The sequence below is a fragment of the Stegostoma tigrinum genome, chromosome 7 (genome assembly GCF_030684315.1).
Source record: "Stegostoma tigrinum isolate sSteTig4 chromosome 7, sSteTig4.hap1, whole genome shotgun sequence".
NCBI lineage: Eukaryota > Metazoa > Chordata > Chondrichthyes > Orectolobiformes > Stegostomatidae > Stegostoma > Stegostoma tigrinum.
In genome coordinates this window covers 83,435,178-83,942,238 of record NC_081360.1, presented here as the reverse complement: position 1 = coordinate 83,942,238, position 507,061 = coordinate 83,435,178, and the positions used below count along the sequence as shown (strand labels likewise).

The window sequence follows — 507,061 nt, the reverse complement described above, 5'->3', positions numbered from 1 at the left end:
CTGCAGGGTTCCCAAGCGGAATATGAGTTGCTGTTCCTGCAACCCACAGGCAGCATTATTATGGCGCTGCAGGAGGCCCAAGATGGACATATTGTCTGAAGAATGGGAGGGGGAGTTGAAATGGTTCGCGACTGGGAGGTGCAGTTGTTTACAGCGAACTGAGCGTAGGTGTTCTACAAAGCGGTCCCCAAGCCTCTTCTTGGTTTCCCCAATGTAGAGGAAGCCACACCGTGTACAGCGGATGCGGTATACCACATTGGCGGATGTGCAGGTAAACATCTGCTTGATGTGGAAAGTCATCTTGGGGCCTGGGATGGGGGTGTGGAGGTGGGTGTAACGACTCCCGCACATCCCAGATGTCCTTGTTCTTCAAGGGCTGCAACTACCATCCCCCCCCGTCCCACCCCGCATGGTCGAGAACGCCCTCGACCATGTCTCCCGCACTTCCCGCAACTCATCCCTCACACCCCGCCCTCGCAATAACCGCCCCAAGAGAATCCCCCAGTCCTCACATACCACCCTACAACCTCCGCATACAACGTATCATCCTCCGACACTTCCGCCATCTACAATCCAATCCCACCACCCAAGACATTTTTCCATCCCCACCCTTGTCTGCCTTCCGGAGAGACCACTCACTCTGCGACTCCCTTGTCTGCTCCACACTCCCCTCCAACCCCACCACACCCGGCACTTTCCCCTGCAACCGCAGGAAGTGCTACACCTGCCCCCACACTTCCTTCCTCACCCCCATCCCAGGCCCCAAGATGACCTTCCACATCAAGCAGATGTTCACCTGCACATCCGCCAATGTTGTATACTGCATCCGCTATACACAGTGTGGCTTCCTCTACATTGGGGAAACCAAGCGGAGGCTTGGGGACCACTTTGCAGAACACCTACGCTTGGTTCGCAGTAAACAACTGCACCAGTCGCGAACCATTTCAACGCCCCCTCCCGTTCCTCAGACGGCATGTCCATCCTGGGCCTCCTGCAGTGCCATAATGATGCCACCCGTAGGTTGCAGGAACAACAACTTATATTCCGCTTGGGAACCCTGCAGCCCAATGGCATCAATGTGGACTTCACCACCTTCAAAATCTCCCCTTCCCCCACTGCATCCCAAAACCAGGCCAACTCGTCCCAGCCTGCCTAACCTGTTCTTTCTCTCACCTATCCACTCCTCCATTTCCTACCTACTAACCTCATCCCGCCCCCTTGACCTGTCCGTCCTCCCCGGACTGACCTATCCCCTCCCTACCTCCCCAGCCATACTCTCCTCTCCACCTATCTTCGCCTCTATTCATCTTCAGTCCACCTCCCCCTCTCTCCTCATTTATTTCAGAATCCTCTCCCCATGCCCCTTTTCTGATAAAGGGTCTAGGCCCGAACCATCAGCTTTTGTGTGCCTAAGATGCTGCTTGGCCTGCTGTGTTCATCCAGCTCCATACTTTGTTATGTTGGATTCTCCAGCATCTGCAGATCCTATTATCTCTGGTCATAAATATAATGAGGTCACTAATAAAACCCGAATAAGTCAAATATTGGGAAAACCTATTTAATAAAAGTTTTAAAAATGAACTCCCTCTCCCACATTGTTAAATGAGGTAAAAAAATATTGGTGGAATGAAGGGAATGGTAATGGGGTTAGCTGAAGAGAAGGAGGTATTTTAACCTCAGCATCAACACCATCTTAGGCTAATTGTGCCAATTTGCCTGTTTTTGTAAATTTTATGTAGTCTTTGAACAGTGCAGTATTGAATTTATTGGATGTGTTCAGTTTCTAAGGCTTTTTCGTAGCCACACCAAATTCTCAGTCCAAGCACTTTCCCCTTTGCAGTAATTACAATGTCGTCATTCAAACATTGTAGACAAGGACATGAATGAAACATCAGTATAGATATAAGAGGAAGGTTTTCCTTAGTTCTTCAAAAAAACAAAATACTATGCTCACCGGAAATCTTAAAGAAAATCAGAGACTGTTAGAAGCACTCAGCAGGTCATGCAGCATCTGTGGAGAGGCAAAGAGATTTAGAACATAGAACATCGTACTATAACAGTACAGCACCATACAGGCCCTTCGGCCTGCGATGTTACACCGAACTTTTACACTAAACCTAAGGTCGATCTAACCTCCACCCCTACCTTATACCATCATCCATATGCCTATCTAATAGCTGCTTAAATATCCCTAATGAGGCTGACTCCACTATCCTCTCCAGTAATGCATTCCATGCCCCTACCACACTCCGAGTAAAGTACGTGCCTCTGACATCTCCCCGAATTCTACCTCCACTCACTTTAAAACTATGCCCCCTCATAATAGCTATCCCCACCCTAGGAAAAAGTCTCTGGCTGTCCACAGTATCTATACCTCTGGTCATTTTGTACTCCTCTATCGAGTCACCTCTTATCCTTCATCGTTCTAAAGATAAAAGCCCCAGCTCTCTCAACCTTTCCTCGTAACACCTTCCCTACATTCCAGGCAACATCCTGGTAAATCTCCTTTGCACCTTTTCCAACACTTCCACATCTTTCCTGTAATGAGGCAACCAGAAATGGACACAATAATTCAGATGTGGCCAAACCAGACTTTTGTATAGCTGGACCATAACTTCATGGCTCTTGAACTCAATCCTTCTATTAATGACTGCTGACACACCATACGCCCTATTAACAACTCTATCCTCCTGGGTGGCAGCTTTCAGGGAACTGTGAACATGAGCCCCAAGATCCCTGGCTCCTCCACACTGCCAAGAATCTTTCCGTTAACCCTGTATTCTGCTTTCAAGTTTGTCTTTCCAAAATGAATCACCTCACACTTTTCAGGGTTAAACTCCATCAGCCACTTCTCAGCTCAGCTCTGCACCCCATCAATGTCCCTTTGTAACATAGAACAGCCCTCCGCACTGTCCACAACATGACCCACCTTCGTACTGTTCACAAACTTGCTAATCCACCCTTCCATTCCTTCATCCAAATCATTTACAAAAATCACAATTAGAAGAGGACCCAGAACAGATCCTTGTGGTACACCACTTGTAACTGAGCACCATGTTGAATATTTTCTGTCTTCTAAGGGTCAGCCAATTGGTGGATTTAATGTTTAAATCAATAGAACAAGTCAGAAACAATTGACCAGAAATTGCTAGAGTGGGACATTTGGAGCATTCCCACTTACAGGGGGTTCTGCTATAATATGTGTTCCAGCAACGCAAATTGGTTATAATGCAATTGATGAATAGGGAAACACCTATTTCTAAAACACTACCTTTTGTTAGCTACAATGTGATTCCATCGAGTAGGTACCTAGTTGTCAGAAGCCTTTTGCTAATGATACGTAAAGTGTACTTGTACACTGCTGAGATTCTGAGAGTCCCAGAGAAATTCTCCCTGTCAGCCTTCATTAAAATCAAAAAGTAAGAAGCCAGCAGATCAGTTATCAGGAAAAGTAAGGTGTAGGGGAGTGAAAAAACAAAATATGTAATGTACCTTGAAAGGAAACGCTGAAAGGCACAGGACCTGGGTACAACAGGAGGCTCCAGCAGCCTATTTAACTAATTATTCAGATCATGGTTGACTTATATTTCAACTTGATTTTCCCACCTTTGCTCCATATCCCTTGATACCCTTGTGGTGTGGTGATAAGATCCCTGAAAGAGTCTGAGTTGCTATGGCAACATACACGCTATGTTGCAGGCTGGAACTTTGGATAGTGGTAGTAGAGTCTCCAATGTTCTTTCAGTCACATGGCTGACCAGGAATCTTTCCCAATCTCTCAGTCTGCCACAGGCTGTGTTGGATGAATTTGCCAATTGATATTTAATCTTTTTAGTCATGTTGAGAATGCACCTTCCCTGGCTATTGAGTTCTGAGGCAGAACATTAACCTAGACCTTCTTGCTTTCAAGGCAACCTTTCACAACCTCAGGATGTTACAAAGAGCTTGGCAGCCACTGATCTATTTTTGGAGTGCAGTCATTGCAGAAAATACAGCTAATTTTCACACAATGTTCTCCCAAAGGCAACAATGTGATAATGGCCAGACAATCTGCTCTTGTGTTGCTGACTAAGGGGTAAGTATTTACCAGGACACCTGGACCACTGTCCTGCATTTTTTAGAAATAGTGAGGACAATTGTGTCAATCTGAGAAGGAGCTGTGAAGCTGCTATCACAGTCCAAACAATCTGTCTGAACAGCTGCTGACGGTAGTGCTGTCCTTTGTGTTATGCTTTTTTGGTGGTATGTCCCAACCCCGCTTTTCTTATAGCCCCAGTTATTTATAAAGCACAATTTTCTATAACAGGATGTTGCACTGGAACACAATTATCGTTTTATAGCAGAGCTCCCTGTAGTTAGATCTTTGCCAGCACCCTTAGCTCAAAAAAAAGATTTCTCGAGTCATTTGCTAAAAGTTCAACTGGTAACTGCACTGCCAAGACAATGGGGCCTTGGTGAATGGTGAACCAAAATCATAAGTTGTTAACAAATCACATTCAAGAATTAAGAAATAAACAAAGAAACGTATTTGAAACATGGTGAATTCATTGTCAAATCGGGTACACAAAAGATAAATAGAGGGAAAGATTAGATCACAGAAAAGAAACAAGGGGAAGGAAAAGTAAGAAACATCAACAACTCACCATATGACTGAAATAGAGTTCATTCTTTATTGTTCATTTTCTGGGCAGAAGTTGGACTTCCAGATGAGGAAACATGAAAGGTCATGAAAACAGGAACTCATTTGTGATCCTAACGTGTTCTTGGAGTTTTGGATGGGTTTCAGGCCAGATTGAAGCACGTTAAATAAAATGTATTGGGTCATAGAATTTGGGATGAATGGAAGCAGGACTACAAGGCAGCAGCACGTTCCAGGACTTTGGAGGAATAGAGAAGATCAGACGCAAGGTGGTGCTTAGAGTTAATGGCAAATTTACGAGTTAACTTCTGGAGGAAATGCTGGATATTGACCATCTGGAATGAGCTGGCAGACATTAACAATTGTATTGCTAAATGTACGCTCATGAATTATTATGAGTGGATTATCTGTGGGATTTAATGAACAATTAACATGTAAATGCAACACCTTGATGAAACTCTCAGCAAGTTAAGGGTGAAATACAGAATACTAACAAAAGAATGACAAATCATCCAGCATTTCATAAGGAACTCTTCCTCACAATAAATTGTTTCGTATTAACCATAGTACATATCTTCACATTCTACAGTTACAGCAAATTACAGCATGTTCACACTGTTTTTCTACAAGTGCAGCGTGTCTTAGTGTTTAGAGCATTTTTTAAATTTACTTCATTCTTATTTGACCATATTCTGTCTACACTTAAGTAATATACAAGCTATTTTCTGGGTATAATGTGATTATGTAACTAACTACCATTTGACAAATGGTACAAAGTGACCACATATTGCAAACACCAAGACATATATTTTGATTTTGGTGTTGAATGTTTTATAAAGTTCACTTTTCTCAATTAAACAACAATTCAATTAATTATTATGGGCAAATGAAATCACTATCAGTGTTCCACTTTTTGACTGAATTATTTGATTGGTTGATTGATTGGTTTTATTGTCACATGTACCAAAATACAGTGAAAAGCTTTGTTTACCAGTAGTACAGGCAGATCACAGCAAGCAAAGGATGTACAGATCAAAAAGACTTAGAATATTATTAGTAATTTTTAGAGACTTATAATTTAATTTTAAAAGTATAAAACAATTATAAGAAATGTTAGGGTTAAATCTGCTGTAAGAGCCTCATCCAGTGATACTCACCTACACTATTAATCATGCGTAAGCTGGATTTAATATTGGTGACTCAGTGCAAAACATTCTGCAATGTTCTGCTCCTGTTTCCGTCCCATACACTGACTATTAATTACACTTCCTTCCAGAGCTCATTCCAGATCATAAATGTCAGCACCTCCTCAAAATATTAACTCAAACTCACCATTGTCCCCGATCACCACCGTGATTAACTTTAACCAACTGTCCAAATCCTTGGAATATGTTGCTGTCTTAGAGTCATTCTTCATCCCAATACATCTTACTTAAGACAGCTAAATTGAATAGGATCATTTACATCCTGGTAAATCTCCTCTGCACCCTCTTTAGCACACTTACATGACTCTTTTTATTTAGATTCCAGAACTGCACAGAATACTCTAGTTATGGCCTAACCAACTTTTTAAACAGGTCCAACACAATCTCCCTGCTCCTAAACTCTATGCCTTAGCTAATGCAGGCAAGTATCCCATTTGCCTTCTTAACTACTTTATCTATCCATCATGCTATCTTAAGGTACCAGTGGACATGCACACAAAGATCCCTACATTCCTGGTGTTTCCCAGGATCCTACTGCTCACCTCATATTCCCTTGTCTTGTTTGTTGAGCCAAAGTGCACTTATGCAGATTGAATTCCATTTGCCACTGATTAGCCCATCTCACCAGCCTTTCAATATTCTCCTGTAATGTAAGGCTATCATCCTCACTATTTACTATCTCACCAATTTTCCTATCATGAGTGAATTTACTGATCAAGCTTTCTAAATTATGTCTAAATCATTTATATACAACATAAGCAAGAATCACAACATTGATCCCTACAGAACCCCCAGCAAACAAAGGCTCTGGTCTCAAAAAACCCCTCAGCAACATTCTCTGCCTCCTGCCACTCAGCCAATTCTGGATGTAATTAGTCAAATTTCCTTGGTCCCATGGATTCTTAACTTTGCTATCAGTCTTCTGTGTGGGACTTTATCAAAAGCCTTGAAGTTCAAATAGACTGTTAAAAAATTCATTCATGAGGTATGGGCATCGCTAGCTAGATGTGCATTTATTGCCCATCCCTAATTGCCCAGGATGCAGTTCAGAATTAATTATATTGCTGTGGATCTAGAGGTACATATTGGTCAGATCAGATAAAAATGGCAAATTTCCTTCCCTAGGGACTTTAGTGAACCTAGTGATTTCTTTTTCCCGACAATTGGAAATGGTTTAATAATCGTCATTACACCCTTAATTCCAGATTTTTATTGAATTCAAATTCAACGATTGGCCATGGCAGGATTCAAACCTAGTTCCTCAGAACATTACCTGGGTCTCTGGATTAATAGTCTCACAGTAATAAACCAGAACATCCCTAGACTATGTTGAAGGCATTGCCCCATATACACACACCCTGATCACCTGTTCAAAAAGTTCAATCAAGTTAGTCATATACGATCTTCCCTTAACAAAACCACTGCAATTGTTCTTGATTGATCCTTGCTTCTTCAAAGGCAAAATAGTTCTGTTCCTCAGTTGCTTTCAATAGTTTTCCTACCATTGAGGTTTGACTGACTGACCTGTGAGTTCCTGAATTATCTTTTGTCCCCTTCTTGAATACCACATTGTTTGTCCTCCCTAATCAACTTCCCCTCATAAGAAATTCTCTCCATGACCTGTATCAACTGAGTCAGCAGTTTTCTAAACTGCTGCCAACACTAGTCTCGCTTTCCTCAGATAAAGGGATCAAAATTGTTCACAGTATTTTAGATGTAGCATAACGAGTGCCTTGTAATAGTTTTAGCTAGACTTGCCTATTTTTGTACTCAATTCCCCATAAAGATATTGCCCAGAAAATTTCAGAGACCAGGAGCTTGCTCAGCTCTATGCAGAAGAAAACATTGCAGTGTCAACATTCATCTACATGCACAGGGATTGACAGGAGCGGCAGACAGATGCAATGGTCCTCATTTCCCAAAAGCTGCAGCAGTGCGGCAATATATATACCTAGTGGCAGTTAAGTGGCTGTCATGGAAAACCATGTCCAGCACCTGAGGGTCTGCTGGACAAGCACAGACACTCAATTGTACCAGCGACAGTCCTCAGCCCCAAAATTAATGACAAGTGGACAGGAAACCTGGCTCCCACTCCAGATGCTCCTTCCTCACAAGGAAACAGGTAGTGCGAGCAGGCACTCGGCCAGAGGAGAATCCAAACACAGTCCCCTCATGGCATTCCAGAGTGGCTGGACCTTACTCTCAAATCCTATTCACCACTCAACTGCTTTCTCGCACTTTTGTCAAGCTGTGGCTTGTGTTATCACTCAATGCCAGTATCACTGCAGATAAGCTTCTCACGTTAGGCATTTTACCCTCTCACACTCACCTTTTGCTCTAGAGATTTTGCAGTAAACCTTACCTAAAGCACCTCTAATCCTCGCTGAACTGAATTCCCAGTACACTTATTCAGCTTCTCCCCCTCAGGCAAAATCTCCCTTAGACTGGCTGTGTTCGTTACTCATGTTTGATCACCTTTCATTCTTCCAAATTTCAGACTGCATAGACCAATTTATTGAGCTTTTGATCATAGGATCTTTTTCACTCCAGTCTTGTGGACGTGCACTGTTCTGCTTCCAAGGTGACAATGCCCTTCATTAGATACGGTACACCAGGTGTGGCCTCACCAAAGGCCAATGCAATTTTGGCAAGATTTCCTTTCAGTTTGTCCTCATAATTAGAGCTAACATGGTGTCAATTTCCCTGATTGCTTGCTGAACCTTCATGCAAACCTTCCATGTCCTTTCAGAAATACACCCAAAATCTCTTCAAACATCCCCTGAGAAAGTAAAACTATTGTCCTGAACTTATTTGGCCAATATGGCAATACAGACTTACAACAATATTGTTGACTCTTAACTGCCCAAAAGAAATGGCCTCAAAAGTCACTCAGTCGTATTCAAGGTCACCAGCTTCATCGTCAACTTCTCAAGGCAATTAAGCCTGGGTAATAAATACTTGCCCTTACAATGACACACATCCTCTGAATGAATGAAATAAAAACACAGCTGGGAAGACCAAGGTCACATGTTAGATTCCAGAGATAAATGGAAGAAATTTCCATTAATTATGATGCATTGAGGGATTATGATGGTACGTATGACTTGCATTAACAGTGACTGAAAAGCATGACTAGAAAGCTTACTATGCAAGTAGTCCTTAAACCCCAATTTAATGGAAAAATTGATGCAGAAAATGCTAGCTGCCAGCATGAAACTAGTTCAACATACACTGAGATGATTTGATACAATTTTGTGGAATAATTAGCATTAAAAAACACACAGCTTTGACCTCATGCCAGCAGTTAATATTCTGCATATGCAGGAAATCCACCTCAGCTTTTGTATTTACAGGAACTTAGAGTGACTTAGAAGTATATATGAGAATATTGTTTCAGCATTTGCATTAAAAAAATCTATTTTAAATATTTGTCAGTCCCTGTAATGGAGTTGGTGGTGATAGATGGGTAGAGAGAGGAGGGGGAGTCGCTGGGGTGGCATATCATTTGAAACAGGGGAGGAATGTGAGAAGAACAAGCATGAAATCTGTCTGCAAACAATGGTGTATATCACATCTAGCCTCTTGATGTGATGGCTGGCAGGATATTGAGCATGCTGCGCCATGAGGTTAGTATGAGGGGTATTACTATTGTTGATGCTTCAGAGTACTTTTCTCATAGTTCACAGACCAACTTACCTGCAAACATCTGTACTCTCAAAATTTTTGAAGCTATAGACAAATTAACTGAGGTGCCTTGACAGCATCTTTGGAGAAGGGGAGTGAAAGCTTTGGGTCCATAATGACACCTGTTCAGGACTTTATTTCAGACTTCCAGGATGTACAGTACTTTGCTTTTATTTGACTATCTATATGATTGATCAATGATTTGGTTAGCTTTTGTCTGACCCTCATCCAATAAATCTGATTATTTGATAAAGAACCTCCAATCCTGTGAAAGAAAGAAGTTGTTTCTTCTTGTTTCTGGTAAAACATTGACAAGTTAGCACATGGACTAAAATTATAATTGACAGTTTAAAAAGCTTTCCATGAGGATGGGTATTGTTTAGCATTACAAATGACCTGACTATAAGCAGCAAAATGAATTTTACGCATCGGCTGCTCCTGGCTCACTAGTGAAGGTCACCTTTCCAACTCACTCCATTTTATATGAGGCACCGTTGCCCTTCACCACTTTCTACCCCCCAACCAAAATCCCAATATGTAAGGGCACACTGTATTTTTGCAGTTCTGTTTAAAGCCAATCCCACAACATCTCATGTCCTGGCCTTGCTGCTTAACTCTTGGACTGAACTCAATTCTGCAGCCAGCAATTCCTGATTTATTCCAAGCTACGCAATGCATTTTCTGGGGACAATCCAGTCCCTGGCATAAAGCAGTACTTGGACTGCACAGATTATGCGTCAGCCCTGTCAGGAAGGTGAATATCAGGCCAAGAGGTGTGGAAAATTCCTGGATGGTTTTCCTGGGTCAGCTAACCAGCTAATGGGGAACAAACCTGAAACACTTCAACAGTTTTCCAGGTCTAAGAAATGCATTCAATATTAATGAATTGCATATGGGTAATGGTTCCTTGTACAGCATTGAAAGAGTCACATGATAAGATGTTATTAGTATTGGCTGTGGTCACTTGTTAGAATATAGTGAATCCGACAAACAGTATCAGTTTACATAAATTATAGGAGATTTGAGGACCTCAACAATAAATTTAATTGGGCGAAAGAGCGAATTTAGCACTTTATACTCCCAGTGGACAGTCTGAGCCCAGGAATGCAGTGGAGAAATTTAAGTTTTTCTGTATTGTATGGATGTGCATTGGGAGAACAATCTTTCTACTCTTTAGACTGACATTTTTATGTTCTGCTGAGAGAGCGGTTGAAGGCCTCACATCAACACCTCATCCCAAAAAGATGACAATTCCAACAGTGCAGTACTCCCTCAGGATTGCACTGTCAGCCTATATTATGCTCGTGTCTCTGAAACCACAACTCTGTCGCTCACGGGCAATAATGCTACCACCAAACCAAGGCCAGTGACCATATTTGCATAAATTGTGCATACATGGCCAAGATGCTAGCTTGCTCTCTGAGGAATACCAAATAGTAAAATTCTAATAGCTGTTTCAAACTACTGCTCTGAACTCTGCAGCTAAATTGGAGTCTTTCAAATGGTAAGTTTGCCTTTATCTAATTAATTTGCATGAGCAATTGAAATTAATTTTAAAAGTTTCATTTTAGTTCAACGTTCTGAATGCATACAATCTGAAAATACTCCTCTAAAGATGTGTTCGAAATTAATTGCACTTGTGGCCAGTTTGCAATAATAATTTTCTCTAAATGAATCCTTTGATGACGTTTACTTCATATGGTTTCATTCCAAAACACATACTGATTAACCATAACTTGCACTATCTACTTCTCACTCAACAGGATATATTTTCAAGTAGTTAAACACTAACACAAACTAATTTTAAATTATTTTTAATCAAATTGTTTGGGTGCATTAAAACACACCTCCACGGCAGGTGGGAGTTAAATCTGGACCCTCTGCACAATAAAACTCCTACAAACGAACTTCAGTAATTATCAGAACAGAACTTTGTGAACTACAGAGAACATAGAACAGTACAGCACAGTACAGGCCCTTTGGCCCGCGATGTTACACCGAACTTTTACCCTAAACCTAAGGTCGATCTAACCTCCACCTCTACCTTATACCATCATCCATACGCCTATCTAATAGCCACTTAAATGCCCCTAATGAGGACGACTCCACTACCCTCTCTGGCAATGCATTCCACACCCCTACCACTCTCTGAGTAAAGAACCTACCTCTGACGTCTCCCCGCTTTTCATCTACTTTCACTTTAAAATAATGCCCCCTCGTAAAAGCTACCGCCACCCTCAGAAAACATCTCTGGCTGTCTATTCTATCTACACCTCTGATCATTTTGTACACCTCTGTCAAGTCACCTCTTATCTTTCATCGTTCTAAAGATAAAAGCCCCAGCTCTCTCAACCTTTCCTCGTAAGACCTTCCCTCCATTCCAGGCAACATCCTGGTAAATCTCCTCTGCACCTTTTCCAACACTTCCACATCTTTCCTGTAATGAGGTGACCAGAACTGGACACAATATTCCAGATGTGGCCGAGCCAGACTTTTGTATAGCTGGACCATAACTTCATGGCTCTTGAACTCAATCCTTCTATTAATGACTGCTGACACACCATACGCCTTATTAACAACTCTATCCACTTGGGTGGCAGCTTTCAGAGAACTGTGGACATGAACCCCAAGATCCCTCTGCTCCTCCACACTGCCAAGAATCTTTCTGTTAACCCTGTATTCTGCTTTCAAGTTTGTCCTTCCAAAATGAATCACCTCACTCTTTTCAGGGTTAAACTCCATCTGCCACTTCTCAGCCCAGATCTGCATTCTATCAATGTCCCTTTGTAACATAGAACAGCCCTCTGCACTGTCCACAACGTGACCCACCTTCGTACTGTTCACAGGCTTGCTAATCCACCTTTCCACTCCTTCATCCAAATCATTTACAAAAATCACAATTAGAAGAGGACCAGAACAGATCCTTGTGGTACAACACTCGTAACTGAGCACCATGTTGAATATTTTCCATATAAGACAACTAAGACAGCTAGATTCAATATCTGTTGATAAATAACCATAAACTAATACAGTTGATGCAGATTATTAATCTTGCTAAAGTGCCAATCTCAATAAGGGAAGTCTAACAGGGTCTATGAACATAGATTATATTAATGATTCAGGTGTAGGAACTTAAGGAACACCTTGCAACCAATTGTGCAAGTTTCCAGCCTACAGGTGAGTAAACTAGAATTTGGTCATACCGAGATAATAGGAACTGCAGATGCTGGAGAATCCAAAATAATAAAATGTGAGGCTGGATGAACACAGCAGGCCAAGCAGCATCTCAGGAACACAGAAGCTGACGTTTCGGGCCTAGACCCTTCATCAGAGAGGGGGATGGGGTGAGGGTTCTGGAATAAATAGGGAGAGAGGGGGAGGCGGACCGAAGATGGAGAGAAAAGAAGATAGGTGGAGAGGAGAGTATAGGTGGGGAGGTAGGGAGGGGATAGGTCAGTCCAGGGAAGACGGACAGGTCAAGGAGGTGGGATGAGGTTAGTAGGTAGCCTGCAGCCTAATGGTATCAATGTGGACTTCACCAGTTTCAAAATCTCCCCTTCCCCAACTGCATCCCTAAACCAGCCCAGTTCGTCCCCTCCCCCCACTGCACCACACAACCAGCTCAGCTCTTCCCCTCCACCCACTGCATCCCAAAACCAGTCCAACCTGTCTCTGCCTCCCTAACCTGTTCTTCCTCTCACCCATCCCTTCCTCCCACCCCAAGCCGCACCCCCATCTACCTAACCTCATCCCACCTCCTTGACCTGTCCGTCTTCCCTGGACTGACCTATCCCCTCCCTACCTCCCCACCTATACTCTCCTCTCCACCTATCTTCTTTACTCTCCATCTTCGGTCTGCCTCCCCCTCTCTCCCTATTTATTCCAGAACCCTCACCCCATCCCCCTCTCTGATGAAGGGTCTCGACCCGAAACGTCAGCTTTTGTGCTCCTGAGATGCTGCTTGGCCTGCTGTGTTCATCCAGCCTCACATTTTATTATCTTTGGTCATACCGATGTGTGTTCTGAGCTGGGGGATAGTCATCATCCAGACATTTACATGGCCCACATTACAGCCTTCAGGAATGAAAAATTGCTTTCATGGCATTAAACGCGAGAAGGGTTCTCGTGAAAATCATAACTGGAACAAATCTCACTCAAAGCATTTAGTCTGCTTAAAAATTCAAAATTCTAATTAAGCTAGATGACCAATATACAGAATGGTGTAATTTCAAAACAAAAAAACTGCTAGAAAGGAGAGGCCAGGATGGGGAGGAGATGCTCTATATGCACAAACCTTTGGAGATATCAGGCCAAGTTGAGAAGACCTATAAGAGAACGCTGGATTCTTGGCTTTACTGTAGAGCCCCTCATTATAGTGACACAAATGCAATTCAACTCTTAGAAAACACTAGTTAGGCCCAGTCTGACTATTATTCAATTCTGGGCACTAAATGTTATGAAGGATTGCAAGACCTTGGAGATGAGGAAGAGCACCAGGACTGAGGAACTTTAGTTACGTAGAGAAACTGGGGAAGCTGAAGTGTTCTCCTCAAAGCAGATGTAGATACTGGAGGACCTTTAACAGTTGAGTTGAAAATTAGGAATGCTTTTGATAGTGTAATTAAGGAGAGAACATATCCACCACCAGAAGGGTTGGTTGCTAACTAGAGGACACTTATTTAATGTGGTTGGTAAGCTAACCAAAGGCAACAAGAACCAACTTATTTTTTAATACATCAAGTTGTGGTGATTTAAAATAAGTGCCTGAAATGATAGTGGAAATAAATTCAATACTAACTATCAAAGGGCAAACTGGATAAATACTTAAAGACAAATACAGGTGGCCTATGGGGAATGAACATCTGCACAGAATGACCTTATACTGTGTTGCACTGTTTTATGATTCTGATGGACACGAAATGTACCAGAAGGCTGCTCTATTTGGACAGCTGATTGTATTGATACAAATAATTTGAAGCACACTGCACAATACACTTGTAATCACTTGAACCTTAGCAATACTGGTGAGTAAGGAATATCATATGTGCCTGATGCATTGGGTTGCTTAGAGCTTCATGGTTTAGTTTTATATTTTAAAGAGCAGCCTAATTTGGTCCAAAAAGTCATGGAGCAAGGTAGTAGAATCAAAATTAAAGAACTAAGAAGAATTAAGAGTTTGGGGTATAATATGACTCCAAGCCTGCCCAAGTTATTCAAAGTAGTTTGACCTCATAAAATTGGCTAAGATCAGAGCTCAGACACAATGCATAGATTTCTCATCCTATCCAAAATCTGACACTTTTGCATCAATATAGCAAATAAGCCTGTGAGTTCATCCTCTTTCCCAGTAAGAGTCACGTTTATGTCAGATGCTAAAGCACAACCACATTCCATCATGTAAAGCAACACAGTGGCACAGTGGCTCAGTGGTTAGCACTGCAGCCTCACAGCGCCAGGGACCCGGGTTTGATTCCAGCCTCGGGCAACTGTCTGTGCGGAGTTTGCATGTTCTCCCCTTGTCAGCGTGGATTTCCTCTGGGTGCTCTGGTCTCCTCCCACAGTTCAAAGATGTGCAGGCTAGGTGGATTGGCCATGCTAAATTGCCCGTAGTGTTCAGGGGAGTGTAGGTTATAGGGGGATGGGTCTGGGTGGGATGCTGTAAGGGGTGGTGTGCACTTGTTGGGCCAAAGGGCCTGTTTCCACACTGTAGGGAATCTAATCTTTAAAAAAAAACTTACGCAATGAACCGAGCAGTTATGTCTTTTTCTGCAATCTAACCTGATGATTTCCCACATTTTTTTCTATCCAAATCGTACATTTTCTTCATCTGGAATTCATTAATTTCCTTTTTGAGCAAGTTAGTACTCATTGCACTAGGTGGCAGTCTCTCCATAAATTAATGGAGGCAATTCTTTTTGCTAAACTTTGTTTGGTTGGTTTTATTCATGATATTAGGGGATCATAATATGAAGGGCTTGACAAATGTTCAGGTCATAGTTTTTGCAGCTACTAATTGTTATTCATGGCATTCTTAGTGTCTCTTAGTCTTCATGTAATGAGAAGACTCTTCTCTCTTGGCAGTTTCACATTTATTCCACATGGCAATTGAATGTCTTATGGACAACCATAAAAAATAGCAACAGCAGTAGGTCATTCAGCCCAAATCTCCTGTGCTATTCAAATGGGATCATGGCTAATCCAACATTCCTCACGTAAACTTTCCTACCCCTTTCCTGTGACCCTTGATTCCCCTACGAATCAAGTATCTATCTCAGACTTAAATATATACAAGCACTTTACCTGCAGAGCTGTCTGTGGCAAGGAGTTTCAAAGATTCTGAACCCTCAGAAGAAATTCCTTCTCATTTCAGTCTTATGGTCCTAGAGTCTCCCATGAGTGGAAATGTCCTCTCAGCATTTACCCTGTCAAACCCCTTAAGAATCCTATATGTTTCAATGAGATCACCTCTCATTCTTCCAAATTCTAGTGAGTAGAGTTGCAGTCTGTTTAGCCTTACTTCACAAGATAATGTCTTCATAGCGGAGATCATCCTTGTGAACCTTCTCTGAACTGCCTCTAATTAAATGATATCTTCCTTAAATAAGAGGACCAAAGCTGTTTACAGTACTCCAGATGTTTCACCAACACCTGGTACAGTTGCATTGAGACTTCCAGATTCTTAGACTCCATGTTACTGTATAATTATGTGAAATCTATGAGGAACCAGCATCATTGCTTCAAGATTCCTATGGTTCCTTTCATAGAAACAGATCCTCAGTGAGTCTTGGCCCAGCAAGCAGATGTGGTGATTACAAAATGCAGCCACAAGGTAATGTTTAGACTTGATCTTCATGGGCCCAACCTTGAAGCTGTTCTACATCAGCAAAAATAGATCTTTTCAAAAATGAGCAAATGAATTTCAGGGAGCTCTTGTGCTCCAGTGGTAGCATCCCTACCCCAGGACCAAGATACTTGGGTTCAAGTCCCACCTGCTCCAGAGGTATATAACCACATCTTTCAACAGGCTGATTAGGGGAAATAGAATAACAAAGAAATGCAACCACCTCTATAACAAGTTCCTAAATGGCTCCCCTTGAAGAAACAATTCTGCTTAAAAACAAAGAAACTAATCAACATCTACTTCTAGATTTTTGGCTGTTTTCCCTTGCAATATTCTTAAGGGTCAACTGCAGGCTGATATCAATGCTTTCACACTGGAAGTCTGCTTTATCAGATTCAAAATCCATCAATTAAATAGAAATTAAGTCAGGTCCTAGCTTTTTCCCAATGGTGCAGTTAGTGTTGATTTTGAGGGGGGAAAAAAAACTGATCTTCTCCAACAGAAACTTAGATTTTTCTGCGAGTTAACACTTCAGAATCTTAGCACGAGTCACAAAAAAACTAAGTAATCTTCATATTCTACACAAAATCTTTGCTGCACAGAAAACTGAATGTAAAAATAGTCAGTGGGAATATTAACACCAGTATCTGGAATGTGAAAATTCAATTTATTCACTTGTATTAGCTTTACCAGCTTTAAAACAAAATCAGTGAAAATACAATGTAGGCAAGTATAAAGCTATTGGAACTTCCTTGAGGATAATAAAATTACTGAGACACGAGTGTTAAAGAAATACTATCACTGCCCATTAGAAGGAAATTCAGACAGAGTGAATGAGTTGCATGTCTAGTTTTCAAACAGTAATTTCTACGCACTTCTGGTGTAATGGATAAAGTATAACATTTAAGAGATATCAGAAGCATAAGAATAGAAAGATTTGCCAAGAACAGAATAAATGGCTACAACCCTGGTTTTGAAGTCAAGATTAATAACAGCTTGCAGTTGACTGCAGCCTAAAGCTTTGTCTTCTCACCCACAATGTCAAGCTCCCAAGGCTACATTAGAATTTTAACAGGTCACAACAGGACCCAGAAAATTGCAACCGTCAAGACAAACGGTCAACAAATTGAGGTAGCAATGTTCAAACCTTTGCAAACGTTCCAAGAACTTAAAGGATCATAGTTAAACATATTGGAAATTAATGAATTAAAGATTCTTAATAGAATGCATCCAACGATCACAGGATGACAGAATCTGTGAAACACATTATCACAGCAGGCTGTGGAGGCCAAGTCATTGAGTGTCTTTAAGACAGAGATAGATAGGTTCTTGACTGGTAAGGTTATGGGGAGAAGGAGGAAGAAGAATGGGGTTAAAAAAAAATCAGCCACGATTGAATGGAGGAGCAGACTCAGTGGGCCAAATGGCCTAATCTTGCTCCTATGTCTTATAATCTTCAAGAAGGATTATGTCAGTTGTAACTCTTTTCAGTTTAGTTCACAAAGCCATGCATTCAAACTCCACTCTCAAGTACTCACAGCATAATTTCAGTGGGCACTCCAATGCGGGACTGAGGGAGGGAGCCATTATTTGATAAGATGTTACACTGGAGTTACCATCTGCCCTCTCAAACGGAAATGTCAAGTTCCATGGCATTATTCTGAAGAACAGCAGGGGACTTCTCCCAGTGTTCTGGCTAAGGCTTATCCTTCAATCAGCATTAACAAAACAGATTACCTGGTCATTTACTTCATTGTCATTTTTGAAATCTGATTGAAAAAGGGCCACCAAAATTTCCCACATTGCTACAATAACTGCAGTTCAAAAGTACTTCATCATTTGCAAAACACTTTCAAACAACCTAGCCATGAAAGGTACTATAAATCTTTGAGAATTAATACACATTTACCTTAGTTCCTTGGAAATGGATTAACAGCATCAAAATATTGGAACATTGGAATTCAGATAATAAATGTTATTACTATCCTCAAACAGGGAGACCCTGATATTTGTGATCATGTTATAAATGAGGTGCGGCTGATTACTCAGGGGGATTGAGAGAAATCAGTTGCTAAAGAGAAACAAGCCCTTGCCAAAGGCATTAGATTTTGGTGGTAATGTCCCTACCTTTGGGCCTGAAAGTCCAGGTTCAAGGCTAACCTCAGGATGCGACAGCCACAGAGGTATATCATAACACATCTAAATAGTTTGATTAAATAGGCGAAAAAAAGAAGCCAAACCAAAATAACAAGCGTGAAGCTGGATGAACACAGCAGGCCAAGCAGCATCTCAGATGCTGCTTGGCCTGCTGTGTTCATCCAGCTTCACACTTTGTTATCTTGGATTCTCCAGCATCTGCAGTTCCCATTATCTCTGAGCCAAACCAAAATGTAGCTTTTGTTTTCATACTGCAAGCAAGTAGATGGATAAAGGCAATTCAGTTGAAATTGTATACTGCAAGTGTCAGAAAACTGTTCAGAAAGTTTCTCAGAAAAACAATTATAGAATCAATAGCAAAGTGTCAATTTGGCAGAAAATGGTTTGCTAATGGAAAGCAGAAAGTAATAATGTCTGCAAGCAGCTCCAGCTGGATAACAGTGACTAGAGGCATCCTTCGGGAATTAACTCTGCGTCTTCTGCTCATCATATTTATTCACACCAATGAAGGAGGAGTGTCTGAATTTATTGATGATACCTACTTTGATGGGAATAAAATAAGCCATAGGAAAGGATAAGAATAATATTTTGGGACTGTTCATTCTAAGACAGTGAAGGAAGGACTGCCAATTTAAAAAAAACAAACAAAATTGGCATGCTGTGGGTGGTATGGAATGCAAAATAACTATGGATCGTACTTGAAACTGAGGTTTCAGAAAAATATAAGGAGATTTGTACTTTCACAGCGGCACCACTGACTATGTTTCCTGAAACCCAGAAGAATCTAAACAAAAAATATTCATTGAAAATCAAGATAGGAGCATTATTAATGACTAAATACAGAAATGAGTCATTTTGGCATGGACCTGCTTCAGAACAGAACGCGCATTTTGAGATTGCGCAAACCAGATATATACTACAAAAGCAGAGAAATGTCAAAAACACATAATTACTATATACAGTAAACATTAAAAAAGACAGTAAAAATAAGCATAAAGAAAAAGCAAAAATGTTTTAAAACACAGCAAATATGGAAGAATGATTAATAATGCAAAAAAGAGGAACTTGAAAAGCCAGACAGGTTTAACAAAATAGTACATAGGAGTGTTCATAGTAAGCATCATACTTAATAAGGGGCCCTTTGTGAAGGAGATAAGGCTGCTATTACAGGTGAACTAACAAAAGCCTCTGACAAAAGCTTTCAACACAATTGTTTTTATACTTATTGTATTAAAAGCTTTCTGAGATAAATAATTGCAGCAGTATTGACTGTGTCTAAATTCACAGAGAAAAGCATGCGAAGCAAGTAACAAGGAACTGAAGTATTTTTAAAATTTTTAAAAAAAGTTAAACACAAATTTCATCTGTCAGTTTGTTGCCAAATTTTCTGATTGCTCAGGGGGTAATCCTGAAGATAATTCACCCAGGCACTCTACTACTTAACCATTAATATATTATCAGTCACGTGACTACCAGAGACCAAATTCTAGGTTCTACTTACTTTGCAGACAAACTGTTTCCTTCCTCCGGGCATAGTTCCAAAGTGCACATTCCCTTCTTACGCAGGCCCATGCCAAAATAACTCATTTCCGTATTTAGTAATTTATAATGTTCCTATCTTGATTTTCATTTAATTTTTTTTGTTTAGATTCTTCTAGGTTTCAGGAAACATACTCGGTGATTCCACTGCAAAACACAAATCTCCTTATTTTTTCTGAAACCTTGATTTCAAGTATGATCCACGGTAATTTCAGTTCCAATAATATCATGGTGTCGAGTTTGTGCGGATAAATATGGAGAAAAATATTTAAATCAGATAGATGGATTTGATATCCTCCTCCAGTTACCCCGCACTCCCAACCCCCACCCGACTCAAAAGAACTAAGAGAACATCCATGTGTAAGGAGGCTTGAAAAAAAATTACTTTGTGCTGATAGCATTTTAATCCGCAGATAGAAAGCCCTGTTAATAAAACTTCACTGGGCTGTTAACTTTAAAGGAAAGAATGGACTCTATTTTGCTGCCGCATTAATGCTAAGGCACCAGATGCATAGAACATCCAAATCAAAGTCCTACAAGTTATTTTAAGATAGATAGGCTAATACTTTCTGATAACACAGATTTACTTTAGAGGTATTCTTGAGGCTATGGAATACAGGTTCTTTTTGATGTTATATATACCTTGTGCTCCAGACCACAATTGCTCTAGCTACAAGGGGAATCTGAGCATTCTTGCAAAATGCACCAGAATCAGAGAGTAGAGACTCTTAGGGTAGTTTTTTGGCTTATCACAGTACATAAATGATATACCTCCAGAGTATGAAATAATCACAAATGAACAAGATAGAGTTACCTGTCATGAAAAACGTGTAAGACAAGAGGTGATGACCTACAGGTATTATCGCTGAACTGTTAATCCAGAGACCCAGATAATGTTCTGGGTTCAAATCCCGCCATGGCAGATGGTGGAATGTGAATTCAATAAATACCTGGAATTAAAAATCTAATGATGACCATGAATCCATGGTCGATTGTTGGAAAAAGCCCATCTGGTTCACTAATGCCCTTTAAGGAAGGAAACTGCCATCCTTACAAGGACTGGCCTACATGTGACTCTAGACCCACAGCAATGTGGTTGACTCTTAGCTGCCTTCTGGGCAATTAGGGATGGACAATAAATGCTGCCTAGTCAGTGACGTCCTCATCCCATGAATGATGATTTAAAAAAGAGAGAAAGAAAGAACTGCAGATGCTGGAGTCAGAGATAACACAGTGTGGATCCAGAGGATCACAGCAGGCTAGGCAGTATCAGAGGAGCAGGGAAATCTGATGCTTCGGGTCAGTATCCTTCTTCAGAAGACCTCATAACCAAAGAAGAATGCCAGTTGCAGGACTAAGAGAATGCTGCATTAATGGGAATGCTGTCCTTTACAAATTCTATCATTCAAATTGATGTCAAAAAGGATCTTTGACGACAAACACCAAAAACTTAGTCTTTTAGTTCGTGCTTTTACATGGGATCTTGGGAATCTGTATACCAGCTGATACATTTGTCCACAGAACAAATGTTTGCTGAATTTCAAGAAACTCCATACAAAGCTCTTCTGAATGCTAGAGAAACATAAGCAGGGGTGCATATTATAGAGATTCATGATTTCACACCATATGAAAGCTTAGTGGCTTTACTGTTTACTTTATTTTCATACAAATGGAAAGAAGCGAGTTAGTTTCTGAAGGCTGATCTGTGGCCTAACTCCAATGGACCCCTTTCACTTAATACATTTCTACTGAACAACAAAATCTTGCAAATTCAGATTTATTAATCTAATGTCAATTGCAGTTTTTTTTGAGAGTTCCAAAACAATGAGCAGATGTGATTCTTAACTTCACTCTAGAATGGTCTGTTCTGATTGTTGACCAAACCTGCTGGTTCTCATCTCAAGATCTCACTTGGATTCTCTCCCAACAAGTCTTATTTCATGTTTCATCTCTTCTGTTATACTGCAACCACCCTCTTTGAATTTCATACATCATCTATACTACTTACTGTTAAGTTTTGAAACCTAAGCTTTTATCTCTCCAATGGGTACATAACAATTGTCTTCATTTAAAGAGCTACCCAACGTTGTCTCAGCCAGAATAGGAACTGCAGGTGCTGGAGAATCTGAGATAACAAGGTGTAGAGCTGGATGAACTCAGCAGGCCAAGCAGCATCATACAAGCAGGAAAGCTGACGTTTCGGGCCTCGACCCTTCATCTGACATAGAACTATAAGCCATATAGGGAACAAGTCAGGGCACTCTGTGGCTTCACTTTGGACTCCTGACACTCAAGCTCAAGAGTTTGAAAATATAACACATCATATTTGCCTTATTACCATCTCAGATTGGTGAATGCCAACCAAATTACTACCCTAATTTGTTTCAAATTCCCCCTTATCCAGTTCTATCCTACCAAAGACACCTATTCTTACTTCAAACAGTTAAATGGTTAGAATTTGACTGCATTTTTAACTGACAGCTGAGATACAGACTCAGACATTAGTCTCATACCACTTACTTTCCCCCACCATATTTCAATTGAGAATTCAGCTAGTGTGCATTTCAGCAATGTATTAAGAACAGAAAATGTTCCATCACGTACTCCGCACTCACTGTCAAGTGCAACAGCAATCACTGGATAATCTTCTATTGAGTAGGTTCATCATAGAATCACTAGAGTCTGTAAACAGGCCACTCAGCCCAACAAGTCCACACTGACTCTGTAAAGAATCACACCCTGACTCACTCTTGTACCCTATCCCTGTAATCCTGCATTTCCCCATAGCTAATCCACCTAATTTACACATCCCTGGACAAAACGGACAATTTAGCATGGCCAATCCACCTAACCTGCACATCTTTGAACTGTGGGAGGAAACTGGAGCAGACATGGGGAGAATGTGCAAACTCCACAAAAACAGTCGCCTGAGGCTGGAATCAAGCCTGAGTCCATGGTGTTGAGGCAGCAGTGCTAACCACTGAGCCACTGTGTTGTATTCTTGTTTGGTCAGACAAATTGAGTGAAAAATCAGGGATGAATCTAGTGTCAAAGAACTTTTGAAAGCATTTTTAAACCACTAATAAAAGGCTACTGCTCTGAAAGGTGAAGCCTAGTTATCACACTCTAGATTGAAGGAACAAAGTAAATGGTTTGCAGTCATGCAGCTCCTTCTGCCTACCTCAGAATACTGTTGGGGGGGGATATTATTAAAGTTGAAGAGATTGTAACAGAAGAGAGGGCACGTAAGAACAATAAAATCTAGTGAACGTTGTTGTTAAACAGAGGTTACCAAATATATTCCAAGATAATACAAAATCTGAGATGGCAGGAAGGAACCGTACATTGATGATTGGTTAACATGGGTGGTTTATGGCAACAATAACATTTTTAAAAAAGTATATGGTTATAGAGGAGCTTGAATTAAACGTGGCATTTCAATTAAGGGCAGGACTTATACAATTAATATAGGGCTGTGGGTCGTGTTGAAGAACAGAGGGACCTAAAGGTGCAGGTATGTAGTTCTTTGAAGTTTGCATCAGGTGTAGACAGGGTGTTAAAAATGAGTTTAGCACACTTGAGTTCGTTGCTCAGTTCTTTGAATAGAGGAGTTGGGATATCAAGTTCAGCTTGTCCTAGACATTAGTGAGACCTCTTTTGGAGTACTGTGTCCAGGTTTGGTCGCCCTGTTACATAAAGGATAATATTAAGCTATAAAGAGGATTCAGAAGAGATTTACCAGGATGTTGCTGGATATGGAAGGTTTGTTACAAAGAAAAGCTGGATAGACTGGGACTCTTTCCGCTGGAATGCAGGAGGTAGAGATGATCTTAGAGGTTTATAAGATCACGAGGGGTATAGTGTTAGGTATCTTTTCCTGAGGGTGAGCGATTTCAAGACTGGAGGGCATACTTCTAAGGTGAGAGCAGAGAGATTTATAAAATACATGAGGAGTAATTCTTTTTTTGGGACACAGATGGTGGTTCACATATGGAATGAACTTCCTGAGGAAGTGGTAGATGAACGCATAGTTACGATGTTTAAAATACATTTGAACAAGCACATGAATAAGAAATGTTTGGAAGGATATGGGCCAAGCACAAGCAGGTGGGACTATTTAGTTGGGATTATCTTCGACATCGACTGGTCGGACCAAATGGTCTATTTCTGATTTCTGTGCTGTATGATTCTATAATAGTTGATAGAACAAGAACAAAGAAAATTATGCACAGGAACAGGCCCTTCGGCCTTCCAAGCCTGCAACGACATGCTGCCCATCACAAATAAAACCCCCTACCTTTACGGTGACTGTATCCTTCTATTCAAAACGCCCTATAAAAGTCACTATCTTATCTGCTTCCACTACCTCCCCTGGCAGCGAGTTCGAGGCACTCACCACCCTCTGTGTAAAAAAAAACTTGCCTTGCACTTCACTTTTAAACCTTGCCCCTTGCACCTTCCACCTTAAACCTACGCCCCATAGTAAGTGACTCTTCTACTCTGAGAGAAAGCTTTCGACTGTCCATGCCCTTCATAATCTTGTAGACCTCTATCAGGTCGCCGCTCAACCTCCATCGTTCCAGCGAGAACAACACAAGTTTCTCCAACCTTTCCTCATGGTTAATGCCCTGCATACCAGGCAACATCATTCAGGAATTCAGCAGCTTAGTCATTTCCCAGGCACTTATACCTAATATGCCTATTTGATTAACTTCAGCGAAGCATTTAAGCTCGAATAGCTGAATGTTTGACTGTTTTCTCAGTCTCAATTCTTGTGGTTTGCAGTGCCTATAAAACTCCAGTCTTATAAGGCTGAATTCCCAATGGCCATAAATACTAAACTGGAATTCCCAATGGCCATAAGTATTAAAATGTAGTGCAAAAATGTTGCCATGCTGTCCTAAAATTAGCCACTGTATTAAACAGGTGAGTTATTATTTCAAATGTCTGTGAACCTGGTTGTACCATAAAATTTAATTTACATTACATTTTGACATCAAGTTATGCATTCTCTAGTCAATAAAATAAACATTAACTAAAATCAAATTTGCCAATGATTCAAACAAACTGTTCTGTTGAAGCATCATTCAGTCCAAGTCACTGTATTGCTATAATCTGTACTTCAGTTTCATGACAGCTTCACAGAAGCTTTGATGAATCAGTCAATGCTCTTTGCATGAAGGAAAACAATCGTGTTAAAAATCCAACATTGTTTGCATATTGCTTTTCATTGTTCTTTGCTATAAGATTCAAAGAACAAATTAATGTACATGTCTACTGCTCTTCAACATTTGTCCTCTCCTTTTTACATACAGGAGAAAATGTGATGACCACCTCCAATTACAAAATATAACGCTAAACAGAAGTAGCAAATACCACATTGAATTAAATATTTCTAATCTCTGAAGAGATTTAAAAATAGGTCTGGACTATTGCATTAGGGCTTCCTATTTTACCATGAAATATTTGTAAAGAATGGCTCCACAAGCAGAAAATCAAGTATGAGTGACCAGTTTTTAATTGTAAAGTAGGTGCAACATTATTAAAAATGTTACAACACTGCACGACCTGTAATGCTCACAATATTTACAATTAGTGTTCTTTACATGAAACCATAAAACCCTAAAGAGAATTTGCTTGGACTGGAACAAACTACTCCTATCACCCACATAAATGCCATCAACCAATTAAAATCAAGTGCACAAAATACTTTACATATTCTACTAATGTAAAGTATACATGTGAGAAAATACAAAACAATTAGATAAATGTCAAAACAAAGAGCAAAGTTGGTCATTACAAGACAGTTTAGGAGTAAAGCAAAGAAAGGCAAAATTAAATATAAAAGCACACACCTTTGATGAATAAAACATTTTTTGACATAAAATAGCAGAAAAGCTGACTGATAAGAAAACACAGACACCAATACCATCAAAACAGAACACATCAATTTAGAATGGGGGGAAAAAAGTGAAGGGAAAAAGAAAAATCATCATTTTACATGGAGTTTGCATGTGGGACCGTACAGACCTCCATGCCATTGCACAAAAGACAGAGTTCAAACAGAAAGAAGTGAACATTGATGGTGTGAAGTGTCTGCCATAATTAAGTTATCACATAACCATGCCTCATCTGCTGTTAAATACAAAAACAGCATCTTGCATATAAAAGCTTTAAGCGGCATTTTTATTTATCCTCTTTACACTGGTAGTCTCTTGTATGTGTAAATAGAAACCAAAGAATTTTGTACACTATTTTGTACAAGATAAACTGTGCATTAAGTATGCTTGTACATGACAACTTTATACAGTATTTACAATTTGATATTACCATGAAATTTTGCATATCTATATACAATGAAAATTCAGAAACATTTGGACTGTTCAGTTTTTGATATTCTTGATCTTATAGTACTGTAGAAAATGTCACTTCATAGATAAGCAGTAGATAAACTGTAACCATGATCTCACAAGGTTTCTGATGAGCTATCCAGCATATAATTTTTGCTCATTATTGAAGAAACACTGTACCACAGTTCCATAGCACCTTGTAGCATAAGACTCTATATACACACAGTTCAACCCTATAACTATATCAGTGATGAAGACATTGAACGTTATCTAGAGATTTTTCGTCTCTTGGCTTTTGGTGACTTGGCTTGTCTGTCCTTCTGAGTTGTCTGGTGAATCTGCAAAATGTAAATTGTAGTACAAATTAGACCATTGAGATGCTTCCAATTTCTTGAATAAAATTTAACAAGCTAAGATATAAATGAAAACTGTATGACTGTTGAAAAAGAATTATTAGCATGCCTGAACTATTGATATCATCTTAGCATCACAATCAGTCTTTGTGCTTTCAAAGTTGTTCTTGGGAACAGAACACATTTAATCAACAGTTTACTTTCAATTAATCCAAACTCAGGTGTAGTGCAGGTCTAAGATGGTTGAACTGTCAAAAATTAATCTCAAATTCTATTCTTTTCCTACATTTCAAGCAGGTTAGAATAGATTTGACAACACATACCTGATTGAAGCATAGAATTCCAATATTCTGCAACAAATAATTCCCTAGTGAAGGTATTTCTTCATGATAGTATCGTACTTGAGTAAAATTCCCAATCCAAGCATAAAACAGGATTCTCATTATCATAATGTTTAAGATAAAATTGAAAGTAGATATATATTTTAATTGTATCTTTAATAGAGTGCAATCTATACTTCTTAAAGAATATATTTGAATAGGTTCCTTAACAAAAGATCTGTACATTGGCTTCTTTAATCCAATCGATAGAAATCTAGATTCAAGCATAACAAGTCTTGGATATCTGAACACTTGCCAGGATATATATATATCTTTAAACAAATTCATATAACCCAAAAATAAAAAGTCTCAACTGGCAGTAGAGCATAAACAGCAAATATAATCTTTTCACTTGTAGCTAGCTAATCTATTTGTACTACTGTTCTAATTTCAATAAGCAGCAAAGAAAGGTGTGTAGAGTATTTCTGATTTAAGTTCACATGACTCATTTCAGACAGTTAAAACAATTTATTCACTCAGTCCACATAGTGATCTTCAATTTCTGGAAGCAGCATCACTGTTAACAGTCTAAAGCAAACAGATCTATTGGCACAAAGGAAGCGGGTGCTTTGATGTTGTGAAAGATGCTATAAAAATGCGCGTTCTTTCTCAAAAAAAGATGCTGAGATGTATGTGAACAACGGATGGAGGTAAAGAATGAAAACTCAGATTTAGCTATTACCTCAGCAATGTCTCAAACACCTCAAAACACTGAATTACTTTTGAGGCACTGCTAGTTATGTTGACAAACGTAGCAGTCATGTTGTCATCAGAGATCTTGCAAACAACAGTAAGTGTATCATGCTAACTTGTTTTTGGTGGCATTGATTAAGGGTGGAATGGGGGCCATTCCACATGATATACTTCCATTGACCTTTAGTAAGCAAATAAACCACTGGAAGAGGCAGCAAAGTCTTTGCTTTAGCATCTCATCTGAAGAAATGCGCCATGAATAATGCAACATTCCCTTGCTAATAGATATATACAATCTAGATTGCCATTGTGATGTAAACTGGGTTAGGGATCAAGCTGGTACATTTCTGACTCCAGTTGAAAATTCTGCTAAATTAGCCAAACATACAGCCCATAATGACCAAGATGTTTGTAACTGCTAATAAGGATCAAGTCCAATGAACAAACAAGTTAGATGAAAACACTACAATCGCTACATGAATAGGGCCCAGAAGAAAAATAGCTTATTTTTGATTAAGGTAGGGTTCCTTTTTCTTTGAAGTTTCATTTGCAGGGCTTTATGTTGTTTTATCATGTTTTCTTGAGTTTCTTGGTTTTGCTCTGGAAGCAGCATGAACAAAATATCAGATACATACTCGAGTGAATTGGAAGAAGTTGAGATGACACAGCGTAAGAATAAGAGATGAGTGTTTTTGTCTGTCAGAGCTGTTATTACGTCAAATTCATTTCCTGTAGAAAGTAATGGAGGCTTGATCATCAAGTTTATTCAAGGCAGAATTAGATTTTCATTAGATACTGGAGTTAAGGATTGTGGGACAGACAGGAATGTGGAGTTGAAACTACAACCAGATCAGTCATGAACATATTGAATGGTGGAGCAAAGTCAAAGGACCAAATGGCCTACTTCAGCTTCTTAGTTCACCTCTACAATCTTCAAAACACTGAAATTTCAATTATGTCACAAACCAATTGTTTGAACACTGCTAGAATCACTTCAAATATCTTGATCATATTTCAACAGCTGAACAATACAGAAAGCAAGTACCAACCAAAAACAAGGAAAGCTGTTCCTTATATATAGGTTAAGGCCTAACTGTCAATATAGTGCAAAATGTATGCAATTGCTTTATTATTCTAAGAATAGTTTTTCATTTGGTACTGTGGATCTCACTTCTCAATCCTGAATATGATCATCGTTGAGTAAAAGCTCATGACATTGAGATGTTATGGGTCAAAATGAATGAAGAACATCAGCAACATACTATTAATAACACATGTTAGATTCCCAACTATGGAAGCTAAGTATGTGCTTTAAAATTTCACTCAAAACATTTCTCAAAATTTTTTACTGTATAAATAGCATATTCCACAGCTGCCTGGGCGATGCTATGCTTCCAGTTTATGGGCTAAATACAGCACTTTTTTGACTTTGTTTTTCTTAATCACACTCACTGTATAATGTTTCATGCCAGTAGCTGTGGTATTCTCCATTTATACTGAAACATTTCCAATGTTCCAATTCACTTACCATGTAACTGAATGGAATAACACTCCCATTATGACAATACTGCTTTCACATAGTGAAAATCCAAGTGCTAATCTTTCATCGTTTAGCCCAGAAGGAACAGCGGATTGTGCTTCACAAATCAATGGTAATCGTTGTCAGAGTCATAATGCACTTAATCTCTGTCTGCACACTGAATCTCTTAAATATACTTCTTAAAAGCGTTCATTTCAGTTCAGCTACAGGAAAGCGTCTCAGGAGCAGGGTCTTTTTTTCTCAAGGTAGGCAGCTCGATTCAGGTCAGGCTCACAACCTGAAGAAGCAGAGAATGCAGTAAGTTGAAATTCAACTACAATTCAGGAAACCCGTTTCAGGATCGCAAACTATTTGTGTGTACATTGTTAGTACACAGCCATTTCTAGGATCACAACTTGCTGCTTTCTCAGTTTCAACAATTTGTCAGTCAGTACATCTTAGCCAGCTCCTGATACCATGAAATGTTTCAAACCCTGCAATGTGGAAAGGTTGCTACTGATGGAAAAAGCTTCATAATACCTATGCATGACTTATAAACCTATCATCCCATAAATATAAAATACACAAGGCAAAAGAAAAGGTCGGTATAGGACCAGAGAACAACTGTTCAGAACATCATCTAAATTAACCGGAAAGTTGGTTGACTACTTCCAGATTTTAATGTAGAAACATCATTAACTGCATCTAAAATGAGCAAAATAATTTAATAAAATGACACTTACTTTCTGGCAATATAGTTGAAACATGGCTCACACTTTTTTAAAGTCAAAACCAGAAAGAAGATTGATGATTTAAGATGCAATAATCCATGGAAAGAGGATTAATGACAAAATTGAACTGAATAGTTATAAAAGCTCGGTTGATTTCATGTATTTCAAGTTCAATCCATTAAAGTTTTTTTTGTGTTGTCTGGCATATGAGTTTTTGATCTTTGTTAACACAGCAAATTTCCAGTGTTGCCTTTCCTGAATGTGGCAAAAATACATTAAACTCACCTGAACTATCTCAAGTAGATATTCAAAGGCAAAAATTAATGAGAATTTCACATTGGAGCATTGCCCAGTAACAAATAAATTGGGCAGTGTTCCCATTAATATTTCAGTGCTTTCTCAAGTCACAGTATACTAATAACATTCATTTACAGGCATTATATCCTACAAAGAAAGGGAAGAGAGTGGACAGAGTTACTTTTGCAGATAGCTGACACAGCACAACCAGCTGAATATGTGCAGTAACCACTGTGGTATACTCCATTCTACAACTGTTCCAAACATGCCACTTAAAGAGAGATAAAGTAGGAAAACAGACAATTTCTGCTCCTCTTATTTGTGTTTGTATTGCATTTTAAAGCTTTTACAAATCAGTTTATTCAACTACTTTTTTGTTAAAAATTACTCTCCATTAATCCAATTGGCCATTTTGAACCCTTTTTAAAGTCTATGCAAGACTCACACTGGATGGAAGTACATGTGACAAAGTCTTCAGGGAACAAAACTGGACTCCGAAAATATCAATTGTTTTGAGTCATTTGTTAATTAAAAGCAGCTTGCTATTATAATCTCAAGATTTATTAGAATTAAGCTTGTCATTTAATTCAGTAGAAATTTGCATTGAAAACTCAAAGAATTTAACTTCTGATACTTAAATATGATGTTGAGTTAGACATTTATCTCATTAAAAGGATACATGGATGGGAAATGCCAAAGGCCTGCCAAAATGTGTCTCAGTTGAATCTTGCTTTTTTAAAAAAATAATTTATAAACTAAAGGACATCATAGTGAACATAATATCTTAGCAGGTTTTAATTTTCACACAGTTAACTGTGAACTCCATCATAAAGTTCAAAGTAAAATATTGCACAGGGAAATCTGAGATGGATATAATGTACTGGAGAAAGTCAACAAATCTGGCAGCATACACGGAGAGAGAGTCAATGTTTCAAGTCTAATTACTCCTCTTCTGGACTGAACAGGACTGGACAATGATTGTTCTTACAAAGCGGGAAGAGGAGCAAGTGGTACAAATGGTGAACCTGTCTCACGCATAAAACAAAGGCAGTGACAATAGTAGTAAGGGAGTGATCTTAATGCAAATTAAGCGTTTCATGATAGGTGTGAATAGTCAAACTAGTTTGGCCTTGCTGACAGCAAACCGTCACACACAAGATTTGGGAAGTGGTGGAGTCATAAAAATGGAGGACAGTTTCATACTCTGAAGTTGTCAAACTCAATGATGAGTGTCAAAGCTTGTAAAGTACCACAGGATAAAATGATGAGCTGTCCTACCAGCTTTCATTGGCCTTCACTGGAACACCGCAGCAAACCCAGGACAGCCAATATTTGCACAAGGTCAAGATGGTACATGGAAATGGCAAGCAACAGGAAGGTCAGGATAATTCCTATAATCCCTACAATTCAGAGAGAGGCCATTCAGCCCATTAGTTTTACACTGACCCCCTGAACAGCATCTGAGTTACCCCACATTTACTGGGGTTAACTTACATAGCCTGCACATCTTTGGCCTTTGAAAGGAAACCCACACAAACACAGGAAAAATGTGCAAACGCCACACAGACAGTCACCCAAGGTTGGAATCAAATCTATGTTCCTGGTGCTGTGAAGCAGTAATGCTAACCACTGAGCCACCATGCTTGCCCCCATTTACAGCTGGAGCGGAGGTGTTCTGCAATGCAGTCATCGAGTCTGCATTTGATCTTACCTAGTAAAGGCATTGAGTGCTAGATCAATGTTTCACTTGGAGAGTATGTTTGGGATCTTGGAGAGTGAGAAGGGGTAAAAGGGAAAGTGTTACACTTTTTGTGAATGCTTGGGAAGATAAGGTGGGCCAAGCAAGTGTCAGAGGAAGTGACGGGTAGTACAGTAGCTAGCACTGCTGCCTCAGTGCCGGGGACCTGGGTTCCATTTCACCCTTGGGCGACTGTCCGTGTGGAGTCTGCACATTGTCCCTCTGTCTGCGTGGGTTTCCACCAGGTATTCCAGTTTCCTCCAACAGCACAGGCTAGGTGGATTGGCTATGCTATATTATCCACAGTATTCAGGAATTTATTGGTTAGGTGTGTTAGCCATGGGAAATGCAGGGCAACATGGAAAGGGTAGGGGGATGAGACTAGATGGGATGCTCTTTGGAGGGTTGGTGTGGGCTTGTTGGGATTCTATGAATGGACTAGGCTATCACAAATGGACCAGTGAGAAGTGATAGAAGGGGATGTGTTTGGTGGTGACATTCTGCCAGGGTGTAAGTAATGGCAGAGGATCATTTGTGCCACTTCCAGAACAACGTCATTAAAAAACACACATCCCCTCCATTGCCTGAATTCCACAGCATGATGTCCACGACAATGGTGGGATTGAAGGCACACAGGGTGACTTGTTTAGTGGAGTACCACCATAATGTCTGTAAGAATGCCTCCAACTTTTCCACATGATCTTTAAACATCATTTGAATGATCCACTAAATGAGATCATCCACAAATCAAATGGAGATTAATTTTGCCAACACTAAACTGTTATTTTATTGTTAGTTAATTCAAATTATGGGGTTAAGTAAGAATGCGATTGCATGAGAAAGGCTACGTAAGAGATCCTATTGCCTGGGTTGCAGCCAGTTAGTTGTGATGGGATAATAAAACACAGAACCGCAGATGCTGGAGATCTGGAACGAAAACAAATTGCTGGTGCAACTCAGTAGGTCTGGTAGTACCTATGGGGAGAAAGCAGAGTTAACATTCCAAGTCTGGTAACTCTTTAAAAACTCAATGTTAACTCCCTCTTTTCCCCATAGACACCGGAGTTGATCTGATTGAGGTGTACAAACTGCTGTGGGACCCAGATAAGGTAAATAGAAAAAAAATCCTGTTAGTAAAGGGGTCAATAAACAGGGGGCACAGTTTTAAGGCAAAGAGCAAGTGCTGTAGAGGAGATTTGATGAAAAATCTTTTCATTCAGAGGGATGTTAGCATCTCAAACTAACTAAAAGGGTGATATTGACAAGAAGGAATCCACAAGGCATAAGAACTATTTAGATTAACACTTGAAATACACAGTACACGATACAAGGGCTAACTGTTGAAAATGGGATTAGAACAGATGTGTTTGATGATTAGCATGGACAAGCTGGTTCAAAGGGCTTCTTTCCATACTGTAAAAACAGAAATGTCACTTAATTATCATTTACATACTTTGCTTATTCACAAAGTTATCAGGTAAAGGATAAACATTTCTGCTTATAACTTAGATTTAGTGGGTGTTTATTAGGACTCCTGGTATATGCAGAGCTACTTCAGCGTCTGGGTTAATATTAAAGTTATTCAGTCTCAAAATTACGCTTCAAGAGCATGTCATGCTTCACTGGCCTCAGTTAAATGGAGTCTGAGATCCTTATACTCTAGGGGTTGCATGCTATGATACAGTGACAATATCATGAGCATATCTCTTAAAGGTATACTGCACTTGACCACAAAATGTAAAATAAAAAAAAACCTTTGATTCTCAAATATTTAAACATTTCAAACAGGTATAACATGGTTGTACACACCAATTTGATAAACTATACAAACTGGTAAAAGAGTTAACATTTCAAACGTTGATGTAATGCTTTGTAGGTTTGACAACTCATCTTGATCATATACCCAGCAAAAAAGGTATGTGTTCCACTTGGTTACTCCTGCTTATTATCACTCAGCATCATCACACAGTTTTCTTCCTCATTCTGTTCATGCATGATTGGCAAGTTGAACATCGGTCTGAGTTGGCTTTTGTTCTTTCACAATGTAGTGCCATGAAATGTACTAACTGAATATATTTGATATTTGCATATTTGAGAAAACATTTACTGGCATTCAAGCGTTTGTATCCGACTTCCTGCCCAGTATGCAGTTGTGGTGGTTCTCCACTTGCTAAGTGTTCGTGTACTTCTTTTTTTCTCCTTTGTCTTTGAAGAAGAATCCCCAGGTCTCAGAATGATTAGATAATTGACTACTGGGCAAAACCATTCACACATATTCTGAGCTAAGCTGTGCCAGGGATGGTCTCCATCGGTGTTGCATGAGAATGCAAGACAATCTTACTTTGTTGCTTGACATTTGATAATTATTAATTTGATAGCCCATACCATACATTCTGCTAGACTAATCGAGGATCGTGGGGTGACAGTGAGATGTGGATCATTGCCACTTGGTATGTGAAATGGTTTGTCAGTAAACTGAAGTCTGTTGTCAGACATACTCCATTCCAAGACACCAAATGAACTGATGATTGTGGTCATCACATCAGGGATGGTTGAGCTCATGATGTTGTTATACTATAAAACAATGGCAAGTTTGGAGAAGTAATATGTCATTACATTAAGGACATGTACAGACTTCTTTTGCTTCTGGGGTTAGGATATTTTTGGCATGCTGACATGTATTTCAGTCATCAAATAACTTTCTTCATCCCTGGCTATACTGGTTTTCTTGTGTGCTCAATACACATCCCAATTTAAAATTTGACGATATGTTCAAGGAGTACTTTTGGTATTAGTACATGTCGTGGCTAGAATTAACAAATGTTCTCAAGTACTTCCTGAATGCTGTCAAGTTATTTGTGGATAATAGCCTTTTGCAACTCCTGTAATTGCCGATCTTCAGTAATTTCAGATTGTAACTGTTCAGATCAGCTCAGGTCAAAGTGTAACATATCAACATTGTCAATGTCTTCAACTTCCAGCTGGTTTTATTTTCATCACATGGGTTCTGTTCTACCACAGTAAGTGTGGATGAATCTTATGAATTATGATTACACTGAGATCTATGTCAATTTGAACTCAAGCCTCTGCTGGACTGATGGTATCTATCAGGTAGAGGCCATGATAAGCTTGTGTTAAGACTGCAGCATCCTGCCAATGCATGGAATCTGTAATGCATTGGATACTGATACACAGTCTCATAGGTTGCACCATAGAGGGCCACTTGCTGAGATATGTCTTTTATGATACTGATATTAGCTCCTGTGTTGATTTTAGTTTTTAACATTTGCCAACGTACCTTTCCAGGACACAAAATGTCAATGGTTGGTCAAAAATTTACAAGAAATAGCGCATGACATCAACAATATGAGAGTCCTGATCATCTTCAGAATTTGGTTTTTGCTGGGTTTACTATGTACTATATTAAATACAAAAACAAAAACATCATTCTTATGATGTGCATTGTTACCACTATTGTCATGTTGTCCTAGCTAACAGAACAAGCCTGTGTTTTGTTCTTGGGTCTGTCTTGGGCTTTGGAAACAGATTTCTTGCACGTGTGCCCAATGTCCCTTGGAATCATATGCTTAGTATGTGCAAAAAGCTGCAGAGTTACATATCTTGTTAGTTTAGTCTGGTGCATGTTTCTAGTTGCAGCAACTGTTGTTAGCCCACCACAACGGTTTCATGCTTGCATCCATCTTCAAGGAACATATCAATGATAAGACCCTTACTATTGCCCAGAAGATCTTTTCTGAAGGCTTTAATCAGTGTAGAGGCAATTAGAAGAGCTTTGCCAAGAACTTTTGTCCTGAGAAAAGGCACTCATGCCCTTTGCATGACAGGAGTCAGAATCCGTTAAACCTCGAATCTTTGAGTTCCCTCCAGATTTATTTTTGGATTGTTCAGATCACTCATGGAAAGGCCAATGCAGTAATTATGCTGAGCTCCTCCTTGCCAATGGCAAGCAAGACTTTGAAAGATTTCTTCATGGGATCACTGATCATGTAATCTATAAAATAAAGCTGTATTTGTTGCTTGAATATCTGTGATTCATATACTGCTGTATCCATAATTAAGTGCTCACCTTCTGTTTTCTAGTGAAGGCCTTTGATTTTGTTTTTAAGCAGTAGGTTTTATTCGCTTCTTTCTTTTACTTGCTTTGCTCTTCTTTCTTTATTTGTTTCTGTTGTTTCATTATTTTTCTTGTTGCTGTTCATACAGGGCCTTAGTTACTTTAGGGACTACGCCTTTAAGAATACAAGCCAGTAGTAGCAAGTTTCTGTCATTAGACTGTGGTCACATTAAGTAGGGATAACATCAGCACGGGGGGCTACCCTTCACATTGCCTCCCTATTTAAAGGAATGGAATGTTGTGTCTATTCACAGCTAAGCGCGGCTTCTTGTGTTTTAAAGCTGTACTTCATTTAAAACAGCTATATATTGATGCTGTATGTCGTCTTTGAGTGATCCTTGTCAGTTCACTTTTCAAAAAAAATTGTAGCTAGACAGGACATAGATTTTAAGCACTCTGTTGTTCAATTTACAGATCCTTACATGCAGAGATTGTTCTCCAAATGATTTAATATCCTAGCTGATCTCCAATGAGGTTTCCAAGAAAGCCAGTTGAAACTGGACACTTTCATAAATGGCCAGTGCTGCTAACCAAGACCTGCCATCATAGTATGGACATTGCCAGTGAGCAGGATAGTTGTAGCTGATGCAAAAATGCTTATCTTAACTCCTGTCAACTTAAAAACAAGACGTGGATAATGTGGCCCTGAAAGATTCTGCAGATTTTTATTACAGCTCCCGGTAAGACACATATTACCATCAAAGACTCTTCTGAGACTGGATTTATATTAAGTATCTGGTTATAAACAGTACAATGCCTACATCAGTGCATCACACTTCAATTATATTGATTAACACAGAGTCTGAGGCCTTTATCCCCTTGGTCACATGCAGTGATGATATCACTAGATTGTCTAAGGTATACAAAATACTGTGAGATATAACATGACTCAGACCAACATCAAATTTGATATTGACACTATACTAAGTTGTGGGGTGGGTCTAAGGAAACTTGAGAAGGCTTGGGGAGGATAAGCCCGGGTATTTGTAAAGTGGTCAGAATATTAAACACTATAGTAGGAAAAGCTTAAATTGACAAGATAACCAGAATCTCCAGGGTATAAGGACATGAAAATAAGTAAAGGTCACCAATCCCATCTATTGATTTTGACTGAAACTCACTCAGCTCAACATTGACCACACTTAGAACTTCGGCCAGGTTCCATGACTATAGTTTACAATAATTAATCAATTATTCTAAATATTTGAGGAAAGACAATATCTCCCAATTCTCTAATTTAAACTTGCATCCCCTCGTCCTACTGACCTGGCTCTCAAAGTAATATTATGCACTTGCCTTATTTATAGCATTTAGTACTACATAGATAATTAAGTCCATTTTAAAAAATCATCTTGGTGTTTAGATATGGTCAGATAGTTAACTATAAAAATGCAGGTATGTATTAGGTTTATCAACTGTGAAAATTAATAACTGGTTATGACCAGAAATAAAATTTAAAAAATTATACAATCATTCGCACATTTTGGTCACCAAGAAATTAACACTTTAAATTAACAGTTTCCTTTGGAAATCTTCAATAGGACACTGTCTCATGGATCCATTCCCCAATAAAAGTGAAAGATGGATATTTAGTAATCAGGCTAATTATCCGATTTAAATCCAGCATTGCGGATTTTTCAAGAAAAGAACGACAAGAGTTACAGACGTAAACTATTCGGAATTCATTTTAATTAGCTTCCTCCATCCTGTTTGTGTTTCATCCCTTCTTCTTTCAAAGCCTACCATCTATAAAGTGAGCCTGAACTGCAATCGACAAGAATTATTTGATGAGAAGTCCATAACAGGTGAGCTTAATTCCAGAACTGACAGTGAATTGTAGGGCTCTTGCAGTGCAGTGGTAGTATCCCTACTTCTGAACCAGGAGTTCTGACATCAGGTCCACCTCCCCAGAGATGCATGATAAAATCTCTTAACAGGTTGATTAGAAAATATCTTTAAAAAGTAGGAGCAAGATGCTGTCAATGTCAAGATCAGCCTTGTCAGACATTCTGTCTGATTCTATGGCAATTGTTGCCATAGCCCATGTCACGCAAACATATCCACTGAACTCCAGCAGGGGGCCAATGACCTGAGCAGATTCCTTTTCCACGAGGGGCCAGCTGTGAACTCCCACTCAGATTAAATCACAGCATAAGTCAAACTTGTCGCTATTGTCATCCATGGAGCCTGGCACAGCATCACAGTCATCTCACCCACTGAACCATCAGGTAACCTGCTTACAATGACAGATGATACATATGGGCTTTTGACCTAACTTGCACTTCCAAATGAGAAGTCTTGAGAGCTGATTCAAAAAAGATCATAATGTGATAGCCTTGACTTTCCAAAACATGTAACTGGTCAGAGACCACCTTATTTTACCAATTTTGTTACATTTTTTAAAAAAAAAGCTAGAAAATGCCTCTAACTTAATTTTAGAAAGTTTAGGGCTGTGTTATTACACTGCCTTAAGCACTGATGAGTTTAAAATCATGATTACCCGTAATTACATAAAATATTAAATAGAACTGTATCAATACTGACAGCATTCTTGAAGAATGCAAGGAGTTGATGAAACTGTGTGCAGAAGTGAAATTACAAAGTATACAGATCAAATGCAAATATCGTTAAGACAAAAAAAATTAGATAACATTTGTCCTCCAGGGACAGTGTTAAGCAAACAGCAATACATATTTAGGAACAGAGTATTAATGGATTTGACGCTAAGTATGTTTGATTGTCAAGTAGCAATCAAAGGAAGTGGAATATTGAGTTATGTTGAAGGAAGTCAAGGTTCAATTCTACCATCTATGGTGTTGCTGGAGCACAGATTGCTCAGTCTAACCATTAAAATACAATTAAACATGAGGATATACATAAAAAAGTCAATATTAATCTCTAGCATCATAGTACAAAATATTGCATGGTAAATAACTGGAAAAACATGAACTTTCATTTGAAGAAAGACAAGCACTGGGAATCCAAGATAACAAGGTGTAGAGCTGGATGAACACAGCAGGCCAAGCAGTATCTTAGGAGCAGAAAAGCTGACCTTTCAGGCCTAGACCCACCCAAAACATCAGCTTTTCTGCTCCTAAGATGCTGCTTGGCCTGCTACGTTCATCCAGCTCTACACCTTGTTATCAAGGATTCTCCAGCATCTGTAGTTCCCATTATCTCATTGGGAATCCAGGTGGTTTAGGATAAGTTACTTGACTTCTTCAAATTGGTATTAATAGGACAAATTAAGGAGCTGTGCATTTGGAAGAAACACATTAAAGCACTGTCAGGAATATTTCCTTCAAACAATTCACACAAAATGGATTTTTATGCAGAGTGGTGGATTCAAAACTCCTGGGATAATTCAATTTAGTTGCTGCAATAGATTACTTTTTGGATTGATATGCTAAAATATACCTCCGTCCTCAGCACCCTGCTGCTCATTGATTTGATTCTTCTTAATTCATTCAACAAATCCGTGCCCAAAATAATTAAACAGGTGCTCTTTCAGTGCTTGCAGTGAGTACTCTCTCAAGTCAGAGAAAACACTGATCATGTGCACAGTAAAACATCCTAAACTTGAGAATGGCGTAAATTCCAACATAATGACAACCAAAACTCAAATGCATTGCTCTCACATGATGAAAATAGTGGTAATTTTTTTTCTGCACGTCAATAAGTTTTAATTGCTTAATAACTTGTTAGTAGCCGAGGAAAGCAGATGCCAATGACACATCCGAATACAACGCATCATCCTCCGACACTTCCACCATCTACAATCCGACCCCACCACCCAAGCCATTTTTCCAACCCCACCCTTGTCTGCCTTCCACTCTCTCCGTGACTCCCTTGTCTGCTCCACACTCCCCTCGAACCCCACCATACCTGGCACCTTCCCCTGCAAGCGCAGGAAGTGCTACACTTGCCCCCACACCTCCTCCGTCACCCCCATCCCAGGCCCCAAGATGACTTACTATATTAAGCAGATGTTCACCTGCACATCCGCCAATGTGGTATACTGTATCCACTGTACCCGGTGTGGCTTCCTCTACACTGGGGAAACCAAATGGAGGCTTGGGGACCGCTTTGCAGAACACCTACACTTGGTTTGCAATAAACAACTGCACCTCCCAGTCGCGAACCATTTTAACTCCCCCTCCCATTCCTCAGTTGACATGTTCATCCTGGGCCTCCTGCAGTGCCACAATGATGTCACCCGAAGGTTGCAGGAACAGCAACTCATATTCCCCTTGGGAACCCTGCAGCCCAATGGTATCAATGCGGACTTCACAAGCTTCAAAATCTCCCCTCCCCCCACCACATCACAAAACCAGCCCAGCTCGTCCCCTCCCCCCACTGCATCCCAAAACCAGCCTGTCTCCGCTTCCCTAACCTGTTCTTCCTCTCACCCATCCCTTCCTCCCACCTCAAGCCGCACCTCCATTTCCTACCGACTACCTCATCCCGCCTCCTTGACCTGTCCGTCTTCCCTGGACTGACCTATCCCATCCCTACCTCCCCACCTATATCCTCCTCTCCACCTATCTTTTTTTCTCTCCATCTTCGGTCCGCCTCCCCCCCCTCCCTATTTATTCCAGAACCCTCTCCCCATCCCCCTCTCTGATGAAGGGTCTCGGCCCGAAACGTCAGCTTTTGTGCTCCTGAGATGCTGCTTTGCCTGCTGTGTCCATCCAGCTTCACACTTTGTTATCTTGGATTCTCCAGCATCTGCAGTTCCCATTATCGCCAATGACACATCAGGTGTCTTCTGCATTTTCCCAGGAACGAACATCCAAACATCATATGAGCACAATCTTACTGAGGCACAAATTCCATTTGTCCCCTTATCCTGCAAGCAACTTCATGGAAACTGCCAGTTAGTCCCACATTTGGAAGGTTTTGTAGATTCATCGTACTTTTGCTTTATAAATTGCTCATATTTAATTACAAATTTGACAGAATCAAGATGATTTTATTTCAACTACAATTATTTAACAGGCTAAACTCCAATGAAATTGATCCAACTCTTCGGAACTTATGCCACTTCAGAGATAGAATATAGAACAATACAGCACATGACAGGGCCGCCGGCCCATGATGTTGTGCCGAACGTTTACCCTAATGATGTATTCTTTGGTCTCAGGCTGCCTGATATTAAGCCAGGAAGAGTTAGATATAGCGTATATGCAGCAGTACTTCATAATGGTTTCAGGGCCAAAACAAACTAAAATAAGCAGTGTGACAGTATACAATAGTATGAGTTCAGAACTTGAAACCAGATGCAATCCAAGTGTGTCCTCTGGTCGTTAAACAAAAACTGACAGTTAAAGGAATCTCTTGAAAAAAAAACCATATATCACGACTGTTTTGTTTCTCCTTGGAAATTTGACTTAAAACTTATAGTGAAAACTATATTTGATTATGCATCTCCTACAGTATTGGAGTATCATTAATGATCAAATTTGGTAGTTTGCTTTTCAAGATGGATACAAGTTTCACTGGCCCCGCGTATAGTTTTGAAATAATTTAAGGAAAAATAATGGGGATGGGGAGAAATAACTCCCCATATACATGCTGTTTGATTTATACTGGGTTATACAGAATGTAAATAAACCGCAAATTATATGTTGAATTTATTTACTATTAAGGTTACATTCTAAATGAAAACCTTACGTATACAACATCTTGAACAAAATTACAAAAGACAAAGTACTTTCATCTTTATATTCAGTCTCAAAACAACTGATAATTACTACAGCTTCAGAGTTACCTGCAGAAGTAGAGTGGAGGTTGCATCTCACCGTCATTTGCTTTCAAATGATTTAGCATCTTTTAAAGATCAAACTTCTGGGAGTAAGTTATTTTTAATACTGCAGTGTTTTTCATGGATCACCAGAAGCCGACATCTTAACAATATTATCAATGCTGCCTTTACTACTAAAGCAGGGCTGACTAAGTGGCATAGTATCATTGCACATTTTAGAAAAAACTAGAAGGCACGCAATGTCAATTTCACACTTGGAATGGATTTGACTGTACGATCAATCCTCAATGCACAGCAAGAGATATGAATTTTTGTACTGAAATGAATCATTACTTATGGCATCATCTTTAAGCATCTGAGAAAGTCATTAGTTCACCAAAATTTTGGCTGTATTTTGAAAAATTTCCCCATGTTGAAACTTTTCAGATGCGTTCTTTATTGAGGAGCTACATAAATCTTAAGTGCTTGAAGGAGTCACTTTGGTTATATTTAAGACAAACTAATACAAAGAAGAAACCATTCAAGAAAGATTTTATTTAAGATAAGGCTACTTCTGGCACTTATGAGTTATCACCAATGCTGATTAATTAGATTAAACAGTACGTTATTGACATATATAAAATGGGCTATCTTCCATTAACTTTTCCATGTTCAGAATCATTCTGGGAATGGTAATTCAATAACACAAAAATGTGATGGGTGAAAACAGACCATTCAGCCTAGGGAGTCTGCTTCACAATTCATGGCTTACGTTCGGCTTCCCTTTCCCACTTGCTCCCTCTGATTGGCCAGAGATCTGATAATCTCATTCCTTAAACAGGATCAACAATGGAACATCCATTACCTGCTAGTGTACAGAACTAGAAAATTCACAAACTGTTGAGTGGAGACATTTCTCCCAATCTTACAATCTTAAATGACTGGCCACGTTTCATGAAAGTGTGCCCATTGATTGTTCTTTCTTTGTTATTTGTTGTTTTCCCAAAGAAAATTACAGCCCAGGAACAGGCCCTTCAGCCCTCCAAGCCTGCGCCGATCGAGATCCTCTGTCTAACTGGTCATCTATTTTCTAAGGGTCTGTGTCCATTTGCTCCCTGCCCATCCACGTATCTGTCCAAATATATCTTAAAAGACGCTAACGTGTCTGCGTCTACCACCTCCGCTGGCAACGTGTTCCAGGCACCCACCACCCTCTGTGTAAAGAACTTTCCACGCATATCTCCCTTCAACTTTCCTCCTCTCACTTTGAACTCATGACCCCTAGCAATTGAGTCTCCCACTCTGGGAAAAAGCTTCTTGCTGTCCACCCTGTCTATACCCCTCATGATTTTGTAGGCCTCAATCAGGTCCCCCGTTAACTTCCGTCTTTCTAATGAAAATAATCCTAATCTACTCAACCTCTCTTCATAGCTAGCACCCGCCATACTAGGCAACATCCTGGTGAACCTCCTCTGCACCCTCTCCAAAGCATCCACATCCTTTTGGTAATGTGGCGACCAAAACTGTACACAGTACTCCAAATGTGGCCGAACCAAAGTCCTATATAACTGCAACATGACCTGCCAAGTCTTGTACTCAATACCTCGTCCAATGAAGGAAAGCATGCCATATGCCTTCTTGATCACCCTACTGACCTGCGTTGTCACCTTCGGGGAACAGTGGACCTGAACACCCAGATCTCTCTGTTCATCAATTTTCCCTAGGACTTTTCCACTTACTGTATAGTTCACCCTTGAATTTGATCTTCCAAAATGCATCACTTTGCATTTGCTCAGATTTGAACTCCATCTGCCATTTATCTGCCCAACTCTCCAGTCTATCTATATTCTGCTGTAATCTTTGACAGTCCCCTTCACTATCTGCTACTCCACCAATCTTAGTGTCATCTGCAAACTTGCTGATCAGACCACCAACACCTTCCTCCAGATCATTTACATATATCACAAACAACAGTGGTCCCAGCACAGATCCCTGTGGAACACCACTGGTCACAGGTCTCCAATTTGAGAAACTCCTTTCTACTAGTACTCTCTGTCTCCTGTTGCCCAGCCAGTTTTTTGTACATCTAGCTAGCGCACCCTGGACCCCATGTGACTTCACTTTCTCCATCAGCCTGCCATGGGGAACCTTATCAGACACCTTACTGAAGTCCATGGATATGACATCTACAGCCTTTCCCTCATCAATCAACTTTGTCACGTCCTCAAAGAATTCTATTAAGTTGGTAAGACATGACCTTCCCTGCACAAAACCATGTTGCCTATCACTGATAAGCCCATTTTCTCCCAAATGGGAATAGATCCTATCCCTCACTATCTTCTCCAGTAGCTTCACTACCACTGACGTCAGGCTCACTGGTCGATAATTACCTGAATTATCCTTGCTACGCTTCTTAAACAAGGGGACAACATTAGCAAGTCTCCAGTCCTCTGGGACCTCACCCGTGTCTAAGGATGCTGCAAAGATATCTGTTAAGGCCCCTGCTATTTTCTCTCTCGCTTCCCACAGTCACCTGGGATAGATCCCATCCGGACCTGGGGACTTGTCCACCTTAATGTCTTTTAGGATACCGAACACTTCCTCCTTCCTTATGTCAACTTGACTTAGAGTAAGCAAGCATCTATCTCTAACCTCAACATCTGTCATGTCCCTCTCCTTGGTGAATACCAATGCAAAGTACTCGTTAAGAATGCCACCCACTTTCTCTGGCTCAACGCAGAACTTTCCTTCTTTGTCCTTAAATGGGCCAATCCTTTCTCTAGTTACCCTCTTGCTCTTTATATATGAATAAAAGGCTTTGGGATTTTCCTTAACCATGTTTGCCAGCAATATTTCATGTCCTCTCTTAGCCCTCTTAATGCCTCGTTTCAGATTCGCTCTACATTCCCGATATTCTTGCAAAGCTTCATCCATCTTCAGTCGCCTAGACCTCATGTATGCTTCAACCTTTTAGTGTGCCCCATGTAAGGTCCATTACGAGTCTTGGTTGTTTCAATAGGGTCATCTCGCACTTCTTATTAATTCCAGAGACGATAGGCAAATTTACTCAGCTCTCACACCAAGACAACCCTCTTATCGCATCTCAGGGATCAATCTAGTGAACCTCCTCTGGTTTGAATAACAGTCCCTTAAACAGGGAGACCAAAGCTTCACAAAATATTCCAGTTGTGCTCACATCAAAACTTTGTTCAATTGTCTCCTTATTCATGTATTCCAATCCTTTTGCAAGAAACACAGCATGCATTTGCCTTCCTAACTGCCTGCTCTGTTTACTTTGTGCGTCTTACACAATTCCAAAAAGTCCCTCTGCAGATCAACATTTACAGGTTTTGTAGATTTTCAAAGACATTGCTTTTGTGTTCTTACGACAAAAGTGAATAACCTCATACCACTGTCACTTTTCATTCCATCTGTCTTCTGGGTGCCCACTGACTTTTGATTTGATTTGATTTGATTTATTATTGTCATGCCTGCTCCAGTAGAGATGTACAGGAGTACAGTGAAAAGTTTTACAATGTCGCCTCTTATGGCGCCATTTTAGGTACGAGTACCTCGTTACAAATCTGAGATAAAAAACAGGAATAAAAAGTAGCTGAAACGTCAGCTTTTGTGCTCCTGAGATGCTGCTTGGCCTGCTGTGTTCATCCAGCCTCACATTTTATTATCTTGGAATCTCCAGCATCTGCAGTTCCCATTATCTCTGATAAAAAGTAGCTGCATTTGTTTACAGTGTTTAAAGAATATGTTAGAAATAAGACATAGTCAAAGGATTGGCATTACGCAGTCAGATAAAAAAATTCCAAATAAACATTACACTGCAGCAGCACAGTGCAGGGGCTTCTCTATATGGTTTGACTGCCCACGCTAGATCCCAGTTCAACAACTATCCCCACTCAGCTCCAAGCCTGCAGTCCACTCCATTCTGGCTATCTGCCGCTCCATGGTAAGTTCCAGGATGCTTCCTCCGCATCAGTCGCCACCAAGGACTGCTTCCCCAAGTCGGCCACTGCACCGGGACTGCTTCCCCCGTGCCAGTGTACCAACATACTGTGAGAAGTATAGCTGTGCATGCTAACCAGACAAATCATACCTTACATAAGTACATCAGGGTAGGATAACAGAGTGCAGAATACATTGTAATAGCTAGAGAGAAGGTGTAGAGAAAGATCAACTCTTAATATGTGAAAGATCCGTTCATAAGTCTGAAAACAGTAGGGAAAAAGCTGTTGTCAAATCTGTTGGTATGTTTTCAAACTTTTGCATACTCTGCCGGGTGGAAGAGTGCTTAACTTCTTTACCCAGAGAGTGGTGGATACATGGAATGCTCTGCCCCAGAAGGCAGTGGAGGCCAACTCTCTGGGTACTTTCAAGAAAGAGATGGATAGAGCTCTTAAAAATGGTGGAATCGAGGATTATGGGGATAAGGCAGGAACAGGATACTGATTGTGGATGATCAGCCATGATCATAATGAATGGTGTTGCTGGCTCGAAGGGCTGAATGGCCTACTCCAGCACCTATTGTCTAACTGAGGTGGGAGGGGTCTTGATTATGTTGGCGACTTTCCCAAGGCAGTAGGAAGTGCGGCGAGAGAAAATTGAGGGAAGGGTGGTTTTCGTGATGGACTGGGCTGCATTTACCACTCTACAATTTCTTGTGGTCTTGGGCAGGGCAGTTGCCACACCATGCTGTGATTCACCAGATAGGGCGGTTTCTGCGGCATAAGTATAAAAAATTCAGAAGAGTTATTGTGGATATGCCAAATTTCTGTAGCCTGCTTTCTTAGCTGTCACTTCAATGTGGATGGACTAGGATAGACTGGTGGTGACATTAACTCCTGGTATTGTGAAGGTCTCCACCACCTCCATCTCAGCACCATTGATACAGACAGAGGTGTGTCCTCTACGCCACTTCCTGAAGTTGATGACCAGCTCCTTTGTTTTGCTGACATTGAGGGACAGATTGTTGGCTTTATGCCATGCCATTATCTATCCCTGTTCTACACTGTCTTGTTGTATGAGATCCAACCCACTACGGTGGTGACATCAACAAATTTGTAAATGGAGTTAGAGCTGAACTTAGTCACAGTGTGTATATAAGGAGTAACTTAAGCGGTCTCTTTTTGCAGCCTAAATGCTCCTCACAGCAAACATTTCCAATTGACTTTGTATAGTCAATGAATATACATACTTTACATCAGTGACTTAGAAGAAGCAGAGTAGAGTGAATAAAGCTGTGGAAGCATTGATTGTGGAAGTCCTTCATTATTCATAGCCTGCCAATTTAAAAATGTCCCACTTATGGTGATTGTTTGCTATACATTAACAAATATTTTATCTAAAATTTGCCAATAATTGTACACAGTTGTTGTACATCAGCGTGGACAAACATTGAAGCCATTTTCAAATTATGGGAAAAGCACAATCTGGCTCCACCCCCAAATACCACCATTCACATCAGTTGTAACTCTGTTTCAAAAACTGTAACATTTTCTGAAAGTAGAAGTTCAGTACAAGAACATTTCTGCCATGAAACAGGGCAGTCAAGCCTGCAATAAAGACAGAACTGTGGGTTCTATTTGCACTACATACTTAGAGAAATCCAAGTACCTGCGCATATAGTTCAAAACTTAATTTCAAAGTTTACCTTATTTTTCAGTTCTTCAAAGAAAGTTAACTGCTTTTTTGCATGTAAATTTGAAAAAAAATCCAAGACATTGCGGCCTGTACAAAACTTCACATATTTTTCTTGTTGAAAGATACAATACACTGACCATGCTACTATTGCTTGCTAATCCCGAAGTAACGGCATTCATCAAACATCCTGTTCCTGATCTTTTCTGCCGCCCCTCATACTTGATACAAAAACTGATCATACTGGTTAGACTGTTCCACTTTTTTCAACTTAGGTTCAATATCAAATCCCTCTTGTAAACGAATGAAGAAACATTGCATTCAGTCGATCCTGTCATACGGAGCTTCTCAATGCCTTGCACAACGAAATTGTCTACTAACTTGCCTTCATAGCCTTTACTTCCATTAATAGCTATGGGGAAAATATAAAACCTTTGGTACCAGGTACTCAAGGATGCTGCCATGTCTGAGAATGGTATATCAGCTTTGACTAAGAATATAATTTGTTGTATTCGCTGCAGCATAGTCCATTTTGACATTTTACAAACATTCCAAGACAAAAATCCCTATTGCTAAATGATTTGCATTGTTGTGCAATTTGATCAGGAATTTCAGTTGGAAGATCAGTTGGAACTGAGGCAGGAAGAACATTAAATATTTTTTCCTACATTTACACATTTCCCTTCATGTTCACCTTTTCTTTGAAGTAATCATAGTCAATTTCAACAAAGCATTTCATAATGCCAAGTGCCATTCCATGACTTCAACAGATTTACGAGCTAAACAACACAAAAGCCATGATCCCAAAAAGAAATGCTCCAGAGAAAAAGTCATTTGCAACATTTATTTTCATTTGTATTGTAGTTGATTTGTTGCAAAACCAGTATTATCAATTACTGGTCACATTTTGCATGTCCTTCTGCAGCTTTTGATTTTAACACTGATTCTGGCCCACACAGGTCAGAAAGACCAAAACAAATACTAGGAAGTAATGGGAATTAGGCTTCGATATCTTCCCTAGAAAAACTGATTTGTTTATAAGAACAATATATAGAGAAAGATATTATATTCCAAGTGTGACTGGAACATGTTCAAAATTCTGTATACAGGTACTTGGTGTCTGGGTGCAGAATTTAGGTGGTATGAAACAAAGACTTACAGCATGCAAAGTGGCCATTTTGTCCCTCTTTGGACAGTGACAAACAAACAATATAGAACATAGAACAGTACAGCACAGAACAGGCCCTTCAGCCCACGATGTTGTGCCGACCATTGATCCTCATGTATGCACCCTCAAATTTCTGTGACCATATGCATGTCCAGCAATGTCCCCAATGACCTTGCTTCCACAACTGCTGCTGGCAACGCATTCCATGCTCTCACAACTCTCTGTGTAAAGAACCCGCCTCTGACATCCCCTCTATACTTTGCTCCAACCAGCTTAAAACTATGACCCCTCGTGTTAGCCATTTCTGCCCTGGGAAATAGTCTCTGGCTATCAACTCTATCTATGTCTCTCATTATCCTGTATACCTCAATTAGGTCCCCTCTCCTCCTCCTTTTCTCCAATGAAAAAAGTCCGAGCTCAGTCAACCTCTCTTCATAAGATAAGCCCTCCAGTCCAGGTAGCATCCTGGTAAACCTACTCTGAACCCTCTCCAAAGCATCCACATCTTTCCTATAATAGGGCGACCAGAACTGGACGCAGTATTCCAAGTGCGGTCTAACCAAAGTTTTATAGAGCTGCAACAAGATCTCACGACTCTTAAACTCAATCCCCCTGCTAATGAAAGCCAAAACACCACATGCTTTCTTAACAACCCTGTCCACTTGGGTGGCCATTTTAAGGGATCTATGTATCTGCACACCAAGATCCCTCTGTTCCTCCACACTGCCAAGAATCCTATCCTTAATCCTGTATTCAGGTTTCAAATTCGACCTTCCAAAATGCATCACCTCGCATTTATCCAGGTTGAACTCCATCTGCCACCTCTCAGCCCATCTCTGCATATTAAAAAAAAACTGTCATGCTCATTGCCAGAAAAATATACTAAAAATAGGAAATCACAAAGGTCATCGAGCACAAAATCTTAAAAACAAAGTTACCAGAAAGATAGATGAAAATATTCATTATGATTTTCTTTCAAGTCATCTTCAACATTATTAATTTCTCAAGCAGTAACTTGCCTCCAGGGAGATCACACAGTAGGACATGATTAACAGTTTGGTTTAGAAAAAGAAATCAGTAGCACGCTCCATTCCAAAACTGTTTTTACCTCAATGCCAGTTTCCTCAAGCACCTCCCTTAATCATGTGTCACTTTTTCTCATTTCTTAAAACAAAGTGACATTTGGTCTTGTATTTTTTTCCATTTAAAAAGAACTTGTTCAATTGTTTTGACAATGGTGCATCTCTGGCAGGCCTCTTACACCAACATGGATGTGTAGACAGGTTTCTAATTCCACAAATGGACACGACTGGCCTTAACAACTGGCAAACATAAATGCACAACGGTAGGTATTGATGGAAGTAATGGTGTTGAGAGAAGAATAACCCATTCCCATCTTTTCTTAATCAATTTGTCAACAGATACTGCAAGTATACTAGGGAGGGTTCTGGCTTGTTGCAAGTCTTGGAAGTTGGAATCAAGTTCAATATTAAAACTAAAAGACTCATTCTCTGAATTAGATTTTCCACTGAAATTCAAATTTTGCTTATAGGAAATGAACAAAATCAGAAGTGTTACAAATGAAAGCAAAAATAATGCTGAGAGAACATTTCTAAAAGCCACATGTAGATGAGTTGAAGAGATGCGTTTGAACAGCACGGTTTAGGAGGGGGGAAAAAGGGGTCATATGTGGTAAGATCCTAGCCTCTGGACCATTTGTCCCAGGGTCAAGTCCCATCTGCTCTATGGGTATGTCATAACATATCTGAACAAATTGATTAAAAGTAAGATATATTTTGAAGAGGCAGATTCCAAAAGTTATTGTTATGAAATCTGTGGTTCATGTAGAAGAATGAATAGTAACTTTCAATGAAAGGATTACCGGTAAAGAATCAAATTATTTACATGTCAATAAAAGAAGACTGAGTCTGAATATACTTCAGCAGCACCTCAAATTTATGAATCAAACTTATTGGCAGTTTCCTTATTTGTCTGCTTCTGCCTTGTGTTTGGCAGTGAATTTCAGAATTTTGAGCCAGCAATGAAGAAGATGCCACAATATACCTGCAAATCAGGATGATATCAGACTTAGAAATGCCTCACACGCTGACCTGCAAAAGGCTTTCCACCATCTACAAGGCAGAGACAGAAGTATGATGGCTCAATTGTCCTGGATTAACACAGCTTCAAAAGTACTCAACATAAACTTAGGCAGCTTTTTTCCTGGTGATCATAAACCTCTCAAAGTGTCTATTAATCTTGATCTTCTACCACGGTAGAAGATATGGAATTGGGATGTACCAGCAATGGAGCCATGGTGCATGCCTATTGTTCCAACTTTTATATTGCAGTTACGTTGCACAGAATGATTAAGGTGGCAAGCTGAATGTTGCCAAAGCAGGTTGCTTTAGGTTGGACGGTGCAGAATTCTAATTCTGAAATTGCACTCATCTAGGCAGGCCACATGCAATCGATCATATTTCTGAATTATGCTTTGTTGTTTGTGAAAAACATTCTGCAGTCAATTGGGTTATTTGCTGTAGAATACACAACCTCTACCTCATTCTTGTAGTCAGGGGAAGTGATGGCCCAGTGCTATTATTCCTGCACTGTTAATCCAGAGACCTAGGTAATGTTCTATGGATTTGGGTTTGAATCCTGCCACGGCAGATGGTGAAATTTGAATTAAATAAGAATCTGGAACTAAGAGTTTAATGATGACTATGAATCTATTGTCAATTGTTGTAAACACTCATCTGAATTACTAAAATACTTGAAGGAAACTGCCATCCTTACCTAGTCTGGCCTACAAGGGAATCAAGATCACAGTTGTATGGTTGACTCTTAACTGTCCTCTGGCCAAGTGGGAGATGTGTAATAAATTCTGGCCAAGACATTGGTGCCCTTAACCCATAAATGAATTAAAGACTTTTCATGTGGTGGTTCAATTAACTTTCTGGTCAATTATAACCTCCCCAGGATGTTGACAGTGAAGGATTCAATGATGACAACATTATTCAGTGTCAAAAGCAGGTGGGCTCAATGTTTGCTGTGGATATTCATTGCTGGCTACTTGTGTGGCATACAATGTTACTAGCCACATAATAGTTCAAGCCTAGGCCTTCCTGTGGTCATGGATTGCTTTCTTATCTGACAGTTTGGGAAAATAACTGAACACTGTGAACGAAGATCTTTATGAGGTGGCCAAGGAACTTCTACAGAAATGTCTCAAAGCTGAAAAAAATTGGCTCCCATCATGATAACCATGTTTCTTCGTGCTGGGTATGGTTTCAGTCAATGGAGAATCTGTCTGGACTTTCATCAACTGCAATTTTGCTAGGGCCTCAAAGGGACAAATCTAACCTTAACGTCATGAGCAATCGCTCTAATCTTAACTGTATTTGGCCCAATTGGACTAGTTCTACCTTATATGAACTGATCTGGACACATTGAGTATTTAGCAGATAATACTGTTGTAATTGTACTAGAACAATTTGACTAAAGGAATGTTTCAGTACCAGAGACTGGAGCCATTGGAGGATTTAAAATAGCAGCTGATGGAAAGGTGAATGTATATTTAGACTGTAACAATGCATTCATGTATTTGAAATATTAATAGGTTGGATACAAGGCCATAATAAAATTAGTGAAGTTTTCTTTTGACAAGAAAGTCATGGCAGTTCTTTTGAAGGAAATTTATACAAGATCAAAGATTAGACACTGGTGAAAGGTAGTAAACATGGGGCCAAGGAGAAGACGTTGGTGATCTGGAGATGAGACAGAAACGATCAAGGAGAATGGTGCTGGTTTTATAGAGATAAGCATGTAGAAAATTCAGAAGAAGCTTTAAGAGATAGAACACTGCAGGCTGTTTGGGTGGAAGGAAGATACCTGCCATAGGAATGGTCCAAAATTTCTTTACTTTTCATATCTGAACCAAAAGTGAATTATGCAGTGCAAGAGATCAGGGAATAAGGCCATGGGGACAGGTTTGCACTGGCTTAGTTTTAGGACATGACAACCTTTATGGAAATACTTCAACCAGACCCAAATACATAATGCAGATGGCATAACGTAACTGTGCAAATGTTGTTGAAAAGGGTATTTAAAATCTGTTTTGGCAAAGATCAATTTCTGAATTTAACGGAAAACTGTTCAATTTCAAGAACTGTTCAGACTGTGCTTAGTACCTTCCTTATCACATGGTAAAAAATGAAGTCACTGCAGCCCTGCCAGAGGGCTGCTCTCTCATTCAAGTGGTGGTTTAACTGGAAGGTCATCATGCCTCAGGTGAGGGAGAGGCTAAGAAGCCCAAAATCTCTGATGTGGCTAAGGTCCAAAATCAGTCAGGCAGCATGAAGATGGTTAAATGTCACAGAGGAAAGTTCATGCCTTGGTCCATCAGACTGTTAGTCAGCTTACAAATCCTTTCGCCACATCAATTATTTTCAAGGTCAGAATGTGAAGACACACAACAATTGCAAGCCACTTAACCAACCTGAGGGGTTTGGGAAGTCAGAACAGCATATCGACTTCAGTCCTTTAGCAGCAATAAATATACTGTCAATATTCACTGTAATTAGTACACATTTTAACTTTTTGTTTAACAGGCATGACTTAAGGAGAAAAATTCTCTGTTTATGGCCCAAGTTTTCTCTTCAAATGACACACAGTCATACAGTTAATGTCTGCATAACTGCATTTAACTTGTCAACAATCAGTTAATCATTGCTGACTATCATTTGAGGAGACAGAAGGTTTGTACAACAATATTTGAAGACCAAAATAGTTGAATGCTGATAAATGTATAAACCAATTTGGTAAGAGGTACTATACGAGGATCAAGACCTTTCAAAAATTCAAAGCAGAGTTTTGGAACTTTTATATTGAATCAGGTGAAATAAAAAGCAGATTCTTTTTTGTTTCGAAATATAAGTGCACCATTATCGAGTCAGTTATGATTAAGTTTGAAGGAATATTTCAGGATTCTTCTGCTAGGTTTGTTGTTGATCTTACAAGTTTGAAATTCGAACAAAGTGCATTTTTCTTTATACAGCCATAATTTTAACACTTGAGATTAACAATTGATTAAATGACATCAAAGCATGATGTATTACCGCTTCAAAAAAGAACAAAGCAAGTAAACGGTTTCTTGTGGAAGGAGGACAACTTTTCAAATGTATAGCCCTTCAAACAGTTTATGAGCCTGTTGCTATTCATTGCAGATGCTGGGTGATTTGTTGTTTCTTTCCAACATTTTCTACATTTCATTCCACATTTGTGCATTCTTATTTTTAATGCAGGCAAGTACAGTTTCCAATTCTTTAGCTAATTTAAAATCCTTGTTCTTGGTTAGTCCAATTCACAATCAAATATATTATCACTGTAGTTTCCATCGGTTGCACCTGTTTGTGGGTTTTTGAGGAGGCTTTTGATATCAAGTTTTTGATTGAGGAAGTGTAAGGATACAAAACGGCATGTTTTAAAAACAGCCAGTTATTGCATGAGAATGAAATTAAAACAAGTGTTTTTAAAGATAGCACAGCATGGAGCTGGAGGGACACAGCTGGCCAGGCAGCATCAGAGGAGCAGGAATATTGACGTTTCAGGTCGGGGCCCTTCTTCAGAAATGTCCCAAAACGTCAACTTTTCTGCTCCTCTGATGATGCCTCGTCTACTGTTTTCCTCCAGTTCCACACTGTCTTATCTGTGACTCCAGCACAGCTAGTTCTAACTATCTCAGAGTGTTTTTAAAATCATTTTCAGTTATTTATGTGTTACCAGTTGTGGAATAGATTAATTGCACCAGGTTTCCACTCAAGCATCAACAACTTACATGTAAAGCCCCTTCAAATTTATTAAATGCCCCAATACACTTTACAGAAAGTTATCACAGTGTGACACAAAGCCGGATAAGGAAGTACTCGGAAAGATAACACAAAACACTTGGTCAAAGTCGTCAGTTTAAGGAGGGAATTCCACAGCTTTTGGCCTTATCAACTGAAGCTACGGTTTCAAATGATGGAGCGATTAAAATCAGGGATTCTCAGAGGCTCAAAGTAGTGGAAAGCAGATACTTCTAAAGTATACGGAGCTGAGAAGATCCCCAAGATCAGGAGGGGGTAAAGTTATGGATTTGGAAAAAAAATGATGCCTGCTTTGAAATTAAAGTCATACTTAAGGGAGAACCAATTTAAAATCACTAAGCTCATGGTGAATCAGATTTGGTGAGAATTACGAGGAATCAGGTCAACTTAGGTATAGAATGGAATACCAGCCAGGTGTGAGTTTAAATTGTCAAGACTCTAGGTACTAAAGGCATGTGAAAAGATTTTAGCAGTACATCAGGAGTAAACCAGGCATGCAGAGAGGTTATATAGCAGAGGCTGAAAAGACAATTTGAAATATCAGCAAATATTTTTCAAATGCAAAGTTGTTTTTTTTTGAACAAAAGTATGTTCTATGATAATGCTCAAATCCATTGGTTCATAGATGATTTTCCATTTAGCAATATGCAAAATATATTGAGTAAAGGCCTGCATAAACAAAGTTATAAAATTAACATTATTTTACATTATTCTTGGCCATTGTGATCTTAATTACATTCCAAAACAGGTGAAGAACAAAACATAAATACTGTATACACTACCGATAAACAATGTTAGAAATCTCTCACGCTTGAACTGCTAACATTTTTGCTAAAAAGCTGTAAAATGAAATAAGTTTATATGTTTAATGCAGAATTAACTGTGCTAGAGTTGAAATGCAGTACATCAATTTCAACAATCTCAACTTCACATTTTGCAGCATAACAGTATATTAAAAAGCCTAAGTTAATAAAAAAAATTACATAAAATGTTCTTAAAGTTACTTGATAAGCCAAATTTAGTGATTGCATCTGTTCAAGTCCACAAAATTGCTACTGTAAGTTTTTGAGGAAATCAGAGGAAAATTTAAAATGTTAGCTATATATGATTATGACAGGTACTAGGGCCAACAAACACAGATTTACGATTCTGGGCAGGAAATGCAGGGGGACTGAGAGGAAGAATGATTTAATGTAATAAATGATAATGACCTGAACACACTACTTCCACTTCACCACCATCATGGGTAATCAAAGACCTCAAAAAGGAAATCGGAAGGACATTCGAAGAGTTATGGGGTCAAGAGTTAATAGAACACCACAGAAAAGAAAGTTGGTTTTAAAACTACAGAAAGTCTTTTCTGATCTAAAATACAATGAATAGCTCGATTATTTCCCCCGAGACTCAAAAAAAATTTGAATAGACTTAGGTCTTGCTACACCATATACTGCCAAGTGAAAGAAATTGCCCTATTGCCTTCATTCTACATGCGATTCTCCCACCAACATGCTTCCCTTGGCTGAACCGTCATAAGTCTAACCATCTTCAAGGTTCATAATGTTTAATTCACAAGGTTGTCTACAATCTCAACTCATTTAAGTCTCTATCTACATCTTCCATTCCAATTTCACCCAAAAATGATTTCTACAGTTCCGTCACCAAGTCATTTTTCTAAGGTTTTGGAGTAGACCTGTAGCTTGATTCGCCGAACTGGTTTGCTGTTCTGCGGACATTCTGTTATTGTGCTTGGTAACATCCTCAGTGCAACCTTGGATGAAGCATCGGTGTGTTTTCCCGCCTAGTTTTTAAAGCTCTGGGATCCGTTGTGATGCATTGCCTCACTTCCAGATTTACTCCTTAGTGGAATGTATATGGGATCGAGTTCAATGTGTTTATTAATAGTCTGCTTCGTGGAGTACCATGCTTCCAGGAATTCTTGTGCTTGTCTCTGCCTAGCCTGTCCCAGGATCCTGGTGTTGACCCAGTTGTGGTTCTTCTTGTCCACGTGGATTGAGATGAGTGCGTATTGGTTGTGTTTTTTTTTTGTAGCCAGCTGGTGTTCATGTACTCTTGTACATGAAACTAACAACAAGAGTACATGAACATCAACTGGCAACAAAAAAGACATAACCAATACTCACTCATCTCAATCCACATGGACAAGGAGAACCACGACTTCAACTGGGACAACACCAAGCTCCTGGGACAGGCTAGGCAGAGACAAGCACGAGAATTCCTGGAAACATGGCACTCCACGAAGCATGCTATTAATAAACACACTGAATTCGACCTAATACACATTCCACTACGGAGTAAACCTGGAAGCGAGGCAATCCATCACAATGGACCCCAGAGGCATTAAAAACCAGGCGGGAAAACACACCGACGCTTCACCTGAGGCTGCACCGAGAATGTTACCAAGCACAGCAATGAAACGTCTGCGGAACAACAAACCAGCTTGGCGAGCCAACCAACCTCATTTTTCTCCCATCTAGTCAGCCTCCAGTAACACCTTTGTTACCTTTATCAACATACTCTAAGTTTCTTTGCTCTGCCTTTTATGCTTTCCTCTTCACAAATCTAATCATGGTCTCTCACCGTTTCCCTGATATAATTCCAAATGCTGCTTCTTCAGATTTGGAGCTTTCAGAGATAAGATTTACTGGTAGTTGGAACTGCACAGATTACAATAAATGTATTCAACAAGTGCTTTGTATCAATGAATTAATTCTTTGAGCTTGCCCCCTATATATTGGCATCCAAATCTAGATATACAAATCACCTAGGTATACTGACACACACATATTGAGACTAAAAGTAGACTAAAAATCACTTAGAACTCTCACTCAATCTGAACAGCAGTGATTTAGCCTAAATCTTTAGGTAGTCACCTGCTGACATTTTCTACATTTCATTTTGTACCATGCAACTGAATTCTTCTGCCAAGCTTTGTATAAGCCACGTTATTGAATGCCTTTTGAGAATGCATATGCACAACATTAATTAAATTCAGACTATCAATGTAACAAATGCTACAGTGAAAAATTTTAAGTACGTACTTCCTATTTCTCCAAACTACGACATGATTGATTTGAGGCTGCTCACTTGTGCTCCTTCTCTGAATGTTTAATGCTTACTTAAATTGTTTATGGTCCCCTTTGGAAGTACTCTTTCTTTCTGAAGAACTGTTATTCTTAATTATTTTCAAATGTTAAGTTTGAGCTCTTGTCTTTTCAACTTATTGATGTATAACTGTTTTTAATTTCTCTTCCCAACTCTTAAACACAGATTTGTGTGTCCCATGATTACTTATTTGAATGCTTTTCATTAGCCTCAGCTACATTCATATCAATTAAACTATGCTGTTGGAATCACCCACAGTATAATTTTACTGACTTTCTGTTGCATTTGATATAGTTGATCACCTATCCTCTTCTGTGGCCTTTGTTTCATGGTGCTCCACAGAACATTTCTCACTATCGCTATATTGTAATCCTGAACTCCCTCCTAATTGCAACCATGGCTTGTCGTGATTTAAGAAGGAAGATCATCATCACTTTCTAGGATGAAATGAAGGTTGCCCAGTAACAGCAGTAACTCCCCAACCAGTCCTGCATGGTTACTTCTGGTGCACTACAAACTTTTATCCTGAGTCCTCTCTACTTCTCATTTACAAGTTGTTTCTCAATTAAAATATCCATGGGGAAGGGTCACGATTTATACAAAGGTTAGTTGCAACGGGCAAAATCTCCCAACTACCAGTAGTGACACATCTTGACTTTCAGATTATCCAATATTAAGCCATGAATCAGTTGGAGCTTCCACAAATTATGAAGCCCCATTCATCCACAATCTCCACACTTATTGCAACTTTATTCCTTTCCTTGCTGAAATTAAAACTGATAGTACATAATCTTTGGACAAACAAGACTTGCTTTCCCCACTTCTGCAGCATCACCCACCACTTTCATTACTTCCAGAACTCTTACTCTTGCTTCCATTACTTCCAGACTAAACGGTTCATATACACTCCCCTTTATAGCTTGACCAAAACTTCAATGTCACTGCCTGCCATGCTCTGTGTTTACGTTTGCTCATCTTTGACTTTCATCCTCAAACTATCCATTCCTGATGCACTGAATTCAAAATCCTCATTTATACATCCCTTCACCACCTAGGCCTAAATTGTAATCTGCAGCACTCAATGAAATGCCCCTGATCAATGTACTCTCCGCCACTGCCGCACTACTTGCAGAGCCTTCAACAATCTGATCTGCTGCGTTCCTCCAGCCCCATACTGTTATCTCCGACTCCAACAGTGGCAGTTTTTACTATCTCTTGAATAGTCTTGGTCCTTTGTTTTACATACTCTTCCTTTCAAAACATTTTTGCTATTAGCTTTTATTCATTTTTGAGTTTTTGCTGTGTGCGTTCCATTTCTTTTCTGTGAATTTCTTGAGATATTTTATTAAAAGGTTCATATGCAATTCAAAGTTATCAGCGTTATTATTCTTTCATTTTTGGTACATAAAAAGAGTAAATAAATATTTAATAATATTACATTTGATATATGTTAAATAACGAATGCTGGCATTAAATTTAACTTGGCCTAAATTGCAATCAGAGAGTGGTAATGTTTCCTGATATTGGTATGCGACAGGATCATTTAAGGCACTAAAGGCTTTTCAACTATCAATTTCTTTGTAAAGAAATTCAGCAAAAGAAACATTAGTTAGCTTGGTTTCAAATTAAAAAGAGAGTCATCAATTGAATTCGATACATTCTCCTTACAAATCAATTGTTTGTTTATTTTTTACAATTTTCCTCCAACTATCGGCTACTGCAGAAAATTCATTGTCAATTACGTACCACAGCGAAAATTGACAAGTACAAATCTTTTTCTTACTGTATCATTTACCTTTCCCTCTTCAGAGTTTTGCTGACAGGAATTGTGGACTTCATCTTCTCTCACCAACTTTCCTGGCCATGAAGGAAATCCTTTTATTTGACTCCAGACCAAGTCACCAACATTAAACGTCCTTGGTCTATAGTGTATTAATTCATTAGATGGAGAATCTGGAATCTTCAAATCATCATCGCTGCTGATACTTTTAGTGTCTGACGGACTTGGGGCACATCCATTAATGTTTTCTGAACTATAATCTCCATTGTATTGAATATATTCATGTGCCAAAGAACCTGGCATTCCTTCCAAACTAGTCGAGGAGCTTGGAGATTGCTCCTCTATGGCAAGCTCCTGTTTGGGGGTCGTCAGCAACTCACCAAAGTTCCTGTTCTGTTGAGACCGGTTTCCATTGATGTGTGTGCATCTTTCCAAAGTATTCTCTAGTCTTTCTTTAATGTTTACAATGTGTCTTTTTTGACTATTAAACTTAAAACCATCCTCAAGAAATCTTTTGTCCAACTGGCAGTTTTTCTGCTGTAATATTCCATCAGTCTGCTCTCCATGAAAAGAGGGTATCCTGTCCACAGAAGGACTATGATTTACCTGCCCCGAGTGTTCTAGAAATTTCTCACATTTCCACACTGTTGCATCGCCAGCTGCAAGTTGCTCAGTTTCCCATTGTTTTTTAGGTGTGTTGCGACCTGGTGATTTGAAGTACTCAAATCCTTCCCCTTCAGGAGTAATTTTTGCTTGTTCAGTACTTTTCCTCAACTTCACACCTCTGGCATGTCTACTTGCAAGGATGTTTTGACTATGGAGCCGGCTGTCAATCTCCATGCTGGAAAGTCTTTTCCCATGAATCACTGCATTGACTGCATTGGAAAGATTCACAGGATTTGCAATGGAGGCAGTAAAGGCACTCATGGCACTCAGAGCTGGGATTGGGCTCATTTGAGAAGTACTACTCATCGCTGTCGTGATCACAACCTGCATTCCTTTGCTTGCAGCATCTACCACAGCTTTATATATAGCATCAACAGAAGGGTCATGGGGACCCACAGTGGGGGCTTCTTCTCTGCCATGCTGACCTTGAACCTGTTCTACTTGATGCTGGTCACCAGACAGATCATGGAAAGGGGGAAGGGCAGTTTGGGATCCCTCAGACAGCAATATTGCTCCTGGATGGGAGTTTACTGGAGCATTTGAAAGAGACACATCTTGGACTGGAGTCACCTGCAGGAAGAAATTTGAATCAACAGCCACATTATTTTTCTCTTTCGTAATTTGTCAAAACAAACATTAGTTTTATATTTCACTAAACCAATTAAAACTATACTTCAAAGAGAAGAAAGCAAAAAATAACCTGAATAGTCATTTCAGCAAAATAGTTAAGGCAGCTAAAGATATATTTGGACTAAATACTCTCCAATCGTTGTGTATCTTTTCCTCAGTGATTTAGTATATTTGCATTGGTCTGAGAAGTTAATAAATTCTGAAGATTTTTTTTTTTTCAACAGAGAGAAGTAATTCAATTTCCTACACCATTGCAGAGTTAAAACATATCTTCATCAGTAAAGCTTTTGCAATTTGACATGTCCAGAATTTACCTACCCCACAGATGAAAATATTAATTTTCTTTATTTAAGCTCAAGTTTCCTCTGTAAACACCACTATCACAGGTTAAATACTCAAGAATTAGAAGACACTAATTCAAGATAATTGGCAATAAAACAAACCCTAACACAACAATGAACTCTGATGCAGTGCATGCTAAGATCCTGGAATGTACTAACTGCAAACAGATGGAAAACAAATTCAATCATAGCTTTTGATAGATACCCAAAATGAAACAAAGGACTGGGTTACAGAGAAATTGTGGGCAGTGGTACCAGCTGAGTTGGTCTTGCAGAGACATATGCTTGCAAATAGGCGTCTTGCTGTTCAAAACTTTGTTACAGAATCAGTTTTTTGTCCTCAACATTGAGAACTTCATTTCTCACTGTCATCATATTTTCCCAACTGGCTAGCCATCGACCATGTCTCTGCAAGACCAACTCAGCTGGTACCACTGCCCACATTTTCTTTGTAACCCAGTCCTTTGCTCTTCTGGGTCTCCAACCTGGATAGCACTCCCTGACGTCTCAGGGCACGCTCCATTGGTCGTGACTTCATGAAGTCAGCCACAGGCAAGTACCAGCCACACCACATCGTTATATTTCTCTGATTCAGTTATAATACTGTTCTCAACTTATAAGCTGTGATTTGTACAACATCATCTCCATTAATGTACGCAGCTGCAAGAATATTTTGCATACAGGGACAAACACTCACCTGAGGGATTGGACCAAGGTAAATGTCAGAACTCTGAGCTTGTTCTCAGTGCCTCCTTGGATTCTCAAATCCTGACTGCCTTGACTTTTTTGTGCTCTGCCACCTTTCTCAGAGCTTCAAGGCTCACAGATCTTGTGTGGTGCTTTTTTGTCTAGCACAAGCAGACAGCTTGTCATGATTGGCAGCAGTGATCAGTCAAAAAGGTGGACATGTTGCTGTATGGGATTATACCGAATCAACCTCACATCTGAAGCATCTGCTAGCAGCGTACATAGATAATGTACTTCAAATCAAATGGGCTGCATCTCAAGGGGAGTAAGTCTTTGGTCAGGTCAAGGGGGACTGCCACAGTCAGTCAAGGGCAGAGGATGATCTTAGACAAGGATGCAGTCAGTTGGCTCCTCAGGACGGCTTGGCTCAGGGGTTCTGTATCACAACAGTCTGAGGATTGGGCCACAGTCAGCTTGGTCCAGTTCAACCAGTTAGGGGAATCTGCAGTCAGCCAGTTGGGCGCTGTAGAAAGATCAGTTAAGAACCTGGTGACTAATAAGTTTATATGTCTGCTCAAAATGGATCCGTAGGGGTGTGCCCTGGTCAGTCCTACCATGTGCTCAAAGCAAATGGGCACACATAATTGTGAAGTGAGGGAAGTGACTATATAATGGTGGAAGACTATTGCGCATTGGAGGACATGGGTTACTGTGGGAGGGAGATCATCGACGATCAAAAATATTCTGATTTAGATGGAGCGAGGATGACAATGTAACATGACGATTGAAATGGCTTAGTTATAGGCCTGGGGCTCACAAGGTAATGTTGGCAAATGAAGATATCAATGAAAGCGTGCTGTGCTATGTACAAGAGGAGCAAGCAATGAGGATGTCTGATGGACTCTGAACAGCAAGAGAATGGCACCAGTTCTGAGCAGGAGAAACCGCAGCTTCTGTATGTTAGCATGTCATTGTGCTGCATGCAACTAACCACGGAGAATTAATTGACACTGAGTTCAATACATGTGAGCTAGATACAGTGAGCGTGCATGAATTGTAAATTTATTGTTTCTCAAAAGGCAAGTGGTTCCCATCTGCTGCCAGAAGCAAATACAGCTTTTGTCAGTTTTATTCTGTAAAAGCGAATAAAGGATAAATTGAAGGGTTTCAACTTATATCTTTCCCATACATGATAGTCCCACATTGAACAATGAGATGATGTTTATATTTATTATTAGCAACTGATTGATTCACTTTATTGTGAATATGCCAGGCATTAAGACACTAGGCCTTAAGGCTTGTCTTTTTAACATTTAGTCCCATTCGCATTATTTAATGCTCTGACCTGCTTGATTCTTGCACTTGAATTCTCCATCCATCACTTTCCTAGTTTCTTTCTCTTCTGTCTCCCTGTGCAGGTTCCCAACTCCCTTCTATTTTAATTTAAACACTCCTGAACTGCACCAGCAAATACTCCACCTTGGACATCAGTTCTGTTCCTGCACAGCCGTAACCTGTCCAATTTGCACTGGTCACACTTCCCTTGGAATTGGTCCCAATGTCCCAGAAATCTGAAACTTTCCCTCCTTGCGACATCTCTCCAACCATAAATTCATCTGATTGGCCTGCTATTTCTACTAATAACCAACATATGGCACAGGTGGAGTTATGACTTCCTTCGAAGGTCTGGGAGAAGATCCCAACCTGAAACTTCGGCTTTCCTGCTCCTCTGATGCTGCATTCCTCCAGCTCTACACTGTGTTATAACATGGCACTGGTATCTGCTTTAAAGGTCCTACTTCTTGACTTGCTTCCTACATCTCCAAGGTAAATGTCAGTAGGGAGATATAATGATATCAAACACAAATAAAATGCTTCCCATTCACTTCTCTTGAAGAACATCTTTCACGTGGTAGTTGAAAAATGTAGTATTTCAGACATTGACAGATGCAAAATTAAAACAGGATGTGTATATGCTTACCTGAAAGTTTTGGAAAACGCATGCCATAGGGTTTTGAGTGTTACTGGGTCCAGAAAATGAAGGAGGACCTTGAAACCCCTGAAGGCCCCGAGTCCCTTGCAGACCTTGTAAAAGTTGATGATTCTGAGGAAACATCTGATTGCTATTGATTAAGGTCTGGAGACGACTTAACTGTGGATTGTTCAAACTGTTGCTGAATGAAGGTACATCACCTGAACGAAATACAATAAGGAGTTGATCAGTGATGGAATCTAGGTATTTGTTATGCATTTGCAGCATACCTTTGTCACAAATACTTAGAATGACTTTTTTGAGGAATAAAAGGAAAAAGATGTCAATAGTAAATTTATATATTAAAATCACTAGCCCTGAACAGCATCTTGTAACACATTAGAGAGCAAACACACCAAATCACGACAAATCAATTAAGCATTTTTCGCACATTACGCTGATGAGAAAATAGCAGTCTGGTTATATGTTATTAGCAACGTAAAGAAACCTAACTATGGTAAGATATTCTGCATTTGCTGGCAGTAATCATACAAAATGCTATTATGCAGTAATCAAGGGACTAGATTTAACTTATTTTTTTCTTGGTTCATATTTGTCAGCATTGACACCCATAATTAAACAGAATAAAACTTTTGCTTTGCAAGTAATTTAACAAACCCTCTCAGTTTTCTCTGCCATTTGGCTTATTTGGTAGTGATATTGTTTTGGGGCCAAAGACAAGTACTTCAATATTGGGCACTAATTTACGTCACTGGGAGGATCCTCATAAAGACATTGAGCACTAATGCTTGAACTATGCCAGTCCTGTGGAGGACAAAGGCAGATCATAATATTCCTGATTTAAAAGATATTATAAAAAGGAAGATCACTTCACTATATTGGCTAAATATATTACAGAAATTGAGAATAACAGTTCATTTAATGCATTGACACTTTAAAAATAATGATCATAATCCATTTAAAAATCAGAGCAGGTGGCACAGAAGTGTAGCCAGATTCAAATACCAAACGCCAGTGAGCATAAGGATTAAGATTCTAGAGATCACAGCAGTGCCCTCCAGGGGTCAGTAGCAAGGCCACTGCCTTTTAGAGAAGGGGGGTGGGTCCAGGTAGGATGCTCTTCGGAAGGTCAGTGTGGACTTGATGGGCTGAATAGCCTGCTTCCACACTAAGGATTCTAGGATTCTACAAACATTTTAAGACATCTGGTGGGCAAAAAAGACGTTATATAAATGCATGTTTTTTTAAAACTGTTTCTTCCCAAGATCATGAATGTTTACTTGCAACACTGAAATAGACAGATAAGACACTGGCTTGGATAGTCCCGCTCTCCGGATCTGGTATCTCAGCATTCTACCAATTGACCCAAAGCACTCCATCACCCACCTGATTCATTTAGCACCCTGCCGGTTACCTGCCTGGCACCCAAGCTTCACGCTCGTTCACTGAACATTGTACTGCCTTTGTCAAAATGACAGAGAGATGTAAGAGCTGCAAATTTCAGAATATGACAACTGCCTCCGATGAAAAGAAGAGCATCGTTTCCCTATCATACTTGTTCTATGCTTTGATGGACCTATAAGAATGGAAGTATGAATCTGCATTTCTGAAGGAGTCCTGATTAATATCTTCAGCCAGAAATGCAAAGGTTTTTGTGCAACAAAAGGCAGGAGAGGAATTACCATTCCTCAGAACATCCAACCTATTATTTATCATCTTAAGCTAAAGGGCAATATCTGGAACAATGTAATATTGTAACACAGTTTGGATCAAGTTATTTTATTGAACTAAACAAGGTTCTTAGAGGACTTGGATGCAGGAATGTAGCTACAGAAAGTCTAGGACCAGAGACCCTTTGGTCCAACCAGTCAATGCTGGCCATAATCTCAAACTACAGTCATACCACCTGCCTACTCCGTGCAAAACTTTCCAATTCACGTACCTATCCAAGTGTCTTTTAAATGTTATAATTGTACCCACATCCACCAATTCCTTAGTAAGTTCAATCCATATGCGAACCACCTGTTGTTTACATAAAATAGACCCTCACGTCTGTTTTAAATTTCTCTCCTCCCAACTGAAAAATGGGTCCCCCAGTCTTGAAATCCTCCATCCTAGAGGGAACATTACTACTGTTAACTCTATCTACATCCCTCATGATTTTATGAACTTCTATAAAGTCACCTCTCAAACTCCTACACTCCAGTGAAAAAAACTCAGCCCTCTCCAGCATAATATCCTTCCTATAATTGGATGACCAGAACTGGACACTGTAATTATAGAACAGAGAACTGTACAGCACAGTACAGGCCTTTTGGTGCACGATAGAACATAGAACAGTACAGCACAGAACAGACCCTTCAGTCCACAACGTTGTGCTGACCATTGATCCTCATGTATGCACCCTCAAATTTCTGTGACCATATGCATGTCCAGCAGTCTCTTAAATGTCCCCAATGACCTTGCTTCCACAACTGCTGCTGGCAACGCATTCCATGCTCTCACAACTCTCTGTGTAAAGAACCCGCCTCTGACATCCCCTCTATACTTTGCTCCAACCAGCTTAAAACTATGACCCCTCGTGTTAGCCATTTCTGCCCTGGGAAATAGTCTCTGGCTATCAACTCTATCTATGCCTCTCATTATCTTGTATACCTCAATTAGGTCCCCTCTCCTCCTTCTTTTCTCCAATGAAAAGAGACCAAGCTCAGTCAACCTCTCTTCATAAGATAAGCCCTCCAGTCCAGGTAGCATCCTGGTAAACCTCCTCTGAACCCTCTCCAAAGCATCCACATCTTTCCTATAATACGGCGACCAGAACTGGACGCAGTATTCCAAGTGTGGTCTAACCAAAGTTTTATAGAGCTGCAACAAGATCTCACGACTCTTAAACTCAATCCCCCTGTTAATGAAAGCCAAAACACCATATGCTTTCTTAACAACCCTGTCCACTTGGGTGACCATTTTAAGGGATCTATGTATCTGCACACCAAGATCCCTCTGTTCCTCCATACTGCCAAGAATCCTATCCTTAATCCTGTACTCAGCTTTCAAATTCGACCTTCCAAAATGCATCACCTCGCATTTATCCAGGTTAAACTCCATCTGCCATCTCTCAGCCCATCTCTGCATCCTGTCAATGTCCCGCTGCAGCCTACAACAGCCCTCTATACTGTCAACGACACCTCCGACCTTTGTGTCGTCTGCAAACTTGCTGACCCATCCTTCAATCCCCTCATCCATGTCATTAATAAAAACTACAAACAGTAGAGGCCCAAGGACAGAGCCCTGTGGAACCCCACTCACCACTGACTTCCAGGCAGAATATTTTCCTTCTACTACCACTCACTGTCTTCTGTTGGCCAGCCAGTTCTGTATCCAAGCAGCTAAGTTCCCATGTATCCCATTCCTCCTGACCTTCTGAATGAGCCTACCATGGGGAACCTTATCAAATGCCTTACTGAAGTCCATATACACCACATCCACAGCTCGACCCTCATCAACTTTTCTAGTCACATCCTCAAAAAAACTCGATAATGTTTGTGAGGCATGACCTACCCCTCACAAAGCCGTGTTGACTGTATTTGATCAAGCCATGCTCTTCCAGATGGTCACAAATCCTATCCCTCAGAATCCTTTCTAACACCTTGCAGACGACAGACGTGAGACGTACTGCTCTGTAATTGCCGGGGTTTTCCCTATTTCCTTTCTTGAAGAGAGGAATTACATTTGCCTCTCTCCAGTCCTCAGGTACGACTCCAGTGGAGAGCGAGGATGCAAAGATCTTCGCAAGTGGCGAAGCAATTGCATTTCTCGCTTCCCAAAGCAGCCAAGGACAAATCTGGTCCGGGCCGGGCGATTTGTCAATCTTAATGTTTGACAAAATTTTCAGCACATCAGCCTCCTCTATCTCTATCCATTCCAGCATGCACACCTGCTCTTCAAAGGTTTCATTCACTACAAAGTTCGTTTCTTTCGTAAAGACAGAAGCAAAAAACGATGTTGTGCCAAACTTTTACCCTAATCCTAAGGTCTATCTAACCTCCACCCCGACCGTTTCCTATCATCCATATGCCTATCCAATAGCTGCATAAATGCTCCTAATGAGGCCGACTCCACTACTCTCTCGGGTAATGCATTCCACGCCCCTACCACTCTGAGTAAAGAACCTACCTCTGACGTCTCCCCTATACCTATCTCCACTCACTTTAAAATTATGCCCCATCGTAATAGCTACCTCCACCCTCGGAAAAAGTCTCTGGCTGTCTACTCTATCTATACCTCTGATCACTTTGTATACCTCTATCAAGTCACCTCTCACCCTTTGTCAATTTAAAGAGAAAAGCCCGAGCTCTCTCAACCTTTCTTTGTAAGACCTTCCATACATTCCAGGCAACAGCCTGGTAAAATCTCCTCTGCACCTTTTCCAACACCTCCACATCGTTCCTGTAAGGAGGTGACCGAAACTGGACACAATACTCCAGGTGTGGCCGAACCAGGGTTTTGTATAGCTGGAGCGTAACTTCATGGCTCTTGAATTCAATCTCTCTAATAATGACTGCTAACACACCGTACGCCTTCTAAACAACTCTATCCACCTGGGTGGCAGCTTTTTTCTAACTGTGAACATGAACCCCAAGGTTCCTCTGCTCCTCCATACTGCCAAGAATCTTTCCGTTATCCCTGTATTCTGCGTTCAAGTTTTTCCTCTCAAAATGAATCACCTTACACTTTTCAGGGTTAAACTCCATCTGCCACTTCTCAGCCCTGCTCTGTATCCTGTCAATGTCCTCAATGTCCCTTTGTAACCTAGAACAGCCCTCCGCACTGTCCACAATGTGACCCACCTTCGTATCGTCCGCGAACTTGCTAATCCACCCTTCCACTCCTACATCCAAACCATTTACAAAAACTACAAATAGAAGAGGACCCAGAACAGATCCTTGTGGTACACCACTTGTAACTGAGCACCATGTTGAATATTTTCCGTCCACTACCACCCTTTGTCTAAGGGTCAGCTAATTCTGAATCCAACCTGCCACATTTGCCCCTATCCCATGCCTCCTTACCTTCTGCCTGAGCCTACCATGGGGAACTTTACCAAACACCTTACTTAAATCCATGGCTACCAAATCCACTGCTCTATCTTCATCCATGTGCTGGTCACCTCCTCAAAGAATTCAAAAAGGTTTGTGAGGCATGATCTCCCCTTTACAAATCCTGGCTGACTATCACAAATCAATCTGTGTTTTTCCAGGTGATCATAAATCCAATCTCTCAAACCCTTTTCCAATAATTTGCCCACCAGTGACCTAAGACTAACTGGCCTGCAATTCCTGGGGTTATCCCTATTCCCTTTTTTGAGCAAGGGAATGACATTTGCCTCTCTGCACTCTTCTGGCACTATACCAGTGGACAGTGAGGAAAAAAGATCATTGCCAAAGGCCCTGTGATTTCTTCCCTCGCTTCCCATAGAATCCTTGGATAAATCCCATCAGACCAGGGGGACTTATCTAACTTCAGCTTCTTAGCACATCTTCCTTACTAATATCGACGCCCTCTAGCCTACCAGCCTGTTTCACACTGTCGTCCTCGACAACCAGGTCCCTCAGTTGTGAATATCGAAGAAAAGTATTCATTAAAGGACCTCTCTTATTTCTTTCGGCTCCGTGCACAAATTCCCTTTACAATCCTTGATTGGCCCTCTCTCTGGTCATTCTCTTATTCCTCACAAACATGTAAAAAGCCTTGGAGTTTTACATAATCCTATCTACAAAGGTTTTCTCATGCCCCTTTATAGCTCACCTTAGCTCTTTTTTCAGCTCCTTCCTGGATAACTTTTATCCGTCTAGAGACTTTTCCGTTCCTTATTTCCTAAACCTTATATAAGCATCCTGCTTCCTCTTAACCAGTTGTTCGACCTCTGTTGAGAACCAAGGCTCCCTCACGTGACCGCATCTTCCCTGCCTGCTGGGGCAAATGTATCGAGCACACGTACAATGCGTTCCTTAAACCATCTCCACATTTCAATAGAGATAATGGAAACTACAGATGCTGGAGAATCCAAGATAACAAAGTGTGAAGACAGCACAGCCTGCTGTGTTCATCCAGCTTCACAATTTGTTATCTCCACATTTCAATATTCCTCTTCCCTGACAGCATCTATTCCCAATTTATGTTACCCAGTTCTTGCCTAAGAGAATTATAATTACCCTTCCCCACTTATAAACCTTACCCTGCTGTATGTACCTATCCTTTTCCATGACTAATGCAGAAGTAACAGAGTTATGATCGCTACCGCCAAAATGCTCTCCTACCAACAGGTCTAACATTTGGCCTGGTTCATCGCCAAGCACCAAATCCAAACCGGCCTCTCTGAGTGTTGGTCTATTTACATACCATGTCAGGGATCCTTCCTGAATGCACTGGACAAAATCCACTCCATCTAAACTATTACAACTGAAATGTTTCCAATCAATACTTAGAAAGTTGAAGTCATGCATGACTACAACTCTGTGACCTCCAGTAGTCTTCAGATTCTGTAGACATATCATTCTCGAACTGCCTTTCAGGAGCTGCTATAGTAGCCCTGACTAGCAATGCCACTCCCCAACCTCTTTTTCCTCTCTCCCTATTTCTTTTAAAGCATCTAAATCCCGGAACTTCCAACAACTATTCCTCTCCCTGAGAGGACAGTTCTCACGAATGTTCTGTACAACCTCAATGTGGATACCTAGCTCTTATATTCAAAGGAATGAGCAATGAAAACAAGTGTGCCAAATGCTTTTTTAACCACCCTGTCTACATGCGATGCAAACTTCAAAAGAATTAGTCCCTGAACATCGAGGTCCCTCTGTTCTACCCAAGGCCCTACCATTAATTGCACAAGCTCTATAAGTTGTACCAAAATGCAATACATGGCATTTACCCAGATTGAATGCCATCTGCCATTTTTCAGCCCATTGACCCATTTCATCAAGATCCTTTTGTAATCTTAGAAAATCATCTTCACTTTCCACTGTGCCACCAATTTTGGTATGCTCTGCAAACTTACTAACCATGCCTTCTGTATTCTCATCCAAATCATTTATATAAATGACAAAGAAAAGATGATCCAGAATCAATCCCTGTGGAACACCCGAAGTGACAAGACTCCAGTCTGTAAAGCCACCTTCCACCACCACACACAGTGTCCTGCCATTGAGCCAATTATGTATCCAACTGCAAGCTCACCTAGAATCCCATGTGACCTAACTTTACTAATTAGTCCATCATGCAGAACCAACACCATCCCAGTATGTCCTAAAGAACTGTAGAACATTAAGACACACTTGCACTCAACTTTTTATGAGTATATTAACCCTCAGAAAATTACGAGTTCCATCTAACTCTTGATAATATGTGAAAGTCTTGCTCCTTCAACACTACTTCCGTAAACTGCAAAATTATAAAATAATACTTCCCCTCCAAGGTCTATGTTTAATCAGCATGAATAAAAGAAACTAATAATATTGTCAACAATCAAGACATCTAAATATCACCATTTTTGCATTCTTGCAAATTTGATATCCATCAGCAAGTCTGACATTCAACACTGGGCACAATACTCAGTGCGACTGTACACCAAAGCCTTATATAAAAGTTCTTAGCTTTCCATTTAACTGACCTTGCAATTATTACAAAAATCTCATTTGCCTTCTCTGCAGATAGTACTCATAGTAGTCTTTCCTCTTGCATTACATTCATACATAAATATCAATTGTTCAGAGCCTTCAGGTTCTCCATGTTCCATGATCAGCAGGTGTAACAGGGAATGTTTGGTTCAATTTTGTCCAAATTCACAGCCCTTATCTAGCTTCTTAAAAAGGAACAGTCCCTAAAACCCGTTGAATTACCTTCTGTATCCATTTCTGAACCTGGTCATATTGAATATCAGCAATTTATGAGCCAATCGCTTGTTATTTTAAGTCAGTTGGCATCTTTTCATTTCCTGCTTATTGTTAATTCCGGAAACATTTTATCATTTAAAACTTTATCACTTTATCTGCGCCCTCAGAATCTGATACATTTTAATAAGGCAATGTTATATTCTTCTAAACCACAGCGTCAGAAACTTTTTCCTGCTGTGATCCCATTTCAGTATGTGAGAACAGTCATGACACTTCATGACAGCAAAGGTCAGGGTTGGGGTGTTAGTTCAGTGCCCAGGGAGATAATCATTAAGTGAAGGTGCCTGCTAGAGAAGGGGAGCATATTGGTGCCTGGACAGAGCTCCATAGTAGCCACTGCTGCCTTGGAGTTTGAGACTCACTTGGAGTCCTCACTCCCACTTTGGGAAGTCATGTCTAAACTCCAATGAGAACAGTCCCCATCCGCTCAAACTATCCTCTTAAGACATCACCTTACTTAATCACCCCAGGATTCAAACTAGTGAACATTCCCCAAGCTGTCTTCAATATGGCTTATTATTTCCCTAATTTAACAGACTTTTTTGAATAAAAACCATTGAATTATTAATAAAACTACGTATTAGCTCCAAAACCCCAAGTGAATTATTTTTGACAACCTCTCTCTGATGATTCAATTTAAAGCAAAATCTTGCACTGATATAGTGTCATTACTGTAGAATGAATCTGTCAAGCACTCAAACAAGATGTCTTTTTATCACACCTTTAACATAATTGGAAGAGCATGGCTTGCTGTGCCCAGAGCGGAAATTCTACAATAGCTACAATTCTGGCCTTTATCCGACAATCTGGCAACTATCCCAGGTCCCTAGAACATTCGTTTGAGGTCTGCATTATTAGTCCATTGATATGACCATTATATGCTACCTTCTTCTATTGCAGGACTATAGGAGAAAAGGATGCACAAGAGAACAGAATCAGAAGACTGTGGGCTGGAATTCTAGGGTGGACAATCAACGTAAGCATACAAATTCAGACCGACTTCGATAAAATAAAAAAAAATTACCAACTGTGGCATTGGGGGCGTCTAGCAATAAGATTAAGTGAGCAAGATTTGGTGCAAATAAAATGCCAAAGAACTTGGGCACTGGAAATCAGAAATTGCTGTAATAACTCTGCAAGTGTGGCACTATCTGTGGACAGAAATCAGAGCTAATGCTTCCAATCCAATAATTCTTCTTCAGAGCTCAAAATATGGTGCAGTTAGGCTAAAGGCAGCCAACTTTATTTGATAAACTTAAATTCTAAGATAGTGAATAACATAGGAAGTGATGACACTGGCAGAGTCGACAGTCTCAGCTGCTGAAAGACTAAGGCATCCATCCAATATTAGGGATGAAAGTAAGGAGTCTACGAGTGGATATGAAATTTGCAGTTCAACTTGAGGTGGAATAGGAAACCAAGGTTACGAACAGTCTGAATCAACCTGAAAAAGTGGTTGGGTCCAACAATGACTGCAACTTGATCAACATTCTGTGATAGAAAACTGTGATTTATCTCAGAATGGATGCTAGCAATGGAGTTTGAAAACATTAGAGTAACAGCAAAACGCCAGGAATGGTGGTGGAGGAGAGATACAGCTGGGTGTCATCTGCATACCTGTAGTTACTGAGCCTATGATAGCATGGGACTTCATTATTTAAGAGGCAGTTTATGTACGGGGCAGATAAAGAATGGAATCAGTTAAAAGCAGCCTCAGAGGTGGATAATGGAAAGGAAGAGAATGGTATGACTCAAAATATTTTCAAGCTTCAACAATGTTAGGAAGGAAAAGAAGGGTACTGATTAAGACCTCAGTTACTGAGGGTGGCAATTTTCATTTTGGTGAAAAGGGTTTCATGCTGAATGTCAAACAGAAACATAACTGGGGAACATTTAATGAAGAGAGTTATGGGAAAAATGGTCAGATTAGAAAGTGTCATGGACTAAGGATATGAAAAAAAGGTTGAAAGTGAAGCAGTAGTTTGCAAGGACTAGGGGAGAGGAGAGCAGAACCCCTTTAAGATCAAAGACGCCGTCTATGCGTTGAACCCCAGGAGATAGGAGGGATATTTAATGGATATTTTCCATCAATTTTTATTGTGGACAAGGAAATAGAGGCTAAAGAACTCAGGGAAATAAATATTGATGTTTTGAAAAAACAGTTCACGTTACAGGAGAGGAAGTGCTGGGGGTCTTAGAAAATACAAAGATGGATAAATCTTCAGGGCCTGATCTAATGGATCTCAGGGCTTTGTGGCAAGTTAGGGAGAAAATTGCGGGGCCTCTTGCAGAAATATTTGTATCATCTATAAATATGGGTGACATGCCAAGTGACAGGGGAGTAGCTAAGGTGGCACCTTTGTTTAAGGAGGAATGCAAGGAGAAGCCTGGGAATTACAGACCTACAAGTCTGACTTCGATGCTGGGTAAGTTGTTGGAAGTGATTCTGAAAGATCTAATTTATATAAATTAGGAGAGGTCAGGAATGATTCGTGATAGTCAGAGATAATGGGAACTGCAGATGCTGGACAATCCGAGATAACAAAGTGTGGAGCTGGATGAACACAGCAGGCCAAGCAGCATCTTAGGAGCACAAAAGCTGACATTTCGGGCCTAGACCCTTCATCAGAGAAGGGGGTTAGGGAGAGAGGGGAAGGCGGACCAAAGGTGGATAGAGGAGAAGATGGGTGGGGAGGTAGGGAGGTGATAGGTCATTCCGGGGAGGACGGACAGGTCAAGGGGGCGGGATGAGGTTCGTAGGTAGGAAATGGAAGTGCGGCTTGAGGTGGAAGGAGGGGATAGGCGAGAGGAAGAACAGGTTAGGCAGGCGGGGACGAGCTGGGCTGGTTTTGGGATGCAGTGGGGGAGGGGAGACTTTGAAGTTGGTGAAATCAACATTGATACCATGGGGCTGTAGGGTTCCCAAGCGGAATATGATTTGCTGTTCCTGCAACCTCTGGGTGGCATCATCACGGCACCGCAGGAAGCCCAGGATAGACATGTCGTCTAAGGAATTGGAGGGGGAGTTGAAATGGTTCATGACTGGGAGTTGCAGTTGTTTATTGCAAACCGAGCGTAGGTGTTCTGCAAAGTGGTCCCCAAGACTCCTATTAGTGATAGTCAGCATGGTTCTGTGCAAGAGAAATTGTGTCTCTCAAACTTGAGTTCGTTCTGAGAAAGTAATCAAGATGATTGACAAGGGCAGAGTGACAGACATTGTTTACTTGGACTTTAGTAAAGCTTTTGATAAGATTCCACATGGCAGACTAATCAGTCACGTTAGATCACATGGGATTCAGGGTGAACCTGCCAATTTGATACAAAGTAGGCTTAAAGACAGGAGATGTGAATGATGATGGAGGGGTGATTTTTCGGACTGCAGTTCTGTCACCAACGGTGTTTCACAGGGATTGGTGCCTGTCCGCTTATGTTTGTCACTTATACAAACGATTTAGTTCAGAACAGAAAATACATGATTAGTAAGTTTGCAGATGACACCAAGATTGGTGGTACAGTGGGCACTGCAGGATATTATCTAAGATTACAAAGAAATCTTGATCAATCGGGTCAGTGGGCTGAAGAGTGGCAAATGATGTTTTACTTGGATGAATGCAGCGTATTACATTTTGGTAACACAAAGACAAGACTTATACAATGAAAAGTAGGGCCTTGGGCAGTGCTGTAGAACTGAGACACCTAGGGGTTCAGTTACGTAATTCTTTGAAGTTTGCATCACATATAGATAAGGTGGTTAAGGAAAGCATTTAGCAGGCTTGCCTTGATTGCTCAGACCTTTGAATATAGGAGTTGGGACTTTATTCTGAGGTGGTACACAATATTGTAGTGGCCTCTTTGGGAGTACTGTGCCTAGTTCTGATCACCCTGTTATAGGAAGGATATTATTTGGCTGGAGAGAGCTCAGAACAGATGCACCAGGCGGTTGCTGGGAATGGAGGGTTTGAGTTATGAGGAGAGTTTGGATAAGCTGGGACTTTTTCATTGGAGCATCAGATGATGAGAGGTGACCTTACAGAGTTTTACAGAATAATGAAGGGTAAAGACAACGTGAATGGCAGGTGCCTTTTCCGAGAATGGGGGATTTCAAGACTAGGGGAATATTTTTAAGGAAAGAGAAGATAGATTAAAACAAGACATGATGTGCATTTTTTTTTAAAAACAGAGTAGTTTGTGAGTGGAATGAACTTCCAGAGGAAGTGGTAGATGCAGCTACAGTTAAAACATTTAAAAGACATTTATAAGTGTACAGGAATTGAAAAGGATTAGAGGACTATGGGCCAAACACAGGCAGAAGGAACGAGTTTAGTTTGGGATTATGGTTGGCATGAACTGATTGGACCAAAGGGTGGGTTTCTATGCTCTATGACTCCATGACAGAAGACTAGAACTTTCCTTCTCCAGTTAATACTGTTTTTGCTTCAGATCTCCAGCATCACAGTTCTTGGTTTTATGTTACTGTTGTGTGAAGAGTGGATGATGGCAGGCATTACAAAAAGGAGGAGCATAGTAAAAGAATAGGGATCTTTTTCAATGCTTCCAGCAGAAAAGCTGAAATGAAAACAAAATTGAGTGGTCAAATAATTAGTGGGGGTGTGCTGGTGGGTTTAGGAAGTGGGAGATGCACTTACAGTGATAGAGATATATTAGCACAGAAATAGACCCTTCAGTCCAAATCAGCCATGCCAACCAGATATCCTAAATTAATTTAGTCTCATTTGTCAGAATTTGGTCCAGAAATCTCTAAACCTTTCCTATTCATATACACATCCAGATGGTGAATGTTATACATGTAACACCACTTCTTTTAGCAGCTCATTCCATACATCCACCACCCTCTGCATGAAAAAGTTGACCTTTTCGTCCCTTTTAAATCTTTCTCCTCTCACCATTAACCTAAGCTCTCGAGGTTGTGGACTCACCCACCCCAGGGAAAATACACTATTTACCCTATCCATGCTTATCATGATTTTATAAACCTCTGTGAAGTCACCTCTCAGCCTCCAATACTCCAGGGGAAATAGCCCAGTCTATTCAGCCTCTCCCAAAGCTCAAACCTGGCAACATCCTTGTAAATCTTTTCCGAACATTTTCAAGGTTCACAACATCCTTCCTACAGCAGTAACACCAGAGTGCATGCAGTATTCCAAAAGGGATGTAACCAACGTCTTGTACAGTTGCAGCATGACCTCCCAACTCCTATACTCAATGCACTGACTAATAAAGTCAAGCACACCAAATGCCTTCTTCAGTATCCTCTACCTCATGATTCCACTTCCAAGGAACCATGAACCTGCACTCTAAGTTTTCTTTGTTCAGCAACACTCCCCAGGACCTTACCATTAAGTGTCTAAGTCCTGCCTTTCCAAAATTCAGCACCTCACATTCATTAACTTAAACTCCATCTACCACTCATTGGCCCATCTGATTAAGATTCTATTGTACTGAGGTAACGTTCCTCGCTGTCCACTACACTTCCAATTTTGGTGTCATCTGCAAACTTACTGACCACACCTTCCATATTCACAAACAAATCATTTATATAAATGATGAAAAGCAGACGACCTAACACTCATCCTCACTGTACACTGCTGGTCACAGGGTTCCAGGCTGAAAAGCAATGCTCCACCACCACACACTTGCTTCTACCTTCGAGCTAGTTCTGTATCCAAATAGTTTGTTCTCCCTCTTAGACAGAACATGAGAGTACAATGGAATATGCAGATGTGGAAGAGGCAACTGAATGGATGGCTTTATCAATACCTTTCACAAATTAAATCGAATTATTTACATTTATTTGTTGTAGAAGAGCATGGAGGAAGGTCAGAGTACTCATGGTGTAAGTGTACTAGAACAGCTTGCTCAGGGTGTGGCTACATCAGGGACACAAGTCTTCACAGTACTATTGCGCGACTGTTGTCAGTGCCCATTGCTTTTGTAGTACCTACTGCCTTCAGCCACTTTCCTATACCTCACAGAGCTTATCAATTTGGTTGACGACCAGCAATTGAGACACTGGGGTGGTCAGGATGAGGCAGAAATGGATCAACTATTTGACACTTCTGGCTTAAAAGTAAGTGCAAATATTTCAACTTTGTCTTTTGCACTGTACTTCCCTATCACTGGAAATGGGATAAATATGGAGACTCTGTTGCTTGTCAGTCATTTAATGGTCCACCACCAGACTTGAAAGTTTAATAATACTTGTATAATTAGTAATTTTTGTTTTGTCGTAAGGTTCGTTAATTAAGATAAAATTTCACCATCTACTCTGGTGAGATTCAAACACACGTTGCCGAGCATTAGCTCGGGACACCAGATAACAAGTCCAAGCAACATTACTACGCCATCGCCATCCTTTATATTATCATTGCATTCTGAAGTCACAACTGATATACTCAGTGAGTTCAGCACTTTGGTTACAGTATTCCAAAATTCCCTGGACATGGGGAGGTTCCAGTAGATTGGAAAAATGCTAATGTAACACCCTAGCTCAAAAAGCAAGGGAGGCAATATGTGGAAAATTACATATCAGTTCATTTAACATCTGTTGTTGGCAAGGTGTTAGAATCAATTATCAAGGAAGCATAATCAGGATATTTGGAAAGTCAAAATGTTATCCGTCAGAGTCAGCATAGTTTTATGCAGGGTATATCATGTTTGACTAATTTGCTAGAGTTCTTCGAAGATGTAACAAGCAAAGTAGATAATGGGGAGCCTGCAGATGTAATATATCTGGCCCTCCCAAAGGGATTGATAAAATGTCACATGAAAGGTTAATTCACAAGGTTGGATCGTATGGGTTTAGGGTAATTTATTACCTTGTACTGGCTGATGGACAGAAGACAGAAAGTCAGGATAAATGGGATTTTTTTCTGAAAGGCAAGTAGTAACCAGTGTGGTGCCACAGGGTTCAGTCCATAGATGCCAGCTATTTACAATCTACATTAACAACTTGGATTCAGGGATAGAAGACTCCATAGCAAAATTAGGGGACGACACAAAAACAGGCAGGACAGTGAACTGCAATGAGGAAATAAGAACCTTAACATGCGGATATAGGTAAGTTAGGAGAATGGGCAAAAAGGTGGCAGATGGAAGTTAACGTGGATAAGTGAGAGGTCATGCATTTTGGTCGGAAAAATGGAAAAGGGACCTAAACGGGGAGACATTTCAGGGTGCTCTGGTGCAGAGGGATCTGGATAATCTTGTTCATGAGTCACAAACAAACTAGCATTCAGGTACAGCAGATAATAAAGAAAGCGAATGGAATGTTAGCTTTTATAGCTAAAGGAACAGAATAAAGAGAAAAGGAAGTAATGTTACAACTAAACAAGATATTGGTGAGACTGCACCTGAAGTATTGTGCACAGTTACAGTCCCCTTATTTCAGTAGAGATGTACTGGTATTGGAGGAAGTTCAGAGGAGGATCACAAGATTGAATACAGAGAGGAGGAGTTTGCCATAAGAGAGACTGAACTGTTTAGGCCTATACTCTATGGAATTTTCAAGAATGAGGGGAAATCAAATTGAAGTATTCAAGATGATAAAAGGTACAGATAAAATAGATGTAGAGCAGATGCTTCCTCTTGTGGGACATTCTAGAACAAGAGGTCATAATCCTAGGATAAAGGGTAGCAAATTTAAAGCAGAGTTGAGGAGAAACTGCTTCTCCCAAAGGGTTGTGAATCTGTGGAATCTGCAACCCCAAAGTGCAGTGGATGCTGGGACAGTGAGTAAATTTGTAGAGGAGTTAGACACATTTTTAATTGGTGATGGGTCAAAGCTAGAAGGCAGGAAAATGGGGGCGAAGCGCAGATCAGCCATGATTGAATGGCAGAGCAGACTTCGACAGGCAGAATGACCTAGTGCTGCCCCGATATCTTATGAACCATTGCTAGTGTCAATTTATAGACTTTTTTGGATTTGTTAAAGGGACATCGGTTTTACCTCCAAGGAGAGCATTCCTTGCTCTCCTCATCCCTCATTAGAGTTAGGATGGTGGTAGTGGACTATCTACTTGTAGTATTGCAGTCCACATGATGTACAATCACAGTTTTTCGGGATGACAAACCAAACAGCAGTGACATATTTCCAAGGTAGGATGGTGTGTTACATGGAGCAAAACGTGCAGGCAGTAAGTATCCCAATGTACCTAATGACCTTGTTCTACTGGGCAGTAAAGATCACAGGTTCAGAAGGCACTATCTTTTAAACTATCCTTTGATAGTTACTGGAGTGCATCTTGCTTACCATACACACCATAGCCACTAACTGCATGTAGTTGTGGGAAACCGTTTTAAGATGGTGGATGCAGCGTGAGAATTGTTTTATTTTGGAAGCTGTAGAGCTTCTTCAGTGTTTTTGGCCCAACAAATCCACACCAACTCTGACAAGCATCCCACCCAGACCCACCTCCTAGCCTACCACTGAGGCACAGGAGGGCTAACTACTAAGCCACCATGACGCCCTTCAGCATAACAGTTGGGATGTTGTTAATTCTCTTTGCTTTGTTGTGTCCAGCACACGCTATCTTCATGACAGTATGGGTGAACAGAATGATTGAACATTGGCATTTGTGACAATGGTGACCTCAGAAGAAAGCCAAGTTAGATTATCCACTTGGCACTTCTGGTTGAAGATGGCTGTAAACTCTTCAGCTTCGTTTGTTGCATAACAGGCTTAGCTTGAATTATTCAATTAATTTTTCAGTGAGCCTTTATTGTCCATTCCACATTTAAATGTCCACCACCACAGCTGATTGGATGTGACACAAAGACCAGATCTGATCAGTTGATTACGCAATCAGTTAGCTATCTACATAAGTTATGCAATATTCTCTCAGCAATTAAAATTAAATGCATTAGTGTGCAACTTTGAAGGTCAGATTTCTCCACTTTTTAAAATTACCCAGTGTGTCCGACTCTAAAGAAACATCATAAATCACAGTGTTTTTGAAAATCAGAGATGATTTACTCCTCCCCATTTGATTATGCATTCTCGGATAAACTGAAGCTGATCTTGCTCCCTGTGAATACACTAAATGTGACAGGAATAAATTTGGAGTGTCATAATCTATGAAACCAGCAAGAAATTAAGGTGGCAAAATTTCAACTTTCAATTGCCAAATTATGAAACTTTTGAAGAGCTATATTAACTTGCAAATCTGTCCAAAAATGGTAACAGAAGACAGCCATCTTAAAAGCTCAGTATTAAAATAAGGCTGTCTTGAAGTCAACATTTAAAAAAGGCAAATACAGCAGCTGCTACTGTAGCATTATGAAACAAAGTACAAAATGTTTGACAAATTCAAATCTTGACATTACTTTAGACTATTTTCGCTGTTTAATTTTATAGCTATGCTAGTTGCTCAAGAAAATAATCCAAACTTTTAAAGCCACAAATGAAGGCAAAATACTAAGCATGCTGGAGAACTGAAAAAAAAACAAAATTCTGCAGTAACTCAGACAACAACGTGTAGAGCTGGATGAACACAGCACGACAAGCTGCATCAGAGGAGCAGGAAAGCTGATGTTTCGGGTCTTCAGAAATGGGGGAGGGGAAGGGGATTCTGAAATAAATAGGGAGAAAGGGGAAGGCAGATAGAAGATGGATAAAAGGAGAAGATTCGTGGAGAGAAGACAGCCAGGTCAAGGAGGCAGTGTTGGAGCCAGTAAAGGTGAGTGTAGGTGGGGAGGTAGGGAGGAGATAGGTCAGTCCAGGGAGGATGGTGAGGTCAGGGAGGCAGCATGAGGTGAAGTAGGTAGGTGATGGGGGTGGGGCTTGAGATGGGAGGAGGGGGACAAGTGGGAGGACAGGTTAGGGACACAGGTACGAGCTGGGCTGGTTTTGGGATGTGGTCAAGGGAGTGGAGATTTTGAAGCTTGTGAAGCCCACATTGATAGCATTGGGCTACAGGGTTCCTAAGCAAAATATATGAGATGCTGTTCCTGCAACCTTCGGGTGGCATCATTGTGGCACTGCAGGAGGCCCAGGATGGACATGTCGTCCAAGGAGTGGGAGGGGGAATTGAAATAGTTCACGACTAGGAGGTGCAGTTGTCTGTTGCAAACTGAGCATAGGTGTTCCCCAAAGCGGTCCCCAAGCCTCCGCTTGGTTTCCATGATGTAAAGGAGGCCATAACAGGAACAGCGGAAACAGTATACCACATTAGCAGATGTGCAGGGGAACATCTGTTTGATGTGGAAGGTCTTCTTAGGGCCTGGGATGGAAGTGAGTAGGGAGGTGTAGGGGCAAGTGTAGCACTTCCTGCGGTTGAAGGAAAAGTGCCAGGGGTGGTGGGGCTGGTGGGGAATGTGGACTGGACAAGGGGGACATGGAGACAGTGGTCACTCCAAAAAGCGATAAGGGTGGGGAGGGAAAAATATCTTTGGTGGTGGGCCCGGATTGCAGATGGTAGAAGTGTTGGAGAATGATGCGTTGGATTTGAAGGTTGGCGGGGTGGTACGTGAGGACGAAGGGGATTCTGTTTTGGTTGTTATTCCGGGGAGGGGGTGAGAGGGACGAGTTGCAAGAAATGCGAGAGGCGATCGAGGGTGTTTTTGACAACTGTGGAGAGGAAGTGTGGTCCTTGAAAAATGAGGACATCTGGGATGTCAGGGAGTGGAATGCCTCTCTGAAACCTCTCTCTCCTTCCTGGACTTCTGTATTTCCATCTCTGGCAACCACCTGGAAACCAATATCCATTTCAAGCCGAGCGACTCCCACAGCTACCTAGAATACACCTCCTTTCACCCACCTTCCTGCAAAAAGGCCATCCACTATTCCCAATTCCTCAACCCCTGCCACATCTGCTCCCAAGATGAGACATTCCAATCCCAGATGTCCTCATTTTTAAAGGGCCTCAACTTCCCCTCCACAGTGGTCGAAAACACCCTTGACCATGTCTCTTGCATTTCCCGCAACTCATCCCTCACATCCTAAAATCAGCCCAACTTGCACCTGCCTCCCTAACCTGTCCTCCCACCTATCCATGCCTCTGGCCTCAAGCCCTACACCCATCTCCTACCAATTCACCTCATATTGCCTCCTTGACCTGTCCGGCCTCGTTGGACCAACCTATCCCCTCCCTAACTCCCCACCTACACTCACCTTTACTGGCTCCAACCCTGCCTTCTTGACCTGGCTGTCTTCTCTCCACCAATCTTCTCCTTTTATCCATCTTCTGTCTGCCTCCCCCTCTCTCCCTATTTATTTCAGAATCCCCTACCCCTCCCCCATTTGTGAAGAAGGGTCTAGACCCGAAACGTCAGCTTTCCTGCTCCTCTGATGCTGCTTGGCCTGCTGTCTTTGTCCAGTTCTACACCTTGTTATCTCAGATTCTCCAGCGCTGGCAGTTCCTACTATCTCTGCAGAAACTCAGCAGGTCTGGCAGCTCACTTTATACTCATATTTCTACCGTAGGTTTGTTGCAGTGTTTCAGTGAAGCTCAACACAAGATGAAGGGACAGCATGTGATTTTCTACTTAGGCACATTTGTCACAGCCTTCAGGACTCAGCAATTTCCAGCAAGATCATGAACTCTGCTTCCATTCTCATTGCGTTTTGTTTGCATGTGCTTGCTCTCAGCAGAGCTTATCTACTTTTTGCTGTGAACACCGAACATCAACAATGTGTCTATAAATTTCTTCTTCTACAATTCACACTTCCTTTGCCTTTTGTCCTTAGACTTAATCACAGAACTTTGAATATGTGACATTTAAAATAAAAACCTACGCCAGTCGCGCTTGTTGCTCAAACATAAACTGCAAATCTTGCAATTTTACGCTCTGGATACATGAGATTGACACAGCCAAAACTCAGTTTAGGTAGGCCACTACGTTCAGAGAGACACCAATGCCTGAAATAAGGATTCATTGGTAAAAGGTATATATGCTAATGCTTCCAATGAAACTACAACTGCTATATAAAGTATTATTGTTTCATCTGTTTAACTAAATGAATATGGAACTCAGAATTATACAAACAGCATGGAAACAGACTGTATCAGAGATAATGGGAACTGCAGATGCTGGAGAATCCAAGATAACACAGTGTGAAGCTGGATGAACACAGCAGGCCAAGCAGCATCTCAGGAGCACAAGAGCTGACGTTTTGGGCCGAGACCCTTCAGAGACGGGGATGGGGTGAGGGTTCTGGAATAAATAGGGAGAGAGGGGGAGGCGGACCGAAGATGGAGAGAGAGAGATTCCCTGAGGTTGGTCCGGAGGGAGGAGGATTCTCCAGCATCTGCAGTTCCCATTATCTCTGATACAATTTTAACCTCACTACGAAGCCTCTTCCAGGGATGCCTAACCTGAAGAAGTTACCCTCCGGACCAGCCTCAGGGAATCTCTCTCTCCATCTTCGGTCCGCCTCCCCCTCTCTCCTTATTTATTCCAGAACCCTCACCCCATCCCCCTCTCTGATGAAGGATCTAGGCCCGAAACATCAGCTTTTGTGCTCCTGAAATGCTGCTTGGCCTGCTGTGTTCATCCAGCTTCACACTTTATTATCACGGAAACAGACTCTTTGATTAAACACGTCCACACTTGCCAGATATCATTAATTAATCTAGTCCCATTTACCAGCATTTGGTCCATAGCTCTCCAAACCTTTCCTATTCATATAGGAATCTAGATACCTTTTAAATGTTGTAATTGTGTCAGCCGTCACCACTTCCTCTGGCAGTTTATTCCATACACACACCACCCTGTGTGAGAAAAAAAGTTGTCCCATCGGTCCCTTTTATGTCTTTCCCCTCTAAAATAACTGCACAGACAATGGGTCCCATCACTAAGCCACCCTTTATTTACCTGTGCACAGCTGGCTCAGAGTCAGTCCTCAACTGAGGAGATTGTAATTTCTTGTTATATTGTTCAGCCAAGGCTTTCCTGATCGAGATTGACCCAGGTTAACAATTAAGAGCCTCGTAATTAATGAGGTCAAACAGGTTCCAAACACTACACTCCTCCCACTAATTCTAGGGATGTAGGCTTAGTCTTCACTTGTAACTTTTCTTGCGACGCTATTGTCCCACGACCGGTTCCTCCGACATTGACTCAGAGGCAGGTGCCATTTACTGGATTGTGCCCCATCTCTTGCATTCACAATGTCTTGGATGAGGCTCCTTCTACTATTCCAGAGGCAACGGTATCTAGACTGCATCCATTTCAGGTTGAGGTTTCCTCAACATTCTACCAAGGGGGGAGCATCTACGGTTTCTGCCAGTGCTTTGGGCTGTTCTGAGGGGCCAGGTAGAATTTGCTCCTGTCCTGTTTGAAAGGTCACGGCTTTCAGGTGATCCCAGTGTTTGTTCTGGACTGTATAATCTACCCTAAGTAACAGGACGTGACCTCGTATCAACCTTGTTGCATACCCGTACAAGACCTTTCTTTGGCTTTGGCACCCAACTTTGTCTCCTGGATTTAATTGTTTCACATGCTCTGTGGCAGCATTTGGCCAGCATTGGCATTCCTGCTGCCATTGCACTCTCTCGGTCTCTCCCCATCCCCACCCCCTGCACCAACCCCAGCCCCACCCCCACTCCTAGGTCTCAAAATACCAAGTTTAACCTAGTGCGGAGTCTTCTGCCCATCAGCGACTCTGCTGGAGATATTCCTGTTGTAGCATGTGGGGTAGCCCTATAAACAAACAGGACCTGGGGCAGTTTGGTCTCAATTGATGCTGTAGGCTGTTTCTTAAGCCTATCTTCCACGTTTAGACTTGTCTTTCCACTAGACCTTTGAATGACGGATAGTATGGAGCTGTCTTTATGTGCCAAGTACTACTGAACTTTAGGAAATATTTGAATCCCTTGTTGGTAAATGACATTGCACTGTCTGTGCGCAATGCTTCTGGGAATCAGTGCATCACGAGCAATGCTCGTGGCTTCTCAATCATCATTCCTGAGTTTGCTGAACAAACGTTACACACGTTCAACTACTTTGTTTCAATGTCCAGGAACATTGAGGCCATGAAAGGACCAGCACAGTTGACATGCAACCAATTTCAGGCTTTACACAAATGTGGGGATGCTTCTGGTGGTAACGTTTGTCCTTACTGGCACTTGAAGCACTGCCTCACCAAAGCAGCTACGTCAGCATTCAGACCTGGCCACTAGGCATAGCTTCTTGCTAGCATCTTCATCTTGGAAACCCCTGTGTGACCCTGGTGGAATTTGGCAAATTGCTGCCGGAATCTTTACTTGGGACAATCACCCTTGCTCCCCACTGTAATATGCCATCCTCTAAGACAATCTGGTCTTACCAGATTTAAAAATGTTTCAGTCCTGGTCGCGATGGCCTTCTGTTTACCCCATCACCACCAGTGGTTTCAGTTTCACTAGCATAGGATCTTTTTGCATCTGCAGTCCAAAATTGATCCTGGTAGCTGTAAGAGTGGCCAGAAAGTTCAAAACAGACTCTTCCAGGGGAGGTATCACCGATGGAGTACCTGCCAGTGGGAGACGGTCAAGCATCCACATTAGCCACTTGGATTCCAGGACGGTGTTCTAACAGGTACTTGTATGCACGAGAATAAGGTCCCAATGCTCCATCGATAAAGGTACTAGTCAAACATCCTCACACCAAAGATGACTGCTAAACGTTCCTCCTCTACCTGGGCATACTTACGTTTGGCATCAGTCTAAGTCCAGGAAGCATATGCTATTGGGCATTTTTCTATGTTGAGCCATCCAGTAAGCCAACACTTCCCCAATACCCTATGGTGCGGCATCACATGTCAGCACTACTTCTCATTTTGGATCGTGGTGGGCCAAAACATTAGATGGTGATAGCTGCTTTTTCACCTTACGGAAGGCTGCTTCTTGGCTTCATGACCATTTCCACATTTTTTTTTAAAATAGCAAATGTAAGAGTAACATGGAGGAGGCCAGGTTACATATGAATTTTCTGTAATAATTCACTACTCAAGAAAGGATCCGAGCTTCGGTACAGATTTAATTGCCCTCACTTCCTCATCCAAAGAGTGTAACGTGGTATTATAGACTCTGTAGCCCAAGTAGGTCACTTGGGATGCCTAGAACACACATTTTCCCTGTCTAACGCGTATACCCGGCTGGCAGAAATGGTTAAGACTATGTTCAAGTTCTCAAAGTACTCTTAATTAGTTTCCTTGCTCTTTGTACATCATCCAGATAAATGGTAACTTGGGATAGCCATTGTAAAATGTTCTCCATAGTCTGCTGGAAGAGCGCGCCGGCTGATGACACCCCAACTGTCAGTCTTGTATACGGAAATGGATTATACCCTTATGGATATTAATTGTAGCATACTTCTGGGACTCCTCATTCATTTGCAATTGCAGGTAGTTGCAGCTAATGTCCAGCTTTGTAAAGGACAGCCCCCCCAGTCAACTTTGTGTAGGAGTTATCTACGCATGGGATCCTGCATTCAACCAGCTGCAAAAAGTGGCTTATTATTTGCTTGAAATCCCCACAAAGGAAAACCAAGCCATCAAGCTTCACAATCGCTCCCACCAGTGCTGTCCATTCAACAAACTGAGCTCATTTGATGACTCCTTCGCCCTCCAGCCTCCTGATATCCGTCTCTACTTTTGCCTGCAAGGCAAATAGCAGGCCATGCCTTGCAAAATCTTGGAATTGTGTCCTGGTCAATGTATAAAGTGGCTGTGACCCCTTTGATAGTCCCACGTCCTTCTGGAAAGTCTTTTGAGTATTTCACCAGGACTTCAATGAGACAGGCATTTTCCAATTGAAAAATGTTGAGCCAATTAAGGTGAATTTCTCAACTAATTCTGCCCCAATAAGTTTGGGACCAAGCATTTTGAAGCATCAGTGGTAATTGCTGCAACTGCTTTTTACAGCAGACCAGAACCAAAGTCGTACCCTTAATTTGCAATGATGCCCCAGTGTACGTTCTCAGTCTGATTGAGGTCTTGCATAAACTTACAGGTTGGAGTTCTGAGTGAATCTTGCTAAAGACAGACTTTGAAACCACGGATACAGCTGCACCTGTTCAACCTCCACAGGACCAATCAAACAAACATTAATTTTAATTAGCTCCAATTTGGGTGTCAATAAGCAATTTAATTGTTCTAACCGACATGCAGGCAAACTTTCCAGGGTGTGCACTCTCCTGGGTACTGGCTTCGAGTTTTCCTACTTGTCAGGCCTTGTTGGACTTCTTTGCTGACTCAAGTCAGCACACTGGCAGTAATTACAATGGCTTGCTGGCCCACACCCTGATGAAGCTTTTCACCACTTGGCCGAAGCGTGGTTTTGCTGTGGGTTAGCCCTGGGTCCCTCTGCTCAGGACATTCCCTGTGTGAGGGTCTGCGATTGCCTATACTCATGTGGTGCGCCCCCAACCTCAATGTCCAATTCTGTTGTGATTCCCTGAAGTTCTCATCCTCCACTTGCCCCATTTCCTGATGACAAGGCTAGCTGCAGTGTCTCACTGAAGCCAGTCGGGCTTCAGCTAGTAGGCGCTTCTGCTTGGTTACACCATTAAATTCACATACCAAATGTTTTCTCAACATCTCATTCAGGGTCAACCCAAGATCACATGACTCCGCCAGTCCTTGTAACCCATCAAAAATCCTGAAACAGATTCTCCCAGTTCTCGAACAATGTCTCAGGATTTGAGAAGATTTGGGGTCATCAATTTCTTAAATTCCATCAACTCTTGGAAGGTTTCAGTGTCTGGTCCTCTGGAAAAGTTAGCCCCCTTACAACCAAAAACGTGGCAGTTCACATGCAGTCAAAAGGACTAATCATTGCTTTTCATCTGCCCCAACATCATTTGCCTGGAAAAAATATCGTATTCTTTCAACATATTTGACCCAGTTTTCAACAGCAGGCTGCAAACATGGAAATCTTACTTACTTGGCTCCTGTCATGAAGTCACCATTGAAAGTCTTACCTTTTCTTTTTTGACCATTGCCACCCCATATATTTTTCTACTTTATTCTTCCTAATGTCAAAATTTCCCATTCTATGTGCATTTTGCCAAACATTGCTAACATTTAGGGCTATGCTTTTCGGAAGTTAAGTTGGGAAATGTTTCTACATGCAAAACGTGGTAGAAGTTTCCAACTCCTCTGCAAATGGCAGGTGATGTAACTTTGTGATTGATACATTTATACAAGCCAAGGCAGTTGAGGAATATGGAGCAAAAGCAGTTTGATCAACCATAGTGCTGAATGATGTGAACAGATTCCAGATTAAATGCGCTACTCTTATTCCTATGTCCTTTGCTTATTTCTCCTTGCAATCCACCTTTCACCCCAGGCTGCTCACACATGAGAACAGGTCTTTAAATGTGAGAATTAAGTAGACCAAAGCAGAAAGGCAAAACATTAGTTTGATCAGTTATACACAATGGTCTGACTTGAAAGTAACAGGGGTGGCTGAAGCAGTTTACACTTGCGGCAAAACGGATTCAATAATGTTGAACTGTAAATCTGTGGTGAACTACACAAGCTTTGCAAAGAATTCTGTGGAAAATTTGTAGAACATCAGCAGAAAAACAGTGCAACAATAACTTGCATTTATATTTTGCCTTTAACATTGAATCAATGCCCCATGGTGTTTTACAAGATGTAATAAATGACAAGCAAAAATTCCACTGGAAACAAAAACAGAAATTGTTGGAAAAGCTCAGCAGGTCAGGCAGTACCTGTGGAGAGAAATCTGTGTTTACTTTTCAGGTCAAATGACCCTTTCTCAAAACACTCGTGATTTGGTAAACTTCCGTCAGATCTCCCCTTTGCTTTCCTCCCAGGGAGAACAATTTCAATCTACATTCATAATTGAAGTCTCTCATCCCTAGAACCATTTTTCATAAATGTCTTCTGCATCTTCTTCAATCCGTTCACATGCTTAAAAGAAAATGTGGGGGCTTCTGTATCCATATGCTTACAGAATTACAGAACAAGAAAAACATTATTGTCTCTAATATGACTAGCAAAAATGAAAGTACTGAGCTAGTTTGTGAAAATTATAATGCATTAAGTTGCAGTTACTTTGATCCACAACCAAGTTACAAAGTTTTGTGTTAGTTAATTAAAGATCTGAAGATAGTGTGTGGGAGATGAAAAATATCTAAATGCTTTGTCACTTAAATTTTTAGCATTTTGTAAAAAAAATTAAGACCATAAGTCAGAAATATTTCTTTTATTTCAGTAAAGCATTTGATAAGGTTCCCCACGATAGGCTATGATATAAAACAGAGTCATGGGATTGAGGGGGAATTGGCGGTTAGGGTCAAAAATTGGCTAGTTGGATGACGACAGTGGGCGGTGGTTGATGGGAAATGTTCATCCTGGAGTTCAGTTACTAGTGGTGTACTGCAAGGATCTGTTTTGGGTCCACTGCTGTTTGTCATTTTTATAAATGACCTGGATGAGGGCGTAGAAGGATGGCTTAGTAAATTTGCAGACAACACAAAGGTCGGTGGAGTTGTGGATAGTGCAGAAGAATGTTGCAGGTTACAGAGGGACATTATTAAGCTGCAGAGCTGGGCTGAGCTGAGAGGTGGCAAATGGAGTTTAATGCAGATAAAGGAGAGGTGATTCACTTTGGAAGGAATAACAGGAATACAGAGTACTGGGCTAATGGTAAGATTCTTGGTAGTGTGGATGAGCAGAGAGATCTCAGTGTCCATGTACATAGATCCCTGAAAGTTGCCACCCAGATTGATAGGGTTGTTAAGAAAGCGTGCGGTATGTTAGGTTTTATTGGTAGAGGGATTGAGTTTCGGAGCCTTGAGGTCATGGTGCAGCTATACAAAACTCTGGTGCGGCTGCACTTGAAGAATCGCATACAGTTCTGGTCGCTGCATTATAGGAAGGATGTGGAAGGGTGCAGAGGAGATTTACCAGGATGTTGCCTGGTATGGAGGGAAGGTCTTACGAGGAAAAGCTGAGGGACTTAAGGCTGTTTTCGTTAGAGAGAAGGTGGTTAAGAGGTGACCTAATAGGAACAAACAAGATGATCAGAGGATTAGATAGGGTGGACAGTGGGAGCCTTTTTCCTCAGGTGGAGTTGGCTAGCACGAGGGGAGATAGCTTTAAATTGAGGGGTGATAGATATAGGACAGATGTCAGAGGTAGGTTCTTTACTCAGAGAGTAGTAAGTACCCGCAACACTAGTAGACTTGCCAAGTTTAAGGGCATTGAAATGGTCATTGGATAAACATATGGATGATAATGGAATAGTGTAGGTTAGATGGGCTTCAGATTGGTTCCACAGGTCAGTGCAACATAGAGGCCGAAGGGCGTGTACTGCGCTGTAGTGTTCTATGTTCTGTGTCACATGACACCATGTTATAGTCCACCAGATTTATTCGAAATCAAGTTAATTTGATTTCTAACTTTGTCCACCCCAGTCCAACAACAGAATCTCCACATCATTAAGGCCATAAGTTCTCGGAGCAGGATTAGGCCATTTGGCTCATCAAATCTATTCCACCATTCAATCATGGCCGATGCTTCTCAACTCCATTCTCCTGCCTAACCTTTGATCACCTTAGTAATTAAGAACTTATTTACTGGTCTTCAATTCACTGAATGACATGGCCTCCATGCTCTGTGGTAATGAGATCAACAGATTCACCACCCTCTGGTTGAAGAAATCCCTCATCTCAGTTCTAAAGGATCATCTCAACTTTAGGTACATTTAAGTCGTCATTGGACAAGCATATGGACGTACATGGAATAGTGTAGGTTAGATGGGCTTGAGATCGGTATGACAGGTCGGCACAACATCGAGGGCCGAAGGGCCTGTACTGTGCTGTAATGTTCTATGTTCTATCTCAAATTTAATCAACAGCAAGAGTTCAAAAAAATTACATTTCATAGATCACAGAATCTCTACATTGTGGAATCAGGTCCTTCGGCCCAATAAGTCCATACTGACCCTCACAGCATCCCACCCAGACATCCCTGAAAACTATGGGCAATTTAGCATGGCCAATCCACTTAGCCTGCACATCTTTGGATTGTGGAAGGAAACTGGAGCACCTGGAGAAAACCCTTGCAGACATGGAGAAAATGTGCAAACTCTAGACAGACGGTTGCCCAAGGGTCATCGGGTCCCTGGTGCTTGTGAGGCAGCAGTGTTAACCCCTGAGCCACAGTGTTGCATTGTTACAGAATTTACCACATTTACCTTAATCCTATCGTGACGAGCCAAGTCAGCCAGAATACCAAGAAAAACAATGTAAACAGAAAATTGATGAAAATGCATGTTTTTAACAGTCCACAGATAACTATACTTCAACTATTTACTGTGAAACAGAGGAGTCCATTTTCAGCATTTTGTGTTTTGCATTCAGTTGCCCTTCATTATTTTTGATTTTATTCTCATGCTTGAACCATAATTACATGTGTATTTCTCTTCCAAATTGAAAGAGCATATATTATTCGGAAAAAAATTGAAGTAACTGTCTACTTTTCCCCAAGTTAAGAATGGGGAAATGAGTTGACATGACATTTTTCAATCTATTCATTATTAAAATATAGATATTAGATATGCACATATTGCACATGCCCACTCGTAGGGTTAAGGGGGTTCATCTGGCTTGAAAACCGGAAGAACTGTGGATGCTGTAAATCAGGAACAAAAACGGAAGTTGCTGAAAAAGCTCAACAGGTCTGGCAGCATCTGTAAAGAAAATAATCAGAACTAACGGTTTAGGTGCAGTGACACTTCCTCAGAACTGACAGTAACTGGCAAAACGTCTGTTTATATGCAGAAATTAGGGAGGGGGATGGGGTAGGGAGTAAGTGACAGGATAAAGGATAGAGCCCAAAGAGAGAGAAGAGCAGTTGGGTAGACAAAGGAGTTGATAATGTTCTGGCTAGAAAGGTGAGTAGCTGTCAATGGGGACTGTTTGAGACAAACAGTAGGTAGTGTGTAATTGCAAGCTATGTGATAGCAAGGCCTGGTGTGTGGGGTAGGGGGCTAGGGCGTTAGAGTTTAGGCCCTAAAGTTATTGAACTCGATATTGAGCCTGGAAGGCTGCCGGTTCCCTAAGCATAAAATTAGGTGCTGTTCTTCCAACTTGTATTGAGCTTTGTTAGAACACTGCAGCAAGCCAGTGACAAAGATATAGGCCAGGGAACAGGATGGTGCACTTAAGTGGCAGGCAACGAGAAGCTCAGGGTCCTCTTTTGTGAGCAGAACATAGATGTTCTGCGAAGTGGTCACACAGTCTGTGCTTCCTTTCCCCAATGTAGAGGAGATCACATTGTGTCCTAGACCACTACCCCATACACCAGGCTTTGTTTTTGCATAACCTGTCATTACACACTACGTATTGTTAGTCACTAACAATCCCCATTAACAGCTATTCACTCTCCCAATCAGATTGTTATAAACTTTTTCTACCCAACTGCTCTTCTCTCTCTTTGGGCTCTACCCTTTGTCCTGTTGCTTACTCCTTAGCCCATCTCCCTCCCCATTTTCTGCATACGAACCGACATTTTCCCACATGCCATCAGTTCTGAGGAAGGGTCATGGGCCCAAAACATAAACGTTGATATGAACCCAGGTTCATATAACAACTGTTAGTGCTCTCAGGGGGCAAGGACATTAAGAATCAATCTTGTAGTGTAGATAAGAGTTAGCAAGTACTTGTTTACTGCTTTCATGATGGTTTACCTCAAGTTGTAGCACAGATATCACCAAATCAAAATGGGGTGACAGCTCAGGGACATGCGCATTACTCTCCTGGAAATTCAGAAGAAAAGTGCTGAGAGACTTGAAAAGACTGAAGTGTTCGGGTTCAAAACAATGTGTAAGGTTTAGCCACACATATTGCTGGCAATGAGGAGTTTTAATTCTAAGGAGAGGCCAGAAAGACAGAGACTTTGGATGTTGGAGTGTAGGAGGTTGAAAGGCGACCTTAAAGAGGTTTATAAAATCCCAAATCATGAGGGACACAGATAAGGTGAATGGCAGGTGTCTTTTTCTCAGGATGGAGGATTTAAAGACAAGGGGACATATTTTTAAGGTGAAAGGAGAAAGATTTTAGAAAGGCACGCAGGGGCAACTTTTTTTTTGTTTACACAGTGTGGTTCATACGTGGACTAAACTTCTAGGGGAAGTGGAGGATGTGGGTACAGTTACAAGGTTTAAAAGACAAATCGGATAAGTAAATGAATAAAAAAACGTGTGGAGGGATGTGGGCCAAGTATAGGCAGGTGGGACTTGTTTAGTTTGGGATTATGGTCGAATGGACTGGTTGGACCAAACAGTCATACAACACGAAAATAGACCCTATGATGGAATGGTAACAATGGGATAAAATAATACTGGATACAAATAAGGCAGGCATGATTTTCCATACTTAATTCAAACTGTGACAATTCCAGTCCAGAAGTGGTCATTAGCTCTTCACATGACCCGCTATCACAAAAGGTTATTTTGCCCTCGTTTTTTTCAAAGAGAGGTTGTAAAGACAAAGGTGACAAAGTCGCGGGAGTAACAATTTAATAATGGAAGGGGAGTGACCAGTTCTCCCAGGTTCAGGATTTTTCTAGTTTTTTTTTAAGCTGTAGCAGTCGCAAGATGTTTTGGGTACCAGAGGGTTGCAAGCTTCAGTAAATGATTCCTAACTGACTTTCTCTGAAATCTCTGGATGTCGTTCCCGCCTACCTGTAATGATGTGTGCTTAAATTTACCTTTTTGCCCAAGGGTGTGTTTATGGGATGTTACTACAATGCTACAGTTAATTAACTTGGTTACACTATCAAGCATTCAGTTAAGTTTTCCAATAGTTAAGTTATTCTAAATTCTACTTTCTTCTGCTCGTGTTTTAGCTGTAGTGTTTAAATAAGTTGTGCTTTGCTTAAAAGCCAAGTGGTTTGATCAGTTGCATCATGTCTGGAACACCCACTTTACATCGACCTTTAAAATAAGAAAATGTTTATGTCTAGGCTGCCCTAAAATATTTTGAGGGTATTTGCCCTGGTCCATGATATGATCTCAATGGATCAAAGTTAGGAGAAGCTTGGTGTGGAAGCTTTGTTGCTTAAATTAGATACAAATCATTTGGTGTGATACAGAATATTTTACACAGGTCAGGAATCGTTCAACTGAAAATCTTGAGACCAACCATCTGTCAGATAAATCACGTTTTGTGTTTTCAGACACACTTACTCTTTTAAGATCATGGGGAGGGGTGTTGGGGAGAGAAATTGTTTGACCTGTACACTTTTTGGACTGTTTGGGCCAGGTGAAGTTTCTTTTCGTTAAGGGTCCATAGTCATTATCTGTTTATCAGTCTGTTTGAGGCTACTTTTGAAAAGACCTTCAGTTATTAGGTCTTTTTGGTTTACAGGCATATGATTAAAGGATACCCTACCTGCAGTTGCAGGCTCCTGCAAGGCATATTTATGACAGAAGAAATCTTATTTGGTAGATTTAAAACTGATTAGTTTGGCTGTAGTCAACACAATTTTATGCAGACTTCAAACATTGCTCTCTCACAGGCAAAGGGACTGGGCTTTCACCAGGTTCACAAACTGAGGCATCTTATCTTGGGTGAAACATTACAAACAATTTCCTGAGCCTAGATTAGATTAGATTCCCTACAGTGTGGGAACAGGCCCTTCGGCCCAACAAGTTCACACCGCCCCTTGGAGCATCCCACCCAGACCCATCCCCCTATAAGCCACACACCCCCGAACACTAAGGGCCCTAGCCTGCACATCTTTGGACTGTGGAAGGAAACCGGAGCACCCAGAGGAAACCTATGCGGACACGGGGAGAATGTGCAAACTCCACACAGACAGTCGCCCGAGGCTGGAATGAAACCCGGGTCCCTGGCGCTGTGAGGCTGCAGTTCTAACCACTGATCCACCGTGCTGCCCCCTAATTCCAAATGTTGCAGGGATACACAAGGGAAAAAGGAAGTACTTCTAAATAACAAACAAAATTAACATCCATAATGCAAGTTAGACAGCAAATGAATATCCAACTGTACTACATCGATATATTTCAAGCATTAATGGTACTGGACATGTTTAATATAATCTTTAACAAAAGCCCCCTTTTCTCCTTCTGTGCTCTATTTGACATCAATTTCAACTATTCTACCTTGCTCCTCCTTTGCCAAACATTCTTCGACTTATTTCATAATCCTTCAATCTGAATGGTTAACGTGGTATACAGTTATTCATCCTGTTCATTTAGGTCCGAGATACCCTGTTTCCCCTGCAGAAATATTTTAGCTCACAATTTCAGCAATTTACAGCACAAAGTACCTTGACATTATATAGGCGAGTCAATGTATTATTATGACAGTTACCATTGGACTGATTCCTACTGAACACTAAAGACATTTGTACTTTTCCAATTTGAATTTTTTCTAAGATTCAAAACAAAGACAAAACAGCATACATGCCATCAATTATGCTGCACAAAACCTAATGTCAGCAAAGGCAGTCTGTAAAATGCAGACATGCTTTTCTTGGGGTGAAAAAAAACGTGATATTTACACAGTTCTGAGTTATCTTCCTTCAAATAGAATTAGTCAGATATCTGAATATAAATTTAGAGATGTTTGTGGAAATAGTCCAAACCTTCATAAATGGAGTCACTTAACATTTCTTCCCATATACCTGCACATTGATACATGTCTAAAATTAAACAACTTCTGAATTGGGTAAAATTTACAGTGCACAAATATTGATCGCTTTTTTTAAAAGAAGAAAAATAAAATACCATTTCAAGCACCAATCATTTGCAAAATTCAAAACTTACCAAGAAGGCTGGCTCCCAGCAAAGGGAGGTGTGGTAGCAAAGAGTTGTTCAGTTTTGTAGGTCCTGTTGAATGCCCAGCAGCTGAGATGGGCAGCAGCGATTCTGCCATTGACATAACTGCTGTCCCACCAAGAGTTGAGATGGCAAGTGCTGCAACTGATGATGATGTGGTGGTTGTGGTAGTTGCCTGGGATGAGGTTGCTATAGAAACCTCAGAGTGGTTAGCAGCATGGTCTGAAGGAGAGTGCAAAACACTTCTCAACAGATGGGGATTCAGGGCCATCAGTCCTGGAGCTGCTGTGACAGCTGGAAGGAGGAGAGGATTTGAAGTAGTGTCATTGTTTGTGGGGCTTGTTAGAGGGTTTGTCAAAAGGGTTTCTGTTCTGTTACTAACTAATTGATTGCTATGCAAATGATCTGGCAGTGGCTGGATCTGTGTCACTGAAGGTGAAGGGTGGTTTTGCTGCTGTAATAAATCTGGGAGAGTTAAATTAAAAGATGTCAGTGGGAGCATTGTAGCTTGTGCCTGGTTTTGAAACAAGGTGGCTAAAAGTTGAACAGGTTGCAGAGTCTGTCCAGCCATATCACCAGGGAGCAAAGTCAAAGCTGAATTTAAAGTTGGGTTCAGAATTCCCAAAGGGTTAACAGAGACTTCTCCTTTGCCATCTCCAGATGTAGGTAACATGTTCAGCATATTTTGGTTCAGGAGCTGTTGTTGGCTCATTGCTAAGGGGATGGACAGAGATCCAAGGAGATTTGGGTTCAAAGGGTGGGTTAGATTGCTACTTGTAGGGACAGTCTGTCCAAATTGAAAAGCTTGGTCCTGGCCAATGAAGGGAAGAGTGCTCCCCACGGGAATCTGACTATGTAATGCATTTCCAGCTGCTGTTGTAACTATAACTCCATCTTGCAGAACGGATGTTGTCTTGGTAATGGCAAGTTGGTTGGTGCCAGCAATGGCCATGGATGCTGGCTGGCCAGAACTACCTGAAACCCACACAGACAGGTTAAAGATGAGTAAAATATTCTCAACTTACGATGTTAGTATTCACAGTGAATGTAGGTCATATATCTATTTTTATATTAACAATTCAGCACAGGAACTTACAACACAAAAGAGACTAACTACTAGAAGGCTTCAAAAGCCAATTTAATTAACCAATTAAGACGTAATCCAGGTGTTCAAAATACTACAAGAGAGAGTAGTTTAATAATGGTCAGGTTTTTAATTCAATCATTATCAGTTGGATGTATGAATCAAAACCAAAATGTTTCAACTTAAAAGAAAATCCCGAAATCTAATTAAAATACCGGCTACTATATTGGAAAATAAGAATTTAAGTTTAAGGTTTTTCTAACAATTGCATGGGACAGAGGGCACCTTCTTTTACTTGCTTTTCCTTATAATAATGGATAGTTTATTCTGAGTGAAAAGCTGTTTCATCAAACGCTTAAACAAGTCACAGGAACAGACATCGCAACACAAATCAAAATGTTGAATTAAAAACTGAAAAGTGAACTTTCCACTTGTAATTATTAAGTTAAAAGCAAATTTCTCAACACATTAGAACCTCTTCTGTAAAAGCATTATACGTGTACTAGGATAATAGTAATCTGAAAATTTAATTTTGTTGGCTGTTTTACTGGCTGAAATTCGTAGTACTACTTCACATTGGTTTAATTTGGCCATTTCCTTTCTGTAATGCCACGCAAGCAGCTTAAATTTAAAAAAAAATTTAGTTATAGCTATGCTTTTCTTTCCTTTCACATTCTTATAATTACTGTTTTTTCATTGCAGCAATGAGAGGTAGGCCTTTTTAGGTAGAATATTTCTGTACATCAGTGTTGCCATTTATCATTTAACGTGAGGGTCTGATGAGAGATAAAATACGGCCTCCTGCTGCTCTTTTCCTGCCCCACTTGCAATTGAGCATGCAGCCATGAAGAAGCAGTTCTCAGTCCTGGGCAAGTAAAAGGATTATTCAGTAGAAAGCAATAACTAATTCATAATCTAGGACTGGTAACCACAGAGAGACTTAAAAAACGGAAAAATGCCAGGCATAAAATTTCGATAGACGTTTAAAGTGAAGAATTTGATGTAACTGGTCATAACTTCAGCTGGCATTTGAAATCTGGAATAAAGAGCATAATATTGATATTATTGCAAATATTGGTTGTTGCTTACTGAGGTGGCCTGTTCTTGTTCAGACGTTTCATCTCCGTGTTAGGTGACATCATCAGTGGAGTCTGATGAAGCGATGTTATTCTACTCCCCTTGGAAATTATACTGTCCGGTCCGTTGTAGTGAGTAGTGTCATTCCTGGTTTTGACTTGGACAGATTTGTAAATGGAGTCCAATTCGATATGTTTGTTGATTGCATTGTGGGTGGAGAACCATGCCTCTAGGAATTCCTGTACATGTCTATGTTTGGCTTGGGCTACTATGGTTACCTTGTCCCAGTTAAACTGATGGCTTTCATTGTCTGTGTACATATATTAGGGAGAGTTTATCATGCCGTTTAGCTGCTAGCTGAAGTTTGTGTATTCTGATGGCTATTTTCCTTCCTGTCTGTCCAATGTAATGCTTGTGGCAGGCGTTGCATGGTCTTTGGTAAACCATGTTGGTTCTTAACTGTTGTGGGAATGGGGTCTTTAATCCTTGTGAATGTTTGTTGTAGAACGGCTACGGGCTTGTGGGCCACCATGATTCCTGGTTACCTTAGGAGTCTTGTTATCAGCTCTGATATGTTCTTGATGTATGGCAGTGTGTTAAGGCGCACTGTGTCCTCCTGTTCTTGGTAGAAGGCTCCACTAATGATGTCACCTAGCACGGTGATGAAATGTCTGAATGAGAACAAGCCAGCTCACTGAGCAAGTTGACAACCTCACCTACAACCCAAGCTAAGATCGTTGCCAAAACTTTGAACAGCAAACTTTGTTTAATTGGCACAGTATTTTGAATTTCAAATAATTACAAATCTGCTTGCCTGAAAGCTCATCTTTAAATGTTTTGGATTAATTTTTACCAAAAATTTCTAATACATATGCATATGCTTCAGTTCATTTATGACACAATTAACCTTTTTTGAAAAAATAGTAGTTTGGCAGAACAAAACTTCAGTGTGGCTGAAAACAGCAACATGATGTCAAAGCTAACAAAGTGTGAAGCTGGATGAACACAGCAGGCCAAGCAGCATCTCAGGAGCACAAAAGCTGACGTTTCGGGCCTAGACCTTTCATCAGAGAGGGGGATGGGGAGAAAGAACTGGAATAAATAGGGAGAGAGGGGGAGGCGGACCGAAGATGGAGAGAAAACAAGATAGGTGGAGGGGAGAGTATAGGTGGGGAGATAGGGAGGGGATAGGTCAGTCCAGGGAAAACAGACGGATCAAGGAGGCGGGATGAGGTGGTAGGTAGGAAATGGAGGTGCGGCTTGAGGTGGCAGGAAGGGATGGGTGAGGGGAAGAACAGGTTAGGGAAGCGGAGACAGGCTGGGCTGGTTTTGGGATGCAGTGGGGGGAGGGGACGAGCTGGGCTAGTTTTGCATTGCAGTGGGGGGAGGGGAAGAACTGGGCTGGTTTTGTGATGCAGTGGGGGAAGGGGAGATTTTGAAGCTTGTGAAATCCACATTGATACCATTGGGCTGCAGGGTTCCCAAGCGGAATATGAGTTGCCGTTCCTGCAACCTACGGGTAGCATCATTGTGGCACTGCAGGAGGCCCATGATGGACATATCGTCTGAGGAATGGGAGGGGGAGTTAAAATGGTTCGCGACTGGAAGGTGCAGTTGTTTATTGTGAATCGAGCGGAGGTGTTCTGAAAAACGGTCCCCAAGCCTCCGCTTGGTTTCCCCAATGTAGAGGTAGCCACACTGGGTACAACGGATACAGTATACCATGTTGGCAGATGTGCAGGTGAACATCTGCTTAATATGGAAAGTCATCTTGGGGCTTGGGATGGGGGTGAGGGAGTTGGCGTGGGGGCAAATGTAGCACTTCCTGCGGTTGCAGGGGAAGGTGCCGGGTGTGGTGGGTTTGGAAGTGCTACACTTGCCCCCACAACAAACCCCACCACACCCGGCACCATCCCCTGCAACCGCAGGAAGTGCTACACTTGCCCCCACACCAACTCCCTCACCCCCATCCCAGGCCCCAAGATGACTTTCCATATCAAGCAGATGTTCACCTGCACATCTGCCAACGTGGTATACTGTATCCGTCGTACCCAGTGTGGCTTCCTCTACATTGGGTAAAACAAGCGGAGGCTTGGGGACCGTTTTGCAGAACACCTCCACTCGGTTCGCAAAAAACAACTGCACCTCCCAGTCGCGAACCATTTTAACTCCCCCTCCCATTCCTGAGACGACATGTCCATCATGGGCCCCCTGCAGTGCCACAATGATGCCACCCGAAGGTTGCAGGAACAGCAACTCATATTCCCCTTGGGAACCCTGCAGCCCAATGGTATCAATGTGGACTTCACAAGCTTCAAAATCTCCCCTTCCCCGACTGCATCCCAAAACCAGCCCAGTTCTTCCCCTCCCCCCGCTGCATCCCAAAACCAGCCAGGCCTGTCTCTGCTTCCCTAACCTGTTCTCCCTCTCACCCATCCCTTCCTCCCACCTCAAGCCGCACCTCCATTTCCTACCTACTACTTCATCCCACCTCCTTGATCTGTCAGTCTTCCCTGGACTGACCTATCCCCTCCCTACCTCCCCACCTATACTCTCTTCTCCACCTATCTTCTTTTCTCTCCATCTTCGGTCCGTCTCCCCCTCTCTCCCTATTTATTCCAGAACCCTCTCCCCATCCCCCTCTCTGAAAAAGGGTCTAGGCCCGAAACGTCAGCTTTTGTGCTCCTGAGATGCTGCTTGGCCTGCTGTGTTCATCCAGCTTCACACTTTGTTATCTTGGATTCTCTAGCATCTGCAGTTCCCATTATCCATGATGTCAAAGCTTTCAGTTTTGCATGAAACGTGAATGTACCAATGAGGAGGAGGAAGCCATTCAACCCTTATAACCTTTTCATCTTCCAAGGAGGTATCAACTATCACTGAGAACCTTTCACTCTCATTTTTCAAGAATCTATTTACTTGCCTTAATATTATTCAAGGACATTCTTCCTCAAAAGATGGAAGTAGAGTTCCAAAGATTCTTGATCATCAGAGCACTTCTTATCTCTGTCTTAAACGGGTGACACATTATTTAGAAACAATGACACCTAATCCTAGATGCTCCCAGAAGTGGGCACATCCATCCCATGTAAAGATGCCTCAGATCTTATACGTTCGAATCAGTGTCTTATACACTTTTGAATTCAACCACATCCTGAAGCAAACAAGGTAATATAGCCACATCACCTTTCCAGCCCCACCTCTTTGACCTGTCTCCTCTCCACCTATCTTCTCCTCTATCTATCTACTATCTGTCTCCCCCTCTCTCCCTATTTATTTCAGAACCCCCTTCCCCTCTCCCATTTCTGAAGAAGGGTCTAGACCCAAAACGTCAGCCTTCCTACTCCTCTGGTGCTGTTTGACCTGCTGTGCTCATCCAGCTCTACACCTTGTTATATCAGATTCTCCAGCATCGGCAGTTCCTACTATCTGATGTGAATTTGGGATTTCTCAAAAGAACAGTGAATTTTGTCAACATAATTGCATTAGCCTAGCAAAATTCCTCTAGCGCCTTTGCCAAGTACAAATATTAAACGCTTGGTTCAGCCTTGACACCTTGCAACTTCAGAGTCAGTATGATGCCAGATACAAAGATACAAGCCCCAGCAACTGGCTGATCAACGAAAACATGCTTCTCTGGTTGTCCATATCACAGAATGTTGACCATATTCAATCTGCCTGCAATTGCAAAACCCAAAACAAATAATGTGTGATTTGCTATCACTTGCTGAACACACCTGAGAGGTCTAACAGCTACTTTGACAATAAATTTAAGTTTACTAGTAAAGGTAGTCACATTGCTCATTTATACTTGAGTAAAACAACATACATTCATGTGCCTTTATTTTGCAAAGAATGGGCCCTGCATATATCCAAAAATATCAGTTCTGAGGAAGGGTCACCAGACCCAAAACACTAATTGATTTTTTTCTTCACAGATGCTGACAGACCTGCTGAGCTTTTCCAGCAACTTCTGTTTTGGTGCCTGCATATATCCAAGCCTTGTACCATTTTGAGCAGTTCAACATGGGAAGCCTAACATTTCCGAAACATTGTATCACAGCAATGATTCATTCAATTAAAAGTAAGTCACCAACTGATCACCAGCCCTCTCATGTTATAAACTGATGTCATTGTTTGAAATCTGCATCCTGTATTCATTCTGATCAGTGCAAGGCAAGCAGATTTGGCAACATGTCTCATTCACAGCAATATTGTTTGAGTGTGTTGTGCAACGCATCCGTTAAGAATTATTTATTAAGTGCTACTGTTTGTGATTACTTTATGAAAAATCACAGAGGCTTTTATTACTAAGAGAAAATGATTATGATAATTATTTGTAATGCTAGATATTTTGGCTGTGCTACTAGATCAGTGTGAAAAAACAGCACCAAACTGCTTAATCAATTCAACTGCAGCAATATTCCAAAGGCAACAAACATACACAGCTACAGCTTAAAACAATTTGATTCACTTATCAAATAATTTTTTAATATTATTTACTTAATTACAATGTTTTGTTTAATCAATTTAATTCTAACAGTTAAATGGTCGAGATAAGTTCCTTAGCAGTTGAATTTGACTTTTCAGCATTAATGTTTATACAATATCTTCAAATCGAAGAAATATTTCATTAATATTAACAATGGCCTTGACTGTTTAAAACAGAGTACTAAGTAAATAATAAATTAATGTAACTTAATTTCCTTAATGAAGGTTTTTCTCAATCAATCAAAAAACCTTTTCTCTGGCATATTGGCATGGTACAGACCTCCACTGCTTTGGGTAATCTGCAGCCACAACAGAGCTCATCAACTAAACAGTATGGCTGTGATAGCTTTTACATTAAAATTAAATGTGAAACTAAAGGGCTTTGAAAACACCCAATCAGCCTGATTAATTAACTGTTTGCCTTTAGTTTTCAGTTTCATGTTGATATCCATGCCATTACCACAGTGAAAGATAACGTAAACATAATATGTAATGATCACATCTGTATGGCATGGAGTCCAGAAACACATTCTGCACTGCATTTTCAGTTTTATTAAAGGATTGCCTTTTTAATTAATGATCAACTTTTAAGACATTCCAGGAAATGAAATACTCAATCCTCCCTGTGAAGCCAGTTAGTTTTATATCCATGAAAATTACCAGAATTCTCCTGAAAACAACCACCTACCAGCAATAGGATGACCCCATTTGTCTGCGAGCTTACAGGATTCATGTGTTGCTCTTCGTGATTGAAATATTCAAAATGATCAAGGCTTAGAGTTTGAGTTAATGGTTCTAATCTAAAGTACAGCTGTAGCCACTTTGACAAAAGCTGCACAAAATTTCAAGTGGATTATTGTTGCAAAAGTCACTGATAGCCAAATCAGAGCTCTTTGTTCTAAAACGCTGCAGTTTCAAGTGAAAATCCATGTGCTCATATTAGTGTCCAGCTTCTAATTTTCCTTGCTCTATCTGTAGAATCTACAGTTGGAACACTGCTTGCAATGAACAGAATTTCAGACAAAGTTTAAAACTACCTGTTGGAAAGCTGCCATTAAAATTAGGTAACTGAAGCACTTGTGCGTTATTAGAATGTTCTGGAGTCCAGAAAATATTTAGATTGTTTTGTAAGTAATGCAGAAGTCAAGATACATTGCACAAGTTTAATGTGTGCCTTGAGGTAGGAAATGGTGTGAATGCTGAAAATATGGACTTCTGAAAGCTATTTGATAGAATGTTGCGAAGAAAATTTCCTGATGAAACAAACCTAATATTAAACAAAGTTTGTTAGTATGGGTTGGTTAAAAGGCAAAAACATAGAATAGTTATTAAGTGTTTCAGTTATATTTGCAAAGAATTAGTATTGGGACTTTTGCTTTTCAAATTATGCCCAAATGTTTAAAAGAAAATCATCCATGGGATGAGTGTCACTGGCTAGGCCAGAATTTACGGCCCATCCTGAAGTGCCCAGGGGCAGTTGAGTCAAACACTTTGCTGTAGGTCTGGAGTGACAATTCCGACAGACCAGATATGAATGGCAATTTCCTTCTGTAAAGGACATTAGTGAGCCAGATGGGTTTTTCTGATAATGGACAATGGATTCATGGTCAGACTCTTAATTCCACATATTTGTATTCAATAAAACCTTCCACCATTTACCATAGCGAGATTTGAACTCAGATCCCCAGAACATTATCTGGCTCTCTGGAGTAACAGTCTTGGGGTAAACATCAAAACTACCAAAGAAAGAAAAATAGGAGTGTGGGTAATTGTGAAGCACCAGCAACTTCACAAAGACAGAAGCAGTCAGGTCAGTAGATTGTGAATGTTCATGTCAGATGAAATTTAATCCAAAGAAAGGTGAGGTATTAGATTCAGGACGAAGAACGAGGATGAACAGATTGTGGATAATAAAACTTGAACATAGAACATAGAACAGTACAGCACAGAACAGGCCCTTCAGCCCACAATGTTGTGCCGACCATTGATCCTCATGTATGCACCCTCAAATTTCTGTGACCATATACATGTCCAGCAGTCTCTTAAATGACCCCAATGACCTTGCTTCCACAACTGCTGCTGGCAACGCATTCCATGCTCCCACAACTCTCTGCGTAAAGAACCTGCCTCTGACATCCCCTCTATACTTTCCTCCAAACAGCTTAAAACTATGACCCCTCGTGCTAGCCATTTCTGCCCTGGGAACATGCGTGGAAAAGTGGGAGCATACATTGCTACAGCTAGAAAAGCAGTGACTGGGATCCTACATTTTATAATCATGAATTCTTAGCTTGGAGAAGCTGGAATTTGTTTCTTCAAAGCAAGCTGGCTGGAGATATAAGGTATCTGAGCAAAAACAGATAAATTGAAGTCTTTTGGCATATGGATCAAAAGTCAGAGTACAGATTAAAGGCAAATTACCAAAGAATCAGAAGTGGCATGATTTTTTTTTAAATGCAGTGGGGAGTTTAGATGTGGAATACACAGATGATGATAGTGACATTCAATTCTGGCTTTCAACAAGGGATTGGATTAGCACCTGTAAACCAAAAAATTGTAGGGCTGACACGACAGACTGTTTCTTTGTGCTTTAACTATTGTATTTTATAAACAAAAGTGTAAAATATAACATGTTACAAATCAATGAATTACTAGTTGGCTGTATTACATGCAGTTTTGGCACTGTCTTATTTTAGGCACAATATTGTGGCAAAAGTGGAGGCCCATGTGATTTACCATGCTAATGCACGGTTGAGAAGTTTTAGTTTTGAAGAACATTGAGAAATATTAAGCCTTCAAACAAAGAAATAAGATGGTCTGTCAAATATGTTTCAGCTCGTGAGCTTGACATGGTGAATCAGGGAAGATGCCCACTTGTCAATGAGTTAAGTTGATTATTTTGCAATACAGATTAGGGTTTTGTTTGGAATGCTCTGCCAGAAGCAGCAGCAGCAGAAGAATAATTCATAGAATGTTTTAAAAAGAATTACAACCTAATTAAAACTTTCAGACGGCTACAATAGAGGAATGGATTAGGTGTTTAGCTCTTCTAGACAGCAGTTATGGGTGCAATTGGCCAAATGGTAGCTAAATACATAACTAAAATTATACATTCTAATGATAAATACCAGGATTAATTTTGCAAAACATATAACCTTGTTAAGCTCTCTTTAGTTGTATGGCTATGTGGTCATGTAAGTGAAAGCAATTCAAGCGGAGGTTTTACAGATCAAATTCAGATCAGGTGAAACCCAAACTCTGATGTAGCTCATTGTTCCTTATGCTAGTCCTAAATGATTTTACACTATACCTAAAATTATACAAATACTGGAACACTACAAAAATAAATTGAATGCATTAGTTTAACCAAGTTTTAGAAATGAAGCATCATGGTAAAAACAATTATTGAAATGCTAGTTTTTGCACTTTTTCATAATTTACCATTAAATACTTAATTAACAGATTGAACACAACCTTCATAGTAAGACTAGACAAGTTATTTCTTCGTCTTATTTAAATCTCTCCAGCTTCCATTTACTGGTACAGTAAACATTAAAAGTGACATAGAGGAAAGGTTTTTCTTTGCACTGTTTTTCTTTACTTCCATAGTCTTAGAACATTGCAGCCTACTGGTACAACTTGGATTTCTCAACTTTCCTCAGGATACGATGATAAGGAGAAGGAGATGCCACTGAATGTGGGACAAAGGTATTGGTCAGAAATACAGAATTCTTACTCCTTCACATGTTCCCCATTGACTTTTGAGGGAGTCATCTACCAAGGTCAAAGGCTGATACTATCAGTCACAAATTCAGTATCCTACCTGATGCATGTTTTTATTATTTAGAAACTTCATAATCCAAGATCATTGGAAAACAATTTGAAAATGAGAAACAAGCAAAAAGTCCATGTTTGACCTGGTTTAATTTGCATATCAAAAACTCTTGTGTATTTATCTGTTTGATACTCATTTTTCTGCTTAGCTGTCTGTGAATCACCTTTGGGTAATGTTTAGACTAGGCATTTAGAAATACAAGTCTTCGGATATTAAAATAAAAAGTTGAAAAGTTGACTCACAAAACCAATAATGTCATTTAGCCTCACAATCAAATGCTTTTCCAAGCTTGCAAAAACGGTTATATTTCCTGTTCCAGAAACAACAGTCCTTTCAGTAAAGTACATTTCTCATATTATCAAGTGCAGTAGACTCAGAGCACAATGTATACCCAAATTACTGTATCTAATTAGCCAGACCTCAGTTTGTTGATAAAAACTTACTCAAGATTCCAAAAACACTATGAAGAGCAGATTAGCAATTTTAGATGTCACTAAAAACCATCCTCTCATGAAATGTTTAACCTCAAAGTTAATGATGTTTGCATAAAAGCACTCTTTCAGTCAAATCATTTTTATAAAAGTAGAAGAGGAGTATTGAAGGCAGTTTGAATGCTTATGAGGAGTCAGTTCAGGGTTACACTTATCTGAATGAAAAGTGGGAAAATTAGTCTCAGCACTCAAAACTTCACAAATTGTGACCAGTTCCAGCTGCAGGCACATCTTTTGGAGAGATATTTAAGGAATCTTAGTGAAAATGTCTACACCGTAAATACTCTTTTGAATGATCGTGTCATTTCAGAAACAAAATACCTAAACATTAAGAAAGATCAACATTTTCCTAGAAGTGCCATTTGCAACAATGTTTGCGATAACAAGGTGTAGAGCTGGATGAACACAACAGGCTTCTTCTAGGCCTGAAATGTCAGCTTTCCTGCTCCTATGCTGCTGCTTAGCCTGCTGTGTTCATCCAGCTCTACACCTTGTCGTCTCAGATTCTCCAGCATCTGCAGTTCCTACTATCTCTGCAAAAAACGTATCTTTGGCTTCTATCGTATGCCTTGCAAGTTACATTCTGCAGCATATTCTACTATCTCTAAATCAGGATATTTGATGTAAATTACCAAAACATCCTACACATACTTAAACTATTTCCAGTTGTACTTGCAATGATCCAGAAAAATCTGTTCACAGTCCTGTTTACCTAAGTGCTGAGTTGAGACACACATTGATGTGTTTCTCAAGAAATTGAGAAAGAAGCTATTTGCTTCTAATTTCATTATTCTGTACCAGTAGCATTAGGATTAAACAAAAATACCCAAGTTAGATTAATGAAGGATATTATGAAACAGGAGAGAGTTCAAGATTTACCAATACGTTGCCGGAAATGGAGGGTTTGAGATATTAAAAACAGACAGGAAAAGGTGCGAGCATAGGCAGTTGAGGGGTGACCTTATTGAGATTTATAAAAATCATCAGGTGTATAGATGAGGTGAATGATAAGGATTTTCTTCTGGACCAAAGGGGGCGAGGTCCCCAAAAATAGGGGTTACATTTTTAAGGTGAGATGAAAGGTATTTAAAAAAGGACATGATTGGCTCATGAGTGGAATAAACTGCCAGACAAAGTGGTGGCTGCAGGTAAAGTTACAATGTTTAAAAGACATTTGGATAAGTTAATGAATAGTAAAGGCGTGGAGCAAGGAGGCAGGTGGGACAGCGGTTTAATTTGGAAACATGTTTGACTATGGACTGGTTGGGCCAGATATGTTTCCATGCTGTATATCTCCATAACTACAAAAATATACAAACATGCACACACAGAATCAACACACAAGGATGCTATTTGGCCCAGTGTCCCCGCCAGCACCTTACAAACAAAACTAATCTAATCCCACACCTCTCCGACAACATTTTCACCCATTGGCCTGCAGGTCTTTACCTTTAATCATTCAATTCCTTTTGAAAGCCACAAATGAACATACAACATTTAAACTATCAAGCAGTGCATTCAAAGTATATTTGCTGCAATAATTTAAAAGTTTTACACTATGACTTTCCTTTGCTAATCCTAAATTGATGTCCTCTGATTCTTGACCTTGCTGCCATGTTCTACAATTTGCACAGCAAGTCCTTGAGGCAATGAGAATACCAGCTTGAGCTAATAGTGAGTGCAAACAAATCACCTGCACTAATTATTAAAATAATGAGTAAGACATTTAATTTATGTGGTTTTGATTGCAAACCAGCTCCACCAGAAAGTTCTGATGTCATTAATAACATCAACAAAAAAATTGCTTTTTCACAATCTTCATTTTATTAGGCTCATGTAATTGTCATTTATGTTAACCTCAAGTGAAAAACCCGCTATGGTAGACATATAAAATTTGCTAAATAAATTTGTTCTTCAGGTTTTAGAATTTATATTGCAATACAGTATCGACAGAAAGATATAGACAGCACCACAACATCTTAATTAATATCATGTCTTGCAATTTAATCCTAAATCTGATTAAGTAGATAGTGTTGTGTGTTTTAAATTTTCACATTTATAAAACAGAAATTGTGTTCTCTACGACAAAAACAGAATACACATTGGAGGAATGAACTGTTGACACAAATGAGCAACCTGTATTATTTTGACCCTGCTTAAACCCAGCATGTATCCATAGATAAATAATCCAGGATATTTCAGGAATTGTTGTTTCAGTCTAAAGCCATATACTTTAGGTTAAATAACTACTTCAGTTTTGATTCTTTAATGATATTTAGTTAGCATCTTGGAATTTATTCTTAAATGGGCATGCTACAGAGCACATTACTAGACAGAGAGACAAACTTCCCTTCAAGATCCCACAGATGAACAGAGAATTTAAAAATTGACATTTACAAGTCCACAATTTAAATTTAGGCCCTGGTTGAGAGGTGAAAGGATGATACACCACACTGTTTACAAAATATATATAAAAACAAACAAAAATAGAAAATGATGAAAAGAACGTAAACAAGGTTCTTGAGAGGAATTGGTGAATCATCTAACAATGATACAAGTTTGTTTCAGCAACATTTTCATGTTTAGCATGGTCTCCCTTTTTCTATTTTGTATAAAGACGATACAGAAGGTATTTTTTCTGATTCATGCTTTGGTTAAAATTATTTATTTGATTAGGATAACAGGAAAGGAAAATGGATCCTGTGCCCACACACTCAAGCATACCTCCTGACAGGTTGACCAAAGAACAACGTTGCCGTCTGTGGAGATGCCCATGGGATGGACCATCCTGCCCTCCTGACAGAGGATAGCGTTGACGAGGGCAAGAAAATGGAGGAAAAAGGTGTTACAAAACAAACTGTATTTAAATACAAAATAGTGATCAATTCCATAACAAAGGAAAAACATTTCCTTTTATTCAGTGGAATTATTACATCTCCTGTCATGCAGTTATAATTTAATTAAGCAATCACTGTTTGTAAATTAAGTGTTCATTCAGTTTTTCATTTTTGCCAGTTTCAGTGTAGCTTTGTTTCTACAGCTGCCATAAGCTAGAAACCTGGGACATGCATCTGTCTGTCATTTCACAACACTGCAATCTTCTTTCTTCAATGTAACCTAGCCAACTTGCAAACTATCCTAAACATATTCCAACAGTTTGAGCAAGAATGCTGCAAATAAAAAAATCATGCAGCTACCCAGCAAACTTGTCAGCAATGTAGTCATCACTCCTAGAATAGAGTAAGCTGAATCTACCAACAAAACAACACAGGATTCACAATGCTTGGCAGAATATTCAGTTTGTATACAAGTTGTTTGCATTTCAGTTTTTTTTTAAATAATGGAACAGTCATTTAAAATAATGAAATAGCCATTGAAAATTTACATTTTTTTCAATGCATAAATTATTATTTGAAGATCAAGGCCAGTATGAGAATAATTTTTGTACTATGTATTTGTGGAAGATACTTTGTCAAACAGGTTTCCAACTCCAAATGATTTCCGTGTCTAAAAAAATGTGAACTCAATTCTTCATTGCAACAAGAATATTTCTGTTCAATAAACTGGAGTTTGTCCATGTATCTGATTTTTCTCCTCAAAATCATACTAAGAGGAGAGGGAGGTAATTGTCACATACCATTATAGATAGGATTTTTAAAAAAAAACAAGCTTCTAACTTATATTTCAGTCAGGAGGCAGCTAAGATGTATGGTAACGAAACTGGGAGAAATACCACAATCACTAAAGCACCAAGAGGGCTGAAGCATCATGTTGTAACCTTGAAACAAAGATTTAAGCTATACATAAATTTTCTGCAACCTAAGTATTTGGCCACAAGTATTTTTTTTGTGAAAGAGAAATCTTTGCACTGACAGTACACAAAAATTATTTTACCCAATAATGAACATACCTGCTACATTTTGTAATTTACAGAACAGCACTCAATAAAACCTTATGATATAAGATACACCACATCTTGGTGATAAAATTGCAAAATACTTATGAAAAATTATACATGTACCTAAAATTAAAGTTTGAAACTGATTCTCAAGACAATGGATTAGTGAAAAGTTCATCACCGTAAAACCATACCTGCGTCAGCACTGGTTTGGCTACAAATGCCACTGCTGTTTGGTACCATTGTTGCTGAAGAGGCTGTAATTCTTGAATGATGGTTAGAATGCAAATTATTTCCCAAAGTCACTGCAGACTGATGAAGCAGCCCACAATTTCCACCACCATGGAGCTGTCCAACTAACCCAACAAATTGATTGCTTGGGGCCTGACAACTGTGGATTAAATTAGTACTTGTATTTTGGCAAGAAATACCATCCCCTCTTGTTAAATTCTGAGCTGATAGGTTATGAATGGAACCTGAGTTCAGACTGGTATTTGAGAAGCTATGTTGATTGGAGGAACCAGAAATACCTGTAGTGGAACTACCACAACTAGTGCTGCTATTGCCGCTTATTTGAGAACTTTGTGAGCTCATAGATTGAAGTAATTGAGACATGGTATTATTCATAGTTACAGATGAATTTTGTCCTTGTTTCCTCAGAGAGTCAATCACAGACTTTGGGACTCCTGAGCTGCCCATCTGAGACTGTTTTAGCATACTCAATACTGTAGGGGTTGCTTGTTTCCGCTTCCTTAAAGGATCCTTTTGCTGTGCCATGAGCTTGTCTCTCAAAGCCGCACGTCCACTCTGAACTTCATTAACGGAAAGAAGCATGTTGGCAGTTGGAGGAAACATGGTATTTAAAGTGCTATGTCCTTCACTATTGCCACCACTGCCAACTCCACCACTACTGTTACTACCAGACAGTTTGTTTTGATTAGCTAGCTGTGCTTTGGCTGCTGCTGAAAGTAAACTGCTTGCTGGAAATGAGGCAGCATTATGCTGATTCAAAATTTGATTTAAGGGCATTCCAAGCAAACCTGGCTGACCCTTTTGCTGTGGTACATTTCCAACAGACACAGATGGAAACAAAGCATTACTTTGAGGATTCAGAACATTGTTCATTCCAACCAACAACGGATTAGGAATATCTTTATATTGATGAAGAAGCCCTTCAGGCTTGGTGGATGGACTGGATGGCATGGATGGTCGTGGAGAACCCATAGATGACCTTGGAGACCTTGGAGGAACCTTCATTCCACTGCAGCTTGACTGAGGACCTGAAGGTGGCATCATTAAACTTCCATGATCAGAAGACGTTGAAGATGACCTTGACCTCTGTGGTGATACCTCAATTCTTCCCATTACAGGTCCCATCATGTGCACAGGTGAGGTGACAGGTGCAGGAGATACAGAAGTGGAAGTTGAATGTTGGACCCGTGGTACATGGGTTCCATGGTTTACAGGGCCAGGTTTGACTGTTGGCAATGGTAGGTTGCTTGGCAAAGGGACAACAGCAGGAGGCATGTTTACATTCATCATAGGTACCTGAGAGTGCATGGTTGTCGGGAAATTAGATGTGTTCATAAGTACTGGATTAGGTTTACTTGGTATGGGGTCAAGGATGCCTAATGGATCCTTTTCGGAGGGTAATGGCTTTTTCTGGAGAGCACATGATGTTGGGGCTCCTTGGGGAGGTTTATGAAACATAATTCTTGGCATATCAACATTTGATGAATAATTACAAGTGGGTTTTTTCATGACAGGACTTTTTGTAGTCATTGTTGGTGAAAGAGGTATAGAAGTCCTACCAGCCATAACACAGGATGAATGGGATGAAGAATTTTGCATCAGAACAGTTGGTGGGGAATGGGGCATTTTATTGATGTGAATAGGACTGGAGTTGGACCCAGCATGAAATCCTGGAGTATTTCGCGTAAACACATCAGGACTTCCCACTGTATCAGTTCGAGGAGATATAGAACCATCACCATAGATTTGTGATCCTGATGATGCTGGGCTGGAAAGACCACCATGGCTTCCACGGTATGGAGACTTCTGCCCTTGATCACTGCTACCCAGTCTCTGCCTGGAATAACCATGAAGCTCCTGCTGGGGACTTCCACATAATTCCTGTTGATACAGCCGTGTCACAGCATTTGAACCTCCCGCCATCAATTTAGGCAGAAACGTATTCTTGTAGTCTGGCACCGTAGAATTTACCATTGCTTCTTGTGATTTATTCCTCATTGCTCTCGGAGTTGTGGCCCGTGACTGCACCGTAGGCGTTCCACCTTAAAACAAAACAAAAGGTGGGTGAATTATATGGAACGACATAATTTTCAAAGGAAGAAAACTCAATCAAGAATCACAGTCCACCTTCACCACATTGTTATCCTTACTTTGAGGAATGTTATGCATTTAGTCCTGAAAAACAACTGTACCTCTCCAATTCTAATCAGCCAGTTTCCACCAATCAAATGTATTTGGTTCTTGAATAAATTACCTTCTCTGGGAATATACCGAAGCAAAGGGGATGCAAAGAGAGAGGTGATACAATTAACAGCAGCAAATGACATTTAAGTCAGGGGTATAGGGAAAACAAAAACCAGCTGGACTTTCACTCATATTGCTGGAAAACAATTCTGATTTGAATTTGGGTGCACAGTTACCAGTCCAGGACAGGATTGGGTCTGGCTGTGATGACATCTTTTATATTCATTCACAGGACACCAGCACTGCTGGTAAGGCCTGCATTTGTTGTCCATTCCCACTACTCTTGAGGAGGTGGCGGTGAATTGCTTCATTGAATTGCCACAGACTATTTAGAGAGAGAGGAAGGAAAGGATATTAGAAAGGGATTTTCATGTCAGACAGAGAAACATAGGACACTAGATTGGGAATAGCTGATTCCACTCGATGACTCTGCTCCACCATTCATTATGATCACCAATGATCATCCAACACAATAACCTTTTAGACAAGATGATCTTTGAAGGAGAACTGGCAGGTGGCAGTATTCCCTTGTCTTTGCTTTGTTGGGTTAGAGGTTTGGAAGGTGCTGTCAAAGTGACTTGGTTAGTTGCTGCTGTGCATTTTGTAGACCACATCAACTGTCATTACCTGCAGGTGGAGGGAATGGCAGTTCAAGGTGACAGTTGTAGCATCGGAGGCTGACGGGTGACCTTGCAGAAGTTTATGAAATCATGAGGGGCATGGATACGGTGATGAGCCAGTCTTTTCTCTGGAGTGAGAGTGTCCAAAACTAGAGGGCATAGGTTTAAGGTGAGAGAGGCAAGATTTGAAAGGAGTAATTTTATCTTGCAGAGGGTGGTGCATGAATGGGGCGAGCTGCCATTAGTTGTGGTGGAGGCTGGTACAACAACAACATTTAAAAGGCATCTCTGGATGCGTAAATGAATAGGAAGAGTTTACAAGGATATCGACCAAATGCTGGCAAATGGAACTAAATTAATTTAGGATATCTGGTTGGCGTAGATGAATTGATCCGAAGGGTCTGTTTTGAGCTGTACAATTCTATGACTAATTAATCCCAAACCTGTCACTTTATTTGGTGAGATCCAAACTGAACATTGCCCATAGTGTGAAGCAGGATGAACACAGCAGACCAAGCACCATCTCAGGAGCACAAAAGCCGACGTCTCGGGCCTAGACCCTTCATCAGAGAGGGGGATGGGGAGAGGGTTCTGAAATAAATAGGGAGAGAGGGGGAGGCGGATCGAAGATGGATAGAGGAGAAGATAGGTGGAGAGGAGAGTATCGGTGGGGAGGGGATTGGTCAGTCCGGGGAGGACGGATAGGTCAAGGGGGCGGGATGAGGTTTGTAGGTAGGAAATGGAGGTGCAGCTTGAGGTGGGAGGAGGGGATGGGTGACAGGAAGAAAAGTTAGGGAGGCGGGGACGAGCTAGGCTGGTTTTGGGATGCAGTGGGGGGAGGGGACAAGCTGGGCTGGTTTTGGGATGCAGTGGTGGGAGGGGAGATTTTGAAGCTTGTGAAGTCCACATTGATGCCATTGGGCTGCAGGGTTCCCAAGCAGAATGTGAGTTGCTGTTTCTGCAATCTTCGGGTGGCATCATTATGGCACTGCAGGAGGCCCAGGATGGACATGTTGTCAAAGGAATGGGAGGGGGAGTTAAAATGGTTCGCGACTGGGAGGTGCAGTTGTTTATTGCGAACCAAGCGGAGGTGTTCTGCAAAGTAGTCCCCAAGCCTCCACTTGGTTTCCCCAATGTAGAGGAAGCCACAACGGGTACAGTATACCACACTGGCAGATGTGGGGCCTGGGATGGGGGTGAGGGAGGTGGTGCGGGGGCCAGTGTAGCACTCCTTGAGTTTGTAGGGGAGGGTGCCGGGTGTGGTGGGGTTGGAGGGGAGTGTGAAGCGGACAAAGGGTCCCAGAGAGAGTGGTCTTTCCGGGAGGCAGACAAGGGTGGGGACGAAAAAATGTCTTGGGTGGTGGGGCTGGATTGTAGATGGCGAAAGTGTCAGAGGATGATGAGTTGTATGCAGAGGTTGGTAGGGTGGTAATGTGAGGACCAGAGGGAGTCTCTGTGGGCGGTTATTGCAGGGGCGGGATGTGAGGGACGTGTTGTGGGAAATGCGGGAGACACGGTCGAGGGTGTTCTTGACCACTGCGGGGGTGATTTTGCGGTCCTTGAAGAACGCGGACATCTGGGATGTGCAGGAGTGTATTACCTCATCCTGGGAGCAGATGCGGCGGAGGCGAAGGAATTGGGAATAGGGGATGGAATTTTTGCAGGAGGGTGGGTGGGATGAGGTGGGCTTGAAATGGACATCAGTTTCTAGCTGGTTGCCTGAGATGGAGACAGAGGGGTCCAGGAAGGTGAGGGATGTGTTGGAGATGACCCACGTGAACTTGAGGTTGGGGTCGAAGGTGTTGGTGAAGTGGATGAACTGTTCGAGCTCCTCTTGGGAACAAGAGGCGGTGCCGATACAGTCATCAATGTAGTGGAGGAAGAGGTGGGGTTTGGGGCCAGTGTGGGTGTGGAAGAGGGACTGTTCCACGTAACCTACGAAGAGGCAGGCATAGCTTGGGCCCATGCAGGTACCCATGGCCACCCCCTTTGTCTGTAGGAAGTGGGAGGAATCGGAAGAGAAGTTGTTGAGGGTGAAGGCGAGTTCAGCTAGGTGGATGAGGGTGTCGGTGGAGGGGGACTGGTCGGGCCTGCGGGACAGGAAGAAACGGAGGGCCTTGAGGCCATCTGCATGAAGAATGGAGGTGTATAGGCACTGGACATCCATGGTGAAAATGAGGTGCTGGGGACCGGGGAATTGGAGGTTCTGGAAGAAGTGGAGGGCGTGGGTGGTGTCACGGACATAGGTGGGGAGTTCCTGGGCCAAGGGGGAGAAAATGGAGTCAAGATAGGTGGAGATGAGTTCAGTGGGGCAGGAGCAGGCGGAGACAATGGGTCGACCAGGTCAGACAGGTTTGTGGATTTGGGAAGGAGATAGAAGCAGGCAGTGCAGGGTTGGGGAACAATAAGGTGGGAGGCTGTGGGTGGGAGGTCATCTGAGGCAATGAGGTTGTGAATGGTTTGGTGTTCAGGGGTGGGGTCGTGATCCAGGGGGCGGTAGGAGGTGGTATCAGAGAGTTGGTGTTTGGCCTTGGCGGCAGAGGTCAGTGCGCCATACTACAACTGTGCCTCCCATGTGTGCGGGTTAGATGGTGAGGTTAGGGTTGGTGCAGAGGGCTGCCCGTTCTGCGGGGGAAGAGGTTGGAGTGGGTGAGAGGGGTGGAGAGGTTGAGGTGGTTAATGTCTCGATGGCAGTTGGAGATGAAGGGGTCAAGGGAGGGTAGGAGGCATGGGGGTGGTGTCCAGGAGGAGGACTTGTGTTGGAGGCGGGTGAAGGGGTGAGTGGAAGGAGGGTTAGGGTCCCGGTTAAAGTAATAAGTGTGGAGACGAAGGTGACGGAAAAAAACCTGCCTGCCCTGGTCGACCAATTGTTTCTGCCTGCTCCTGCCCCACCAAACCCATCTCCACCTAGCAGTGGTCGAGAACGCCCTTGACCGTGTCTCCCGCATTTCCTGAAACGCATCCCTCACACCCCGCCCCCGCAATAACCGCCCACAGAGAATCCTCCTGGTCTTCTCATACCACCCCACCCACCTCCGGATATAACGCATCATCCTCCAACACCTCCGCCATCTAATCCGACCCCACCACCCAAGACATTGTTCCATCCCCACCCTTGTGTGCCTTCTGGAGAGACCACTCTCTCTGGAACTCCCTTGTCCGCTCCACACTCCCCTCCAACCCCACGACACCTGGCACCTTCCCCTGCAACCACAAGAAGTGCTACACCTGCCCCCAAACCTCCTCCCTCACCCTCATCCCAGGCCCCAAGATGACTTTCCATATCACACAGATGTTCATCTGCACATCTGCCAATGTGGTATACTGCATCACTGTACCCGTTGTGGCTTCGTCTACATTGGGGAAACCAAGCGGAGGCTTGGGGATCGCTTTGCAGAACACCTCCGCTCGGTTTGCAATAAACAACTGCACCTCCCAGTCGCGAACCATTTTAACTCCCCCTTCCATTCCTCAGACGACATGTCCATCATGGGCCTCCTGCAGTGCCATGATGATGCTACCCGTCGGTTGCAGGAACGGCAACTCATATTCTGCTTGGGAACCCTGCAGCCCAATGGTATCAATGTGGACTTCACAAGCTTCAAAATCTCCCCTCCCCCAAATGCATCCCAAAATCAGTCCAGCTCGTCCCCACCTCCCTAACCTGTTCTTCCTGTCACCCATCCTCTCCTCCCACCTCAAGCCGCACCTCCATTTCCTACCTACTAACCTCATCCCGCCCCCTCGACCTGTCCGTCCTCCCCGGACTGACCTATCCCCTCCCTACCTCCCCACCTATCTTCTCCTCTATACATCTTCAGTCCGTCTCCCCCCTCTCCCTATTTATTTCAGAACCCTCTCCCCATCCCCCTCTCTGAAGAAGGGTCTAGGCCCGAAACGTCAGCTTTTGTGCTCCTGAGACGCTGCTTGGCCTGCTGTGTCAATCCAGTTTCACACTTTGTTATCTTGGATTCTCCAGCATCTGCAGTTCCCATTATCTGTGAACATTGCCCATATTCCTGATTATCTTTCAAGTAGAAAAGAAAACCTAGCTATTTCAGTTTTAAAATCCACTAATCATCTATCGGCACTGTCTTCATGTATTCTATTCACAATCCTCACACTCTGATAAAAGCTAGACAATAATTCAGCTTTTGAAGGCTTACTTGTTCCACCCCCTGGACTGGTTAGAAGCAGGGAAGGATGTGGTGTCTCAATACTTTTATGTAGTGTAGCTACTGCAATTATCTTCCGTTTATGAATGCAAAGTTTTGTCAAATCTTCATCAGCTTTGACATCTTCCGCTGTTCTTTGCTTTACAGTCGCTCCAGGATCAAAAGTAAACACCTAAAAACAATACAGCACTTCTGCATTAGTGTTGGATTTGCAATTTACTGAAGGCAAAAGTAAATTCCAGGGCACTATCACTTTATGCAATATATAATCCTGTACAAGCATTCATGCAATATTCCTCTTCTCCAACGCAGATGCAATTTTGTGTAAAACAAAAAATATCTGAAAGCTCATACTGAGAGAGGATATATAGCATTCAGTAGCTGAGGAAACAGAAATATTAAAACATGAAAAACAATATTCGCTTAATTTGTTTGACTACTCTCTCTGCAAGATCAACTGCTATCAACAATAGGGAAGGTAGCCTGGAATTAACAAGACTTTTAACCAAACAATGAAATTTTTTTTTAGGGCTTAAGTCTATGATGCCTCTCTGATTTTTTTCTACATTAATTAGCTGACAATAATTCTTATTTGTATGTATTTGTTTATTGATTCATGGGGCGTGGATATCTCTCATTAACTCAGTTTATTTCCCATCCCTAAATGCCCTCGAGAAAACAGTGGTAAGCCGCCTCCTTGAACTGCTGCAATCCTTGAGCATTTTGGATAAATAGTTGTGAGCAACATGAGTATTTCATGTGTGAGCGCTGCATTTTCTGCAATAAATATAAACAGTTGATTTTAAAAAAAAAGATGCTTGCATTTCTTCCTGACTGCAAGAGTTGATTGTCTAACTAACCTTCATGGTCATAATCAAGATTGGACTGTGTTTGGCACCCAGATGCTGTGAAATGAGAGACAGGACCTCCTTTTCCAATTATTCCTTCTTGTCCAATCTTGGTTTTAAGCTGTGACTGAAGATTCTGCTAAGTATTCGTATGAATTATTACTTTAACAATATGAAGAATGCATTTGCAATAAAATGTTGCAAGAACCATGCAACTTTAATCAAAAAATAGCTGGTTCTTCCGCATCATGTAACTATTAAAATATGCTATCCAATCAACCTATTTTGGTAAAGCTTTGGTAATATAATATATACTATGCTTCCAATTTTAGAGGTTACTTAAATTTTCTTGCTTTTCTGGTATAGTTAATACATGATAATAATATCTAATTAGCTGCCAAAGATGTGAAATATTTCTCATTTTTTATTACCTTTGAAAGAATGAGAGGACACTCCAAGCCACACTTGCACGTTCCATCGGTGAGAAGATATGTTTTGACTTGCTCGATGCAGGCCAACACTGAGCCACTTGGGCTAAAGGGAAAAACAGAAGGAAAAAAAAAATTGGTAAAAGATGCCACAGGGCTATTTGATGAAAAATACTTAACTTGCAGATTTGCTTTCAAAAAGGCATCTGCTGACAGAGTGCTTTGTTTTGTGCATCAGGAAAATTCATAAACATACCACGTACTAATTTAAGGAGAAAACAACATTGAAAAAGTGGGTAATAAGCATGTTAATTGGTTGACAAATAGAATCTGATTTGCAGAGGCATTGCCATGGAGAATGCACCAGCTAATGATGATGGTCAGTTAACAGCCAGGGTTTACTTAAATATTTAGTCAGGCAGGTTATTTTGTTGGTCAAGATATTGCTCTGAAAAATGAACCAGGAAAAGGCTGTCAGTTATTTTATTGCACTAAGGGAGGGGTAGTGCATGGATACAAAATTTCCAATTTGAAGGGTTACTTAAATGTTCTTGCTTTTCCAGTATAGATATTTCATTGTCAATGTACCTAATTAGCTGTCAACAATGCAAAATATTTTTAACATTTTTATTACCTGTGAAAGAATGAGAGGATACTCCAAACCACACCTGCACGTTCCATCCGTCAGAAGATAAGGCCCTGCACAGCAGGCTAGTCAAGAAGGTTAGGTTGCATGGTATCCAGGGAGACCTAGCTAACTGATTTCAAAACTGGCTTGTTGGTAGGAAGCACTTTGTGATGGTTGAAGGTAGTTTCTCACACTGGAGATCTGTGACTACTGGTGTGCCACAGGGACTGGTGTTAGGACCTTTGTTATTTGTTATTTACATAAGTGATCTGGATGTGAATGTATGACACATGATTAGTAAGTTTACGATAATACAAAATTAGGAGATATCGTTGATACTGAAGGCGGTTATTAAAAATTACAGACAGATCTTGATCAGGTGGGGAAGTGGCTGATGATTGACAAATGCAATTCAATACAGATAAGGCTGAGGTGTTGTACTTTAGAAAGTTAATCAAGGTAGAACTTATACAGTAAATGGTAAGGTCCTGAGGAGTGCAGTGGTGCAGAAGGACATAGGAGTACAAGTACATAGTTTGTTGAAAGTGGCATCGTAGGTAGGTCGGACGGCGAAGGCGGCATTTGGTTTGGATTTCATCAGTCAAGGCATTGAGTATAGGAGTTTGTACATTATATTAGTCTTGATGAGGCTGCACTTTGAGTATTGTGTACGGTTTTGGTCACCCCGTTATAGGAAAGACATAGTTAAACTGGAAAGTATGCAAAGAAAATTTACAAGGATGGTGCCAGGGCCAGTAGGCTTGAGTTATAAGGAGTGATTGGCCAGGATAAGACTTTATTGCTTGGAATGTAGGAGATTGAGGGGTGACCTTCAGGTATATAAAATCACGAGGGCCAGAAACAGGATGAATGCACATTGTCTTTTTTTTTCCCAGGGATGGAGAATTGTAACTTTAAGGGCATGGGTTTAAGGTGAGAGGGGAAAGATTTAAGACCAGCAACTTCTTCATACGGATAGTGGTGCGTATGTGAAATGGGCTGCCAGAGAAAGTGATCGAGGCAGGTACAATAGCAACATTTAAGAAACATTTAGATCGATACATGGATGGGAAGGGTTTAGAAGAACATGGACCAAATGTAGGCAATTGGAACTAGCTGAGTGGGCAGCACGGTCAGCGTGGACCAGTTTGGGCTGAAGGGCCTGTTTTTATTCTGTATTACTCAATGGCAGTATGTACATAGTGTCATAGAGATGTACGGCACAGTAACGACCCTTCAGTCCAATCATCCATGCCAATCAGATATCCTAAATCAATCTAGTCCCATTTGTCAGCATTTGGCCCTTCCTAAACCCTTTCTATTCATTTTCCTAGCCACATACCTTTTAAATGCTGTAATTATATGTTCTTTCAGGCCACAAAGAACAGGGCCTTATTAATATGTAGCTTTTAACCCACACAAACGTACTTTACTACATTCACAACAAACAAGATGCTGCAAGATGCCTCTCACATAAATTAATAAGATGGTGCATAAATTTCAGTCTTGGTCTGATGCTAGAAATGTAGTGCATAACATCCTAAAGATTGGCGGGCCATATCAAACAGCACACACTTACAAACTTCAGTGTTCAACATTCAATCCACTTCTGCAACTTGACAGCATCTACTGGGTAATCTGGATTGCCTATAATTAACTGACAACCAATTCAGCCAAACTTAGTGTGGTGTGTACCAGAAGCTATGTACATGAATACGTAGGGCCTGTTCTTTGCAGACAGAAAAATATTTACATGCACTGTAAGATAACAAAGTGTGAAGCTGGATGAACACAGCAGGCCAAACAGCAACTCAGGAACAAACTTAACCAAATAGATGACAGCATTTTATTGGTTCACTTTTCATATTTCAGAGTCAACTTGCTTGGTTTAACATTTAAGCAAAGTCTGGCAGTTAACTATAATTCTTTATTAACTGCTGCATTCTCTATTGCAATGTATCCACAATCATAATCCATTCGGCAACTAATCAACACTTACCTTTCATACAGAGATGACAAAGTGTAGAGCTGGATGTATACAGCAAGCCAAGCAGCATCAGAGGAGCAGGAAGGCTGATGTTTTGGGCCGAGATCCTTCTTCAGAAATGCTCAGTTACTCAAAGGTCGAGGCTTGGAACATCAGCCTTCCTGCTCGGCCTGTGTTCATCCAGCTCTACGCGTTGTTATCTCAGATTCTCCAGCATCTGCAGTTCCTACTATCTCTGAAATAATTTTAATCCCCTTACCTTTCATACAGTTCCTTTTTTCCCTCAAATGGGTATTCTTGTACACGAATAAGTTCAAAAAAGTACTTTGACAAAATATACGTTCTTTCTAGCAATGTTCAAGTTTTGCTGTACCAAAAGTAGGAATATTCTCATTTCCTGCTTATCCCTCAAATAAAAAAAACTAACATTCATCTCCACAGTATGTGTTGACCTCTGCTGTTATTACATACAGAATAATAAATTCACTGAAGCATTTTGGATAATGGAATTTTAAAGTTATACTTAAGTCATTTCTTTCTAACAGTGGAAGAAGTTGGTATGAGCGGAGAATTTTTTTTAAGAAACCTTCAGCCAAATCAAACAACTTAGAGTTGAAAGGAATCATATTTCATCATGTTACTTTCTAATCTATTTGTTTCATCTCCAACTGCAGTTGCTTGGACATTTTGATAGGTATAAAATGTTAGTTGAATATATAAAATCAGTACTGATCCAATAAACTTTAATGGAAGACCACCTCAGTGTCTTGCATTCTGCTGAGTCATGTGTACAGGTTCAAAACTTCCATTAACGCCATCAACCTTTTAAAAAACATCTTAAGGTATCTACTGGATAACAATTCACAATCTTGCAAGAAATGAGACAGCATTAAGAAACATTATCATGTTGCTGATGAGATCGGGTTTCCAGTTACCAATTTTACAATAATAAGAATTAAAAATGCTGGTAAAACTCAGAAGGTCATGTAACATCTGTGAGGAGAAACAGTCAATGTTTCAACCTTGCAAGAGAAATGATATTGTGTTAGACTGCAGCTTGCTCAACCTTTTTCTCTTTCTGAAGTTAATGGCTCAGAGGTCAAATTGATGGTTCATTCAAACTTTTCACACTCCAACTCTTTCTAAAATTAATGCGCCACAGTCTCCTGTGAATAATCAGAAACTGTCCTTAGTCAAACAGTACATAAAGTATTACATTAGTCCCTACAAAAGTACGCAGTTAGGAACAAATTTAAATATTTCCAAAATGGATTTTATAAACCAGAACAAAATTATAAAATTCTCTCTCATGAGCAAAACAACTTGACATCATACAAATTCTCAGGTGCACTGTTTCTATTTTCTCAAAATTATTCCATATTTCGCTGTTGTCTGTTCTTGCACATATTTCATTGCTAAAAAGTTGCATTTTGTTTCTAAACTTATGTTCTGGCAGTTCATTTCCTGCAAGAACACACTTGCAAAGTGTGCCACCACACGACCAATCACATAGTCTGTGGATTCAAGATAAGAATTCAAATTTCTCCACCGCTTCAATTCAGACTACAGATACAGTTGCATGGCACAGCAAAAGAGCACCTAGAGCTCTCTACAGATAACAGTGCGGAGCTGGAGGAACATAGCAGGCCAGGCAGCATCAGAGGAGCAGCAGAGTTGATGAAATGTCAGCTTTCCTGCTCCTCTGATGCTACCTGACCTGCTGAGTTCCTCCAACTCCACACTGTTATCTCGGACTCCAGCATCGGCAGTTCATATTATTACCTAGAGCTCTCTAACTTTTTTAAAATTCATTGTGGGACGTGGGCGTCGTGGCTGGCCAGCATTAATTGACCATACCGAGCTGTCCTTGAGAACGGCCTTTGGAGAGCTGCATTCTTGAGCTGCTGCAGTGCTTCTAAATGCCAATAGGGAATTCCAGGATTTTGAAATTGTGAAAGGAAGTAGAAGTTAAAAATTATACAAAAAATGTTGACAACATGTCATCTGGAAACATAAGATTTTGAGAAGGTTCAACAATAAGAATGCTCAAACAGTAAGGACAAAAGCCAACTTTTCTGACACTGACTGGAACGAAGCTGAAAAAGGTGTGTTGAGAGCGGATGAAGGAAGGGATGAGCATTGTCAGGGGTTTGAGAAGGGGGTGATCACTGACAATTGTACAAGACAAAACAGTCTGCTTGATTGGCACCATATCCAAAAACAACTACTCCCTCTATCAACAATGCTCAGGAGCAGCAGTGTGTACTATCTACAAGACGCACTGTAGAAATTCACCAAAGATCCTCAGACAGCACCATCAAAACCCACAACCACTAGAAGGACAAAGGCAGTATTTACAGGGGAATACCATATTCTCTTCCGAGCCACTCACCATTTTGAGTTGGATATATCATGATTCCTTCACTATCACTGGATCACTGGAATTCCCCTCTGAACAGCATTGTGGGTCTACCTATTTTCAGTGATTCAAGAAAGCAACTCATCACCAGGTTCTCAAGGGCAACTACGGCAATAAACTAAGAGTGGCACGGTGGCTCAGTGGTTAGCACTGCAGCCTCACAGCACCAGGGACGCAGGTTCGATTCCAGCCTCGGGCGACTGTCTGTGTGGAGTTTGCACATTCTCCCCGTGTCTGCATGCGTTTCTTCCGGGTGCTCCGGTTTCCTCCCACAGTCCAAAGACTGTGCAGGTTAGGTGGATCGGCCATGCTAAATTGCCAATAGTGTTCAGGGGTGTGTGGGTTATAAGGGGATGGATCTGGGTAGGATGCTTCAGAGGGCGGTGTGGGCTTGTTGGGCCAAAGGGCCCGTTTCCACACTGTAGGGAATCTAATCTAATCTAATTAAACATGCTGGTCAGCCTGTGATGATGACAATTACAAAAAAAATCTGGAGGTGGGATCGAACGTTGACATGCAGAGATGTAACATAACAGAGGTTGAACATTTCTGTGGGTGCTGCAGTACCACTTAGAACCATTAAGAACATAGGCCATAAAAATACATTTAGAGCAGAAGAAAGCAATTCTGTTCTGCAAGCTTGCCCAGCTATTTCATGAAACTACTGCTGTTAAATTGGTGTTCTGAGTTGCACATTTCCACCTACCCCGGAAAAGTTTGATTTCTGTTCCTTACACGAACATATTTCTGCCATAAAAATATTCAATAATGCTGCGTCAATCACCTTTTAAGGCAGGGCATTCCAAACACAAACAACCTTCAAAAAGTAGTTAATCTTCTGTCTATCCTAAAAGGGTGACTCCTATTTTCATAACAGTGTCCTATATTTCTAGATCCTTTTACAAGAGTAAGCATCTTTTCTGCATCTACCTTGCTCAGACCATTCAGGATCTTTTAAACTTCAATCAAATCATTCTTCTAAACTCTGGTGAGTCCAGACTATCCAATCAAGCCCAGTCTTTCTTCTGAAGATGACAAATGCCCCTGCATAATTTAAGATTATAATTATTCTTACTTGTATGCTCAATTCCTCTTGCAGCAAGGAATCGCAGGGGTTTAAGCAAACACAAGAGCTTCTGGAACCTGGAACAGAAAACCTCGAACTAACTTCCAGCAAATGTAAGTGGGGGAAAAAAAGTCCACCCTGTTCAAGCTATCCTTATAAGACAATCCATTCATTACATGTTTAATTTAGTAAGCCATTGCTGAAATGCCCCCAATGTATTTGCATTTTTCCTTAAACAAGGAGCTCAAAACTGCACACAGTAATTGAGACATGGTCTCACCAACACCAACCAAAACAGAATTCCCATCATCCGCAGGTACTACCCCACTAACCTCGGGATCCAATGCATCATCCTCCCACACTTCCGCCATGTGCAATCCGACCCAACCACGCAAGACAGTTCTCCCTCCCACCCTTAAGCTGCTTTCCGGAAGGATCACTCTCTCTGCGACTCCCTTGTTGCTCCACACTCCCCTCCAGCCCACCACAGCTGGCACTTTTCCGTGCAGCTGCAGGGAGTGCTACATCTGCCCCCGCACCTCCCTCCTCAACCCTATCCCAGGCCCCAAGAAGACTTTCCACATCAAGCAGATGTTCACCTGCACATCTGGTCATGTGGTATACTGTATTTGCTGTTCCCATTGTGGCCTCCTCTACATTGGGGAAACCAAGTGGAGGCTTGGGGACCGCTTTGCAGAACACCCATGCTCGGTCCACACTAAACAACTGCACCTCCCAGTCGTGGCCATTTCAACTCCCCCTCCCATTCCTTAGACGACATGTCCATCTTGGGCCTCCTGCAGTGCCACAATGATGCCACCGAAAGGTTGCAGGAAAAGCAATTCATATTCTGCTTGGGAATCCTGCAACCCAATGGTATCAATGTGGACTTCACAAGCTTCAAATTCTCCACTCCCCTGACCGCATCCCAAAACCAGCCCAGCTTGTTCCTGCCTCCCCAACCTGTCCTTCCTTCCCACCTATCCCCTCCTCCCACCTCAAGCCCCACCCCCATTTCCTACCTACTACCCTCATCCCGCCGCTTTGACCTGTCCGTCCTCCTTGAATTGACCTATCCCCAACCTAACTCCCCACCTACACTCACCACCTTTGCCTCTTTGACCTGTCTGTCTTCTCTCCACCTATTTTCTCCTCTATCCATCTTTGATCCGCCTCCCCCCCTCCCTATTTATTTCAGAACCCCCTTCCCCTCCCCCATTTCTGGAGGAGGGTCTAGGCCCAAAACGTCAACTTTCTCGCTCCTCTGATGTTGCTTGGCCTGACGTGTTCATCTAGTTATACATCTCATTATCTCAGATTCTCCAGCATCTGCAGTTCCTACTATCTCCAAGCTCATGTTTCCACCAGAGGTGACTCTTTGGAGCTAGTTTAAACCTAGTTTACTTGCACTATGCTTTCCAGTTACTGTTAATCATTGACACATTCGATCAAAAGAGCACTGAAGGAAAAAATTAACACTAACTCCAGACACACTGTCTCTCAAGCCCGGACTCAGGTTCCTCAGCCACAATCTACGTAGTAGCAACAACGCACAAGGTCCTATTCTTTACAGACAAAGAACATGTACACACACTATGTGCTTGAATGCAACAAAAAGGTGTCAACAATTTTTGCTACTGAGGCTAGATGTTTAAGTATATTCAAGGCTGAGAGAGATTTTTAATTAAGGGAATCAAGGATTATACAGAAAAGGGAGTTGAAGGTTATCAGATCAACCATAACCTTACTGAATGATGGTGCAGACCAGATGGGCCTGAATAGTTGACTTCTGCAATGTCTTATGCTCCAGCTCATCTTTCAGGACAATGGCCTGAACAGAGTTAACATGCTTTGTTGAAATTTTAAACAAAATTTGGTAGTTTTTTTCATTTGCAGGATATGGGCGTTGCTGGCTAGGGAAGCATTTATTCCCATCCTGAATTGCCCAGAGGGCAGTTGACGATCAACCACATTGTTAGAGTTTGGAGTCACATAGACGTCTTGCAGATTCCTCGTGGCAGATTCCTTCCCTGACAACAATTAGTGGAACAGATGAGTTTTATCCAATAATTGACAACAATTTCATAGTCACCAATAGTCTCTTAATTCCACAGATTTAAAACAAATATATTCTAATTCTACCATCTGGTATTTGAAGCCAGGCCCTCGATGATTACCTGCATCTCTGAATTAACAGAACAGCAGTACCACTACACCATCATCTCCTCTAAAGTCTAAAGTCCTGTCATCAACAACTGGTATGTTCTCTGTGGCAAAGCCTCTTTTCAGTTTACTCTCATTCCAGTCAGCACTCTCCTCTCATTGTATAAAAGTTGCTTTTTCTTTACTCTGGAATTTTTTGTACATTGCCCTGATGAATGTAAAACAGAAAATATCAACAAAATTAGTCTTTCTTCAACAATATACAACTTCTGTACTACAAAACTACAATAGCCATTATCGTTGTATGCGAAATTTCATTGCTTCCATGCTCAAATAATGATCACTCTTCCCAAGAATATGCTCTACGAGGAGGACATGAATAAACCTTGAATCATTAGACATCATTAGGTTTGAAACTGCCTGTTCTCTGGATGGCATCTGAGAAACTCTGCTGAAATGTATCTTGCATGCATTAAAATAATGCAAACTTTATAAAACATTTGTTATCGACAAATATCGAAAGCTATTGATGTATGTTTTTGAAAAACTGCCTTTTGTAATAATCATTGAATCCCTACAGTGCAATAGAAGCTGTTTGGCTCATCAAGTCTGCGCTGTCACTGCGCAAAATGTCCCACCCTATCACGGTAACTTCGTAAAATATTAACAGTGGCTATTCTACGTAGCCTGCACGTCCCTGGGCACTACTGGGCAACGTAGCATGGCCAATCCACCTAACTTGCACATTTTTTGACTGTGGGAGGAAAGTGGAACACCCGACAGACACCTATGCAAACTCCACATACACCCAAGGGTGGAAGTGAACCCAGGTCCCTGGCACTGACAGGCAACAGTGCCAACCACTGTGCTACCACAAACCTGTCTCTCAATCTTGAAACCCTCCAAAGCAAATTTTGCATTTTGTGAATGGCAGCAGTTCACCATTCTGATTAAAATCTACTTCCTGTCTGCAAATTAACCTTCTTTGTCACATGTCGTGAACACTTCAAGCCGACAATGACAGGCGCCAAGATAGTATCGGCCAGCTGGTGGAATGAAGATGCAGAAACAGATGAGACTTGTGGGTACATGAAGATAAATTGCTGAAGATGGCAAAGGATTGTTCAAAATCAAAAACAGCCTCAACAGAGTATAATAGAGAAACCGTTTCCAATAGCAGACGGGTCCAAAGCCAGAGGACACAGTTAAAATGATTGGCTACAGAAACAAAATGACATACAGCAAAACATCTTACCTAGCTAATAGTTTGACATGGAATGCACAGCCTTAAATTGTGGCAGAGGGAAATGCAATTGTGGCATCAAAAAAGGAAAAAACCAATAAATTGAAGGAAAACATTCAAAGTGCTGGAGAAAGGGCAGGGAAATGGGAGGAGTTGGATTACTCATGCAAAATGCCAGTTGATCTGTAACCATTCTATTGTTCCATAAATGAGACTTAATACAAATATAAACTAACTACCATTCAACAAAAAATTCCTGCCTGCAGGGGATTTCAGAAATTTCTGGTGACATGGACATGACCAAATTGGTAATTTCAGCAAGCTTAGTTATTTTTTAAAAAAATTACAATCAGTCCAGAGTTTCATTGAAAAAAAAATGCTCCTATTGTTCATTATTACCTCCATGCCCGACTATAAGCCGAAGCAATAGTTTTTAGTCTGTTTGTAAAAAATCTCAATAAAGTAGCAGCTAAATTTCACTCAAACCTGGTAACAAAGTGGAGTATGGCCCAATGAAGAACTAATTAATCTTTTACAATGTTGGAAATCTTGAACTAAATCCTGCAGCATTTTGTTAAAAATTCTTTAATATTGTGAGATGGGGCAAATAGTCTTTTATCCCCCTAACGTATGTTATTCTATGCAGAATATTGCTGATTGTTTTAAAATATTCTAAATCACAGCTGCAATGGTGAAAGTTATTACGGCTGTTTAAACGCGAGCAATAGTTTTACAGCATTTTGTCGGCAGTGAATTGGTCTGAAACTGCCTCTGAGAGGTGGAAGCTCTTAATAAAAAGATTTTCTCTATGCTATAGCTACAAATCAAAAACCAAAACAAGGGAAAGCCTTCAGAGTTAGTTGCATTATTAGAATGACATCAGTACAATACTGTGGAGGCATGCAGTGTTTTTCCTGTTTATTAAAAGAATAAGAAACACAATTACCCTTGTCTCAGTATAAAAGCTAAAGCAGAATATTAAAATTCTGAGATGGCAGAATTTATGTTGGGTTAATCAGTCGCAGAAGGCATACTTTTGTTGAATTTTAAATAGAATTGTAAATGTTAATCAGGTTATTTTAATTTCATGCTTTGTCTCATGCAAAGGTTTCAGAAACAACTGAAATGTTCACAAATGAGTTCAAATTTTGTAATTAAGCTTACCCATTAATAACCTCTTAAAACAGGTTCTATACAATCCAGTTTGATAGCCATCAAGAAACACTATTTATTTGTGCATCAAATTGAACTTACGGGGAGTTAAGTTTTAATGCTGGCTCAATATAAAATTGTGACCAAGGTCCAAGTTCCACATCTAGGACACAGCATATAATCCAGTCTGACTATCGAGTGCAATGCTGATATAGTGCTTAATCTTGGCACACGGTCTCCAAGTTGAGAAATTAATTTGTGTCCTTAACTACCATCATGGGTTGCCTTAAAGGAAATTATTTGTTTCAAAAGCTGAGAAAGTGAAACCTTACATTACACTTTAGGAAACATTCTGAGCTGATATATTACTGAGCTAATCTTAATTCATTGTTTCTTTTGCTGCATTGGTTCAATTTTTTTAATTTAGCTGATCTTATGCTATTCTTCAAGAATTCTTCCCATACCCATTTCTATTTGATACACAAAAATTTTAGATAATGGTTTTCCTGTTGCTACCACGAAACAACATTGCTTTTGCGAACTGGAACCGGACATTCTATCTGATAGACGGTCTGTTTCCAAAATTATTGTGAAGAATTCTTCAAGAGATTAAAAGAGAAACAGAGACAGTCAGACATGGACTGGAATCCTCCTTTTATGATTTCAGGATATCTCAGAGTGCTTTGGAATCAACTAAGTATTTTTGAATAAGTACTCTCCACTGTGCATGATGTCACAACCACACTGTTATAATACAAAAGTTTTGTTTTCAAAGTGCTGGTTGAGGGATGAAATTTGGTCAGAAGATTCCAGCATTTGTTCGAATTGATAGAGTAGTTCTAGGGAATCTTTTACAACCAGCAGAAAGGGTATTTGAAAAACAGCAACACTGACAGAACAGCACTCTACCGCACTGAGCTGTTAGCTCGGATTTTGTGCTCAAGTTGAAATTGAAGCCATAATATTCTGATTCTGAGTTACATATGCAGGTAGTCAGATTTGTCAAACTTGGTATCTGTTCTGTAAATTTCATATAAACAGTGAAAGAAACAAAAATAATTCCCTTTACATTTCTAAAACAATAAAGCGCAGGTTCCAAATTGGATGTATTAGTTTTGCTCTCCCCAATTAAGTAATATATAAATGGGCACTGGCAAGGCCTTACGATAATGTTCAGGCTATTTTTGTACAAGGTGATGACAGGCACAGATAGAGTGATAGCGAGAGACTTTTCCCCTGGGTGGAAATGACTACTACGAGGGGGCATAACTTTAAGGTGATTGGAGGAAGGTATAAGGGAGATATCAGAGATAGGTTCTTTACATAGGGAGTGGTAGGTGTTTGGACTGCGCTGCCGGTAGTGGTAGTGGAGTCAGATACTTTAGAGACTTTTAAGTGACTCTCAGATAGACACATGGATGATAGTATAATGTAGGGTATGCAGGGTAGTTTGATCTTAGTAGGATAATTGGTCAGCACAACATCATGGGCCAAAAGGCTTGTTCTATGTTTTAAGTTCTGTTCTCTTATGCTCTATATGAAGCTACAAAGAGATTTGCCATATACTTCCATTGCTAAATGTTCATGAAGTCAATTTCACATCTGATGTGACTTCCAACCACAGTTCCAACAAAAAAAAGGGTTCTGTTGATAATAATCAAGCTAACAATCTTACATCTAGGCAAGGATTTTCATTTCCAAGGCCGACAGTGAATGCACATACACATGCACAGAAATAAAATCATCCGTAAACTAAGGATTACAGGCTTCAGTGCAGAAATGCATCAAGTAAGAAACAAAATTACAATGTGAAAATAACCACGTACTAAACAGATACACTGAGCAACCTAACACATTTAAAAACAATACATGTTTGGCAATTTTAGTAACAATTTGCAAAACCCCAGGTTCTAAAGAAATATGAAAAATTAAATTATTTCTGGAACAGTGAATTTGTTCTTTTTAGGATGCAGTATCTAACCCAGACAGTCAGTAAGAGCTCCAAAAATGGAAATCTAGCTCAGAATACTCCAAGGCAGAGTACTTGCTTAACTCGGGGAATTTGGTGAATGAGAGAATTTTAAGTATCGATTTCTCTGCAAAGTCTAGTCAAGTTTCCATCTAGCATTTAACTTTGCCTGAACATTAAATTACAGTTACTCTCAGTCGAGTCAAATGATAAAAGGAAAATTGGGTGACTAAGTCAGGACTGATTCCCCGGTCAGCAGGGCCTGACACAGCTTTCTGGAATTTCAGCTATTAAAGATACAGGGATCTTGGTAGTGCACAATGCAATTAACTAAATGGAGTTGTCAAACAAAATACTCATTTAGTTTGGAAACATGGTGATTGAGAGAACAGGTTAAAAAGAGGAAAGAGCTGATGCTCTGGTCTTTTACAGAACAGGAATTTGTCTACGGGAGGGACAAGATCAGAGAACTGAAGATCAGTTAATGAGTTTTGAGGTTTCAGTTTCACTCTCTCCAAAGAAACTAGTAAATTTTGTTAACAGCAGAAGAATTCTGAATCCAAGTGCTTTACAAAAATAATGAAACAAACCCCCATGGCCTTAAGAAATTTTACTATTAAAAAAACAAAAAAAAACTTTTAACACTTAGTTACTCACATATCCTCCAAAATCCAAATCAATATTAGTTAAGTATGCACTAACACGCAAGTTGAAGTTGATTATAAACCATACATTACTCGTTGAAAGGCAGCTAGAAATAAAGCAGATATTACTAAACTGGTTTAGTAGTATATTCAGCATATAGAGTAAACTCTGTTTGACTTGTAGTTCAATGGTAGTACCACTTTCTCTGAATATGGAGAGCCAGGTTCAAGTTTCACCTGCTCCAGAGGTGTGCAACAATATCTCTGAACACGTTATGAGAAAATACCTACACGGCAAACTCAGTAAAAAAAGTCCTTCAAAATTCTGCCTCCCTTGAAAAGCCAGACCTCTTCTAGAATTGAGTTAGATCCTGAGTCAACAGCAGTGCGCAACCAAGCCTGGTTTCACCATATGCCTGCAGAATCTACTCAGTGCAGTCTCAACTGCACAAGTCATCAAACACAAAAGCAGCAACTCTGTCCTTGCTTATCCTCAGCTGTTGGAGCTAGTCTCTGTAAACTATAGCTAGCACCTATAGCATTAAGTTCTACAGTTGGATCTGTGTTCCTTTATATAGCCTCAACCAATTTTACTCTTCCCAGAAGCTTTAGTTTCCTTAGGAACAGGCAGAGTAGGTTTTCTTAATCTTCCTTTTCAGTTAGACTGAGTGTTAAAACTATAGGCTTTTGGGCATAAAGTTGAGAGAAATCGTCATATTCTTTTTATTCTTCCTTCGGAGTCACTGTTGCTGGCTCGGCCAGCGTTTATTACCCAATCCTAAATGTCCATGAGATGGTGGTGAATGCTTTCATGAAACACTGCAGCTCATGCAATTGTACACTCATGACACAGGTTAGAATGAAGTTCCAGGATTTTGATCCTACAATAATAAAGGAATGGCGAGATAATTCCATATGGAATGGCTTGAAGGGGAACTTGCAGCTCAGTGTTTACAGACACTCCGAGGTGGTAGTGGCCATTCCTTTGAAAAAGTGACAGAGGTCAGCTGTTAAGGGTCCATATTGTGGATGGCATGCACGCCATCTCTTGTCAGTGGCGGATGTAGCAGATGGGGTACCAATAAAGCAGGATGCTCTCTCTTGGATGGTGTTAAACTTGAGTAATGGTGGAACTGTACTCAGCCAGGCACTTAGTGAGTATCCCATCACACTCCTGACATTTTCCTTGGTAGATGGTGGTCAGATATTGAAAGTCAGTGGAGGCGAGATGATGCCGGAGTAGGGACTCGTGGCTGGCTGCTGCAGGCCTACGGTTGAGCATTTTAACAAGAAGGACTGTAGACCTGAACTTAATCTTGTTTTTATTTTTCTGACTATATGTTGTACAATTTTGGTTTATTTTTCTGTGTTTTAAGGTGGCACCAGAGAGTGGCAACATGATACAACACTTTTCACTGTATTTTGTAACAAGGTACATTTAAAAACAAATCAAATCAACCTATTTACTTGCTGCACAAATCCCAGCTTCTGACCTGCTTTTGTTGCCACAGTATTTATATGGATTGTCCAATTCAGTTTTTGGTTAATGGCAACTTCCCTGGTTTGGAGTGGGGGTTTCAGTGAGAGTAATATCATTGAATGTTAAGGCTAAGATGTACTGTATGAAAGATCAAAAGGTATGCAGAACTGAGCAGAGGCCCTACCCTCAGCAGATCACTGTTGCCTGTTTAAAATGAACAGGAGACAAAGTAGTCTGCATGTCAACAATTTTTTTTTGTTTAACATAGAAGAGGTGAGTGGCACTTGGAAGAAAATATTGGCAGTTTGTTGAGAGCAGATGTGATGAAACAGCTACAAAATCAGCCGCATGAGGTCATTTCTATATCTAATATTATTCTGTAGAAATGTTGTCTGGAATGGTGCGTCTCTTTCTCAGAAGCCACCGTACTTCTTCCCAAATTTGATTTCATAAATCAACTCTCAATCACCTGAGAGGGGCCACAAAAATAATAAGGTATACTGACAGTGCATTATCTCGTTAGATTCAGGTTTAAAGGACTAGGTCATTTTTAAATTTATACACATTATATAATCATAGAGTGACAGAGTCCCAACAGTCTGGAAGCAGGCCATTTGTCCCACTGAGTCCACACTGACCCTCCGAAGACCATGCCACTTACGCTATCCCTGGAGCCCTGCATTTCCCAAAGCTAACCCACCTAGCCTGCAGAGATAATGGGAACTGCAGATGCTGGAGATTCCAAGATAATAAAATGTGAGGCTGGATGAACACAGCAGGCCAAGCAGCATCTCAGGAGCACAAAAGCTGACGTTTCGGGCCTGGACCCTTCATCAGAGAGGGGTTGGGGGGAGGGAACTGGAATAAATAGGGAGAGAGGGGGAGGCGGACCGAAGATGGAGAGTAAAGAAGATAGGTGGAGAGGGTGTAGGTGGGGAGGTAGGGAGGGGATAGGTCAGTCCAGGGAAGACGGACAGGTCAAGGAGGTGGGATGAGGTTAGTAGGTAGCTGGGGGTGCGGCTTGGGGTGGGAGGAAGAGATGGGTGAGAGGAAGAATCGGTTAGGGAGGTTGGACTGGTTTTGGGATGCAGTGGGTGGGGGGGAAGAGCTGGGCTGGTTGTGTGGTGCAGTGGGGGGAGGGGATGAACTGGGCTGGTTTAGGGATGCAGTGGGGGAAGGGGAGATTTTGAAACTGGTGAAGTCCACATTGATACCATATGGCTGCAGGGTTCCCAGGCGGAATATGAGTTGCATTCATCAGGGTCATGCAGGGTCAGTGTGGACTCAGTGGGACAAATGGCCTGCTTCCAGACTGTTGGGACTCTGTCACTCTATGATTATATAATGTGTATAAATTTAAAAATGACCTAGTCCTTTAAACCTGAATCTAACGAGATAATGCACTGTCAGTATACCTTATTATTTTTGTGGCCCCTCTCAGGTGATTGAGAGTTGATTTATGAAATCAAATTTGGGAAGAAGTACGGTGGCTTCTGAGAAAGAGACGCACCATTCCAGACAACATTTCTACAGAATAATATTAGATATAGAAATGACCTCATGCGGCTGATTTTGTAGCTGTTTCATCACCTGCATTCCGCATGGAGATGGCCTCAAGGCCCTCCGCTTCTTCCTGTCCCGCAGGCCCGACCAGGCCCCCTCCACCGACACTCTCATCCGCCTAGCGGAACTCGTCCTCACACTCAACAACTTCTCTTTTGACTCCTCCCACTTCCTACAGACTAAGGGGGTGGCCATGGGCACCCGCATGGGCCCCAGCTATGCCTGCCTCTTTGTAGGTCACGTGGAACAGTCCATCTTCCGCACCTACACAGGCCCCAAACCCCACCTCTTCCTCCGGTACATTGATGACTGTATCGGCGCCGCCTCTTGCTCCCCAGAGGAGCTCGAACAGTTCATCCACTTCACCAACACCTTCCACCCCAACCTTCAGTTCACCTGGGCCATCTCCAGCACATCCCTCACCTTCCTGGACCTCTCAGTCTCCATCTCAGGCAACCAGCTTGTAACTGATGTCCATTTCAAGCCCACCGACTCCCACAGCTACCTAGAATACACCTCCTCCCACCCACCCTCCTGCAAAAATTCCATCCCCTATTCCCAATTCCTCCGCCTCCGCCGCATCTGCTCCCACGATAAGACATTCCACTCCCGCACATCCCAGATGTCCAAGTTCTTTAAGGACCGCAACTTTCCCCCCACGGTGATTGAGAACGCCCTTGACCGCGTCTCCCGCATCTCCCGCGACACATCCCTCACACCCCGCCCCCGCCACAACCGCCCCAAGAGGATCCCCCTCGTTCTCACACACCACCCTACCAACCTCCGGATACAACGCATTATCCTCCGACACTTCCGCCATTTACAATCCGACCCCACCACCCAAGACATTTTTCCATCCCCTCCCCCGTCTGCTTTCCGGAGAGACCACTCTCTCCGTGACTCCCTTGTTCGCTCCACACTGCCCTCCAACCCCACCACACCCGGCACCTTCCCCTGCAACCGCAGGAAATGCTACACTTGTCCCCACACCTCCTCCCTCACCCCCATCCCAGGCCCCAAGATGACATTCCACATCAAGCAGAGGTTCACCTGCACATCTGCCAATGTGGTATACTGCATCCACTGTACCCGGTGCGGCTTCCTCTACATTGGGGAAACCAAGCGGAGGCTTGGGGACCGCTTTGCAGAACACCTCCGCTCAGTTCGCAACAAACAACTGCACCTCCCAGTCGCAAACCATTTCCACTCCCCCTCCCATTCTCTTGATGACATGTCCATCATGGGCCTCCTGCACTGCCACAATGATGCCACCCGAAGGTTGCAGGAACAGCAACTCATATTCCGCCTGGGAACCCTGCAGCCATATGGTATCAATGTGGACTTCACCAGTTTCAAAATCTCCCCTTCCCCTACTGCATCCCTAAACCAGCCCAGTTCATCCCCTCCCCCCACTGCACCACACAACCAGCCCAGCTCTTCCCCCCCACCCACTGCATCCTAAAACCAGTCCAACCTGTCTCTGCCTCCCTAACCGGTTCTTCCTCTCACCCATCCCTTCCTCCCACCCCAAGCCGCACCCCCAGCTACCTACTAACCTCATCCCACCTCCTTGACCTGTCCGTCTTCCCTGGACTGACCTATCCCCTCCCTACCTCCCCACCTACACCCTCTCCACCTATCTTCTTTACTCTCCATCTTCGGTCTGCCTCCCCCTCTCTCCCTATTTATTCCAGTTCCCTCCCCCCATCCCCCTCTCTGATGAAGGGTCTAGGCCCGAAACGTCAGCTTTTGTGCTCCTGAGATGCTGCTTGGCCTGCTGTGTTCATCCAGCCTCACATTTTACCACCTAGCCTGCACATCCCTGGACATTATCGACAATTTAGCATGGCCAATCCATCTAACCTGCACATCTTTGGACTGAGGAAACTGGAGCACCTGGAAGAAACCCATGCTGACGTGGGGACAATGTGCAAACAGGCAGCCGCCCAAGGCAGGAATTGAACCTGCATCCTTTATGCTGTGAAGCAGATTTCATGCCTAGCAATGGTCAAATTTAAAATCTTAATTCTCATTACTAAATTCCTCCCACTCCCTTCCCAACTTTCACTTTGCCACGTTTTCCAGCCTGGCATGCCTGCCAACGTCCACACCCATACGTCCCATTCTGTCCTTGCAAATCACGATGGGGAGTTTTCAGTATGAAAGGTGTTACATAAAAGCATGTACTAATATAAATTATAAAATTGTCCTGAAGGCCGCTAAATCAGGGCATGTAATCAGCTCCCGTTATTGATGAAAAAAGTCAAATTTAAATCTTCCAGAAGCCCCAATCGTTCTCCTTAATAAACTGGAAAAGGTTGGATTGATAACAGAATACATACATCAACAGGTTGTAGGATTTTTATGCAGATATTGCCAGGAAAACATCAAATGAGAAACACAAGTTAGTCAACTTAACTCTATAAAGAAAATAAAGCTGTAGAACAAAAAGCATTTGGAGCATTTTCACCATAACTCCTTTTCCCCAAATTATGCCATAACAGGGAAGTGAATATTTACACTGAATAGTGAAGGCCAGAGGACAAGGCTTCAGAAGTTTCTGGGCACTGTTGCAAAGAAATAAGTGTTTTTATCATTCTTATCTAATACTTGCAAACAGTAAAAATCAAACAGTTACATGTTAAACATTCCGCAACAGAGTGAAATTCACTCACTCTCATTTCAAAATTTATTCATCTTCAGAAATATTCCTGGTAAGTGCTGTGGCACAGTTCAGGAGGTAGCAAACTTTTATGCAAATCAGCCACTACCTCGCTTAAGAATCGGCACTATGTAAAGGCCATATGACCATGCAAAATAAGAGCAAATCCCCAGTCCAACTGGCATCCACATTCACGATTGAAATAGTTATTTAAGAGTAATTCAGAAGGACACACTGTTTTCCTCTTTCTAATTCAAGAACAAGGTCACTGTAATAGTCATCAGCCGTACCACCTTAATCCACTACACAAAAACTATCGATTAAAGCAAATAAGTTCTTAGAATATGAAACTATTACCTTCCAACACTTACCCGTCACTGAACTTTTAAATTATACATTTTAGAAAAAGACAGCAAGTTTTTCTTTACCAAAGTCAATCATTTGAAAAAGTCAGTCCTATTGAGAAAGTATAAATTAAATAACCCTAACTATGCTGGGTAAACAGGTTGCAATGAGTAATCTGCAAGACAAGTAATTATGTAACGGATTTGGAGACCATTTCAAACGATGCAAAAATCAAAAAAAATTCTAGTAAAATAAATTATCAGCACAAAGATATCAATAAGAAACTGTTCTTTGATCACAATTTCTATTTACCCTGCATTTGACTCCAGAGGCATTTTCTAAATTCGCTTTCTTTTCACTCAAACGTTCTTCCCATTTGCCGTGTTGACAACCTTAAAAGAAATGAAACACATACCTCATGTACAGCACTCCGTTCTGATCCACCTGTCGCTGCCATCCTATGGGAACTTGAACTGCAGGTCCCATGCCATCTTTTTCACCATCATTCTCATTTCCTCCATTCATTTTTACGTTTCTGCTTGTGACACCTCAAAGATATCAATAGTCAGATGATACCTCCAGATTTCATGTCATTATGGCCTCTGAAATGTGACCATATGGTACAGTGCTTGTCCACTGTACAAAGTGTTCAGGGAGATGCTCCAGCTCAATGAGGAATCATCTCTGCAAAAGCCATTTTATTTAAAGTCACTGCTTCATAATAATCCACATTCATTTAGTGTTTGTGTGATGATTCAGAGCGTTTTGAGCTGTAGAGTAATGCTACATGGGGAGAACTGGCTGCCTTCTAACCAGAATGCACATGATTCAGAAATGCCTTTATTCAGTTCTGAGGGTTAAGGAGGATAATATATGTTCTGACATTCAGCAGTTTAATTCAGCTTTACTGATTCCCGCAGACAAGTCTTGACTTCTTAGGGTCAGGGTAATCTTTCTACAATTGAAGCCATAGTTGACCACATCCTTCTCTTTAATGTATATTTCCCAGGCAAGTCAAAATACAGATGGTTCTCACATTTAACAAAGCAGCCTCTTGATATTGCTCCTCACTGCTTCCATAGTTTTGGATGAGCCAGCCTTTATAAAACGTCCTGTAAATAAACAAGAATTTAATTTAGTTAACTACTAAATTAACAATTAGTTCAACAAGAAAATGGTTAAAGGAGTGCTGGAAGGTAATTGCAAGTACTGCACTGATATCTGATCATGAATTCTAAGGAATAGCATACCAACTGAACGCATTCTCCAAAATACAAACTTCAACCATGTGTTTACTCCATACACAATAGCATTACAAGCCAGTACAGGCTTGGCATGGTGCCAAGTGTTCTGATTTTTTTAAAAAATTGAAACAACTTCAAGTCACTCAGAGCTGTGTTTGGTACTTCACCAATTATAACATTTCAATAACACATTATGTCTTCAGCTCATTTCACTGATTGTTCAAAACAATCTCATAATGCTTTATATCCAGACTTCAGAATTTTAAAAAATCTATAGCTTAGATACTGCGGTTTACAATTATTTTGAGTTTGCTCTCGGAAAATAATTACATATAAATAGATGTACTTATAAGGAGTAGTATCAGAAATGCCGGGGAACACAACTTTGAGTGATAGGGAGGAACTGAAGAAAATCAGCATCAGGATGGAAATGAATGCACTGAATGTGGATAAGTCCCCAGGGCCTGATAATCTACATGCCAGAGGACTTAAGGAAGTGACCCTAGAAATTGTGGATGCACTGGCAGTCAGCTTCCACTATTCTATAGATACCTTGGCATTTCCTACAGATTGTAGTGTAACTAATATTACCCCTCAATTTAGAAAGGGAGGCGGTGAGAAAACCAGGAATTATAAATCAATCAGCCTGATGTCGATAGTGTGAGAAATGCTAGCATCTATTATAAACATTTAATTAGCTGAGCACTTGGAAAACAGTGGAAGAATCAGTCACAGCATGAAAGCCAAGTCATGCTTGACAAAATCTTTGCGGTTATGACTCAATCGGCAAATGGGAGCCAGCGGGCGTGGTTTATTTGAGCTCTCAGATGACTTTCAATATATTAATGATTTGGATGACAGAACTGAAATGTAACATCTCCAAATTTGCACAAGGCGAGTCAGTGGGCAAATGCATGGGAGATGCAAGTTAACGTGTGTACATGTCAGATTATCTGATGTGGGAGCAGGAACAGAACTGCATATTATTTGAACGGTTACAAGTTGAGAGAGCACATCCTTGTACACCAGTCCCTCAAGGTAACTGCACATGTGCAGCATGTGAACAAAGCAGCAAATAGTATATTGGCCTTCATGGCAAGAGGATTTGAGTACAGTGACAGAGATGCTTTGGTGCAATTATGCAGGGCCTTGGTGAAACCATAGCTGGAATAATATGCACACTTTTGGTCTCCTTGTAACAGGAGCATCCTCCTTCCGATAGAGTGCAAAATTTTACCAGACTGATTCCTGGGATGGCAAGACAGCTGTATGAGGAGAAGCTGGATCAATTAGGAGCATATTCGCAGGAATTCAGAGCAATGAGTTGGGGGAGGGGGAGAGGGGAGAAAAGCTCACAGAGCACTATAAAAGTTTAACAGAATCAAAGTAATTCAACAAAAAATCCTAAACTATGGCCACAGATTAAGGATATTGGGCAGATATTGAGCCGAGATAGGAGAAATTTCTTTATCCAGAGATTGTGCTGAGTCTGTGAAAATGCTACCACTGAAAATCACCCGAAGCAAAAACATTGTAAGATTGCAAAAAGGAACTGAACATACGGTGCACAGCTAAAGTGATCGAAGGCTATGGGGAATAGCAGAAACAGGTTACTTAGAGCTGGATGATTAGGCATGATCATAATGAATGGCTGAGCAGGCTCAAAAGAATTATTAGCCTAATCCTGCTCTTATTTTCCATGTTTGTATGTTACTTACTGATCTGCTCAAACAAAATGTAGTACCACTGCATATTGACTTGTGAGCACAGTAGAATGACTTGATGCAGGAAGTTGCTGGCTCAAACCATAGTTCTGAACACAAGGACATAATCTGGACTGATATATCAATGTAGCAAAGAGGGATACAATCACAATATGAGATACTATTTTTGTATGTTAAATCTCACATGTACCCATCCAGGTGGATACAAACAACTGTTTAGCATTATTCACTGTCAGAGAGTGGCCAAAGCAACTTCCTCAATAAAAACTGCTCAAATCTTCCTGTGCACAAATTAGCTGCGACGTTGGCTCACGTAAATAACTAAGCTGCACATCAAAGAACATATTCATAAGAAACAGAGCAAATGCATGCAAGCAAAGGTACATGCAAGCCAAAAAGAAACATATTTCCAATAAATAAACGTAAGCAAACCATTCTAACAGGCACCTTTGTAAATTAGGTACAACTCGTTCAGTTAGAAACTAAACACTAATCTTTGTCAATGTACAAGTTCTGTTCCTCCCTGTTGACTTTAAAAGTTGGTGATACGAAAGAAGATGCTAAGTGAAGCAAAAGAAGTTTTTAAAAATGTTCTTAGGATCTTTTCCTTTCAAAAAAGTTCTTTCGGATAGCAATCCAATAGTTGCCAAATCTGAAACCCTCAAACTGTAAATATAAACATGTGCGGCACTTCACAAATATGCAGTATCACGATTTATCTTGTTATAGCATGACTGCTATGAGCTAGTATGTACATCTACTGCAAAAGTGAACTGAAATTGCTCCATACTCCATTCACTTAGTGTTGCTAGCAAGGGATATACCTGTTGCCAATCCCTAACTACCCAAAAAAGGTTACAGGGACCTGTCTTCTTCAACCATTGCAGTTCATCTTATGCAGATGAGTTATATCCATAATCATGTTTGAAAGGAAGTTACAGGATTCTGAATCAGTTACAGTGAAGGAACAGCAAAATAGTTCTATGTCAGGCTGGTAAGTAGCTTGGGAGGGAATTTGACAGTGGTTGTATTCCCATGCACCAGCTGATAATTTTGGATGGCGTTGAGCTTCGGGCACTACACTCCTCTACAGGAGTGGAATACATGCCATTACACTCCTGACTTATGCCCTGTGGACAGGCTTCGGGGAATCAGGGGTTGAGTTTCTTGCAGCCTTGAGCTACTCTTGTAATTTTTCATGTACGTGGCTCTTCCAGTTCAGTTCCTCATCAACGATAATCCAAGGTTATTGATATTGGGCGATGAAACAGATATGCTGTTGAGACTGGAAAACAATTAGATTCTCGGTTGGAGATGATCACTGCAGTACTTGTGGACTGAATGTGTTTGCCACTTACGCTATACATTGAAATGGACAGCTTTTTCCTAATTTGTGAATGTTACTCAACACTAACTGACTACGACTATTCCACTTCTGATGTTACAATGGATGGTATGTCGTGAACCAGAAGCTGGTGGTGGTTGGGCCAAGGAGCTTTGTCTCAGGAACTTCTGCAGCAATGTCCAATGATAAGAGACAATTGGAATGTTGTAGTCATTGGTAATCAAGTGCTGGGTATAATTATAGCCAGTGGAGAGCTCTTCCTGATTTCCCACTTATTTACAATTTTGCTCCTTAAGGCAACACTTGGTCAAATACTACGTTGCTGTCAAGGACTATCACTCTGACCTCACCTTGAATTCAAGTGTTTTATCTATGTTTGTACCAAGCGGGTCATGAGATCAGGAGCAAAGTACCCCTGGCAGAACACAAACTACGCACCATCAACAGGTTTCTGTTGACTAGGTGTTGTTTGATAGCATGATTGCTAACAACTGCAATAACTTTACTAAGAAAGTGCTGAAGCGCTCAAGTCTGGCAGCATCTATCAAGAAAGAAACAAAGGTAACATTTTGAATCGGTTCTGACGACGTCAGGATTTATCCAACACTGTTAAAATAAGTATTTCAAATTTCCATCACCTGCAGTATTTTGCTTTTCCCTTCAGTCACCTTGAACATCCGAAGTACCCTAATAGGTGGTAATTGTCTAGATTTCCACCTTTAAGTAAAGCGTTTGATAAGGTGTCCCATGCTAGACTCATGCAGAAGGCAAGGAGGCATGGGATAGGGGGAAGTGTGGATTGGATTCTGAAGCAGATTGGATTCAGAATTGGCTGACCCTTAGAAGACAAAGGGTGGTAGTGCACGGAAAATACTCAACATGGCGCTCAGTTACGAGGGGTCCTTTTCTAGATGTGGTTTTTGGAAATGATTTGGATGAAAGAGTGGAAGGGTGGATTTGCAAGTTCGCAGGCAATACGAAGGTGGGTCGCGTTGTGGACAGTGCAGAGGGCTGTTCTAGGTTACAAAGGGACATTGACAGGATGCAGAGCTGGGCTGAGAAGTGGCAGATGGAGTTGAACCTTGAAAAGTGTAAGGGGATTCATTTTGGGAGGACAAACTTGAAAGCAGAATACAGGGTTAACGGAAAGATTCTTGGTAGTGCAGAAGAGCAGAGGGAATTTGGGGTTCATGTCCACAGTTCCCTGAAAGCTGCCACCCAGGTGGATAGAGTTGTTAATAAGGCGTATGGTGTGATAGCAGTCATTAATAGAGGGATTAAATTCAGGAGCCGTGAAGTTATGCTCCTGCTATACAAAACCTGGTTTGGCCACATCTGGGAGAATTGTGTGCAGTTCTGGTCGTCTCATTACAGGAATGATGTGGAAGCATTGAAAAAGATGCAGAGGAGATTTACCAGGATGTTACCTGGAATGGAAGGAAGGTCTTACGAGGAAAGGTTGAGAGCACTAGGGCTTTTCTCTTTAGAATGGCGAAGAATGAGGTGACTTGATAGAGGTGTGTAAAATGATCAGAGGTAATAGATTGAATGGGCAGCGAGAGACTTCTTCCGAGGGCGGACGTAGCTATCATGAGGGGGCATAGTTTTAAAGTGAGTGGAGGTAGATACAAGGGAAATGCCAGAGGTAGGTATTTTACTCAGAGAATGGTAGGGGCGTGGAATGCATTGCTAGAGAGGGTAGTGGAGTCTGCCTCATTAGGGGCATTTAAATGGATATTAGATAGGCATATGGATGATGGTATAAGGTAGAGGGGGAGATTAGATAGGCCCGAGGATTAGGATAAAAGTTCAGCACAACATCGTGGGCCGAAAGGACCGGACTGTGCTGTACTGTTCTACATATATCTCATTTTGAGAGACTGCAACAAACTTGGGGCAATTTTCCACATGGCTGAGTAGATGTGGTGGAACAACCAATGCTCATAGCTTTTGCTATGTCTATTGCCTTCTGCTTTTGCTTAATCAAATGAATTTGTGAAGGGGGTGGCATCCTGGATGCTGGAGACCCCAAGAGGAGGCAGACACAGATCGTCCACTCAGCACTTCTAATTGAAGATGTTTGCAAATGCTTTAATCTCATCTTTTTTACTGACGGACACTAGACTGCTCTGATTTTACACTGGCTAGGTGTTTGATAAACAAGGGAGCCAAAAGGATTTCAGAACTAGGCAGGAAAATGGAGTTTAGATCACAGATCGGTTATGATTTTACAAAAGCAAAAACTCCATATGCTAGAAATCAGAAACAAAAATGGAAAATGCTGGAGAAACTCTGCAGGTCTGGTATTATCTGTGGAGCAAGCTAACCCTTCAATTTCAATGTGACTTCTTCTAAGGTGAAATCTGAGCCAGACCTGCTCAGTTTCTCCAGTATTTTCTGTTCAGTCATGATCTTAAATTTTCGAAGTAGGTGGAAAGAGGCCAAATGGTGTACTGTTGCTCCAAATTTGTATGTATTGCTTAGTTCCTGCATAAATGAGACTGAAGATATCTTTGGTAACTTGTCCATCAGCAATTTTATTCACGACTGAGTGTAGCAGTTCTGCACAGTTTTTATTTGACTTGATCCATTGCTGTGGAATCTCTGAGCATTCTCAACTGCATGACCATTGGTCTGCCAAACTGCACTGTATCTTCACGAGGTTGGCACCTTATTAGGTTTATCTGCATGGTGCTACTCCTGGCATGTTTTCCTGTATTGATCTCTGGATTGATGGTAATGCTGGGCTGTATGGTAATTGGTGCACTTTGTAAATTACCATTGATTGTTCAATATTTGTTACAAGTGGGTCCAAAATTAATGTTCGGTCTTTATCTGAAACTTAAGTGCAAATGCAGCATCTTGCCAAGCCTAACATATAAGCATTTTAGCAAGGCACATCACCACTTACGGTCTCGATAATAAGGTCGCTGGAGAGAAGCGTTAGCCTCATCCTTTTATTATTGCTGATTTCTATACATTTTTACAAAATAGTTTCCATGATGACAAACTGAAATTTTCATCTGGCAGTAAGTAGTGAATGAACGTCATTAGAGATGGTTATTAATCGAGCAATGCCACAAGCATTAATGGTTCCCATCCATTCAGCTCATTTATATTTTCTAAGCAAATGGCCATCCAAATTTAAATTACTTTCAAAACTGGATCCTATATGGGAATACTCTCATTTTGATATTCCTGTTTGATAAATTATTATTAAATTCAAGAAAATGTCCCCTCATATGTTGCGCTCTCAGCCTGCACATCAATAACTGCTAAAAACGGAGTACAAGTTTAATTGCAACACAGACTAATTTAAATTGATGAACCACTCAATATAAACTGCTGCATTTAGTTGTACAGTTAATATTTCCTTCTAACAAGTTTATTTCTGTTTCTAACAGTGACTGCTTTGAAACAAGACAGATCAAAACCATAGTTTTAACTTTGTTTATGGACTGTAATCATGGACCTCTTTCTATTATTCAGAACAAATGGAGCTTTATCAAGTGACAAATCAATTAATTCTGATGAGAGATTCAATTGCAGGATTTTAAATGAACCTTTCTGTTGTTCTGTGTGTTATGTTTGCCTTCATTCCAAGATAAAGAGTACAGAACTGCTAAAGCCAAAGTATGCTAAAGTGCAAGCCTTTTGCCCTGAAAGGATGCGCAAATACTTATTACAAAGAACAAAGGCAGCATAGGAACAGCGCCTTCGGCCCTCCAAGCCTGCGCCAATTCAGATCCTCTATCTAACCCTATCGTCTATTTTCCAAAGGTCTGCATCCCTCTGCTCCCTGCCCATTCATGTACCTGCCCAGATACATCTTAAAAAATGCTTTCGTGCCTGCCTCTACCACCTCTGCTGGCAACGCGTTTCAGGCACCCACCACCCTCTGCGTAAAGAACTTTCCATGCATATCTCCCTGAAACTTTTCCCCTCTCACCTTGAAATCATGACCCCTAGTAATTCAGTCCCCCACTCTGGGAAAAAGCTTCTTGCTATCCACCCTGTCTATACCTGTCATGATTTTGTAGACCTCAGTCAGGTCCCCCCTCAACCTCAGTCTTTCGAATGTAAATAATCCTAAACTACTCAACCTCTCATCATAGCTAGCGTCCTCCATACCAGGCAACATCATGGTGAACCTCCACTGTACCCTCTCCAAAGCATCCACATCCTTTTGGTAACGCGGCAGGCAGAACTGTACACAGTATTCCAAATGTGGTCAAACCAAAGTCCTATACAACTGTAACACGACCTGCCGACTCTTGTACCCAATACCCCATCCCTTGAATGAAAGCATGCTGTATGCCTTCTTGACCACTCTATCCACCTGCGTGGCCACCTTCAGAGTACAATGCACCTGAATACCCAGATCTCTGTGCATCAAATCTTCCTGAGGGCTTTTCAATTTACCACATAATTTGCTCTTGAATTGGATCTTCCAAAATGCATCACCTCGCATTTGCCTGGATTGAACTCCATCTGCCATTTCTCTGCCCATCTCTCCAGTCGATCTATATTCAGCTGCAATCTCCGACAGCGCCCTTCACTATCTGCTACTCCACCAATCATGAATCATGGATTTAGTGTCATCTGCAAACTTGCTAATCAGACCAACTATACTTTCCTCCAGATCATTTATGTATATCACAAACAAAAGTGGTCCCAACATGGATCCTGTGGAACACCACTGGTCACGGTTCTCCATTTTGAAAAAATCCCTTCCACTACAATTCTCTGTCTGCTGTTGTCCTCCCGGTCCTCATTGTTAAAAAATGCTTGTAGTAGTATGGCAAGTATTGTAAACTCACCAGGAACAAACCAGAAGAATGTGATGCATTCTGGCATATATAAAATAGCTAATATAAAACAGGGACACTAAAATCCAAAACTAACTAAAATCATGTAAAGTAACCTTTTATCGGGCTCATGAAAACAAACTGGAGGAGTTTCACTTTAGGCAAATGCAATGGGCTACATTTTTAAAAGCAAATCAGGGCAGGACTTATTACACTTAACAGTAAAATCCTGGGAAATGTTGTGGAACAAAGAGGCCTTGCTGTGCAGATTCATAGTCCTTGAAAATGGTGTCACAGGTAGACAGGGTAGTGAAGGTGGCATTTGGCATGGTTGCCTTTACTGCTCAGTGCATGGAGTACAGGAGTTGGCAGGTCATGCTGCAGTTGTACAGGACATTGATGAGGGCACTATAGGGATATCACATACAATTCTGGTCACCCTGGTATAGGAAGGATGCGGTGCAACTTGAAAGCATTCAGAAAAGATTTACAAAAATGTTGCCAGGGTTGGAGGGTTTGAGCTATAGGAAGAGGCTGAATAGACTGGGGCATTTTTACCTGGAGTGTTGGAGTCTGATGGGTGACCTTATAGAGGTTTATAAAATCATGAAGGGCATGGACAGGGTAAATAGACAAGGTCTTTTCCCAGAGATGGGGGCATCCAAAACTGGAGAGTACAGGTTTAAGGTGAGAGGTGAAAGATTTAAAAAGGACCCAGGAGGCAACTTTTTAAAATGCAGAGGGTGGTGCATGTATGGTGCTCGAGGAAGTGGTGCAGAATGGTACAATTATAACATCCAGAAGGCATCTGGATGAGTACATGACCAGAAATGGGTTTAGGAGGGATATTGGCCAAATGTTGGCAAATGGGATTAGATTTATTTAGAATATCTGATCAGCATGAAAGAGCTGGACCAAAAGGTCTGTTTCCGTGCTGTACGTCCTTATGGCTCTGTAACTACTCCATTTCCAGCCATGGCCTGCAGTCTCTGGATGAAGGATATGAAATCAACATACTCTAAATCATTAACTTAATGGTAAAAGGGTTAGGCATTTCACACTGAAGTCAGAAATCAGCTTGAAACAGAAAACTAAAAGCTCAGTAAAAACAGTTCAATTTTAAAAAGCTGCAGACGGGTGACATGAAACAATATTTCAGGAAAAGAGGAAAATAAAAACATGCTTTTCGAAGAACTGTGTCCTTTCAGGCAGGCTATGTTCATTGAAGCCAACTTCTAGACCAGTGGTGACCTTACAACTGCACAATTTAGCATTAAAGTTACATGGTATACCCAATATTCTCCCCTGTACGTTAAAAAAGACAGTTATACACATCGTATTTCAGAATCCTATTTAGTCTGAGAACCAAGTTCATATCAGCTGGTGAGTTGAAATTCAGTTAAAACAAACCAACCAGGAATAAACCGCAAGTATAAGTAACGGCAGCTGAATAACAAGCGATTGTCATCAAATCCCAATACTTTTCTCCTCTCGTCCATTCTCACCGATGTTCTTCTCATGACATTGACTGGAACTGGTATTATTTCTGACAAAAAAAAAATCATAAAGGGATCCACCTTTCAATATCTTACAAATGTTATTTAAAAAAAAGGTTTCTCCAATTTCTAAACACACAAATAGATTGTCACAAATATAAGTCAGTGTGTACGAACAAATGAAATTTGAGGTGCAAGCATACTACCCAGTGGATGGATCACAACATGCCTTCTTTGCATCAGCAGCATGGAAATTGAAGCAAAACAAAATGTTTCTTTGGTAAACCATGTAATAAACGAAAATGTGTGGCTGAATATTGAATTACTACTACAGGTCGCTCTGAGCCTGGCAACATTTCAGTTCACACTGGTTCCCTTTTCTGTGGCTTCATTATGCCATATTGTAACAGATCGGAATCCTACAGCAAGATTTTTTTGATAAAAATCAACTGTTTTTGAAATCTCTCCTCAGTTTCCTGGAAAATTTAATATCAAACATAATTTAAATAGTTGCCGAGAACCCTTCAAAAAAATTATCACCATTTAAGTGCTGTCGGGGGAAGGACAAATGAATAAATCCTGAGCAGTGCACCTTTGAAAATAACCAGAGAGACAGAAGAGCAATAGAAGGCAGATATTGCCTGTTGAAACAAAATTTTAAACTGTATACAATTGAGAATTTTTTTGCAGCTCCACAATTGAGAGCATAAGAACTACTTTAATATCACGTTTATCTCTATTTGGGGAAAAAAACAAACTGCGCTTAATGAAAACAATTATCTTGCCAAATGGGTTTTAAAGTTTATGAAAAACAAACCAACTTTTTCTTTCTTTTCACCATGCAGAAGTACATATTAAGCAAGGGTAATCATTAATATGCAGATCAAAAGAATTTCCCAATGCTGGAAGCATAAATGCTTTTGCCAAATAAATTTAAAAGCATCAACCATGGTATGACGACTAAAGCCCAACACATACTATAATAGAAATTAGTCTATGTATAAAAAAATCATTACGCTGAACATTGCTTCCAATGCAAAAGATGATGGTTCTTCTGCACCTTTGGCAATACATGCACTGAAAATTCCCATTATTTTCCTCCTGAAGATCATGGTCAGAAAAGCACGCATGTTGCGCCTGTGACATCTTGATGCTCCACAATGAGCCTGAACAATGACTGGAACTATATTATTAAACTTGAAATGCCATATACCAATTATCCACTTCAGGCCAAACTGAAAAATTTAGTGTTATCAATTATTTTTGCCTTATAACACTACAGGGCTGAGTTGTTAATGAAAGTAAATCTTTCAGGGCATCATCTGGCCACAAAAACAGCCATTATACTGTTTGAATGACTGGATGATGTACTGTGACAATGGAAAATTACATTGGCAATCCCAAAAGCAATGAAGTTGTAAAAATCATGGGCCTTCGAGCAGCATAATTAATTGATGGCTGTGTAATTCTTTGTTAAGCTTTTGCTCACTTTCTTGAAATTGTTAATTATTATCAGACTTCCTTGAATTTCATCAGGTAATTGGCCTTTTTCAATGTTTTCTTCCCCCCAAAGATTATTTACCTTAAAAACCGGAGAGGGTAATGAAAAGAGAGAAATAAAATTAAAAAAATGATAATAAACATTTCACAAATTTCATGATAGTAATCTGATTCTGTGGAATGCTCATTAGTATTTGATCATTTAAAACAGACATATTTCTTCAACTCAACATTAATAGATAAAGTCTGGCAAGGAAAAAGCACCATTGTGTAGATTTGCAGATACTGACCAGAATTACATATTGAAAGGGGCTTTCAGTTTTGGTCACAGATGAAGGTTATCACTACTACCCCACTCTATGATTGGCTAGCTTTTGTACAAATCTTGTTTTCTTCAAGCAAAATCAATTTCTCCCCTCAACTTTTACCCTTTGTAAAGTGCAAATTCATGTTCATACTGAGGACCAGTACAGAGGAATACTGATTGAGGTTTGTATTGAGATAGTTAAATTCTCAGATATTTCACAATGTTAAACAAGCAACATACTTAATCTGTTTAGAAGGAAGAATGCTGAAACGTATCTGCATGGATTTAAAAGAAAAGACTATTTTCACTAATTCAGTGCACGAATCTTAGAATTATCTCTCTCTCCCCCTCACAACATATCTGCCGATCTTTAGATATAGCTTCACTATTCATAGTGCTGCAAATGGTATTTCCTCACTGCATGGGATTTATTTAAGCAAACACATAGCAATGTTCATTATCAAATTGGGAGGGATAAGGCGGGAGTAGTGACAAATTATTTTCCAAGTGGTATGCACAACTCTGGCAATAGAACATAGATTTCCTGTCCGTCTTCCCTCGACTGACCAACCCCCATCCTAGCTCCCCACCTACGCTCACCTTAACTGGCTCCATCCCTGCCTCCTCTCCACCTATCTGGTCCTTTATCCACCTTCCATCCACCTCCCCCACTCTCTATTTATTTCAGAATCCCCTGCCCCTCCCTACTTCTGAAGAAAGGTCCAGACCTGAAATGTCAGTTTTCCTGCTCCTCTGATGCTGCTTGGCCTGCTGTGTTCATCCAGCACTACACCTTGTTATCTCTTTAATCTATAGCTGCACATGTTGCATCTGCTGAAGGATTATATGGAGGCACATGCCCACCTCCAATGCACAAATCTTGTATCACAAGAATAGTTAGGATGGAATGAGTGGTTTCTGTACAGAGGCAGAACACAAACAAATACAAAGACAAATTACAGGACATAAGCAAGACAGGAAGGAGATACCATCTGTGCATGCTGGGGTAACTAAACAGTACAACATTCATATCAAATAATCATTAGTCCAAAGCCTTTCTGATAATGGATACCACATCAAGCAGATTTAATTTCTCATGTAATCTTAGGATAACAAACAGAACCATTTTACATTGGTAAGATCTTAAAACTAGCAAGGAGTGAGCAAAGATATTCTCTTCACTTTATCCCAGCATCTCTGAACTGAAGAGATGGCAAAGAATAACAACATCTACCACATTATTGTCTTTATCACTTCTGGACATGAATTGTTCAATGGTATTCTCAGTAGCCTCCCCAGTTTCACATTATACGCACTCCTCCACTACCAGTTAAAAAAATGCAGGCTGGACCTAACATTGATTAGGCCGCTTTTGGAATATCGTGTGCAATTCCGGTCACCGGGCCCAAAATGTTAACTCTTTTTTTCCTTCACAGATGCTGCCAGACCCGCTGAGCTTTTCCAGCAACATTGTTTTTGCTTGTTGTTGACTCACATTGACTTCTTTGGTAACTGTCCTCCACGCATTTGCAAAAAAAGTCAGTGATGGTGGTGGCACTCTTGTCTAGGTTTTCCATTGAACACAGTTCAGTCACCGACTCCAAGCAGTCTTCCGCTGTCTCGGGCCAGCACTGTACTTGTTTTCGTGAAGCAGTCCCTTCATCTTAGCTTCTGCTTTTAAACTGGGAAGAGGAAAAACACAGCACTGTGGTCGGATTTTCCAAAGTCTTGGTGGAGGATTGAACGGTATGGGTCCTTGATGTTGTATAGCAGTCGTCCGGAATGTTCAGCCCTCTGGCAGGGCAGGAGGTGTGTTGATGGTATTTTGGCATCACCTGCCTGAGGTTGGCTTGGTTGAAGTCTCCGGCCACCTCCACTGCACCCTCTCCAAAGCATCCACATCCTTTTGGTAATGCGGCGACCAGAATTGCACACAGTACTCCAAATGTGGCTGAACCAACGTCCTATACAACTGCAACATGACCTGCCAACTCTTGTACTCGATACCCCGTCCAATGAAGGAAAGCATGCCATATGCCTTTTTGACCACCCTATTGACCTGCGTTGTCATCTTCAGGGAACAATGGACCTGAACACCCAGATCTCTCTGTTCATCAACTTTCCCTCGGACTTTTCCATTTACTGTATAGTTCACCCTTGAATTTGATCTTCCAAAATGCATCACCTCGCATTTGCCTGGATTTGAACTCCATCTGCCATTTATCTGCCCAACTCTCCAGTCTATCTATATTCTGCTGTAATCTCTGACAGTCCCCTTCGCTATCAGCTACTCCACCAATCTTACTGTCATCAGCAAACTTACTGATCAGACCACCTACACCTTCCTCCAGATTGTTTATATATATCACAAACAGTGGTCCCAGCACAGATCTGTGTGGAACACCACTGGTCACAGGTCTCCAATTTCAGAAACTCCCTTCTACTACTACCCTCTGTCTCCTGTTGCCTAGCCAGTTTTTTAATCCATCTAGCTAGCACACCCTGGACCCCTGCTGTAGTTTAGTATGGGTGTCCCAAGTCTTTGGGCCAGCAAGGAACAATGATACCATTCCAAGTCAGCATGTTGTGTGGCTTGGAAGGAGACCGATAGTTCCTATACATCTGCTGCCCTTTTTTGGTATCGTTTGAGGAGCTGTAGCGAGTTATTTCTGTGCATTTTGTAACACACTGTTGCCACTGTGGTGACGTGTTGATGGTGGAAGGAATAAATGCTTAGGGTGGTGGAAACAGTGCCAATCAGGCAGATGCCTTTGAGATTTCTCATGGTAGATTGGTTAGTAAGGTTTGATCACATGGAATACAGGGAGAATTAGCCATCTGGATTCAGAACCAGCTTGAAGGTAGAAGCAGAGAGTGGTGGTGCAGGGTTGTTTTTCAGATTGGAGACCTGTGACCAACTGTGTGCCACAAAGATCGGCGCTCAGTCACTTCTTTTTGTCATTTATATAAACCATCTGGATGTGAACAAAGGAGGTATGGTTAATAAGTTTGCAGATGACATCAAATTTAGTGGTGTAGTGGACAGCCAAGAAAATTACCTCAGAGTACAATGGGATCTTGATCAGAAGGGCCAATGGGCCAAACTGTGGCCGATGGAGTTTATTTTAGATAAATGTGAGTTGCTGCATTTTGGAATAGCAAATCAGGACACTTGTACACTCTATAGTAAAGTCCTGGGGAGTGTTGCTGAACAAAGAGAACTTGGAGGGCAGGTTCATCATTCACTGAAAGTGGAGTCGCAGGTGCATAGGGTAGTTTGGTATGCTTGCCTTTCCAGCTTAGTGCATTGAATATCGGAGTTAGGAGATCATGTTGTGGCTGAACATAACATTGGTTCCGCCACTTTTGGAATATCGTGTGCATTTCTAGTCTCTCCACTATAGAGAGGATGTTGTGAAACTTGAAAAGGTTCAGAAAAGATTGGCAAGAATGTTGTCATAGTTGGAGGATTTGAGCAATAGGTAGAAGCTGAGCAGACTAGAGCATCAGAGGCTGAAGAGTAACTTTACAGAGGTTTATTATATTATGAGTGGCGTTGATAGGGTGAATACCCTTGGTTCCCCTGCACCCCCAACCCACCCTGGGGGTCAGGGAGTCCAAAACTAGACAGCATAGATTTAGGGTGAGAGGGAAAGATTTAAAAGGGACCGAAGAAGCAATTTTTCAGTTTGTGCTGCATGCATGGAATGGGCTGCTAGAAGAAGTGGTGAATGCTGGAACAAGAACAAGAACAAGAACAACAACAACCTGGATGGGTATATGATTAGGAAGGGTTTCGAAGGAGATGGGCCAAATGTTGGCAAATGCAACTAGATTTATTTAGGATATCTGGTTGGCATGGCCAAGTTGGGTTGAAGGGTCTGTTTCTGTAATGTACAGCTCTATGGCTCTATGAATTGGTATTGTTGCACTTCTTGCTTGTTGCTTGAGCGGTCCTGATCTGGGCATGTGCACAGAATTCCAGAACACTCTTGACTTTTGCCGTGTAGATAGGGAAAACAGGAGGTGGGTTACTGACTGCAGAATTCCCATCCTCTGACCAGCTCTGGTAGCCACAGTATTTATATGGCTAGATCAGTTCAGTTCCTGGTTAACAGTAATCTGCAGGATGTTTATATTCGTGATTCAGCAATGTGAATGTCAAAGGGAGATACAGATTTGTTGGAAACAGTTATTGCCTGAGACCTGTATAGCACAAATGTTACTTGAGATTTATTGGCTCAAGCCTGAGTTGTGCAAGTAGACGCAGGGTGCTTCAGTATCAGACTTGTCAATGAATAGTGCTGAATGTGTTCAATTCTTGACCATCTACACTTCTGACTCCATGATGGACTGAAGGTCATTGATGAAAATATCTTGAGAAAACATTTTTTACCTGGCAGGTGATGGAATTTGAATTCAATGAACACCTGGAATTAACAGTTTACTATTGACCATGAAACTATAGTTGACTGTCATAAAGACCCATCTGGTTCACTAATGTCCTTTTGGGAAGGACCTGATCTGGCCTACATGTGACTCCAGACCCACAGTAACGTAGATGGCTGAAATGCCATCCGGCAATTTGAGATGGGCTATAAATATTGGCCAAGTCAGCGATGCCCTCAAAACCATGAACGAACCAATAAAAAGCACAAATTAGAATGCAGAATTTATATATGCATATAAATATCGCTTTAGTGGTACAGCAGAGTTTGGGCTAGACTTTCTAATCCACTATGTCTGGTCTGGCATTTAGGATCAGTCATACAGCAAGGAAACAGACCCTTTGGCCCAAGCAGACTCTGTCGACCCTGATCCCAAACTAAACTAGTTCCACTCCCCAGTGCTGAACCCATATTCCTCCAAGCATTTCACGTGCTTATCCAAATGTCTTTTAAATGTTGCAAGTGTACCCACATCCACCACTTCCTTTGGAAGTTCATTCCGCATACAAACCACTCTGTACAGAAACCGTCCCTCACATTTAAAAAAAAATCTTCATCCTCTTGCCTGAAAACATGTCCCCTAGTCTTGAAATCCCCACCCTAGGGGGGAAAGACACCCACCATTCAGCTTATCTACACCCCTTTTAATTTTACAAACCTGTATAAAGGTCACCCTTCAACTTCCTGTGCTCCAGTGAAAACAGTCCCAGCCCATCCAGCTTCTTCCCATAACTCAAACCCTCCATTCTCGGCAATATCCTGGTAAATCTCTTCTGAACACTCTACAGTTGCTATAACAAGGCACCAGAAGAGGCCTCACTAATGCCCTGTACAACCTCGACATAACATCCAGTTCCTGTACTCAAAAGGTCTAAACAATGAAGGCAACCATGCTAAACGTCTTCTTAACTACCCTATGGTGCAAATTTTTAAGAATCGCGTACCTGAACCCCGAGGATTCATGTTCAACAACACGGCCCAAGGCGCTATTTTTACTTGTATAAGTCTTGCCATTGTTTGTTTTACCAAAATACACCTAACTTTTATCCATATTAAATTCCATCACCATTCTTCAGCCGATTGACCCAATTGATCGAGATCTCTGTAATTTTAGATAACCTACTTTAGTGTCAACTATACCATTAAAATTACACTGATCTCTCCAAGGTAATGCAGCAATTTATTGCTTTAATTACAACAGGATATACAGATCCAATTCATGTACAAAGATTTCAAGGAGCACAACAGAATACTTACCTCAACTTCTGGCACTATTATTTTGTAATATTTTATTGTATTGGGAGAAAAAGTACCAACTCTGTACAAACAACTCAAATGTTAATTGTATCTTTGTGTTGCTGGTTATGATGGTGAAATCCTGAAACTAGTCCATATTTATGCCAAAAACTTCTGTAAATAAAGGGACCAACAGGGACAGGATACAAATCAGCTCCTAGCTTCAGCTTAAAAGATACAAGTTAAAAATGAAAGAAGTTGCAAAAGGGGAACTGTTCAAAGGATGAAACTGCAACTAAGAAAAGGAATCAGTCTCGACTAAAATATTTCATTTCATGTGGAATGGCAATCTGAATTAGCAGATGGCAAATTCTGGTTCTGTCAGATTATAGCCCCATCACACATGCACTAATGGCTATTTGGTGCAATGAATGCACACCTGGTCTTCGGGGTAGCAAGTAGAGGTATCAACAAAAAGACCCTAAAATGGAACAAAATAGCAAAACTGAAGTTACATGTGCATAGTTGACATAATACTGGCTCAGGGAAACTACCTTAGGCACAAAAGTCAGTTTAGTGAAATGCTAATACAACATCTGGTTATTGCTCAAGGATTTGAGCAGTCCATCAAGGCCTGAAACAAAAGCTATTTAGAGAGATACAGAAATAGAAATTTAGGTGTACTTTGGGCAGATTACACACAGGATGTGCAAAGAATTCAGACAAATTGCTGCTTCAAGGTCTCAAAGGCTGTTTTAAAACAGATGTTTAAAATTTACAGAATAAACTAGATTGATTTTTCTGAGAATCAAAACCTAAGGGGAGGAGACAAAATGCAGTTTTCGCGGATTTCTTCACCTCAGTTAAATTGCTGTGCTTTTAGTACATACTGGTGGTCTTAACTTGGGCATTTCGGACATACTTTGCTGGTGACAACGCTTGGCAAATTTAGTATTCAAACAAAAAAGAGACTGAGGTAACGGGCAGACAAATGGTGGGTGAAATTAAATGCAAAGTGTAAAGTGAAGCATTTTGGCAGGGAAAAAATGAGGAAAGATAAAATTAAGTCAAAACATAATTTTAAAATAAGCACTGGAATAGGAAGACTGGGATGTATAAATAAGCAGACTGAGGGACAAATTAAGAAGGCCATTTAAACAAAATTAGATGGTAATGGGTTAACATCCAATGAATTTTTATGCTTCTTATCTCATACAGGGGTATGTGAACACCGTCTCAACTTCCTGCCTGAATAGGATTGGGTGTGAAACATCTGTAAACACAAAAAACATTAAGCTCTGTAATCTTTATGGCTCTACCCACACTGCTGCCTACCCCTGTTTCTGCTGAAATGGCCAGGTCAGTGACTATTGATGAAGCCAGGCAGTTGTCACCACTTGAAATCGCATCCTGTTGTTATCAGTCACTTCGTGACAATCAAAGCTGTAGCCTGTTCTCCATATAGCGGCGTGACCACATACTCGTGATGTTGCTGATGTAGTAACTGTTTTATGTATCTGCCAATTCCAAGGGTATAAAAGTGGGGACTGTCCCGTTCGGGGAGAATCGCTCTCGATACTCAGCACTCTGTGCAGGGTTGCGTACAGCGATCCTTGAAAACTGTGGAGCTGGATGAACACAGCAGGTCAAGCAGCATTTTAGGAGCACAAAAACTGACATTTTGGGCCTGGACCCTTCTTCATGTGCACAAAAACCAGGACAAATCCAACACAGCCAACTATCACCCATCAGTCCACTCTCAATCATTAGTAAAGTGATGGAGGAAGGTGGGATGAAGGGTCAAGACCCGAAACGTCAGCTTTTGTGCTCCTAAGATGCTGCTTGGCCTGCTATGTTCATCCAGCTCCACACCTTGTTATCTTGGATTATCCAGCATCTGCAGTTCCCATTATCTCTGTACAGTGATCCTTTGCAGCTTGTACTTGCTTAATAGTATTTGCTTAATTGTAAAGGATTGTGCTTTTTAACCAGGTCAGTGTCTTGCTCTTGCATCAAGTCCTTGAGGGTCTCTGAAAAATGAAGCTAACAAAAGTACAGGGAATCCCTCAATTTATTAATACAGACAAATTATTGAAGTTAGGCTAAAACTGCACAAAACACTGATCAGAGAATATGGGAACTGCAGATGCTGGAGAATCCGAGATAACGAAGTGTAGAGCTGGATGAATACAGCAGGCCAAGCAACATCTTAGAAGCACAAAAGCTGACGTTTCGGGCCTAGACCCTTCATCAGATGAAATATTACATTTAATTTTGGGCACCAAACTTTCAAAAGAACTTCAATGATTTATTTCTTCCAGGGATGAGACAGTTGAGTGACACGGAGAGAGTGAAGAAGCTGATATTTGTCCTCTTTAGGGCAGAGATAATTCAAGGAATCTAATGTGTTCAAAATCATAAATTTTCTTTGGATAAAACAAACTCTTCTCAGTGGCAAAAGGGTCAGTAATGAGACGACAGTTATTTAAGATGACAGGCAAAGAGTCAAAGTGACTTGATGAAAAAAATACAAAAAAGTTGTGGTGCTCTGGAGTCCACTGCCTGAAACAATGGTGAAAGCAAATCCAATAACTTAAAAAAGGAAGAAGTGAAGAATAAGATGGGAAAAGAAAGGAGCTGAAGAGGGATTCCTGATAAAAAGAAGTGTGGAGCTGGATGAACACAGTAGGTCAAGCAGCATCTTAGGAGCACAAAAGCTGACCTTTTGGGCCTAGACCCTTCATCATGTGCACAAAAACCAGGACAAATCTGACGCAGCCAATTATCACCCATCAGTCCAAATTGGATTGACTGACTGAAGAACAGGTACAATAGATCAAGTGAACTATTTCGTGCAAAATTTGATTATTACATGAACATTAGTTTTGCTCTCAGGGATATTATTGGAAATCTTGAAACACCAAATCATGTTGTTTTCCTTTCCACTAAAAAAAATCCCTGAACAAATCAAGGAATAAGTCAAACAAGTATTGCAGGATTTGCATAGAAACTCATTCAGAATTGTTGTTAGCTGTCGTTCAGTAGTAGCACTCAAGCCTAAATCAGAAGGTTATGAATTCACAGTCCCATTCAACAGATTGAGCAAGAGTTTCTACCTTCTGGATGAAATGTGGAGTTGCCTGCTTGTACACCCTTTCATCTGTATGCACAAGATTTGACGTTTTGAAGAAACAGAGGAATTTTTCCTCATATTATGAGCAATTACTTGTCCCTTGACCAGAATCATTTTTGGAGCTTCTAAGTAGTCAACCTGCACCGCTTGGCAAGTTCCAACCTGCAAACAGCTCTATCTTACAGCTTTCCAAGCAACAATAGGTGTTGCAATTTAATTATAAACATAAAAAACAATCAACATTAATATGAACAGAATTCTTAACCATAATTGGGGACTACAGGATAACTGTGATCACTGTTCCCTCTATTGCAGGGTTCATCTGACGATTACACTCACTTTTGATTCCCTGTGTGCCATGGGTTTGATAATACGGACTACATTTCAGTGTTATGATAAACTGAGTTAAATTAAATTCAATTTTAAAGAGATTGGATTTTACAATCATGGCACAGAGGTTTGGTCTATTTGTGTGAAGGTGTTTAATAATTAACTAGGTAAGTTTTTTTTACAAGATTTTGAACCAGTGTATGTCAGAGAGCAAATGACGGAAGGCCTCCTGAAGTGATAATGAATTCTGTTTATCTTGTGGTGGTGCTAGTGTTAAAAAAGAATGACATTCACAGAAGCAAGGATGGTCAAGTTTCAAAATGTTCACATAAACGCTTTTTTAACCCAGTTTGAAAGTGACCCAATGAGAGTTACTTGCAAGCACAGTTTCTCTGAGAAAAAGGAATTTGTTTAGAGCAACTAACTGAACAACTAACTTCAGTAAAAGGGGTTCAATTTGATTAGAAGTGCTCAATCCGAATTTTTGTCCAGGTATCCAAAGATGACAAAATCAAAAACCTTAGGTCCACGAGTGAAAGAAAAAGGCTTCACAGCTCAAAAGCAACTGAGTCAATCTGCAGATTTAGTAGGGAAGGAATATTTATTTAGATTTTGACAAAAACTGATGTTGGAGCTCAGCAGAAAAAAATCTGTTTTGGCAGGTGTTTGAATCTCAAACTCTGCTTTATTGTACCTGTTCAGAGATAATGCGAACTGCAGATGCTGGAGAATCCGAGATAACAAAGTGTGGAGCTGGATGAACGCAGCAGGCCAAGCAGCATCTTGTGCTCCCAAGATGCTGCTTGGCCTGCTGTGTTCATCCGGCTTCACACACTCTTTTATTGTACCTGTTTCCTGGTGCACGTCATTGAAAGGCTGCCATGTTGGTTTTTCTTCAGTAATTTCTCAGGACAGATTTAATTCTGGGATGTAACTTGCTCAGTAGTAACATCAACTGGAACCACAACATTACATTAACATTTTGGGGATTACAGCAAGCTTCATATTTCAGAAAACTCTGCTTCAGTTTCAGCAGGTGGGATAATTTGATTACATCTAACAGAAGATCAGAATCAGCTTTGGCATTGTCATCAGTTCTATAGCAACAGGTCATCTACCTGCAACATCAACTCAGATTTTCCTTCCACAAGCCCTGCCTGACTGGCTCAGTATTTTCAACATTTCACTTCAGATTTAGGCACTGGTTATATCTCAAGACCCAAGAAAGCCAAACTAATGATGCCACAAAAGCAAAAGACTTCTTAAAATAGGAATTGTTTTGAAATTTGAAACACTTTATTGACAGATGTCTGTACATGTACAAACTTGACACTTGCAACTGTTTTTTTTAAAACCACAATCTCGTTGTCTTAGACCATAAAGCCAGAAGACAGAAGTAACAGTTGCCCTTTACCTTTACCATTAAGCCTGGAGATGAAGTGTGCAGGATTGCAGACTGGGATCAGCATTAGAACATTCAAAAAAAGGTGTTATGTTGGTGAACAGGATTACTTGAATGCGAAAGATCACAGGCACTCAATTATCTGCACCGGTCATGAATGTGTTGGGTAATTAAAGGACTGTCCGTAGACAACTGCTGTACAAATATTCCCATCCTCGATAGAGGAGCTCAACACACTTGTGAAAAAGCTATGGCTAAAGCATTGGCAGCAATCCTCAGCTGGAGGTTTTGAGTAGATCACCCATCTCAGTCTCCACCTGAGGTTCCCAGCATCATTGATTCCAGTCTTTGGACAATTCAATTCACTCCTTATGACATTTTGATTTAATGTGACTTGATCTATTATTATCACATGTATCAACATGCAATGAAAAGTGCGCTATTTTGCATGCCATCCAGGGAAATCATACCTTAAGTACATCAGGGTAACAGAACAGAATGTAGAAGAGTGCTACAGCTGCAAAGAGACATCAAATTTAATGTAAGACAGGCTCGTTCAAAGCTCTGCTAACAGCAGGAAAGAAGCTGTCTTTCAATCTGGGACAAAAACAAAGTTGCTGGAAAGGCTCAGCAGGTCTGGCAGCATCTGTGAAGGGAAAAACAGAGTTAATGTTTCAGATCTGGTGACCGTTCCTCAACCGGATCCGAAACGTTAACTGTTTTTTTCCTTCACAAATGCTGCCAGATCCGCTGAGCTTTTCTAGCAACTTTGTTTTTGTCCCTGATTTGCAGCATCTGCAGTTCTTTCAGTTTTTACTTTTGTCCTTGAATTTGTACATTTGCAAACATTCGTATCTCCTGCCCAACTGAAAAAAGGTCAAAGTGTGTGCAACTGGGGTGGGAAAATTCTTTGATTATGCTAGCTGTTTTTTTGAGGCAGCAGGAAAGTTTACTTAATGGATGGAAGCTGGTTTTCATGATGGATTGGGCTGTGTTCACAAATTTTTGTAATTTCTTGCAGACCTGCTAAGCTGTGAGGCATCTAAACAGAAACTATTCTGTGACATATCTGTAAAAATTCATGAGAGTCATTATGGGCATGCCAAATTTCCTTAGCCTTCCGAGAAAATACAGGCATTGGTGTGCTTTCTTGGCTTTAGTACCAATGTGGATGGACCAGGGCAGATTGGTGGTAATATTTACTCCTGGGAACTTGAAGCTCTCAACCATCTTCACTTCAGCACCATTGATACAGGCAGAGATGTATCCTCCATTCTGCATCCTGAAGTCAATGACCAGCTCTTTCATTTTACTGACTCTGAGGAAGAGATTGTTATCCTTATACCACCACTAAGCTAATCGTCTCCTTCCTGTACTGTCTCATTGCTGCTTAAGTGCTGAGTCACTAAATCATGTCATTAGTAAACCTGTAAGTGAAGTTACAGCGGAATTTGGTGATATTGTTGAGTGTGTATAACGAGTATAAGGGGCTGAGTCTGCAGGCTTGCAGACGATCGGTGTTGAGAATTATCTAGGTGATATTGTTGTCTACCCTTCCTGATTGTGGTCTGTGGATCAGGAAGTCAAGGATTCAGTTGCAGTGGAGGGCGCAGAGTCTGAGGTCTCAGAGTTTAGAGATGAGTTTGTTTGGAATTATGATGTTAAAGGAGGAGCTAAAGTCAATAAATAGTAGTCTGAAATATCAAGAAATGGTTCAAGATGTTGAATGTAGAAAATCAATTGGGTCCTGACAACATTCCAGCAATACTACTAAAGATGTGCCCTGCAGAATTTGTCATTTCAAGAGCCAAGGTGATTCAGTACAGCTATACAACAAAACAACTAGGTAGAAAATTGCCCAGGACTGCTGAGTACACAAAAAGCAGGACAAAACCAACCTGGGCAATTGCCACCTCAATTTACCCTTGACCCTTTTCACCAGTTTACTGATGATCATCAACAGCACAATTAAGTAGTATTTGCCGAGCAACCAGCTCACTCACACTTAGTTTGACTTTTGTTCAGGCCATTCAGCCTCAATACAGCATTAGTTCAAACATGGACATAAAAGCTTGAAACCCAGAGTGATTACCCTTCACATCAAAGCCAAATTTGACCAAGTGTACCATCAAGAAGCCTTCATAAAACTAGAGTCAATGAAAATCTGGGGAAAACTCCTTGCTAGGTGAAGTTAAACTAAATAAAGGTAAGCAGTTGTGCTTGTTGAAGTCCATCCCATAGTTCCAGATGTTTGGTACAAAATACCAATTTTCAGTTAAAGGAGGGGAGATTAGCAAGAAACATCCAAAAAGCTTGGTGGATTTTGCACTGGAGTTAAAACAAAGAGGGTTGTACAACAGGTTGGTGTCACAAAAACTATTAATTGAAGAGAGGATATATCACTGGCAGAGGATGTAGAGACTGGGGTTTAACAAGGAAGAGACAGATTTTAAATTAGTGGACTGGAAGCCAATACAGTACAGCAAAAACACCCATAAGTTGTGGGGGGGGGGGGGGGGGGGGGGAGGAGCTCTGAGTGGGAATTTTTGCAAGATTGAATATGGACAGCAAAATTCTAAAGGCACTTAAGTTTACACAGGCTGTTAAAGCAAGCACTAGATTACTTAAGTTGAGGAGAGACGAAGACATGCTGATGGTTTCAGGGACAGATGGCGGATAGCAACAAAAGTGAATATTTGTTACAAAAGTTCATAGAGGTGGTCTGAGCAGGGTTACCTTGTGCCCTGCCCCAAGGAGTGATACAATCTTAAGATACTCAACATCTATCTTTTGACTTAAACGGTGCTGGGAAAACTGAATGCTATCATGCTATTCTGTTAAAAAACAAGGTGAGAAGTGCAACAGAAACTAAACCAGACCCTGGGACATGAGACAATGTGAAAGCTAATGATAGCCGAGAACATGCAGCTCAGTTATGAGTGCTCAATTACGGATGGTGTACCACAAGGATCTGTTCTGGGTCCTCTTCTAATTGTGGTTTTTGGAAATTATTTGGATGAAGGAGTGGAAGGGTGGATTAGCAAGTTCGCGGATGATACAAAGGTGGGTCACATTGTGGACAGTGCGGAGAGCTGTTCGAGGTTACAAAGGGACATTGATAGGATGCAGAGCTGGGCTGAGAAGTGGCAGATGGAGTTTAACCCTGAAAAGTGAGAGGTGATTCATTTTGGAAGCACAAACTTGAAAGCAGAATACAGGGTTAACGGAAAGATTCTTGGCGGTGTGGAGGAACAGAGGGATCTTGGGGTTTATGTCCACAGTTCCCTGAAAGCTGCCACCCAGGTGGCTAGAGCTATTAAGGCAGTGTATGGTGTGTCAGCTTTCAGTAATAGAGGGATTGAGTTCAAGCGCCGTGAAGTCATGCTCCACTTATACAAAACCCTGGCTCGGCCACATCTGGAATATTGTGTCCAGTTCTGGTCACCTCATTACAGGAAAGATGTGGAGGCATTGGAAAAGGTGCAGAGGAGATTTACCAGGATGTTGCCTGGAATGGAGGGAAGGTCTTAAGAGGAAAGGCTGACAGAACTAGGGCTTTTCTCTTTAGATTGATGAAGGATGAGAGGTGACTTGATAGAGGTGTGTAAAATGATCAGAGGTAATAGATTGAATGGGCAGCGAGAGACTTTTTCCTAGGGTGGAGGTAGCTATTACGAAGGGCCATAGTTTTAAAGTGAGTGGAAGTAGATATAGGGGAGACGTCAGAGGTAGGTACTTTACTCAGAGAATGGTAGGGGTGTGGAATACATTGCTGGAGAGGGTAGTGGAGTCGGCCTCATTAGGGGCATTTAAGTGGCTATTAGATAGGCATATGGATGATAGTACAAGGTAGGGACGGAGGTTAGACAGACCTTAGGATTAGGGTAAATGTTTGGCACAACATCATGGGCCGAAGGGTTCGTACCATGCTGTACTGTTCTATGTTCTCTCATCGACATCAGCAAACAGTACACTGAATGACTTATGACTATTTATACCTATGGCTTCTCCACAACCATTAACACTCCTTTTTGCCTTCCTCTCACTTTCATTACAGGATAAAACCCATTATGTTTCCAGCTCCCTTTAGTTCCGAATAGTCAAAATTTTGATCATTAACCATCAACCACAGATGCTGTCAGATCTGCTCAGTTTCTCCAGTACTCTGTTTTTATTTCAGATTTCCAACATGTGCAATACTTGATTTCTATTCAGGCTGTACAGGGCTATTTATTTTTTGCTTTGATAATGAGTTTGGTTGAGACTCGTAACTTTGTTTGAAAACAGCTAAAATTCAAAATCTGAGTTAGTCACTGGAAAAATGAAGCTACAAGATTCCGTGATTGCAGAGTAAAATTTTTATTTTGTTTTCAAAGGTCAAATAAAGCAAATAAAGGACCACTTTTTCTAACTACAATCAGTTCCGAGGGAGGGTCATCAGACCCAAAACTTAACCTCTGCTTTCTGTCCACAAAGGCTGCCAGACCTGCTGGTTTTCTCCAGTAATTTCTGGTTCAGATTTCTATTTCAGATTTTCAGGATCCACTATTCTCTGATTTATTTTAGGAAGAGTTGTGATTGGGGTTAAAAATGGTGGAATCATCAGTGAACAGCACCACAATGTCTTATTGACTTTTACCGACACCATCTTACTTTGTATTCAGTGTGAGCCCAAATAGAAAGTTTTCCCCAATTACTCTAAAAGAAATGTTAGACTCGGTCAAATGCTGATGATGTCAAGGGTAGCCACTATCTTCACTAACTCTGAAGTTTATCTTTTTTGTTGATGTTTTGATCAAGGCTATAATGAAGTCAAGTGACAACAGCAGAACGCAAACTCGACATCAGTAAGCAGAACTTAAGGTTTTTAATCACTAAGCAGAATACTGCTACATAGCGGATAACAAAGTGTGGAGCCGGATGAACACAGCAGGCCAAGCAGCATCTCAGGAGCACAAAAGCTGACGTTTCGGACCCAGACCCTTCATCAGAGAGGGGGATGGGGAGAGGGAGCTGGAATAAATAGGGAAGGGGGGGGGGGAGGCGGACCAAAGATGGAGACAAAACAAGATACGTAGAGAGGAGAGTATAGGTGAGGGGGTAGGGAGGGGATAGGTCAGTCCAGGGAAGATGGACAGGTCAAGGAGGCAGGATGAGGTGGTAGGTAGGAAATGGAGGTGTGGCTTGAGGTGGGAGGAAGGGATGGGTGAGAGGAAGAACAGGTTAGGGAAGCAGAGACAGGCTGCATAGCGGTTGCCTGACAGCAGAGTGAAATGAATGAGTCAAAGACTGGCATCTGAGAATCAAGGTCTTCAAGAAGCCACTGCACACTTCTGGTTGAAAAAGGATGCAAATATTTCAGCTTAGTCTTCCAAACTGTTGTGCTGGGTTACCCTACCACAATGGATGGGAATACTTTTCTCACTCCCACCTTTTGTTAGATGTCTGATTCACACCTACCTGACTAAATGACAAACTGTAAAATATAGTACCTGCTTTGGAACAATTTGACCCGAGCTACCATCATTTAAAATTGATGTGAATGGACTGGGCTCCAGTATGGTTTGCTAGTTGTAGAATTGTTTGGCTCCATCTCTTGTGCGCTACTTGGTTTGCAAGTAAGCCTGAATTGTAGCTTTATGATGCAAACCTCTAACTTTTCAGTACTACTGATGCTTCTCCTGGCATTATGCCCTCCATCACTCCTCACTGAACCACGGTTGTTCTCCTAACTTCATGACAATGGTCGAGCTGGGAGTATGCCAGGCCATGAAGTTAGAGATTGTGGCTGAATCCGATTCTGCTGCTGTTGGTGGCCCACAATAACTCACAAATGCCCAGTTGTAAGTTTTGAGTTGGTAGACCTGCTCTCAGCCCATCCTATTTATCAGGAGACCGTGCCACACAACATGGAGGATATCCTTAGTGTGAAGGAGGGACGCCACCTCAACTGTGCAGTATCACACCTACTGACTCTGACATGGACACAGGCATGCCACAGATAGATAGGTCAGAACAAAGCGGATCCACTTTGTTTTTCTGGGACAAAAATAGAAATCACGAGAAAAACCTCATTGGGTCTGGCAGCATCTGTGGAGAGAAATCAGAGTTAACATTTCAGGTCAAGCGACTCTTCCACAGAACTGCTGAGCTTTCCCAGCAATTTCTAATTTTGTCTCTGATTTACAGCACCTGCAGTTCGTTTGGTTTTTAAACTTTTGTTTTTCTTTTTGGTTCTGTCACAACCTAGCAGTTATATCCCTTAGAATTCTGCTTGCTCACTCAGCTATTGAGCCACTTTTGGTGATCAACGCTGAAGTCCTCTCTCAAGTGCATTATGCCCTTTCCACCCTCAGTGCTTCCTTCAAGTGGCATTTAACATGAAGAAGAAGTGCTGATTGAGACATGCCACTGCTCTGAAGGAGATCATTTGACCCATCCTGGCTGTCTGTGCAAAAAACTTACTTCAAATTTCTTGCCTCGTCCCCGCCCCCCACCAACCCCTGTCGCCACTGCCCAGAACCTTACATATTATTTAAATAGAAATTATCATCCAATGCCTTTCTGAATGTCTCAAATGAGCCTGCCTCCACCACACTTCCAGGCAGCTTGTTCCATTTCATAATTATTCCATGTAATGGAAAGCATCTTCTCGTCTTGCATCTGATTATTTTGCAAAACACTTGAAAACTGTACCGTCTGATTCTCAATTCATTTCAGCATGAACTGTTACTCCCCTTGCATCTTGTCCACACTCTTCATGTTAAAAACTTCAAGTCAATCTCTTAGCCGCCTTCTCTCCAAGGAAAACTATTCTGACTTAAACAGAAACATCGAAGCTAGAAGCAGGTGGAGGCCATTCGGTCCTTCAAGCCTGCTCTGCCATTCTTCATCATCATGGCTGACTTTCTAACTCAATAACCTAATCCTGATTTCCCTCCAAAAACCTTTATCTGTTTTGCTCTGCATGCTATATCTAGTCACCTCTTGATTACCTTCAATGTTTTGGCATGAACTACTTCTTGTGGCAATGAATTCCACAGGCTCACCACTCTTTCGGTGAAGAAACATCTCCTCATTTCCATCTAAGTATTCTACCTCAAATCCTCATACTGTTACCCCTGGTTCTGGACACACCCACCATCAGGAACTTGTTCACTGCATCTGCCCTATCCAATCCTCTTTGGATTTTCTAAGTCTGTGGGTCCCAGCACCGATCCCTGTAACACTCCACAAGTTATTGTCTAGAAATGTGAAAAAGGACCCATTAATTCTTACTCTTTGCCTCCTCTCTGCCACACCCCTCACTCACTTGAACTCCAGCAAAAGCAATCCCAACAAATCCCTCCTCCTACGTCAGGCCCACCATCCCCGGAATCAGCCTGGTAAACCTTTTCTGCACTCCCTCAAGAGCAAGAACATCCTTCCTCAGGAAACCTTGAGGGGGCACAGTGGCTCACTGGTTAGCACTGCTGCCTCACGGCAGCAGGGACCCAGGTTGGATTCCAGCCTCGGGCGACTGTCTGTGTGGAGTTTGCATGTTCTCCCTGTGTCGGTGAGAGTTTCTGCTGGATGCTCCAGTTTCCTCCCACAGTTCAAAGATGTGCAGGTTATGTGAATTGTCCATGCTAAGTTGTCCATCGTGCCCAGGACTGCCTAAGTTTGGTGGATTGGCCATGGGAGAGGATAAGGTCTAGGTGGGATGCTCTTTGGAAGGTCGGTGTGGATTGTAGGGCTGAATGGTCTGTTTCCACACTGTAAAGATTTTGATTCAATGAAAAGGAGACCAAACCTGCACACAATATTCCAGGTGTAGTCTCACCAAGGCCCTGTACAAATGCAACAACACATCCCTGCTCCCGCACTCAAAACCTCTCACAAAGGCAGCCAACATGCTATTCGCCTTCTTTACTGTCTGCTGCACTCACATACTTACCTTCAGGATCTGGTGCACAAGGACACCCAGGTCCCACTGCACACTCCCCTCTCTCAATTTACAGCCATTCAGGTAGTAATGTGCCTTCTTGTTTTGACTTCCCAAGTGAATAACTTCACATTTATCCAAATTATACCACATCTGCCATTGATTTGCCCACTGTCAACCTCCAACCTGTCAAGATCATGCTGAAGGATCCCTGCATCCTTGTCAGTGTTCACCCTCCCACCCACCATGGTATCATCTGCAAATGTGGAGATGTTACCTTTCGTTCCCACATCCAAATCATTAAAATATATTACGAATAGCTGGGGTCCCAGCACCAATTCCTGTGACACTCCACTAGTTACTGCCTGCAAATTTGCAAAGAACCCATTAATTCTTACTCTTTGACTCCTCTCTGCCAATCAGTTTCCCTATCCATCTCAATACAAGTCCCTCAATCCCATGTGCTTTAATCTTGCACATTAATCTCTCATGTGGGACTTTGTCAAAAGCTTTCTGAAAGTCCAAATATATTACATTGACTGGCTCCCCCTTATCAACTCTACTGGTTACATCTTCATAGAAATCCAACAGATTTGTTAAGCATTATTTCCCCTTCATAAATCCATGTTGGGCCCTGCCACCGCTTTCTAAATGCTCTGCTATAAAAGTCTTGACAATGGATTCAAGAATTTTCCCCACTACCAATACTAGGCTCACCGAATTTTGTTTTCTCTTTACTTCCCTCTTTGAATATTGGTGTGACATTAGCTACCCTCCAATCTGCAGGGACTGGTCCAGAGTCAATAGAACCCTTGAAGATGATGACCAATGCATCCACTATTTCTAGAACTACTTCCTTAAATACTCTGGGAAGTAGATTATCATGCCCTAGGGATTTATCGCCCTTCAATTCCGACAATTTTCCCAGCACCAACTTCTCTAATCTTCTCACATAACTTAAGTGTCTTATCCTTGGAATCACTCGTCTTCCAAAAAAATTTTTTCATTTGCTCATGGGATGTGGACACTGCTTGCCGGCCAGCATTTAATACATGTACCTTGTCACCTTGAGAAGGTGGTGGTGAGCTGTCTTCTTGAACTGCTGCAGTCCATGTGCAGCAAGTAGAGCTACCATGCTGAGGGTGGGAATTCCACGGTTTTGAATGAGTAACAAAGAAGGAACAGCAATATATTTCCAAGTCAGGACGAGTAGTAGCTTGGAAGGGAACTTGCGGTGTGTTTTCATGTGTTCCTTGTCCTTGTCCTACTAGATGTAAGTGGACTTGGAAGGTGCTATTTAACAATCTCTGGTGAATTCCTACTGTGACTTTGTAGATAATACACACTGCTGTGAGTGAGCATCAGGTGTGAACGCTTGTAGATGGGGTCAAGCTTCCCGAGTGCTGTTGGAAATTTACTCATCCAGGTAATGTGGGATGATTCCATCATACTTTGGCTATGTGTTTTGTCGATTGTGGACAGGCTTTGGAGAGTCAGGAGGTAAATTACTTCTTGCTGTATTCCTAATATGTGACCTGCTCTTGTAGCCACTGTATTTATTAAAATGGCTAATCCAGTTGAGATTCTGGTCAATGATAACCACCTGGATATTCAAAGTGAGGGAATAAGTGATGATAATGCCACCGAATGTCAAGGTTAAATTACCTTTTATCAGAGGTGGGCACTGCTTGAAATTTATGTTTCGTGAATTCTACTTGTCCATGCTTGGATATTGTCCAAGTCTTGTTTCATTTAAACATAGACTGCCTCGATACTTGAGGAGTCATGAATGGTATTGAACATTGCGCAATCACTGGTAAACATCTTCACTTCTGACCTTATGATGGAGGGAAGGTCATTTGAAAATGAATAGGCTTAGGACACTATCCCGAGGAAGTTCTTCAGTGATGTCTTGAGGCTGAGATGATTGACCTGCAACAATGAAAGCCATCTTCCCATGTGCCAGATAGGACTCCACCCAGCAGCGAGTTTACCCACACTGCCCTTGACACCAGTTTTGGTCAGGCTCCTTGATGTCACACTTGGTCGAAAGCAGCCTTGATGTCAAGGGGTGCCATTCTCAACTCACCTCTTTTATCCATGTCTGAAGCCAGGCTGTAAAAAGGTCGAGGTGAATTGCCCTGGAGCAACCCAAACTGGGCATCACTGAGCAGGGGGTTGCTAAACAGGTGCTGCTGGATAGCACTGTTGCTGACACCTTCCATCAACTTACTGTTTGAGAGTAGACGAATAGTGTGGTAATTGGCTGGGTTGGATTTGTGGGGCTTTTGGTCTACCGGATATTCCAAATGATCAGGGAGATGCTATTGTTGTAGGTGTATTAGAACAGGTTTGGTTAAGCTATGTTAAGTCTTGGAGCACAAGTCTTCAGTACTTTTGCCAGAACTGTATCAGGGACCATAGCCTTTGCAGTATTCAGTACTTTCAACCATTTGTTGATACCTTGTGGAATAAATCCAATTGTTGGAAGACTGGCATCTGTGCTACTAAGGACAACTGGAGGACGCAGAGATGGATTAGCCACTCAGCACTTCTGGCAAACGTTGTTGGAAATGTTTAGCTTTACCTTTTGCAGTGATATGCTGAGCTCTTCCATCATTAACGATGGGGACTTTTACAAGTTATTTAATTGCTCAGCTCCATTCATGACAGGACATGGCAGGATTGCAGAGTTTTTAATCTGTTGGATGGAGGATTGCTCAGCACTGGCCATCACTTGCTGTTTATGCCGTTTGGAACACAAATAGCGCTCAGTTTCAGCATGCTGACCCCTCAGTTTTAAGTACGCCTCATTCTGCTCCTGGCATTCACTCCTGCACTCTCCATTGAACCAGGGTTGATTCCCTGACCAGATGGCAATCATTAATTGGAAGATATGCCAGGGCATGAAGTTTCAGGTTACGCTCAAGTACGATTCTGCTCTTGATGGCTCACAACACAACATGGATGCCCAGTCTTGTTGTTAGCTTTGTTCAAAGTTCTATCTGGTGCAGTGAGACAGCGACATAACACAACAGAAGACATTCTCAGTGTGAAGATGGGACGTGACTTCAACAAGAACTATGCCTTGGTCACTCTTACCAATACCGTCATGGACAGCTGCATCTCCATCAGGCACATTGGTGAGTATGAGGTCAAGTATGTTTTTCTTGCTTGCTGGATACTTGATTCACCACTGTCCTTTATTCTATACCATTATAGGGGGACCAGTGGTGGGGTGTACACCACTGTGCTGCCACCGGAGTGTGCTCTGCCAGTGGGGCAGGAGGTACCCAGTGACGCTGACGGTTATTTATGGAATATTGTCTGTACTGTATGCTTCATTGAGACCAACAATGTTGCCCAACATCTGTGGGACAGGTCTCCTAATTTTGGCAGGAGCTCCCAAATATTAACTCTGCACCAGCTCTATGCCCGGTGGTATGTCCTGGCTCATTCCCTCCTTTAGACATTGCAGTGGCTTGATCCAACAAAATAGCTTGCTGGACCATTTCAGAGTCAACATTACTGTGGGTCATGCAAGGACAGCAGAATTCCAACCCAAAAAGGACATTAGAAAATGGCAGATAGTGAAATCTGCTTTCACCAAAATCTGGAATTAAATGCTAGTCTAATAGTCCATGTGACCTGTGTTGATTAGCATAATTGCTTTGTTATGCTAAGCAATACAGATCACATGGACTATTAGACTGGCATTTAATTCCAGATTTTGGTGAAAGCAGATTTCACTATCTGCCATGATGGAAGTCCAACTTATTTTTCAGAACAGTAGCGTGGGATTACCTCAGTGATGTTACCAATGCACCGTGCATCACCACCACTTAAAGAGATAAAAGAGAATCTACAGGTGTGAAGTACTTGTTCTCCCAGAAGACTTCGGATCACATGCTATATTGAAGGTTATCGCAAAAAATAAAAGTTGTGGGGGATAACATATTGGCATGGATCAAGTATTATAAAATTAAACAAAATTCTCAGGTTGGCTAAGGATGTATTGAGTTGATTGATCAGTGTTGGGGTCTTAACTATTTACAATCTATATCAGTGGTGTGGATGAAGGGACTGAATGAGCTGCTAAAATTGCTGATTGCATGACGCTTGGCTAGAAAATCAGTTGTGGTTAAGGCATGAGGAGTCTGCAAAAGGGGCAGAGATAAGTTCAGTGGGCAAACATTTGATGCATGCATTCTGGTGTGGGAAAATTGTAAATACGTCCACTCTGATAGGAAGAATAGAAAAAACAGCACACTTTTTAAACTGGAAAGACATTGCAGAACTCTGCAGAAGCATATGGCACTCTTGCACAGGGATTCTAAAAGAAGTTAGCACATCGGTACAGCAACTAAGAAGCAAAGCAAACAGGCTATTTTCTTTTAAATTGCAAGGAAGTGGAAGAAGTAAAATAGGAGAATTTGCTGCAGTTGCACAGGGCATGAATGAGACCACATCTAGAACACTATCGTTTGGTCAAAACGTTTAATAAAGGATATACTTGTATTTGAAACTTTTCAGGGAAAAAAATTGCCTCACTATTCCTGAGTTGAGGTGTTTGCTTACAAGGAAATGCTAAACGTGTTGGGCCGGCATACATGGAAATACAAGAGGTCAGGTTATTCAAATATCTATAATCTGGAGGAGACTTAAGTGAGTAGGTGCCAAACTAATATTCTTCTGTGTGGAAGAAAACAGAATTGGTGATATTATGTTTAAAAAAAATCATCGATTTAAGGCAGATATGGAGAATTTGTTCTGGGTGTCTTTAGTCTATGGAATTCTCAACACCAGAGAGCAGGGTCATTCACTACTTTTAAGGTAGAGTTAATAGATCATTATCTAACAAGGAACTCAAGGGGTATGGGGTAGACAGGAAAATGCAGTTTAGATGATAGCACAGTTGTGATTAAGGTTCCTGTAAAGATTTGTGATCTTGTCAAATACGAGGGGAGGCTCAAGGAACCGGTTAGTCTATGCCTACTATGAATTGGCATGGTCTATGCACAAGTAATTTCTATATCTATAGCAGCCTGTGGTACTATCAAGTCAGATTGATACTGCCTGATTTTTTGCACACCACAACAAAATTTGGTGCAATCAAGCTAAGTGATCGAACATTTTAGCCACTTTAGAAAGATGCTTTTACTTACCTTTCAAACTTATCCCAATATCCTTGGAGCTACTGTTCAAAATTAAACTTCAACAAGGAAAACGACAAAAATATTTGGAAGGTAACCCAGAGCAGTGATAAATTTAACAAGCCAATGTAGCCAAATATGTATCAATTACATCACAATAAATAAATACATAAAATTGGTAACTCTTCCTATGGATGCTTACACATCGGAATTATTCGCTTTAGGGTGAAGAATACCAAAGACGTAGTATGCATTTTATTTCTTGAATCAGCATGGTGGCTCAGTGGTTAGCACTGCCACGTCAAAGCACCAGGGACCTAGGTTCAACTCCAGCTTCGGACGACTGTCTGTGCGGTGTTTGCATACTCCCCCCATGTCTGTGTGGATTTTCTCACACAGTCCAAAGACGTGCGGGTTAGGTGGACTGGTCACGCCAAATTGCCCACAGCGTTCGGGGATATGTGGGTAAAGTGGACTAGCCATCGGAGATACAGGATTACAGATATAGAGTAGAGGTGAGAATATGGTTAGGATGCTTTTCAGAGTGTTGGTGTGGACTTATTGGGACGAAGGGCTTGTTTCCACCCTGTAGGAGTTGTAAACAAACCAGAATAGCACATGATAAAGGTAAAGAAGGGATCCAATATCACATTAGAATTTTATGGTGAGATGCATATTTATTTACAGGTTTATGTGCTGTCCGTACATCTGTTTTATCATGCTTTAGGTACAAGGAACTACAGAATGTTTGACATTCAGTTCCAGTTCTGAGGATGGCTGGGGTGGGGGCGCGTTCTCAGAATTGAAAAACTGTTTTCTCTCCACAGATGCTGTCAGACTCGCTGAGCTTTTCCAGCAATTTTGGTTTTGCTCTTGTAGAATATTCGGTGCACTTGAATGGTAAATAAATCAAAGGTGAAACAAAATAGTACAAATTTACTCAAATCAAGACCTTGATATTAGTTTAGAATAATTTGGATTTTATGGATTTCATAAGATGGTTTACTTCTGTTGGTAAATTCAGTGGTCTATGAGAAGTTGTAACGTTACTTATTTTTGCAGTAATAAAAAGGGAAAACATGAAAGCTACAACAATTCATTCTGCCATCAACAACTCTATTGGACTCATCTCGTTATTCTTTACCATTGGCTCCACAGCAATATTTAACATGGAAAATAAAGTAGCTTATAACCTTTCTCAAACTGGTATTACAAATATTACTGAAGGAATCAGACTCCATGAAGTTATTTTTGTGTGCTTGAGGGGGTCATCTGGCATCAGTTAAAACTCATCATTCAAACATACCAGTGTATTCACTGGAATAGACAAGGTTCATAAGGATGATGCTCGGAATGGGAAGTAATGGAAAAAGCAAATTTCCCATTCTTGGGCTCTGGTCATAACACAATTCCTGAGAATCATTGAGGATTTTGTAGAGACAGAGCAAAATCACCAAGAAAAGTCACAAGTAACCAGATAGATGATTTTGTACGTATTGAGTACAAGAGTTGGCAGGTCATGTTGCAGTTGTATAGGACTTTGGTTCGGCCACATTTGGAGTACTGTGTACAGTTCAGGTCGCCACATTACCAAAAGGATGTGGATGCTTTGGAGAGGGTGCAGAGGAGGTTCACCAGGATGTTGCCTGGTATGGAGGGTGCTAGCTATGAAGAGAGGTTGAATAGATTAGAATTATTTTCATTAGAAATACGGAGATTGAGGGGGGACCTGATTTGAGGTCTACAAAATCATGAGGGGTATAGACAGGGTGGATAGCAAAAAACTTTTTCCCCCAGAGTGGGGGACTCAATTACTAGGGGTCATGAGTTCAAAGTGAGAGGAGGAAAGTTTAAGGGAGATATGCATGGAAAGTTATTTACACAGAGGGTGGTGGGCGCCTGGAAAGCGTTGCCAGCAGAGGTGGTAGATGCAGACACGTTAGCGCCTTTTAAGATACATTTGGACAGGCACATGGATGGGCAGGGAGCAAACTGACACAGACCGTTGGAAAATCTGTTACGTATAGTTGTACATTCATGAAATAGGTAAGTTGTTCGCTAAGGGAGCGCCGAACATTAAAAGGTGGGATTCAAAACAAATTTCAAAAATCAAGAGATGAGATTGCAGCAGTGGAGAGAAACTAATTCCTATATTTAGAGAATGAGTAACAAGAGTATCAATTTAAAACGGTCACCAGAAATAACTGAATAAGGCACTTAGTGCAATTACTTTCTTCAAAAAACTGCTGAAGCATTGACTTCTTGCCATAAGTATTGCTGGAGCGAGGTAGCATTGCATCTTTTAAAAGGAAGAAGTGGAAAAATACTTAAGAAAGTGAAAGAAACAAAGCTAATTGGAATATGTTAAGACAGGCAAATTAGTTCTGACATGCTCTTATCAAGAGGCAGTATTAAAAAGTAGATCGAATAATGTCATTCTGTGATGTGACCTAAGGTTCTAGAAGCTTTTATTTCACCAGATCCCGATAGGTAACATTAAACTACCAAGAATACTTTTATCCTTCAATAAAATAGTACTGAGGTCCAGAGGTATGTGGAAAGTTGAATATTAGGGAGACAAGAGGCAACTACCTTCCCTGAATACTCCTTCTGGTTTGTGAGTGCGATCCTTATCAATGTTACAGAAATGTTCCATATGTAGGAAAATAATCCACTTTTAATCTTAACGTGACAACCACTGTGACATGCAGATCAGTGGTTTCTGGATCCACCGCTTTTACATATTTTGAAACACAACTCTTTAGAAATTGCTTTAAAATTTAGACAAACTTTTTAAATTGCTTATGCTTTGTGAACAAAATATATAAAGAAGTGGGAGTTTGTCAAATAAATTCAGACTATGCTGTCTATCATTTTCACCTGCAGTTAGTGCACCAGTTGAGTCCTTCAAGTGACCTAAAATAACATTTCATATTACTCTAGCATTGCAGCTACTCACAGTTAGCAAGAAAATATATAACAATTTTAAACTTCTAAACTATTTCGAGTCAAAGTGGTTTTAGAACTTCTACAGTACTCAAGGTCTTTGAAGATAGAACCTTACAACTCACATTGATGAATTGTCCTTTGAAAAGGCAAACTAATTTTTGTTATTCTTACATATTATGGATCCTCTCCTCCATAAGATGCCATTATTCACATACTCATTTCCAACTTCTGTACCAAATTTTAAAGAAACAAGAGTATTAAAATATCCATAAAACCATTACGCTGAGATTGCTCCCATTATCAGGCTTTAAAAAATTACAAACAAGTCTCCTATGCACAGACATACTTGCACGTGACATTTATTGCTTGCTTCCTACAGTTCAGCAGGTGACTGTCACTTGGTAAAATTAGTTCAGAATTCTAATGGATATTCTTAGTGCGTAAGCTGATTGTCCATCCTACTTCTGAAAATACGTGCAACACAGATGATACTAGAACAATTCACCTCTGCAAATACATGCACACAAAGTGCTAGGAACACTCATCTGTATCTGTGTTAGATCAATTTGTTAAAGTTCAAACATGCAATTTGGAAAACCTCCGGTTAACTCAAGAATACTAATTCAACTACTATAAAGCACCAAGGTAAGATTTGAAAATAATGACAAATTAATAAAACAATGAATTTTTACCACATTAGCACATTTGTACATACAATTTTTATTTAGAACTATCCACAATGTTTCTGCATGCAAAGATGTAAGAAGAAGCAAGTTCCCTAAATGCACAAATTCCAAAGAGAAGACAGGGAGATTTAAAAAAAAACCAAGTCAAGGAGCTGACTAAAACTCAAACAAAAATATACATGTATGATAAGTGCTGGGTTAGCAACAACTGTTCAAAATAGAAGGGGATGATTCAGAAGGGGGAGTTATGTCGTCTTTGGTTGGATGCTCTCTTTTGCACGATATGTTAATTTTTTTTGGTAAGTACAAACAGATTAATCCAATACCAGAGGTATATGTATAGAGGTGGTCTAGTTTTCTTCATGGTGCTATTAAAAAGTATGCTTTGAAGTAAAGTTAGCCAGCAGGTAGTATCTAGAACTACTGAAAAGTCACGGTTAAGCTGCAAATAGTTCCTTACTGGATGCAGCTTTGGTGAATCCCGGAAAGCAACTTGATTGCAAATGATCAAAAACAGAACTGAATCTGCTTGAAGCATGGCTCCTTTACAGTTAAAGAAAAAAAGTTAACAACTTCTTGAAAGAAAATCACAATCTTCATAAGTCTTAGTTAAATCTTAAATTTTACATTCCACCAAAGTTCTTTGCTCTTCATTCTAAATGCATTGTCTAGTAATCGCAATGCCTCAAGCCACAGAATAACTGCAAAAATGCCACATGGCATCAGCAATTTTCAACCAAATGCAATAAAACTTACTTCTTTATGGGTATGCACTGCATTAATTTCAATACATCTCTTCTTAGTCCTAATACATTTCTGCTATAGCGCATGTTTCATTAATGTGAACTGGCTGTAACACGATTGATGAATAGTAAATAATGTGAATTGGCTGTAACACGATTGATGAATACTAAATATTATTTGGATAATGTAAACTTTCTACTTTACATTATAGTGATTTTATATAGATCTTCTAGTGATCTTCTATGACAGTTTGCTACAGCGTGAGGTTGCACAAGAACAGAACTAACGTATGGATAATATTCAAGGTTTCCACAGCACACTAAAAAGTGACTTCCAGAGGCAGCAGTGGGAGACAGAGACTGAATAACAGCAGATAATGCACAGGGCCTTTCACCATTTGAAGCAGGTTCAGAAGTGAGCCAAATTCATAGTGCCTCAAGAAATTTTCACACCACCAATCCGGCTTTCAAGAAGCAATGATCCATGGAACAAACAGTCCAATTTTAGAACCAACTGATATAAACTTGTAATGACAGGGAGCTGTATATGGAAAATGCAGAGCTTGAGTGGTTTGGAATTACTAAAAGACAACTTGGAATTGCTTATCTAGGCTGAACTACAACCAGGAGCATTGTGACAACGCCACAGATAAACTGGTAACTCTTGATAATGCCACTTGATGCTTAAGTGGGAAAGTGCTCAATTTCTGACTCAAATAAAATATTTCCTAAATTTATTGAACTCAATTTGCTGCTGCAACTTTGTTATTCCCTACTGACTTTATAAATTATATTCAGTTCTCAGTTTGCGGCTCACCAATAAAGGTAATGACATATTGTGGTATTAATTTGAACATACCAGAAAGCTCTGGATTTGAATGTGAACCCTGCTGTAGGAAAACAGACCTTGCCCACGTGAAGGAGGAAAGGCAATTTTTCACTATATGTAACAAATATTGATCATTTCAGAAGCCCAAGAGGGGAAAATCAAGCTTGGTTGCTCCAAAACCCATCAACAGCCTACCAAAGCTTATTGACGAGATTCCTACTTGCAGATTAGATATGGGAAAGGTACTTAATGACATTCGGCAAACCACATCTCAGCTCCAGTTACCAGCTTCAGAAAAGCAGATAGGTAATGATCAGGTACAGGAGAACTGTAATTTCATTTGTGTAAATGTTAACTATGTCTCAGAAATATTAAGATACTGAATATAAAACATGAACCATTTCTGAATCACTGGGGTGAACACAAGTTAGGGTCTGCTGCTCATGCTCTTCAAGTTCATGATGAAGATGCATTACTACCAAATTTTCTTATTTCTTAGGACTTTGAAGAAGAGTGTAATATAGCAATAGCCATTCCAATTCAACAGTCTGCACAGCAGAAACCTATAAGTATAATTTAAAACAAATTACTCAGGGAATGTTTAATAATTTACAGCTAGAAACATAAAGTCAATACACAGTTTGTACGACTGAACTCTGTTCTTTATCCTCTGTCCCTATCTACTTGTAGAATTTGCATTATCGCTTGCTCTGCAGTTGAATAGATGTCAAGAGAAAAGCTAAATTGACATTTGGATTATATGCTCCAAGTTAATACCTTGTTTCAGAAATTGATGTTGGAAACATTTATTCTTATTCACCATGTGTGACTGGTTCCATGGTTTTCTTTTATTTTCTATAAGGATGAAGCAAAGCTTCTAATTTTTATGTTGTTGTGAAATCCTGCAGCCAATGGTTGAAAAGCAAAGATTCTGCTTTTCACTGCACAGAAACAGTGGTTCCTCCAATATTTTTTCTTTCCAAAGGGAAATACTTGGTCTCTGAGATATTCCTACTACAGTGCAACCGAGATACATACTGAGGGAAAGAACTTAATATTTGTCAGCCTGGGAACTGGGTTTCTGTGTCTAAACACACATCATCCCATCTCTATTGCTTTGGGGATATACAACCTGCAATTTAACTGGTCAACTCAAAATAGTGCAATTTAATTAGGGGGAAGTTGTGTGTCATAAAAATCATTGGACTAATAATCCAGAACAGCAAGCTGACATGAGCTTGAATCCACCAAATGTGAATAGAGGAGCTTCAGTGAGTAAGAATGCAGATGACACCAAAACAGGTGGCATTGTGGGTGGTAAAAAAGATTAATTCAGATTATAACAGGATCTAGATCAGATGGACCAAAGAGTCACAGACGGAGTTTACTATGGATAAATGTGAGGTGCTGCATTTTTGTACAGCTAACAAAAGGGCAGAACTTCCATAGAGTGTGTTGCTGAAAACAAAAAAATAGATCTCAGGGTGCGGGTGCGTATTTCCTTGAAAGTGGAGTTGCAGGTACACAGGATTGTGAAGGCAACTTTTGGCACCCTCGCCCTCATTAGTCAGAACATTTGAGTATAGGATGTCATGACATGTCTGGACATTGGTGAGGCCACTTTTAGAATACTGCATACAATTCTGGTCACCCTGCTATCGGAAAGGCATTGTTAAACTTAAGGGGATGCAGAAAAAAATAACAAGGATGTTGTTTGACAAACAGGGTTTGAGTTATAGTGACAGGCTAAATACAGTGGGATTCCCCCCCTCCCCCGGAGTGTTGGAGACTTAGGGGCGACATAATAGGAGGTTTATAAAATCATGACAGGCATGGATAGTATGAATAGCCAATGTCTTTTCCCGAGGGCGAGGAAAGCATAGATAGCACAGGTTTAAGACGAGAGGGTAAAAATTTAAAAGGGATCTGAGTGGTAACTTTTTCATGCAGATAGTGGTGAGTGTATGGGACAAGATGCCAGAAGGAAGTGGTGGGGGCAGGCATAAAAACATTTAAAAGAAATCTGGATGGGTATATGAATAAGAGGGATTGAGAGGGATATGGGCCAAATGACTGCAAATGGGACTAGGTCAGGTTGGGATGCCTGGTTGGTACAGATGTTTTGAACTGAACAGTCTGTTTCCATGCTACAACTCTTACTTAAATTTTTATAAAACTCTACAACAGTCATCATTTCACAATCTTGCAATTCAAGTCCCAGTAAGATTTTCAACTAAGTGATCAATTTCCAGGTGACTTCACAGCTTTATGGCTGAAATTCCTCTACTTTATTTCTGAAAATATGTTGCATCTAGTTCACAGTGTTTTAGCATGACAAAATCTTGCAATTTGGAAAGCTGCTAGATCTCAAATGTCAGAGATAATGGGAACTGCAGATGCTGGAGAATTCCAAGATAATAAAATGTGAGGCTGGATGAACACAGCAGGCCAAGCAGCATCTCAAATGTCCATCAATTCCTGGGTTTCTTGGACAGAAACAAAACAAATGAGAATATTTTTCACCTCACCAATGTAGATAATGCTTGCCTCAAACTTCTTATATGGCCATGCATAATAAAGTCTTACGCATGAACCATAACACAAAGGAGTATGATTTGTTCACGTCACCTAGAATTGTTACTCCTGTTATGTTCATCCCAATTTGTGTACAGTTCTGATGAGAAAGAAGGAATTTGAAAGAAATTGTGCTTCAAGTTTAAGGTTTTGCCAAATTAACTGTTTAAACCAACTGTTAAACTTGAAATTCACATACATAAGTGCGCAAAAGGTTGTGACTGTTCCTGGTCACATTAAAAAGCACAGCTTAGCTTATACTTCAACTTTATCTTCTTTGGATGTAATGCTCAAGAAATGGTTAATAAAAAGGAAGAGATAAATTAAAGATAATTCCAACTTAGAATGTAGCTGTCAAGAATATTTCCTCGATAGCCAACATTCCAATCCATTCTCACAGGAATTGGACACCAACTATGAAACATTTTCATTAACATGAATGAGAGTAATAATTTCTACAACAGTAACTTCAGACTTTATTCGGAGAAAAACATTTGCACATTGCAGGTAAGCACAAATTCTCCCAATTAAGTGCTTAAAGTTCGCAACTCATAACCCTACAACTGATCCCACATGCAGAACCATCTTTTGAGGGCAGGTTAAGCAGCTTGGTCCTGTATGCTGAGTTAGAAAGAATGACAGGTACACTTACTGAAATATACAATGTTCTTAAGGGATTTGATATAGCAGATGGAGAAAGGTTATTTCCTCGTGTGTGTGCGCGCGTGTATGCGTGAGTGCGTGAGTGCCTCGGACCAGCGGGCATCATTTCAGAATTCAATGGTTTGTCGAGTTTTACTTGGGAATTGCTGAGCGACTTAAAGCTGGCTGTCCCTACTACCAATAACCTTTTCCATCCACCTGTGTTGATGACTGGCATCAAAACAGGGTATTTTGCCTAAATTAGTAGTTGGGCAGGTACCAACATCTTAAAATAACAAATGAAATTTCAAATATAAACAACATACTGGAGAAATGCAGGTCTTGCAGCATCCGCACAAGGAGAAAGAGAGATAAAATTTCACGTCCAATATGATTCTTTGGAACTGAAGGGAGAGATGAAAAGTGATTGGTTTTATACAGTGTAAATTAAGGTGGGAGCAGCTAGTGGAACAGAAAGGTAGGTTACAGGGTGAACAAGGTTAGAGATCATAGGTGTCACTGACCTGGTAACTCAAGAGGTTCTGGCTAATGTTCTGAGGTTTGAATGCCACCACTGGTGCCATGAAACAACCATTGATTGTTGCAATAAAAAGTTGGCTAATTAATGCCCTTCAGAGAAGGAAATTGGCCATCCTTACCTGGCCTGGCCTGGCCTGGCCGACACGCAACTCCAAAGTCAGTGCAATGTTGTCAACTTGGAGTTGACTTCAGATAACTTAGCAGGCTGCACAGTTCAAAAGCAATTCGGGACTGGCAACAAATGCTGACCTTGTCGGTAACAACTTTATCTTTTGAAAGAATATAAAAATGGTCTTTGGGAACATTTACACAGTATAAAGCCAATTACTGTTTCAGCACTTACCATATGTATTTCAAATTTCCAGAATGTGCAGTATTTTGAAACTGTTAACAGAAATTGGGAAAAGAAAATTATATTTAGTGGTTTTTTTTGCGAAGGAAATTAAACCTCAATCCAACCAATAGTCTAAGAATTGGAGAAAACCTAAGAAAGCTTTTCTGATAAAAAAAAGTAGTCTAGTTTATTTTGAATACTGCACTTCAGCCAAATGGTGTATTCATGCAATTATATTAAGAATGAACATAAGGACACATTGAAAAAAAAAACAAACAAGTAGTATAAGATAAGATATTGATGAAAGGCAGCAATATTATCTTAGTTTAAATATTACACATGACTTAAGACACCCTATGATTTCATATAGCCTTTTAGGGCTTCACGAAACACGTTACAAAACGTTTGCAAACAAAGACTGCTTTTTCTTTTAAAAAAAGGTGATGTTGTGGCAGTAACGAAAACTACAGTGTGGCTCAAAAATAAATACGATGAACTGATATTACTTTAGAACTTTAACACCTGCTAGGTGTTAAGCTATTTCATTTAGCAGTCAGGACTAGGTCAGATTGGGATGCCTGGTCGGCGCAGATGAGTTTATGGGGATGGGCTAAAACAGATGGATAAGTGAAGGGTCGGTGGTCCTCATTAGTATCAGTGCCAATGGCTTAAAAGGGAGCAAAGATGAAGAGCTGCAGATAGATTTTAGCAAGTTGGGAGGGTGATTCAAGCAGGACTCAAAAGTTAGTAAACTCAGGTTTACTGGTAGTAAGTATAGAACTAGGAGGAGCGAACAGATGGAGAGGGGTAGCTGGAGAAAGGGTAATAGATTCTTTGTACAATTAGGTACATTCATGGGTACGGTGGGACCTGTATAGGTCACATGGTTTGCATTTCTCCAGCGCCAGACATTTTGTAGGTAGCTTGCTTGTGACTGGGTTTAAGTTAATTTGGCGGGGAAACAGGAGCTAGGATGGAACAGAGAAGTAAAATAAGACACACCTATAGTTCCTTTTTTCCCCCCCGAAACACTCTTCCAGTAAGCCAATTTACGAAACACTTTGTTAATGTTAAAAATGTACCTGGCAAGTGAACCCATGTCTAATGCTCTGCCTTGCCTGCTTAAAAAGGCACGTGGAGTCAGCAGCATAACTCAGGATTTTCGAATTGGAGTATTCACAAGTGGTAATTTATGTTCCGACATTTTTATGGCTAACAGTATAATAAAGAGCAATTACTACAATGGGGCACACCTAAACTACATGATTGAGAAAATTGAACAGGTTCTAAACAGGTCTGGAATCAGTAAATTTAAGATAGAACACCACTGAAAACTCAAAAGAAAATTTCATGATCAAACCTACAAAAACACCATTGGCAGTATTGAAAACTAAGCACCAATTGCGCTTCATCATCTGTGCATATTTATATTAAAGAACAAGTATACTGTGCATAACAGATGGAGAAAAGACTGTTCCAGAGTTTGTAAACAATTCAGCATTTAAAAAACTTCCTGCTTTCCTGTATGAACAGAGAAGCATGGATCCAAATCCTCTAAACAACTATAAATATCAAACTATCAGTAGTTATACAAAATAAAATAATCACCAATTCATTACCAAAACGCTATCAGTTAAGAGGAAAAACACACACAATCATGAAAGTGGTGACAATGCAAATGTTGAAAATGGAGTCAACTGCATTGAACTTATCCTTGGAAGAAATGCAAGTTATGTGGTTTAATTGGAAATGGAAGGTCCAATACAATGTCTTCTAGTTTGTTATAACTGATGCTGCATTATGCAGTTCCCCTCAGATGATGGCACTCTCACCTCAACTCAGGAAGAGATGGGTTCAGAATAAATTCCAGAACAAATACACAGTCTAAATGCATTTCAAAAGTCAAGAAACCATATTATCTTGTTCAGGTGGCTCTTAAATACTGCATGATATTATTGAAATAGCAAGGAGTAATTCTGGTCACCCAAAAACCCAAACAAATGAACTGGCTGCTCATTTCATTTGGTCTGCCAGCATCGGTGAAGAAAAACATCAGAGTAAACCTGTCACCAGACCTGAAATGTTAACTCTGATTTTCTCTTAACAGATGCTGCCAGACCTGCTGAGCTTTTCCAAAAGCTTCTTTTTGTTCCTGATTTACAGCATCTGCAGTTCTTTCGGATTTTGCTCATCTCATTTGCTGTTTGAGATTTTGTTGTACATAAAATGAACAGCTACATAGTGGCAATTTTAAGAAAAAACAATTGCATTTGAAACTGAGTTATCTGGACAGGAAAATAAGCTGCTGTACAAATTCAAGTACGTTTTAATATCATGTGTCACAAGAGAACATTCCGAGAGAAAACAAAACATTTGAGAAAACAAATCACCTGTTTATAAAACTAAAAATTGTTGTTCAGATGCCTCAGACAAAAATAAATCAAGGTTCAAGCACTGACTCAAATAATAGAACATAGGAATTCTGTCAGACAAGGAGTTCATCAATTTGGCTTAAGCTTCAGAACAAGAGGAGCTCATTACATTGCTCAGTGTAGTCAACAGAATACCAGCCAGAAGAAGAACAAATCTGCAACAAAATTACAAACCGATGCAGGTATACATCGTTATAATAGGAGACTTCAACGACCTTAATGTTGATTGGCACACTGGTAACTTAAAAGCAGCAAGGAGCAAGCATTTCTATACTGTGCTCAGGAGAATTTACAACAGCAGTAAATATCCAGTTCAAGGAGAAAGGATGAACTGCTGGGCCTGGCGCTTTGAAATGAGAAGAGGCAAGTCATCCAACAGTCACTGGAGAACATTTAGGAGATAGCAATCACTGTAGCTGGGATGATGATGGAGAAAGAGTGTGGTCAATACAGGCTATGAAAGAATATATGGCAGGGAGCTGATTTCAGTGGGACAAGAACTGAGCTGCCTGGGTTACACTGGAACAAAAGCTGGGCAAGGAAAATAAAAGGTGCAGAAGACTAAGATGTACGAACAGAAATAGGCCATTTAGCCTGCAGCATTAGTCAATGAGATCATGACTGATCTGATAATACTCAACTCCACTTCCCTGTCTTTACACAATAATCCTTGTTTCCCAACTGATTCAAAACTAGTCTATCCCAGCTTTGAAAATACTTAATGCTGCCTCCGTTAGCCTCTGCAATAAAGAGTTCCACAGATTCATTACCAGAGAAGACATCCCTGCACCTACAGTCACTGATGCCTAAAAAACAAACAGGAGGACACAGTATGACCTAGCACACTGACCACACTGCCTACATCAGGAATATAATCAAAAATGACAAGATTCCTAAGACCATGAGGAATAATGATGGCCCACAGCCACTCTACAACAAACGCTTACAAGGATTAAACACCCCATTCCCACAACATGCAGAACGAACGTGGTTGACAGAATACCATGCAACAACTGCCACAAGCATTACATGACAGACATGAAGGAAACTCGCCATCAGAACACACGAGCTAGCACCAAAACAGCACGATGAACCCCCCCCTTAATATCTGTCCATTCAAACAATGAAGGATATTAGTTTAATTAACTGGGACAAAGTAACCATAGTAGGCCAAGCCAAACATAGACATGCATGGGAATTCCAAGAGCATGGTTCTCCACCCATACATATAAAATTGGACCCCATACATGAACCCATACAGATCAAAATCGGAGATGGCAGTACTCACCACAACAGATCGGACAGTATGAATTCCAAGCGGAGGAGAACATTATCACTTCATCGGAGGCTCCACTGATGATCTCACCTAGCACTGATGAAATATCGGAACAAAAACAAGCCAGCTCGACGAGCAAGTCAACAACCTCATCCACCACCCAAGCTACAGGTCTGTGCCAAAACTTGAAGAAAAGATGATTATCTAAGAATACAGTGAAATCTTGAATGGTGTGAGGAATAGTTGATTTTTAAAATTCAGATAAATGTGAGATGTTGCATTTTGGCAAAAACAACCAGGGTAGAACCTATAAGGTTAATAGTAGGGTCTTGGGGTGTGTAGTCCATCAGAGAGACCCAAGGTACAGAGACACAGTTTCTTCAAAGTGGTGTCACAGATCAACAGGATGGCTGAAGGCTACATTTGGCAAGCTTGCCTTTAAATCGGTCAGAATATCGAGTACAGGAGTTGGGACATCATGTTACGGCTGCACAAGACATTGTTAAGGCAACATTTGGGGTACTGCGTACAATCCTGTTACAGGAAGGATGTATTAAATTGACAAGGGTGCAAAACAGATTTGCAAGCAAGTTACTGAGACTAGACAGTTTGGCTTTTCAGGAGAGGCGAGATGGTGCAAGGAAAGAAGTCCCAGCCTATCAGCTGAGGGGTGACCTTATAGATGCTTATAAAATCATGACGGGCATAACTGACGTGAATAGCCAAGCTCTTTTCCACAGCTAGCAAAGTCCAAAACTAGATGGCCTAAGTTCAAGGTGACAGGGGAAAGATTTAAAAGGGATTGGAGCGACAACTCTTCACACAGGTTTGTGCGTGCAAGCATGCAATGAGCTACCAGAGGAAGTGGTAGAGCCAGGTACAATTACAACATTTGAAAGACATTTGGATAGGTACACAGGTAGGAAAGGTTCAGAGATATGGGTCAAATGCAGGCAAAGGGGACTAATTCAATTTAGTAAACCTGCTCTGTATGGAAGGTTTGGGCGAAAGGGCTTGTTTCCATGCTATGACCCTATTACAGCAAATTAGAGGGTGGCCACAGTCATCACGACTGTACATGAAACGTCCACAGGAAGATTCTATGACAACCTCCATGAGATGGCAAAGAAGGGCAGTGAATCAGAGGGTGGCTGAGAGTCATCGCCACAGCCATTGTGACTGTACAACGGATCAGAGAGAACTGGGGTCAAGGTGTGGTTAAATCCAAAATCCTGGTGATTACCAACCTCCCTCCTCCTCTGACTAAAAAACAGGGTCTCCGTGAGGCAAATGACTGGCAAGGTAAAGGTGTACAAGGGAGAAGCCATTGAGAGAGTGGACCAGTGTTAGATTGGAAGTGCTGAGGCCTTGGCTTGAGGGGTTCAGCGTGAGGATGCTGAGCACAGTAACAGGTAAAGGTTCTTTAACTCGACTTCTTTTCTGTCGAGACTGAAGGCGGGGGGGATGGCAGTTAGGGCAGTTGCATGCTCTTCTTGCAGGATGTGGGAGATCAGGGAGACTTCCAGTGTCCTTGGTGGCCACACCCATGGCAAGTGTACCAGGCTGCAGCTCCTGACAGACCATGTGAGGGAACTGGAGCTGCAAGCACTCAGGATCATCCCGGACGCAAAGAACATCATTGACAAGAGCTACAGTGAAGTGGTCACTCCTAAGCTGTAGGCTGTAGGTGGCTGGTTGACCACCAGAAGAGGTAAAGGAGGAAGGCACATAACTGCAGGGTTCCCATCCCGCCATTCCCCTCAATAACAAGTATATTGCTTTGGATACAGTTGGGGAGTGGGGCAGGGGGGGTTGGGGGAAGAATAACTTTTCAGAGGCTAGTAGCAGCAGCAGCCGCCAGGACAGTGGCGTGATAACTGACTCTGGGGCTCAGAGAGAAAGAAATAAATATCCAGAATTAAGAACCTAACGATGACCATGAATCCATTGTTGATTGTCGAAAAAATCCATCTGGTTCACTAATCTCCTTTAGGGAAGGAAACTGCTATCTTTATCTGGTCTGGCCTACATGTGACTCCAGATCCACAGCAATGTATTGCAATAAATGCTGCTGAGCCAGTAACACCCCTTATCCCATGAATAATTAAAAAAAATAGTCAGAGGAATACTGACAGGAGACACAATTGTGAGGGAGACAGAGAGAAGATTCTGTGGCTACAGAAGAGACACCAGATGGCATGTTGCCTCTCAGGTACCAGGGTCAAGGATGTTCTGAGTGGTTGCAGAACATTCTGAAGGGGGCCCATGAACAGCCAAAGGTTATTGTGCACAAATGAAATACGTAGACAAAGGGATGGGGTCCTGCAAAATGAGTATCGGGAGTTAGGTAATTTAAAAAGCAGGGCTTCAACGGTAGTGATCTCCAGATTACTCCCAGTGCCACGTGCCAGTGAGAATAGGAATAAAAGATAGGCCAGATGAATGTGGGGCTGAGGAGCTGGCATAGCAGGCAGGGTTTTCAGTTCGTGGATCACTGGGGTCTCTTCTGGGGGTAGAGGTGATCTGTACAAGAGGGACGGGTTGCACTTGAACCAAAGGGGGTCCAATGCCTTCACAGGGAGATTTGCTATTGTTACTCAGTACGGTTTAAATTAGTTTGATAGGGAGGCGGGACTGTGAATAAGAGGGACCATTGAGAAGTCAGGGAAAATACATTTGTCATCAAGAGCAAGTTTACTATTCAGGATAGCCAGGGGCATAATGAAGGGAGGGAAGAGACTTCTGGTTTAAAGTGCATTTATTTCAACACAAAGCCTGACTGGTAAAGCAGATGAGCTGAACGCATGGATTAGCTCTGGGGATTGGGATATTATAGCCAAAATAGAAATAATGGCTGAGAGGGCAGGAATGGCAGCTCAATGTTCCAGCCAATGCTATGGGCAGGACAAAAGTACAAGTAAGTGAGGAGAGGGAGTTGCCCTTTTGATAAGGGACGACATAACAGTGCTTAGAGAGGATATTCTTAAGGGTCAAACGAGGCCATATAGTTAGAACTTAGAAGCAAGGGGGTGATCAATCTGTTGGGACTGAATAAAGGACCCCACCCCACCCAATATACAGGCTGGTTGATCTTCTTTGGGTCATCTTCTATTTGTGATTCTTGTAAATGATTAGGATGTAGGAGTGGAAGGGTGGATTAGTATGTTCGCAGATAATACAAAGGTGGGTCACATTGTGGACAATGCGCAGGGCTGTTTTAGGTTACAAAAGGGACATTGACAGGATGCTGAGCTGGGCTGAGAAGTGGCAGATGCAGTTTAAACGTGAAAAGTGTGAGGTGATTCATTTTGGAAGCACTAACTTGAAAGCAGAACACAGGGTTAACGGAAAGATTCTTGGTAGTGCGGAAGAGCAGAGGGATCTTGGGGTTCGTGTTCATAGTTCCCTGAAAGTTGCCAAACAGGTGGATATAGTTGTTAAGGCAGCATATGGTGGGTTAGCTTTCATTATCAGGGGGATTGAGTTCAAGAGCCGTGAAGTTATGCTTCAGCTATACAAAACCCTGGTTCGGCCACATCTAGAGTATTGTGTCCAGTTCTGGTCACCTCATTACAGGAAAGATGTGGAGGTGTTGGAAAAGGTGCAGAGGAGATTTATCAGGATGTTGCCTGGATTGGAGGGAAGGTCTTATGAGGATAGGTTGAGTGTGCTAGGGCTTTTCTCTTTAGATTGACGAAGGATGAGAGATGACTCTATAGAGATGTACAAAATGATCAGAAGTATAGATAGGGTTCACAGCCAGAGACTTATTCCTAGGGTGGAGGTAGCTATTATGAGGGGGCATAGTTTTAAAGTGAGTGGAGGTAGGTTTTTTACTCAGTGGTCGGGACATGGAATGCATTGCCGGAGAGGGTAGTAGAATCAGCCTCATTTGGGGCATTTAAGTGGTTATTAGATAGGCACACGAATGGTAGTATAAGGTAGGGGTGGAGGTTAGATCGACCTTAGGATTAGGGTAAAAGTTCGGCACAACATTGTGGGCCGAAGGGCCTGTACTATGCTGTAACGTTCTATGTTCTCTACTCAAGAAAAAAGAAGAAGGAGGCATACATTGGGATTAAGCCATTGGGCCCAACTGAATCCCCACATGACTATAAAAAAGTGTAGGAACACACAACAGGGAAACAGAAGAGCAAAAAGATGATATGAAGTGGATCTGGCAGATAAGGTTAAAAGATAATAGAGATTTTATTGCTATATTAAGAGAAAAGGGTGGCTGGGGAGAGAAGGGGTCTCCTTAAAGATCAGCATGGCCGTCTGTATGTGGAGCCACAGGAGATGGGGGAGATTTTTAATGAATATTTCTCCTCAGTGTTTACCAAGGACAGAATCATGGATGCTAAGGAAGGAAGAAAAACATATGGGGATGTTTTGGACCGTATCATATTACCAGAGAGGAGGTATTTGCAGCCTTAAAGCGCACTAAGGTGGATAAATCCCCTGAGCTTTTCCATCCTTGGACATTGTGGGAGGCCAGGGAAGAAGTTGCAGAGATTTTTGATTCATCTTAAGCCACTGGTGAAGTTCCAGAAGACTGAAAGGTGGCTAATGTTGTTCCATTGTTGAAGTAAGGTAGCAAAGACAAGCCAGGGTACTACAGGCCAATCAGCCTGACATCAGTGGTAGGCAAGTTATTGGAGAGGATACGGAGGGACAGTATCCAAACATTTGGATAGTCAAGGTCTGCAAGGATTTTTGCACGGTACATCATGTGTGACAAATCTTTTAGTGTTTTTTGAAGAGGTAACCAAGAGGATGGAGGAGGGTAGGGGATTATTGTAGGTTAGTCATTGGAAACGGTGGAGTGGAGAGATGAGTCAGAAGATGGACGGGTTGAGGGTGGAGAGATTTTGAAGCTGGCGGAGTCAATATCCAGGCATTAGGCCATAAGCCACCAAGGAGAAATATCAGGCCGTTGTTCCTCCATTTTATATTTGGCCCTATTTTGACAGTGCAGGAGGCCAAGGATGAACGTGTCACCACGTGAGTGGGAGGGGGTGCTACAGTGGATCGCAACCAATGTTGATCACAAAAACTGTTGGGTTCATAGGTGCTTGCAGCGTGAAGGTGCTCCACAAACTAGTCCCCGTGTCTGTGTTTGGTCTCCCCGATAGACAGGAGACCACATGGGAAGCAAGATACAGTAGATTAGGTTAGATGAAGTGCAGGCAAATTGCTACTGAATTTGGAAGGATTGTTTGTGGCCTCGGACCAAAGCCAGAGGGGAGGCATAGAGGCAGGTGTAGCACCTCCTACAGTTGCAAGGAAAGGAACTGGTGTAGTGACGAGTGTGGACCTGACAAGGGAGTCGTGCAGTGAAGTGGTCCCTGTGGAAAACGGACAGGGATGGACACGCGCACACGTACCATTTTGTTAAAAAAAAAAAGAACTCGCCTGAGTCCAGGTTAAAACATAGACAGATTCTAAACAAGACTTCACACCTAAAATACATCGTCTGGCCTGAGATGTCACCTCTTGTATACACTGATAAAACTTTTAATTATCTCAGGACAATGACCTGAATGAAGTTCTGGGATTTGCATTTTGAATCAATCGTAGCCTGCGTCTCCTTTCTAACTGATTAAAGATTCAACAGGAGGCAGTGAGCCATTTTTAGGTTGTTACCTTTCTGCTTATAAAATTGTGTTGGTATACCTCCTCTTCCACACTATTCATGAGGAAGATGCAGAGCAGTGCAATGGTGGAACTAGAGGGACACAGTGTACTATTCCTATTTCAGTCTTAATGAATGGGATTAACTTTAGAAAAATCTCAGGGAAAACACAGATTGATCTGCTCCAGGATAAAAAGGAAAATAAAGATTGTATTTAAAACATTAAGACTGCTAACTTTCATGATTGGTCAAAGTTCATGCTATGCAAAAATTCTGATTGCATAACAGATTTAAACACAAAATGATAAACATTGGCAAATTTAGAAATTAAGAAAATATTGACGTTCACATTTTGAATCATACTGAATGTGAGATTACTTTGTTAATTCTGTCAGGAGCTTATTTTTAACTCTGAACTCCAACTGATGAATAATCTTTCAAAATTCAAGGCAATACTACATGAAAATATGAAAACTAGTCTACTGATTAATGAGAACTCAAAAAATATAAAAAAAGACAGTAAATTCATTTGTGTTTTACTCTCCAGCAAGATTTGTTTTTAATTAATTTCTTCTGTCGATCTTGATATTTCCTGTTAAAATGGGAGGAATGAAAGATAAATACAACTTTTGTTCCCACACTTCACACAGTTCAAACCACAATTTAACCCAGGATAGAAGGAAACCATTGGCCTCATGGGTCCATGCCAGCCCTCAGTCACATACTCCACTCTTTCCCCATCACCCCTACTTTCTCTTGATAATTATCCAATTCCAATTTGGAAACAACTGAATCTACCATTAAACTTTCAGCCAATGCATTCCAGCCCTGAAATATGCCCCGCATTGTAAAATTTATTTCTCTGACAACATGAGGACAAAGAGGCAATAACCTGAAAAAATGTTGAGACTATACTAGCGTCTTCTAGTTCCTAACCTGTCTACAAATGAGCACAGTTTTTCCAATCTGCTTGTCTAGATTTCTGAAGATTTTGAACATCTTTACCAACTTTCTTCTCTAAAGCTCCAGTGTTTCCAATCTGTCCAACCAATCATTTCTTTTCATCCCTATAATGATTGTTCTATACCCATCCTTTTATCCAAATCATTTAAATGTGCAGTTTCCAGAATAAAACACATTTAAGTACTTATGCTAGAATGGCCTTAAGGAGGTGTTACAAAACCAGAATTAAGGAGGAAAACTTTCTACTGGTTGGAGGCATAACTGGAAGAAATGAACATGGTTGCAGTTCTTGGAGGTCAGGATAGTTCCAGAATATCTATGCGGGAGCTCGTCAGAGGAGCATCCTAGGCTCAACCATCTGCAATTGCTTTAATCATCAACTTTCCTCTATCAAAAGATCAGAAGTTGAGATGCTTGCTTATGATTGCACCACGTTCAGCACCAATCATGTGCTGCCTCGGTCTCCTGTCCAAATTTGGCAAGACATGGGCAATATTCACATTTGTGCTGAAAGGTAGCAAGTAACACATACGTCATAAGTGCCAGGCAATGTACTCGCTAAAAAAGTAGAGAATCTAATCATCATCCCTTAACTTTCAATGATATTATATTAGAATTCATCAACATCCTTATGGGGTAACCATTAATTATAAACAAACATGAACTAGCCACATCAACATGATGACTACAAAAGCAAGTTAGATACGGTAATTCAACACAAGATAACTCACTTCCTCTGTTTCAAAATGTGTCCAAAATCTGCATGTTAAGTCAAATGGCAATGGCATATTCCTCTATATCTGCATGAATACAACTCCAACAACATGCAAGCTTAACAGTATCCAGAACAAAGCACGCTGCTTGACTGACATCCTATCTAAAAACATGCAGTCCTTTTGTGTACAGTAACAGCAACAATGCATATCATCTACAAGATGCACTGTACCAGTTTGCCAAAGCTCCTTTGATAGCACTTTTCAAACCCACAACCATCTAGGAGGTCAAAGGCACCAAATACATTGGAAAATCATCAATTGCCAGTTTCCCTCCAAACCAATCACCACTCTGATTTGGAAATATAAAGTCATTCCTTCAGAATTGCTGGGTCAGCATTCTAGAGGCCACTCCTTAATGGCTTAGTGGGTATACCTACACCAAATGGACTACAACAGTTCAAGAACACAGCTCACCTCTACCTTCTCAAGGAAAAGTGGGAAAAGGCAATAAATGCTGGTCTAACCAGCAAGGGCTACATCCTGCAAATGAATAAATGGAAATGTTGAGACCATACTAGCGTTCATAAAGGAGAAGCATAACTCCCTCACTTGTATGTTTACGATTCTTATTTACCAAGACCCAGTTGCTGTATATATTAATCACTTTTTTAACCCACTCTACCAACTTATACAATTTGCAAACAAACACTGAGGTCCCATTGCTTCCAAAACCTTATTGCCAAGACAACAAATCATTTTATATTTCCTTTCCTTGTCTTTCCTACCAAATTGTAACACTGCACATTTTTCTGAAATAAATTTCACTTGTCATGTCCTCCCATTCCACTAGCCGATGTCCTATTCAAATCTACCACTAACCTTCTCATGGTACAAAAGTTTGGCATAATTACAAAATCTACGCTTTTAATATTGATCAAGGACCACACTATGTCCTCTCCAGTTTTTAAAACACATGTGTTCATCACTATTCTGTTCCCTGCTGCTCAGCCAACTTCACAATCCTGTTGTTACTGTCCCTTTGTTCGACAGACATCAAGCCCCCGATAAGCCTGTTATGTGCAACTACATCAATTGTCTTTTGGACCATCAATGTACGCACCACATCAACCACATTATCCTCATTAACCTTTTCTGTCATCGCACTGATGAAATTATTTGTCCTCAACAAATCCAGCTGGCTTTTCTCAATTGATTCCCATTTGTGAAAATGGCTGTATATTTTTTCCTAATTATAGAAAATACAAGTCCATTCAGCCTTTTCAACCTACTTCACCATTTAACATGAAAGAGCAGTGTTCATGTTGTTCATCACATTTCTGAAGTGTCCGACCCGCAATGTCAAGCTTTCCTGCTCCTCTGATGCTGCTTGGCCTGCTGTGTTCATCCAGCCTCTCAGTGTTATCTTAGATTCTCCAGCAACAGCAGTTCCTACTATCTCTCTCCACCATTTAACATGGTTATGTTTGTTCATCCAACTCAGTATCCTGAGCTTGCTTTCTCCTCTCATCCTTTGATCACATAAGCGTTATGACCTGTATCTAACTCCTCCATGGAAACATTCAATTTTTTCACTTCAAGCACTCTGACAGCAAATTCCACAGGCTCATCATTCTCTGGGTAAAGATGCTATTCCTTATTTCAGTCGTAAACGATCTACCATGATTTGTTAAAGTGATCCTGATTCTGGACTTCTGGTCATGGAGAAAATCTTTTCTGCATGTAACCTGTCTAGTCCTGTTAGAATTTTACAATCAGAGATTTCACTCATCTGTATAAACTCCAGTTGATATTGTCTTAACAAATTCAGTCTTGCTTCACATATCAGTCCTGCCATCTCAGGAAAAGGTCTGGTAGAGAATTGTGACACTCCTTTTGTAGCCAGAGAATCTTTGCTCATATAAAGGAGGCCAAAAGTGCACGTAACATTCCAAGTACGGTGTCAATTCAGGGTCTGTACAACTGCAGCACAACATCCCTGTGCCCAAATTCACTCACTATGAAAACCGATGTATCTTTTGCTGTGTTTGCCTGCTGCACTTGCATGCTGACTTCTAGTGACTCATGTGCAAGAACAATCATGTCTTGTATTGGGAAACAGGGAGATCAACATCACCAGATAATAATGTCTTCCTGTTTTTGAAACCAAATTGGATAACCCCATACTTACCCTCATTTTAGTACATCTGCCATGCATTTGACCACTCACTCTGCTTGTCCAACTCAAACTGAAGCATCACTGAATCCTCGTTTCAGCTCACTCTCCCATTCAGTTTTAATGTTGACTGCAAACGTGAGGATATTACATTTAGTTCCCTCATCTACACCATTAATATATCATGTGAGATCATGAGTCCAAGCTATATCCCTGCTATATCTAACTGATCACTGACTCCACTCAGAAAAAGACACAATTATTCCTGCTCATTTCCTGTCTGTCAACTGGTTCTTTATCCATGTTAGTGCACTATTCCCAATCCCATGTGTGTTTTACATGCTAATCCCTTATCAAAAGCCTTCTGAAAATCCAAGTCAACCATATCAACTCTACTAGTTATTTTGAACAAAAATGTCAAAAATAATTGACAAGCATGATTTCCCTTTCATAAATCCTTGCGGATTCTGTCCTATCCTGTCACTGTTGTCTAAATGGTCTGCTATTAAATCTTTTATCACAGCGTGGATCTAGCGATTTCCGCACTACTGATATCAAGTGAATGGGTCTATAATTAGCTGTATTTTTTCTGCCTCCTCTTTTAAATAGAAGGGTGAGACTAGCTATCATCCAATCCATAGGAACTGTTCCACAGTTTAGAGTGTCTTGGAAGATGATAAATGTATCCATTACTTAAAGGGCCACATGCTTACATAATCTATGATGCAGATTATCAGGCAATGGGGAATTATCTGCCTTCCTAACACCATTTTCCTACTATTTCTAATTTCCTTCAATTCTTCCCTCTAAGACCCTGTGTTCCCCTAACAGTTTAGAAATGTTATTGACATCCTCCTTTGCAAAGACAGACCAAAGTATCTATTTCATTGGTCAGCCATCTCTTTGATTGCTACAATATCGTTCCTGGTGTCTGGCCATCTCAAATTATTGTTTCTGAAACTTTTCTCCAAGACAGAGGTACTGGACAAATATGCAATTGGTAGGTGTATCCTTTCAGCATTTTGTTTCGAAGAGTGTCACATTTTCCATTCTCCAGTCCTTTGACACTATCCCTGTAACAAAGAAAAACTAGAAAATAATGGCCATTGCCTCTGCAGTTTCTAACCTTACTTCCCTTTGCATTTTCAGATATACCTGATCAGGTCCTGGTGATGGATTAACTTTCACTACAGCCAGCCACCATAACACCACCACTTTATTAACGGCTTGATAAACTACTCTTTTTTCACGAGCACCCTCCTCCTTTGAGCTTTTACTAAGTACTCATTTAATATCTCTGCAAAACCTTCTGCCTCCATGAGCAAATCCCATTTTTGGTTACTAAATGCTCTTTACCTCCTTTTACGATTTATTTGCATTTTTTTTGCACGGGCGTAAGGTTTGTAAGGAAGTTCCCCAGGGGTCAGTATGGGGTCCTTGGTTTTCCCAACACATTTATGACTCACACCTTAGTGTATGTGTGCAGATAATATGAAACTTGGAGTCATTGCAAACTGCAATGGAGGATTATGTAGGACTCCAAAAGGATAAAAACTTTGATAGAATAGGCAGTGAGGTGGTAGATAAATTCAATGCTCACAAATATGAGATGGTTCGTTTTGGTTGGAATAATAACGAAAAACAATATAAAGGATACAATTCTGAAGATGATGCAGGTACAGGTACAGGGGACCTGGACTTTATGTGAATGCAGATCTTCGGTGATAAGATGGGTCGAGAGAGTGGTTAATAAAACTCACTGTTTTCAGTGCTTTATTAACTGGAACAGAGTACAAGAGTAATAAGGTTATTTATAATGTTAGAATGGTTTCAACTGATGCATTGTATCCAGTTCCAGCACCACACTTCTGAAAGTATATGAAAGTATGGGCAGCATGCAAAAAGTTGGCAAAAACAAAAACAGTTCCATGGATGACGCACTTCAGTTACAGGTAGAAGTTAGTACTGCTTTCCTCGGAGAAGGCTGAAAGGAGATCAGAGAGGTATTCAAACTGTGCAGAAACTACTCTCATTTGTTGATGATCAACAGCAAGAGAGCACAGATTTAAATTATGAGCGAAGCCAAAAAAAAAAGAGATAAACCTTTCCATACAGGAAATGGTTCAGTTCTGGAATGCATTTCCTGACTGTTGTAGAAGCAAGTTCAATCAAGGTATTCAAAAGGGAACAATATAACAATGCAGAGCTACTGGATGAAAATAGGAAAACAACAGAATGCAAAATGGTCTTTCAGGTGGCTGGTTCAGAATCAAAGAATCCAATAGTGCAGAAAGAAGCCAGTCAACCCTACAAGCTTGCACCAATCCTCTGAAGAGGATCCCATCCGGAATTATGACCCCACCCATCCCCACAAACCCGCGTGGGGTTTTTACCACGGTTGACCCACATAACTGGCATATCCCTGAATGCTATGGGGCATTTTTTCGCATGGCTAATCCATCTAACCTGCACAGCTTTAGTGGAAAAGTGGCTTTGGGGCCAGCTAGCCATAATAAGTCACATTTCCTTCTGTGTTGTAACCATTCTGGGATCCTGTGATCTCTTGGAATGTGACAGATCTTTAATTAGCAATGAAATGAAGAGTGGTGGACAGTAGGCAGGAAAGTGGAGGTCAGGCAGCGATGAGATCAACCACGATTGTATCAATGGCGGTGCAGGCCTGATGGGCTGAATTGCTGATACCTATTCATTGTTCTTGAGATCTTTGAATTCCCTTTTATGTTGGCTGCCAGAGTCTCAGATTCATACAGTGCGGAAGCAGGCAATTCAGCCCATTGAATCCACACTGCCCCTCCAAACAGCATCCCACTCAGATTCATCCCAATAACCTACTCCTATAACCCTGCATTTCTCATCGACACCCCTGGACACTATGGACAGTTTTTCAAGGACAATCCACTTCGCCTGCAAACCTTTGGACTATGGGAGGAAACTGGAGCACCCAGAAGAAACCCACACAGACACGGGGATAACTCCACACAGACATGCGAGGCTGGAATTGAACCTGGGTTCAAGGTGTTGTGAGGCAGCAGTCCTAACCACTGAGCCAAAATGCTGTCCTAGCTGCCATTCTCAAATTTTCTTACTGCCTCTAATTCTTTTCACTCTTCGAATTTAAAACATTAAATCTGGATTCTCATGTGTATTATTAACATGACCACGTATCACAGACTGAGGGCCCATTAAAAGTAAAGGGGGAGGGACACAGAGTAACCATGTGGTGAAACAGCAATAAACCACAGCTGAAGAGATTGGTATATTCTCAACCAGCAAGTAAAAATAAAAAAAAAATCACCAGCTGCACAATTCAAATGGACTGAATTAAACTGGAAATTCGAAATAGCTACCTATTTGAAACAAAAAGCAAAGGAACCCTTTGACTTCCACCTTGCACAATTTTATTATCTTACAATTCAACATAACCTACCAGATGTCTACATTCCCCAACTTGTTACCCCCAGTTTCTTCACACCGCAATTCACTGTCATGCCTTTTGTTACCTCAACCTCAAGCTTTGACTGTGATAACTCCTTGCAGTCCATCAGAGTGTAGTTCAATGTAGAACATATCCTCAATTGTGAATTTTCCAGTGGCTGAAGAGCTTCTATCAGACTCACAATGTGAATAGCCTATTGACAGACAGTGGACACGGCTATGACAACGAAGCATGTCCAAGCAAAATACAGAGAGCTGCAGCAAGCTTCATCGTTTTGAGGGAGTACAGATTTTAGATACTTGAAGTCAAAGGCCGTTAGCTTGTCAACTCGATGGATTATGTACTGTACTCAAATTTGGGTACCCACAGAAATTTGATTCTAGTTTTTGCCTGCTGCACAACATTCAAGATATGATCTTCATCAACGTAACCACAACAACCTTGAATCACGTGCTAAACAACAGTCAAGAAAAGCTATGGTCACTCTTCTCTATCACACGACACCACAGATCCACTGAACTTCCCACTGGAATTGAGCTTCTCTACACAATGAGCAGGAAACTTTTCAACCGGGAGATCAAATCCCAGATCGCCCCAAACCACTTACTGATTGTGCTGGTGATACTCATGCACCAAACTCAAGAGGCCAAGTATTAAGTGCTCAATGGATTCAACAGAGAGTAGATCTTAAGCTAAGCATCTAGAAGGCACAAATTCCCCACAAATCAGCTCCCACCACAAAATACTGCTCCACCTCCCACCGCCCCCAATTCAACTATTAAGATTCACAGCGAGGCAATGCATATTCTATCCTTATACAGTGAGACTCACATTTCACAAGGCCAGACATCCAGTGAAAGTTAACACTGTGTGGGTCTGCACTGTACTTGACTGTCTGAGGAATAGAGTTGTTTCATGAAGCAGATCTCAAAGTTGGCACCAAGCTTACTCTCTGCCCTTCAGTATTGCATTAGATCTACAGACAAGGCTTCGCAGGCACCTCAAATCCCAAGCACAGTGTCATGAGAATCGACTGTACACATTCACGATGGCAGCAGAGTAGCCAGGGGCCATCTGTTTCTGTTTTCTTTATTCTTTTTGTTTTAACTTCTGGTCTTTTTCTTTCGATTTGCTTTTCTCCCCACGAAGTCTTTTGCAGCAGGTTGATCAGCAGCATTAGTAAGGCATGAGCAGGCCATGCACGGAATGACAGCAGTGTCCTGGCGTTTAGATATGGTAACGGCAGATGCGGCTGCACGTGGCGATTGGAGGCTGCAGCAAGGAGGCTCCTCCTGGCCTTGGTGGCTGCTGGTGGTGGCAAAGCTCTTCCAGCAATCGGATGTAGCACCAGCAAGGCGACAGCTGGAGTTTGACTCTTGGTGCAGCAGTGAAACTAGGGACTCCTGGTTGCAGTACGGCCAGAGTGGGGACGTAGGTGAGGTGGTAGCGGCAGCATGGTAGGTGGGGTGCAGACAGATTCTTGGTGTTGAGGCAGCGGTGGGCAGAAACTTCTAAATTCATTCACAGGATGAGGGCACCACTGACCAGACACCATTTATTGCCAATCCCTCGTTGTCCACAGTGCAGTTCAGATTCAAACACATTGCTATGGGTCTGGAGTCACACACAGTTTTCTTCCCTAAAAGGGCATTCGTGATCCACATGGGTTTTTTTACCCTCAATTGACAATGGGTTCATGGTCATCATTAGAATCTTAGTTCCACATACTTTATTTAATTCGAATTCCACCAATCTGCCATGGTAGGATTTGAACCCAAATCACCAGAATATTACCTAGATCTCTGGATTAACAGTCCAGTGATAACACCACAAGGCCATTGCCTCTTGGCTGCTGCTGTGGTGGGCCTGCAGCAGGGTCTCCTGGTTAACAATGAGGTGGCGGCAGCAGCAGCTCCTGGTTGCTTTAGGCCTGGAGCCGGGAACTCCTAGTTTTTGGTGAGTCACTGCAGACGGAGCCTGGGACTGCTGGTTGCAGGGTGACAGTGGATTCAGCACGGGACCCAGCATTGATGAGGTGGGTCCAGTAGGGAAAAGATAGCACCTGAAGAGTGGTGACTCCTATGATGGCGGTGGTGAGTCAGTGGAAGAGGATTGAAGGCACAGGTCATTGCTGAGTCTACGCAGGAGTCAGGAATCAAATTTTCTGAAGAAGGGTCCCAACCTTAAATGTCAGCTTTCCTGTTCCTCTGATGCTGCCTGGCCTGCTGTGCTCTTCCAACTCCACACCTTGTTATCTCTCTGCCAGTTATATCTTTTTATTATTAAATTATTCAGAATGGCACCAGATTGTGGCAATTGGAGATTTTCGTTGTACTCTAGTGTATTATTACTGTAAAGTGCAAGTGACAATAAATAATTTAGTTCAAAATCCTGCAAATATGTTACCAGGATAGGTGCTCCAATGTCAGTGACTTCTCTCAAGCCTACATTCCCAGAATTGAGGCACTGGTTACTGTCAGCTGTGTTTGGTGGACCATAAGGTTATATGCCGAAAACACAATTTCCAAAGCAACTTCTCTATTGTGAGATAATGGGAACTGCAGATGCTGGAGAATCCAAGATAATAAAGTGTGGAGCTGGATGAACACAGCAGGCTAAGCAGCATCTGAGGAGCACAAAAGCTGACGTTTCAGGCCTAGCCCCTTCATCATCTCTATTGTGAGGTTCATCACAGCAAGCAAGTTACAGAGACAGAAAGTGCTTCAAGGATGTCCTCAAAATCTCCTTGGAAAGAAAAGGTAAAATCCTCATGACCGGAGTAACTCTTGATGTGGACGACCCAAAACAAGACACATGACCAACTATTTCAAGTATTCCACCTGTACTAGGTGTGCGCACCCAGCACACAGAGGTTGGAGAAAGGGATGAGTTGTCTTTTTTCCTTAACAGTTTTTCTGTAAAATTTGCCTCTGACCAGTAATGTGTCTTTGCTCTTGACTCAGGTTTAACTATCAGGTTAGATATCCTGTGAACTAGAGATAATCTTCAATTCAAATAGTGGCAGAATGGGCTCTCAATTTGTGCTGATGCCGACCCATAACATTCTGATGCTTTGTAGTAGGTTCAAATTCTGTGCAATTTAATAGCAACTGAAGAAGAAATCATTCAAGCTGGTGATTTGTCTGCTTAGATCTGGGCAGAATATTAAAACCCTAACAGCTGTTTGGTCATACAGAACTGGAGTACGACAAAAGAAATACCCATATAAGAGAGAAAACAACATGTATAACTATGAGAAGAGATTGCTGCTGGGTTGGCAAGTGGATAGATTGGTATGGGCATCATCATGGTGAATATACCCAGGCACAAAGTAGAGGATCATTCTCTTATCATCCACCTCCACAGTTACCATGACATATTTTGCTGGTGCAGACCCCAAAGGCATCCCTAATTTCAATTTAGTTCCCAGCCTTGTCAACATATCTGATTAGGACGTTTAGCACATTGTAGACAAGAATGTGCAGGTCACAGTTTTTAGTGTCATCACAAAGTTACACTAGGTCTGCAGGACAAGTAAGGAGTTTGCTGTGGGCTTTCAGCTGTGGCAGATGGTTCTTCTCATGAATGCCTTGAAGAGCTTCACAAAAGCTGGATGTTCTTGAAAGTGAAGTATCCAGCACTGGAGAAGTAGTACTGCAAACAGTAGCTGTCCAGAGCTTTGAATCGACATGTTTCCAACAGGAATTCGTTGTTAGGGCAAGTCCTGTCCACTGGTCTCCATCCTTCATCACCATCCTAATTATATTACTTACTCCTGTTATGATATCGGTTTTGGAAATACTTTCCTCATCAAAATCTCTGGCCTGCCAGCTAAGTACAGCAGTAATTTGATTTTTACATACAAATGCAAGTAAAGAATTTGCACATTATGCACCCAGCATTGCTTTCACACTTGACCAAAAGAGAGATCAGGAAGCCTTAGCAAATCTTGAATCAATGATTATCAGGTGGACGACTCTCTGCTGGTTTGAGTTATTTCTCATACATAGGAAGACGGTTGCAGTTGTTGGAGGTCAGTCATCTCAACTCTAGGACATCTCTGCAGGAGTTTCTCAGGTTAGTGTTTTCAGCTTAACCATCTTCAGTTGCTTCAAAAATAAACTTCCCTCCATCATAAATGTCAGAAGTGGGATGTTCCACTGATGATGACTGCACAATGTTCAGTACCTTTCACATCTCCTCAAACACTGAAGTACTGATATTCGGATGCACTAAGATCTGGATAATATCCAAACTTGGGCTGACAGGCAATCAGCAACGTTTGTGTCACAAAAATACAAAGCAATGACCGTCTCCAATTGGAGACAATCTAACACCATCCCTTGACATTTAAGGCTGTTACCATCATGGAATTCCCCACTTTCAGTACATTTTGGGATATAATTGACCAGAAACTCACTGGACATGCCATATAAGCAGTGGCTAGAAGAGCAAGTCAAAAGCTAGAGATACTGTAGTGGGTAACTCATGTCATGATGCCCCAAAGTGTGTCCAACATCTATAGAGCACAAGTCAGGAGTGTGACAGAATACTCTCTATTTGCTTGGATAGGTGCAGTTTCAACAACACTTAAGAAGCTGGGCACCATCCAGGTCAAAGCAGCCCACTTGAACTGGCACCATATCCATAAGCATTCACTTCCTCAACCACTGAATCTCAGGAGCAGTAGTGCATACACTCTGCAAAATGCACTGTTGAAATTCGCCAAAGATCCCTGGACAGGGCCTTCCAAACCCAAAACCACCACCACCTAGAAGGACGAGGGCAGCAGATACATAGGAAACTATCTGCCAGTTTCCTTCCAAGCCACACACCATCTTGACTTGGAAATATATCACCATTCCTTGAATGTCACTGGGTCAAAATCTCTTAAAGGCATGTGGGTCAACCTACAACATGTGGTCTGCGGCGGTTCATGGCGACCACTCACTACCACTTTCTCAAGGGCAACTGAGGACAGGCAATGAATGCTGGGCAGCCAGCAATGCCCACATACCACAAATAAACAAAAGCACATTACAATTGCAATTTAGAATACACACAACACAAACCAAGTCTTTGTATAAAATAGGAAAAAAAATCTGAAACAAGAAGGGTAGAGTGCTGTGTAGAACTTCAGCAGTGCTTGCCGTGAAACAAATACAACTTCAATCTACGCATAAATAAGATGAACAAATGGAAAAAGAAACCTGGAAAAAAAAATCAGAGTAGGACATGGCTTGAGATTTATTTTTACAATTTAGCTCCAATGCACGTTGAAAAAACAGCTAACTATACAACTATTTCCCTGTTTTGCCAAAAAAAGTAAGGTTGCAGCAGTGACATTTGTGAAAAGACATTAAACTAGAAAAAGGTGAAATAGTTAAGATATGGAATTTCTGAAAGTCAAACCAAATTTGTCTCAATGGTGAATGCATAATCCTTTTTTTGTGCCTTCTGTAATAGCTTTGTGGAAAACAACACAAATGTTTAACTTGTGCCTCTTAGTTCATTAGGCAAAAACTAAAGTTGACAAATGCTCCATATTCTGAAGCTGTTTAAGGAGATTCCCATACCTTGCTACTTGAAGACATGTTATCTAAAATGTCAGCTTTCAAAGCTAAAATTCTGTTTACTGAGGTCTCACTTACCAGCATCAACACGTAGAACAAGTAAAATATAGTTCTAGGCTGCAAAAGCATAAATATTGCCTCAGATAAGTAGTATCATAAACACATGGACAAAGTCTGCAAACATTAGAAATACTTATCCGCACAAACTATGTTTATTCAGCTGCAACAAACATTTAATTTTCCTATTTCCATTGTCACTTGTATGAACACTTGAAACACTATTGTATACAAGGCTATGAAGCACATACTGGAAAATGAGATTAGCATAGATGGATGTTTTATGACTGGAGTGGATATAATAGACCAAAGGGCCTCTTTCCATGCCTAAAAAAACTCTACAACAGTAATAAAATGGCAATTCCTCCATTTTTTCCTTTTTCTGCAGTCCTCTCCAGCATCAAGCCTCTGGGATATAATAAATATGTCCCAACTGTAAATTAATTGAGCATGTCAACAAATGGAATTTCTTTAAGACTAAAAATTCATGCATAAACTTGATGAATTTCACTAGTATTCAAAACTTGAGATTAATTTAAAATCTTGAGAGTAAACTCATCAATTTCTAATGCCCTGCAACTTTTGATCTGTCCAGCAAAGTTCCAAATCTTATTTGCATGCCACGGTGACTGTAGCTCATCCTCAAAAAATCAGCCTCCACATGCAAGAGCAATGACACTACCAACAAATATTAAAAAAAATAAAGTTAGAGTGTACACGACACAGGGCTGAGGAGGGAATGACAAGAGTTGGAGAGAGACAGCCTCGCGTCACAGTTGACTGCAATGAGAGGGGACTGCAAAGATTCAAAATCAGGCAGTTGGCCAAAAACAGCCTTTTAGAGCAGACAGATATTCGATAAGGGGCAAGTAATAAAACAACAGTCAGATAATTCACTAAATACTTGCTTGTGTATGATTGTTTTGATTAATTCTTTTATGGAATATGCCAGCAGAGGCATAATTTGTTGCCCATATTTCATTGCTGCCTGAACTCAGTTACTTCCTCCGAGATTCACCCACATTGCTGTTGATTTGGGGTTAGACGTATGCAAGACCAGGAAAGGATGAAAAATTTTCTTCCCTAAAAGGTTATTAGTGAATCAAATGATTTTTTAAAAGAAACTACAATTGATGAGAGTAACTGATGATATCAACTCAATTAATAATCATGGAATTGAGATTCCACAAGTTGCTGCGATGGGATTTAAACCAGGACACCAAGAGATGGACCTCTGGACTGCATGTTCACTCACAATACAATTAGGCATAGAACTCCTGCATCTTTCATATCAAAACTTGAAAATTTCCTACTTCTGCTTTGCGTTACATACAACATTTCTAAAGCTACCAAAGTAAAATTTGTAATGACGAGGCAACTAATCGGCGATACAATTGATTCAACTCTTTAGATCTGACTTTTTAAACAATATGTCAGGTTACGTGAACCATTTGATAAAATTTTGTTTCTCCAAAAAAAACAAAACATTACAGTAATAGTTAGCAAAAATAAAATCACTGACTAAATATAATACCGATGGTCAAAGGTTAGACCAGAAGACCATAGGAAAAAAGGGATAGGAGTTGGCTATGCGGCCCTTCAAACCTGCTCTGCCATTCAGTAAGATCATGGCTAATCCAACATTCTTCTGACGCACTTCACTGCATTTTCCCTAATACCCTTAATTTCCCTACTGATCGAGAATTTATCTCAGCCTTAGACATACACAAATGATGTGCTCCCACAGCTTTGAGGCAAAGACACAACACCCAGAAAAAATTCCTCCTCATCTCAATCTAAACTCGGCATCCCTTTATTCTAAGGCTACGTCCTCTGGTCATAGACTCTCCCGTAAGGGGAAAAATGTCCTCTTAGCATTCAATTCGTATTTAAAGCAAATGATGGCCGAGTGGTATTATAGCTGGACTGCTAATCCCGAGACATAGGTTATGTTCCAGGGATTCGGGTTTGAATCCCACGATGGCAGATGGTGGAATCTGAATTCAATTTAAAAAAATACTACATATAAGAGTTAAATGGTGACGATAAATCCATTGCCAATTGCCAGTAAAACCCAAGATAACAAAGTGTGAAGCTGGATGAACAGAGCAGGCCAAACAGCATCTCAGGAGCACAAAAGCTGATGTTTTGGGCCTAGACCCTTCATCAGAGAGGGGGATGGGGAGAAAGAACTGGAATAAATAGGGAGAGGGGGGGGGGAGGCAGACCGAAGATGGATAGAAAAGAAGATAGGTGGAGAGGAAAGTGTAAGTGGGGAGGTAGGGAGGGGATAGGTCAGTCCAGGGAAGATGGACAGGTCAAGGAGGTGGGATGAGGTAGCAGGTAGGAAATGGAGGTGTGGCTTGAGGTGGGAGGAAGGGATGGGTGAGAGGAAGAACAGGTTTGGGAAGCAGAGACAGGCCTAGCTGGTTTTGGGATGCAGTGGCGGGAGGGGACGAGCTGGGCTGGTTTTGTGATGCAGTCGGGGGGAGGGGAAGATCTGGGCTGGTTTTGGGAAGTGGGGGGAAGGGGAGATTTTGAAACTGGTGAAGTCCACATTGATACCATTGGGCTGCAGGGTTCCCACGCGGAATATGAGTTGCTGTTCCTGCAACCGTCGGGTGGCATCATTGTGGCACTGCTGGAGGCCCAGGATGGACATGTCCTCTAAGGAATGGGAGGGTGGAGTGGAAATGGTTTGCGACTGGGAGGTGCAGTTGTTTATTGCGAACCGAGCAGAGGTGTTCTGCAAAGCGGTCCCCAAGCCTCTGCTTGGTTTCCCCAATGTAGAGGGAGCCACACCGGGTACAATGGATGCAGTATACCACATTGGCAGATGTGCAGGTGAACCTCTGCTTAATATGAAAAGTCATCTTGGGGCCTGGGATAGGGGTGAGGGAGGTGGTGTGGGGGCAACTGTAGCATTTCCTGCGGTTGCAGGGCAAGGTGTCGGGTGTGGTGGGGTTGGAAATGTTACACTTGCTCCCACACCTCCGCCCTCACCCCCATCCCAGGCCCCAAGATGACCTTCCATATTAAGCCGAATTTCACCTGCACATCTGCCAATGTGGTATATTGTATCCATTGTACCCGATGTGGCTTCCTCTACATTGGGAAAACCAAGCGGAGGCTTGGGGACCGCTTTGCAGAACACCTCCGCTCGGTTCGCAATAAACAACAGCACCTCCCAGTCGAGAACCATTTCAACTCCCCCTCCCATTCCTCAGACAACACGTCCATCATGGGCCTCCTGCAGTGCCACAATGATGCCACCCGAAGGCTGCAAGACTAGCATCTCAAATTCCACTTGGGAACACTGCAGCCCAATGGTATCAATGTGGACTTCACAAGCTTCAAAATTTCCCCTTCCCCCACTGCATTCCAAAACCAGCCCAGTTCTTCCCCTTCCCCCACTGCATCACAAAACCAGCCAGGCCTGTCTCCGCTTCCCTAACCTGTGCTTCCTCTCACCCATCCCTTCCTCCCACCTCAAGCCGCACCTCCATTTCCAATCTACTACCTCATCCCGCCTCCTTGACACGTCTGTCTTCCCTGGACTGACTTATCCCCTCCCTACGTCCCCACTTACACTCTCCTCTCCATCTTCGGTCCGCCTCCCCCTCTCTCCCTATTTATTCCAGTTCCGTCTCCCCATCCCCCTCTCTGAAGGAGGGTCTAGGCCCGAAACATCAGCTTTTGTGCTCCTGAGATGCTGCTTGTCCTGCTGTGTTCATCCAGCCTCACACTTTGTTATCTTGGATTCTCCAGCACCTGCATTTCCCATTATCACCACCAGAAAAAAAAAACCCATCTCGTTTACCTATTCTTCTTTACGGAAGAAAACTGCCATAATTACTTGGTCTGGCCCGTGCGACTCCAGAACATCTCAATACGGTTGACTCTTAACTGCCCTCTGGTCAATTAGGAATAAGCAATAAATGCTGACCTGTTCAACAACGCCTTCATCCCATGAATTACTTAAAGTCAAACCCTTCAAAATCCTATGAGTTTCAATGAAATCACTTCTTTTTTTTTGAAACTCCAGCGAGTAGATTCCCTATCTGTTTAGTCTTGGGTGACAACACAATCTCTTCCATCTCAGGGGTCATGCAACTGAACTTTCCCTGAACTGCTTCCAAGAAAATGACATTCTTCCTTAAATAAAAGGCGACCAAACCTGCCCACAGTACTGCAGATGTAGTCTCAACAGCACATTGTACAGTTGCACTAAGGCTTCCTGGCTCATACTACACACCCCTTGAAATAAGGACCAATACTCTATTAGCCTGCTGGATTACCTGAGTGCAAACTTCAATGTTTTCTGCGCAAGTGCTGCCAAATCTTTACCTGTTGCAACTTTTTTCCTTTTAACGCTGTTCTTCAGTTTACTCTTCCAAAATGAACAACCCTGTATTTTCCCACATTAGAATCAGTTTGCTAACTTTTTGCCCACTTTCATAAGCGAGATATTGAAGGGCTAAACTATTTGAATCCCTCATAACTTGCCTTGCCATCTATTTTCTATTGTCTAGAAATTTGCAATGGTGCATTTGCTTTCTTCAAGTCATTGGTGTCTACTGTAAACAATTACAATCCCATCACTGATATCCATGGAACCCCACTGATCACAGGTTGCCAACCTGTAAGAAGAACCCCTTCGATTAATCCTTAAAATGTTGTTCTCTGTCCATGGGCCAATTCTCTATTCATGCCAATATACTACCTACAAAACTTATCTTAGGACTTAACCTTTTAAGGTATCTTGTTGAATACCTTCTGGAAGTCCAAATACATCTACTGGTTCCCCTCTATCCACTCTGGTTGAAACTTCCTTGAGAATTCAAATAAATTGATCAAAGGCTATTTGCCTTTCATGAAGCCATACTGGCTCTACTTTATTAGATTATGATTTTCCAAATGATCTGCTATTAGTTTCCTAACAATTTATTCCAATCCTTTCCAAAATGAGACATCAAGTTAACAGGCCGATTCCTACCACATTTTCCTTCCTTCTCTCAAACGAATAGGAGTATGGCATTGGTAGTTTTTCAATCCTCTAGTATTTTTCTCGAATCCAAGGAGCTTTGGAAATCTACAAATCAATACATCCACCATCACTGCAGCTACATAGTTTAGCATCTTGGAATGTAAGCCATTGGAGTCAAGGGGCATACCAGTCTTCAGCCTCATTAGATTCTCTAACACTACTTCTCTAAAGATTTACTCTCATCCACATTTTAGCTTTAGAAAGACAATATAAAACATTCACAAGTTTCCCTGCAGAACTAAACTTGCATATTGGTAGATAATGTGAAAATGTGATGGGAACTTTTCCCTAAAGTGCCTTTTCAAATCGTAGGGGCTACGCATTAATTTTTAAGATATGCAACCATTTTATTATAAACAAATTTTGCTTGCAATTAAAGTCAGGATTTCAGGTTGATTCTGGAAGGTTTCTTATCCATATCTTAAAAGCTGACTACCTTTATATTTCAAATCTTCAGCATCTTCAAAGTGCTGGAGAAATTCAGGAGGTCCAGCATTATCCATGGAGAGAGAAAAAGAGCTAACATTTTGCATCCTGCGATTCTTGTTCAGAAGTGTTCCAAGAGTTCTGAAGAAAGGTAACTAGAATTGAAAAATTAATTGTTTCACTTTCCACAGATGCTGCTAGACCTGCTGAGTTTCTCCAGCACTTTGCTTTTATTAACCACAAAGATTAAGGGCATGACTTACACAGGAGCTGCGCTATACACTGATTTATACCAAACCTTAAGTTCCCTAGGAAAATTAATTTGACTTTCTGCTCCCAACCGAGACTGATTTTTTTTGTTCTGCTTTAGAGAAAGTGAAGCCTACTCAGCATCATAAATAATCATTCCTTTGAACAGATGGTTAATCAAGGCAGGCAAGTTACTTATTTTGTTGTAGAAATGAAAATGGAGGGATGCAAACTTTTGCGCTGAAGTTGAGTTGAAGTCAAACCCCCAATGAACTGATTTTTTACCGTTGTTTCCAGATCTGCAAATTAGTTGCTCATCAAATTGCCACAAAAAGAAAATTCAACTAAGAATGAGAGTCCATAGGAGCACCCAATGGCATCTCAACTCTTTCTAAATTCCACACTTGCAACTGAAAACAGTGAAAGCACCTGCTTCACAGGAGTATTGATGAAATTTGATATCAGGTCACCCAAGATAGGAATTAGGCAGATGACCAAAATTATGCAAATGCTGGAGCACATCACATACAGCTTGACCAACATGCAGCAAACTGATGAGTCATGTGAGAATGTACCATAAATAATGCTGTGTTATTTCGTGTGTTCTTTAATGCCTCTCTGGGCCACTAAGAAAGGAACTGGCTTGTTAAGCACTAGCGAGTTTTGAGAAGATTTGTAGCTCAGGTTGAGGTTCTGGATGTGAGTTTGCTCGCTGAGCTATAAGGTTAGTTTTCTGACGTTTCGTCACCATTCTAGGTAATATCATCAGTGAGCCTCCGACGAAGCGCTGGTGTTATGTCCCGCTTTCTATTTATCTGGTTAGGTTTCCTTGGGTTGGTGATGTCATTTCCTGCGTGGTGATGTCATTTCCTGTTCTTTTTCTCAGGGGATGGTAGATTGGCTCCAAATCAATGTGTTTGTTGATGGAGTTCCAGTTGGAATGCCATGCTTCTAGGAATTCTCGTGCACGTCTCTGTTTGGCTTGTCCTAGGATGTTAAGCACTTCCACAGCAGAGAACAAATTAACATTTGGTCAAGAACTAGCAGCAATATCTCAATGCCAGATATCAAATAGTATTGCACGCTGTAACTTTTGGGTCAGACCACGTTTATACGAATGTCACACACAATGCCAACTGTATTCCTTTCAACTGTAACAACTGTCTTTGAATATTGACCGATAATCCAGCCTGACAAAATTCAAGGTTGCTCCTTCTTTGCTGTTCTAAGTTTAGCATCATTCCTATCTTTAGTAATATGCTCCCAAATCTTTGGTTTCAAAATCTTCATGACCTTACACGATCCATACGACACTCTAGCTGTATGCCCATTCCTGCACACTTCAAGTCTAGGATGTGATTTTTCTTCATCTGTCATTCAAAAAAACTTTTAAAAGTGAGTTATTTCGTCGAAGTCAGTTTCACTGTTCACTGAGCTTAGTTCAAAACTCCATGATTGACCAATGGCTCCAAAATTACATGCTGACAAGCTATTTATATCAACTGTGCTTAAGGTTCTCCTTTTCCCATCATATTGTAGCCAATTCAAAAGTGTCAGACTGACATAATACCAACAACAATAATCCCAATGAATGAACAAAATGACCTTACTTTGTTTTAAAGGACAGATAAGCAAACAAAAGTTCAAGGAGGGTTAGAAGTACACAAATATTTAAATCACATTGTAACATGAACAGAAACTAAATAAACCACTTTCATCATTATAGTTCATGGTTCTGAGAAAGAAAATCAGTGATGTCTGACCACATTCCTTGAGAAAAAAGCAGTTAACTTTTCACCCCAATCATTCTTAACTGAAGTTCTTGCACTTTGAGATGCTAAGAAAACTAACAAAGGAAGTATTTAGTGCAGGGTTACAAAGTTTTGAATTGTAATGCAAGCAAAATTTTGCCTCATACAGCATTTCTATCCATCTGCGGTTTTAGACGTGGGAGAGCCATGAATAAAAGTATGCGCAACTAGGGTGCACGGAGGAGTTGTGGAACAATTAGATGTCTGGCAATGTATTTATGGGTTGACTTCAATGAGTAATCTTCTGAAAATGAAGAGTGTGACAATTAAGTTATAACATTAAACATACAAGATGGTTCATTTACCCACTCTTAAAGCACTAGACTTTATAGTTTTGAAGTACAGATCTAAATTTTTCTTAATGCTACACTTTTGATTTGAACAAACAAACAAGCAAACGTCATGCTGATGCAAATTATTTGAGAGAAAATGCTAACAAAATTTATATCATCTTAATGTTAAATAATACAGGTTTAAACATAGACATCATTAATGGTCTGTACACCACTGAAATCAAATTATTAATTTTTCTGCAAAACAGTACATTATTTTTACACATAAGCCTACTTAATTACTTGTAACAGCATCTCCAAACTTGGCAATAAAATTGTCATGCTTAATATTTCGTAACACAAGTACTTTTATTACTAATAATGCTTCGTTGAATAGTAAAGCCAGCTCTGAAAACAGCACCCTATTGACCATGATAGTTGAAACCAACATCTTTCTGAAAGAGAATTACTGCAGCACAGAATTCAAAGTTACTTTAAATATTACATACGAGCCAAAGCATTTTATTAGAGAGGAAAACAAAATATCCTGATGCTGCAAGTGTAATGCTTTTCTCCAGTGTTTAATTTCTGAGCTAAGAGTAAAATGTTGTGGTTGACATGAACCAATGAAACACAGCTAAGGTCAGCATCCTATATACACAAGTCAAAAGATGACAATGCACAGTGCAAATCAATTGATCATTAAAGGTTTGGTGCTCGGGGGGGTGAGGGGGGAAATAGCTTGAAAAACAGCTGCATTTGGATTACAAACCCTCTCCACAGTGAACTGTGTTATGCATCTCTGCTGTTTCAAGATCAGTGATTACGTATGAACCAAGATTTTAAAAACATTTCACTGGATACAGCAGACAGTATATGTCTTTTCCCCTATGCAAGCTACTAAGAAAATAGGCAAATTCTCAATAGGCAGAAATAATTTTTGAATGTACGCTTTCATTTCAGGCAAAGTATAAAAATAACAATTTGACCCTCAAAACAACTTTAAAATGGCAGTCAAACTCAGAACAGAAATAAACAGAATTGTATCATTTTCAAACGCAGATCAATATAGGGAATTGTACAGATTTTGCACTGATGTTCAAAGTCTGTCAAAGGTCAGTAGATTTTGAATCATGTTCTCAAGTACATAGCAACGTTCCTTTTGAAGTCTGCAAAACACTTGCAGTTAACCATTTCTTTTACATGATACAGACAAACATGATAGCATTGCCACTTTTAAGCTTATGCAAAATGGCAACAAGTATTAGCATGGATCCACATGGCGTCATATCAGGATGTAATTTTCCTTACAGTAATAGTAAAAAATATACAATTCCACAATAAAAACCGTTTTCTGCCATTTTTTAGTGATTGATCCTACAAGTTTGTAAAGATTTTAATTACCTTGGTGATTTGAAAGGATCTTCAAACATCAGCATCTGACCAGAAGTAATGGGCACTAGATGTTACTGAACATACCCCTAAGTATTTAGAATATAGTTATAAAGAATGAAAGCAATAGCAAATCTGAACTCCAGCCTTTTGCAATAACCAACGCAGACAAGCATTTTCATTACTCAACCAGGCTATTCTGCTGTAATATTTTAGTTATCCATGGTGCATGTTCGTCAGAGATGCATTCATGAATATATCGTTTAATACATTGTGGGCTATGGCTTCCAATTATCAGAGAATCTCAGAACCTTGATAGCAAGAACTGCCAATGCTAGAGTCACAGATAACCGTGTGGAGCTGGAGAAACACAGCAGGCCAAGCAGCATCAGAGGAGCAGGAAAGTTGATGGCTCGGGTCAGGACCCTTCTTCAGAAATGGAAGGTCCTGACCCAAAACGTCACCTTTCCTGCTCCGCTGTGTTCCTCTACCTCCACACTGTGTTATCTGAGAACCTTGACACTGTTTTCAAGATATCTACCCGTCACTCATTTAAGTAGTCTTCCCCATAATTCATCTCAGAGATCATCAACTGTCGACCAACATTCAAATGTAAAACCAATGCCACCAAGTGAGTCAGGCTTATTTTTGATGTTGAAAGTTTTATACTTCTCCTACAATTTTCATCAGCTTCTGCAATTTGGGTTTGGGCAATATTTTCTTGAGCAATTACCTCATTCAAGTACATGTCAACAACGTGTGCTCGATCATCTGATAACAATTGAAGGCCAAATTAAAGTTCATAAAAAGCAGTACTGCTCTCAACGCTTGTATGTTTGGGAGGTACAGATATGCAACAGATGTAGTAAGAGGGAGGTAATGGTCTAGTCTGATTATCGCTAGACTATCAAACTAGAGACCAGGTTCAAATACTGTCAGGGTAGTCGCTAGAAATTGAATTCATCAAAAGCACTGAAATTCAGAGTCTAACATTTACCACGTAATCATAGTTGTTTGTCAACATCTGGTTCACTAATGTTTCCGAGGGAAGTAAATCTATCACCCCTATCGGGTCTGGTCTACATGTGACTCTAGACTGACAGCAATGTAACTGACTTTGAGTAATTAGAGATGGACAACGAATATTGGCCTAGCCAGTTATCCACATTCCATTAAAAAATGGAAGGAATTCCCAGAGACACCATCAATATGACGCACTCTCATGTTAACTTGGATCCTAAAAAGGGATCTGGTCACATGAAACTAACATACTGGAGAAACTCAGTCTGACAGCATTAAACTCTTTCTCTCACTGCAGATTCCATAAACCTGCTGCGTTTCTCCAGCGTTGTGTGCGCATTTCAGATTTCCAGTACCTGTACTGACATGATTTCTGACATTATTCTGGCCAGAGGAAATGTTGATCCTTAGAGCTTGAATGACACGACTGCCACCAGCTACCCACCCTTATGGTGGCTCATTTACCAGTTTTTTGAAATGGCAAAAAATGTTGTAAAGAAAGTACAAAAAGATGTAAACTTGACAACTGACCAAAAATCCCTGTATGTACCACATGGAATAGGCGCAAAGTTTAACTGCGACAAACATTTACCATCAAAATATCAAGGAGATAAAGGCATAAAATTCAAATCACTGGGCTAACAAAATTGTTGTCCATAACAAGATTACAATATTTAGAACATGTATTTTTGTTTTTTTTATTTCACCTCTTCTCTGCAGGATGCCACAGAATGGCTTGTATTGGGAGGTATCCAAGTGAAGAACTGCAACATCCAATTACTGACCTAATAAACTCAGTGCAGTCCAGAAATCAAATGGACAGGATCTCTTAGTGCGGTGCATAATCCTTACACACAGATTCTGGATTAGGGTAAAAATGGTTCAAAAATTAATTATCTGGGGCAGCTCCCATATAACAAAGAGTACTACAACTAACTTAAAATCTACAAAGTACTGATAATAAAACTGCACTGGAAATAAGCCAAGATTTTCAAGAGCTGAATCGATAAATAGTTCAAGTTCATCATGTTCACAGCAGTGTGATTTAGTAAAATTAGAGAAAATGTTACATAACATTGGCATATGGTAAGAACCATGACAGATCAAATTCAGCCTCATTAAGACTTGCACATTGGAACAATAGAGAGAGAACATCCTTCATAAAATGAAGTAGCTTAGAAAAACCGTGAACACGATTTTGGATAATGCAAAACCAGTTGGATATGAATTTGGCAAATTCATGTTGAAATGGTGTTGTCATCCAGTCTGGATGCGCCTTGAACTTTACACTGAGCTCTGAATGAGCACAGGGAAACATGGGAACAAATGATGCAGCAAAAAATCAAAAACTATAGAAGGAAGGTTACCAACTTCTGGACTTCACATCCTTGAAAGGTGTTTTGAAAGTTGATTTAACTGAATTACAAGATACATTAGGTTCCTGCAAAAGAATGAGCTGGATAGTGATAACAATGGGTTGTACCGACTTGAATATTTCCGGAGAAGTAATCAAAACAGGAGAAAAACAATATGCTGGATCCTGACTTGCATGAGACAAGATGATAATCGAGCAGCATGGTGGCCCAGTAGCCTCACTGCTGCCTCTGTGCCAGGAAGAGCCAGGTTTGATTTCACCTTTGGTCTGTGCAGAGTTTGCACGTTCTGTGTCTGTGTAGGTTCCCTCCGGTGCTCCAGTTTTCTCCCAAGGTCCAAACGTGCACATGTTAGGTGGATTGGCCATGCTACATTGCCCACAATGTCCATGGATGTGCAGGCTAGGTGGAATAGTCATGGGAAATGTAGGGTTACAGGGGTAGCGAGGGGGGGTGGTTGGTGGGGAATCTGGGCGAGATGGTCTCCAGTCGGGTTGTGTGGATTCCATGGGCCGAGTGGCCTGCTTCAGCAGTGTGGGGATTCTATGATGGTATTCTATGATAAATTCTAAAACATATTTAATATACTTCCAAACATGAAACTAGCTTCAGATTATTGAAAACTTGCTGAACTGCCTTCAACACCAGCTGAATCTACGGTGAAATACAACTCAAATGTCTCCCACTTCTTAATTTAGAAATCATTTGGCGAAAGTCATGTATAAATTTGGAGGTTCAAACGTCTTAAATACGTGTGCAATTAATATGATTCGATATATGTGGCAGGTTGCCCTGGCATGAAGATATATATAACTTGGATTGTAAGAACAATACATTTATTAATTTAGTTCTATATGCAAAATATAAGAAGCATGACTGAAAATTAGAAATGTAGCAATATTAAAGAGTGTGTTAATAATAGCAGTTACCTAATTGTAAGTACAGATTTAAAAGTGTCAATGCAAACTAAAAAGGCCTCTTAAAGAATATTCTCAACTATATAATTCTACAGTCTTGTACTGGATGTGGACACCACTGGAAAGGGCAGCTGGTGTAGTCCATTTCTAATTAATTTGAATGGATTGGTTCTCTAAATCACTTCAGGGGGCAGTTGAGGCACTGTGCGTCTAGAGCTGCAGGTAGGCAAAAACAGGTAAGCACAACAGATTTCTTTCACAAAAGAACATTAATAAACCAGATGGGTTTAACAACAATCAACAACCTGGTTACCTGGTCACCAGACTAGTTATTAATTCCAGATTTTGTTCAATTCACATTTCATCAACTGTCTTCATGGGATTTGAACCCTTGTTTCCAGAATGAGTCTGGACCTTTGAAGTACTAGTTTAATTACATAACTGCCCTGTCACAGTCTCCAAAGAGAAATCAGAACCCTAATTAATCAAGGCCTAAAACTGCAAATTATTCCTTCTTACAAAAACAGATTTGCCTGAACATCAAATCACATGTCTGGAACTCAACTTTTCGGATGGTACCAACTTTTGTAGATTTCAATCATCTTTGATTCCAACAAGATTTATTCTGCTAAGTATGCCTTGTGACTACGCAAGGTGCTGTACAGGACCATAGTAAAACAAACTTTGGTACTGAGCCACATATGGTGAGATCAGACCTGCTGCCTTGGTCAAGTGGTAGATTTCTGTCTTTGTAATATTATCCAGCAGTGTCCCTGTTTTGGCACAAATGGTGCTGAAAATCCCAACCATACCTTTGTTACTCTTAGGCTTAGCTCATTCAAAACTGTCCAGCTCCCTCACTTCATAAACATGATATCATCCAAAACTCCACTAACCCTGCCTTGTCACTGAGTCACATTAACACATGAACCCATTATCTATTCTGACTTTTAAATCTCCCCATGGCCACATCCCATCCTATCTCTGTAAACTCTAGTTTTGTATCTCAATTTTCAGATTTCTAATTCGGACCACTTCAGCATTCTCAATGTTATTTGGGCCATCACTGATGCTATATCTATACAGTTGTTACACAAGAAAATGGAGATAAATGCTGTGCTGGAGAATGGTCAAGGTGAGAGTTGTGATTTTAAATGGAGACTATGCAGAGGTGATTTTGAGGAGATTGATCGAACAAGTCTTTATCCAGAAATGTTACTCTGAGTGGATGATCAAAGGCTAGACTGAAGATAACAATATCCATGCATATCATAGATATATTACTTTTGTTGGAGATAATGTGCAAGTGACTATCTTGTAGATAGTTCAGTTCTCAGGAACATCCATGAATAGGCGATGAACAGACTGCTTAATTCAAAACTAACTAATCCAATAAAACATCATGGCCATAATATACTTAAACATATCAACATTCAATTCTTCCAGTTTCAGCATGTTGTGTTTTAATACAATTGAATTAATTATAAATTTCTTCAGCCTACCTCATTACTTTAATTCATTACAACATTGTCAACTTCATAGGTTAAAAAAATTTGCTTTGAGAAATAATTTCAAGACAATTTAAACTGCAGAGAACAAAGGTTTTTCCATTTGTTAATGGCCAGAAAACATCTTCACAGAACACTGGGCAAACACTACTTTTGTTTCAGAAATACAATACCCAGTCAGTGTTGTTCTCAGACTTAATTCCAAAATGCATTTTAAGTGTTCATTTATCATATATTACAATCTGGGCTTTTTTCCAAAATACATAATAGATAATCACTACAGAAAGGCACTTTTAAAAACAGAAACTCCCATGAATTCAAACTTGCAAACTTAGAGATGCTGTGACTGAGGCTGCATGCCACAGTTTAATGCAACATTGAAAGGAACACAAATGCCCACCATCTCCTTAACAAAAGGTTGTCATTTTATAGGTAATGTTCAGGATAGTGGGAAAATTTAACTGCAACCAAAAAGAGTTATACAGATGCATACAAAGGAAATAAAAAAGGACCTGACTTAAAACGTACGTAAACAGCCTTAAAAGACAAATAGTCCAAAACCCTATTAGGTTTTTGAATTGCTGTTCAGTCCCTGATTATGTGCCATTGAGTGACCCTACCATGGAGATAGAACATAGAACAATACAGCGCAGAACAGGCCCTTCAGCCCTCGACGTTGTGCCGACCTGTGAACTAATCTAAACCCCTCCCCCTACACTACCCCATCATTATCCATATGCTTATCCAAGGACTGTTTAAATGCCCCTAATGTGGCATGGAGATCCACTGGCTGCTTCCAGACTCAGGTTGTGAAGTGCCTAATAAGTCACTGTTAGTCATAGGAATTTTGGTAATCACTTAACTAACATATCTACTTGATTGAAGTACTTATATAGAATCATAGGGATATACCACATGGAAATAGACCCTTTGCTCCAACTCGTTCATGCCGAGCAGACGTCAAAATCAAAAAGGAGAAGGGTTGAGAACAAAAAGGGAGATGGTACTGGGCTTCTTGAAGAACATTAATATAGACAAGTTCCGAGGGCCTGATGGGATATGAAGAGGCAAGGGAGGAAATTGCTGGGGCCTTGAGGGAAATTCTTGTATCCTCACTAGTTACAGGGGAGGTCCCAGCGGATTGGAGAATCGCCAATCAGAAGGGTGGCAAGGATAACCCAGCTAATTACAGCCTTACATCAGTGGTAGGAAAATTACTGGACAAGATTTACACTCACTTGGAAATAAGCGGGTGCATTAACAAGAGGCAATATGGTTTCAGGGGTGGGGGGGGGTGGGGAGGTCATGTCTCACTAAACTTGGCTGCATTTTTTGAGGAAGTGATGAAGATGATCAATGAGAGTAGGGCAGTGGATACTGTCTACATGGCTTTCAGTAAGGCCTTGACAAGGTCCCTCATGGCAGGCTGATACAGAAGGAAAAATCACATGGGGTCAGAGATGAGTTTGCAAGATGGATAAAAAACTGGTTCGATCATAGAAGACAAAGGGTAGTAGAGGAAGGGTGCATTTCTGAATAGACGGCTGTGACTCGTGACGTTTCCCAGGGAGCAGTGTTGGGACCCTTGCTGTTTGTAATACATGCAAGTGATTTGGAGGAGAACGTAACTGGAATGGTTAGTAAGTTTGCTTATGACTCAAAGATTGGTGGAATTGCAGACAGCGATGAGGACCATCAGGGGATACAGCTGGATAGGGATCAGTTGGTGATTCTGGCAGTGAGATGGCAAATGTTGTTTAATCCAGAAAAATGTGATGTAATGCATTTTACAAGGTCTAATCCATATGAAAAATATACAGAAAATGGCAGAAGCCTCAAGAGTACTGGTAGGCAGAGGGATCTGTGTGTACAAGTACACAGGTCACTGAAGGTAGCGGTGCAGGGGGAAGAAGGTAGTCAACAATCAGTAAGACCTACAGCATTCTTGCCTTCATTGACCAGGGCACCGAATTTAAAAATTGGCAGGTAAGGTTGCAGCTTTATAGAACCTTAGTTAGGCTGCATTTGGAATATTGTGTTCAATTCTGGTCACCACACTACCTGAAGGATGTGGCGGCTTTGGAGAGGGTACAGAAATGATTTACCAGGATGTTGCTTGGTATGGAGCTATGTAGGAGAGGTTGGAAAAATTTGATTTGCTCTCATTGGAATGACAGTTGAGGTCCACAAGATTGAGAAGGGCATGGACAGAGTAGAGAGTCAGAAGCTTTCTCCCAGAAGAGTCAATTACAAGGGGCCATAGGTTTAGGGTGCACAGGGCAAGGTTCAAAGGTGTTGTACAAGGCAAGTTTTTTTTACACAGAGGGTGGTGGCTGCATGGAACTCATTGCCAGGGGAGGTAGTGGAAGCAGATACTTTAGTTACTTTTAAAGGGTGTCTTGACAAACACATGAATAGGATGGGAATACAGGGATACTGTCCCCAGAAAGGTAGGGGGTTTTAGTTGTGATGGGCAACACAACAGTGCAGGCTTGGTGGGCCAAAGGGCCTGTTCCTGTGCTGTGATTTTCTTTGTTCTATGTCCTAAATTAATTTAGTCCCATTTACCAGTATTTGGCCCATTTGGCACTCAAACCTTCCTATTTACGTACGCATCCAGATGCCTTCTAAATGTTGTAATTTCACCAACCTCCACCACTTCCTCTGACAGGATTCCATATATGCACCACCATCCACGTCAAAAAGTTGCCTCTTAGGTGCCTTTTAAATCGTTTTTTTTTGGTGGACAGGGGCACAGGGGTGAGCCTTAGATTCTGTGGAAACATATCCACGTGCAACTCTTGGCTTTTCGCAGTGTAGAACGGCAAAGGTAGACTTCATGGAAGAAATTAGTGCATGTTGATTGGAATATGCCCCATTTGCCTGGATGAATCATGCTTTACTCCCTCTATCACTGGCACAGAATGACAGGAATGTGTGCCATCAACAAGATGCACAGCTGCAAGTTGCCAAGGCCCCTTACCAGCTTATTTCAAAGCCATCAGTTCCAGACAAGGGCACCCAAATAATGCATGGGAACTCCACATCCTATGAGTGCCCACTTAAGTCACAGAACATTCTGAGTTGGAAAAAAGCCTTTGAATTTTACCGCCTCTGGCGGTAAAAATCACAAAATTCCTTCTCCCAAGAGAAGAAACCTGTGCATGAATCTCCACGACAAGGACTATTGCATATTCAACGGGTAGCACTGAGGAATTCCTCATGGGAGATGAGGAAATGGTGGAGGTATCCAACAAAGTAGAAGACAAAACAGCATCCCAAACACTACCCAAAATCAATGACAAAGACAAAAAAATCAAAAGGAAGAACTTAAAGCAATCATTATCACAAAAGTAAAAGCGACTATGAATGAGTTCTGAGGCTGACGGGCCTTTCAGAACCTGAAGATCTGCATCCTATGTTATAAGTGACAGCAGACAATGGACACATTGGTCAAAATCTTCCACAATTTCCTGGGTCCTGAAAAAATGGCTGTCCAACTTTCTATGATTTGGGTCCTACATAAATAATTTATATTCTAATGAAGATAACAGTCAATACTTTATTTCTGCTAAGACTCAAAGCAGTTATTCATTATATAGTACTTTTACACATCTCGCTCTTACCTTACAAAAGACACAAATTACCTTAATTTGCCAACTTCTCTAACCATGTTCTTTCATTAACCCAGTTTTGAAACTTCAAATGTGACCTAAAAACTTTATTCCTAAAGCATAGGAATCATGATCTTACAGGGTCCCATGACACTAGCCACAGAGATTAAGGCTGTGCCCTGACCATTTACGATCTATGTTAACAACTTCAGTTATGGGATGGACTGGTGTCAGAATTGTTGAGGGTATGTAGATAGCTAGGAAAGCAAGTTGTTATAAGGATATGACGGAATACAGGTATGATACAGATACAGAAGGTAGGAATTGGCCATTCATCCCTTCAAGTCTGATCCACCATTCGCGTTCATCATGACTTATCATTTGACTCGGAATAGCCTTCTCTTGCTTCTGCCCCTGTACCTTTCAGCCCCAAGTTTTTTGAGTTTTTTGGCCTTGACTGCTTTCTGCAGGAATCAATTCCACAGGCTCACCACTCTCTGGGTGAAAAAAAATGTTAAACGAGACCTTAGTCTCGTGGTCTAGTGACCCTGGTTCTCAACTCCCCTGTCATCACAAGCATCCTTCCAGCACCTATCCTGTTAGCATTTTATACGCTTCTGAACTTCAGCAAATACAATTCTAACCAATCCAACATCTCTGCATATCAGTTCTGCCATCCCAGGGATCAGTCATTCACCACACTCCCTTTATAGCAAGAGTATCTTTCCTCAGATAATAATACCAAGACTGCATGGAATATTCCATTTGTGGTCTCACCAAGGCCCAGTAGCAAGACATCCCTGCTCCTGTATTTGGACCTTCTCATGATGAAGGCTTACATACCATTTGCCATCTTGGCCACTTGTTACACAAGACACCGAAGGGAAGCATGCAGGTACACAAGGACATTCAGGTCTCATTGCACATTTCCCTCTCTCAATTTATAGTCATTTAAATAATTACCTATCTTCATGTTTTTTTTCCACCCAAAATGGATAATCTCAGATTTATCCATATTATATTGCATCTGCCATGCGTTTTCCCCACTGACTCAGCTTGTCCAAAACAAACTGAAACATGTCCGCATCTTGCATACAGCTCACCGTCCCACCCAACTTCGTGTCATCTGCTCATGTGGAGACATTACATTTTGATCCTTGACCTAAAATCAGTAATACATTTTGCAATGAGCTGGTGTTGAGCAAGGATCTTTGCAGTGCCCCACTAGTCACTAGCTGCCACTTGCAAAAAGATCCATTTATTCCAACACTTTTTTGTCTGCCGACTAGTTTTCTATCCATTTATGTCCACTACCCCTAATTTTACACTCTGAAGAAGGGTCTCGGCCCGAAACGTCAGCTTTTGTGCTCCTGAGATGCTGCTTGGCCTGCTGTGTTCATCCAGCCTCACACTTTGTTATCTTAGTTTTCTCTTTGCCTCCCTTTTAAAATAGGTGGATGATATTTGCTACCTTCCAATCTATAAGAGCTATCCCAGATTGTAAAGAATCTTGGAAAATGACCAATTCATTCACTGTTTCTCGGGTACAGATTACCAGGCCGAGAATCTGCTTGCAATCTCATCAATTTCCGCCTCACTATTTCTTTACTCAGACTGATTTCCTTCAGTTCTGCCCTCTCACTCAACAACCATTCCCCACATTTCTGATGTGTTATTTACGTTCTCCTTTGTGAACTAAACTAATGTATATACTTAGTTGGTCAGCCATTTCTTTATTTCCCATGATAAGTTGCCCAGATTCTGAACACAAGCAACGTACATTTGTCTTCACCAATCTTTTTTCTTCTCACATACCTATAGAAACTTTTACAGATAGTTTTGATGTTCCCTACAAACTTATTCTTGTACACTATTTCCCTTTCTTAATCAATCCCTAAATTCTGCTTTGTTGAATTCTTAAAAGAATAAACTGAGGAGTTGAGCAGTTCATTTTGTTTGATTTGAATGTTTTTCCTTGACTATAACACTCCTCCCTAGCAGGAGAGGGAATGGTCTAGTGGTATTATTGCTGGACTATTAGTCCAGAAACCAAGATAACATTCTGGGTTCAAATCCCGCCACGGCAGATAATGGAATGTGAACACAATATTAAAAAGTCTGGACTTAAGAATTTAGTTATGACCACGAATCCACTGCCAAATGTTGGGAAAACCCATCTGGTTCACTTATGTCCCTAAGGAAGGAAGTTGTCATCCTTACTTGTCTGGTCTACGTGTGACTCAAGACCCACAGCAATGTAGTTGACTCTGAACTGCCCTCTGGGTGACTGGGATGGGCAACAAAGGCTACCTAAAAGCAACGCCCTCATCCCATGAATGAATGAAAAACATATAATATTGTCCCTAATTTCCCTTCTAAGTCACGGTTGGACCACCCTTCCTGTTTCACTTTTATTCCTTGTATGCCACTGCCTTTTCACCATCATGCCTTTCAGCAAAGTCCCCCAATCTGTCATAGCCAACTCACACCTCATCCTTTATTTGGATTTTGGACCCCAAGTCTCAGAATTAACTATGCCACTTTCCGTCCTGAAGAGGGATTCTATCATGTTATTGTTACTCATCCCCAAAGAGGTTTCACTCTTATGAGACTGCCAATTATGTCTCTCTCATTAATACCCATTCTAGGATGACTTGTTTGCTAGTGGGGTCTTCCATGTATTGTCCTAGGAAACTATCCTGTATACATTCCAGGAATTTCTCCATTATGGCTATATTGATTTTCCCAATCTATATGCAGGTTGAAGTAATCTGTGATTACAATTGTTCCTTTATTGAATGCCCCTCTCATTTCCAGTTTTGAAGCCATTCTCACATCACCCCAGTGTGTGCATCTATATGCAACTCCCAATGCTTTTTGCTCCCGGTGTTTCTCAGCTTTATCCATATAGATTCCATACCATTGGAGCCAATATCCTTCAATATTTCATTCCTCTTTAACCAGGAGTGCAACTTCACCTTTTCCTTTCTCCTGCCTTTCCTAAATATTGAAGGCATCTGGATATTTAGATCCAATCCCTGGTCACCCTGTAGCCATGTCTCCATAACCGTGGCTATATCACTACTGTTTTCATCTATTTGCAAGACTAATGCAAATGCTCCATACAATAAGGCAAAAGGTCTTAAGGCTAGATAACAAAGTGTGAAGCTGGATGAACACAGCAGGCCAAGCAGCATCTCAGGAGCGCAAAAGCTGACATTTCGGGCCTAAACCCTTCATCAGAGAGGGGAATGAGGAGAGGGGTCTTAAGGCTTATTTTTTTAAGATTATTTGTTCCAAGGTTAACTGAATGGTAAAAATTTGGCAGACAGAGTATACTGCAGGATATAATGTGAAGTCGTCCACTTCACCAGCAAGTATAAAAAAGGAAATTATTTAAATGTTGGAAGAACACAGAATGCTGCAGGAGAGGCACTTGGGTGTCCTTGTGTACGAATTGCAAGTCATCAGTCACATATGTTAAGTAATTAGGAAGGAAAATGCAATGCTAGCGTTCATGCGAAGGAAGACAAAAAAAAAATCAAGTCGGGAAGTCTTGCTACAAATACACAGGGAACTTGATAAAATAACACCAAGTAATGCATGCAACTTGCTCACTTTATTTAACAGCAAGCACATGTGAATAGGAAGAAGTTCAGATAAGGTTCACTCAACTGATTACTGAGATGAAGGGGTGGTTCGGAGGTAAAACACAGTGCGGTGGGCTCATACAAGAGTTTAGAAGGATGACCTTATTAAAACCAATGAGATTCTGAGGATATTTAACAGGGTTGATGCTGAGAGGATGTTTCCTCTCACTGGAAATCTAGAACATGGGGTACATTCAAAATAAGGCATCTTCCACTGAAGATGGACGAGGAGGAATTTCTTCTGAATTGCTTGTATTTGAAATTTGCTTCTCTACTGCTTACTGAGGAAGAGAAGTCAATTATTATATTCAAGAGCAGGTTACACGGATTTTTAAAATTGTCAAAGCACTAAGAGAACAGGCAGAAAATGGAGTTAAGATCACAATGAGATCAGCCATCATTTTTAGTGAATGACAGAGCATGCTTAAGGGGCTTAATCCTGCTCCTATTTCTCACATAACCGTTATGATGCATGTATTTAATTCTACTTAAGTGTTGCTGTTCTTAAACTATCTTCCATGCTGGTCTAAGAGGCAATTATCGAAGACCAATAAAAACGCTGTTGTTGTCAAATGTGGGCTGTAATTTGGCAAACTGCATTTTTCTATAATATATTAAGTATTTTTCACAATGCGTCCTGCTAATAGAAATATTCTATTACCCAGGTGATGTTTTGGATGGGTGGTAATTTAATATTTGTTCAGGGGGAAAGAAGAGGAGACAAACAATGTCATCTCTCGTCTTTTCCTGGCCCCCTCCAGAAAGAAATGTATTCAGTCCCACCAGGCTAAGTTTCACAAGCACTATCAGCCCTCAACTGTTTGAGAAGACGACTCTTAAACAGAGTCACTACAAACATCAGCTAGCGAAATCATAATATACAGCTTTGATTGGAATTGGGGGTACTGAGGAACAACAGGGATAGTGGAGGATATTTCTCTAGCATCCATCAGCCTAATTAGACAACCAAATCATACATACTCCACTATTAGCAGCATGCCAAAATAACCTTTCAACATAGACAGTGAAAATAGTGAACTTACATTTTTACGGTTCAACACAAAGCGAGGACATGTTGAAGACACTAAGGATAACCATATTTTTAAGAAAAGGACCAATTTTATTCTGGTGAATGGACAGAAGTTGTCTTATAAAATGTCTAACTTCATTATTAGGAAGAAAACTCAATTTTGTGAATTGAATTCTTACAAGTCAGGGAGGAGGAAACACTTGGTTTAGTAAAAATGGTAAACTGAATTTTAATCATTTGAAGTCTAAGGGTGTGGCCTGTATTCAGTATCAGTAAGACCAGAGTTAGAAATTTAAAGAAAATAAGCGTTTGTACAATGGGTAATGATTTCTGAGGCTTGGTGGCCATGAGTTGGTGCCAATTGTCTTCATAAGGAGACATGTAGTTTGACAGATTAAATAAAGTTTTGAAAGCCAACTGTACACGAGAAGATCTTAACATATCCATACACTTTTCAGATAAAAGGACAGGTCAGGGAATGGGCGATTACTTATTTGGATATCACACGACATCCAAAGTGTGTTACATTGCCAGGGAGATATACTTCAAAAGACTGTCTCTCCACAATTAGAGCTCTAACCTCCCTACAGAAATTACAACATTTAAAAGACATTTCAACAAGCACATGGATCAAAAAGGTTTAGTGGCATATTTGCCAAATGCAAGCAAATGGATTAGTTTAGTTTAGGAAGCCTGGTTGGCATGGAAGAGTTGGGCCGAAGGGCCTATTTCTGTGCTGTACCACTCTCGTAAATGGTTAATTTGGAATACTGCAAAAAAACATTTTTTCTCTGTTGGCACCTGGAGTAGAGTATAAAAGGCATTAGGAACCAGTGTGCAAGTAACTGAACAGGAATTGCAAACGGGGCCCAGATTCAGAATGGAAATCCTCAGTACATGAGGTCTGAAAATTGGCAGAATTGCCTGGCAAAATTAGTGGAAGAGGTCAGCAATTAAACTGTTGCAGAGAAAGAACTCCAGAGTGCTCTAACAGTCAAATTGGGAAACTGAGAGGATTTAGTGATTTCTTAAGTGCTGTGGCACAACATAGTGTTAACTCAAGACAAGCAGGGAAGGAAGTCTCAAGATCCTGCAAAGTAAGGGGGAAATTTTCAAACCTAACTAATCCAGTTTTATGAAATAAATCCTTTGCTTAACTTTTGTGCAGTACAAGTGTTTGCTTAAGAGGTGAAATCTTGTGGCATTATTCTTTCAGTTAAAAACAGAATTTGAATTTCCTTCTTGAAGTTAATCGCCTCAATCTTAAAGCAAATAAAAATGTTTCGAACGTAATCCAGTGAGATTGAGCAAGTTTTAAAAAAAGCACTGCAATCAAACTGGCATTTCTAATCATACACAACAATACAGAAGTTACACTTCCAGTGTTTAGAACAACAAGAAAAACTTTCAAATTTTTCAAAATATTTAACAAATAAAGTTCATTACCATCAAGATTTTCTTTGCATGGGATGGTGAGTGTTACCAGCTAAATTTACTATTTTTTTGCCCATTCCTAATTGGTTTAGCGCTGTCTCTTGAACTGCTACAGTCCTTGGGATTTTGGTAAATCCGTCTTTGTTGGGGAAGGAGTTCTAGAATTTTTGGCCCAGGGACAGTCAAGGAATGACTATATAATTCCAAGTCAGGATGGTCTTTAGCTTGGAGAAAACTTGCAGCTGATTGTGATCTCAAGCATCTGCTGCTTTTGCCCTTTGTGGAGGTGGTCATGGATTTGGAAGGGACTATTTAGGAATTGAACAATTATATGATGCAAACATTCATTTAAGCAGCAGCCATGGCTATGGACCCTAAAATGTCCTAGCCACAGTATTGAAGACTTGTGCCTCGGAATTCATCATACCACAACCAAAATGTTCCAGTCATTGTAATATTGAAATAACAAGGTGGAAAATACCCTGGGTATGTCCTGTTCTGGGATGACAGTAATCAAACTTTCACCCTTATTTGGTAAGATTTATATTGTTTGATCAGGGTATCTTAATAAGGATATAGTTTTCAATTTTCAAAAAAAAAACATTTTTAATCCTGTTTCAGGATCGATACCACATGGATAAGAGCCAAGACAAGTATATTTCTGAAAATCTCCTTTGCAAATTACAACTCCATTTCTAATATGCTTCAACATTCCAAATTCGTGCAGTCTTTTCACACACCCCAAATTGTGTCCAGCTTTCACAAAATTCCTGTCTGAAATCTTGATCAGGTGTCTGCTTCTGCCACACCTTACCTTTAAAACAGTTCCAAAGACACAGATGTAACTTCAGCTATGATATATTCCTCCTGGACCTCACTGCAGCCTGTAACATGGGAAGCTAAGTTTCTGTTCACTTGACTACCCGCTCTTGCTAAGGCACTTTTCGATACAGTTGCAGTGAGAACTTTGTCTTGGGAATGGCTAAATTCCTTTAAATGAGTCAAAGGATCTGACCACCACTGATTTATTAGCCATCCTCGATAAAAGACGGTCACAAACAGCTTCAGTCCAGTTGGAGGTGGGGTGGGGTACTGAGGTGGAGTGTTGTGTGCAGGCTCACCCAAATGGCATGGTTAAGGAGTTGCCAGATTTTGAATTAATGACAAAGAAGGAACAGCACAGTTTGAGACATAGAGGAGGACTTGCAAATGATGGTGCTTTTGGCATTTGTTGCTCTTGTCTTTCTAGGAGATACGTGATCAAACTGTAGTCTTTCAGAGTTCCCTATATTCAGGAGCTGTCTCTCTGGATTAGGAAACTGGACAACTCTCTGCCATTTAAGAAGGGCAAAAGAAGAAAACTGAGAAATTACAGTCCAGTTAGCCTAACATCAGCAGTTGGTCCCTTCTTGGAGTCAATAAAAAAGGATGGAATAATTGAATGCTTCGAAAATATTCAGTTAATCAGGGTCAGCCAGCATAGATTCATGACAGGCATGTCATATCTGACAAACCTGACTGAATTTTTTTTTGAAGTAGTGATTCAGGTAGTGCAGAGGGGAATGTCTATGGATGTTGTTCACATGGATTTCCAGAAGGCTTTTGACAAAATCCCATGGAAAAGGCTGTTAGCTAAGGTAGAAGCCCCTGGATTGGAGAGCAAATTACTGATATGAGTGGGAAACTGGCTGAATGGCAGGTGATAAAGTAGGGACAATGGGTAGGTACTCATATTGGTAGGATGTGACCAGTGGTGCCCCAAAATAATTTGTGCTATGGCCTCAATTATTCACATTATTTATTAATGACCTGCATAATAGTATAGAAAGTCAGATCTCCAAATCTGCTGACGACACAGGTTGGGCAGCATTGTTGATGTCATGTAGACGACAGCATAAAATTACAATGGATATTGACTGATTATGAGAAATGATAAAACTGTAGCAGATGGCATTCAACGTAAGGAAAGGTGAGGTTACCCATTTTGGATTGGAAAGGATAGATGACTTTAACTTTGGAAAGTACTGCCACAAAGTTAAATACAGTGGATGCCCAAAGAGCTTTGTGGGTTCAGGTGCCTAGGATTTCAAAAGGCCACGAGTATGTGCAGAAAATAATCAAGGCATGGAGCTGGAAGAACACAGCAGGCCAGCGAACATCAGGGGAGCAGGAAAGCTGGCGTTTCGGGTCTGCACCCGAAGAAGGGTCCAGACCAAAATGTTATCTCCAACCCTTGTTATCTCAGACTCCAGCAACAGCAGATCCTACTATCTGTCAGAAAATAATCAAGGTGGCTAATGGCCTTTGTATCTAGAAGACTGGAGTACTAGGATGCAAAGATCGTTCCGCAGCTGTATAAAACACTTGTTAGATCCCACCTGGAGCATGGTGAGCAAACATGGGTACCACACTTTAAGAAAGATGTATTGGCCTTGGAGGGAGTTTAACATAGCTTTACAAGAATGATACTTGGGCTTCAGGGGTTAAGGTGTCAAGTTAGACCTGTTTTCTTTAGAATTTCTAAAGTTAAAGTGGTGCTGTAATCTAAATCTTTTCCCAGTTAAGGAAACTATTTCACTGGTTAGAGATTCTAGAGTTAGGGGCAGAGTTGAAAAATTACGGCCAGTCTATTCGGGAGATAGGTTAAGTACCACCTGAACGCAAAGGGTGGTAGATGCTTGGAAGTCTCTTCTACAACCATAAGCGGATGCTGCAATAGTTGTTATTAATTTCATATCTGAGATGGATAAAGTTTTTGTTAAGCTATGGTATTAAAGCAACATGGGCGAAAGACAAGGATATGGAGTTAGGCCACAGAGCAGCCGTGATCTCATTGAAGTTTGGAACAGGTTCATGGGGCTGACTGACTTTCACTTGTACCAATACATTGGCATTCCCACGAAGAGGTCTCGGGTTTGGAAGGTTGTGTTGATGCAATCTTGGACAACTGCCACACAGCGTGATGCTGATGGAACATACTACTATAGCCTTGCATCAACGATGGAGCGAGTGTGAATCAAGATGCTTTTGCAGACGTACAACAAGCATGGTTCCAATTCACCAGAGTGCTTTTGATGCAATCTTCCAAATCCGCAACTTCTTTCAGCTTAAAAAAAAGGGAAACAGATGTGTGGGAACACCACTACCTCCAAGATGCCTGTAAGTCAGTCATTCATTAGCCTGGCTTGGAGCTATCATAACCATTGGGTCAAAATACTGTACTCAACAGCACTGTTGAGAATACACACAGACTGTCGCAGTCTAAGAAGGCAGTTAACCATCATGTCAAGAGTAATTAGTTATCTACAAAATATGCCAGTTTAGTCACAGCCCATGAATGAATCACTAAGTCACAGGAATAATTTTCCATTCTTTTTTCTTTTCTTTGCTAATGATAAATACAGTAGCCTTGTCATGGTACCTTACTGCAAATTTAGTTTGTCCAGGAAATCCAATCCCATATTTGTCATTGTTGGCATCAATTATGTCAAGAAAGCAAAGATGCTCTTGTGGTACAGTGGAAATGTCCCTATCACTAGGCCAGAAGGCCTGGGATCAAGTTCCACCTGCTTCAGATGTGTATTATAACATATGCACAGACTTATTAAAAACATCTACAGGAAAGAGAGAGCATGTGAGAGTGAGACTAAGGCTGCATTTATATAGCATCTTTATCACATTGCTAAATAATTAGCAAGTGTTTCATAACACTATTCCAAAAAAGAACAAAAAGGTGCTGTATGTCAGATATTCTGCCCTAGCAATAGCCAACAAGCAGATAGATGATTCAACCACTACCTTTGATGGCACCGGCTATGTAAGCATGGTGGTTAAAACAGTAAGAAAATTCCATGTTCTTACCTGACACTACCATATATTTTGAATATCTAGCTTCAATACTGGGCTTGGTGCTGGAAACTGCAGAGTCAAGTTATGATTTGTCATCTGGACCTACAAATTTCAATTCATAACTGAACACTACTTGTCTAATCCCCTCAAATTGTTCCCTGTGCCATTTAAGTCACACATCTCTTCATGAAATAAAATGGAATTCATTCTAAGTTGCAAAACAAATGGCTTAGCAATAAAATCTCTCTTTATTTAATGTCTATAGATTAAGAAAACATCCCAGGATGTTTAACAGAAACATAGAGCAAAACGTGACTGCAAAGCATAATGATATTTGATCAGATGGCCAAAAGCTTAGCCAAAAAGGTAGGTTTGGGGAATGCCTTAAAAGGCGAAATAGAACAGGGAGCTGCAAGTACAACCAGCAATGGTGCAGCAATGAAAACAGAGGACAAAAGTATACGTCTTTGAGGCAGATTGTATAGACAGAAGAATTTTGAGACAGGTGATGCAAACAGGAATTTGAAAACGAGAATGAGAATTTAAAAGCCAATGCTGGGGATTACAGTGGTGGTACATGAACAGGAAGCATTGCAAATTATGATACAGGTATTTCTGCTATAACATGTATTTTGTCAACACAAATGGACTGTAACATGACTGATGAACAGTGGATGCTGTTTGGACAATGTGAACCTTCTGCTGTGCAGGTAGTGGTTTTCTATAGCGATTTTTCTGTAACATTTCTATGACACGAGATCATAAGGCGGCAGCTTTCACGTTATATGAGAAACATCTGTCTACGCTTCAGAATTCCACATGTACTCACGAAATGGCATATTCATGTTTGTTGGTTCAAGGATATAACTGCCTTTACTGCAGTTCTGAGTTTTGCAGTAAGCATAATGTGAACATTTCCAAGACATATCGCCACACTATGCTGAAACCCTAATTATAACTGAAGTACACAGCCCAAACTTCCTGTCCAGGAACAAGTGTACTCCTTTTAAGACTCAAGATGCAAAAGGTATGTGGTTTCTTGCCCTTGAACTGAGTGTCCAAATTCAAATGATTAACAAGCAGGCTTTTTGAGAATTCTAATATAAAGATGGCTTTTTTTTGGTCACATATTGTCTCACACAAAGTAAAACTTTACCTTTTAAAATCTGGTAAATTGAAGCAACCTCAAGTTGTGAAGCTTCTTGCGATCACACTTGCAAGGTATTTTTCCAACTTTCAGTTCATCGGAGAATTAGAATCAAGTTTTTGCAACATGGCAAAAGGCCCTTCAGCCCATCATGTCTATGCGAGTCATCAAGCATCCACCTATTCCAACCCTACATTCTAGCACTTGGCCCAAAACCTCATATACTGTGGTGTTTCAAATGCTCAACTGAACATGTCTTGAGGGTTCATCTTGTCTTTACTATTCTTTTAGGCAGAATTCTAGATATGCAACAGCTCTAGGTGAAAATATCTTATCCTCAAATTCCCCCCAAAAATTCTTGCTGTGCACTTGAAAACTGTGACTCAACGTTCAAAGTTTTGTCATTTGTTCCCTTGACAGCTTGAATGAATTTCAGTGGAATGCTGTGTTTTGGAAAACAATCTCAGTCGATTTTAAGAACAAATAATCAAAGTGGTTTCACCATTGTGACTTCCACAGTTACAAGTCAGTCAGTCATTTTCACAAACAAAGGATGGTGTGTTTGTGCAATGGTCCTTATTGCTACTTATCTGGAGGTTCCGATGAGGGGAACCAACAACTTGCAGTAACACATGCTTCTTGTCGTCATGGGCAAAATTAAACTTAAACTTAAGCACTAAGCTGCTATATTTTAAGTGCCATTATCCTTGTTACAGTTTTGCAGTTATATTATGCCATTAGCACGTGACAAGTTTTAGAGCGGTCTACTGCCTAGTGTACATGGTTTACTTTGCTCATCTAGTATTATATCCTTTATATGGATTTGACAAGTAACATTAACCAAAGTAAGTCTCACGTTCTAGGATATTGCGTACTTCCATCGTTTTAAAAATTTAGACAAAACTGACTACTAAAATGGCTGCTATAAACCATCTGAAACTTGAATTCAAGCCCTGCAGGCAGTCCTGAGTTTCAAATGAATACCCCCTAATTAAATATGGGCATTCATAGCAAATGAATTCTTATTCCTCTAATTCAAGGGTGAATGATCAACAGAGCTATCAAATTCCAACTGGCCTCTGTTTTACCATGGGCAAGGTTAAGGTGTGCATGATGCAGGTGAGTGAATCCTGTTGGGTTTCAATTGCATTATGATCAATCAATAACTTCATAACAAGCTTGCAATATCATTGCACAATTATGAAATTCAAAGTATGTTTAGGTAAACACTTACTTTAAAAATCAACTTCAGCTACAATTTATCCTGCATTAAAAGCCCAACAGGGCTTTTGTGCTTCCTTGTTCTCATTTTGGTCCAGTGGCATATATATTCATGATATTCTTGCCTCTCACTCAAATCTCTGTTAGCTGGCATTTCTGATGAGCAGAGGTCATGAAAAGTGCCACAAAAATTAAGCCCTTTCTAAAGTTGAACAGTTGCTAATAACTACAACTGAAACTATCAAATAAAAGGCAATGTTTTTGTCTAACTTTCCATTGAATCAATCCCAAATTGAAGAATTAACTGTAAGTAGTAAGTTTACCTGCTAACAACTACCAACTCCAGCCCAAAAAAATACATTATGGTGGCATTTTGAAGGCAGATTAAAGATTTGTGTGTGTGCTACCAATACGTATCCTTGCTAACTTAACCGTTCAAAAATGTTTTCAATATCAGACCTAGATACAGCCTGGGACACTGCAGGCCACTACCCTTTAATACAGCACAGTTAATTGGTTGTGACACATGATAGTGGTCAAAAAATCTCTCCTTCTGTACAATGGAAACAGAAAACTAGAAAATCTTCCCTCCCAGAATCTGAAAGCGTAATGTGATTGGCTGTTGGAACATCGCTAGACAGAAGCTTGCGCATATTCACTTCACCTACCCAAATTTCAGGTTGATTCCCTGTATTTTCTAATGCAGATCACACCAAAGAACATCTTACTACAAAGCCTTAGTTGTGAGGATATATGATTTACCATATGAAAAATTCAATTTGCATAGGATTTGTTCTAAAATAGATTAAAAATTTAATGCGCATTTTCACCAAATATACTCAATACACCACAAGCAGACTTTCATGTTGAGAAATATACCTTTTCCAAAATATACTTAATTCATCACCTCAAATTGTTGTCATATATACCAGATCAGCAGCAAACCTGCAACCAATATTTTACACCCTGATGTTACAATAGCTGAATAAATAATATTGTCTGTTACGTGTGTTAAAACTGCTAATATGTAACACTATTTTGCAGCAGCATCATTGTTCTGTCTCACAATCAACAAATCCAGAGAATGTTATGTGATGCTGACAAAGAATGGAGGTGGGTTGGGTGGGTTATGTTGGCAGTTGAATGGAACGACAGCATGTTAGCCACGATTGAACTTATGCATATTTGAATTACATTTTCAATCTTAAATTTTATAAGATGGCACAGCTGAAAAATGACGCCCCCATGTCTTTTTTTCCCTACCAGTCAGCCACACTAGATGAGCTTCCTTTCATCTTTGAAATTTCAGATAACATATGTCATTGCCATTACTGGCAGCATTGTCAGTAGCGTTCAGCTCGAGCCCGTCTGTTCCAGGTTTGAATTTGATAGCTCTGTTGATTATTCACCCTTGAATTAAGAGACATAAGAATTCATTTGCTATGAATGCCCATATTTAATTTCTCATTGTTTTCTCTCTCTTTTTCTTTTCTTCACCTTCTAATATCATGGGGAAGCTGAAGCAGTGTTTGACGGGTCGGTGGCTGTGTGGTGGTGATGCCCAGACAGAGGACTCCTGGCCACAGCAGGCCTGGATCGTGGACTCAGCAGCGCTATGGCTACAGTAGTAGCAGCGCCTGGTACAAGGAGTCTTGGTTACTGTAGGGCTGAAACATTGGCATGGCACGTCATTGTCTGTGGTAGTGTTAGTGCCTGGAGCAGGAACTCTTGGCTGTGGTAAGCCTGAAGGTTAGGGTCTCCTTGAGGCACGGGGCACCCTAGAAGCCCTGGAGCTGTGTTGTGTTTGAAGATCCCTTGGGCAGAAGCTGAACCCTATTTATGTAATTTCTTCTTATTCTTTTTGTAGCTCAAAATGACACTGGATTGTGGTGATAAAACACATTGCAGTGCACTTTTCTAGACATAACGTGACAATAAATAAACTTGTAATAACCTTAAATACACAACTTATTTAAAATTGAGCAGCAAAATAATCAATCAATCTTCCCTAAAACGTAATCTTCTAAGATTACCCATGTATCAGATGATCCAGCACAGACAGCACAAGCTTTACGGAGATCAGCGGGTGAACAAATCACCTTTTTGCAATTTAGCAAAATTAATCTTGGAATAGACATGGCTCAAGAGTCAATCTAAGTCTTTCCACTTGCCCAATTAAACAATAGTCGGTGTGCTCTGGGACGAGCATTGCTGGCAAAAAAATGGCAAGGATTCTTATTCCCAATCTCAATGGTCCTTTAGAAGGTACTGGCGGCTGGCAAACCACCTTCTTAAACCACTGCAGTTTATATGATAAAGATGCTTTTCAACTGTTGGATGGCAAATATTCCAGAATTCAGACGCAAAGAAGAAATGGCATTATATAGTTACAAATTGGGATGGTGAGATACTTCAAGGCAAGCTTACAGGATTTGAACTTTCCCACATGTCTACTGTCTTATCTAGGAGGTCAAGATACAAGGTTTGAAAATATCTTCTGAATTATTAATTTTCAATCTGTTAATTTCAAAGTCCTAAAGTACTTCATAAAGTCATACTGCACGAAAACAAACCCTTCGGTCTAGCCAGTCCACGCCAGACGTAATCTTAAGCTAAACTTGTTGCACCTGCTCCTGGCTATATCCCTCCAAACCTTTGCTATTACTGCATTTATCCAAACATTTATCTTTTAACTGTTGTAATTGTACCCACATCCATCACTTTGTCAAGAGGTTTCTTCCACCCTGTATTAAAAATGAGCCCCTCATGCCTTTAAAATCTCTCTCCCCTCATCTTAAAAATGTGTCCCCCTATTCTTGAAATTCCCCCTCCTAGGGAAAAGGCAAATACCATTAGCTCTCTGCTCACTGGAATGCAGTTAAACATTAGTGGTTGAACAGGAGCCAAACAAAACTGAAAGTAACAGGGAATGATATCCTATTGCCATACATTATTGTTACGAGATAATGATTTTTTTTCAGATGATACATGGAGATATAACTCTAGCTCAACAGTACAACTTTGAGGACGTACAGGAGCAGAGGGACCCCAGGTTCACGTGCATGAACCTCTGAAGGTGGCCAGGCGAGTTGAAACAGTTGTTAAGGCTTATGTGATTCTTGGGTATCAAGAGGCATCAAATGTAAAAGCAAGGAAGTGATGCTACACAGATACAAATCATTGGTCAGACAAAGTTTTGAGTGTTGTGCTCAGTTCTGGGCGCCTTATTTCAGGAAGGATGCTTTACAACTCTGGACAGAGTGCAAAGGAAATTTACTAGAATGATAGCAGACGTGAGGGATTTTAAATGCAAAAGGATAGTTTAAAAATATTAGGCTTATTCTCCTTACAGCAGAGAAGATTAAGAGGTGATCTTCAGGAGGTATTCAAAATTTTGAACAATTTGACAGCATGAAGAAGGGTATTCTGTTTCCACCAGTTGGTACTTCAGTAAATGGGGTCATACTTTCAAAACTGTCAGCACGAGAGCTTGGAGTAAGATGAGAAGTAACTTCTTTACTCAGTTGTTAGGATTTTGAATGCAGTGCCAGTGAGAGTAGTGGTGCAAATTCTATAGGAGGTTTCAAAAGAAGGCTGGCCATATATTGCAAAGTGATGAATTCAGAGGTCTGGAAATGGGGTTAGAGAATGGGATAAGTTGGGTGCCTCTTTCAGAAGCTGGTACAGATACTATGGATCAAATGCATCCTTCTGTACTGTAAAATTCTATGACTCGATTAAGTGCGAAATTTTATTAATCATAACCAGAAAGAGAATGAGGACATGTTTTGATTGAATTCCTCCATCTCTTAAATACAACTAGAACTGAAAATAATGGAAATAGTCACCAGATTTCATAGCATGCAACAGGAAAGAAACAAAGTTCATGTTTCACATTGTGAAGCATGGATTATGTTTTCATCCTTACAGATGGTGACATATCTGCCAATTATTTCCAGCAACCAGAATGTTTAACTTTACAAATATTTGCATTAACATTTGCTACGTCTAGTCATAGTCAAAAATTAAAGTTGCAGCTAAGCACTAAGTTGATATATTTCCAATTTTGATGGTCCTTGTTTCAGCTTTCCGGGTTTTGCTTTTACAACAACGGCAGTTTATTGTAACAGGTCACCTTTTAGAAACAGATTACATACTGCCTAATTTTAAGGATGGTCAACATGCAAAGACAGAAAAGCAAAAGCATTTAAATGCAATGACAAAAGCAAACATGTTCTCACCATTTATAAGTAATATGCAGTTCATCTAGAAACCATAATTCAGGACAAAATTAATTGTTAATTGGGAAAATATCATTTAGATATCAAAAGCCTTTTTGTCATGAGCAAATTCCATTCAACAGACATACTCCAATTTCTAATTGAGGTAGTGAGGAATTGATGAGAGCAATGTTGTTTGTGTGCTGTATATGGAGCTCCAAAAGTAATGTTCTGAAGTGTCACAAAGCAGACATGTCAGGAAGGTGAGACTTCCTGAAATAAAGAGAGACAGAAGCAATATGGATGAAAACAGTTGAATGATAGCAAAACAGTAATGGTTAATAGATGATTTTGAGATTGAAAGAACATTTGAAGCAGAATTCACCAAAGGTCAGTGCTAAGACCTCTGCTCCTCCTGACACACAAATTATCGATACCTGAGCAAGCAAGGCTTCAAAACATGCTGGATGATACACACTATGTAAGTACTGTGAACTGAGATGGAGAAAATAGAACTTGAAAAAAGAACACAGACAGAGAGATGGAAAGACTGAAGAAGTGGCATATAAAATTAAATGCAGAGAAGTGTGAAGTGCAGGGCAGTGTGGAGCGAACAAGGGAGTCACGGAGAGAATGGTCTCTCCGGAAAGCAGACGGGGTGGGGATGGAAAAATGTCTTGGGTGGTGGGGTCGGATTGTAGATGGTGGAAGTGTCGCTCCATACTGCCCTCCAACCCCACCACACCCGGCACCTTCCCCTGCAACCGCAGGAAATGCTACATTTGCTCCCACACCTCCTCCCTCACCCCTATCCCAGGCCCCAAGATGACTTTAAGTAGAGGTTCACCTGCACATCTGCCAATGTGGTATACTGTATCCATTGTACCCGGTGTGGCTTCCTCTACATTGGGGAAACTAAGCGGAGGCTTGGGGACCGCTTTGCAGAACACCTCTGCTCGGTTTGCAATAAACAACTGCACCTCCCAGTCGCAAACCATTTCAACTCCCCTCCCATTCTTTAGATGACATGTCCATCATGGGCCTCCTGCAGTGCCACAATGATGCCACCCGAAGGTTGCAGGAACAGCAACTCATATTCCGCTTGGGAACCCTGCAGCCCAATGGTATCAATGTGGACTTCACCAGCTTCAAAGTCTCCCCTTCCCCCACCGCATCCCAAAACCAGCCCAGTTCGTTCCCTCCCCCCACTGCACCACACAACCAGCCCAGCTCTTACCCTCCACTCACTGCATCCTAAAACCAGCCCAGCCTGTCTCTGCCTCCCTAACCTGTTCTTCCTCTCACCCATCCCTTCCTCCCACCCCAAGCCACACTTCCATTTCCTATCTACTAACCTCATCCCACCTCCTTGACCTGTCCGTCTTCCCTGGACTGACATATCCCCTCCTCTCCACCTAGCTTCTTTTCTCTCCATCTTTGGTCCGCCTCCCCGTCTCTCCCTATTTAGTCCAGATCCCTCACCCCGCCCCCCTCTCTGATGAAGGGTCTCGGCCCGAAACGTCAGCTTTTGTGCTCCCGAGATGCTGCTTGGCCTGCTGTGTTCAGCCAGCTTCACACTTTATTATCTTGGATTCTCCAGCATCTGCAGTTCCCATTATCACATATACTGGAGACATTTGGATTGTTTACCTTGAAGAGAAACCGGAGGGAAGATTTGCTACAGGTATTCAAATTACAAGGGCTTAGACAGAACAGATGCTAAGAAACTGCTTCAGTAGATGAAAACATTAAGATCCAGAGCAGGGCTACAAGAATAAATGTGTTATGTAGCCAATGGTCACTATGTGGAATGCACTGCCTGAGTGTGGGGTTGAGGCAGGTTCAAACTTAGAACAGGATTAACAAAACAAACATTGTGAGGAGGGGTCACCGGACCCAAAAAACTTTTAATTTTTATGTTTTCTTCACAGATGCTGCCAGATTTGCTGAGCTTTACCAGCAGCTTCTGTTTTTGTTCCTGATTTACAGCATGCACAGTTCTTACATTTATTTATTTTGAATTGGATTATTTTGGGAAAAATAATGTGCAGCGGCAAAAATCAGGAAATTGTTCCTTCACTGACATGGACGTGATCTGTTAAATTGCCTCCTCTCATATAGGAAAAGATTGCCTAGTTTTAATTCAATCCAGAGTTCTGACAAATGCCAAGAATATTAAATAACCGCCAAATTTCCCAATGGCATGGACAAATCCAAAATATTACAATTATTAATGAACATGCTTTTATTTTTGCTTTTTTTAAAAAAATTCTACTCAATTTTCTTGGAGCAATAGCGCAGACAATTTAAATAAAGTTTAGCAAAAATCTGAAAACTCCGCAGGATAATTCATTTTGCTCCTTTGCAGTGATTTATGTTAACTGTGTTACTGAAGTAATGTCATGGTTATAGTTTAAAATTTCATCTTGTACAAGGATATAGATAGATATAACTGACAGTCCAATTTTTATATTGTTGACTGCAGACAGGTTTTTTTAAAGGTAAAGGTAAAGTTCCATAATTCAAAAAGGGTTGTTCGTTATGATAAATGCATTGCCAACTTGGAGTATGAGAAAGTAACCTGGTTCAGATCATCTGATGTAGAATTTATTCCATGTACAATTTATGCTTGAAATACCAAGGATATGCCACTCTGAAATTCTACCAAATAAAATAGCGGTGACACGGTAGGAAGAATCTGGGCTCTTGGCTTGCCTGTGTCTATCACAAAGCCTGCCACACCCTTTTTCATTTCTCTTATAACATCAAATTTATCTTGCCTTCCTTTGGCAGCTTTGGGTGAGGAAGAATGCTCTGAGAGGCTGCTGCAGCAGAGAATGTGATGTGGATCCAGCTCTTGCTCATGACTACATGGTGCGTTCTTCAACTAAACTGCTTGGACAACAGCTTTGAAGGCAAGGTGGGTCTGGGATTCCAACAGCAGTTTTTGATAACGTCGGTCTGGCTTCGGTGTTGGTCTGAGAGCCACAAAGTGGACAGATTTCCCTTCTTTCAAAATTTTTTTGTTATACTATTGTGGATGGATGGTTATTCTGATTTATTTTTATTTCTTTACTTCTTTAATTGATGATGGTGATTTTGTATTTCTGAGGTTTGTAATGCTGGACTTTTTATTTCTTTACTTTTCCATTTCTCCCCCCGCTAAAAAAATTGTTCTCAAGAATCTGAACCTAGGCAATTTTACACCTAAGATGGCACCGTAAGTGGTGATTTATAAACTTTTCAGTGTACTCATGTGAATATATGTGACAATGAAGCTAATTCATTCATAGTTACTCCAAATTTAGCATACAAAATTACTTTCCATGCTAAAATTACATAAGTTAAGGGCCACATTGATACTCTTCAGGGGAGGAACTGAAGCACAAAACCAACGTCAGCTTCTGTATCACACTTTACCAAGATAAAACAAAAAAAAACATATGTTCGGAGAATAAGGAAAGATAAAAGAGTTGCAAGCTATACAGCTTTCCTTTGTGCTTTTCTTCCATTTAAAATTGACCTTCATCGTGAACCATTGAGGCAAATAGTTAAAAGTAACCAGATTTGAATAAAATTCAGAGAAACTTCCAAATTCAATCCAATAATGAAGATCTACATGTGGGATGGGATTCTGGCACTACGAAATATCTGCGCAATACAAGTACTGGTGATGTTAAATTGAATTTTGAGAGATTAAATTAATTACAATACTCTTCAATTGCTTCATTTCTTCTGCTTCTCCTGCGTTGACTCTTTTTCCAACCAGGTAGCAAGCATAGGTGGTAGGCAGTGGGTATCAGTTTGGTAATATGGGAGAGGTGGAATTGGGGATTTATAATGTTGCAACTACAACCATGCTGCACTCCATGTTCACATATCTACCTCAAAACACAACTCACATGATCGTGAATAAGAGTCCCTGGTCAATGTACTCCACCATACTTTAGAACTCCAAAAGATCACAGGATCACTTTCTTCTTAGGCAATCAATTGGTAACAAGGATGACTCGTTTCCACAATGGCTGGTAAAACCAATTTGTCATTGCAGTCTCAGCCAAGAGTCCTTGAAGAGTCTGGGATACAAGTTCTGTTTGCTGAAGATGTTTGGCCTCTTCATGATTGGAGGACATCCTGAAAACTTTTTCATTGTCCTTCTGAGAGTATTCTACGATGACCACCTACAGAGGAGAACTATTGGTTTGGAATCTGGTATCAGACATATGAAAGATACATCCCAGCTTGCAGTAGTAGGAACTGCAGATGCTGGAGAATCTGAGATAACAAAGGTGTAAAGCTGGATGTACACAGCAGGCCAAACAGCATCATAGGAGTAGGAAAGCTGATGTTTCGGGGCTAAGTGTTTAGGCTTTTTCTCAGTTAGCCAAAGATTAAGCTAGCACATTGGAAGCTATGATCAATTCCATTGTCTACGCCAGCCTTTAACAAATGAAGTCTCCTAAGACGGGGAGGCGATGGCCTACTGGTATTAGTGACATCTAGAGATCCAGATTTCGTTCTGGAGATCTGGATTCAAATCCAGGCATGGCAGATAGTGGAATGTGAATTCAATAAATATCTGAAATTAAGAATCCACTGATGACCATGAGTCCACTGTCAAATGTCCAGGGGGAAAAAAAAACTCATCTGGCTCACTAGTGTCCTTTAAGGAAGAAAAGTATCATCCTTACCTGGTCTGGTCTACATGTGACTCCAGACCCACAGCAATGTGGTTGATTCTTAACAGCTCTCCAGGCAATTAGGGATGGGCAATAAATTCTGGTCTAGCCAGCTACAGCCTCATCCTGTGAGCGAGTAAAGGGAAAAAAAAAATGCAGAAAACAGTCTGCATTTTCCAGGATCTAATGTTGATTTTGTATTGTATGATGTAGCTGGTTGGTAGATAACCAGAGTTTTCCAGGTTAAAAAAAAATTCAGAGGTAAATTGGAAATAAACACAGAACATGCTGAAGATACTCAGTAGGTCTACAGGCTGGAGTTTCTCTAGAATTTCCTGTATTTTGGGTTTTCCAGGTGTTTTGTAAAAGGCCCATTTTTTCACAATCTTTGACAAGGAGTCAACGATGATCTGGAGCTCAATTTCAGAATGAGTCCATAAAATGCTACCTATACACTGAAAATCGGCGATTGAGATCGGAAAGATTTTGGTTTTAGATTGATGGTGATGTAGGTTGAATAGTTCACACATGCTTATGGGTGGCTTTCAGGCAGTGAGTTGTTTTTACCAAAAAGATTTAGCCATAAATTGTGAACTTCACTGCTTGGGCCAGCATTAATTGGCCATCTACAATCGCTAGTGAAAAAGCAGTGGTGAACTGCACACTTGTACTGTTGCAGTCCATTTGCGTATGTACGTATTAGGGAGGGAAATCCAGGATTTCAACCAACCACTGAAGGAACCATGAAATAATTCCATGTCAGAATGGTGAGTGGGTCATGAACGTAAATGGTGTTACATAAAATTAGAACGCATGTTTCATTAATGCGAATTGGCTGTAATGCGACTGATGAAAAGTGGACGCTGTCAGGTTAATGTGAATTTTCTGCTATACAGGTTTAGGGATTCCTCTATAACGCATTATTGGAGAACTACTTGTATTCTCTTTATCCTTCTAGATGTCAAGGTCGTGATAGCAAGATGCTGATGAAGGAGCCTTGGTAAATTTCAGCAGTGCATCTTGTCAGTGGTGTATATTGCTACTGCACCTGAGTGGTGAAGAAAGTGAATGTCAATACATCCACAAACATTCAGATGGACTGTTTTGTCATGGAAGGTGTCAAACTTCTTGAATGCTATTGGACCTGCACACATTCAGGTGAATTCAATTACAGTCCTGACTTGTGCATTATAGATGGCGAACAGGACAGGCTCTGACATGCTTTCGTGCTTCTATGAAAAATCCAGTTGAGTTTCTTGTCAATGGTAACCAACAGGATGCGTGCAATTCAGCAATGGTAATGCCATTGAGCATCAAGGGATGAAAGTAAGATTTTCACTTGAGAGATGATCCTTGCTTTGCACTTCAGTGGCATAAATGTTACCTTCCATTTACCAGCCAAAGTCTGGATATTGTCCAGGTCTTACTGCATTTGAACATGGGTTGCTTCAATTTCTGAGGAGCTGCAAATGGTGCTGAATATTACACAACTGGTGAAAATTCAGACTTCTGACTGACTGATGGAGATAAGATTATTGATGAATCAGCTGAAGATGGTTCAGTCAGTCAAAGGATAGTGCCCTGGAGTTAAGGTGCTCTAAAAAGCACAACCATCTTCCTTTTGATCTAGGCAGAACTCGAACTATCAGAGATTTCCCCTCAATTGCCACTGACAGATGTTTCACAAGGGCTTGTTGACTCCATTCTCAACTGAATGCTGCCTTGCTGCCAAAGGTTCGCATTCTTATCTACCCTCTAATGTTAGTCACTTCTGTTCGTGCTTGAACCAAGACTATAATGGAGTTAAGTGGTCCTGCTCAAACTGAAAGTAAACATTACTGAAGTGGTGACGGCCAATTAAGTACTACTTAATGGCACTGTCGATGACCTATTTCACTGATGCCTGAAAGCAGACTGATGCAGCCATAACTGGTCGGGTTGATTTGTCTTGCTTTTGAGGCTAGGGCTGGTCTGGACAATTTTTAACATTATTATCTGTCATCAGACATAGAACATAGAACAATACAGCGCAGAACAGGCCCTTCGGCCCTTGATGTTGCGCCGACCTGAGAACTAATCAAAGCCCCGCCCACCCCCATACACTATCCCATCATCATCCAGGTGGCACGGTGGCTCATTGGTTAGTACTGCAGCCTCACAGCACTAGAGACCCGGGTTCACATGTCAGGGATGATATTGTCAGGATCATGCTCTGTAAGATATGAATCAGCAAGTATCACGATATCAGGCTATAGCTTGACTAGTCTGTAAGACAGCTCTTCCAATTTTGGCACTAGCTTCTATAACTTAAGAAGGAGAACTTTTCAGAGTAGAAAGGGCAAATTTACCACTGCCATTTCTAATGCCTATATTGATTATACGTGGTCTGTCCGATAGCAATCCTTTGGGAGTTTTTAAGGATTTAATATAGTTGCCATCAAGCCAAAAGGATGTCCTGTCTAAAACACACAGATGAATATTATGAACGATCAATGGCTTGTCAGACAATTTCAGTTAAGAAACAATCATACTGTTATGGTTCTCAAGTCACATGTAGGTAAGAACAGATTTCCATCCTTAAAAAGGTCAGTCATGAACCAGATCGATTTTTTTAAAAAATACAAATCAACAGTGTATTCATGGTCACCAACAGACTTGGAATTCCAGATATCACTCTCACAGTTGGTGATATTGCATCGAGGTAAATTGACAAGAGCCACAACTTTATCACACATTAAAATATCAAAACATAAGAAATAGGTCAGGTTAACCATACTGCTCATGATTCTGCTCTGCTATCCAATACAATCATGGTAAGCCTACTTTCCTGCACATTCTCTTTAAACAGCAATTCTGAGATAATGTTCTTCTTAACCAAAAGACATTCAATGATGTAGCATCCACAACCCTCTGAAGTACAGAATTCTAACGATTCATAACCCTCGAAAGAACTTGGTCCTCATCTTGGTCCGACAGATTGGCCCTTTGTCCAGGAGACTGCGTCCTTGTGTTGCTAGATTTTTTAGCCTAGGGATACAACTTCATGTCTACTGTAAGTCCCTTTCAGAGTTTGTATTCCATTAGTAACTAACCACAGATTTGTGATCATATAGGAACGGTCTGAATCTGTGTGGCTCATGCTCTCTTAGCAGTCAGATTGATCTTGTGACAAATGCTGTGTCTTTCAGAACTGAATCAGTACAGTCAATAATGGTCCTACTTGTGACAGAACATGAAGATTCAAATCGTGTGTACCTGCTGCCCAAAGTGCATTTTATAAGTGATGTTCAATATGGAGGGATACGAACTCAAATGAGGCCAGCAGCTGTCTAACCTAATGTCAACAGACCTCACAAGATCCAGAGTTGACATTAAGAATGCATTCCACAATGCTGCCGCCATTGAACAGTCAGTTGTCCTGGTGAATCAGGACATGTATCTAGTGATGGAAGAGTCTGTAACAGAGTTATGAGATTCTGAGGCTATGATTTTGTCAGTGACCAGCTATTATCACAAAATGTTAGTGGCAAGAACTGACGTTCGTATACCATATTATTAATTCGTGATAGGCAAAGTACCCTTTTGAGTACTTAGGTTGCAGCAATACATGGCGTTTTCTATTAACAGAACATTGTTGTCAAGTAAAAGGGATGTTCTGCCTAAAACACAGATAAATATTGTTCCACATCAATTACAGAGCTGGTGCCATGTCAGGCACCTGGGCTATAAACCCGGTGAAAATACTGACTTGTATCAAATAACACATCACTTTTGCTGTTCACTGTAGACGGAATACTGATCTCACTTCATCAACTGATGCATCCAAAAACTCAAAATGTAAAGTTTAATGCAACTGTGATTGGATTAATCAGCCAGTGCTGTTCAAAGCAGGTTAGGAATTACACCTAACTAATATGACTTTTTGTTGTGGGCATTGGTATGAAGAGAATTCCTGAAGAAATCTGTATTCTTTTCCATAGTTTTTTGATTTAAGATGGTGGAGGAGTAGGGCTTCTGAGCTAAAGCTCAACTGCTCCAACTGCTTTTCTTTCTTCCTTTTTAAGTTTTTTTCCCGGCGACTTACCTTCTGTAGGGAACTCAGTTGTGGAGGCAGCTGCGACAACGGCAGTGGTTGGGGGCACAAATCAGGGACCGCAGTGGTCGGTTACGAGCTTGGTGGCATTGTGGAAGCAGCTGGGAGCCTGGAATGGCACCACAGTAGGACTCAAAGCCAATGATGAGCTGGCTGATCATCGCAGATGGCAGTCAGCAGCAAGACGGCTGCGCGGGGATTGAGAAATTGACCTCAGCACGGGGGAAACAGATGGAGCCCTCATGGGGAATGCCCAGCATGGAGTGACTGTAAGCCCGTGTCTAAAGTAGGACGGTAAGTTGGAACTTTTAACATTTCTTCTTTACTACTTTATGCTGAGAAGAAACGTAATGCTGAGCTTGAAACTTACTTTTCTATTTTTTTTTAAACCTTTTGTACCTAGGCACCATGTACCCAAGATGGTGCCGTGAATGGCAACATTGTAAACTTTTCACTGTTCTTCTGTCTCTGTACTTGAGTACACGTGACAATGAAGCCTGAATCTAATTCTATATTTGAGTTTAAAATTTTTCTTTAAAATGGAAACTTTGCTGGACTCTCAAATTGGCAAAGGCTAATCGCATAACCATGTTTCAGAAGCTTCTGATCCTTCTGCATTGCATAGACATTGCTAAAACTGACATGAAAGAACTGGAGGTAAGATGTCTGGATAAAGGAAAACATTGAGACCTATTATGCCAAATGAGCGCAACAGGATTTAGGCAATGGGAAACTCTGAAAGGGAAGTACAGCAATGGCGTTAGTTTAATGATTTTCTAATTCAACACCCAATGTGGCCCACAGCACCTGAAATGCCTGGCCTTGAAACATGACCAAAGTTGGAACTGTTTGAATTGCTTAAGGATACAATTCCAGGATTGTAAATCAATTGCTATTTGACCTACAGAAAGAAAGCAGGACTCCTGAATTAGTTGGTAATGTGCATTAGATCCTCCCCCTCGTGTCTTCAAGTTGCCAGCCAGAAAAAAAGTCCACACTTTCCCTGTAAGAAGGAAAATGGCTGGGTCCAACTTGTCAAGGCGACTAATACTGAACAATGACTTGGGAATTCATAGGAATGACCAACATATCTCCCCTCTTATCCTGTCTTTCTTAATTTCCTGAGTGCATGAATGTACATGGAGAAGCAAAATAATTCTATTACAGATTTTAGATTAGATTCCCTACAGTATGGAAACAGGCCCTTTGGCCCAACAAGCCCACACCGCCCCTTGAAGCATCCCACCCAGACCCATCCCCCTAAAACGCACACACCCCTGTACACTAGGGGCAATTTAGCATGGCCAATCCACCTAACCTGCACATCTCTGGACTGTGGGAGGAAACAGGAGCACCCGGAGGAAACCCACGCAGACACGGGAGAACGTGCAAACTCCACACAGACAGTCACCCGAGGTGGGAATCGAACCCCGGTCCCTGGTGCTGTGAGGCTGCAGTGCTAACCACTGAGCCACCGTGCCGCCCTCTGAAGGTTTTATTAAATAAGCCCTAGCTTTGGTACAACCTTAAGGGATGTTTGCTGTGGATTTAAGTTAAAAAAATTGGACATTGAACTTCAATAAAAGAACAGGAGTAAAAAGGCAAAGGAGAGGCTCTCTTGTGGTCTAGCGGTAGTGGTAACTTTATCCCTGAACCCAGAGGCCTGGATTCAAGCCCCAGCTGCACCAGAGTGGGTAATAACATGGTTGAACATTGTTGAACATGTTGGTTAGGAAAATAGGATAAATTTTACAAAATTAAGGGAAAGAAATGAAATGCCTACCCTCACACAAATATTGGAAATAGGAGGTGTAGGCTATTCACTCCTTCAATTGGGCTCCACCGTTGGATAGTTGGCTTCAACCACTTCTCTTGAAAATGCTGGTTTATATACAGAAGATAAGGTGGTGGGGGAGGGGGAAAGGAATAAACAAATCGGTAGATTTTGGGGTGGAGCCCAAAGAGAGAGAACAGTTGGACAGACAAACATATTTTCCTAGCTACCATTAGTTCTGAGGAAGGGTCACTGGACCTACAACATTAACCCTGATTTCTCTTCACAGATGCTACCAGGCCTGCTGAACTTTTCCAGCAACTTCTGTTTTTGTAGCCCTAATTGATCCAGTCTCTTTGTGCATCAGTCCTACGCTCGCAGAAATCAGTCTGGTCATTCTTCAATAGGCAGAACTTCTTGGGCTTAAAAAAATGTTAAAATTAAATTCACCCACATTTCCCCTTGCGACAATCATCAGTTGGGTTCACACAGTGGCTCATTTCTTATTGTGAGAATCCACTTTATACACAAGTAAAAGCCTGAAAATACAGGAAAAAGGAACAAAAAATTGCGTGCTTTTTGAGTTTCCTTTCAAAAAGACACAGACAAATTGATAGAATAGCAAGAGAAGTGGAAGATAAAATTCAATGATGAATGTATTCACACTTTAGGAAGAACATATGAAAAACTGACAACTGTAAAGGGAGTGCAAGAATGGAGGGGCCTTGGTGTATATATGCATGTCACTGATGATGGCAGGGCAAATAGAGAGCAGTTAGTAAAGCATACAGTAACCTAGGTTTTATTTTTGAGTTAGGGTACAATAGCAAAGAGATGATGCCAAACATGTAAAAGTGACCAGCTTGGCCTCAGTTGCAAAAGCGCATCCAGTTCTGGAAGTTGCACTTCAGGAAGGAAGCAAAGACATTAGAAATAGCACGGAAGATTCATAATAATGATTTGAGAGAGGAGGAACTGCTTTTCCTTCAAGGGAAGTCTCACTGGACCACTGCTTCAGGGCCAAAACAGTGCTCCAGCAAGGTTCAGTGCAAGCTGTAAGGCAAATATCTCATCTTCTGCTTAGGGATTCTGCAACTTTCAGGACTCAACATCAAATTCAACAACATTAGAGTGTGAACACCTTCTTCCACGTTCTTTATCTACATGGGCTGCTTTAAACACAGAAAACCTATTTCCACCTGTTTTGATTCCATTATCAGCTTTACTTCTTTTCTGGCCTACTCCCTAACTTTGACTACTTAACTTTTTCTTTCTCTGTGGGGTCTGTCTCCACCTGCCTACTCAAATCTTTAACATCTACACCGCCCGCCACCAAAAATCCTCATCAGCACAAATGCCAACTCTTCTTCACTACCATAAGGTCTGCAGAAGGTCACGGGATTCAAAACATTAGCTTGTTTTCTCTCCATAGTTGCTGCCAGAGCTGTTGGGGTTCTCCTGCAAATTGTTTTTGTTTCAGATTGTCAGCATCTGCAGTTCTTTTGTTTTAGTTTACATAATGGAAAGGGCTTTATTCCTTCTATCACTTTAAAGACAGCAGCTCCACTGCACCTCTACACATTTACAGTATTTGGAATAGTTTTTACACACAATCAAGTGGAAACAGTGGAAATCTGCAGCACTTTTCTTCTGGTTCGGTCCACATTCAGTTGCATTCCAAATTAAGTTTAGTTTACAAGCCCCAGCAAAGTAAACCTGCAAAACTGCACAATATATTTTACTGGTTATGATATATTTTGCATTAAACTGCTACCAGCTGAAAAGGAATTTTTTTCAGAAATAAACATTAACACGACATAAATTCTAGGACAAGTCGGACGAACAACAGATCCAAAGGTGTGACTCAATAAAAATTTCAAATAATTCAGTCATGTTACAAATTACCTTGTATAAAATTGTAGGTAAAGGGCATTAAACAAAAAAAACTGACAAAATATTATTTTTCTCAGAAAACCTTCAGCTTGAAACAAATATATTATTGAAAACATACTTTTCACATTTGATTTTTAGTTACCAATACAATTACTATTTTATGCACCTGCTCAATATTTTCATTTCTTAAAAAACATTCTGACCTAATCAACATCAGAATTGTTGCTGCCAGCACTGAACAGGTTTGAACGTAATACTGCAAAATTGTTGCTAATAGTTTTGCATGTGTCAGTGATTCAACTGTGCGACCCCCTTTTAATTTTTTTCTGCAGCTGCAAAGGGCCTGACTTGTACACAGCCAGCACAGGGCTTTCAGGTTGCTGCATGGCTGTACGGCTGTACAGACTGTAGGAAATGCGAGTCAATTATACAAACTGATCGGTCCTCAACATTATCAGGGCTGAACTTCAAACTCAACTACTTAAATGGCCCAAGTCTAAAAAATTATCAATCCATCAATTTCACAGATCCATCGTCAGAGGTATATCAGTCAGATTCAGAAATAAGACGCCATCCATTCTTCCTTCAATACATGCTTCATATCCAATAAGCTGATAAGCAACATTGTGAACAGTATAGTATCTGTATGTCGTTCAAAGATCATTCTGATGTGCCCGAGATTGGCCCACACCCAAACTGAAAATGGACAGAGACCTTATTTACCAGCATCACAAAATCACCAGAATGAAGTCAGGTAGGAGAATGCCATTCAATCCATCTCATCTATGTCCTGCCTTCTCCCTGTAACCCTTGATCCCGTTACTAATCATGAATCTAATCACTCTTGATCTTAAATACACTCAATGACTTAGCTTCCTTCTGAGGCAGAGTTCCACAGATTCACAACCCTCTGGCTAATGAAATTCCTCATCTCAGCTCTCAAGTGTCTGTGGTTATGCCCTTGCATCCTAGTGGAAAATTTTTTTCAACATCCACTCTGTTCAGGCCTCTCAGTATTCTCCCTTCTTCCTTTCCTGAGAAAGGGATATACCCAAAACCTTGACTGTTTCATTCCTCCAAATGCTGCCTGGCATGCTGTATTCTTCCAACCTCCTGTTTGTCTCCCTTGGATTCTACCATCTGTAGGCTTTTTTTTTGTCTCCGCTCAGTATTCTGCGAGTTTCACGGAGATCCCCTCATCTTTCTAAACTTCATCAGGTACTCAGACCCTGAGCCCTCAACTGGTCCTCGTCTAACAAGCCCTTTATTATCCCAAATTCGATATTCCAAATGCATTCTGACCACAGTGTTATACTGCCACAACAGTAATTTTTAAAAAAATTCATTCATGGGATGTGGGCCTCGCTGGCTGGACTAGAGGGCAGTTAAGAGTTAATCATACTGCTGTGGTTCTGGCGTCACATGTGGGCCAGACCAGTTAAGGATGGGAGATTTCCTTCCCTAAAGGACATTAGCAAGCCAGATGGGTTTTCCTGACAATTAGGAATGGTTTCATGGTCATCACTTGATTCTTAATTCCAGATTATTATTGAATTCAAATTCCATTATCTGCCATGACCAATGGAGTTCCACAGAGTGAGTGCTGGGACCCCAACTATTCATGTTATATATGAATGATCTGGATGAAGGAACTGAGGACATTTATCCCTTCACTCTGCTTTCTGCCAGTCAGCCAATCCTTCATCCCAATGAGTACTTCATCCCTAATACCATGGTTCATATCTCATGGCAGGATTTGAACCCAGGCCTCCAGAACATTATCTGTATCGCTGGAACCACGAGGCTATCCCTGCTGTTGTATTCCAGACTCCTTAAAATGAATGCTAACATTGAATTTGCCTTTGACTGCCCACTGAACTTGCATACTAACCTGAAGAGAACCCTGAACTAGGAATCCCAAGTCCCTTTGTGCTTGAGATTTCTGAAGCCTTTCCCTATTTAGAAAATAGTCTACACCTGTATTCTTCCTCCCAGAGCGCATAACCAAATTTCCCATAATATATTCCATCTGTCATTTCTTCGTCCACTCTCAGAGTCTAAGTCTTCTGTAGCCTCCCCACTTCCTCAAGACTTCTTGGGCCTCCAGAAATCTTCATATTGTTTGTAAACTTAGAATCAATGTCCTCAGTTCCTGTGTCATTACTTTCTAACATGAATTGTGGTCCCAACACTCACCCTGTGGAAGTCCACTGATCACCAGCTGCCATCCTGAAAAAGGCCCCTTTATCCTCGCTCTCCGCTTTTTGCTAGTCAGCCAATCATCTATCCACGTCAGTATTTCATCCCCGGTACCATGGTTCGTATCTTATTTAGCAGCCTGTGTGGCTTCTAGTCAATGGCATTTTGGAAATCCAAACAGATCACATCCATGGGCTCTCCTTTCTCAAACTTGCTTGTTACCTTCTCAAGGAATTCTAACAGACTTGTCAGGCATGATCTCCACTTGAGCTGTGCTGACTCAGCCCTATTTTATCATGCACTTCCAAGTACTCCACAGTCTCATCCTTAATAATGGAGTCTAAAATTTTAACCAATGACTGAGGTCAGGCTAGTGGGCCTATGACTTTCTGTCTTCTGCCCCCTTCCCTTTTTAAACAGGGGTGTTACTTTAGCCAACTTCCACTCCTCTGGGACCGTCCCTAACTCCAGTGATTCCTCAAAGCTCAGCAATGCCTTCAAAATCTCAACTATCTCCTTCAGAAACCTGGATGCAGTGCATTTGGTCCAGGTGATTTATCCTTTTCAGCTTGCCCAGCTCTTTTTCCTGATTGATAGCCACTACGCTGGCGTCTTTTCCCTGTGAACATTGATGCGAAGTATTTATTCAGTAGCTCTGCCATTTTTTTTGTTCCTAATTACTACTTCTCCAAACTCATTTACCAGTGGTCCAATGCATCTTAAAAAAACCTCTTCAATCACCTTTTATGTTACTGGCTAGCTCACCCCTTCATTTCATCTACAATAGCTGAGAATATAAATTTATTATCGTGTGTACTTTAACATGTGCTTTTTATGTGAAAAGTTCAGTAAGTTGCCCTAACACGGCACCTACATAAACGACAGAAGTAATATATAATAATAAAAAAAGGTTAAATTAAGACTAAGTTGACAGTTCTGTGAACGGCTCGTGGGCTCAGAGAAAGCCGATTAAAGAACGACAGAATGCCCTCAAGACGCAGCTAGAGAAGACCACCAAATGAAATCAAGACTGCCGCTCCTGGATGGTGCTGCCTGCTGAGCCACTGGAATACTTGGAAGCATAACACTACCCCCTACCCCCCACCCCCTTTTGCTTTTGTTGTCCTCTGCTGGTTTGTAAATACTTCTCATTCTTCTGCTTTCCCAAGAATTTTCACCACATTATAAGCTTTGTCATTTGCTTTTATGTTGCCCCTTGTTTTGCATTTGTGTCCTCTCATTCTTGATCTCTCCATGCGTGGGAACACTTGTTCCATGTTTAATCCTAAGTATTCAAAATCACAAACAATTTGGGTCATCAAATCTCCTCTCGGCTTTCTCCAAGGAAAAAAAATTCAAGTACTCAAATGCACCTTTGAAAATGAAATTCCTCATCTCCAGAGCCACTCTCAAATCCACACTGCACTCTCTCCAATACTTTCACATTCTTCCCAAAGCAGAGTGCCCAGAACCGGATGCAATATTTCAGCTACGACTGGATTAATGTCTTGCATTTATTCGATATAACATCAGAGTTATACAGCACAGAAACAGACATTTTGGACCAACCTGTCCATGCCGATCAAGTTTCTTAAACTAAACTAGCCCCATTTTCCTGTGTTTGGCTGATATTCCTCTAAATCTCTACTATTCACGTACCCGTCCAAATGTTTTTTTAGTTGTAGTAACGGGACCTGCATCCACTACTTCCACTGGCAGTTGATTACATGGGCAGACCAATCGTTTTGTGAAAAAGTTGCCCCTTGGGTCTCTTTAAATCTTTCCACTCACATCCTGAAATTATGCCCTGTAGATTTGAACTCGCCCATCCCAGGGAAAAGACCTTTGCTATTCATCTTATCTATGACCTCTAAGGTCACTCCTCAACCTCCTATGCACCAGTCTCTCTTTAACACTCAAACCCTCGATCTCAGTAACATACATGTAAGTCTTTTCCAAATCCGCTCCAACTTAACATCCTTCCCTTGGCAGGATTACCAAAACTGCACAGTACTCTAGGAGTCACCTGAGAATCAGCGACTTCGATATTTGTTAGGTCTGGCAAGGCAGTCATGATCCTGAGCTGGCTCAGAACGTGTACACAGATGATATATCTTTTCACTTTCTCTTACTTTTAAACTAACAAAATGGCACGAGATTAAGGCAACAAATTACAGCTTTTCACTGTATTTTATTGTATTTCACTGTAAAATACACATGACAATATATCATTCAAAATGACCTCACCAATGCCCAGCACAATCCCAACATGATGTCCCAACTCCAATACTCAATGATCGGAGGACGAAAGGCAAGCATACCAAACATCACCTTTACCGCCCTATCTACCTCTAATGTAGCTTTCAAAGAACTATGTACTTGAAACCCAGTCTTCCTATTTGATAACACTCCGCAGGGCCCCACCATTGACTGTCTAAGTTTTGCCCTTGTTTGACTCATCAAAATGCAACACCTTGCACTCACCTAAATTAAACTCTATTTGCCACTCCTCAGCCACTGGCCCAATTGATCAAGATCCCTTTGTAATCTTAGGTAATGTTCTTCACTGTCGATTTGTACTCTATATTCTTATAGGTAAACACAAGGTTATCACCTGTTTTATTATTTGTTGTTCTCTCAACATTTCCTGTTCTCTTCAATGACTTAAGCTTATTCAGATCCAATTCAAATGCTACTGTTCACATTTTAGAGTTACACCCTTTATTTTATATTGTGGCTCCTTGTTTACCCTACCCTAGAGGAGCACTTGATTGTGCTGAACTTCGTCCACCATGCATCCACTCACTCAATCCACTATGTTCATCTCCTCCTGAGGGTTATCTACTGCAGAGGTTCTATACTATCTGTCACAGATTACTGTGATTTTAAAAAACACTGAAGCATTCTCAAATCTGACAATGTCCTGTTCATCAAGACTTAGATTATTGGTTAAATCTGTTAAAACCAAAAGGTTCCAGCAATGATTCTTGGGGACCTCCACTGCAAATCTTACCTCAGCCCAAACAACATCCAAAAACCATTATTGTATTTCTGTTACTAATTTTGTTTCAATGTTGTTGCTGTCCCTTCTACTTCATGCTCTTTAATTTTGCTCACAAGTCTGTTGTATGGTACTGAGTCAAATGTCTTCTGCATGGAATTTGAGCAGGAATCAACAACGAAGAGACTAATAGCTAATTGACAGGGACAACCAGGTAAGAGGACATATACAAACAGGAGCAGGCTATTCAATATGTACATGGCTGATTGAAATGTACAAAGCTTTGTTTGGGACTATGATATGCACATACAGGTTCATAAACAACCCAAAAGCTTTGGAACAGAGATAGTAGGAACTGCCGATGCTAGAGAATCTGAGATAACAGGGTGTGAAGCTGGATGAACACAGCAGGCCAAGCAGCAGAGGAGCAGGAAAGTTTGACATTTTGGGTCAAGTCCCTTCTTCAGACCCTTTTCCTTGGCCCACAAAGTCAATCTTTCCTGCTCGGCCAGCTGTGTTCATCCAGCTTCACACTTATCTTGAAAGCTTTAGAAACCCGCTTTATAAGTTTGTTAAAATGTTCTAGCGTTCACCCAAGCTACTTGGTCAGCTAATGTTCAATAGCCAACATAATCATTCTTTCGCAAGAAAAACAAGCACACCTGCATCTTGATTCAAAATTTTCTGCCTAACTTTATGCATTACCAATCAAACTGAGTCCTGAAAATTTCACTTGTTCCAGAACCCACAGCATTTAGGGGAAGAGTTTGTGGAAGCATTTCTTGATTTCATTTCTGAAAAGGTTACCTCCAATTTTCAAGATCAGTGGAAAGGGAGGCTATTTCAAGTTTCTCAGGGAGGAAGGAGGCAGGAACAAGCTAAAACTGAATGAAGGAAATGTAAGGGGCTTACAAATATTAAGAAAATTAGATCATCCATAAATAAATGAGATGGAGAGATTTTCAAGAAAATCAAACAAAACAGTATTCTAAAACATATCAAAAAGAACTCAATTTATAGTTAAAATCCGGAAAGTTCAAATGATGAGTTTGTTTAAGCATAATTGGAAATTGACAAAAGGTATTTTAAGCATCTCCAATGTCAAGAATATCGGAGGAGAGTGAAATAGTAGATTGTCGAAAATGGAGGATTTCTGGGAGTTTTTAGAGAAAACAACTATAAAATCAGTTTAAATCATAGAAGGGAAAATGAAATCTCCTGGATCTGAAGAGACCCTCTGAATAATTCTGCAGAAAAAAAATAGCAGAATTGTACTTTAATGTTCTATTAAGCTTGAGAACTGATGCATAGCATTCCACAAGCCATTTTCAAAAAGTGCGAGACAAAAATCACCTGGGTAATTACAGACAAGTTGGTTTAACATCTGTGGTAGGGAATATTTTAGAGTCTTTAATAAAATGATTAAGTTGCTAAACATCTAGAAGATGGAAAAATAGTAGTCAACATCGATTTTGCAAAGAAAATTTTATGCTTCCAGAAAATCTTTAAGGATACACCTGAAATGAATGCTAGAGACCTATGGTTAGTGAGCTGTCCGTGTGCCTTCATGAAGTCTTTTACAAGATATCACACATAAGATCCATCAGATTATCAAATGGGTAATTACAAGAATGATAGCAACTTTGATAAAAAGTAGCCTAAAATGAAGAAAACGGAAAGCTGAAGTTAAAGACAGATTCTAAGATTGTTTGAAGATATTGCTGAGACATTCTTAAGGACATAAGTTTTGTCCACTGCCATAGAGAAAATATTAAAGCACTGAGGCACTGTAAATAATTCTAAAGTACAAAGTAACTTACAAGGGAGTACTGACAAGACACTGGAATGAACAAAAAGACAAAATGAAACTTAATGCTGACACGTTTTGGTTGAAAAGAAAAGCAACTGAAACGAATAGGTTTGGATGAAATACAAGAACAGAAAGATTTGGGATTCCAGATTCACAAGACATAAAAAAGCAACAACTCAAATTAATGAGTACAAAAGCTCAGTAAGACCATAATTGGAGTATAGTCTGAAATCTGGGGCTCACTGTTACAGCAGAGATGTTGAAACAAAAGAAAATGGTCCAGCCTCTCCACAAAGCTACAAGAAAAGACAAACACAGTAACAGACTTGGAAATAAAGTGGTGACTAATGTTGGAAGAGTAGATAATGATGCAATTTGACAGACATGCTTAAAGTTCTGGGTCAGTATATGGGAAGGATGGGTCAGTATAGGAATAAAGAAATTTTCAAGTCCAGAATGAGACAAATCAATATAAAATTACATTTACAAGATGTATGAGAACAGGATAAAAGCTAAATAGCAATAGGGTGCACATTCCAGATGAAAAGGTGGATGATAAATATGAATATTGACTGGTTGGATGTAAAGATGAGTGTCAATACTGTACTTTCTATCAAACATTCTGTGAAATGAATTATGTAGAAGTCAGAGGTTGGCCAAGACAAGTAAATAATTGCACAAAATAGGACAAGTCAATTACACTTATGCTAACTGCAAATCCTGATCTAATTCAGGATCATTCAAAGATTGCAGACTGGTTCTGAATTTATGGGAATAGGTGAGCCTAGGGCATGTTGTTTAATATGTTAACCATTAGATACATTTGGCTGTGAATTCAGATACCTTTTATGGTATTTAGGGTAAATAAACTGAAAGATGCATAACAATTGCTGGCCACGTGATCTTAACATTCGTTTCCACTGCACATGTGCACGTTCGGTTTCATGTATTTTTGTTGGTAAAGTGATAAAACAAAAGTATTAATATGTTTTGATTGTTGGTGATTACTTTGCCTTTTTTAAAGGTGTCTTGTGCTAGAGGGGTGCTGCGTATGTCACTTTTAAAGTATATTGATCTATATTGAGAGAGTATGCAAAGTGTTTCCTACTAACATTACTGAATATAGCTAAAACTGTGTCATTGCAGGCCACACCTGTGCTGAACTCAGCAGCTTGTACTGGATAATATTATTTGTACAACAGGAAATACAGCAATAACTAAATTTTAAAAATGAAAACATGAAATACTCAACAAACTACAGTTGGAATTGATTTTGGCATCTCGTGATAATGACTTGCAGAATTCCTATATACTGGCTATAACTGAAAACATATCTAAATAGGAATTTCAAGTGAAATGCTGCTTCAGGTTTCTTACCTTTTCTGTCATGTTGATGTCCAAACAGTGTGATAAGAAGGGTCAGAAGTTAATTTCCTTATTAGTCCCTTTCAAATGTTAATATACACACACTTTCCAAATCCACAATAAACTGCCCAGAACATTCCATGAATAAACAAAAATAAATCTAGAATTGCAGCCTACTCCATATCAATAAACTGAAATATTGTTAAATACACAAGATCTTATCTCGAGGTTAACAGCACATTGCGAGGAACTGTAGTACTTCACAGCATACAAAATAGGAATCGATTTAAATTAATACTAGATCGTTAAGTACAAGAAGTAACTTTATTTCCACCTCTTAATGAGCATGCCAAAAAACACTAATCAGTCATGTACTGTCACCTACTGAATGAAAATATTCTTCCTTCAAATACATAGCCTCTACTTTTAAATATTTCTTCAGTTCCTTGACAGATCCATATGTTGCATGTAAACTGGTCTGCCTCATGTCCATGACAGAAGCATGTAATTCAAAATGGTTTACAAATTAAAGGCACCAGTTTTAGTCCTTTACAATATAACAGCTTAATCCACATGAAAGATTACCAACATTATGCTCCGCAGATGAAAAGACCTCTGATTTATTATAATTAATTTTCAGTTGCTTCAGTGTCATCAAAGTAGGATGGTCAGGAAAGATTTTATGACCCTTGAGCATGTTGTTTTTGATTCTCTCAATTTGATTGTAGAAAATATCTCTCAAGGTGAGTTGCTTCATGAATTTGTATAGAAGTAAACCACAGATTTTTCATGTGAAGGGAAAAGAAGTCAGGTACAAATGAACAATGGACCTGGGTAGAACGGACTCTGAAATGCTGAAAGAGAAGGGAAAGATATGTTTGGAAAGGAGTTCATGGCAGAGGTGGCACTAATGTTGAAAGATATGAAAGCTCGTTGAATGTGTGGTGAGAACAAAGGCGCCTCACAGTTCTGACATGGAAACCAAAAGGGGACAACAGAGACGGAACAATTTTTTTCCTCATTACAGAACCTCCCCATCAAGCAAGCATAATTATGCCATTTTATCTCTGCCATTGCCTTCTTCCAAGTATCCAGATGCTTCATCTACACAATTTCTTTTGAAACTTTTCAATTTAGTGTCTGCTGGAAATAATGTGGCTCCTTCTATGTTGGAATAATTATAGATTGGGTGACTTCCTTGTGGAACACCACTGTTCTGCCCATATATGAGTGCCAATGTTTACGGCTGTTTTCATTTCTCCACTTGATCCCCACGATGACCTCTCAATGCTCAACGTACAACCCCTTATCTTTTGATTAGGTACTTCATAGCTACCAGACTCCACAGACCTTCTTCAATTTCACATTGCTTTCATTTTTTAGGACAAAAACAAAAATTGTTGATGATTCTGCTATCCCCATTTTCACCACCTTTAGAACATGTTTTATTTTTTACTCTTGCCCTTGCACCATCATCCTTTTTGTCTTCACTTCCCATTTTCTCTCCCACTGAGCTTCCTTAAATTTTTTTTACGCATTTAACTTTTTCAGTTCTGACAAAAGGTCAATCTGAAACCTCAACTACTTCTCTTAAGTCTGTATGTCCTTTCTGTCTTTCCCCAAAATAAAGACTGTGCCGAGCATAAAATCGGAGTGTTGAGAAATGTTGATCGAAGTCTCTAGATATATTGCTGTGGCAATATAATTACAACAAAACCAAACTGAGCAATGAACATTAGCTGACTTGAGTAAGGCAAAGTTACATTAGTAAATAAACAACATGATCTAATATAGGTTGGTGTACACATAAGAACATATGAAATAGGAATGGGTAATGTCGCGCTTCAAACTTGGCCTGTCATCCATCAAGATCTCGTTCAACTCTGCCATCCCACACTATCCACTCAATCTTGAATTTCCTTTGTAACCCAGGAATCCATCGACACTTGTCTTAAACATACCGAATGACAGAGGATCTGCATCTCTCTCTTTCTCTCTCTCTCTCTCTCTCTGCAATTCCTAAAGGCTGAGTGAAGAAACTGCTGCTCACCTTAATCCAAAGTGCCCAACCCCTTGTTCTATAGCTGTCATCCCATATTTTAAATGCCCCAGCTGAAGAGAATCATTTCTTAGCGTGCATTCCATTAAAGATTGTACCATCAATTATTAAGTGTCTTCATTTTGACAGAAGATAGCATATATTAATCATAACACATATAGGAGAACATGTGTTAAATGAACATCAGGTCATTCAGAAGAGTTAAAACAGGAATAACATACTTTGAAGAATATATATGCAGATGCTTATACTACTTTTCCAAGGCATGTTATTTAAGTTTTATGCAAGTTTTAAAAGCTTCACAAATTTCCAACCTTCCATTTAAAATTTCCTGATTATGAAAAGTGAAAACGCAACATATGCTTAATAAACTTGGAAAAATAATAAACATTGCTACATGTATCAATAATTCTGTTAAATTTATTTACCATGACTAACACTGATCAAAACTAACTGAACCACTTGACATACGTAGAAGTAAAAATGATGTAAAAATAAGTCATTTTGGAATATTAAACTTGACAATATATTGTTATATCAAGAATGTTTACCACTCATTTGAGCTAAAATAAAATGAAAAGCAGAATAAGAAACCAAATTAAAGTACTCAGAAGTACTCTCAGCTAAAACCACCTATATCTATTTTTCAGATCTGTAGAGTTGGCAAATTTTAAAGAACAAAAATAAATTAATGATTTTAGTTTTCAATCATCAAGTCTCCTAACTAAGGAATGGCAGGAACAGTCTTCAAATCAAGCTGTTGAAAAATACAGACAAAACTCTAAGGTTTCTGTGTGCCCAATGCTCACTTCAGACATACTTCCCATTTACTCAACACCAATGAAGATCGGTACAGAAGGACAAAACGAAGGCCTAGGGACTCTTAAGTACATGCAAAGGCTAAAAAGTTGCAACTCATCACAAATGCTCATCTGAGCAAGGACCAACTTACATATCGAGCTATTTCACAGTTATTTGCAGTCGAATGGGCAGAAACGTCAGAGCACAATAATAAGTCCAATCTTTTGAAAGCCATAAGTTGGCTGGTCAAATTAACAGCGTGTTGAAATAATGCAGACCCGATTAGTTTAAGTAACAGATTACCAAATTTAAAACACAAGGTCCATCTGATTTCAAATTTCCCTCACTATATCTGGTTGGAGCCATCTAAACCCCAAAGAGATCGTACCTGTCAAACACATCCATTACATCTATTATTTCCTTCCAGGAGTAGAAAAATCAGCCTACTGGCACTCATGTAGAGCAAAAACCAGGAGAATAAGAGATGGAAAACTTAAAGAAATGTGGAAAAGTTTAATAATTTTAAATTTTAATTTAGACCTACAGAAGATATTAATAGTACTCACAAACACAAAACATATTTCAGCAACTTGCAAAAAAAGTATTGTGAATTTCTCATTTCAAAACAAGCAAAACTGCAGAACATTAACATGAAACTTTAAACTATTAAACTATTATTTGCTGCTATACACAACATACAAATTCGAAATACATCTCTCACATGCATCTAAAAATGATTTAAAAGTTTCTTTGTTTTAAAAAAGGCAGCACTTTTTCAAGGAAAAGCAGATTCACATTGAGGGATCATTTCAACAATTACATTGAAAAATTAAAATATTTATCCACACAATGAGTTACTGCATCCTTTAACTCTAGCTATCAGTGCACTGTTAAAACACTAATTTCACGTATTTTTGTCATAAAAATATAACAGTGGCGTGCAAGACGACCAAACTACTGAAATCCTTCAACTCTAAACGTTTCTTTAGGGCTAAAACGCTACATATTGTACTCCACATCCTATTGGGCCTATAAATATGCAAAATATGAAAAATCACAAACATGACGGTATCTTAACTACCAGTCGATGAGAACTCGTGTACCATATTGATGACCCTACTCCAAACACTCTCCAGAGGTTCCAAATACGAACACATTATTGCATCAGGATGGAACAACCCTTCTTATTACTGCGGGGTTGATACCCACAAGAGCTGAAGTTGGACTGTTGTAAACAGCAGTCACGCATGGCCGTGGCCTGCAACGTAGCATCATCATCATCAGCAGCAAAGAGGGGGCGGATAAATAGAAGGCTTTAAACCAGATTAAACCCCATTTTCAAGAGCCAGCAACGTCCCTCTCCTGCAATATACATATCAAAAAATTATACCCTAAACTCCCAACTTCAATAAGATTTCATTCTCAACACAGCGATATATTTATATAATACTCCAAAATCTGCACTTCATTTTAATAAAATACGGATTTTTAAATAAAAAAGGCCAGATTTGCTTTGCAACCACTTACCTTTAACTCTCTCCTCTCCAAAGCTTTCGCTTCAGAAAAACTCAAAAACAAAGGGTAATAAAGGGCTGAAATGGCACTTAAAAGGCTGCTGGCCAGGCCCGGGAGGTCGGCTGGTTGTTAAGGGAGGTATCCAGGAAGTTTTTCAGACGCTCGGGATGTATCCGGTTGGGAATGTAGACTCATAATAACAAAAAGGAGAATCGGCCGCTTTATTTCTGGAGACTTTATGGAGGCTTTACTCGGAAACACAGAAGGTGGGAGAGAGATAAAGCCACGGAGAGAGAAACAGAGGGAGCGGGGCAAGAGAGAACGAGAGGAAAAAAAACCTGCAGCTGAAAATACCCGGCGCACTGCGCATGTCCCAAGACACAATTACCCAGAATGCTCCGGGGAAGGGGAGATAGGGCGGACCCTGTCGTGTGACGTGTAGGTGGGAGGTCATCAAAGGTCAGAGAGCGGAGGGCGGTGGGTGGGACTATATAAAAGGAGTCGTGGTTACCTGAGTAATCGTTGGAGCCACTGGGCCTCGCTCAGGTATTTGTGGTCTGGCTGATGCACTTTAAATATGGTGCTTTTATTATTTTGTGTACAAAGTTATTTATGTTTTATATATCACGCTAGGTTCAGAACTCTTGGTCCTTATTTTTGACTCACCTGTTGTTTTCTAGCTTTTCCATCACCTGTCGCCTGTTATGTGTTCTTCGCACTTTTATTTATTTAGAATTTTTTTCTTTTAAAACGTATTTGATCTTATTCAGGGTTTTTTAAAAGCTTGGGAGGCAGCAGTTTGTTCTATCACAAGGGTTTACGCATTTGTTCTGTGTTCCGACGTCCCCTCATCGAACGGCTAGAAATTTTCAATTTTTGTTGTTCGTGTTCTGGTCTTGGGTTTTTAAATTTTTTTTTAGGGGAGACGGTAAAGTAGTGGTGGAGAGGCTGATGAAGGAGCCGCACTTGAAATCTGGACAATATAATCCTCCCCTTTCTTTATGGGAGCTTTCTGATGCCTCCATCATTTTCTGTTGATTGTGCCTGTGTCACAATAAACGCTGTATTTGTTCCACGACGTAGAGTTTGTATTTGTATTTGGTGTAACGTGTTCATGGTTTCGTTTTCTGATCGCATGATTTGTCACTATCGACTCTTGATGCTTGTTAGCGGACCAAATGCCTTCTTTCATGTTGCAGGTTTCATCGGCGGATTTTCGTCAGCGAGCTTACCTCATTGGGCACTTTTGGAGGAAGGTATCGCTGGGTTTTTTTCGCTGAATTCTGAAGACTCATTACTGAGGGTAGTTAGTGACACGGACGGTTCTGCTTGTCGAATTTCAACGGTAAATGTATCATTGTAATTGCTGAAATGACTAGAAGGATTTGCCTGCCTTTAAATCAAATGTCGTGAACCACTTTATATGCAATTTTAAAATGTGTGTTCTTTCGTAATTTGATGGTCGAATATAAATCCGATCCTCGAGTTAACTTTACGTAAAACAAATTACGTCGTGAATGATACGGTATAAAGCGATTTTATTTTGAAATCGTTTCCTAGTTCAAGGTAAAATTGTTTAGTGGAGATATTGTAATCTGTTCAGTTCAGTAACCGAAATGGGAGTCGTCCAAATCGAGGTTAGACAAGAGCAACGTAGAAAATTTTTTTGCCTGATACAAAGATCTGCTGGGGTTGATTCTGGGCAGACATTCTGTCTCAGATTTCAGAAAGAAGTGTTTCATGCACACTTGAACGGTTGCCGCCGAATGTAATTAAGAGAAGAATGTGTCTTTCTATTGACGACCAAGCAGAATGCCGGAAGGAAAGCAGCCTCTGATCAATGGTGCACATCCTGTAGCAATGTAGGGAATCTAGAGGATTCAGCCTGGTGCAGTCAGCGAAAGAATTGCTGGACAGGGTCATGCTGCTGGTTTTCTGTTCTGGATTTCTTTATAAACTGAGAGAAGCATCATCTGATGGTTACTTGATGTTACACATTGGTGAAATAGAGAGAAGAGGACTGGATGGAAGCTCAGTATTATGTTGAACTAGTTGCTGTCAAAATTAATTTTGCAGAAATTAGATGATGATTAAAACTGTGACCTTGGAGTTTTATTATCTGAGGAATTCAAGATGGAAGAAAATTCTGCAATTCAATCTTGGGTTCCTCTATTATTTAGTCAGTGTTGCTTTTAGTTTTTGTTACAGTTGCCGCAAAGTTCGTTTCATGGTTGTCTGTGAACAATATTTTGTGTGAAATTGCCTTGTGATTTTTTTTTTTTCTTAATTTGAATATATTCTGCTCTTTGTGAATTTTAACGTGAGGGTTATTATGGCATAATTTATTATTGTCGCATGTGCTGAAATAGTGAAAACTACTGTTGAGACAAATCATATCTGACATCAGGGTAATAGCAACAGAGAAGGAACCACTTCAATGTATGAGAGATTCATTCAAAACTCTGATAAGTAGTGTAGAAGCAGTTCTTGAATCCGTTGCTATGTGTTTTCAAACTTATGAATATTCTGCCCAATGAAAGAGGGTGGAAGAGAGTCTAACTAGGGTAGGACAGAATTTTGATTATATTGTTTGCTTTCCCAGGGCAGGGAGAAGTACAGATGGAGACAGTGAAAGGAAGGCTAATTTGTGTGATGGACTGTTATATTCACAACTCATTTAATTTCTTGCAGTCTTGGGCAGAGCAGTTGCCATATCAAACCGTGATGCAAACAGATAGGATAATTTCTATGCTGCACCTATAAAAATTGGTAATTCATGTGGACATTCCAAATTTCCTCCGAGTTTGGAGGATACAGAAAAGTTGGTGTGCTTTCTTGACTGTAGCATTAATGTGGATAGACCAGGATAGATAAATGGTGACATTTATTCCTAGGAACTTGAAGCTTTCGACCATTCTCCTCTCAGCACAATTGATATTGACAGGGGCATGTCCTGCACTCGACTTCCTGAAGTTGATGTCCAACTTCTTCATGTTGCTGACATTTGAAAGAGATTGTTGCCTTTTATACCATGCCACTAAGCTCTCTGTCGTCTTCAAGTATTTTGCCTCATCATTGTTGGAGATCCAACCCATTACAGTGGTGTTATGAGCAAACATCTAAGTGGAGTTAGAGCAAAATTTGGCCACAGTAGCGAGTGTTTAAGGAGTATAGTAAGGAGGTGAGTATGCAGCCTTGTGGGGCACTAGTGTTGAGGATTGTTGTGGAGGAGGTGTTGTCGCCTGTCCTTACAGTTTGCAGACTGTGGATCAGGATCCCGTTACAGAAGGGGAAAGCCGAGTGCTAGGTCTCTGGTTTGGAGCTGAGGTTGGCTAGAATTAGTGTTGAAGGTAGAGCTCAAGCCAGTAAATGGGAGTCGGACATAGGTGTCCTTGTTATTCAGATGTTCTGGGGTTGAGTGTAAGGCATCTGCCATAGACCAATGGTGACAATGGGAGAATTGTAGAGAATCAAGGCACTTTGGGAGGTTGGAGTTAATGTGTGCTATTACTAACCTCTCAAAGCGCTTCATAATGATTAAAGTTTTTGAGAAGATTTGTAGCTCAGGTAGTGGATGTGGTTGTTGACTTGCTCATGGAGCCGGTGTATTTGATTGTACTGTTTTGTCACCCTGCTAGGTAACATCATCGTCAGTGTGCCTCTGGTGAAGTGTTGGTGTTCGGTCGTGCTTGTTATTTATATGCTTTTGTTTGCTGGGGTGATTAGCATCACTTCCAGTTACGTTTTTCAGTGGCTTGTATATTGGGTCCAGTTCAATGTTTGTTGCATTGAGATCAGTGAGAATTGGTTGTGTCTCTTGGTGGCTAATTTATGTTTGTGTATCCTTTTTATGGTCAGTTTTCTTCCAGTTTGGCCTATGTAGTGCTTCTCACAGTCCTTGTATGGTATTTTGTATTTACATTAGTTTTCTTGGTTGTCGGTATGGGATCCTGTACATTCGTTAGTCGTTGTTGGTTTATGGGCTACCCTGATAAATAGGGGTCTAAGAAATCTTGTGGTCATGTCAGAGATATATGCGCAAAGAAGGACACAAATTCAACTGGGACAACACATCCCTAATAGTACAAGCCAAACAGACATGCCAGGAAATACTTGGAAGCCTAGCATTCCAAATGGAACTCCATCAACAAACACATTGAACTGGACCTGATGTATGAACCACTGAAAAACAGAACTTGAAATGATGCCAACTGCCCAGCAAACTGAGACATGTAAATAACAAGCATGACAGAACACCGTCTGTGTGCCTCCGATGAAGTGTCGATGCTACCGAGCAGGGTGATGAAACATCTGCAATCAAACACACCAGCTCAGCAAGCGAGTCTACAATGTCACTTCATAATGGTGGATGACAGGGTCTCCCTGTGGTAGTCATTGAGGCATGTTACCTGATTATTTTTGTTTTTGTTTTTTGTTTAGCACCAGGATGATGGTGGTCTTATTGAAGCAGGTGGGAACCTCCTGGGCAGAGAAAGGAGAGGTCACATATCTGCGAGTACTCCAGGCAGTTGGTCCGCAAAGGATTGGAGTGCACAGTGGAAACTGCATCGGGGCCAGTAGCTTTGCATGTGTTAACTGTCAAGAAGGCAGATCCGACAACTGTGACAGTGACTCTGTACAGGTGCACCTAAGGCTGTTGAGGCAGGTGACACCATTTCACTGACCTTCTGTTCAAAACTAGCAGTTTGCATCAATCTCGCTGTAGAAGGATGCATTTGCCATGAGCAATTCTACTCAACTTTGCTATGTTACCATTATATCATGAAAGATTTGCCACAATCACTGTGTGTTTGTGTGGCTAGCCTGGTACTTTCTGTACCCATTCCTAATAGCTTTGCAAATGTTCTACCTAGATTTCCTGCATTTGCCAGGGTTACCCAACTTGAAGACCTCAGTCTTGGACTTCAGTAGGGAGTGATCTCCCGGTTAATCCATGGATTAACCTCTTTGACACACAGTCCTCTACAAATTTGCGGATGAAGTCTGCGATGGCAGTGCCATATTCATTTGTGTTTGCTGATTTCTGGAATGTGGATCAGTCCTCTGAACTCCAAGCAGGAGCTCGTCCGTTACGTCAGATCACCACTGTAAAACTTTCTATACCATCTCGTGCTTCAGTTTCAGCTTGTAAGCTGGGAGAAGGAGAACAGCCCTTTATGGTCTAATTTCCCAAAATGTGGGTGGGAGTGGAGCTGTAGGTGTCTTTGGTTGTGTGACAGTAGTGGAGGGTGTTTGGGCCTCGGTGGAACAGGTTGATTTCTTGGTAGCCCACTTTGGAAGTTGTAGAGCTGGATGTACTGCCTGGCCTGAGCAGGAAAGCTGACATTTCAGGTCTGGACAAAGGGTTCATCCAGCTCCACACCTTGGTATCTTGGACTCCAGCATCGGCAGTTCCTACTACCACTTTTGAAGTTGGCCTGGTTCAAGTCACCAGCTACAATGAACAAGGCCTCGGAGTATTCTGTCTCAAGGTTATTTGTAGTGGTGTATATTTCATCAAATGCACCCTTCATTTTGACCATGGGCTAGGATGTAAACTGCTGACAGGATAATAGAAGTAAACTCCCACACAGGTAGTAGGGATGCCCAAACACTATAAGATGTTCAAGGTCCATGTAGCAGTAACTCATGAAGGGCTTAATGTCTGACCACAAAGAGTCATTGATCAGGAGGCAGATCTCTCCATGCTTTGGATTGCCTAAAGACAACAAGTAGTCTATTGGTGAATTGAGAAACCTCCAGGTTTTAAGGCACAGTTATGTGGATGCAGGAGTGAGCCGTGTCTCTAAAACAAAGCACACAGCAGTCTCTCAATTTCCTTGGTTAGGGGAGCCCAGCATTCAGTTCATCCAGCTTTGTTTTCAATGGCTTGGATGTTTCCCAGGCATATGCTGGGGATGGGGGACTTGAAACTGCATTGTTTCACTCTTGCCTGTCAGCCAGCATGTTTTCCACACTTGGGTAAATGGCTGCTCTTTGCTGAGTCTGGGGAGTTGGTTTGCATAGTCTGCCATTCCAGAAAGTATGTGGGTGCATCCGGTGGTGTCCTTGACACGAGTCGCTGTTTTGGGCCCTCCAGAGGTCTGGTTGGGCTACGATGTCTGGCTGCTACAAGGTGGTTGGGACTACATTGCCTCAAGTCTGAATTGCAGCATTTTTTACCAATAAATATTAGATACAGATGAAGAAAAACAATACAATCTGGAATTATTTCAGTCTGAGATGTCAAGTCACTTGGATGATTGGGGTCTTGAAACAGCAGAGAATTTTCAGTAATCTGAAATTCCTTGTAGTTAAATTGCTAGGAGGTCACCTCTCAGGTGAACCTGCAGTTTGAAACAAGTGGAGGGGAAGGAGTTTCTTTCTTTAAAGGTATAGTTGTATCTTGCCTGCCTTGTTGTTTTGTTGCTGATCTGATGGCTTTTTAGATGGTCTTTTTTTTTTTAAAAAGACTGTCAGCAAACATGGCTACCCTACCTATGTGATTTGTTATAAATTCCTTGTCATTTTCAAACAAGGTCTTGTTTTTAGGCCAATACACATTTGTATGTTACAGCTTACCACAGTGTTTGTTGCAGCCAAAGTGTTTGGGGTGAGGAGCTAACACAATACAATGATATAACAAGGTGCGGAGCTGGATGAGCACAGCAGGCCAAGCAGCATCTTAGCAGCAGGAAAGCTGATGTTTCGGCCCTGCACCCTTTTTCAGAAATGGGGGAGGGGAATAGAGTTCTGAAGTAAATAGGGAGAGAGGGGGAGGTGGATTGAAGATGGATAGAGGAGAAGATGGGTGGAGAGATGACAAACAGGTCAAAGAGGCGGAGATGGAGCCAGTAAAGGTGAGTGTAGGTGGGGAGGTCAGGAGGGGATAGGTCCGTCCAGGAGGACGGACAGGTCAAGGGGGCAGGTTGAGGCTCGTAGGTAGGAAATGGGGGTGCAGCTTGAGGTGGGAGGAGGGGATAGGTGAGAGGAAGAAAAGATTAGGGAGGCGGGAATGAGCTGGGCTCGTTTTGGGATGCAGTTGTGGGGGAGGGGAGATTTTGAAGCTTGTGAAGTCCACATTGATACCATTGGGCTGCAGGGTTCCCAAGCGGAATATGAGTTTCTGTTCCTGCAACCTTTGGGTGCATCATTGTGGCACTGCAGGGGGCCCAGGATGGACATATGGCCTGAGGAATGGGAGGGGGAGTTGGAATGGTTCGCGACTGGGAGACGCAATTGTTTATTGCGAACCGAGTGTAGGTGTTCTGCAAAGCGGCCCCCAAGCTTCCGCTTGGTTTCCCCGATGTAGAGGAGGCCACATCAGGTACAGCGGGTGCAGTATACCACATTAGCAGATGTGCAGGTGAACCTCTGCTTGATGTGCAAAGTCTTCTTGGGGCCTGGGATGGGGGTGAGGGCAGGTGTAGCACATCCTGCGGTTGCTGGGAAAAGTGCCGTGTGTGGTCGGGTGGGAGAGGAGTATGGAGCGGACAAGGGACTCACGGAGAGAGTGGTCCTTCCGGAAAGCAGACAAGGGTGGGGAGGGAAAAATGTCTTTGGTAGCGGGGTTGGATTGCAGATGGCGGAAGTGTTGGAGGATGATTTGTTGGATCCAGAGGTTGGTGGGGTGGTACATGAGGATGAGGGGGATTTTTTTTTGGTTGTTATTGCGGGGACGGGGTGTGAGGGATGAGTTGTGGGAAATGTGGGAGACACGGTCAAGGGTGTTCTTCTCCACTGTGGGGAGGAGGTTGTGGTCCCAAAAATTTAAAAAATAACGAGTACCTCCTGAGATGGAATGCCTCATCCTGGGAGCAGATGTGGCAAAGGTGACGGGATTTGGAATAGGGGATGACACTTGTTTTGCAGGAAGGTTGGTGGGAGGAGGTGTATTCTCCGTAGCTGTGGGAGTTGGTGAGCTTGAAGTAGATATAGGTTTCTAGGTGGTTGCCCGAGATGGAGACAGAGTACTGGGAAGGTGAGGGAGGTGTTAGAGATAGTCCAGGTGAACTTGAGGTTGGGGTGGAAGGTGTTGCTGAAGTCGATGAACTGTTCGAGCTCCTCGTGGCAGCATAAGGCGATGCCGATACAGTCATCACTGTCACGGTGGAAGAGGTGGGGTTTAGGACCAGAGTATGTATGGAACAGGGATTGTTCCACATATCTTACAAAGAGGCAGGCATAACTTGGGCCCATACGGGTACCCATGGCCACCCCCTTTGTCTGTAGAAAGTGGGAGGAATTAAGGGAGTTGTTGTTGAAGGTGAGGACGAGTTTGGCTAAGTGAATGAGGGGGTCGGTGGAGGGGGACTGGCCATGCCTGCAGGACAGGAAGAAGCGAAGGGCCTTTAGGCCATCTGCACGGGGAATGCAGGTGTATAGGGACTTGTCATCCATAGTGAATATGAGGTTATGGGGACTGGGGAATTGGAAGTTGTGGAGGCGTGGGTGGTGTCACGGACATGGGTAGGGAGTTCCTGGACCAAGGGGGAGAAAATGGAGTCCAGATAGGTGGAGATGAGTTTGGTGGGACAGGAGCAGGTGGAGACAATGGGTCGACCCAGGGCAGGCAGGTTTGTGGATTTTGGGAAGGAGATAGAAGCGGGTGGTGTGGGGCTGGGGAGCGATGAGTTTGGAGGCTGTGGGTGGGAGGTCACCTGAAGTGATGAGATTGTAGATGGTTTGGGAGATGATGATTTGGTGCTCGGGGGTGGGGTCATGATCCAGGGGGCGGCAAGTGATGTCAGAGAGTTGGCACCTGGCCTCAGTGATGTAGAGGTCACTGCGCCATATTACAACTCTTTCTCCTCCTCCTCTTTCCCCCCCCCCCCCCCCCCCCCCCCCCCCCCGCCCACCGTCCGCAGGTTTTATGGCGAAGTTGGGATTGGAGCGGAGGGCTGCACGTTCTGCAGGGGAGAGGTTGGAGTGGGTGAGAGGGGTGGAGAGTTTAAGGCGATTGATATCTCAATGGCAGTTGGAGATGAAGAGGTCAAGGGAGGGGAGGAAGCCTTGGGGCGGTGTCCAGGAGGAGGGCTTGTGTTGGAGAAGGGGTCAGTAGAGGGAGGGTTAGGCTCATGGTTAAAGAAGTAAGCGTGGAGGTGAAGGCAGCAGAAAAACTACTCTATGTCCAAACGTTACCGGTATTCATTGATGTAGGGGGACAAAAGTGAGCCCTTTACTGTGGACTGACCGTTTGCCCTCAGCAAGGGGGAGGTCTGTGGGGAATGGTGAAGACTTGGCAGGGCTTCGTGTTGCTGGCTATGGAGGCTGTGAGCCAAGCGATGTCAGCTTCAGCGGTGGTGGGCAGAGTTGTGTCAGTGTCGGTTGTGGGCAGGGTTGTGTTGGCATCAGTGGTGGGCGGAGTTATCTCTGATACAATACAATGATATGTCTTTGAGATCCATTTCATATTCTCTGGACAACCAAAGAGTTTAAACATCTGTCTGTGGCGAAACAGACCAGTTTTTTTGATGTGCTTAAAAACCAGTTTGTTGACGGTCCAAAAGGATATGTGAATTTTGAGTTTTTAATCATCTGCATTGCATTGGGTGTTTCAGGTTTGTCTGGACCTGATAGTGACAAAGTCACATGATGGCCTCCCCACCACCTCTCCAAAGCTTTTGTTAACTTTGTTTTAAATGTAGCTTTAGAATGTAATGTCTTCATCCCTATACTGGACATTACATAATAAGATATGAAATCTCCTGGTGCAGTTGGTCACTTACCTTTTCAGCAGAATCAAAATCTATCGGTCTTGATGGGAATTTTAACAATAATCCATTTTCTCTCTCTGATCTTGTACTTTTTAAAAAAAATGACTGTAAGCAATGTGAAGGCAGATGTACATTGAATATCATGGCACTTTTGTGTACAATTGAGTCTCACTGTCTTGATAATGTAGATGCTATCTGGCAGCCAGATTGCCCTATCATACCATATGAAAACTGGCTGCCAGAAAACAAATTTTCTTAACTAAATAAACACATAATGTGACACAGTATTTTTGTGTATTTCTGGCTGAAAGTAACATTACAGATATTTTTAAATGTAATTTTTTTTCTTAACTGGAAATTTTTGTTTTGTTTTGAAGTGGTTAACAGAAATTGTTGACGTTTATTTTCGTAAGATAAACCTTAATTAAAAGTTAATCATAATCTTAGTTTAAATTTCTTTACTCTGTATTGTGACATTTGGAAAAGAGTAGAATGTGTTCAATCTTTTATATTTTTTCATTACAGGTTGTGAACAATCTGCATCATGAGTAAAAGAAAATGTAAGAGGAATAGTCTCTCTCTAGGTGAATGCATTGCCAAGGTTTGTATTTACATTTAAATTAAATGATCACTAATTTGATACTAAATTTTTTGCAGGCAAATGATTGCCTTTGTATTTATGCCTTTCTTCAATGTTACAGCTCACGTTTCTAGTGTCCTTGTTTTATAAGTTGTTAAAAATTATTTCCCCAAAATTCTGGACAGAAGTACTTTGGAAACCTATTATGTGATGTAATGATGAATTGCACTGCAGGAGAATGTTGGAAAGAAGCGTTTCCATTTAGATTACATCTTTCATACTCTGTTTCTAGGCAAATGTGGTGGGCAGAGAGAATATGGGTGGTGTCAGTGGAAGGATAAATGTTGACCAAGACTTTTGGAGCTTAAAGTGGCTTTCAGCCACGTACTTCTGTGGGATCTTTTGAGTTTTTCTTTAACAAACAAGGGCATGGTTTAATATCTGAACTGCTAGATCAATTGCATTTCTAATAATGCAGCTTTTTTCAGAATTTGAACTGAAATGATAGAAAATCTTGGAGTTGACCTTGTGTCCTTGATCTTCAACTTGGTGTGTGTTAAATGAGCCCAGCTTCTGTTTGAACAGTTTTTTTATGGGGGGGGGTGCATGGGAAGGAAGAATCTTACTTTTTTCCAATGTATTCTTTGATCTTGATCTTGATTTTTGAAGGGAACTAATCAGGTAATGATTTCATTAATGTTGTGACACTGCAGTGCCCAGGGAAGTTGTTGAAATACAAGGCTGGTTGTTTCTGCAGCACAATATGTTCATGTGGGATGTATATTCTAATGAGTTTGAGCAATGAATACTTTGTCCCTGTTGCCAAAAAAGCGTTTGACAGCTGATGCTAAGCACTAAATGACAAGATGAAAAACAAGTCCGTGCAGAAGTATGAACAAAAAGTGCTGGAAAAAATTCAGTCATGCACTATCTGTGGAGAGAGCCAGTCAATGATATAAAGGACAATAACATTTCATCAATTCAGTGCTGTTTTGTGTTGGTATGATTGGCATCGTGAGTTGGTGTTGTAGACAGTGTTTTGGTATTTACTGCTCTCCTATGTGAGTCAAGAATAATCCATTATGTAATGGGTGGAAAGCATTTTGGATAAGACCCTAAAGAATTTATTTGAAGCTGAGAATGTTTTGAACCTCAATTCTCCAGGCAATACTCCAAGAAAAGTAGAGTACTGTATTAAGGGAGTTTTTTGGAATCTACAAAGGAATGTTTTGGATCAATGGAATTGTATTTCTATTGCGTGTTTCAATATCTTTAAAAAATATCTTCTGTGCAAATAGTTTGGTCTGTTCTATTTTATCTTAATTTCTCTTGCTTGATAATCATTTTTTTTATACCAAGTCTGCAACGTGGAATACGTATGTTTCAATGAGAAACAGAAAGAAGTATGATCTATCAAGCCAGATTTCAGTCTGTGATCAGACTTGTCCATAAGTTGACTGACTGCAATTATAATAGAGCAGATTTGAAGTTACATTCCAAAAGGAATATGAATATTTGCTGACTTCAAGACTTGTATGTAAAGAACGTAAATATAGTGTGATTATAGACAAGTCATGTATATTCAATGCATGATCTCTTAAGCTTGCTAATACTTACATTATCAAAAGTAGAAGATGAACCACATAATGTATTCACTCAAGTTTAAGAGCTGTCCATCAAAAATCGAAATCACATTGTTTAATATGATGCCAGAGTGGCCAATAGTTCCAAGAGCTCCCCTCTATCCTGACTAAAAATTTGGACCATCTTCCCACATCCTGCTTCCAAATTCCTAAAACAAACTGTCAAAGCAGCATGGTGAATGTCCTTATCTTTTTTGGAACAAATGTGATTAAAACTTACTTCCATGGTGAAAATCATGCTATTTTACCTCCAACACTGCACTCAAACTCCTGTCTGCCCCAGTACTAGCAGAACCCTGCTGCCCCTTACCCCACCCCCAAAATTCAGCTGAACAGCCCTCTTTGCCCACCCACCTGCCTTCATTCTGACCCCGCCTCAAAGGCCACTCAGTTAACTCACAGCAAGCCTGAGTCACTCGGGTTTGCTATGACTTCCTTAATTTCACCCATTTAAATTGCATACCTGAAGGGCAAATTGTGTTTAACTCACTTGCTGAAGCTTTCCAAAGAGCTGACAGAAATAGTCAATGATGGTAATGCTGTTGATTTTGCTGTTAGTGGACTTCCGTACAGTGCCACTTAACAGACATGTGAGAAAAGCTATAGTTTGTGGAATAAAAGACACAGTCGTTACATGGATGCAGAATTGCCTGAGTGATTGTAATCAGGTATCACAGATTTAAAATAATTGACAGAAGAACTTCAGTTGAAGAGGAATCAAGAATGAAAGTTCTTCAGTCTGTAGCTAAGATCTGGAATGTATGACCTAAAGGGGACTAGAATCTGATTCATTTGGAATGTTTTTAAAAAGGTGATTTGGGCATGTATTTGAACACTAGCTTGCAGAAAAGCTGAGGCATGAGGTGAACTTGGACAGTCCTTTGAAAAGGCAGCACAGACTCAAAATTCTGTGATTCTAATTAATTCTGGTACCAACAGGAACAGAGTTTACCTTGCTCGGGCTGTTCTGTGATTAGTGTATGGAAGCAATAGTTCCTGCATCACATACCTCAAGTCACCAGCAGATATGTTAGAAATGTGAAAAACGTGTTCCCAACTGTCAGTTCACGTTGACAGACTGCTGATCACTCTGGAAATTTGATAGCTGCATGAGGTGTATAATGTGGCATGCACTATCACGATATCAATATTATTTTAATACCTGAGTTTGCTGCAAATATGTAAGACACATTTTGTAATCAGCTACAAAATGTAAACATTGCACCACCACTTGTTATACCTTTTGGTTTACTGGCCACAAAAGCCATGGATATTGTCGTGCAGAGGAAAAAAAAGGCTTCATTTATTTTCTTTGAAACGAAAAGTGGCAGAATTCTTGAATTCAGCCTTGAATACAATTGACCCAGACTTAAATAAAGCTTTTTTTTATGGTAAAGAATGCAACAGATTTCCTACCCTCCGAGGAAATGCCATATCACCTCTGCTGTAACTAAGTGTCCCCTTACTCCAACTGCTGTCTGTTCTACTGAGTGAAATTGGGTGTTTAGTTTTTTATTTTATGCACAAAGACCCCCAAATCCCTCTTTAGTGTACTTCTCTGTATTTGAATAATATTCAGATCCTGTTCTTGCCAAAATGTATAACCTCACATTTTCTCAGTTTATGTTCTATCTACTAAATAATCGCCACTTGCTCCCTTTTTAGACTCTTTGCTTCATTCTCAATATTAATTTATGACCTATTTTTCCATCCACAAACTTGACAATAGTGTATTCACTTCTGACATCCAAGTAATTAATATCTATATTGTAAATTGTGACTCCTGCACTGATCCCTGTGGCACTGTACGTGTTATAAGTTGCCATCCCAGAAAGTGTTTTGGTTTTTTTTTCAAATAGTAGCATTCAAGAGGAGCTACTTCTCGTGAAGTTTGAGGAAAACAAAGTAACTAGATCAGACATTCTTTCCAGAACATTGTTCGGGAACACCCTGGAGTTTCAATGGAAGATTGTTCGTTTTTTTTTGTTTGTATGTACTGTGCTGGTTTGCATTTGAAGGCTATTAGCTTGTATTTGGCTCAGGATAATCTAGGATTGATTTTTGTATAAATCAAAAATTTTTTAATCTCTTGATTTAATTCTAAGGAGACCTGACAAGTGTCAGAAATCACTTTCTGCAACTGTGTTCTATATCTTGATTTTTTTTTTTGTTTTTACTTGTTTTCTTTAACCTCTTCCTCATCTAACCGTTTCAGTGAATGACCACTATGTGAGGTGTTAACTAATTCAAAAATCTACCAGACCAGATTTCATTCCAGGATCTAACCTGCCCCATAATGCCATAAGCTTGGATCATAAACAATGGAATATCAAAGATTTATGAGCGCAGCAGCACAAAAATGATATATTTCTGTACTAAATGATTGGCACAATTGGGACATAATTGGTCAGATCATTGCTTGGTTTTGTTAATAGCAATGGTCTGTGGCCCAACCTTTGTAAACTGATATTGATTCAACTGGAGCTGTTAGCTGTTTTCTCATACCTTCCTTTTGCCTTATTATTTTCCTCAACTTGTTTCTCTTGTGGCTGCAATATGCCTATACCACAATCATCTGATATGAAGATTCCTTCCCCACCCCATGTGTATTCTTGTTGTCAGTATCCTGAATCAGTGCTTCTTTAGTGTTATTTACCTGTCAGCATTTCAGTGTTTACTTTTCAATATGCCCCAATTTTTCGAAGATATCAAGGTTTTGAATTTGGATTCCTGAAGATCTTTTTCCTTTTGCCATTTTAGTGTATTTATTTATACTGTTGCTCAAAATATACATCAGTTCATAATATTTTGGCAGTGAATTTCATTTGCCAACTACACACCTCTCTGCTAAACTGCCTATGGCCTTAAGAGTTTTTTTTTGCCCTAGATCTGAGGAGTGACCTTGTAGATTTGGGACAAAGATGGGATGAATAGCCAAGGTCTTTTTTTTCTAAGGCAGGGGAGCCTAAAATTAGAGGGCATAGGTTTAAGGTGAGAGGGGAATGATATAAAAAGGCATGCAGAGGGTAATGTGCAGTTGGAATGAATTACCAGAGGAAGTGGTGGAGGCAGGTATAATTACAGCATTTAAGAGGCAACTGGATGGGTGTGTTATAAGGAAGTGTTTGAAGGGATGCAGGCTGAATGCTGGCAAATGGAACTAGGCCAGATTGGGATGTCGGGTCAGTGTGGATGAGTTGGACTGAAGGGTCTTTCTAAGCTGTGTGACTCTTATGTCAAAGAGTTCTTCCTCTCTGTGTCCTATATACTTAATTTAGAACTTTTTAAATCTACTTTTGGGAAACTGTCGTTTGAAATGGCTCAATACTCAGCCAAGATATGCAACTGCAACACTGTGTGTTCTGAAGATGTTTTGAAACTGGTGCTTTCTTTTCTCAGAGTTTTTCTTTGCCAATGTGTGGTATTGACATCGTGGTGAGCCATTTATTGCATTAGTTACTGGAATTTGTCACTGGAATAACCCTGATCTTGTTTTTTGGTGGACAATGTCATTTATTACCAGCAAATATCTTTACCAAGCACTCGAGTTAGATATTGTTGTAATTCTGATGAAACATTCTATTCTACCCTAACAATGTGGTTTTTTTTTTAATTTTTTTTTTCTTAGCCTGTCAGTACTGCTTGGTACCATTTGTGGTGGGTGGGTGGGTGGATGAGTGACAGGGCAGGCCTTGCGGAGAGAAACAATGGAATTGTGGATGATCAACGTCAGAAACAAACAGAAATTGCTTAAAGCTCAGGAGGTCTGGCAGCATCTGTGGGCAGAAATCAGTTAACGTTTCTGTCCAATGAACCTTAGCTACCATCCGTTCTAGGAAAATGTTTTTTAATACTGGAGAGGGGTGAGGAGTAAACAATAGTTGGGGATAGAGCCGAAAGAGAGAGAAGAAAATGATCTGGCTAAGAGAGTGAATAGCTATTAATGGTGTCTGTAAGTGCTGTGGTGATAACAGGGCCTGGTTTCTGAGTGTTGTGATCAGGGCATTGGGGAAGATGCCTCAAGCCCTAAAATTGTTGAACTTGGTATGAAGTCTAGACGTCTGCAGAGCTCCCAAGCAGAAAATGGGAAGTCGTCTTCTAGTTTGCGCTGACCTTCACTGGAGCATTGCAGCAAGCCTGAGATGTTGCTTGGGAACAAGGTGTGTTGAAGTGGCAGGAGCTGGAAGCTCGCTGTGAAATGAGTTAAACTGCCTGAAATAATTTATGGGTTAACCTTCCTGCCATTGGGAATGCAGGGACAGGAGTAGACCATTCATTTGCTTGAGCCTGTTTTTCTCAATAGGATAATGGCTGACCCTTATCCTAACTCTGTCTATCTGTTGTGGTTCCACATTCATCATCAGCTGTAGCTCAGCTCTTACCCATTCCTTTTGTGTGGGGTAGAATTCACACAAAATATGGTAGGTGTATGGCAGAAGAATTTCCCAGCAGCAGGAGTTCTGAGGAAGGGTCTCTGGACAGATGCTGCCAGACCTGCTGAGCTTTTGCAGCAATTTGTTTTGTTTCCTGGCCGTCCTGAGTAGCCTGTCTTTCGTTTTTAAGTTTACGTCCTATGGTTGTAGACTGTGGTAAACTTTCTCTCCATATACCCTATTGATTCCTTTCTAAATCCTATAAACTTTAGTCAAATAACAGCTAAACTTTGTATATTCTAAATGAATACAAGTTTATGTAATCTGTCCTCTCAATTTAATCCTTAAAGCCCTGGTAACCTGCTGGTTAATCTTTACTTATTATTTCTGAAGCAGGTAAGTCTCATCATCTGAGATGTGGAGACCAGAACTGCACACAATATTTCAGATGAAGTCTAATCTAGCTTTGTTTTGTTGTATTCCAGCTGTCTACCTTCAAAGAGAAACCTACAAGTATTCTAACTGAGTAATAAAAACTTTTTAAAAAAAAACTGAGGTCATTCTTCCAGGCCTTGCACCAATTACTGATTTGTATATTTCAATGTTAAAAGAACATGTTTTGCTAGGTACTTCAAAACAAAGTACATCAATGTTTCTGCCTTATTACAATTTTTAAATGTAATTTGGCTTTGAACTAATTTTGAAAGCTACAATTCATAATTATGCAAGTATGTTTGCTTTGGTGTCAGCAATGACTGACTGAGGCCTGGATTTTGCTGCAGTCACGGAAAACCTGTAAAGAATCCCAAATGGCAGGCAGACACTGACAGTCCCGACCCCATTTTCAAAGTTCTTTCTCTCCCCTGGAGAGAAAAGGGGATGAGGCTTGACTCATAGGGCACTGAAATCTAAATTTGGAATGATCATTTGACCCCCATTTTCACTGCAACAGTTCTTGTAGAGTGCAGAGGTTAAAATATTTACTGTAGAACGATCAAGCTATGAAGTTATTTAAATCCTTTAAAGAAGAGTGAAATAGCCTGCATATGTCAGTGAGAGGTTTTTAAAAAAAACTGTCTGGAAATTACCCAACTCGAGCAATTGTTTGGACCTAAAACTCCTATCTGCTCATGCTCACTGCTTGTATCAGTTGCTGTGCAGTTCTGTGCTTCTTCCTTTAGTGCTTGTCCTTAGTTTTAGGCATGCTCTCTGCAAGTTTTCTTCATTGTTTCTTTTTTTGTTTGATTTGTGGTGAATTAGGTTGTCCAATATCTGTATTTACGCTGGCTATGCCATTGCAGTAAAATAAATGCCCATATATTTGAAATAAAGCACTTGCAAATTACTGGATGAGTTGCATTAAAGTTGAAGAAATTATTGAATGGTAACGGAACCTAAAGGAAATTGAGAAATTCCCAGTACTTTAGAATTTTGTTCTGCTCTTCTATCCAGACCTCCAATTTTCTCACATTTGTTTTAAATCAGCAGTGGTTTTCAGCCAGAGTCTTTGTTTCTAGAATTCTTGATGTTAACAAGTAATGAGGGAGCGAATGTGTATTTTCAGGTTGGTTACTGGCTTCATGGAAGTTGATTGGTGATAGGTGTCATCAGCAGTGCTGTGAAGTGGCTTTTGCTAAGCAGTAATCTGTTCACTCAAACTTAGTTTGGATTTTGCCAAAGCCACTCTGCTCTTGACCACCTTTTTGAAGCTTTGGATCAAACATGGACAAAATAACTGGATTTTAGACAGGAGAGGAGACTGACTGACTTCAAGGTTGCATTTGATGGAATATGGCATCAAAGAGCTCTAGCAAAACTGGAGTCAATCGGAATCAGGAGGCAGAGAGAGAAATTCTCTGGTTAGAATCCTACTTGGCACAAAGGCATATCGTTGTAACTGTAAAGTCATAGAGTCAGACAGCCTGGAAATGGACACTTCGGTGCAACTCCTCAGTGCTGACCAGACATATCAATCTGACCCAGTCTCATTTGCCAGTGTCTGGCCCAAATTCCTCTAAAACCCTTCCTATTCAGTTACCTATCCGGATGTGTTTTAAATGTTACAATTGTATCTGCCTCCACCATTTCCTCTGGCACTCTATACATGCTGTGTTTGTGGATGTGAGTTTGCTCGCTGAGCTGGAAGGTTAGTTTATAGACGTTTTGTCACCATTCTAGGTAACATCATCAGTGAGCCTCCGACGAAGCGCTGGTGTTATGTCCCGCTTTCTATTTATCTCGTCACCATGCTGTGTTTGAAAAGGTAACCCCCTCAGATTCGCACCCTAAACCTGTGCCCTGTAGTTTAGGATTCCACCCGCTTCCCCCACTAAGGGTGAATAGCCAAGATCTTGTTTCTATCAACTCTGCCACAGGATATCACTGCAAGAATTTGTTTTGTCGTAAGTCTAGAATTTTTCAGCTGTGTTATCAATGATCTTCCTGCCATCATAAGACGAAACGTAGTTGCTGGAAAAGCTCAGTTGGTCGGGCAGAACTGAGAGAAATTAGAGTTAACATTTTGCATCAAGCAACCCAAACTAAGAACAGAAGTAGGGTTGGTTTGCTGATGATTATGAAATGCTTAACAACATGACTTGTCAGATACTGTAGTGAACTGTGTCCAAATGGAGCAAGACTTGGACAATACCCATGTTTTGGGCTGATCAGTGGCAAATAATCTTTATGCCAAGCAATAAGAATCTCCAAGAGTATCTAACCATCGCTCTTTGATATTCAGTAACATTATGATCACTGAATCATCAACTGCCAACTTTCTTGAGGTTACCATTTGCCAGAAACTGAACTGAACTAACTATATAAATACTTGCTACAAGAGTCCGGAGAGTTGGAGTTCTCCTGGCTCCCCAAAGCCCATCTGTCACCTACAAGACACACATTAAGAATGTGATGGAATACGTACATACTTGAGAAGCTTGATGCAATCCAGAACAATGGATTTCGGTGGTTCTAGAAGTCAGCTGGCCACTACTGCCTCAAGGGCATTTTAGGAATGTGCATAAATGTTGGCCCAACCAGTGGTGACCATATGCCGTAAGTGATTAGAAAAACAGACACCCAGGACAAAGCAGGCCATTTGATAGGCATCACAGCCACAAGCATTCACTCCCTCTGCAACCAACGCACAGTAGCAGCAGTCTGACATACCTACAAATTGCACAGCAGAAGTACACCACGTCTCCATAGATGCTACCTTCGAAACCCATGGCCATCTAGAAGGACAAGAGGAGCAAATGCGAACATCACTACCGGTAAGTTCCTCTTCAAGCCACTGTGTCTAACCTTGGAAGTACATTGCTGTTCCTTAACTGTTGCTGGGTCACATTCTAGAATATCCGCATTACGGGTTTATCTACATCAAATGGACTGCAGCAGTTCAAAAAGGTAGCTCACTGGGAATGGGCAAAAATTATTTGCCCAACCAGCAATGCCCACAACCCATGAATAAGTTTATAAAACAAAGCCGTAAGAGTAACTAGGCCAAGATTGATCTTCACAAGACATGTCAAGGAAACTAAGAATGTCTAGATAGAAACAAAGCCCCCTCGTTACGATGGAGGTTTTCTGAAGAAGGGTCCTGGCCCGAAATGTTAACTTTCCTGCTTCTCTAATTGTACCTGACCTGCTGTGTTCCTCCAGTTCTGCACTGTTACCCTGTCAATACATTAAGCACATCAAGGATATTGACTGCTTCCCCCCCAGGGAAATCAAATCAGTGGGGACCAGAGAAATGTAGAATTTAATAGCCATGCAGGAATCAGCAAGGCAGCATCAGTAAGCTACATATGATCTGCATATCCAGTACCATCACTGCATCCCTGAAGCTGGGCCCTACATGTCTGTAATTGCACCACAGCACCATGGCAATGTGAAAGGTGACATGTAAGTTAAGCATCTTTCAATACATAGGTAACAGCAAGATTCTGGACATCACATTGAAAGATCACTTCGCCAATGAGGAAGTATGGCAGAAGACTAGTTTAAGGACCTCCCAAGTTCAGATCACCATGTTAGCCAGAGTGAAAAAGAAATTGTGATGAACTAGGGATACAGTCTGGCTGTCCATTGACTCAAATGGAACTGAAGTAATTAAATCTAGGTAAGTCAGTCTAAGAATGAGGAGCGGTGAACTTTAAAATGAATGTTAGTGTCACTTTGCCATGAAATTACTTAAAAGCAAAAACTAATTTTTGTTGCAGTTGAGAAAAGATTAAATTTATGTAATGTTTTATTATAAACTGCATGATTTTATTTCTGATTCTGTTAACAGGCTCACATGATATTGAGAGCACGGTTCTGCCATCACCTTCCTGGTAAACCATTTGGATTAGAAGCTCAATATAAGTAAGTGATAACCCCTGGATCATCAGCATTGCATGGCGTCTCACGTTCTTTAATCCAAAAATATGTTCATGCACATGGACAACAGTGGTCATGTTTACTACCCATCCTCATTGCCCTTACGAAGGTGGTAGTGAGTCATGACCTTGAGTTATGTATGTATATGTGGCATAGGTACATCCGCAGTACCACTTGGTGGCTCCAGCTTTCTATCAAAATGATAGTAAAGGAATGGTAGCATAAGTTGTCACATGATAGACAGCGCAGTTAAAATACCGTTTAGCGCATTTCCCTCCTTGCTCAGTCGTTTGAATATAGGAGTTGAATAGAATAGGATAGAATCCCTACAGTGTAGAAACAGGCCCTTCCGCCCAAAAAGTCCACGCTGCACCTCGGACCATCCCACCCAGACCCTAAATACTATGGGCAATTTAGCATGGCCAATCCCCCTAACCTGCACATCTTTTGGACTGGGAGGAAACCGGAGCACCCGGAGGAAACCCATGCAGACACGGGGAGAATGTGCAAACTCCACACAGACAGTCACCCGAGGCTGGAATTGAACCCGGGTCCCTGGCACTGAGGCAATGGAGCTAACCACTGTGTCACCATGCTGCCCCTTAAGAATCTACCCAAGAAGCTATGTCTCAGCTAATAAAGGAAAGTTCCCATTTCCCTTGTTAACTGCCAACTTCTGTACCTGTTCGGGGATTTGTGGACATACATTTCCATTGTCTATTATGAACTAACGTAGGAACATGCTGTTCAATTCAGCTGCAGTAGTGATATTTTCCATTAACAGGGTGTAGCTATAAGGTCAAAAATATTTTCTGACAACCCCACAATTGAGCACTTTATGAGTTGGCAAAATTACGATCTCGAGGGAAGTGTATTCATTAAATTGATGATGGGGATGCAGGCTCCAGTCCAAGTCGGGACCTTCATCCTTGGGTCTTGGTTTCCTGATGAGGTAATATGTGAAGGTGTTCAATTTTTTTTTTTTCAAAATTTTCTAGATTCAGGTAAGATTCCACTGGACTGAGAAGTAGCAAAAAAATAACCCGTGTGTATATATATTCAAGATTGGGGGGGGGGGGGGTGGTGGGAAGCACAAAACAGGAAACAGCCAATTAATTTATCTGTTGTGGGGAAACTGTTATAATTGGTCATTGAAGAGATTGTAGCTGCCTACGTAGTAGAAAAACTCGGGCTAATTGGGAAGAGTCAGCATTGTCTTTGTCGTCATGTTTAGAAATTGTCTAATCAATTTATTAGGTGTCTTTTTAAAGATGAACATATATTGTGTTTTACAGGCTCTCCTTCATTAGTTCTGTGCTTAGCTCTACAGAAGGGGTTTGATAAGAGTACTGCAGGTGTCTGTGCTGAACTCCACATTTTGCAGTTTTCATCAAAGCCTTAGATAAGAGGAGTGAAGGCATGTTAAAGTCACAGGTGACACCAAAATAGAAATGAAAGTACGATGTGAGGAAGACGTACATTGCAGACGGATAATAGATCTGTTGAAAGTGTGAGCATATGTCTGGCAGATGGAGTATAGTGTGAGAAATGTCATGTTCATTTTGGCAGGAAGAAAACCAGAAAAGTTTGTTTTTAATTGAGGACAACTAATGAATTCAGAAGTGTGAAGGGATTTAGATGTTCTACTGCATGAGTCTCAAAATGTTAGTATTGCAGGTCCAGCACATAATCAAGAAGGCTAATGAAATGGCAACATTAAATGTCAGAGGAACTGAACATAACTTGGGATCAGAGCTAATGGGAACTGCAGATGCTGGAGAATCCGAGATAACAAAGTGTGGAGCTGGATGAACATAGCAGGCCAAGCAGCATCTTAGGAGCACAAAAGCTGAGGTTTCGGGTCTAGACCCTTCCCCATCTCCCTTTTCTGATGAAGGGTCTAGGCCCGAAACGTCAGCTTTTGTGCTCCTGAGATGCTGCTTAGCCTGCTGTGTTCATCCAGCTCCACGCTTCGTTATAAAACGTGGGATGTTGTGCTACACCATTGTAGAGCATTGGTAAGACCACATTTCAAAATACTATGCTTAGTTTTGCTCGCTTTCTTTAAACAAGCAAATGTTTTGGAGATGATTTACTTGATTGATACCAGGAATGAGCATGTTTCCTTGACAAAAGATTGGACAGGCAGGGTGTGTTTTTTACTGGAATTTAGTAGAGTGTGGGTGACTTGATTTAAGTATACAAAATCCTAAATCTACTTGACAAAGTAGATATGGGAAGAATGTTTGTTTATTCTTGTGGGTCAGGCCAGGACATGAGGACATGGTTTAAAAATTGAAGTTAATTTCTTTTCCTCTGAGGATTGTGCAGCTTTGCATCCCTTTATACCAAGATGGTTGTGGTAAGGTGATTGAATGAATGTTTTTAAGACAGCGGTGGAGGGATTCTTGTTAGGTTGTGGAATCAGGAGTTATTGGAAGTGGACAAATTTTAAGCAGAAACAAATCGGGCATGGTCTTATTGATTTAGCCAAGTAGGTTTGAGGTTCAGTGATCTACTAAGTTTGCATTGTTCCCAGAACAAGTGTTTGCAGCGTTTCATATTTGTCAGGTTTTGTCAATCAAGGAACATTCTCTTTAATCCCACTCCTGCCTCTAACCAGTTATTCACCCATATTACCCAGTTATCTAATATAACCAATACCTATAGGTAATGTTCACCAAACTTGGATCAACGTTCCTCAGACCACAGATACTGGTTGACATACTGTGTATTTTTAGAATTTTCTTTTCTTTTCAATCCATGTACATGTCCAAGTATCTTTCGAGTGACTTCTTCAATAAATTCAGCAGTTCGTTCGGATATAAATTCCATGTCTTGGCTCAGTTGAAATACATGACAGATTTCAGTAAGTTTCCCCAATTCATTTTAAAGTCTTAAATAGCAACATGACTTGGAAATTTCTACCTTTTTTAAAAATTTTTTTTAAGTACACAAATGATTGCTTAAACCATTTTTAGCAGAATGTATGAAAATAGAATTGTGCAAGACACCCCCTCTGATAAAGAAAATGAGACCACTATACAATTCATGCTGAAAGTGCAATCACCTTTTCAGAGTATTTTTACAGCGTTTAAATTTGATGTGCTACTTTGTTATTTTCCAGAAATTTGATGGATCTTCTGAAACAAACAGCTGTTCAGGGGGAGAGTAACTCTGTCCTCATTGTTGGTCCCCGAGGAGTAGGAAAGACAATGGTTTGTATTGTTTATGTAACTTTATCTCTTGCCTAACTCTTGAGGGAAATTGCAATATCAAGTTTCCAGATGGTTTGGTCTCACAATGATACATTAGTAGTTGTAGTAATGGAACAGTACAGCCTTTAGTGACATTCAAGTGTAATAGCAACTGCAAGATAGACCAGTGCAAAACCATGGGACAAAAAATATATTCTCTTCTCCGTTGAAGAGGAAATATTTGAGTGGTACTGAATTTGAAAACTTGAATAAAACTAACTAGGTAGGACTGGAGGAAATACCAGAAACAGGCAGTGATTAATGCTTATGAATTTATGGACGACGATTAGAACTTTTCTAATGTTTGGGAGCCACCAGTCAGGGACAACAGGGAAGTTGGAGTAATTGGAAATCCTATATAATAATAGGATGTAAGAGGTAGAGTTTCAAATAGGCTTATGTTTACATAGAGTGCAGGATATGACACAACAAGGAAAGCTTTGCAATAACAGTCTGCAGATCGTTTTGAGGATGAGCATCTTAGAGCAAGATGGGCAGAGTATAGGGTGGAATTGACATTTGTTTCATTGCAACCAGATGGAGAGGATCTAAAGTAGTGGGCTTCGCTTGGAGATTTTTAGGTTGTTATTACTTAAGAAGTAGAAGCAGGAGTCAGTAATTCAGCTCTTTGAGCCTGCTGCACTATGTAATATGATCATTACTGATCTCTTCTCCATCTCAATGTCTGTCTTTTTCCTACCTCCTCCCATTCTCTTTTTAATACAGAACTAATTAAAATCTCTCTACATTCTGGCATACTTGGAACTCTAGGGTAGTGAATTCCACAGATTCAGTCTTTTTTGAGAGAAATGATTCTTCCTTCTCTCTGCTTTAAATCTGCCAGTCTAGCCTAAAACTGTGACCTCGCACTTCTAGATTGCCTCACAAAGAGAAATGAGTGCTCTACATCTACTTTCAGTTCTTATAGCATCTTGTATACCTCAGATCTCGTTCTTCTAAACTTGAGTACAGGCCTGAGATATTCAGCCTAAACAGATGACCCAAGCCTTTCATCCCTGGAATTAAACTAGTGAAGCTTCTCTGAAGTGCTTCCAATGCAATTACATCCTTCCTCAAGGAAGGGAAGCGAAACTGTACACAGTACTTCAGATGTGCCTTGTAGCTTTACAGTAAATTTTTTGCCTACTTTTCTACTCCATTCCTTTAGCAATAAGTGGCAAAATTCCATTTGCCCTCCTCATTACCTGCATAGCCGCTTTTCTGATTCATGCAAGAGGACACCCAGATCCCTCTGCACCAAAGCACTAAGGCTTCTCTCCACTTAGATAATAAGTTGCCTTTTTATTCTCCTGACCAAAATTGATAACCCCACACTTATCCATGCTAAACTGTCTCTCCCAAATTTTGGCTATTTACCTAACTCAACTCATCCATTCCATTTGTAAATCTCCTTTATTTGTTCATTTTACATTACCTTGCCTCTTATTTTAGTGCCATCTGCAAATTTGGCAAAGGTATTTTCTATCTGTGCATCTGTCATTAATGTAGATTGCGAGTAGTTAGGGCCTGAGGACTGAGTTGTGTGATACCCTAGCAAAACCACTCATGCTGACTCTGGCTTCTGTTAGTTAGCAAATTCTCCAACCAAGCTAACCCCAGATGTTCTTGTGTGCTAAGCTTTTGTGCAGCACTTTATCAAATACCTCCTGGAAGTCCAGATATACTAAAGCGACAGGACCCCCATTATCTATGTTGCTTGTTACAACTTTGAATAAAATATTAGCAGTTTAGTTGAACACAATTTTTGCCTTCCATAAAATCATACTGGTTCTGTTTTTTTGACTTTCCAAATGTCCTGTTCCTACTTCCTTATTAATTGTTTCCAACTATTTCCCAATGATTGATGTTAAACTAGCTAGTTTCCTACTTTCAGCCACCCTTCCTTTTTATTTTGAATATAGACTTTCTAGTCGATTTGGAAAATAAGCTAATGTAACCTTTCCTGAATCCAGCAAGTTTGGAATATTACAACCAATGTATCCACTACCTCTGTTGCCACTTCCTTTAAGACCTTAAGATGTAGTTCGAGGGACTTGACTGCCTTTAATCCCCATGGCTTGAGCACATTCTTCACTCTGTTTAGCCTTGTCCATTTTTTTTTTCATTTTTTTTCATTGTTTTATATTTTGCACTAATTTTCTTCCTTAATGAACCTTTTTGCTGTTTTAACAACTTTTTCAGTAATCCTTAGTTGATTTTTAAAAGTTTCTACGTTTTCCAGTCTGCCACTGACCTTTGCCATATGGTATGTCTTAGTGCTCACCTTTATCTTTAACATAGTAATGGATTTTTAAAATTTGTTTTGCATTCTTCCTGCCAACCACTACCACCACTTCTGCTTCAGTCTTTCTTTGTACAATATATTTCAGTTAGGAAGGGCTGCATATCTTTTTAATGTCTGTCATTGTTCATCAACTGTGCTACCTTTTTTAGTCTTTCTGTCTTCCCAAGAAAATCCTTTACTAAGAGATCCCATTTACTAAGATTAATCCCATATCATCACACAACACTGAATCCAAAATAGTCTGCTCCCTGGCTGGTTCACCAACATATCGCTTCAAAAATCAATCTCTAATACATTCAGTGAACTTTTTTTTTTCCCCTGAGGCTACCCTTGCCAATTTGATTTATCCAGTCTATCCGCATATTAAAAGCGCTCATGATTATTGTCATATCGTTCTTGCAGGCCCTTGGCATTTCTTGATTTGTACTGTGTGCTGCTATGGAACTACTGTCAGGGGACCCATTGATTACTCCCACCAGGGACTTCTTTCCCTTGATATTTCTACCCAGACTAATTTGTGTCTGTATCTCCAGAGCAATATCACTGCAGCCCTGATCTCTGTGCAGTATCTCACTGCAGCCCTGATCTCTTCCTTTTACAAACAAAGTTACAGCACTTCCTTTTCTGTCCATCCTTCTACCAATATCTCCGCACACTGCTCTACCTTCTTTTGAACTCTAGGGTGTAATCCACCTGGTCCGGCTGATTTCTTTTTATCACTTTCAGACGTCTCTGATTCCTTGGCACCTTCTCCTTAGTGATGGCCATTACATTCACCTTTGCCCTGAATCTCCTTGAAGTTCTGCACTGTTGCTGGTGTCTTTCACTGTGAAGCTGATGTAAGCTACCTGTTCAGTTCTTCTGCCATTTCTTTGTTCCCTGTTGCTAGTTCTCCAAACTCATTTTCTAGTGCCCACTCTTGCCTCTCTGACCTTTCTAGATATCGGAAAGATCTCTTGCAATCTTCTTTTTATGTTATTGCTTTAACCTAATCTTCACCCCATCCCTATTTGTGTGTTTTTTAGTTACCTTCTGCTGGCTTTTAAAGGATTCCCAAACCTCTGGCTTCCCACTAAGCTTCGCTTCACTTCTCTTCACTTTTGCATTTATGATGTCCCTGACTTGCCATGGTTCTCTCATCCTCCCCGTAGTGTACTGCTGCTTCCATGGGATTAATTTCTGCTGTATCCCCTAAATTACCCACAGAATTTCTTGCCATTGTTGCTCCACCATCCTCACTGCTAGGCTCCTCATTCAAAAAACTCTGGACACCTCTTCCCTCATGTGTTTGTAATTACTTTTACTCAGTTGTGATACCATTACATCAATTCCAGCTTCTCCCACTCAAACTGCATGGTGAATTGTTCCATATGATGGTCACTGTCCCCTGAGGGTTCCTTCACCCTTAAGCTCCCTCATCAAGTTTACCTCGTTATACATCACCAAATCCAGAATTGCCTGTTCCCTTGTGAGCTCTACCACAAACTGCTCCATTTTAAAAAAAAATCTTGTAGACATTCCACAATTTCCTTTTCTTGATATCCTCTACCAACGACCAACCTGATTTTTTTTTTTGTCTCTATCAACCTGCCTACTGACAACACTGAAATGAATTAGTTTAAAAAAAAATCTCTGCTGGATATTAAACATAGAAGCAAGACCTTTGCTTGTCTACTGTCTTTGAATGGCTGGCCTTAGGGCATGTTTGTGACTTGGAAAGAATCTCAGTCTGAATGGCAGTGACAGAAACATGCAGGACATTCAAAAAATTGTTACCATGAGTTAATTTGAAAACTACTTTAATGTGTAGAATGATCTTTTCTTTTTATTTTCCATTCTTGTGTGTCAAGGCAATAATTGTGTTTGGTTAGACCACTAGTTAAAAGGTGTGACTTTACTTGTAAGTTTTCTTTTTCTTATGTTTTGAGGACTGTTTTGTTGCATTTGCTTGTGTTTTTTTTTTAAGAATTGGACATGTGTATTGCTGTATGGATTGATTTAACCGAATTAATATACTATTCAGATTAACATTTGAAATTATGCAATCAATTCAGTAAATTAACCTTTTAATGAAAAGTGCAAACTTCATTCTGTAGTTGGTGGAAGATTCGTTCGAATTGATAGTCATATGCCAGTTTTTTAAAAATGGTCTTATTGTAATTGCTGCAGGGCACTTTTAACTTCTTTTCCTAATAGAATATACTTGACAAAATTTAATAATTTCTGTCTTTCATGTTTGTCAAACTGTTTTAATTGGTGGGCACTTAAATTAAAGGCTATTATTTGCTCCTAAAATCAGGAACAGAGAATTTGGTGTTGATATTAACTCATTGTCATCATCCTAGCTGATGTTACTGGACATGTCTATATGGATTTCAGCAAGATGTTCAACAAGGTTCCTCATGATAGACTGGTTAGCAAGGTTAGATCCCTTGGAATACAGAGTTCTAGCCATTTGGATATAAACTGGCTCAAAGGTAGAAGACAAGATAGTAATGGAGGGTTGCTTTTCAGTCTGGAGGCCTGTGCCACAAGGACCAGAGCTGAGTCCATAGCTTTTTGTTGCTTTTATTTAATTTATTTAGATGTGAATGTGGGAGGTATGGTTATTAAGATTGTAGATGACACCAAACTAGGAGGTAGTGAACACCAAAGAAGTAAGCCTCCCGAGTACAACGGGATCTTGATCAGATGGGCTGATAGGCTGAGGAGTGGCAGATGGAGTTTAATTTAGATAAATCTGAGGTGTTACATTTTGAAAAAGCAAATCAGGTCAGGATTTATATGATAAGGTCCTGGGGAATATTGTGGAACAGACTCCTTGGAAAACAGGTTTGTAGTTCCTTGAAAGTGGAGTCAAAGGTAGGTAGGATAGTGAAGAAGGCATATCGTATGCATATCATTATTGGTCGGTGTATTGAATATAGAAGTTGGGAGGTCATGTGGCTGTACAGGTCATTGGTTATGTCACTTTTGGAATACTGCATGCAATTCTGGTCTCTCTGCTCTAGGAAGAATGTTATGAAACTTGAGAGGGTGCAGAAAAGATTTACAAGGATGTTGCCAGGGCTGAAGGGTTTGCGCTACAGCGAGAGGCTGAATAGGTTGGGGCAGTTTTCCCTAAAGTGTTGGAGGCTGAGGGGTGACCCCTTGCAGAGACTTCTAAAATTATGGGGGGCATGGATAGGGCAAAAGCACAAGATCTTCTTTTCCCTGGGGTGGGGGAGTTCAAACCTAGGGGACATAGGTTTAAGGTGGGGGGGGTTGGGGGGAGAGATAAAAGGGACCTAAGGGGCAACATTTCATGTAGAAGGTGGTACCATGTATGGAATGAGGTGCTGGAGGAAGTGGTGGAGGCTGGTACAATTACAATATGTAAAAGGTATCTGGATGGGTATATGACTAGGAAAGGTTAGAGGGATGTGGGCCAAATGCTGGAAAATGGGACTAGATTAATTTAGGATATCTGGCCAGCACGGATGAGTTAGACTGGAGGGTCTGTTTCAGTGTTGTACATCTGTGACTCTGATTATATGTCCAGTGAGGCCAAAACAGAAATATTGTTTGCAGTTCTGGTCACCACATTGCAGGAAGGAAGTAATTGTTCTGGAGAAAGTACAGAAAAGATTTACTAGACTGTTGTCGAGGCTGGGGAATTATATTGTTAAGGAGAGATTGAATAGGTTGAGGTTGTTTTCCTTGGAGCAGAGAAGGTTTGGGGGTGCAATCAAGGTGTACAAAATTGAGGGGTAAAGAAAAAGAATGAGAATAGATAGAATCTGATCCCTTGGTAGAGCTCAAAAACCAAAGGTCATATGTTAAAGCTAAGTGGCAGAAGGATTAAACATGAGTAAAAACTTCTTTGACACAGGGTGGTGGGTGTCTGGAATGCACTGCCTAAGTTGGAGGTGGAGGCAGAGGCTGAGACCCTAAATCTTACTTTTTTTTTAAAAAAAGAAAAAAGAATCTGGATCTGCACCTCCAGTGTTGTAAGATACAGGAAGATAGGATTAGAAAAGGCATCTGGGTGTCTGTGGGTCAGCATGGACAAGATGGGCTGAATGGCATTTTTCAAATCATTGAGCCACAGAAGTGATATAGCACAGAAGTCAGATCCCAGATTGAAACCTAGCTTGATACATCATATTTTGTTTTGATTATTAATAGTGATCTGTCTGAAACACCAGCATGCAATATTGCAGACTTTTAACAATAAAATATATTAAGATGAGAGAATGTACCAAACAATCTAGTTATAACATCAATTTAAAAATTTCTAAACCTGCATTAGAAGTGGATGTGAGTTTGCTCGCTGAGCTGGAAGGTTAGTTTTTCAGACGTTTCGTCACCGTTCTAGGTAACATAGAAAGCGGGACATAACGCCAGCACTTCACCGGAGGCTCACTGATGATGTTACCTAGAATGGTGACGAAACGTCTGAAAACTAACCTTCCAGCTCAGTGAGCAAACTCACATCCAGAACCGCAACCTGAGCTACAAATCTTCTCAAAACTCGCTGCATTAGAAGTATAATCACATTAATCCCAAAACACCCATTTATAAATTGAAGCATCAAAACAGATTGTATCGTACCCAGAAACAACACTTGTGCAGTATTAGAGATAATGGGAAGTGCAGATGCTGGAGAATTCCAAGATAAAATGTGAGGCTGGATGAACACAGCAGGCCAAGCAGCATCTCAGGAGCACAAAAGCTGACGTTTCGGGCCTAGACCCTTCATCAGAGAGGGGGATGGGAAGAGGGAACTGGAATAAATAGGGAGGGGGGGGAGGCGGACCGAAGATGGAGAGTAAAGAAGATAGGTGGAGAGAGTATAGGTGGGGAGGTAGGGAGGGGATAGGTCAGTCCAGGGAAGATGGACAGGTCAAGGAGGTGGGATGAGGTTAGTAGGTAGCTGGGGGTGCGGCTTGGGGTGGGAGGAAGGGATGGGTGAGAGGAAGAACCGGTTAGGGAGGCAGAGACAGGTTGGACTGGTTTTGGGATGCAGTGGGTGGGGGGGAAGAGCTGGGCTGGTTGTGCGGTTCAGTGAGGGGAGGGGACGAACTGGGCTGGTTGTGCAGTATTCTCTTGAATCCCTGTCTGTAACAGCTACATGGATTTAATTGACTTTATCCCTTTCTCACTCTTCTCACCCACTTTGTCTGTCTTGCTGTCAGTTCTCATTCACCCAATTTACAGATGTCATTTATTATTCTGTGCTTCTGCCAGGAAAAAAAGAGGAAAAAATAACCTGACTGAATTAGGTTTAGGATATCAACCCAAAATATTGTAGGTATTTTCAAATCAACCTGTTCAGAGATGTTATTGCACACCTCTGGAGCAGGTGGGATTTGAACCCATGTCTTCTGGTTCACGGCAGTGACACTACTGTACCACGAGAGGCCTGAAGTGTTATTTGTATCAGTGCTAAAATAATCATATTAATTGGGACCTGGTACTAATTTATGAGTCTTACATTTGAAAATCTATGACACATGCTTCATTTTTCAGGGGTTAAGTTCACAAAACAAAACTGCCTGTGGACAGAGTTGATGCTTTAAATTTTGATGTTTTTGCTTCAGCTGCTGAAGAGTGTGTTGAATGAACTTATGGAAATGAAATATGTTAAGGAGAATCTTCTACAAGTCCACTTAAATGGTGAGTCACATTTTGTGTGCTGCCTTTTACTAGTGGAACTGAGGAATTTGTGTAAATACTTAAACTGACGTGACTTGTATTGCAGTGAGTACAGATTTGATGAGATGGAGTGTAATTTTCAACATGTTCCTTTAGCATTAAAAAATGGCATCACTGCCTGGATGCCTATGGTAAATACCAAACTACTTTCCTCCCTTTTTTGGTATGTGTGGAAGAGCAAATTGATTTCTAGAATGGGTACCCAATCAACACTGCCAGTTTTACACTCCAGATGAATACAAAAAATGTCCCCCATTGACTGACATTTGGGCTGTACCTTACTGTATCCTCCCAGATCACTTCATATGGAGTGAATCTATGTTGAGATGTGAAAACTTTCAAGATGTACCTTTCTTTATGTTGGAGGGAGAGAAGGGTTGTATATTTTCCTGATTTTTGTTTTAATTGACCCATCTGCTTTGCTGATACAGCTCCAAAGAAAATTACATTTATGTGATAAATTTGTGCAAAAATTACTGATCATTTTGTACTTTGATCTTTAGTTAGCAATGGTGCTAAAACATAGTTTAACTGAGATAAACCAACAAATAATAATCGTAGGTGGTTCTTCTGTTTATATTGGCATTGTGATTTGCATTTGGATGTGGACTGCTTGTGGAATTCATTGCCACGGAGTGCAGTGGACGCCGGGATGTTAGATGCCTTGAAGGCATCTATTGACAAATTCTTGATCTCGGAAGGGATCAAGGGCTACGGGGAGAGTGCAGGGAAGTGGAGTTGAAATGCCCATCAGCCATGATTTAAATGGTGGAGTGGACTTGATGGGCCGAATGACCTTACTTCCACTCCTATGTCTTATGGTCTTATGATGATCCCTGGTTGAACTTTACAACACAAGCCAAATCTCCACACTGTTTAAGTTTCATGACTGACTTGTAACCAATCAAGACTAAGATGCAGCCAAATTCTTTTGTTGAAGTACACTGCAAATTTTGGACCCGGATACATTTCATTTTCATGGCAGGATGAAAACCCACTTGCAGGATAGAAGGTAATCAATAGGTGGCTATTGACAATAAGTGGCTTTTATGAACTGGAGAACAAGAATAGAGGCATAGCTGAATGGTTTAGAACAAACCATTAAAATAATATTGTGGAATTAGGGACTGTGGTGAGAGTCCAATCAAGAGTATATGTATTATGGATATAAGTATAATTTTTATTGATTTATATTAGATGATTCTGTAACTGTACCTGCCTGCCAAGTGCTCCTGGCTAGTCCAGACTTTAAGGAGCACCTGGGAAGCAGGTGCAGTTAAAGAATCACCTAATGTAATCAATAAAAGAGAACTTCTAAGCTACAGACCTTCAAATCATCATGTGCCAGTCCTCCTAATTATTTTGAGGGAATCATTATTGGCTCTACAAAGACAGTGTGCTGAACGTAAAAGTGAATTCTTCAAACAAAGAACAAATCAAGCCCACACCAAGAGTTGGAGAAGACAAAATGATGTAAAGCCAGAGTTGGTAAATATAATTGGTAACTCTTGACCTAATGCATCAGGAGATTCACAAGAATTATTATTCGTGTTGAACAGTTGCTTACCAAAGACTTCAGCAATGTGCAGGGAGCAGTAATTCTGATACTGCTGAGGATGTGGAACCACAGGATAATTTTGGGTATTATATGTGCTCAAAACTAACTCTTTTAAAAAAGGGATTAAAATCAAAAAGTGTGCAAACAATGCAGGGAATTAGGGCAGGTTATGGACACCTCACTAGATGACATGTGAAACACATTCTGAAGGATAAAGCCTTTATTTTCCTGATACCAATAAGCTCAGACTAAACAAATGAAACACTGACATGATTAAGAAACAAAATATAAACATAATGCAGGAGAAACAATTTCTGCAAACACATCAAGGAGAAAGAGGAACAGACTCCTTTTCATGACCAAAGAAAATATGGAAAGTTGATGAAGGGTGGTTAAACCATTTTTTAAAAAAATGGGGAAAAGTACTTTAACAGAAATTATGTACAGAAAGGCAGCAGTTTGAGAAGAAGCAGCTTACATTTTAAATCAACTACATTCTCTGGAATGTTTTCTGGCATGATGTGCTAGGGCATTTTGCAAAAGCTCCGTTGAAGGAATGTCAGATCAGTGTGGTTAAGGGTTTGGTTTAAACGATGGAGTGGATGGGAAATTGGAATTGTTATTTGAGAGATAGAAGACCCCCAATACTTGTTAAGATAGAACAAGAAAGGAGATGCCGAGTCGTGTGCATGAGGGCTTGGAGTTGGCACCAAAATGTTGAATTTGGATATATCATTGTTGAGGAAAAGATACGTTTTGTGGAAATGTTTCATTTTGTGACCATATTGATGAATGCATGGTGAAAGACTTTGACAAAGTGTCTTTATTTGCTTCAGCAATACTCCAATTCTATATGATTAAGTAATTTTGCTTCAGAAACTGCATAGTAAATTATGCCATCTGGAACTTGTTACCTGATTGAGCTTGCTTGTTAAGGTCTTGACCGCTTATTCAACTGGTGTGTCTCGCTCTCACTCTCATGTTCAAATGAACTAACAAGCATAGTGACAACTTGAACCAGACCCTGATGCTCACTCATCCACGCTGACCAGATATCCTAAATTAATCAGTCCCATTTTGTCAGCATATGGCTTAAACTCTTCCTGTTCAAGTACCCATCTAGATGTCTTTTTAAATGTTGCCATAGTAGCAGCCTCCACTTCCTCTAACAGCTCATTCTATACACACACCACCCTCTGCGTGGAAAAGTTGTCCCTTACATCCCTTCTAGTCTTTCCACACTTACCTTAAACCTATCCCTTTCTGGTTTTGGATTCCCCTACCTTAAGGAAAAGTCCTTGGCTATTCACCCTATCCATGCTTCACATGACCTTCTAAACCTTTATAAGGTCACTTCTCAACCTTTGCTCCAGGGAAAATAGCCCAGCCTATTCAGCCACTCCCAATAGCTCAAACCCTCTGACATCTATCTAAATCTTTTCTGAACCCTTTCAAGTTTAAGCACATCGTTCCTATAGCAGGGAGACCAGAATTGGACGCAGTATTCCAAAAGCGACCTAAGCAGCACCCCATGCAACCGCACTATGATGCACTCCTGTAGTCAGTGCACTGACCAATAAAGGCAGGTGCCCCAAACAACGTTGTCGCTACCCTGTCTACCTGTGATTGCATCTTTAGGGAACTATGAACTGACAGCCTAAGATCTCTTTGGGCAGCACTCCCCAGGATCTTACCATTAAGTGTATCAGTCCTGTCCTTACTTGCCTTTCCAAAATGCAACACCTCACATTTACCTAAATAAAACTCCATCTGCCACTCCTCAGCCCATTAGCACATCTGATCAAGGTCATACTTTATCTGCTACGCCACCAATTTTGGTGTCAGTCATTTATACAGTGCAGAAACAGACCCTTCGGTCCAACCAGTTCAAGCTGTCCATAATCCCAAACCCAACATTGACTGGAAATGCTATTACTCTAGTATGTCGGATGGATCAGTTTTTGTCCAATATGTGCGGGAGCGTTTCCTGACACAGTATGTCGAAGGGCCGACAAGAGGGGAGGCCACACTGGATCTGGTACTTGGTAATGAACCAGGCCAGGTGTTTGATTTAGTGGGAGGTGAGCACTTTAGAGAGAGTGACCATAATTCGGTTACGTTTACTTTAGCAATGGAAAGGGATAGGAGCCTGCCACAGGGCAAGAGCTATAGATGGGGGAAGGGCAATTATAATGCAATTAGGCAAGACTTAGGAGGCATAGAATGGGGTAGCAAAATGCAGGGGATGGGGACAGTTGAAATGTGGATCTGGTTTAAGGAACAGATATTGTGCCTCCCTGTCAGGCAGGGAGGAGGAGATAAGGGAACCGTGGTTTACTAAGGAAATTGTATCTCTTGTTAAGCAGAAGAGGGTAGTCTTAAGTGACGTTGAGACGAGATGGTTCAGATGAGGCGATGGAGAGTTACAGATTAGCTCGGAAGGATTTAAAGAGAGTTAAGAAGAGCAGGGAGGGGATGTGAGCAGACATTAGCAGGTCGATTTAAAGGAGAATTCTAAAGCTTTCTATAGGTATGTGAGGAATAAAAGGATGACTAGGGTAGGAATAGGGCCAGTCAAAGACAGAAATGGGAAGTTGTGTGTGTGGACCCTGTGGAGATCCGAGGTGCTAAACAAGTATTTCTCATCTGTTTTCACTGTGGAACAGGAGAATATTGTGGAGGAGAAGACTGAGATATGGGCTATTAGGATTGAGGTTAGTAAGGAGGAGGTGTTGTCAATTCTAGAAAGGTGTGAAGGTAATAAACCCCCTGGGCTGGATGGGATTTTTCCGAGGATTCTCTGGGAAGCTAGGTGGAGCCTTTGGCCTTGATCTTTGAATCCTCATTCTCTGCAGGTTCAGTACCAGAGGGCTGGAGGATTGCAAATGTTGTACCCTTATTCAAGAAGGGCAGTAGAGATGACCCAGGTAATTATAGACCAGTGAGCCTTACGTATGTTGTAGGAAAAGTTTTGGAAAGGATTGTAAGAGATAGGATTTATAATCATCTAGTGAGCAACAATTCGCTCGGAGGTAGTCAACATGGATTCGTCAAGGGCGGGTCATGTCTCACAAACCTCAGTTTTTTGAGAAGGTGACCAAGCATGTGGATGAAGGTAGGGCAGTTGACATGGTATACATGGGCTTCAGTAAAGCCTTTGATTAAGGTTCCACATGGTAGGCTTTTGGAGAAAATGCAGAGGCATGGGATTGAAGGAGATTTAACAGTTTGGATTAGAAACTGGCTGTCTGTAAGAAGGCAACGAGTGGTGGTTGATGGAAAATATTCAGCCTGGAGTCCGGTTACTAGTGGTGTGCCTCAAGGATCTGTTTTGGGACCACTGCTGTTTGTCATTTTTACAAATGACTTGGACGCGGGCATAGGTGGATGCGTTAATAAGTTTCCAGATGACACTAAAGTCGGTGGAGTGGTGGACAGTGTGGAAAAATGTTGTAGGGAGACTTGGATAAACTGCAGAATTGGGCTGAAAGATGGCAAATGGAGTTCAATGCAGATAAATGTGAGGTGCTTCACTTTGGGAAGAATAATAGGAAGGCAGAATACTGGGTCAATGGAAAGATTCTTGATAGTGTGGATGTGCAGAGGGATCTTGGTGACCATGTACATAGATTCCTGAAAGTTGCCACCCAGGTTGATAGTGCTGTTAAGAAGGCTTACAGTGTGTTAGGTTTTATTGGTAGAGGGATTGAGTTCCAGAGCCGTGATGTCATGCTGCAGCTGTACAAAATGCAAGTGCAGCCTCATTTGGAATATTGTGTGCAGTTCTGGTCGCCCCATTACAGGAAGGGTGTGGAAGCATTGGAAAAGGTGCAGAGGAGATTTACCAGGATGTTGCCTGGTCTGGAGCGCAGGCCCTATGAAAGGCTGCGAGGGACTTGGGTCTGTTCTCAGTGGAGAGGAGGCTAAGAGGGGATTTAATAGAGACATAACAAGATGATCAGAGGATTAGATGGGGTGGACAGTGAGAGTCAGTTTCCTAGGATGATGACGTCGGCTTGTACGAGGTGGCCTAGCTGCAAATTGAGGGGTGATGGATTTAAGACAGATGTCAGAGGCAGGCTCTGCACTCAGTGGCAGGCAGGACATTTCACACCCTTACCAATGTGGTTAACTCAGCCACATTAGGGACATTTAAACAGTCCTTGGATAAGCATATGGATAATGATGGGATAGTGTAGGGGGATGGGCTTAGATTTAGTTCAGAGGTCGACACAACATTGAGGGCTGAGGGGCCTGTTCTGCGCTGTATTGTTCTATGTTCAAACCCCGCCTGCCTGCATGTGACTCACATCCCTCCAAACATTTTTGATCCTTGTACTTGCCCAAATGTTTTTTAGATGTTGTAACTGTACCTACATCCACCACTTCCTATGGAAGGTCATTCCACACACAAACCACTCTGTTTTTAGAAAAAAAAGTTGCCCCTTGTGTGTTTTTAAATCTTTTTCTCCTCTCACCTTTAAAATATGACCCCAACATTGAAGACCCCAGCATTGAAATCCCCCACCCGAGGAAAAAGGCAGCTGCTGTTTATCTTATCTGTACTGCTCAGAAACAACAGCAGCAGTGCCACAATAAGCTCAACATTTGAGGCACTCAAAGACCCAGAAAAAAGGCTTTTGCAGCCAACTTCTCTCCACAACTCTAGTGACCCTTGGCAACACTGAGTTGCAAAATCCCAACAACCTCTGGTCTGCCCTCGACTGCCATCATCAATGCCTGCAAAAACTCAACCAAGAAACACCAAGACTGGGTTGATAAACAATCAGGAGATCCAAGAACTGATTAGCCGGAAGCATATGGCTTATGAATGTAAAACAGCACCGCACTCCAGAAGAGAAAAGTCAGGCCTCGAGGTAGGCAGAGGTCCAACCACAAACCTGCAACTAACAGCACCTGTGGTGGGTGGAGAAAGCACTGGAGGCCCAATGAATGGCCAACAAGCATGAAATGCATGGTTTCTTATGTGCTGTTATCACCACTTATGGGCCAAACACCCAAGTCCCTACCTGCTGCAGAGCAAGAATGGAATGACTCTTCCTGTCAAAGACACATGTGCAAACTTACTGATCATTCTTCTTATATTTACATCCAAATCATTTATACAAATGAGAAAAAGTAGTGGAACCAGCGCCAATTTATATGCCACACCACTGGTCACAGGCCTATAGGCTGGTGGACAGCTCTCCACTGTCGTCCTTTTGTTTCCTACCATCAAGCCAATTTTGTATTCAAATAGTCTCCCTTCCATGTGATCTAACCTTATTAACCAATCTACTATAGGAAACTTTGTTGAACGCCTTGCTGAAGTCCATGTAGACAAAGTCCACCATTCTGACTTGATCATTCCTCTTTCCTACTACTTCAAAAAACTCAAGTCAGTGAGAGACTATTTCCCACCCACACAATCATTGATTATCTGTAATGAGTCTGCCTTTCCAAATGCATGTAATCCTGTCCCTTAGAATCCCCTCGAACAACTTTCCCACCATCTGACTCACCAGTTTATAGCTCCCTGGCTTTGTCTTAACACCTTTTCTTAAATAATGGCAACATATTATCCCCTCTCTGGTGTTCTGGCACCTCAGCCATAACTATTGATGCAGATATCTCGGAATGGGGCCCAGCAATTCCTTCCCTAACTTCCCACAAAGTTCTGAGATATATCTGGTCTGGTCCTGCGGATTTGATGCACAGAGAGATCTGGGTGTTCAGGTCCATTGTACCCTGAAGATGGCAACGCAGATGGATAGAGTGGTCAAGAAGGCATACGGCATGCTGTCATTCATGGGACGGGGTATTGAGTACAAGAGTCGGCAGGTCATGTTACAGTTTTTTATAGGACTTTGGTTCGACCACATTTGGAATACTGCGTACAGTTCTGGTCGCCACATTACCTAAACGATCTGAATGCTTTGGAGAGGGTGCAGAGGAGGCTCACTCGGATGTTACCTGGTATGGAGGGTGCTAGCTATGAAGAGGGGTTGAGTAGCTTAGGATTATTTACATTAGAAAGATGGAGGTTGAGGGGGAATCTGATTTGAGGTCTACAAAATCATGACAGGTATAGACAGGGTGGATAGCAAGAAGCTATTTCCCAGAGTGGGGGACTGAATTACTAGGGGGTCACAATTTCAAGGTGAGAGGGGAAAAGTTTCAGGAAGATATGCATGGAAAGTTCTTTCTGCAGAGGGTGGTGGGTATCTGGAGCGCGTTGCCAGCAGAGGTGGTAGAGGCAGGCACGATAGCGTCATTCAAGATGTATCTACACAGATACATGAATAGGCAGGGAGCAGAGGGATACAGATCCTTGGAAAATAGGTGACAGGTTTAGACAGAGGATCTGGATTGGCGCAGGCTTGGAGGGCCTTTGTTCTTTGTTCTTGTTATCCACCTTTGCACACTTTAAGATGTCCAGCACAACCACCTCTACAATATGAATACTTCTCAAGATATCATTATTTCTCCAAGTTCTCTAGCTTCCATATCCTTCTTCTCCACAGTAAACACTGATGCGAAATACTTGTTCACTGTCTCATCCATCTCCTGCAGTTCCATCCATAGATGACCTTTTTCAAGGTGCCCTATTCTCTCCCTATTCACTCTTTTGCCCTTAATGTATTTATAGAATCTCTTTGGATTCTCCTTACCCCTATTCGCCAAAGCTATATCATATCATCCTTTTGCCCTCCTGATTTCTCTCCGTATGTTCTTACCGCCCTTTTATACTCCTTGAGTGATTCGCTCAATCCCAGCAGCCTATAATTGCCATAATCCTCCTTTTCCTTCATCAGAGCCTTGATTTCTCTTGTCATCAGCATTCCCTACACTTACCAGCCTTGTCCTTTTGCACTGACAGGAACATGTTGCCTCCAGACTCTCTCGTTATCTCATTTGTAAAGGCCTCCCACTTTCTAACAACCCTTTTACTTGGGAATAGCCTCTCCTAATCAACTTTTGAGAGTTCTTGCCTCATACCATCAAGATTGGCCTTCCTCCAATTTGCACCTTTTAACTTTTTAGATCCAGTCTATCCTTTTCTATCACTATTTTAAAGCTATTCGAAATATGATCACTGGCCCCAAAGTGCCCCCCAGTTGACACCTGAATCACTTGCCTTGCCTTATTTCCCAAGACCAGGTCAAATTTCGCTTGTTCACTAGTAGGTTCAGCTACGTATTGAATCAGAAAATGTTGTTGTCCTTTCACAAATTCCTGCTCATTCAAGCCCTTAACACTAGCAGTCCCTGTCTACGTTTGAAAAGTTAAAATCCCTTACCATTACATAGAACATAGAACATAGAACATAGAACAGTACAGCACAGAACAGGCCCTTCAGCCCACGATGTTGTGCCGACCATTGATCCTCATGTATGCACCCTCAAATTTCTGTGACCATATGCATGTCCAGCAGTCTCTTAAATGTCCCCAGTGACCTTGCTTCCACAACTGCTGCTGGCAACGCATTCCATGCTCTCACAACTCTGTTTGTGTTTTGGTTTGGAGTCAGACTGGTTTTATTTCTAAAGTAGGAATTTATAAAGTACCACATTGAATGACTGTCTGTAAATAGTGTACTTTTTGAACAAAATAGAATGAATTTGCAAATACAAATTCACCCCATAGATTTATATGCACTTCTCAAGTGATATTTAACATCACTGCAGTGCAGTAGGAGGCTATGTGGTCCATCGAGTCTGCAGAACATCCCATCCAGACCCATCCCCACCACACCCACCCTATAATCCCATGGCTAACCCACATGTTCCTGCACACCAGGGCAATGTAGCTTGGCCAATCCACCTAACTTGCACGTTTGGTTTACAACTGTTATTCTTACAGATACTTGAGATCTTACAAATTTTGCTTCTCAATTTCCTATTGACTACCAGGGAAGAGTCCATAGTACAATTCCAATAAGGGATTGCCTTTTTCTTACTTCTCAGTTCTAATCAAATAACTTTACTGGATATACTCCCAGGAATATCCTAAGTACAACTATCATATTATCCCTAATCAAAAACTGCACTCTCTTTCTCCTTCTTCCTTCACTCCCCCCCGCCCAAATCCTTCTGATTAGCACCTAGGGTATAGATCCTATAAAAAGGATAGAAAAGGCAATGAGAGGAGGGAGAGTTCTCTTTTTTGGTTCGGAATGGCACTAGCTTATTTGCAACGTAATCATACACATCAGAAGCAGGGGCTCTCCCAGTTTTCTTTTTCCCCTCACTTAAGATTTAAGTGTTACTCCCTGTTCTTAAACAAAATCTGTGGTTGGTCTTGTGCAATTTACCGTTTTTGAAAAAAAGTTCTTTCTTTCTGTTTTTCCACCTACTGGCTCCATCTTTTCATTGTTTTATTAGTTTTAACTCCTGTTGGCTTCAACCTCCATAGAACTGCTGTTCCACTGAAGTCACCATCAGAAGTATGCAAACAGCTTATTTTTTGTTCTTTGATAGTACATTGTTAATTGTTGCCCTGTATTTTCATATACTTCTGCAAGAATTAATCATGTTGTGTTGCCCATCTTCAGTTTCCTCTCTTGCTTAAACACATACAAAGAGTTTTAGGTTTTGTTTTGTGATCTCTCGACTGTCAAATGTTAGAATTTTTTTTGGCATTCTGCATTGTGTGCTGCTCCCTCTCCTCCCTTTTACAGTTTTGGCATATGGACAGTTTTGAATTTGTATGATGAATGTTTTCTTGAGTTGGGAGGACCTTTTTCTACCCTTTTGTTACTTATCAAAAATATTACAAACAGGAAAACATTTTTGTTTTATAAATATTGAATAAATAAGACCACACTGGACATTTTATTTGGTTATGTTTTAGGTTTATTGCAAACAGATGACAAGGTTGCACTGAAAGAAATCACACGACAGCTCCAGCTTGAGAATGTTGTTGGAGATAAAGTTTTTGTGAGTCATTGTACACTACACTAATATTTTCCAATTGTGACATTTTGTAATAACATGTTCCAAGTTTTTGTGTGAAAACAAGCTCATGTTTACTGAACAATCAGTAAATTCACAGCTTAAATGTCTGCAGGCCTGCTCTACCTTTTTGAAATCAGTTTAATGATTGTTAACTAGTTTAAAGTTTAAAAATTATTGTGCATCAAGAAAAGCATATGTCCGATTCACAACAATTTAGCTACCATGATCAATTTCACTGCAAACTAACTTGTTTTTAATAAAAGAAGTCATACCTATGTGCTCAAGCCAGGTTACTTCTCCCATTCCACTGAAAATTAAATGACTGCTCAATAGAATATGGATATGTATGATAACAAGAATGCTCCAGTTGTATTATGCCAACTATGTTGTGTATAGTAGTCTGTATCCTGTAACCACATAGTTGTAATTGTTTAAGCTGTTTCTCGGACGACAAATCTTGCCAGAGCTGCTAACAGTCATGGGTTGTAAAAGACATAACATGGAAATGAGCCATTCTTCGCTAAAATCCACATTTTGTACTTTATGATCCATTTGAACTCTTTTCTCGTCTAAATCTACTATTATAACCTTCCTCTTACCTTTTGTTTATCTTAGCTCCACATTAAATGCATCTATACCAGTTGCTTCAACCACTCTGTGCATGTGAATTCTGTTCTTGCTGCTCTTCACATCAAGACCTTTTTTTCCTTTAATGCCCTGTTGGATTTTTTTGTTGACTATTTTGTCTTGATGGCCTCAAGTTATGCTCTCTCCCACTCAATCCACCACTCTAGTTCCTTAAACCTGGACTACAAATTTGTGCAGTCAGTCACACACCCTGCAGATGTCTTTGTTTGGGACTCATGGTGCATCTGTGACTTCGCACACACTTGCAGAATGTACATGCTCGCTGTCCATGTTGATCTTCCATCTAGTAACTTTTAAAAACTATTGATTACAATTAGAATAGTAGCAAAACTTACCATTATTTATCAGTTTCTCCTGCTGTTTTAAAGTTGCTGCATCAAAGGAAGAGTAAACTACAAGAAGCAGCTCCTAGCGCACATTCCACTGTTGCATTGTTTTCAGTCCCTTGTACAGATCCCCTTTGTGATGCCGATCGCAAGTCTCTGGGTCCTAATTTTACATGATCTGCTGTGTGATGCTGACTGCTTGTTCCAGGCTCCAGAATTGTCCACTCCTGTAGCTGACACTCACTGCCTATTACCGGGCCTGCCTTTCTGCCAGGATGAGTCGGCTCTCCTCAGCTGAAAATCTTCGTCTTCCAACTGGGGTGAAACTGATACCCGATTCTTCTGAAATGTGATCAAACTAAGCCTCCTGTGACCCCAGTCATTTGTTTTTCTGTATCTCTAAAACTCAGCATTGTACACATCTCATCAATTAACATCACATATCTGGTTAGGCACTTACCAAGTTAGATGCTTTCTTGCAAATGATGTATTTAGGTCGTTTTTCCAATTGTTCTTCTGGATCTCTAAGAAAAAAACTTCCTAAAAAGAAACCAAAATCCATCTGCCTCTAATATTAAAAATCCAGATTCTCAAAAGTTGGTCTTTATTGTGCATAGCAAATCTTAAGCAGATTATTTTGATTTTTAACTATTTTATGTGTAAGTCCACTGACCACATGAAATGTTCTAATTACAGGGGAGTTTTGCTGAAAATCTTGCTTTCCTTCTTGAAGCTTTGAAAAAAGGTACTTGTATATATTGTTTTACTGAAGACTTTTTAAAATTTGAAACTAATTGGTTAAAATAATAGTTGTGAATCACAAAATTAAATCTCTGGTTTTCTTTTTATTTTATATTTGCTTGTACTGTGATGCTTTTTGAAGATTTTTCCTTTACATCTGCTTTCTGCTTTCCACTCCTAAAACAGTGACCGCTCGGATTATAGTTCTGCAGTTGATATATTTCTACGTAACTTTTCATGACCGTACCTTTTAAGTTTTTGAACTTCATGATAAGTACAGGTATAACATGAGCCTGACCATTTTCAATAGAAGAGTCCTTCTTTCTAATTACTTGAGTGTCTTCTACTGTACACCCAGCACCCATATCCATACTTCTATTTTATTTGCTGCCTGTACCTTGTCATCGGAGCAAGAATATTTCCCCTTTCAATCCCTACTCCTGAACTGCTGTCTCGAACATCACCCTTGGGTTTGCCAGTTATGCGGACATCCACATTCGCACCAATTAGATATTCTCAGTTTGAAGTTGCTGTTCCGTAGTGCTGCCTTGTTCCTTTTTTTTTAAAAAAAAACTTCCACAGTTCTCTATATAAGAAAAGAAACTTGCAAAAAACTCAGATGAGACTTAAAAGAACCTTCAGAGTAAGCATTGTGTTCAAATTTGGATACAGGTGAGGTAGTCTACATTAGGCAGGAATCTAAATAAACGTAAAGGTTTCTACTTTCTCTTGGCTGTTTTCAGCTGTGCACGGTTCAGTTTTGGAACCTGTGATACCAAAAGCATTTGAATGTCATATGAATTACATCCAAAATCTCATGTTCAACTCTAATGAACCACAAACAAACCAATGAATCATGCCTTTTCACAATTTTTAGCGCACAACAGTCCAAAAACAGCATGAGGAATGAATAGTCTCCAGAACAAAACTGCAAACTGCTTTATTTTTCTGCACCTCTAGGTGCTGCTTTCAACATCAACTCATGGGATAATGGGAACTGCAGATGCTGGAGAATCAAAGATAATAAAGTGTGAAGCTGGATGAACACCGCAGGCCAAGCGGCCTCTCGGGAGCCCAAAAGCTGATGTTTCGGGCCTCAACCCTTCATCAGAGAGGGTTCTGGAATAAATAGGGAGAGAGGGGGAGGCGGGCCGAAGATGGAGAGAAAAGAAGAAAGGTGGAGAGGAGAGTATAGATGGGGAGGTAGGGAGGGGATAGGTCAGTCCAGGGAAGACGGACAGGTCAAGGAAGTGGGATGAGGTTAGTAGGTAGGAAATGGAGGTTTGGCTTGGGGTGGGAGGAAGGGATGGGTGAGAGAAAGAACAGGTTAGGGAGGCACCACACAACCAGCCCAGCTCTTCCCCTCCCCCCAGTGCATCACAAAACCAGCCCAGCCTGTCTCTGCCTCCCTAACCTGTTCTTCCTCTCACCCATCCCTTCCTCCCACCCCATGTATGCCATCAAGCAATGGAGAGGATATGCTGGCTGGGCTGTGATATTTCAGGCCTCAGTTGAAGCTGTTGCAGCCACTGAATGAGCTTGTGTGATGGCAGAAGAACTTTCTCAGTGGAAGTGGGGAGGGAGTGCAATGTCCTCATGGTGTTAGCACAAGAGTGTGAATCTAGAAATCTGGCTGATGTTTTCGGGACCATGTTAGATGGTGGAATTTAAATTGAATAAAAAAATCTGGAATTAAACATCTAATGATAAGTGTAACTCCATTATCAATTATCAGGGGGTGGAGTGGGGGAAGAATACATCTGGTTCACTAATTTCCTTTTGGGAGGGAAATCTGCCATCTTTACCTGGTCAGGCCTACATGTGACTCCAGACCCACAGCAGGGTGGTTGACTCTTAACTGCTTTCTCCACAATTAGCGATGGTCAATAAATGTTGGCCTAGTTAGAGATTCCCATATCCTGTGAGTTAATAAGAAAAAAGACTTTGAAATGTCAACTTGCGTGGAACGAACAGAAATTCAGATGCTGGAAATTTAAACTGTAGAAGCTTCATTTAAAAACATGATTTCCAACACTAATACACTCGTACAGGACTGACAACACTTTGCATCAGGTGATGCAGGTTTCAGTGTCAGAACAACCGTGCCACATCTTTTATATTGAATTCCAATTTCACCATCTGACATTTGAAGCTATGTCCTGAAAGATTTAGTTTGAGGTTCTGGATTTACCAACTCGGTGACGTTATCACTTCATCACTGCCTCTCCAACAGGCCCAGCGCTGGTTTTAAAACTATCTCACCCCACTAATTAACCAGCAATGACATGATTTATATTTAGCTCACCACCATGGATGAAAACCCTGATGACCCCTCCAGTGCCAGCAGGTGCCACAATGGCTGGACTAAATCTTGTACGTGGAAGGTGATGTCCAAGTGGTTTTGTTACTGAACTAATTATCCAGCGAGCCACTTAATGACCTGAGAGCCTATGTTCAAATCCCAACACACCAGAAGGCAAAATTTTGAATTCAGTAACAATGACCATGAAAACATTTAGCGAAGCAAAATTTTTTTTCATCAAATGGCAATGACTGTTGGGAAAGAAAATGTGATCAGGGTAACGTTTGAATCCAGACCCACAGCAGTGTGGTTGATTCTTAACTGCCCTGTGAAATGTCCAGCAAGTAACTGATAGTAACAGCTGCTAGGAAGTCTCAAAAAAGGAAAGCAGTCAGATGGATCAACTGGCATTGACTAAGCCATCAGCAACGGCAAACAACCTATTGACTGTAATGTTCTCCTTCCTAACATCTGGAATCTAATGCCCAGGAGAGCTGTTTCTCAGATCAATCAAGCCACTCCCTGACAGTGTCTGTAAAAGTGATTCATGGAGTATGACTATGTCCCAAACATCAAGATATCCCTGGTTATATCCTGCCCAACAGGCAGGCTAGACCCAGCAGAGGTAGTGGCACAATTGGGAGGGGGTTGCTAGGAATCCTTAATATAGACTTGGATTCTGTGAGGTAACGTTGCATCGGGTCAAACCTGGGTAAGGAAACCTAATTATCACATACTACCCCTCCTTCCAACTTCTTTTCTCCCCCCATCTCAACCACAGCTGGTGAATCAGTCGTCCTCCACTTAGAGGAAACACTGCATGTACACAGCATGTACTCTCCAATTGACTAAGCAGCACCAATACTCACTAAGCTGGTTGATGTCGTAGGATGTTGCTAGTATGAGACTGCGGCAGGTGGTGAGGGAACCAACATGGACGATAAACGTAGTTGACCTCATTCTCACCAATCTGCCTGCCACATATACATCTATCTGTAAGAATGTCAGTACAAGTGACCACCACAATCCTTGTGGAAGTGAAGTCCTGTCTTCACATTGAGAATACCCTCCCTATCACCAAGGTAAACAGGGATGACTTTGAACAGACTTAGCAACTAAATTCATATGATACCTTAGGCTATTAGCAGCAATAGAACCGTACTTCAATCTAGTCTGGCATATCCCCTGCTCTGCCATTTCCATTGAGTTAGGGTATCAAGCCTACTTCAAAGAAGAATATGTGAAGGTATTTCAGGAGCATTATCCATCAATAGCGAAGCTACAAAACCAGGCTAATGTGCTGAACAGCATTTACGGAAAGCACAGACAGGGCTAAGCAAGCCCATGACCAACAACTCTCTAGTCCTGTCACATCGAGTCAAGAATGGTAGAGCAGAAGTAAACAACTCACTGGAAGAAGAGGAGGAGGCTCCACAAATATCTCTGACCTCCATGATGGGGGAGACAAGCACATCAGCACAAAAGTTGAAGTTTAAGCATTTGCAACAATCTTTCAGCCAGAAGTACTGGGTGGATAATCAATCTTGGCCTCCTTTAAAAGTCCAAAGCATTATCAAAGTCACATTTCAGCTAAATCTGTTTACCTCATGTGACCTCAAGAAACGGTTCAAGGCATTTAGTGCTGCAAAGTTATGGACCCTGACAACATTGCAGCAACAGTACTGAAGACTAGTGCTCAGAACCTACCATGCCACTCGCCATGTTGTTCCAATACAGTTCCAACATTGGCATCTATCAAGCAATGTGAAAAATTGCCCATATATCTCCTGTGTTCACGGAACCTCATCAGTCTACTCTCCATCAGTACAGTGCTACCAAGCAGCACTTGCTGCTCACCGATGCTTGGTTCTGTTAGTGTCACGCTGGCCTCATTACAGCCATATTTCAAATGTTGACAAAAGAACTATATTTGACATGTGAGCTGAACATGACTGTCCTGCATTAAGCATCCTTAGCAAAACTGGAATCATTGGGGGGAGGGGAGGAGAAATCTCCACTGGTTGGAGTCATGTCTGGCAAAAAGGGTGGTGGTAGTTGTTAATCAGTCACCTCTGCTCCAGGGCGCATCTGCAAGAGTTACTCCAGATGGTGTCCTTTTTACTCAACAATTTCAAGCTTCTCCATCACAAGGTCAGAATTTGAGATGTGTTGAATGCTGTGCGGAGAACTTCTTGCAACCACCGAGTCCCTGTGTGAATGTAGCAAAGCATGAACAATATCCAAGGTTGACCTGACATATAACACATGCTCCACTCAAGTGCTTGGCAATAATGATCTCCAACAAGGAGATCTACCCACTGCGCCTTGGGATTCAGTAGCATTACCACTTGATTTTCCCCTAGTATCAAAATCTGGGAGTTAGTTAAGCGGGAACTCGACTGGACTAGCTATATAAATGCTGTAAGTAGTGTGTACAATCTACAAGGTGTGCCATGGCAATTCACCAAGTGCCCTGAGACAGCAACTTTTCACATGTACAAACACTACCATCAAATAGGGAGGTGGCTTACATTTGAGAATATCGCTACCTACAAGGTCCTTCCAAGTCACACTCAATCCTGACTTGGAAATATGTCACTTGGTGGGTCAAAATGTGTATGTCCAGATGGTATTTAAAAGATGATTTTCCTGTACCTGATGACCTTGTTCTTCCAGAAGCTGTATCATTATTTCGTTGTTAAGTAGCCTGACTTAGGTAATTACATCTAATCAAAGAATAGAAAAATAGAAGTTGAAGACCTTTGACAATAATTGGGGATGGAGCAAGAATGGGAAAATAGATCTGTTAGATAAATACGTGCTTGGAGAAAGAAATCTTTATCTTTTTTAAAGTGAAATTGATATTTTATTTCTAGGAAACCGAAGTAACAGCAGGCCAGTGCTTTTTGTCTTGGATGAATTTGACCTCTTTGCACATCACAAGAATCAGACCTTACTTTATAACCTCCTTGATGTTGCTCAGTCTGCCCAGACACCTGTGGCTGTGTTGGGCCTGACTTGTCGATTGGTAAGCGCACAGAGGAATTTTTTACAAAAATAGCTTTTAAAATATGGTATGAAAGCATTTTCAGTTCTTAATCTAAGAGTCAAAATATTATATTCTAATGTTAGATACTCTTGCATTCTTTCTTTTGCCCTCATCTTTCTCATCCTGCCAAAGATCCAAACAGGAACTGGTATTATCTGGACCTTCTGACTGGAAGTAAAGGGATGGTGCTGGGATGCAACTTTAAAATTGCAGATAAATTATTGTATCTAGCCTTGAGGCTGCATTTTGAGCTCAGCAGTAACTGAGTGTTGCTAGCTATTCTTTACACTTGCATTAACTCATCGACACTCTATCGGATTTAGCGCTGGAAATTAGTGGAGATTAGAAAGCCAAAGTGTTCAGTACCCTCGCATGAGTTCTGGGACTTCTGCAGATAAGGTGAAGAACTTTGTTTCTCTTTAATTAGATTTAAGGTCTGCACCTAATCAGTACAGTATCTGAACTACAAACTATTTAAATGTCAAATCAGGTGTTGAAAGTGAATAGACTCAGGAAGAAAGATTAGATTCAGAAAGGGGATGGAAATTAGATTTAAAAATAGTGGATATTTGCGTGACGTTTTTTGAAAATAATTAATTTAAATTTGAAGGATTGGTGTTCCACAGGATAAAACTCACTTCTGTGTTTGGCAGTGATTAAGATATGATTGAATGCTAAATGCAGTTGTGACCTCTGAGGTAAATACGATATCTTCATATCATTCAGTTTATTTCAGTGAGTATCTGCCTTGGCATTGCACAGCTTTTGCAAGAAGGAGATACTTCAATCAACAACTTTTGGATTTTTGTTCATTACAAGTGGTTGCTGGATGTTACTGTCCAATTTTTTTTTCATGTAAAAAGTTAGCACTGTTGGCTTCTTGAAGTCTTTTTGACTTTTTAAAACTTTTTGGATTGGGACATTGAAAAAAGGCCACTTGCCAACAAGAGTTTTGTATTTCTTTCACTCCAACAGTTTAGACCTTTAAAAAGATGAATTAAGCACTTAAGAAAGGTCTGACCTCACTTAATTACTGGCCTATGGGCCTTCACAATAAAAAGGGAATAATTACATGCAGTGACTTAGTTTGCTATTATTTCTGCTCTTCAAGGACCCAGATGAACTCAGCTCCTAATGATGTTTGCAGCTTTTGTTTCTTCATTCAAGTCAAGGGAAGACACAAGCACTAGTAACAACTTGCTACAATTAAGCTTATTTTCAGTTTTGACAAGAGTTGGTAGTATATTTGGACAAAAAAACAGTTTGATAAGTTTTGACCAACCATGACAACATTCAGTTCACTGAGAAGGTTCTCAGCAGAAAATGAATCTGTAGCATTGAGTCCAAATCCAAAATAAATTCTACGATATCTGATTAAACAATGCTGAGTGAAGTGTAACAAACCTTTTGGCTACTCTTGGCAAATACTCAATGCTAGTAGCTATATTGCAGAGAACATACTTTTTAGCATCCAAGGGCAAATGCTATATTGGGAATTAGTTTACTGTACTGTATATAATTGGGGCCTGGTGGTATTTTGAAATTCCCAGTCTTAAATAATTCTAACGATTTGAACTTTATGCGTACTGTCTACTTAGTTGGTGTTTTCAAAGTAAGGAGGATTGATTGACAATTTTTTCACAAGATCTTAAAATGTGGTTGATTAGCATTGATTTAATTTGCAGTCAGTTCTGCTATAACACGATAGTAATGCTCCTGTGCAATGTCGTGTTCAAGAAAATCACGCTGCAGGTGTAAACAGGCTCTGTGAGAATGTGGGTTTGGGGCAGACCACAAAAATATATCACTCAAAAGCCTAACACACAGGATAGCACAGTTTGAATAAATGTTTAATTCCAATCTAATAATAAAATAAAAATAAATTTAACACTTTAATGCAACTTGACAGTTTTTTTTGAGTTAATGGAGGAAGGGTGTTGACGTTGCTGTGTTGTTTATGCTGGGGCTGACGGTTATCATCGTCATCATCACCTTCAGGTGCAGTTGTGGTTGCAGAGTTAGGGTGAAAAATAGTTAGTCCAGAAGTGGATGGCTATGATTAATTTTCTTCTGACTATTCTTGGTGGGGGGGGGTTTATCCAGTTTTTGCTGCTTTGCCCTTTCTCTTCATTCATGAAGAAGTTGCCCACAGGGTGCCAAATAAGATCTTATTCCATGAACTGTTACTCTGCTATGTTCTGCATTGTAATCATTTGTCTTCTAAGAGCTGCAACTGCTTTTCAATTTCCATCTGGGTAGAAAACAAAGTAGAAGTGAAAAGCTCTCATGGTGCTGCATCCTGGACTACTTCATCTTCATCTCCGGCTTCCACTTCTCCCTCAGCGACAAGTTGTTGTCGATCAGCTGGAGAGAGGTCTTCGCTGTGGGACTCGAGTAGCTCTTCAACATCCTCACTTTCCACTTGTCTTATAAGATCAAAACAATGTTATTTGATTCTTGGGAGCTCCTCTGATGAATCAAAGCTTTTTAAATTTTGAAAAAAATCTGGGAGAAGCTTCTGCCAAACTGCAAGCAGTCCTTACTAACATCACCCCAGGCTTCCCCGATAATATCAATTACATTCTTGATGTTAAAGCTCTTCCAAAATTGAAGAACACTGTTCTTGTACCCCTCAGTGCCTCTTAAATGTGTATCTTAAAAAAGAAAGCTTTAAAAGTTGCTAATGCACCCTGGACCAAGGGTTGAAAGACAAAGGTTTGTGTTTGAGGGTAGAAATGGCGCTTCCATGTTTTCAGAGAGCTCACTAATTGTGAAAGGATGACTGCCGCATTATCCAGGATGAGGAGAATCTTGAAATCCAAATTTTGTTTCTCCTGCAATACTGTGTAAAAACATCTTCCAAATATTCATCAATGAGGTCAGTAAAATTTGCACCGTCATTCCACCCTCTTTGGCTTGACCTAAAGTAGACGCCTAGAGTAGACTTAAGGTAAACTTTCTTAAAGCTCGCAGGTTGGCAGAGTGGTACATACCATAGACTTAAGCTTTAAGTCCATTGGCACATAGCAGCACAATCCTACGATCCTTTGCCACCTTAAAGCCTGGAGTGTGTACTTCATTTGTAGAAATGTTGGATTGTTGATGGCATTTGCTTCCAGCATAAACCTGATTCATCCAAATTGAAAACTTCATCTAAATTGTAGCCGCCTTTTCACCACTTAACTACATTATGAAAAGCAGAGCGTTTCTTCAAACAAGCAAACCAGCCACTGCTAGCACTAAAGGCAGGTACATCTACATGATTTTCAGCTTTTGTTTTGTTAGATCTCTCATAAATTGATAAGCTTTCTCTTTTAGAGTGAGAAGTGTGGTCCCAGATCACTTTTTCCTTTGGTCTTCTATCCATACACTTAGAAACTACTCCATCTCCTCCAGTTCCTTCATCCGTGACCTCTCTGATTTTCTAGCACTCGGACTTGTTCCAGCAATGGCTTTAATCCTTTCTGCGTTGTCTTTAATGGTGCGTAAGGTAGACTCCTTTTATACCTGTTCCATGAGATATGTTCTCTTATTACGCTCAAAAAAACTTCAACATCTAGCGTCTTGTCCAGTGTTATAGCCTTTCTTTTACATTCACCACCAGCAATTTTATCAGCAGGCTGCTCCTTGCCAATATTCTTGTCACTTTGTTCTTGCATTTTTGTGGATAACCAAGCAGAATTTGCAAAAAAAATCAGTACTACGGCTCTCATAGTGCTTCTCAAAAGTCTGTGAAATGGTCACATGATGCTGGAGCAGAGACTCTTGCGGCACTAACATTACACTTGCTCAGGCAAAGCCCATGAAATGATCATGTGATGTTGACATGTAATCCTCTGCAACCGATGCAATTGTGTTACAGCCAACACAAGTTCACGTTTTAGAAACAATGCGATTTACAAATAGGGAATCCTATAGCCAATTTGTCTTGTTGGAGTACGTGTTCTCGCAGAACAGACTGTACATGTGATTTAAGACATGCATATTTTTCCCACCTAACCTGAGTTCAGTTATTAGAAAAGCAACTTGTATAAAATAATCATTATGAACCATAGGGCTGCTGTCATTATAGTGAGAGTGATAGAGAGAGAGATGCCTGATAGTTTAACCTGAAGATTACCACAGGCTAGGGGAGAGATTGAGAGAGTATCCTTCATGGTAACCTCAGCCATTGTGGAAATTCTGCCATGCTGTTGGCTTTACAACTCTTGTGAATATTAATATTCAATAGTTTATATGTATTCGACATGCATTGATGTTTTCCCACAAAGCACTGGTTCCAATAACAGTATATGACAACTCTGTTTGGAAAAAGGAGGAAAAATTGGATCAAATGGGGGGGAAAAATTTTTTTTTTGCATAATTGTATTGACCTTGTGAACAGTGGGCTGGAACAGTGTATGTCATCTTGCAATAAAGGCTAAAATTTAATGGAAGGTTTTTAACAGTGATCTTTTTTAGTCAAATAATGTGTTTCCTATTGATATTTGCTTTAATCCTCTATCCTTCTATACCGTATCTGTGCCTTTGTGTCTATATGAACCGTGTTTACTTATTTTTGCAAGCTAAACTTTGTCAACAATGAATTTCTATTTTTAAAGATTTTCTCGCATCGTTCATTACGCAGTTGCTTGCTAATTCTTAGCCTCATCTTGTGTGTGGATGATGTAAAAAACCAACACTACTGAGAACTAAATGGGAAAACTTCAATGCAATTTTTTCCTTTCCTTTCCTTTTCAAGATTTTAGGACCTTATGCTGTCCCCTTCTGTTCTCCCTGTTTCCTTTTCAATATGCAATATAAAGATGAATCATTATTTACCTATGATTTCAGACTTGGACCACCAGGCAAATTATACCTCTTCAGTTTGCTCCTTGTTATGAAATAATGGAGATGTAAGTTTTTAGTTACTTTAGGAATAGGCCTTTTTGTTTTTTGTTGTCAAATCTATTCCAGTATTTAAGGTGATTGAGGCTGATGTCATAAAAGCAGAATAACGTATAATTCCTGCAATTTTGTTTTTCGTTTTTTCCACTTTTTTTTTGCACCATACAAGTTAATGCACTTCATTTGTATCCACTTCTGTCCTTTGACTGTGTGTCCATGCCAGGAAATCATAATTGTTAAAGTACCCAAATGAATGCTCTTCACATGAGCATTGTTGTCTTTTTTTCTGATTCTGTTTTCTCTGTGTAATAACATTTTTAGTCTTCTAATATGCTGCATCAGAATCTGTCTTGACCTTTTTAAGGCACAACTTTTGTTAAGCAGCTTTCCTTTGATTTGCCAGAAAAAGATACTATTCGGTGTGTTATTGACCAATGAGCTTCAGTTATGGTTTATGATGCCTGCTTCAGGGGCATAGCAGCTAGTGGTCACGGGTCAGCTGTTAAGTCTGATGTCAAAATTATTGATCCAAACCCAGATTTCACAATTAGCAAATCTCTCAGCCTGATTATGCATAGGACACAGGTTATCAGCAATTGTAGCTACATAAAAATGATAAAGTCACCAGATACTGTTGATGAAATATGATACTCCAGTTGATGAATTTTGTGGTATTTTACTGTGTTTTTCACTTCGTACCACTTCTGCCAAAACTTCAGGATGTTTTGGAACTCCTGGAAAAGCGTGTGAAGTCAAGATTTTCCCACAGGCAGATTCATTTGCTAAATGCATTTGGCTTCAAACAATATGTGGAAATGTTCCAGCAACAACTTATTTTACCAAAAGAATTTCCTGATGGCAGATTTGCACAGGAATGGAATCAAAATATCCAGGTAACCTTTCTTTTCTTGAGATCACTTGTACAGGCAGTACAATAGATATGAATCTTTCTAAGCGTTTGACAAAAATATTGTGAATAGATCTCTTATGAATATTAGAAGTACATTCACCGTGTGTGAAGTGCTACAGAAAATATAGACTTCAATAATAGGAATTCTCATGCCAGAAAGATTAACATGTTCACTCCATTGAAATTTCACTTTTATATGCCTTTAGTGCTTGTAATGAATTTTTTTTCCAGTCATATGTTATGAAATACTTGGGGAAAATTAAATGCTTTATACAAATAGAAGTTGTTTTTGCTGCATCGTGATCAGCGCTCAAGGTCTTTATTTAATCGATATGTAGACGAGCTAAATGTCTTACCAGGCAATGACCATCTTCAACAAACAAGAATGTAACTATTTACTAAATCCCTCACCGTTCACATCTAGGGTGTTCCCCTTGACAGAAACCAATTGGATTAGTCATGTAAATACTGTGGCTATGAGAGAAGGTCAGAGGTTAGGAATCCTGCAGAGAGTAACTCCCCTCCTGATTCTGCAAAGCTTTTCCACCTACGCAACGTGAACTGCTGAAAGCACAGATTAATGGTCCATGCGTAGTTGTTAAACAAATCAGGAAATGTATGGAACAAAAACAAAGTTTCTGGAAAAGCTCAGCAGACCCGGCAGCATCTGTGGAGGAGAAAACAGAGTTAACGTTTCAGGTCCAGTGTCCCTCAGAACTGTAAATATAGAAAGGTAAATATATAATTGATTTGGAAGCCCCTGACCTCTATCATATAGAGTAACATGGCAAAGAAACAAGAATACTGCTATCTTCAAGTACCCTTTCTGAGTTACGGCAGAATATATTATCACTGCTCCGTTACTGGAGGGTCAAATGTCTTGCTCCCTAAATTGCTGTGGGAGTGCTCACTTTAGTGGATGACAGTGATTCAAGGTGCTAACTCTCCATCAACATCTTAAGAGCAGTGAACATTTGGGAGGACTGATCTTGTGACAGTTGGATCTATGACTGAATTTTTTTAATCTTTAAATTGTTAAGAGCCAAGGTTGAAAATATCTTCCAGTGTACACATGCAAAAGATTTTTTATTACAATTTTATAAAATCAGCAAGTATTAGCTTGGTAAAGAATTCCATTTATGTCACGGTCAGCAGATAACCACATTCAGATTGTCTTTAGTAATTGGGGTGCTTGCTGGCATTATGTTCTGCATTATCAGGAGAGACCTGTGAGTGGTAATCTGATTTCTACCTAAGTAAATCTTATCATATTGTTTAACTTGTTGTGTCTATTTTGTGAGCTCCCTGTACTACTTGCAGCTATTTAACATCCATCTGAAATATTGTTGCCCTACTAGTGTCTGTGCAAGGATAAGATGGTGGAAGATATTTTACAGAAGCACTTCAATTCCAGTAAGGATTTCCGCTCTCTGCATATGCTACTGGTAAGAGCTTATTAACTCTAAACGTCAAACAGTATAATGGTTTAAAGTAGCAATTAACCCCTTTTCAGTAATTACTGGCATTTCACAATGGGACTTGTTTCGGTATGGCATCCTTATGGTTAACATATATGGCAGGCATGGATGGAATGCAGAAAGTATTCTACTTGGTCTGATTGTGCAGCCCAGCACTTATGAGTTAACCAGTAGTTTAAGTTGGTTATATCTTTTCATTTGCACACAGATCTTCACTGTATGCTGCTTGGCCTGCTGTGTTCATCCAGCTTCACACTGTTATCTTCACTGTATATTCTGTTTAAAATCAGACTGACCACTGAACATGTTGAGATCATTGTCACTGTGAAGAATCTACACACTACTAGAAGTGATTCATCTCTATTCAAATGTTAAATGAACAGTTCAGTTTAAAGTAGCAATTATCCTTGTGGACATCCATTAAGACTGTCGTTTATCCTCATTTGCCTGCTGCTATACAGTGCTTCCCTTGCTGCATTTTGGAAATGAAATGCTGCTGAACATCTATGAAAGCTCTTAAATTTACTTCCAGTTATAGAGCACCTGCCTGCAGAATCTGGTTGCTAACCAGAATGCACTTGTGCCAGAGTCAACTTTACCAAAATTTGCACTTATTGAGTGGCTGGTAGGGGAATGGACATTGTCCATTTGATGAACTGAGAGATGACTGCATTTGATGAACTGACAGATGACTGCATTTGCCCCTGGCATTGTGCCAATGAAATACTTCTATTGCTCAAGGACAAATTAGGAGTGAAATTATGTTTTATAAACCCCATTATTCTCCAACATGCTGGAGGTTAGAGTGAGGGTGGTTGCAGTCATAGTGTCATTTCAATAAAGCAGATCTGTCACCAGAGGGCCTTCTGCAATGTTTTCAAGCTGACCAGACATTCTGATTTTGCAATGTTTCTATGCCTTTTCATTTGAAGAAAAACCCATCTAAGTTGAACTGAACTCATTTGTACTTGGCAAGGTGCATAAGCTCTCTGGCAATTGGAGCAGCCAGAAATTAGCCATCAGTCTTCATCTTGAACAATATTTATTCTTTTAACAGCAGATTGGAATAAGAGCATCCCTGCTGACAATTTGGTTCCTTCCTGCCCTATGTCCTTGACCTCTGTATTGCACATTTGAACTGACTAATTTGCTTTGAAAGTTAAACATTTAAATTATACTTAATTTGCATTTTGCCACAGTGTAATAATACTTCTGAATTATGTCATTCCATTGGAGCTTCTGTCCAATGAGGTAATGGTTAATCAAATTTCACACAAGTGTGACATGTTGGTGACAATGTGAAAAACCATTTGCCGTAATATTTTGCATTGTCCCACTGCCTGGTAAAATTCAATTAATATGTTTGAACCACAATATAACTTGTTTAATCATTGTGTTACTTTTACATTTTTTCCCAGATGTTGACGCTTAGTCATGTGACTGTCTCCAACCCAAATATTCAACCAACAGACCTTCTAACAGCCAGCAAACAGTACATGATGGATTCGAAAGCAAATATACTGCATGGTAAGGAAAGCTAAGTTATTTAGTCTAGGTACTACAGATATGAAGGGATAATACTGTCCATCGCAGCCCTTGCAAATACAATATAAACTTCGCTTAAGTCTGTTTCCTGTGCCAGCAGGAAAAATGATGGAAGCTGCATGCAGTATAGAAAATGTTGTAGCTGGCCACCTCTCCTTCCAGCTTGCTAAGATTTTGTAGCTTTCCACGTAAAGGTCTCAATCACCCTTGTTATATTATGAGCTGCCTTCAGGAAAGGTTCAAAATGAAACTGCTTGAGCAGCTATAGCAAGAACTGAAGATGCTGGAGTCAGCAACCGTATACTGTAGAGCAAGAGGAACGTAGCAGGCCAGGCAGCATAAGAGGAACAGAGAAGTTGACCCTAAGCAAACCTTTCATATCAGACAAGGGTTCACTTGTGCATCTGTCAACATGGCCTATTGTATCTGCTGCTCCTGATGTGGCCGTCTCTACATTGACGAAACCAAACATGGACTAGGAGACCATTTTGTAAAGCTTCTGTGTTCTGTATAACCTTTTGGTTGCCAATCATTTTAACTCCCCCACTCATTCCCTGGGTGACATGTCCATCCTGGGCCTCCTCCAGCACCACATGGTTGCCACCGTAAACTGGAGGACCAACACCTCATATTCTGCTTCTTGAGCTTACAGCCCAATGACTTAAACAAAGAAGTTCCCAATTTCAAAATCTCCCCAGTCCCGGCCTCCATCCCATGTGCAACCCTCCCACTCATTCCCACCTCCCTGACCTGACACAACCTGTCCATCTTCTCTCCCACTTACTTGCCCCTCCAACTACTCCCTATCTGCACTGACCATTCACCATCCCTTCCCCAGCCCCACCCCTCCTCTATTTATTTCCCAGCTCCCTTCCCCTTCCCCATTTCTGAAGAAGTGCCCTGATCCAAAACGTCAACTTTCCTGCTGCTCTGATGCTGCCTGGCCTGCCGCACTCCTCCAGCTCCACACTGTATTGCGTTTGACTGAGCAGCCCGTATTTGGGAACATTATAATATTCTTGATTGTTGAGCTAACCTCCAGTCAATATTCTTTGATTATGAAGCCCAGGTTTTTAAAACCAATGCGATTGCCTGTTTCTTTTCCATCGACCTTACGCTTTTAATTTAATATCATAAAAAAGCTTTGGCACAACAGAAAAATCTAGCTAATACATGACCGTGGAAGCCTAATTTGTCTTTTTAGAGAATTCAGAAATCCCGAGAAGTTATCTATCTGCTGTTAATTTTTTGATCATTAGTCAAATTCTGAATAAACACAGTAGAGGATGAATATCCTATAATCCTCATGTAGTTATAAAAGCAATCAATTAGTAGGTTCCATCATTCATTCCAAATTGTTGAAGAAATCTTTGAAATCCTCTGTTCATACCTTTTTGTGTTTTAAGTGCACTACATAACCATCTTTAATCATTTCGAGGTGACGTTTTGGGCCTAACCCTTCATCAGAAAAGGGGGATGGGAAGAGGGTTCTGAAATAAATAGGGGGAGAGGGGAGGCAGATCGAAGACGGATAAAGGAGAAGATAGGTGGAGAGGAGAGTATAGGTAGGGAGGGGATAGGTCAGTCCGGGGAGGACAGACAGGTCAAGGGGGCGGGATGAGGTTAGTAGGTGGGAAATGGAGGTGCGGCTTGAGGTGGGAGGAGGGGATAGGTGAGAGGAAGATCAGGTTAAACAGGCGGGGACGAGCTGGGCTGGTTTTGGGATGCAGTGGGGGGAGGGGAGATTTTGAAGCTGGTGAAATCCACATTGATACCATTGGGCTGCAAGGTTCCCAAATGGAATATGAGTTGCTGTTCCTGCAATCTTCTTGTGGCACTGCAGGAGGCCCAGGATGGACATGTCATCGAGGGGGGGTTGAAATGGTTTGCGACTGGGAGGTGCATTTGTTTATTGTGAACTGAGCATAGGTGTTCTGCAAAGCAGTCCCCAAGCCTCCGCTTACGCTCAGTCTCCAATTAGTCTCCAGAGCTGGTCTCCAGTTATGAAAGGGAATGGAAATCAGTTTTTCCTGTACTGTTAAGACTTGAAGGAGCTAGTGGTTTAGATTCAGGGTGCACAGAACAAAAAGTCAAACTTGTTTGGTGTGTGTGCGTGTGTGTCTCTGTCTCTTTGTCCCTCTCTCCTTGGCCCACCACCATTAGGCAAAGATAGAGATGTAAAATGGTTATAAACAAAAAGGTGTGAAATGGAGAAAATGAGTCTCCATGCTGAGAGCAAAGTCAATAAGATAGAAAGATATAGCTGCAAGGTCTAATGGAGAGATTATACAAAGATGGCGGACAAAAGTGTTGGCATTGTGTCCTAGAAACTCTGAAATGCTTGTCGAAAATGAGGTACTGTTCCTCCAGCTTGCATTGTTTTTCATTGGATCACTAGCAGGCCCAGGATTGGAATATTTGCATATGAGCAAAGTAGCTTATTGAACGAGCAAGCAACTGGAAGGTAAGGCCGTTCCGAGGACAGAATGGAAGTATTCTGCAAAAAGTTCACTCAGTCTCCTATTTGGTCTCGTCAATGTAAAGGAGACTGCATTGTGAAGTCTCTTGCTAAAGCAGTATGTTGGAAAACCATGATGCATAACCTGTCTTATTGAAATTGGTCATCACTTTTGGATTTTGTTTCGAAGCTTTCTCTTAAAAGTCACCACAAAGACTACTTCAACTTTAATATTCAACCCTGTTTTCCCTTGTAGGTCTGTCTGTGTTAGAATTCTGCTTGATCATTGCCATGAAGCACTTAAATTCAATTTATGAAGGAGAGCCTTTTAACTTCGAAATGGTTTACAATGGTAAGCTTTCCTTAATTTTTGAGGATAATAAATTATCTTGGTTCCTAAAGCTAATTTGTAAAATGGACAGAAACACATTTGGTTGCCAGAGTCCTTTTCTACTTCTTACCAAAATTCAAATGAGGATTTTGCTAAAAATGCAAATTAATGTGCTGGTGAGATCGATTCTTGCAATGTAGCCTAGAATTTGTAATATAATGAGGTTAAATTTGTGGAGTCTGGAACGAAGATGGTAACATATTGCATTTTGTTTATTTTGGTACCCAATAAACACAGGGCTGATTTTTTACAAGCTGCTGTGTTCTGCATTCCGTCCATCTGTTCTCCAGGACTTAATGATGGTCAAAGCCCACCCAGCGGAAGGTCAGCTGCCTCAGAACTTCAGAGGGGTGTTGACAGGCTCAGTTCAAGAATTCTGTCCCCCTATGGGGTGGACATCCCACTTTTTGAGGAGCAATGCTCAGCAGTCATTCAGATCAAGCAGCGCCAGGTTAAACCATGGCTTCTTTTGGGACTACAGCCAGAATCATGACAAGGAGCTATGAAGTTCAGCTATTGGCAGGGCCTAGCTGGCAGGCTTGGTGAAGGAAATGGCAAGTCTGGGTATGGGCTACCAGGAGCGCAGGGTAATGACCTTGCTGGAGTCGGTGGTTAAAACCATTGGAATTACACCAGACGGGGAACCTCTCTCTCTCTCTCTCTCTCTCTCTCACACACTCCACGCACACGCACACGCACACACGCACACAAGAATTCTAAACAGGAGGAAATTGCACTGGGTGCAACTAATCCCGCCAACAATTTTTTGGAACGATTCTATCTCCTACGCGACCCTATATTGTGTATACAGGATGGTAGGGTTGCTTGAAGAACGGTCACTCTGAACCCCACAGTCGTTTTGCCTACCTATGTGGAATCCACTAAATTAGTACCTTCTGGACACGTAAGTGTATGATCTGAAAGTTTTGTTACTTTGATGCCATTACTGAAAAGTTTTACTTCATGATTTATATCTTCACACGGAGGAAGTTGATGGACTGGTGTGGGTGACACGTGTACAGAAACCAGAAATGACGAATTATGCCTTTAATGACTTGGATCATTGTCTGTGTCTGAATTAATAGATGTATTTTGAGGAGGGCTAGTGTGGGTAAAGCCACCAGGCATTTAGAATTTGTTGATTGCATTTCAGAATTCCAGAATTTCATTCAAAGGACAACTCATTCAATGCATAACTTCAAAAAACCGGTAGCCTTGAAGGTAAGGAATGTTCCAACCTGTAAACGTTAAATTTTGTGTCCGTGTAAATGAAGTGTTTTCTCTCCTTTTATTCCTTTAGGAGAGAAGTTCTGAAGGTATACATGATCTAAGTAAACTTATGACATAGTTCAGTAGATTTCTAAACACTGATGACCTGAAGGGAAATGCAGATAATATGAGCAAATTGCATTGCTGGATGATTAACTGTGCTCTCTAGAATGGTAAAGCAGGCTTTAGGGGTAATGGTGACTCCTGGTCCTATATGTCCTTTAGGATTTCTGCAGTTGATCATATTCCCATGCACCTGCTGGTTTGGTAATATCCATATGTGTTACCTTACTGAATGCCTCTTGGAAATCCAAATATAGTGTCTCTACTGGTTTTGTTATATATTCCACTTGGTAACTCTTCAAAAGAAAAGCAAAATAAATTTCTCAGATGTGATTTCATCTTCCTGAAGGCATGCTGACTCTGCTTATTTATATCTCGTATTCCTAAATGACCTGCTATTATATCCTTACCAATGGACTGTAGTTTTTTCCAATGATGTGTTAAACTAATTGATACATAGTTACCTCCTTTTGTTTCTGCTTTCCTCTTTGAATAAGGGCATTACATTAGTAGGTTTCCAGTTCTCTTTAAGACCTTTCAGGAATCTTAAGGATACTTGGAAGATAACAACCAGGCATCCACCATCTCTGCCATTATTACTTTTACTGTCCAAGGTTGCAACCTGTCCCATCCGGGGAACTTTTCTGTTTCAGGACCGTCCGATAAAGCACTCGGGAAAACTATTGATAGTTATTATGTTTATTTCCTCCCCTCTGTTTGCCTATTGATTATTTGGTACTTCTGGAAAGCCATTAGTTTCTTTGATCATGGAGACGGATGCAAAGTATTCATTCAACTCCCCTTCCATTTTGTTATGTTTCCCTGCTTCTTATTTTTACAGCCTAATTCTGTAAGAGGGATATGTTCACTGGCCCCTTGGCCCACCAAACTTGTGCCACACTTGGTGACTTTGTAAACTACAAATTTTTTTGCCTCCGCACAGTCTTTTTCTTCTATTCCCTGCCTATTCATATGACCACCTGATCCACTTGTGTTGCCATATTCGGGGAACTATGATCCTGCATGCCTCGACATTGTTACCAAGGATTTTGCCATTTATTGTATACTTCCCTCCTGTGTTAGATCTTCCAAAATGCATCACTTTGTATTTGCTGGGTTTAAATTCAGTCTGCCATTTCCCCGCCCACGTCTTCAGCCTATCTATATCCTGCTGTATCCAGTGGCAATCCTCCTCACTATCTGCAGCTCCCTCAACCTGTCATCCGCAAACTTAGTAACCAGAGTACCTGTGTGCTCCTCCAAATCATTTTTAAATAGCTAAAAATCAAACCTGCACTGATCCCTGCAGAACACCAGTGATCTTCAGTCAGAAAAGCACTCTCTTGCACTGCTGCTGTGTCTTCTATGACCATGCCAGGTCTGTATGCATCTAACCAACTCACCCTGGGCCCCATTTGACTTCACGTTCTGTATAAGGGATCTTGTTGAAGGCCTGAATGAAGTCCACGTAGATCACATCTGCTTTGTACTCATCAATCGTCTTTGTTGTTTGCTCAAAAAACTCCAAAGGTTTAAGTAATAAGGGGAGGCTGGATAGGCTGGGACTTCTTTCACTGGAGTGTAGTAGGTTCAGGGGTGGTCTTTTGGGTCATAGATGGCAAAGGCCTTTTCCCTAAGGTAGGAGAGTTAAAAACCAGACGGCATATTTTTAAGATGAGAGGAGAGAAGTTTAAAAGGGCCCTGAAGGGTAACTTTTTCACAGTGTAGTTCACTATGTAGAAATGAACTACAGAGGAAGTGGTAGAAGCAGGTAAAAGATACTTGGATATGTGTATGAATAGCAGATGTTTAAAGGGATATTGGCAAAATGTAGGTATATGCTAGGGCCTATTGCAAAATCTTTGTATCTTCTAAATCACCAACAGACTTCTGTTATTTTTCTGACACAAGGTAAATAATTGGGTGAGAGGTTGGAGATTTCTGAAACTTTTTTTCTTTAAGCTAAAGGAAACACTCTTAGAGGGAGACATTTGGGTTTCAGTTTTGAAACTTAAAGTGGAGTAGTCATATGAAGTCCTTGGAATAGAACCTGGTATAGAATAGTGCTACTTAGAAGGGAAAGACATAGAACATAGAACATAACAGCACAGTACAGGTCCTTCGGCCCTCGATGTTGTGCCGACCTGTCATACCAATCTCAAGCCCATCTAACCTACGCTATTCCATATACGTCCATACGCTTGTCCAATGATGACTTAAATGTACTTAAAGTTGGTGAATCTACTACCGTTGCAGGCAAAGCGTTCCATTCCCTTACTTCTGTCTGAGTAAAGAAACTACCTCTGACATCTGTCCCATATCTTTCACCTCTCAATTATAAAGCTATGCCCCCTCATGCTCGCCGTCACCATCCTAGGAAAAAGGCTCTCCCTATCCACCCTATCTAACCCTCTGATTATTTTATTTGTCTCAATTAGGTCACCTCTCAGCCTTCTTCTCTCTAACGATGTAGTGAATAAGTTACCTTATGGTGAAGAGTTGGTGATTGTCCTCGAACAGAACTGTTGGGATAAAACCCTGAAGAGGTTACTTTGAACTGGGTACATTTTGAAGCTCCTGTATCGTCCAGACTAAAATTTGAAAAATTAAATGTGCTGAGGTGTTAGATTCTGGTATGACGATAGTAAGAGTAGTGTTTTGGGTCTGTACAAAAGCTATATTGTATCTTTAATTTATAAAGGAGTGTTTTGGAATTCATGGGATTATACATTGACTGTACACTTAAAAGCCTTTGATTTTGCATTATAAATAGATGGTTTAGTTAATTTTGCTAATAAGTTTTTCAGTAACTCTAACCTAATTCAGTATATGTCCTTCCCTTCTAAGTAGCTTGATGATATATCCCACACTAAACAAACAGAAACCCAAACTGCTATTAATAATATATTTTTAAAAACGTTAATGTAAATGCAATAGTTTGCATCAGTACCAATCAACACTTTCCTCTTGTGCAGTAGAAATGTTGGTTTTTTTCCCGTTAATGATATTTTTGTAAATTGTTCTGATGAATGCAACATGGAAAGCTGCAACAAAGGTGTTTTTTTCCAGTAACAGCCCACTTTCATGATTTACCTTACTGTTAATTCTGTTAGAAGTTTGCTGACTGTCAGATTTTTTCCCTTTCTCTGTCCAGGCATTTGAACATCTGCAACAATTAGAATTAATTAAACCAATGGATGGAGCATCCTTCCGAACACAGAAAGAATACCAGCTGGTGAAACTGCTTCTGGATAGCAATCAGATAATGAATGCACTTCAGAAATATCCACAGTGCCCTACAGATGTCCGGCTTTGGGCAGCATCATCTCTGGATTAAACCACTGGAAATCAGAACTCATTAATGAACTGAAAGAATTTGATATTTTGGAGAAACATCAGCAATTATAACAAGTGATTTTCTTTTCAACTAGTTGAAAATTGCAGGAAAGATTTCTGTTGCTGGAAAGCAGGTAATCAGGTAAAATTCAGAGTTTGAGTTCTGAGAGAGGCAACATTTCCCTTGTTTAAAAATGTGCTTTTCTAAAGTTCTGAGCACATGGGTTTGAATACCATCATGGCAGGATTTGTTTTTCCTAAATATTGAGTACAATAAAATATGAGACAAAGTAACCATTTTAAAATACCTCAGCTGATTCACTAATGTCCTTTAGGAAAGGCGATCTGCCATCCTTATCTGGCCTGGCCCACTTCTGACTCCAGACCCACAGCAATGAGGTTGACTCTTAACTGTAATTAGGGATGAGCAATCATTGCTGGACCAGCCGCCAACATCCACATTTAGTGAATGAAAACTATTTTGAAATTTTTCAGGAGGAGGAACAGTTCATCTTTTGCCACTAAGCTGACATGCAATTATTGCAAAAATAGATTTTAAACATTTTTACATTTAAATACTTAAAAATGTATTTGTCTTTCACTTTTTTTCATAAATAACAAGCTTAAAATTTGTAATAATAGCAAAATTAGATTGGTGGCTTTGAAAATGACTATTAGTGGCTTTACTATTCTCATTATCGAGAGAACACCTGCCACTATGTATTTAAAGGTATTAAAAATATGAACATTTAGATGTGAATTTGCTCGCTGAGCTGGAAGGTTAGTTTTCAGACGTTTCGTCACCATTCTAGCTAACATCATCAGTGCGCCTCCGACGAAGTGCTGGTGTTATGTCCTGCTTTCTATTTATCTGGTTAGGTTTCCTTGGGTTGGTGATGTCACTTCCTGTTCTTTTTCTCAGGAGATGGTAGATTGATTAGGAGCCAATGTGTTTGTTGATGGAGTTCCGGTTGGAATCCCATGCTTCTAGGAATTCTCGTGCGTGTCTCTGTTTGGCTTGTCCTAGGATGGATGTGTTGTCCCAATCAAAGTGGTGTCCATTTTATGAACATTTTAAGATGGCACATTTGCTCTTTTTGTAAGGGGTTATGACTGCTGAAAATTTTCCAAAAAGGTGCCCCAAGTTTCTGCCATTTGGTAATTGCCATTTAGTTTGGATTAATGCTGCTGTTGTTTGATTGTTTAGTACAAAAGCATCAGGAAGGTTCCTAGAAGCTTTGGTTTCAGATTCATTTATGGTAAGAGTTCTAACAGAAAATAAAGTTTAGTCTTCTACATTCGGATTTCTTTTTGTTTAGTTCTGCCCTGTTGCTACTTTGTACCAGCTTTGCCAAATAAGATTTTATAAGTTGTGACATGTCCATGTATATGCTGTCAAGAAAGGCATGAATGGGGGTGGGTTGAAGTCAACTTTAAAAGACGAAAAGCTGTGTGATTGAGAATTTTTAAATGGACATGCAGAAATATAAATACATAATTGAGGTCAGGTGAATTAGGGTGATACAATGTAAGTGGTGGGCTAGAGCTGTGGATGAGTTTGTCTTAATATAAGGTGGCATCTAGTAGTCAATTTCATACTGACTTCTGGTAGTCCTGTGTCAAATTGCATATCCCTGCAGATCACCTCTGGATTTCAGCAATATTAGACTAAGTTTACAAGATTTAAAAAAAAAATCTCTGTAGAACACTGCTTTATTAAAGCTGTTACCAACTGTATGAAGAAAATTTGGTACATTACTAAATATTTGGTTAAAGGGTTGGAAAAGCCAAATGTGGATTCCCTGTATAAAAACAGATGCTCACATTCCACACACTGATGCAGATGAATGGCTTTTGTGTTGCCTTACATTGCCTTTCCATTGTACCACCTGCCTTCCACCCTCAGCTCCTGTCCCAAATGTGAAGGCCTGTGAAGCAGTAACATAACTTACAAAGATCTTGTTACAAGTATTGAAGTCATGTGCTTTTCTCAGAATGGAAGGTTGGATGGTTTTAATAGACATCAGTAGCCTCAGTAGTTTTCTGTTCTGTTAGATGTTCGATTTAAATAAGAATTCATGCATTCCTTTCCCATTGTCCAATTGTTTAAGGTACATGTGGCCAGAGTTAGTGCAATTGATTTTTAAATTGAAATGATAAATGCTAAATGTTTAATTCATTATAAATAATAGGTTAGAGTTAGAAATTTCATGAAGCAGCAGCAATAGTGACATGGCATGAAACATTCATAGCAGCAAACTTGACCAAGTTGATACAATAGGGTTGATATTCGAGCTTATGAGTACAAGCTGATGTAATTTGTTGATTGTTCCATTGTTTTCAGTGTCTGGGTCATAAATTTTCCATATATTTTGTGATAATCAACAAAACTCTCATTTTTACTTCTCAGTGATGCAAGAGCCTTGAAGTTATTGGAATCCCAGTACACTGCTGGAAATGTGGCAAAGTAGGAATTTTCCCAAACTTTGATTATCAAAGTAGGCAGTTGCCATACTGGGGCACAGAATTTCACAACTGAATTCTGCAGGATAGAAAGCATCAATTCATTAAGTGCAGCAATATTGTATATAATGTGGAAAGTAGACATGAAGATTATCAGATAAATCATAATCTCACTGCATGGCAGAGCGGACTTGATGGGATGAATTGCCGACCTCTAATCCTGTTTTGTTCTTCTTACTCACAACAGGGATATATCATGTTATACACCATTCTTTAAAATTCTTCATTAAAGTTATTTTAAAATCAATTCACAGAATGTTGGTGTCATTAGCTTAGTGAACATTTATTGCCAATTGCCCTTGTGGAGGTGGTGATGAACTACCCTCTTGAACTTCTGCAGTCAATGGGTGTTGGGTCATCCATAATGCAGTTAAGGAAGGAGTTTCAGAATTTTGTCCCAGTAATACTGATGGAACAGTGATTATTTCCAAATCATGATAGTGTGACTTGGAGATAAATTTGCAGTTTATGTATCTGCTGCCCTTGTCTTTCTAGTTGACAGAGATCACTGGTATGGAAGGTGGTGTCCGAGAGAACATTGAGTTGTTGCTGTGAATATTATAAATGGTTTACACTGCTCCTACCGCATTTAGTGGAGGGAGTGAATGTTGACTGTGTTGGATGGTGCATCAGTCATGCAGGCTGCTTTGTCTTAGGTTGCTCTAAATTTCTTGTGTTGATATTGCACTTATTGAGACAAATAGAGAGTATTCCCTGACGCTGCTGATAGCCGGGTTTTGAGTTGACGCAGAAGTCCCAGCTTCTGACAGTTTTTGTGTAGCCACAGTATTTATATGGTTGGTCTACTTCGGTTTTTGGTCAATGGTCATGATAGTAACGGTGGAGAATTCAATGATCGTTTTGCCATTGAATGTCAAGGGGGAAGGGGCAGATCTTTTTGTTTGAGCTAGTCACTGCTTGCCACTTGTCATGTCATGTGAATATTACTTGGTGTTTATTAGCCCAAGCCGAGATGTTGTCCAATTTTGGTGCAACAGACATGGATTACTTTGTAATCTGCGAAGTTGTGAATGAATAATGTTCAACACCAATCACCAGCAAACATTCCTCTTTGCTGCTGGGAAAATTGTTGAAATAGCTAGAAAAGGTCAGGCTGAGGATAGATAGTACGTTGAGACACTCCTACAGTGATGTGCTGTGGCTGAGACGACTAACCTCCAACAACCAAACCATTTTCCTGGTGCTATGTCTGACTCCAACCAGCAGAAGTGTTCTCCCCTCAAAAATAAAAACAAATTTTTGAGAAAAACTCAGCTGGTCTGGCAGCAACTGTGGAGAGAAAGCAGAGTTAACATCTTGGGTCCTTTATTGTTTTGTCTTGAGTGTTATTCACGTAATTTTCCAATGCCAGCATTTTGCCAGGAATCTGTGACACCACACTGGGTTAAGTGCAAGGATGAGCCATCCTTACTTCCCTGAATTTACCTCACTTGTTTGTGTATTTTGATAAGGCTGTAATGAGGTCACGAGGTGAGTGGCTCAGGCAGAACCCAAATTAAGTCTCAGTGAGCAGATTATTTTTGAGCACTACTCACTAGCAGTATCGCTGGTATTTTACTTCAGTTTTACTCTCATTTACAAAGTTATTAACAAGGTTGGACTTTTTTTCTTTGCAGTTAGATCTTGTTTCAGCACTTTTGGTGTGGGGAGTTTCTGAAGCAGAATGCAAGTGCCAGAATGTTGCCATGGCTCTCGATACTGCAAGCGTGTGAGCCTTCAGTCATTTACTCTATGCAATATCAGGAAATCAAATTGACTGGAGATATGTCAGGCTTGGTTATTGCACTGATGTGCCAGGTCCCTATCACTGACCATGGGAATATTTCTGAAACCACCTTCTGTTCAGTTCTTTTGACTTATCTGCCACTATTCACGGATGTGGATGGACTCCCACATTTAATGGTCCTACCATGAACAGATCAGATTTATCTCAATTGCTATTTAAAACATAGAACAGTACAGCACAGAACAGGCCTTTTGGCCCTAGATGTTGCGCCAACCTGTGAACTAATCTAAGCCCCTCCCCTACACTATCCCATCATTATCCATATGCTTATCCAAGGACTGTTTAAATGCTCTAATGTGGCTGAGTTTAACTACATTGGCAGGCATGGTGTTCCACGCCCTTACCACTCTGAGTAAAGAACCTGCCTCTGACATCTGTCTTAAATCTATCACCCCTCACTTTGTAGCTATGCCCCCTTGTACAAGCTGAAGTCATCATCCTCGGAAAAAGACTCTCACTGTCCACCCCATCTAATCCTCTGATCATCTTGTTTGTCTCTATTAAAACCCCTCTTAGCCTCTTTCTCTCCAATGAGAACAGACCCAAGTCCCTCAGCCTTTCTTCATAGGGCCTGCGCTCCAGGTCAGGCAACATCCTGGTAAAATTTGGTAGATTCTGATAGATTTGCAGCATATGGTATGCAAGTAGTTCTGTGTTGTAATGTTACCAAGTTGACACCTCATTTGTCAGCATGCTTGATGCTCCTGCATGCCAACCTATAGTCATCATTGAACCAGGGGTGATCTGGCTTGATGGAAATGTTAGAATGGTTGCTGGTTGAAGTCCTGCATAATACGCAAGATAGTTGTGGTTGTTAAAGGTTCATCATCTCAGCTGTAGGAGTTCTTCAGAGGAGTCAAATTCATCAATAATTTTCCCTTCAGTGTAAGGTCAGAACTGCTGCTGTTTGCTAATGACTGACTCCACTTCTAATTGCAACAAGACCTCCATATCCAGGGTAGGCTGAAAAGTAGCATATAACATTCATGTCACAACAATGCCAGCCAACAACTAACGCCAGTAAGAAATATAATCATTGAAGGGGTCCCTATCACTTAGCAATGGCCTTACCATGACTGAATCCTCCACTATCAACATCTACTGACTGTAACAGCAGATCCAAGATGAGGAATACTTCAAAGTGACTCACCTCCTGTTTCACTATAAACAAAGCAAAAAGTCCAGAAAGGTAATGGAATACCATTTGTCTGGTTGAGTGTATCTTCAACGACTTTTTTGATCTTGACACCATTCACGATGAAGCAGTCTGCTTGATTAACATCACATTCAAGAACATGCAATCACTCCATACCCGCAGTGTGTACTCTCTACAAGATTATATGGCAGAAATTTGCCAAAAATCCAGACATACCTTCAAACCTCCAACTGCTACCATCCAGCAAGATGAGGGCAATAGATATGTAGGAACGCTATATCACCTGCAAGTTGCCCTCCACACTACTCTCCAACCTGACTTGGAAATACCTCCCTGTTCTTTGTCACTAGCTTAAAAATCCTATAGATAAAACTGTTAAGCCATGTTTTAGCTCTGGGATCTAATTTGTCCTACATCACCATTAGCTGGGAACATCTTTTTTGCCCATCACTAGCTGGCCTTGAAGGTGGTGGTGAACTGTAGTCTTGATGCTGTAATCTGCATGCTGTAGATAGACCAACACTGTCATTAGAAAGGTAATTCAAGAATTTTTGACCCAGCAACAATGATGGAATGGCACTATACTTCCAAGTCCAGATGATGAAAGGCCTGCAGGGGAACTTGCAGGTGGCAGATGTTGATAGTTGTTGATTCTGTGATGGTAACACTACTAAATGTCAAGGGGCAGTGATTAATTGTCTAAAGTTTCAGTAGATTTGTAGCTTGGGTTGTGTATGTTGTGGTAGGTTGATGTGCTTAGCTGGTTCGTTGTTCCATAGATGCTTCATTACCCTGCTGGATAACACCATCAGCACAGCCTCCGAAAGAACCGATGTTTTCCCGCCTGGTATTTAAACTTTGGCGTCCGGTGAGCTGGATCACCTCCCTTCCAGTTTTCTTTTGCAATGAAGTGTAAATGGGGTCTAGCTCTTTGTTGATGGCTTTCTTCATGGAGTACTAGGCTTCTTGGAACTCCTATGTGTGTCTCTGCTTTGCTTGCCCCAGAATCCTGATTGTTGTCCCAATCAAATTGGTGGCTCTTCTTATCCATGTGGATAAAATGAGGGATATTGGTTGTGTCTTTTTGTAGCCAATTGATGTTAGCATACCCTTATTTTTAACTTCCTTCCTGTTGTCCAATATACTGTTTGTCACAGTCTCTGCAGGGAATCTTGTATATGACATTGGTCCTGTTCATTGTGGGTAGAGGGTCTTTAGTTCAGGTGAGCAGTTGTAGGGTTGATAATGGTTTGTGCACTATTCTGATGTCCAGTAGTTGTAGGGGTCTTGTGGTTAGTTCACGTGTTCCTGATATAAGGTAGTGTGATGAATGTCGCAGGGCATGTAGTATCTTCCTGGTCTTGTTCATTTAATAGGCATTTTGTGACCCCAGTTTTTAGAATATCCATTGTCCTTGAACACGTGGAAGAGATATTCTGTGCTAATGGTAACGCTGGACATAAGATCCTAGAATAAAACCTGACTTAATTGATCATACAGTTACAAAATAAGGGTGAACATTTATTTGACATTGTGATGCAAAGAATTTCTTCGTTAGAAGAGAGTAAATGTCTGGAATTCTTTAATTGAGAGTTGTTAAAGCTAGATGCCAAAGTATTTAAGTAAGAGGTAGATTTTGCAGTTTTGAGAAATTAAAGGCTATGCTGGACTGGCACAAAAAGAGAGGCAAATGAGCCATGAAGTTCTATTATGGAGGAAAATCTGGAGGAGCTAAGTGGCCTATTTTTGTTCTGGTTTTTTTCTGTTCTCTTAAAATACATAGCAGAACCAGGGGGAAAATAACTTCATCTATGAAGACAGATCAAAGCAAAGATTAGATTTTTCCAGTATTCTCAGAAGCAGGCTTGGAACAATTATCTGATCCCAAGAGCTCCTTTCCACCTTGCAAATTCCACCTGGTTCCTTGTTACCGTTTCATTTAATCTAGAATGACAGGACAAATAACAAAGAAATAAAGAAAATTCAAACCTGAGGCAGAACTATATCTTATACATAACTATAACTACTTAAATCAACCAGTATTGAGTGATTTCAAACTTGCTGGAGTATCCCACAACTCTTATCTGTCACAGGTGATATGTTGGAATGAAACAGCAACAGGTGTAAGCAGATGAGTAATTGATTAGTTCAGGTAAAAAGAAAACAAGCCAGGAGATCCGTGCTCAATAATGGCCACCTTTATTGCTTCTCAGCGAACAAGACCTAGACTCAGCTCATCGAACATTTTCAGGAAGGAAATAAAATATCTAAATCAGGACTAGAGTTTGCAGTTCAATCTGCTTGATGCAAGATGTATTTTAGTTCTATTTAAACCCCAGAGGTTATTTGTGGTGAATATCTAGAGTCCGCAACCATCCCTGAAGGGTCTAGGCCCGAAACATCAGCTTTTGTGCTCCTAAGATGCTGCTTGGCCTGCTGTGTTCATCCAACTCTAGACTTTGTTATCTCAGATTCTCCAGCAGCTGCAGTTCCTCTTGCCCCTAGTTGAAAACCCATTTTGGAATACAGCACATGCATCTCCTTCCATGCTATCCATTTCTTCTTGGCCTTTAACACAGCTTTCTATACAGTTTCTCTGTCCTGTAGTCTAGTTTTCTTTTGAAGACACACTCAATTAAAGGCCTTAAAATTATTTTGAATCGCACTGTTTTCTAACAAAGAAATACTGCCTTAGATTAAATAATGCACAAAGATGCATAGCATGAACCTGTAGAAATTTGACACCTGGAACTGCCTCAGAAGTTAAAAATCCAATAGTCAAACCTTCTACACCTCAAGATTCTTTGTGGAAAGTCTCAGACTTAGAGGAGTGACTCGGGCAAGTGCTAGAAATGGACAGTAGTATCATCAGGAGAACGTACAAAAGGAGCAACAATCCAATGATTGCGGTTTCTGCTCATAAGAATGCAGGTTTTTATTTCATTGTCACACTCATTAATTACCTTGTATTAATTACCAAGTTTTGGATTTGCCAATAAGAGAAAAAAGTGAACAGATGATGACATGAAAGGGAATTTAATGCAAAAGTAACGAAGTTAACGCAGGGCATTGGTGCAGTGCTATGTAGATTATTGGTTTCCTTAAGCAGGATGTCAAAGTGTTGGAAGTAGTTCAGGGAGCGTTGACTGGACAAATACCTGGAATGGACAGATTAGCTCGGAAAGATTGGACCAACTACGTTTGTATCCACATCTATTTAGAAAAGCAACAGATGATTGACCCTGACAGGGCTTCACCGGGTGGAAAGGATGTTTCCTCTTGGAGAAGAATCTGGAAGTAGGAAATTGAAGAACTAAGTTTAAAAATAAAGGGTTACCTATTTATGACAGAGCTAAGGAGAAATTATTCCTAAGAGAGTTGTGCCTTTGGAACATCCTTAAAAGGCAGTGGAAGCAGATTCTTTGTTTCTTTTTAAGATGGTACTAGATTCTGGATAAGCAAGGGGCAACAGACTATTGAAAGTGAGCGATAATGTGGAATAATCAGATCAGTCATGATCTTACTGAATGATGGACGAGGTTTAAAGGGCCTAATGGCCTACTCCTCAGCCAATTATTTTGGCTTAAATTGGAAAATAGCAAATGGGACACTCGGGGTGAAAACAAAGAACTTTAGGAAGCTACAAACCAGTTAGCTTAACATCTATTGTGGGAAATGATGTTTATTCCAAGGACTAAGGATGTTTTCCTACAGTTGTAAGGTGTTGTTAAGGCCATATCTGGAGTACTGTGTATAATCTGGTCTCCATATTTAAGGGAACTTATAAATTTGTTAGAAACAACTCAGAGTTTGTTCACTTGACTGAGGCTTAGTTTGGGTGGAGAAGGTTTGTAAAAGGACATGTTGGGCCCATATCCATTAAAGTTACAATATTGAGGTGGCATCTTATTGAAACAAAATCCTGAGGGGACTTGACCGCGTAGCTGCTGAAAGGATGTTCCTCCTTTGAAGTAGTTAAAAATAAGTAGTTTCCAATTTAAGCTGAAGATGAGGATTTTTCTCGTGTAAGTCATGTGTTTGAAACATTATTCTAAAGAGAGCAGTGCAGGCAGTTATTGAATACTTTAAGGCATAGGGAGATTGACTTGATTAAGGTGTCAATCATGAATATTACAGATTTTGCGCAGAAAGCTAGGGAGACCAAATAGCCTTCTGTTCTAAGTCTGTATATACGCATATACATAAATAATTGGAAACACTCACTCCACAGCTCCCTTTTCTAACCAATTTATTTCTGCAATTCAGCAGGTCTCTTGTAAGTTCTCCCCTTATTGAAAGAAAATGGTTTTCAAGGTTCAGCATTTTCAAATATTTCTAATCTCAGTTTTGACAGCATGTTTGCAAATCTTTTCATACTTTCAACAGTCCTTTGACATTCTTTTAATAAAATGAAAAACAAAACTACAGAAAGTGCACCTGACCACAATGAAGTTTGGGATTAACAAGTTTAGGTTAAGTTTTTGCTCCTTTTGAAATCTAAACTTTTAGAAAAGAATTTTCTTTAAAATCTTTTTAAAACAATTATTGGTTGACCTGCATGCTGTTGTTAATAATTTGAACTGTTGTACCATTGGATCCCTTTTGTGCTATGCAGTTTTGTATTTTGTAAGGTACAAGTGACTATTTTATAGTTTTCCCTACAACTGTGTATCAAAGTACATTTACCCATGCTGGAATTCATTTGTTGTGTAGCTAGGAGTTTTTGGACCCAAGATTATTCTTTTAGTTTATCACATTATACCATATTTTAACCTTTCCAACATTTGTTTGAATTCATTGTTTTTAAAAAAAGCCAGTTTGAGGAATATCACTAGACTAATCCAGAGACCCAGGTAATGTTCTGGGGGCCTGGGTTCAAATCCCAACACAGCAGATAATAGAATCTCAATTCAATAAAACAATCTATAATTAACAGTCTAATAATGACCATGCAAACTTTGTTTGGGAAAAACCCATCAGGTTCACTAATATCCTTGAGGGAAGGAAACTCTCATGTTTACCTGATCTGATGTATAAGTGAGTCCACACCCCAGCAATGTGGCTTAACTCTCAACTGCTCCCTGGGCAACTAATATATGCTGACCTAGCCCACAATGCCCAGGTCCCACGAATGTCTATAAAAAAAATTACACAGATTCAATAAATGCATGGGTTAATGATAATTCCTACCATTAGCTTGTGGACAGACAGTGGACACTTCACAGATCACAACTTGCATCCCTTCAACCTATACTAAGAAATCGGTGCTGCTATATCATATAAAATAAGATCATAAGACTGTAAGAAATAGGAACAGAAGTAGGCCATTTGGCTCCCTGAGCCTGCTCCACCACTCAACAGGATTACGGCTGACCCGACACTCATCATGGCCACTTTCCAGTCCTTTGCCTGTCAACTTGTAATCAAAAGTCTATCTATCTCAGCCTTAAAATGTACTGTGTCCTCACAACTCTTCCGTGGCAAAGAATTCCAAGGACTGTCAAATTCCTCTTTATCTCAGTCTTAAATTGGCACTCCCTTATTCTGAGACTATGCCCACTGGTCTGAGATTCTCCCATGAGGAGAAACATCATCTCAGTATTTACCTGCCAAGCCCCTTAATAATCCTTTGTTTCAATGAATAGTCCCAATCTGTTTAGTCTTTGCTCATTAACAAACAGTCCTTATCAGGGATCACCAATAGAAGATTCCAAATGAAGAACAGCAAACATTCTGATTGATAAGAATCGCAGGTAAAAAGCACAATTTATGAAACACTTACTGTGAGCATGATGTTTAAAATAGCTAAACCTCTTATTAAATGGTAGCAGTGTTATGAGCCCGATTCACAACTGGGATATCGCAGTTCACCTGACACTGGATTGCTGAAGTTGAGGTGAATCATTCATTGCAGGAACCTCAGATTTTCTTCTGTATCTTGCTCTGCACAGACTTGCAGCATTACTATTTACATCTATTAAAGTAGATGGCACCATGCACGTGAACACAAATGCACTACTGCACAACCTCAAGATACGCACGATATAGAATACAGTAGAAGAAAAAAAAATCAAATAATACACCAGCACATTTCCTATATAGAATGTAGGTCATACAGCAGTCACTATACAGTTTATTCTTAGGGGAACAGCAAATATTTCTGTACAATACTTAATCTCTCCCATCTCTCGACCCAGGCATTTTCCTGGCTTTCTAATTGCAAGGTATTTGCAAAAACATCCCAAGTACATATCAAATATTACAGTAATTTGTGCTCACAGATGCACAGAACATTGATACAGACTTAAGCAAACATAATTGTTTAGAGGTATGTGTATCACAAACTGCTTTAAGAACTCTGTTGGCAAGTTCTGAGGTAAGCAACACTTAATCTAGAATGTCATGTGTATCATTCTGCCCAAAATACATTTGAATTGTCTGATAATCTTTAAACTTAATAGAAATAGCAATATTGCATAATTAAGAACTTTACCCTATTTCAAGGCTATTATATCTCCCTGTGAAGTACTAGTTGCAAGGTAGAGTTGAAGTCTAAAATGGTAACAAAATCATTGCTTTGTAAAATGTTAAAAAGTTTCTATGGATGAATGATACAAACCACATTCTATAGCACAAGTACCTAGTAAAGAAGATTCCTCCGAGCAATAATCAACTAGTGTTTTTGAGACAGACACCAGCTGACAATCTAATCCAAACTTGTACAAGTGGGCATGTAGAATATATACACCATTGCATTTGCCCTTTTTCCCTCTCTGCTTGGAGTATGGGGACAGATTTTTCATTTTTGACATCAGAATTTTCTTGTTCTGAGTCTCTGCAATTCATGTTTTTAATAGTAAGCACTTCATATATGCATAAACCATTAATTCACAGTGAGTTCCTGATTTGAAAACCATTTTTTTAAAGCTGCAATATATTCTTGGAAATAAAAGAAAAAAAAAATCAATATAACATTAAGGGGAAGGAAATGTCCTACAAATAATGTTGCATTTACCTGATAGAAATAACATTTTTCAAGTGATTTCTCATCCATATTGTTAATAAAATTGGTTAGATTGAAAACCTGTGAACAATAATATTAAAATAGAATTTTCTAAATTTGCATAGCCTTAGCATATGTTTTATAATCTGAGGTACCTGAAGTTCATTATTGTTACACAGTGTTAACTGCTCGTGGTCCAACAATTGAAGCAAACTTTCAGGAGAGGACACTGGCACTAAAAATCTGGGACTGAGGTCAAAGAATCTCCCCAAAATTTAAAATTTTAGGGATGTTTAGCCCAAGATCCAAATGTGTGCTTAATAATAGCTTTTAACGGGTTTTGAGGATTTTAAGAAATTACAAGTTGTTTTAGTGATATACTGCAGCTTTAACTAAATACTTTGTCAGCTGTTTACAATAGATGATTGCTGAAATCAAAATCAGTTGTAACTATACAAACAGTTTATTATGTTGTCAGTCTTTAATTTGATCAGTAATCCTATTGCAAAGTATAAAACTGCAGAAATGCAGTAAACACTTTAGTGTCATATCTAAAACATTTGGCACCTAATCACTACACTCACAATCAATTAATGTAGTTTTACGGTATGATATTCTACATTGAGCAGTTTTGTACTGAAGCATTTAGCTATGCTGCAACAATGCAACGCATGGTTAACACTTAAGGATAACCAATCCCAGGCCCTGAAAAGTAAATTGAGCAGCAGTTGCAGCGGTTAGTTTTGACTTTTGTTTGTTTTGCTATATCATATAAAACTATAGTAATTGTTTAGGAACAGAAGTCAGTACCAGTGACTTTTATGTGTATCTATTGCATATATTAATATATATTTTTTTTTATAAAAGTTCCTCTGTTGCCCTGCAAGTTCTTTTTAAACTTACTGAAATGGCACTGAAATTAGTGTAGAACTGTCACCACAACTCCAAACAGAGAGGGATTAGGGTAACAAATTCCTGAGGTTATGTTGGTACAGTGACACAGTAGACTAATGACTGCACTTTTAACAGGTATGCAAAAATTACTGTACATGTATAATGAAAGGAAAACAAAGGATATATTACTTTACAAAATAAAAGCATTCAATTTTAAAAACACCTCCAGTGTTAATTATATCTTGCAAGTTTAAAAACAGAAAAGCATGCTTACATCTGAATCCTCTATAAACACAGCAAATCTAAAATAAGGAAGTGCTTTGAAAGCCAATTTTGGGGCAAAAGATATTTCCAAAGCTTCACGTAGCAAAGGAGCTATTAAAAGCAGACATCTGCATGGTTAAAAATTATTACATGGAGCTTGCACAAGGAAAAAAAAGGCAGAAACACTTTTTGAATGGCCTTCTCCCATTGGCATAGAAAGGTATAGTTTACATTTGTTTTTAAAATGCAGTGATAAAATACATAAAATTACATTTAAGGTCAACTGTCAATTCAAATCTGTTAGTGTTATCAAACTTAAAAGTACCAATATAGTTTATCAAATATGGAAACTGAGGTATACCTTGTTGAGGGAGGTTTATGGTTATAATGTAATGCTTGAAGCTTCTTTGCTATGTTCCAAAAAACCTTGATTTGTTGATACATATAACAGCAGCACAATGAACATTCACAAGCTATGTCATATTGGCATTACAACAGTTCTTCTGTGAACGCAAATAGCAAATGCAATAAAAATGAACTGCCCTTCTTACTGTTATTAAAAATTAACAGTAGTTCATCTGAGGAATGGCGACATCCTCACAATAAACCAGTTATCTGGTGCACTTGGATTTTTTAGCCACGCTCATGCTGTCAAACTTGAGACCCACACTCTGTGATGACTTATTCTCAAACATTCATCTGATACCAACTTAGCTTCCTTTGCTGGAAGAAAACAGTTACCTTCCAGTATCTCAGATAAAGGTTACTGAAGTAGAGCGATCCATGCTACAACCAGTTATCTTCTATATAATTTCTGACTGACTGTGGTACCCGTTGCTTCCATTGCGCCATTCCATTAGCTACCAGTTCTGTTAAGTGTGTAAGGACAAGATACTGAATTGTTTGTCGTAACCAGTCAAATAAATTCAGCAGATAGCAGCTCTGGAGTAGAGTCCCTTGGTCTGGTTTGTGACCATTATAGCCATCATAGGCTAGATTCTTTGGGAGGAAAGTCAACATTTGTTACCATGGTGACTACTGTTACAATGTTGTCTGTAGTAATCGTGCTCATTAGTCTTTGCATTTGAGTGATGCGTTCTGCAACACAACCGGCAGATAGTCTTGCCTCTGCATCATGATCCCAACATTCTTCTATAGTTTCACACAAAACAGCCATTCCCTAAGAGAAGGCAAAAAGAATTTTAAATTCAGTAGCACAAACAGAAAAACTGAAAGTCAAACAGAAAAATGTGCTGGAAATGCAGAGAAAATAACTCTCAGTCTGAAAAGACAGATCAGATTAATGCAGATACAGGTACTAACATGTTGCTAGGAAGGGATCTTGTAGTGTGGTGTTGGCATCCCTACCTCTGGCCCAGAAGGTAGGAGTTGAAGTCACACCCACTCTGGAGTTGATCAAAATATTTATAAACTTCACCAATTATTTGACCTATAGCCTTACTAGTCACAAAAGAATGGATCCTGTTCGATCTCGAAGCAGACTTGGTTAGTAGTTGTCAGATGGAAGACTTCCTTGCCATGCCAGGTGCAGTAGGCTTTATGGCACACTGATTGTGTCCCTACCTCTGGGCCAGAAGGTCTTGGTTTAAGTCCCACCAGCTTCAGAGAGGTGACATAACATTTCTGAACTGAGAGCTGTATTCTAAATATATAAAAAGAAAATAAGTGCTAGAATACTTACCAGAAAAGTTCACTATCAATTTATAGAACTTATGCTATTACTTCAACATGCATCGATCTGCTATCAATTGGATTTGGTAACATGGCATAGCACAATTAAGAGCAACTACTGAGGGGCAACGAAAGAGTAACAAAGTCTATTTTAAGTGGACTGACAGGTGTGCAATGAGGGAATATTGAAGTTTAGGGATCAAATTAAAGGGTTATCGGGAGACAATCCTGAAAATCAACCCACCGATCACAAACTTATATTTGCACATTTGGTTCTTTAGGGAACTAAAACTTTGAAACAAATAGAAAGAAAGCCAGGTGTAACCAGTAATTTGACTGAGATGGGAATGGAACTAAAGCAGATCAAAAAATCAGGATTATGACATGGATGTGGGTACGACATAGTTAAGATCACAGCTAGGAAAGAGTGGGGCACAACCCAGAATGTAACTGGACCAAGTTTTTTTTTTGTAATTTCAGCGAGAAGTAGAGATTAATTACAGCCAAAATATTTAAAAATTAGCTGCAAGACAGGACCTAAAAGAAAGGCAAATTTCAGCAAGAATGGGGCCCTGGCAGGAAGTGGAACAGACTCAAGGGCTGGATACAGATCTCTCATTTTTAATGTTAGAGTATGTTCCAGCTGGACCAAGGCAGAGCCCTTCTAAGCAAATAGTAAATTGCCTAATATATTAAAAGCTGAAGATTTTCAATATGCCAAATATTGTTTATATTTTGAGTCACAGACTACTCAAAAAGAAGAAGAAGTGGGAGGCAGACTTGCATGAAATCACTGATCAGAAGACCACAGCTCCAGTGTGATAAAGTAAATGCTGGTATACAGTTCTGCTATCATAAAATACCAACATTAAAGGAAAACACAAAGATTGTAATTTGGAAGTAATCTTAATACCATAACCACCCATCTACATATACAGACAATCAATTACTGGCACATTCTCCCACGTAACAGAATACTTGATAAATGAACTTGTGTAACTTTAAAAAACAGAAATCTGTTTTCAAGTAAATAAAGATTTTATTGTTTGGTGACAGAACTGTGCAGGATTGGATCAGAGGTTAATTACCGTTCGTGTTTTAGGTTAGAAAATAGGATAAAACGTCAGCGATTTTTATCAGTTTTTAAAAAAAAGTGTGAGGACTTGAGATGGGCATACTAAAGACCAAAAACTGATCTTGAGGTTCAAATGATTTGTAAACAAATACACTCACTGGATGTTTCTGCCAATGTTCTCTAAAAACAGGTCTCATCTTCTTATGCACAACCACTTCTTGCATATCTTCAAGGGATGGATGCTGTCCAACTTCCTCTTCAAATGGTAACATGTATTCATCCACTGGACCTAAAATGTTAAATAGATGCAAGAACCTATTAATTGTTAATTTCTAAGTGCTGACAAAGTAGTGGCAGAAACTGTCCTTGAAATTTAGTTTGGTTTAACACTGATAAACAGTAAAACAAAAACTTGGAATAATTTATCATTCAGGATCACTAACATTTCAAGAAATTCAACAGCTAGAATTAACAAACTATGCCTCAAGATTGTATCTTTTAAAAAAGACACTTCATTATTTATATGATATTAAACAACGTTTAACTATTAGAGACTATTAGTTCTCTTTCTACTGCCTAGATCACCCCCTCCCCACACTGAACAGTTTCCTTATTTTCACAAAATCTCAAAGGCAAATTTATGTTCCTTAAAACTAGCCAAAAGACCACACTCAAACATAATTCTTAATATTACAGCTATTTGTCAAAGGTAAGCAGCACACAGACACCTGCCCTACACAGTTTCGTAAGCTAACTTTGCTGACTGTCTTCTGCGTCAAGATTCCACGCAGACCACTGTAGGATTCTTCCCGTAATGCTAAACTATAACACAATCTTTCTGATAGTGCTGCCTCAATACCAAAACTTAATTACAGCCACTAATTCACTTTCTACAAAATGATCAATGAAGTTATTATTTACTTCGGTTGAAATAGAGGCCTAACTGAATATCATCTCCCAATCCAGTGAAAAGCAGTCTTCAAAAGAAAGCTGCAAGTCCCTCCACCTGTTCCAAAATTACTCTGCCTAGTTCTGTCAGCAAATAAACAAGAATAAATTAAACAAACTAATCTTCTATGAAAAGTTCCATCATTTGGGATGATTCAAACAGAACTACAAATTAAATGATCTACCACCAATGCAATTCTTGTTTTATATAATTCATATTCATTTTTATGTATAAAATTTATAATTCTTTTTATTTATAATAGAGTTTGATAATTGTCTAGAGTTTCCATACTTGCTAGCTCTGAAGTCTTAAGTCAGTACGGTATGAAGTTTTACAATTTGTAAGCTGGATTCAAAAGTAGATATAACTGCATTTATGAGTTTCGCTTATGAAGCTGGCATTTTTAAATTAAAGTCATGTTGTCACAGGCTTAGTGGGCCAAACGGCCTGTTCCTGTGGCGTATTTTCTTTGTTTTTTGACTATTAAAAGGCAAGTGTCCTGTATGCCGCCTTAACTACTCTATTAACCTGTCCTGCTGCCTTCAGAGATTTGTGAATAAGAACCCCAATATACTTCTGTTCCTGAGAGATAATGGGAACTGCAGATGCTGGAGATTCCAAGATAATAAAACGTGACGCTGGATGAACACAGCAGGCCAAGCAGCATCTCAGGAGCACAAAAGCTGACGTTTCGGGCCTAGACCCTTCATCAGAGAGGGGGATGGGGGGAGGGAACTGGAATAAATAGGGAGAGAGGGGGAGGCGGACCGAAGATGGAGAGTAAAGAAGATAGGTGGAGAGAGTGTAGGTGGGGAGGTAGGGAGGGGATAGGTCAGTCCAGGGAAGACGGACAGGTCAAGGAGGTGGGATGAGGTTAGTAGGTAGCTGGGGGTGCGGCTTGGGGTGGGAGGAAGGGATGGGTGAGACGAAGAACCGGTTAGGGAGGCAGAGACAGGTCCTGTCCCCACACCTCCTCCCTCATCCCCATCCCAGGCCCCAAGATGACATTCCACATTAAGCAGAGGTTCACCTGCACATCTGCCAATGTGGTATACTGCATCCACTGTACCCGGTGCGGCTTCCTCTACATTGGGGAAACCATGCGGAGGCTTGGGGACCGCTTTGCAGAACACCTCCGCTCAGTTCGCAACAAACAACTGCACCTCCCAGTCGCAAACCATTTCCACTCCCCCTCCCATTCTCTTGATGACATGTCCATCATGGGCCTCCTGCACTGCCACAATGATGCCACCCGAAGGTTGCAGGAACAGCAACTCATATTCCGCCTGGGAACCCTGCAGCCATATGGTATCAATGTGGACTTCACCAGTTTCAAAATCTCCCCTTCCCCTACTGCATCCCTAAACCAGCCCAGTTCATCCCCTCCCCCCACTGCACCACATAACCAGCCCAGCTCTTCCCCCCCACCCACTGCATCCCAAAACCAGTCCAACCTGTCTCTGCCTCCCTAACCGGTTCTTCCTCTCACCCATCCCTTCCTCCCACCCCAAGCCGCACCCCCAGCTACCTACTAACCTCATCCCACCTCCTTGACCTGTCCGTCTTCCCTGGACTGACCTATCCCCTCCCTACCTCCCCACCTACACTCTCTCCACCTATCTTCTTTACTCTCCATCTTCGGTCCGCCTCCCCCTCTCTCCCTATTTATTCCAGTTCCCTCCCCCCATCCCCCTCTCTGATGAAGGGTCTAGGCCCGAAACGTCAGCTTTTGTGCTCCCGAGATGCTGCTTGGCCTGCTGTGTTCATCCAGCCTCACATTTTATTACCATACTTCTGTTCCTCTTAAGTTCCTAGAGTCCTGCCATTCAGTGAGTACTCCCTTGTCTTGTTTCTTCTTCCAAAGTACATCAGTTCATATTATCAGAGTTAAATTCCATATGCCACTGATCTGTCCAATGCGTTCACATCTTCCTGTAACCGAAGACGTTCTTTCTCACGATGAACCACCCAACACATGGCAAGATCTCTGTATATCAATACTTCCTTCTTGCTTTAGACCTTCTAAAATGCATCACCTCACATTTGTCTGGATTGATTTCATCTGCCATTTCTCCACCCACATCTTTAGCCTCTGGCAATCCTCCTCACTATCCGCAGCTCCCCTGCTGTGTGTCATCCACAAAGTTACTAAATCGGACTACCCATTTTCAGAACCTTAGATACCTATATTCTCCTCCAGTCATTTATTTGTATATCAAACAACTGGGGTTCCAGCACTAATTTCTGCAGAATACCACTGGTCACAGATCTCCAGTCAGAAAAACATGTCTCCGCTACTACCCTCTATCTTCTAATGACCAAGCCAGTTCTGTATCCATCTTACCAGCAATCTGCAGTGAGCATGTGACTTTTTATGTACCAGCCTGCCAAGAGAAAGGTTCTGCGAAAGTCCATGTAGGCAATATGGTCCCTGCTTTCATCAATCACCTTTGTCACTTGCTCAAAAAACTGTTTGAGAGACACCATCTCCCTTGTACAAAGTTGTGCTGCCTACTGCTTGTGAGTCCATATTTTACCAAATATGAATAAATCCTGTCCTTAAGAATCTTCTCCAATAGTTTCCCTACCCTGATGCAAGGCTAACCGGCCTACAACTTCCCAGATTATCCCTGTTGGCCTTCTTAAACAAAAGGTAGAAGACTGAATCTTATTCAGTCCTCTGGGACCTCTCCTGTGACTAAAGCATCAGAGTTATGCACCACAGTAACAGATCCTTCAGTCTAACACATTGATACCGACCAGACATCCCAATCTAACAGTCCTTTTTGCCAGCATTTAGGCCAGAGCGCTATAAACACTTCCTGTTCACAAATCCATTCACACCCAGCCTTTTAAAATGTTGCATTTGCACCCACTTCGACCACTTCCTTTAGAAGCTAGTTCCATACACGTACCACCTTCTACACGGAAACGTTATCCCTCATTTCCTTTTTATGTCCTTCCCCACTTCATCTTAAAATCGAGTTTTGAACACTCCCTAACCTAAGAGAAAAAGCTCGACTATTCATCAGACACATGACCCTTATAATTTAAAAACCTTTATAAAAGGTTACCCCTTAGCCTCCAACACTCCAGGGGAAAAAAAGCCCCAGCCTAGTCAGAGATAACAAGGTGTAGAGCTGAATGAACACAGCAGGCCAAGCAGCACAGAGGAGGAGGAAAGCTAACATTTCGGCCTAGACCCTTGTTCAGAAATTTCTGAAGGAGGGTCGAGGCACAAAATGTCAGTTTTCCTGCTCCTCTGATGCTGCTTGACCTGCTGTGTTCATCCAGCTCTACACCTTGTTATCTCAGATTCTCCAGCATCTGCACTTCCTACTACCTCTCTCCCCAGCCTAGGATGCCTCTGCCTATTACTCAAAACTTTTTGAAGATCTTTTCTGCACATTCTTAAGTTTAATAACATCGTTCCCGCAGAATGGCACACAGAACTACACACCATATTTCAAGAGTGGCCTCACCAATCTCCTGTACAGCTACAAAATGACATCCCAACTCCTATACTCAACATTCTGACCACAGGCAAGTGTGCCAAACGCCTTCTTCACTACCCTGTCTACCTATGACTCCACTTGCAAGGAACTGTGCACCTGCACCGCTAGGTCTCTCAGTTCAGCAAAACGTCCCAGAGCCCTACCACTATGTTTGTAAATCCTACACTGGTTTACCTTTCCAAAAGATACCACCTCGCACGTATCTAAATTAAACTCCATCTGCCACTCTTCCGCCCATTGGCCCAACTGATCCAGGTCCCTTTGCACTCAGATAATCTTTTTCACTGTCCACTGCGCACCAATTCTGGTGTCCTCTATAAACTATATTTCCCATATTCACATCCAAATCATTTACATGAATGACAAAAAACAGTTGACCCAGCATCTATCCTTGTGTCAGATCATTGGTCACAAGCCTCCAGTGCAAAAAGAACCCTCCAACACCACCTAGTCTCAAATGAATTTTGTACTCAATTGGCTATCTCCCTCTGGACCCAAGTGATTTAACCTTACTGACCAAGTCGAGTTTGTAGAGCTTTCTTGAACACTTTGCTGAAATCCATATACATGTCCACTGCTTTGTCTTTTCTTAAAAAAAAGGACGAATACGGACATGGGCCATTTGAGCTAAATAGACCACTTCTATACTGTGACTTCAATGTATTTAAAATTTTTTGAGTGGGTATGTATGAAGCACAAGGAAGAATTCTACAGGAGGAGGCAAAATACAAAGCTTCATGATAGATTTCTTATGTACATTTGAGTTCTACTCAGAAGAATGAGATTAACTGTTACAATTAAGATTATAATTAAAAAAACTAACCATCTGCAGCTGTACACCGTGATGCCAATTCCCACAGCACGAGACCCATAGAGTACATGTCTATCCTGAGGAATGCGTCACGCTGGAAATTTATGGCACCTTCCAATACTTCTGGAGCCATGTACCTTCTGGTGCCAACCTTACATGAAGAGAAAACTATGCTTTAAAAATCTGCAAGACGCCTACATTGGAAAAAAAAGTTTCTATTGATTCAGTGTAACATCTTCCAGCCAAAGAATCACATCAGAATGGTAGTTATTATCGTGTAAGCAAATTGAGTAGCTATTGTGCTCACATCATGGTCTCTCACACAGCAATCAAATATATGTATATTTTTATACTGTGTTGGTTGGACAACATATCTCCATCAGATAAAAATGTTCAAACACTCTTCCTAAATCTAAGAACACTTCCATGCATACCACCGAATAATGAAGATTCCCAATAATGCATTATGCTAAGTCACATCAAACTACATGTATGTTTTGGGTAGTTTTTTTTGGCAACATGAGAAACTGACCAGAAAGGAATGAAAAAGGACTTCAAGGCTCTGTTCTTATTGTAGTAATGATGTGAAGCTGTCAGTGATCACTGTTATCACAACACCTAAACTAACAGCAGCTTTAGGAATTTGTACAGGCAGAAATTTTGTATTTGGAAATCTTGCAGAAATGTAGATTAAGTTCAGAAATAAGTAACACTTCCGTCTTTCAAATCTCCTCTGGAACCAACTACTAAAATTACATTTGCAGACGTTTCGTCACCATTCTAGGTAACATCATCAGTGAGCCTCCGACGAAGCGCTGGTGTTATGTCCCGCTTTCTATTTATCTGTTTAGGTTTCCTTGGGTTGGTGATGTCATTTCCTGTTCTTTTTCTCAGTGGATGGTAGATTGGCTCCAAATCAATGTGTTTGTTGATGGAGTTCCGGTTGGAATGCCAAGCTTCTAGGAATTCTCGTGCGTGTCTCTGTTTGGCTTGTCCTAGGATGGATGTGTTGTCCTAATCAAAGTGGTGTCCTTCCTCATCTGTAAGGATACGAGTGATAGTGGGTCATGTCGTTTTGTGGCTAGTTGATGTTCATGTATTCTGGTGGCTAGCTTTCTGCCAGTTTGTCCAATGTAGTCTTCGTCACAGTTCTTGCAAGGTACTTTGTAGATGACGTTTGTTTTATTTGTTGTCTGTATAGGGTCTTTTAAGTTCATCAGCTAATACGGGATAATTTAGCATGGCCAATCCACCTAATCTGCACATCTTTGGACCGTGGGAAGAAACTCTCACAGACATGGGGAGAATGTGTAAACTCCAAACAATCATTCAAGAGTGGAATTAAACCCGGGTCCCTAGTGCTGTGAGGCAGCAGCACTAACCACTGAGCAACCGTGTTGGGCCTCTGTGGGCAGCTTTCTTCAAGGTCACTGGCGAGCACCGTTGCATCACTGCTGATTTCAAGATACACAAGTACAGGTACTGTTATGCACAAGCTGAGAAAATATAACCATATCATGTACTCTGAGAGAGTGGAATTAGTCTAGTTCCAATCAAACATACTGACGCCAGAATCCCAAAAGACATTGGAAGATATTTTGACGGCTGCAATTTCCTGGTTGAACTCCGGAGCTGCTCTCAATATCAGGGTAACACTGAAGTTGCAGTTCCCATTGAAATTAAGAATCACATTGTATCTTCATTCTTCTGATGTTGTTAGAGTAGTTGAGGGGAAAGGAGACCCAAAATTAGAGACTGCTATACGTATAAGTAATATAATGTGAGATTTGGGAGAGTTCTCACAAAATAAATTTTTGTTTGTGAAGGTTTTAGGGATTGAATCCTACCAACAAACCAGCCAAGGTATCTTGAGAAAAAAGTTCCTATTCTGCACCAATAATAGTCCTCCGTCTGTTTTGAAAAACAGCTCAAATGTACTGTGGCATTTAATCATTTCACATTTGAAGCACACAATGGGTTGTCAAATTAGAGATAATTCAACATGGCATTTGTGAGTATATTTTTAAAATAGCTTTGAAACATATGGAAAGTCAAGCAGTCATGTTTTACCAAATTTCATACAGAAATTCTTGATTAAAAGTTATTTTGACAGTTCATACCTGGCCATGAGTATCACCTGCTGACTTCCCAGCTTCAAATCGCAAAGCTAAACCAAAATCTCCTATACAAGCGGTGAGATTGTTCTTCAGCAACACATTTTTACTTTTGAAATCCCTGTTCAAACCAGGCAGAAATACCAGTTCTTACAAAATAAACTAAAAGAAATATCATATCAGCAATTATTGATCACGAGCACACATTTACTTCTTGAAGTAAAAAACTTGCTTTATGCAATACCTTATGCTGCAGAAAATTTATACATAAGACATTATTTTGAAATGCATAACTTGCATATATAAACATGATAGCCATTTTACTAACAGCAATCGTATGCACGGTAGGCTCATTTTCGAAAAAAACTCATCCATGGGATGTGGACACTGCCGACTCAGCCAGTATTGATTGACTATCCCTAATTACTGTGAAGAAGGTAACATTCTTGAGATATTAAAGACTTTTAGGGTGCAGGGACACCTCTGGTGCTGAGAGTAAGGAAACAATATTGTCCAAGTCAGGATGGTGTGTGGCTTGGAGGGTAACTCACATGGCTATCTGCTGCCCTCATTCTTCTCGGTGGTGGAAGTCACAGGTTTTAAGGTTAATTTTAAAGCATCATGGGTGAGTCAATGAAATGCATCTTGTACAAATAGTACACACTGCTGCAACAACCACAACCATCTTCCTTTGCTTAAGAATATCAAATCACCAAAACGTACTTCTGATCTCCACCGACTTTAGTCTTCTTGTTTTAGTGACAACAGTTGGAAAATAAGCATTGGAGGGGAAATCAGGGCATTCTATTCAAATATCTTCAGGTATTTTCTACATTCACCTAAACCTATTGGAATAGGTAGTCAGGACCTTGGTATAATACCCTACCCACAGCTGTAGGAATTGCATGACTGCCAAGTGAAACAGAAGATTGGACTTTCATTAACAGGATATGAAGCTCAAGTTAGGCAATTTCCTGACTTGTCAGACCCATCTCCATTAAATGGCCATCACACACAGGGACAGGACCAGGATCACATCAGGCTCACCAAGGACAGAAGCAATTCAGTGGTAACTAGAGTGTGTTAAGGCAGACTGGTTAGAAGGCCCACTTCTGTTCTCTTGGATTTATCCCTCAAGTTCACAGCCACATCCCATTCCCTCTTCATGTCCATTTATCCAGTAGATAACAATGAGCTATATAATGAAAGAGGGAACTTTGAAACGCTTACAAGAAAGAACACCTGTTCAGAAATTTGCTTTGCAAAACGTAATTGGCGACTTGGTTTCCGTTTGCAGCTGTCACATGGCTCTTTGTAGATGCTTAGCAGAGTATCAAGACAGTAATTGGTTTGCTTAGTAAGGATCCGTTCTCGCATGTGCAAGTGGCTTTTAATTATGACAGTTTTAAAGTTTTAAGAAGAATATATCAAGTTAGGTCCAGGCACAACTGTTTTCAGCTACTTTATCAAAAGCCTTCTTTCATCATAAGACATTAGTACATTCATTGATTATTGCACAATATTCAGCACCATTTGCAATTCCTCAGATACTGAAGCAATCCATGCCAAGTGCAGCAAGATTCGAACAGTATCCAGGCATGTGCTGACCAGTGGCTACACAAATTCCAGGCAGCAACCATCTCCAACAGAACAGTCTACCATTCCACCTCAACATTCAATGGCATTGCCACCGCACACCCAATCAACCAAACTTGTGGCTACTAATGATTAGAAACTGAACTGGACTAGCCAAATAAATACTTTGGCTACAAGTACAGGTCAGAAGCTAGAAATCCTGCAACAAGTAACTCATCTCTTGAAGCCCCAAAGTCTGTCCACTGCATATAAGGCGCAAGTCAAAAAGGTGATCAAATAATCCCCATTTATCATAACTGCAGGTCCAGTAATGCTTCAGGAAGAGTAAGGGCAATGCAGCTCACTTGATTCGCACCAAATCTACAGTTTCAGTCCTTCACTCTTGACACACAGTAGCAACCGCATGGACCAGCTACAAGACTGCTCCTTCCAAACCCACAATTACATCAAGCAGGACAAGGGCAACAGAAATATGTTAACACCAATACTAGCAAACTTCCCTCCAAGCCCCTCGCCATCCCAACTTGGAACTGTATTGGTATTTCTTGACTGTTGCTGAGTCACAACCTGGGTTCCTGTCTTTAACAGCACCATGGGTATGCCTACATCAAATAGACTACAGCAGTTCAAGGTAACAGCTCACTATCAACTTCTTAAGGGCAACAGGGATAGGCAACAAACCTGGCAGTTGGGAAATCCCACATTGTTCAATTAATCAAACGAATTATTCTTTCTTTGAACTCTTCCTTTCAGTACCTGTCTGTTCATTTGGTTAAGACATATGAAATCAACTAAAGATTCTGTAGTTGAAACTATAAACAGCAGTGTCTGATTTATCTTTTGTAAAGTAAGAGCAACAATATTTTTCAAGACTTCTGAATGGATACTTTGTTCACAAGCATTTTAAAGTTTGACACTGTTATTATACATCTCATTGCTTCTTGAAGAGTGAAGAAAATTAGGGACACTCTTCATTGAAGAGTGCAAAATAGACAAGTGGGCAGCAAGGACAGGAGGCATTGGTTTTAAACTCATCTTCTAGAAAGTTTCTGAATCTAAAATTTGGTTCAAAACTCCCAAGAGACACAATAAACCACAAAGCATAAAGAAGCAAGCCTGACTCCATACAAATTGCAGGCAATTGAGGACTTGATGCTTATCCCTGCAATGGTACTAGCGAGGTCTGAAGTACAAGAGACCGGGTCACTAACCCTGCCCTCATCCTGTGCCAGTGAAAACTGCTGCAGCAAGAATTCCAAATTGGTTCCTGTCCAAATTTTAAAAGCCTCCATATTGGCCCAACTCCAGAAAATCCAACCCACTTTGACAAGACTTCGAGCATGGCTGGAGGGCATCATCTTAAGACTCTGAGATGAGTACACATTCAACAGAACTAAGAACAATGGCAACTCAAGAAAGGAAACATGATGATCAAACAGTCTGAATATTCAATTCATAGATTTTGAACTACACTCCACATTTAACGATTATTTAACTAAGCTCAGAAACAGGTCCCAAGAACATCAATTAGCCAACCATACCTGTGAGCAATAGCGGGTTTGTGTCCATCTTTTAAACCAGGCTTATCCTCATGGAGATAAGCTAGGCCTCTTGCCATGCTCTCAGCGATATGGCATAATTCATTCCAAGTAACCACATTAGCTTTTAGATAATCTGTCAAGGAACCCTGAAAGGAAAACAAAGCATGTACTTTTGGTAAACACAGGTTTCAAATGAGAGAGATCTCGGTTCCCTAATTTTCTTCTTACTTCTAATATGTAAAGTGATGGGCAAGATGTTGATCCAGATTACTCAGATTTATTTCCAAAATATACTTTCTTCACATTCATTTTTAAGTCAGACCTTTTTGTTTCCTATAACACAAAATTATTCTTCAGGCCACAGGGAGAGTCAACAAAAAAAAGTAAATTTGAGTTTCTTCAGTTGTACCTTGCAAAAACTACAAATGCATGACCTACTTTCTAATTCCGTGCAGAAATTATTGCCCCACTTGGCAGCCCCTTCAGTTTCCAATGGTGCACTATGAAGCTAATACAAGTCAAATAGCATTAATCATTAAACTTTTTCCATTCTACTTTTTTGAGAGTGCAAAACAAAAATCTCAAGAAACAGAAATGTTGGAAATGCTGAGCTGGTCAAGCAACATCTGGAGAGAGAAACAGTGAGCGTTTCAGGTCAATGATAATCATTCATGAAATTGAGTGAGATTCAATGAGATTAATCTGAAGCTGATATTGCATGTGATAATGTTGACTAAGCTCCAGACCAATTCACTTGCTCCAAGCAATTAGTGATTCAGTCCCATCTTATAGTTAAATAGAACACAAGATGAAAAATTGAGACAATATGAAACTATACATGAGAAAATAAGAATTCCATAATGTTTCATCGCCACACTGAGATGAGTCAAGCTAATGGCAATATTGGACAAGTGAGATCGCAAAGTAAAATCTGGCCTGATGAGCCTTAAATGTTATTCTTGTAATTTGTTTACCATGGCTGTTAGTTACTAATATATTCAAAATCACCGTCAATGTATTTTTAACAAGGTATTGACACAGGACACAGAGAAAGCAACACCAACTATTTTATTCTACAAAAGAACAGTGGTGGAGGAAAGTACAATTACAATATTTAGAAGGCATCTGAATGGGTACGTGAATAGGAAGAAGGATTTAGAAGAATATGGGACTAGTTCAGATTGGACACATGGTCAACATGGAGGAGTTTAGCTGAAGAACCTGCTGTATGATTCTATGACTATTTGAAATAGTCTGATTAAAACTTTCAAAAATAAAACTTCAACCCTTTCTTTCCCTCAATGGCATTAAAGATACTCAAACTTCAGTGAATGATAATCTACAGTTTAAAGTTCCTTAAGTTGGTAAGTCTGTATTGGTTTTCTTTTTGGTAAATTTGTGTATTTATTTAATACTATTTCTTCAGTTAACGTCTCTTTCTGAGACCCCTAAACTACTGACATAGCTCAATTATTTCTTAACATAAACCCCTCCTCCCATTATACTGCTCTCTATTCTGGAGCTTCTCTCTTACTGGCATTAAGCCTTTCAGGAGCTTAGTTCTGCCCTATATTGGGGGTGACTAATCTGCATTGATCCTGGTACAGGCCTTTTTCTTCTATATAACCTACTTCTCACTCTGAAAGAAGCTTGGCCACTCAATAACCTTCTGGAATACTTCATTTTTCCGAAACAAACCGGATTCAAATCTCAGTATCCATAAGGGGAGGTGATGGTCTAGTGGATTAACAGTGATAATACCAGAGGCCCAGATAACATTATAGGGAGCCAGGTTTGAATCCTGACATAGCAGATGGTAGAATTTGAATTCTATAAAACATCTGGAAATAAAAAATATCTAATGTTGACCATGAATCCATTGTTGATTGTCGGGGAAACGTGTCTAGTTCACTAATGTCCATAAGGGGAAAAAACTGCCATCCTTACATAGTCTGGCCTACATGACTCCAGACTCACAACAATGTGACTGACTCTTAACTGCCCTCTGGGCAATTAGGAATGGGGGATTAATGCTACCTAGCCAGTGACATCCTCATCCTGTTACTGAATTTAAAAAACGTTTAGTAAACGTTTAGTCTCCCACCTGAGCATAAAACTTACATATTGAAAAGGTTTTATAAAACATGCACAGAAATATTGGTGCAGGCAAGATGGCATTTGCAATATTTTACTGTAGAAAGAATGTAGAAAATAGCAAAAAGTACTATGCATGCTAGAAATTGGAAACAAAAATATATCTATTTTTATTGCAGAAAATCACAATAGGCCATGCGCTCTACCATTCAATGATTATGGTGGATTATCTGTGTCAATGCTATACTTTTGCATTCTCCCCATACCCCTTGACAGCTCTCACTTATAGATATGTATCTATTGCTTAAGTATATCCTGTTACAGCACCATTTCTGAGGTAGTTAATTCTGCAAGTTGACTATCATCTGAGTGAAGATATTTCTCCTCATCTGTGTTCAAAATGGCCTGAAGACTGTGCCACTTGTTCTGGAATCCTCTGCCAGTGGAAACACCATCTCTGCATCCAATCTGTCCAGCTGACTCAGGCTTTTACATGTTTCAATGAGAACACTTTTCATTTTTTCAAAAACTCCTGCAGATACTTGACCAGTCAAACCAATCTCTCCTCCTATGACAAATCAGCTATCACAGGAGTCAGCCTGGTGAATCTTCAATGGCAAGCGTATCTTTTCTTAGATAAGGGAACTAAAACTCCGCACAATTTTCTAGGTGTGGTCTTACCAAAGTTCTGGATGCGAGTTTGCTCGCTGAGCTGGAAGGTTAGTTTTCAGACGTTTCGTCACCATTCTAGGTACCATCATCAGTGAGCCTCCGACGAAGCGCTGGTGTTATGTCCCGCTTTCTATTTATCTGGTTAGGTTTCCTTGGGTTGGTGATGTCATTTCCTGTTCTCTTTCTCAGGAGATGGCTCCAGGAAAAAGAACAGGAAATGACATCACCAACCCAAGGAAACCTAACCAGATAAATAGAAAGCGGGCCATAACACCAGCGCTTCGTCGGAGGCTCACTGATGATGTTACCTAGAATGGTGACGAAACGTTTGAAAACTAACCTTCCAGCTCAGCGAGCAAACTCACATCCAGAACCTCAACCTGAGCTACAAATCTTCTCAAAACTTGCTCTTACCAAAGTCTTGCACAGCTGAACTCAAGTTCTCTTGCAATGAAGGCCAACATACAATTTGCAAGCTGTATCTGCATGCTTACTTTCAGTGACAATTTAGATGAACAGACACCTTTTTACATCAAATTCTTCCCAATCCATTACCAATTTTTAAACACAACAATTTCATTCAATTGCTCCTTCCCAAAAGGTCCCTGCTTCCCTTATACTTCTGGGAAGTCTTCTTTGTGTCTTCCACGAAGACAGAACCAGAAGTTGTTGTTTAATTGCACTACCACAGCCTCATTTTAAATTATCAATTTCTTCTGTTTCAGTCTGTAAAGGGTCTACATTTGCTTTGATAAGCAGTGTGGAGCTGAAGGAACACAGCCGGCCAGGCAGCAAAGGAGCAAACACTTTGATGTTTCGGGTCAGTCCCTTTCTTCAGAAAGACGCTGCCTGGCGTGTTGTGTTCCTCCAGCTCTACACTTATCTCTGACTCCAGCACTGACAGTTTTTACTATCTCTACATTCGCTTTGATTTATTTTTTGAAAAAAAAAACCAAAGGAGCTCCTACAGTCTGCTTTTATGGTTCTTTCCAAGTTAATTCTCGTACAGTATTTATCCACTCAGAAGTAACCTCTTGGCCATTCTTCGCTGAACTCTAAATTGCTCCCAGTCCTCGGGCTTGCAATATTTTTGTGGCAACTTTAAACAGTACTCTTTGGATCATCTAATCATATCTTTTAATTTCTTAATCTCACCACGGCTGAGCAACATTTCCTGCTGAGTTCTTTTACTCTAATCAGCCTGTTTCCTTACAAACCTTAATTGGGGTATTCCCTATGGTAAACCTCCAACATTCAGAATCCACCTGCCAACCAAGAAGTCCTAACAGTACTTTGGTTGTACCTATAGCATCTGTGCTTCAAAGGTTCAACATGTTGGCTAACCACCACCAGCTTGACAGCAATCAAAGATGTACACTATCTGTCAGGCTTACCAGCAATATTCACATCCCATGAATAAATGTAAAAAAGAAACTGCAGGAATTATAGTACTAACACCATAATGCTTAGACTTAGAAAATCAAATCACTAATTCTACTCATCAAACCACATTCTCTCCTCCATAAAATACAATTCTATTTAGTCAAATCTGAAATGCAATTCCTTTTTGAGTAAAAAGAAACTACTTAAATCATTATTCATCTTGGGTTTTCTTCTTCTGACTCTTTTAAAATAGGGATTTTCCATTAAAAATATCTCTGAAGACATCAGCAATTATCTGTTTAAATGCAAAAGTAAGTAGCATACTTGATCACGCTTCAACAACCTCCTAGGGCTGAATGAGCTTATGATCAGTTTCAAAACCATCTGATGCTCAGACAAAGCATCTTTGTAGCAATAAGAAGGATTAGCATAATTTTACTGATGGTTAAACCAACTACTTTTGACAAGTGACAGAAATCTCATTCTGTCCTAGAATTCAGTACTAAAAAAGCCAAAAAGTAACTTTTTGAAAACCATAATACTCTACCTTTTCATGGAAGGAAGATATCAACCACAATTCCACATCTATGTTTGTGCCTCTTTTCTCTGCACCAATGAAATGCAAAAGATTTTCATGGTTCATTCCAGGTTGACTGTATATTTCATATTCATTTTGCCAGGACTGTTTGTCCTAGAAAAACAGGAACATTACAGCATTATAAACTACAATTGGACAAATTGACATAACTCACACAGTAAGATAAATATTTTTGTTACAAAAGCTACCCATTCCGCAATCATTGCAAGGGAAGCACAGCAAAAATAATTAAGCTTTTTACCTGAACTGGGAATATTTTAACTGCCACATATTCATTCAGTAGTTGAGCTTTCCATACACAACCAAAGCGCCCTCTGGCCTTAAGTTCTAGTAACTGCAATGGTTTTAGACCAAGCAGAGGAGAAGGCGGTGTTGGACCCGGATCCTACGAAGAAAGATTTAAATACAATTTTAGAAATCAACTGACAACTGCACATGGCAGCATTAACAAATCGGAGGAAGATTAAAAGAAGAAAAACATTAACAATCCCTAAATAATTCTGCAAGGCCATGTCAAATTTATTTCAAGTTAATTTATTCACTTCACTTTTAGGGCTTTCCTTCAGATTATGCCAAAGACAGCTTATTTACATTCATGGATTTGATACTCCTTGATCAGTAATACTTAAACACGAAAGACTATTCTCACTTCGCACCATATTTTTATCTCGTTATACAGGTAATTCCGCTATAATGCATGTTGCATCAATGTGAATTGGCTGTTAACGTGACTGATAAATACTGTACGCTGTAGCACAAACTTTCTATTGTACAGGTATAGCGATTTTCTATAATGGATTTCCCTATAACTCTATTTTCTAAAGAGTGACTTCACATAAGAATGCAACTATTGCATTAGAGGAAAATTACCTGCAGTATACTTTCATGTTTTCAAAATTAATTTTCAATTTAACATACTGGTTGTTCACCATGATGTGAGAAAATAAATTCATGCCAGGGAATTCGGCGTGTTCTTTACATAGAGAGTTGTGAGAGCATGGAATGCGTTGCCAGCAGCAGTTGTAGAAGCAAGGTCATTGGGGTCATTTAAGAGACTGCTGGACATGCATATGGTCACAGAAATTTGAGGGTGCATACATGAGGATCAATGGTCGGCACAACATCGTGGGCTGAAGGGCCTGTTCTGTGCTGTACTGTTCTATGTTCTATGTGATAACTATTTGGGTGCACTGTCAGGAGTGGCAATGAAGAAAGCTCTACTGCAGTAAAGAGAGATGGATGCACTGTGAAATTCTGCTGCACATCCCAGTGGTTGTTTTCAGAGGTGCAAAGAGCAAGCTTTTTGTTCTTTCATCAGCAATGGGCCAAATTAGAGCAAGAGGAACAGTTTGACAATTCAAATACAATGGAGCAAAAACAATGCATTACAAGTTGGTTAATGGAAACATTTCCAAACCTCAAAACCTGAATTAATTGAAATAAAGCATTCAATATGATAGTCATCTTCTTTGCACAATTAATCAAGTCCATTCAATGTAGAAATGGGAGGGGAAAAACAAGGACAAAGAATACATGTATGACAAAAATATGTTTGTAATTGAAGAACCAAGCAAAACATTTATGTGCTTCAGTGTTTGTATACAAAGATGACACTGAAAATTTATTTATCCTCTACAAAGGAAATTATTCAATAGTAATGAACTATTAGTAATGTAAAGATCGTCAAAACTACGGATCAAAGAGGTAGCGGATCTATACTGATTTAACTTAAATTTAAAAGTTTAGGTTAAATTGAGAATTTCATTGCATTTCATTGCAGTTGCAGTCAAAATAGCAAGAGTACAAGCTTTATTTCAATATAAGTACAATGTAACTATTTGAGTCAAAATACGATACAACTGTTTTACTCAACTTTGTTCATAGATTTTTTTAAAAAGTTGCCCAGATTCAATATTTCATGTTGATTTGCTTCATGCAGCCATGTCAGAGTTAAAAGAATATTTTCCCTTCAATACTATACGTAATCTAAGTTAAACTTATCTTACCTCTATCTCTATATGAAAGGCATGCTTGAGAAAAGGAAATCAAAAAAAAAATTACTATTTGGACAAAGCATGAAGCCAAAACAGATAAAAAGTAGGTTAAGCAAATGATGAATGCTCTGGGAGGGACATGACAATATGTTACAATAATCTGCCGAGTTTCAGTGGCTGACATAAAATTCAAAATCTGCAAGAATAAAGCATGGTCTGATATACTGGTGTACAATAACACTCTTTACAGATATACACCAGAGCATACCAGGTGAAAAAATTATTAAATGTTTTAAAGATGGTGGAAATTGATTAAATGAGCAAAATTTATTTCAAACACCTAAATCATACCCCAAGACTTTTGTTTGCAGAACAGTGACTGGCATACTCCTAATCAACTCTGGCCAGCTCCTCTTTCACGTCTTAGAAGTTATCTTTACTCAACTGTAATACCATTACATCAGATTCCAGCATTTTCCTCAAAACATAGGGTGAATTCTATCATTCTGTGGCCCACGTCCCCTGGGGGTTTCTTCACCTGAAACTCCTTAAATCAAGTCCATCTCATTACAAATCAGCATATCCAGAATTGGCTGTTCCCCTATTGGGATCTAGCACAAGCTGCTCCAAAAATGATGTTGTAGGCATTCCACAAATTCCTTTCCTTGAGATCCTCTACTACCTGACTTTCCCAGTCCACCTGAGGACCTACATGATTATTGTAATAGTGCCTTTCTTACATGCCTTTTAAACATCCTTATTTAGTTCTATTCCATATCCCAATTACTGATAGGAGGGCTGTACATAACTCCGATCAGGGTCCTCTTCAGTTGCGGATCCTCTACTCTGCCCAGGTTCCATAACTTCCGACATGTACATCACTTCTTGCTATCTACTTACTAACAAGGAAACTCTGTCTGCTCTGCCCAGCCCATCTGCATGTATTTTTGATAGGATGTGTATCCTCAGATATTTAATTCTCAGCCTTGATACCCTTGCAGCCATGCCTCTGATATTCACATCATACATGCCAATTTCAATCTGAACTACAAGATAATTTACCTTGTTTCATATACTGCATGCATTTGAGTACAACGTCCGCAGTCCAGCACTGACTGTCTCCTTTCTCGTAGCTGTCCCCAAAATTAGATTTGACTTTTTTCCAACCTATTACTTATTCTGAAAACTTCAATAACTTCTTCTGAGCCCTCTGCCCCTTTAACTCTTTCCATAATTTTCCACGCAACTGAAACCTTCCCCCAGCCTTAATATTTAGTTTAACACCCTATCTACAGCCCTAGTTAATCAATTTACCAGGACTCTAGTCTCAGCACAATTCAGGTGGAGCCTGAACCATATGAATAGCTCTCTCCCTTTCCATGTCAAAGTGCCACGAATTCAAACCCATTTCTCCCACACAAATTTTTTAATCTACGTTTGCCCCTTTTAATCTTGATGACCCTGTGCCAATTTGCTCTTGATTTAGATAGTAATCCAGAGATTACACTTCTGGCTCTGTTTTTGAATTCAATCCCTAACTGCTCATACGCCCTCAGCAGAACCACTTTCCTCTATCTCTGTCACTGGTATCTACGTGGACCACGACAAATTGGATCTTTCCCTCCCAATCCAAGTCCCTCTGGGGCCCAGATGAGACATTCTGAACCCAGGCACCAGGCAAGCAAGACAGCCTTCAGAATTGTCAATCCTGGTTAAAGGGAAGCATCTATTTGCATGGCTATACTAATCCAAATACAGCTACTTTTATCATTTACTGGGCCACAGTATGATAGAATTCACCCTGCATTTTGAGGAAGATGCTGGAATCCGATGCAATGGTATTACAATGGCTTCCTGTACCACAAAGTGTTATGGTCAGTTTGCTCATCCTCCTCACAACCTCTATTTTGATCCACATAGAGAGCAAGAATCTCAAATCCACTACAATATACCTACTGTAACAACAGATCCACTGCAGAATCTCTTTCCCTGGCCCTATACTTATCCCTAGCACATCTGGATAACAAGGATACATACGTCAGACTTTTAACTACAAAAATAGTAGTAAGGGACTAATTATGCAGCCTTGTGAGGCACTGATATTAAGGATTATTGTGGAGGAGGTATTGTCGCCCATTCTTACTGACTGCAGCCTGTGGATCAGGAAGTTGAGGATCCAGTTGTAGAGATGGGAGCAGAATTGTACGTCTTGGAGTTTGGAGACAGGTTTTATTGGAATTATGGTGTCGAAGGTACAGCATGTGGCCAAATTCAGCCCGAACTCCAGTTACACATTTCCTGATGATACCACAAAATGGGTCAAATCTCAAACACAATTGGAGGGAAGACAGTACAGAAAAGAGATAGACAGCTTAATGGCATGATGTAAGACAACAACCTCTCCTCCAATGTCAGTAAAACAAAGTAACTGGTTACAGACTTCAGAAAAGAGAGAGTGGAGAACACACCTTCATCTGTAACAATGGTGGCAAGGTGGAGATGGTCAAGACTGTCAAGTTTCTAGGATTACACAGGAGTGGCATGGTGGCTCAGTGGTTAGCACTGCTGCCTCACAGCACTGGGTCTGATTCCAGCCTCAGGAGACAGAGTGGAGCTTGCACAGTCTCCCAATGTCTGCACAGGTTTCCTCCGGGTGCTCTGGTTTCCTTCCACAGTCTAAAGATGTGCAGACTAGGTGAATTGGCCTTGTTAAATTGCCCATAGTGTTCAGGGATGTGTAGATTAGGGGAGTTACAGGGGGATGGGTCTAGGTGGGATGATCCGAGTGTCGGTATGGACTTGTTGGGCCGAAGGGCGTGTTTCTACACTGTGAGGATTCTATGATCCATGATCTAAATATCATCAACGTACCTGAGGACTGGAGAGAGGCAAATGTAATTCCTCTCTTCAAGGAAGGAAATAGGGAAATCCCTGGCAATTACAGACCAGTAAGTCTCACGTCTGTCATCTGCAAGGTGTTAGAAAGGATTCGGAGGGATAGGATTTATGACCATCTGGAAGAGCATGGCTTGATCAAATACAGTCAACACGGCTTTGTGAGGGGCAGGTCATGCCTCACAAACCTTATCGAGTTCTTTGAGGATGTGACTAGAAAAGTTGATGAGGGTCGAGCTGTGGATGTGGTGTATGTGGACTTCAGCAAGGCATTTGATAAGGTTCCCCATGGTAGGCTCATTCAGAAGGTCAGGTGGAATGGGATACAGGGGAACTTAGCTGTCTGTATACAGAATTGGCTGGCCAACAGAAGACAGTGTGTGGTAGTAGAAGGAAAATATTCTGCCTGGAAGTCAGTGGTGAATGGTGTTCCACAGGGCTCTGTCCTTGGGCCTCTACTGTTTGTAATTTTTATTAATGACTTGGATGAGGAGATTGAAGGATGGGTCAGCAAGTTTGCAGACGACATGAAGGTTGGAGGTGTCGTTGACAGTATAGAGGCCTGTTGTAGGCTGCAGCGGGACATTGACAGGATGCAGAGATGGGCTGAGAGGTGGCAGATGGAGTTCAACCTGGATAAATGCGAGGTGATGCATTTTGGAAGATCGAATTTGAAAGCTGAGTAGAGGATTAAGGATAGGATTCTTGGCAGTGTGGAGGAACAGAGGGATCTTGGTGTGCAGATACATAGATCCCTTAAAATCGCCACCCAAGTGGACAGGGTTGTTAAGAAAGCATATGGTGTTTTGGCTTTCATTAGCAGGGGGATTGAGTTTAAGAGTCGTGAGATCTTGTTGCAACTCTATAAAACTTTGGTTAGACCGCACTTGGAATACTGCGTCCAGTTCTGGTCGTCCCATTACAGGAAAGATGTGGATGCTTTGGAGGGGTTCAGAGGAGGTTTACCAGGATGCTGCCTGGACTGGAGGGCTTATCTTATGAAGAGAGGTTGACTGAGCTTGGACTTTTTTCATTGGAGAAAAAGAAGAGGAGGAGGAGAGGGGACCTAATTGAGGTATATAAGATAATGAGAGGCATAGATAGAGTTGATAGCCAGAGATTATTTCCCAGGGCAGAAATGGCTAAGACGAGGGGTCTTAGTTTTAAGCTGGTTGGAGGAAAGTATAGAGGGGATGTCAGAGGCGGGTTCTTTACACAGAGTTGTGAGAGCATGGAATGCGTTGCCAGCAGCAGTTGTGGAAGCAAGGTCATTGGGGTCATTTAAGAGACTGCTGGACATGTATATGGTCACAGAAATTTGAGGGTGCATACATGAGGATCAATGGTCGGCACAACATTGTGGGCTGAAGGGCCTTTTCTGTGCTGTACTGTTCTATGTTCTATGATCTATTCTGGCCCATTCATGTTGACAGTTAAGAAAGCACACCAACATCTCCACTTCCCTATAAAGTCTAAGGAAATTCAACATGTCCACAATGCCTCTTACGATAGAAAGCATCCCATCTGGATGCAGCACAGCTTGGTATATCAACTGTTCTGTTCTAGATCACAAGAAATTAGAGTTGTGAACGTAGACCAGTCTATCATTAAAACTAGCCTTCTTTCCATTGACATTGCCTATACTTCCCACTACCTCAGGAATGCAGTCAATATAATCAAAGACCACCTCCAAACCAGGTATACTCTCTTCCATACTTTTCCATTGGACAGAGGATACAATATTTTGAAAAAATCTACCAACAGATACAAGAATAGCTTTTTCCCCCACTGTTATCAGGCTTATTAACAGACCTCTCATATATTAGAGTGGATCTTTCTCTGCATCTTTTATTTGGCTTTAACATTATATTCTACATTCTTTTCTATTACCCTGATGGGCTTACGTAAGGTATGATTTGTCTGGTTAGTATGCAATAATACTTTTGACTGTATCTTGACACAAGCGACAATAATAAATAAAGTACAAATCTTTCGAGAAGTTCAACAGCTGAGACTCCTGTAGCACCATCTCCTCAAACCCTCCACCTATCTCGATGATAGTAACACCCTCTTGTCCCTAACCACTGACTGAATTTAAAGTAAGTTAAAGTTTAATCTTAGTGGTGTGAGTACTTCCTGAAACACAAATGTCCAAGTAACTCTCTCCCCTCCCTGGTGTGTGCAGTGTTTGAAGCTCAGACACCAGCATATCAACTGAGCCAGAGTTCCTCAAGCAACCAATGCTTACTAATTTTGTGGTCACTATGAACCACGTGGGGTCCAACAGATCCCACATCACCTGGACCTGCATTTTATTTACTTTGTTCTTGATTTGATTTTTAAAATTTTCTACTCATCTTTTAGTTTGCAACCTGTAAATATTTCCTCTATTTAACTTCAGTCTGAAAGTAACCTGTAATAGCAACAAATGACCATAGGATTTTGCTGTGATGTCACTCTTTGGTGCTAGGTTTCTGATCCTGGGCTTCACTTTACCCTGTTAAAAAAATTCCTTACAAGCTATGAGCCAAAAAGCAGCAAGTAAATGCTTTTTTTCTCTTGCCCACTAAATTTCCAAACTGCCTCCAAATTTCCTAAAATATATCTTTAGTTGGGCTGTCTCTCACTGGATGCGAATTCTCCGTCCTGATCATACACAGCTTACTGCCAGTTTGAGCTGGGCTGCTAAGAGGAGTGTTTAACACAGTAAATGGGGTACCAATCAGCCAGACTGCTTTAACCTGAATTGGGTTGAGCTTTGAGTGCTGCTAGAGTTACTCTCAACCAGGTCTGTGCCCAAATTAGTGCTTCCCATTGCTTTGAAATCAATGAGGGAGGCCACTGTGTTTTAAGAGACAAAGATCTCCATACATTTTGCCTCGGCTTGTGCCCTCCACAGGGACAGCATTAACACAACACAGAAATCACAGATAACAAGGTGTAGCGTTGGATGAACACAGCAGACCAAGCAACATCAGAGGAACAGGAAAGCTAACCTTTCAAGTCTGGGCCCTTCAGTACCACCTCACGTTAAGCAGCCACAAACCAATAAAGGGGTACCCTAACATAGTTCATCTGCTTCAATGAGCAGCTTGCTACATTTAGTATCCATTCAACAAGTAACCAGAATCCTTTTACAAATAATAAACAAAAACATTAGACAAAAAAAGGGCGATGTTACCACTTTGATTAACAAACCGGAACATCAGGCCAATGCACACAGGATTGGGATGACTTACAGTTGGTCAATAACTTGTACGACTCAGCTGTAATCAAAACTGAACTTGAGTATCGTGGTATTTCACTACAAGAGACCAGGCTCACCAAGTACGGATCAAAGAAAAACTACACTTTCATCTGGGAGCGAAATGGTTCAGACAAAACAAGAGAAAGGTGTAGCCTTCACTGTAAGAAACTGTTACTTTCGCTGATACAACTCTCCACAAATGGTCCTCTTCATTCAACTCCCAATTCAAACAGAGCCAGATAACATTATGAGCATCTATGCTCTGATGCAGTGTTGACTTTATGCAAAGCTTAAACACTTATCAGCAGAATCTCCAACAGAACTTCTGAGCTACTGGGGAATTTCAATGCAAGAACTGGCGCGGACAACGAAGGAAGGCTCTCTTGTCTTGGACAAAGTAGCCTGGGAAAGAAAAGCTGGGCTTTAGCTTTGTTGCCATCATGAATTTTGCATAGCAAACCTTTTCTTTCAGAGGGGACAATATCACAAGATCTCCTGAAGGTATCAGACATCAGGGCATTGACAGCAGCTGGGTCTGATCAGCCTCAAATAAGACTCTAAAAAGCATTCTCAACATGCACAAGTACATTCACAATGTTTTTGTTCTAGCATAGCTGAATCTCTCCTTGTAGCTAACCTAGTGTGGATACCATATCCAGGTCTACCATAATGGACAAACTTTCTGTAGTGGCTAGAGTTTCTCAAAGTTGAATGTGGCACCCACACTGGAGAAGTCTAGCTGCTTAGTTGGCACGGGCAAAGACATCAGCTAAAATAGCACAACAGTATTGTGAATGCAGTCGCATGTGCAGAGAATGCTTCTTAAGAGTCTTGTTGGCTGACAAGCAGATTGCAACTGCAGCCACTACACATTTCTGCATCCGAAGCAGCAGCAGCGCAGTCTTCATAGCAATGTCAGCTATACTTTTAATCAACATTAAAACCAACAGTTCGGTGAATTGATGAAGCAGTCTCTGTCTGGCATTCCCAAACAAAAACAGAAAAAGCAAAATGACACATATTCGAGATACCACTGATTTGAAGTAAACATCAATGTGATGGGGCCTGTCATTAAAGCCAAGCAGTATGCTCTCAAGAAAACTCTGAAACCAATAAGAGTCACTCAAAGCAAAGTCCAACTAATTACTATGCAGCGTGCAAGTGACTATCAGTTACAATTCTGCCAATAATCCCAATATATTAAGATTCTCTTCAACACATGAAATATGAAGGATCAAAAAGGCAGCAGGCTCATCAACAAAGTAAATGGCTCTAATGAAATCAGTTAGAATCACTGACTGCAATAAACTGTTAGATGGCTGGAACATGACCTTAAGGCATTTTCTTGGAAAAGCACCATTACCAAGGAAATGTGAGACACCACAGAAAGTCCTTCTGTCATGGTTGAAACGGACATGGTATCCATAGTACAAGAGCATAGCTACTGACTTGCTTGGCATGGGCAAAGCTTCAGCTATACCAACACAACTGCAGTATCTGCAAAATTCTCTCAGTTTCTGTGGGTGGGGGCAGTGCTCTACAATGTGCATGATGTAACAGTTATGATCCTGTAAAAGAACAAGGGCATCTCAAGAATCTGAATCATTAACAAATTATTGAATTACTTCCCTGCTAAGCACAGTGGAAAAGGTGTTTGTCTGTTTTGCCCTCATCAGACTGCAGATCATGGCTGAACACATTTATGCCAAATTTCAAGGTGGTTCACAATTGCAAGGTTTGAAGTTAACATGATCTTCTTAGTCTGGCAGCTGCAAAGGAAATGCAGTGAACAAAGTTCCCTTCATCAGTCTCAACAAAGGCATCCAATCATATGAGCTGTAGTAATTTACTTAAACTGCTAGGGAAAACTGGCCATTGCCACAGCTATTTAATCTGTTTTCCCCAACTTGAAGAACAAGGTCGGCAAGAACAACAAAAACCTTTTTCAAATTCACACTCAAGTAAAAAAGGGTAGAATTCAGACACCGACTCTCAGGTAATAAAATGTGAGGCTGGATGAACACAGCAGGCCAAGCAGCATCTCAGGAGCACAAAAGCTGACGTTTCGGGCCTAGACCCTTCATCAGAGAGCCTCTCTCTGATGAAGGGTCTAGGCCCGAAACGTCAGCTTTTGTGCTCCTGAGATGCTGCTTGGCCTGCTGTGTTCATCCAGCCTCACATTTTATTATCTTGGAATTCTCCAGCATCTGCAGTTCCCATTATCACTGACTCTCAGGTATATTCTTCTCTTTGCTGCTGTCATGTGCCTTCACATCATCTATAGGATTGCCTTTTTAAATAGGCAAACTGACAAAGACAATCAACCTCACCCATCTGAAATTCTAGATAATAGTGCACTCTACTCCGATAGTGCTGCAATAACATAACATACGGAGAAGCACCTGCAACAGCACACATAAAAAACATAAGAACCAGGACCAGGAGTACGCCTTTCGACCCTTCGAGCCAACTCCACCATTTAATGAGATCATGGATGACCTACTGCTTCAGTTCCACTTACCCACCCTCTCACTGTTGCCCTTAATTCCTTTAATGTTCAAAGCATTATCTTGAATAGTTTTAAAACTATTCAATGATGAAGCCCCAACTCCTTCATTAGGCAGGGAATTCCACAGATTTACAACCATTTGAGTGAAGAAGTTCCTCCTCAATTCAGTTTTAAATAAGCTTCCCCTAATTTTGAGGCTATGCCCTCTTGTTCTAGTTTCACCTGCCAGTGGAAACTTCCTTATATCTTATCTATCCCCTTCACAATCTTGTATGTTTCAGCAAGACCCCGCTCATTATTCTAAATTCCAATGAATATAATCCCAGTCTACTCAGTCTCATAGTCAAAGCTCTCAACTTCGGAATCAAACTAGTGAATCTCCTCTTAGCCCCTCCAGTGCGAGTACATCCTTTCTCAAAAAGCAAAAGAACTGCAGAAGCTGTAAATCAGGGGCAAAAACAAAGTTTCTGGAAAAGCTCAGCAGATCTGGCAGCATCTGTGAAGGAAAAAACAGAATTAACGTCTCAGGTCCTGTGACTAGTTCTGAGGAAGGGTCATCGGTCCCGAAACGCGAACTGTTTTTTCTGTTGTGTTATGCTGCAGCTTTATAGGGTGCTGGTGAAGCCACGTGTGGAGTACTGTGAATAGTTTTGGTCTCCTTATTTGAGAAAGGATGTTTCAGGTGCGGGGGGACCCTTCCGCAGAACTTCTGCACCCTATACAGCAGCAACATAACCTCCATGCTTTTAAACTCAATGTCTCTAGCAACGAATGAAACAGTTCCATTTGCCTTCATTACCTGTTTTCCCTACAAACCAACCTTCTGCAATTCACGCACAAAGACACACAGGTTCCTCTGCACAGCTGCACACCGCAATTTTTTACCATTCAAAGGACAATCCTTTTTACTATTATTTCTACCGAAGTGGATGATTTCACATTTACCAATGTTGTACTCCTTCACCAGACCCTCGCCCATTCACTACCTATATCCCTCTGCAAACTCGAGCTTTCTACACACTTTGCTCTACCACTCACCTCAGTGTCATCTGCAAACTTTGACACATAGAACATAGAACATAGAACAGTACAGCACAGAACAGGCCCTTCAGCCCACAATGTTGTGCCGACCATTGATCCTCATGGATGCACCCTCAAATTTCTGTGACCATATGCATGTCCAGCAGTCTCTTAAATGACCCCAATGACCTTGCTTCCACAACTGCTGCTGGCAACGCATTCCATGCTCTCACAACTCTCTGCGTAAAGAACCTGCCTCTGACATCCCCTCTATACTTTCCACCAACCAGCTTAAAACTATGACCCCTCGTGCTAGCCATTTCTGCCCTGGGAAATAGTCTCTGGCTATCGACTCTATCTATGCCTCTCATTATCTTGTATACCTCAATTAGGTCCCCTCTCCTCCTCCTTTTCTCCAATGAAAAGAGACCGAGCTCAGTCAACCTCTCTTCATAAGATAAGCCCTCCAGTCCAGGCAGCATCCTGGTAAACCTCCTCTGAACCCTCTCCAAAGCATCCACATCTTTCCTATAATAGGGCGCCCAGAACTGGACGCAGTATTCCAAGTGCGGTCTAACCAAAGTTTTATAGAGCTGCAACAAGATCTCACGACTCTTAAACTCAATCCCCCTGTTAATGAAAGCCAAAACACCATATGCTTTCTTAACAACCCTGTCCACTTGGGTGGCCATTTTAAGGGATCTATGTATCTGCACACCAAGATCCCTCTGTTCCTCCACGCTGCCAAGAATCCTATCCTTAATCCTGTACTCAGCTTTCAAATTCGACCTTCCAAAATGCATCACCTCGCATTTATCCAGGTTGAACTCCATCTGCCACCTCTCAGCCCATCTCTGCATCCTGTCAATGTCCCGCTGCAGCCCATCTCTGCATCCTGTCAATGTCCCGCTGCAGCCTACAACAGCCCTCTACACTGTCAGTTAAATATCCTCCAAACTTTGACACACCACACATGGTCCTCAACTCCAAATCATCTACGTAAATTGTAAACAAAGGGGAGTGTGATTTGACCAACAGCATGAAGAAAACAAAAGATGGGCGTTGCATCATTAGCAGTTATTAGCATTGGAAATTTTATGCTGCACATGGGACATCTACACTCCGCAATCATGAATATTCTGGCACTTGATGCAGTTACTGCTCTTGTTATGTCCAAGCTGAGAAAGAGTGCTGAATCTAACTGACAACACCAAACTGCAATCTGCCAATCCAACACAATGGTACAGTCCCTACAGTGGGAAGATCATGATAGGACGGAGAAAAGGCTGAACAGTTTCTACTTTGGCTGTCACAGATGTATCTTTAACAGGACAAAATTATAAGCCCAGAGATCCAGCAGCTTGTTAATTCCTTCAACACACACTTATTGCTAAGCTAGAGAAACAAAAAATCTGTTATGGCTCAGTTCGTTCAGTGGATGCATCATGGCCATGTACCCAAGGTCCCTCTGTACGATGAACTGGTCACTCAGTCATGATATGTGCTGATATTTATACTTGCACTACAATGGTATCTGCAACAGAGGTGCATTGGTGGTGGATAATGATACTGCAACTCGGAGACAGTCACCTTTGGCAGGGACATCTGGAATATGATTCTTTGGAAAGGCAATGGAAGACGTGCAGAAACAAACAGTTCAGCTTTTTGTAAACAGATGTCAGTGAATTATACAGATATAACACTGGGTAAAGAAAGTGTAACAGACATATCAAAAATTGCCGTGCCAGAGTGGGGCTTGTGAGCCATAGCAGGCCATGCTATGAGATTTGGCCAATCAAGAAACTATTATTTTATCAACAAAAACAAAGTTGCTGGAAAGGACCAGCAGATCTGGCAGCATCTGTGAAAGAAAAACGGAGTTAACGTTTCGGATCTGGTGACCCTTCCTCAGAACTATTCTGAGGAAGGGTCACTGGACTTGAAATGTTAACCCGGTTTTTTCCTTCATAGATGCTGCAAAACCTGCTGGGCTTTTCCAGCAACTTTATTTTTGCTCCTGATTTACAGCATCCGCAGTTCTTTCAGCTTTTATTTACTATCTTATAAAACTGCAAGCTGCCACAACAGTGTAACAATTCTTCAGTTGTTGATGGGCCATAGCTGCTCATGGAAGCCCAATTTTGAGCAGCAGAATCTGTTCTAGATCTATCCAGATTGAGCAGAGTACACCTGCTAGACAACATAATGGTTGGCAAACCCTGGATAATCATGAAATCATGTGACAGAATTTTTTCTCTCAAGCACAGTGCAACGGTTACTTCAATCAACACTGTTGTAGACAAATGCATGTCTAACTGCTGAGAGTAAGTTCAACTAGCTTTTTCTCTCATTGGTTTCCTCACCACCAGAAACTCGGTCTGACAAATGTGCCCTTCAGCACTAAGCCATCTCATGTATCATAAATGTGTGGTTATCCACTTTGGTGGCAAGAACAGGAAGGCAGATTACTATCTCAATGGAGTCTAGTTAGGTAAAGGGGAAGCACAACGAGATCTAGGTGTTCTTGTACATACAGTCAATGAAAGCAAGCACGCAGGTACAGCAGGCAGTGAAGAAAGCTAATAGCATGCTGGCCTTCATAACAAGAGGATTTGAGTATAGGAGCAAAGAGGTCCTTCTGCAGCTGTACAGGGCCCTGGTGAGACCACACCTGGAGTATTGAGTGCAGTTTTGGTCTCCAAATTTGAGGAAGGACATTCTTGCTATTGAGGGAGTGCAGCGTACGTTCACGAGGTCAATTCCCAGAATGGCAGGATTATCATATGTTGAAAGTTTGGAGCGACTGGGCTTGCATACACTTGAGTTTAGAAGGATGAGAGGGGATCTGATTGAGGCGTATAAGATTATGAAGGGATTGGACACTCTGGAGGCAGGGAGCATGTTTCCGCTGATGGGTGAGTCCAGAACCAGAGGACACAGTTTAAAAATAAGGGGTAGGCCATTTAGAACAGAGTTGAGGAAAAACTTATTTCACCCAGAGAGTGGTGGATATATGGAATGCTCTGCCCCAGAAGGCAGTGGAGGCCAACTCTCTGGGTACTTTTAAGAAAGAGATAAATAGAGCTCTTAAAAGATAGAGGAATCAAGGGTTAAGGGGATAAGGCAGGAACAGGATACTGATTGTGGATGATCAGCCATGATCATAACGAATGGTGGTGCTGGCTCGAAGGGCCGAATGGCCTACTCCAGCACCTACTGTCTATTATCTATTGGTGTCAGTCCTGGTGACATCCAACAAGGTAGAATACAGATTATTCATATGAGAGGGAGCAGCAGGCAGTAGAAGGCTTTCCTGTTGACGACTGGCCTGATGCCATGTGACTTAACGGAGTCTGGAGTCAATGCTGAGTACTCTCAGGTCAATTCCATACTGGCTACATACACCATTGTGCCACTGACTCGACTGGATTTGGCCTGCTGGTGGGACAAAACATGTCCAACTTATAATTTTGTGGAAATGACCACGTCAGGCCATTGCTAAGACTAACTTTTTAATTACGTTTATTAATTAAACTTAATTCCACCAAATACTATGGTGGTATCTGAGCCTGTGCTGCCAGAATAATAGCCTGGGCATCAGGATTACTAGTGCAATAACATTACCACAACACCACAATCCTCTCAGGTTCAGGATGATGCAGATACAGCCCATTAGACAATCATGGAAAAAAATGCAGGGGTGTAGCATAATACCTTGAGATCTGTTGAACTACAATAATACTATTTCTTCCATACATGCCCTCATTAGTACTTCTCTGGTCTCTCAACATTTACCAAAATAAAGACAGATTCAAAGTGGCAAACCTCATTATTTCACAGAAAGCAAGGGAAAGTACAGATTGGCTGGCACAATAAAGCTCAACTAAATTTCAAACTCTGAAGAGAAATACTCAACCACATCTTATTACACTGGTAAACTAACAACATTTCGTCATTGGTTTTGTGGTTCTGATAAGTCCCATGCCAAGTCAAGTTTGCTTTTGAAATGTGGACTCCCTTTCTAGACCTTAAATGGAGATATCATCCAAACCCGCTGCCTAGAAAATGAGAAATGATCCTTCACTCAATCTCTACTCTGTTCAGGAACCTGCAAGCCTGTCAACCAAACTGATCACGTTCTATCCAGAAATATATAACCCAAGAATATATGACCCAGTGCTTTGAGAGGGTGGTCATGGCCAACATCAATTCTAGCCTCCCAGCCTGTCACGATCCCCTGGAATTTGCCAACTGGCAAAACAGATTCAGAGCAGATGTCATTTCAATAGCCCTACTCTCAAGCCTGAACAGCTGGATAACAAGGATCCCTACGTTAGGCTCCTACTCATTAACTACAGGTTAGTCTTCATCATAATCTCTACCAGCACAATCTCAAAACTCCAAGGCCAAGGTGCCTGTTCTACCCTCCGCAACTGGATCCTCAACTTGTTGATTCAGAGACCACAATCAGTAAAGACAGACACACAGCGGCATCTCTTCCATGATAATTCTCGACAGTGGCGTCCCGCAATGATGCGTTCTCAGCCTCCTACTGCACTCGCTGTAAGCCCATGACTGTGCAGCCAAATTCCGGATGAACACCATCTGTAAGTTTGTTGACAACGCCACTGTGGCAGGCCAGATATCAAACAATGATGAGTCAGAATACAGGAAGGACAGAGTGTGTTTGGCATTGTGGTGCAGTGATAACAATCTCTCTCAATGTTGGCGACACAAAAGAACTGATCACTGACTTGAGGAATAAAGGAGGACACACCTCTGTCTACATAATGGAGTTGAAGTGGAGTGGGAGTGTCAACAACTAACAATCTGTCCTGGATCTCCCATGTGGTTGCGATGGTCAAAACACAAAAATGGTTCTTCTTCCTCAACCGGCTTAGCAAATTTGGCACGTCCAAATGGACCCTCATCACCTTTTACAGATGCCCCACTGAAAGCATTCAGTCTGGGTACATAATGGCTTGGTACACCAACTGCTCTGCCCAGGAACATAAACTGCAGAAAGCTGTGCACCACTCAGATCATCACAGAAGCCAACCTCCCATCCACGGGCTCCACTTACACATCTCATTACCACAGAAAGGTTGCCAAAATCAAAGACTCTTACCACTCTGGTAATGCTCCCTTCCAATCAGGCAGAAGATACACGTGAACACACATCAACGAGCTGAAGAATAGCTTCTTGCCTGCTGTTACTAGATAGGTAAATAGACCTAACTTCAAATAATGTTAATCTTGCTAATGTTAATTTTGCTTTGTGTACCTCCTGTGCAGCCATAATCTTATATGCCTCGGTCTGTCTAAGCATCGAATGATATGTATGTCCTTGTTTGCTATGATTTGCCTGTACTGCATGCAAAACTAAAAACTTTTCATTGTACTTCGGTACATGTAACTACAATAAATCAAAACCAGATTAAATCAAGAATATAATCACTGAAAAATGACGTACTGGCAGTTTGAAGTCACATAATAAATTACTTGCTGCTCAAAAACTGGTCAAAAAGATAGCTTGAGTTGTGATACCTCTCTTAAACAAAACTTAATGATACAAGACAAACTACACTGATCTATTGCTATGGTACTGTATAATAATATATTTAACATTAATACAGTATTTGGCACAGAATTTATGTACATATCCCAAAGTCAAAATGTTAAAAAAAATCAAATCTAATCATGACAAACCTAACTGAAGTAATAATTATACTTTTACAATCACAGAAGTAGCTACAGCTCAACATTGAAAATATATTTAGTTGATTTGACAAACAGCAGAGGGCACTAAAAACTCAACATTATTTGTAACAGTCTCAAAAAAGGCAAAGTTCAGGTAACTTGATACGTAGCAAAAACACATGCACCAGTCTATGATTTAAAAATTACAACACTGCCAGCCAGTCTTGCCAAAGCATCTACATTTGAAACATTAGCAATTACAATAAGAAATGTCAAAAAACCTTGCTATTCCAATCACTTAAAATATTTTAATTTCAGATTCTTCACTTCACTCCAGCATTAGTCAGTATTTTCTTTTCCTTTATGGCTAAAGTTTTTCTGAGAGTACTAGTGTAAGTAGTACAATTATGTCTTCATCCCGGGAATGTCTAAGGGGAGGATGATTCACTTCTAATCCAGTTCGGTGGATTCTATAATAGATGATAGGTCCATTGTGCAATCTTCAGACTCTGCCACGCATGGGGCATGTGATGCCTAGTAGGAAGGTAGATGAGCTGTTAAGATGACGGCGTTCACTCTTTCTGATGCCTTGACTTTACCTCAGGTGCTCCCAATAAAATCTCCTGATGTGTTTTCCACTTTCTATGACTATCTTATGCCACTTGTGTCATCCAGGAGCCAGAGCCTCCATAAATCAGAGATGTTAAATGTCTTCAGGATGCTTTGATGGTGAATCTGGAGTATTTCTGTTGTCTGCTTGAGAACCTGTTGCCCAACCAAGTTTTGAGTTACCCTCAGAGTATCTTCTCAGGCATGCGGACAACATGCACATCCTAGCAGAGCTGGCTTTGAGTGATCAGCACCTCAATGCTATGCACAGTGGCTTGGGAGAATGCCTTTCTGGCCACTGACCAGCGGTGTCTTCACAAGACCTTCCATAACCAGTTACTGACCTTCAGTACGTAGATGATGCTTGTCGGAGCACTCACTCAGGAACAGAATTCAGATCACTGTCAACTTCTCACCGAAGCAAATGAGAAAGTGTGCCTCTCAAAGCTGATGGAAAACCTCATCCAACTAGCACCTACAGCACATCTTGTGCTATCAAATTCGATTAACAGCTAGATCCTGGAAAATTTCGACCACTAAGAGTAAGCTTCCTCTCAATGAAGGCAGTCTGGATGAAAAAGTTCTTCACTGCCTCAAATGCATCAGCTCTGCTTTTAGCTGACTGAGGAAATAAGTATTTTAGAATCAGGACTCAAACTTGAAACAGAAGCCCTGGTTTACAGGCTGCAGTGATCTCTGCATCGCTTTCTGCTTTGGAGATTTGCATATTCTATAGCAGGCACCTCACAGTACTAGAAGAGTAAGTACAGCTAAAAGAATAAGGCTGACCAAGTCAGGCAAAGTTAAGATTGCAGACACTCAGCATGTACACACCAAATGCGGCATCTAACTTGTGTTTTCCAAGTTATGTTGATTCTACTCAAGATGAAAAAGGGACAATGAATAATAGCGAAGTTTAATTCATTCAGAAATCTGTTCTTTTGAGGTTGATCACAAAATTATGTTGAATACAGGAATAGTGCCAAAGATCACACACTGTAGCGTTGCTCCTGACCAAGGCTCTAAGCCCCAAATGAGCTAAAGTGCAACTCGAATTAAAAGATTTACAAAGATGTTGCCAGGCGTGGAGGGTTTGAGCTAAAGAGAGAAGCTGAGTAGACTGGAGCTATTTACCCTGACGTGTCGGAAGCTGACGAGCAAACTTACTGGGGTTTATAAAATCATGAGGGACATGGGCAGTGTGACTAGACAAGGTGTTTTTCCCAGGGTGGGAGAGTCCAAAACTAAAGGATATAGGTTAGGTTTAAGGTGAGAGGGGAAAGATTTTAAAAAAGATCTTAGGGGGCAGCTTTTTCATGGGAAGGGTGGTATGTGTATGGAAATGAGCTGCCAGAGGAAGAGGAGGAGGCTGGTACAATTATAACATCTAAAAGGCATCTGGTTGGGTATATGAATAGGAAGGGTTTACAGGGATTCGGACCAAATGCACCTAGATTAATTTAGGATATCTGGTCAGCGTGGCCAAGTTGGATAAAAGGGTCTGTTTTCATGTTGTACAGCTCTATGACTACAGCTCTATGGTGATCTACCAGTGCTCCAGGTCCCAGTTACTGGGCCCTGCCATAGCCATCCCAGGCCATGAGTGAATGGTAATTAATGAATTCAAATTTACAATAATCCATTAACTACCTGAATACACTCAAGGTAATACAAGAACAGGAATGGGCCAAATGTGTCTTTTGAGTTTGTTCTCCCATGCAATATGACCATGGCTGATCTCTATGTTAACTTCTTACCTTGGTACCATTTTCTCTATAACTTTCAAATCTTGTTAAAACCATGAAATATTTAGAGCAGAAATCTATAAAGCAACAGATTAGTGAAGGTACATGATTTCATGTAAAGTGCAGAGCTCTACTTAATGGTAGGTCTTGTCATTAAACTGAATGGCAAGTTTAGCATGCAAACAATTTTGTTTGTTAATAGATGGTGCTTCACATCAGAATTATGAATAAGTGCTCGGAACAGGCAAAAATGAAGGCTTGACTCATCAGTCTGCAAAACTACTCTTCACATACATTTGAAATGCATTTTTATATTTACTTTTATGTATTAGAGTAAACAAAGATGAATTGACAAAAACATTTTAGGCGATACCTGAGTTGGTACAAGTACTGGCGGATATGCCAATTTATGATGCCTATACATCCAGAAGGAGAACAACACAACTACAGCAAATCCCATGATGGGTACCAGTGAATAAAGCAAAATGGTCAGCAGTGGAGGCCTTGATGGGACTGGGTTTGATGTTGCTGTGGAGGAAGGGAAAAAGTAATTAGATCTCTCATAGGAAGTGAGTTGTGCCATCCAGGAAAAAACTCTAAAGATTTCATCACTTTATTAATGGTCATAATATTGGATTGACCTAGATTTAAAACTGCATTCATAAATAAAAACACTGAAGTATCCCATTTCAGTTACTACATATTCTTCCACCTTAACAAAGTTACCAGTTGTGAACCTTAGCTACTAAGTTTCAATCATGTTCAAATAAAAACAGTACAAAAATTTTTGTTTCAGCATGACAATTCACCTAGCATTAACAGCTACAGAACACAGCACATTTAATATACAGAATCTAAACATGAATCAAAAACATTTTCCCTGTTCAGACCCCATCTTGAGACTTGAAAATTGTTATGACCCCACAGCAAGAACTGAGAATATGGTGAGGTGCAGGCAAGGTGAAATTAGAAGAGAATGGCCTGCTTTTGCTAAAGCTACGGAAGCGCATTTATTAAAACTCTACTTGAGTTTCCGAGCTGCTATTGTTGCCTCAGAGGTAGAGACACCGCTAGGTCCCATCCAACTTCAGGAAGTTCTGATTTAATATGTGGGACTTAGTTACTGAAAATCAGGTACAAATTGATTTTAAGGCAATTGATGTTAGTCTAAGAAACAGCCATAGCTTAGGTGGAGTAAAATTTTACTTTCCTGAACAGTTCCTGAAATATCACATATTTGAGGAGCCTTGTCTATTCTAACATCTAATCTGGAGTTAAGCATTCCTTTAATCTCACAAACAATTCCTCATCAAGGCAGGATTTGCTTTTCATACTTGTTAATTACTTTTGCTCCCAAATTAGACTTCATGTGCATGAACAGAATCAACTTTTGCACTCGTTTTTGAGTGAGGAAAGTGAACAGAAAGAACAGGAAACCCTAAATAAGGGTACAATAACTCAATTTCAATTGGAAAAGTTTTTTCCACAAATCCATGATTTAATGGCAGTCAGAAAATTTCAAAAGGTAAACAAATTAATTCTGTACTTTTTTCAGAAGAGAACTTAGCTCTTCATTTTCTGGAAATCAAGAAAGATGTTCCAAAAGCAAATCATGTTACTGCAAAATATATCATGTGATTTAATAACAGAATATATCAACATATGCCAACTAAAATGCAGAACTGAATCTAATATAAACATCTGCTGAACAAAGCTCACTGGCAGTACATGCTTAAACCAAACAATCCCTGGTATTTCAAATTCATAAAACAAAATACTGGAAGAACACCAAGTTCTGCAATTAAAAATAGGAATACTCATTTTTGAAAGATGCAGAATCAGATGCTACTAAATTGAGACCATCAGCTTGCTAATATCATCCTTGTTACAGGTTCTTCTCCACTAACTCTGATTGCTTTCCATAGATGTTGCCAGTCCTGCTAAGTTTCTCCAGCAAATTTTATTTTTGTCTCCGATTTACAGCACCCACAGTTCTCTCGGTTTCCAAAGCAGATGCATAGTTACACCTTTTAGTTGAGGAAATGCAATAAAGTAATTGAGAAGATGTTCATTAAGAGACCAAGGTCAACCAGGAAACTGGAACCATGAAAGAAAGAAATGAAAAGTTCCTGTGGTGCAGTGGTTGTAATCCTGCCTTTGAGCCAGGAGGCCTGTGATCAAGTCCCATCTATTCCAGGGATGCACAATAACATCTCTGAACAGGTTGATGAGGAAAAATAAGAGGCCTCAGGCTGCCCCAAAGTAGAACAAATAGTCACATTTGCAAGACTAAATGCTTTTAAGTGCAAGAGTTGATCAGCATACAGCTTCAAGGTAACCTAAAAGCTTAAATCCGATAATTTCATCAGTTTGAGACACAGGCATAGGCTATTGGGTCTCCTGAGTCAATTCCATGCCTGATTAAACTGCAGCCTTAACTCCACTGCCGCCCATAACCCTCATTTCACTGGCAGATCTAAAACTGAATATCTTTAAAGCGAGTTGGATCATGACCGAGTTTCCACTGCTCTCTGGAGAACAGTTACAAAGACTTAAGGCTACTTGCAGTGAAACCTAGACCCTCCAGAATCTCACATGATGTGATTTTCTTATCACTGTGTAATGATTTTTAATCATTTGGACATGTTATGACGCCCCTCTGGATCAGGTAGGGCTTGAATCCAGACCTCTGATCCTGACATATAGAAATTAGTAGTTCCACAAGTTCCCTCATTGTCAGTTCCTTTTTTTTGTTCAATAACATGTTGTAAATAGCAAAAGAATCAGGCAATGGGCCTAGTGCAGGAAAGTGGGGGTCCTGTAAGTAGTAGTAGACTTTTCGCAGTACAGACACGATGAGCCAAAGGCCTCTTCTATACTCTATGGTTCTAAAATCAACTCTCAATGTTTTAAACACCAAAGGGTATACACCCGACTTGGTCAACATTTCCCCATAAGACAAATCTTTGCTCCACGAATCAGAACAATGAGCTGCTTGCAATGCAAGTTTGGTCCTTCTTTAAATAAATGGGAACTAAATCTGTATAGACGTCTGGTATTGTCTCTAGTGGATTGCAGAAAGGTGTCGCAACATCAATACCCTTTCCTATTTCCAATAAATGTCAACACTTCATTTGCTTTCCTAATTTTTTTTCCAGGAACACTGGTTCATGAATACTGAGCTGTGACAGCCCAAGAGAAATACAAACATTGTTTTAAAAGTAGTTTCCCCTACATCCAAAGCCATAATGGTAACGGTGGAAATAAGGCTAGAGTGCTGGGAAGTTTACTCTGGATCCACTAGATCCATGCTATAGAGGAGGGTGAACGGAAAGTCCAATGATTCTTTAACCTTCTTCTTGAGTTCTCCCCACAAAGACAGGCCTGTAATAAATGATTTCCTGTTACTACATCACAGTGCCTCTTTTTTAAAACACAGGTACAGTGAGCATAAACATCTTGGGGGGTACCGATGATCAGCAATTTGGTAGGACAAACTAAATTGATACTGCTCCTACAAAAGCAGGTCAGAAGATAGGAATCCTACAGCAAGTAACTCATCTCCTGACACCTTAAATCCTGGTCACCATCTACAAAGCACAAATCAAGAGAGTGTGATGGAGTACCCAGTGCAGCTCCAAAAAAAAACAAGTAGCTTGATTCCATCCAGGACAAAGCATTCTGTTTGAAAGGCACCAAATCCACATTCATTCACTTTATTACCATCACGAGATAGCAGCACTGTGAACTGTCAATGAATGTCCTGCAGAAATTCACCAAGGTTCCTTAAACAGTACATTTCAAGCCCATTACCGTGACCATCCAAAAGGACAAGAACAAGAACAGCAGATAATAGGAACATCAGGTAACAAAGTGTGGAGCTAGAGGAACACAGCAGGCCAGGCAGAAGAGGAACAGGAAAGTTGACACTCAGGTTGGAACCCTTTTTCAGAAATGACCAGTGGGTAGGTGGGGGTGTGCTCGGAAATAAATAGACAATTGGGGTGGGGCTGGGCAAGACAGGTGGAATGGTGATAGGTGAGTGTACGTAGGCCGTGGTGGGGATTGGTCAGTGAAGTAAGAGTGGCCAATAGGTGGGAGAAAAGATGCACAGGTCGTGTCAGGTCAAGGAGGCGGGGATAAGAGGGAAGGTTGGTCATGGGATGAGCCCAGAGGCGGGGAGAAACTGGTAAAATCTACGTTCAGGCCATCGGGCGACAGGCTCCTAAAGCAAAATATGAGGTGCTGTTCCTCAAATTTGTGGAAGGCACCATTGTGAAACCAGATGCAGCTCAAGATGGACATCACTGAGGGAGTGCGAGGGGGAGTTAAAATGTTTCATGACCAGAAGGTGTTGTTGTTTGTCACGTACAGAGCTCATATGTTCTACAAAACAGTCTCCGAGTCTCTGCTTGGTCTCACTGATGTAGAGGAGGTCACATTGGGTGCAGCAGATGCAGTGGACCAAGTTGACAGATGTGCAGGCGAACCCATGTCTGATGTCGAAGGTTTGATTTTTGCCTTGAATGGAGATTGGGGCGGGGGGGGGGGGGGGGGGGGGGGAGAGGAGGCATAGGGGCAGTTGCAGGGAAAGGTGCTGGGGTTAGTGGTGTTACTGGGGAGTGTGGCGAGGAAGTGGGAGTCACGGGGAGAGGAACACCACCAGTTGCAAGTTCCAAGCCACTCACGATCTTACTTGGGAACATATCATTAGCATAACTCAGCTGTTAACAAATCATTAAAACACAATCTGTAGTATTGTTAAGTTAAAATCCTGGAACTCCCTCCCTAACATCATTGGAGACATAGTTGCATCAAACTGACCAGAGCAATTCAAGACGACTGTTCACTGCTACTTTCTCAGTGGGGCAATTAGAGGCAGGCAATAAAATCGGGCTCAGCTCAAACGCAGGCTCCAAGTCTCTCTCAGTCAAAATGAGGTTTGAGCCCCATATTGCAGGTGTTTATCCAATCTATGCAGGAACGAGGAGTAGGCAATTCAGCCCCTCATCTGCTCCACCTTTTAATATGATTTAATAGCCACTTTGTTAACTGAGCTAATCAGCTCACTTTTCATTTTTGACATTATGTATGGTCTATATAATACAAACTTTAATATCTATATATTTAAGGACACTATGCTGCTTTATTGCCATTTGTTTTTGCTGGCATTCAGAGTCACAATAATTTTCAAATGTTAAAATGGAGTCACATCAATAAATAGCTCGCAAAGCAACATTCTAAAACTTGGAAGAAACCATGAGGAAGCGAGCAACTTGTCAGAAAAACCTTTACGCATACACTGCACCCCTACTCCAACTGAGCTATTTTTTCCTGATACATGGACATAAATTTCTGACCAGACTTTTTTTTTAAAAAGTAAAAAGTAGCCAGGCATTTGTACATAGAGTTAGTCCTTATCGAATGCTACCCCACTTAACACTTTTGATGTTATTCTTTGAAGGAAAACAAGAGTAGAAATTGCTGGAAAAGCTCAGCAGAGTTGATAGATGATATACAGCATCTAGTTTTTTTTTCGATTTTTATTCTTTGAAGCCAATTTTGTGTGTTTTGGTTCACCACTTTTGTTTTAGCATTAAGTACTTTGCCAGCCTCCCTCACTTTTAAAACTCAGCATCCAGTAGATTTGGTTTGCATCCTCCAACCACCTTTCCATCTTGGCCTTCCTCCCAGTCTTATGTCCTACTTTGTTCTGCTTTAGTTTTGATTCCTGTCCCAGTCTCATCTCCCAGTTTGTTTTGCCCAGGTTAACTTGCTTGCAAACTGAACACCTCTGCTGAGTTTTGTTCTCCTTCTCCAGGCCTGAATTCCTTTCTCTTTTCTGCTCCACTCTTGCCCACCTCCCCGGGCCTCATTCCTACCTTAAGGGTCCATGTCTTGTCTTCCCTTTTCTGCAGAATGCCCTCTTAGATCCTCACTTCCCTCTTGACTTAGCATGGAAGACCTGGGCTCCAAGTGATGGTAGATGTAAGTCAGTGCCTGTAATCGAGGGCAACCAGCTGCACTGATCACCTTCTGCCACTAGACAGAGCTTAGTCAATCTAACAGTATGCAGATCATTATATTTTAAAATACAGTTTAACAGTGATTTAATTAAATTGCTAAAATTTCTGCACTAATTAAAGTCCAGGTGGTTCTGTATTTCAGTTTAGGGGGTACAGGTATATTGTTTCAACGTCCCCCCCCCGCCTCCAAAGAAGCTCTGCAGAACCTAATTCCAGTTGTTGCATTTCTCTTCCTCTAATCCTGGGCAATGTCTAGAGGTTGTTAAATGCATTGTATAAACCTTAAGTTTTTATTCAAATTTCTTGATCTCACAAGGAATTAAGGGCAATGGGGAGAGCGCAGGTGAGTGGAGTTGAAATGCCCAGACATGACTAAATGGCTGAGTGGACTCGATGGGCTGAATGGCGTTACTTCCATTCCTATGTCTTATGGTCTTTCTTAAAACTGGCTGTGCTTCACGTAAATAAGAAGCAAGTAAAGATAAAGTCATTAAAAAACACGACAAGTTGGACACAGGCAACACCTCTACTAAAAGGCAAAAACTAGTTAAAATGCAGTGCACAGTATGGGAAAGATGCATCAAGTTTCAAATTACTAAAAGACAAAGCTTAGAATATTATAAATCTTCAATAGTCCAGAAACAGGTATGCAGTTTCCATGGTATCTTTTGATGAATAAGAACAACAGAACAGCTAATTGCACAATGACATTTAAACAAAATGTTATTATTTTAGGATCTTTATTTTAAGATTGTTCTTGTGTCCTTTCATTCATTTTGAGTAATCATTTAAACGTTTAACCATAAAGGTTACAAAGGTAAAACTTACATGGCAGTTCCTGAATTACTGGGACATAAAAAAACTTCTCATTGCACTTGATGCCTTCACAGCAGCAGAAGAAAACTTCAGGGCTTTCTTTTGTTTCAATACATTCACCCCTACAAACAAAAATTATACCAATTGATTTGATATTTATTCATTACAATCTCTTGGCATGAACATTAATAAAACTTACTCTTAACAGAAAATGCTTAAATACTGGGGGCTAAAATTTAGTACTTCTAAAATTCAAAAGTATAGATATAACAGTTTTCTAAAAAAGGCACAAAACGGTAAAGGCAGCAAACTATTATTGCATACTTGTCATAGCAGTTCCAATCATCCAGCCAACAGCCTCGTTTTACAATTTCTATAGAGCCAGAATTGTTCTTCCACGTCGCAAAACAGTGTCGCCGTTTATCCTTTTCTCCATCACAGTGCTCAATCCCACTTAGATTTGTTCGGTCTTTCTCCCAGTCTGCATTATAGAAAATACAAACTTGCTTCTCAGATCTACCAAGGATTGCACCTACAACAAGAAAAACAAGTTGGATTTGGCGCAGTGAATTCTATTGGGGGAGGGGGGTGAGGGGGAAAGAGAGAGGGAGAGGGAGAGAGACAAGAACACAATACTTACAATCATTTTCATGTCATATAAACATTGGGTAGAGCCAAATAAATGTAAGGTGTAGGGCCAATTTAAAAGGCTGGACACTCAGTTAGTTATGTCCCACTGGAGTGACAATTGTCTTTGGGCAGCAAGTCACAATTATAACTCTGCAAGTAAGGAAATAATTTATTGATGCATCATCATGATGATGATGAACCTACATAGTAAGTAATGAGAGATGAAAGAACTCCAGATCATGCATACAAAAGATAAAATGAATTTGGTGGTCTTGCATAAAAAGGACCATTATTTGAAGACCAACTAAAGTGCAACACATACTGCCACAGTCAGAAAGAAAATTGCATTCCAAATTACCTATCTTTGTCAATTAGTTAAATGTCTTTATAATGATCAATTACCACATTTTTAAACTAATAACTTTGACACGTATCTTAAGAAATTTTTCATGACATTTCAGTTTCTAGCTTCACACAGCCCACATGCCAAACTTTGATTATGCTCTATATATTTCCCATTTCTTACACACACAAAAAAGAAGACCCTGAACTACCTGTTGCCTGCCACCTCAATGCACCACCCTGCTCCCTGGCCAACATCTGTCTCTGGATTGCTGCGATGTTCCAGCAAAGCCCAATGCAAGCTGGAGGAACAACACCTCATTTTCTACTTAGGGACCCTACAGCCCTCTGGACTCAATATTGAGTTCAATAATTTTAGGGCCTAAACTTTTCATATCCCAGCTCCTTAGCCCACACACTAGGCCTTGTTACCACATAGTCGCTAACAACAGGGGGTGTCTAATGGCAGGCCAACAGTCCCCGTTAACAACTATTCACCCTCCCAGTATGATTGCGGGCAACTCCTTTGTCTGTCCAACTGTCTTTCTCTCTCATTGGGCTCTATCCTATTGTTTACTCCCTACCCCACCCATCTCCTTATTTCTGCATATAAACCAACAGCTCCACCTATCTTCTTCTCTCTCCATCTTTGGTCCGCCTCCCCCTCTCTCCCTATTTATTCCAGAACCCTCACCCCATCCCCCTCTCTGAAGAAGGGTCTAGGCCCGAAACGTCAGTTTTTGTGCTCCTGAGATGATGCTTGGCCTGCTGTGTTCACCCAGCTTCACAACTTTCCCAGCTACAGTCAGTTCTGAGGAAGGGTCACTGAACCAGAAACGTTAACTTTTTTTTTCCCTTTAGAGATGCTGCTAGACCTGCTGAGCTTTTCCAGCAATTTTGTTTTAGTTCCTGATTTACAGCATCAGCTGTTCTTTCGTTTTTATTTCCCATTTCTTAGTTGGTGGCAATAACTTTTTTAATGTGATTGCCTGCTTGATGAGAATCAATGCAACTCCATGCTGGGAATTCTACAATCGATCAACATACAATCAATTCTAGAATGAAAGAGTTAAAATTCTTTCTTAGTGAGTATTTCTCCAAAGTCAATGATTAATACCCTAGGAGGCGGTGGAGGCGAGCACAATAGCGTCATTTAAAATGTACCTAGACGGATGCATGAATGAGCAGGCAGCAGAGGGATACAGATCGTTGGAAAATAGGCAACAGGTTTAGATAGAGGGTCTGGATTGGCACAGGCTTGGAGGGCCGAAGGGCCTGCTCCTATGCTGTAATTTTCTTTGTTCTAAATGGAATATCTAAGCCTTAACACGCAACTTTTTAAAATTCATTCACAGGATGAGAGCATCAGTGACCAGGTAGCTTTTATTGACCATCCTTAATTCCCTAGACGCCAGTTTACAGTCAACCACACTGCTGTTGGCCTGGAGTCACATGTAGGCCAGACCAGGTAAGGATGGCAGCTTCCTTCCCTCAAGGGCATTAGTGAACCAAATGGGTTTTTCTGACAATGGATTCATGGTTGTCATTAGATTCTTAATTCCAGGTATTTTACTGAATTCAAATACCACCACCTGCCATGGCGAGATTAGAAGCCAGGTCCCCGGAACCTTATCTAGGTCCCTAGATTAACAGCCACAATACCATTAGGCCACTGCCCACATCGTTCATGGTCTGGAAATTCTGCACAGCATTTCTTCCTCGAAAGGTTATGAAACGGCACGCTGCTTTTCTCTTCACACATCCTGCTTTACCTGCTGAGTTTCCCCTGCACTTTCTGGATTTTTTTCTGGAAGTGAATTAGTTTTATTTGTTAATTTAAGGAACATAGCTGACTTGTTTCCGAAGTCTTGGTTGTCAGTGCTACATTCACCTAAGAGTGTACCACCCCCTACATTTTTCAAAAACAACATTTTTTTTGCGATGGGGACAGGCAAAGGACACTCTTGCACTACCTGTTTAACTTCTCCAACCTTTCCTAGGGGTAACCCATCTACCCGATTTTACCTGCAGTTTATCTGCCTTCCTGAAACTACCCCCGAATCCTGTCAATTCCTCATTGCCTCTAATTGCTGCTCATACCTATCCATGTGATCCGATATGATTCACAACCAAATACATTTCCTGCAGACATAATCATGAGTAAAACTGAAAATTTTCCTGATCTTCCACATCCAGCGCGAACAGTGCATCACTCCACTGAAGGCCATTTTTACACATCAGCAACCTACAAACCCAGAAAATAGCACACTCTTACAGTTCTAGGATAATTTGGTGTCTACATTTTAAACTTTAGAAGTTTAATCAAGAGACATATCTCAATAAAATGCTTAAAACAATAAAATCCACCTTACTCACTGTAACAGATTTACAAACACAAAACAGTTAAAAACTTTAAAAGACACACATATCTGTTCCCCTGCTGTGTGCAGTACTCCTGAGAATCTTGTACACTTTAATAAGGTCACTCTCATTCTTTATATTTCAACAATTGCAGGATGAATATACCCATTCACTCCTCAAGACCTTCCCTCCCTGGTATCAGCCTAGTGAAACTTCTCTGGACTACATCCAATGGTTGTATGTCTTTCATTATACATGGGGCCCAAAGCTGCCCACGGTATTCCAGCAGTGGTCTGACTAGTGCCTCTTTAGTGTTTCAGGAAACCTGCCCTCCACTTAACAATCACTGCCTGTGAATTAAAGATCAAAAGTGCATTTTTTTTCCCTATTACCACTCAAATTGGATGTTTGCTTTTTGTGATTCACAGGCAAGAACTCCCAAACCCTCTGTTCTGCAGCCTTCTGCAGTGTTTCTCCATTTAAACAGTATTAAGCTTGTCTGTTCTTCCAGTCAAAGTGCATATGGGGGGTAATGTTTAGTGGTGTTATTACTAAAAATCCAGAGATCCAGGTAATGTTCTAGGGACCTGGGTTAAAATTCTGCCATAGCATATGGTGGAATTTGAATTTGAATTTGAATGTAATAAAAATCTGGTAATGAGAGTCTAATGGTGACCATGAAACCGTTACCGATTATTGGAAAACCCATCTGCTTCATTAGCATCCTTTAGAGAAGGAAACTGCTGCCCTAATCTGGTCTGGCTTACATATGATTCCAGACTCAGAGCAATGTTATCAATTCTTAACTGTCCTCTGGGCAATTACAATAGGAAATAAATGCTCCACTTGCCAATGCTATCCTAATTCTGCAAATGAATTAAAAGAATCTTAAAAACCTCGTGTTTTCCCACTGCCGTCTGCTTCATTTTTGCCAACTCACTTAATTAACCCATAGCCCTCTGTCTCATTCTTACCACTTGAATTTTTGTGACATCTGCTGAATTTGGCCATAGTACATTCATTTTCCTACACGGTCATTAAAACATATTTTAAATAATTGTAGCTTCCAACACTGATCCCTGCAGCAAATTATCACCTGGAAAATACTCACTTATCCCAACGCTCTGTCTTCTATTAGTTAGCCAATCCTTGATCCATACTAATACCTCCAAAACCATGGGTGGTTATCTTTGTAAGATACTACACATTAGGCAACTTATCAATTGCTTTTTGAAAATACAGATATATTACTTCCACTATTTCCTGTAGTATCTAGCCTGCTTGTTAAATTTGTCTGACATGATTTCATGAAGGCATAGTGACTCTGCCTGATTGTATGTATTCCTTTGAGCTCTATTACATCCTTTATTATAAACAGCTTAACATCTAATTGGGAAAATGTTAGTAATAGCGCTAGATTTACCAGTTTTTGACTCCTTTCCTTCTTAAGTAGAGTTGTTACACTGGAAAACTGCCAATCATCTAGGATATTTCCTGAATCAAAATAACTCCCAGAAGATTATTAATGTCTGGATAGCTGAATCTTTTAATATCCAAGGGTACATCCGATCAGTCTTCAGCCCCATTAGTTTCCCTAGAACTTTTTTCTCTCGTGATAATTGCTGTATTTATTTCCTCTTCTCCTTTGAGTGGATGTAGAAAAGATATTTCCACCAGTAGGAGAAACTAGGATCGGGCACACAATTACTACGTGTATTTAAGATAGAGATAGATAGGTTCTTGATTAGAACGGGATTAAGAGTCATGGGTAGAAGGCAAGTGAACTGGACTGAGAAATATATCAGCTATGATTGAAAGATGGAGCAGAATCAATGGGTAGAACGACCTAATTCTGCTCTGCATGTTATGGTCAATGATCTTAATAGTTTGCCCCTTGAATACTTTGTAAATTTGGGATGCTGTAGTTCCTTCTACTGTGAAGACTCCTCTGCCATTTCATGATTTTCCATTATTATTTTCTCAGTTTCATGCTCTAAGGATCCTATATTCATGTTTTTTTTCTTCTTGTCCTTTTAATATATTTAAAGTAGCTCTTGTTGTCTGTCTTTGTTTTTACAACTTTTATAATCCACTGGTTTACCAATAATCTTTGTCACCTTGTAGATCGCTATTAATCTCATGCTATCCTTAACTTCCTTGCTTAACCCCCTTCCGAGAATCCTTCTTCATCAGTGGAATATGTCTATGTTGTAAGTCATAACTTTACAAAATTGAGAAAGTAGTTGTATCACTTTGCCAGATAAAAAAGAAAAATTACTTGACCGTTCTATGCATATGAAGTCCAAAGAGTAGCAAACAACAGGTGTACTTTGAGAGTTGGTACATCATAAAATACTGGACAATTCCATAACCTCAGGTCATCATGTCCATGCTGGAACACTTTCACTCCAATCAGGTTTACAGCACATTTTCAGATGGAATAGGCAACCATTTTAGATTCACTTCATTTCGATCTAAGCATATCAAAATCTCAATTCAGTCTCAACTATAACAAATATTGAGTTATATTAAAGGGTTTTTTTGGTTGACAAAAATAACATGCATGTACATTGGCTAACTTGATAACTTTAATGTGTATACACACAAAAGTGTATTGACAAATATTCTGTATCTGTTTTATTTTATTTTATCCTTTGATCAAAGCATAAAATATTGGAGTCCTTACTATAAAACTTGGATTCAAGAATTTTTTTTAATAGTACTAGAAGAATGGCATTAACCTGGTACCAGTTTAAAACTCTACCTAGATTAGGTCAAAGAACTGAATTCACGAATGCAAATCATTGTAAAAACTCAATTCATAAATCGAGATTGCTCTCCCATATCTTACTTATTATATGCTGTTCCTGAATCAAAGCTGTTTTAAGTTCCTTCCAGGTATCCCCACAGCCAAACATACTGCTTGGCAACTGTTCTAGAAAACTTCCTTATTGTTGAAATGTGTCATGTTCCAAAGCACAGCATGCATAACTGCAGCCATTAACTGAAGTTTCCAGAATATACTGCATGCACTTGTGTAAAAGCTGATATTATTATAAAAAGCCATAAGTTTTCATGTATCTAACGTGAAAGTCAACCCTAGTTTTTCAGAGAATCAAAAGCTGAAAAAATTCAGAACCAAAAGTACAATCCTGAAGAGGCAAATCATTTAATATTATTGTAAATAGATAAATCATAATGGAATATGAGCACTAGTATGCAAATAACCAGGACAATTAAGTTTTATTTTTATTTATTAAAACTAAAAAGGTGATCAGATTATCAACTGTTTACTGTTGTTTGCTTTCGAACTTCATCACATTGCAACCATTTTCAATAGATTTTACATACGCACAACAGCCCCTCAAAACATTACCAATATAAAAATCAAACGAGTTCTGGTTTCAAAGCTTAGAGTCAAAAATTCAACTTTTACGCACAGATGAAACAGCATTACGTTGAATACCATAAAATACAGGAGCAGAATTAGGCCATTCAGCCCATCAAATCTGCTGATCGAGACCGAAATGTTTCTCAACCCCATTCTCCTGCCTTCTCCCTGTAACCCTTGATTCCTTTACTAATCAAGAACCCATCTATCTTAGCTTTTACAGCCTTCTGCAACAATGAGTCCCACAGATTCACCACCCTCAAGCTGAAGAAATTCCTCATCTCAGTTCTAAAGGGCCATCCTTTCACTCAGAGGCCGTGCTCGAGTTTTAGTTTCTCCTAAGAGTGGAAATCTACTCCACATTCACTCTATCCAGGCCTCTATATTTTGTAAGCTGCAATCAGACTGACCCTCCCCATCCTTCTAATCTCCTTCAAGTACATACCCAGAGTCCTCAACTGCTCCTCATATAACAATCCTCGCTATCAATTCTGTAAACCTCCTTTGGACCCTCTTCAATACCAGCATGTCCATCCTTACATGCAGGGCCTAAAACTGCTTTCAATATTTCAAACGTGATATGACCAAGGCCTTATTCCTCCTGAAATAAATGCTAATATTACATGTGCCTTCCTAGCTGCCAAGTCAATCTGGATGCTAACCTTAAGAGAATCCTGAACCAGGACGCAAAAGTCCATTTGTGCTTCAGATTTCCAAAGCCTTTTCCCATTTAGAAAATAGTCTACATTTCTTCCGAGCAAACAATATACCTTCACAAAATCCAAGGATAAAGGAGGGAACTTGTGCTTAGAGGCAGAGAATATGGGCAAGATTCCAAATGAGTACTTTGCATCATTATTCACCCAGGAAAAGAATATGGAGAATAATGAGATTTGTGTGGAGCATGCTACTATGCTAGGGCATTTTGAGATCAAGAAAGAAGTGATGTTGGCTATCTTGAAGAGCATTAACATAGGTAAGTCTCCAGGGCCTGACTGTCTCTCTCAGTAACCTGGGGTAGATCCTGAGAGGAGATTGTGGGGCCTCAACCAAGATTTTGTAACCACGCTAGCCACTAGAGAGGTCTTAGAGGACTGGCTAGTGGTTAATGTTGTTTCACTGTTCGAGAAAGGAAATAGAAATAATCCAGGAAGCTATAGACTGATGAGTCTCACATTAGTGGTTGGGAAAATACAGGAGAAAATTCTTAAAAGATAGGATTTACATTCACATGGAGGGGTGTGGCCCAAATAGGTATAGTCAACATGGCTTTGTGCAGGGCAGGTCACGTCTTACTAACTTGATTGAGGTTTTCAAGGAGGTGATGAAGGAGATCGATGAGGGTAGAGTAGTGGATGTTCCTTACATGTATTTTAGTAAGGCTTTCAATGAAGTCACTCATGGTAGGCTCAGAAGAGATACATGGGATTCACAGTGATTTGGTCCGAGGATCCAGAATTGGTTTGCCCACAGAAGGCAGAGGGCAGTGGTGGACGGGTGCTTTTCAGGCTGGAGGTCTGTGTTTCGCAGTGATCCATACTGGCACCTTTGCTGTTTGTTATATATACATAAATGATTTGGATGAAAATGTAGATAAGTGGGTTACTAAATTTGCAGACAAGACAAAGATAGATGGAGTTATGGATCGTACAGAAGGTTGTCAGAGGATACAGCAGGACACAGATCAGTTGTAGACACGGGCAGAGATATGGCAAATGAAGTTTACTCCAGATAACTGTTAGGTTATGCATTTTAGGAGATCAAACGTTAAAGGGAAAAAAAGTATGCAGTTAATGGCAACAGCACTGATGTACGGAGGGATCTTGGGGTCCTAATCCATAGCTCCATGAAAGTGGCCATGTAAAGTAAATAGGGTGGTAAAGAAGGCATGTGGTATGCTTGCCTTTATTGGTCAGGAAATTGAGTACAGGAGTCAGGATGTCATGGTGCAGCTTTAGAAGACTTCGGTTAGGCCACACTTAGACTACAGCATTTAATCCTGATCACCACATTACAGGAAAGATGTGGAGGCTTTGGAGGGGGTGCATAAGAGGTCTACCAGGATGCTGCCTGAATCAGCGGGTATGAGCTATAAGGAGAGGCTATAAAAACTTGGGCTGTTTTCTTGGGAGCAGTGGAGGCTGAGGGGAGACTTGATAGAAGTCTATAACATTATGAGATGTATTGATAGGGTTAAGTGTCAGAATCTTTTTTTTCCAGAAATAAAATTTCTAATATTAGAGGGCATATGTTTCAGGTGACAGTGGAAAAGTTCAAAGGAGCTATGAGGGGCAAATTTTTTTTTAAAAACTTAGAGTGGTGGGAGTGTGGAACACACTGCCGGGGTGGGTGCGGACACAAATACAATAGGGGTGTTTGTGTTTCTTAGATTTCTTTTCTTTATTCATTCACGGGATGACGGAGTCACTGGCTAGGAAGCATTTATTGCCCATCCCTAATTGCTCAGAGGGCAGTTGAAAGTCAACCATATTGCTGTGGGTCTGGAGTCACACGTAGGCCAGACCAGGAAAGGATGGCAGTTTCCTTCCCTAAAGGACATTAGGATAACAGATTATAACAATTGACTATGGATTCGTGGTCATCATTAGATTCTTAATTCCAGATTTCTTTTTACCAAATGCAAATTCCATTATCTGCTGTGACGAGATTTGAACCCGGGTCCCCAGAACACTATCTGGGTCTCTGAATTAATAATCCACCGATAATACCACGAGGCCATTGTCTCCCCTTGCACATGAATATGCAAGGCATAGTGGGGTGTAGACCAAAGGCAAGCAGAAAGGATTAGTTTAATTTGGTGTCATGTTTGGCACAACATCATAGGCCGAAAGGCAAATTCCTATGCTGTACAGTTCTAAGTTCTAACCCCACACAGTATTCCATTTGCCACTTCTTGCAGCCTGTCAAATGTTTCTGCAGCCTCACCACTTCCTCAACACTACCTGTCCCTCCAACTGTATATCATCTGCAAACTGAGCAACAATGCCCTAGTTCCTTCCTCCAGATGATCAGTTCATAACAGTTAACTCCCAAAAACTTCTTTGTGTTAAGAATTGCATTGTATTTAGAGTCATGGAGGTCTACAGCACAGAAAAAAAGTCGCTGCAACATATCAAGACCGTGCTAGTCAAAAACAAACACCTGAACATTTTAACCTCATTTCCCAGCACATAGCCCATAGGCTTATTTGCCTTGCCATTGCAAGTCCACCCGTAAATACTTGTTCAATGTAACGAGCACTTTCGCCTTGACTACCATTATATGCAATCAGTTTCAAATACCTACTACCTTCTGGGTGAATTCTTTTTCCTCCCATCCCCTCTAAACTACCTGTCCATTACCTTAAATCTATATCCCTTGGTCACTGATCCCTCCACCAAGGGGGAAACGTTTCTTCATGTTTCTATCCCTCAAATTTTACACATCTCAAAAGTATCACCCCTCAGTCTCTTCTGCTCCAAAATAAACAACCACAGTCCGTTCAATCTCCCTTTATAACTAGAACTTGCCAGCTTAGTCAACTTCCTAGTAACTCTCCTCTGCACCCTCTCCAGTGCAATAACACCCTTCCTAAGATATGGATTTCAAAAGTGCACACAACTGTGGCCTAACTAACATTTCATACATATTCTTCATTGACATTCTAAACAAGGGCACATTATGGGCAAATTAACTGTATTAAATAAAAGCACAAAAACAGCTTTGATATATGTGGAGATAGCAAGAACCACAGATTCTGGAGTCAGAGACAATACAGAGTGGAGGAAGACAGCAGGCCAGGCAGCAGAGAAACGGGAAAGCTGATGTTTTGGATCAGGACCCATCTTCAGAAATGGAGAGACAGAAGGGAGAGACTGGGGAAGGTAGGTGAAATGGTGATAGGTGAATGCAGGTAGGGAGTAGTGGGCATGGCAGATAGGTGGGAGAGAAAATGACAGGTTGTGTCAGGTCAAGGAGGCAGGGATGAGGGAGGGTTGGTCATGGGATGAGCCTGAGGGTGGGGAAATTTTGAAACTGGTAAAATCCATGTTCAAGCCAAGGGGCTGTTAGTTCCCGAAGTGGAACATGAGGTGCTGTTCCTCCAGTTTGCGGGTGACATCATTGTGGCACTGGAGGAGGGCATGTAATCCAGAGAGTGGGAGGGGTTGTTAAAATGTTCCGCTTGGTCTCGCCGATGTAGAGGAGGTTACTTCGGGTGCAGCAGATGCAGTAAACCAAGTTGACAGGTGTGCAGGTGAACCCATGTCTGATGTCAACAGTTTGGTTTTTTGCCTTGATTGAAGGCGAGGGGGCAGGGGGGAGGTGTAGGAGCAGGTGTAGCACTTCTGCAGTTGCAGGGAAATGTGTCAGAGGTGGTGGCGTTAGTGGGGAGTGTGGAGCAGACGAGGGAGTCGCGGAGAGAGCGGTCCCTATGAAAAGCAGATATAGGAGAGGAGAGAAATATATCTTTGGTTGTGGAGTCAGGTTGGTATACAAGGAAGCTCTTTTTTAAAAAAAAGAGCCCATCTCCTAAACTGAACAGATTTGTGGCCATAGGCATATGGGGAAAAAAGCAAGAGAGAAAGAGAAAGGCTGAGAGAAGACAGAAGTAATATGGATGAACAAAAGCCTACTGTGAGGAAAAAAAAAAGTTTCATTTTGAAATCAAAGATGAAGATTTAATAAAGAATGACACACGATCTGTGATGTTTCAAATTTTTCTAAATTTCCAGATGTACTTAATTTGTGTAAATGCACCAAATGATAAATGAATCTGAAAGACTTAAATTAACCTTTATGACCTGCATCATTACATAACCACACTTTCTTTATTCCTTCAAATTTTCAAATTTAACATGAAAAATCCTTAATGTACAGAAAATCCACCAATTTGTTAGTAATAATACAGCTGCAAGAAATGTCAACTGCTTTTGATTACGCAACCTTAGAGAAATTTTTCTGCATTAAAGCCTGTAAATTCTGATTCACTACTAAATACAATAGCACCATTTAGTGGACAAAAGTTAGTACTGCTAATGATTTTAAAAAACTTTCAATCTCTAGTTAATGTTGTTAATTGATTTGAATTTGGGCAGAGAGCGAGCATATTGTAACTAATGCCCTTGGTACCATTCCCAACTTCACAATGGAAACTTCCATTAAACTACTTGTCTGGTCATCTTAAGCCCAGTCCTGTATTTGTTACAGAAGGGAAGTGGGGAATGAATTAATGGGCAAATCAACACTCATTTAACCCTTTATACATTGCTGATTACTATGAGATCTGAACGCTATCTGAAATGACAAACACTTAGATGATAATAATCTGATTGAGCATAGTCAGAATGAATTTGTGAATAAGGAAGTGCCGACGAACCTTAAGTTTTGTTTTTGAAGATGTCATGAACAAAATTCAGAAGGCTTTTGATAGTCACCCAAAGAAAGCTGGTTAACAAACGTAAAGCACATGGAAAGAAGGTAATGTTCTCGCACAGATGAATGAATGGCTACCAGCCAGAAAATACAGCAGGTCTAATTGGTCCTTCCCACATGGGCAGTCTGTAGCCAGTAGGGTACCACAAGAATTAGTATTTGGGCCCAGCTACTGATAATATTTCAAAGATTTGAAGATGGGGACCATATGCAATATTTCTAAGTTTACAAATCATACAAAGCTAAGTGAGAATGTGTGTTGTAAGGGAAACGTAAGGCACTTCAGGAAAATTTGGAAAGGCTTAGTGAATAGGTAGGAAAATGGCAGATGGAACATAATGTGAAAAAAAAAATGAGATTATGCACCTTTGGCAGCAGGAATAGATGTGCAGTGTAGTTCTTAAATGATAAGAGATCGAAAAGTATAGATGTACAAAGGGATGCCATTTCTTGATCAATAAGTTACTAAAGGCTAACGCATATGTGCGGTAAGCTATGAGGCAGGCTAATGGATTGTTAGCCTCTATTATAAGGATGATTTGAGTACTAAGAAGTGAGGTCTTGTTTGATTGTATAGGAACTTGGTCAGTCTGCACAACTCCAGTTTGTAGTTTTAGTCTCATCATCTCAGGAAAGATGTTTCTGCCATAAAGTGAGTGCAACAAATATTCACCAAACTTATTGCCAGTAAGGTGGGAATATCCTGTGAAGAGAGATCAGCCAGAAACACTTAAAAAGGGATGGACAGGGTAGATGCAGGTAAGATGTTTTCCCTGCTTGAAGTCTAGAACCAGGAGGCACATTTGAAAAATAAGTGGAATGCCATTTGGGATGTGATAATGGGAACTGCAGATGCTGGAGAATCCAAGATAATAAAATCTCTGATGAAGGGTCTAGGCCCGAAACGTCAGCTTTTGTGCTCCTGAGCCTGCTGTGTTCATCCAGCCTCACATTTTATTATCTTGGAATGCCATTTGGGCCTGGGATGAGAACTTTTTCTACTCAGAGAGTTGTGAACCTTTACAAGTTTGTCTCCAAGAGGCCTGCAGAAGCTTAGTCTTTGAGTATTTTAGATATAGAAATTGAGAGATTTCTGATTACCAATGGCGTAAAGGATTATGGGGATGGGTGTCCTAAACGACAAAGTTTGATCAGCTATGATTGTATTCAGCAGACTCAATGGGCTGAATCACCTGAATCTTGTTCCTATATTCCAATATTCCTCAATGTAGTGTTGTTATCAACAAGCAAATTTTGTGAAGTAACCTCTGGAAATATCAGGGCAACACAGTGGCTCAGTGGTTATGCTGCTATTTCGAAGTTCCAGGGACCCAGGTTCAATTCCATCCTCAGGCAACTGTGCGGAGTTTTCACATTCTCCCATTGTCTGCGTGGGTTTCCTCCAGGTGCTCCAGTGTTCTTCCACAATCCAGAGATGTTGATTTTAAGGCAGCAAACGGAATATTGTCCTTCATTACAATAGGACTGGAGATTACAAATAGGGAGAATATGCTGCAGCTGTATAGGGAGTTGGTGTAACCACAACTAGAGTACTACGTCCAGCTTTGGTCTCCTTACTTGAGAAAGGACATACTGGCACTGGAAGAGGTGCAGAGGAGGGTCACTAGGTTGATTCCAGAGTTGAGAAAGTTGGCTTATGAGGAGACATTGAATAGACTGGGACTATATTCATTGGAATTTAGAAAAAGGAGGGGGAATCTTATCAAAACATAAAATTATGAAGGGAACAGATTCGACAGAAGCAGAGAGGCTGCTTCCACTGTAGGTGAAACCAGAACTAGGGGGCACAACCTCAAAATAAGGGGAATTCAGCACTAAGTTGAGGAGAAACTTCTTCACTCAGAGGGTTGTGAACCTGTGGAATTCCCTGCCTAGTGAAGCAGTTGAGGCTGCCTCGTTGAATATTTTTAAGGCAAAGACAGATAGATTTTTGAGCAGTAAAGGAATTAAGGGTTACAGTGAGTGGACAGGTAAATGGAGCTGAATCCACGAAAAGAACAATTTTATTGAATGGTGGCACAGGCTTGACAGGTCAGATGGGCGACTCCTACTCTTATTTCTTATGTTCTTAAGATGTGCAGGCTAGGTGGATTAGCCATGGGAAATACTGGGTTAGAGAGACAGGGTAGGGGTGTGGATCTGAGTGAGATGGTCCTCGGAAGGTCAGTGCGGTCTCGTTAAGCCAAATGTCCTACTTCCACACCGTAGGGATTCCGTGACAATCTATTTTACATGAGAGGCATTTGATGGAGTGCAACAAAAGGTGCACCAGACTTATTCTTTGGATGGCAGGACCATTCTATGAAGTGAGATTGAAACTATAAGCAATACAGCCCAGTTTGCCCAAAGAATGGAAGTGATCTCACAGAAGCTTACAAAATACTTAAAAAAGCATAAACACGGTAGATGTGGTTTCCTGTTGAGAAGTCTAGAACTGGGGTGCACAATTTAAAAACAAGGGCATAGCTACTTTAGGAGAGATGAGAAGGCTTTTCCGCTATCACAGATAGGCCCGACCACAAAAGGTGGCAGTTTTCTTTTGTAAAAATCATTAGTGAATGAGAGGGTACCCCGCCCTCCTGGTTCAGATGTCAGAACACTACAGCTGTATCACCAGAGTCTCAAGGTCTTCAGGGCAGATATTCTTTTGTCAACCTGCTCAGAAATGTTATCACACATTTGTGAAGCAGGTAGGACTGGAGTCCAAACTTATTGGCTCAGAGGTAGGGACACTACCACTGCACCACAAGTGATCCCCAGGTCTTCAGGGTACTGTGCAAGAGTCAATCATTTTCAGCTACTTCAATGATCTTTCTACAGAATAAAGACGGAACTGGGGATGTTTACCGACCATTTGCACAATGTTAAACCCAGCCCGGGACTGCCCACATCAGTCAACACCCCAATCCTTCCGAATGGGTGGCTTTATCCAGCCTCAACTTCCATGCACCCAAACCTGCACCAGCTTCACTAGCTTTGTTTCCTTCTTACTTTATTGGCCATACTGTAACATGGTCAAAAACCTAATTTCTGAAACAGCATTCCTCTTTCATAAAACCATATTGCCTTCTGTCAAATGACTTTATACATTGTTTTAGACTTCCTTAATAACGCTCTCAAAAATTTCCCAATGACTAATGGCAGCCTAACGAGCCTTGTATTCCATATTTACTGACAACTATCCTAGCTATGCCTCTCCTAGACTTGTACACTTTAATAAAGCCCCCATTCAGCCTTCCCTGGGCTCAGGAAGGCAGCCACAGCCATCCTAGTTCAATCGCTTCAGCCCAGGCAACATCCTTGGTCAATCTGCATTGCACCCTCTTTAGCACAATCACATCATTCTACACCACGGCAATCAGAACTGCACACAGCACAGGAGATTCTGCTATAATGCAATAGTTGCGTTCTAGCACAACATTGTGTTATAGAAAATCATGCTATCTAAATAATGGGGCCAATGGGAAAAGTGGGGTTAGGGACACAAAAGACACCTAACAATTATATTTTCCAAAATTCTTCCTCACCTGTGTAGTTTCGTTCTTATAGTTGCAGTTATAATGGCAGTTTATCAGACGGGTGACGCTGCAAAGAGGCAATACACTAGCGAATCTGACCTTGTATTTACAATAAATTGACAGATGGGCTTTAAATAGAGTTACGCCACTGAGAATCCCAGCAATGGTCAGTAATGCACGACAGAGCGAGCATGATCCAAGAGAGGTGAGCAGTGCAAAATTATATATGAGATAGAGCTCACAGCCAGCAATCCTCCATGAGACTCTTCCGAAACTGACACATCAGCAACTTTTAGTAAAATACCTTCCACCATTTAAATGCTGATCTGATCTGATAATCCATCGGCACAGACTTCTGGACAGATAAGTGAAGCAGAAGAATTTGACCTTTCTTTCCTATGTACCCCATTCTCACTGAAGTTGATTGGAGGATTAAAAACACACTGTAAACCTGAGTAAAATTATATTCAGAACAGTGCTGGAAAAGAGCTGCTTGTAACATAGACAATTTTTGGTATAAATGATTTACATGAGCAAGTTCAAAAATTCTTACATGTTGATTACGTAACAAAACCCTGGCAAAATTACGACACACAAAAGGTGCAAGTTTTAACAGCATTCATTATTTTAAACTATACTTCATTTTTTACTTATACCACCAAATTAGCATTGGAGTCCATTCCTCCATTTAAATAGAGATTAAAAAAAAGTGTGGGGCTGGATGAACACAGCAGGCCAAGCAGCATCTTAGAAGCACAAAAGCTGATGTTTTGGGCCTAGACCTTCATCAGGAAAGGGGGATGGAGAGAGGATTTTGAAATAAATAGGGGGAGAGGGGAGGCGGACCGAAGATGGATAGAGATTCCCTACGGTTGGTCCAGAGGGAGGAGGGTAACTTCTTCAGGTTAGGCATCCTGGAAGAGGCTTCGCACTGAGGCTAAAATTGTGATCAGCGATAGTGGGAACTGCAGATGCTGGAGAATCCGAGATAACAAAGTGTGGAGCTGGATGAACACAGCAGGCCAAGCAGCATCTTAGGAAGTTACCATCCACCCTCCGGACCAACCTCAGGGATCTCTATGCATGTGAGTTTTGAGAAGATTTGTAGCTCAGGTGGAGTTTCTGGATGTGAGTTTGCTCGCTGAGCTGGAAGGTTAGTTTTCAGACATTTCGTCACCATTCTAGGTAACATCATCAGTGAGCCTCCGGTGAAGCACTGGTGTTATGTGCCGCTTTCTAGTTATCTGTTTAGCTTTCCTCAGGTTGGTGATGTCATTTCCTGCATTGGTGATGTCATTTCCTGTTCTTTTTCTCAGGGGATGGTAGATGGGCTCCAAATCAATGTGTTTGTTGATGGAGTTCCGGTTGGAATGCCATGCGTCTAGGAATTCTCGTGCGTGTCTCTGTTTGGCTTGTCCTAGGATGGATGTGTTATCCCAATCAAAGTGGTGTCCTTCCTCATCTGTATGTCAGGATATTAGTGATAGTGGGTCATGTCTTTTTGTGGCTAGTTGATGTTCATGTATCCTGGTGGCTAGCTTTCTACCTGTTTGTCCAATGTAGTGTTTGTCACAGTTCTTGCAAGGTATTTTATAGATGACTTTCATTTTGCTTGTTGTTTGTATAGGGTCTTTTAAGTTCATTAGCTGCTGTTTTAGTGTGTTGGTGGGTTTGTGGGATACCATGATGCCAAGCGGTCTGAGTAGTCTGGCAGTCATTTCCGAAATATCTTTGATGTAGGGGAGAGTGGTTATGGTTTCTGGGCATGTTTTGTCTGTTTGTTTGGGTTTGTTGCTGAGAAATTGGCGGACTGTGTTCATTGGGTACCCGTTCTTTTTGAATACGCTGTATAGGTGATATTCTTCTGCTCTTCGTAGAAGAGCACGTAGAACTACGAATTTTTCTTTCTCGCTTCACTTTGCACACTGGACTGTGGGGAGAATTTTCAACTTTTACCATATCTAAGTATAAATCAGATTTAAAAACTGATTCAAGATACATAAAATGCTGTGGTGGCCTTATTCTCCCCTCAGGGTACCACCTAATGTAACTACATAAATCACAACTTTGCGACACATTCAGTGGGAAATGTCAGTCTCAACTGGTTTCTGAGCCATGTTAATTAAACCAACTCATGGAATCACAGAATAGCTGGCGCACAGAAGGAGGCCATTTACCCTATTGTGTCTACACCAGTTCTCCACAGGAGCAATTTTTTCCACTGCCACTCCAAGTCAAATTTGGCTGGCAGCTGCAACAAGGTGGAGTATCAAATTATGTTGATCAACAAACATTTCAATGGTCCAGAGAATCAGACTACTAAGCCATTACACAAAGACAAATGTAATTAACAGTGAGCATTCAGACCAAAAAAGAACTTACTATAAAACTGATAATGAACTTCCAAATCAGTTTTCCGACAAACAAAAATGTCTGTATATGAGACACTACAAAATGACACACAGGTTTAACTGAGATAACAAGGTGTAGAGCTGGATGAACACAGCAGGCCAAGCTGTACCCGAGAAGCAGGAAAGCTGACGTTTCAGGCCTTGAACCTTCGTCAGAAGTGGGGGAGGGGAAGGGGAAGGGGAAGGGGGTTCTGAAATAAATTGGGAGGGGGTGCGGACAGAAGATAGGTGGAGAGAAGGCAGACAGGTCAAAGAGGTGGGGGTAGAGCCAGAAAAGGTGAGAGTGTAGGTGGGGACTTAGGGAGGGGATAGGTCAGTCCAGGGATAACGGATAGGTCAAGCAGGCGGGATAAGGCTAGTAGGTAGGAGATAGAGTGGGGCTCGAGGTGGGAGGAGGGAATAGGTGGGAGGAAGGACGGGTCAGGGACGGGTCAGGGAGGCAAGACAAGCTGGGCTGGTTTTGGGATGCATTTGGGGGAGGGGAGATTGTGAAGTCCACATTGATACTGTTGGGCTGCTGGATTCCCAAGGGAAATAGGAGGAGCTGTTCCTGCAACCTTTGAGTGGCATCATTGTGGCACTGCAGGAGGCCCAGGATGGACACGTTGTCTAAGGAGTGGGAGGGGGTTGAAATGGTTCGCGACTGGGAAGTGCAGTTATGTGTTGCGAACCATGCGTAGGTGTTCCGCAAAGCCTCCGCTTGGGTTCCCCGATGTAGAGGAGGAGTTTAATTGCTCACTTCCAGCAAGAAATCCAAACACTGAATTATCTGATCATTAATAGAATACTTAATACCGAGCAAATCCATTAAGACAAAGCTGACTCTCAGAAGTTTGGTTCTTCTTTAAGAAGTGCATTCCACAAAAGTGTATATTAACTTCCTAATGAATGGATTCTAATTCAACAATATTTTGTTTTTAAGAAATGTGCCAATTCAATATCTTTGGCATCATTTGATTGCAAAGACTTGAACTGAACAAACGAGTCTGAAAACTTGATGTTCTTGACTATCTAGTTGAGCTAAAATATGTTAATCTGTATATAAACAACTTGAAAAAAAAATTTGGGTTATGGAATATGGGTATCACTGGCACACAAGAGCTGAAGAATTGAGAAACACTATTACCTGCAAGAGAACTTCAAGTTGAATAATGTTGTTTCTAACTGGCAATTAACCACAGTTCAGTCCATCAGGTCAACAAATAATCTACATTACACGCACGCAAGAAGATCAACTTAGCTTCCACCTGTGCCAGAAAGACAGCATGTGACTCAATTGGGTGCATTAGAAATATAACATCCGCGAAGAAGTTGGGTCCTGAACCAAAATTTCCTCTTGCTCTATTCTCCTAGGACTTTATAATGTGACTTTAATTGGGTCAGAATTTAGGCAGTTTATGTAAATCATTTGCTAACCTTGAAAAGCATGAAACTAAAGGACTGGCTGGCAACTCGGAAGAATTAAAGAGAAGAATAAACTGTGTGCAGCGCACAGTAGCAAACTACCTTCAATCTGAGGTTTTCAGTTTGAGTCCATTCCAAAATATATTTCCATTTTCTAGTCAGTAGGGATCAGAGGGAAGCCAATTTTGGCATCAAATAGATCAATTTTTAGTACTAACTAGATTTCTCCTCATTCACCAAATGACAACTGAAAGCAGTACAAATGATATGACAATCAGAAATATTTTGAAAATAATCTTAACTGTTCAGTGGGGTGAAGTAGGAGGGATAAACAGGAACTAAAATCATGGCTGGGTAAAAATTTGTTTTGTTCGAAATGATACGACTTCAATTAAGAGCTTCACACCGTACAAGACAGATTGATTGATTTATTGTCATGTGTACTGAAGCATAATGAAAAGCGTTGTTTATGAGCAGGGCAGGCAGATCATAGTAAGCAAGGATTCACAGATCAAAAAGATTTAGTCAGAGGCGTACAGGTTACATTGCACAGGGCATGTGCTAGATGAGATCAACATTAGCAAGATCAGCATTGAGGCTACAGAGTCCATTCATCAGTCAAATAACGGTGAGGAAACAGCTGTTCTGAACCTGCTGGTGCATGCGTTCAGGCTCGTGTGTCTTCTGCCTGGCAGAAGGGATTGTAGGAGGTCTTTCCATAATTTTGTCTTGGAAATTTCCTGCACAGTTGTCAGTAGTAGGGTTTAAGTCCAAAATTCAACAAATAACGACCTGGGCCCAAAATGCATATCCCTCTTTTCCCCTAATTTGCAAGAAATTAATAACCCACCCTCCAACCTAAAGATCTTCACCTCAGTCATGCTCCCTGCCCTCCACTCTCCCCACTTCACACACTTGGTCTATCTTCTCCCCCAACTCCTCAGCTTCGTTTGCACAAAGCCCCCCTATTTTGGCTTTGCTCACTACTCTCACTTCCTGTTCCCACTTGTTCTAGCCTTATGAACTACTGACATTCAACTCGCTGCCTGAAAACACAGGTTCACTCTGGGAAGAATCCAGCCTGTAACTGGAGCAGCAGTTCCTCAACCATTTTTTTCCATTCTGTTCACACGGACCAACTATTTTTTTTGATTGGTAGCCCAAGCTTGAACTCTCAGAGGATTTAAGGATTTCGAGGCACATCGTTCATTGCCACCATGTGTAGAGAACACAACGGCGGCACTCAGACGGAACAGAGGCTAAATCATTGAATACAAAATTAAAGTAGACCCTAAAAGCAGAAAATTGGACAAAAATGAACACAATCATTTCATTGACATATATGAAATCATCTCATCATGTTCTTAAACGTTCCCTTAACGTTTTTCGTCAAAGGCTTTCACTTAGGTGTTGAAGACCTCCACATTTTTAGGATTGCATAAGTCTAGCAGTGAAGGGCATTTTAGGCACTTTCATTTTTGGACTGCCTTTTCGCAGTTAGATTTTTTTTAAGCTATAAACCTACTTCTGCATGGTTCTGCACCAGTCAATAGTCTTGAGAAGACTGAGACAAGAGACAGAAAGGCTGTATTACACTGGCTGATGAGAGACATCTACAGTGCCTTCAATTGTAAATGTGTCGACGAATCAGGAAGGCAGTAGTAATGGGGGTTATAATCCACAGGAATGGACACTGAATTGGACATTTTTCCTCGACTTGAGCCTCTTAGCTGGTGTCTCTTTCTGGAGCAGGCTTGCATTGTCCATTCTAACAATTTACCAAAAGTGCCTCACAAGCCTGGTCAATAAGACCCTTGTCATCCTCTTCAACTGTTTCTAGATGTTTTCTGATTAACCTGCCCACTGGAGCAGGTAGGACATGATTCCTGGCCTCCTGCTTCAGAAGTGGGGACACTAGCACTGCACCACAAAAGCTCTCACTTTGTCCACAGTTATTTTGAATCAACTTGCTTGGTTATGATGAACATATCTACAGAGTAGGTGGAACATGAAGCCAAACCATCCAGACACACTACTGCCATGCCATACAACCCTTACACAGTTTCATTATAAAATATGTTCAAAGACAGTGCTGCACACTTCTGGAGCAGGTGGAACTTCAGCCTAAGCTTCCTAGTTCAGAGACAGGGATACTATTTCTGCGCCACCAGGGATTTCACTTATCCATGAAAGTTTAATTTAATTTTGCTTCTTCATATCGGGTAGTACAATATAAGTGAGCAAGTACAGATCATCTACTTCAGAAGCTTTCAGGAAGCCAGTAACAGCTCTGCAAGCTAGTCTGCAGAGTGTGTTCTTAGACAGTTATCAACGATAGGTTGCCATTCAACTTGTTTGATTCAATTACACTATTCCGCAGGAAATGGACAAATACTTAGACAAGAACAGATTCTAAGAAGCTATCTAGTCTGAGAACACAGCATTCCAGAGCTTTGTTTTCCTGAAAGCATATCATGTTGTAGGCAGCAAAAGATTACAAGCTTCAACAGAAGCCTAATTACTCGAATGGATAATTTGAAGTACCTTGCACAATGTAGTAAGTAAAACAATTTACACAAAAGCTTGCTTGTTGAAAAGTTTTTAGATTTATACCCAAACAAGGATTTTCGAAAATAGCACTGAAGTCCATTTGCAAATAATTCATTGTAAATTAGTAGGAAATACTGCACAAACATGAAAAATTCCCAGAAACTGGGTGACATGGTGGCTCAGATGTTAACACCGCTGCTTCGCAGCGCCAAAGACCAGAGTTCAGTTTCAGCCTTGGGTGCACTGGTCTGTGTGGAGTTTGCATGTTCTCCCCATGTCTGCGTGGATTACCTCCAGGCGCTCCAGTTTCCTCTCACAGTCCAAAGATGCACAGTTTAGGTGGAGTGACCATGGTAAGTTGGTCCATAGTGTCCAGGGATGTGCAAACTAAGTGGGTATGCCACGGTAAGGGAGGGGTTACGGAGATGGGGGGAGGTTCGGTGTAGATTCAAATGGGACATATGGCCTCCTTCTGCACTGTGGGATTCTACGCTTCTAAAGTGGATCTTTTCAGTGGATCTATAAAAATAGCTACACACTGAAAAATACAGGCTTCTTCTGAGTCAGCATTCAATAAAATGAAACCACCATAAAAAATTTCAATAAACTTAACATAGTTGTAGTGCCAGACAGTATGGAAACACAACCCTGGGTTCAACTTGTCCAGGCTGACCAGACATCCCAATCTGATCTATCCCATTTGCCAGCATTTGGCCGATATCCTTCTAAACCTTTCTATTCATATATCCATTACAACATTTAAAAGGCATGTGGATGATATAATAAGAGTTAAGACAGATATGTACAGTAATATTAGTAACAGCTTAATAGACACTTACTACAGAGAAAGCAAGCGAGCATGACAGAACGTGGCTAGAGAAAGACAGATTGCACACATGAAAGAGAGAGGGAGAGACTGCGCAAAAGATAGTGTATAGAGCTCAAGAGAACACGCAGGAGAGAGAGCATGCAAAAGATAGTGTATACAGCATGCAAAAGAGAGAGAGAGAGAGCAAACCGTAAAGTTTGGAGATTCAGCAAGACTGGAGAGTGCGTAACAGAAAAAAGATAAAATTACATCCTGACCAGCCTCTTTACTGAACTTGAAACATCACTTATTTCCACCTAATTCAAAATGAAACATGCACGGTATCTTACAATTCCATTATAATGCTTAATAAGTTGTTGATCCATGCTTACTCTTGACCAGAAAGTCTTCAGTTGTTCAGCCATTCTGCATGGCACCAGATGAGTTCTGACAGCCCACTGCAACAAATTAATTTTCAATGCACTCCTGGTTTGACTGGCACTATCAAATCAACTTTAATGGTGTTCAAATATTCTTCTCTGCTCCTTCACTCCTCCAATTCTGTAGGAGTGCTTGCAAGTTTACTGGAAAGGTATGAATTTTTTTTTAAATGATAGGATAAGACCTGGTAACTCACTCTTGCTGGCAGGTCTGATACTGAGATGTTAATGGGTTAATATCCCATGAAATTTTATGCTCCTTGTCGCTTCATACAGGGGTATGTGGACACTGTCTCAACTTCCTGCCCGAATAGGATTGGGTGTGGAACACATGTAAGGTTGTGAAACATCTGTAAACCCAAAAACATTAAGCTCTGTAATCTTTATGGCTCTACCCACACTGCCACCCACCCCTGTTTCTGCTGAAATGGCCAGGTCAGTGACCTTTGATCAAGCCAGGCAGTTGTCGCCACATGAAATTGCATCCTGTCGTTATCATACACTTCGTGGCAATCAAAGCTGTATCCTGTTCTCAAAGGTAGTAACTGTTTTACGTATCTGCCAGTTCCAAGTGTATAAAAGCGGGGACTGTTCAGGGAGAATCACCCCACGATACTCAGCACTCTGTGTCGAGTTGCATACAGCGATCCTCCGCAGCTTGTACTTGTTTAATAACAAAGGGTTGTGTTTTTGTAACCAGGTCAGTGTCTTGCCCTTGCATCAAATCCATGAGGGTCTCTGAAAAACAAACCTAACAATACTACATCTTTAATTCAATGCTGGTTGCTGAATTGGCTGTTTAAATATAAATCTGTAATCACTTACAAAGAACGTTATGCCCATTGTATAATATCTCCAGCTCACACGCTTTCTCTCTCTCTCTCTCTCTCCTTACCATGCTCACAACTTTTTAAAACTCCAGCGATTCTAATTTAAAACATTATTTAGAGAGCTTTTTTCAATTGCTGGTACCCCATAGCTACTCCATTGAATCCCTTGATAAAGCTACATAACCCTCTTCCGTTATAAGGCAGACTTACATGCTGCCAACTAGAGTATCTGATGTCTGTAGATGAAAATCTATTTAAACATCATTAATCACCAATCCTAATATTTATACGTCACATCCAATAGGACTAAGATTTTAGAAGAAAGTTTACACAGTTCAAAAATATAGAGCTGGTCAATCAAGGTATATCACAATAGAACTTTAACTCTCATTGTCCAATTTTAAGCACTTGGGTCCATCTTTCTGAAGCAACATATCCACATTCGAACAATCTTCTACGTGAAATATACTACTTGTGTTTACTTTCAATGGCCTTCATTTAGATGTTGTATCCCAATTGGTCTCGATTGAGCTACAGTTTTTCTTTCAAAAAGTTATTTATCTTATTGACTACTATACCTCTTAACAAAATCATTTTTTTCCAAAACCTCCAAGTACAAACATAAATAAATATACACATACATAAACACACCACCTTACTGCAGGTCCTTATCACAGCTAAATTCCTTCAAAGACAATCATCATTCTGAAGCTTTACTGCACTTCCTCACGGCCATTTTCCTTCCAAAGTGATGCATTCAAAACTGCACCGAATATTCCAACTGAGGTTTGACTTGAACACAATTATGCTAAGTACTACTAACAATTCTGACAAAATTCCAAATAAAATTTTTTTATGATATGCCTCTTGTTATCAGAGGGAATCTTGCAGGATGTTCATCTTAAAGTCCTGGGTAGAAAGCTGATGATAATCCTTCTTCTAGTACCAGTCCAAGCCTTAATAATATTAAGTGAAGGGTAATCACGCAGATGTATTGAGGGAAAGGACACATGCTTGCCTAAGAAGAAAGGTTTATCGTGTAGCATGACCAGTACTAACAGCAGAGTCAAACCAAAAAGCTATATTAAAAATGATAAGAAACAGATGATCTCTTAAAATGTAGTGCCTAGACCAGATGACCACAAAATGATGTAAGTTAAATGTAGGTGAAGCAGCCAGACGCAGTCATAGACCTTCAAGCAAGCTGGACCTCAAGAGCTACCAGCTAATCCATGGCAAATCAACTCCTTTATCATCGTCCAATAGGTTTTCTTTCTACACATCCCTCACACCCCGCCCCCGCCACAACCGCCCCAAGAGGATCCCCCTCGTTCTCACACACCACCCTACCAACCTCCGGATACAACGCATTATCCTCCGACACTTCCGCCATTTACAATCCGACCCCACCACCCAAGACATTTTTCCATCCCCACCCCTGTCTGCTTTCCGGAGAGACCACTCTCTCCGTGACTCCCTTGTTCGCTCCACACTGACCTCCAACCCCACCACACCCGGCACCTTCCCCTGCAACCGCAGGAAATGCTACACTTGTCCCCACACCTCCTCCCTCACCCCCATCCCAGGCCCCAAGATGACATTCCACATTAAGCAGAGGTTCACCTGCACATCTGCCAATGTGGTATACTGCATCCACTGTACCCGGTGCGGCTTTCTCTACATTGGGGAAACCAAGCGGAGGCTTGGGGACCGCTTTGCAGAACACCTCCGCTCAGTTCGCAACAAACAACTGCACCTCCCAGTCGCAAACCATTTCCACTCCCCCTCCCATTCTCTTGATGACATGTCCATCATGGGCCTCCTGCACTGCCACAATGATGCCACCCGAAGGTTGCAGGAACAGCAACTCATATTCCGCCTGGGAACCCTGCAGCCATATGGTATCAATGTGGACTTCACCAGTTTCAAAATCTCCCCTTCCCCCACTGCATCCCTCAACCAGCCCAGTTCATCCCCTCCCCCCACTGCACCACACAACCAGCCCAGCTCTTCCCCCCCACCCACTGCATCCCAAAACCAGTCCAACCTGTCTCTGCCTCCCTAACCGGTTCTTCCTCTCACCCATCCCTTCCTCCCACCCCAAGCCGCACCCCCAGCCACCTACTAACCTCATCCCACCTCCTTGACCTGTCCGTCTTCCCTGGACTGACCTATCCCCTCCCTACCTCCCCACCTACACCCTCTCCACCTATCTTCTTTACTCTCCATCTTCGGTCCGCCTCCCCCTCTCTCCCTATTTATTCCAGTTCCCTCCCCCCATCCCCCTCTCTGATGAAGGGTCTAGGCCCGAAACGTCAGCTTTTGTGCTCCTGAGATGCTGCTTGGCCTGCTGTGTTCATCCAGCCTCACATTTTATTATCTCGGAATCTCCAGCATCTGCAGTTCCCATTATCTCAGGTTTTCTTCCCTCATGTCTGAACAGAGTATGTAATTGCTTAAGCAAAGATATCATGTTTACCACCCTTTGTTCTTCCCAACTCTGACTGTATGACTAATTTATAAAGTCAGTCATACAGCACGAAAACATACCCTTTGGTCCAACCAGTCCATGCCAAACATTACCCCAAAATGAACTAGTGCCACCTGCCTGCTCCTAGACCAAATCTCTTCAAACTTTTCCTTTTCAAGTGTCTATCCAAAATGTCTTTTAAACATTGCAATGGTACCCATGTCCACCACATCCTCTGAAAGTTCATTCCATACGCCAACTATCCTCTATGTAAAAAATCTGCTCCTGGCATCTATTTTTAAAAATCTCTCTTATCTAAAAAATGTGTCCCCTAGTTTTGGAGTTCCCCACCCTCGGGAAAAGGCAACTACCATTAACTCCATATATAAATCTTATCTTATAAACTTCTATCAGGTCTCAACCTTCTATGCTCCACTTAAAAAAAGTCCCAGCCTATCCAGCCTTTCTTTATAACTCAAACCTTCCATACCTGGCAACCTCTTGGTAAATCTCTTCTGAACCCTCTCCAGCTTGATAATATTCTTCCTATAACTGGGCAACCAGAACTGAATACAGTATTCTTGAAGATGAATCATCAACATCCTGTACAACTTCAATATGTCTTCCCAACTCCTAAACTCGAAGGACTGAGCTATGAAAGCAGTGTGTCAAACGCCTTTTTAACCACCCCGTCTATATGTGAGGCAAACTTCAAAGAATTATGCACTTGCGCCCTTAGGTTTGTCTGTTCTACAACACTACCCAAGGCCCTATACTGTTAACTGTATAAGCCCTGCCCTTTGTTTGTTGTATCAAAATGTAGCACCTCACATTTAAGCAGATTGAACGCCATCTGCCATTTTTCAGCCCACTGGCCCATTTAAACAAGATTCCTTGGTAATTTTAGAAAACATTATTCACTGTCTACTCTACCACCAATTCTGGTGTCATCAACAAACTTTCTAACCATGCCTTCTACATTCTCATCCAAATCATTTACATAAATAACGAAAGAGGACCCAGGACCGATGCCTGTGGAACACCGTTGGTCACAGAACTCCACCCCAAAACCATTACTCTATAATTAAGTATCCAATTGGCAAGCTGACTAGTGGTGCTCTTCAGGAACCTCTGCTAATTGTGACTTATATAAATGTCTTGGATAGGTGGGTTAGCACAGTTGCAGACAACACAAGGATCGGAGGAGTTGTGGATAGTGTAGAAGGTTGACAAAGGATTCTGCAGGATAAGACCTGTTGCAGATATGGGTGGAGAAATGGTAGACTTGAATTTAATCCAGGCAAATGTTAGGTGTTGCACTTTGGGAGATCACATGTTAAGGGAAAGTATACAGTTAATGGCAGGACCCTTAACTGCATTGATGTATGGAGAGGTCCTGGAGTCTTAGTCCATAGCTCCCTAAAAGTGATCACACATGTAGATAGGGTTGTAAAGGCGGCATATAGCATGCTTGTTTCACTGATCAGGACACACAGAGTGCAAGAGTCAAGAAGTCATGTTGCAGCTGCGTAAAAACCTTTTGTTAGGCCGCACCTGGAGTGTTGCATTTAGTTCTGGTCTCCACGTTATAGGAAGAATGTGGAGGCTTTGGAGAGGATGCAAAAGAGGTTTGCCAGGATGCTGTCTGAATTAGAAGGTATGAGCCATAAAAGGGGAGGCTAAACAAACTAGGGTTGTGTTCTCTGGAATGGTAGAGGCTAAGAGGAGATCTGATAATGTCTATAAAATTATGAGAGGCATAAATAGGTCTGATGGTCAGAATCTTTTTCCAAAGTTGAAATGTCCAAAACTGGAAGACATGCATGTAATGTAAAACTGGAAAGTTCAAAAGGAGATTTTTAGGGGCAAGTTTTTTTAAACTCTGTGACAGGTGTCTGGAACATGCTGTCAGGTGTTGGTGGAGACAGATACAATTGAGGTGTTTAAGGGGCTTTTAGATTAGAAAGTGAATGTACAAGGAATGGAGAGATATAGACCAAAAGGCAGGCAGAAGGGATTAGGTTAATTTGGTGGCATGTTCAGCACAACACTGTGGGCTGTACTGTAGTTTTGTATGTACTATATTAAAAAAAACTCTGCTCCAAAAGTAGTTTTATACATCTTATTGTGTGTAAAAGTAATACAAAGTTGAAGATCAAATAAAATTAACGAAAGCTTCCATTAAGTACTCCAGTTTTATGAAGACTGCTAGATATTGTGTTCTGTAATTTAAGACTCAAAATAAGTTCTCCTGTGGATAATTATTAAAAGGCTGGCAATAAGGGCTTGTTCATCAGATTTTTGTTATACATGGGAATACTGTTCACTAACATCTACAGACATACAATGGAATCTTCAATTTCACTTTTGTGGAAAAAGAGCAGATCTTGATTTTTTTTGGTAGGCCTATAAATTGTCCCGACTCTACTCACACTAAATAACACCATACAAAATTAATAACAGACGTTAAAAAGAGTAAAAGAGCATTGAGCCCACTGGTTACCTAGTCACATCCAATATATTAAAAGAACGGATTTGTACATGAACTGTCACCTTCAGTTTCCCAATGCTGTCTGGTTTAATCTTCATGATAAATGAAAGTAGTATGGAACAGATTTTGAGTAAAATGTGCATGAGCGAAGTTCTGGTACCACAGCCAACAGGGAAAATACAGAGAAGCAGTTAAACTTGGCAACATCACATCAGGATGTGTTCTGTACAGAACATCAACCATATGTGCCATATTTACATAACAATTTTCTTACAATACATTATAAATTTCAAAGGAACAACCTTGATGATGGTGTCATGTAGCTATAACCCACTGAATTACCTCCAGTCCCTCTATCCAGGTTATTTATGTAAACTGTAAAACGTTGAGGGCCACCTCTTAAGATATCTTAGCAAACAGAAAATGACCAATTTCTGAACACAAATTCCTGTCAGTGAGCTAATATTTATCTGCTAAACTGTAAGCTTTCATTTTCTACAATGTGCTTTGATGTGGCACCTTATCAAATGCATTTTGGAAATAGGAGTACAGTATATCCACAAGTTCCCCTTCATCCACAGCACATTATTTCCTTAAATACTGATAAATGATATCCCTTTCACAAAACTAGATGGGTTCTGTCTAATTACATTGAACTTTAAGTGCTTTGTTAGAACATCTTTTAACAATTCTTCTAATGTCTTTTCCATGACCGATGTTAAAATAAATGGCCTACAGTTTCATGCTTTCTGTCCACTTCCCTTTTGAATAAAAAAAGAGTCACAGTCATTATTTTCCATTCTAAAGAAATCATCCCTGAAACTAGAATTTAGGAAAAATCAAAACCAATACCTCTACTGTTCAACTAATTACTTAAATTTTACAAACCTAGGATGAATCCATAAGGACCTAGAGATCTGTCAGCCTACAGCTCTAACAAATTGATCACCACCATTTCCTTGTTGACTGTAATTTTTGTAAGTTTCTCATTTCCCGATTTTCAACTATTTCTAGAATTTTACTTGTATTCTCTGCAGTGGTGACCAATACAAGATACATAATTGCCATCTCCTTCCGTGCCATCATTATTCCCCGTCATCTGATAGATCATGCACAAACTATTAACTCTTTTCATTTTTATGTACTGAAAGTTATTGTATACTTTATATTTCTAGCTATCTTTTGCTTACAGTCTTTCTCCCTCTTTATTACTCGTGGTCAATTTTTGCTTTTTCCATGTTGTATGAAATCTTATGACCTGCAACCGTTTTCGCACAATTAGACTGTTTTCTTCAAATCAGATTTTTTTTTTCCCCTTTCAATTTTACTTTTTTGCTAACCACAGGGATCGTGGGTCCTACCAATGGAATTTTATTTCCTCAATGGACTGCAGCAATTCTGTGAATTTTGAAACATCCTTGAGAATGTTTGCTACCAAATCACTCATTTTATTTCTTAATATGCCAGTTTAAACTTGTCACCTCTTGCTACAAAATTTCCACCAAACGCAACCCCCAGAAAATACACACAGTTTAGGTGTATAAAAAATAAATCACAACGGGGAAAAAAATTTCAGAAAATACAAATTTTAAATTTTAAAAAGAATCCAATGAGAAAAGTAAAACTGAACAGCTGAAAAATAAACCAATCAGAACATAGACCTAATCCATGTCCTGGGTCAGAAATATCAGGTTTAAAGTAAACCAAACTTCAGATTTTTAGGTTATAACAGATATTTGAACTTTAGCAGAAGCAACTCAATCTCTTCATAGGAAATCTTTCAATAGCCAGAGTATACGAAAGCAACTACTTCTATTCATCATAAATTCAGAAATGCACAGTCACCTGCAACTTCCCTCACGAAACAGCAAGTGCGGACTTTTCTAGACTACTTCCCCCAGGAATATTTCAGCAATGGTCTTAAAACAGAAAAAGCAGCTTATCAGGCTCACTTTCTAGAAAATAGCTAAGCCACATCAGAAAAAAAAATCACAATTAGGACACTTGTAGATTTTTCACAAATTAATGTCAAGATTCACAAAAGAAAATCACATGGGTCCTGACTCAGTGTCCCCTCTGGCAGGTTGTCCACTGGCATTGGGCTCACTGATCTATAGTTCCTACTGTATCGTCTATAACCATGGGAGACGAACTGGAACACTGGAGGGCGGCTAATGTGCCTTTATACAATGAAGACCGCGAAGAGAAGCCTGGGCGCTATGGACTGGTGAATGTGGTGTAAATGGTGGGTGGGTTGAGAGAGGAGATTCTGAGAGGCAGGATTTGCATACATTGGGATAGGTAGGGGCTCGTGAGTGAGCGAGCGAGCATTGAGAGTCATGGCTTGTGAAGCTGTTTGAGCTGTTCGTGGATGTGACCAGGTTCCATATGGCAGACTGGTTAGTAAAGTTAGGTCAGATGGGGTCCAGGGATAGCTTGCCAATTGGAATCAAAATCAGCTTGATGGTAAAAGACAAGAGAGTGGTGATGGGGGATTTTTTTCAGACTACAGGTCTGTAACCTTCCGTGTTCTGCAGAGATTTTGGGTCAACTGTGATTGTCATTTATATAAATGATTTGGTGAGAATGTGGCAAGCATGGTACGTAAGTTGGCTGATGACACCAAAACTGGTAGTATAGTAGACAGTGAGGAAGGTTATTTAAGATCATAAAAAGATCTTGATCAATTGGGCCAAGAGTGTAATTTTGATAAATGCGAGGTGTTGCATTTTGGTAAGACAAACAAGGGCCCTGGGTAGCATTGTCATACAAGGAGACCCAAGGGTGCAGGTACACAATTCATTGAAAGTTGCGAAGCTAGGCAAACTGGTAAAGACGACATTTGGCATGGTGCCTTCAATGCTCAGACCAGTCAAGTTAGGATTAGGACATCACGTTGCAGTGTATAGGACACTGGTGATGCTAATTTTGGAGTACTATGTACAATTCTGGTTACCCTGCTGTAGGAAGAATATTATTAAATTACAGAGTACAGGAAAGATTTACAGAATGTTATCGGGACTGGAGGGTTTGACTTATAGGGAGACGCTAGGTAGGATGGGATTCTTTTTCAATGGAGTGTAGAAGATTATATATCTTACAGAGGTTTATAAAGTCACGAGGGGCATAGACAAGGTGAATAGATTAGATCATTTCCCTAAGTTGGGGCGTCCAAAACCGGAAGGCATGATTTTAAAGGTGAGAGGAGAAAGATTTAAAAGGCACCTGTAAGGCAATGTTTTCACACCGAGGGTGGTTCATATATGGAATGAACTGCCAGAGGAAGTGGTAGATGCAGATACAGTTACTACACCTAAGAGGCATTTGGACAGCTACAAAAACAGGAAAGATTTAGAAGAATATGGGCCAAATGCAAGAAAATGGGCCTAATTTAGTTTGGGAAACTTGGTCAGCATAGGTGAGCTGGACCAAAAGGCTGTTTCTGTGCTGTATGACTCTCTATTGAATACCCTAAATACTAAACCAACTGACATCAATTGAAACCTTCAAATTGTTGTAAAAACTTATCTGTTTCATCAATGCACTCGAGGGAAAGAAATTCTTACCACATTTGCCTAAACATGGCACCATACTCTCAGTGAAATGTGTGAATCTTAGTTGTCCTCTGAAATGATTTGGGCAGTAATTTGACTGCATGAAACAGCTCTAAACTCTACCTTCTAAAAAAACACAATGAAGTGCCACTCTAGATTATTGTACAAAATTACATTTTATGGGGTAATGTATTAAGTGACTGGGAACTGGTTCATTGTTCATGGTTCACAGTTTGGGAAGAATGGGTTATTTGCAGATAGGCTGGCTGAAACTAACAATGTACCTCAAGGACCAGAGCTAGGACTGCAGCTATTTATAATGTCCATCAATAATTCAGATAAGGGGATGGATTGTAATGTATCCAAGTTTGCTGATGATTTAAATTTAGGCATGAAAGAAAGCTGTGAGGAGAACACAAAGCTCCTGCAAAAGATAGTGGTAAGCTTAATGAGTGAGCAAGAACATGACGGACAGAATAGAATGTGGAAAATTATGAAAATATCCACTTTTTAATAGGAAAATAGAAATGCAATTTTTAAATGGCAAGCAAGAAAGAAGCATTGGTATTCAGCAAGATCCAGGAGTATTTGCATCCGCATCATAGAGTTAACCTCCATGTACAGCAAACAATTAGGAAACCAAATCAGGTATGTACATATATTCCAAAGGCACTGGGTTAACAGTAGTTTTAACTAGAATGCCATACAAAGTGTGTGAATGACACACTTACTTTAGAAAGGGGGTACAATAGTTCACTAGATTGATTCCTGGGATGAGGACATCATCCTGTGATGAGAGATTGAGTGGACTAAAATGTCCTTCCTAGAATAATGAGAAATGAGCTCCTTATTGTAACAGTCTGACAATCAAAGTGCTGACAGGACATTTCCCCTGGCTAGACAGCCTGAAAGTAGGAAACAGCAGCTCACATAAGTGGTCAGACATTTCAGGATGAGATGATGAGAAATTTCTTTAAGCAACAAGGTTAGAATCTTCAGAATTCCCCACTCCGTAAAACTGTGGATACTTGCCTGTTGAGTATCAACAGATGTCTGACAACTGAATAACTTCAGGGATATAGGGGTAGTGCAGGAAGGTGGAGTTGATATCAAAGACTGAGCATGCCCCTGCACGGCCTTGTGGAACATGCTAAAAAAAGGACCAAATGACCATACTTGCTCCTATTTCTAATCTCCACTTTTGTAGGGTGCTAACTGTAAACGCATGACGAATAAAAGATGTTCCCTAACATGGTGGGTGGAAATGGAGGGCAGGAATTTGCTTATCCCACAGTTCATAAAATTTTAAATCTCCTGAAGTTCTCAGCACAGTACTTTGTCTATTTTCAGAAATGTAAATCAAGCAAAATTCCAAAATATGTAGTATGACATTCGACACTATTCATCCTTGACTAGTGGCAATTCCTTTCACAACATTTCTACGTCAGTAGTTTTCTATCAAATATACTCCTGACTCAGGTTGTTTTTTGAAAAACGCTCACATTTTGCACCCATCTTCCCTACTTCACTGTTCACAAATTTAAAGACATAACCGGAGTTTGTCCATATTATCCATTCTGACAGCATTGAAAAAAAGACGATGGTTTCTCATTCTTCTCACAGAGAAAACTGGCTCAAAGTTAAACATCTTCATAAAACACAGTCCCAAAATTCACCCTTCACCACATCTTTCCAATGTACCATTTCTAAGCAAGTTAATCAAAACAGTTTGTGAAACTTTAATATTTATGCTTGCAAAAGCATTTCTGTACTAGCAACTACACTGTCACTGGTATTCAACTGAAGTAGTTTAGCACTACCTCATATCAACTGGCAGAAGTTTTTGCCAGCTTCAGCAATGATCTTTTACTTTTCTCAAGCATCAAGAATTGCTTTATATTCAAGATCTAGCCCAGCAGATGTGCAATTACCATCAAAAACTGGTTTCTTTTCCAATTTTCTGATGAGAACATAACATGGAGAAAATGTTTAACACTGTTAAAATAATTTAGTCTAGAACAGTGGAAATTATTGACAAACAAGTGAAATCTAGACTAGTTAAAACCCCTGAATGGTTTATATCACAGATATCAAAATGGAAAAAAATTGTAGAGGCATTGTTATACACAAAAATGACAGATTCAGAAACAGTTTAGGAGTTTAATGAGTAATAGTACCAGGACTAGAGAACAGTAAGCCTCCCATTTAAAAGATGGAGCCATAACAGTCCTTATATCTTAAATGTTGGCAAAAGGAAATATTAATGGAATCTTTATCAAAAGATGTAATAGAAAAACTGAAGTCAGAATGGATTTCAAAATTTCAAATGTCATGCTTGACTAATTTAATTGAATTCTTTAAGAAAGCAACGAAGTTTACAATAGGATGCTGCAGAAGGTGTATTTCAATTTTCAAAATGTCTTCCAAAGCACAGAACAGATTTATTTAAAAAAGGTACCAGAGGCCAAATAGAAGAAATAGAAAATAGAGTGAGGTTTAAACATTTACTCAGACACAAAGTAGTCATAGAGACACAGAGCATGGAAACAGGCCCTTCAGTCCAATTAGTCCACGCCAAGTGTTCCCAAACTAAACTAATCTTACCTGCCTGCGTTTGGCCCATACCCTTCCAAACCTTTCCTATTCATGTACCTAACCTAATACCTTTCAAACATTATAACTCTACCTACATCCACCACTTCCTCTGGCAGTTCAATCCACACAATAAGCACTCTGTAAAAAAGTTGCCCCTCGTGTCCTTTTTAAATATTTCTCCTTTCACTTTGAAAATATGACCACTAATTTTGAATTCCGTCCCCACCCCCCGACCTTATGGGAAAGGCCTTTGCTTTTCATCTTATCCATGCTCCTCATGATTTTATAAACCTTTGTAAGGTCGCCTTTCAACCACCCATGCTCCAGTGAAAAAAGCCCCAGCCTATTTAGATGGCCCTTGAAATTAAAAATGACTTGCGGTATAAAAGGGACAAGTGGTATTTTATTTGGATCTATATTGCGATAATAGTTTGGCCAGTATTTCCACAAATAATTTGATTTCAAAATCTGACGTACCATTTCCAATTTTGGATGCCAGTAAACGAAGGAACTTGGTTTGTGTGGATGATAGTGTATCGTAGCAGTGGAGGTTAGATAGACCTTAGATAATAAAATGTGAGGCTGGATGAACACAGCAGGCCAAGCAGCATCTCAGGAGCACAAAAGCTGACGTTTCGGGCCTAGACCCTTCATCAGAGAGGGGGATGGAGGGAGGGAACTGGAATAAATAGGGAGAGAGAGGGGGAGGCGGACCGAAGATGGAGAGTAAAGAAGATAGGTGGAGAGGGTGTAGGTGGGGAGGTAGGGAGGGGATAGGTCAGTCCAGGGAAGACGGACAGGTCAAGGAGGTGGGATGAGGTTAGTAGGTAGCTGGGGGTGCGGCTTGGGGTGGGAGGAAGGGATGGGTGAGAGGAAGAACCGGTTAGGGAGGCAGAGACAGGTTGGACTGGTTTTGGGATGCAGTGGGTGGGGGGGGGGGAAGAGCTGGGCTGGTTGTGTGGTGCAGTGGGGGGAGGGGATGAACTGGGCTGGTTGAGGGATGCAGTGGGGGAAGGGGAGATTTTGAAACTGGTGAAGTCCACATTGATACCATATGGCTGCAGGGTTCCCAGGCGGAATATGAGTTGCTGTTCCTGCAACCTTCGGGTGGCATCATTGTGGCAGTGCAGGAGGCCCATGATGGACATGTCATCAAGAGAATGGGAGGGGGAGTGGAAATGGTTTGCGACTGGGAGGTGCAGTTGTTTGTTGCGAACTGAGCGGAGGTGTTCTGCAAAGCGGTCCCCAAGCCTCCGCTTGGTTTCCCCAATGTAGAGAAAGCCGCACCGGGTACAGTGGATGCAGTATACCACATTGGCAGATGTGCAGGTGAACCTCTGCTTAATGTGGAATGTCATCTTGGGGCCTGGGATGGGGGTGAGGGAGGAGGTGTGGGGACAAGTGTAGCATTTCCTGCGGTTGCAGGGGAAGGTGCCGGGTGTGGTGGGGTTGGAGGGCAGTGTGGAGCGAACAAGGGAGTCACGGAGAGAGTGGTCTCTCCGGAAAGCAGACAGGGGTGGGGATGGAAAAATGTCTTGGGTGGTGGGGTCGGATTGTAAATGGCGGAAGTGTCGGAGGATAATGCGTTGTGTCCGGAGGTTGGTAGGGTGGTGTGTGAGAACGAGGGGGATCCTCTTGGGGCGGTTGTGGCGGGGGCGGGGTGTGAGGGATGTGTCGCGGGAAATGCGGGAGACGCAGTCAAGGGCGTTCTCAATCACCGTGGGGGGGAAGTTGCGGTCCTTAAAGAACTTGGACATCTGGGATGTGCGGGAGTGGAATGTCTTATCGTGGGAGCAGATGCGGCGGAGGCGGAGGAATTGGGAATAGGGGATGGAATTTTTGCAGGAGGGTGGGTGGGAGGAGGTGTATTCTAGGTAGCTGTGGGAGTCGGTGGGCTTGAAATGGACATCAGTTACAAGCTGGTTGCCTGAGATGGAGACTGAGGGGTCCAGGAAGGTGAGGGATGTGCTGGAGATGGCCCAGGTGAACTGAAGGTTGGGGTGGAAGGTGTTGGTGAAGTGGATGAACTGTTCGAGCTCCTCTGGGGAGCAAGAGGCGGCGCCGATACAGTCATCAATGTACCGGAGGAAGAGGTGGGGTTTGGGGCCTCTGTAGGTGCGGAAGATGGACTGTTCCACGTAACCTACAAAGAGGCAGGCATAGCTGGGGCCCATGCGGGTGCCCATGGCCACCCCCTTAGGAGTCCTCCCACTTCCTACAGACTAAGGGGGTGGCCATGGGCACCCGCATGGGCCCCAGCTATGCCTGCCTCTTTGTAGGTTACGTGGAACAGTCCATCTTCCGCACCTACACAGGCCCCAAACCCCACCTCTTCCTCCGGTACATTGATGACTGTATCGGCGCCGCCTCTTGCTCCCCAGAGGAGCTCGAACAGTTCATCCACTTCACCAACACCTTCCACCCCAACCTTCAGTTCACCTGGGCCATCTCCAGCACATCCCTCACCTTCCTGGACCTCTCAGTCTCCATCTCAGGCAACCAGCTTGTAACTGATGTCCATTTCAAGCCCACCGACTCCCACAGCTACCTAGAATACACCTCCTCCCACCCACCCTCCTGCAAAAATTCCATCCCCTATTCCCAATTCCTCCGCCTCCGCCGCATCTGCTCCCACGATAAGACATTCCACTCCCGCACATCCCAGATGTCCAAGTTCTTTAAGGACCGCAACTTCCCCCCCACGGTGATTGAGAACGCCCTTGACCGCGTCTCCCGCATTTCCCGCGACACATCCCTCACACCCCGCCCCCGCCACAACCGCCCCAAGAGGATCCCCCTCGTTCTCACACACCACCCTACCAACCTCCGGACACAACGCATTATCCTCCGACACTTCCGCCATTTACAATCCGACCCCACCACCCAAGACATTTTTCCATCCCCACCCCTGTCTGCTTTCCGGAGAGACCACTCTCTCCGTGACTCCCTTGTTCGCTCCACACTGCCCTCCAACCCCACCACACCCGGCACCTTCCCCTGCAACCGCAGGAAATGCTACACTTGTCCCCACACCTCCTCCCTCACCCCCATCCCAGGCCCCAAGATGACATTCCACATTAAGCAGAGGTTCACCTGCACATCTGCCAATGTGGTATACTGCATCCACTGTACCCGGTGCGGCTTTCTCTACATTGGGGAAACCAAGCGGAGGTTTGGGGACCGCTTTGCAGAACACCTCCGCTCAGTTCGCAACAAACAACTGCACCTCCCAGTCGCAAACCATTTCCACTCCCCCTCCCATTCTCTTGATGACATGTCCATCATGGGCCTCCTGCACTGCCACAATGATGCCACCCGAAGGTTGCAGGAACAGCAACTCATATTCCGCCTGGGAACCCTGCAGCCATATGGTATCAATGTGGACTTCACCAGTTTCAAAATCTCCCCTTCCCCCACTGCATCCCTCAACCAGCCCAGTTCATCCCCTCCCCCCACTGCACCACACAACCAGCCCAGCTCTTCCCCCCCACCCACTGCATCCCAAAACCAGTCCAACCTGTCTCTGCCTCCCTAACCGGTTCTTCCTCTCACCCATCCCTTCCTCCCACCCCAAGCCGCACCCCCAGCTACCTACTAACCTCATCCCACCTCCTTGACCTGTCCGTCTTCCCTGGACTGACCTATCCCCTCCCTACCTCCCCACCTACACCCTCTCCACCTATCTTCTTTACTCTCCATCTTCGGTCCGCCTCCCCCTCTCTCCCTATTTATTCCAGTTCCCTCCCTCCATCCCCCTCTCTGAAGAAGGGTCTAGGCCCGAAACGTCATCTTTTGTGCTCCTGAGATGCTGCTTGGCCTGCTGTGTTCATCCAGCCTCACATTTTATTATCTTGGAATCTCCAGCATCTGCAGTTCCCATTATCTCTGATACTATCTTAGATAGACCTTAGGTTTAGGGTAAAAATTCAGCACAACATCGTAGGCCAAAGGGCGTGTACTGTTCTATGTTCTACGATTAAGATTGTCTTGTTATGTCAGTCTATGAAGAACTGCCAAAACAAATTACTGCAGTTACTGACATCTGCAAAAAAAAAGTCTATAAAATGTTGGAAATACTGAGCAAGTCTGGCTTTATCTGTGGACGGAAACTGATCAACATTTCAGGCCTGTAACCCATCAAATACAAAAACAGACAACAGGAACAGGAGTAGGTCTTTGGCCCTACAGGCCTGCTTTGCCATTTAATATGATCATGTTTGATAATGCTACTCAGTATCTTGTTCCCTTTTCTTCCCATACCATTTGATTTCTATTACCCGGAGAACTGTATATGGTTCCTTCTTGAAAACATTCAATGACTTGGCGCCAACCAATCTTTGTCGCAGTCAATTTCATAGGCTATCCACTCTGGCTGAAGAAATTTCAACTCATCTCAGTCCTAAGTTGTCTACATTGAATCCTTAAACTGTGACCTCTGGTTATGGACTCCAAGTCATCATGCCTTCATTTACCCTGCTTTGTATTATTAGACGTATAAAGGTTTCTTTAAGATCCTCCCTCATTCTTCTAAACTCCAGTGAATCTAGTCTTAATTGATGCAGTCTCACTTAATGAGAGAGAGATAGTAGGAACTGCAGATGCTGGAGAATCTGAGATAGCAAGGTGTAGAGCTGGATGAACACAGCAGGCCAATCAGCATCAGAGGAGTAGGAAAGCTGACGTTTTGGGTCTAGACCCTTCTTCAGAAATGGGGAAGGGGATTCTGAAATAAATAGGGAGAGAGGGGAAACGTGGATAGAGGATGGATAAAGGAGAAGACAGGTGGAGAGGAGACAGGTCAAAGAGGCGGGGATGGAGCCAGTAAAGGTGAGTGTAGGTGGGGAGGTAGGGAGGAGATAGGTCAGTCCAGGGAGCACGAACGGGTCAAGGGGGCGGGATGAGGCTGGTAGGTAGGTGATATGGGTGGGGTTTGAGTTGGGAGGAGCGACAGGTTAGGGAGGCAGGGACAAGCTGGGCTGGTTTTGGGATATGGTCGGGGGAGAGGAGATTTTGAAGCTCGTGAAGTCCACATTGTTATCATCGGGCTGCAGGGTTCCCAAGTGAAATATGAGGTGCTGTTCCTGCAACCTTCGGGTGTCATCGTTGTGGCACTACAGGAGGCCCGGGATGGACATGTCATCTGAGTGAGACGGGGAAGTGAAATGGTTAGAGACTGGGAGGTGCAGTTGTTTGTTGTGAACCGAGCGTAGGTGTTCCACAAAGTGGTCCCCAAGCCTCCGCTTGGTTTCCCCAATGTAGGGGAGGCCACATAGGGGATAGCAGATAGAGTATACCACATTAGCAGAAGTCCAGGTGAACATCTGTTTGACACGGCAGGTCTTCTTGGAGCCTGGGATGAGGGTGAGGAGGTGGAAGGTGTAGGGGCAGATATAAGCACTTCCTGCTGTTGCAGGGAAAAGTGTCAGGAGTGGTGGGGTTGGTGGGGAGTGTAAAGCCGACGACAGAATCATGGAGACCTCACCTCCCACCTCCAACACACCCTTCCCTCCTGGACACCACCCCAAGGCCTCCTATCCTCCCTCGACCTCTTCAGCTCTAACTGCCGTCAAGACATCAATCGCCTCAATCTCTCCACCGCTCTCACCCACTCCAACTTCTCCCCAACAGAATGTGCAGCCCTCTGCTCCAATCCCAACTTGCGGACAAGGGAGGTGCACTTGTAGTATGGTACACTAACCTCTACTTCAGAGGCCAGACGCCAGCTCTCTAACACCTCTTCCTACCATCCCCTTGATCAGGCCCCACCCCTGACCACCAAAACATTAGCTCCCAAACCATCCACAACCTCATCACTTCAGGTGACCTCCCACCCATTGCCTCCAACTTCATCGTTCCCCAAACCTGCACCGCCCATTTCTATCTCCTTTTCAAAATCCACAAATCTGACTGCCCTGGTTGACCCATTGTTTCCGCCTGCTCCTGCCCCACCGAACTTATCTCTACCTATCTCAACTCCATTTTCACCCCCATGATCCAGAAACTCCCCACCTATGTCCATGACACCACTCAAGCCCCACACCACCTCCAAAACTTCCAAATCCCTGGATCCCAACACCTCATCTTTACTATGGACGTCCTTATGCAGATTGCCTAAAGGCCTTACACTTCCTGTCTGCAGGCCCGACCAGTTTCCTTCCACTGACAACCTCATTCGTTTAGCTGAGCTCGTCTTCACCCTTAACAACTTCTCCTTAAATTCCTCCCACTTCTTACAGACACAGGGGGTGGCTATGGGTACCCACATGGGCCCAAGCTAGGCCTACCTCTTTGTAGTTTACGTGGAACAATCCCTCTTCAGAAGCTACTCTGGTCAAATCCCCCACCTTTTCCTCTGTTACATCAATGACTGTATCGGTGCCGCCTTGTGCTCCCAGAAGAAGCTCGAGCAGTTTGTCCACTTCAACACCTTCCACCCAAGTTAAGTTAACCTAGACCACCTCAGATACATTCCTGGACCTCTGTTTCCATCTTTGGCAACCACCGGAAACAGATATCCATTTCAAGCCTACCGGCTCCCACGGATACCTAGAATACACCTCCTCCCACCCACCTTCCTGCAAAAAATGCCATCCCCTCTTCCCAATTCCTTCGCCTCCACAGCATCTGCTTCTGGGATGAGGCAGTCCACTCCCGGATATCCCAGATGTCCTCGTTTTTCAATGGCCACAACATCCTCCCTCAGCGGTCGAAAACACCCTCGACTGCGTCTTCCGCATTTCCCGCAACTCATCCCTCACACTCCCGCCCTACAAATAACAACCAAAACAGAATCCCCGTCGTCCTCACATACCATCCCACCAACCTCCAAATCCAATGCATCATCCTCCGACACTTCCGTCATGTGCAATCTGACCCCACCAAAAGACATTTTTCCCTTCTCCACCCTTATCTACCTTCCAGAGGAACCACTCTCTCCATGACTCCCTCATCTGTTCCACAATCCCCACCACACCCAGCACTTTTCCCTGCAACCGCAGGAAGTGCTACACCTGTCCCTACACCTCCCTGGCCACCCCCATCCCAGGCGCTAATAAGACCTTCCACATGAAAAAGATGTTCACCTACACATCTGCTAATTAGATTAGATTAGATTAGATTCCCTACAGTGTGGAAACAGACCCTTCAGCCCAACAAGTCCACACCGCCCCTTGAAGCATCCCACCCAGACCTATTCCCCTATAACCCACACTCCCCTGAACACTATGGGCAATTTAGCATGGCCAATCCACCTAGCCTGCACATCTTTGGATTGTGGGAGGAAACCCACGCAGACACGGGGAGAATGTGCAAGCTACACACAGACAGTCGCCCAAGGCTGGAAGCGAACCTGGGTCCCTGGCATTGTGAGGCTGCAGTGCTAACCACTGAGCCACCGTGCCGCCCCATAATGCAGTATACTGTGTCCACTCTGCCCGATGTGGCCTCCTCCACATTGGGAAAACCAAGCGGAGGCTTGGGGACCGCTTTGCAGAACACCTCCGCTCGCTTTGCAATAAACAACTGCACCTCCCAGTCGCAAACAATTTCAACTCCCCCTCCCACTCCTCAGATGACACGTCCATCCTGGGCCTCCTGCAGTGCAACAAAGATGCCACCCGAAGGCTGCAGGAACAGCACCTCATTTTGTTTGATACCACTGGACTACAGAGCTCCCAATGTGGACTCCACAAGCTTCAAAATCTCCCCTCCCCGACCACATCCCAAAACCAGCCCACTTTGTCCCCACCTCCCTAACTGGTCCTTCCTCCGCCTCAAGCCGCACCCCATCTCGTACCTACTAGCCTCATCCTGCCCCCTTGACCAGTCTGTCCTCCCTGGGCTGACCTACCCCCTACCAACTCCACACCTACACTCGCCTTTATTGGCTCCACCCCCTCTTTGACCTGTCTGTCTCCTCTCCACCTATCTTCTCCTTTATCAATCTTCAATCCGCCTCCCCTTCTCTCCCTAATTATTTCAGAATCTCCTCCCCCTCCCCATTCCTGAAGGGTCTAGACCCGAAACATCAGCTTTCCTGCTCCTCTAATGCTGCTTACTATGTCTGTCCCTCCATCCCAGGAATCAGTCTGTTAAACGTTCACTGCACTCCCTCCATTGTCAGAACATCGTACATTAGGTGAGAAAGCCAAAACTGCACACAATACTCCACGTGCAATCTCATCAAGGTCCTATATAGCTGCAGCAAGACATCCCTTCTCCAATACTCAAATCCTTTCACTATGAAGGCCAGCAAACCAATCACCTTCTTTACTGCCTGCTGCAACTGCATGCTTACTTTCAATGACTGGTGTACAAAGAGACTCAGACCTAGTTGCACCTCCCCTTTCTCAATCTAATCACCAGATAATAATCTGCCTTCCTCACTACTGAAGTGGATAACCTCATTTTCACCTGCCATGAATTTGTCCATGATGCTTGGTTCGCTGATAGATTAAAAATCTCAGCCTTGAATATTGTTAATGAACCAACTTTGACAGCTCTCTGCTGTAAAGGATTTGACAAACCTATGAACAAATTAAATTTAAATTCCACCAGCCACCATGGTGGGATCTGAACCTGCGTAGCCAGATCAGAGTCCCAAAAATGGTGTTGCCTGTTTGGCACCAAGTACATGGTGTCTTTTCTGGCTAGAGGAGAATATGGAGGTGGGAATCCAATTGTTGTGGTTCATAAAATGCCAATGTTATAGAAAGGACTAGGAAAAAAGGGACTATGAGCAACTCTGTCTTGAATTATAAAGTGGAATCACTAAAGTAATAATTTCCAAATCACTGAGCCATGTGTATAATACAGATTGGCAAAATAAGATTAGAGAGGTGAATGAATTTATCCAAAGATTGGTGTGGCAGAAACACTTTCCAACTTATGCACCAGTGGCACGAGTACACTGGAAACAGAGTTTATTCAAACCATGCTCGATCTAGTACCTTTATGAATTGTATAACTAGAATTGCCAATAGGGCTTTAAAGAATAGACTAGAATAGCTTTTATTTGGCATAAATACGCAAATGAGCAGTGAAAAATTTATATGTCACTAACTACAGCGCCAACTTAGACACAAAACTACCCTGACACTGCTTCTTTAGTTACAGACAACACAGAAATAAAATGCCCAGCATTACAGAAATAAAAGGTCAGTACAACAGACCATGCTGGCACCTTTCTCAATCACTCCAATGTTTTTTGATCGGCTATGTCAACATGCCCAAACGTCACTATTGAGTTGACCAATTAATGCATGCTATTAAACATACTTCCGAAGGGAAACACCAAGCTCTACAAACAAATAACATAAATGCAAAGTACTCTGGGTACTGGAGATCTGAAATAAAAACAAAAACACCAGCAGAAACTCAGCAACTGATTTACTCGTGGGATGGGGTTGGGATCAATTTAATTGCAGTTTAAAAAAATTGCCAAGAAACAAGAGAACACAGGTACAGGGTAATGAAGGAGAATGATAAAGTTTGACAAGGTAAAAGAAGAGTATGGCAGGTATTAGAACCAGATAAAATAATAATGATTATAAGTCAAATCATTTGTAACAAGATAGAGGAGTTGACAGCATGAAAATAAACAACTTGATAGCTATCACAAAGACTTTTATTGTTCATGGGATGTGGTCATCACTGGCTGGGCCAGCTTTCATTGCTCATCCTCAGTAATACCTTGACCAGGCTATTTCAGAGACCACTAAGGAGTCAGGCACCTTGCTAATGGTCTGGAGTCAAATTCTGGCCAGATCAAATAGAGACAACTTGCATTAAAAAGAACATTAACAAACTGGTTGGGTTTTTACAACAATTGACAAGGTTGCTGAAGTTAGCTTTTCATTCAAAGGTTTTTTTATATATAATTAAAACTTCACCAGCTGCCACAATGGGATTTGAAATCCTAATCCTCAGAGTATTAGCCTAGGGTTCTGGATTACTTGTGCAGTGACATCACCATTACAACATCAGCAAAACTGAAGGATATTTAACATTCTGGAAAAATAGACAAATTGGAAAAGGGGGTGAAGTAGCTTCGTTAGTAAAGGATTGGTGTTAATTATAATGATGAGTAGTAATATATAGGTGCAATAAAGAGTAACGTATGATCAGTTTGGGTGGAAATATGAAACAGCAAGGGAAAGAAATCATGGGCAACATCATCTACAAGGAAGGGCACTACAATTATCATTGGTGATTTCAAATCTGTATATTGATGGGAGAAATTAGACGATGAAGGTAACACGGAAGACAAATTTGTACAGTTCATCAGGGATATTTCTTTAAGCAGTATATTGAAGAAACTACCTGGGAATAGGCTATTTAGAGATTAATCAGATCTAAAAAGAGATAGACAGGATTGGTAAGAGATCTTGTAGCTACAGATCCTCTAGGAGGTAGTGATCACAACAAGGTGGAATTCCATATTCAATTGGCGGGGTGGACAGATTTTGGAAATAAATGGGCAATTGAGGATATCCAGGCTCCCTTCCAAATCTTGCATCATCCCAACTTAAACATATATTGCTTCTAATTGGCAGCATTATACAATACTTTCAGAAAGTGTCTCAGCCTACATCTGCAAAGAGAAATAAGGATGGGAAATAGACACTATTCTTGCCAGTGAGGTCAACATCTCAAAAAGGATGAAAAATAGAAATAAAATGCGGTTTCAACATCTAAGGTAAGCAATAACTTGCATTTATAAAATGCCTTTAGAGCTGTAAAAATGACAAATAGCATTCAGAGCATCATTAACAAAGTTTGACTCCAAAAATCTGAGAAGATCAATGAGATAGGCTTGAAGCTGAGTCATAATGTTCGAATCAAGAAGAGAAATAGTGATATTTAGAAAAGAATCCCAGAGCCAATAGCCTAGACAGTTGAAGGGACGTCTGTCACAGTGGTAGCAATTAAAAATGGGAAAGCTTAACATACCAGAAGTGGAGGAAAATACAAAAGATAAAGGAGTCATAAGCAATGAAATAACTTTAAACACAAAAGGATAAGAATTTCATGAACCTTTGCAGGACCACGAGCTAGTAAATGTCAGCAAGTACAGGAGTGACAGCTAAAAAGGCAGTGGTGCAAGTTAAGATTGTGTGGAGTTTTAAAAGTGGTAATATTTGAGTCAGTGGAAGATAAACCAAACAAACGTTGGATCAGCAAGTCTAGTAGTAACAAATACATGAGTGTGTGTTTCAGGGGCAGACAAGCTAAACTAGGAATGCAGCTTATGTTACCATTGTGAAATTAGGCAGTCTAGGTGATGGCATGACATGTGGTCAAAAGTTCATCTTGGAACCAAATGCATCAATTTGCAAATGATCTTGCTCATTCTTAGACATTTGTCAGGGAGAAGGACAAACTAGCTAGGGATTTAAGTTTGTAGCTGTGAGCATTGACAATGACTTCAGTTTTTCCAATGTTTAGTTGAAGGAATACATTTGCATACATTTGCAACCCAAAGGTTTTCAGATGATATTGTCAAGAAATAGCAGGAGATAGGAGGGAGCCACTGTTAGATCCTTGAGGCACTCAAAAGGTTACAATGCATGCAATTCTATAATATGACTACGTAGACAGGAATGGATACAAGGTGAGATAGTACAACGTAGATGAGTGACCATAGAGAATGGTGGAGACAACCAGGTCAAAGGCTGCAGAGAGTTTACCGCAGTCAAATAGGATATAATGCACAACTTTGATAAAATCTGCCTCAGTACCTGCAATGGCAGAAAACTGATTCAGGGAATGCAAATAACTGTGACAAACTGATTTTCAGGTCTGATCGCCCCCTACATGTATTCATGTTATATTGACACTACCTGTCCACGGCAGAAGATTATATAGCATTGTGCAGTCTCCGATATTGCTTGTGTAATTTAGCAAGAATTGTCCCCTAAGCGAAAAAAACCTCACAGGGGAGGCAGACACTTGAAAGAAATCTAATCACATGATGACTTAGAAGAATATGATAAATGAAAATCCAGTTTTAATCTCAGATCAAAGTCAAAAAGGAAGCCAGACAGTCTAGACTACAATTTTTCTTATCACCATGTTCTGAAATTATGCAAAATGTCTGTAAAAGAATAATCACCCCTATTTAAAAGAAAACAATGGCCACTGCAGATCAAACCTTAAGTAAATATTTAATGCAAACATTCACATTTTACTCTCAAAACTCTGTGAACCTCTGCGGTTTTATATTTCTTAGTTTTTCTCCTACAGGAACAGACTTCAAAAATATAACACATTTGTTGCCAGTCCCGACATGTTCTGGTCTTCTGGATTTCATTCTTGTATTTTAAATCAGAGTACATCATATTTCACATTTTTCTATAACTACCTAAGACATGAAGGTACAAGAACCTTTCACTGCGCAGTTTAAGTTGGATACTGCACTGAAATTAACTACGACAGACAATTAAGCAAGCTAGTAGTCTGAAAAATGTGCTCGATCAGATAGTGATGGCATGAAAAAAGAAAAGCAATGTACGTAGATACAAAACCAATATCCCAAAACAATTGCAATCTGAGAACAATCTTGTTTAAAAGAGGAGATTTCAACACAAAAATCTATTCATTATTTCCATAAGAATTAATATCAAATTAGTTCTAATTTTGAAACCAAGTTAGCATACTTGCTCAGTTTAACAATACAAGTTGGCCTTGCCAGTTTGTATAGCTTAACACTGTGCCAGGAAGCCAGCATTAACCTCGAGTGGATAATAAGATAAAATTGAGCTAAATGGCATTCAGATGTGAGCAAATAACAACTGTACTTAGAGGAGAAAGGAAAAAAAAAAATTTTTTGAACTTTTCCACATTTTTGCCTGATTTTAAATACCTAACAATGCAGGAAATTTTGTTTCATGTTCTTAGTAAATGAAGCTTGAAAAATCCACTCAGCAATGAGTTCTTATTTTAATAAGCTTCCACACGATCAGTACCTCAAATAAACCCAAACACCCTGACTGTTTCGTATGAAGACCCCTTGGTTCATGCTTTTACGCCCAGGTGACTGACTTACAAAAGCTGGGAATTGGTATTTTCCCTCCAATATAGGAACTAATTATAAACAAAACACAGATTTGTTATCTTCTTCATTTCCTGATCAGTCGGCTATCGGCCACTGTGCCAACTGACCTTGGACAATAAATGAGCTATTTTGACTTTGAAAATCAGTCCAGAACCAAAGAAAACAAGCAGAAAGCCCGCCAACTTTGAACAAAGTTGGCAACAAAAAACTGTCTCAAAAGGTCAGTGGGCATGCAAAATAAACTTCCAGAACATATAAAAGGAGTTATCGGAAACCTTCAGAAAAGCGAGACAGCTACCTTTTGAGCAGGTTCATGTCCACAATGGAATCAGATGTCACTGACAGATGTGGTCAATGGGCCACCAAATAATGACATTGTGGTGGGACAGGCAATAAACATACAAATAGCTAATGCATGTAAAAATGGTACAGCAATTATCACGGGGGATTTTAATCTACATATCGATTGGTCGAATCAGGTTGGTCATGGCAGCCTTGAGGAGAGGTTCATAGAATGCATCCACAATAATCTTGAACAATATGTAATGGAACCTATGAGGGAGCAAGTTCTACTAGATCTAGTTCTGTGTAAAGAGACAGGAATAATTAATGACCTCACAGCCAGCAATCCTTTCTGAAGGAGCCATTACAGTGTGGTCAAATTTAAAATACAGATGGAGCGTGAGACGGTTAAATCCAGTACCTATGTCCTGTGCTTAAACAAAGGAGACTATGATGGGATGAGGGAGGAGTTAGCTAAGGTAAAATGGGAGCAAAAAACTTTATGGTGGGTCAATTGAGGAACAGTGGGGGACTTTCAAAACTATTTTTACAGTGCTCAGCAGAAGTATATTCCATCGATAAAGGAAGAACTGTAGGAAAAGAGATAGTCAGCCATGGACGTCTAAGGAAATAAAGGAAAGTATCAGATTAGAGGGACGCTAGTAGACTGGGAAATCCTTAAAGGCCAACAGAATGCCACAAAAAAACTATAAAAGAAGATAGATTATGAGAGCAAACTAACTCAAAATATAAAAACAGGGAGCAAAAAAATTTCTGTAAATATGTAAATCATTAAAAAAAGAGTGGTGAAGGTAAACATTGGTCCTTTAGAGGATGATAACTGAGTGACAATTTAATAACTGGGAATAAGGAAATAGCCGAGGCATCAAACAGTTATTTTGTTTTGGTCTTCACAGTGGAAGACACAAATTACATGCTGAAAACTGATGGCAAGAAGGCTATAACAGGTGAGGACCTAGAAACTATCATTATCACTAAGGAGGCAGTGCTGGGCAAGCTAATGGGGCTAAAGGTAGACAAATCTCCTGGCCCTGATGAAATGTATCCCAGGGTACTAAAAGAGGTGATGGGGGAAAACAACAAAGGCACTTGTAATTATGTACCAAAATTCAACGGACTCTCGGGTGGTTTCCGCAGATTGGAAAACTGCCAATGTGACGCCACTGTTCAAAAAAGGAAGTGGACAAAAATCAGGTAACTATAGGCCAGTCAGCTTAACTTTGATCATGGGGAAAATGCTTGAATCTATCATTAAGGAAGAAATAGCAAGACATCTGGATGTAAATTCTCCCATTGACAACACCCAGTATGAGTTCAAGAAGGGTAGGTCATGTTTAACTAATTTGGTGGAATTCTTTGAGGACATGGTAGACAATGGGGAACCTGTAGATGTGGTGCATCTGGATTTCCAGAAGGCATTTGACAAGGTGCCACATTAAAGGCTGCTACGTAAGATAAAGTTGCAGGTATTACAGGTAATGTATTCACATGGATAAAGGATTAGTCGACTAGGGGTAAATGGGTGTTTTTCTGGTTGGCGGTCAGTGGCCAGAAGAATGCCTTAGGGATCAGTGCTGGGACCGCAATTGTTTACAATTTACATAGTCCCCAACTCCAAATCATCTAAGTGTAGTGTATCAAAATTTGCAGATGACACTAAGAGATGTGGTAGAGCAAAGTGTGCAGAAGACAAAGTCTACAGAGGGATATAGATAATGAGTGGGCAAAGGTTGGGCAGATTGAGTACAATGTTCATAAGTATGAGGTCATCCATTTTGGTAGAAGTAACAGCAAAATGGACTATGTTTTAAATGGTAAAATATTGCAGCACGCTGCTGTGCAGAGGGACTTGGGTGTGCTTGTGCATGAATCGCCAGAAGTAGGATTGCGGGTGCAGCAGGTAATTAAAAAGGCAAATGGAATTTTGTCTGTCGTTGCTAGAGAGATGGAGTTTAGAAACAGGGAGGCTATGCCCTGGTGAGGCCACACCTGGAGTACTGTGTGCAGTTTTGGTCTCCTAACTTGAGAAGGGGTATACTAGCACAGGAGGGGGTGCAGAGGAGATTCACTCAGTTGATTCCAGAGTTGAGAGTTGGATCATGAGAACAAACTGAGCAGGCTGGGATTATACTCGTTGGAATTCAGAGGAATGAGGGGAGGTCTTATAGAAACGTATAAGATTATGAAGGGAACAGATAAGGTGGAGGCAGGGAGGTTATTTCCACTACCAGGTGAAACTAGGTCTGGGGGTACAGCCTCAAAATAAAGGGAAGCAGATGTGGGACTGAGGTCAGTAGGAACGTCTTCATCCAAGAGTTGTGAATCTGTGGAATTCCCTGCCCAGTGAAGTGGTTGAAGTTACCTCGCTGAATGCGTTTAAGGCAAGGCTAGATAAATTTTTGAATAGTAAAGGAATTAAGGGTTATGATATGTAGGCGGGTAAGTAGAGCTAAGTCTCAAAAAGACCAGCGGGGCTGATTCGAGGGGCCAGATGGCCTACTTCTGCTCCTATTTCTTATGTCCTTATGTTATTTATGTTCTTATGTAATGTTGGGAAGAGCTGCTAAGCTGTCCTTACTCAGGAATGACCAAGGGTAAAACAACGGACTGCACAGGATTGCTTTGCAAGGTTATTTTTAACTCTTTACTAAAGAATGATTGCCTTACCAGGATTGTACTATAGCTGCTCCCCAACAGTCAGCAAAACAAATTTATAAAGGTGATCTCAGTTATCCTTAAGAATAGCTGGGTGGTCACGCTAAGGTTTTTAAACTTACCAAACACAGACAGGGACTGCCAATGTGAAGGGCTTGGATGGAGAGGAATTTGAGAGTGTGTACAAGAAAATTTTCTGACTCGATATGTGGATGTATTTACTCGAGAAGGCAAACCACAACAAAAAAAGGGAACATGAGATAGTTTTGGCAAAATGTGTTAAGCAGAATCCAAAAGGGATTCTATAAATACATTAAAGGCGTAAGAGTAGTTAGAGAGAATAGAGTCACTTAAAGATCATCAAGGCTGCCTATGTGTGGAACCACAGGAGATGGGGGAAGATACTAAGTGAGTATTTTGCATCAGCGCTTACTGTGGAGAAGGATATGGAAAATAGAAAATGTGAGGAAATAAATAACGACCTCTTGAAAAATGTCCACATTACAGAAAAAGGAATGCTGGACATCTTAAAATATAAAGGAGGATAAATCATCAGGATCTGGTACCTTTCATACGTGGGCAACGTGCTGCCATAGCATAAAAGTGAAGTACAAGAACATTTCCTATTCAGTAAAAGAATAGCACGAGTGCATTCTGCTACATTAATTGTTAACTTCTGCTCAACATAATCTATGTAAAACTGATTTACAAATTATTTTAGCCACAGGGGGTCAGTTAGCTCAGCTGGGTGGACAGGTGGTTGGCAATTCAAAGTGACACCAATAGCAAGAGTTCAATTTCTGCACCAGCTGAGGTTACCATGAAGGATCCTCCTTCTTAATCTCTTCCCTCACTTGAGGTGGTGTGACCCTCTGGTTAAACCACTAGCAGGCATCTCTCTCAGAGAGCAGCATGATTTTATCTTTTTTAATCATAACAAGGACAAACTACACAGACCATAAGTATTTACGGGACAGGTATAATTTAAGTTAACAAAATAACGACTACAACTTCTTCCAAGATGAATTGAGAAGTACAATTTTCAGTCAAAATATGGATAAGATCTTATGCTGGTACCTCCTATCATGTTAAAGTAAACTAAGTCTCTCCCAAAATAGGTTAGGTAGTTCAAACACTTAAGGTCAATATTACTGTGAAGTTAATGAAATTTAAACCTGCATGGAAATAAGTTCAAATAGCTTTGACCCCAAAGTGTTTAGACCAATACTAAACAAAGAAATAAGAATTACCAAATGAACTCATGGCATCAGGTTCTGACCCTTCAATTAGCTTACAAATTCCATGGTGTTCAAATGAATTTTTTGCATGTGTTTTTGGTGCGATTGCAAATATACAAACTAAAGGGAAAAACAGGCCATTCAGACCCATCAAGCGTGCCTTGCCGTTCAATAAGATAACTACTGATCTGTTTGTTTCTCAATTGTAAATCTTAATATCCTTGGATTCCCTTGTCTTATAAATACTTACCTCTGCCTTAAAAATATTTAACAAACCGACCTTCACTGCTATCTGAGACAGAGCTCCTAAATTTTATGGGAATCCTGAATAACAGGACATTGTTACATTATTTTAAATATGTGCCCTTTGTATTATGTAAAGAAAGTTCTTCATCCAAGGTGAAGTCCTTCATTTACATGTCTGGAATTCCCAGAGAGGTGCGGAGGGGAGATCAGAATGTATTTAAAGAGGAGGAAGGTAGATACTTGGAATATCGGGGGGGGGCGGGGAGCTGTAGGCTGTCAACAATTTTGTCGGGGTAGTTCACTAGTTGATATGTAAGTAACTTGAGGTCACAATATCAAGACCCTAGGCAAAAGAGCTAAGAGCGAGAGGAGCAGAAACTTCTTTCCCAGAGAGTTGTTAGCATTTGGAATGTTTTACCCGCAAGAAGTAGAGGAGGTGGATCCCATAACAGGCTTCAGAAGAGCTACATTTTTATTTGGAAGTGATAAATTTAGAGGGCTACAGAAATAGGCTAGAGAATGGGACTAGCTGGTTAACTCTTCTGGGAGGTGGTACAGACATGATGGGTCAAATGGCTTCCTTCTGTAATGTAAAATTCTTTGGTTGCATGGACAGGCATGATTGAGGTGGTAAGGGCTGCAGCAGATCAGCTGTAATTTTACTGAATGTTGGGTCAGACTTAAAGGGCTATTAAGGCCTTTTAGGCCTATTTCTCCTTTTTTGACTGTGATCCAGATCTGTTGGCACTCATGCAGGAAGGTGCACTAGTGAATCGAGACATTTGTGTATACTAGCCTGGTTTTGAGTGCTTTTGCAGAAAAATGTATTCAGCATTCCTGATCAATTGAAAAAATCCCACAAATATAGGGCACTCCAGTTGCTTCAAATCACAATAAATCACTGAAAAACGCAACTGAAATTCATGATACTAGATACGTACACATAAGCACGGTGTTTAATACCGTGTCCGAATGAGCTATCATATTATTAGGTTAAATTCACTAATCAATTGATTCTAAGCTATAAAATGTACAGGGAAAATGCTACTGGTTACAAAATAAGGAGTTGAGGTACTTTTCTGGAAAAATTAACTAAAACCCCAACCAAGCAAGGAAGGATTGAAGCAGATCCTGTTTACACACTCTTCCTTTCCAAACTCAAGCCTTAATTTCTAATTCATTCACCATACCCCTGTACTAATATAAAGGAAAAGGAAAAAGTGGCCCGTGTTCAATGTTAATATGCAGAACAAACCTTGATAATTTTTCATTTAATGCAACAAAAACTTTTTGCAGAGGTTTTAGTTTACAATAATTCTCTGTATGCCAATAATTAACAGCTTTAAAAACCAATGATAAAGGCAATGGGACTCCTTAAATCACGTGTGGAGACATCCTGGACCAAGTGCCCATATTTAAGGTTGCTCAAAAGTGAAGACCCAAGTAGACAGGATAGTGAAGACGGCATTTGGTATGTTGGCCTTTATTGGTCATCTTGAACATAGTAGCTTGGAGGTCATTTTGAGGCTGTACAGGTTGTTGGTTAGACCACTTTTGGAATATGCATGCAATTCTGATCTCTCCGCTATAGGAAGGATGTTGTGAAACTTGAAATGGGTTCAGAAAACATTTGCAAGGATCTTACCATGGTTGCGGCGTTCGAACTATATGGCAAGGATGAACAGGCTGGGGCTATTTTCCCTGGAGCATCAGAGGCTGAGGGGTGACCTTACAGAAGTTTATAAGATCATAAGGGGCATGACTAGAGTAAATGGACAAGGTCTTTTCCCCAGGGTAGGAGAGTGGGAGAGTCCAAAACTAGAGAGTATAGGTTTAAGGTGAGAAGGGAAAGAGATAAAAGGGATCGAAGGGGCAACTTTTTCATCCATGTATGGAATGTGCTGCCAGAGGAAATGGAGGACACTGGTAAAATTACAACATTTAAAAGACATCTGGATGAATATATACGAATAGGAAGGGTTTCCAGGAATATGGGCCAAACGCTGGATTTACTTAGGACATCTGGTCAGCACAGACATGTTGGACCAAAGAATCTTTACATGCTGTACATATCTATGATTGTGTGATTGCCCCTTATTCTGACTGCCCTGTGTCCTCAAGAAACGTCACCATCTCACTGCTCTTCCGTTCACCAGCACCAGTTCCTCCACAATCTATGGCCACCAACACCACTCTACCTCCCTAGTTTGAAAGCTATGGATATACATATATATATTTTGGTGATATGATGATAGGTAAAGGAGGTTATCTGAGATTACAAAGAGATCTTGATCAATTTGGTCAATGAGCTGGAGGAGTGGAAACGGAGTTTAATTTAGATAAATAAGAGGTACAGCATTTTGCTAAGGACAGGACCTGTACAAACTAAAGTGGGTCTTGGGTATTGTTGCAGAACACAGACACCTAGGTGTTACATGCAAACCAGTTGGTTAAGGTGTTTAGTACACTTGCCATCATTGCTCAAACCTTTCAGTACAGAAATTGGGGCCTTATGTTGAGTTTATACAGGGCATTAGTGACGTCTCTTCTAGAGTACTGTGTCTAATTCTGGTCACCCTGTTTTAGGAAGGATATCATTAAGCTACAGAGCTTTCAGAAGAAATTTACCGGGTTTGTAAACGTTGCTGGGTAGGGAGGGTTAGAGTTAGAGTTATCAGGAGTGGCTGGATAGGCTGGGACTTTTTTCATTGGAATGTATAAGGTCACCCTTGACCTCCTAAAGATTTATAAATCATGAGGCGCACAGGTAAGGTGAACGGCAGGTGTCTTTTCCCTAGGGTGGGGGATTTCAAAACCAGGGGGTATATTTTTAAGGTGACAGGAGAGAGATTTAAAAAGACATGAGGGGCAAATTTCTTCAGTGTGTGGAATGAAATTCCAGAGAAAGTAGTGGCTGCAGTACAGTTACAGTAATGTTTAAAAGCCATTTAGAGAAGTATATAGAACATAGAACATAGAACAGTACAGCACAGAACAGGCCCTTCAGCCCACAATGTTGTGCCGACCATTGATCCTCATGGATGCACCCTCAAATTTCTGTGACCATATGCATGTCCAGCGGTCTCCTAAATGACCCCAATGACCTTGCTTCCACAACTGCTGCTGGCAACGCATTCCATGCTCTCACAACTCTCTGCGTAAAGAACCTGCCTCTGACATCCCCTCTATACTTTCCACCAACCAGCTTAAAACTATGACCCCTCGTGCTAGCCATTTCTGCCCTGGGAAATAGTCTCTGGCTATCGACTCTATCTATGCCTCTCATTATCTTGTATACCTCAATTAGGTCCCCTCTCCTCCTCCTTTTCTCCAATGAAAAGAGACCGAGCTCAGTCAACCTCTCTTCATAAGATAAGCCCTCCAGTCCAGGCAGCATCCTGGTAAACCTCCTCTGAACCCTCTCCAAAGCATCCACATCTTTCCTATAATAGGGCGCCCAGAACTGGACGCAGTATTCCAAGTGCGGTCTAACCAAAGTTTTATAGAGCTGCAACAAGATCTCACGACTCTTAAACTCAATCCCCCTGTTAATGAAAGCCAAAACACCATATGCTTTCTTAACAACCCTGTCCACTTGGGTGGCCATTTTAAGGGATCTATGTATCTGCACACCAAGATCCCTCTGTTCCTCCACGCTGCCAAGAATCCTATCCTTAATCCTGTACTCAGCTTTCAAATTCGACCTTCCAAAATGCATCACCTCGCATTTATCCAGGTTGAACTCCATCTGCCACCTCTCAGCCCATCTCTGCATCCTGTCAATGTCCCGCTGCAGCCTACAACAGCCCTCTACACTGTCAACGACACCTCCGACCTTTGTGTCGTCTGCAAACTTGCTGACCCATCCTTCAATTCCCTCGTCCAAGTCATTAATAAAAATTACAAACAGTAGAGGCCCAAGGACAGAGCCCTGTGGAACCCCACTCACCACTGACTTCCAGGCAGAATATTTTCCTTCTACTACCACACGCTGTCTTCTGTTGGCCAGCCAATTATATGAATCAGAACTGTTTGGAGGAATATGGGTTAAACAGCGGAGGTGGAACTTGTCTAGTTTGGGATTATGGTCAGCACTGACTGGTTGATCTGAAGGGTCTGTTTCTATGCTGCATGTCTTTGACTCTAAAAATACTCTATCGGAGTCTCCAAATCCCTCTGAGACAGAAAGCTCTGAATGAAGACTCACTACCCTCTAGAAAGAGATTCTCAACTAAGTCTGAATTATCTACCCCTTAATCTGACAGTCTCCCCTGGTTCTAGACCACAAGCCAGGGGAAACAACCTTCCTGCATGTGTCTGTTGAACCCTCAAAAAATTTTTAAGCATCAACGGCATTACCTCTTATTGTTCTAAGATTCCAGAGGATACAAGTCCAAAACACTTAATTGCTCCTCATAAAACAAATCTGATATCCGAGGGGCAGTCTGGTGAACCTTTGTTTCTTTGTGTCCTATTGTGATAAGGAGAAAAAAAATTCTAAAGAAATCTGAAAGATGACCCATGTATCCATTAACTCTAATGCCACCTCTTTCAAAACTGTGGGATGTAGATCTTCACAACAAGAAGTTTCACTAACTTTCAGTTCTGTTAATTTCTCAAGTACTACAACCTGTGGTTAACTGGTGACCAATATGCAAATATGATGATGCAAAAACACCAGATTACTTAGAAAAACCGACAGCAATTACTGTACAATTGTATTTAATGCAGGGTAAAAGACAACCATGTAATGAGAATCTAATTTCTTCAACGAAAAGTGCTGGGAAATAGGAGAATTATTTAATTTCTATTATTTTCAATAATTTTGTAATGGAGTCCCCATAGGTCAGTGTAGGAACTCCCTGCCTTTCCTGGAGCAGCAAACATTGTTTTAACAGGCACCATATCAACTGGCACTCTTGACAAATCATAAAAAAACTTATACACCTCAAATACTGTGGTCTACTGCAATGTCCAAGTATTTATGCTGTAAATAAAGTATATGTGACATGTATACCTTCTGTGTTACATTTCTAATATTATGTGTTTTTACATTGATTTTAGGGGGCATGTTGATGTTTTTACATAGATTTCTTTCAGAGACGTTGATGTCTCAAAGCTTTGTTCGGTCAGTTATGAGAAACTGGACCCAAGATATTAACTGATTTCTCTTCACAGATGCTGCCAGACCTGCTGAGCTTTGAGCAACTGTGTTTGCTTGGTCAGTATTTACTGTGCTTATGTGTACCGCTTAATTATATCACTTAATTATCCAGAATATTTGATTAACCAGCATACTCTTGATCCCATAGGCGCCAGTTAATAACAAGTTTGCTGGGTGTCTTAATAATCTTGCAAGTACATGCCACAACTTCAAGATTTGTGGGTACAACAAAATTTGAAGGCAATGTAAACTATGAAGAGGGTAGAGGAGACTAGAGTTCAAGAACGAAACACAAACCATTCACAACTCCTCAGATACTGAAGCAGTCCAAATCCACAAAGACTGGCCAATATCCAAGTTTGGGCTGAAAAGCAGGAAGTAAAATGTGCCAGACAATGACCATTTCTAACAAGAAAGAAATCTAACCATCACCTTTAACGCTTAATGGTACTACCATTGCCAAAATGCCCACTATCAACATCCTGGGAATTACCATTGACCACAACAGGGCACAACTCGCCATGTAAATACTGTAGCTACACGAGTTCTCAGAGGCTAGGAATAATGCAGGGAGTAACTCACCTCCTGACTCTCCTGAGGCACAAGTCAGCAGTATGATGGAATGGTCTTCACCTGCCTGGATGGGTGCAGCTCGAACAACACACGAAAACTTGGACATCATCCAGGAAAAAGCAGTCTGCTTGAACGGCACCACATCGACAAACATTCACTCCCTACGTGACCAACGCTCCTTAGCAGCAGTGTGTACTAGCTGAATTTCTGCAGAGCATCTTGTAAAGAACCTCAGACAGCACATTCCAAGCCCACCACCAATTCCATCGAGAAGGTCAAAGGCGGCAGATACATGAGAACATTACCAAGTTCCCCTCCAAGCCATTCACCATCCTGACTTGGAAATACATTGAAGTTCCTTCACTGTCATTGGATCAAAAATCCTAGAATCCCTTCCCTTAGCGCATTGTGGCTCTACCCACAGGACAGTAGAGATTTAAAGAAACTCACCGCTACCTCTTCAAGGGCAACTAGGCACTGGCAATGAATGCTGGCCAGCCAGCGATGCTCACATCCACCTGAGTGAATTAAAAAGAAGTGACAAATCTGATACAGCGGGCAAATAGGTGATGATTGAATTCTATGTTGAGGAGTGCAAGGAGATAAATTTTTGTTGGATGAATGTGCAGAAGCAATACAAAACAACGGGTATTTCTCTAAACAGGGATCAGGTTTAGAAAGATCTGAGTTTTGACATGCATAAACCATTGGAAGTGAAAAGGGCAGGTTGATATAGCAGTTAATGAAACAAGCAAGCAAAAATCAATTAAACGGGCCAGAGTAAAAAAACCAAGCAGGTTACGATAAATTTATTGAAGACCCTAATTTGGTCTCAGTTGCAGTACTGCATTCAATTCTGACTGCCATACTTCAAGAAAAATGTGAAGGCACTGGAAAAACTGCACACAGGTTTATAAGAAGGTTCAAGGGATGAGGAATTTCACATAAAAAGGAGACATCTAGTGTAATAAGGAGAACATTTCTCACTTGGGAAAATAAAAATCAAATAGAGGATACAGTTTAAAAGTAACCAGTAAAAATAAAAATGACGAGGGGTAAACTTTGCAGACAACAAATTGCTCTGAAAGCACAGCTTGAGAAGGTACATAGGAACAGCAGTAGACCGTTCTGCCCCTCAAACCAGTTAGAAGACCATAAGACATAGGCGCAGAAGTTTGTCTATTCAGTCCATTAAGTCTAGTCTGCCACTCAATCATGGCTGATAAGTTTCTAAACCCCATTCTCCTGCTTTCTCCCAGTAACCCTTGATCCTTTGACAAATCAAGAACCCATCTATCTCCGTCTTAAATATAGTCAATGGCCTGGCCTCCGTAGTTTTCTGTGGCAGTGAATTCCAAAGATTCACTACTCTCAAGTTAAAGATGTGCTTCCTTATCACTGTTCTAAAAGGTCTTCCCTTTACTCCAAGGCTGTGACCCCAGGTCCAAGTCTCTCCCACCAATGGAAACATCTTCCCAACAGCGACTCTGTCCAGGCCGTTCAGTATTCTAAGTTTCAATTAGATCCCACCACCACCACCACCCCCGCAACCCCGCCATCCTTCTAAACTCCATCGAATACAGATCCAGAGTACTGAAATGTTCCTCATATGTAATACTTTTCATTCCTCGGACCATTCTGGTGAACCTCCTCTGAGCCCGCTCCAGGGCCAGTACATCTTTCCAGAGACATGGGGCCCAAAACTGAGCACAATAATCCAAACGTGGCTTGATCAGACCTCATACAGCCTCAGAAGTACTGAAGTTCTGCCATTCAACAAGATCACGGTTGATCTGTGGCCTAACTTCATACACCAGCCTTTGGCCTATATCCCTTAACATCTTTGCTTAACAAAAATGTATCTATCTTAGACTCAGCATCCAATGCCACTTGTGGAAGACTTCCAAACTTTGTGTGTATCAGAGCTAGTGTCTCAATTGAATGGTCTGACCCTAATTTAGAGATTATAACCCCCGGTTCTAGAATCTCCAACCAGTGACTGTTTATCTTCATCTACACTCTCTTTTCATATTATTAAGAGGACTTCAATCAGATCACAACTTAACTTTCCAAATTCTACAGAAAACAAAAATGTCTTTAATTTCTCCTCAAATTAACCCCTTAGGTCCAAGTATCCTTCTTGTAAACCTATGTTATGTTTTACTTAAAGGCCAATACATACTTCCTAAGGTTGGTGCCAGATATGCTCATAGTACCCCATTGCATTGTGAGCCCAACTGTTAGACTCAAAACATTTATAGCATCATTTTTATGCCATTTATAGTCCAACCGATCAGCACCCTCCTTTTCACGCTGTATAAAATGGTATCCTATTTTAAAGTCTGATCCTTGTGTCCTGGTTCTGATGAATGCTAGTTAAAAAGCTTTACTGTCTTTTCTCCTTTTAGCATGTTTAAATTCTGCACAAACAAGCAATTATTTATATTACTATGAAGGATCAAGTCACCATAGAGACTACTCTCTCATTAGAGATGACTGGTGGCAGTTTAACGAGAGGGTCACCCATGCAAGGGGCAAGGTGAGAAAGTGGGACCTTCATGGTGACCTCAGCTGATCCAGAAATTGAACGAAAGCTGTTGGCATCACTATGCATTGCAAACCAGGTGTCCAAACAAGAGAGCTAACCGAATCCCTTCACGTACTTTGCAGTTTGAAAGAGAGAAGGCAAAATCGGAAGTAATGGTGTTACCGTTAAATAAAGGTAATTACAGGGGCATGAGAGAGGAATTGACGAAATTCGACTGGAAGCAGAGCCTAGCGGGGAAGACAGTAGACCAACAATGGCAGGAGTTTCTGGGTGTAATTGAGGACACAGTACAGAGGTTCAACCCAAAGAAAAGATAGATTATCCGGGGTGGGATTACACAGCCAAGGAAGTCAGGAAATGTATCAAAGAAAAAGAGACAGCCTATAAAGTGGCCAAGAGCACTGGGAAATCAGAAGATTGGGAAGGCTACAAAAACAAACAGAGGGTAACAAAGGGAGCAATAAGGAAGGAGAGGATCAAATATGAAGGTAGGCTAGCTAGTAATATTAGAAATGATAGTAAAAACTTCTTTCAAAATATAAGAAACAAACGAGAGGGAAAAGTAGATATTGGGCCGCTTCAAATTGATGCTGGAAGGCTAGTGATGGGAGATAAGGAAATAGCTGAAGAAGTTAATAAGTACTTTGCATCAGTCTTCACAATGGAAGACATGAGTAGTATGCCAACAATTAGGGAGAGTCAGGGGGCAGAGTTGAGTATGGTAGGCATTACAAAAGAGAAAGTGCTAGAAAAGCTAAAACGTCTAAAAATTGATAAATCTCCTGGCCCCGATGGGCTACATTCTAGAGTTTTGAGGGAGGTGGCTGAGGAAATAGCAGAGGAAATAGTTAGAGCCTAACCCTAACCCTCTTTCAAGAGTCACTGGAGTCAGGAAAGTCCCAGATGATTGGAAAATTGCTGTTGTAACCCCCTTGTTTAAGAAAGCATCAAGGCAAAAGATGGAAAATTATAGGCCGATTAGCCTAACCTCGGTTGTTGGTAAAATTCTAGAATCCATTGTCACGGATGAGATTTCTAAATTCCTGCAAGTGCATGGTCAGATTAGAACAAGTCAGCATGGATTCAGTAAGAGGAGGTTATGCCTGACAAACCTGTTAGAATTCTTTGAAGAGGTAACAAGTATGTTAGACCAGGGAAAAAAGAATAAAAGGCATGGACTGTTTTCTAAATGGTGAGAAAATTTGTAAAGCAGAAGTACAAAGGGATCTGGGAGTGTTGGTCCAGGATTGTCTAAAAGTTAACTTGCAGGTAGAGTCCGTGATTAAGAAAGCAAATGTAATGTTGTTATTTATCTCAAAATGGTTGGAATATAAAAGCAGTGATGTGCTTCTGAGACTTTATAAAGCTCTAGTTAGGCCCCATTTAGAATACTGTGTCCAATTTTGGGCCCCACACCTCAGGAAGGACATACTAGCCCTGGACCGTGTCCAGCGGAGATTCACACGGATCATCCCTGGAATGGTAGGTTTAACGTATGATGAACGGCTAAGGATCATGGGATTGTACTCATTACAGTTCAGAAGGTTGAGGGGAGATCTAATAGAAACTTACAAGATGGCTTAGAAAAGATGGACGCTGGGAAGTTGTTTCCGTTAGGCGGGGAGACTAGGATCCATGGGTACAGTCTTAGAATCAGAGGGCGTAAATTTAAAATGGAAAGGAGGAGACATTTCCTCAGCCAGAGAGTGGTGGGCTTGTGGAATTCATTGCCACGGTGTGCAGTGGAGGCCAGGACGTTAAATGCCTTCAAGGCAGAGATCGACAAATTCTTGATCTCACAAGGAATCAAGGGCTACAGGGAGCGTGCAGGGAAGTGGAGCTGAAATGCCCATCAGCCATGATTTAAATGGCGGAATGGACTTGATGGGCTGAATGGCCTTACTTCCACTCCTATGTCTTATGGTCTTACCTGGTTACAGACAGACTATTTCTGCTTGCGTCTAAGTTTCTCAGAGTTTTAGACCGATTCTTTTGAAACTTCAAAAGAAAGTTTCAGAACTTCAGTGCTAATTTTAAAGATATCATCATTAAAAAAAAAAGTTTTGTTGAATTTAGCTGGGGGCTGTGGTCCTTTTTAATTTAAGATTGCTATCATAAAATAGGAACACTGTAGCTTTTTCAAAAATGGTTTTTGGCGATGAGATACCTTCTAGAATCATCACAGTCTGTCAGGTGTAGGTAGACCTGGTCTTGTTAGGACAGAACGTCCAAGTTTTTGATCCATGATGTTGAAGCAATAGTCATAAAATCAAAGACAGATAAACACTCCCAAGATATCTCCTTTCTTGCACCTGCTTTAAAACTGCAAAATTATTACTTCTCTCCATTTTTCAGACTAAAGTGATTACTTTGCTCTTTTCTGGGTTGAATTGCGTCCTCTATGTGCCTATCCACAAGTGTCATCTATGACTTGTTGAAATTTAATCACTAAATTCACTCATCACCAATACTACATTTCCAGGTTTCAAGACATCTTGTCACAATGTTCAAATCAGTATCAGTGATCCTACTGTTAAACTTTCTGGATCTCCACTGTGTACGCCTTTCTTCCAAAAAAGCAGAAATCATCCACCACAGCTGTTTATTTTTAAATAAATTCTGTATCCATATTACGATTGCTTGAATTTTCTAGAATAGGATTAACATGTTTCACTTTTTGAACATCCATCTACACAGTCTTTTTCCACCCTCTTTTACCTAGAATCATAGATACTTTCAATAAAGGAAGTCCAATATGCCGGAACTCAGCCGGAGTGTGTGGTGGAGTCAAAACTTTTTGTTACATTTAAGCAGTATTTTGATATTCACTTGTGCTGCCATAGGCTCCAGGGCTATGAGCCATTAGCTAGAAAATCGGATTAACATGGTCAGATCTTTGTTGACTGCTGCAAACATTATGGAACAAATGGTCTCTCTGTGCCGTAAACAACTATGGCTCCATATCTGCTTGGAGTCTTTTAAAGAGTAATTACACTTAATCCCGTATCCTCACTAGTTTGTTATAATGCATTAATTCCTCAAATTCTTATTCAATACCTTCAAAATGGTTTATTCATCAAGAGTGAAATCACAAATTATTTATGGTGCAAAACAATGATTTTTGACAAATGTAAAGAGCATGATTAAAGAATTCGCAGATGAAACAAAAAACGTATTGGTGTTTGGTAGTGAAGACGAATGCTGTCAACTACAATAGTGTATCAATGGATTGCTTAGGAATCAGAAAATTGTCAAGAGAATTTCAATATGAGGTAAGTGTGAGCTAATGCCTTTGGGATGACAAGAAAGGTATTGCAAAGTGTGCAAGGCTAAGGGGGTTATGCTAAAATTGTATTAACACACTTGTTTGGTCAGACTTGTGAATACAGTGCCCAGTTTAGGATGTCACGCTTTAGAAAATATATGAAGAGATTAGATTAAAACCACAGAGATGATTCACAACAGTGAATCCAGGATAACTGTTTGCACTTGAATATTTGAAGAAGATTAAGAGATTTGATAGTAGGATTCAAAAGTGTGAAGAGTACAAAGTAATTAGGGAAAAACTATTTCCACAGGTGAAGGTGGAAATTGAGGGGGTTAACTGGGTACATTCAGAGGTTTCAAGAGGGAGTTGAAAGATTATTATCTGATAAATAAGAATGTGCAGAATCATGGAGAGACAGGAGAATTGCACTTGGTGAATAGTTCCCTCAAGTGACAGTACACCACTGACAGCCCGAATGTCCATCTTCTGGGAAATGCAACAGATCAAAACAATTATAATGTAAACTCGACACCTATAAATTTTCCACATTATGATCTTGCCTGCAGAAATATTGTGCACCCATATGTTCACCAAGTACGCTTTTAAAGCTCAATATCTAGTTTATATCATGGTCTCTCTTGGGGCATAATATTCCTTAAGGTGAACAATATTTTAGTAGAATCAAACTAAAACAATGTAAATAAAGCAACAGTCATGATGTGCATGTACAAAGTAACAATTATTCCAAATCTCTCATCCCGTATCCTGTAAATCAAAAATTAGAGACTGTTAACAGGTTGAAAAATAATTTTTATTCAGCCACTGAATCAAACCAACATTTCGTGTGAACCTGGTAGAGTTGCTCCATGATGGATCTTAATGATGGATTGCACCTTAATGTACTCACTTCACAAAAACTCTATAAAAACTTGGGAATCTTATTTAAACCCTGTTGTACAGCAATTTAAAGGATTGGTTTCTGACTCTATCCCAATCCAGGAGATAATCAGTAAAACAAAAATTCCCAAAATCCACAAACCTTCCTGCCCTGGTCGACCCATTGTCTCAGCCTGTTCCTGCCCCACCGTACTCATCTCCACCTATCTGGACTCCATTTTCTCCCCTTTGGTCCAGGAACTCCCTACCTACTTCCGGTGATACCACCCACGCCCTCCACCTCCTCCAGAACTTCCAATTCCCTGGCCCACAACACCTCATTTTCACCATGGACATCCAGTCCCTATACACGTGTGTTCCTCATGCAGATGGCCTCAAGGCCCCTCCGCTTCTTCCTGTCCCGCAGGCCCGACCAGTCCCCCTACACCAACACCCTCATCCGCCTAGCCAAACTCGTCCTCACCGACAACAACTTCTCTTTCGATTCCTCCCACTTCCTACAGACAAAGGGGGTGGCCATGGGCACCCACATGGGCCCCAGCTAAGCCTGCCTCTTTGTAGGTTAGAGTGGAACAGTCCCTCTTCCGCACCTACACAGGCCCCAAACCCCACCTCTTCCTCCGTTACATTGATGACTGTATCGGCGCCGCCTCTTGCTCCCCGCAGGAGCTCGAACAGTTCATCCACTTCAACACCTTCCACCCCAACCTCAAGTTCACCTGGGCCATCTCCAACACATCCCTCACCTTCCTGGACCTCTCAGTCTCCAGCTCAGGCAACCAGCTTGTAACTGATGTCCATTTCAAGCCCACTGACTCCCACAGCTACCTAGAATACACCTCCTCCCACCCACCCTCCTGCAAAAATTCCATCCCCTATTCCCAATTCCTCCGCCTCCACCTCATCTGCTCCCACGATGAGGCATTCCACTCCTGCACATCCCAGATGTCCAAGTTCTTCAAGGACCGTAGCTTTCCCCCCCCGCAGTGGTTGAGACCACCCTTGACCGCGTCTCCCGCATTTCCCGCAACACATCCCTCATACCCCGCCCCCGCCACAACCGCCCAAAGAGGATCCCCCTCGTTCTCACACACACCACCAACCTCCGGATATAACGCATCATCCTCCTACACTTCCGCCATCTACAATCCGACCCCACCACCCAAGACATTTTTCCATTCCCACCCTTGTCTGCCTTCTGGAGAGACCACTCTCTCCGTGACTCCCTTGTTCACTCCACACTGCCCTCCAACCCCACCACACCCGGCACCTTCCCCTGCAACCGCAGGAAGTGCTACACTTGCCCCCACACCTCCTCCCTCACCCCCATCCCAGGTCCCAAGATGACTTTCCACATTAAGCAGAGGTTCACCTGCACATCTGCCAATGTGGTATACTGTATCCATTGTACCCGGTGTGGCTTCCTCTACATTGGGAAACCAAGCGGAAGCTTGGGGACCGCTTTGCAGAACACCTTCGCTCGGTTCGCAATAAACAACTGCGCCTCCCAGTCGCGAACCATTTCGACTCCCCCTCGCATTCCTCAGACGACATGTCCATTCTGGGCCTCCTGCAGCACCATAATGATGTCACCTGTAGGTTGCAGGAACAGCAACTCATATGCTGCTTGGGAACCCTGCAGCCCAATGGCATCAATGTGGACTTCACCAGCTTCAAAATCTCCCCTTCCCTCACCGCATCCCAAAACCAGCCTGGTTTGTCCCCTCCACCCACTGCATCACAAAGCCAGCCCAGCCTGTCTCTGCCTCCCTAACCTGTTCTTCCTCTCACCCATCCCTTCCTCCCATCTCAAGCCGCACCTCCATCTCCTACCTACTAACCTCATCCCATCTCCTTGACCTGTCCGTCTTCCCTGGACTGACCTATCCCCTCCCTACCTCCCCACCTATACTCTCCTCTCCAGCTATCTTCTTTTCTCTCCATCTTCGGTCCGCCTCCCCCTCTCTCCCTATTTATTCCAGAACCCTCTCCCCATCCCCCTCTCTGATGAAGTGTCTAAGCCCGAAACGTCAGCTTTTGTGCTCGAGATGCTGCTTGACATGCTGTGTTCATCCAGCTCCACAATTCTCCAGCACCTGCTGTTCCCATTATACCTGTAATTAAAACAACTGCAGCCCCATTGGGTGAATCAATGTGAAACGTGCTAGGTTGACTGTATCGTTGAAAGGGCTCTAAAATCCAAGACTGTCAGTCTAGAATTAGAGATCATATTTCAAGGCCAACCTCACATCTTAAGACTGAGAAGAAAATTTTTCACTCATAGGCTGTGAATTTTGGAGCCTTCTATTGAAGCAGGCTTTTAGTGAATAAATGATACATTCAAGCACAAATAGACAGAGGAATTGAGCATTACGAAGAAGGTGAAGTTTAGCCATGATCGTACTGACTGGAAGAGTAGACTCATTTGTGGCCTCCTGCTTATGTTCTTATAAAAGTAATAGTTATTGTTTATGAATATGTATACTGCTAATTAAATGTTCTGTTTTGGATGACTTGCAGGCAAAATGGAGGATCAATCATCATTTTTGGCTTCAGCAATACACTAGTGCTTTCCACATGGAAACGTATAAGGCGTCAGCAAACAAAAAGAAACAGTATATAAATGTTGTATGTATCAAATGAAACAGACCCAGAAATTAGAACCTGGGGGGAAAAAAAAACAGTGACATCTTGAAAAATGTCCATGTTACAGAGGTGGTGCTAGACGTCTTGTAGCACAAAGGTGGATAAATCCTTGGGACCAGACCCTAGAACTTTGTTGGAAAGTAGGGAAGTGATTGCTAGGCCCCCTTGTTGTGAAAGTTGTATCATCGATAGCCAGACATTAGGAGCCAGAAGGCTGGGGATTCGCTAACATGGCACCACTATTTAAGAAAGGCATTAAGGAAAAGCCAAATAGTGATAGTGTAGGGGGGTGGGCTTAGATTAGTTCAGAGTTCGGCACAACAGAGGGCCAAAGGGCCTGTTCTGCGCTGTATTGTTCTATGTTCTATGTAACTATTGACCCGTGAGCCTGTCATCAGTGGTGGGCAAACTGTTGCGAGGACATCCTGAGGGACGGGATTTACATATGTTTAGAAAGACAAGGGCTGATCAAGAAGAGTCAACATGGCGTTGTGTTTGGAAAATCTCAATAACTTGATTGAGCTTTTTGAATGTGGAATGAAGTGCCAGAGAAAGTGGTGGAAAACTGGTATAATTACAACATTTAAAAGGCATCTGGATGGGTACAAATATAGGAAGGATTCAGAGAGATGTGGCCAAATGATGGCAAATGGGGCTAGACTAATTTAGAACATCTGGTCAGCATGGACGAGTTGAACCAAATATGTCATAATTGTATAAAAACACTTGTTTGGCCAGACTTTGAGTACTGTGCCCAGTTTAGGATGTCACGCTTTAGAAAAGATACAAAGATATTAGAAGATAATAAAATGTGAGGCTGGATGAACACAGCAGGCCAAGCAGCATCTCAGGAGCACAAAAGCTTTACATTTCGGGCCTGGACCCTTCATCAGAGAGGGGGATGGGGAGAGGGAACTGGAATAAATAGGGAGAGAAGGAGAGGCGGACCGAAGATGGAGAGTAAAGAAGATAAGTGGAGAGAGTATAGGTGGGGAGGTAGGGAGGGGATAGGTCAGTCCAGGGAAGACGGACAGGTCAAGGAGGTGGGATGAGGTTAGTAGGTAGATGGGGGTGCGGCTTGGGGTGGGAGGAAGGGATGGGTGAGAGGAAGAACCGGTTAGGGAGGCAGAGACAGGTTGGACTGGTTTTGGGATGCAGTGGGTGGGGGGTGGGGGGGGGAAGCTGGGCTGGTCGTGTGGTGCAGTGGGGGGAGGGGACGAACTGGGCTGGTTTAGGGATGCAGTAGGGGAAGGGGAGATTTTGAAACTGGTGAAGTCCACATTGATACCATATGGCTGCAGGGTTCCCAGGCGGAATATGAGTTGCTGTTCCTGCAACCTTCGGGTGGCATCATTGTGGCAGTGCAGGAGGCCCATGATGGACATGTCATCTAGAGAATGGGAGGGGGAGTGGGAATGGTTTGCGACTGGGAGGTGCAGTTGTTTGTTGCGAACTGAGCGGAGGTGTTCTGCAAAGCGGTCTCCAAGCCTCCGCTTGGTTTCCCCAATTTAGAGGGAGCCACACCGGGTACAGTGGATGCAGTATACCACATTGGCAGATGTGCAGGTGAACCTCTGCTTAATGTGGAATGTCATCTTAGGACCTGGGATAGGGGTGAGGGAGGAGGTGTGGGGGCAAGTGTAGCATTTCCTGCGGTTACAGGGGAAGGTGCCGGGTGTGGTGGGGTTGGAGGGCAGTGTGGAGCGAACAAGGAAGTCACGGAGAGAGTGGTCTCTCCGGAAAGCAGACAGGGGTGGGGGATGGATAAATGTCTTGGGTGGTGGGGTCGGATTAGAATAAAGCTGCAGAAATGATTCACAAGAATGGGTCCAGGATAACTGTCTGCATGTCAATATTTGAAGAAGGTTAAGAGATTTGATAGTAGGGTTCAAAAGCATGAAGAGTACAAAGTAACTATGGAAAAATTATTTCCCTAATTCACTTGCCAGAACTTTTTAAAAAAAACATTTTTACTTACGGGATTTGGGAGTCACTAGCTGGGCCAGCATTTATTGCTCACGTCTGGTACAACTTGACTCGGCGGTGGAGAGCTTCCAGACAATGTATGATCCATTTGGTAGGTACACCCATAAGAGGGAGTTCTAGGGTTATTGACCCAGTGAGTGTATTTCCACTTCAGGATGGCAAGTGGCTTGCAGGGGAACTTGTAAATAGTGGTATTTCCATGCATTTGCTCCCATTGACCTAGAATGTAGTGGAAGGTGCTATATCATGGGTCATGGTGAACTCCTAGGTGCATCTTGTAAATAGCAATACATTGATGTTACTGACTACTGGTGGTGGAAAGAGTGAATGTTTGTGGATGTGGTGCCAATTAAGGAAGCTGCTTGGATTTTTTTTAAAAATTCATTCATGGGATGAGGGCATTGCTGGCTAGGCAGCATTTACTGGCCATCCCTAATTGCCCAGAGGGCAGTTAAGAGTCAACTACACCACTGTGGGTCTGGAGTCACATGTAGGCCAGACCAGGTAAGGGATGGCTCAGTTTCCTCCCCTAAAGGACATTCGTGAACCACTGACTAATCGGCAATGGATTTGTGGTCACGATTTGACTCTTAATTCCAGATATTTATTGAACTCAAATTCCACCATCTGCCGTGGCAGGATTCGAACCCAAGTCCCCAGAACATTATCTAGGTCTGTGGATTAACAGTCCAGCGATAATACCACTAGGCCATCACCTCTCTTTAAATTTGGATGCTTTCAAGCTTTTTGGGTGTTGTTGGAGTGGCATTTGTCCAGGCAAGTCTGGAATGCTCTGTTACACTCTTGATTTGAGCCTCTAAAATGGTGGACAGACTTTGAGAAGTCAGGAAGAGAGTTACTTTTCTCATGATTCTAGCCTCTAATCTGGCTTTGTAACCAAAATAATTTTCTGGTCAATGGTAATCCCAGATGTTGGGAGAGAATAGTTCAGTGGAGGTACTGACACTTAAAATCAAGAGACAATCGTTAGAATCTCTTTTGACAGTGACAGACATTGCTTGGTATGAATGTTACTTACACTTATTGGGCATGAACTGCTTTGGTGCTTGAGGAATTATAAAATGGTGCAATCAAACATCCTTACCTCTGATCTCATGAGGGAAGAAAGTTCATTGGTCAGATATCCGAAGACAGCTGTGACTATGACACTCCCCAAAGAATGCCTCCAGAGAAGTCTTGGAGCTTAGATGTCTGACCCCCAACAACTATAAATCTTTCTCCGTGCGAGGAAGGACTCCAAACAAACAGAGGTTTTTGCTCATGATCCACCTTGTTCCTGGAACCCGATCTGACCGCCTCACATCCTGACCACCCTTCCTCCCGAGACGTCTGGCCTCAGCAGCTCCACTTATTTCGGCTTGGCAGACTCGCTCACCACTGCCACTCACCACGCAGCTTCTCTAATCACTGACTGACTCCCTTGCAAGTTTGCTTCTGATATAGGTTCAATGTGAACCTATATGCAGCATCCGGAGAGAACCAGACCAGGTTGGAGCAACAAATCTTGTCAGACTTCATTATTCTAAATTAGAAATGCCTTTCCTCTGATTACTTACCTCCAGGACTATTTTCCAGGGAAATTTGATTGATAGAGAATTCACCTCAGGCATTTCAAGCATTCGCGAATGTCTTTGCAATGAACAGGTCAGCTGTTATAACTAAATCAGAAGTGGAATCCTGGGATGCAGGAAGCCTAATAGTTGCTAAGCTAAAAGCTTCCAGATTAGTGCAAATGTATTAGGTGCAACCTAACTAGTTGACAGAAGCTGCATTTTGGATGAAAACTCTATTGAGACTTGTATGTCAGTACTTAGTTTGGGGAAAAAAAAAACTTTTATTGCTAACTTATGCTCGTTTACTCATGTCAATTTAAAATACTGCTGTGTCTAGGAAATTAATGCATTTCTTATATGGTGTACCTTTAAGTTTAATAGAATACTAACGGCTAAGGATATCGATAAATTCATCTAACTCTGCTTTTGTTCAAGGCAAATATCTAGTCAACACAAATACAGAAATGTTATTATGAAATGACTAGATCACCTAATAAACAAGTTAGCATGTATAAAAAAACGGAGTCCCTGAAAAGAAAATAAAACAGTCCATGGAAAACAAAGTTATTTTGACCCCTGGCATCAACTTCATTCCCCTCCCTTGTTTTGGCCCCCACTGTAACAGCTCTTGAACGTATGCAACTTTAAGCTGCAGATCTCAAATTCATGAACAAGATTTTGTTAATTCAATGGCTTTCAACTGTTTTCTGGTTCCTTGTAAACAGATTTTGGTTCTGGCTCCCTAGCAAATGCCCTCCTGGCCTCGAAAGCTCCCCCCTCCTTCAAAGTAAATTCACTCACTGCACACTTTGTTTTAAAACTTTCCTTCTTCCCGTTCCAATGTTCTCAAAAGTTCACTGGTGAGTCTATTAGCAGTAAGTGCAAGGGAGAATGTCTACAATTAAAGGGACAGCTCCCTCAAGATTCTATTTTTCTACATTCAGGGTGATTCTTCTCCTATTTGTCACTCCCATTACTAAAAACTGAACATGCTGTGCTATTTTACATCCCTACAGTAACTCTGGAATACTTAAAACTGATGTTTGAACGCTATCTATGTTCCTTGCTTCACTGTCCAGTGTGGCATGGGTTCAGAATAGGATCTACAAATGGGCTTGAGAGATTGCCTGGGGAGAACGAAGAATCTGTCACCAGGAATAGGAGAATCAGATGGAAAACTATGAGTACGTCAAATAGCAATATTTTTATAATATTTTAAACCACACAAATTGACTGCTGCCTAACTTCAGATTCACATCTAATATCATTCACCATCAGTCCACCAAGATATTCTGTCCGACACACAACTGAGCAACACAGTGTACAATTTTTTGTACTTACCTGGCATTACTCAAGTAAACTTCATGTCCGAGCAACTATCTGATAGAATCAAACAGCTTCTTCTTTTGGATGTTTGTAAGAGGCAGAGTATGGACTGCACTGAGGCCATGCTTGAAAACCCAAAACAAACCACCTACTGTTCGGCATGATTCTACAATCAGACAGTATTTCCTGAAGATTACTGATTAAACAAACCTAAAAACTACACAAACATTCAATTTAAGACAAATCAATAAAGTTCAAAGTTTTTTTTTAGTTCATTCACAGAACGTGAAGGTTACTGGCCTTCCCCAAATGCCCAGATGATAGCTGAGAGTCAATATTGCTGTGGGTTTGGGCTCCAACATAGGCCACATCAGGTAAGAATGGTAGATTTCCTTCCCTAAAAAGGTATTTGAAGACCACATGGGTTTTTCCAACAATCGACATTGATTTGGTGATTATTATCAGAGTCTAAATCCCAGATTTTCATGGAATTCAAACTTGACAATCTGCTGTGGCTGGATTTGAACAAACTCCCCTGAACATTAAACGGATCTCTGGAATAGTCTAGTGATAAAACCATGAGACCATCAGCTCCCCTAATGACTATGAGAAGCATCTTGGTTTGCTGAGAACAGGTCTCTACAGAAAACAAGAATATAAATCAGGTCTCATGCCTTTTTTTCTGAGTCACCCAGCAACTTGGGGAACCTATAATTGGCAAAGCCTTAACCTGAGCCAATTTGTCAACCCAAGCATTATTTTCTCCTGTTATAGAAGCTGATGCAAGAGTTTCAAATTTAGCATTGAGCGGCATGGTAGCTCAGTGGAGAGCACTACTGCCTCACATCGCCAGGGACGCGTGTTCGATTCCAACCTTGGACAACCATCTGTGTGCAGTTTGCACATTATCACCGTGTTTGCGCGGGTTTCCTCTGGGTGCTCCGGTTTCCTCTCTCAGTCCAAGGATGTGCAGGTTAGGTGGACTGGCTATGCTAAAATTGCCAGTAGTGTTCACAGATGTGTAGATTAGGTGGGTTACAAGGGGATGGGTCTGGGTGGGATGCTCTGAGGTTCGGGGTGGACTTGTTCGGCCGAAATGCCTGTTTCCACAGTGTCAGGATTCTATGATTTTTACATTTGTCCAGGTAAAAGTGCAAAGGGAAATGGTTCAGCATCTTCTCTTTTCAGCAAAATCCTGAAACATAGCGCCATTATGTTTCAGGACAAATATAACTGGCTTATTAATGCATCTTGTACAAGCTGATGAGGATAGTGAAAATTAGCAAGTGTTCAAGACAAAAAAAAAGTAATTTCCTTTGTTAACTAAAAAGGAAACGTGTTGAAGAAGTATTGTTGATGATAATAAGATGATGATTCTCGTTCTTTAGCACAAATGCAATTCAAAGATTTATACAGTGACTGAGTACACCCTTGCTCAGCCTGTCAATCTAGTCCACCATTTATAGAATCACTCAGCCCAGGAGATCATTGTGGCCAGGTCAGTACCAGGTTTCTTTTGGAAATAATTCTAATTCCATTACTCTACACTTACTCCTTTCAAGTATTTATCCAATTCTCTTTTGAAAGCTAGTGCTGAAATTGTATCAACCACCCCTTTTGGACAGAACATTCCAAATCCTACAGATTTGTTGCATTAAAAAGGTCTCCCTCACGTCACGTCTATTTTTGCTAAATGTTGTATAATGGCTCTGAAAAAGTTGAGAGAGGCTACATTTGACTCCATTCAATTTAATGCTGTCATGTGATTTGGAGGAGAATCTAAGAGCCTAGCTCTAGATTCCAATGGTGTCAGACCTGTTGGTCTCAATAATAGAGGCTAACAAGCTAATGTAACTTATACCTATTGTTAACACTCAGTAAATTACAGCTTGTTAAGACAGTGATAACAAGGTGTAGAGCTGGATGAACACAGCAGGCCAGGCAGCAGAGGAGCAGAAAAGCTGACGTTTCGAGTCTGGACCCTTCTTTCTGGCCTGCTGTGTTCATCCACCTTGTTATCTCAGACTCCAGCATCGGCAGTTCCTACTATCTCTTAAGACAGTATTTTTTTTAAACCCTCCAGTGGCTTATCTTCAACCACTGCCAACTAAACAGGCCATTAAACTCCATATGGAAAAGGACACTCCACTGTCACACTTGATAAATTTACACTGCAGTATTTGTATTTTCTGTTAGTTGTTTCATTCTTGCTTTTGTTACATTAACCACCAGGAGCTGTCTAATCTGGCTAATATTCATTTTAAAACGAGTAGAAAAGGAGAATCAATGACAATACTCTATCGCAATCACAAGTTACCAGTGGTTACTTCTGCTGATGTACAACATCAATCATCTTATGACGTTGGTTATTGGCTCATTAGCCACTGTAAAACAGCTTTTGCTCTATCAAAACCATTCATGAATTATAGCACACTGATCAAATTTCCTCCTAAGCTTCTTTGCTCTTGAGGATACCAATGTCTGGGATAGACCGAAGTTAAGTCAAAGATCAGCCAAAATCTTAAAAAGTTCGAGAGGCTGAAAGGCATAAACTTTGCTATTTCTTCTGTTCACACACTAAGTAGAAAAATCCTTTGTGTTTTTTTAAATGCCGTGTTTTCATAATTTGTGATTACATTTTGGATTTAAGTTTTGTTTTGGTCAGTCTAGCAAACACTTCAAAGCTTGTTCTACTAGTTCTGACCATCAGCATTTTGGGCATTAGAGATCACTACTTCATGCTTTGATGTATTCTCCACAGTTACAAACCAAAATTCACACCCAGGATTTTGTCCGTTCTGACTGTTTCTTATGAAACAGTCATTTCATTCCTACTAATTATGATATGCTCAAAAGCAAGGGGGACATAATTAGCACAATCAATGAAACACTGAACCACACCAATATAATTCTTCACAATCTTAAAATCTGACGTTCCAACTCATGTAATGGACCTTCAGGCACAGCAATTTAAAGTCCTGCAATTATGATAACACAAATTTTAAGTTTCCAAAACTTCTTAAAAATAACCAAACAGATAATACAAAAAGTAATAATTAGTTTTTCCAAAAACTCAGAAATACAGTGTTAAAAGTTCGGAGAAATTACCTATTCTTGGCTGCTCAAAATATGGACATAATGTTGAGAAACTGTAAAATAATCATGACTGAAGAATACAAATGGCCTTTTTTTATGGATGGAGACAAAATAATTGATGGACTGACCTAAAAGACCAAGGAGGGCATTTGGGCACAACGTGGAACTGAGAGTGAAAGTGAACTTTTATAAATAAATTACATAATTCTTTTGCTCAGAGATGAGTGTTTGTGTAATTTGGATGTAAATGATTAGATTAGATTAGATTAATTCCCTACAGTGAGGAAACAGGCTCTTCGGCCCTACAAGTCCACACCACCCCCTGGAGCACTGCACCCAGACCCATCCCCCTATAAATGCAAAGGAAACGACAAGTATGTTTTAAATTGTACTGTACTGCTATTCTTTAGCACAAAAGTGATACTGTGGTAACATTGGATTTTGCTTAAACAGGGTATTAAAAATTAAAGTAGAACATATTTGAAACTACTTCAAGTGACAGTATTGCGTTGGATCAAGACTATGGGTCGAAAATGTATGTCACAAGCAGTCACACAACTAGGTGGTCATATGCTGAGGTTCATAAATCGAAAAAAAACACTGCAAATCATTGCTCAATTATGGAAAATACAGCAAAAGATAATAATCTCAAGTGTTAATCCATTGCTCTCTCCACAATCCTGCCAGACCAGCATTTTCAACATCTGTAGTATATCGTTTTCATACTACTTGATAATGCTGGCTTCTTGAGGAACCAGCTTTTAAAAAAAAACTACTCGCAAGTTAATTTTTCTTCCCAAAGCTGACTACTGCAGTATTTCCATAATGAAGGCAAGGGTGTTTTTCCATGTCATGATAGCAGTTAATTCCATGCCCAGCTGTCGAGACTACTTAATTGTCCCTTCATGGCATATTAACCTACTTGCTAACCACAACAGTTCGAGATACAGCACTCACCCCAGGAGGAGAAAACTCTCAAGTTCAGCTAGAATTAGCCTGTTAGAGTACAGCAGATAAAGTGTATCAATTGTGCACTGATCTGTAAACAGGGCCTCCAATGTCTAAAATGAAATATACATCTTATGACTGAAGATAATAAAGGTAGGTCAGTGGTTAGGCCAGCAATTTACACTGGGTCAAAATCCTGGAATTCCCTCCCATATTGCACTGTGCATCAACCTACAGAAGGTGGACTTTGGCAGTGCAAGAAGATAGTTCACCACTACATTCTCAAGGACAACTAGGGATGGGCAATAAATGCTCGTCAGTGATGCCCACATCCCAAGAAATGTATATATTTTCAAAAATGACAAGATAATTAAGATCAAATAGCTTCTTTCTGTACTGTAAAATTCTTTAATTCTATGACAAAGCCAAGCAACAGTGCATTTATCATTTTTTGTGTAATGACTACAGAAAGTTGACAAAGGAATAATTAAACTTTTTGAAAAAGCATAACTAATATTTAAAAATCTTAATATTCTTTAAATTAAACCACAGAATTTCTAAGAATATATTAATGTGAAAATTTAACAAATTAAACAATAATAGATACTGAAAACCAAATAATATTGACAGCATTTTCAGTACAATTTCAAGTACAAAGGTCATCTGACTGAGAACCAATCATCTGAACTACATATAGCCAAGTAATTCTATTCTTCTTGCTGAACCATTACAAAAAGGAACACACATTATTTGATCGCACACCTAGCAAGCAACAAGCACACTTCAACACCTTTGGGGAATGAACAGACCTGTTCGTTTTAAAGTTAAAAGCAAACCTGCAGATTAATATTGGTTAGCAAGTTATTCTTTACCTTGAGTTATTTTCAGTTTGTTCTAAGGATATGAACAACATTGGTAGTTACATTTATTCCCAAAATATTTACTGAAAATGTACTGTGGCCTGTTAGTGAGGAACATTCCAAGTTTGGTGATCAGTAATTCCATTTTCCTTTGAAATCACATATCCATTAGGTTGTGACAAAAGATAAACAGTTATCTTGGGTCAAACATTTCCTTTTCACTTCTGTTGGAATTAATGGCAGGCAGTGACCATCCTCAAAAAGAGATGCTCTAACCACTGGCTCTTGGCATTCAATAGTGTTACTGTCACTGAATACTTTACTAACATCCTGGGGATTACCATTGACCAGAAATTCAAATGGGCTCATCAAATAAATACAGTGGCTACAAGAGCAGGTCAGAGGCTAGGAATACTGTGGCAACTAACTCAACTCCTGACTTCACAAAGCCTGTCCACCATCTACAAGACACAAGTGAGGAGTGCAATGGAATACCCCACTTGCCTGGATAGGTGCAGCTCCAACAACACTCAAGCTGGACACCATCCAGGACAAAGCAGACAACTTGACTGACACAACATCAACAAACATCCATCCCTTCCACCACAAGGAGAAAAGAGAGTTAACGTTTCGGGTCCGGTGACCCTTCCTCAAAACATTCCTCTGATCATCAGATGCCATTTCCGCCACCAGCAGACACATATTCCCCTCCCCTCGTCAGCCTTCTGCAGGGACCATTCCCTCCGGGACACCCTGGTCCACACTTTCTTCACCCCTAACACCTCCCCACAACCCTATGGCACCTTCCCCTGTAGCCGGCAAAGGTGCAACACCCGCCCATTTACCTCCTCCCTCCCCAGTATCCAAGGGCCCAAACATACCTCTCTGGTGAAGCAACACTTCACCTGCACTTCCCAGAATCTAGTCTACTGCATTCACTGCTCACAATGTGGTCTCCTCTACATTGGGGAAATGAAGGACAGACTCGGCAACTGCTTCGCAGAACATCTGTGCTCTGCTTGCAAAAAAGACCCTTAACTACCTGTTGCCTGCCACTTCAATACGCCACCCTGCTACCTGGCCAACATCTGTGTCTCTGGCTTGCTGTGGTGTTCCAGAAAGCCAAACGCAAGCTGGAGAAACAACACCTCATTTTCCTCTTGGGGACCCGACAACCCTCCAGACTCAGTATTGAGTTCAATAATTTTAGGGCCTAAACTCTCCAATGTCCCAGACCCCCACCCAACACACCAGGCCTCGTTACCACTAAGCCTGCCATTACCTACCCCCTGTTGTTAGTCACTAACAGTCCCCATTAACAACTATTCACCCTCCCAGCTTAATCGTTAGTAACTGCTTTGTCTGTCCAACTGTCTTTCTCTCTCTCTGGGCTCTATCCTATTATTTACTCCCTACCCTACCCACCTCCCTATTTTTTGCATATAAACTTACGTTTTCCCAGCCACCATCAGTTCTGAGGAAGGGTCACCCGACCAGAAACATTAACTCTGTTTTCTCCTTCACAGATGCTGCCAGACCTGCTGAGCTTTTCCAGCAACTTTGTTTTTGTTCAGCACTTTAACTGAAGTGGTTTAAGAAGGCAGTTCACTATCACCCTCTCAAACACAACGAGGGATGGGCAATAAATGTTGGTCAGTTCGCAGCACCTAAAATTAAAAACAAACTCCCTGGGGAGGCAATGGCCTAGTGGTAGGATCACTGGACTGTTAATCCAATGACCCAGGTAATGTCCTGGGGATCTGGGCTCAAATCCTGCCATGGCAGATGTTGGAATTTTAATTCAATAAAAGAAATCTGGAATTCAGAGTCTAATGATGACCGTGAATCCAGTGGTTGTTGGAAAACCCATGTGGTTCACGAATGTCCTTTAGGGAAGGAAACTGCCATCCTTACCTAGTCTGGCCTACATGTGACTCCACACTCACGGCAATGAGCTTAATTCTTAACTGCCGTCTGGGCAATTGGGAATGGGCAATAAATACTGGCCTAGCCGACGATGCCCTCAGCCCATGAATGAACAATTAAAAGAAAAAAGCCACTCCTAAAACCTACGTGTACAGTGTAAATCAAGGGATCAAACTGGTAAATTTTCCACGTTATACAAAATGAAAAATATGTTTGATTATCAGAAAAAGGTTTGCATAAAAATCAGCACAATTACATCAGCACAGACATTTGACATGCTTGGGTGGTTTGTGTAACATCAGTATATATGGATCAGCCTAGATATTTCGTATGCTTGGGTGAAACAACAACTACTTAGATTCCACTTCTCACAATAAGGCTATAATAATCCTTACTTCACATTTTAATTGAAAACATCAAATGCTGGCGATCACAGGGGGTCAGGCAGCATCCATGGAGTGACAGCAAGCTAGCTTGAAGAGTCTAAGTAACTCTTCAAAGCTTACGTCAAGTGAGGAGGGGGCAGCTTTTGTGCTATAGTTGGGGGCGGTGGAGTGTAGAATGCTGGGGGAGAAAGGTTGTGGATACTTCAAGTGTGATGAAGAGTCATCTAGACTCAAAACAGCAGCTTACTCTCACTCCATGGATGCTGCCTAAACCCCGCATAATCTCAAGCATTTGTTGCTTTGAGTACCAATTCCAGCATCTGCAGTAAATTACTCCTATGTTGCATTTTAATTGCTTGCTATCAATGGAAGGTGTGCAGATTAAAAAGTCTACAAGTTTCTGTCAGAATTTGTTTGTCAAATACAAAAGGCATATAACTGACTCATTGCACCTTTCCATCACCATACATCATTCAATATAAAATATGTGCAAAGTACCTTAGAAGGGTACTGACTGTACTAAATGTAGGAAGTGCAGCAGCCAATTCGTGCACAGTTAAAGTTCTAAAACCACTAATGTGTTAATGAGCTCAGAAGAGGAGTCATCTGGGCTCAAAACATTAGCTTGCTCTCTCTCCTTGGATGCTACATGATCCACTGTGATCTCCAGCATTTGTTGTTTCGATAGTGAAATGTCTGCCTCAAGTTTGACTGACTCAAATTTCAGTGACCGAAAATTAACAATATGCTTTGAACCTGACAAGCAAATTAAAATTTGGGCAACAGAGTTTTCAATGGTCAAAAATACACAAAAGTCAGAACAGCACATGGGCTGAAAAGAAAAGGCAATAAAGCAACTGGTGGCTAAAAGCAAGATCAAGTGAACAGATGGAAATAACCTGTGTGATGGTTAATGCATTTAGTTTCATTAGATAGTACAGATCTCTTAACTTACTCCCCTCTGCCTTACCAAAGACAACTTATTCCTGTGTCTTAGAGATAATGGGAACTGCAAATGCTGGAGAATCCAAGATAATAAAACGTGAGGCTGGAAGAACACAGCAGGCCAAGCAGCATCTCAGGAGCACAAAAGCTTCTTTTGGACGTCCATGGTGAAGATGAGCTGTTGGGGGCCAGGGAATTGGAAGTCCTGGAGGAGGTGGAGGGCGTGGGTGGTGTCACGGACGTAGGTAGGGAGTTCCTGGACCAAAGGGGAGAAAATGGAGTCCAGATAGGTGGAGATGAGTTCAGTGGGGCAGGAGCAGGCTGAGACGATGGGTCGACCAGGGCAGGCAGGTGTGTGGATTTTGGGAAGGAGACAGAAACGGGCCGTGCGGGGTTGGGGAACAATGAGGTTGGAGGCTGTGGGTGGGAGGTGCCCTGAGGTGATGAGGTCATGAATGGTGTTGGAGATGATGGTTTGGTGCTCGGGTGTGGGGTCATGATCGAGGGGGCGGTAGGAGGTGGTGTTGGAGAGTTGGCGTCTGGCCTCGGCGATGTAGACGTCAGTGCGCCATACTATCACTGCGCCACCCTTGTCTGCGGGTTTGATGGTGAGGTTGGGGTTGGGGCGGAGGGAGCGGAGGGCTGCCCGTTCTGCAGGGGAGAGGTTGGAGTGGGTGAGAGGGGTGGAGAGGTTGAGGCGGTTAATGTCTCGACGGCAGTTAGAGATGAAGAGGTTGAGGGAGGGTAGGAGGCCTGGGCGTGGTGTCCAGGAGGAGGACTTGTGTTGGAAGCGGGTGAACTGCACCACACAACCAGCCCAGCTCTTCCCGTCCACCCACTGCATCCCCAAACCAGTCCAACCTGTCTCTGCCTCCCTAACCTGTTCTTCCTACCACCCATCCCTTCCTCCCACCCCAAGCCGCACCCCCATCTCCTACCTACTAACCTCATCCCACCTCCTTGACCTGTCCGTCTTCCCTGGACTGCCCTATCCCCTCCCTACCTCTCCACCTATCTTCTTTTCACTCCATCTTCGGTCCGCCTCCCCCTCTCTCCCTATTTATTCCAGAACCCTCACCCCATCCCCCTCTCTGATGAAGGGTCTAGGCCCGAAACATCAGCTTTTGTGCTCCTGAGATGCTGCTTGGCCTGCTGTGTTCATCCAGCCTCACATTTTATTATCTTATTCCTGTGTCTTGTTTATCCTGTGCAAGTGCATCAGCTCACACATATCCGGTTTGAATTCCATTTGCCACTATCAGCCCATCTGACCAGCCTGTCAATATCCTGCTGTAATCTAACAGCTCTCTTCCTTAATGTTAATTTTTGTATCATCTGAAAACTTGCTAATCAACCTTCCCACATTCAAAATGTCTGAACACATTATGCATATCTATTCATTAAAAGGTAAAATCTGCAAATCAGATAGCAAAGTAGAGATATAGAGATGTACAGGGCAGAAACAGAGACTTCAGTCCAACTCAGCCACGCTGACCAGATATCCTAAATAAATCTCGTCCCATTTGCCAGCATTTGGCCCATATCCCTCTAAACCCTTCTTATTCAGAGACACACTCAGATAGCTTTTTAATGCTGTAATTGTACCAGCTTCCACCACTTCCTTTGACAGTTCATTCATGCACCCCACATTGCATGAAAATGTTGTCCCTTAGGTGACTTTTAAATCTTTCCTCTCTCACCCTAAACCAATTCACTCTAGTTCTGAACTCCGCCAACCCAGCGAAAAGACCTTGGCTATTTACCCTATCCATGTCCCTCATGATTTTACAAACGTCTATAAGATCATGGCTCAGCCTCCGAAGCTCCAAGGAAAAAAGCCCCAGCACATTCAGCTTTTCTCTATAGCTGAGACCTTCCAACTCTGCAACACCCTTGTAGATTTTTTTCTGAACCCTTTCATGTTTCACAACATCCTTCCTATGGCAGGGAGACCAGAATTGCACACAGTATTCCAAAAGTGGTTTCACCAATGTCCTGTACAGCGATGGCATGACCTCCCAACTCCTATACTCAATGCACTAACCAATAAAGGCAAGCATACCAAGCGCCTTCTTCACTATCCTGTCTACACAGAACTCCACTTTCAAGGAGCTATGAACCTGCATTCCAGTCTCTTTGTTCAGCAACACTCCCGAGGACCTTACCATAAAGTATATAAGTTCTTCCCCAACTTTCCTTTCCAAAATGCAGCACCTCACGTTTATCTAAATTAAACTCCATCCGAGGTTCCTCATGCCACTGGTCCATCTGATCAAGATCGCTTTGTACTCTGACACAACCTTCTTCACTGTCCACTACACCTCCAATTTTAGTGCCATCTACAAACTTACTAACCATACCTCCTATGTTCTCATCCAAATCATTTATATAAGTGATGAAAAGCAGAAGTAAATTTTAATTATGGTCTTAAAATTTGAATCTAATTTAGAGGTGATTACCAACAAGTGGAACTAAGACTTGCATTTAGTGTCTAATCCCATTTCGGCTAAATTTTGGGCTACTAAATTTTGGCCACTAAGTCAAGACTAATTTCTTCTAGCAAGTCTGGCATTGCTCTTTTAATCTCACATTCCAGACAAAGACAACTTGCACTTTTTTTTTTGTTAAACTTCAAATCCTGAATCTGAAAAACATCACCTAAATTTAATGATCAGGAGGAAATATAATAAGATACAGTAGTCACAGAGACATACAGCTTGGAAACAGACCCTTCGGGCCAATTAGTCCACGCTAACCATGTTCCCAAACTAAAAAAATCTTACCTGCCTGCGTTTGGCCCATATCTTTCTGAACCTTTCCTATTCCTGTACTTATCCAAATGTCTTTCAAACATTATAACTCTATGTACATCCACCACTTCCTCTGGCAGTTCATTCCACATAATAACCACGCTGTAAAAAAGTCAGACCTTATGCCTTTTTTAAAATCTTTCTCCACTCACCTTGAAAATATGACAGGTAATTTTGAACTCCCCACCTTATGGGAAAGGCCTTTGCTGTTCATCTTGTCCATGCTCTTCATAATTTTATAAACCTTTGTAAGGTCGCCTTTCAATTTCGTATGGTCCTCTGAAAAAAAGCCCCAGCTATTCAGCTGACCCTCAAAATTAGAAATGACTTATGGTATAAAAGTACCTTCATCCTGGTTGTGAATGGCTTGAAGAATGTGAACAGTGAAACACCAAAAATCCATCATTTCTGTGCTCAAAGAGAGCATCATTCAGTATGATTGCGCCTTCCGGTCTTAGTTCATGACCCGTGGAGGTAGGTGCATTTCATCGCCTCATATTTACTCATAATACAAAAGGTTTCAGGCCAGTGGTTCCAGATCTCCTATAAATTCCAGTGAAAAGACTTCTCAAACTCAATCCGCATTCTTCTACTAATTACCTGAAGCCCCTCGTCACCGATCCAAGGGATCTAGAGTAGATAAGAATCCATATAGCCCTCTCAATTAAATTTGCTGTCAGCTTCCTTTGCTCCAGATGAAACAAACCCAGCATACCTCATCTTTCCTTATAGTGAAAATGTTCCATTCCTGAAAATAGAGATACTTTTTTTTACTCTTTCCAGCACTGATTGCTGTGCGGGTCATGAACAATCAGTTGTGGTTTATACTGGAACCAACGTGAGAAGAAAAAGGGATGTGGTTTTGCAATCAAAACAGAGGGAGCTAGATAGAAAACAGGATCGCAAATAAAGTTTAAAAAAAACCTCTGAATTATTCCGGAGCAAAATCAGTAAACAAGTAGAAGAAAAAGACAATTGAATGAGTGGCTGTTAAGCTACTGATACTGTGTATGCATATGAATATATGGAATATCCTCAATAAGACTGGAAGGTTGGAGGTGCAGATCACAAAAGTAGAATAATGCTGTTATGACTATAACAGATCTAGCTCAAAGCAGGGCAGAACTGTGTACTAATTGTAGCAGACATTCAGGATAGATTGGAAAGGCAGAAAGGGCAAGGAAATGGCAGTATTAACAGGTTACAGCATTACAGCCCTGGAAAAAGGATAATATCCCAGAAAGATCACAGATAGAATCAATGGCAGGAGCAAAGAAACAGAAAGATGCATTATATTGCTCAGTGTAGTCCACCAACTGTATAGCATTCAGAAGAACAAATCTGCAAATTATGAGAAACGCAACAGTTATAGAACATTTAGAAACGGAAACTTTCATGGTCCGAACATAGACTGGTATCTTCACACTGTAAAAAGCAAAGGGGGACAAGATTTCCTACAGTGTTTTGAACAGAGTTTACTATGCACTGTGGATTCATTCAAATGCAAAAGACAGCACTGCTAGACCTGGTTCTCAGGAATGTGATGGGTCAAGAAGGTCACAGGTCCACGGTGTTTGATACCAGCTGATACTACTACTGGGCAAGTCCAAGAATGGCATTTGGTTTGGTAAGACTTTTCTCTAAATTTAATGAGGAGGTTGTTCACTGAAACATAAGCACGTGCACATCTGCCAATGTGGTATACTGTATCCATTGTACCCGGTGTGGCTTCCTCTACATTGGGGAAACCAAGCGGAGGCTTGGGGACCGCTTTGCAGAACACCTTCGCTCAGTTCGCAATAAACAACTGCACCTCCCAGTCGCGAACCATTTCAACTCCCCCTCCCACTCTTTAGATGACATGTCCATCATGGGCCTCCTGCAGTGCCACAATGATGCCACCCGAAGGTTGCAGGAACAGCAACTCATATTCCGCTTGGGAACCCTGCAGCCCAATGATATCAATGCGGACTTCACCAGCTTCAAAATCTCCCCTTCCCCCACCACACTGAAGTAACTTTTCTCCTCGATAGTTTGAACAAACTCATTTATACTCGATTGGACTCCAGTCAGATCGCCAAATTGCCCAAGAGCTTTCTAATCTCTGGGTTTTTCAGAAGTAAAATCCTGGAGCATTAACAGAAATCTGTTCATTTTGTACAGCTTAAGACAGAAGTGAGAAGAAACTGAAATCCACAAGATAAACAGATTTCCATTAACACTCTAGGAGGCACACACTGGTTCAAAAGTCAGTTTCAGAAAAACTGACTTAGTTAATACTCCTTCATAAAAATAGATGAAATGTCCATATGCCACTATTATGACATGCAAGCTCGAAAAAAATTTAAAATTATACAGCTTCCATCATAGTGGCAAGACATTCGGATACAACGATCAGTGTGTGATAAAGAGTGACAATGAAAAAGGATGAAGAATCATCCAAAGCAAGAATAGTTAATTATATGACAGCAAATTTCAATAAAGGAAGAATGATTCTAGTCAAATAAAATCCAAAGACTGGCACAAAAAATTTTTTTTGAGTCAGTTTAGAGTCAGAGATTTATAGCACTGAAAGGAGCCCTTCAACCTAACTTGTCAATGCTGCCGTGTTTTCACAATTAATCTAGCCCCCTTTACCCACATTTGGGTCATATCCCTCCATACCTATCCCATCCATCTACCTGTCCCATCCATCTGACTGTCCAAATGTTTCTTAAAGTGACAGAATTGTACTCACCTCCATCACTACCTCTGGCAACCCTTTCCAGATACTCACCACCTTTGGTGTTTAAATCGCCCCTCTAGACCCTTTGGAATCTCTCCCCATAGATAAACATATGCCACCTTCTAATAGAGACGGCACAGATATAGTCAGACAAGGTAGAGCAAACAAATCTAAAATTCCCTGCATGATAGAAGAGGTAGGAATTGAGTAAACTGTACTTATGTTAAATGTCAGGTACAACTGTAAGAGCAGGCTGAATACAAAACGTTCAGACGGGTGGTGAAAAAGTAAATAAAAGGAAGCAAAGGGATTATGAGGACAGGCTGGTACCTAAAACAGAAGAGAATCCCAAAATCTACTAAAAATATATAATTATTGAAAGGGTGGCAAAAGGAGGAGTAGGTCCTGTTAGGGATCAAAAAGATGATTTACACATGAAGACAGAGGGCGCAGCTAAGTATAAAACAAGTACTTTACATCTGTCTTTTCCAAGGATGAAGGTGCTACCAAGGTCATAGTGAAAGAAAACTCAAATGACCAGAACACACTGACAGGGAAGGTGGTAGAAGTAGAGACGACAGCAACATTTAAGAGGCATTTAAACAGATACATGAACGGGCAAGAAATAGTTGGGGATACAGACCATGTGCAGGCAGATGGGATTAGTTTTGCAGAGTATAATGGTCAGCACAAACGGAGTGGGCTGAAAGGCCTGTTCCTGTGCTCTACTGTACAATTCTATGGCAGTATTTGATAAGTTCTTTGTCAATTTTATGTTCAATCTACTGGCACTAGATGAGATGCATCCTAAAAGACGGAATGGAAATTGAAGAGGCACTGGCAAAATTCTTGCAATCCTTCTTGGGCTGCGGGTTAATGCCAGATAATTACAGCATTGCAAGCATTGTCCTCATTCAGAGGACAGGGCAAAGTCGATAAAACAACTACAGAGCAGTCAATTTAACTTTGCTGTTTTTGAAAACTTTAGGAACTGGAATTCAAGACAGAATTAACGTTCTTCTTCACATCCTTGGTGTTGAGGGTAACTTTCTTCCTCTCTGGTGTTGTAGGATTTCAAGAGGCATTGCTTGTGATATTTCTGAAGTTGTTCAATATATCCTTGAAAGTTGCCACCCAGGTTGACAGGGCTGTTAAGAAGGCATACAGTGTTTTAGCTTTTATTAATAGAGGGATCGAATTCCGGAACCACGAGGTTATGCTGCAGCTGTACAAAACTCTGGTGCGGCCGCACTTGGAGTATTGCGTACAGTTCTGGTCACCGCATTATAAGAAGGATGTGGAAGCTTTGGAAAGGGTGCAGAGATTTACTAGGATGTTGCCTGGTATGGAGGGAAGGTCTTACGAGGAAAGGCTGAGGGACTTGAGGCTGTTTTTGTTAGAGAGAAGAAGGTTGAGAGGTGACTTAATTGAGACATATAAGATAATCAGAGGGTTAGATAGGGTGAATAGGGAGAGCCTTTTTCCTAAGATGGCGACGGCGAGCACGACGGGGCATAGCTTTAAATTGAGCGTGAAAGATATAGGACAGATGTCAGAGGTAGTTTTTTTTAAACTCAGAGAGTAGTAAGGTTATGGAACACTTGCCTGCAACGGTAGTAGGCTCACCAACTTTAAGTACATTTAAGTCGTCATTGGACAAGCATATTGACGTACATGGAATAGTGTAGGTTAGATGGGCTTCAGATTGTTGTGCCGACCTCAGTTATATTGATGACTGTATCGGCGCTGCCTCTTGCTCCCCACAGGAGCTCGAACAGTTCATCCACTTCACCAACACCTTCCACCACAACCTTCAGTTCACCTGGGCCATCTCCAGCACATCCCTCACCTTCCTGGACGTCTCAGTCTCCATTTCAGGCAACCAGCTTATAACTGCCGTCCATTTCAAGCCAACCGACTCACACAGCTACCTAGAATACACCTCCTCCCACCCACCCTCCTGCAAAAATTCCATCCCCTATTCCCAATTCCTCCGCCTTCGCCGCATCTGCTGCCACGATGAGGCATTCCACTCCCGCACATCCCAAATGTCCAAGTTCTTCAAGGACTGCAACTTTCCTCCCACAGTGATCGAGAACGCCCTTGACCGCGTGTCCCGCATTTCCTGCAACACATCCCTCACACCCCGCCCCCGCCACAAACGCCCAAAGAGGATCCCCCTCGTTCTCACACACCACACCACCAACCTCCAGATACAACGCATCATCCTCCGACACTTCCGCCATCTACAATCCGACCCCACCACCCAAGACCCAAGACATTTTTCCATCCCCACCCTTGTCTGCTTTCCGGAGAGCCCACTCTCTCCGTGACTCCCTTGTTCACTCCACACTGCCCTCCAACCCCATCACACCCGGCACCTTCCCCTGCAACCGCAGGAAATGCTACACTTGCCCCCACACCTCCTCCCTCACCCCTATTCCAGGCCCCAAGATGACTTTCCATATTAAGCAGAGGTTCACCTGCACATCTGCCAATGTGGTATACTGTATCCATTGTACCCGGTGTGGCTTCCTCTACATTGGGGAAACCAAGCGGAGGCTTGGGGACCGCTTTGCAGAACACCTCCGCTTGGTTCGCAATAAACAACTGCACCTCCCAGTCGCAAACCATTTCCACTCCCCCTCCCATTCTTCAAATGACATGTCCATCATGGGCCTCCTGCAGTGCCACAATGATGCCACCCGAAGGTTGCAGGAACAGCAACTCATATTCCACTTGGGAACCCTGCAGCCCAATGGTATCAATGCGGCTTTCACCAGCTTCAAAATCTCCCCTTCCCCCACCGCATCTCAAAACCAGCCCAGTTCATCCCCTCCCTCCACTGCACCACACAACCAGCCCAGCTCTTCCCCACCCCCCACTGCATCCCAAAATCAGCCCAGCCTGTCGCTGCCTCCCTAACCTCTTCTTCCTCTCACCCATCCCTTCCTCCCACCCCAAGCCACACCTCCATCTCCTACCTACTAACCTCATCCCACCTCCTTGACCTGTCCGTCTTCCCTGGACTGACCTATCCCCTCCCCACCTCCCCATCTGTACGCTCCTCTCCACCTATCATCTTTTCTCTCCATCTTCGGCCCGCCTCCCCCCCCCCCCCCTCTCTATTTATTCCAGAACCCTCTCCCCATCACCCTCTCTGATTAAGGGTCTAGGCCCAAAACGTCAGCTTTTGTGCTCCTGAGATGCTGCTTGGCCTGCTGTGTTCATCCAGCCTCATATTTTATTATCTTGGATTCTCCAGCATCTGCAGTTCCCATTATCACCAACGCACACAGGAAGACTGGTTGCCAGCCTCTAGACCGTAGGCTTGGTGTTGGATTGACGGTCTTTGTCATCAAGCGCTGTTCCTCAGTCAGCCAAAGGCTACATTAGTATACTGAAGGCAATGTTAAGTTTCATCAACATCTACCCTCGTTGCAAGGAGGGTACACAGAGGGAAAATCATGTTTAACTAACTTACTGGACTTTTTGATAAGGTAACAGTAGATTGATTAGGACTACGCTGATGATGTAGCTTATGTGGACTCCCAGAAGGTATTTGACACAAAGCAGCACAGACTTCTGAGCCAAATTGGAAATCATGGAATAAAAGAAAGAGTAGCAACACTGATACAAAACTAGAAGTGACAACAAACCGAATAATGGTTATTGGAGAATTTTTTGTTCTGGGAACATTTGTAGTAGAGCTCTGCTGGGAACAGTGTGGTGACTCTTTTTTAAAAAAAGAGATATTGGTGATCTAGAGCTGGGTGTATAAAACATAAAGCTTCACTTTCTATCAAAATTGAAATTATGAACCGTGAGGAGTTTGTATAGAACTTCAGAATTACGTCAACAACTTGGAGGAGTGGGCTGAAAAGGTGGCAGATTAAAATCAATGGGTAGCAGAGTGAAGTAAGACATTTCCACAGGCAGGTTGTGGAGACAGTATAAACTAAAAAGGGTGAGTGGATGTGTGACTAAACCACTGAAAGGTGGCGGCATTAATAAAGCATACAGTATTCCACTCTTTATTAAGACAGGCTTAAAGTACAAGAACAAGGAGGTTATGTTGAATTTGTACAAGATACTCAGTCAGCCTCAGCTGCAGTACTGCATCCTATACACGATGCTTTAGAAATAATGTGAAGGCATTCAGCGTAAGAGGTTTATCACAATGGTTAGAGTGATGAAAATTTTCACTTATGAAGATAGGTTGCAGAAGCTGAGATTGTTCTCTGAAAGAGAAGGGAAAGAGATCAGATTGAAGAATTTAAAAGTCATTCGAGGTTTGTATAGAGTAAATAGGGAGGAAACATTCCCATTAATGAAAGCATCAAGAGTGTGTGCACGGATACGAAGTAACTAAAGCAGCCAAATCGCTGCTTTACTGTTCTAGCCTAAACCACATTCTTTAGGACAAAGATGACAAGAGGAAGAAAAGCTAATATTTTTCTTCTCAGCCAACTTATCTGCTTGTTCTACCACCTTCAGAGATCTGTGACCTACAGAGACTACACTCCAAGATCCCGATTCTTCTATATTTCCCTATAGTTGGAGTACTAGAACTACAGGGTAGCAATCCAAAAGCTGGAAGAGGAATTTGGCTGGTGTAGAAACAATGGGCTAAATTGTCTCATCTTACACTGTAATTTGTTTTTACGGGGTTCTCCATGTCCTGTCATTTATTGCATATTGAAATTGACAGATCTGTGTAAATTTGCAAAATAGCCTCACGGTCTCATAAAGATAGCATATTTTTTAAAAATTCCCCTCGGAAAAAGTGAGCATAAGCACAATCGGAAATTTCTTACAAAAATTGTATGCAGACTTGGTGGGACAACACAGTATTTTATGTAGTTTAGCCTGTATGCCGACAGACAATTATTTTAATCAACCTGTTCGGAGATCTTATGACACATCCTTAGAACAGATGGGGCATGAATGTGGGCAGAGTGGCTCAGAAGTAGGGACATCGCCATTGCACCACAAAATGCCAAAAGGGCAGATACACTTGTCATTGTAGGAGTGCAATAAAAGGTTCACCAAGATAATTGCCAGGATGGAGGAGTCGGCCTATGCACAAAAAATATGTGGATCAGGCCTTTATTCTGTGGAATTGAGAAGAATCAGCACTGAGAAGACCATTTGGCTCATTGTACCTACATCAGTTCATTAAATGAGCATCATTATCCAATGAAAGGTGATCTCAAACATACAAAATTTCTTACAGAGATCGACAAGGGCAATGCTGAAAATATGTTTCCCTGCCTGGGATGGGCAGAACCGGGGACAGAGTTAAACTAACCAGCAGCCCATTTAAAATTAGGAAGAGGAGAAATTTATAGACTCCAAAAAAAAGGTGGTGAATCTTTGGATAACAGTGTGAAGCTGACTGAACACAGCAGGCCAAGCAGCATCTCAGGAGCACAAAAGCTGACGTTTCAGGCCTAGGCCGTTCATCAGAGAGGGGGAATGGGGAGAGGGAACTGGAATAAATAGGGAGAGAGGGGGAGGCGGACTGAAGAAGATGGAGAGAAAAGAAAATAGGTAGAGAGGGGAGTATAGGTGAGGAGGTAGGGAGGGGATAGGTCAGTCCAGGGAAGACAGACAGGTCAAGGGAGGTGGGATGAGGTGGTAGGTAGGAAATGGATGTGTGGCTGGAGGTGGGAGGAAGGGATGGGTGAGAGGAAGAACAGGTTAGGGAAGCGGAGACAGGCTGGGCTGGTTTTGGGATGCAGTGGGGGGAGGGGACGAGCTGGGCTGGTTGTGTGGTGCAGTGGGGGCAGGGGAGATTTTGAAGCTTGTCAAGTCCACATTGATACCATTGGGCTGCAGGGTTCCCAAGCGGAATATAGGTTGCAAGAACAGCAACTCTCGGGTGGCATCATTGTGTCACTGCAGGAGGCCCATGACGGACATGTTGTCTGAGGAATGGGAGGGGGAGTTAAAATGGTTCTACACTGGGAGGTGTAGTTGTTTGTTGCGAACCAAGCGGAGGTGTTCTGCAAAGCGGTCCCCCAGCCTCTGCTTAGTTTCGCCAATGTAGAGGTAGACAACCGGGTACAATGGATACAATATACCACATTGGCAGATGAGCATCTGCTTGATATGGAAGGTCATCTTGGGGCCTGGGATAGGGGTGAGGGGGCAAGTGTAGCACTTCCTGCGGTTGCAGGGGAACGTGCCAGGTGTGGTGGGGTTGGAGGCGAGTGTGGGGCGGACAAGGGAGTCGCGGAATTCAGTGCCCCAGGGGACTGTGGGTCTCAGATTTTAAGCATGTTCAAGACTGAGATTGATAGATTTCCACTTAAAATTACAGAGACATGGGAGAAGAACAGGAAAACAGAATTGATCAATAATGTTCATAATGAATACATAATGGTCCCAACAGTGAATGACCTACTACTGATCCTATTACTAATGTCGTTGATTTACAATAAGCTTGGACTCTTCAATGTTGGGTCAGAAGTCAAAAACAGAAATTTTTCCACTTGTCCATAAAACAATGCTCAAGTAGTAACAAAGTTCTACATTTAACCTACTCAGGTACTTCGAAAGCTTTTACGCAGTGCAATACTATAAAACAGACTTACAATGACTTTGTGATTCCAAAAACTGCAAATGAGTTAAAAGGCAAGGGGGCAGGGGGAACTGGTTAAGTTGATTTTTGAGAATTGTGATATATAGTAAATCTTTCCTACACTACTGGTTTCGTCCAGCAATGCTTTAATTTTGATTTGTCCAAAATTTCCTTCCCAACTGAATGCACCTGGCCTTTGACTAGCCACACTGACACTACTATCACGGAAGTCAGAACTCTACCTTAGATTACACAGCTACTCAATAAAGTCTCCGAAGAACAATAGTTACAGCCAATCATAAAAAAAACCTGGTTCTACAAGGTGACAAGAGGCAGAATACAATGGCATTGAGTACCCCATCAGAAGTGAAGAGAGACTGTCAGGACTGCAAAATGTATAAATCGGGAAAAACTGTTCTGACTGAAGGTAACTATAAATTGTGCAGTAGACTAAAAAGAGAGATAAATCATAATGGTGGATACAGTTATGGTTGATGAGTTTCCTAAACAATGTGCTCTAATTTTATACATAAATTGTGGAATTGGTCGAAGCTTTTACAACACTATTTCACTGCGTGCAATACAACAGATATCCCTGTACAACTATATGCAATTATTTGCTCGAAAGTAAACCTTCCTGGCAGCAATATTGAATGTACTTGCCAACACATCCTGTGTGGCTATATTCTAGAAATACAGTGCACACATTTTGGCATGCTAGTAAAGAAAAACAAAGATGGCATACTTAGCTTTGAAAATAGCTTAAAATTATCTACTGATGTCATCAATACTAGCACTTGATTTTAGTTAACATAAATGCACAACCTGTGTGTGCACACATTTCTTGGAAATTAAATAATTAAGATCGAAGGGAGTTTCAAAGAATAGAATGGAAATTTGCAAATATCATAGATTAGTCAACTACATACAAGCAATATCAAAGCAAACTTCTGGAATATTTCAAATTGATCTATTCACACAACACCAGGTTCCCCTTACCATTAACACCAAACATGTACCAAACAAATTCAATTCGATGCAACTCGATACACAATGCCAAATAAGTTTTGAAATGCTGTACAAAGAATCCAAATCCAGGATTCAGTAATAACATTGACAGGTACTTTAGATCATAGAAGAGGTTGATAGCTGCTGGTCTAATTAAAATATACTGGCTTATTAGGATCACTATATTATAACAGTTTAATGAAACATCTATTGAATTAAAACAAACAGCATGAATTAACATTTTTCATGCCACTTTTGCCATACTTTACTGCTCACTAACATATGCACGGTGAGAAACAGGATCGCCATAAGATTCAAAAAGAAATTCACAGATTGAAATTATTTAATCTTGAATTACTGTCAAAGAAGAAACTTTTAACGCTGAAAGTTTACTATCAGGAAAAGTTGTACAAAAATTTTATTAAAACATATCTGTAACATTTAAGGGAATACTTCATAGGAATTTTTTTTCAGGATTTACTCCAGAATCTATTATTGCACCTTGTGCACTAGTCACAGGGTAAGCATGCAGGTGGTAAAGAAGGCAAATGAAACACTGGCCTTCATTGCGAGAGGCTGAATACAAGAAGAGCGATGTGTTATTGCAGTTGTACAGGGCCATGGTGAGACCACACCTGGAGTACTGTCTGCAGTTTTGATCTCCTTTTCTGAAGAAGGATACTCTTACTGAGGGAATGCAGCAAAAGGTTTACCAGGTTGATTTTGGGGACGACAGGTCTGACGTATGAAGACAGATTGATTAGGCTGGATTGTTTTTGCTCGAGTTCAGATGACTGAGGGGGAGGGGAGATGTCAGAGACTGCTAAAATTCTAACAGAACTGGACAGGGTAGATGCAGGGAGTATGTTCCCGATAATGATGTGTCCAGAACGAGAGGTCACAGGACGAGGATTCGTGGTAGACAATTTAGGATGGAGACGAGGAGACATTTCTTCTCTTCTTCCTCCTGGAGTAAATCCTGAAAGCATGTGAGCCTGTGGAATTCATTACCGCAGGAAGTAGTTGGTGCCGAAACACTGAATGTATTCAAGAGGCGACTAGATATAGCACTAGGAGCGAATGGGATCAAAAGGTTATGGAGAAAAAGCAGGGTTAGGCTTTTAGGTTGGAATATCAGCCTTGATCGTAAAGAATAGCAGAGCAGGATCAAAAGGCTGAATGGCCTCCTCCTGCTCCTATCTTCAATGTTTCTCTATTTGATTCTACGGCAATAGTATAATAAAATAAACAGACTTGCACTTATATCACGTATTTCACAACCTGAGACCACCTGAAACACTTCTGCATGCTTAATAACCTAAAAGCCATCTGTTTATCAGCACTACAATGCACTCAGTGGACTCAATTAAGTGTTCATTTCTGAAGTCATACGTTAATACTTGACATGATGTTTTGGACAATTTTTCACTGACTTCAAAATTTTACATCCATAACATACACCAGTCTGCCACCGGGCAACTTTAAATACATACAGTGTTTGATTGGAGGTAGTGGGTGAGGAGGGGTAGGTAAACAGAAGAGAGTAAATTTAAGAAAATCATTTTGAAGATACTGTTGGAATATTTATTTGTGAATTGTAACTTTAGAGTAACAAATATATTATTTGCAAAATACAGAAAAATAATTTCAACAAAATAACATTTGGAAAGTACTTGCCTGGAAAAATTTGTAAAATTTTGCAGTGTATTCTATATTTAGAAAAATAATTGAGTTTAACAGAAAGTTATGCCACGAACACACACAATCAATTAGCCCTGTGTCAAATGAAGATTCAAGCTTCTATTTCACTACACCAATGGAACTAAACCATTTGGCATAGCTGTAGTTGCCCCTTCTACAGTAAAATGGCAGAATTGTTTAATGGGATTGATCTGATTTCAGTTAGTGTAAGACACATTGCTGTATGACCACTTTGCAATGTTCCTGAGATTTGTGAAACAATGGTACTTGAAAAACATTTATTTTTACATGAAATTTGAAAAGATTTGTAAGATTAAGCCAGAATGAAAGTTAGGTGTTATAGTGCAGCATGATATTTCTAATTCCTACACCATTGCTCTGAATCCAAACAAAAAAGTCCTCATATGGGATGTTGAGGGATTTGAACTGTAGTCATTGTCATCTGCTGGACTCTTCACTCAATCAAAAAAAGGTACTTTGCGTGTCCTCTGACATTTTTGAATTCAAAAATTTTAAGTGCTGAAAGACCAATAATGTAACCAGCAATTTATTGCATTTTCCTTTAGAATTCAAAATTGCAAACTGGAAATATTTTATACAATATCCATGAAGTTGAAGAACAACTAATCAAATATAGCATAAGTGAATCATGCACACTGAACATAACTTTAATGGTGATTAATTTTCTGTACCATGGACACCTATAGATCTATTTGGATCATTGCACGAAGTGGGCCATAGCATCTTATGTAGTTGCTTCTCTTTGAGTTTGCTTCTCGATCCTTATCCAAACTAAATATAAATTTATATCAACAGTTCATAACTGTTAATCTTAAAACATTATTAAACTAACAGCCAGTAAACGACGCAATAGTGATATTTCAATTTGAACTGCAATGAAAATACCTGCTACCCACATAAGTAAAAGGCATGTGGTCGCACACTTCTGTGTGGACAAGCAGACTATGACACCATTTCATCACTGCAATGCTAAACCCAGTGACCTAAAATAGTTCTTCCTTTACTCTACAGGACGATCTCACAAACTTAGGCATGCTGTATCTGATAAAGTCCTATTTTAGAAGTTGAAGTCATCCAATCACACTTCTGAAAGTCTACGTAACATATCACAATACCTTAAAATCAGCACACATTTACCTGATGCCAAATAAATTGATTTCCATTACCCACATTAATTTTAAAAAGGCAAAATTTCGAGAATCCTACAATTAGTAACTTGAAAAACAGTTTGTATGCAAAACAAAATAATGCAAAACTTGAGCAAAGAAAACAAAATACTAACCCTCTCAATGACCACTGCTGACTTTAGAAATGGCCTCTGAATAATAGATACAGTATTTTCCAGTTGTTAAATATATTTAAAAATCCTACAGAAATATGAAATCTAAATGTTAAACATGGGTTGCTGGCTACATTCAGGCTTAGAGCAGTATTAGCCATTGTAAATGCAGTAAGTTAAGCATTGCAATAAACTACTTGCTCAGTTACACTTAAAAAGCTTTGAAATTATTGCTCCTAGAATAGCCCTTTTAGTAAATGAAGCTTTATAATTTATGCATAGTATGCTATTTCAAATTTTCAGCCTGAATTCTAAAGACACACATTAAAAAATAAACCTGTCTGCCAATTTTGCTAGAGTGAAAAACGTTGAGCAAGTCTCTTGTACAGCCACGTTTCCCACCACATACCTCCAAAAAGGATCTACTCAAAACACAAATCAACCATAAAGAACATTGCCTCGTAAAAAAAGTTACAACTGCTATTCAATACTAGAAAGGTCAATGTTCGCCATAGAAAACAATTAATGAATAAATTCCATCAGATATTCTTAATTATATTCGATAATTGCGCTGGAGCCTACTTGCTGAAACAGGGAGGTTCACATCTGGTAAATTCACACGTAGTTTCTTTTATAAACAGCTAAATTCGACAACAGAATGCTGGCAAAGCCAATTTAGCATAGATTTTTGTCAGCACTATTTTATATTATCTTTCTTATTATACAGAAGCACATCATTCACAGTTCTGTTACGGCAACAATTATTTTCCACAAAAAAAGATCTGGACATCAAGATTACATACATCAAAATATTTCACAAATGGAGAATGTTATAACTGACTACAAAAATGGGCATCAGGCATCTGTATTGTATTAATCTATAACCAGCTTTTTCTTCTACACTAAAACATTTTGGAAAAAATACTTTCTACAAGGTGTCAATGTAGTCATACAAATATTGCACACTTGTGCCTTCTGCAGACCAAGATAAAAAGAGAGCAAAAGGAATTTACAAAATGAAATGCCCAAGAAACTGCCAGCTCACTACCGTAAAACATCTGACAACAACTTCCAAATAGTGATTAAGTCGTCTAATGACTACGATTGAAAATAAACACTCAATACTCAGAAGATGCGTAGCATAAACCAGCTACGTGTCATGGACTTTCATCTCATCGACACAAATTTTATACATTTAACATTCACATGAAATGAAGAATTGGGCTTTGCACTGTGCAAACTGTATAGTTTCAACACGAATATTGTTTTGCTCGTTATTCTGCATAAATGATTGCTGTGCAAGTAGTATAAAACTCAGAACACAGTAATATTTCCTAAATAACAAAGCAGGCGAAGCTCTGAAATGAAAATGGACCACTCACGATGGCTGCTGTTACAAAGCCGATCGTGAAACCTTTAAAAAAGAGTACATAAGCACTTCAGATTAAATGCGACCTTTTCACCAACAGGTCTGCATTTGACGATATCTGCAAATCAATTTTCTGAACAAAATTGCAATGTAACTTGTTACAAAACTTTAATTAAACAGGCGGAGATGCTTTGTACAACTATCGCTTCATCTGTCATCTTTTACAATATTCATAAACAATTACTCTCATGGGACGGGGAAGGATGAAAAGGAAGGTACAGGGAAAAATGAAAACTTTTCACCTTAAAATCACTAAGGATCTTTGTCGTTCAATACAAGGACTGATTTTCCACTTTGCAACAGATTGCAATAGGAACACCCATTTTTTTCAGTTACTTTTTTTTTAAAAAGTGTACTTTGAAGGGGTTGATTTTACTAAGTTGTACAAATTTCACGGAAAAAAATTGTACGTAATGAATTTAAATCGAACGTCACTTATAGTTTAAGACTAGCAATACTCCGGAAAAAAATGAAACCAAAGTCAACCCTTGGCCGTTTATCTATGTATTTAGTAAGTTTGCCTTTATTCCGATCAGTCACCTTGAGCTTGTTGGTATAACATTACAAGTAAAACACCAACACCGCACTACAGAAACTCAGCACATGCACGCCACAAACTGGCTGAATTTACTCATCCAACAGCAAATAGATTGTGCCAAATTACGAGCTTGCTTTTTTTTGCTGCGAGGTTCGATTGCAACATCCACAATTTTAAAAAAATCGCATGCTATTTAAGATTTACGTGCGTGAAAGACTGGTTTAAAAAAATTCTGGGGTAAGAGAGCCCAATAAAAACTATCACCTACCTGAGGAGCACGAAATCAGAAAAACAGCAAAAACAAGCTTGGTACCAGCTCCCATGATTTTTTTTATTGATATGTCTTCTTTTAAAACAAAAACCGATTAATTAGAACACAACGATCGCTGTATCGCAGCCGAGGGTAAAAAAATCTTTACGACTCCACCACGTCTTCTGACTTGCTGCTGGCAGCGATCCACCTTGTAGCAAACGTTCCCCCTTCTTCAGTGGGCAACTTCATTCAAAAAGGTAGGGAATTTAAGCGATAGCATACACTTCGGCTGTCAATGTTTTTTTGTTTGACAAAATACATAGACGTGTAGAGCCGATAACGCCAACAAGGGATGATTTGGGAGGAAGAAAAAACAGCCGCCATTCACATAAAAAGTAGAGGGTGTGGAAGAAAACATACGATGCAAACCCTCAGCTCCTTTGACGGGAATGGTGTACTCGAAGTCTCCCGGAATTCATAATTAACGAAGTAGGCCTAAGTCCAAAATGGCGTTGAATTGTTTTTGTTTCCTTCCCCCTACCCACCCCCAACCCCCGCCCCGAGGTGGATTTCAAAAAAAACGGCAGTACGAGCTCGCGAACAGGCCCTCCTCCTAAACAGAGCAAAAGCGAGAAGCGGTGGGGCGAGGCGGTTTACGTAACCCGATTGGCATCGCCCATCACCAGTCACAGCTCCGCCTGTCTCAAGCGTCAGTGTGATTGACGTCCTGTGAGACCAGTAGAAGACCTTCACTGCATTGTACAAATTCGCTTCCACCCTCCTGCGAAAAAAAGGCGCGTTTATTATTGGATCCTGACCAATCCCCTTCCAGCAGGTAGGCGTGACTGCATATATGTGTGTGTGTGTTTTTTTTTGGCGGGGGATGGGGGAAAAGATGTGGAGCAAAGCCGGCAAGTTGGTTGAGGCGAAGCGTTCAAACCTAGCCTGATGGTAATGACTGACGTGCGCTTCCAGCAATCGAGAGCTGCGGCTTTATTAATTGGGCGAGGAAGTTCCAGACTTGCCGTGCAAATCCGATAAGAAGAATTTTGCTAATTGGTTGGAAGCGATGCGCAAGATATGTAGAGTGGGTAGGGTAAAAGCGCATGGTGTCGGAATGCAATCCGACTCCAAAATAGTTGTAACTTTTCGCTGATCTTAGCTTGAAAGGTCCTTGAAGTTGCTGCATCTTTCATTGTTGCACCTGCCTGCTGAGATGCCCCAATGTTCCTTCCCTGCTTTAGTCGTCTTGTTAGCCAAGTTAAAGGCTAAGCTAAGTCAGTATTCGGGGTAATAAATATTCTTCGAATAGCAGTCTCTTGTCGAAATATATTATTTCCGTGTCAGCCCAATGTTGCGGCTCTCTCTCTCCTAACAGTGAAGGTGAGGGCTCTGAGGGTGACATATCAAATTAATTAGTACCCAGTCGTGAGTTTGCAACACAGTCCACTGTTTTAAAGACTTCGGTATTGTGATTCATCCGGAACTTATTTTAAACATATGTTATTACTGTTTCGGAGTTTCTGATGGTGCATGCAATTAGAATTTTTGTCACTTTGGTGCACAGTCACGTACTTCATATGTAAGTGGCAAACTCCACTTCTGAGTTATTTTTTCCGGCTACCGTCGCCGCTCGCTCGACGGAAGAATGTACTGATGGTAATTGTAATTCTTCGATTTACTCAGCGAGTAATTGAACAAAGCTCCTCGATAGTGATTCATAAGTGCTGCTCAGAAATGGTGCACGTGTTACACAAAGTTTGTTCAACCTGAAAAATGCACTATGCACTAGGTAAACTAGCCCCCCAACAATCAGTCCTTCAAAGCTTAAACTAATTTTTTTAAAAATACCGTTGCACTCTGATTGCACCTTTTCAAAAAGTGCAATTCAATTCTAATACTCCGACCTGTAGGAGTGGTATGGGCGAACTGGTTCGGCTGAAATATTTTTCTGCGTCGATGGGGTGTAATGGTTTAAGGTCTCATTAACTTGATCACCAGCAACATTGGTGACCAATCACGTAAAAGAAAATCGGGTCGTAAAATAGATAACCTTAGAATGACGACAGTCAACTGGCATAATTTGGCTGATAAGAAACATTCTTTTTACCTCGATATGTTTGTCTTTCTGCCAACCCCACACTTGTCACTCCTACTAATTAAACCTATTCTTATCATTTGTTAAAACTTTAAATGTAATACCTTCCCACATTGGACCTACACTTCCTAAATCATCCTCTGGAAAATGTTATGGCGACTCCTGCAACATTGTCTATCAAGTTTCTGCGCCAAGCAAACTACTTGCTTCTCATTCCAGTAATGGTAATTAATGATATGTAATCCCGCGCCACTGACCCCAACCTGAGAACTGGTCTGTCAGCAGTTTGAAAATCCTCCGTAACGTTCAGAATAGTGAAATTCTGATAAAGATATAGGCAACAGATTTACTTCTCTAGTCGGATTGCTACATTCGAGTTCAATGTCTTTGATTTCCATCAAAGCTTTGAACCTGCAGAGGGTGCCTGGGTTATCACGTTACGCGGGGGAGAGAAGAAAGTCAGGTTCAGCTGTGCCTGGTGATCAATTAACTTGATATTTATGAAGGCTGATACGTGGATAATGGCTTCTTGAGCTGGTATGAGACAGCAGCTGCTACCTTTTTAACAGGGAGTTAACAAGCGTTAAGAAATGAGAAGGGTGAGGAAAACAATTCATGGGGGAGGGGAGCCTCAACTGCTATTTCTATAAATAGAAAACAAGGCTTTTCTTTCAATTGAGCTATTATTTGATTATTCTTTTAATCTTTAATGTTTTGATGAAATCTTGTGGGAAATTCAACATGCATTCATGAATATCATAATTAAGATGGAAAAGAAGGCAAATATTTTAAAACTGTTAACTTTGGGATTTTTTTAAAAATCCAGTATCTTGTGTAGAGTTGCTTTTTTGTTCTATGTAACAACTCAGAATGCAAAATGGAAGCTGACACCATTTGACAATAAAACACCGATAAATTTCAATCTTCATTATGACCAGTTTATTTACAAAACACTTATGAAGTTTTTTTTAACCTCATCCAGTTTTCTTCCTTCCTTTCTTAAAGTTCAGAATACATCGCCTCCAGGGATTATGTTCCTCAAGGTACTGGCCACATTCTGGTGTGCCACTTTAAATTATTCTTTAGATCTGAGTCAAGTCAGTTTGGAAACCAATCAATCTTAGACGCTGTCACTGCTTAATTCAACAACAAAAATTTGCATTTTATCTAGTGCCTTTAATACTGTGTGACCATAACTGCTTTTAAGTGAATGCCAGATAAAAGCAGTGGTTACTGGACAATGATTAACAGCAGTCAAGAGTGATGATATTGCCTGCTAATTCATTCAAACCCATTTCACTTTGTTTTCTCCATTCATTTATCCCTGCTTGGCATAAAGGCTATGGAATCTCATTGAAACATTCAGAATACTGAGAGATCTAGATAAGGGGGCTGTGGTAATGTTTCCAGCAATAGAGGAGATTAGGACCTGAGAGCAGGGTCTCTGAATGAAGGGAAGACCCTTCTAAACTGAGTAAAACAGGAATTTTCTTAGCCAGAGGATGGTGAATCTGTGGAATTCATGGCCACAGAAGGCTTTGGAGACCAACTCATTGAGTGTATTTAAGACCAAAATAGGTTCTTGATTGATAACTTCTGAGGCCTGCGATTTGAATTTTAGTCATGGAGGGGAGCTGCTGTGTAGAGATTCTGTGTATATAGAACTATGGTGTTGTTACAAAGTTGGAATTAGTGATGTTTTTTAAGTTGCAATATTTCTATGAAAGCTTATTTGTGATTTGTATAAATTATTTCAAACTGAGGGGTTAATTACATTTTAAAATAACCTAAAGATTGATAATCCTTATGAATAAGGGCTATCATTGTGCTTTTACCTTCTATTGTAACACTTCACATTTCTTGGGAAATTGTCAGGTAGGTTTGGCATGACAGTATACCATCAGAACCAAAATAAAATTGAGATGTAATCTTTTCAATGCTTGAAAGCAATTTTAAATCTGCAGCATTTTTAAATAACACGTGGTCAGAGCCAATGAAATGTTTCATTAATGCCTGTAAATGTTGAGTTTGTCAATGCAATGTTCCTGTAATGGTTAAATTTTCCTTTGTGAAAAGGAGCATAAGATATAAACATAGGTGAAAATGCTAGAAGCACTCAGCAGGTGTGGCAGGATCTGTCAAGAGAGAAAGAGCGTCAGTGTTTCTGGTTTGTATTTTTCATCAAAAACCAGACCAAATCAACACAGAAAAGACATTTTTATAACAGTGAAAAAGGGTGCTATTTGGGTTGACCTCCTTTATTTGTAAAAGTGAATGTAAATAACAATGGTCAGATCTTAAGTCAACTTTTTTGTTACCATATTCTCTGGTCACTGACTGATAAGTATTCAGGGCTCATGTAGTGAAGCAAATTTTTCCCCACACATTCCATCATCATTTCTTCATTTCAGTTCCATAAAACAACCAAATGTACAGTTTTATATAACCAAGAAGTGAGAATAAAAGTGCTGTAATGACCAAATAAAAAAATAACTTGGTCTGACTTTGTAAAAATTACAGAACATAGTATGCCCCTTGAACAAAATTTTCCTACTATTGTTATTGGCGGAAGGCCAGGAAAATAGTGGAAACTATGATGTGATGGCATCCACCTGCATTGGCAGGATAGAGTTTTTGAAGGGACAAGGTGAGAATAGGATTGACTCTCAACAGTGACGGCAGCATCCAAATCTAATCTTCCTGAATACTACTTGGAACATAACTAAAATAAAAATGCAAATAATTTCAAATGGTCATCTTCTCTGATACTTGCAACTTCCATTTTACACATTGCATCTATTGAAATTGTGTGCTTGCGTTTAATCTTCCAGAATGGTGGGACCTTGGGAAGCAACAAGGATCAGAAAGCATTTGAATACATGTACACCAGTCTTTTAATATGTCTGGACAGGTGGATGATGTGAAGAAGATGTACAGTATATCTGCCTTCATTAGAAGAGGCATAGTTGAAGAGCATCAAAGATATGCTGGAATGTACAAAATAAATTGGTTAGACCACAGGTAGAGTATTGTGTGCAATTCCGGTATCCACACTACAGGAGAATGTGATGGTGCTGAGGAGATTCACCAGGATGTTGCCTTGGCTTGAGAGTTTGAGTTCTGGAGGGAGACTGGTCAGACTGGAGTTTTTTTTGAGACTCCAAATTAGATTTATTGTCACGTAGTCAGGTTACAGAACAACAGATAATGGGAATTGCAGATGCTGGAGAACGCAAGATAGAAGTGTGAAGCTGGATGAGCACAGCAGGCCAAGCAGCATTTTAGGAGCATAAAAGCTGATGTTTTGGGCCGAGACCCTTCATCAGAAAAGGGGGAAGGGGAGAGGATTCTGAAATAAATAGGGAGAGAGTGGGAGGCGGACCAAAGATGGATAGAGGAGAAGATAGGTGGAGAGGAGAGTATGGGTGGGGAGGTAGGGAGGATGGACAGGTCAAGGGGGCGGGATGAGGTTAGTAGGTAGGAAATGGAGGTGCAGCTTGAGGTGGAAGGAGGGGACAGGTGAGAGGAAGAACAGGTTAGACAGGCAGGGACGAGCTGGGCTGGTTTTGGGATGCATTGGGGGGAGGGGAGAATTTGAAGCTGGTGAAATCGACATTGATGCCATTAGGCTGCAGGGTTCCCAAGCAGCATATGAGTTGCTGTTCCTGCAACCTACAAGTGACATCGTTATGGCGCTGCAGGAGGCCCAGGATGGACATGTCTAAGGAATGCGAGGGTGAGTCGAAATGGTTCGTGACTGGGAGGTGCAGTTGCTTATTGTGAACCAAGTGTAGGTGTTCTGCAAAGCGGTCCCCAAGCCTCCGCTTGGTTTCCCCAATGTAGAGGAAGCCACACTGTACAGTGGATGCAGTATACCAGATTGGCGGATGTGCAGGCAAACATCTGCTTGATGTGGAAGATCATGGGGCCTGGGATAGGGGTGAGGGAGGAGGTGTGGAGGCAGGTGTAGCACTTCCTGCGGTTGCAGGGGAAAGTGCTGGGTGTGGTGGGGTTGGAGGGGAGTGTGGAGCGGACAGGGGAGTCACGGAGAAAGTGGTCTTTCCAAAAGACAGGCAAGGGTGGGGTTGGAAAAATGTCTTTAGTGGTGGGGTCGGATTGTAGATGGCAGAAGTGCCGGAGGATGATGCATTGTATGCGGAGATTGGTGGGGTGGTATGTGAGGACTAGGGGGATTCTCTTTTTTTTTTGGCAGGGGCGGGGTGTGAGGGATGAGGTGCGGGAGACACGGTTGAGGGCGTGTTCAACCACTGCAGGTGCGGGGGGTTGCGACCCTTGAAGAACGAGGACATCTGGAATGTGTGGGAGCGGAATGCCTCATCCTGGGAGCAGATGCGGTGGAGGTGAAGGAATTGGGAATATGGGATGGAATTTTTGCAGGAAGGTTGGTTGGGGGAGTTGTATTCCAGGTAACTCTGGGAGTCAGTGGGCTTGAAATAGACATAGGTGGTTGCCTGAGATGGAGACAGAAAGGTCCAGGAAGGTGAGGGATGTGTTGGAGATGGTCCAAGTGAACTGAAGGTGTTGGTGAAATGGATGAACTGTTCAAGCTCCTCTTGGGAGCATGAAGCGGCGCTGATACAGTCATCAATGTAACGGAGGAAGAGGTGGGGTTTAGGGCTAGTGTAGGTGTGAAAGAGGGATTGTTCCACATAACCTACAAAGAGACAGGCATAGCTCCGGCCCACGCAGGTACCCATAGCCACCCCCCTTTATCTGTAGGAAGTCGGAGGAATCGAAAGAGAAGTTGTTGAGGGTGACGACGAGTTCAGCTAGGCGGATAAGGGTGTCAGTGGAGGGGGACCTGTCGGGTCTATGGGAACAGAAGAAGCGGAGGGCTGGTAGGCCATCCGCTTGGGGATTGCAGGTGTACAGGGACTGGACGTCCATGGTGAAAATGAGGTGTTGCGGCCCGGGAAATTGGAAGTTCTGGAGGAGGTGGAGGGCATGGGTGGTGTTGCGGATGTAGGTAGGGAGTTCCTGGACCAAGAGGGAGAAAGTGGAGTCCAGATAGGTGGAGATGAGTTCAGTGGGGCAGGAACAGGTGGAGACAATAGGTCGACCTGGGCAGGCGGGCTTGTGGATTTTGGGAAGGAGATAGAAGCAGGCCGTGTGGGGTTGGGGAACAATGAGGTTAGGGGGTGTGAGTGAGAGGTCACCTGACATGATGAGGTCTTGGATGGTTTGGGAGATGATGGCTTGGTGCCTGGGGGTGGGGTCATGGTCAAGGGGGCAGTAGGAGGAGGTGTCAGAGTTGGTGTTTGGCCTCAGCGATGTAGCGGTCAGTGCGCCATACTACAACTGCACCTCCCTTGTCTATGGGTTTGATGGTGAGGTTGGGGTTGGAGTGGAGGGAGCAGAGGGCTGCCCGTTCTGCGGGGGAGAGGTTGGAGTGGGTGAGAGGAGTGGAGAAGTTGAGGCAGTTGATGTCTTGACGGCATTTGGAGATGAAGAGGTCGAGGGAGGGTAGGAGCCGGTGTCCAGGAGGAGGACTTGTGTTGGATGCGGGAGAAGGGGGTCAGTGGAGGGAGGGTTAGGCTCACGGATAAAGAAGTAAGCGTGGAGGTGGAGGCGGCAGATCCACGACTCCCTTGCCCCCTCCACACTCCCCTCCAACCCCACCACACCCAGCACTTTCCCCTGCAACTGCAGGAAGTGCTACACCTGCCTCCACACCTCCTCCCTCACCCTATCCCAGGCCCCTAGATGACCTTCCACATCAAGCAGATGTTCACCTGCACAACCGCCAATCTGGTATACTGCATCCGCGGTACCTGGTGTGGCTACCTCTACATTGGGGAAACCAAGCGGAGGCTTGGGGACCACTTTGCAGAACGCCTATACGCGGTTCACAATAAACAACTGCACCCCCAGTCGCAAACCGTTTCGACTCCCCTCGCATTCCTTAGACGACATGTCCATCCTGGGCCTCCTGCAGTGCCATAATGATGCCACCCGAAGGTTGCAGGAACAGCAACTCATATATGCTGCTTAGGAACCCTGCAGCCTAATGGTATCAATGTGGATTTCACCAGCTTCAAAATCTCCCCTCCCCCTGCATCCCTGCCTGTATAACCAGTTCTTCCTCTCACCTATCCCCTTCTCCCACCTCAAGCTGCACCTCCATTTCCTACCTACTAACCTCATCCCGCCCCCTTGACCTGTAAGTCCTCCCCGGACTGGCCTATCCCCTCCCTACCTATACTCTCCTCTCCACCTATCTTTTCTCCTCTATCTGTCTTCAGTCCGCCTCCCACTCTCCCTATTTATTTCAGAATCCTCTCCCCATCCCCCTTTTCTGATGAAGGGCCTAGGCCCGAAATGTCAGCTCTTATGCTCTTCAGATGCTGCTTGGCCTGCTGTGTTCATCCAGCCCCACACTTTGTTATACAGCATAGGAACAGGCTGTTCAGCCCTCCAAGCCTGTGCTAAGCACCATGCCCTAATTAAACTAAAAAAAAACGAACCTAGCTATAATTCAGCCCTAGCCCTATCCGTCTATTTCCTCCCAATTTGTGTAATGATCCAGGTGCCTCTTAAATGTTGCCAGTGTGCCTGCTTCCACCGCCTCTTCTGGCATTGCATTCTAGGCTGCTCCTGCTCTGCATGGAAAAACTTCCCTCGCACATCTCCCTTCAACTTGCCTCCTCTCACCTTGAACCTGTGCCTCCTTGTAATTGAAACTTCAACCCTGGGGAAAAGCCTCTGACTATCCACCCTCTCTATGCCTCTCATAATTTTGTAGACCTCTATCAGGTCTCCACTATCTTTCCAAAGAAAACAATCCTGTTCTTTTTAGCCTTTCCTCATAGCCAATGCCCTAGAGACCGGGCAACATCCTGGTGGATCTTCTCTGCACTCTGCCCCAAATGAGCCTAACAATAGCTTTAAAAAACTGCAATGTGATTTGAGATAATGGGAACTGCAGATGCTGGAGATTCCAAGATAATAAAATGTGAGGCTGGATGAACACAGCAGGCCAAGCAGCATCTCAGGAGCACAAAAGCTGACGTTTCGGGCCTAGACCCTTCATCAGAGAGGGGGATGGGGGGAGGGAACTGGAATAAATAGGGAGAGAGGGGGAGGCGGACCGAAGATGGAGAGTAAAGAAGATAGGTGGAGAGAGTGTAGGTGGGGAGGTAGGGAGGGGATAGGTCAGTCCAGGGAAGACGGACAGGTCAAGGAGGTGGGATGAGGTTAGTAGGTAGCTGGGGGTGCGGCTTGGGGTGGGAGGAAGGGATGGGTGAGAGGAAGAACCGGTTAGGGAGGCAGAGACAGGTTGGACTGGTTTTGGGATGCAGTGGGTGGGGGGGAAGAGCTGGGCTGGATGTGTGGTGCAGTGGGGGGAGGGGATGAACTGGGCTGGTTTAGGGATGCAGTAGGGGAAGGGGAGATTTTGAAACTGGTGAAGTCCACATTGATACCATATGGCTGCAGGGTTCCCAGGCGGAATATGAGTTGCTGTTCCTGCAACCTTCGGGTGGCATCATTGTGGCAGTGCAGGAGGCCCATGATGGACATGTCATCTAGAGAATGGGAGGGGGAGTGGAAATGGTTTGCGACTGGGAGGTGCAGTTGTTTGTTGCGAACTGAGCGGAGGTGTTCTGCAAAGTGGTCCCCAAGCCTCCGCTTGGTTTCCCCAATGTAGAGGAAGCCGCACCGGGTACAGTGGATGCAGTACACCACATTGGCAGATGTGCCGGTGAACCTCTGCTTGATGTGGAATGTCATCTTGGGGCCTGGGATGAGGGTGAGGGAGGAGGTGTGGGGACAAGTGTAGCATTTCCTGCAGTTGCAGGGGAAGGTGCCGGGTGTGGTGGGGTTGGAGGGCAGTGTGGAGCGAACAAGGGAGTCACGGAGAGAGTGGTCTCTCCGGAAAGCAGACAGGGGAGGGGATGGAAAAATGTCTTGGGTGGTGGGGTCGGATTGTAAATGGCGGAAGTGTCGGAGGATAATGCATTGTATCCGGAGGTTGGTAGGGTGGTGTGTGAGAACGAGGGGGATCCTCTTGGGGCGGTTGTGGCGGGGGCGGGGTGTGAGGGATGTGTCGCGGGTAATGCGGGAGACGCGGTCAAGGGCGTTCTCGATCACCGTGGGGGGAAAGTTGCGGTCCTTAAAGAACTTGGACATCTGGGATGTGCGGGAGTGGAATGTCTTATCGTGGGAGCAGATGCGGCGGAGGTGGAGGAATTGGGAATAGGGGATGGAATTTTTGCAGGAGGGTGGGTGGGAGGAGGTGTATTCTAGGTAGCTGTGGGAGTCGGTGGGCTTGAAATGGACATCAGTTACAAGCTGGTTGCCTGAGATGGAGACTGAGAGGTCCAGGAAGGTGAGGGATGTGCTGGAGATGGCCCAGGTGAACTGAAGGTTGGGGTGGAAGGTGTTGGTGAAGTGGATGAACTGTTCGAGCTCCTCTGTATCGGCGCCGCCTCTTGCTCCCCAGTCATCAATGTACCGGAGGAAGAGGTGGGGTTTGGGGCCTGTGTAGGTGCGGAAGAGGGACTGTTCCACGTAACCTACAAAGAGGCAGGCATAGCTGGGGCCCATGCGGGTGCCCATGGCCACCCCCTTAGTCTGTAGGAAGTGGGAGTGCGGGTGCCCATGGCCACCCCCTTAGTCTGTAGGAAGTGGGAGCAATGTGATTTGGCAGTTTGTGTACTCCATGTCCTGGTTGATGATGAAGGTAAGCATGCTGTTTACCTTCTTAATCACTTTGGCCACCTGTGTTACCACTTTTAGGGAACTGTGGACTTGCATGTCCAGATCTGTCTGTATGTTAATATTCCAGAGGGTTCTGCCATTTACAGTATAATTCACACCTAAAATTTATCCTCCAAAATGCAACCCTTTTGCATTTCTGTCAATTAAACTCCATCTGCCGTTTCTGTGCCCAAGTCGCCAATCTGTCTGTCCTATTCTATCCTTCTATCAGCAAGTCTACCAACCTTTGTGTCATGTATTAACTTACTAATCAAACCACCCAAATTTTCCTCCAGATCTACATATTCTACAAACAACAGAGGACCTAAGACTGATACCTGAGGAACGTCACTAGTTACTAGTCTCCATTCTTAAAAATTACCTTCCACTGCTGCCTTCTGTCTTATGACCCAACCAGTTTTATATCCATCTAGCTAGCCCACCCCAAATCCCATGTGATTTTAGTTTTTTGTACCAATCTGCCATGTGAGACTTCATCAAATGTCTTACTAAAATCTATGTAAAGTATGTCCACTGCCCTTCACTCATCAATTATCTTTGTTACCTCTACAAAAAATTCAATCAGGTTGGTGAGGACCTTTTCATACAACCATGCTGCCTGTTGCTAACTAGTCCATTTTCGTCCAGATGTAAACTTATCTTTTTCCTCAGCATCATCTCCAAAAGCTTCCCCGCCACAGATGTCAGGCTCATTGACCTAAAACTTCCTGGATTATCCTTGCTTTGTTTTTTAAACAAAGGAACAACATTGGCTAATCTCCAGTCCTCTGGAGCCTTGCTGGTGATCAAAAAGGATGTGAGGATATCTGCTATTGCCCTAGCTATTTCTTACCTTGCCTCTTAAATAACCTGGGTTAGGTCTCATCTGGCGTTGGGGACTTGTCTAACTTAATACAATTTTAGGTTACCCAAAAGTTCCTCCTTCAACATATTGAAGTTTGCTAGAGTATTCACACACACATCCATGAACTCAACATCACTCATTTCCTGAAAGAACAGGAGTATAGTGAAAAGTGTACAATGTCACAACACACTGCCATTTTAGGTACAAAATACCTAGGTCCAAATCTTATGAACAAAAATAGAGAAAATAAGGAAAAAAAGTTCAACTACATTACAGATTATACATAGTCTAAATTAGGAAAATAAAACTAAAAAGACGAACATTACAGTCTTTCAATAAAGGCTTCCAAAAGGTCTGACTGGGTGTCACCTATTTTCAACCAGTAGCTACCTTCACATCAGTTCTGCTCTCTGGCCCCATTTCGCTCCTGGACCATTCCAGGTGGCTGGCAGAAGAGGAGAAAACATGAGAAGAAAAAGCCAACAAACTCTGGCTGGTGTCTCCTACTCTGCCACCATCTTGAATTCCTCACTGAATTCTTCAGAACAGTGGAGATTGTGTGAGGACATGATTGATGTGTATAAAATTATGAAGGGCATGGACTTGAAGAAACTTGGTGGAGGAATCAGCATAGATTTAAGGTAAGCGGTGGAAGGTTTCAAGGGCATGTGAGGAAAAACTATTTCATCCAGAGGATGTTGGGGAATTTGGAACTCACTGCTTGCAAGAGTGACAGAGACACAAGCCCTCATAACATTTTAGAAGTATTTACATGTGCAGTTGTCATGCCAAGACATACAGGCTATGGGCCAAGGGCTGGAAAATGGGACTACAATGTTGTTTTTACCTCATGCAGACATGATGGGCCAAAGAACCCTTTGCTGAAGACCTCTATAAACACTAAGGCACGTGAATAGCACCCAGGTTGAATTCTCTTTATATTGCACTAGAACTGGTCTGGCTGTTTCCTTTATTTAGGTGAGCTAACATCAAATTCTTTAAATGGCAGAGCGCTTCAAAAGCTGGATTTTGGGAACATGACATCAGACCAAGTAAGGTGCTCAAGCTCTGAATCCAACAGCCCCTTTGGAGTGGATACAAAACCCCTCTCAATCAATCATCTGAATGTAGATTTCCCTTGAGTTCTATTATGCTACCAGCTTCTGCATCGAGAGGGAAATCTCGATGACTGCAAAATTGCCATTAATTTGAAGTCCCTTTTCTCATAGGTGGCGTTGCAGTTGAAAATAGACCTCCCTACTTATCACCAACATGGACTATTCCCTTTGGAGATTTGTCTTTCCAGATCATCTTGGATTTCACCCTTCCATCTCTGGTTTGGTCTTGCCCCTTCCTGGTCTACTCCAAATTCCTCATAATTTGACCTTCTGGCTTTCATTGGACAATCAGTACCATCCATTCTATTGAGCGTTCTTGGTTGCTTAAGTCACCCTGACGATCTCTCAGATATTGTCAGTTCAAGCCTGGCCTTTTCTTGGCACATGGCAGATCCACCACAACAACTCATTCCTGCCATATGTAACCTTTATCTGCTTTCTTCAAGAGCCAGGTTTTACATCTGTACAACAGTATTGATTACCTAGACGTGAAAATGATCAAACCCTTTCAGCTATTTTTTTTTCAAAAGCAATTGTAATTGAAGCATTCCCAAAGCTTCAGAAAAATTTGAAAAGTGAAAAAAGTGGGATATGATAAATATATTCTTAGAATGCAAACGTTTATAAGAGCTCATGGATTAAGTTGTCTACATGGTTTCGCATATTAAGTTAAATTCTCTTCCTGTTTCCACAGGGTCAAATACGGTATATACCCCAAGGATCTACCTTGGCCCTCTCCTATTGCTCATTTACATATTATCATTCAGCAATATCAACCAAACCAGAGGGCACCAGTTTCTTTATGGACACTGCTGAAGCCCAGGTCTACCTCACCATCAAGCTCACTCAACTCTCCACTGTCTCTAAATTGATGGGTGGTCTATCCAAAATCCATTACTGGTGGAGCAGAAACCCTTCCAGCTGGATGTCTAAAAGACCAAAGCCATTGTTCTCATTGCTCACAATAAACTTTGTTACCAAGCCATTGATTGCATGGTTCTCTCTGGCAACAGCCAGGCTGAGAAACTTGTGCAACCTTGAGTAGATCTATTTACAGCCATGTGACTATGTCTATGCTGAACTTCATTACATTGCTCTATTGGACTTTGGCTTAACTTACCATGCCTTTGCTACCTCTGGATTTGACTATGTCTATCCAGTCGTGGCTGATTTCTCATCTCCTGTACCTTCAGATTTTCTAAAACTGTGTTGCCTTTGATCAATTCATACCACATATTGTTCCCTCAGAACCCTTATGTTTGCTGACCTCATTAGATCCTAGTCAAGTTATTCCTTGAAGTTAAAATTCTCATGCTAGCCTTCAAATCCTGTTGTGGTCAGGTCACTCGCTATCTTCCAAATCCCTTCTCTCCCTTCAAGCCACTGAAAGTATTTTTGTTAAGTTCATTCATAGGGTGTAGGTGTTACTTGCTAGACCAGCATTTATTACTCGTCTCTAATTGTGTACAGGGCAGTTCAGAGTCAACCACACTAGTGGGTCTGAAGCCATACGTAGGCCAGACCGGGTAAGGGTGGTGGTTCCCTTCCTTATAGGACATCAGTGAACCAGATGGTTTGTTTCCCAACCACTAACAATCGCCATTGTTTAGAGTCTTTTTCCATTTTTTAAATTGAAATCAAATTTCACTATCTGCTATAACTAGATTCAAACCCAGGCACCCAGAACATTATCTACATCTCTTAATTAATAGTATAGTCATAATAACGTGAGGCTATCATGTCCCCTCCTCAAATTCTGGCCCCTTATGCATCTGCAATTTTATTCATTCTTCCATTAGTGGCTGTGGCTTCAGCTGCTGAGCTCCTAACTTTAGAATTCTCACCCTAAATTTTTCTGCCACTCTTGCTCTATCCCCTTCTAAGATGCACCATAAACCTACTTCTTTGACCAAGCCTTGGTTATCTCCCCTCATGTGGCTTTGTCAAGTTTTGTTGTATGAATATCCAATGAAGGACTTTGGATGTTTCACTATGTTAAGAATGGCATATAAATTTAAGTTCTGTTGTTATTTGACCGAGCATTCACCCGCATTCCTCCTTTTTCATCTCCTGTTCTTTGTTTTCCTCCCTCTGCCCATGTAAACATTCTGAATTGTATTGCTGTTTGAGTGATACAATGTTACTATTGTTAATTTGACTAATAATCGTAAACACGATGTAGATGGAGAGGGGAAATCTCTAATTCTGTAACTGTTAAAATTGTTGTTATTAAATTTGACACACAAACTTGGAGTGATTTTGTCTCCTGAATATGCATGATTATCTCACATTTTGATACTTAGCTTTGTTTTGACAGCAGACTTACCAGAATCTGCTTTGAGCTTCGTACACTCTGCCACCATAACTTTGACAGAAACCCTGTTTCATGCAGTCTTTCACTCTGTGCATACTTGTATCTCATCAGCAATTCATTGACGCTGTGCAGTATTCACTCCACATTTCCAACGATATCACTTTTCTACATTATCTGTAGTAGTGCATGATTCAAGTGGAAATGGAAAGATACAATGTTCAGTTTGAATAGCCCTATACAGGCATGCATCAGCAAAGAGAACAGTTCGAAAATTGGGTACGTAAGTATGCTGTAATTTATAAGACTATAAGAAATTGGACTAAGAGTTGGCCATTCAATCCCATGCCTGCTGTGCTATTCAATAGGATCATGGTTGATCCAACATTCCTCACGTCCACTTTCCTGCCTTTTCCCTGTAACCCCCGATTTCCACTTCTGTTCAAGAATCTATTTCAGCCTTAAATATACACAAGGACTCTGCCTCAGCAGCTTTCTGTGGTAGGGAGTAAACTCTCACCTGTTTGAGAGAAGACGTTCCTCTTTATTTCAATCTTAAATTGGCATACTTTAATTCTAAGCCTATTTCCTGTGGTCCCAGACTCCCCTATGAGGGGAAACATCTTGGCATTTACCCTGTCAAATCCTTAAGAAATCTATATGTTTAAATGAGATCATCTCTGATTCTCCTAAACTCTAGTGATTAGAGTCCCAAGCTTTTTGGCCTTTTGCTGATAAAGACAACCCCTCCTTACCAGGAATCATCCTAGTGAACCATCTCCGAGCTTTCTCCAATGATATAATATATTTCCTTAAATAAGGGGACCAAAGCAGCTCTCAGGGCTCCAGATATGGCCTCACTAGCACCTTGTGCAGTTGCAGTAAAGCTTCTCTACTCTTATACTCCAATCCCCTTGAAATGAAGCCCAACATTCCATGAGCCTTCCTGACTAAATACTGCACCTATATTATCATCGTATGTGCTAATATGCCATATCATCATTACATTTGTGTATCATACTGACATGTTTATTGACACATTGACCTCCAGCTTTGTGCCTGTTCATCTCAGCAAGTCCTGTCGGGCCCTTCAAAGTCAGACTCATTAAATTGTGGGCAGTTCTTGTTGGCATTTCTGCTATTTTTCTGTAGTCTCTGGTGAGAAAGGAGGGAATTATCCACAGCACCTGCGACAATATTGGTTGAAGAAAATTAATGAAATTATGAAAAGTTCCTTTCAATTCTCATCTCATGCCAGATGACACTTGAAATTTACAACACCATCCTCTACCCGAAGTGATGAAATGAACCAGTATTCCTGATGCCAGCATTACTGAAGTATTCTTGATGTAACTTCTATTGAATAACATTTTATTATTGCTACCCTCTAAGTTGAGTGTACCACACAAAAACTGAGAGATTTACAACTGCCACTTCACTCTTGGAAGATAACAGTAGGGTTGTTGTAATGGGTGACTTTAACTTTCCTAATATTGATTGGAACCTCCTTCGAGCAGAAGATTTGAATGGAGCTGTTTTTGTAAGGTGTGTTCAGGAGGGTTTCCTAACGCAGTATGTTGACAGGCCGACGAGGGGAGAGGCCATTCTAGACTTGGTGCTCGGAAACGAGCCGGGGAAGGTATCAGATCTTGTGGTGGGAGAGCATTTTGGTGATAGTGACCATAACTGCCTCACATTCTACATAGCTATGGAGAAGGAGAGGATTAGGCAAAATGGGAGGATATTTAATTGGGGAAGAGGAAACTATGACGCGATTAGACATGAGTTAGGAAGCATGGACTGGGAGCAGTTGTTCCATGGTAAGGGAACTATAGACATGTGGAGACTGTTTAAGGAACAGTTGTTGGGAGTGATGAGTAAATATGTCCCTCTGAGACAGGCAAGAAGGGGTAAGATAAAGGAACCTTGGATGACGAGAGCGGTGGATCTTCTAGTGAAAAGGAAGAAGGTAGCTTACATAAGGTGGAGGAAGCTAGGGTCAAGTTCAGCTAGAGGGGATTACATGCAGGCAAGGAAGGAGCTCAAAAATGGTCTGAGGAGAGCTAGGAGGGGGCACGAGAAAGGCTTGGCAGAAGGAATCCGGGAAAACACAAAGGCGTTTTACACTTACGTGAGGAATAAGAGAATGATCAAAGAAAGAGTAGGGCCGATCAGGGATAGCATAGGGAACTTGT

At 41.1% G+C, this 507,061-nt stretch overlaps 3 protein-coding genes across 7 annotated transcripts; 1 reads left to right on the top strand and 2 right to left on the bottom strand.

Moving 5' to 3' along the window:
- Positions 1 to 25,578: 25,578 nt before the first annotated feature.
- mbd6 (methyl-CpG binding domain protein 6) lies at positions 25,579 to 266,752 on the bottom strand. 4 transcript variants are annotated; one of them, XR_007247962.2, is made up of 11 exons: positions 266,414 to 266,752; positions 139,819 to 140,515; positions 120,086 to 120,188; positions 118,798 to 118,978; positions 111,710 to 113,809; positions 110,342 to 110,413; positions 96,628 to 97,614; positions 63,900 to 64,111; positions 59,610 to 60,830; positions 29,370 to 29,658; positions 25,579 to 26,753 (listed from the first exon to the last, which is right to left on the bottom strand). XR_007247962.2 is itself a non-coding variant. In XM_059647456.1 (10 exons), the coding sequence occupies exons 2-10, from the start codon at positions 139,926 to 139,928 to the stop codon at positions 26,682 to 26,684; spliced, it is 5,070 nt and encodes a 1,689-aa protein (XP_059503439.1). In that variant the 5' UTR covers positions 139,929 to 140,515; positions 266,414 to 266,752; the 3' UTR covers positions 25,579 to 26,681. The 4 variants fall into 4 exon arrangements, 3 of the variants coding, with proteins under 3 accessions (XP_059503439.1, XP_048390904.1, XP_048390906.1); XM_059647456.1 differs by lacking the exon at positions 29,370 to 29,658 and having other exon boundaries at positions 59,598 to 60,830; XM_048534947.2 differs by lacking the exon at positions 29,370 to 29,658.
- Positions 266,753 to 266,855: 103 nt separating this feature from the next.
- orc4 (origin recognition complex, subunit 4) lies at positions 266,856 to 346,621 on the top strand. The gene is made up of 15 exons (XM_048535079.2): positions 266,856 to 266,947; positions 267,601 to 267,746; positions 276,643 to 276,718; positions 287,005 to 287,078; positions 290,221 to 290,311; positions 298,238 to 298,313; positions 308,764 to 308,849; positions 310,538 to 310,586; positions 315,761 to 315,912; positions 321,540 to 321,713; positions 323,089 to 323,175; positions 324,627 to 324,735; positions 327,468 to 327,563; positions 328,756 to 328,823; positions 332,089 to 346,621. Exons 3-15 carry the CDS (start codon positions 276,662 to 276,664, stop codon positions 332,269 to 332,271), a joined length of 1,302 nt encoding a protein of 433 aa, XP_048391036.1. The 5' UTR covers positions 266,856 to 266,947; positions 267,601 to 267,746; positions 276,643 to 276,661; the 3' UTR covers positions 332,272 to 346,621.
- Positions 339,935 to 490,299, bottom strand: acvr2aa (activin A receptor type 2Aa). 2 transcript variants are annotated; one of them, XM_048533984.2, is made up of 12 exons: positions 489,772 to 490,299; positions 390,843 to 391,050; positions 390,531 to 390,640; positions 384,050 to 384,204; positions 365,964 to 365,987; positions 364,199 to 364,342; positions 363,907 to 364,050; positions 359,211 to 359,356; positions 356,080 to 356,194; positions 353,972 to 354,110; positions 348,843 to 348,973; positions 339,935 to 347,097 (listed from the first exon to the last, which is right to left on the bottom strand). In XM_048533984.2, exons 1-12 carry the CDS (start codon positions 489,824 to 489,826, stop codon positions 346,903 to 346,905), a joined length of 1,566 nt encoding a protein of 521 aa, XP_048389941.1. In that variant the 5' UTR covers positions 489,827 to 490,299; the 3' UTR covers positions 339,935 to 346,902. The 2 variants fall into 2 exon arrangements, with proteins under 2 accessions (XP_048389941.1, XP_048389942.1); XM_048533985.2 differs by lacking the exon at positions 365,964 to 365,987.
- Between the last annotated feature and the right edge of the window lie 16,762 nt (positions 490,300 to 507,061).

What these genes read in the sequence shown, in the direction of transcription:
- orc4 (XM_048535079.2), top strand. Translation starts at nt 276,662, where the DNA reads ATGAGTAAAAGAAAATGTAAGAGGAATAGTCTCTCTCTAGGTGAATGC. An exon ending in TGGGCCTGACTTGTCGATTG is followed by an intron (nt 315,913 to 321,539) that starts GTAAGCGCACAG and finishes CCAAAACTTCAG; the next exon opens with GATGTTTTGGAACTCCTGGA. An exon ending in GAAAGCAAATATACTGCATG is followed by an intron (nt 324,736 to 327,467) that starts GTAAGGAAAGCT and finishes TTTCCCTTGTAG; the next exon opens with GTCTGTCTGTGTTAGAATTC.
- mbd6 (XM_059647456.1), bottom strand. Translation starts at nt 139,928, where the DNA reads ATGAATGGAGGAAATGAGAATGATGGTGAAAAAGATGGCATGGGACCT. An exon ending in TTTGGTCAACCTGTCAGGAG is followed by an intron (nt 97,615 to 110,341) that starts GTATGCTTGAGT and finishes TGTGGGTTTCAG; the next exon opens with GTAGTTCTGGCCAGCCAGCA. An exon ending in GCTGGGAGCCAGCCTTCTTG is followed by an intron (nt 64,112 to 96,627) that starts GTAAGTTTTGAA and finishes TATTTCGTTCAG; the next exon opens with GTGATGTACCTTCATTCAGC.
- acvr2aa (XM_048533984.2), bottom strand. Translation starts at nt 489,826, where the DNA reads ATGGGAGCTGGTACCAAGCTTGTTTTTGCTGTTTTTCTGATTTCGTGC. An exon ending in CCTTTCATATAGAGATAGAG is followed by an intron (nt 364,343 to 365,963) that starts GTAAGATAAGTT and finishes CTTTCTTCGTAG; the next exon opens with GATCCGGGTCCAACACCGCC. An exon ending in TATCTTCCTTCCATGAAAAG is followed by an intron (nt 359,357 to 363,906) that starts GTAGAGTATTAT and finishes TTTTCCTTTCAG; the next exon opens with GGTTCCTTGACAGATTATCT.